Source organism: Lampris incognitus, chromosome 3 (genome assembly GCF_029633865.1).
Source record: "Lampris incognitus isolate fLamInc1 chromosome 3, fLamInc1.hap2, whole genome shotgun sequence".
In the NCBI taxonomy this organism is placed as follows: Eukaryota; Metazoa; Chordata; class Actinopteri; order Lampriformes; family Lampridae; genus Lampris; species Lampris incognitus.
Window position 1 is genome coordinate 58,068,432 of NC_079213.1, and position 521,519 is coordinate 58,589,950.

Genomic DNA, 521,519 nt, shown 5'->3' on the forward strand with positions numbered 1-521,519 from the left:
AATTATGATGAAGCAGGGAAAGTAGAACATGCAATATTTCAATGTAGAGGTAAGGAGAAAAAACAACTCGTTTTTTTTTTTCATTGAGAAAAGCTAAACAATATTTGATTACAAGGCATTCTTGGAATTCATTTAGTAAAAGAATAATCGCATCAACTTTTTGAAGGAAAAACGTGTAGCTGAGATCAAGTTTTTTTCCCCAAAACTATTTAAAACTACTTATTTATTCCCACTAGTTAACCATTTATGTAAAACTGCTGTGCCACCCTCGTCCAGCTGATGGCGGGAATGAGCAGGTAAGCTGGTTTGTTAGCTGCAATAAGCCACACAGAAGTAGAAAACGTAGACGTAGACGTAGAGGGGAGAGAAGAAGAAACAAGACGGAAAAAACAAACCTTTGGGCTGACCACCTCGTGTGTGTGTGTGTGTGCGTTACGTCAGTTGCGGGGTTGTAAGGTAAAGCGCAGGACGTGAGTATCCTGCTCCCTTCTGCTTGTTTGGACGTGGTGTTCTGGCGACGAGAGATACCGTTTCAACTTGGACTTGTTTCACGCTGTTTTCTCTCTGATGTAACACAACAGTTAGCTGAGTTAGCTAACGAACTAGCCGCAAGGGTAATGTTGTGAGCACGGCTGGTGGATCACGCACGTTGTGCGCCAAGTGCCACGCCGCGTCGCTAGCAGCCTGGTACTGCTAGTCTGGTGTCAGACTGTTAGCAGCCCGGTACTGCTAGTCTGGTGTCAGACTTAGCAGCCCGGTACTGCTAGTCTGGTGTCAGACTGCTAGCAGCCCGGTACTGCTAGTCTGGTGTCAGACTGTTAGCAGCCCGGTACTGCTAGTCTGGTGTCAGACTGTTAGCAGCCCGGTACTGCTAATCTGGTGTCAGCCTGTTAGCAGCCCGGTACTGCTAGTGTAGTGTCAGACTGTTAGCAGCCCGGTACTGCTAGTCTGGTATCAGAGTGTTAGCAGCCTGGTACTGCTAGTCTGGTGTCAGACTGTTAGCAGCCCGGTAGCGGGGCAGCGGTGTGTGGACTGTTTTATAAAGCATGCCTGACTAGCTGCTATCCCCTTTACCGTCAGTAATTCTAAAGAGACGTGAGCCACGACGCAGTCTGTCGGAACCAGTGACGTAGACAGTGTATTTCAGATGGTGGGTAGGGTTGCCAAGTCCTTGAAATGGAAATAAGGAACAGGGGCAGGGACGGGGCGGGCATAACAAATATAATGTACCTTACACTATATACACACACACGCATGTGTGTGTGTGTATATATATATACATATATATATATATATATATATATATATATATATATATATATATATATATATATATATGCATGTGTATATATGTAGAATAAGGAACGATTCCTTATTTTAAGGACCGGCTGGCAACCCTAATTGTGGGGTAAGTTGGTGGAATGGTCGAGATGACGAACTCAAGGAAAGCACAAGTTTAAATCAATTCAAAAAGAGGTACACAAATTGTTTTAGAGGTACAAGGTTGAGGAGGAAGTGTTGCCCCTCTCATGACCCTGACACCCATGGTGGATGCTGTTATGGTTGCTTTTTGAAAATCATTGTTATTCTTTGTTTTTGTTTTATTGTTTTTATTTTTTATTGCTTTTATTGTTTTTTTTCTATTGAGTCGTTGTGAGACAGATATTGAGAATGACATCCTCTGACGTGTTATTTAGGTTTATGAAGTGAGCATTAGAGAGGGGGCAGGACATTTTCAGTAGTAACTTCCCCCTGCTCCTTTTCGAGCATATAATATTTGTTGGATTCTCTACCGAGAATTTCCTCTGGTTTTATTATCGTTTGTTTTTTTTAAAAAAAATGTTTAAATTTTTTTGTTTTTGCTTCATTCATGCTTGGTAATTTTTTCTTTTATTTTGCATGTTCAAAATGAAGACATTTGATTTGATTGGAATATACGTATAAGTGGAGAATGTTAGATCATTCACTCTCATTTTGGACATGGCTGTCTTAACCGAGACATTTGAAATTACAGTGGAGACAGGGTATGGATTACACTCAAACTCCCGGGGGGGGGGGGTCACATTTTCATGCCACTTCTGTGCTATATATGAGAAATGGAGGGGCGGCACGGTGGTGCAGTGGTTAGCACGGTTGCCTCACAGCAATAAGGTCCTGGGTTCGAGCCCTGGAGTAGTCCAACCTTGGGGTGTCGTCCTCTGTGTGGAGTTTGCATGTTCTCCCCATGTCTGTGTGGGTTTCCTCCGGGTGCTCCGGTTTCCTCCCACAGTCCAAAGACATGTAGGTCAGGTGAACTGGCTGTACTAAGTTGTTCCCAGGTGTGTGTGTGGTGTGTGTGTGTGGGGGGGGGCTGTGATGGCCTGGCGCCCCCCCTATGATAGCCTGGCGGCCTCTCCAGGGTGTCTCCCCGCCTGCCGCCCAATGACTGCTGGGAGAGACTCCAGCATCCCCATAATGCTGAGAGCAGGATAAGCCGTTTGGGTAATGGATGGATATGAGCAGTGGAACTGGATGCTAGTCTGTAATGAAAGTATCTTAACAGGCCAGTGGAAATCACAGGTCATGGTGTGAATGCTTTTCTATTACACACCAAAAACATTTTCTACGTATGAAGCACCATTGCTCAGAATAACAGAAGCCAAAGCAAATCAAGACCATTTCAGAATCAATCATGTTTACTGACCATGTAGGTTTGCACATATATGGAAATTGACTCCAGTTTTGTGGCTCTCTCAGTGTACTTGACAACACTACAACACAACAATCTTCACGTATATACACAAGGACTGACTTATACAGGTGAAATAAGAGGTGATAAAGTGCAATGGTGCAGCAAATACATCAAGGAATTGCTGAAATACATGTTAGCAGCTTACGTACGTACATGCCTGAGGTAGAAGAACATGAGAGTGTATCAGTATATGTACAATGCACAGTACAGTATATACAACATGTACAGTACAGTATAAAATGGTTAGATTTATTTGACACTGTTAACTATTCATTTGAATGACAGCCCACAGAAATAAACTGTTTTTATAGCTGGTTGTTTTGGGATACAGTGCTCTGTAGCACCTGCCAGAGGGGAGGAATTGGAACAGGTTGTGACCAGGGTGTGATGGGTCTGCAGTGGTGTTGCCTGCCCGTTTCCTGAGTCTGGAGGTATATAACTACTGAATGGAGGGCAGGTTTGCACCAATGATTTTCTCTGCAGACCTAACTGTCCTTTGTAGTCTGTCCCTGTCCTGTTTGGTGGCCAGACCAAACCAGACAGTGATGCATGTGCAGAGGACAGAATGGATTATTGCAGTGTAGAACTGAATCAGCAGTTCCTGGGGCAGGTTGAACTTCTTGAGCTGGTGGAGAAAGTACATCCTCTGCTGGGCCTTTTTGATAATTGTGTCTATGTTGGATGCCCACCGTATGTCCTGGGACATTGTGGAACCCAGAAATCTGTAGGTTTTCACCGTAGACGCTGTGCTTTTGAGTATGGTGGTGGTGGTGGTGGTGGGGGGGGGCAGTGTTGAAGGACTCCCCCTGAAGTCCACTGTCATCTCCACTGTTTTGAGTGTGTTCACCTCCAGGTTGTTATGGCTGCACCAGAGGGCCAGCTGATCATGTGTCGTCCACAAACTTCAGGAGTTTAACAGACAGGTCACCTGAGGTGCAGTCAGTTGTGTAGGGGGAGAAGAGTAGAGGGGAGAGCACACATCCCTGGGTCGCCAGTGCTGATTGTCCGGGTGCTGGGTGTGATTTACCCCAGCCTCGCCAGCTGCCTCCTGTCTGACAGGAAGTTTTTATTCCACTGGCAGATGGGGGCTGGTACAGTGAGCCAGGTGAGTTTGGAGTGGAGGATATGTGGAATGATGGTGCTGAACACTGAGCAGAAGTCCACAAACAGGACCCTTGCGTATGGCTTTGGGGAGTTGAGGTGGTGGAAGATGTAGTGCAATCCCATGTCGACTGCATCTTCCGCTGACTTGTTTGCTCGGTAGGCAAACTGCAGGAGGTTGAGGAGGGGGCCTGTGATTTCCTTCAGGTGAGCCAACACCAGTCTCTCGAAGGACTTCATGACCACAGACGTTAGGGCAATGGGACTGTAGTCATTTAATCCTGTGATACAGGTTTTCTTGGGGACCGGGATGACAGTGGAGCTGTTGAAGCTGGAGGGGACTTCACACAACTGCAGTGACCAGTTGAAGATCAGTTTGAAAATGGGGGCCAGCTGGTCAGCATAGACTTGAAGACAGGAGGGTGAGACGCCATCTGGGCCTGGTGCCTTCCTGTACTTCTGTTTCTGGAAGAGCTGGCGCACATCCTCAGCACAGATCCTGAGTGTGGATGGGGGTTTGGTGGGGGTGGGGAGAGTGGCTGGCAGGGAGTGCAGCTGGTTGTGTATTGTGGCTGGAGATGGGGAGGGGTGTGAAAGTTTGCTTTTCAAACCTGCATTAAAACTCATTTAGATCGTCAGCCAGTTGATGGTTCCCTGCAGTGTGTGTGTGTGGGGGGGTCTCCTGTAGTTGGTAATGTCTTTCAAACCATTCCAGACTGATGATGGGTCATTGGCAGAAAACCAACTTTTCAGAGTAGCACCTTTTTGCCACTCTGGTCTCCTTTGTGAGTGTATTTCTGACTTTGTTATACCGGATCCTATCTCCACTCGTGTAGGCTTCCTCTTTGGCCTGATAAAGCTGCCTGAATTTTTCTGTGAACCAGGGCTTATTGTTGTTGAAGGTACAGAAAGTTTTGGTGGGCATCATGTCCTCACAAAAGCTGATGTAAGATGTCACAATGTCAGTAAGTTTGTCCAGGTCTGTAGATGCAGCCTCAAAACAACTCTGGTCAGTGCAGTCAAGGCAGGCCTGGAGCTCCAGTGTTGACTCATTGGTCCATTTCCTCTCAGTTTTAGCCACAGGCTTTGCAGATTGTAGTTTCTGCCTGTAGGTTGGGAGAAGAGGAATCAGACAGTGATCAGAGAGTCCGAGGGCTGCACGAGGGACACAGCGATAGGCGTCCTTTAATATTGTGTAGCAATGATGCAGATTGTTTTTGTCTCTGGTGGGACATGCAACTTGCTGTCTGTATTTTGGCAGTCCGTGGCCGAGGCTTGCTCTGTTAAAATCCCCAAGGATAATGATTATGGAGTCTGGATATTTGCAATCAGTGTTTGTAATTTCATCAGCCAGGTGTTTTAAGGTGCTGGCTCGGAAGAGTGAGGTAATTGGCCTGATGCAGTTGGGGAGAAAAACGGGGGAAAATTCCAAGAAGAAAAAATAGCTGTTTTTGAACTTGCGTGATGCCCAGATTTATTTTTTTCCAAAATATTACAGACTCTTCTTTTCCAATTTATCTTTAGGGGGGAAAAGTCGTTTTGGGTCCCATGGTGTCACGTGACCTGCAGTTCTAAGCTCTGCCAATGAGCCCATACCAGCTGTATGTGCTATGGCTGTTTCTGGGATCCTGGTTTTGAAGCCAGAATCTTGCAATTGCCATCACTCCCATCTTGCTCCCATTTCAGTGAAATTGCAACCAGACATTGGGCAGTAGAGATGGGATGTGGAGCAGTACACCCACCCATATTCATTGTGCAGATGTCCCTCTTGTTGAGGGGTATGTGCTCAGTGACTGACCAGCTACTACTGCCAACATAACTGTCAAATCAACACATCCGCTGTTACAGAAATGATATTTGGAATACCATCAAGAAACTTTAATAAATGTTATCTGAAAAATAAGTGACCTCTTCAGTCTGACTGCAGGTATTCCCACCCTTATTAACAATACAGTACAATACAGTTGCCTAACGACCGAAACCAACGATCAGTTTCATATACAAATATGGGTGTGACCATTAACAAGAGTGAAAATGGCCGTGTGTACTATTCACAGAGGATTGGGGAATAGTTGCAATCACAGCATTGTAAGATGGTGACAGATGTACTCTTAGACCCCCCCCCCCCCCCCCGGTGTTCAGGAACGGTCGTTCTCTCTTCACATAGATGGCCTCTTTGACTCCCCGTTCAAACCAGCGTTCCTCCCTGTCACAGATGTGCACATCCTCATCCTTGAAAGAGTGGCCACTGATCTGTAGATGGTGTAGACTGTGGAGTCCTGGTGTGTAGATGGTGTAGACTGTGGAGTCCTGGTCTGTAGATGGTGTAGACTGTGGAGTCCTGGCCTGTAGATGGTGTAGACTGGAGTCCTGGCCTGACGTGTTAGCTCTCCTGTGTTGTGCCTTCCTCTTGGCCAGCGTATGTTTAGTTTCCCCGATGTACAAGTCACAGCAATCCTTCTGGCACTTCACAGTGTACACTGTATTGCTCTCTTTGTGCCGGGGACCCGATCCTTGGGGTGGACCAACTTCTGGTGCAGCATGTTTTGGGGTTTGAAAGCAACCGAGACGCGATGTTTTGAAAATATGTGTCTCAGCTTTTCTGACACTCCCGCCACATACAGAATCACCACCGTCGCTGCTTAACATCGGGCGTGGCTAAACATCGGGACACAAAAGAGCCACGCATATCAATACCTCTGATAATGACGGGCGTTGCTAAACATCGGAACACAAAGAGCCATGGACATCAATAGCTCTGATAACGACTCCAGAGAGGATAAATATCTGAGTCTCATCACCAGCCAGTCAGACTAGCTTGGTCTAGTCAGAAAGGCACGAACTGAGGAAGCCTCTTGGATGAGAGGCGAAACGTCTTCACGGATATATACCAAGTCCAGTTGCACTTGATTCAATTCCTTTGGATAACCATGACCTGGATGAATGAGAACATTCACAGACAGAATCACCACTGGTTTACGCTTAGACAACTGTTCTTCTCTCTTCGATTGGCTGGTGCACTGTTTGGGCGTCTTCCTGGCTTTGACAAACACCCAGTTAGGATAACCACACTTAACCAGGGCCTTTTTAATGTGGGATTTCTCCCCTTCCCCGGCCGCTGTGTCAGTGGGGACGTTGTCAGCTCAGTGGTCCAGCGTCCTGATGGCTTCTAGTTTGTGCTCCAGTGGATGATGAGAGTCAAACCTTAAATCCTGATCAGTATGTGTTGGTTTACAGTAAACACCAACAATCACATCCAATGATGTCACTTAGATGATGATGAAACGTATCTGTCAATAAACATTGTGTCCAGAAGAACTGATTCAACCTTCTTTGATTTTCTTACCTGGATTATTGAGCAGCATCAAGACAGGTTAAAATGATGATTTCACCAAATCCATAAACTGGTATTTTTGTCTTTGTGTGTACATGGCAGTGTGTATGCCATGTATCTTTGTGTTCTTCATCATAATTGCTTCCCTTTGTACCCAGTGGTTAACACTGTTGCCTCACAGCAAGAAGGTCCTGGGTTCGAACCCCAGGTTGTCCCAGGTCCCTTCTGTATGGAGTTTGCATGTTCTCCCCGTGTCTGCATGGGTTTCCTCCGGGTGCTCCGGTTTCCTCCCACTGTAAAAAAAGACATGTATGTTAGGGTTAATACTCCTGCCTGTGCCCCTGAGCAAGGCAGTGGAAAGAAGAACTGGAGTTGGTCCCCGGGTGCTGCAGCTGCCCACTGCTCCTAACACACTCACTGTAAGAATACAATTCGTTGTAAGAATACAATGACAGAATAAAGTGGCTCTTTCTTTCTTTCTTTCTTTCTTTCTTTCTTTCTTTCTTTCTTTCTTTCTTTCTTTCTTTCTTTCTTTCACCCAGCAGTATGGCTAATGATGACCAGATAGCAACGATAGGAGCTGTTCTTGTCGACCCTGGGCAAGACCTTGCTCGGCGTTTCAGAGCCTTATTCACTCTGAGGAACGTGGGAGGTAATACACTTCACAACTCAACATCTTCTACCACTTCGATTTTTTTGAAAAGCCTTTTTCGTACTCCTAGGAAGTTGGTTCGAGAATGCTTCTCTTGGTATGTGTCTTCTAGGGATGGTCGTCTTTGCAAATTGCGAATGAAATTTTTTTTTTGACATCTGCAAAGATGACTGTGATATTGGCAAATAAAAACAAAGAAAAATTTGGCCTAAGAGAGAAACGGTAATAACTCAGTGACACCTTGCTTGACTGTTACTGCCCATCACGGTCTGGTTCAGAGCAGCAATAAAACGGGATAGGAAGAAGTCAAGACAGTTTTATTTGTATAGCCCAATATCACAAATTACAAATGTGCCTCAGTGGGCTTTACAGCAACACAAAACCCTGTACTTAGACCCTCACATCGGATAAGGAACAACCCCCTAAAAAAACTTTAACAGGCAGAAAAAAACAGGAAGGAACCTCAGGGAGAGCAACAGAGGAGGATCTCTCCCAAGACGCACAATGTGCAGTGATGTTGTATCTAAACAATTTACACAATACAACTTTGAAAGAGGATAACAGTGAATATATGAAGCATATGAGGAGGATGTCAAGCAGTTTCCAGATGCCACCGGAACAGCCCAGGACCAGAGCCATGTGACCAGCATCACCATGTAGACCAGACAGGAGGACAGACTACACATGCACACAGGGAGACTCGCATCACACCATTCACATATGCGGGAAAGAGACAAGGAAAAAGAGTCACACACTGTTGTGAGAGAAGGATATAACATTGACACAGGATAACAACATTATATGGATTTATAAGATATATTAAAAACCAGACGGTAGCGAACAGTAAGGACAGCAGAAGAAAAAAAAACGTTGGTGCTCCCCTGCCCACCCTGCAGGACTTGTACACCTCTAGAGCCTGGAAAAGGTCAGGCAGAATCAGCCCAGACCCCTCCACACCCAGGACACAGTCTGAACTCTTATCCTCTGGCAAGCACTACAGAGCAGTGGGAGCCAAAACCACCAGACACAGGAACATTTTTCCCCACAGGTCGTCTCTCATCAGTACTTCACAGTTTGGTGCAGGAATAGACACTTATGTAAATATGCCACTTTGCAACCCTCACCTATGGTCATGAACTTTGGGGAGTGACCTAAAGGGTGAGATCACGGATACAGGCGGCTGAAATGAGTTTCCTCCATAGGGTGTCTGGGCTCAGCCTTAGAGATAGAGTGAGGAGCTTGGACATCCAGAGGGAGCTTGGAGTACAGCCACTGCTCCTTCGCATCGAAAGGAACCAGTTGAGGTAGTTCGGGCATCTGATTAGGATGCCTTCTGGGTGCCTTCCTTTGAAGGTTTTCTGGGCACATCCAACTGGGAGGAGACCCCGGGGTAGACCCAGAACTCGCTGGAGGGACTACATGTCCAATTTAACCTGGGAACGCCTTGGGATCCCCCAGGAGGAGCTGGAGGGCGTTGCTGGGGAGAGGGACATCTGGAGTGCCCTACTTGGCTTGCTGCCACCACGACCCAACCCCGGAGAAGTGGCTGAAGAAGAATGAATGAATGAATGAATGAATGAATGAATGAATGAATGAATGAATGAATGAATGAATGACACTTTGTAAAAGCCCCCTCTGGTCGAGATGTCGCACCTACATATCTATGATGTGCACTACATCCTTAAAGTTTGAAAGGAATCAGCCGATGAGGAGCACTACAGTCAGAAGTCAAATATCTGCCAATTCAGTCTCATGGATAGCTACAATCATTCACTTATGGACATGCATTGGATGTTAAAAAATCATCTAGTCATGAAAAAAAAATTGTTAAAAGATCTTCATGCTGGCTATATTTATTTTTTGCCATTTTGAATTTTCTCCAAAAAACGTTTTTCATTGCTTCACTGACAAATTTGACCCAATTTTCACCAAAATAAGCTTCTCTTTTGTTTTGTTTTTTGATGTTACACACAATTTGGCTACTACTAGTACTTTCGGCTGCTCCCGTTAGGGGGCGCCACAGCAGGTCATCCTTTTCCATCTCTTTCTGTCCTCTGCATCTTCCTCTGTCACACCAGCCACCTGCATGTCCTCCCTCACCACATCCGTAAACCTCCTCTTTGGCCTTCCTCTTCTCCTCTTCCCTGGCAGCTCCATATTCTGCATCCTTCTCCCAATATACCCAGCATCTCTCCTCCACATATGTCCAAACCATCTCAATCTTGTCTCTCTTGCTTTGTCTCCAAACTGTCCAACCTGAGCTGTGCCTCTAATATACTCATTCCTAATCCTGTTCTTCTTCATCACTCCCAGTGAAAATCTTATCATCTTCAACTCTGCCACCTCCAGCTCCACCTCCTGTCTTTTCATCAGTGCCACTGTCTCCAAACCTTACAACAAAGCTGGTCTCACTACCATCTTGTAAACCTTCCCTTTAACTCTTGCTGGTACCCTTCTGTCACAAATCACTCCTGACACTCTTCTCCACCCTGCCTGCACTCTCTTCTGCACTCCCCGTTACTTTGGACAGTTGACCCCAAGTATTTAAACTCATTTGCCTTCATCACCTCTACTCCTTGCATCCTGACCATTCCACTGTCCTCCCTCTCGTTCCCGCATAGGTATTTCATCTTGCTCCTACTGACTTTCATTCCTCTTCACTGCAGTGCATACCTCCACCTCTCCAGGCTCTCCTCAACCTGTTCCCTGCTCTCACTTGAAATATCAGTGTTAGTGGGACTGATGTGAAGTTAAAGGTGTGTTTTCACTTGAATCCTGACCGATATCAAGTTCCAGTAGAAAGGTAGCTGACGCTGGTTGTGTTTTGATATGTACTACTTTTTATTGCCCTCAGGAGATATAATGTGCTGCCGCCACTAGATAGAGAGCTGAGGACTGCTGGACCAGCTGCTGTTTGGACCAGCACCATTCAGCACCCTGCAAACATGTTGTTACTTTCAGGAAGGGGAAATATTACATGTGGCGCCTTTTAAAACAAGTTTAAAATCAGTTTAAACTTAGTTAATGGGCGGCATGGTGGCCCAGTGGTTAGCGCTGTCACCTCACAGCAAGAAGGTCCTGGGTTCGAACCCTAGGATTGTCCCCTTGGGGGTCATCCCAGGTCGTCCTCTGTGTGGAGTTTGCTTGTTCTCCCTGACAGGAGGACCTGCAGGTGGTCCCCAGGCGCTGCACGGCGGCTGCCTTCCTGAGGAAGTTGTGTGGCTGTACAAGAAGTAGTTCAGAGTTTTGATGTAAAAGTGCTGAAAATGTCAGTTTTTCCCTTTATGAACAATTAAAACTTGCTGCACGGGGAAATATGTTAAAATACTGATGTGTTGCATCGCATGTGACTTATTCTGACCTTTGACCTTTGGCAGGTGCTGCAGCCATAGAGTGGATTAGCAAAGCGTTCAGTGATGAGTCAGTCCTGCTGAAGCATGAGCTGGCCTACTGCCTGGGACAGATGCAGGACAAACAGGCCATACCCACCCTGACCACTGTACTGCAGGACACACAGCAGGAAGCCATGGTCCGACATGAAGCAGGTATATACTACCACATACACCACTTACACCACATACACCACCACATACACCACTTTTACCACATACACCACCTACTGCCTGGGACAGATGCGGGACAAACAGGCCATACCCACCCTGACCACTGTACTGCAGGACACACAGCAGGAAGCCATGGTCCGACATGAAGCAAGTATACACAACCACATACACCGCCACATACACAACCACATACACCACTTACAACCACATACACCCACATACACCACTTACACCCACATACACCACCATATACACCACATCCACCACATACAACCACAAATACCACATACACCACATACACAACCATATACACCACATACACCACATTTTGAGGTTACATATGTTTCTACCTGTCTTCCATCTCCCTGGTTTCAGTATGGGTCGATGGACAGGTATGTGTTGCTGTGTGGGCGGTGGCCATTACAGGAATGTGGGTGATGTCAGATGACTCGGGCCATAACAAGTAAACTGCCATTCCACAGTACAGCAGCTAACATCACAGTACAGTTGTGGGGTATAAGATCCAGCTTCAGTCCTGTCCACAGTAAACACCTGAAGACATCTGTAGTTGGCTGAGAAAAATCAGCACTGAACAACTGATGAACAATTGAACAATTAGATGAAGGTTTTCTGTTCTGATGAATCCCAGTTCCCCCTGCACCTCCATGATGGTAGACTCCATGCCGGCAGACTCCATGATGGTAGACTCCATGCTGGCAAACTCAATCATGGTAGACTCCATGCCGGCAGACTCCATGATGGTAGACTCCATGCTGGCAGACTCAATCATGGCAGACTCCATTATGGTAGTCTCCATGATGGCAGACTCCATGATGGTAGACTGGATGATGGCAGACCCCATGATGGTAGACTCCATGATGGTAGTCTCCATGATGGCAGACACCATGATGGCAGACTCCATGCCCGCAGACTCCATGATGGTAGACTCCATGCTGGTGGTCTCCATGATGGCAGACTCCATGATGGTAGACTCCATGATGGCAGGCTCGGGGTGTGGCTTAAACAACATGAGGCAATGGACCCGTGCATGGTTACACCTCCACAGGCCAGTAGTGGGAATTGTAATGGTTTGAGGCAGCATTTAGCTGTCTCGTCACACACTAGTGCATGAATACTTGCAGATCAATGCCTTCATGCCAGAGCATACATTAAGGTTTATGGTCATCATGTACCCCCAACAGGATAGCGATTTCAACAATATAATGCTTCCTTTCTTTGTGGAAGAATCCTCCTGGAATGGTTCACGGAGCATTCAGATGAAATGATGTTTATGACACATAACATATGTTAATAATAAACATATCCCAGATATTAATCCAGCTGCACACATCTGGGATGAACTTGAATGCAAGATTAATTGAGGGAGCATCCACCCATCAACCTTGAGCATCTACATGAAGAAACTGCATGGTCTGTTTTAACACCAGGACAATACTGCACCCTGGTTTAGACACTGCCACAACTATTATTATTATTATTATTATTATTATTCCTTTCACGTTTCCTGTTTTACATCCTGTAAAGCCGGGTCCAAACTATGGACCTGAGGCACTATAGGGCAGATGTCACTTGATTGACAGTACTCATCGTAATATGTGGGCTGTTCCGAGTAAGGCGATCTTCTGAACTACACTGATGTTGATGTTTCCTGGGATACGGTTGGTGAACTTTTCCATTCCCTTCTTCATGAGTCCTAGAGCTCCGATGACCACTGGTGTTGTTTCGGTCTTCATCCCCCACATCCTGTTGATTTCAATCTCCAGGTCTTTGTACTTGGTCAGCTTCTCTGTGACTGTCGCTGAGGTGTGTTTTCGGATGGTGTTGCCATGTCAATGAGCATACACCTCTTTTGCTTCCTGTCCTTGATAACGATGTCGGGCTTGTTGGCTTTTATCTCTCTGTCAGTGTGGATGGGCATGTCCCAGGGGATGGTGACGTCATTGTTTTCAGTGACCGTTTTTTGCTGCTCTTTGTACCACTTCTCAGTCGTCTTGATCTTGTAACTCCTGCAGATCTTCCAGTGCAGGTATGCTGCTGCCTTGTTGTACCTGTACATGTACTCGGTCTTTGCCAGTTCCGGGCAGCCCGAGACAATGTGGTCGATGGTTTCTTCGTACATTCCACAGATTCTGCATTTTGGGTCTTTTCCATCTTTGATGATGCGATGGTGATAGGATCTGGTTGCCAGGCTCTGGTCTTGTGCAGTGATTATCAGGCCCTCCGTCTCTGCTTTCAGCCCAGTGCTCCTCAGCCACTGGTGTGTCTTTTGTTGGGCCACGTTTGCATCTTTCATTCTTTTTGGGTACTTCCCGTGTATTGCTTTGTCCTCCCAGGTTTTTTGCAGTTGTCGCTGGCCATGGTGTTTTGCCTTCTGCTTCACTCATTTGGCATAGACGGTAGTGTCCTCATTTTCTGTTGGTGGGGTTTCTGGGACATCAAGCTCTTTCTTGAATTGCGCAGCTTCTTTATTGATGGAGTATATCTGATGTTTTACTATTCGGAGGAGTGGGTCATCTGTTTTTGTCAGGTAGGCATCCAGCCCGATAGTGGTAGTCTTGATGGTCAGTTTGAGTTGGACTAGGCCTCATCCTCCTGAAGCTCTTGGTAGGTACAGCCGGTCAACATCTGCTTTCATGTGGTGCGTCTTCTCCATGGTCAGCATCTTTCTTGTCTTGGTGTCTAGTCTCTTGATGTCGTTCAGTTTCCAGTTGATGATGTTGAAGCTGTATGTCACTACAGGTATCGCTAGGCTGTTGATAGCATCAATTCTGTTAGCTGCATTGAGTTTGCTCTTCAGTACCATACACACTCTCCTGTGGTACTCTTTCTAGATCTTCTCCTTCATGGTTGAGTGTTGTATGCCATCTCTTTTGTTCACGCCTAGGTACTTGTATGTGCTATCTTGGTCTAGCTCTTTGATTACGGTGTCAGTGTCAAGGTCTAAGTCTGCAGTCTTGGTAAGTCTTCCTTTCTTGAAAGTGGCTTTGGCACACTTGTCAATTCCGAATTCCATCTTGATGTCGTCGCTGAAGGTCTTGATGATAGTGAATAGACCCTTCTGCTGGTTGTCATCCTTGCGAAACATCTTGAGGTTGTCAATGTAGAACAGGTGGGTCAGTTTGCCATTCTGTGATTTGTACCTATAGCTGCTATTGTTCAGTAGATTGCTGAGTGGCGCTAGTGCAAGGCAAAAGAGCAGTGGTGATAGTGAGTCCCTTTGGAAGATTCCGCTTCTGATGTTGATCAGTCTCGATGTTAAAGACCCCTCTGCATGATGGAGATTCAGGGTGGTCTTCCAGGTCTTCATGCTCTCCGTGATGAACTTGACAGTTGTTGGGCAGACTCTGTAGATCTTGTGGCTCTTCTCTTTCCAGGAGTGTGGCATGCTGTCAAATGCCTTACTGTAGTCAATCCATGCTGACTACTTTTTCTTCGATTTGACCTCTTGCAATATGGCTTTATTGATGAGTGTAGCTGGTCCGTGCATCCATAGCTACCTTTCTTAGATCCCTTCTGTTCTGCTGGTAACAAGGTGTTTTTGTCGAGGAAGCTATAGGTTCTCTCTGTGATGATGGAGGTGATGATCTTGTACATTGTTGGTAGGCAGGTGATGGGTCTGTAATTCTTTGGGTTCTGTGTCTCCTCTGTCTTCGGGAGCATTTCTTTGGATTCTTGATGATATCATTGTAAGCCCATGCGAGGTCTTCGTGGATGCAATTCTGTCTATCCCTGGTGCCTTCCAGTTGTTGGTCTTGTTGATGGCAGCAGTGGTCTCAGTGGTGTTGATTTCTGACCATTGTTGGTGCTGTATTTGTTTGTATTGATCCTGTTGTTGCTGGATCCATATAGCTCCCTCATTGTGTCTTTTGTTGTTCTCCCAGATCTTACTCCAGAACTCCTCGACTTCTTTGATTGTAGGTGGTTCCTTGACGTCTATCTTCTTCTTGCTCAGCTCATGATAGAATTTTTTGGCATCTTCTTTGATGATCTTATTTTGCCAGAAGAACTTGCTCCTCTTGTCGAATCTCCTGAGTCTCTGTGCCTTTGCTTGAATCTGTTGTTTTAGCATCTCTTTGACTATTGGTCTATCATTCTTCTGTTTGATGTTGAGCTTTTGTTCCAGTTGTTTCCTTTTTCTCTCTTTGATGTTGGAGTTCTTCTCGACTTCACTCAGGAGTGATAGTTGTCTCCGCAGTTTCCTAATCTCCTCAATTTTCTCCTTCCAAACTGGTTGTTTTCTCTTCTGTTTCTGTTGTTGTCTTGGTCTTTTTCCTGCTGTGTCTGCTATGGCTGAAGCGGCCGCATATATGAGCTGGTTGATTTCTGTTTGGTTCAAAGGTCTTGTCATCTCACCCTTGATGTTTTGGATGGCTTCGTTGGCGAGTCTGATAGCTTCTTTGGAGTGGTGGGCTTTCTTGATCTTTGGGATTATTAGTCGTTCTTCAATAGGAATTTCTTTTAGGGTTTCCCATCTCTGCCGGATACTTACTGTCATCTCTGCTTCTTTCTCGTTGTATTTTTCCTGTACTGCTTCTACTTGGTGTTGTACTTCTGGGGGGGGGTCTGTGATGGTGGTTTCTGCTTGTTCTTCTTCCTCTTCACCAGTTGCTGCTGTCTCGTCTGGTTTTTTGATATTTAGCTCCTCGGTGCTCGTGTTGGAGATGCTCTCTCTGATTTTTTTTTCTCGTATGTTTTCGAGTTCCAGGTCTGTTAGTCTTTGGTTTTTAATGATGTCGCGCCTGACATTGGAGAGTTTATTATTATTATTATTGTTATTAATGTTGTTGCATTGATATTATTATATTATTTATTATTATTAGTATTGTTATTGTTATATCATTATTATTATTATTATTATTATTATTATTATTATTATTATATTAGGACCAAGGTGGATTCCAAGGCAGTACTGAACAGGGCTTTCTATTTTCCTGGTCTCTCTCACACACACGAACATATCGAGGGTTGGGGTGTAATAGAGTAGTAAAGTAGTGGCATTATGAAATGAAACATCTGTACTCAGCCCGTGTCACATTTCAGAACATCAGTATTGTGATTATAGATACTCTTTAAAGGAGCTATAGGTGGCCGCCAATTTTTGGCAACATTTTAAATTTCTTATTGTATCTCGACAGTAATCGATAGTACTCAAAAGACATTTGACACCGAAATGAAAAAAACTCCCTCATTCCTGTAGGGGGCAGGAGTTAAAACAACGACATCCAATCAAATGAACGACCAAGTCAAATGATTGGAATGAGCGAGCTGTCTATCAAATCCTTAGTGACACACGCGTTTGTTATGCGCATAACAGTTGTGCGTACACAAAGGTCAGTTGCTAACACATAGCTGCCTGCTAGCTACCTAGCGAGCCAGTCCTGATTGCTACAACAATGGAGCCGGATCCTGAGGAATTCAGCAAATAACATGCTAGCTAGCTAGCTAGCTGTGAGTGCTAACAGTAGACATGTTCATTGTTTATGTTCATCATAATAATAAAGTTAGTTTTCTCTTGTGTGTGTGACATCATTCGGTACAGCTAATTCGGCTCCACTCAGAATGATGCTTTTCTCAGGTGAAATGCTTTCGCTTCAATCAGAATACTGAAATTCAATTATTGAGATTATTATTGCGATTATTGAAATTATCTGCATATCGAGAAGTAAGCACGCAGAAACACCACATACAAGGGCATCGGGGTGGCGTAGCAGTCTATTCCATCCAACACGGGGATCGTCGGTTTGAATTCCCGTGTTACTTCCAGCTTGGTCTAGCATCCCTGCAGACATAATTGGCCTGTCTGCGGGTGGGAAGCCGGATGTGATCCTGGTCGCTGCACTAGTGCCTCCTCTGGTCGGTTGGAGCACCTGTTCAGGGAGGAGGGGGAACTTGGGGGAATAGCGTGATTGTCCCACGCGCTACATCCCCCTGGCAAAACTCCTCACTGTCAGGTGAAAAGAAGCAGCTGGTTACTCCACATGTATGGGAGGAGACATGTGGTAGTCTGCAGCCCTCCTTGGATCGGCAGAGGGGGTGGAGCAGCAACCAGGACGGCTTGGAAGAGTGGGGTAATTGGCCGGATACAATTGGGGTGGGGGGTGGGGGGGTGTTCGTATAATGAGCGGTGTCTAAATGACAGATGCATCTTTGTTATCAGAGTTTCACCCTCAGTCTCTCCTCACCAGCAGGACAGAGAAGCAACAGTGACTTGTTTTTGCATCTCCAGGGGAGGCTCTGGGAGCCATCGGTGATGCTGTGGTGCTGGAGCTGCTGAAACAGTACAGTCAGGACCCCGTCATAGAGGTAGGACCCTCATACCTGACTCATAACCAGCCAACTACTGCCACCAGAAACTGAAATGGAATGAAAGTAATTTCAGTTTAAAGCTGAGAAGGAATTATTTTGTTGAGAAATTGAATTTGAATCCTGTAACATGAATTGCATTTCATAGTTTTATTTAGTTTTAATCATGGTTTACTTTAAATTAATGGTTTATTTCAACCCGCTCCAGGTGGCGGAGACTTGCCAGCTGGCTGTTTGTCGCATACAGTGGCTGCAGGGCGGTGGCGAGCAGCAGAACGAGGGTGGAGCTACAGACAAGAGCTCCTACTTTTCTATCGATCCCGCTCCACCTGCAAACAGCAAGAGCCTCTCAGAACTACGGGCCATTCTGCTGGATGAAAGCCTGCCGATGTTTGAGCGTTACAGAGCCATGTTTGCTCTGCGTAATCTGGGCACTGAGGATGCTGTGCTGGCGCTGGGGGAGGGTAAGATAGAACACTTGTGTGTTTTATGTGTGTGTCCACCTCCATCCAGTAAAACACCACCATCACCACACTGGCTGTATGTACCCACAGTTAATCATTCAGTTCCTTCACTTTCTCTTACAAATAAGAATCTCCCCCAGGGAGTCTGTCCTCACCTGGGCTACCTTGAAAGGCTTCCCTATCAGTCTGGTAGCCTTCCTCACTGTTGGTGGCCAACAGCAGTCCTGAGGTAGCCACCATTATGGCCACTGTCCTCTGTGGATAAAGAGGAAAAGGGGCATGTGTTCAATGTAGTGCTTGCATTTATGATTGAATTTTGACAATTGTTTTTTTTTGGGGGGGGGGGGGTTTCCCCCCAATTGTATCTGGCCAGTTACCCCAACCTTATCCGATGTGAGGGTCTAAGGACAGGATGTTGTGATGCTGTAAAGCCCACTGAGGCACATTTGTAATTTGTGATATTGGGCTATACCAGCGGTCGGGAACCTATGGCTCGCGAGCCATATATGGCTCTTCCGGTGACGGCATATGGCTCCCAGACAATTTTGAGTTGAAAATTATTTTTTTTTCAAAAAAATCAGTTTGGAACTGATTTTAAAATACTTGTGATATTTCTTAATAATACTGTGTCATTTTAAAGTAAACAGAAATTAGTTTTGAAGATAAATTTCACGGGTCACGGGTCACCCGTGGGTCGGGTCGGGAACCAATGGCTCGCGAGCATGTCCAGGTCATTGTAAAGGTGAAGAAATCAATTTTATCAGATAGCCAACTAGTTTATCCGCTTCAACCCTTGTAACGGAAAAGATGGCGAAAAGAAAAAAAGATGATGATTACCGTGCATTCCAGGCTGCGTGGACAGAGGAATTTGCATTTGTGGAGAGAGCAGGATCTGCGGTATGTCTAATATGCAATGATAAAATTGCATCGATGAAACGGTCAAATATAAAGTGGCACTTCGATACGCACCATGCTTCATTTGCATCGAAATATCCAGCGGGGGACAGCAGGAAAAGGGCATGCGAGGAGCTACAGCGGAGAGTGCAGACGAGTCAGCAGCAACTACGTGTGTGGACCAAGTAAGGTGACGGGAATTCCGCTAGCTTTGCGGGGGCTTTGGCAATAGTAAGGAATGGAAAGTCATTCACAGATGGCGAGTATGCCAAAACATTCATGCTTGATGTGGCCAATGAACTGTTTGATGACTTCCCAAATAAAGACAAGATAATCAAACGAATAAAAGACATGCCCCTGTCAGCAAGAACTGTGCACGATCGTAGCATCATGATGGCAAATCAAGTTGAGGAAACACAAATTAAGGACATAAACGCCGGGACATACTTTTCTCTCGCGTTAGATGAGTCAACAGACGTTAGCCATCTATCTCAGTGCAGTATCATTGCCAGGTATGCTGCAGGTGACACACTGCGTGAGGAAAGCTTGGCTGTTTTGCCAATGAAAGGGACAACAAGAGGAGAGGATTTATTCATGTCTTTCATGGAGTTTGCTAAAGAAAAAAAACTACCGATGGATAAACTTATTTCTGTCTGTACTGATGGTGCACCCTGTATGTTGGGGAAGAACAAAGGATTTGTAGCGCTTCTCCGTGAACATGAAAAGAGAGCCATCCTAAGTTTTCATTGCATCCTGCACCAGGAGGCGCTTTGCGCTCAGACGTGTGGCCAGGAGCTTGGCGAGGTGATGTCTCTGGTCATTCGAGTGGTCAACTTTATTGTTGCCCGAGCTTTAAATGATCGCCAGTTTAAAGCTCTGTTAGAAGAAGTTGGGAATCATTATCCCGGTCTGCTTTTACACAGCAACGTGCGTTGGTTGTCAAGGGGGAAGGTGCTCAGCCGTTTTGCAGCTTGCCTGAGTGAAATCCGGACTTTTCTTGAAATGAAAGGCGTCAAGCATCCTGAGCTAGACAACACTGACTGGCTCCTGCAGTTTCACTATCTCGTGGACATAACTGGCCATCTGAACCAGCTCAATGTGAAAATGCAAGGTATTGGAAATACAATCTCATCCCTTCAACAAGCAGTGTTTGCATTTGAAAGCAAGCTGGAAGTCTTTCTCAGGGACATTGAAACAGGTCGTCTTCTGCACTTTGAAAGACTGCAACAATTTAGAGATGCATGCTTAGCAAGTGACTCCACTCAACATCTGGATCTCCAGCAGCCAGCTGGCTTTACGTTCAGTCTCCTGCAGTCATTCAAAGCACGTTTTGGAGAATTTCGTGCGCGCACTGGTCTTTTCAAGTTCATCACTCATCCACATGAGTGTGCAGTGGACAAAATCGACCTGACATGCATCCCCGGGGTCTCTATCGGAGACTTTGAGCTGGAAGTTGCTGACCTGAAGGCATCAGACATGTGGATGAGTAAGTTCAAGTCACTTAATGGAGAGTTGGAAAGTCTTGCGCGACAGCGAGCAGAGCTGGCGAGGGAACACAAGTGGACAGAAATTAAAAATCTTCAACCTGAAGACCAGCTGATTCTTAAAACTTGGAACGAGCTTCCTGTGACATACCACACAATGCAGCGTGTGAGTATTGCCGTATTGACCATGTTTGGCTCTACATATGCATGTGAACAGTCTTTCTCGCATATGAGGAACATTAAGACCAACCTACGCTCACGTTTAACTGATGGAAGCCTCAACGCCTGCATGAAGCTCAACCTCACCACGTATGAACCAGACTACAAGGCCATCAGCAAAACCATGCAGCACCAGAAGTCGCATTAAAAGTAAGACATATTTAATTTATTATACGTTAAAAATACTATATGGCTCTCAATGAAATATATTTAGAAATATTTGGCTTTTATGGCTCTCCCAGTCAAAAAGGTTCCCGACCCCTGGGCTATACAAATAAAACTGACTTGACTTGACTCTTCCGAGCCATCCTGGTCTCTGCTCCACCCCTTCTGCTGATCCGGGAAGGGCTGCAGACTACCACATGCCTCCTCCCATACATGTGGAGTCACCAGCCGCTTCTTTTCACCTGACAGTGAGGGGTTTCACCAGGGGGACGTAGCGCGTGGGAGGATCACGCTGTTCCCCCTCCCCCCTGAACAGGTACCCTGACTGACCAGAGCGATCAGGACACATACCCACATCCGGCTTCCCACCCGCAGACACGGCCGATTGTGTCTGTAGGAACGCCCAACCAAGCCGGAGGTAACATGGGCATTCGAACTGGCGATCCCCATTTTGGTAGGCAACGGACTGACAATTGACCTTTCGCAAAGTACCGCCCAGAATGGTGCTTGTCCAATCCTACCTTAGCAACCGTTTCTATGTGAGGGAGGTCCGTCAAGCTTTCAAACAGACAACAAAATGCTGAAACGGTGTGCCTATGGGATCTGCAGATTGGATACTAGATATGTGAAGTTTGGAGGGGTGTAATTTTCTTTCCCTTCTCGAAACCCAGAAGGCAAGAAGCGCAATGTCGGCAATGGATTTGGCAGTATAGCAGACCCCATGGCCAGCTTAATCCACCCAAAATCAACAAAACTACCTGTCTGCTCCAAGCTAAGCTTGCTACTAGCTATTATTGATAGCTAATATAGCTAACGTATTATTACTGTTACTTTTACCCACACAATGATTATTACCATTATCAGCATATCAACAACGTGTTACTGACTAACAAAATAACATTATTAATGTACCTGATGAATGTAACCAGCTTAGTCTGTGGCCAGAGATACCTCATTTAATGATAGCTAATGCTAGCTCGCTAACATAACTCTGTTATGCTAGTCACAGGTTAGCCAGGCTCCACCTTTCACTTCAGAGCAGAAAGACCCGCGGGGAGGGTTGGCTGGGATGGTCTCTGGCCAGTCTGGCCTCCCCATATCCGGCCTGTTTTAAATGTGTCTCCCCCTCTGGGAGCTCCAGGTGGGGACCGGCTGTTTGGAAAAGTAATCCGCCCGCGGAGGCATCTTGTTTGCCTTATTTTGTTGAAAATACCGGTTCTGGTCCGAAGGTAAAAAAAAAATCATGGGGCGGTTCCCCCGGCCCCGGGGCATGTCCCTGGCTGCCCTGCGACCCCCAGGAGCCCAAACAGAACCCCCGAAGAAGCCTGGATAAAAGAACGCTATGGGGAACCTTGGCCAAAATCAACACTATAATATGGTGATGTTTACAATGGATTATCAAAAATATACCAATAACAGCTGAAATATGTAACTTACCCTGCAGGGCAAGAGCACAACTGGTCCACAATGTGTTTCAGGATTAGTTGATGGGGTTTCTCATTCTTTGATTGCGACCGGTAAGCTTTACCCTCAATTACAGTTGCCCCCAGCAGCCCAGAGTCCATGCAAGTCAGTTTTACTGTTAATATTCTGAATGTGTCCCTCCTGCATACTGTAACCCCTCCTGCTTTTCACGGGATGATATTAAGGATGAGTTACTCCAAAATACATCACTTGTTTTCTCTGGGAATGTGCTGATTTCTTCCATCATGTTTTGGGGTTTTCTGGCTACTTCCTGGATGGTTCTGAAAAGCTTGATGGGCATAGCAACAGTACCTAAGGGGGGGGAGGGACTTTGTGAAAGGTCAATTGTTTTAACATAACATTGCCCTTATTTTATCCTGTTCCCAAATGTTCACTTCCCATAACATTTTCAACTTGGAAATAGACCCCCCCCCCCAACCTCCCACTGTCTTTCACTGGAACTACAGTTTTCCAGTGAAGCTGCATCATTCATCACCATTAGACAGCCTGAATAATTGACAGCCACAAAAATTTAATGTTCTTATTTTCTCCTCCTGTGCCTCTCTTCCTTCCTTCTTCCCTTCCTTCCTCGCATCCTTCCTTCCAGGTCTTCATTGTTCTAGTGCTCTGTTCCGCCATGAGATTGGATATGTCCTGGGTCAGATGCAGCACCCTGCCTCCATCCCCGCCCTGCAGGCAGCTCTGGAACGTAATGGAGAAGACCCCATGGTACGACACGAGGCGGCGGAGGCTCTGGGGTCAATCGGCAGGGAGGACTGTGTGGCCGTGCTCCAACGCTACCGTGGAGATGGGGAGCGTGTTGTCAAAGAGAGCTGCGAGGTGGCTCTGGACATGTTGGAATACGAGACCAGTGACCAGTTCCAGTATGCTGATGGACTGGTCAGGTTGCAGGGTTAACGGTGGCCGTGAGGTTTTCACATTTTGATGCCTTTGACTCGGTTGTGTTTCAGACAGGAAAACAGCACATCAGCAAAATATTTAGGAGTTAATTTATACATGAGCTGATATGATTGCTTTCACTGGTCTTCATAACGTAAACCAAACCTGTAGCTCGATCAGTAACATGTGAGTCACGTCAGTGTTGGCGTGAATGTTCATTTGTAGAGTTGTGGATGATGGACCAATAAACCAAAATGTGTCCCGTTAAAGGCGCATGAATTGATGCTTCTCTCTTGGGCCCTAGTGCTCAAATTATGTGCAATTTTTTGTTATCTTCCAGTGCTGTGGATATATAATCTAGATCTAGTTTATCTTCTGTCTTGGGGGGGGGGGGGTTCTTCCATAATTCTACCCTTCAAATATTTATCAAAAGTTAGGCATCCCTTACTTGGCCCAGATAGAACCCCGAAAACGCAGTTCTGAGAAAACTGATGGATCAGATTTTGACCACCATTTTTATTATGAAACTCATTTGGGCCATCCTTCCATCCATCCATCCAAACCACTGATCCAGGCCATCACAGGGCCCACACACACACACACACACACACACACACACACACACACACACACACACACACACACACACACACACACACACACACACACACACACACACACACGCCTAGGGACAGTTAATCCATTGGGCCAGTCTAAACTTTATGTTGGGGTACACTAAGTGAGACGCTCTTTCAGATGAGAACAGGTTTTGGTGGCCCAGAGTGAATAAAGGCTTCAAATCCAGTCCTGAACATGACATGAGCTTTATCTGAAGTCGTTTAATTGATCAGCAAACAAACTCGATTTAAGGGGTCATTTTAAAGTGAGCTGCCAAAATCATAACATAAATAGTATTAAAGAGTTGATTTCCGATTTAGTAGAGCACATTCATATTTTTACTAGAATTGTAAAGTGAAAGCGATGGACAGTCAACACATACCCAACAGTCTGACTAGCTGTGAATAAGTAACCAACCTCAGCTTTGTCTTAATGAGCTAACTGCATATATAATGAGCTAACTATATATAAATAGATATAGATATATATCAATACGGATGCAGGAAAAAAAGTTTTAATACATAGCAGTACAAGCCTGTTTTGTGCATGGCGCACTCATCAGCTGCTACTTCTGCGTCTGTGTTGATATTCTGCTCATTAGTAGAGCACTTCTATCAACACCACTGAGTTTCAGAACAAAAACGCTATATATAATGCGCTAACTGCATATATAATGAGCAAACTATACATACATATATATATATATATATATATATATATATATATATATATATATATATATATATATATATATATATATATATATAAATGAGATAACTATATATAAATAGCCAAGAGGGACTGCTGACGATCTGTCAGCTCCTTCACTTCATGGCGAAGAAGACTGATCTGTTCATCTTGACTCTGGTTCTTGTGAACCTGTGCCTAGAGCACAGAGCGTACTTTATCTGAGTCCGCTGAGTCCATGTTATGGCCAGTTCGTACTGTCCGTACTGAACCACAGGCTTGGACTCAAAGCGCAGATTCAGTCTCAGTTAACAAAAATCGGTCCTTTTAATAAGAATGAGGTCGGTACACAGGTGATCAGATAGCAAGGCAACAGTGTCCAAATCGGCAGGCGAAAGGCAAGGTCAAAAAGGCAAAAAACAGGTCAGGAAACTATAAGGCTCAAGAAACTCACACAAGGGGAACATACTGGAACGCTGTCACAAGGAACAAGACGAACTGGCACAGAAGGAAGGGAACAATAAGACTATATACTCTGGAGGAGGGGAGACAATGAGACAGGTGCAACACATTAGGGCAGGGCAGGTAATCACACAGGAGGGAGACACATGAGGGCAGGAAGTAAAGGACCTGAAACGAGGCAAGAGGTGAGTATCAAAATAAAACGCGACAAGGACGCTGAACCACTGAGCTGACAATGTCCCCACCGACACAGCGGCTGGGGAAGGGGAGAAATCCCACATTAAATAGACCCTTGTTAAGTGTGGTTATCTTAACTGGGTGTTTTTCAAAGTTAGAAAGATGTCTAAAACAGCCAATCGAAAAGAAGAGAAGGACAACAGCTGCCTAAGCGTAAACCAGTGGTGATTCCGTATGTGATAGGAGTTTCATAACAGTTGAGATGCGTATTTTCCAAACATCGCGTCTCAGTTGCTTTCAAACCCCAAAACTCGCTGTGCCAGAAATTGGTCCATCCCAAGGTTCATGTCCAGTGCAATATAGTGTACACTGTTAAGTGCCGAGAGGATTGCCATGACTTGTACATCGGGGAAACTAAACAGACGCTGACCAAGAGGATGGCACAACACAGAAGAGCCAACATGTCAGGCCAGGACTCCACAGTCTACACCATCTACAGGCCAGTGGCCGCTCTTTCAGGGATGAGGATGTGCACATCCTTGATAGGGAGGAAAGCTGGTTTGAACAGGGAGTCAAAGAGGTCATCTATGAGAGGGAGTGACTATCCCTGAACCGAGCGTGGGGCCTAATAGTCCATTTGTCGTCACCATCTTACAATGCCGTAATTGCAACCATTCCCAAATCGTCTGTGAATAGTACACATGGCCATTGAAACTAGTTAATGGTCACAGCAATTTGCATTTGAAACACGTCGTTTTGGGTCGATATGCCACTGTATTGTTTATAAGGGTGGGGACACCTGCAGTCAGCTGAGACTGAAGAAGTCACTTAGATGATGATGAAACGTTTCACTCTCAATAAACGTTGTCCAGATGAACTGATTCATCTCAATGTCAAACTCAAAAATATTGTCTCATCTCTATGCAAGCAGGATTTAAAGGCACTCAGTAAACAAATGGTGGGTAGGTATGGTGTCAAGGAGAGAAATGTGGAAGGACAGATGGTGGTGGATTTTGCAAAAAGGATGGAAATGGCTGTGGTGAATACATATTTCAAGAAGAGGGAGGAACACGGGGTGACGTATAAGAGTGGAGGAAAGTGCACACGTGGACTATATTTTATGTAGAAGGTGCAGTCTGGAAGGGATTGGAGGGAGAACGTACCTAGGCAGCACCGGATGGTGGTCTGTAGGATGACTTTGCAGACCAAAAAGAGGAAGAGAGTGAAGGCAGAGCCAAGGATCAAATGGTGGAAGTTGAAGAAGGAAGACTGTTGTGTGGAGTTCAGGCAGGAGGTAAGACAGGCACTGGGTGGTAGTGAAGAGTTGCCAGCTGGCTGGGCAACCACTGTAGAAATAGTGAGGGAGACAGCTAGGAAGGTACTTGGTGTGTCATCAGGACAGAGGTAGGAAGACGAGGAGACTTGGTGGTGGAATGAGGAAGTACAGAAAAGTATACAGAGGAAGAGGTCGGCAAAAAAGTGGGATAGTCAGAGAGATGAAAAAAGTAGACAGGAGTACAAGGAGATACAGCGTAACGTGAACAGAGAGGTGGCAAAGGCAAAGGAAAACATGTATGGTGAGTTGTATGAGAGGTTAGACACTAAGGAAGGAGAAAAGGACCGATTGGCTAGACAGAGGGGCCGAGTTGGAAAGGATGTGCAGCAGGTTAGGGTGATTAAGGATAGAGATGAAAATGTGCTGACAAGCGAGGAGAGTGTGCGGAGAAGGTGGAAGGAGTACTTTGAGGGGCTGATGAATGAGGAAAATGAGAGAGAGAGGGTAGGTTTGGATGATGTGGGGATAGTGAATCAGGAAGTGCAGTGGATTAGCAAGGACGACGTGAGGGCAGCTATGAAGAGGATGAAGAGTGGAAAGGCAGTTGGTCCTGATGACATACATGTGGAGGCATGGAGGTGTTTAGGAGAGATGGCAGTGGGGTTTTTAACTAGATTGTTTAACACAATCTTGGAAAGTGAGAGGATGTCTGAGGAGTGGAGAAGCATACTGGTACAGATTTTCAAGAATAAGGGTGATGTGCAGAACTGTAGCAACTACAGAGGTATAAAGTTGATCAGCCACAGTATGAGATATGGAAAAGAGTAATAGAAGCTATAGGTTAAGAGGAGAGGTGATGATCAGCGAGCAGCAGTATGGTTTCATGCCGCAAAAGAGCACCACAGATGTGATGTTTGCTTTGTGACTGTTGATTGAGAAGTATAGAGAAGGCCAGAAAGAGTTACATTGTGTCTTTGTAGATTTAGAGAAAGCATATGACAGGGTGCCGAGAGAGGAGGTGTGGTATTGTATGAGGAAGTCGGAAGCTGTATGTAGGAGTGGTGCAGGATATGTATGAGGGCAGTGTGACAGTGGTGAGGTGTGCGGTTGGAGTGACAGATGGGTTCAAGGTGGAGGTGGGATTACATCAAGGATCGGCCCTGAGCCCTTTCTTGTTTCCAATGGTGATGGACAGGTTGACGGACGAGATCAGGCAGAAGTCTCCATGGACTATGATGTTTGCCGATGACATTGTGATCTATAGCGACAGTAGGGTGCAGGTTGAGGAGAAACTGGAGAGGTGGAGGTATGCACTGGAGAGAAGAACAATGAAAGTCAGTAGGAGTAAGATGGAATACCTATGTGTGAATGAGAGGGAGGACAGTGGAATGATGAGGATGCAAGGAGTAGAGGTGACAAAGGCGTATGAGTTTAAATACTTGGGATCAACTGTCCAAAGTAATGGGGAGTGCAGAAGAGAGGTGAAGAAGAGGGTGCAGGCAGGGTGGAGTGGGTGGGGAAGAGTGTCAGGAGTGATTTGTGACAGAAGGGTACCAGCAAGAGTTAAAGGGAAGGTTTACAAGATGGTTGTGAGACCAGCTATGTTATATGGTTTGGAGACAGTGGCACTGATGAAAAGACAGGAGGTGGAGCTGGAGGTGGTAGAGTTGAAGATGACAAGATTTTCATTGGGAGTGATGAAGAAGAACAGGATTAGGAACGAGTAAATTAGAAGGACAACTCAGGTTGGACGGTTTGGAGACAAAGCAAGAGAGGCAAGATTGAGATGGTTTGGACATGTGTGGAGGAGAGATGCTGGGTATATTGGGGGAAGGATGCTGAATATGGAGCTGCCAGGGAAGAGGAGAAGAGGAAGACCAAAGAGGAGGTTTATGGATATGGTGAGGGGGGACATGCAGGTGACTGGTGTGACAGAGGAAGATGCAGAGGACAGGAAGAGATGGAAACAGACGATCCACTGTGGCGACCCCTAACGGGAGCAGCAAAAAGTAATAGTAGTAGTAGTAGTAGTAGTAGTAGTGGTAGTAGTAGTAGTAGTAGTAAACAAATGCGTGTATTTCCTACACTGAGCTCTCTTCAACTCATAAGAGATCAGGTAAATGATTATATTATGGTTTGCAGTTTTATAATCAGTTTATATGGTTTGTGAATTTTGATTGCCATTGAACCTGATAACTTAAACAGTCAAATGGCATTTGTGTCAGGTATGTTTCCCTTAAAAGTAAAGAGTCTGTGAATGTTCTCATTCATCCAGGTCATGGTTATCCAAAGGAGTTGAATCAAGTGCAACTGGACTTGGTATATATCCGTGAAGACGTTTCGCCTCTCATCCAAGAGGCTTCCTCAGTTCGTGCCTTTCTGATAAGTTCTGAGTCTCATCACCAGCCAGTCAGATTAGCTTGGTCTAGTCAGAAAGGCACAAACTGAGGAAGCCAGTTGCACTTGATTCAACTCCTTTGGATAACCTTAAAAGTAAAGTTACTTGGACAACAAGTACGACATCTGGCCATTCGTATAGAATTATAAAAATGAACAACAACTTCTGGTCATCACTTGTATAGGCTTCTAAAAATGAAAATACAGCTCCTGGTCACTTGTACAGGGTTAAAAGACGAACAGCAAAACCTGTTTTCATTTACAGCTCTTCCTCTGTCTCTTCTTCATACAATACAATACAACACAATACAATACAACACAATACAATACAATACAACACAATACAATACAACACAACACAATACAATACAATACTACACAACACAACACAACACAACACAATACAATACAATACAGTACAATACAATACAATACAATACAATACAATACAATACAATACAATACAATACAAACAACTTTATTAATGCCGCTAGGGGTAATTTGTGTGGAGAAGCTTGTGAACACAAAACACACTAACATGCAGACAAACAAATAACACAGACAATAAATAATAACACCCCAGGGAGCTAAATGTGGAATAAAATCTATAAAATCTATAAAAGTACACAATAGGAAATACAATAACATAAACTTCCATCCATCCATTATCCATCCATTATCCTTACCACTTGTCCTGCTCTCAGGGGATAGCCTGGCGGCCTGCCCAGGGTGTCTCCCTGCCTGCCGCCCAGTGACTGCTGGGATAGGCTCCATCATCCCTGTGACCCTGAGAGAGACGATAAACTAGATAAAGACAATAAAACAATCTGATAAAAACACTATGGAGCATTTAGTAATCCGAGTTGCAACAGGTATGAATGATTCAGAATAACGGTTAGTTTTACAAGCAGGTAAAACATCATGACGCCCTGGTGGCAACAGAGAAAATTCCCTGCCAGAACATGTCCAGAAGAAGCCAACATACTTGCTGCGTTCTGAAGGATTTGTTGGTTGCAAAAAGACTTCAGATCTCTTTGTTTCATTCCAGTGATGTTAGAACAGGTTTTAACAATGCAGTTCAGGCTGTTTCTGTCTTTTACTGTGAGGCTGTGAAACCAGCAGGTAAAAGAAAAATTCAGAATACTCTCAATAAAAGATTGATAAATGTGACAGAGGATGACGGGACTGACAGAAAAGGAATTTAGTTTAAAGAGAAGGTGACTTCTCTGTTCCCCCAATTTCACAAAGGCCTCAGTGCTCACCTTAAATTTAAGGTGCTCATCGATGACAGTGCCTGAATATTTGTATGATGTGACCATTTCCACAACTTCATTATGTATGATGCACTCTTTGGTTGTATCTCTGTTACGTCTAAAATCTATAACCAGTTCCTTGATTTTTGAAACATTTAAATTCAAGATGTTATCACACCATGAAATAAAGTCAGTGAGCTCATTCCTGTGGACTGACTCTGAACCTCAGAGAAGGGTCAGCATTGCAGTGTTGTCAGAGAAGTTGACCAAATGGCTGCCCTCCTGAGTGCGCCTGCACCCATCATTGTACATAATAAAAAGTAAGGGTGAAAGGAGGCATCCTTGCAGTGAGCCTGTGGACATATGTAGCTACAGAGTCTGAGAGACCACCATTTACGGACACCCTGTGCTCTCTGTCAGTCCAGAAGTCCAAGATCCATCATATAAACTGGTGAGGCTGCATCGTATTGAATGCCAGTGAAAAGCCAGCAAACAAAAGCCTGGCATGGGTTTTCAGCTTTTCCAAAAGTTTCCTCCACACCTCTCCCTGCCTGGTAAGCAAATGACAGTGGATCTAGTTTTCCATCCACAGTTAACAAAACAAGATTTTTAACTATTTTCGCAAAGATTTTCATTGTTAAAGATGTTAGTGCAACTGGTCTAAAATCATTAAGTTGCCTAGGATTGGTGCTCTTTGGGACAGGTATCACATCAGTAGAGTTCCGGATAGAAGCATTTGATAACAGTCAAGTGACATCTGGAAGATATGGTGGAGGACACCGCTAAGCTGGTCAGCACAGTATCGCAATGTTTATCCACAAATGTGATCTGGACCAGGGGCCTTCCTGATGCTGACCCATTTTAAACGATCTCTAACACATTCCTGACTGATGACAATATCACAGTCAGAAGAGAGAGACTCTCTAAGGCCAGATGTTTCCAGAAAAATCATGTTTTTCAAAGCAGGTATAGAAATCATTAAAAAAATATTTGGGAGATCAGTATCATTTACTCCCCCAATTTTAAGAGGTCTCCTGTCACTGTTTCTCCATAACATCACCTGGCTTCTCTCACTTAGAGATGGTACACTCTGCACAGGGCTGGACAAGGAGGTTGGCTGTTCCACTATAGAGACTCTGTCTATTCTTAAACTGTTAATGTGAAATAATCACACATGCCTGTAGAAAAGGCTTTAGAGGCATTTGGATGACTTTGCAGACTTTCACGGCTATATGGCACAGCACTAAAATGTAGTGTGGCGGTAAATCTGGCAATATAAGACTACAGCTAACCTTGCATACCTTTCAGTCTGTCTTGTCCAAAGGTTACAGTGGCTAAAGAGCCATGACCACAATTACTCAGTAATCATAATGAATGTAGACCACGTTTTTTGAAAATAAGGAATTGCCAGCTAAAAAGCATTTCTCAATGCACCACACAGCTTCATCTTTATAGAAAGGGTGGTGGGGGGGGGGGCACAGAAGTGATTGCCCTTACAGCTGGTTCCAACCAGAGGTGGGCACACATACATCAAAAAGTATCTTGTATCAAAATAAATTACAAAATACTGGTATGAGAAAATGTATTTAATTAAAATAAAAATAATTTGTAATTTGATAATAAAAAAATACATTCTATACAAATTGATATCACATTTTAGACATTCAGTAGCCTCAGTATGGGTCTGACCTTAATGCCCCTACATTGAAAAGACGAGCTCTGCTAATTTTCCCATAACATAACAAGTGGCCAATCAGGACATCCTGGAGGTGGGAGGCTGCAAATTCAGGGGTGCATGCTGGGTGGTTTCTGAGTGAACAGCCAACTGAAATGCAACTGGGAGCAGTGAACAGTTAGGCCACAGTGATGCACCAGTTCTTTCAGAAGACCATAAGACTGGGCATTTAGCAGATGCCTATTTCAAGAGATAAATATAAGTGCAGTGGAGTAAGTACTTTTCTGAGATTTCCAACTTCACAAACAACCAATTGAATGACTACAAAAGACACATAACAGTACCATTACAGCAGTGTGTGATACAGTACAAAATAGTAGAAGAGAAAAGCACCCCCCTTCCCCCCAATCCCAACAGCAACAACCTAAAAAAAAGAGTATACTTCTTTGTGCACCCCCTAACACTGCAGTCCTTCCTTTTCCATTTTAGCAGTTTTTCAGCACAACTAATATCTAACATTTTATTTTACGTTTCAGCTTAAGTTATTTTCAGCGCACCTAATTTCTCCACCAGTTCAGCTGTTAATCACCTTCTGTGAGGTGGTAAACTATGCCTGCAAAGGAGAAGTAGATGCTCAACTGGTGCCGATGATCGCAAAGTGGTGTTGACTCTCACAAAGAGTAACTTGATCAGTGGATATGAATCCAACGAGGAAAGGTCCTTTCTGGGGTCCTCCAGAAACTGAAGGGTCTCCAACTTTGCTTTGCTGTGGCTGGGCAGCACCTCTCTGCCCGACTGGATCTCAGGTCTTGTTGTTGGGATTAAAAACAGTAGAGACAAACAGGGAACCAAAGTTGTTATGAATTTAGATGAAATTCAAGGATTTTTAATATCACAAAAATATTTAAAAACGCGACATGGAATTAGTTAGTCTTTTTTTTTTAAATTGATGAATGTTCATTTATGATGATTCATGAAATTGCAGTTTAATCTTAAGACACCGATGTGAGAATGGTTTACCTTGACACACCTCCCCATAGGTGTCGAGGGTGTCTGACTGGGGGAGTTGGCGCTGGACCGGCTGGGAGAGCTAGGTCTGCTTCATGCAGTGGGTGCCCGAGGAGGAAACGCCGAGAGTGGTCTGACAGGACGCGGAAGCGGGGCAGGCTAAGCTAACTGCTAGCCCATGCAGTCTGGCGATTCCAACAGTCATCCTGGCTGGCGTTTGTTCTCCTGGGCAGTGATTTATTTTGTTCAGTCTGGATATGTGTGTTAGTTTGGGTATGTGTGTTAGTTTGGATATATGTGTTAGTTTGGGTATGTGTGTTCTTGTAGGTTTTGGATGTGTTTTTGTCTATTGGACAATTTCAACCTCACCCAGCACGTCACTTTCCCCACCCATGTCAAAGGCCATATCCTTGACCTGGTCTGCTCTGTCAATCTACAAGTACACAACATCTAATCACCCCATTTCCTCTGTCAGACCATAATCTCACCCAGTTCACCTTTCCATCCCCAACCCCTCGGCCACACCTCCTCAGAGAAATAACATTCCGCAATACTAAATCTATTGACCCCCTCCAACTCTCTGATCTGCTCTCCACTGCTGTCCCCCTGGAACCAGCCTCTACCTCACCTGATGATCTCACCAATCACATCAACGACACCCTGCCTGCCTCCCTCAACACACTGGCCCCTCTCAAAACAAAAACAGTCTCATTCAACACCTCTGCACCCTGGTTCACACCTGAGCTCCGCACAATGAAACAGACTGCCCGCCAACTGGAACGACTCGTCAAGAAAACATCTCTCACTGTACACCAAGAAGTCCACAACCTCCACCTCTCTGCCTACAAAGATGCCCTCACCAGTGCCAAATCTGCCTATTTTTCCACAACCATTAATGATTCCAACCGTAACCTCCGCACACTCTTCTCCACTGTAAACAACCTCCTCAAGCCCCGTGCCGATGCCCTCTCCAACTCTACTGCTGAACAATGCAACTAATTTCTCCAATTTGTTGGAGACAAAATCGCCGCTAACAACAAATCACTGTCCCCTACATCTGACTCAGCAGCACCTACTCCGGCCCCTCTTCTCCCCATTCCTCTAGACCTCCCTATCCGTTCCCCTGATCACCGCCTCTCACGGTTTGTTCCAGTTGCCCCTACCACTATTTCTGAGCTCATCAGCTCATCAAAATCCACCACCTGCTCCCTTGATCCCCTCCCCCCCCCCCTACTGAAGAAATACCTCCCTGGCCTATACCCCTACCTCACCAACCTTTTCAATTCCTCACTGTCCCATGGAATTGTCCCCTCTGCCTACAAAACTGCCACTGTCACCCCAATTCTCAAGAAACCCGGTCTTGATCCATCCTGCCTCAACCTCTACCGGCCAATTTCCAACCTCCCCTTCCTCGCCACACAACTCCAAACCTACCTACACTCCAACAACCTACTCGAACCCCTCCAGTCCGGTTTTCGCCCATTCCACAGCACTGAAACTGCACTCCTTAAAGTACTTAATGACTTCCTCACCTCTGCTGATCCTGGAGCCCTTAACGTCCTCATCCTCCTCGACCTGAGTGCAGCCTTCGATACTGTGAGCCGCAACATCCTGCTCACCAGATTGGAAGATGTCGGTATTGAAGGCACCGTACTCAGCTGGCCCCAGTCCTACTTCTCCAACAGTTCACACTTCATCTCACTTCACAACCACTCCTGTGTTCCATCCACAGTCACATAAAGGTGTTCCCCAAGGTTCTGTACTCGGCCCACTCCTTTTCATCATCTACATCCTCCCTCTTGGACAGATTCTCCGCCGTTTCAACTTGGACTTCCACGGTTGTGCTGATGACACCCAGATATGCCTCAGCACCAAATCCCCTCACAATCCATCCCTCTCTCACATCGACTCCTGTCTGCCTGCAATTAAAGTCTGGATGCAGCAAAACCTTCTCAAACTCAACAGTGACAAAACTGAATTCCTCTTCATTGGATCCAAGTCCACTCTCAGCCAAATCAACAAGCTTGCACTCGCCATCGATGGCACTACTGTCTCCCCTTCCTCCCAGGCACGCAACCTTGGTGTGATCCTTGATCTCACCCTCTCCCTTGAGCCACATATCCGCCAAATGGTCAAATCCTCCTTCTACCACCTTTGCAACATTCCGAAAATAAGACCCTCTCTCACACGCCCTGCTGGTGAGACACTGATCCATGCCTTCATCTCCTCCCGCCTCGATTACTGCAACTCACTCCTCTATGGCATCAGTGTTAGCTCTATAAAGAGATTCCAATTGGTCCAGAACACATCCGCCCGATTTTTAACTTTCACCAAATCCTGGCACCACATCACCCCAGTCCTAAAAGACCTCCACTGGCTACCCATCTCCCACCGGATCAATTAGAAAATCCTGGTTCTTACTTATACTAAAGCCCTTCACAAACTGGCTCCCCCATACCTCACCGATCTCCTCTTCACCTACAAACCCCCTCGGTCCCTTAGATCCACTTCAGCCTCCCTCCTCTCTACCCCCAGGTCCAGCTCCGTGGCTTTAGTGACCGAGCCTTCTCCAGGGCAGCTCCCAGGCTCTGGAACTCACTTCCCCAAATCATTAGAGACTCAGAATCCCTCCCATTCTTCCAATCCTGTCTCAAGACACAACTTTTCTCCATTGCCTTCTCGTGCCCCCCGTCCTATCGTCCACCCCTGGTCTGGGGCAGGCTGGGGGCTGAGTGCTCGACCTGCCCCCTCCCTCAACTCCCTCCCCAACTCCATTCCCAAGCGCATCGGACACTGCTGCGGGCTGCCCACACTCAGGTCATTGGTCGGGACTCACCTCTTCAGACTTCATCTGTGATTTATGATGTTTGTTTTTCTTTCCCTTTTGTATCTGTCCAAGTGGGAGAGTACTGCTGGCGTCGTGTGTGGCTGCCGCTTCTCCCTCTCGTAGCCCACCTTCCCATCCACCCCTGTATGTCTGTGTTGTGTTTATATCTGTCGTCTTGTTTTCACCCCGTTTATTGTAAAGCGACTTTGAGTATTAGAAAAGCGCTGCATAAATTCAATTTATTATTATTATAATTATTATAATTATTATTATTTGTATTGTACTGCTATGGGCTGGGGGAAACGGTATTTTGTTTCTTTACATGTGCACAAGTGCAGGAAGTGAAATCACAACTAAAGTGTTCTCGATTCCTGATATCCCTCACTCACTCTCTCACTCACTCACTCACTCACTCACTCACTCACTCACTCACTCACTCACTCACTCACTCACTCACACACACACACACACACACACACACACACACACACACACACACACACACACACACACACACACACACACACAAAACAAAAACAAAAACAAAGGAAATAAATGGCATGTGCCGTGTCGGTTTCCGCCATTGCCTGCCATGTAAAAAGGCAACTTTCTGTTCCGTGTTTCAACAAAGCATACAATACAATACAGGTGTCATCACTGGCATATCTTCATGTACACAAGTGCATGAAGGTGTAACGGGGGCAGTCCTATGCTGTTCTATTCTGGTCAGCCTGCTGCATGCCCGTCACTCCCATCATTAGCTCTGCGTTGTGTTCTAGTTGGGTGGGGCCCCAGGTGTTGTGGGGGCCCTCAGTCTCTCATCATCATCATCATCACCATGATCAAGGAAGGAGGGGGGACACACAGGACTCTATTTGGCCCACCTTGCCATTTATTTTGGTTTCAAACCCTTCGACAACCGTCCAGTCCTCCAGCGGGAGCGGTGTTTCTTACGGACGTGGGGGTCGAAGTTCAACCACTACCCGGACTCCACTCGTGTGCGTTAGAAGTAGAAACCGTCCACGGGACTCCGATGTAAGAAAGGATAAACAAGTATTTTATCCCACAGCTTGCAGTATCTTCTTACAGGGATACTCAAGGTTACGTTCTCCTCAACCAGCAAAACTGTCCCACGGTAAGAAACACGTGTGGCTCGGCTCGATTGCTGCTTGAGACTCCTCCCACAAAACAAAAATGGCCTCTCCCGCGTTCCCTCTTCCGTGTACCCACAAGACCTCTCTCTTAAAGCGACAGTACACGTATATGACGGTCGTTGGAAAACATACATAAAAGTAAATAATGACATAAAATAAAATGTAGTAAACACAAATAACAGCACACAGACAGGATTTGGTGATATTTCATACTCAAACAAAATAAAATAAAAACATTAATTTTAACCTGGTTACATTCACCCCTCCTGAAATTCACCAACATCCTGACAGCAGGATAAAAAGAGAAAGAGGAAAGGAAAAGCCCATCACTGACTACTGGCACAAGTGAAAAGAAGGACCTAGTCCTCCAGTCAACTTAGGAGCTACCTCGGTTACGAGGTTCAGAAAATAATGAGGTTGATCAAGTCTCAGTATTCCCCTAGATCAATGTGACGCCTGATACGCCACACCATGCACTTGGCCCAAAACAACCCTGTCTGATAGACACCTAATAACTCACATTAAACTAGTTTGAATGACTCCAACCTCCATCAAAGTTCAAACCCTCACACTCCGTAGAAATGGCATCTGAGCCATAGATTCTATTAACCTGTTCACTGACCTCACCACCCTCCCTGTGCGTGTCCTAACCCGACCATCGCTCTCTACTTGTGTGCGTGAGACAGTGCGAGCTGCAACATCTGTATCGAGTGAGTGTGGTGCTTCTGTGTGCGAATCAGTGTGAGATATAACACCAACATCGAGTGAGTGTGATGCCTCTATGTGTGGTGCATGTGTGTTGTGTGGTGCGTGTGTGTTGGGTGGAGACTGAGCAGTGGCCCCCACAGGACTGACTACCAGACTAGACGGAATGAACTCTTCCGCTTCTGCCCACTCAGATCTAGGCGAGTCTCCAAGTGATGAGACTGCTAGCCCCACTGCATCCCCTGAGACCGTCAGGCCATCTGCACTGTCCTCCTCATCGGACTCTGCGCAGTCAAGCAACTGACTGGTTGTACTGGACTCCTCACCCTGATCTAACTCAGGAAGGGGCAAGAAGTTGACCTCCAACAAACGGTTCCTGTGCACCACTCTGGTGTGCCCCTCTGCATCCTGAATCTTGTAGACGTGGATATTGGGGTTGACACCGACAACCGTGTACACTCCGTTCTCCCATTTGTCAGCCAACTTTCTCTTCCCTCGCTCACTCTGGTTCGCAACCAAAACACGATCCCCGACAGACAGGACAGTGCCCTTGGCGTGTCTGTTGTACTGTCGCGCCTGATGCTGCTGCTCAGCCGTGGAGTGCTTCTGAGCGATCTCCATTGCACTCCTTAGACAGGAAAGCAGAGACTGAGCATAAGAGTCATAGTCAACAACGTGAGGATCATGCAAAACCTGCCTGAACATAACATCCACCGGCAGTCTTGGGACACGCCCATACATCAGGAAGAAAGGTGCATAACCCGTGGTCTCGTGAACAGTGGCATTGTACGCGAGCGTGAGAGAATGGATCTGCTGAGGCCACTGTTGCTTCTGCTGAAGCGGAAGGGAACGGAGCATATTCCCCATCGTGCGATTAAAACGCTCTGCCCCGCCATTACCCATAGGATGGTAGGCCGTCGTGTGGGACTTCGCTACACCCGCCAACTTGAGAAGCTCTGCAATCAGGTTGCTCTCAAAGTTTGTGCCCTGGTCAGAATGTATTCTTTCCGGAAACCCGGAAACACAGAATACATGATCCCAGAGTTTCTTGGCGACCTGCTTCGCTGTCTGATTGGTGCAGGGGAACGCGTGAGCAAGCTTAGTGAAGTGGTCAGTAACCACTAAGACATCGACTGACCGCTGCTTACTGTCCTCAGCGGACCAGAAATCCATAGACACAAGCTGCATCGGTGCGGAAGTTTTAATGCTCTCCAGGGGCGCGCAAGCAGCTGGCTCTGGGGTCTTCCCAAACACACATCTCCGACAGCATCTGACATATGCTCTGATATCCCTCTCCATGTCAGGCCAATAAAAACGCTGCCTTGCAAGAGAGAGAGTACGGTCCTGGCCCTGATGACCAGCGTGATCATGGATGCCAGACAGTGCCTTGTCTTTCAGACTCAGAGGTAAAACATACTGAGACCTCCTCTGCTTGGACACTGGGTCCTTTGTCACCCTGTACAAGACACCATCATTGACTTCCAACTTCTCCCACTGTTTCAACAGCCTGAGGACCTTCTGGTCAGCACCATGCCTCTCACGCCTCGATGGCCGCTTCCGAACAGCGACAAAGGGCAACACCTTGGAGATGCAGGGGTCCTGCTCCTGACTCAACCTGAGCTCCTCGGTGGATAACATTGGCAGTGTATCCTGACCACCCGACAGATGCTGAACGTGCTGGACCAAACTGAGTGCTGTGAATACTGATGCATCAGGCCAGTCACATTTGGCTTGACAAAAAGCCCTGACCTCAGCTGCATCACAAGCAAACCCAGATCGCGCACTACTCAGTGTTTGGGACTGGCAACTGAGTCTGAAAACATCCTGCACAGAGTCCCCCTCAACCCCGTCGGCTTCCTGAACAAGGGCCGGGTAGGGCTCCCTAAGTAGCCTCTGACTGACGGGCTTGGAAAAAGGGTCGCGACTCAATGCATCCGCCACCACGTTTTTCTTCCCTGGCAGGTGTTTGAGATCGAAGGTGTAAGACGCCAACTTAGACACCCAGCGGATCTCACACGCGTCAAGCTTCGGCTTCGTTAGGAGATAAGTCAGCGGATTATTATCTGTCCAAACGGTGAAGCTTTGACCCTTCAGCCAGTGGCTGAACTTTTCACAAACACTCCACTTCAGCGCCATGAACTCCAGTCTATGAGCTGGATACTTCCGCTGTGAGGCACTGAGGGACTTGCTTGCAAAACCAACAGGTCTGGCCTTGGACTCTCCTCGGGGCACTTGAGACAGCACCGCGCCGAGTCCGTCCAAAGACGCATCGACCGACAAAATGAAAGGCACCTCAAAGTCTGGATGGGCAAGCACCACACACTCCAGTAACATCGTCTTCAACAGATCAAATGCTTCCCCACATTCCACCGTCCAGTCTGCGGAGGTAAGCTTACGGAAGCTGCCATGGGGCTTCTTATCCTTAGCCGACCTCCCCCTCCTCTTTTGTCCAGCTGTAAGGGCGAACAGGGGCTTAGCCACGGAGGAGCAGTTCGGGAGGAAATGCTGGTAGTAAAATACCATACCAAGGAAAGATTTGATCCTCCGAACAGAAGGCGTGCACCCATCACCTTCCATGAGATCCTGCACTGTCATGTTGGAGATGACCTCTACTTTGGAGGGATCGACAGACACACCTCCGCCATCAACCACGTGGCCCAAAAACCGCACCCGCTTCTGCAGCAGATGACACTTCTTCGGAGCCAGTTTCAAGTTGTTCTCCCTCAACCTCTGAAACACAGTGCGGAGCCTCGACAGAGCCTCAACCTCTGACGGCGCGAAGACAAGAAGATCATCAAGATAGCACAAAAGCTTCGTGAAGTTCAGATCCCCAAAGATCCCAATCATCATTCTCATGAAGGCTGCAGGGCTATTACAAAGGCCCTGTGGCATGCGATTGTATTCATGCAACCCAAGGGGAGTCGTGAAAGCAGTGTACTTTTTGTCATCTTCATGCATTGGGATGTTGAAGAAGCCAGAGGTGAGGTCCATCGTACTAAAGAGGCAGTTACCACCCAGCGCGGCAAGACAGTCCGACTGGTGTGGCAAGGGATGAGCGTCTTTCAAGGTCCGAGCATTCAGCCATCTGAAATCAGTGCAGATCCAAAGCCCGCCATCCTTCTTCCATACCATAACCAGCGGTGAAGCGTATGCGCTTGAGGACTTCCGGATAATCCCTTTCTCCTCCATATCAGTGAGAACCTGTCTCAACTTCTGATAGTGGGCTGGGGGAACCCTCCTGTAGGGCAAGCGAAAGGGGCGCTCATCCACCAGATGGATGCGATGTGTGTATCCTGTGACCTCGCCACAGTCCAGAGAGTCCCTGGAGAAGATGTCATGGTACTCGGTGAGCAGCTGAGTGAGCTGGGACTTGCATGCCTCACTAACCTGACAGGAGCTGAGGTCAATGTCACTGAGTCCGAGCTCTGACAAACTCCTAGCCGGCTGGACAGGGGGACAGGCACTATCTGTGGCGTTGGACTCATGCCTCCCTGCAACTGATTGCAGTCCCTGGAAAACATTAAAGTCCTCAATCGCCAAGCATGGAAACACATCAGCCAACTTGCAGTTCCTTTTCAGTGTGATGGCTTTGTCAGATGGATTGACAACAGTCATGGGTACCCACCTATCACCCCAGAGCGGTGTGACAAGTCGACCTACGAGGACACTGCGTGGCATGGCCTTGGAGTCTGTCGGCTCCACAACACTCCTCCCACAAAACAAAAATGGCCTCTCCCGCGTTCCCTCTTCCGTGTACCCACAAGACCTCTCTCTTAAAGCGACAGTACACGTATATGACGGTCGTTGGAAAACATACATAAAAGTAAATATTAACATAAAATAAAATGTAGTAAACACAAATAACAGCACACAGACAGGATTTGGTGATATTTCATACTCAAACAAAATAAAATAAAAACATTAATTTTAACCTGGTTACAAAGGGAAATGACAAATAAAGTGTTCTTGATGTTTCTGGTGTAAGCAGGTGACTGCAAGACAACAAATAGTGATTTGATCAGGGCACGAGATGCTAACTGGCTAACCAATGCTAACGGTCATCACAGGACTCTTAGCATTTTGTGAGCCTTGATCAACGAATTCGCTACAATACAAATAAATATAGGGGGGTATGTCAATGAAATACACCTGTATTGTGTTTTATGCTACGTCGAAACACAAAATAAGTGATTACAGACAGAACTGAAGGCTACAAAAGGTTGTTTTTGTTTTGCTGTTGTTTTTTACCATTGCCGGCAATGGGGCAGCGTCCATGGGCTATTTTTAGCCCTTCCCGAGCAGAAGCTTCGCAGCAAACGGAAGTCAGACATTGGGTGCATTAGACTACATTAGAAGTAAGCAGTTTGTTGTAATTCTTCTTCGTTTTTTGTGTAATTTTTTTGCCGTAGTGTGAAAACGGCAAACGAACCGAGCAGCTACGTCAGCCTGAGCAGACGCTCTTTGCGTCCTTTGCTCTGTCAGACGCTCTTTGCCACTGCTCGGCTGTTGCCGGCTGGATTCGTTGTTGTTTTCTTTTTGTCTTCGTCGCCTTTTGTATGTATGTGTGTTGTTTAAATCGGAGAGTACCGCTGGCGTCGTGTGTGGCTGCCGCTTCTCCCACCGTCTTGTCTTTCCCCTCTCTGTCCCCGTTTTTTCGGCCCTCTGTGCTAGCCGCCTAACTAGCTAACTGGCTAACCACCACTCGGCTAACGTTAGCTTTACGTGAGCTCTAACCTCCTGGCTCTGCACGCTAGCTTGCGGATCTGGCTCCGTCCCCCGACTCCCGCTGGATTATTTATTTTATTTTCCCTCGGCAGTGGACGCTATCCCTCTTTGGACCATCGTCAACTGGGACTAGCATAATCTGGACGTCACCATCTTTTTTTTCTTCTTCCGGCCCACCGTGCTAGCCGCCTAACTAGCTAACTGGCTAACCACCACTCGGCTAACGTCAGCGTTACGTGAGCTCTGACCTCCTGGCTCTGCATGCTAGTTTGCGGATCTATTTGTACGCATAAGGAATAAAGTATGCCAGTTTTCGGCTAACCCCATCTCTGTCTGGTGTCGTGCGCTTGGGGTCTTCCACAAACCTTAACCTGAACCTGTCTCATGCTTGGGTCTGATACAATACAAACCCCATGCGTGATGGTGACCCCTTGCGGCTGTTCCATATGACAGTCATTTGTGGCAGTAGCATAAATTAGCTGCATCGACAGGACGGATACGCTTCCTTTTCATTGTCTGTGGCCGGCGAAGTTGCCGTGTTTGGTAGTGATTTTTCTTGGTCTTGACAGAAACCTCAAAGTAGCAGCTCTTACGGTGGTTCTATGGTGTGTCTACGGTGTGACTAGTAAAATGCTGCAATAAATGGTTTGATACCGCACCACGGACCCATCAGTCGTTATTGGAGTGCATCGTCTGAATAAAGCCCGGTTGGAATGCTAAACAGTACGAACTGACCATGACGACCCCAGCCGACACAGAGAGCGTACCGGCCAGCCCGCTTCGAGCGGCTCTCATCGGACAGATCCAACTGACTAACTCCCACACCCAGCAGCTAGAGGCGGCCTCCGCCGCGGTGAGAGATCTTCAGACTCGGGTCCAGCCCCTCCAGGCCTGTGTGGGTAACCTAACGAGCCAGCAGGTGGCATTGGCGAGCCAACAAGCAGAGATCCTGCGGCAGTTGCAGACCATCACGGCGGCTCTCACCATCCAGCTGCCGGGCCAGCCTGCCCCTGGAGTCGGTTAACCCTGTGGGGCTCAACCCAGTTCCCCGGGAGCCCTGCCTCTCCAGCCCACGACCATTTGATGGCGACTTTGAGACCTGTGCCACGTTCCTCATGCAGTGTGAACTGGTCTTCCTGCACCAACCCAGCATGTTCACGTCTGATGCTGCCCGTGTCGCTTATGTGACCAACCTGCTCACAGGCCGAGCAGCTCAGTGGGCCACTGCTTCCTGGTCCATGAAGGCCAGTTTCTGCCTCCCCTATGAGGCCTTTGAGGCGGAACTACGGAAGGTTTTCCACCATCCAGTCGGTGGCCAGGACCCTGGTGCTTGGCTGAGCAGTATCCAGCAGGGCAGTGGCAGTGTCACAGACTACTCGGTGGAGTTCAGGCTGGCCGCAGCTGACAGCGGCTGGAACGAGCAGTCACTTCGGGTCACCTTCCGGAGAGGTCTCAGCGAGGCTGTCAAGGACCAGCTAGCCACCCGGGAGGAGCCCACCTCCCTCGAGGACCTGATCAAGCTCGCCATCCGCATCGACGGACGCCTCCGGGAGAGGAGGCGCGAGCGAGCCCTGCGTGGATCCCCATCCATTCCCCAGTCGTCCAGCACTCCTAACAGGATCCCTACTCCTGTTTGCCCCACTTTCCCTGTGGCCGTTTCTCCCCCCGCGCCCCAGACCACGACGGGGGAGGAACCTATGCAGCTGGGGCGCACGCGCCTTAGTCCGGCCGAACGGGAGGCCCGGTTCAAGGCGGGTCAATGCCTCTACTGTGGCCAGAAGGGACATCTGATCAGCGGCTGCCCCACTCGGCCAAAAGACTAGGCTCACTGGGGCCCCGGGAGATCCTAGTGAGCCGACTTTCCTGTTCCCGCCGTCCTGCCCCACAGAACCATTTAGTTAGCGTTACCCTGGCCTGGGCTGACCAGCGGCTCACGGTGGGTGCACTCCTCGACTCGGGGGCTGATGAGTGTTTCCTGGACTCGGAGTTTGCTGCCCAGGCTAACATCCTGCTAGAGACGCTGGAGAAGCCCATGGAGGCCTTCGCGCTGGACGAGCGCTGCCTGGCCAGCGTCACCCAACGCACCCACCCTGACTCTCTCACCATAGCAGGTAACCATGTGGAGAGACTTCGGTTCTACATCATCCAGTCCCCGTTAGTCCCTGTGATCCTAGGGCGCCCCTGGTTCGTGCAGCATGAGCCACACATCGCCTGGGCCTCTGGTACCATCATGGAGTGGAGCTCCTCCTGTCATTCCCAATGTCTCCAGGCTGCTCCCGCCCCATCCCCCTGACGTGCCCCTAGTACCCCGCCTCCCGACCTCTCCTCTGTTCCCCCTGAGTACCATGAGTTAGGTGAGGTTTTCAGCAAGACCCAGGCCCAATCTCTTCCTCCTCATCGGCCTTATGACTGTGCTATCGACCTCCACTCTGGGGCACCCCTTCCCAGCAGTCGTCTGTACAGTCTGACCATCCCCGAGAAAGCTGCGATGGACGAGTACATCTCCGAGTCCTTGGCAGCGGGGCTCATTCGGCCCTCGTCCTCCCAGGTGGCAGCTGGATTCTTTTTCGTGAAGAAGGACGGGGGGCCTCTGACCCTGCATTGACTATCGCCAACTCAATGAGAGGGGACAGACCCGGGCCGACCCCCGCAAGATCCAGGCTGTGGTGGACTGGCCCGATCCCACATCCCGGAAGGAATTACAGAGCTTCCTCGAGTTTGCGAACTTCTATAGGAGGTTCATCAGGAACTACAGCCGCGTGGCAGAACCTCTCACCAGGCTGACCTCCCCCTCCCAGCCGTTCATCTGGTCCCCGGCTGCCCGCTCTGCGTTCCAGTCCCTCAAGGAGAGGTTCACCAGCGCCCCGGTCCTGCTCCACCCCGACCCCAAGAGGCAGTTCGTCGTGGAGGTGGACGCTTCGGACACCGGGTTGGGGGCTGTCCTCTCCCAGCGGTCAGCGTCTGACCAGAAGGTCCATCCATGCACCTTCTTCTCTCGCCAGTTCCTCCCCGCCGATGAGAACTACGATGTTGTGAACCGGGAGCTGCTGGCAGTGGTGGCTGCTCTGAAGGAGTGGCGCCATTGGCTGGAGGGGGCGGAACAGCCGTTCACCATCTGGACTGATCATAAGAACTTGACGTTCATCCGAGCAACCAAGCGTCTCAATGGTCGGCAGGCACGGTGGGCCAGCTTCCTCAGTCAGTTTGACTTCACGCTGACTTATCGCCCCGGGTCCCGCAACACGAAGGCAGACTCCCTGTCCTGACAACACCCAAGGAGAGAGCCAGCTACAGAGGAGCCGACTCCCATCCTTCCTGAGGCCAGGGTGGTTGGCGTGGTTACCTGGGGCATCGAGACCGTGGTCAGGCAGGCATTGCGCTCCCATCCCGCCCCGAGCCACGTGCCTCCACGTCGCCTGTTTGTCCTGGACTCAGTCCCGTCCCGGGTTCTTCAGTGGGGCCATGCCAGTCAGTTTGCTTGCCACCCGGGTGTCCACCGCACCTTCACCTTCCTGGCTCGGCGTTTCTAGTGGCCCACCATGAGGAACGACATCAGGGACTTCGTAAAGGCCTGCTCTGTCTGTGCTCGCAGCAAGGCCTCTCACCAGGCATCCGCGGGTCTGCTGCAGCCCCTCCCAACTCCAAGCTGGCCCTGGTCCCATGTGGCGTTGGATTTTGTCTCCGGACTGCCTCCCTCCCAGGGTAACACTGTGATCCTGACAGTGGTGGACTGCTTCAGTAAGGGAGTGCACCTGGGGGCCTCCCCAAACTCCCATCGGCTTCTGAGACGGCGGACCTCCTGACGAGCCATGTGTTCCGCCTCCACGGCCTTCCCCTGGACGTCGTCTCGGACCAAGGGCCCCAGTTCGTCTCCCAGGTATGGCGGGCTTTTTGTAAGGGGTTGGGTGTCTCTGTTAGTCTCTCCTCTGGATATCACCCAGAGACTAACGGGCAGACGGAGAGGATGAACCAGAGCGTGGAGTCTGCCCTCCGGTGCGTGGCCGCCAAGAAGCCCAGCTCCTGGAGTCGGTTCCTCCCCTGGGTCGAGTATGCCATCAACTCCTTGGTCAGCTCTGCCACCGACCTCTCACCTTTTGAGGTGTCCCTGGGCTACAAGCCGCCTCTCTTTGCTGCGCAGGAGTCGGCAGCGGATCGTCAAGGCAGCCCAGCACATCACCGGTACCCAGCTCCCAGCCATAAAAGACATTTATCACAAACGCTGCCTTCGAAGGGGTCTGAGCATCAGCAGAGATCCCACCCACCCCAACCATGGACTGTTCTCCCCCCTGTGCTCTGGGAGGCGCTACAGGAGCCTCAGAGCCCGCACTACCAGGCTCAAAAACAGCTTCTTTCCACAAGCTGTTGCCCACCTGAACCTGGCTACCCACTGAATGTCTCCATGTCGTCGCGTCTGGGAGGTGACCAGAGCTGCTCTGCTCCGGGCAGCTGAGCGCGCCAGTCGGGGAGCCAACCGACGCCGGTCCCCAGCGCCTACGTACCAACCAGGCCAAAGGTTGTGGCTGTCCTCGAAGGACCTCCCGCTTCAGTCCACCGCGAAGAAGCTGAACCCCCGGTTTGTCGGGCCCTTTGAGATCAGGAAGGTGCTCAGTCCCGCGGCGGTGAGTCTGAAGCTTCCGGCTTCCTTGAAGATCCATCCTGTTTTTCATGTGTCTCGGGTTAAGCCTGTCTCCCACAGTCCTCTGATGCCTCCGGCCCCAGCTCCGCCTCCCCCTGAGATCGTGGATGGGCACCCCCAGTGGAAGGTCCGCCGGCTGCTGGACGTCCGGCGCCGAGGACGGGGGTTCCAGTATTTGGACGACTGGGAAGGCTACGGTCCGGAGGAACGTAGCTGGGTCTCCCGCCAGCTCATCCTGGACCCTGGGCTGCTCACCGAGTTTCATCATTCCCATCCCGACAAGCCGGGTAAGTCGCCTGGTGGCTCCCGTGGAGGGGGGGGGGGTACTGTTGTGACTTGCTCGATCCAATACACCACAGGTACTGTTACGGCTCGCCCACCCTGCGCCGTTGCCCGCCCACCCCGCGCCGGCAGCCAATCAGCTCGCAAGGGCCGGGTTTAGCCGTCAGGGCTGGGTTTAAGTTTGCTGGTCTCCCAGCGCCCGTTGTCAATTCGTGCCGTAATCTCCTCGCAGTAGTGGTTACTCTTCCCTTCCGGTGATTTTCTCTCCGAGTTTACCTCAGCCCTTGGTTTATGGTTTCCCTGCAAAGCTTCCCCGTGGAAGTATCCTGCCGTAATCCCAGTTTGGATTACCCGCGAGTTTTTTTCCTTGGACTTCCCGTTTTCTTGTCGCTCATTGCCCTCCTGTGTTTGACCGTTGTACGAGCAAGTAATAAAGTACGCCAGTTTTCGGCTAACCCCATCTCTGTCTGGTGTCATGCGCTTGGGGTCTTCCACAAACCCTAACAGTTAAATAATTACAACACACAGTTAAATCATTACGACACACAGTTATATCATTACAACACAGTTAAATCATTACAACGCAGTTATATCATTACAACACAGTTAAATCATGACAACACAGTTAAATCATTACAACAAGGTTAAATCTTTACAAAACAGTTAAATCATGACAACAAAGTTAAATCTTTACAACACAGTTAAATCATTACAACACAGTTAAATCATTACAACACAGTTAAATCATTACAACACACAGTTAAGTCATTGCAACAAAGTTAAATCATTACAACACAGTTAAATCATGACAACACAGTTATATCATTACAACACAGTTAAATCATTACAACACACAGTTAAATCCTTACGACACACAGTTATATCATTACAACACAGTTAAATCATTACAACACAGTTATATCATTACAACACAGTTAAATCATGACAACACAGTTAAATCATTACAACAAGGTTAAATCTTTACAAAACAGTTAAATCATGACAACAAAGTTAAATCTTTACAACACAGTTAAATCATTACAACACAGTTAAATCATTACAACACACAGTTAAGTCATTGCAACAAAGTTAAATCATTACAACACAGTTAAATCATGACAACACAGTTATATCATTACAACACAGTTAAATCATTACAACACACAGTTAAATCCTTACGACACACAGTTATATCATTACAACACAGTTAAATCATTACAACACAGTTATATCATTACAACACAGTTAAATCATGACAACACAGTTAAATCATTACAACAAGGTTAAATCTTTACAAAACAGTTAAATCATGACAACAAAGTTAAATCTTTACAACACAGTTAAATCATTACAACACAGTTAAATCATTACAACACAGTTAAATCATTACAACACAGTTATATCATTACAACAAAGTTAAATCATTACAACACAGTTAAATCATGACAACACAGTTATATCATTACAACACAGTTAAATCATTACAACACACAGTTAAATCCTTACGACACACAGTTATATCATTACAACACAGTTAAATCATTACAACGCAGTTATATCATTACAACACAGTTAAATCATGACAACACAGTTAAATCATTACAACAAGGTTAAATCTTTACAACACAGTTAAATCATTACAACACAGTTACCTCATTACAACACAGTTAAACCATTACAACACACAGTTAAATCATTACAACACACAGTTAAGTCATTGCAACAAAGTTAAATCATTACAACACAGTTAAATCATTACAACACAGTTAAATCATGACAACACAGTTAAATCATTACAACACAGTTAAATCATTACAACACACAGTTATATCATTATAACACAGTTAAATCATGACAACACAGTTAAATCATTACAACACAGTTAAATCATTACAACACACAGTTATATCATTACAACACAGTTAAATCATTACAACCACAGTTAAATCATTACGACACACAGTTATATCATTACAAAACAGTTAAATCATTACAACGCAGTTATATCATTACAACACAGTTAAATCATGACAACACAGTTAAATCATTACAACAAGGTTAAATCTTTACAACACAGTTAAGTCATTACAACAACGTTAAATCATTACGACACAGTTAAATCATTACAACACACAGTTATATCATTACAACACACAGTTATATCATTACAACACAGTAAAATCATGACAACACAGTTAAATCATGACAACACAGTTAAATCATTACAACACACAGTTAAATCACTACATCAGTTAAATCTTTACAATACACAGTTAAATCATTACGACACAGTTAAATCATGACAACACAGTTAAATCATTACAACACACAGTTAAATCACTACATCAGTTAAATCTTTACAATACACAGTTAAATCATTACGACACACAGTTAAATCACCATAACCGTTAAATCATTACAACACAGTTAAATTATTACAACACACAGTTAAATCATTACAACACAGTTAAATCATTACAATACAGTTAAGTCATTACAACACAGTTAAATCATTACGACACAGTTAAATCATGACAACACAGTTAAATCATTACAACACAGTTAAATTATTACAACACACAGTTAAATCATTAGAACACAGTTAAATCATTACAACACAGTTAAATCATTACAATACAGTTAAGTCATTACAACACAGTTAAATCATTACGACACAGTTAAATCTTGACAACACAGTTATATCATTACAACACACAGTTAAATCATTACAACACACATTTAAATCATTGCAGCACAGTTAAATCATTACAACACAGTTAAATCATGACAACACAGTTAAATCATTACAACACACAGTTATATCATTACAACACAGTTAAATAATTACAACACAGTTAAGTCATTACAACACAGTCAAATCATTACAACACCGTTAAGTCATTACAACTGTAGCGCTATCTATCCCTTTTAACTGTCAAGGACAACGCTCCTGAGTTCTCTATACAACTCGGTATCCAATAAACTATTGAAGTATGTTAACTTCGCTTCTTATGTGTTTAAAGTATGTTCTAAAGGCTCTAAATGCCTTACAGTGTCCTCAGGGAACTCCAACTAAAAAGTTGACTACCTCTTTAAGGCGCTTAAATATGGCATATGACCCCTTTAAGGCAATCTAACATGGTCTAGACATCTCTGGGTGTCACTAGGTTACTTCCAGTAAAAAGGTGGACTAGCCCTTTAATGTTGTCTCAACATGTCACTTACCATAGCCTAGACACCACAGGAATAAACACACATGAATAATCCACACTCACACAGCTACATAGAATTATATATACAAATGTATTATGAGTAATAATTATTAGAATGAATGAAAGTGATAAGCCTCAATGGCTAACAAGCATCTGCATTCAGATATACACAAATTAATCAGACCAACACATTAGCATACAGCTCAACAACCCTATAACTAAGCCGGCAATAAAAATAAAAGAAAGTCAACCCCCAGTTGCAGGCCTGTTTCTTTATCGGGTACGTTGGGACCCTAAACAGCCCTCTTCGCTCCCCTTGGAAGCTCGCACATCCAACTTGTACTCACAAAGAATGCTCCTCTTCGTCTCGCGCTTCTCACCGCAGCACAGCAGCGAACGTCAGGCAGGCAGGCAGCCATCCTAGCTAACTGGCTAGTTAGCCGTTAGCACCATCTCACGGTCGAACCGTGCGCTCGCCTCGGCAGCACAACACGGCAACAGACGACTCCTTCTGCGTTCCTCGATGGTCGCATGAACCCACCACTACACTGTAACTGATAACGTTACTTCGCTAAACTAGAAGACGGCCCGACTCACTGTGGGGCAAGCCCCTCACCGCATCCAGTCCATTCGCGCGTCTTGCTGTGCTAGCAACGAACACCGACTGACTAGCTCGCTCGGTAACGTCGCTGGGTCCACATATGGGACTGACGAGTAGTCCGTTTGTCTCCCCAGTCCACACAAACAGTTCCCGGGATGGGTCTCGGTCAGACACCCGCACACATAACTGTTCACTAAACTTCAATTACATTTCTCTCCCCGCAAAATAGCATATAACAACTCGACATCAAACTGCTCCGTTTTCCTCACACAAGGGACGAGTGACCTACTTTCTCTCACTGTTCAATTTGCTTGCGCTGACGTTCCCCGCTGCCCTCTCAACCAATCACATTCAAGGTAAGTTATTCTCTCCACAGCCAACCAATCACAACAATGGTAAATTTTCAACAATAAAAGTAAATGCATTTCACATTGGTAAACAACTGTTTTGCAGAACAATATCAACAATATAATATATTAATATTCAAAAGGTAAACAAAATAACCAACATAGGCCAAACTCTTATCTAATAGTGCAATATAATATATCTAAGGCCTATAATTTAACCACAGGGTTACACCCTCCCCCTACTGAACGTGTGAATGCCCTCGTTCACCTAAATCTAACTAGTAAGGTCTCTGAACATCTGAGGGTATAAACTAAGTGTGGCGCGACTTCCGGTAAGATGACGACTTGAATAGCAGCACAACTTTCTGCCTCTCGCAAGTTGGCTAAATAAATCCTCTAAAACACTAAACTCGACGCAAAAAAGGAGAAATGAGAAGAGGAGGTAATTCGAATAAAGGTAGCCGTACAATCCAAAAGGGTAACGCACCAGATACACAGGGAGCGAAGAAACCGTCGGAGCAAGGTAATAGCAAACACGAGGTTGAAGAAGCTACAATGGCGGCGGACACAGCTGAGACATTGCGTGCTGGATTAGCAGCTATCGCTAAAGAGATAAAAGAATTCAAACAAGAGCTACGAGGTGACTTTGCCAGACTCAAAGATGAGGTGAAAAGGGAAGTGAAGGAATAGATTGCTTGCTTCCGAGAAGAAATGACACAGAAGTTTGCAGAGAGCAACGGCGAAATACAGGCGCAGAAAGCGCACATGAGTGAGGCCCAGAAGCGCATAGCCGAGCTAGAGGAATGGCAGGCGGACTCGACAGAACTACTGATGGACATGTCGACCCAAACGCGCCAGATGCAAGAAAAAATAATGGACCTGGAAGGGAGGTCAAGGAGGAACAATATTCGAGTCTTTGGTGTGCCAGAGGAAACGGAGGGAGGCTCCATTACCCAGTACGTGGAACAACTCTTGAACACTCAACTTGACTTAGAAGAAGGGACCAATCTCCAGATACAAAGAGCTCACAGAGCCCTCGCTCAAAAAACCCCTCCGACAGCTCCCCACAGGTCAATAGTGGTGAACTTTCAACAGTTTGATATAAAAGAAATGATTCTCAAGAAAGCATGGAAAAAGAATAAGATAGAGATAGGGGACAAACGTATTTACTTTGATCACGATTACTCAGCTGAAGTGGTCCGGAAAAGAAAATCATATTTGGGCATTAAGAAAGTGCTCAAGGGTAAAGGAATTCGTTTCCAGACACCCCTCGCCAAAATAAGGATCCACTGGAACAACGGAACGAAGACATACGACAATGCCAGGGAAGCTGCGATGGACATGAAGACGAGAGGCTGCGACATCGAGATACCAGACGATGACACGGCAACCACGGCCACAGAGCAGGTGGAGGCGACTGGGATGCAAGCAGGGTGGCAACGAGTCCAAGGCGCGAAAGGAGGACGTGAAGCTGCACAACGAGCGAAAGAGAAGCTCCAGGCCTATCGGAGAAAGTAGGATTGGTATCGTTCTGACTGAGTTGAGCTCCATTACAAAAGGCTTTTTCATCACATGCCACTGAGAGAGGTAGGCTATACGGTTGCCAAACGTTGGACATGCCTAGACAAGGCTGTAGGCCTATCCCATGTGATGGGCAAAATGTCAAATCTAGAGTGGGGCCCTTTCTGAAAAGGACTTCCCCTTCACCTACCAACGGGGACTCGGGGTGGTTAGGCCCCTTTAGTTGGAAGTTATTTTTGTTGTTGATTAATGTGTTTTATATTTGTAGTTTTTTTGTTTGGAGCTCTGTGGGAATATATGGAAAAAGAGTATCAATATGTCTAGATGGTTCACACAACTAAAATAATGTCGCTGAATGTTAATGGTCTAAATATGTTAAAGAAGAGGGAAAAGGTTATGATTAAGCTACAAAAGGAGGATGTACAAATCATATTCCTCCAAGAGACCCATTTAACACAGACAGAGCATGGGAAACTTAAGAAATATGGGTACAGACATTCATATTATAGCTCCTACAAGGAAGGGCGCAGGAGAGGTGTTGCAATTTTAATATCAAACAAAACTCAATTCGATTATAATAGGGAGATTGGAGACAAGGAGGGGAGATATATTATAGTGAAGGGTAGGTTAGAGAACAAACCAGTGACATTGGTAAATATATACGCCCCTCCTGAAAGTGATAAAAGATTTTTTAAATCTTTGTTTGATGAGATAGCAAACGAGTCAGAGGGGGTCTTAATTTGTGGGGGAGATTTGAGTGTCGTTTTGAATCACAAAATGGATACGACCAGTATCAAAAGGACTAAAACACAGGTCACTCGATTTGTAAATATATCACTGGAAGAGATGGGGATGGATGATGTGTGGAGACAATTACACCCTCAGGAAAAAGACTATACACATTACTCAGCTGTACATAAAGTTCATTCAAGGATAGACTATTTCCTTATGAGCAAAGACGATATTTACAGAGTAAAGGAGTGTGGGATTGGAGGGGCGGATATCTCAGATCCCAATCCAGTATATTTAGAAATTAATTTGAATTGTAGAAAGCGAAATACGGTTTGGAGGTTTAATGTGGGTCTACTGAATAGTGAGCAGAGTAAGATTATGTTAAAGACAGATATTCGGACATATCTAGAAGAAAACAGCAATGGGGAAGTAGACCCAACAATATTTTGGGATGCCATGAAGGCGGTCATCAGGGGAAAGTTAATAGCGCATTCAGCATTGATCAAAAAGGCAAGATCAATTATATCCAGAAAGAATACGGACAGGTTAAGAGAAATGGAGAGGGAATACCAGACTGCGGGAAATCCCGTGGTGTTGGAGCAAATCAAATCGGCTAAGTCAGATATTACTAAAGAACTGTTAGATGAAGTTGAGAAAAAAAGCTTGTTTCTCAAACAAAGATATTATGAAACAGGCCCGCGCACAACTAAACTGTTGGCAAAACGTATTCGCAAACAGCAAGCAGTTGGCCATCTACATAAGATCAGAGACCCCCATTCAAATGAGTTAACGAATATACCAGAAAGCATAGAGGACATATTTTTGGGATATTATAAAGAGCTATATTCACAACCCACACCTGCACCCGAAGCGGAAATTAATACCTTTTTGAATTCATTAGATTTACCCTCAATTGGACGGCTCCAAAACGACAAATTAACAGCTGACATCAAGATGGAAGAGGTGATAGATGCAATAAATTCTTTGAAAAACAATAGAAGCCCGGACAGCGATGGATACCCTGCAGAATGGTACAAAGTGTTTAGGGAAGAGCTGGCACCGATACTTCTGAGACCCTTCAATTGGACACTTCACAATAATAAGATACCACCATCATGGTCAGAGGCAATAATCACAGTCATTCCAAAACCGGGAAAGGATAAAGAATATTGTGGGAACTACAGACCTATTTCATTATTAAATGTAGATTATAAAATATATACGACAATTATCTCCAAAAGGTTAAACTCATTCATAGGTGATTTGATAGATGAAGATCAAACAGGATTCATGAGAGAAAGACAAACGCATGATAATATCAGAAGGACATGGCATAGTGTTGATCAAGCGAGTAAGAGAAAACAAGCTACACTATTAGTAAGTTTAGATGCAGAAAAAGCATTCGATTGGGTGTCTTGGAATTTTTTGTATGCAGTATTGGAACGACTAGGGTTCAGCAATAAGTCAATACAGTGCATTAAAACATTATATCAACAACCTAATGCTCGGATTAAAATAAACGGGAGTTTAACGAACAAGTTCAGTTTGCAGAGGTCGACAAGACAAGGATGCTGTTTGTCTCCGACACTGTTCGCGTTATTCATTGTGCCTTTAGTGGAGGCCATTCGCCAAAATGAAGGAATTAATGGACACTGTCCACAAGGTGGGGCTATTTGCTGATGATGTCATAGCCTATCTTGAGCAACCACATACATCACTCCCTCAACTAATGAGGCTACTAGAACTATATGGTCATTTATCTGGATATAAAATTAACATCTCAAAAACACAGGTGCTAGTTCTCAATTATACTCCAACCACAGAATTCAAGGGAAAATTTGACTTTAATTGGAATCTAAACAAAATCAAATATTTGGGAATTTACATTACCAAGGAATTGTCTAAATTACATAAAGCAAATTACGGCAAGATCAACGATGTGATGCAAAAGGATATTGATAGATGGCCCACTCTGCCACTTGACTTCAGCTCAAGAATTGAGACAGTTAGAATGAATATTCTACCAAGGCTTCTTTACCTATTCCAATCGTTGCCTGTAGAGGTGACTCAAGCTCAATTTGATAGGTGGGATAGGACAATATCTAGATTTATTTGGGGAGGGAAGAAGCCCAGAGTAAGGTATGAAACTCTCCAACTCTCAAAGGAAAAGGGAGGTATGGGTTTACCAAATCTAAAAGAATATTTCAAAGCTGCCCAGCTGAGATATGCTGTTGACTGGTGTAGGCAAGATTACATGGCCAAGTGGAAAGTCATGGAAAGGGAATATGGTGGGTACCCTATCCAGAATATTTTAGGGGATAAAGAAGTATACAAGAAAACAAAACCCCACATGGATTCAGTCACATTATTTACACTGGAGTTATGGTTTAAATTGATTAGAATCAACAAATTACAAGATTAGATACAGTTATTGAGATGGGTAGCATATGATAGAGACTTTACTCCAGCGAGGCATGATACAGTTTTTAAACTGTGGGTTAACTGGGGAATCACAGCATGGTGCACTCTAGAGGAAAAGGGGTGATGGAGAGTTTTCAGGGTATGAAAGACAAGTTTGATTTGGAGAATCATGACTTCTTTAGATATTTACAATTAAGGGATTATTACAACAAACGTATCAGGGGAGGACCCTCCATGGAGGTGAACAGTGTGATTCAAATTATAATCAACGCATATAAAGGGAGAAAATCTAGGACTATATCTGTACTATATCAAGCTCTCACAACTAATAAACACTCAACTACATATATAAAAGAAAAATGGGAATTAGAATTTGGCACAGAAGTTACAGAGGAGGACTGGCAGAATATGTGGAAAGTTCATCAATCCTCCACTAGTTCGCGGATTTGGAGGGAATTCTCCTGGAAAAATCTGATACGTTTTTTTATTACACCAAAAATCAAAAATAGATACTCCAGCACCAAACTGTCATGCTGGAGGAAATGTGGAACAGAGGATGTAAACCACTCGCATATATTTTGGAAATGTAATAAGCTAGCGATGTTTTGGGAGATGGTTCATGATGTAATACAAAAGGTACTTGGATATGACTTCCCTAAGTGCTATATGACCCTCTATTTCTGTAATTTTAAAAACGACGATATAGGGCAAAGTGATAGATGTTTGGTTAAGATACTGCTGATGGCGGCTAAGAAGGCAATCACAAGAAAATGGTGCCAGGGGGACGCCCACACACAAGGACAATGGATGGAAATAGTGGAGGACATTCATACAATGGAAAAACTGACTCATCGATTGAGACTTACAGTACCTCGGATGGAAGACCAGTGGAAGAAATGGACATGGTTTAAGGAGCAAACACGCGACAACATAATTCATGACAACACTTAAGACTGGAAGGTTAGACCCACAGGAAGCTCTTGTAGTTCATTTTTTTGTGTGTTTTTTTTGTTTGTTTGTTTTGAGTTGCCCTGTTGGGCTTGTGTGCAAGTAAATGTCGATAATTCAATGTTTACTTCTGAATACGGATGCCATGTTTGTATTGACCTAAAAACTTCAATAAAAACTAAAGTGATAAAAAAAAACTAAGTGTGGTGCACTAACTCTTTCCTATCCTGATAGTGACACCTCTGTGTACTATAGTTATAGGCTTATCTCTGGCTTTTCCTGGCTCATCATAGGTAAGTCTTACGACTGGCTTTACTAACCTCTTCGGCCTACCTACTGGTTGTCTTTGGGGACTAGCTTCCTCATCTACGCTGCTAGCTTGGCCCTCATCTATGTCAGACTCTGACTCTTGAGCTAACTCCTGAGCTAACTCTTCTTCAGACTCATTCCCCCTCTCTTCTTCTTCTTCACTTTGGTCTTTGTCATTGTTGTCATCATTTGGTTCTTCGTCATTATTCTCTTCAGTTCTAGCACCAGGAGGTTCCTCTTCCTCCTGAGGGATAACTGCTTGTTCCCGTGCAGCTCTACGCTTGTTCAGGACATCTTCCAGGTAAGTGCTGTAGGGTCTTGGTATTGGTCTCTCGTACACAGACTCTGTAGATGAGTCGGTCGAGCCCTCTTCACTATCCTCTTCTTCTGTACTGACTGTTTGAGACTGTTTGGTTTGTTGCTTCTTTCTTGTGTCGACTCTTGTCTTTGGCTTTGGTGGTGGTCTGTGGTCGCTCTCTTCTCTTTGCATTCTGACTTGTTGCCCGATAGGTAAGAGATGATCTCGGTGCAATGTTCTGATTCCTCCGTTTCCATCCTCCTGCTTCACTCTGTAGACAAGTAAGTTTGGCAACTGACTCACAACCACACGAGGAATCTCTTTCCATCGGCTTTGGAGTTTGTGCTTGCCTTTGAGTCCGAGATTCTTCACCAACACTCTGTCGCCGGGTTCCAGGGTTTGTGATCCCACCCTGCTGTCATAGGCTCTCTTGTTCCTCTGGTGTGTTTTGTCGGCTGTGGCAGAGGCCAGTTGGTATGCCTTCTGCAGATCTTCTTTGAGTCTATCCGCATAGCGTGAGTGGTGACCGACATCATAGCCATTGGGAGACGTCCCGAAACACACATCCACGGCCAGCCTTGCCTCTCTCCCGTATAGTAAGTAGTATGGCGAGTAGCCGGTTGCATTAGACCTACTGGCATTGTAGGCATGCACAACGTGGGGCACTTGCTCACTCCACCGCCTCCTCTTCTCTGGATTTAGTGTGCCTAGCATGGACAGCAGGGTACGGTTGAACCGTTCTGGTTGTGGATCTCCTTGTGGGTGGTAGGGAGAGGTTCTGGACTTTCGTATCCCCATCACTTTCAGCATTTCTCTAATTGTCTGGCTTTTGAAGTCTCGGCCTTGGTCTGAGTGGATCCTTGCTGGCAGACCATAGTTTACGAAGAACTTCTCGTTGAGAACTTTTGCGACTGTGAGCGCCTTCTGGTTCTTCGTTGGGTAGGCTTGTGCATAGCGGGTAAAGTGATCAGTGACCACTAGCACGTTGCCAATACCCTTGGAGTCTGGCTCCACGGAAAGGAAGTCTATACAGACTAAGTCCATTGTCCATTGCTCCGGATCTGGTGGAGCGGCGCAGCTCTCTGACAGGGACTCTTCCATGAGACACACTTCCTGCAGTTTTTGACGTACTGCTCTGTCTCTCCTGCCATTCTCGGCCAGTGGAATCTTGCCTTCAGCAGGTCAGTTGTTCTCTCGATGCCTAGATGTCCCATATCATCATGTAAGGACTTTAGCACGACACCTCTGAACACGGCAGGCAGCACCAGCTGAGAGGACTCTTCTCCGGATGGTCTCTTGCTAATGCGATGGAGTAGGCCGTCTCTCAGTTGTAGTCTTCCCAGCTCCCTTTTCATCTGGCTCACATCTGGATTTGCTTCCAGATCCTCTGGCCATTGGCCGTGTTTCAGAGCTTGGATTGTCGGTCCTATCACAGGATCCTCTTTCTGTGCGGCTTTAAGCTCGGACCTGGACATCTGTCCTAGCGCACTCACATCCACGCACGTGGGGAAGGCGTAGAGCTCAGGGACACTTTCAGGACGAGCTCCTAGCTGTTCAGCATATCTCGGAGATGTCTTTGGGGAGCTCAGAACGCTTACTTGTCGACAGATTGACTGCACTCCAGCTTGTGAGATGGTCTCCCAGTCTCTTTGCCTCTCTTCACCCCTCTCTTGCCTCGACAGCAGGTCGGCGTCGATGTTGCTTTTCCCAGGTCGGTAGCGGATGTCGAACTCATAGGTAGACAGATCGGCCAGCCACCGATGCCTTGTGGCGTTGAGCTTGGCTGTAGGGAGTACGTACGTGAGGGGATTGTTATCAGTTCGTACTGTGAATCTGGCTCCGTAGAGGTAATCATGGAACTTGTTCACCACTGCCCATTTGAGGGACAGGAACTCCAGTTGATGGATGGGATAGTTCATCTCAGATGCGGACAGCTTCCTGCTGGCAAATGCCATCGGCCTCAACCCCTCTGGGTACTCCTGGTACAGGACGGCTCCCAATCCCGTTAGACTGGCTTGTTGGGATCAGCAAACGCCAAGACGGGCGCGTGGGTGAGACAGTTGATGATCTGGTGGAATGCTGCAGTGCAGGCTAGGTCCCATCGCTCTCCGAAGGGTTCAGACTCCTTCAAGTAGACTTTCTTGGAGTCCTTCGCAGCTCTCTTTCCGTGCTGTTTTGGGGCGTATCCTTTTGTCAGCTCGGTCAGCGGCCTGGCGATGGAGGAGTAATTGGCGATGAACCGTCTGTGGTATCCGCAGAAGCCGAGGAAGGATCGCAGAGTCTTCAGGTCAGTAGGCTGGGGCCAGGTGGTGACTGTTTCGATCTTGGCTGGATCAGTGGCGACACCGTTAGCAGATACGATGTGCCCGACGTACTTGACTTTGCTCTGGCCAAACTGATTTAACCACAGGGTTACACAACACAGTTAAATCATGACAACACAGTTAAATCTTTACAACACAGTTAAATCATGACAACACAGTTAAATCATTCCAACACAGTTAAATCATGACAACACAGTTAAATCGTTACAACACAGTTAAATCATTACAACACAGTTAAATCATTACAACACAGTTAAATCATGACAACACAGTTAAATCATTACAACACACAGTTATATCATTACAACACAATTAAATCATTACAACACAGTTAAGTCATTACAACACAGTTAAATCATTACAATGTGGTGGACACGTATTGGGGACAGAATTCAACCCAGGAACCAAGGGTTAAGTCATGGTTGCCCTGGCAGGTTAACGCAGGGTTAAGTTATGGTTGTCCAGCCAGTTTTCTGGTTATTCTTGCCACCTCCGCTCAGTCGAGCTGGGTTTGGTTGTCTCTCTGATTTACCGTGGATTAAAGAAAGTTGCCTACACGGCTAAAGTGTGAACCTACGGTCTTCTCCGTACCTTCGGCTCTACACTGGTGACCCCGACGTCGGTTTTCGGATAAGTTTTCTGAAACCACACACATTATGGCTACGAACGCCGTTGCAATTAAACTGCCGGACTTTTGGGAGTCTTCCGCGGCTACATGGTTCGCGCAGGCTGAGGCACAGTTCGCGCTCAGAGACATAACAGCAGACGAGACCAGGTACTACTGCGTAGTGGCAGCGCTGGGGGGCGCTACGGCTTCCAGGATAAGCGGTTTCATAACCAACCCACCGGCCGATGGTTAATACGCCGCACTTAAACATCTCCTCCTTGAAACTTTTGAACTGTCAACAACGGAGAGAGCACGTCGCCTCTTCGCAATTCAGGGCTTGGGAGATGGCAAACCATCGGAGCTAATGAGCAGGATGTTAAACCTACTGGGTCAAGAAAAGCCATGTTTCCTGTTTATGGAGCTGTTTCTGCGCAACATGCCGCCCCACGTCCAGACTGCGCTCGCTAACTCCACCATCACTGATCCCCGTGAGCTGGCAAAGGAGGCTGACCGATTCTTCGTCGCTACACAACGTTCCTCCCATGCCGGGGTGCTGGCTCCTACCTTCACTGGCCTCCCGCCGACATCGCGGGCGTGGCCCGACGGTGGCGCCACAGCATCAGACCGCTGCAAGCCCTCTGGACTCTGTATGTACCACGCTCGATTTGGTGCGAAAGCTAAACGGTGCCGTTCCCCCTGCAACTACAGGCCGACGGGAAACGAGAGGGCCAACACTCAGTAGTGGCCATGAGTGTTGGCGATACGAGCAGGCTACTCTTCATCCTCGACACCATCTCCGGTCGGCGATTTCTTTGTGCGCTTACGGTTTGCTAGTGGACATTCAGAACAGCCGTCTGGTCGATTCCTTAACCTTCTCCTCCTTCGCATGTACGCGGAGGGAAGCGGCCTATGCAGGTCTAGCCAACTCTCTCTCAGAGGCAGACAAGTTCAACCGCCTCCTCGCTGAGTTCCCTGACCTTACCCAGCCTACCTTCTCTGCACCCACCGCTAAGCATGGGGTGGAGCATCACATTGCTACGAAGGGGCCCCCGGTCTACGCCAGAGCCAGGCGTCTCGACCCCGCCAAACTCGCCATTGCCAAGTCTGAGTTCGAGCACCTGGAACGCATGGGGATCATCCGCCGCTCTGACAGCCCGTGGGCGTCCCCACTCCACATCGTCGCTAAGCCTGATGGAGGTTGGCGCCCATGCGGGGACTACCGCCGACTAAATGACGCCACCACGCCCGACCGCTATCCTGTCCCGCATATCCAGGACTTTTCTGCAAACCTGTCTGGCAAATGCGTCTTCTCAAAAGTCGACCTGGTCCGTGGTTATCATCAAGTTCCCGTGCACCCCTCAGACATCCCCAAGACAGCGGTGACTACCCCATTCGGCCTATTTGAATTCCTACGAATGCCATTTGGACTCAAATACGCGGCCCAGTCCTTTCAGCGGCTGATGGATTCAGTGCTCCGTGGCCTTCCTTTCATCTTCGTCTATTTGGACGACATACTCATCGCCAGCGCCTCCGAGGAAGAACACCTGTCCCATCTTCATGCCCTCTTCACACGCCTCAGCCAGCATGGGCTGATCGTCAACCCGGCGAAGTGCCGGTTCAGGCTGACAGCCATTGATTTCCTCGGGCACCGCATCACTGGGGACGGGGCAGTCCCCCTGCCCTCAAAGGTGGAAGCGGTGGCGGCCTTTCCGCGCCCCCAAACAGCTCGTGCACTCAGGGAGTTCATCGGGATGGTGACATTCTACCACCGCTTCATTCCCCGAGCCGCCTTTATCATCCGGCCACTGTACGAGGCGCTGAAAGACATGTCCCCCAACCAGGCGGTCGACTGGACAGCAGAGCGGGACCGTGCGTTCACCGAGACTAAAGCTGCGCTCTCCCAGGCTACCCTGCTAGCGCATCCTTCACCTACAGCGCCTATTTCCATAACCACGGATGCATCGGACTATGCTATTGGTGCGGTTCACGAACAGTGGGTGGGGGGGGCTTGGCAGCCTTTGGCCTTTTTCAGTCGCCAGCTTACACCCCGAGAGCGCAAGTATAGTACTTTTGACAGGGAACTCCTCGGTCTCTGGCTCGCCGTCCGGCATTTCCGTTTCCTGCTAGAGGGCCGCGAGTTTACTGCGTACGTGGACCACAAGCCCCTCACGTTTGCCATGTCCAAGACGGCCGAGCCATGGTCCGCTCGCCAGCAGCGACAACTCTCCTACATTTCGGAATTCACTACCAACATCCAGCACGTCGCTGGTAAGTCTAACCAGGTAGCTGACTGCCTCTCTAGGGCAGTGATTGGAGCGGTCCACCTAGGCCTTGACTATGCACAGATGGCTGCTGACCAGGCCACGGACCCGAGCATCCTCCGTCTCCGGGCCTCCGACACGGGGCTCCGCCTGCAGGACGTTCCTTTCAGCGACACAGGTGTCACCCTCCTGTGTGACGTCTCCACAGGACAGCCCAGGCCCATCGTCCCGCACAGCTGGAGACGCCCCGTATTTGAAGCTGTGCACGGCCTCTCTCATCCAGGCGGTAAGCCATCCGTGCGCCTGACCTCTGCTAAGTTTGTGTGGGAGGGACTTAAAAGAGACGTGAAAGCGTGGGCCGACTCGTGTGTTGCCTGTCAGCGGGCTAAGATACACCGCCACATTAAGGCGCCCCTGGAACGCTTCGCAGTGCCGGAGAGACGATTTGACCATGTCCACGTCGACCTGGTTGGTCCCCTACCCCCCTCCCATGGGTTCACCTACCTCTTCACTGTGGTGGACAGGACTACGCGCTGGCCTGAAGCTGTTCCCCTGGCATCCACGACGTCTGCTGATGTGGCCCGGGCTTTTATTGGGTCGTGGGTCTCACGTTTCGGTACGCCTTCCGACCTTTCATCTGACCGCGGGCCACAGTTTACCTCAGAGCTATGGAATGCTGTGGGTGAGGCTCTGGGCGTCAAGCTTCATCGCACTACCGCCTACCACCCTTGAGAGTAGCTTCGGGCTACTCTCAAGGACTGCAACTGGGTCGACAAGCTCCCATGGGTCATGCTGGGCCTGCGGACCGCCCCGAAGGAAGACCTACAAGCCTCCTCTGCGGAGCTGGTGTACGGCACGCCGCTGCGAGTCCCAGGCGATTTCATGCCCAATGCAACGCGTCCCTGGTCAGCTGTGGACCAACGAGCCTCCTTGCTGGACGGGGTCAGAGCTTTCACACCCGTCCCTACCGCCCAACACGGCGCTCCGGTGTCCCAGGTGCCCCCAGGTCTGCAGTCAGCGGACTACGTGTTCATCCGTCACGACGCACACCGCCCCCCTCTGCAACCCCCTTTAGTCCATGGGCCAGACGATATTTCGGTACACTCAAGGTGGCAAAACTTACTTATAATTTTTGAAAGGATCCATGTCTGTAGATGATATTTTGGTATGATAACCATTCCTGAGTGGCAGCTGTATCACAGTTATCAGCTCATGAAGTTAACCACCCGCTAAACTAAATTGCATTTTAGACGCTGGTGCATATCCTGGTTTAGCCTCATGGTCAGGACATTTTTCAATGTTCTATAATATTGTCTTTGGTATCATTTTAAAGGGGACCTTCTTAGCTTTCATTCAAGCCCTGTTGTGGATATTTCTCACAAATATAGAGGTCACTTGAGCTCTTCAACCCGTCAATAACACACATCTTTCTGCAATTTTCGCCTAAACTATATACTTTCTTTTAGCCCTGTGGCATCTAGGAATATCAGGGACACAAAACACAAAAACTGGAATACTCACAGGACTGTAAAGATTCAGAAAATGTATAATATACCCATACTATTTCATTGTGTGAGGTGATTGTGAGCCTTAAATGAGAACTAGACCAAAGCCAGTTAGGTCACAAACTGGTCTCTATACATTTGTTTAAATACACAATCAAAATACATGATAAAAAGGAATACCATAGTGAGGTAATGAACTATTTTAATATTTTAAACAACATTGACATTTACATATACTTAGTCAATGATACATGTAATCCGATATCATTAGTGGGTATATGTAATGGTAATGGGTAGGGTAATGGGTATATGTGAATATGGTTACATTATTGTTATCAAGCTCTGGGTAACCAAGTCCAGAATCAGCATCCTGTGCATCAATAGACTACTACCACAGTAATACCATCAGAATCATCACACTGTCATTCATCAAACTGCTCGTTTCTCTCATCATCTGACTCCCCAAGTTCAAAGTCCAGTTCTGGACCATCCTGCTGTTTTTGGTTACTGCAGGTCTGTAACCTGCACATGTCTGTGCATGGAAGTCCATTTGACAGGCACATGCAGCTTGGCATTTTGCATGGATGCACACACCTGCATGTTAGCATTTCCAAGACCACATCTGGTGCAGGTGGGGAGCGCATCCAGTAAATGGCCAGCTTGCCTTCATCGTCTGTCCATCCATACTCAGTAGGGCTTGGCACCACAGGGTTAGCCTGCAGACAGCACTTCCATATTGCTGCCTGATAGTTGGCTCGTTGAACATGCATAAAGAGACAGTCTCTACATGGTGGCAGCTGGCTGGACTCAACCTCTCCCCTTTTGGTGCAGAAGAGCTGGTAACGCAGTTTGTTCACCTCAGCAGTGCTGCTATTAGCAACATACATCCGACAGGTGAACTGCTCAATTTTCTGGAACAGCTCATCACTCACATTCCATGTCTGTCCCAGTTGACTAAAAGTCTCTTGGCAGGAAGTGTGCTTTCTCACTATCTTCAGGGCATTCAGCTTCCCTCGACCAGCGAATGCACTGACAGTGTCGCAGCCTGTGAAGGCATGTAAGCCAATTAGGCTGTCACAGATGCTGTCTCCAAGTGAACTTGCCAGTTTGGTGATGTCGACAAACCGTGTGCGGTTCTGAGTCCCACACTTCTGGTAGATGGGACAGGTGATGTCCTTCTGGAAGCCAAGACAAAGCACCATGACATCAGTGTCCTCAGCTGTGATGATAACTGACTTTGAGCCCGCATTTGCTGCATGCAATGCATGCAGGAGCAGACGGGTGTCAGCTTCTTCATGTGTGGAGTGCAGTTCTGCTGCTTCCTCACACCCATCTTCTGTCAACTTGTAGCAGGTTTCCTCACAGGTCATATACAACACCTTGCCATGCAGCATAGCTCTGTATCGTGGGAGTTTCCACTCTTCCACCAGAAACTTGATGAGACTGGTCTTGTTGGAGGAACTGCACAGAAATTTTCTCCACTGCTGGAGAAAATTGGTGTCCCCCTGCAAGATTCTTGTACTGGAGAGTGATGTCTCCACTCCCGTTCAGTCGTTCAGCATCTTTGATCGAAGTCTGGTGATAGACATCAAAAACAACATCAATCCTCCCACTCTGTGCTCCCTCATGGAGGACCTGGGTCAAGGCTGACTCTGCCACCTGTGCAAAGGTTTTGTTGTTGCCATTCATTTTTTGGACCAGGCTCATCCCATCAATGATGGAAGTAGATGGGATTGGGATGTCTTCTGCAGGAGATACATTCTTTTCAAGCTCTCTGGCAAGTGCAGCCTTGTTTGTTTTTCGTAAGGACCCATCAGCATTTGCCAGTGCCCATGGTAGTGGGCCCTATGGGTAGGCAAGGACATCCTTCAGATTCACCTTCCTGCTTTCAGCCACCAGGATCATGTGACTGAAAAGGTTTCTATCTGCCTTCAGAACCACATCCTGTGCTTTCTTTCCATGGGCTTGTTTTGTGCTGACATTGGAGAATGTTTTCAGACTTTGCTTGGTCATCTTGTCGTGGAATTTCACAGGTGGTGGGTCTGCATCTAACCTTGTTTGCTGGAATGCTTGGTAGGCCTCTTCTCCTTTCTCAAGAGCTCTCAAGAGATCTATGGTCACATCAGGTGGAGCCATGTTGCCAGTGGAGAGGCTAACCAAATCAATCTCATCAGGGGACATAGGATTGAGCCAGTTATTCTCCATAAGGTCCATGAGAGACTGGACATCTGCTTCATCTCTCTTGATCCTTGGACTCTGTAGATCTGGATGAGACCATTTGCACCTGCCTTGACCTGTCAGGTCTCTCAGCTGTCTGAGGTACATGCTTCTATACTCAGCTGTGAGATAATATTTGGTCACAGCTCCTGGCTTCAAGCTGAATCCCTTTGTCCCTCCAGCTGTTTGGGTGTCTTTGTTCACCTTTTCTTCTATAGCTTGGTCAACAAGGATTCGGCCAAAGGGATTGGTGGAGCCCAGTTGGACTGAGAAGCCTCCTTCCATGAATTCTGTGTACACATCTGGGTGTGTGATGGGCAGCTCAGACATCTGGGCGTAGTAGTAGGGGAGGTAGCGTGCATAATTCATCCTGTCATAAGCAAAGCACCATGGGATCATTGCTCGAATGCTAGCCAAGTGTAGCATCCAGTCTCCCTCTCTGGATGCTCGGATGAGCCCCAACAAGATTTCAACCATGTCCAAATAGGACATCCAGAAGTTCGAGAGGCTGCCGTTTCCACCTCTAAGGAACTCACGGTAGACTTCAAATAGATCCATGATGCGTGTACAAGAGCTGTCCTCGAGGACCTCCTTCAAAGCATGTTGTGAGACTTCTTTCCCAAGGCTGTCAATGGTCTTCAGTGTCTCATTCAGGTGAACCATGTCATTCCTGTGAGTTTCTTCCAACCAGGACAGGAAACCATTCAAGGTCAGTCGCATGAGAGCCTCATACAGGAGCTTGTGTAGTCACACTGCCCTGTTGTACTTGCGGCCATCCATAACACCAGCAATTGAGCCTTCTGCAATCATGCCAGACTCAATGCAGAGGTCTTTGAGTCCAGCATCTTGGAAACGCTTTCCTATTATTGCCAGCAGTGTGCAGATGGTGTGGAATACCCCAAGCCTAACGATGATATCATGGAACTTTGTCATGGTGTTTCCATGTGATCTCGACAGCCTTCGCATACAGGGCTTGGTCAAAGACACAGACAATCTTCCTCAGGCCTAAGCACTGCATGATGCTCAGTGACTGGTTAAGCACCTCGTTGACAGTAGACATTTGTGTCGCTGGAGCATTGATGGTAGGCAGATAGTCTATATTGTCGGGGATGACCGTCATCTCTCCTCGAGTCAGGATGTTGAAGCCTGTCCAGCTGCTGACTGACTGTTCTTCTTGTTGTGACATGCGTGCTAGGACCCAAAGAAGGGTTTTCTCTCTGGCAAGCTTAGTATTGGCTGCAGTATCGGCATCTGACTTTTTGCTTTGTGGTGGCCCTACCCGTTGTCCAGCATTGTAAGTTGGTAACATTGGTGGGGGTCCATCAATGCTTCTCTTCTTTGTTTTGGGAACAGTGGGCATGGGTTGGACAGGAAGTGGGTTGACTGGCTTTGCTTGCACAGCAATCCCATTGACTCTGTGAGATGTTCCCTCACCACTGACAGTTTCTTCAAGACGGTCAATATTGTCCCAGGCTAAAGTTGTGAATATGCCAGGATGGATGTTAACTGGAAGGGCAATGCCACTCCCTGATGATGAGAGTTTCTGGAGACACAGGGCAGTGTTGATCTCTTCCATCTGTGAATAGGACACACTGTGACCAAGTCGGTTGAGGATGTTTATCAACTCTACATTTCCTGTCAACGATTTGACACTGAATGGCAGAACAATGTGCTTGGAAGGCTTGGTATTTCCACATGTCATTGCATATACTATGTCATGGCCAAATGACTGCAGAAGGCACTGCACTCTCTGGGATGCATGATCAGGATCATTTGAGCCTGTGAGTAGAGAGTACAGGAAGATAATGAGCGACTCTGGAATGGTAGGACATTCTGCTTCTGGTTTGACTTCAGGCGGCCAGGTTTGAGGAACATCTTGACTTTTAATGTCTGCTCTCAATTTGATGGCTGCTTTGGCTATAACATCTTGTGCACTGACACTTTTCAGGGTCTGCAGCTCCCTTTTGAGAGACTGATTTTCTTTGGCAAGTTCCCTCATGGACAAGTTATCGGGATAGAGGAGGAATTTTCCTTTCTCATCAGGGAATATCTGCAAGGCTCCAGCAAACTCACTCTCCAGGTTTCGCCTTATGTGCTTCTTGGTTGATTCCTTGACTTGGGCAATGCCTTGGGAGTTCATTGAAGCTACCAGTCTAGAAGAGAGATCAGTCATTGTCATCACTTGAGGATTGCCAAAAAGCTCCGTCCTGATGAAGAGGAACAGCTCATTGTATGCCTTATTCACAGCAGCTTCATACTGGGCTGCAGCATCATCATCTTCATTGCTGGCAACCTCTCCTTTGGAAACCTCTTCTTTGGTGTAAAGTCTATAGCATGACCTGTGGTAGTGCCCTTCAGCTGCTAAAAGGTCTCTACTCACAATGGCAAGGATTCTGCTGTCCCTTTTCTTTGTGGCTGCACTCCTGATCTTTGCATCAGCTCGCAGTTCTCGACACTGCACCAGTACTTCTCTCGTATTCTGTCTCTTGGAATATTTGCTGTTTTTCTTCTTCTTTTTTTAAAAATTTATTTCTGATTTTTCCCTTTTTTCTCCCAATTTAGTGGCCAATTGATCCCTATTTTTAATTCAAACACCCACCCTCGTATTACATGCGTTCGCCAACTGCATCTCTCCGGCCGGCAGTCTCGAAGGAAAGCGCCTCCCCACTTTCGTGACAAGGCGAATCCAAGCCGAACCACTGTTTTTCCGACACACACAGAGACGCATTCACACGACGAACACAAGCCGACTCCGCCCCCCTCCCGAAGACAGCGTTGCCAATGATTGCTGCTTCATCGAGTCCGGCCATAGTCGGATCTGACGAGACCGGGGCGCGAACCCCAGTCCCCAGTGGGCAACTGCATCGACACCAAGCCGATGCTTAGACCGCTGCGCCACCGCGGACTCTACGCCACCGCGGACTGTTTTTCTGACAAAATATGCACTCTGCATCATAAGTCCTAGATGTACTTGGAGCATGTCGAGCTACTCTCTTAGATTGTTTCTCTTCAGCAGAGACACAACTTTTCTTTTCTTTTGCAAGGAGGCCATCAAGAATTTGCTTCATAGTGAAGCTACTGCGACACTTTCTGTGGTAGTAGATTGCTGGAATGTCTTTTGCCAGTTTCAAAACTGGTGCATGATTTCGTATCTGAGCTGCCCTGAGCAGAGTTCTCCATTCGTCGACACTTTGTAGTGAAACCAGCTTATCTGTATCATCAGAACAGTGGATAATGCACTCCACCCGTGGGCGCTTTGGTATTGGGTAAAAACTTGCTTGTTCACCAGTGGCCATATTCAGTCAGTTTTCACCTGCCACATACAAACAAATACATGTAACTTAGGTGTATGAACACTACTAAAACAAAGTTTACTTTGCTTCACCAGCGTCATATTACCATTATTTATCTTACTTAGCCACAAATAGATACATTACCTAGTTGCTATGCAACAGCTGTATTTTGTCCACATGAGGCCGCTAAAATCAACACAAGATGAAAGTTCCTCGTAGCCACTTTAACTAATCATATTAACATATACATTAAAAGAACATGTTAACATTATGGGAAATTAGCTTACAATCTTCTCCAGAGTGAGACAAGAAGATAGATACCAGTTTCCTCTATATGTGTTTAGTAGAAAGCTATCTGGCTGCACGTTAGCCTAGCTTAGCACAATGAATGGAAGTACACAGTACTGGTTATCCTTGGTTGTTGGCCAACTAAGAACTGTCCCAGAGTTTAAGCTAGGCTAATCAGTACCAGGGGTGTTGAAATGCTATATTTGTAAAAATCTGGGCAAATACACAATCGTGAGAGGCACAGAAACAGGTTTCCTGAAAGAAAAATGAAATAGCTGCTCATTTGGAAAGGTTATCATGTATTATTTTACTTCTATTAGTGTACCAAATAAAATGGCACCAGTGAAGTTGTGTCACCTTGGGTGATATCGATATCTGGTCTGACCCATGGACTAACTGGCTTTGGTCTAGTTAGTTTCTTAGTAATAATGCCCTTCTAATTTAAGGTTCACAATCACCTCACACAATGAAATAGTATGGGTATATTATACATTTCCTGAATCTTTACAGTCCTGTGAGTATTCCAGTTTTTGTGTTTTGTGTCCCTGATATTCCTAGATGCCACAGGGCTAAAAGAAAGTATATAGTTTAGGCGAAAATTGCAGAAAGATGTGTGTTATTGACGGGTTGAAGAGCTCAAGTGACCTCTATATTTGTGAGAAATATCCACAACAGGGCTTGAATGAAAGCTAAGAAGGTCCCCTTTAAAATGATACCAAAGACAATATTATAGAACATTGAAAAATGTCCTGACCATGAGGCTAAACCAGGATATGCACCAGCGTCTAAAATGCAATTTACTTTAGGGGGTGGTTAACTTCATGAGCTGATAACTGTGATACAGCTGCCACTCAGGAATGGTTATCATACCAAAATATCATCTACAGACATGGATCCTTTCAAAAATTATAAGTAAGTTTTGCCACCTTGAGTGTACCGAAATAGGAAATTTTGGGCTCTGGCCCATGGACTACTTATGACGGCCCCTTCCGCGTCCTGGAACGGGGAACTAAGCACCTGGTGGTGGATTTTGGGGGCACGGCCGAGCATGTTTCAGTGGACCGAGTTAAACCCGCACACCTGGACTTGACGCAGCCGTTGGAGTTAGCCCAACCTCCTCGTCGCGGTCGTCCCCCGGCTCCGCCTCCTCCCCCCGTGGAGGCCCGAGCTGCCTCTTCTGCTCCTCAGGCCGACCTCCACAGGCCCACGTCAATGCCTCCCAGAGACACTCCGGCCCCTGTTATCCGGAGCCGCCGCGGGGGGCCGACAGGCCGTCCGCGCCTGCCTGACTTCGATTACTAGGGCGAATTCTGGGGGGGCTCATGTGGTGGACACGTATTGGGGACAGAATTCAACCCAGGAACTAAGGGTTAAGTCATGGTTGCCCTGGCAGGTTAACGCAGGGTTAAGTTATGGTTGTCCAGCCAGTTTTCTGGTTATTCTTGCCACCTCCGCTCAGTCGAGCTGGGTTTGGTTGTCTCTCTGATTTACCGTGGATTAAAGAAAGTTGCCTACACGGCTAAAGTGTGAACCTACGGTCTTCTCCGTTCCTTCGGCTCTACAACAACACAGTTAAATCTTTACAACACATTTAAGTCATTACAACACAGTTAAATCATTACAACACAGTTATATCATTAAAACACACAGTTAAATCATTACAACACAGTTATATCATGACAACACAGTTAAATCATTACAACACAGTTAAATCATTACAACACACAGTTATATCATTATAACAGTTAAATCATTACAACACAGTTAAATCATTACAACACACTTTTAAATCATTACAACACAGTTAAATCATTAAAATACACAGTTAAATCATTACAACACAGTTAAATTATTACAACACGCAGTTAAATCATTATAACAGTTAAATCATTACAACACAGTTAAATCATTACAACACACTTTTAAATCATTACAACACAAAGTTAAATCATTGCAACACAATTAAGTTATTACAACACAGAGTTAAATCATTACAACACAGAGTTAAATCATTGTAACACAGAGTGAAATCATTACAACACAGTTATATCTTAACAACACAGTTAAATCATTACAATGTGGCAGGAATGAGAAAAAACACAGGAGACCAAGGCGAGTTTGATGTTTATTCCTCAACTCCAAAAACAAACTGCAGCAGGAACAACCCTGCACCGGCGAGTCCGAGAACGTAAACCACGCCCCCAGCTCACAGTCCTGCTGGGTGAGAGGCATAGCCGCTAGTGTCCGCCACAACAACACAGTGAAATCATTACAACACAGTTAAGTCATTACAACACAGTTAAATCATTACAACACAGTTATATCATTACAACACAGTTAAATCATTACAACACAGTTAAATCATGACAACACAGTTATATCATTACAACACGCAGTTATATCATTACAACACAGTTAAATCATGACAACGCAGTTAAATCATTACAACAAGGTTAAATCTTCACAACACAGTTAAATCATTACAACACAGTTAAATGATTACAACACACAGTTAAATCATTACAACACACAGTTAAATCATTGCAACACAGTTAAATCATGACAACACAGTTAAATCATGACAACACAGTTATATCATTAAAACACACAGTTAAATCATTACAACACAGTTATATCATGACAACACAGTTAAATCATTACAACACAGTTAAATCATTACAACACACAGTTATATCATTATAACACAGTTAAATCATTACAACACAGTTAAATCATTACAACACAGAGTTAAATCATTACAACACAGTTAAATCATTACAACACACAGTTAAATCATTACAACACAGTTAAATCATTACAACACACAGTTAAATCATTACAACACAGTTAAATCATTACAACAAAGTTAAATCATTACAACACACAGTTAAATCATTACAACGCGGATAAATCATTACAACACACAGTTAAATCACTACATCAGTTAAATCTTTACAATACACAGTTAAATCATTACGACACACAGTTAAATCATTACAACACAGTTAAATCATTAAAATACACAGTTAAATCATTACAACACAGTTAAATTATTACAACACGCAGTTAAATCATTATAACAGTTAAATCATTACAACACAGTTAAATCATTACAACACACTTTTAAATCATTACAACACAGTTAAATCATGACAACACAAAGTTAAATCATTGCAACACAATTAAGTTATTACAACACAGAGTTAAATCATTACAACACAGAGTTAAATCATTGTAACACAGAGTGAAATCATTACAACACAGTTATATCATTACAACACAGTTAAATCATTACAATGTGGCAGGAATGAGAAAAAACACAGGAGACCAAGGCGAGTTTGATGTTTATTCCTCAACTCCAAAAACAAACTGCAGCAGGAACAACCCTGCACCGGCGAGTCCGTGAACGTAAACCACGCCCCCAGCTCACAGTCCTGCTGGGTGAGAGGCAAAGCCCGTAGTGTCCGCCACAACAACACAGTGAAATCATTACAACACAGTTAAGTCATTACAACACAGTTAAATCATTACAACACAGTTATATCATTACAACACAGTTAAATCATTACAACACAGTTAAATCATGACAACACAGTTATATCATTACAACACACAGTTATATCATTACAACACAGTTAAATCATGACGACGCAGTTAAATCATTACAAGGTTAAATCTTCACAACACAGTTAAATCATTACAACACAGTTAAATGATTACAACACACAGTTAAATCATTACAACACACAGTTAAATCATTGCAACACAGTTAAATCATGACAACACAGTTAAATCATGACAACACAGTTATATCATTAAAACACACAGTTAAATCATTACAACACAGTTATATCATGACAACACAGTTAAATCATTACAACACAGTTAAATCATTACAACACACAGTTATATCATTATAACACAGTTAAATCATTACAACACAGTTAAATCATTACAACACAGAGTTAAATCATTACAACACAGTTAAATCATTACAACACACAGTTAAATCATTACAACACAGTTAAATCATTACAACACACAGTTAAATCATTACAACACAGTTAAATCATTACAACAAAGTTAAATCATTACAACACACAGTTAAATCATTACAACGCGGATAAATCATTACAACACACAGTTAAATCACTACATCAGTTAAATCTTTACAATACACAGTTAAATCATTACGACACACAGTTAAATCATTACAACACAGTTAAATCATTAAAATACACAGTTAAATCATTACAACACAGTTAAATTATTACAACACGCAGTTAAATCATTATGACAGTTAAATCATTACAACACAGTTAAATCATTACAACACACTTTTAAATCATTACAACACAGTTAAATCATGACAACACAAAGTTAAATCATTGCAACACAATTAAGTTATTACAACACAGAGTTAAATCATTACAACACAGAGTTAAATCATTGTAACACAGAGTGAAATCATTACAACACAGTTATATCATTACAACACAGTTAAATCATTACAATGTGGCAGGAATGAGAAAAAACACAGGAGACCAAGGCGAGTTTGATGTTTATTCCTCAACTCCAAAAACAAACTGCAGCAGGAACAACCCTGCACCGGCGAGTCCGTGAACGTAAACCACGCCCCCAGCTCACAGTCCTGCTGGGTGAGAGGCAAAGCCCGTAGTGTCCGCCACAACAACACAGTGAAATCATTACAACACAGTTAAGTCATTACAACACAGTTATATCATTACAACACAGTTAAATCATTACAACACAGTTAAATCATGACAACACAGTTATATCAATACAACACACAGTTATATCATTACAACACAGTTAAATCATGACAACGCAGTTAAATCATTACAAGGTTAAATCTTCACAACACAGTTAAATCATTACAACACAGTTAAATGATTACAACACACAGTTAAATCATTACAACACACAGTTAAATCATTGCAACACAGTTAAATCATGACAACACAGTTAAATCATGACAACACAGTTATATCATTAAAACACACAGTTAAATCATTACAACACAGTTATATCATGACAACACAGTTAAATCATTACAACACAGTTAAATCATTACAACACACAGTTATATCATTATAACACAGTTAAATCATTACAACACAGTTTAATCATTACAATACACAGTTAAATCATTAGCAGACAAGAAACGTGTTTGAATAATTTGGCAAAATGTGGCATGTGTAGAATTCAGTGGGAGCAGTTGTGGGGGGAGAGAGAAATTGAAATTGAGAGAGAGAGAGATCATAATCTTTGCTGTTGCTGTTATTATAATCATTGTTACGTTGTGTTGTTGTTTTACATGCTTTGGCAATATGTACACAAACGTATCTCATGCCAATTAAGCACATATTGAATTGAATTGAATTGAGAGAGAGAGAGAGAGAGAGAGAGAGAGAGAGAGAGAGAGAGAGAGAGAGAGAGAGAGAGAGAGAGAGAGAGAGAGAGAGAGAGAGAGAGAGAGATGTGACAGATTTGAAAAACAGCGCCGGGCTTTTGTCAAGGAACTGGAACATGTGATTCCAGAGTACCAGGAAATGGACGACGCAGGTAAGCTGCGGGTGGTCCTGGGAGGGGGGCCAGCGGCGAACATTGCAGCAAGATTTATATTATCTTGCCACAACCTGAGAGATAGTGGGTGATGGCACCTATTGCTACTATTGTTATTTAATATCATAATCATTGTTGTTGTTGCTGTTATTATTATAATCATTGTTGTTATTATTATAATCATTGTTGTATTGTGTTGTTGATGTTTTACATGCTTTGGCAATATGTACACAAATGTATGTCATGCCAATAAAGCACATATTATTGAATTGAGAGAGAGAGAGAGAGAGAGAGAGAGAGAGAGAGAGAGAGAGAGAGAGAGAGAGAGATTGTTCATGGCTGGCAGCAAAGTATGTAGCAGCCTGCCACAAAGTGAGGGACAATGAGTGACTAAAATCAGTTCATTAATATATGTCTGTTTGGTTGTTTGTGTGTTTGTCTGTGTGTTTGTTTTCGACTGTCTTGTGTTGTTTGTGTTGTTTGTTATGACATTAAGTGTTTTGTATCATATGTATCAATGCTTTGGCAATACGAGAATGCTTGTCATGCCAATAAAGCAAATTTGTATTTGAATTTGTATTTGAGAGAGAGAGCGAGACAGACAGACAGACAGACAGACAGACAGACAGACAGACAGACAGACAGACAGACAGACAGGCAGGCAGACAGGCAGACAGACAGATAGACAGACATACATACAGACAGGCAGACAGACAGAAAGACAGACAGAGATTTTTGATTTTTTAAAAGTAAGATTTATTTAAAAAAATACAATCATATTCAAAACACAAGCGACAGAGACAGAGAAAGAGAGAGCGAGGGAAGGACAGAGAGGGAGAGACGGAGAGCGAGAGAGAGACACAGAGACAGACAGAGACAGACAGAGAGAGAAACGAGAGAGAGCGACAAACAGAGAGAGAGAGTCGGGGAGAGAGACAGACAGACAAACAGAGAGAGAGAGAGAGAGGGAGAGGGAGCGACAGAGACAGGGAGAGGGAGCGAGAGAGAGAGTCGGGGAGAGAGACAGACAGACAGACAAACAGAGAGAGAGAGGGAGACAGAGACAGACAGAGAGAGGGAGAGGGAGCGACAGAGAGAGGGAGAGGGAGCGACAGAGAGAGGGAGAGGGAGCGAGAGAGAGAGTCAGAGAGAGAGAGAGAGAGACAGACAGAGAGAGAGAGAGGGAGAGGGAGCGACAGAGAGAGGGAGAGGGAGCGAGAGAGAGAGTCGGAAGAGAGACAGACAAACAGAGAGAGAGCGAGAGGGAGCGAGAGAGAGTCGGGGAGAGAGACAGAGAGAGAGAGGGAGAGGGAGCGACAGAGAGTCGGGGAGAGAGACAGACAAACAGAGAGAGAGGGAGAGGGAGCCAGAGAGAGAGTCGGGGAGAGAGACAGACAGACAAACAGAGAGAGAGGGAGAGGGAGCGAGAGAGAGTCGGGGAGAGAGACAGACAGACAAACAGAGAGGGAGGGAGGGAGGGAGAGACGGAGAGCGAGAGAGAGAGAAAGAGAGAGAGAGAGAGAGAGAGAGAGAGAGAGAGAGAGAGAGAGAGAGAGAGAGAGAGAGAGAGAGAGAGAGAGAGAGAGAGAGAGAGAGAGAGGATGTAATGTTCTACTGCCGCAGCCGTAACAGGGTGGTGAGCGGGGCGGGGGGGGGGTGACGGTGGGATGACTCTGCCTTGAAGCCGGAGGCTCGGCGCGGGACGGTTTCTGGTCTCCGGCGCAGCGGATTTAGCCCTGCACGCGCCTGCTAAAATAGAAATGGAATGATAAGCGACGGCGCGAGATGGCCCAGCGGTGAGACGAGCTTCAACTTTCCTGCGCAGCTCCGCGTCGACATGGTAAGAACACATACCCCACCCCCCCGCTTCTGGACCAGCCACTACCTGCGCAGTTTAAAGTGCCGTGCCTGCGCCCCGGTCCTCCTCCCCGCCCCGGTCCACCGCCTGTAGCCGCTCCGGTTCCTCCTCCCCGCTCCGGTCCACCGCCTGTAGCCGCTCCGGCTCCTGCGCGGCCGGACGCGTTTCCCGGGACGAGTCGGAGGAACCGTGACGTGTCGCGGCCGTGACGGCGCGTGTAGCATCAGGGCGAAGTTGGCTCATGCGTGTTGTTAGGCTCGCGGGCAGCGCGTGCAGCAGGCCTCCGCCAGTCGTCACGGGACGAGGAAGGCCAAGTTAAAGTTCAGCTCCAGCCTCCGTTTCCCGGTTTGTGCGTCAGTCAGCAGAAAATGGCCGCACAGCGGGAGAGCAGGCGGCGGAGTAAGTTAGAAGGCTAGGCCAGCAGAGGGCCTCCTGTCCCGGGATACGGAGGGAAAAAGACCCCCATCCAGTCCTGGAGGCAGACAGGGAGAGAGAACCCAAGTCTGGCCAGGTTTACGTATTACTGTGGCCCTGGTGAAGCTAGCGTTGTGTCATAGAGCTTTAATATGACGGAGGAGAAAGCCAAGCTTGTCAAATGGTGCGTCTTTAAAATCAGCAGAAACAAATACAGGATCCATTCTACTGAATTCTATTCCAGCATTAATATCAACCAGCCTGGCGTGATTTCTGATCCAGAAACTTTCAAGTTACTACTGCAACGACAGATGTAGCGGTCATAACTGTTGTGTTATCATGCTGACAACAAGAAGGCTGCAGATGGCAACAGCTTTGTATTTGTATTTTTGTATTTTTGTTACTACCCTTGTACTTCTTTTTTGCTGAGTCTGTCAGTAAAATCATTAAAGTCTTAAAAGTAGGCTAATTTGAGCCTTGGATTTCTGCTGTACCCAGGACTATGGCATAGCATGGAAATTATGATAAACCTATCAAGCAATGTGAAGTTAAACTCCTAAAGAGTTAAAGAAAAATGCTTGATGACATCTATATTAATAACTACCTATATTAATAACTACATATAGAATTAATAACTCAAAATCTCAGATCCATTTGAGATGTTGCTGGTGATTTCTGGCCAGGACCTTCTTCCTCCACCAAGCAGCATAGCTGAACTTCAGTCTTACCTACTGGGCTAATGTAGTTTTATTTTTGGCAAAGGTCTTCTGGGATCTTGGTCGGCCATATTTGTTTAGCCACAGCAGCTTCGGTGCTTCATGACTCTCACTGCTCCCCGTCTTATTCTTCCACATGTGGATGCCATGGTGCAGATGTAAAATGCTTTGGATTGTAGGAATTTTATTGGGAAGGTCTTACCCCAAAGTCTTCAACATTTGATATTTGTCTTAAATGCTACAATAATTTAAAGTGTTTCAAAAATGACATTCGTTTTGCATATACATATTAAGAATTGTAACTTTAAAGACTGCAGTGTAATAGTAATTAATGCATTATTATTATTATTATTATGTAGAAGTAGTAGTACTAGTAGAAGAAGTAGTAGTAGTATTAGTAGTAGAAAGAGTAGTAGTAGTAGAAGAAGAAGTATTAGTAGTAATAGTTGTAGTAGTAGTAGTAATAGTAGAAGTAGTAGACGAAGATGTAGTAGTAGAAGTAGTAGTGTTAGTAGTAGCAGTAGTAGAAGAAGTAGTAGTAGCTGAAGTAGTAGTAGCAGCAACAGTAGTAGTAGTAGTAGAAGAAGAAGTAGTAGTAGTAATAGTAGTAGAAGTAGTAGTACTAGTAGAAGAAGTGGTAGTAGTAGTAGAAGGAGTAGTAGACGTAGAAGTAGTAGTAGTAGAAGGAGAAGTAGTAGTAGAAGTAGTAGTAGAAGTAGAAGTAGTAGTAGCAGTAGTAGTAGTAGTAGAAGTAGTCGTACTAGTAGAAGAAGTAGTGGTACTATTAGTATGAGTAGAAGTAGTAGCAGTAGTAGTACAAGTAATAGTAGTAGAAGAAGTAGTAGTAGTAGTAGTACAAGTAATAGTAGTAGAAAGGGTAGTAGCAGTAGTAGAAGTAGTAGTAGAAGACAAAGAAGTAGTAGTAGTAGTAGTAGAAGAAGTAGTAGAAGTAGAAATAGTAGTAGTACAAGTAGTAGTAGAAGTAGTTGTAGTAGCAGTAGTAGTAGAGGAAGAAGAAGAAGTAGTAGTAGTAGTAACAGTAGTAGTAGTAGTAGTAGAAGAAGAAGTAGTAGTAGTAATAGTAGTAGTAGATGTAGTAGTAGAAGTAGAGTTAGTGGTAGTAGTAGTAGAAGTAGCAGCAGTAGTAGTAGAAGTAGTAGTAGTAGTAGTAGCAGTAGTAGTAGTTGCAGTAGTAAGCAGTATTAGAAAGCTGTTAAAAATAATATCCGCCAATATGAATAAACTCTGAACCATAAATATAAAGTAAATATATTTCCAGCCTTACCAGAATATGTCATGAGGACATATATTTCTAAATAGCATAAAAGAAGAATCAAAAACTTGGCCCACCAGAAGTTCAAGTAAGAAGTCAAAAAAAAAAGTGGAAGTGTTTGGTCACATTGTTTGTGTGCATATGTTGACGTGTGTGTGTGTGTGTGTGTGTGTGTGGTCTATAGCAGTTATAAGTTCAGGGTTTCTTGACATAAATGTTGTTGCCCTCATGTGCCCTCGGATGCATTACAGCATTTTATGATGTATGGTGTTTGTGTAAAAGTGAGTTTTTTTTAATGAAGTCGTATCCATTACCCATTCATTTACACTTTATTTGAAGGGGTGTGCATAAGACAGACGTGACACTTCCATAACCATAACCATAATCATGACATGACACAACCATGACATGTCATGACACTGTCATAACATGACACGACACTTTCATAACCATGACATGACACTGTCATAACATGACATGACACTATCATAACATGACATGACACTGTCATAAGCATGACATGACACTGTTTCATGGTTATGACAGTCCTTATGAATGTTTATGACTGTTATCATTAAGTGTCATTCGGTCATTCATGTCATTTTTAATGCATAGTTGACATTGTTTGAGATTGTTTGTTGTAGCAGCCTGAGTGGGACTGAGCCACTCCATTTGATATACTATGTATGAGGCTCGAAAACAGACATTTCAACCAATGTCAACTTTACATTAAAAATGACATAACTGATGGAATGACACTTAATGACAACGGTCATAAACATTAATAAAGACTCCTTCATTTTCATGACAGTGTCATGTCATGTTATGACCGTGTCATGTCATGGTCATGAAAGTGTCATGTAATGTTATGATAGTTTCATGTCATATTTATGACTATGTCATGTCATGGTTATGACAATGTCATGGTTATGACAGGTGTCATGTCACGTTATGACAGTGTCATGTCATTGTTATGACAGTGTCACATCATGGTCTTGACAGTGTCATGTCATGTTTATGGCAGATGTCATATCACATTATGAGTGTCACGTCATCGTTATGACAGTGTCATGTAATGTTATGACAGGTGTCATGTCATGTTTATGACAGGTGTCATGTCACGTTATGACAGTGTCATATAAGTCTTATGCAGACCCCATCAAATAAAATGTAACCTGCCCTGCACTCATATCAGATGAGCAGGGAAGTGCAGAACATTTTTGGCTGGATCGTTTTTCCAGCTTCCTACCAGGGACTGTACTCATTCCTTCTTCAATGCTGAAGGAGTTGGAGAGGTTTAAGCATCTTCTTCAGCCTGGCACCCAAAATGTGAGCGTTTTCTCCCACTCTGAGACTCAGAAACATATTAGTAGCCTACTTGTGACAAAAAAATGTACAAAACTGTGAAAATAGTCTCACCAGACGAAAGGCTTATATTATTATTATTATTATTATCATCTGCAGGACCTCAAACATCATTACTGTGGATGAGAGCAGGATGGGAAACTCAGACGACACCAGCAAAGTTAAAATATTTTAACTTTTTGCCGTCCTCCACGATGGAATTTACAACCGGATGTTACGTAGCACATCAGAAAACAGAAAATATGGCGGATTAATTTTATAGGTATATAAATTGATGGAATTACTGTATATAATGAAATAAAACAAACACAAAACACGTTTGTACCACTTTTTTTCTCCAGCAAACAAACATCACCATAGCAACCCATGGAGTTTTTTTAACCGTTCAGTCGTGCAGTTTGTGTTACTTCCGGTTCCGTTTTGCCGTTATACCGTCTCCAGCTGCAGTTTACCGTCTCCCGGAGGCCCTGTGAATGCAGCGTTAAGCAGCATCTCAACCACACAGTGAGTCTTCAATTACCAGTATTATAAATAATTATCCTGGTGATGCTGTTGTATCATAATACAGTTCAGATACTACTGCATGAATACATTGCTGCTACCGTGAAAATGTTGGGCGACGGCCTGCTTGAAGGTCACCAGGCATCGTGCCCTTGATACGTAGGGCAGCCTACTGTGCACGATTTAACTCCAACTTTTGGAAGTTTGTACATTTAGTCCACAGCATATCATATCACTAGCTGCACTTTAAGATTAACTTATAATTACCCAATTTCCCCTCGGGGATGAATAAGTATTTCTGATTTCTGATCTGATTTCTGAAAATACTCACAATTTGCTAGCAATGTGGCTATTTAACTGCCATTTTCAAAACTCAGATATCAGCTGCTGCGGTTTTAAGTTTATTTTTGGGATGGGGTATAGCCTAGCCATATGTCATGTGGGCGGCACGGTGGCGCGGTCGCCTCCCAGCAAGAAGGTCCTGGGTTCGAGCCCCGGGTAGTCCAACCTTGGGGGTTGTCCTCTGTGTGGAGTTTGCATGTCCCCCCCATGTCTGCGTGGGTTTCCTCCGGGGCTCCGGTTTCCTCCCACAGTCCAAAGACATGTAGGTCAGGTGACTCGGCCGTACTAAATTGTGTGGTACTAGGTGTGTGTGTGTGTGTGTGTGTGTGTGTGTGTGTGTGTGTGTGTGTGTGTGTGTGTGTGTGGGCCCTGTGATGGCCTGGTGGCCTGTCTAGGGTGTCTCCCCACATGCCGCCCAGTGACTGCTGGGATAGGCTCCAGCATCCCCGTGACCCTGACAGCAGGATAAGTGGTTGGGGTAATGGATGGATGGATAATGATTTAATTGACCCTCCATAGATCTACTGTCATTTTCATCCTCTCCTTCCTTTGTAATTTTTTCTTCGCCTGGGTCCACCACATTCTCCTAGAGATTCATTCCAAAGTTGTTTTTTTTTTCCTTGTGCCCTATTTTTCTCCAGCTTGAACTTTTTGTTGGCGTGTCACTGTTTCTACAGCTAGTTACACTTCCTGGTCAGTGTGGTCATCTAAGTTACACTTCCTGGTCAGCGTGGTCATCTAAGTTACATTTCCTGGTCAGTGTAGTCATCTACGTTACATTTCCTTGTCAGTGTGGTCATCTAAGTTACACTTGCTGGTCAGTGTGGTCATCTAAGTTACACTTCCTGGTCAGTGTGGTCATCTAAGTTACACTTCCTGGTCAGTGTGGTCATCTAAATTACATTTCCTGGTCAGTGTGGTCATCTAAGGTGATGAGAACGCCCCCAGATTAGCCGGAGATCCCAAATGAATGAATTTGGGAATTTGGTGTAATTTTGGTTGCTAGCAGTTCAATAGTGACAGAGACCTATTTGTTTCCGTCACATCAATTTTATTCATTAGCCCGCCCGCTAAAGTAAAGCCTAGTTTCAATTTTATTTTTCCAAGTTATGTTTTCTCTGTTCTCCTCATCTCAGTGAACACTCCAAGCTACTGTGCAGTTCTCCGTCTCAGGAAATTGGTCTTTTAAGAGGGTAGGACTGGACTGTGGTCTGGTATGTCTCTGTGTGAATCATGGTGAAAACGTTCCAGCAGGGAGGAAACGAGGGCGGTGCAAGACAGGGCAGTAGAAGAACGGGCTAGTTATAACGGGCTGATTATAACGGGCTGGTTATAACAGGGTGGTTATAATAGAGTGGTTATAACAGGCTGGTTACAACGGGGTGGTTATAACAGGGTGGTTATAATGGAGTGGTTATAACAGGCTGGTTATAACGGGCTGGTTATAACAAGCTTTTTCAGTGGTTTTCGTGTCTGTATCTGTCGGAGAACCTTCCATACAAAGAAGCAATCAAACACCTGAATCAAGTAACAACACCATCATGCTCGTATCTTGTACTTACTAGTGGTGATACTGAAATCAGTGATATTTTTTATTCTGTTGCTGTTGACCTGTTAAGTGGCCTGTATGGAATGTGATCATACAACAATATAATCCGTTATTAATGCAGAGTCAAGCTAATGTGAATGAATTAAGAAACATTTAGAAGAATAATGAAATTACCCTGTCTAGCATCTACAGCTGCAAAAAACAACTTGATTAAAAACGAAACTTCTCAAATGCCAGAAATCCCGTTGTGCCTGTAATGGCTGCAGTTGTGGCTGTACTGGACAGCGAGGAAGCTGAGGTGCTTGTGATCTATGCTGGTTACTGAAGTGAAATGGTTGAGCTTTTCTTTTTTGTGGAAGTTTTGTGCGGAAGTTATTCCACACAACAGATTGCGTGCTGATCAGCTTAAATGCTTTACATCCTTGTCTCTGCATACCTTTTGAGAGAGGTAGCTTGACTGTTTTTGATGTACTTTTGTATTTGTTTGTTTGTTAAAATGTATTGTTTTTGGTCTGTTTTTATTCTGTTTTATTCTTATTGATGACAGTCGAAGCCTTTAATTTCTTGCTTGGAAATGGGGAACCACTTATTCAAAAGCAAGACACAAAACTTAGATTGACCGTTATGATGAGAGTATGTCTTGATGCATGCTCAGTAATTCAGGTAAGGAAGTCACAGAAAGGTGAGTCAGTTCATCTGGACACAACATTTATTGAGAGAGAAACGTTTCATCATCATCTAAGTGACCTCTTCACTTTCACCTGACTGCAGGTACCCCACCCTTATAAACAATACAGTGACTGCAGGTATCCCCACCCTTATAAACAATACAGTGACTGCAGGTATCCCACCCTTATAAACAATACAGTGACTGCAGGTATCCCCACCCTTATAAACCATACAGTGTCTGTAGGTGTCCCACCCTTATAAACAATACAGTGACTGCAGGTATCCCCACCCTTATAAACAATACAGTGACTGCAGGTGTCCCCACCCTTATAAACAATATAGTGACTGCAGGTATCCCCACCCTTATAAACCATACAGTGTCTGTAGGTGTCCCACCCTTATAAACAATACAGTGACTGCAGGTATCCCCACTCTTATAAACCATACAGTGTCTGCAGGTGTCCCACCCTTATAAACAATACAGTGACTGCAGGTATCCCCACCCTTATAAACAATACAGTGACTGCAGGTGTCCCCACCCTTATAAACAATACAGTGACTGCAGGTATCCCCACCCTTATAAACCATACAGTGTCTGTAGGTGTCCCACCCTTATAAACAATACAGTGACTGCAGGTATCCCCACCCTTATAAACCATACAGTGTCTGTAGGTGTCCCACCCTTATAAACAATACAGTGACTGCAGGTATCCCCATCCTTATAAACAATACAGTGACTGCAGGTGTCCCACCCTTATAAACCATACAGTAACTGCAGGTGTCCCCACCCTTATAAACCATACAGTGGCATAACCACCGATTGGTTTCATATGTAAATTGCCAGGAACATTAACTATAAGTACAATGGCCAAACCTCCCGGCATCGGGGGTTTGGACTAGGGGGGTAAATAATATTCAAAAGTCTATGAAGGTTTGACAATAAAAGTCTATTCTTAAAGCCAGTTTGATCTAGTGAAATAATTGTGGGAAGGACTTTTTCTAGATGGGTGGCCAGGTTTGTGTGTACATCCAAAATCTTGAGCGGTCTAAATAAGCCTGGTTTAGTGGGTCTTTATCCCATTTACAATTACAGTGAGCGAGCAACGAAACTGGAGTCAAATTCAATTTATGTGCAAACTTATATGGCCAACATGATTCTGATTTGTCAATAGGAGATCAAATTCTGTTTGATGTGCTAATGTTTCTTTGTACAGGACAGTAGCCGGACATACAGAATACCAACAGTCCTGATGTAAGATCTGAGCAGTAATGCTACAGATATGACCTATTTGCTGTCTATTAGCAGCTACATTGCAGGAAATTATTGTGCCACAAATATAGGTTTTAGAGTGTCCCACAAAATGCTCTGATTTGTGTCCTGTGTTCCAACAAAGTTGAATCAGTTCATCTGGACACAACAAGTGGTAGGCGAAACATTTCATAACTCATCTAATCAATTTTATTGGGCTACACAAATAAAATTGATTTGATCTAAGTGACCTCTTCAGTCTCACCTGATTGCAGGTACCCCCACCCTTATAAACAATACTGTGGCATAACAACTGACACCAATGATCGGTTCATGTGCTAATATGCCTGACCATTAACTAGAGTTTCAATGGCCATGTGTACTATTCACAGAGGATTTGGGAATGTTTACAATCACAACATTGTAAGATGGCAACAGATGTACTCTTAGACTCCTCCCTTGGTTCAGGGGTGGTTGTTCCCTCTTCACATAGATGGCCTCTTTGACTCCCCTTTCAAACCAACGTTCCTCCCTATCAAGGATGTGCTCATCCTCATCCTTGAAAGAGTGGCCACTGGCCTGTAGATGGTGTAGACTTTGGAGTCCTGGCCTGACGTGTTAGCTCTTATGTGTTGTGCCATCCTCTTGGCCAGCATCTGTTTAGATTCCCCGATGTACAAGTCATGGCAATAGCCTGGTTGTGTAAAATGGCGTCGTTCGACTTCCGATGTACAAGTACTTGCACAAGAACTTCTGGTCTGGTTTGTTGATAGAAGAGATGGCTTTCTTTTACACTCACTATTTGCAGGACCTCCCTAAAATCACGGTCAATGATGTACATCACATCATGAGTGCTTCCTCGGTAGCTCAGACGAGCAATAAAGAAAAGGGGTTTTAGATGTACATTTCGAGCTACATCGACAATTACGAGGGTGAGTAACGGCATCATTGGAACTATGCTAGCGCTAGCTAGCTAGTTAACTAACGTTAGCTGGCTGCCTTGCAACTAAAGTTACCTTGCTACTTTGTTTTTATTACTCAGCTAATGTTGCTGTCGTACATCTACATTCAAAATCACAAAATCAGTAACGTTACATGTGTGTGAGAGAGGCGTGGTGGCGGGTGGAGAGACTGAAAGGGTGAATTAATTTGGCAGGGGCGATTAAATGAAATGACGCAGATCTGACATACCTGGTGTAAAACCGATTGTCCTCGTCGGAACCTGCAAATCGCCTCAGGCTGAATTTGGACTGTAGCTGGACGGTCTCTAACTGTTTCTGGAGCACTTCTGTTTGTTTCCCTTATTGACTCGTTTTGGGCCAGGGCATCGTCCGAAGCGGCAGGATTAGCAGCCAGGCAATAGTCCTGCTCTTGCAGGCAGCTGCTGACGTCCATCTCATTATCAGAGGAGTCCAGAGCTGGCAGAGGGGCGACAGCAGGACGCTTCCCGGCACACATAGCCTGGGTGCGGGTTTGGAGTACTCATTCCACACAAAGGGTGTTGGGACAGCTCCTTTTTTGAGCCTCCTTAACACGCCTGTTGCTGGCACCGCGAAATCCCCCTGTTCAAAATGCCGACTACACACTTCTGTACTCTTGGCGACGGTAAATGCATCCCTCCGAATCTTGGCTAGCCACTTGGCTCTTTCCTCGCAGCTACTTGGGAGTGAATGGAAACTTAAAAGAGAGTTATAACGCGCCGAATTCGCTGCACACTGCGGCACACAACAGTGCTCAGTGGAGCCTGATTCACGGCGTTGGTACTTGAACGCTCCTTTTTGCCCTGTTTGATTCATTGATTTTTCGGACGAAATTAAGATTTCGGACGGATACGTTAGCAGCTAACTAATGATCCAGCAGGACGTTAGCATCCGGTTTTACCGGAAGTTCTTATGTAAACAGACACACCCGGAAGTTCCGCAGTGCGACATTAATGCACCGAGCCGATTCTCCTGGCACGTAACAGCTACACCATATTGCTGTTTGTGCCGGGGGACCCGATCATAAGAGTGGACCAATTTTTGGCGCAGCGTGTTTTGGGGTTTGAAAGCAACTGAGCCGCGGTGTTTGGAAAATACGCGTCTCAACTGTTCCGACACTCGTTTACACTTAGACAGCTGTTGTTCTTCTCCTCTCTTCTATTGGCTGGTGCACTGTTTGGGGTCTTCCTGACTTTGACAAACGCCCAGTTAGGATAACCACACCTAACCAGGTTCTGTGTCGGTGGGGACGTTGTCAGCTCGGTGATGCAGCGTCCTGATGACTCTTAGTTTGTGCTCCTGTGGACGATGAGAGACAAACCTTAAGTACTGATCAGTATGTGTTGGTTTACGCTAAACATCAACCATTAAATGTCCCCCATCACCAGTTGTACTTTCACAGGGTAAGAAGACTAACCTGTCATGTTGCACATCATGTTCCACATCCTCCCTGATGAACTTGATGTGGTGTCCACAGAGTTAATGTGGTGGGTGAAATGTGCTACATCCTGAGGTTTAATTTTTACCCAGGTGTCATCCGCAAATCTGAACCAGTGGCTAGGTGGTGTCCCTGGATAGGACATCAGAGCCTCTTTTCCACTTCCTGCATACACAAGTTGGCCACTACAGGGGAGACTGGGGAACCCTTAGCACACCCATGCCTCTGTCTGTAGTACTGCCCCCTGTATGTGAAGTAGGTGGACTGAAGACAGTTTCAGGAACAGACACACTTGGTCAGTGTTAAGGGTGGTCCTATTGCTAAGGGTGGGGTCGTTTTGTAATTTCATATGGACTACCTCCACTGCTTCATCAACAGGAACACACGTGAAGAGAGACGTAGCATCATAAGAGACCATTGTTTCATCCCCTCCATGATGAAGTCCCTCACCTGATCCACAACATCCATAGTGTTCTGCATGTGATGTTCAGTGCTGCCTACCAACGGGTTCAGAAACGATGCCAGAAACTTAATTAGAGATTTTACAGGTCACCGAGTTAATCATACTAACAATAGGCCGCGATGGCACATCCTGTTTATGTATTTTAGGTAAATCATACAGACTAGGTGTAGCGCCCCCTGGGTATAATTTGTGGTACAACATTCTGCCCATAGCATTGTCCTGTTCTAACAGCTTCACACAATCTGTCACCTTTTTCTTGTAACCACTGCCTGGATCTGGTTTCGGGGCTCATACGTCTTCATGTGGCTAAGTAAGGTCATAACTCTCTCATGATGGTCTGTCTGGTTTAATACTACAGGGCGTCTGCCTTCATCCGCTGGAAGGATGATGAGGTAATTGTCCTTACTGGGAGTCGTGAGAGCATTCCTCTCGTCTCTACTGATGTTGTTTGCGTCACTTTAATCCCAGTATTCCCAACACATGCATTACATGTAATCACCGAAAGCGTCTCTGTTTCATTGTATGTGGGAGTGCCTGCAGATAATCCGCTTTTGGGAAACGGTACTGGATCTGATTGGTCAGATTGTTGGTAAGGGGTGCCTTTTATTCCTAAATTATGTATTCTGAATATTGACCCAGATTAGTTGGTGACTTCAGTCAGTATAAGGTCGCTGCTTAATGTTGTTACACGCCTGTGCATGGGCGAAACAAGCAGCCTGTGGACTTCCGGTGGCTGAAAGGAGTGACGTTTCACTTTGCTGTTGACAAGATAAACTATTTCACTAAAAAAATTATGTTTTGGAAAATATGAAATGTTTTTTTTCTAATTTCCTGGAACATAATGACATACAAAATGACGGTTGGAATGAGGAGGTGATATGACTGCTAATAGGGCTGGGGTTTTTTTCTTACTTTTTTGTGTGTTAATTGTGGTTTGTTTGTTGGTGTCATTCATTATAGTCAGTAAAGTCTACAATAAATAAAGTAAACAATCAAGAGATGTTTAAAATAGTTGGTTTCCTTTTGAAAATATTCAATTCTCCCAGGGACACACCGTGAAGCCCATGTTATTGCCATGTTAATTAATAAGAAGGCCTCTCGTTTGGCACCGGCACAAAATGGCTGCTTTCTGATTGGCTGCTGTTTGTGATCAGTACTGAGATGTAATTAAGGTTTGATTGGCAAATTCCTAACCATTGTATTTAATTAACGCTCATAATTGTGATTTCTAGTTGCATGTTTTTTTTGCTCTCTGGGAAACCAGTGATGATGATGATGATATCCCAACTGTCCAATTAAACCTGTTATTTGGCCCTCAGTGACATGCTTTATTTACTATATCACACTGAATAATAATTTATATTAATACTCAGGGAAGACAGTTAGCCTACATTAACATTTTACATTAACTGATGCGGGGCAGTGAGGGACCTGGGTGATGGATAGGATATTGGGTGATGACCTGGGTGATGGATAGGATATTGGGTGGTGACCTGGGTGATGGATGGATAGGGGGTGGTGACCTGGGTGATGGATGGATAGGGGGTGGTGACGTGGTTAGTGGATGGATAGGGGGTGGTGACCTGGGTGATGGATGGATATTGGGTGGTGACCTGGGTGATGGATGGATACTGGGTGGTGACCTGGGTGATGAATGGATAGGGGGTGGTGACGTGGTTGGTGGATGGATAGGATATTGGGTGGTGACCTGGGTGATGGATGGCTAGGGGGTGATGGCTCAGTGAAGGTTGACAACCGCTGATGTACATGATCTCAAATACTACAAATTTGTACACCAGAAAGATGATATAAAATTGTGTGTTCAGGGATGGTGCATGCAGAGTGGGGGTGGGTGGGGTAGTTGTACCAGCAAGAACCTCAGTCTACTTTCCTCACTGCATAGTCTCCACCCTCGAGCTTGTCATCTGGTTAAATTACAAAGCCTGATATAGTCTATGCCAGGACTGGCAGCCACCTAGAAATCGATAATGTGGCAGTATTTTGGGGATGAATATTGGTGCCTTCATAATGACGTTGTAAAGCACTTTCATACTTTCATTCATTCAATCTTTAATTAGGCTCAGAAATGTATTGCGGTAGAAACCTCATTTACAATCTAGCCCAGCAGAAACACATACAGCAAATCCTAGGCACCAAGAAACACAGATGGGATACTTGCATAAAACATGGTGATAAAGAAGTAGAAGTAATAATAAGTAATAGTAGAAGTAATAAAAAACAAATTAGTAAAATACTAACATCCAAACCTTAAGAATAGATAAAGCAATTAAACTTTACAGTGAATTAGTCAGCTGAAATCAAGAGCAGTTGGAAATGAAATGAGATGAAATGAAGGATTTAGATTGCCTTCAGGATGAAACGAGGTAAGCGTTAGAATGTTCTACATGTTGCAGGTGCGCCGTGCAGAAAACTGGATTTTCCAAGCTCAGTAAAAACAGCCGGCCCCTGCAACCTAATCCAATCATTTGCTCATGTTGGAGATGGGCCTGCATTAAAAAACAACAATGAAATAATGTAAGAGGGTTACCCCCCCCCCCAGTAAGGGTCTTATAAATAAATGAAACCCAGTGCTCATCACGCCTTACAGAGAGAGCGGGCCACCCAACCTCAGCAGACAGCTCACTATGAGCAGTATTATAGTTATCTGTCACGGTCTCCGGTCGTGGCTCTCCCATCCCCGGATTGGTGCGTTAATCCACCTGCGCCCGGGGTCTTGAATGACCCGGATTGCTCGGCTTCGCTCAAACTCCCCTGTCTCCGGTTAGCTGGCCGGTTCCTGCGCACCTGCGCCCAACCTTCCTGATTGGCTTTTCTTGGGTATATATGCCCCTTGGTTGCTCTGGCGCCTTGTCGGTTCGTCTCACCCTCACCCCCTGAGACTCAGAGACCTTCTTGTCGCCGGAGTGCCTCGTCTTTGTTATCTTTCCCGTGTCCATTCCTGCCGTTTTTTTCTGCTGTTTTGTAAGTTTTTCCGCATCCTGTTTGTCAGCCCTCCCCTCTATCTGTACCTGCGGTTTTTGTTTCCTTTTAATAAAGGAGTTTGTCGGAACTGGTTTGCCTCCACTGTCTGCACTTGGGTCCTCCTCTTTGCTTCTACCGTGACAGTTGTCACCGGTAATGAGTCTTAGTACAGAGTGATAAACAGTGTGCAAGGGCTCCAGAACCATCGCTGCATGGGGAATGCATGTATTAAATGTCACTATAATCCAGCCAATACTGATAGAAAAGTTGTCCCAATAAGCGTCGTCCTACAATGCAGACATGTTTATTCCTATAAAAGTAAAATAAAAAAATTGTTAATTTGCTCAACAGATTAGTCACATGATATTTTAAAAGTATCTTTTCATCAATCCCAGTTCCAAGATGAATTAGTCAGCTAATTGAAAGTCACAGTATTCTGTGACTTTCAGTTAGCTAGAGAGACAAGATTGAGATGGTTTGGACATGTGTGGAGGAGAGGTGCTGGGTATATTGGGAGAAGGATGCTGAATATGGAGCTGCCAGGGAAGAGGAGCTTTATGGATGTGGTGAGGGAGGACATGCAGGTGGCTGGTGTGACAGAGGAAGACGCAGAAGACGGGAAGAAATGGAAACGGAGGATCCGCTGTGGCGACCTCTAACGGGAGCAGCCGAAAGGAGTAGTATGCTGTGGCTTTCAATATTTGTACCATTCTTAGTAGAGATGATGAAGATTATCATAATCAATATTTTGTCTGTGGTGAAGAGCATTGATTTGGATTTATCAGCATCAAGAACGAAGTTATTGTTTTTCAGTGCAACTTGCAAATCAGTAAAGTCATGGTGAAGGGATTTAAAAGCAGTATGTACAATATCAGCATTGCAGTGCAAAATAGTATTGCAAGCTTAAAGATGATCATTACACACAGCTACAGAAGAAACGATACCGTCCATATATGATTTTGTAAGTAAGGTAGAGAACATTAGGTCCCAAATCCAGCCAGCCTCTTTTCGTTCCATTCCCCGTGTTAACTCTGTCTCTTTCACCCAGTTTCAACCAATTACAATTTCAGTGTTGTAGAGTACAGTCTCAGTGTGAACTCCTCCACCTGCATACTAGACATCATTCTCACTAAGCTGCTGTTCAAGGAGGTGTTTTCTACTGTCAACCCCGTTATTCTGCAAACTCTTAGTAACTCTCTGGCCCTTTTCCATACAGTTTTAAGCATGCCATCATTCACCCATTGCTGAAGAAACCTTTTTATCTAAGGTTGTGGAGAGAGTAATTTCTTCTCAATTATTTCTTTTCTTTTTTAAATACATTTTTCTAGTGTTTCCCCTTATCCCACCCGATTAACCCAATGGCATATGGCCGGAACTCTTGTCGAATAACTCCCCTGGCTCTGATTTCCACAGAAAGGAGATAGTCGTAACACCAGCTTCCTTCGAACTCGTGTCGGCTGCTCTCGCCATTTTACACGCTGAAGCCTCACATGGATTGCATTACCTTCAGGCCGCGAAGGAGACTAGGAAGAATGCTTTCGGTTGCAGGCGCCCGAATGGACCAGAGGGGTCGCTAGAGAACGACGAGTCCCCGAACACTACACCGATCTACACCCACTATCCCTCGGGTAAGAGTGGCTTAATGAACGCCTTACCCCGTGGACGCTCTGGCCGTGACCGGTTACGGCGAGTCTGGGATACGAACCTCCCAGCCACATGACGAGCGGATTGCAAGAACGGCGAGTTGATGTAACGCAGCGTCTTTGGACCCAGAGAAGAGGCAGTTGGTAAGTGCTAAGTCGCTTTACTGGACTTCAGCAAACACGCAATAACCAAAAAACCACTGCCAAACCGGGCAGGCAAAAATGCAAACCAGAATAAACATAATACTTAACAAAGGAAACACTCTCTCACACAGAGGAGGCAGACGAGGGTTCAGGGGACACGAGCTTCCGCAGACCGACGCGAAGCCTCTCCAAGACTCGACCACGTATGTCTGCAAAGCACCCAGTCAAATAGTCCCCAGCACAGGCCAATCAAGGAGACTGGACGCAGGTGAACCAAAGCACCAATCAAGAGGTGGGGGAGCCCAGATCATGAGAGGTGCACCTAATCACAGGCCAACCAGTACGCAGGTACCACTCATATTGGCTGATTGCAGGCCGATAGGGAAATGTCACCTGCTGATCCTCTGGCCAGTGAGCGTGTCAGTACCCCCCTCCCAGGGACGGATTCCAGACATCCCAAAACCAAAGGACCTAGCAGGATGGACAGAGGGGCCCAGGGGGAGGGCGAAGGGCCCAGGAGGAGGACGAATGGGGCCAGGGATCTCAGGCGGGCGGCCCGAGGGCTGGGACCAATCGGGAGGGCGACAAGGACGCAGGAGGCAGAGTATCTCCGGCGGGACGGCCGCTGGGTAACCGGACTTCAGAGGCGGCGGGACGGCCGCGGGCAGACGGACCTCGGAGGCGGTGTGGCAGCCGCGGGCAAGCTGAACTCGGAGGTGGCGTGGTAGCCGCGAGGCAAGCTGAACTCGGAGGCGGCGTGGCAGCCGGATGTGGAGCAGGTTTCAGAGGCTCGGGGATGCTGGGCTGCCAAGCCCAACTTGTCGGCCGAACAGAAACCTGTAGACCGAGTCGGCTGGTGAGACCAGCAATTGGTAGTCGGATAGGACGTTGGCCGGCTGCCGAATAACATGGGACTGGCGGAGACTCCGGGGACCTCCCCAGGCCAGGCGGGTTCCCCAGAATGGGTCCTGGGCTGGAGCCGGCTCGGCACCACCCCTCGATCGGCGGTTTACCAGGCGGTAGGCAGGATGGCGGCTAGCGGGTTCAGGGCCAGCAGACCGGGACGTAGGCTGCTGGTTATCCAACCAAAAACCCCTTGCGGGAGGCCATTCACCCCAAACACTGGGCTCGGCCTACGTCGTCTCCGGTACACTGACCCCTCTGCTGGGTCCATACTGATCGGGGTGGGCGTTGCTGACATAGGTGGCGCTGTCTGGGTAGGCTGTAACTGCTGGAGAGCGGTGGTGAGGCTGGTGATGACGGCCATCATCTGCTGCTGTTGAGCCTGGACCTGCTGCAGCTGGGAGTCATCTGCTGTATGCTGCTGAAGCATGGGGCGGATCTCTCCAAAACAACGCCTCGCCTCCCTTGAGCCACATATCCGCCAAATGGTAAAATCCTCCTTCTACCACCTTCGCAACATTGCAAAAATAAGATCCTCTCTCACACACCCTGCTGCTGAGATACTGATCCATGCCTTCATCTCATCCCGCCTTGATTACTGAAACTCACTCCTCTATGGCATCAGTGCAAGCTCTACCAAGAGACTCCAATTGGTCCAGAATGCATCCACCCGTCTTTAACTTATACCAAATCCTGGTACCACATCACCCCAGTCCTAAAAGACCTCCACTGGCTACCCATCTCCCACCGGATCAATTACAAACTCCTGGTTATTATTTATAAAGCCCTTCACAAACTGGCTCCCCCATACCTCACCAACTTCCTCTCCCCCTACCAACCCCCCGGCCCTCAGATCTAGCTCAGCCTCCCTTCTCTCTACCCCAGGTCCAACCTCCATGGCTTTGGTGACCGAGCCTTCTCCAGAGCAGCTTCCAGGCTGTGGAACTCACTTCCCCAAATCATTAGAGACTCAGAATCCCTCCCACTCTTCCAATCCTGTCTCAAGACACACCTTTTCTCCATTGCCTTCTCGTGCCCCCCCCCCTTTCCCTTTATATCTGTCCAAGTCGGAGAGTACTGCTGGCATCGTCTGTGGCTGCCGCTTCTCCCTCTCGTAGCCCCCCTCCCGATCCACCCCTGTATGTCTGTGTTATGTTCATCTGTCGTCATTTTTCACTCCATTTATTGTAAAGCGACTTTGAGTACTAGAAAAGCACTATATAAGATTGATTTATTATTATTATTATTATGAGTCATACTGTTACCTTTTTTATCACTTTAGTTTTTATTGAAAGTTTTTAGGTCAATACAAACATGGCATCCGTATTCAGAAGTAAACATTAAATTATCTACATTTACTTGCACACAAGCCCAACAGGGCAACTCAAAACAAACAACAAAAAAACACACACACAAAAATGGACTACAAGAGCTTCCTGAGGGTCTAACTTTTCAGTCTTAAGTGTTGTCATGAATTATGTTGTCGCGTGTTTGCTCCTTAAACCATGTCCATTCTTCCACTGGTCTTCCATCCGAGGTAATGTAAGTCTCAATCGATGAGTCAGTTTTTCCATTGTATGAATGTCCTCCACTATTTCCATCCATTGTCCTTGTGTGGGGGCGTCCACCTGGCACCATTTTCTTGTGATTGCCTTCTTAGCAGCAATTAAAATTACAGAGATAGAGGGTCATATAGCACTTAGGGAAGTCATATCCAAGTAGCTTTTGTATTACATCATGAACCATCTCCCAAAACATCGCTAGCTTATTACATTTCCAAAATATATGCGAGTGGTCTACATCCTCTGTTCCATATTTTCTCCAGCATGACAGTTTGGTGCTGGAGTATCTATTTTTGATTTTTGGTGTAATAAAAAAACGTATCAGATTTTTCCAGGAGAATTCCCGCCATATCCGCGAACTAGTGGAGGATTGATGGACTTTCCACATGTTCTGCCAGTCCTCTGTAATTTCTGTGCCAAATTCTAATTCCCATTTTTCTTTTATATATGTAGTTGAGTGTTTATTAGTTGTGAGAGCTTGATATAGTACAGATATAGTCCTAGATTTTCTCCCTTTATATGCGTTGATTATAATTTGAATCACACTGTTCACCTCCATGGAGGGTCCTCTCCTGATACGTTTGTTGTAATAATCCCTTAATTGTAAATATCTGAAGAAGTCATGATTCTCCAAATCAAACTTGTCTTTCATACCCTGAAAATTCTCGATCTCCCCTTTTTCCTCTAGAGTGCACCATGCTGTGATTCCCCAGTTAACCCACAATTTGAAAACTGTATCATGCCTCGCTGGAGTAAAGTCACTATCATATGCTACCCATCTCAATAACTGTATCTCTTCTTGTAATTTGTCGATTTTAATCAATTTAAACCATGACTCCAGTGTAAATAATGTGACTGAATCCATGTGGGTTTTTGTTTTCTTTTATACTTCTTTATCTCTTAAAATATTCTGAATAGGGTATCCACCATATTCCCTTTCCATGTCTTTCCACTTTGCCATGTAATCTTGCCTACACCAGTCAACAGCATATCTCAGCTGGGCAGCTTTGAAATATTCTTTTAGATTTGGTAAACCCATACCTCCCTTTTCCTTTGAGAGTTGGAGAGTTTCATACCTTACTCTGGGCTTCTTCCCTCCCCAAATAAATCTAGATATTGTCCTATCCCACCTATCAAATTGAGCTTGAGTCACCTCTACAGGCAACGATTGGAATAGGTAAAGAAGCCTTGGTAGAATATTGATTCTAACTGTCTCAATTCTTGAGCTGAAGTCAAGTGGCAGAGTGGACCATCTATCAATATCCTTTTGCATCACATCGTTGATCTTGCCGTAATTTGCTTTATGGAATTTAGACAATTCCTTGGTAATGTAAATTCCCAAATATTTGATTTTGTTTAGATTCCAATTAAAGTCAAATTTTCCCTTGAATTCTGTGGTTGGAGTATAATTGAGAACTAGCACCTGTGTTTTTGAGATGTTAATTTTATATCCAGATAAATGACCATATAATTCTAGTAGCTTCATTAGTTGAGGGAGTGATGTATGTGGTTGCTCAAGATAGGCTATGACATCATCAGCAAATAGCCCCACCTTGTGGACAGTGCCATTTACTGTCACTCCATTAATTCCTTCATTTCGGCGAATGGCCTCCGCTAAAGGCTCAATGAATATCGCGAACAGTGTCGGAGACAAACAGCATCCTTGTCTTGTCGACCTCTGCAAACTGAACTTGTCCCTTAAACTCCCGTTTATTTTAATCCGAGCATTAGGTTGTTGATATAATGTTTTAATGCACTGTATTGACTTATTGCTGAACCCTAGTCGTTCCAATACTGCATACAAAAAATTCCAAGACACCCGATCGAATGCTTTTTCTGCATCTAAACTTGCTAATAGTGTAGCTTGTTTTCTCTAACTCGCTTGATCAACACTATGCAATGTCCTTCTGATATTATCATGCGTTTGTCTTTCTCTCATGAATCCTGTTTGATCTTCATCTATCAAATCACCTATGAATGAGTTTAACCGTTTGGAGATAATTGTCGTATATATTTTATAATCTACATTTAATAATGAAATAGATCTGTAGTTCCCACAATATTCTTTATCCTTTCCCGGATTTGGAATGACTGTGATTCTTGCCTCTGACCATGATGGTGGTATCTTATTATTGTGAAGTGTCCAATTGAAGGATCTCAGAAGAAACGGTGCCAGCTCTTCCCTAAACACTTTATACCATTCTGCAGGGTATCCATCGCTGCCCGGGCTTCTATTGTTTTTCAAAGAATTTATTGCATCTATCACCTCTTCCATCTTGATGTCAGCTGTTAATTTGTCATTTTGGAGCCGTCCAATTGAGGGTAAATCTAATGAATTCAAAAAGGTATTAATTTCCGCTTCGGGTGCAGGTGTGGGTTGTGAATATAGCTCTTTATAATATCCCAAAAATATTTCCTCTATGCTTTCTGGTATATCCGTTAACTCATTTGAATGGGGGTCTCTGATCTTATGTATATGGCCAACTGCTTGCTGTTTGCGAATACGTTTTGCCAACAGTTTAGTTGCGCGCGGGCCTGTTTCATAATATCTTTGTTTGAGAAACAAGCTTTTTTTCTCAACTTCATCTAACAGTTCTTTATTAATGTCTGACTTAGCCGATTTGATTTGCTCCAACACCACGGGGTTTCCCGCAGTCTGGTATTCCCTCTCCATTTCTCTTAACCTGTCCGTATTCTTTCTGGATATAATTGATCTTGCCTTTTTGATCAATGCTGAATGCGCTATTAACTTTCCCCTGATGACCGCCTTCATGGCATCCCAAAATATTGTTGGGTCTACTTCCCCATTGCTGTTTTCTTCTAGATATGTCCGAATATCCGTCTTTAACATAATCTTACTCTGCTCACTATTCAGTAGACCCACATTAAACCTCCAAACCGTATTTTGCTTCCTACGATTCAAATTAATTTCTAAATATACTGGATTGTGATCTGAGATATCAGCCCCTCCAATCCTACACTCCTTTACTCTGTAAATATCGTCTTTGCTCATAAGGAAATAGTCTATCCTTGAATTAACTTTATGTACAGCTGAGTAATGTGTATAGTCTTTTTCCTGAGGGTGTAATTGTCTCCACACATCATCCATCCCCATCTCTTCCAGTGATATATTTACAAATCGAGTGACCTGTGATTTAATCCTTTTGAGACTGGTCGTATCCATTTTGTGATTCAAAACGACATTCAAATCTCCCCCACAAATTAAGACCCCTTCTGACTCGTTTGCTATCTCATCAAACAAAGATTTAAAAAATCTTTTATCACTTTCAGGAGGGGCGTATATATTTACCAATGTCACTGGTTTGTTCTCTAACCTACCCTTCACTATAATATATCTCCCCTCCTTGTCTCCAATCTCCCTATCATAATCGAATTGAGTTTTGTTTGATATTAAAATTGCAACACCTCTCCTGCGCCCTTCCTTGTAGGAGCTATAATATGAATGTCTGTACCCATATTTCTTAAGTTTCCCATGCTCTATCTGTGTTAAATGGGTCTCTTGGAGGAATATGATTTGTACATCCTCCTTTTGTAGCTTAATCATAACCTTTTCCCTCTTCTTTAACATATTTAGACCATTAACATTCCGCGACATTATTTTAGTTGTGTGAACCATCTAGACATATTGATACTCTTTTTCCATATATTCCCACAGAGCTCCAAACAAAAAAACTACAAATATAAAACACATTAATCAACAACAAAAATAACTTCCAACTAAAGGGGCCCAACCACCCCGAGTCCCCATTGGTAGGTGAAGGGGAAGTCCTTTTCAGAAAGGGCCCCACTCTAGACTTGACATTTTGCCCATCACATGGGATAGGCCTACAGCCTTGTCTAGGCATGTCCAACGTTTGGCAACCGTATAGCCTACCTCTCTCAGTGGCATGTGATGAAAAAGCCTTTTGTAATGGAGCTCAACTCAGTCAGAACGATACCAATCCTACTTTCTCCGATAGGCCTGGAGCTTCTCTTTCGCTCGCTCGTTGTGCAGCTTCACGTCCTCCTTTCGCGCCTTGGACTCTTTGCCACCCTGCTCGCATCTCAGTCGCCTCCACCTGCTCTGTGGCCGTGGTTGCCGTGTCATCGTCTGGTATCTCGATGTCGCAGCCTCTTGTCTTCATGTCCATCGCAGCTTCCCTGGCATTGTCGTATGTCCTCGTTCCGTTGTTCCAGTGGATCCTTATTTTGGCGAGGGGTGTCTGGAAACGAATTCCTTTACCCTTGAGCACTTTCTTAATGCCCAAATATGATTTTCTTTTCCGGACCACTTCAGCTGCATAATCGTGATCAAAGTAAATACGTTTGTCCCCTATCTCTATCTTATCCTTTTTCTTGAGAATCAGTTCTTTTATATTAAACTGTTGAAAGTTCACCACTATTGACCTGGGGGGAGCTGTCGGAGGGTTTTTTTGAGCGAGGGCTCTGGGCGCTCTTTGTATCTGGAGACTGGTCCCTTCTTCTAAGTCAAGTTGAGTGTTCAAGAATTGTTCCACGTACTGGGTAATGGAGCCTCCTCCCGTTTCCTCTGGCACACCAAAGATTCGAATATTGTTCCTCCTTGACCTCCCTTCCAGGTCCATTATTTTTTCTTGCATCTGGCGCGTTTGGGTCGACATGTCCATCAGCAGTTCTGTCGAGTCCGCCTGCCATTCTGCAAACTTCTGTGTCATCTCTTCTCGGAAGCAAGCAATCTCTTCCTTCACTTCCCTTTTCACCTCATCTTTGAGGCTGGCAAAGTCACCTCGTAGCTCTTGTTCGAATTCTTGTATCTCTTTAGCGATAGCTGCTAATCCAGCACGCAATGTCTCAGCTGTATCCGCCGCCATTGTAGCTTCTTCAACCTCGTGTTTGCTACTACCTTGCTCCGACTGTTTCTTAACTCCCTGTGTATCTGGTGCGTTACCCTTTTGGATTGTACGGCTACCTTTACTCGAATTACCTCCTCTTCTCATTCCTCACTTTTTTTTGCGTCGAGTTTAGTGTTTTAGAGGATTTATTTTAGCCAACTTGCGAGAGGCAGAAAGTTGTGCTGCTACTCAAGTCGCCATCTTACCGGCAGTCACTTTTACCTTAAAGAACACCTTCACCAAAGCAGTGACCTTAAACTGTGGGTCTCACTGTTATGTATGCACACATCGACAGTGCTGCATTTGATTTGGTGCTGTTCTATTGTGCTGGGATCGATTGGTGATGCCTGCGGGCTCTGGGTTGTTTGATTGGGTCTGCCTTTGATGCTGTGTCAGTCTAAATAAAGAATGCCACGGAGAGGTTGTGTCGAGCGACAGCGCTGTGTCCTGACGTGATTTCTAAACTTAATATTGGCGACGAGGATGGCTGATATCTCCCTCCCACCACCTGCCCCCTTCCTGGCATTACCTGGCGAGCCTCCGGTACCATGGACTCGCTGGCTACATAGTTTTGAAAATTACATCATCGCCTCAGGGCTCGACGACGTGAGCCAGGCTAGGAAGACGGCTCTGTTGCTACACTGCTTGGGAGCAGAGGGTCATCGTGTGCTCGGGTCTCTGGGGAACGTCACAAGCTTTGCCGAAGCTGTGGGACTTATGAGCACCCATTTCGCTGCTCCACAGAGTGCCCTCCTTCGGCGATTTATATTCCGTCAGCGACACCAACTGCCTGGTGAGTCTGTGCGGCAGTACGTAGCTAATTTGCGAGGGCTAGCTAGCTCATGCAAGTTTGGCGCGCTTCAGGACGAGATGGTTCGCGACCAGCTAATCGAACACACCAACAACGCAAAGGTGCGTGAGACTCTCCTGCTGGAAATAGACGATCTGCTGCTGTCCAGAGCAATTACCATCGCACTACAGGTTGAGGTAGCAGCTGAGTGTGCTGCTATGCTAAATACACAGCAAGTGGCCACCTCCAGTCAAGCTGCCAACGACTCCTCCCTCTACTCACGGCTGCCCCTCGGGACGCAACCCAGCCAGAGCGAGGCGGGCGCCGACTCCACTGGGGACGTCTTGCAACTGCAACGACGGCGTTCTCGGCCCCGCCCTCAACAGTCCTGTGGTAACTGTGGATCTCGGTCTCATGTTTCAAGGGCTCAGAACTGCCCTGCCCGTGGCCAGACATGCCGTAGCTGCGGTAAGCACAATCACTTTGCCAACGTCTGTCGATCTTCCCCGGCTGGGTCAGAGGGCCACACCCCCCAGTCTTCAACCGCCGTCATTCACAAGGTGAGCTCTGCGCCAGTGTCATTCAAATCATGCACAGTCAACATTAATGATGTGTGCATTCCCCTGCTGTTGGACACCGGTGCAAGTGTGTCTCTCCTGAATGTTGATACCTACAGTCAATTTTTCGGTTCACTGCCACTGTCCGCACCCTCAGCTGTCCTCTGTGGGTATGGTGACTCCAAAATCGATCTGGTTGGCTCTCTCCAACTGACTGTCCGCTATGGAACCAAGCTGGTGCCTAATGCAGTTTTTCATGTGGCACGCCGTGGGGCCAACCTGATGGGCCTGGACCTGTTCTCCACTCTGGGGTTCTCCCTCTTAGACACAAGGGGGGCAGCAATCCTGACTGTCGCCACACCTTGGCAGCAGAAGTGGCCATCGCTGTTTATGGGGCTGGGCTGCCTCTCCGCCTTCACCCATCAACCTCTCCTCAACCCTGCTGTGAAATCTGTCATCCAACCACTGCGCCGCATCCCGTTGGCTCTCCGTGATGGGGTCTCCGCCGAGCTGCAACAACTGCTGGAAGCTGGCATCATTGAACCGGTGGACGCGTCACCTTGGGTCTCAAACCTCGTGGTGGCTAAGAAGAAGTCGGGGGGCCTGCGTGTCTGCGTCGATCTACGTGCAGTAAATAAGGCAGTGGTCCCTGATAAGTATCCCATGCCCACCTCAGAAGAACTCACTGCTCAGTTCTATGGCTCTGAGGTGTTCTCCAAGCTCGACCTCAGACAGGGGTACTTACAGGTGCCCCTCCACCCCAGCAGCCGAAACCTCACAGCCTTTGTGACACATGCAGGAGTGTTTCGCTACACCAGGATGCCTTTCGGTCTCAGCTCCGCCCCTAGCTGCTTCCAGAAAATCATGGTCTCCGTGCTGGCTGGCATACTGGGCGTGGCCATTTATCTGGACGATATAGTGGTACACGGGCCCACCAGTGAAATCCACGACAAGCGCCTTAACATGGTCTTCGCAGCCCTGTCCAAGCACAAGCTAACTCTCAATGCTGAGAAATGTGTCCTCTCTGTGCCAGCCATCGACTTCGTGGGGTTCCGGCTGTCAGCGAGCGGTGTAACTCCACTACAATCCAACGTGGACGCCATTCAGGCCATCCCTGAGCCCAGCTCGGCCGCCCAGGTCGCCTCCTTCCTGGGTATGACAAGTTACTACCTGAGGTTTCTTCCCCAGTACTCTGCGACCACAGCCCCCCTGCGCCAGCTGCTGCGTAAGGACGAGCCATGGGTGTGGTCAAAGGCATGCAGTGACGCTGTGCGTGATCTCAAGACTCAACTGACTTCACCACCAGTGTTGGCTCACTTCAACATCTCCAGCTCCACCTTTGTGACCTGTGACGCATCAGCCACAGCGATAGGGGCCGTGCTGTCTCAAACCCAGAACGGTGTGGAGAAGCCCATTGCCTTCGCGTCCCGTGCCCTCAACCTGACCGAGCAGCGGTACTCCGTGGGTGAGCGTGAGGCGTTAGCCTGTATCTGGGCTTGTGAAAGGTGGCACCTCTACCTCTATGGCCGCTCCTTTACCCTCAGGACAGATCACCAGGCCCTGACAGCGCTGCTGTCCACATCTGGGACAGGCCACAAACCCCTGAGGCTGCACCGCTGGTCTGACCGCCTCCGCCAGTACAACTTCAGCCTGCAGTTCACCCCAGGCAGAGACCTGCTCTCTCGCTCTGTCTCCACCCCAGCTCCACAGACGGACACTGACTGTGTGGAAAAGGACATTGTCCAAATGCTACACACACCCCTCCAGGCCACTGTCTCTCTGCAGGAGCTGAGGGCAGCCTCCGAACAGGACCCTGTCCTCTCCCAGCTCCGCACCTACATCCAGAACGGCTGGCCTCACAAGGTCCCAGAGGAGCTGGCTGCGTTCGCCCGAGTCAGACAGGAGCTCTCCTGCTGGAACGACACCTGCGTGGCACGTGGGTTTTGCACAGTGGTCCCAGCTGCTCTCCGTGCACGTGTTTTGAATACGGCGCATGAAGGCCACCTGGGCATTGTGAAACTGAAACAGCGCTGCCGAGACCTGGTGTGGTGGCCGGGGATAGACAGAGATATTGAGGCTCTGGTGAAGGACTGTTCTGCCTGCCTTGTGAGTGGCAAGACTGGCCACCAGGCTCCCCCACCCCTGCTACCTCTCGCCTGGCCCTCTCAGCCCTGGGAACACCTGCAGTTGGACATTTGTGGTGAGATCCATGGAGTTCCCCACCACCAACGCTTCATGGTGGTCGCCTACGATCTACACTCAAAATGGCCTGAACTCACCACTTCCGGCACTGTGACCTCACAGATCATCATCGACTTCCTGGACTCTCTTTTCTCTCGCTGGGGCCTCCCAAAGGCCATCACCACTGACAACGGCCCTCAGCTGGTCTCTGCTGAGTTCACTGCTTATCTCGAAAGCAAGGGCATCCGTCATATATGCACTGCGTACTACCACCCCCAGGCCAATGGCGGCGTTGAACGTTTTCACCAGTCACTGAAGAACGGCCTCAGAGCACACATGGCCCAAGGGTGCTCTTTCACGCAGGCCATCCGTCACACTCTGCTGCACTATCGGGCCACACAGCACTCGACCACAGGCGTCTCCCCAGCCTCTCTCATGCTAGGCCGGGAACTGTGCATGCCCCTTGACAGGCTCCGCCCCTCCACACCTCAGGCACCTCCCTCTGGGGTCAGAGCCTCAGTCACTCGTCAGCAGACGCGGATGAAGCAACGGTTTGATCAGTCAAAACGAACCAGGGTGCCAGACATCAATGTGTCAGACTGGGTCAGGGTCCGCAGGCCCCACAGGGACAATAAAATGGCTTCATACTGGTCCTCTCCTCTCCAAGTCACCCGTCAGCTGGGCCCAGCCACTTACCTCCTCAGCGATGGCACTCGGTGGCACTCCAGTCGTCTACGGAAGGTGTCAGCTCCGCCACACACAGCTGGTGACACAACCATAGCCATTCCCTCAGCATGGCGAGACGCCCCGGGGCTTCATGCAGCTCCTACACGGGCCCCAGACATTTCTGGGCCTCAGCTCCCCCTGCCATCTCCCTCCCCACCTCGGCCTGCTCAGCCTCAGGCCGCCCCGCGACCTGTTCGCACACGTTTACGCCCTGGCCACCTAGAGGACTTTGTGTCAACCTTTCATGTTTGAAATTCTGCCGGGGGGGGGGGGAAATGTTATGTATGCACACATCGACAGTGCTGCATTTGATTTGGTGCTGTTCTATTGTGCTGGGATCGATTGGTGATGCCTGCAGGCTCTGGGTTGTTTGATCGGGTCTGCCTTTGATGCTGTGTCAGTCTAAATAAAGAATGCCATGGAGAGGTTGTGTCGAGCGACAGCGCTGTGTCCTGACGTGATTTCTAAACTTAATACTCACATCGCTCATATCTTCCCTGTGGACTTAGTGCCCCCACAGACCCCATATTTCAGGGAAGATCCGCCACTTACACCCACCTCTTTTAACTTTGGGGACTCCCCAGCCCCTGAGGAGTGGAAATGTCGGCTTGGCGAGAAGTTGATGGAAAAACAGGATATATTCTCCTGCCATGAATGGGATGTGGGATGCTCTAAAAGCACAGAACATGAAATTAGGTTGACTGACCCAACGCTCATCCGTGAAAGATTGCGTCGCATTGCTCCAGCTGACACGGAGGATGTACGTCAACACCTGCAGGAGCTGCAGACACATGGAATCATTTCAGAGTCAAGAAGTCCGTATGCTTCACCGATCGTTGTGGTGCGGAAAAAGTCTGGGGCTGTAAGAATGTGTGTGGATTACCGTACCTTGAACCGACACACCATTCCCTATCAGTATACGGTACCCAGGATCGAGGATGCACTCCATTGTCTGAATGGTAGCAAGTGGTTCAGTGTGCTTGATTTGAGAAGTAGCTATTATCAAATTCCTATGAATGATGCAGACAAAGAGCAAACAGCTTTTATCTGCCCCCTTGGATTCTATCAGTTTGAGCGCATGCCACAACGGATCTGTGTGGCTCCAGCAAAATTTCAGAGGGTAATGGAAAAAGCCATTGGGGACATGAACTTTCTGGAAGAGCTGGTGTACCTCTATGATTTAAACATCTTCGGCCGCATACTAGAGGAACACGAGGAAAGGCTCCTCAAAGTTCTGGATCGACTAAAAGAAGAGGTTCTGAAATTGTCTATTGACAAGTGTCAATTCTGCCAGACGTCTTTGACTTATGTCGGCCACATTGTGTCAGAGCAGGGGATAGCCACTGACCCTGCGAAAATAGAAGCAGTGACAACTTGGCCCCGACCGCAAACAGTGTCTTCTCTTCGCTCATTCTTAGGCTTGTGTGGCTATTATCGCCGCTTTGTGAAGGATTTTGCCCACCTCGCTCGGCCTTTGAATCAACTGTTACAAGGCTACCCACCTCACCCACGTAAGAAGAATGCCAAGTCTGGGAAACGGCTGTTTCAGACGACCTACTTCAAGCCCGCAGAACCGTTTGGCCCTAGGTGGGATGACCATTGTGAGAAGTCTTTTCAGGAGCTCAAGAAGTGTTTGACGAATGCTCTCGTGTTAACCTTTGCTGAACCCAGCCAGCTATACATCCTCCACGTGGATGCCAGTCTTGATGGGTTGGGTGGGGTCCTATATCAGGAAAAAGAAGATGGATTGCGCCCTGTCACGTTCGTCAGTCGAAGCCTCTCACCCTCAGAAAGGAACTATCCTGCCCATAAGTTGGAGTTTCTGGCGCTGAAATGGACCATTGGGGACAAGTTACATGATTATCGTTATGGGGCAACCTTCGAAATTAGAACCGACAACAATCCCCTGACATATATCTTGACCTAGGCGAAGTTGGATGCCACTGGACATCGATGGTTAGCTGCCCTTTCAATCTACAATTTCACCTTAAATTACAGACCAGGAAAGAAGAACATAGATGCTGACTCCCTGTTTAGACGCCAGCATCCCTGTAATTCTGCTGATGATGAATGGCAAGAAATTCCGGCCCCAGGTGTTAGAGCCCTCCGCCAGATGTTGTCCACTGGAGGAATCGAGACGCTGCCTGGTCCTGCTGTTGAACAGCAAGGCGCACCCTTGGACGCAATACCTAAGCTCTACTGTCACCTCACTGATGTGGGACGCAATGAGCTGCCCAATCTCCCTACATACGAACTGCAGGCTGCCCAAAGAGACGATGCCAGCATAGGACAAGTGTGGAGGGCTCTTACACAAAATGATCCTGCAAGTAGTATTCTGACCTCCCTCCCTGACATTACCATTCTTAAGAGAGAATGGGATAAACTTTCCATGGACCAGGGGTTGATCTATCGTGCAGTGAAACATTCAGATCAAAGCCGGCGCAGACAGTTCTTGCTTCCTAAACAGTTTCACAAAGTTTTCTTAAAGTCCCTTCATGATGACACGGGTCATTTGGGATGTGACAAAACCTATGGGTGAGTTTGTGACAGGTTCTACTGGCCACGGATGAAAATGGATGTGAAACAGTACTACAAAACATGTCCTCGCTGCATTATGAGGAAGACGCTCCCTCAGAGACCTGCCCCACTGGACCCATAGATTTGTGTGTATGGATTTCCTATCCATTGAGCCAGACTCCCAGAACTGTGTAATGTATTAGTCATAACTGATCACTTCACACGCTACGCCCAGGCGTTTCTGACAAAGGATCAAAAAGCCATGACAGTGGTGAAGACACTGTGGTAGAAGTTCTTCGTACATTATGGCTTACCTGCACGAATCCATACGGATCAGGGCCGGCATTTTGACAGCCAAAAAATGCCAACCATGCTGGGTGTGAAAAAGGGCCGAACCACGCCCTATCACCCTCAAGGAGACCCCCAACCGGAAAGGTTCAATCAGACTCTTTTAGACATGCTGGGCGCCTTAGATCCCTCGCAGAAGTTAAAGTGGAGTCAGCACCTGACGCATCTAGTGGATGCCTACAATTGTACGCGAAATGAAGCTACAGGCTACTCCCCATACTTTCTCATATTTGGCCGCGAAGCCAGACTACTAGTGGATTTGTGCTTTGGGGTCTTGGCTGTTCTGCTGGTAACAAGGTGTTTTTGTCGAGGAAGCTATAGGTCCTCTCTGTCATGATGGAGGTGATGATTTTGTACATTGTTGGTAGGCAGGTGATGGGTCTGTAATCCTTTGGGTTCTGTGTCTCCTCTGTCTTCGGGAGCAGGTACGTGGTACCCCATGTGAGCCATTTGGGACATTTCTTTGGATTCTTGATGATGTCATTGTAGGCCACTGTTACTCTTTATGCGGCTCGCGAGCCGCATGCTGCTCGTGAGACTTTGTTTTGCGCCTCATATAGATCCACTGATAACAATAAGAACATAGCTATAACTTACTTCTATAGGTTCCGTTTGTGTCCTTTTTAGCACATTGAAATAAATTATCCAGCAGATGGCAGCATACTGAACATACGTCAAAGAAAGCAGGCTACGTAACAGTGTGGGATCATGGGTAGACATATAGCCTATGTGTGTAGCTTTGTATTTGCGAAATGTATTGCAAGCTCTGTGGCTCTTTGAGGAATGGTCTTACACATAAGTGGCTCTCCTTATAAAATTAGTGAGTACCACTGTTGTAGGCCCATGCGAGGTCTTCGTGGATGCCGGGCAGGTTCTTTATCCAGAAGTTGGCAATTCTGTCTATCCCTGGTGCCTTCCAGTTGTTGGTCTTCTTGATGGCAGCAGTGGTCTCAGTGGTGTTGATGTCTGACCATTGTTGGTACTGTATATGTTTGTATTGATCCTGTTGTTGCTGGATCCATGTAGCTCCCTCATTGTGTCTTTTGTTGTTCTCCCAAATCTTACTCCAGAACTCCTCGACTTCTTTGATTGTAGGTGGTTTCTTGACGTCTATCTTCTTCTGGCTCAGCTCATGATAGAATTTTTTGGCATTTTCTTTGATGATCTTGTTTTGCCAAAAGAACTTGTTCCTCTTGTCGAATCTCCTGAGTCTCTGTGCCTTTACTTGAATCTGTTGTTTTAGCTTCTCTTTGACTATTGGTATATTATTTTTCTGTTGATGTTGAGCTTTGGTTCCAGTTGTTTCCCTTTTTTCTCTTTGATGTTGGAGTTTTTCTCGACTTCAATCGGGAGTCATAGTTGTCTCTGCAGTTTCCTAATCTCCTTCTCAAGTTTCTCCTTCCAAACTGGTTGTTTTCTCTTCCGTTTCTGTTGTTGTCTTGGTCTTTTTCCTACTGTGTCTGCTGTGGCTGAAGCGGCCGCATATATGAGCTGGTTGATTTCTGTTTGGTTCAACGGTCTTGTCATCTCGCCCTTGATGTTTTGGATGGCTTCGTTGGCGAGTCTGATGGCTTCTTTGGAGTGGTGGTCTTTCTTGATCTTTGGGATTATTAGTCGTTATTCGATAGGGATTTCTTTCAGGGTTTCCCATCTCTGCCAGATACTTACTGTCATCACTGCTTCTTTCTCATTGTATTCTTCCTGGACTGCCTCTACTTGGTGTTGTGCTTCTGGGGATCCGTGAAGGTGGTTTCTGCTTGTTCTTCTTCCTCTTCACCAGTTGCTGCTGTCTCGTCAGGTTTGTTGATGTTTAGCTCCTCGGTGTTCGTGTTGGGGATGCTCTCTCTGATCTTTTTTCATATGTTCTCGAGTTCCGGGTCTGTTAGTCTTTGGTTTTTAATGATGTCGCTCCTGACATTGGAGAGTTTGTTGGCATCCAGATTCAATCTGTCCGTGGGGTGTTTTTCTCGCCAGATGTTGTAGGCAGCTTTGGACATTGACGTTACTGTCGGGTTTAGTGAAGCATTATAAAAGGCTTCCATGACATCTTTATACTCTTCCCTAAACCATTTATGTTTTGTTCTTTTTGTTTGGTTTTTAGTTGTTGTACATGGAAGGCCACTGTGAGGAGTGTCCTCGGTGTGGTGTTCCTCTAGTATTTGGTGGGTAGATTTTGTTGTAGTAGCAGTCTTTTCGATCCCAGCCTGGTTCCTTGTTGACCCGCGCGACGACCGATGCGGTATTGTGATGTAGTTAGTCGTAATTGCATCATTGTGTTTAATTGTCAGAGCCCATTTGGCCGCTTGTATTGCTGGCTTGCCATAATTGCGTTGCCCGGTCCGTGCCACGTGAAGGAGGTGTTGAACGTCTACGGACCTCCTCCTCCTCCTCCTCCTCCTCCTCCTCCTCCTCCTCCTCCTCCTCCTTCTTCTTCTTCTTCTTCTTCTTCTTCTTCTTCTTCTTCTTCTTCTTCTTCTTCTTCTTCTTCTTCTTCTTCTTCTTCTTCTTCGTCTTCTTCGTCTTCTTCTTCTTCTTAATGCGGCATGGTGGCGCAGTGGTTAGCGCAGTCGCCTCACAGCAAGAAGGTCGTGGGTTCGAACCCCGGCGTAGTCTAACCTTGGTGGGTCATCCCGGGTCGTCCTCTGTGTGGAGTTTGCATGTTCTCCCCGTGTCTATGTGGGTTTCCGCCCAAAGACATGTAGGTCAGGTGAATCGGCCGTAAAAACTGTCCCTGTGTGTCACATCCAGGGTATCTCCGCGCCTGCCGCCCAATGACTGCTGGGATAGGCTCCAGCACCCTGAGAGCAGGCTAAGCGGTTCAGATGGATATTATTATTATTTCTTTCACGTGTCCTATTTTACATCCTGTAGAGCCGGGTCCAAACTATGGACCTGAGGCACTGTGGGGCAGATGTCACTTGATTGACAGTACTCGTCGTAATATGTGGGCTGTTCCAAGTAGGGCGATCTTCTGGACTGCACAGATGTTGATGTTGCCTGGGATACGGTTGGTGAACTTTTCTATTCCCTTCTTCATGAGTCCTAGAGCTCTGATGACCACTGGTGTTGTTTCGGTCTTCATACCCCACAACCTGTTGATTTCAGTCTCCAGGTTTTTGTACTTGGTCAGCTTCTCTGTGACTGTCGCTGAGGTGTATGTTTTCGGATCGTATTGCCATGTCGATGAGCATGCACCTCTTTTGCTTCCTGTCCTTGCTAACGATGTCTGGCTTGTTGGCTTTTATCTCTCTGTCAGTGTGGATGGGCGTGTCCCAGAGGATGGTGACGTCACTGGTTTCAGTGACCGTTTTTGGCTGATGTTCGTACCACTTCTCAGTCGTCTTGATCTTGTAAGTCCTGCAGATCTTCCAGTGCAAGTATGCCGCTGCCTTGTTGTGCCTGTACATGTACTCGGTCTTTGCCAATTCCGGGGAGCCTGAGACAATGTGGTCGATGGTTTCTTCGTAAATTCCACAGATTCTGCATTTTGGGTCTATTCCATCTTTGATGATGCGATGGTGATAGGATCTGGTTGCCAGGCTCTGGTCTTGTGCAGCAATTATCAGGCCCTCCGTCTCTGCTTTCAGCCCGGTGCTCCTCAGCCACTGGTGTGTCTTTTGCTGGTCCACGTCTGTATCTTTCATTCTTTTTGGGTACTTCCCGTGCATTGCTTTTCCTCCCACGTTTTTTGCAGTTGCCGCTGGCCATGGTGTTTTGCCTTCTGCTTCACTCGTGTGACATAGATGGTAGTTGCCTCATTTTCTGTTGGTGGGGTTTCTGGGACATCAAGCTCTTTCTTGAATTGCGCAGCTTCCAACCCGATATCACGAGATTTTGTTCTTATATTGACGAAAATTAATCTATTGAATTAACTTTTTTCGTCCTGCACTGGACGAATTTAAGTCAATGGAAGTTTCAATGGACTGTCGTATCATTTCAAAACTGACAGGGTAGATCAATCATGCCGGAACTAGCCAAGATATCGCTGTTTAGTGACCCTAACCCTAACCTTAACCCTAACCCTAACCCTAACCCTAACTGTAATTGCAATAAAGGTCTTTGCACTATGAACACTATATCAAATTAAAATTAGGTGAATGACGGCAAATAACTCTACAAATCAGGATATTTCAAGCAAAACCTACAACCGTGTTTGACACGTTACTCACATAGGGTCACTGAACAGCGACATCTTGGCTAGTTACAACATGTTGATCTACCCTGTCAGTTTTGAAATGATATTCAATTCGTTTCAATTCAGTTCAATTAAATTCAATTTATTGTCATTAAAAACAATGTGCAGGCACGTTAAAAATGAAATGAGGGAGTTTAAAAGTTCCAGACGGCTGTAGAAGAACGCATGACCTACACGTGTAAGTATACTTAAAACTAACGTGTAAATAACAAAGACATAGCACTGAACAGGGAGCCGCAGTAGCCGCTCTCCATTGACTTAAATTCGTCCAGTGCAGGACGGAAACAGTTAAACAATCGTCCACTGGTGGACGATTCAATAGATTAATTTCCGTCAATATAAGAACGAAATCTCGTGATATCATTTTGGCAGTGTGGCAAGGAAGGACGGCAGTCCAGGACCACGATGTTCCTTGGGTCGCTGCATTGCAACTTAGCTATGGATTTGAAGAGGCTGTGCTGGCCGATAGCGTGTAAAGTGTCATACCCAAAAACATCAGAGCAATGCAGCAAAAAGATCCAGCGATCAGAGAGGTTTTGTCTTTGAAACTCAATGCATGGACTCCCAATGAAAAAGGGAAAAGAGTCACGGGGAGAAAGACAAGACTACGCCATGAGTGGAACAAGCTAGAGTTGGATAATGGAGTGCTTTATCAGAAAACAGAGCAACAGAGACAACTGGTTCTCCCTGAACAGCTAAAACCTGTGGTGTTAAAGACCTTGCACGATGACATGGGGCATGTAGGAGCTGATAAGGTCATCTATTTCGCCCGTGAAAAGTTTTATTGGCCCTACATGCAGCAAGACGCTGCACAGCGTGTGTCCTGCAGTGTCCCACACTAAAATATATATATTTATCAACCTGTCGTGTTTGACATTTAACGCGCTCTTGGTGGCCCCCTGCTGGCGCGGGGCCCCTAAGCGACCGCTTAGTTCGCTTATGCCTTGGGCCGACCTTGGCCAAAAGTCCTCAGCTAAAGGCAAGAAACAGTATGATAAAGGAGTGAGGTATAGCTCTTGTACCAGGTGACAGAGTACTAGTGAAAAATCTCTGAGAGAGAGGAGGTCCAGGAAAACTGCGCGCCTATTGGGAGAAAGTAGTACACGGTGTGGTGGAAAGAATGGGAGATGGACCAGTCTATAAAGTACAGCCAGAGAGAGGTAGCAAGTCTCTGCGTGTGCTTCACAGAAACCTGCTGCTGCCAGTTAATGACCTACGTGTTGAAGAAGAACTCCCTGTGAAAGAAAAGACCAGACCGAAAAAACAGACAACCTGAAAAAGACATCAACAGACCATCAACAGATAGTTTTTTTTTCTTCCAATTTTCTCCCCAATTGTATCTAGCCAATTACCCCGCTCTTTTTTTCAGCCTTCCCGGTCGCTGTGCCACCCCCTCTTTGCCGATCCGACCGACCAGAGGAGGCGCTAGTGCAGCGACCAGGACAAATACCCACATCCAACTTCTCACATCAAACATGGCCAATTGTGTCTATAGGGACGCCCGATCAAGCCGGAGGAACAGATCGTTTTGATGAGGTGGAAGTGTATACTTTCCCTCATGATCTCCAGAGCAGAATGTCATGTTATAAACGTGTGAGACCTCAGCGACAAGGACCTAACAGGCCACAGCAGAATCCTCAACATCAGCCGAAGCTGTGTGCATCAGCCAGAGAATTCTGCCCTCCTGCCAAACAAGATGCTGAGGGAACCCAGGACAGAGAGGAGGCTAAGGATGGGCCGAGGGAAACATAGTAGAAGGAGAGGTGAGACGATCTCAACGGAGAGGGAGACCAGCAGCAAGATTTACATATGATACTCTGGGCCAACCATCATACCAGCCTTGGAACACAGATATAAACACTGTCCTTGCCAACCAGCCCTTTGCAGCGACTCAAAGCTTTGTCCCTTTCCACTATCCCATCCAGTCTCAGCCATACTGCTACAATTGCTACACTCTTGTACACTAAGGGATGGACACTGAAAGATAGCAAATGTCAGGAGACATTCTTTTAACAGGGGGTGGGGGTGGGGTGTAAAGGAATAAGAACACATGCAGAATTAAAGCAGAGAAAAATAGATAACCCCCTATATTATTTCTATCATTATTTCTGTCATTATTATTTTTCATTGATTTTATCATGTAGTTTGATTAAATTTTCAGTCACTCCACCATTTCACACCCTGACCGCTAGATGATGCGTTAAGCCACACACACAGAAGAATAAATCCTTCTGCCGTGACGTTAACACCAGCTCAAAAGTGTGGCTCTCCTATTCTTATCACAGGTGGGTAGGATTTATCACCTGCTGTCCCCCAGACCATCAGGTAAGGGAGTCAACACTAACACTAGCATTACCTGTGTACCAAAACAAAACCTGGGCTTTACTTTTACTACTTGTGGGTAAACAAAGGCAAAGGCTGATAGTTATGTCAACATGGGAATTTTTATTTACTCGATGATTGTTCTATTTTGTTTAAAATTGCTAGTATGGTATTCGGCCTGCCAGTTTGTTATTAGCCAGCCTTGCTATGTTAAGTTAGTTGTTTTTAGCCAACTCAGCTGTAGTCAGCTGTTCGCTGAAACTCCGGCCCATACTCGATATTTGGTAAGAGAATAGTAAGTACATGGAGATGGCACCATTTGTACAAATTGCACTTTACAATATTACCTGGCTGTTGCTAGACAAGCTACCACTGCCTGAATACACCGGAAATGCCATTTTCCTATTGTTCTCCCACTTAAATGGTTTACTGATGTTCCAAAGTGCTGACTTATTTTTATTTTTCATAGGCCCACTTGGCAAGACTAATTGTTTGCTTGTTTGTTAAGGCTACGTAATAGCATGCATGCCCCTGGGAAAGAGGGATTCGGGGAGGTAGATGGATGTGCATATTGTGGTGTTTTTGCATCCCTTTTTTTTTTTCTCTTTCCTCGCCTCTTTTTTCCCCATTTTTACTTTTTAATCATCTTGGCGGTCTATCGTTCCTTTGCTGGTCTACAGATCGTAAACATATCCCCTTTCATTTGCATACTGAGTGTATCTCTTTCTCCAACTTTGTTAATAGATGTTCATGTCCATTATCCCCTGCAGTGACATACAATGTCACTAAGATCTGGACCAGGGAGTGGTTTGAGTAGGTCAGTCAACCGCACCAGCTGGAAAGTGAAAGGCCTCAACCTGCCTGTAACAAGGAAGAAAGAAAAAAAAGGTCCTGACTCATCGTAAACACCTCAACACTCAGACTGCATTTCTCCAGGAAACACACCTTCGTGACTCAGACCAAATTCAGCTTCGTTGTGGTTGGGTAGGCCAGTTCTACTCGAAATTTCAACTCAAACCCAGAGGGGCCAATAAAATGATTAACAAAAATATCTCGTTTTTGTCTCGAATGTTGATGCAGATTCAAGGGATCATTACATAACAGTCACTGGTCAGATGTATAATAGTCAGGTTATTCTAGCCAACACACATGCCCCAAATTGGGATGATTCGCAGTTTTGTAAGGATTTTTTATCCCACTTACCTGATGTCAATACAGTCTTATCCTTGGTGGGGACTTTAACTGTGTCCTGTCCACCACTCTTGATTGTAGCTCATCAAAAACTGCCCCTCTTTCTAATGTTCTTCTATTTTTAATACTTTTGTAAACTCCTAAGGAGTATCAGATGTTTGGCGTTTTGTAAAGCCCCTTGTTTGTCTTGATTAATGTTTTTTTTCCATGTTCCTAAGACTTACTCTCGGAGTGATTACTTTTTACTAGATAATAAGCTGTTCTTGTCGGTTCAAAAATGCAGTTATCAGGCTGTCGTAATCTGAGACAACGCCCCATTGATTTTTGAGCTAACTTTACCAAACCAACTCTTTTCTCGCCGACCAGGGCACTTTAACTCTCCCCTACTTTGTGATGAAGCTTTCATCACATTTCTGTCTAATGAAATTATTTAATTTCTCAAAATAAGCTGAACACCAGACATATCCATGGCAACTTTATGAGAGACATTAACAACTTATATGAGGGGTCAAATTATGTCTTACTCTGCCTGCACATGAAAATATAAAATGCGACGGATTAATACCTTACAGGATGAAATCCTGGAACTTGATAGAATATATGCCACTTGCCCGTCGCCTGACCTATAAAAAACGCTTTTAATTCCAAACAGAATTTGAAGTTTTGTCAACTGGACATGCAGAGTGCCTTCTTTTGAAATCGCGCTCCAATAATTATGAAGAGAGGGCGAAATCCGGTAGAATTTTTGCACATCAGCTCCGCCAAGCATCTGCTCGTCAAACCATAATAGAAATTCGTCCTCCCTCGGGTATAGTCACTACTGACCACGATGAAATAATGATACATTTCGTAATTTTTATTCATAACTTTATGCTTTTGATCCCCTGAAGATCTGTCATTAATGGATCAAAAACTTGAGATCCCCTCCATTGATGTGAATGTTGAAGATAGACTTGAAGAGCCCATCTCTGAATTTGCAAGAAAGTGGAACCATCCAGAGTGGCAAGTCAGGTGGTTTCCCAGCCGAATTTTATAAGACATTTTCAAAGCTTCTTTCCCCTCTATTGGCTGGAATATTTGGCGAATCATACAGCGCTCACTCTCTCCCTCCGTAGTTATGTAAGTGTAAGGGATTGAAAATAGCCTCAATGAAAAGTTTATGTTAAAAACTATACCCCCTCTATTTTTTAGATTTAGATCTAACTTAGATACGTGATTGCAATGCAGTAAGGGTGTTTCTCCACCAAGCCAGTAGAGGGCGCTGTAGCGCTTCTGTGGATCCCCGGAGTCAAGCTACTCCCAGCTTCCTAACCAGCTCAGAATAAACTGGTTCGAGCTGGATTGAACATGGACTCATGCGTTTCTCTTCTATGATCCACAGTTTATCTACCCAGCTCACCTCACCGGTCCACAGTACCCACTGTCTGTGGATCCTTGCTACCGCCCAGATTCCCCTAGGTCTAGGCCGGTAACAATTGGGGGTTCGTCCGAGATTCAGCGCCACCTAGAGGAGGACGTGGTTACCGCAACGACAAGATCCGGTGCCCAGAAGCTTCAGGGAAGGCTGCAATTTGCGTCATCCAGAGAGCGACGGCCACAAGTGTCAAGTAAAGATGTCGACTGTACCTCCTCGGCGGACGCTGATCGTTCAGATACAGAAGAAACTCTCAGGTTTGAGTGACAATCAGCTGCAGGGCGTGGCAAATGCAATTGATTCTGGCACAGAGACTGCGGTTGAAGAGCTTAGTGGCTCAGAGCTCTACGACCTGATTGTTGACTACATCAGGGGCAAGAAGCTTAAAGAAATGGAAGATGAGGGTATGAGTCAACTCCTCGCCCTCACTGACCTGATTGATGAGATGCTGCTTGCCCAAGTCACAGACTCTGCTGGAGTGGGCAAAGCCCTACCTCCCATGACTGGGGGTGAATCGCCTTCACATCCCACCTCAACGGACAAAGACATTGCCACCCACTCAACTAGTACAGATGGAGACATTCACACTCACACTGCTACTATGGACAGAGACATTAAAACCGACCCCTTCACGGAGCGCAGGGCCAGCTCCACACCATCAGGAGAGCCTCCCACTCCAGATTCCAGCCACCAAGCTGGCAGGGGGACTCCCCTGCGTTTACCCTCTGCTGTCACAGGTCAGGTGGTAAGATTGTCTGATGTAGCAACCCTGTTACCTCGCAGAGAGTTCAAGTTACATGGTGGTCAATTGTCTGATACTGGTTCTGAGATTCCATATGGTAGTCTGAACAAACAGATTGATGAGGGGCTGCGAGACGGGTTTAGTGAGTCAGAGATCATCAGAACTGTACTTAAGATCACTAAACCTGGTGTGTTTAGAGAAATGTTAAGCAACAAGGATGATCTTATAGTAGAAGGGTTAAAGAGGTTTCTCCGTTCTCACATCAGAGACAAAAATGTTACTGAGCTTTATCAAGAGTTGAGCAATGCTAGACAGCATGACAAAGAGACCCCACAACAGTTTTTGTATAGAGTCATGGGTTTAAAGCAGAAGGTTCTCTTTGAGTCGCAACAACCTGCTGCAGGGTTTAGCTATGATGCAAAGCTAGTACAGGGAACATTCCTCCACACACTCTACCAAGGGTTCAATGAGAAGAACAGCCATGTCAGATGTGATTTAAAGCCTTTCCTCTCAAACATGCAGGTTAGTGATGACTTCCTTTTAGAGCAGATTACCAAAGTAACCAGTGAGGAGGAAGAGAGACTCAAACGTCAAGGTATACCAGCCAGAACCAGACCAGTGACTGCTAGTGCAGCTCAACACGATACTGAACAGACTAAACCTACGGCAGTTGACTCTGAATTACAGGCCCACCGTGCAGCTATTTCCGAGCTGACGGCACAAGTGTCCGCTTTGACTCAGCACATGGCTCAGATGGTGAAACCTGCTGAGAATGTGAGTCCTGGAGGCCCGACCCAAATGATAACTCGTTCCCAGCCACCAGTCACTGAATCCAAGGGTAGGTGCAATGACTGTGTCCAAAATGGCAACGTGAACTGTCCTCATTGCTTCATCTGCGGCCAGGCAGGACATCGGGCCATCGGCTGCCTGCAAAGGAAGACGTCAGGAAACGGGGGGGGGTCGTTGGAAAAGGGCAGCCGACGACCTTCAGCAGCGAGAGGCCCTCACCAGTAAAGGTCAAAACCACCGCACCAAACCCACCAGGTCAACAAACCTCACGAAAACGTGTAGCTCAGCTAGTAGGAGAGCGATGTATGGTCTCCTGTTATGTCAATGACATCCCTCTCCAAATGCTACTGGACACCGGAGCTCAGGTGACCATCGTGGGAAGAACATGGATTGAGAAAGAGTTACCCCATGTCAGAATCCAGCCATTCACATCCCTGCCTTTTGATCTCGAAGTATCAGCCGCAAATGGTACAGAACTTCCCTTGGATGGCTGGGCAGAAATTGACCTTCAGCTAGGTAGCATGAAGCATGGGTATGTGACAATCCGAGTGCCAGTAGTGATCAGTCAGAATTGTAACAATCCCCTACTAGGTAGCAATGTGATCGCAGAGATTATCAGAGAGAACACAGAGCAGGGCAATAGAGTAGATGTTATAGCTATTCTTAAGGAAGCTTTGAGTGTTACTGAGAGTACAGTAGAGGCCATCATCTCCATTGTCCAGATAACAACCCATGAGAAAGTCCCACCCCAGTGTAGTGTGAGAGTTGGGAAGAAGAGTGTTGTTATTCCTGCAGGACAAATCAGAGAAGTGAGATGCAGAGTGAGGGGGGTGGCCAGGTGGGGGGACAATGTTGTTTCAGCCGAGTTTAGACAGTAACTGCCCCGAGGGTTTAGAGCTGTTTCCCTCTCTCGTAGATGTGCCTTGTGGATCATCAAAATGCACCAAAGTCCCGATCCAGAACTCCGCTAGACATGATATTTATTTAGCACAGAGAACAGCATTAGGGACCCTCGAGGAATTCATTGATGTAAAACCTGTCAGGTGTCCCACTTTGAGTCCTGAGCCCACCGCCCAAACCTGCTCTGCCCAAGTGAACTCAGATGAAGTCAACAACACAAGGAAAAGGGATGACACACACTCAAACACACAGACTACAGAGGAAAAATGGCACCCACCAGTTGACTTGTCACACCTTGGAGAAAATGAACAGCAGATAGTCCGTGACATGCTCTTCCATGAGTCAAATGTGTTTGCCAAGAATGATGCAGATATAGGTTGCATTCCAAACCTGCAACTGAAAATCCATCTGAAAGATGAAACACCAGTTCAAAAGTCCTACAATGGCATCCCAAAGCCACTGTACAAGGAAGTTAAGGACTATGTGCAGAACCTGCTTGATCATGGATGGATCAGGAAGTCAACTTCACCGTACTCGTCTCCTGTGGTCTGCGTGAGAAAAAAAGACAAGAGCTTACATCTGTGCGTGGACTTCCATGGGCTCAACAGCAAAACCGTTCCTGATCGTCACCCACTCCCAAGGATTCAAGACCTACTGGATAACCTCGGAGGCTACTCATGATTTTCCATACTCGACCAAGGCAGGGCCTACCATCAGGGCTTCGTTGAGGAGGGTTCCAGGCACCTGACAGCCTTTAGCACGCCTTGGGGGCTGTATTAGTGGCTCCGCCTTCCTTTTGGCCTCACCAATGCTCCGGCAGCATTTCAGCGATGTATGGAAGGAGTACTGGATGGTCTGAGGGACGAGTGCTGTTCTCCATACCTGGATGATGTACTCTGTTTCTCCAAAACATTTCAGGAGCATGTGCAGGATCTAAGAAGAGTACTGTGCCGGCTACGAGAGCATGGTGTTAAGTTACGCGCAAAGAAATGTGAATTGTTCAAGCGCCAAGTGAGATATGTTGGGCGTCTGGTGTCGAGTGAAGGTGTTCAGGTAGACCCAAAAGACCTAGAAGCAGTGCTTCAGCTGAAGGAGAGAGAGCCGAAGAACATCGGAGAAGTCCGTGCTCTGCTGGGATTCCTGGGATACTATCGACCCTTCATCCAGGATTTCTCCAGAATAGCACGCCCTCTGTTCAAACTTCAAGAGAACCCTACAGAGTCCAGTGAGCGAACTGCCCAATCTAGGTCCGCCCAGGCTACACTGAAGGGCACCAAGGGTGGCCAGTTGCCATCTAAGACACCCGTCCAATGGACCCCTGAGCACAGTGCCGCGGTGTCTCGCCTGGTTGACATGTTGACCAATCCTCCCATCCTGGCTTACCCAGATTTCAATTTACCGTTCGTCTTACACACCGACGCATCCAATGAAGGCCTGGGAGCTGTGCTGTATCAGGAACATGGAAACAAGCTCCGGGTTATTGCATATGGATCAAGGTCACTCTCGCCTGCTGAAAATAACTATCACCTCCATTCTAGCAAGCTTGAGTTCCTCGCCTTAAAGTGGGCAATCTGTGATAAGTTTAGGGATTACTTGTACTACGCCCCCACATTTACTGTCTATACAGATAATAATCCCCTTACTTATGTCTTAACCACAGCTAAGTTGAATGCAGTCGGGCACCGCTGGGTGGGTGAGTTAGCTGACTTCCATTTCACGCTCAAGTACAGGCAAGGCAGGGTGAACATCGATGCAGATACTCTGTCCCGGTATCCATTAAAACTCCAAGACCATATAAGGGAGTACACAGAGATCATGCCCCCTGATATCATCTCTGCCATCTGGCAGGGGGAACATGCCAAAAGAGAGGAAGATGTGCCATGGGTGGCAGCATTGCAACTGCGTTCTAGTGATGACTCCCTGCCGACGAGCACGCCCATGTGCACTCCAGAGGATATCAGAGCAGCCCAGAAAAACGACGCTGCCATCTGGGAAGTGATATCCTTGAAAAGGAGGGGATGGAATCCGAATGAGCAAGACAAAAGACAAATGGGACCAGAAACAAGAAGACTAGTACATGAATGGAACAAACTCAAACTGCACAAAGGGATTCTGTACAGACAGACAGGACAACATAAACAACTGGTCCTTCCCAATACACTCAAGTCAACAGTCCTGAAACATCTGCACAACGACATGGGGCATATCGGGGCTGACAAGGTCACCCACCTGGCAAGGCAGCGGTTTTATTGGCCATTCATGCAGCGAGAGATTTAAGATTACGTCATCCGCCGGTGTTCCTGTATCAAGCAGAAGCGGCCCACCATTCCAGAGAAAGCACCAATGGGCTCCATTACAACGAACGGTCCATTCGAGCTCATCTGTGTGGATTACTTCTACCTTGAACCAAGTCGAGGAGGCTACGAGTACATTTTAGTCCTCGCAGACCACTTCACGCGGTTCGCACAAGCCTATCCGACAAAGGACAAGTCGGGAAAGACGGCGGCGGAGAAGATTTTCTATGACCTCATCCCACGTTTTGGTTTCCCTCAAAAGCTGCACCATGATCAAGGCAGGGAGTTTGAGAACAAGCTCTTCTATTGACTCCAACAGCTGGCGGGGATCGCCCAATCTCGAACCACTCCCTACCACCCGCAGGGGAACCCTGTTGAGCGCCTGAACAGGACACTTCTCCAGATGCTCCGCACTCTACAGGAGGAAAAGAAAGCTGAGTGGAAAGATCATTTGCCAAACATCGTCCATGCCTACAATTGCGGCCGGCATGAAGCAACAGGTTACTCACCCTTCTATCTCCTGTTTGGAAGAGCTCCAAGGTTGCCTATTGATCTGCTCTTCGACCATGAACCGGAGCAGGAGATACAGACGCGAGAGAAGTACGCAGAGACATGGGCTTCTAGGATGCAGGAAGCATACAAGATCGCCTCGGAAAACAGCAAAAAGAGCTCAATGAAAGGAAAACATCACTACGATCGAGGTGTCAAAGGAGTTGTGCTTCAACCTGGGGATCATGTGCTTGTCAGAAACCTGTCAGAGAGAGGTGGCCCAGGCAAACTTCGTGCATATTGGGAGGATAAGGTTCACCGTGTGATTGAAAGGCTTGAAGACGGACCTGTGTACTGAGTACAAACAGGGAACGGGACCCTCCATACACTTCACCGTAATCTCCTCCTACCAGTGAATGACTTGCCACTTGAACATGAACAGGACTGTCATGGAAAGTCAACGAGAAAACAAAGACCAAGACAGCTACAGGCAAGCTACAGGGAGGCAGCAGACTCTAGTGAATCTGAGGATGAGGAAGAATTCTCATATAACCTCCGGCACTTGCCTGTGTACCGAAGAGAGACCATGACAGGTCCACCCCGTCAGGCTGAGCCTCACAGGGAGCTCAGAGCGGTAGCACCAGCGTATCGGCCATGGCGTCAAGAGGCTGAAGTTGATGAGAGGTCGCTAGACGAACCTCCAGAGCCATTACGAGTACCAACACCTGTGGTTGACATGCCTCCATCGATGGATGTTCAGGAGCAACCGGGGGACAATGATACCGGCGACCAAGGAACAGATGAGGAGCCTGGGATGATCATGGAGTCTGTTTCAGAGTCAGCGGGTGACGAGGAGCGAAGTCTGAGAAGGTCTGCCCGAGAAGTCAGACCCAAAGATATCCTCGTGTACGACCAGCTAGGGCAGCCCACTTACCAACCGTGGAGACTTGGAGCAAATGTCATACTGTCCTGTTTGCCATACTCCATTCCGACCTACCCAGTTATCCCTGAAATCTGTTACTATCCTACGCAAGCAGTGTGGACATGCTAGAGACGTGAGGGACACTGACTAAAGACGTTAGTTTTGTTCTAGATGTCAGGAGACATCTCTAAAAGCAGGGGAGAGTGTAAGGGATTGAAAATAGCCTCAATGAAAAGTTTATCTTAAAAACTATACCCCCCCCTATTTTTTAGATTTAGATCTAACTTAGATACGTGATTGCAATGCAGTAAGGGTGTTTCTCCACCAAGCCAGTAGAGGGCGCTGTAGCGCTTCTGTGGATCCCCGGAGTCAAGCTACTCCCAGCTTCCTAACCAGCTCAGAATAAACTGGTTCGAGCTGGAGTGAACATGAACTCATGCGTTTCTCTTCTATGATCCACAGTTTATCTACCCAGCTCACCTCACCGGTCCACAGTACCCACTGTCTGTGGATCCTTGCTACCGCCCAGATTCCCCTAGGTCTAGGCCGGTAACATAAGCCCTCAATTTTTATATTGCTCAAGAAGGATAAGAAACCCCTTTATTGTGCATCTTACCAACCTATTTCGCTACTTTATAAACCCTTTTTACAGTTGGTAAACAGCGATCATGTGATTTTGCTGCCAAAATGCGCGCGCATACTATGCGTGATGTAGGTTATAAAGGGGTCTAACGTTCAGTTTAAGCAACACAATTTTAAGTTAACAAAAACAGAATTAACTTACCCGATATAAAATGGGCGCCACATACGCGTGCATTTTTATTTTTACATTTATTTCTGATTTTTCCCTTTCTCTCCCAATTTAGTGGCCAATCGATCCCTATTTTAGTTGAAACTCCCACCCTCGTACTGCATGCGTTCGCCAACTGCATCTCTCCGGCCGGCAGTCTCGAAGGAGACACCTCCCCACTTTCGGGACAAGGCGACTCCAGGCCGAACCACTGCTTTTTCCGACACACACAGAGACGCGTTCATGTGACGAACACAAGCCGACTCCGCCCCCTTCCCCGAAGACAGCGTTGCCAATAATTGCTGCTTTATCGAGTCCGGCCATAGTCGGATCTGACGAGACCGACACAACACAAAGAGACCGACATTGACACAAAGCCGATGCTGAGACCGCTACACCACCGCTGACATACGCGTACATTTTTGACGATGTCTTCAGTCCAGTCCACTCATTTAATTGCTTGTAGCCACAATCTTCACCTGTTTGCATTGAACGGTCTTTTCCCCGATGGAATGCGGTAGAAATGAATACCTTTAGTTTTGCTAGACCTGTTCTGGCAACCCACAACACAACAAGATGACATTTTAAAAATGTAAATATCAATCGATCAAAAATCCACTTGCACTCTGCATTGATTTGAGACTGAGAAGGTGCCTCTTTTGCTGCCAAAATGCACGTGCATACTATTCGTGACGTAGGTCATAAAAGGGTCTATCTATACTGATGTGAAGATACTGGCTAAAGCTTTAAGCTCACCGTTTAGAGACACTACTTCCAGATATAATTTCTCCCAGACCAGGCTGGATTTGTCTAAAATGGGCAATCATTTTTTAATCTTCATCAGTTTTTTAACGTTCTTTATTCTAAGCCCTCTCCGACTCCAGAGGTGGTGGTATCATTTGATGTGGAAGGGCTTTCAACTGTGTGGAGTGGGACTGTATTTTTATTTACCTTGTGAAAATTTGGTTTTGGTGATAATTTTATGTCCTGGGTCAGATTATTGTACTCGTCCCCGAAGGCCTCAATACGCACAAATGATATAATCTCTTCCACTTTCCAGTTACGCAGAGGAACTAGGTAGGGATGCCCTTTAAGCCCCCTGCGCTTTGCAGTAGCAATAGAACCTCTGGCCATAGCCTTGTGTAGCGACCACAGCATCCGTGGTGTTCATAGAAACCAGGAATATAAAGTATCACTTTTTGCTGATGACCTGTTGGCTTTTGTATGTTACCCCTTAATCTAAATCCCTAAGATCTTTACATTATTGAAGGATTTTTCAAATTTTTACGGATGTAAACGTAACTTGCACAAAAGTGAACTAATCCCAATTAACTCCACGTCAGATAAATATTCCCTTAGCTCCCTTCCATGCAAGATTTCACCTAACAAATGTAGTTATCATTGTTTATTCATTGTTTAGTTATTCGTTGTTTTAACATGGAGATATAATAATCTTTTTTTTAAATTTATTTCTGATTTTTCCCTTTTTCTCCCGATTTAGTGGCCAATCGATCCCTATTTTAGATCAAAGACCCACCCTCGTACTGCATGCGTTCGCCAACTGCATCTCTCCAGCCAGCAGTCTCGAAGCAGACGCCTCACCACTTTCATGACAAGGCGAATCCAGGCCGAACCACTGCTTTTCCCGACACACACAGAGACGCATTCATGTGACGAACACAAGCCAACTCCGCCCCCTCCCTAAGACAGCGTTGCCAATTATTGCTGCTTCATTGAGTCCGGCCATAGTCGGATCTGACGAGACCGGGGCGCGAACCCCGGTTCCGAGTAGGCAACTGCATCGACAAACAAACAAACACACACACACACGACCACCCATCAGGGTGGGGGTGAGAGGGGGATTTTCTTTATATATACATGCATACGCTACAAGGCAAAAAGTACAAGAGTATAAGGACACCGTAACGTCACACTCATATACTAATAATACCACTACTACTACTACTACTACTACTACTACTACTAATAATAATAATAGTAATAATAATAATAATAATTCATCATCTCATCTTCAGCCGCTTTTCCGGGGTTGGGTCGCGATGGCAGCAAGCTAAGTAGGGTACTCCAGACGTCCCTCTCCCCAGCAACGCCCTCCAGCTCCTCCTGGGGGATCCCAAGGCGTTCCCAGGCCAGATTGGACATGTAGTCCCTCCAGCGCGTTCTGGGTCTACCCCGGGGTCTCCTCCCAGTTGACTGTGTCCGGCAAGCCTCTAAAGGAAGGCGCCCAGGAGGAATCCTAATCAGATGCCCGAACCATCTCAGCTGGCTCCTTTCGATGCGAAGGAGCAGCGGCTCTACTCCAACCTCCCTTCCGATGTCCAAGCTTCTCACCCCATATCTAAGGCTGAGCCCAGACACCCTACGGAGGAAACTAATTTTGTATCCGCGATCTCACCCTTTCGGTCACTGCCCAAAGCTCATGACCATAAGTGAGGATTGGAACGAAGATTGACTGGTAAATTGAGAGTTTTGCCTCCCAGCTCAGCTCCTGCTTCAACACAACGGTCTGGTACAACGTCCACATTACTGCTGATGCTGCACCAATCCGCCTGTCAATCTACAGCTCCATCCTACCCTCACTCGTGAACAAGATCCCGAGATAATTGAAATCCTTCACTTGAGGCAACAACTCATCCCCAACCCGGAGGGAGCAAGCCACCGTTTTCCGGTAGAGAACCATGGCCTCAGACTTGGAGGTGCTGACTCTCATCCCGGCCATTTCACACTCAGCTGCAAACCGCCCCAGTGCGTGCCGGAGGTCGCGTTCTGATGAAACCAACAAAACCACATCATCTGCGAAGAGCAGAGATGCAATTCTGAGGTTCCTAACACGGACACACTCCTCACCTTGGCTGCGCCTTGAGATCCTGTCCATGAATATCACAAACAGAATCGGAGACAAGGGACAACCTTGGCAGAGTCCGAAACCCACCGAAAACACAGCTCTCACTTTGGTTATACAAGGACCGGATGGCTTGTAGCAACTGCCCCGGTACCCCATACTCCCGCAGTACTCCCCACAGAGTGCCCCGGGGTACACGGTCGTAAGCTTTCTCCATGTCCACAAAACACATGTAGACTGGCTGGTCAAACTCCCATGTCCCCCTCAGCACTTCCACAAGGGTAAAGAGTTGATCCGTTGTCAGCCTCTCCATGTAAAAAGCTGTCATGCGCAGGTGTCCTCCCATTATGCAACTCCAGGATTGGCCTCTACAACCATCTGAGGACCCAGAGGGAGGACAATCATACTCAACCCCAAGTTACTGCTGATGATGATGTGCTTGTAGAACATCTCATTCCAAAACCATGACCATTAATATGGAGTCCCCCCCCCTCTTGCTGCTATAACAGTGTCCACTATTCTGGGCTGGCTTTCCACTAGATTTTGGAACATGGCTGCAAGGATTTGCACCCATTCAGCCACAAGAGCATTAATGAGGTTGGGCACTGATGTTGGGTGAGAAGGCCTGGCTTGCAGTAGGTGTTCCAATTCATCCCAAAAGTGTTCGGTGGAGTTGAGGTCAGGACCCTGTGTAGGCCAGTCAGATTTCTCCACACAAAACTCGGCAAACCATGTCTTTGCGGACCTCGCTTTCTGCACATGGCATTGTCATGCTGAAAAAGCAAAGTGCCATCCCCAAACTATTGCCATAAACTTGGAAGCCACACAAATCTCCAGAATGTCATTGTATGCTGCCCAAACCATGAAAAACAGCCCCAGACCATTATTCCTCCTCCACCAAACTTTACAGTTGGCACTATGCATTTGGGCAGGTAGCATTTTCCTGGTATCCACCAAACCCAGATTCGTCTGTCAGAATGCCAGATAGTGAAGCGTGATTCATCACTCCAGAGAACAAATTTCCGGTCTTCCAGAGTCCAATGGCGGTATGCTTTACACTACTCAGCTGATGCTTAGCATTGCACATGGTGTTCTTAGGCATATGTATGGCTGCTCGGCCATGGAGAGCCATTCATGATGCTCCCAATGAATAGATCTTGTGCTTAAATTACTTCCAGAGGGAGTTCGGAACTCGATATTGAGTTTTGTAATTAAGGATAGACGATTTTTACATGCTAACACTTCAGCACTTTGCGCTTAGGTGGCCTATTGCTTAACAGCTGAGCTGTTATCGCTCCTAGAAGTTTTCACTTCACAATGACAGCACTTACGGTTGACCGGGGGAGCTCCAGCAGAACAGAAATTTGACGAACTGACTTGTTAGAAAGGTGGCATCCTATGATAGCACCACATTGAGAGTCACTGAATTCTTCAGTACGACCCATTCTACTGCCAATGTTTTTCTGTGAAGATTGCATGGCTGTATTTATTTATTTTTTATTTAACCTTTATCTAATCAGGAAGGTCTCACTGAGACAAGGAGTCTCATTTTCAAGAATTCTGACCAAGACAGGTGCAGCACAGAGATATTTAGTTTGCACAAAATACAAGGAACATGAAATAAACATAAATAAACAAGTCAGTACAGTTAAAACAATATTAAAGGTTAAAGTGTGCACATGCCAGAGCTAGCGGAATCCATCACCAGTAAGTTAATTAGTTTCTTAAAGTCCGCCAGTTGGAATCACATTGGGCAGTTTCAGGCCCTTTATAGTGAGTTCCAGGCGGAAGGTGCAGATTAAGAAAATGCCTTTTGCCCAGCTCAGTACGGACTGCGGGAACCAGCAACGTCAAATAGTCCTGAGATTGTAGCCGATAGCTGCCGAGATTATGGAAGATACAAATAAATGCAAGCCAATGAATAGATATAAATGTAAACCAATGAAAGAAAGAAGGAAAGAAAGCCACTTTATTTGTCATTGTATTCTTACAACGAATTTGTTCTCTGCATTTAACCCATGCTAGCAGTGGGCAGCTGCAGTGCCCGGGGACCAACTCCAGTTCTTTTTCCTATTGCCTTGGTCAGGAGCACAGGCAGGAATATTAACCCTAACAGAATTTATGGATCTACGTGTGGTGAGAAACCAGTTGGCTAAGGAAGACAAAGCCAGTGATGTGTGAGGGACCTAAACCCAGTGATGAACCTCAAGAGCCCTGTGTAAGCAGTATCCAACATATGAAGACAGTGAGCAGCGGAATTCATATCGAGCACATCACCCTAATCAAGCAGGGGCAGGAAAGTTGCAGCAACTAGTCTTTCTCTGCTTTAAAAGAGAAACAAAATGTATTTCTTAAGTAGAAATCCAGCTTTAGCTTCAACTTTTGTAAAAAACTGTTTAATATGACATTTATGTCAGGTGGTCGTCATTGATGATACCGAGGTACTTGTAACTAGTCAAAAGAACAACTGCAGTGCCTTGAGCAGAAGTCACACTAAGAGGAACAATCTTAAAAAAATAATCTTAAAAAGAGGGGAAAAAAACTCCCGATGTGAGAAGTAGCTCCATACCATCAGAGGCAGACAGCAGAGTCGCAAGACAGGTATGACTAATTAATATACTGAATAATCTGGAAAAAAATAAATAATATATTTTTTTTAATTATGTAACAGTCCCAAGTTTGTACCACTGAACCTGCATGTTCAGGCGAATAAGTTAGAGCCAACTCGAAATAAATTAGAACAGAATCTGAGTTAGTTGACACGGTTCTCAAATTTGAGTTCTCACTACCAGGCTTTGAGATGTTGTGTTACATGCTGAGGGTTAAACAATATGCGACCCACTAAACCTAAACATATTGAGAGAAACTTTAAATAAAGCAAGTAAAAAACAACAAATACACATATAACAGATGTTCACAAACAAACTGACATGCCTCCTTCTTGGATCGCTGCCATCTTTGAATCAATGAATGATGTATACTTAATTTTATGCAGCAATGGATGTGGCTGAAATCACCAAATCTGCTTATTGGAAGGAGTGTCCACGTTTTTTGGCCATATGGTGTATTTCTCTAGCTTCTCATATTTCTACTTCTTGATGTTGCTGTTACTTGGGATTACTACATCTACCACAACCGCAGTTTTCTGTTTCTTTCTTATTACCACAATGTCCATTTGGTTGGCCAGTGCTTGTTTATCTGTCTGAATCTGGAAGTCCCACAGGATCTTAGCTCTGTCATTCTCTACCATCCTTTGCAGTGTCTCCAATCTGGAATTGTGGGGGTCCAGCCCGTACCTGGCACCGATGTTCCTGTGCACTACCATGCAGCTTCATTGTGCCACTCAGTGTATGTTCCTGCTTGCATCTTACACCGTGCTACTATGTGCTGTACTGTCTCGGAGGCATATTTGCACTGTCTGCGCCCCGGGTTCTGTCTGATGTGGTATATTGGCTGCTTCCATCTCCTATCGTGCCAGCTTACTATACAAGGTGGGTATCTAATGACTGCTTTGGACATATGTGTCGATGGCTTGGATCTTGTTTTCCTATTGAGCTGACACTTTAGGACCTTTTTTTTCTCTGAGGAGGTTCTTGATGGTGCTGTCTGTCTTGTCTCATCCTGATGGTTCCCATGCAACTGTGGAACAAGGAGGTACTTGTAGCTATCCTGTATGTCTGTTATGTTGCAAATCAACCCCTTCGGTCCTTATTATATAATCTATATACCAAGGTAATGCACTATCTCCGCTGCTGGACAGGCCTGAAACCCCCTCAGGAAGATCATCGTGGAGAGTGGATTTTGATAGAATGGGAAACCATCATCCACCTCCTTTAAATGGATGTCATCAATCTGTACGTCAGGATCTAGGCAAAGACATCGGGATGTGAGTTGAACTGGCGAACTGTGGGTGGACAGTAGCAATGAGAAGGAGGATAATTAGGACTAAAGGGGCAGAATTGCCAGAAGGCCACACAATGGTTACAATTACCTGGGTGTCCCACAGTTACAGTGCTGCTTGAAAATTTGTGAACCCTTTAGAATTTTCTATATTTCTGCATAAATATGACCTAAAACATCATCAGATTTTCACACAAGTCCTAAAAGCAGGTAAAGAGAACCCAGTTAAACAAATGAGTCAAAAATATTATACTTGGTCATTTATTTATTGAGGAAAATGATCCAGTATTACATATCTGTGAGTGGCAAATGTGAACCTTTGCTTTCAATATCTGGTGTGCCCCCCCCCCACACACACACACACCCACCTTGTGCAGCAATAACTGCAACTAAACGTTTCTGGTAACTGTTGATTAGTCATGCACATCAGCTTGGAGGAGTTTTAGCCCATTCCTTCGTACAGAACAGCTTCAACTCTGGGATGTTGGTGGGTTTCCTCACATGACCAGCTCGCTTCAGGTCCTTCCACAACATTTCGACTGGATTAAGTTCAGAACTTTGACTCGGCCATTCCAAAACATTAACTTTATTCTTCTTTAACCATTCTTTGGTAGAACGACTTGTGTGCTTAGGGTCGTTGTCTTGCTGCATGACCAACGTTCTCTTGAGATTCAGTTCACAGACAGATGTCCTGACATTTTCCTTAAGAATTCACTGGTATAATTCAGAATTAATTGTTCCATCAATGATGGCAAGCCGTCCTGGCACAGATGCAGCAAAACAGGCCCAAACCATGATACTACCACCACCATGTTTCACAGATGGGATAAGGTTCTTATACTGGAATGCAGTGTTTTCCTTTCTCCAAACATAACGCTTCCCGTTTAAACTCCCACAAAACATTTCCCCAATAACCTCCTGGCTTGTCCACATGATCTTTAGCAAACTGGAGACGGGCAGCAATGTTCTTTTTGGAGAGCAGTGGCTTTCTCCTTGCAACCCTGCCATACACACCATTGTTGTTCAGTGTTCTCCCGATGGTAGACTCATGAACATTAACATTAGCCAATGTGAGAGAGGCCTTTCGTTGCTTAGAAGTTACCCTGGCTTCCTTTGTGACCTGACCGACTATTACACACCTTGCTCTTGGAGTGATCTTTGATGGTCGACCACTCCTGGGGAGGGTAACAATGGTCTTGAATTTCCTCCATTTTTACACAATCTGCCTGACTGTAGATTGGTGGAGTCCAAACTCTTTAGAGATAGTTTTATAACCTTTTCCAGCCCGATGATCATCAACAACGTTTTTTTCTGAGGTCCTCAGAAACCTCCTTTGTTCTTGCCTTGATACACTTCCACAAACATGTGTTGTGAAGATCAGACTTTGATAGATCCCTGTTCTTTAAATAAAACAGGGCACCCGCTCACAACTGATTGTTTTTCTTGCCCTTTTGTATGTGTTTAAGTGGGAGAGTACTGCTGGTGTCGTGTGTGGCTGCCGCTTCTCCCTCTCGTAGCCCCCCTTCCCATCCACCCCTGTATGTCTGTGTTATGTTTATCTGTTGTCTTGTTTCACCCTGTTTATTGTAAAGTGACTTTGAGTGTTAGAAAAGCGCTATATAAATTTGGATTTATTATTATTATTATTATTATTGTTGTTGTCATCCCATTGATTGAAAACACCTGACTCTAATTTCACCTTCAAATTAACCGCTAATCCTAGAGATTCACATACTTTTACCACTTACAGATATGTAATATTGGATCATTTTCCTCAATAAATAAATGAGCAAGTATTATATTTTTGTCTCATTTGTTTAATTGGGTTCTCTTTATCTGCTTTTATGACTTGTGTGAAAATCTGATCATGTTTTAGGTCATATTGATGCAGAAATATAGAAAATTCTAAAGGGTTCACAAACTTTCAAGCACCACTTTACATGAGAACCACGAGGAAGAGGAAAGACAGCAGCATCCAAGTACCTCCACAGAGTAAGAGAGTGAAGTGTCACCCTCTAACTGAAGAGTAAGAGCCAAACCATATGCCCTACTGGTCATTAGATGCCCAGATAGCATAGTAAGCTGGCCTAAAGAGGAGATGAAAGCTGCTGATATCAAGGCCTGGAAACTCTATTCAATACATGATGGATTCCACCCAAAGTCCAGCACCCAGAGACTGTACACCAGCTGGAAGGAGGATGGAGGGGGCTTAGTGAGTGTCAAGGCTATTGTCCTGAATTAAACACAAAGCGTCCATCAGTATGTTAGAAAAAATGACTTGGCAGGTAACAAAAAATGAATGACTAAATGAATAAATCTACTAAGAGGAACGTTGTGATGGTGTGATGCACCGCTTGACAGGTATGTAGTTTTGTATTTGTAGTTATTTTTTGATCCTTTTGCCATGGATGCTTCTTCAGTTGCTTATCGATAAACATAAAACCTGTATGTTGTACCTGCTTGCTTTTTTTAAGTAAAACATTGCAAAGATTAAACAGTTCAGTGAAAACTCCCGTACGTCATGTAAATGCCTTTTTTTAAACAAATAAAGTGACCAGCAGTGCAAACTAAGCAAATTTCCTCAAGAGAAATAAATATAGGAAGTATATAAATATATATATATATAAATATAGTGTAGCGAATTCGGGGGACAACGCAGCCACAGGAACTGCCGCAGCTGGAAAGCGAACCCGTATCGCCCGCACCGCAGGAGACATCGCTAACCGCTCGACTAGCATGACTAGCTGGCATGCCAAGTCCAGCAGACCATAATCACACCAATCCAGCTGAGCAGGTATTTTCCGTGTATAATTTGATCATTTGATATCTGATTTACAACCAACAATCTAAAAACCAATAACAACCTGTTATTTAATTTTGCATTTAAAAATCCAAAATCAGAAAACCAACAATAGGCTGTTTTTTGCTGTTTTGGTTTTGTTCTTAAGTTAAAAATAAAACATGATAAAATTGGATATTTGCTAAGACGACCAAACAGTGCACCAAGAGAGGAGAAGGACAACAGCTGTAAACCAGTGGTGATTCCATACATGATGGGATTGTCGGAACAGTTGAGAAGTGTAATTTCTAAACACCCCGTCTCAGTTGCTTTCAAACTCCAAAACACACTGAGCCAGAAACTGGTCCACCCCAAGGATTGGGTCCCCCTGCACAAACAATACAGTTTACGCTGTTAAGTGCCGGGAGGATTGCCGTGACTTGTACATTGGGGAAACTAAACAGATGCTGGCCAAGAGGATGACACAACACAGGAGAGCTAACACATCAGGCCAGGATTCCACAGTCTACACCATCTACAGGCCAGGACTCCACAGTCTACACCATCTACAGGCCAAGACTCCGCAGTCTAAATCAAATCAAATCAAATCAATTTTATTTGTATAGCCCAATATCACAAATTACAAATTTGCCTCAGTGGGCTTAACAGCAACACAACATCCTGTCCTTAGACCCTCTCATCGGATGAGGAACAACTCCCTAAAAAACCTTTTAACAGGGAGAAAAAATAGGAAGAAACCTCAGGGAGAGCACCAGAGGAAGGATCTCTCTCCCAAGACGGACAGCGTGCAATGGATGTTGAGTTCACGCAATTTACATAATACAACACTGAAAGAGGATAACAGAATTATAATGGACTTATAAAATTTATGAAGAACATGATGCACAGGATGCCAAGCAGTGTCCACATGCCAACGGAGCAGTCCGGGACCCAAGCCACACGACCAGCATCATGATGTAATAAAAGAAAAACTTATGTGAGGAGTGGAAGGGCAGGCAGCATCCAAATGGCGGCCACCATCACCACGGAGACCTGGGAGGAGAACCGACTGCACATGCATGCAAGAGAGACTCACATGACACCATCCACACACAGAAAAAGATAAAGGAGAAGACATCATTCAGAGAGAGAGAAAAGACATGTTAGAGAAGAGAACAGTTTGCAATAGTCATTAGCCATAATCAATTAAGTCATCAATTCGTCATAATCTATACTCGATAAACTCGTCGGCAGAACAGTGGTTGGTAAATTCATTGAGACAGAAAACCAACCCGCCATCCAGTACAGGTTGTGAAGCACTCAACTTAAAGGCAACTAATTGTAAACTAAGGCAAAAAGATGAGTTTTAAGTTTGGATTTAAAGGACTCAACAGACTCCGATTGTCTGATGGCAGCAGGCAGTTTATTCCACAAAAATGGAGCCCGATAGGAAAAGGCCCTGCCACCAGCTGACTTCTTTTTAACTTTGGGTACACAAAGGAGCCCTGTATTTTGAGAACGAAGTGCTCGAGATGGCATGTAAGGTTTAAGGAGATCAGACAGGTAGGATGGAGCAAGCCCATTTAGGATTTTATAAGTCAGCAGAAGCACCTTGTATTCTGATCTATCATGGATAGGAAGCCAATGAAGGGAGGCAATAATTGGTGTAATATGGTCAAATTTCCTAGTTTTAGTTAGGATTCTAGCAGCAGCATTCTGAGCCATCTGAAGACTTTTAGTACTAGAATGTGGCAGACCTGAGAACAGAACATTACAGTAATCAAGTCTGGATGAAACAAATGCATGTATTAGAATCTCTGAGTCAGCCATGGAGAGAAAAGACAGAATTTTAGATATGTTAAGTAAATGAAAGAAGGCAGTCTTGGTGTTTTCTTTAATGTGCTTATCAAAGGAAAGGCTGGGATCAAACGTAACACCAAGATTTTTGGCTGCCACACTTGGTGAAACCACAGAGTTGTCGATTGTTATCGTTACTTGATCAAATTGGTGTCTGTGTCTAGTAGGGCCAATGACTAGCATCTCGGTTTTATCTGAATTTAAAAGCAGAAAGTTAAGTGGCATCCAGTTTTTCACAGTAGCCAAGCAGGCCTCTAAGTTAGTGATTTGAGTATGATCATCAGCCCTTATAGGCACATACAACTGAGTATCATCAGCATAGCAATGGAAATTTATTCCGTAACTGCGTATAATTTGGCCAAGAGGTGTAATGTAAAGAGAGAAAAGTAGAGGGCCAAGAACTGAGCCCTGAGGCAAACCATATTTAACGTCAGAAAATTTTGATACAATATTGTTATAGCAGACACAATGTGTTCTTCCAGATAAGTAGGACTTAAGCCAAGAGAGAGCTAAGCCAGAGACACAAAAAATTACAATTTAATCTATCCAAAAGTATACAGTGATCAATGGTGTCAAAGGCTGCACTGAGGTCCAGTAGTAGAAGCACAGAAGTGGAATCAGAGTCGATCGCCAGTAGAAGATCATTTACCACTCTGGTCAGAGCAGTTTCAGTGGAGTGACAGGGCCTGAAAGCTGACTGAAAAGGTTCATATAGATCGTTTTCTTTTATATGGGTCAAAAGTTGTTGATACACAACTCTCTCTAGTACTTTAGAGAAGAATGGAAGATTAGAGACTGGCCGATAGTTATTAAGAGAGGTTTAACCACAGCTGTCTTAAAACTGCTGGGAACAATGCCAGTAGTAAGAGATAAATTAACGATGTCTAGCATTGTGGGTCCAAGAAAAGGCCAGAGGTCTTTAAAAAGTTTTGCTGGTAAGGGATCAAGTAGGCAAGCAGTTGGTTTAGAAGCTGACATGAACTTAGTCAAAATATCAAGTGAGATAGTCTCAAAAGCTGTAATTAGTGGAACTGACAGTGACTCATTGTGTAGATATGAATTTAGTATGACAGGATCTGCAGGAGTAGATGGAGTTGAAGAACTAATTTTGTTTAAGATCTCATCAACCTTATTGCAGAAAAAATCTAGAAATTCATGGGTTGTGAATAGTGAGCAGCTAATAGATGACTGCTTTTTAGTATGTTTAGATACAGTGTCAAAGAGAAATCTGGGGTTATGTTTATTAATATTTATTAAGTGAGAGAGATACGATGTTTTTGCAGTAGATAAAGCATGCTTGTATTTCAATAAACACTCGGGCCACGATAGGTAAAAAGCTTCCAATTTTGATTTTCGCCATTTACGTTCCAGTCTCCTGCAGGTCCGTTTAAGAGCACGTGTCTCATCATTAAACCAGGGTGTAGGCCTCTTTAGTCGCCTAGCTCTGGTAGTGAGAGGTGCAGCTGAATCGAGGAGACTAGAGAGGGCCACATTTTAGTCACTAGTGAAATTTTCAACAGAGTCATTTACCACAGTGAAAGAAGCCAAGACTTCAGGCAGCTGCTGGCCAAATGCAGCTACAGTGGAGGGACCGATATGGCGAGCGGCAATTACATCTGTGCTGACATTAACTGGACAGGCCAATAATGTTTCAAATTTGATGAGAAAATGATCAGACACAGCAGATATGGTTGGTAAGACATTCAGATCAGAAACAGCTATTCCTTTAGATAAAACCAAATCAAGGGTGCTACCACTGCAATGAGTTGACTCTTGAACAAACTGAGTGAACCCAAAAGTATCAACTAGTGCCAGAAAGGCTTTACTTAGAGGATTAGCAGCCTTATTCAGATGAATATTGAAATCACCAAGAATTAGAATCTCATCGGAGTGAGTAACAAGGCTTGAGACAAATTCTCCAAATTCTTCAAGAAATAGCGAGTAACAGCCAGGAGGCCGGTAGAGTATCACAATTTGGACTGATACCCAGGGGGCAAACTGATTTTTGCATGGGTCGGATGCTGTAAAAGGTTGTTCTCCAGAAATCATATCTAGGACCTACATGGATCACAACCTGGGTGGATAACCCGGAAAACAAGTTGCAGGAAAGCTATAGGAAGCGTCCAAAGTTGCCCACCGGGCCTATGAACATTAACCAATAGGAGTAGATAGGGTTAAAATTGTAACCAATAGATATCTGCATGAAAATCACAGTGTTGATTACTCACATTGAGACAAACAAAAAATGTATTGGAAGTTTTTTCTAAAATGTTTTTTACCAGAGTAAATGACGCATATATAATCAAGTATGTGCTAATTTGCATAAATATCACATAGCCGGAGGAAATGGTTTTACAGACATGTTGTAAAGAGTTGTCTAGCAGAAATCATATCTAGGACCTTCAGGGATCACAACCTGGATGGGCAACCTGGAAAACAAGTTGCTGAAATGCTACAGGGAGGGCCCAAACATGCCCCTCCCCCATACGAAAACAGTCATTTAAGCTGGTTGGGTCATATTGCATAATCCTGCTTGTGAATGAATAAAACATGTTGTAAAGGGTTGTCTAGCAGAAATCATATCTAGGACCTTCAGGGATCACAACCTGGGTGGGCAACCTGGAAAACAAGTTGCTGAAATGCTACAGGGAGGGCCCAAACATGCCCCTCCCCCATACGAAAACAGTCATTTAAGCTGGTTGGGTCATATTGCATAATCCTGCTTGTGAATGAATATCTCTGTAAGAGTTCACAGTAAAGACACATTGAGACAGTTTATGGAAATTAGAAAATATGCTCTGATCTTATACCTTGGTTTTTTTCCCAGTAGAAACATGAGATGGGCCTATACCTTAAATTAATCACGAAACAAACAAAATTCCTGTAACTGTAAATAATGTAAGATTTATTTCTTATGTTATACATTGAACACAATATACTTACTGAACACAAACTAATTATCTGTGCCAAAACTATAACAAATTATTTAAAATAAATAAATAAATCATATCTAGGACCTTAAAGGACAACAATGAGATGGGTATATGCTTTAGTATACACATGAAACAAACAAAATAGTTTATACTTTGAACACAATATGCTGAACACAAAAAGTTAGCCCAGAATTTGAAAAGCAGGACTTTTTAAAGAAATCTTTTATAGAACTTTGCCCATGTTTTCTCACTCGCTTTCTGAGTCACAGCTGCTATCACTGCTCTCAACTCTAGCAGTATGTATTCTGCTGCATTTGCTCACCAGTCCTTGGCAACGGCACCCGATGTAGCACGGAATTGCCTTCCTTGCACATGAACAGTTCTTCTGACAACCCTTGACACCTGCACATGAGATTGTCATTTTCATTGAGACAGGCCAGGCTGGCTTTGTTGCCGCAACAGGAACTGCATGTCCATCAACCAGAGACCAACCAAATTCAGTGCATGGGGGAATTTCTGGCTTGGCGATATGTGCATTCTTGTCAATGATAGTTGCCAGCGCAGCCCTTTTTAGGTGTAGCATAAATGCATCTTCTGCTTGGGGTAGAAGCTTTAATAGAGTTGACTTGTTGTTCAAAAACTTGTACACTCTCAATTTGCCCAGATCGGCCCCCTCAAACTGATCAGCTGTGGATGTGTACACTGATATGGTGAGATCCCGCGCCTGATTGAGAAGGTCATCGGTTATGGTATCGCTAGGGTTCTCACCAAAGTCTTCAAGTGCAGGGATGTCACGACTTATGCTGCTCTTGAACCATACCTTCTTCCCAGTGAAATATGGGTAGCTAGTTGTGTCTCTACCACTCAGACTATGGATGAATGGCATGGCATGACACTGTGAAGGTGCCAGAGCTACAACCATCTCATGTATAGGCAGGTATGCATTCTGACCTGTTCTAACCCACATCTCTGGTAGATCACTCAAGTGTGTTGCACCATAGTACAGACATGTTGTAATGATATCAGTGTCATTAGCATGTATAACAACTCTTTCAACTCCCTCATTCTGGACAGTGTAGAGTGTGTGGAGGATTATCCTAGTGTCAGCCTCCTGCTGTGTTGATTCCAGAGCAGGAACATCCATCACAGACCCTGCGGAGAGCACCACACTCTTTCTCTCTTCCTTGAATCCACCACCCAGGTAGAGATGAGTAGGGCCAAGATCACTCCCCAGTTGCTCCTCCTCACACCATCTTCCACAGAGAAAGCTCAGCAAGTTTGCTTTGTTAATAGACACAGCAAAAAACTCATGTGGATCTGGAGCTGTGTGCTGCTCACTGACTTCATACACTTTGGCTGGTTTGGATCGAGCATATCTCTGTTGTTGCTCAGCTGACTTGATAGTAGTTCCACTGTATCTGTCACAACAGAAGTGTATTATTTCAGTACCACGAGGCACATCAGTCAGCAGCAGGTGTTTGTATCTGTCAGCAATTGCTCCAAATCGTTCATCTTTGTGAAAAGACCAGTGTCTTATGGCAGACATAGCATCTACAAGTACTGCTGTCTTGAGGATGTTTTGGGGTAGATCAGCATTGATGGTTACTTTGGTCTCCTCTTTCAGGACCTTTACAAGGCTGGACTTGGTGCCAGATCTCATACTGCCATCTTCCTTGAAGAGGGATGGGGGAAGGTCACCGTACTCGTGGTTGCCTACAAAGTCAATAATGTCGAGTTCTCCACCACTAGCAATGACCTGTGTCATACGCAGAAGGGCAGTAACTTCATTGCTCTTGCCAGTGGTGCAGGTTTTCCCCCCAGACTTCTTTGGTTTCATGTGTTGTGTGTGGAAAGTGTTAAGCTTAACAACACTTGTCTTTTTATGATGACTGGTAAGTGACTCAGACAGTGCCTTCAAACCAATTTCTTTTACACTTAACAGGTTGTCCTTGACTATAGCATCTGCACACTCACCAGTAGATATATTGATCAGGGATGATGTGGCTGTTGTGAATGGGTTGGTCTCTACTGCTGCTGTGACCTTGACTACCATCTCTGCATCCTTGTTGACACGACTCTTGCCAGATTCATGGTGTGGGCTTGAGGTATGGAGGTGCAGCATAGATTTGAGCTCTGCAGAAACGGCTGCAGTCAGTGGTTTTGTGTAGATCCACTTCCTCCTGGCGGCAGGGTTGAGGGTAATACCATCCAGACCACTGGCCTCTTTGGCATCTGCGTTGTACGTCTGCTCTAGAATCATGTCAGGAGAGACACCATTGTGGTTTCCATTTACTCTCCTCCCTACAAATGCACCCGCGATCAAAGCTTCGTGTGCCTCTGGAGCTGTCTCTGGCAGTTCTTCATCTCAGACAAAGGCAAAGACTGCAAATTAGTGCATACTTAATTATATATGCGTCATTTACTCTGGTAAAAAAACATTTTTCATAAAACTTCCAATACATTTTTTGTTTGTCTCAATGTAAGTAATCAACACTGTGATTTTCATGAAGATATCTATTCGTTAAAATTTTAACCCTATCTACCTCAAATGGTTGTGTTCAGGCAGGGTGGGCAACTTTGGACGCTCCCTGTAGCTTTCCTGCAACTTATTTTTCGGGTTGTCCACCCAGGTTGTGATCCCTGAAGGTCCTGGATATGAGTTCTGGTGAACAACCTTTTACAGCATCCGACCCGCATTTCCCCCCAAAAATGGGGTTTTGCCCCCTGGGTATGAGCCGAGTCTATTCATGGCTGAGGGAGATGGACCAAGAATAAGAGACCCAAAAGACTGGAATTTAGATTCAAGTCTAGAAGTCAGATTGAAAATAGATTTATATATTAAGGCAACACCCCCGCCTTGTTTATTTGCCCGAGCTACATGGGCATAAGTATAGTCAGGTGGGGAAGCTTCATTTAAGGGAAGGAAAACATTTGGTTTCAGCCATGTTTCACATAACCCAATCATATCAAAACTATGTTGAAGAATCAGATCATTTATTAGTAAGGCTTTGGTAGACAGTGATCTGATATTTATGAAACCAAATTTAAGCGTTTTGTGGAAGTGATCAGTAGTAGGCAGAGCTTTAGAGCCAGTAATAGGTGAAAGATTAATTGGAATTAGACACCTTGTTGACAGTTTTGGCCACCAACGCTTTGGACGATATGTGGTCACAGTCTTGATAACATTAGCTGTTTGGTTTTGTAGATTATTAGGTACTTTGTCGCACATCTCACCACTACCAGTGGTAGGAATAATTACTAGATTATTGTGATTCACACATTTAGGACGGGAAAGCTTGGGAGCAATACAGCAGGGTAGGGAGACAGTCTCAATGTTATAGACCAAGCTATCAGGCTGATAATCTACACTATGAGAAATTCCCTGACTAACATTAATTAAACTACTTGACTCCACATCCGCAGTAGATTTAAACCTAGCAGGCTCTCTAATCACCTTGGAGAGGGTACCCAAGGAGGAGAGAGTGGTGATTGGAGCGGACTTCAATGGACATGGTGAAGGGAACAGAGGTGATGAGGAGATGATGGGAAGGTATGGAGTCAAGAAGAGAAATGTGGAAGGACAGATGGTGGTCGATTTTGCGAAAAGGTTGGAAATGGCTGTGGTGAATACATATTTCAAGAAGAGGGAGGAACACAGGGTGACATACAAGAGTGGAGGAAAGTGCACACAGGTGGACTATATCTTATGTAGAAGGCGCCATCTAAAAGGGATTGGAGACTGCAAGGTGGTGACAGGGGAGAACGTAGCTAGGCAGCATCGGATGGTGGTCTGTAGGATGACTTTGGAGACCAAGAAGAGGAAGCGAGTGAAGACACAGCCGAAGATCAAATGGTGGAAGTTGAAGAAGGAAGACCGTTGTGTGGAGTTTAGGCAGGAGTTAAGACAGGCACTGGGTGGTAGTGAAGAGTTGCCAGATGGCTGGACAACCACTGCAGAAATAGTGAGGGAGACAGCTAGGATGGTACTTGGTGTGTCATCAGGACAGAGGAAGGAAGACAAGGAGACTTGGTGGTGGAATGAGGAAGTACAGCAAATTACACAGAGGAAAAGGTTGGCAAAGAAGAAGTGGGATAGTAAGAGCGATGAAGAAAGTAGACAGGAGTACAAGGAGATGCAGCGTAAAGCAAAGAGAGTGGTGGCAAAGGCAAAGGAAAATGCGTATGGTGAGTTGTATGACAGGTTAGACACTAAGGAGAAAAGGACTTGTACCGATTGGCTAGACAGAGAGACCAAGCTGCAAAGGATGTGCAGCAAGTTAGGGCGATCAAGGATAGAGATGGAAATGTGTTGACAAGCGAGGAGAGTGTGCTAAGAAGGTGGAAGGAATACTTTGAGGGGCTGATGAATGAAGAAAATTAGAGAGAGAGAAAGTTGGATGATGTAGGGATAGTGAATCAGGAAGTTCAGTGGATTAACAAGGAGGAAGTGAGGGCAGCTATGAAGAGGATGAAGAGTGGAAAGGCAGTTGGTCCTGATGACATACCTGTGGAGGCATGGAGATGTTTAGGAGAGATGGCAGTGGAGTTTTTAACTAGATTGTTTAACACAATCCTGGAAAGTGAGAGGATGCCTGAGGAGTGGAGAAGAAGCATACTGGTACCGATTTTCAAGAACAAGGGCAATGTGCAGAACTGTAACAACTACAGAGGTATAAAGTTGATCAGCCACAGCATGAAGATTTGGGAAAGAGTAATAGAAGCTAGGTTAAGAGGAGAGGTGATGATCAGCGAGCAGCAGTATGGTTTCATGCCACGAAAGAGCACCACAGATGCGATGTTTGCTTTGAGAATGTTGATTGAGAAGTATAGAGAAGGCCAGAAAGAGTTGCATTGTGTCTTTGTAGATTTAGAGAAAGCTTATGACAGAGTGCCGAGAGAGGAGGTGTGGTGTTGTAGGAGTGGTGCAGGATACGTATGAGGGAAGTGTGACAATGGTGAGGTGTGCGGTTGGAATGACAGATGGGTTCAAGGTGGAGGTCGGGTTACATCAAGGATCGGCTCTGAGCCCTTTCTTGTCTGCAATGGTGATGGACAGGTTGACGGACAAGATCAGACAGGAGTCTCCATGGACGATGATGTTCGCGGATGACATTGTGATCTGTAGCGAGAGTAGGGTGCAGGTTGAGGAGAGCCTGGAGAGGTGGAGGTATGCACTGGAGAGAAGAGGAATGAAAGTCAGTAGGAGCAAGACGGAATACCTATGTGTGAATGAGAGAGAGGACAGTGGAATGGTCAGGATGCAAGGAGTGGAGGTGACAAAGGCATTTGAGTTTAAATACTTGGGGTCAACCGTCCAAAGTAACGGGGAGTGCAGTAGAGAGGTGAAAAAGAGGGTGCAGGCAGGGTGGAGTGGGTGGGGAAGTGTGTCAGGAGTGCTTTGCGACAGAAGGGTACCAGCAAGAGTTAAAGGGAAAGTTTACAAGATGGTTGTGAGACCAGCTATGTTATATGGTTTGGAGACATTGGCACTGACGAAAAGACAGGAGGCGGAGCTGGAGGTGGCAGAGTTGAAGATGCTAAGATTTTCACTGGGAGTAACGAAGAAGGACAGGATTAGGAACGATTATATTAGAGGGACCGCTCAGGTTGGACGGTTTGGAGACAAAGCAAGAGAGGCAAGATTGAGATGGCTTGGACATGTGTGGAGGAGAGATGCTGAGTATATTGGGAGAAGGATGCTGAATATGGAGCTGCCAGGGAAGAGGAGAAGAGGAAGGCCAAAGAGGAGGTTTATGGATGTGGTGAGGGAAGACATGCAGGTGGCTGGTGTGACAGATGAAGACGCAGAAGACAGGAAGAAATGGAAACGGATGATCCGCTGTGGCGACCCCTAACGGGAGCAGCCGAAAGTAGTAGTAGGCTCTCTAATCACCTGCAACCTGCTGAATGACAAGTCTCTAGTGTCAAACTAAACGTAAACAGCTATCTATATTGCTAGACAAAAGAGCGGCGCCGTCCCCAGTAGGGTGAATGCCGTCCGCTTTCAGCAGGTAAGGGCGGCCCCAGAAAGAAGGCCAGTATCAACGAAGCCGAATCCCTGCTCATTACAGTAACGAGCCAGCCAGCGGTTCATTGAGGTGAGCCTACTGTACATCTCACCATTACCCCTCACAGGTAAGGGACCAGAGACAATTAATCGAGGCCGACACATCTTTCTGGCAAACTCAAGCATTCTGACTAGGCTGGCTTTTGTGATCTCTGATTGCTTCGTCCAAGCATTATTGGTGCCGCCATGAATAACAATGTTGCTGAAAGTAGTGGTGCTGTGTGCTTGGGTTCCCCGACTCTCCCTCCGTGATGCCAGCACCCTAAGATTATCCTCTATGTCGGAGATTCTGGCCCCGGGCAAACAGTGAACCAAGGCTGGCGAAGCTAGTCTAACACTGCGGGTAATGGAGTCTCCTATAACTAGCGTGCGTTGCTTTACTCTGTCGACAGAAGGGGGAGAAGCACGATGGCCGGTAGGACTACCAACAGGGCTGGTGAGTGGAGAAAACCGGTTTGCAGTCGGGAGAGGTGGCTGCAGACCAGGCCACACGACCGATGGCTTGCTCTTTCCAGCCTTCCCACGCCGCTAAACAGAGACAAACTGCCGCATCTGCCGACGAAGCTGAGCTAGTGCTAACAATAGCAGGTCTGCTGTCAGGCCCGGGGCTACTGAGCTAGTGCTAACAATAGCAGGTCTGATGTCAGGCCCGGGGCTACTGAGCTAGTGCTAACAATAGCAGGCCTGCTGTCAGGCCCGGGGCTACTGAGCTAGTGCTAACAATAGCAGGCCTGCTGTCAGGCCCGGGGCTAAGGCTATCTGGAGGGCCCGTCACATGTAACGTAATCCTAGCCGAAAGCAGCTGCTCTAATTCACGGACACGTCTCTCTAGTAAAGACAACCTATCTGTAACTACGGAGCAGTCAACACAAACCATCGTTTTAGCGAGGCTGCGTTGACTGCGAATGTAATAGAGCTAAGTGCTAAGCTAGGCTAAGCTCAAAGCTAGTAACAAACTGGGAACAGGAAGCTACCTACTAAGCACAAAATTCGTATAAGAAAGAAACTAGATAATCTAGCGATTAGTGAACTAAGCACAGAAAATAGCTAAATCAGAACAAAATGAGGAGGTTAGGGCAGAATATAAAGAACTAAAAAAAGAAAAAGAAAAGTTGTCGATCTCACGAAGCCGCCGCTCACGAAGGCGGAAGCTGAAACTACAGTCTACACCATCTACAGACCAGGACTCCACAGTCTACACCATCTACAGACCAGGACTTCACAGTCTACACCATCTACAGGCCAGTGGCCACTCTTTCAAGGATGAGATGAGGATGTGCACATCCTTGATAGGGAAGAACGCTGGTTTGAACGGGGAGTCAAGAGGCCATCTATGTGAAGCGGGAACAGAAATCCCTGAACGAAGGGGTGGGGGTGGGGGCTAAGAGTACATCTGTCGCCATCTTACAATGCTGTGATTGCAACTATTCCCCAATCCTCTGTGAATAGTACACACAGCCATTGTAGCTCTAGTTCATGGTCACAGCAATTTGCATATGAAACTGATCATTGGTTCGGTCGTTATGCAACTGTGCTGTTTATAAGGGTGGGGACACCTGCAGTCAGTTGAGACTTAAGAGGAAGTCACTCAGTTGAGTGATGAAACTTTTCTCCCAGTAAACGTTGTGCCTAGATGAACCGATTCAACTTTCTGTGATTTCCATAGCTGGGTTGACAGTATCATGTGTGCCAACATGGATGATACTGCTATCTGCCTCATGGTAGGATTTTATTTTGTCTTGAACTTTGTCTGCAATGTCAAGCACTTTGGCAGTCTGCAGCTCTCCCCGGATTGGCAGAGGGTGTGAAACAGAGGTTGGGACAGCTCGGAAGAGTGGCGTAATTAGCCGGATACAAATGGGAGGGGGGGGCGAAAAAAGAGTTAATGCGCTAAATGGGATATAGAAACACCTTTGCCAAATAAGGTGCCATGCCATTGCTATAACAGCCCATTATTCTTAAACACAAATAGTCCAAAAAATGTCCCATTCGACTGAAAGCAGATTTATGTGACAGCCCGTTACCCTGAAAACAAACAACCATTGCCCCGAAGGCCCATTGAAAATCAAAAGTAAAACTTGTTTCAAAAAAGAAAAGAAAAAAAGATTAGGGTTAGGTTGAGGTTGAGGATAGGCTAGGGTTAGGTTGAGGTTAGGTTAAGGTTAATTAAGCATCCCTGGTGTTGTATCAAACTATTTCCCCGTTGAGATCTGTTTACCCCTAGCCGGAGTTCAATACAACACCAGGGACCACAACAAAAACTAACAATGTAAACAAGTAACAAGCATAAATTAAATGAACAAAAGAAAACGGGAAAATTTAACTAAAAAGAGAAAAAATGCAATTAAATAAGCAAAAGGGAAAAGGAGTACAGAAAAGAGTTGAGAACTAGATTGCAAGCACATCAGCCACAGCCACCAACTGAGCATCTAACTCCATAAAGTCTAAAAAGGGCTTCCATGTCGAGTGGAATTTGGATATAGGTATATAGGTCTCGTGGTATATCTAATCTTTTATGATTTCAATGACTGCATAACCTCTGCAATACAATGTGCAAAAGCAGGAGGGGAAGCCTCCTTCCATTTGAACAGTATCAATCTCCTAGCTAATAGAGTGGTATAGGCCAACAGATTTGCCTGAGTAGCATTTAAATGTGCACCAGCTGGAACGACCCCAAAGCTGGCACTCGGAGGAGAAGGTTCGAGTGGGAGATGTAAAACAGTGGCCAAAGCCTCAAAAATCAAACGCCAGAACTGAGTTAGTTTCGGGCAGGACCAGAACATATGTAAGAGACTGGCAGTGGCTTGTTTGCACCTGTCACGTGGTCTAAATCTGGGTTAATTTTAGCCAATTTCTCTTTGCACTAATGAAGGCAGTACACTACTTTGAACTGGATTATGCCATTTCTTGTGCTTAAAGAGGACGAGTGTATGGTTTGGAGACAGTGGCACTGATGAAAAGACAGGAGGTGGAGCTGGAGGTGGCAGAGTTGAAAATGCTAAGATTTTCACTGGGAGAGACGAAGAAGGACAGGATTAGGAACGAGTATATTAGAGGGACAGCTCAGGTTGGATGGTTTGGAGACAAAGCAAGAGAGGTAAGATTGAGATGGTTTGGACATGTGTGGAGGAGAGATGCTGGGTATATTGGGAGAAGGATGCTGAATATGGAGCTAGCAGGGAAGAGGAGAAGAGGAAGGCCAAAGAGGAGGTTTATGAATGTGGTGAGGGAGGACATACAGGTTGCTGGTGTGACAGAGGAGGATGCAGAAGACAGGAAGAGATGGAAACTGATGATCCGCTGTGGCGCCCCCTAATGGGAGCAGCCAAAAGTAGTAGTTGTAATAGAGGATGAGTGTATTTTCTTAATTACTAGAGCCCAAGTTTACTCTAGAATGGACATTTCCATATCACACATCAATTTTTTAGTGGTTCAAGTGGTATTTGGGCAAAAGTATTAATTGCATAATAAAATTTACTGATATACCCTTTTTTTAGCAGGATTAATTTGAAGAATGTGGTCCAATTAGGTCTTCGGAGGCAGAACTGGGAAACGATTAACTTTAGATCGAGTAAAATCACGAATCTGCAAATGTCTAAAAAAGTGACTTCAAGGTAAATTAAACTTCTCAGACAGCTGATCGAAAGACGCAAAAACATCAACAATAAACAGGTCCTTCAGGCTAGGCTCCATCAGAAATAGAGGGGATACATCAAAGACTCTTTTCTTTCGTAATTGGGGTACCAATAATGAAATCTTTACATTTTAAATCCTGTCATATGACTGGGTTATCAGTAAATTTTGATATTGGGTCGGCCCAAGGGAGTGATGAGCAGAGACGTGAGTCCAAAGCTCCACGAGAGACAGATGACATCTCAAAGGCTAAACAATACTGCTTTCACACTGGCCAAAAAACCCCTGCTAACCTTGGCCTCCAGGGCCCTGAATCACCCTACTCAGTGGGTGAACGGGAGGCACTGGCTTGCGTCCGGGCGTGTGAACGATGGCATCTTTACCTGTACGGACATCAGTTCACGCTCCGGACCGACCACCAAGCACTCACCACACTGCTGTCGGCCTCAGGCTCAGGCCACAAGCCCTTGTGGCTACACAGGTGGGCTGACCGCCTCAGACAGTATAACTACATGCTGAAGTTCACTCCGGGGAGGGATAACGTGGTAGCAGACCTCCTCTCCCGCTCTACTGATGCGCCTACTCCGACTTTTCCACCGGATGACGGTGAAGCAGAGTTCATACAAATGTTGTACATGCCCCTCCAGCCAGTCATCGCATTGGGTGAGCTCAAACAGGCATCGGAATGGGACCCTATATTAGCAAAATGATGGCCAGTGCCTGCCGAACTGGCACCTTATGCTAGAATCAAACACGAGCTCCCCTGCTGGGAAGATGTCTGTGTCTCTCGGGGGCTTTGGACTGTGGTCCCGAGTGGCCTGTGTGCGCGTGTTTTAGCCATGGCGCACGGGGGTTACTTGGGCATAGTGAAGCTCAAACAGCGATGCAGAGACTTGTTGTGGTGACCAGGCATTGACCATGATATTGAAGTGCTGGTCAGGGATTGCGTTGCATGCCTCCTCAGTGGCAAAACTGGACCGCCAGCCACACCGCCCTTACAACCTTTAGCATGGCCAGCCCAACCCTGGGACCATGTCCACTTGGACATGGGCGAGGAGTCCCTCATCATCAGCGGTTCTTGGTGGTGATGTACGACCTCCATTCAAAATGGCCGGAGTTTGTTCTGGTGGGAACAGTCCCCACTAGGGCCATTATCGATGTCCTTGACAGCTTGTTTGCAAGATGAGGTCTAAAGCAAAACTGGCCGTGGCTAGGCGCCAGAGGGAGATGAAACAATGCTGGGTGTCTGACTGGGTGCGAACATGTCGGCCCCAGCGAGTTAATAAAATGAGCACATTCTGGTCTCAGCCCTTGCAAGTCACACACAAACTGGGGGCTGCCACATTCAAACTGAGTGATGGTTCACATTGGCACGCCAGTTGTCTCAGGAAAGTTCCCGCACCTCCTCCAGTTTGTCTCCTCCACATTCCACTACAGCAACCGGGTGGTCTGAGCCATCGCCAGTACAGCCCACACCCGACCTTCCACCTGAGCCTCAGGAGCCAGAACCAGAACCGTTCGTCAAGGCTGAGGGTCGGTCTACACGGATACAGACTCATCCTGACCACCTTAAGGACTTTGAAACCTCTTTCCATACCTAGGTCTGTTCCTCTCAGGTGTGTTAGCTTCTGGTTGAATTATGGTAACTAAGCACTGTTCACATCTTTGTGTTAAGAGATTTATAAAGGAGGGGGACATTGTTGTGTATGTGAATACTGTGTTTGGGGTTTTACGACAGTTGACAGCCTTATGGGAATGTGCGTTGTGAAGTAAATAATTTTTATGTTGCATCGAACTACTGTGTGGACTCCAGTTTTGTTGAATATAACACGTGAATATAACACGTTTCTTAGGCCGGGCGACGGGGAAGTGGCTTACGTTCTACCAAGTTCCAGGATTTCACCCTGTAAGGCATTAATCCGTTGTATTTTACATTTTCGTGCGTATGTAGCATGGTTAAAAACGTCATAACCTAAAAATGTTATCTAATTACACAAAGTATCAGCACATTATTAACATTATTATTATTATTTTCATTGCCAACATTGTTATTTTATTTTATTATATCATCAGGAAACGCTTATAGTAGCCCCTCCTTGTTGTGACACCATTTCCTGTTAGTAGCCCTTCCCTGTTGTGACGCCATTTCCTGTTAGTAGCTATAAAATGTATGTCCCCCCCCTCCCTTCTGCGTCCTTCCCGCTTTGGACATGTGGGAAGAGGTATGTGTTCATTTTGTCTGCTCCTGTAATGTATTTTATCCATTCCTAATGTGTCTTATGTCTAATGTGGGTCCCAATTCTTGCGTAGGCTACAGCAGGAGCTGATCTGGCGTTTTCTGAAACCTGTCCTGTTTTGTTTATATGCGACAGGTATGTTTTATTTCTTTTTGTAAAAAAAATTGTGTTGCTAGCTACGCGCTCTTTCCCGCTTTGGACATGTAGAAAGAGGCTACAGCAGGAGCTGATCTGACGTTTTCTGAAACCTGTCCTGTTTTGTTTATATGCGACAGAATACAGATCCCATGCATGAGAGAAGTTGTCCTGTCTTTCCTACACAACGCAATGAGAAAGTACACCGGTGACACTTGGTGCAGTATGACCCGTCCGATCCGTCGTCGCCGATGAGAAAGCGTCGCCACCTGCTGCAGCCGCCGTCTTCTCTCAGCCCACCCCGCTCCATTCATGGTATCAGGGTTAGCCTGCTATGCTAATAGTGCCACAGATGTTAGCCGGCTAGCTAAGCTCCGTGTTGAATGGTGTCGACTGTGTGCGGGGGAGGGGAGATCGTGTTGGGAGGAATGTTTTTCTGTCGAGGTCTTTTTCTCTCTTTGCCGCAAATTGTGCTGGCTTGAGCTGTGTATGTTTATTTATGGGTGAAAGAGAATTCGTTTTGTTTTAGGTAAACTATTTCCTGTGATCTTGTTAGGGTATTTGAAACCATAGGCTAGATGTTTTGATGCTGTGAATTTGTTTGCTTTTGTTTCATTTTGTTTGTTTATGCACTGTTATAGCCTAATTGAGACATGTCTTGCAGAGATATTTTCAATACACCTGTTAGCTCTTTCTCTGATGGGCATGATGTTACTGATGGTGTGGGAAGGGGACAGTCCACTAGTGTGGGTAGAGGGCCGTTAGTATTGCCGGTTCGGTAAGGGAGAGCTAGGTTTAGGTCCGTGTGTCCTGTTGTGGGCGGCCTTGATCAGGGGAATGATGAGTCACTGTTTAGTGTGTCGCGTCCCTCTGCCAGTTCAACACCTGTCGTACACGCCCCCCACCTGTCTCAGCAGACTTCCCCCCCCCCCCCAAGTTGTTGTTACTACTGAAACACCGGGCAGTGTTATTACTGATTTAGCTAAGCAGATTAGTGACAATATTGCTGCTAGCTTCCATGCCATGCACCTGGCCAGCAGCCCCCAGACTCAGTCCCAGCCTCTAGACAACCAGAATGTAACTATTGATCCCACACAACTTAAAGTCAGAGTCTAAGCTCCCTCCCCTTTTTAAAGGTGACAAGTCTGAGACATTTTCCATTCATGAGTGGGAGGATATGATGAGGAGCTACATGAGCAGGATGGCCTGCGGCTCAGATGCTGAGAGGTCTGACCTGATAATGAGCAGGCTGAGTGGTAAAGCTAGAGATGTGGTGAAAGTGTCACTCCGTAGTCGTCCTGGAGTCAGTCCAGCTGAGCTTCCTACCACAATATTTGATATCCTCAAATGCAATTTCAGCAAGCTCACATACTCCAGGATGCCTATGAAGGACTTCTATGGGACTGTGCCGCGCGTCTCAGAGAGTGCAATGGATTATTGGATCTGACTGAACAAAGCCATCGATGTTGCTGATGAGAGCCTCCGCAGGCGAGACAAGAGCGTTGAGGATCCGAGTGCTGAGGTAGTCATTATGTTTATCACTCATTGCCCTGACCCCAGACTGGCAGTGTATTTCCAGTTCAAGCCCGTGGAGCAGTGGACAGCAGCTGAAGTCCAAGAGAGGTTGGATGGTCATGTGAGGAGTCTGAAGAGCACAGCTGCCCATCCCCAACACGCAAACGTCTGTCTGCACGCATGAATGGATGGTGCCAGCCCCTCACTGTGGCACACAGCACCAGCCTGTCGTGATAACATCTCCACTGGTTTCATCTGCACCTGTCACTGCATATACTCTTGTTCCCGGTCAGTCTCAACAACCCCCTGTGTTGGCCGCTCAGTCTCCTCCTGTGCCCACTGTGCCTGTTACTGATGCGAACGTTCAGCAGGTTACCGCCCTGTTTGACAAGGTCCTGTCTCTGTGTACGGCAACGCCAGCTACCTCGGGCCAGGCTCCCACCCAGTCCCAGAACTACTCTCACCGGTCCCAGATCCAACCCTGCTGGTCCGGAGGCTATTCCAACATGCCAGAACGCACTCACGCTCAGTCCAGTTCCCCATGCTCAGTGTGTGGTGACAGTAGTCACACGACCTATTCACACTGCAGGTTTCACAGACTTTGTCTCCACTGTCATCAGCCTGGGCACTTTATGAATGTATGCCCCACGGGCCCCCTGCCCCCCAGTTATGCCAGCACTGTCTCCCGCTGCAGATTTAAACTAGAGCGCCCGTGTGATGAGAGGGGTAGCTGGGGCAATAGTGATTTAACCCTCGGTAAAGAAGAAGACTTGCATTCACTTTATGTACAGACCTGTAGTGCATCACCTGGAGATGAGATAGTCATACTGACAGGCTCTCAGAGAGTAGAGCAGAGTAGTGAGTTGTTTTATGCTCCTGTTAAGATTGATGACAAAGTTGTGTTGAAAGGTATGCTAGATTCGGGCAGTATGTCATGTACCCTCAGTGAAGCTGCAGAGAGTGAGCTTAGAGATTCTGGGGCTCTACCCTGTCCCCAGCCAGCGCCACCCAATGTTGTCCTTGTTGGTTATGGTGGTGGTATGACTAGACAAGTGCATTTATGAGTTGGAGATCGTTGTTTATGGTTTTAAATTCACTGTTCCATCATTTGTTGTTCCGAACCAAAAGGATGAGTTTATTGTAGGGAGCAATGTTCTCAGACCTATCATTCAGAAAATGAAGGGGGATGACATGTACTGGCAGCTTATCTCCTCAAGCAACACTGACCCTGGTTGTGAGCAGTTTCTCTAGCTGCTGAGCTGTATTACCCGGTGGTCAGGCCCGGAGGTGCCAGATGTTGTGGGTACTGTGCGACTGAGAGAGGCTGTCACACTCCTTCCCCAGCGCGAGTATGTGGTGTGGGTGAAGCTGCCCAGTGGGTCTCCTATCTCACCTGGGAGCACCGTGATGGTGGAGCCGACTGCTGCACGTTCGACGCCCAGAAACATCCTGGTGGGACGAGTTGTGACACCCATGTGGGGGGACCGCTGGGTGCCTATCCAAGTATTGAACCCGACACCTAAACCCATAACACTGTGCCGGAACGCCAAGATAGCTGATGTTTTCCCCTGCCTGGCTGTGGAAGATTTGCCTATCACTCAGGGGATGTGCAGATCAGGTATCGACGCCTCTGACTCACCTAGTTTGCCTCCACAGTCAGCTGGAGACCCGGTGCAGCTGCTGAAGGATTGTGGCTTGAGAGACATTGATGTTGATGGCTGTGAGGTAACTGAGAGTTGTAGGAGGAAGTTGGCTGAACTTGTGCTCTCTTACCAGGATGTCTTCTCCAGGGATAAGCTGGATTGTGGAGAAGCGAAGGGGTTCGTCCACCGCATCCATCTCTCTGATGACCGCCCCTTCCGCCTCCCTTACCGCCGTGTCCCCCCCCCCCCCGGCCACTATCAACAGCTGAGAGAGGTGCTGTCAGACATGGAGATGAAAGGCATCATCAGTAAATCGATCAGTGAGTATGCCTTCCCCCTCGTGATGGTCTGGAAAAAGAACGGAGACCTGAGGATCTGCACCGACTTTCGATGTCTCAATGCCAAGACTGTCAAAGACGCTCACCCGTTGCCCCATCAGGCAGACTGTCTCGCTGCCCTGGGAGGAAACGCCCTATTCAGCACCATGGACCTGACTTCAGGGTTCTACAACATCCCGCTCCATGAGTCTGACAGGAAGTTCACAGCCTTCACAACATCCCCTGGCCTGTATGAATATAATCGGCTCCCCCAAGGTCTGTGCAACAGTCCGGCATCTTTCATGCGTGTGATGCTTAGCATTTTCGGTGACCTCAACTTCTCCAGCCTCCTCTGTTACCTGGATGACCTGCTGGTGTTTGCTCCGTCGGAGGAAGAGGCACTGGGGCGGCTAGAGGTCGTCTTTACCAGACTCAGAGCCAGTAACCTGAAGCTCTCACAGAAGAAGTGTAACTTTTTGAGGAAGTCTGTGAGATTCCTAGGTCATGTGGTTGATGTCAGTGGAGTCTCTGTTGACCAGGAAAAGGTCACTGTCATCTCCAGGTTCCAGAAAGATGATCTGATGGCTGCACCCCCTCCCAGAAGAAGATTAGGTCTTTTCTTGGCATGGCGCTGTACTATCAGCATTTTATCCCTGGTTGTTCGAAGATGGCAAAGCCTCTCTTTGCTTTGACTGGAGGACAGAAGCGCAAGCTGGAGGGCTCTAGAGGCTGCAGGAGAGCGGGAACATTCCGCATACTGACTCCCCAGGACTGGGATACGGCTTTTGAGGCCCTGAAGTCTACACTGCTTCACTCTGTCGTTCTGGCCCATCCAGATTTCAACAGGCCGTTCATCCTCTCTACTGATGCCTTTCTGCATGGTATGGGTGCAGTGTTGTTCCAGGTCCCTGCCAGCGAAGACAAAGCCCGACCCATCGCATTTGCCAGTAAAGCCCTCAGTCGCAGCCAAGCGAAGTATCCTGCTCACAGACTCGAGTTCCTCACTTTGAAATGGGCCGTGTGTGACAAGTTCAGCCACTGGCTCAAGGGCCACAAGTTCACCGTCTGGTCTGACAACAACTCACTCACATACATCATGACGAAGCCGAGGTTGGATGCGTGTGAGCAGCGCTGGGTCTCTAAACTGTCCCCATACTCATTTGAGATCAAACATGTCCCGGGCAGACTGAATGTGGTAGCTGATGCTCTCAGCAGGACTCCCTTTGTCAAACCTCTGAGCCAGCGTCTCCTGTCAGAACCCTACTCAGAGTTGCTGGAACAAGTGTGCAGCATCGACGACAGTTGTGTGCAAGATGCATTCCATGTGACCTGTCTGGCTCAGTCTGCCGAGGACCACTGTCTGTGTGCTACTGGTGGCGTGTCATTGTCCGAAGAGGATGTGTCATCTCTCCTCTCCTCCTGTGGGGATTGGGAGTCCGGCCCGACGCAGAGGGCTGCTTCCTTGGTTGGTCACCTTGGTGGGCTAGCTCCTCCTGGCCAAGATGTGTTCTTCTCACTCTCATCCGCAGACCTGCAGAGCCAACAGAGACAGGATCCTACCATCGGGAGAGTCCTGCACTTCATTGAGAGGAAGCAGAGACCTTCGAGGCGTGAGCGGGATAAGGAGAGTATGATGGTGTTAAAGATTCTGAAGCAATGGGAGAAACTTACCATGTTGGATGGAACCCTGTACAGTCTCAAAGGACCAAGTGACCAAACACAGGAGGTTCCACTTCGTTCTTCCAGACTCCTTGAAATCGCAGGCCTTGGGTGGTGTTCACGACCTGGCTGGTCACCAGGGTCAGCTTTGTACATTGTCGCTGGTCCGTCAGCACTTTTTCTGGTACGATATGGAGAGGGATGTGCGAAGCTATGTCAGGAACTGTCCCAGATGCGTGCTCAGCAAGACTCCAGAGCCGGCAGCAAGGGCCCCACTGGAGAGCATTACAACTTCGGCTCCACTGGAACTTGTGTGTATCGACTTTTGGTCTGCTGAAGATAACAACAACATGTCTGTGGATGTTCTCATCATAACTGACCATTTTAACAAGTTAGCACATGCCTTCCCCTGTCGAGACCATACTGCGAAGCGGGTGGCCAAGAAGCTGTGGGAAAACTTTTTTTGTGTCTATGGTTTCCCGCAGCACCTTCATTCTGACCAGGGGGGCTAATTTTGAATGTGAGCTGATTGCTGAGCTTCTGGAGTTGTCAGGCATTGGGAAGTCCCGAACCTCCCCATACCATCCCATGGGGAATGGGGGCACTGAACGTTTCAATCGTATTTTAGGTAGCATGTTGCGTTCCCTCCTGCCGAAGTCAAAGCACAAGTGGCCTCAGATGGTCCAAAACATGACCTTTGCCTACAACTGCACGCAGCACGAGATGACTGGCTTTGCCCCATTCTATTTGATGTTTGGGAGGGTTCCGCGCCTGCCAATCGATCTGTTCTTCAAGAACGTCCTGCGTGACGAGTTGGTCTGCGACTACAATGAATATGTGAAGTTTCTGGCAGCCGATCTCCAGTCTGCCATGTTGCTGTCCCAGAAGAACTCGTCTGTGGAGCGAAAACATCAGTCAGACCAGTACAACAAAAGAATTAAGGGCTTACCTCTTTTTGTCGGTGACCGGGTCCTAGTGGCGAACAGAGGCGGAAGAGGCAAGCAGAAACTAGTCAACAAGTGGGAGCCAGATGTTCACACTGTTGTTGCTTCCAAGCCACAGTTCCACATCTACAGGATCAGGGACCGCAATGGTCGTGTGAGGGTTGTCCACAGGAACCTCCTCCTATCAGTCAACTTCCTCCCTCTCGACAACACACTGGTTATGGAAGGTGATCTTGTTCAGGGTGTTGACACAGTGTCCCATGACCCCTCTACGCTGCACATGCCTGATCCTGAAGTGGCAGTGATCCTTAGTCCGGCTGAACGGGAGGCCCGGTTCAAGGTGGGTCAATGCCTCTACTGCAGCTAGAAGGGACATCTGATCAGCGGTTGCCCCACTCGGCCAAAAGACTAGGCTCGCTGGGACCCCGGGAGATCCTAGTGAGCCGCCTTTCCTGTTCCCGCCGTCCTGCCCCACCGAACCATCTGGTTAGCGTTACCCTGGCCTGGGCTGACCAGCGGCTCACGGTGGGTGCACTCCTTGACTCGGGAACTGATGAGTGTTTCCTTGACTCAGAGTTTGCTGCCCAGATTAACATCCCGCTAGAGATGCTGGAGAAGCCCATGGAGGCCTTCGCGCTGGACGAGCGCTGCCTGGCCAGCGTCACCCAACGCACCCACCCTGTCTCTCTCACCATAGCAGGGAACCATGTGGAGAGACTTCGGTTCTTCATCATCCAGTCCCTGTGATCCTAGGGTGGCCCTGGTTCGTGCAGCACGAGCCACACATCGCCTGGGCCTCCGGTACCATCGTGGAGTGGAGCTCCTCCTGTCATGCCCAATGTCTCCCGGCCCGTCCCCCCGACGTGCCCCTCCTCCTGACCTCTCCTCTGTTCCCCCTGAGTACCATGATCAAGGTGAGGTTTTCAGCAAGACCCGGGCCCAATCTCTTCCTCCTCATCGGCCGTATGACTGTGCTATCGATCTCCGCTCTGGGGCGCCCCTTCCCAGCAGTCGTCTGTACAGTCTGACCATCCCCGAAAAGGCTACGATGGAGAAGTACATCTCCGAGTCCTTGGCAGCGGGGCTCATTCGGCCCTCGTCCTCCCAGGTGGCAGCTGGATTCTTTTTCGTAAAGAAGAAGGATGGGGGCCTCTGACCCTGCGTTGACTAACGCCAACTCAATGAGATAACCATCAAAAACAAGTATCCCCTCATGAGTTCCACCCTTGAGCCCCTCACCCAGGCTACTGTCTTCACTAAGCTGGACCTCCGGTGTGCCTATCATCTGGTCCGGATCCGGAAGGGGGATGAGTGGAAGAAAGCCTTTAAGACGCCCCGGGGTCATTATGAGCTTAAGTTTGCAAGTTTGTGCCGTAACCTCCTCGCTGAAGTTGTTACTCTTCCCTCCCTGTGCAGTCTCTCCGAGTTTATTTCTGCCCTTGGATTTACTGTTTTCTCTGTGGAGTTTTCCCTGTGGAATTATCCTGCCGCGTTCCCAGTTTGGATTACCAGTAAGTTTGTTTGGACTTTCTCTGTTTGTTGTGCATTACCTGCAAAGTGGATTACTGGACTCTTTTCGTTGCCGTGCATGTTTTCTCGTTGGACCGTAGAGGGACCTGTTGTTTCGTTTTCAAGTTAAGGGACAACTTCGGTTTTTTGGACTTCCTGTTTTCTAAGTTGCTCCTTGTCCTCCTGTGTTGGCCGTTGTATGATCTATTAGTAAAGTACGCCAGTTTTGGTTAACTCTATCTCTGCCTGGTGTCGTTCGCTTGGGGTCTTCCACAAACCCTAACAGTTACGCCATAGAAGTTTAGAAATGTATTAATAATAGAACCTTTAGGAGGGGCAGGTTTTGATGAGCTACAATCAAGAGTGGTGAACAGGACACAGTTAAAGTCCCCACCAAGGATAAGACTGTATCAGGTAAGTGGGATAAAAAATCCATACAGAATTGCGCATCATCCCAATTTGGGGCATATGTGTGGGCTAGAATAACCAGACTATTATACATCTGACCAGTGACAATCATGTAAGAACTCCTTGAATCTGCATCAACCTTTGAGACCGAAAACGAGATATTTTTGTTAATCGTTTTATTGGCCCCTCTGAATTTGAATTGAAATTTTGAGTGGAACAACTGGCCTACCCAACTACAGCGAAGCCGAACTTGGTCTTGGTCACGAAGGTGTGTTTCCTGTAAAAATGCGATCTGCGTGTTGAGGTGTTTACGATGAGTCGGAACCTTTTTTTTTACAGGCCGGTTGAGGCCTTTCACGTCCCAGCTGGTGCGGTTGACTGACTTACTCAAACCCACTCCCTGGTCCAGATGTTAGTGACAGTGTATGTCACTGCAGGGGATAATGAACATCTATTAACAAACTTGGAGAAAGGGATACACTCAGTACGCAAATGAAAGGGGACATGCTTACCGTCTGTAGACCAGCAAAGGAACAATAGACCGCCAAGATGATGAAAAAGCAAAAAAGGGGGCGTCCGGGTAGCGTAGCAGTCTATTCTGTTGCCTACCAACATGGGGATCGCCGGTTCGAACCCCCGTGTTACCCCCGACCAAGCCGGAGGTAACACGGTCATGGTCGGTCCTGGTCATTGCACTAGTGCGTCCTCTAACTTAGCATAACAAGACCGGCTAATAACACACCGGCTGGCTGAATACCATACTAGCAATGTTAAACTAAATACAATAATAATCAAGTAAAAACATTTCCATGTCGACATAACAATCACCCTTTGTTTACCCAAAAGTAATGCTAGTGGTAAAGGAAAAGTCCAGCATTTGTTTTGGTGCTCATGTAATGTTGGCGTTGGCAGTCAGAGCTAGTCCATAGTCTGTCAGCTAGCATAGTTAGTTGTTAGCCCGGGAAGCTAACATCAATAATATTGTATTGTAGTGGATTTGGGGGGGGCAGCCCGGGAATCACCGCAGCCGGGACGCGAACCCGGGTCTCCCGCACCACGGTCGACAACGCTCGACTGAAGGGTCCAACCCGTTAGCCAAGGGCTAGTGAGCCTATTTATCCGTGATCGTTACACTCCCCCCTCCTCCCCTCCGAACATGCCAGCTCCCTCACGCCTCTGGGCGCACGCGCTTCCCATGGCCGGACGATCTCACCTATCCAAAATCAGGGGGCAGCCCTGGAACCGCCACAGCCGGGACACGAACCCCCGTCTCCCGCATCATGGGCGACTACGTTAACCAGTCGACTAAGGGGTCCAACCTGTTAGCCCAGGGCTTGCGAAGACTCTATTCATCCGTGATCTTTACAGTACTTTACCGTATGTGGTCAATAACATCGAGGCAACATGAGCTTGTGGTGATACACAGTCGAGGGTAGCTCCACCAGGGGCTGCTGCTCCTTTAAGGCAGATGTTCAGCGTGCTAACGTAGGCACTGCTTAGAGTTTCCGGGGCGGAGCCATGTTTGCAGCAGCCTAGCGGTTGGTTAGTTGGTTGACAGGAGAGATTGTGCTGTATCGGTGTTGTTTTGTGTGGCGAGTAAACGGGATTGACTCGACTCGATCTCTCCGTCTCATCATTCCTGCACCCCCACAAGCTGACTAGGTGACCAGGATACCACGCCGGATAAAGGATGTCGCTTCTTTGTGAGTGCTGAACATGGACTGGTTGCCACTGTGTGTAGTCCTTCGCTGTGCAGGGAAAAGCAGGCCATATTTTACCCCCTGGTGATCTCAGAGTAGTTTCTTTGCCTTTTCTTAGCGACAGCAGCGGTGTAGTCCAGGAATAGTAGAAATCTTTGGCCATTGTAGAGAAGTGGAGCCTTTGTCTTGCACATTGCATAATGTCCTCATGGACACTAAAATACTGTACACGAACCATGAAGGGACGCGGCCTCTCTCCAGATTGGGGACGCGGCAGCAGGGAACGGTGTGCTCTGTCAAGCAAGGTCTTTCTCTTGGTTGCTAAGCATCTTTGAGCAGCCCAGCAATGACGTCAGTTGGACGTGGTCCCTCCACCCCTTCATGTAGACCATCCATCTATTATCCAAACCGCTCATCCTGCTCTCAGCGTTCTCACATTGTTCCTGTTTAGTGGCTGTGAATGTTCTCATTCATCCAGGTCATGGCTATCCAAAGGAACTGAATCGAGTGCAACTGGACTTGGTATATACCCGTGAAGACGTTTCGCCTCTCATCCAAGAGGCTTCCTCAGTTCGTGCCTTTCTGAGGAAGCCTCTTGGATGAGAGGCGAAACGTCTTCACGGATATACTATACCAAGTCCAGTTGCACTCGATTCAATTCCTTTGGATACAGCTGTTTAGTGAGAAATTGTAGTTTGCACTCCAGCGATGTAGTCTCATCCGACCTGTGATTTGCCCCCTTTTCCACCTCTGTGACGTGGCTAGACAGAGCCCCAGCTTCGGATCTCACTGGCCGTTGCCAGTGTCTGTTTTAGCGTCGGCGGAAGCACAAATGTCCTCTTTCAGTGACGCTGTCTCAGACGTTGTGTCAGCTCTAAGGGATTCAGCAGCACTGAGAGCAGCATTGTCAGAGGCCTCTGGTGGAGTTAGCTTGGTCGGTGTTAGCCATTGTGTTAGCACCCTTAACACATGTAGAAGGCACAGCGCGTAGTTATAATGTAGTACTCCAAAAGACAGTAGAAAAAAAAACCATATACTGCCAGAACGATTATTTGTTCACAACTGAAAAAATGGGCGATGTAGATACAAAAGTACCGTTGTTTTATTGAATCAATTAACAATTTGCAACTGGATTCCCCAATCCTCTGTGAATACTATACATGGACATTTTAACTCTGGTTAATGGTCATAATAATTTGCATATGAAACTGATCATTGTTTTCGTCGTAATGCCACTGTATTGTTTATAAGGGTGGGGACACCTGCAGTCACTGTATTGTTTATAAGGGTGGGGACACCTGCAGTCACTGTATTGTTTATAAGGGTGGGGTACCTGCAGTCACTGTATTGTTTATAAGGGTGGGGATACCTGCAGTCACTGTATTGTTTATAAGGGTGGGGGACACCTGCAGTCACTGTATTGTTTATAAGGGTGGGGGTACCTGCAGTCAGGTGAGACTGAAGAGGTCACTTAGATGATGGTGAAACGTATCTGTCAGTAAACGTCGTGTCCAGATGAACTGAGTCACTTTTCCGTGGTTGTCTTACTTGGATTATTGAGCACGTGTTAAGACATCTCTGTCTATCTTTCTACTTCTCTTACTAACTTACTCAATCTGGTCCACCACTTAGGATGAGTTCCATCCGTTCATCGAGGCCCTGCTGCCCCAGGTGCGTGCCTTTGCCTACACTTGGTTTAACCTCCAGGCCAGAAAAAGGAAATACTTCAAAAAATATGAGAAGAGGATGACAAAAGAAGAAGAGAGTGCTGTCAAAGATGAACTGCTGGGGGAGAAGGCGGAGGTAAGACAGACACATAGGAGCTGTAAAAACTGACCTACATGGGGACTTCCATGTTCATTACAGCTACCCATGTAGAAATGTCTTTGCCATTCCATGTACTGTCTCATATACAGTGCTGCTTGAAAGTATGTGAACCCCTTGAGCAGTTTAGATTTTTCTGTTGTTTTACCATGATTTTCTTATTCTATCATCACCAGTTTTTATGTATGAAATGTCAGATATATGTTTATCAGTTGCATGTACTTGTTTAGTGGGACTTGTTTAAGTAGCCCAAAAACTACATGGAATTAGTGTATGTGCAAAAGTAAGTGGACCCCCAGCTGCATTGGTTAAGTCAAGCAGGTAACAGACTCGGGTGAAACACATTTGGGTGCTTAATTAATCATTTAAGCAGACCAATGAAATGAGATATCCTTGGGAAAGGGTTTGGCCTGCGCTAATTAAAAGAGAGAGGAAACCAACCAAACCACTGTGGTCCCATACAAATCAACAATGCCGAGAGCAAAGGAGATATCTGAGGACATGAAGAAGAGGGTAGTGATAGCCCATCAGTCTGGGGAGGGATATAAGACCATCTCCAAAAGATTCCAGCTCCATCCATCCACTGTAAGACAAATAATTTACAAATGGATGGCCGTCAACATGACAGCAACTCTGCCTAGAAGTGGACGCCCATCAAAACTATCACCCAGAAGCACCAGAAAAATAATAAATCAGGTAAAGGCCAACCCACACATCACCTCTAGAGAGTTGCAGACCTCTCTGGTAGCATCTGGGACAAATGTGCATGCGTCTACAATCAGACGAAAATTGAATAGCCATGACATTCATGGGAGGGTTGCTAGAAGGAAGCCTCTGCTCTCAAAAAAGAACAAAGCTGCCCATTTCAACTTTGCCAGAGAGCACTTGGACAAACCAGAGACCTTCTGGAAGTCCATTCTCTGGACAGACGAGTCCAAAATAGAATTATTTGGTCACAATCAAAACCAACATGTTTGGAGAAAAGCCAACACTGCATATGAAGAAAAGAACCTCCTCCCAACAGTGAAGCATGGTGGTGGAAATGTGAAGGTCTGGGGCTGCTTTTCTGCTTCTGGACCTGGACGACTCCATATTATCCAAGGAACCATGAATTCTCCAGCATATCAACAAATTCTTGACCAGAATCTCCTGCCATCAGTCAGGGAGTTGAAGCTGGGACGAAAATGGATTATGCAACAAGACAATTACCCAAAGCATTCCAGCAAAATTACAAAGGAATGGCTTCAGAGAAAGAGGATTCGTACTCTGGATTGGCCCAGTCAAAGTCTGGATCTTAATCCAATTGAAATGTTGTGGCGAGACCTGAAGAAGTTTGTACATACCAGATGTCCCTCCGACCTCTCTCAACTGGCTGAGTTCTGCAAGGAGGAGTGGGCAAAAATCCCCATAAGCAGATGCGAGAGACTGGTTAGTGGTTACAGAAGATGTTTGGTTGAAGTAATGGCTGCAAAAGGTGGAGCCACAAGCTACTAATACAAGGGTTCACATACTTTTGCACATGTTAAATTTTCAGTTTTTGTGAAATAAACCACCTTTGTTGAATTAAATAATGAAAATCTATCACTTTTTGTGTGTGTGTCCATTATTTGGAAGGTGTGCTTTACAAATTGGGATTTGGATGTATGTGTAATAAGCTTATTTTAATGTTTTTTACAAAAACAGTGACCATGTCTGGAGGGTTCACAAACTTTCAAGCAGCACTATAGAAATGGTACATGTCTGTGGAGTGCTGCACACACAAAAGAGGAACATGGAAACAAGACATACATTTTGATTTTGTGTCTTTGTTGGCCTCAGCAGCAACTATGTTAAAACAAATGACATCAGTGCCAAAAATGTATTTCTGCATATTGCTTACTGTTCTGATCCTCTTCTTGCTGTCTACACAACACTTCAGCTTGTTGACCAGTGAAGTGATGTGTTTTTTTAAACTGTGTACTGGCTAGCTGAAGATCACTGCTGATACTGAGGCTTTAACAGGTACATCTTCTCTGCAGTTCCCTGGTGATATTTGTAAACTAAGACGCAGATGTTTTGTCTTTATAGAGACTTCAACAAACTCTGAGCACTGCTATTTAATATTCTGAAATCCTTTCATTGAATTTTCACTTATACCAAACATAAACCTGTGTACAAATACAACATCACACCACCGTAATACTAATACACAGAAACGTATAATGATAACGATAAAATAAGAAAAAATGAAATTAATAATTGTATTAGGTATTTAAATAGGGAATGTGCCGATGTCTCCAAACCATACAACATAAATATTTATTTCTGTTGTGTACTCCTCCTAAACAGCCATGCCTTGAATAATAACAAGACAAAAGAGAAATTTTCATTAACCACAAGTATAACCACTGCTTGTTAGAAGAACAAATAAATACTTAATAAAAAAATAGATATAATAATAATTACAGATAGATACTTGAAGAATAACAAAGAAAAGAGCTGAGATCCCGTTGAGAGACACGTGTGAATGTGATGTCAGCTCTCTGGCTTTCTCGTTGATCAGCAGCCTTGAACGCTGTTGTGGAGAATACAGCAATATCAGGCAGCCTGGATCGCAAGAGAAAGTTATTATAGTATAAAGGCACAACTTACAACTGTGATTCAATTACGTTAGTGTTTCCTTTATTTTATGCATCGCCTGTATATAAAAAAATTACTGTGTATGAAGTATCCAGAAGATCTCATATTGTTTGAAATCCAGTAAATTAAATGCATATAAGCAAAGAATTGTGGGAGTTGACACTGCTCAATAAAGGCCTAACGTTAGCATGGAATATTATTTTTTTTTTCTCTTCTTTTTAAAAAAAATTATTTCTGATTTTTTTCCCCCCCCTTTTCTCCCAATTTAGTGGCCAATCGATCCCTATTTTTAATTCAAACACCCACCCTTGTACTGCATGCATTCGCCAACTGCATCTCTCCGGTGGGCAGTCTCGAAGGAGACGCCTCGCCACTTCTGGGACAAGGCGACTCCAGGCCGAACCACTGCTCCCTCCGACACACACAGAGACGCATTCATGTGACAAACACAAGCCGACTCCGCCCCCTTCCCGAAGACAGCGCTGCCAATCATTGCTGCTTCATCGAGTCCGGCCATAGTCGGATCTGACGAGACCGGGGCGCGAACCCCGGTCCCCAGTGGGCAATGGAATATTATTTTCTATTTGCTGTAACAAAGTTACAGTTGTGTATTCAGATCAGCGTGCTCATATTAAACTCTTAATTATCATGATGTGGTCATGAAGGTGAGGTAGTAAAAGAACCACCACTGTTAAAAGGTCATTGATTTATTTATTTTCTCTTCACTTTTTATTATAATTTCAGGTAAAACAGAAATGGGCCAGTCGTCTGTTGGCCAAACTAAGAAAGGACATCCGACCTGAATGCAGAGAAGACTTTGTTTTGTCCGTCACAGGGAAGAAGTCGGCATGCTGTGTCATATCAAATCCTGACCAGAAAGGCAAAATGAGACGCATTGACTGCCTACGACAGGCTGACAAGGTACACTGATGGATCTTACTGGCCCCCTCTAGATGTTTGGTCAAACAAGTTTCTTGGTTTGAGAATTACCCTGTCTGTTGTCCACACATTGTGTATGCTGCCCTGGTCTTAAGGATCATTCATCACCCACCTTCATTAAACCTTTAAATTAAAGCAACTTCATGTAATTTTAAGTCCCAAATCTATTTTGCACAAAGAAAAAACCTGTCATTCATCACAAACTGTTTGACTATCTGGGTTTTCCCTCTTCGCAGTGCAGAAAGACTGCATTTAATCAGTGGACACCACTCGTTTTTATAGGGTCACATGACCCAGGCATGTCTTAGGGTCACAGATGACCCAGACATGTCTTATGGTCAAACATGACCCTAAGAAAATCTTAGTACCCTAGTGGTGTACAGCTTTCATGGAAATATAAACAAAAACAATTTGTTTCCCTTTTTCTAATGTCGGGGTCACTCTAGGAAAAGTCATCACATCTAATGTTGGGGTCACTGTAGAAAAGGTCATCACATCTAATATTGGGGTCACTCTAGGAAAAGTCATCACATCTAATGTCGGGGTCACTCTAGGAAAAGTCATCACATCTAATGTTGGGGTCACTCTAATAAAAGTCATCACATTTCAGGTTGAAAAAAGATCATTTAGAGTCTTTTCTCTGCTGTTGAACACTGTTATGGGTCATTTTGACCCGGAGGACAGCAGACGGGTCGATGTCTTCCTCATGGGTAGTCCAAATCAATCTTGATTTGAGCAAGTTATGATTATTAGATACAATAGAGAAGGTTTGTTAAAAATACAGCTGTCATGGGAATTATTTAATTCCACTCTGACAATAAATGAGTGAGACAAAAATCTCTTACAGTATTGTCAGTCTTTAATATGAACAGACACACAAAGCATAGATGCTGAAGTGTCTACTGATCAGTACAGTCTCTCTTATAGGGCAGTTGGTTGTTCTCCTCCCTATCTCATATTTTCCAGCTCACCAAGGCCATTTCTCCATCTACTGTGTACAGACTTACTAGACTCAGTGAGTTTCTCATACATTCCTCTGCTATCAACCAACAGTTAACAATAGGCCTTTATTTGTTCACATGGAGAATACACTTTGTAACACTACCCGTGTTCTGCTACATGTGAACTTTAAGCTGCTATCTATGCAATAGAGACTAAAATTAAACATGGTTTCTTCCAGGTCAAAATGACCCATAACAGTGTTTAAAAGTAGAGAAGACTCTTTTTTTCAACCTGAAATTTGATTACTTTTCCTAGAGGGACCCCAACATTAGATGTGATGACTTTTCCCTAGAGGGACCCCAACATTAGATGTGATGACTTTTCCTAGAGTGACCCTGACTTTAGATGTGATGACTTTCCCTAGAGTGACCCTAACATTGGAAACATGTGATGACTTTTTCTAGAGTAACCCCAACATTAGATGTGATGAATTGTCATGTGTGACCCTATAAAAACGAGTGGTGTCCACTGATTAAATTCAGTCTTTCTGCAGTGTGAAGAGGGAAACCCACATAGTCACACAGTTTGTGATGACTGACAGGTTGTTTCTTCGTGCAAAATAGATTTGGGGTTTAAAATTAAATTAAGTTGCTTTAATTTAGAGGTTTAATGAAGGCGGGTCATGAATGACCCTTAAGACCAGGGCAGTACACACAATGTGTGGACAACACAAGGGTAAGCAAACATCATATATTATTATATGACAGACAAATTGCCTTCACATTCCCCCCTACTTTTTGTTTGATTTCTTTGAGTTGGTGGGGGGTCTAGGCTGGGAGCCATGCCAAACCTCCAGGTTACCTCACTATGTTCTGTCTTCTCTATCTGTGTTTTAGTTTTTAATGCTTATTCTCTTTCATTCTGTAGAGTTCGGTGGGTTTGTGAACTATTTTATTTCCCTATTGGTTTAATGTATGTATGTTGTAGTTTGAATGTTTTTTTTCCAGTAGAAGAGAAAATAATTCAATTCAATTTATTGTCATTAAAGACAATGTGCAAGCACATGTTAAAAATGAAATGAGGGCTGTGGCTTCATCAAACGGTGCAAGACAAACACAGCAAATACAGTATAAGATATACACACATTAAGACCAAACACAGTATAAGATATACACACATGAAGACCAAAAGCAAAAAATAAGTTAAAAAAGAGCTGGAGTACAAAATATTTAAAAATATCTACAGACATTCAGTGGGTGGCCAGGTTCAGGAGGGCAGCAGCTTGTGGAAAGAAGCTGTTTTTCAGCCTGGTAGTGCGGGCTCTGAGGCTCCTGTAGCGCCTCCCAGAGCGCAGGGGGGAGAACAGTCCATGGTTGGGGTGGGTGGGATCTCTGCTGATACTGAGACCCCTTCAAAGGCAGCGTTTGTGATAAATGTCTGTTATGGCTGGGAGCTGGGTACCGGTGATATGCTGAGCCGCCTTGACGATCCGCTGCAGAGCTTTCTGGTCTACTGAGGTGCAGTTGCCGTACCACACTGAGATGCAGGATGGTCAGGATGCTCTCTATGGTGCAGTGGTAGAAGTTGGTGAGAATTTTAGGGGATAGACGGGCGCTCCTCAGCCTCCTCAGGAAATGCAGGCGTTGTTGGGACTTTTTCACAAGGGCCTGGGTGTTTAATGTCCAGGAAAGGTCCTCGCTGATGTGGACTCCAAGGAATTTAAAGCTGGAAACACGCTCCACTTCCACCCCATTGATGTGTATGGGGGATTGGCTGCAGCAAACAGGAGGGCACAATTCTAATGCGGTAGCATCTTCGCTACATTACCCACTCCAGCGTGTCGCCTGTCCTCAGCCGACAACAAAGTCCCTATAGCGAAGGGGAAGCCGTCTCCGCCGTCGCGGGGGCAGGGGTCCCTGTTCCCCACTGTACGTCCGGTTGGTAGGGCCTGTGCCGTCCCGGGTGGGCTAAACTGATCTGCAGGTTCTTCAGCCAAGGAGCGGTAAGTTGCCAAACGGTCCCAGTGCAGAAGTACCACCCGCCCCCGGACACACAGTTCCACCTGGTACACAACATCCGAAAGCTGTTCCAACACCTCACAGGGCCCCATCCACTGGCTGGCGAGCTTGGGGGAGACTCCTCTCTTCCGAGTGGGGTTGAAGACCCACACCTTCGCTCCCGGGATGAAGGAGCGGCCCTGACAACGAGCGTCATACGCCCGCTTTTGTTTCGCACCTGCCTTTTCCTGATGCTGCCGGGCAAACTCATGTGCCTCAGCCAGACATTGTTGGAGGTCCCGCAGGTACTCGAAGCCGGATATCATGGGAAGGTCAGTGCCAGGGGGCGTGCCAAAGGCTAAGTCCACAGGGGTCCGCAGTTCTCTCTCGAACATGAGCGCGGCCAGTGTACACCCAGTACTTTCTTGTACTGCCGACCGGTACGCCCACAGGACCAAGGGTAGATGACAGTCCCAGTCTCGCTGGTGCCGTGAGGTGACAACAGCGAGTTGTGTTGTGAGCGTACGATTGAACGTCTCCACCAGTCCGTCGCTCTGGGGGTGGAGGAGCGTTGTCCTGGTCTTCTTCACCCCCATGCGTTGACACACCTCAGTGAACACCTGTGCCTCGAAGTTCTGCCCCTGACCGCTGTGTATTTCTTCGGGCGCACCGAACTGACAGAACATCTCACACACCAGCCGCTCGGCTGTAGTGGCAGCGCTCTGGTCTGGGACCGCATATGCCTCAGGCCATTTGGTAAAGTAATCCATGGCCACAAGGACGTAGCAGTTTCTGATGTCTGTGGTGGGAAATGGGCCAAGGAGGTCCACACCGACCCGCTCCATGGGGCCCCCCACCTGGTATTTTTGTAGAGGGGCATGGGTGCGTCTGGTTGGTCTTTTCTTGGTGGTGCAGGCATCACAACAGTGCACAGAAAATTCAGTGTCGTGCCTGCATCCAGCCCAGTAGAACCGTTGACACAGTTTGTTCAACATCCTGGCCACCCCGTAGTGACCCGCCCCCACCGAGCCGTTGGCCGCCCGTAGCACTCGTTGGCGCCAGTCCTTGGGCACCAGTAACTGCCACACACTTCTTCCCCGGCCCGGCGCTTGCCAGACCTGGTACAACAGTCCATCACGCCAGGCCAAGGTGGCCCACTGGGAAAAGTAGGCCTTGGTCTCCACCGACATGGCAGAGACAGCTTGCCAGTGGGGGTGTGCCTTGGCGTTGACCCACTGTCCCACCCTGGCCAGGGTGGGATCACTATCCTGCACTGCTTGCCCCTCCTGCTTGTCCATTGTCATCAGCCACGCCTCCTCTGGCTCAACCTGCTGCGCGGTGGACACTTGGAGGGTTGCTCTGTCTCACTCCTCTTGGCGCTCACAGTGTCTGCAGTCCTTGCAGGGACGACGGGAGAGGGCATCTGCATTGCTCTGCAGGCTCTGCTCGGTGCTGGGTCTCGAAATCGTAGCTCTGCAGCTCCTCAATCCACCTAGCCACCTGGCCTTCGGGCTCCTTAAAGCTGAGCAGCCAGATCAGGGCCGCATGATCCGTCCGCAGGAGAAAGGCCTGGCCATAGAGATGGGGGCGAAAATGATCGAATGCCGGGACCACCGCCAGGAGTTCGCGTCGTGTAACGCAGTAATTGCGTTCGGGGCGGCTCAAGACATGACTGTAGTAGGCCACCACTCTCTCTCCTCCAGCAACCTCCTGAGACAGGACGGCCCCCAGCCCCACATTGCTGGCGTCTGTGTCCACGATGAAGCAGCACTTAGGATCAGGAAAGGCCAGGACGGGTGCAGTGATCAAGGCGGTGCGGAGCCGGGCAAAGGCGGCTGCACAGTTGTCATCCCAGTTGAACTCCCGTCCCTTCTCGGTGAGACGATGTTGGGGGCTGGCAATGGAGGCAAAGTTGTGGACAAAACGTCGGGAGTAGGAGACAAGCCCCGTGAAGCTGATTACCTCGCTGACGTTTCGCGGAACTGGCCATTTCTCGACCGCCTCCACCTTAGTAGGATCAGGGGCCACGCCCTCTGCCCCCACCACATGGCCCAAAAACTTGGTCTCACGTCGAAGGAGGTTGCATTTCTTGGGGCGCAGGCCCGCCCCCCGAATAGCTTGGAAGACCTGACGGAGGTTCACTGGTGTAACATTTATTATGGGCCCTGGTGCAAGCAACCCTCGTAGACCCCCCCCCCCCCCGTCTCTCTCTCTCACTCGCTCACACACACACACACCACCACCACCATAGGTGGGTTTGGTAAGTAATTTTAGTAATTTATTTGTATAGCACCCATCACAGATATACAATCACAAAGTGCTTCACAGCATAAAATATAACAAATAAAACAGAAACATCAAAGTAACAGACAAAGTTTACACAGATTAGTTATTGTAAAGGTCGGTACGTCAAAGATTGGCTACACTTCAGAACCACGGAGAGTGGACGCACCACGGACAGAGTTCGGAAACCTAAACAGACGGTCTCTAAATCAAATCAGTCGACAAGGCAATGAAACAAGTCAACAAAGCAACTAGGCTGTAATATAGCTAATAGCCTGGTCATTCGGCAGTAACAGGGGAGCACACATCAGACTCAAAACCTGGTAGATTGCATGGTTTGGCACGCACGCAGCACACATTGCAGCTTTCCTTTTTTTCCTTGCTCTCCTTCCTCTTTTTACATCCACTTCCATGTGTGTAACTCATGCTTGCTTGCTTGGTTTTATTTTTCTAACGTTACGTAGGTAGGCTAGATAGGTAAATGATATTGCGCGCGCTAAACAAGCTATCATCACATGCTCAAAACAGACACGCAACATTGGACTAGGCCAATGCATGTAGAAATGTTGACAGCCCCCCCCTAGCGACGGGCCTTGGTGCCACTGCATCGGCTGCACCACCTATATTTATGCCAGTGCGGAGGTTCTCTTGGGCTAGCTCGAAGTCAGCGGTATGAACCAGAAGGTCGTCAAGGTAAACCACGCACCGGTTGCGAGGAATGTGAGCCAGCACCCTCTCCATTAGTCTCTCGAATGTGGCGGGGGCATTGCAGAGACCAAAGGACATCACACGAAACTGCCAGAGTCCCTTGCCGATGGTGAAGGCAGTCTTTGTCTGGTGCCAGATTCTGGTGCCTCCACCGGCTTCTGGTGCCAGCTCCACCTGCCAGTAACCACTTCGTAGGTCAAGTGAGCTGAACCACTGTGACCCTGCGATGTGGTCCAGAGCGTCGTCAATGCAAGGCAAGGGGTAGGAGTCCTTACAAGTTGCATTGTTCAGCTGACGAAAGTCCAAACAGAACCTCCAGGTGTCATCCTTCTTTTTGACCAGGATGTCAGGGGCTGCCTAAGGGCTGTTGGATGGCTCTAGCACCCCGGCCACAGCCATCTCTAGAATCATCTGCTCTGCAGCTTCACGCTTGGTAAGCGCTAACCGGTAGGGTCGCAGTCTAATGGGCGGGGTTGTGCCAGTGTCGATTTTGTGCTGCACCAGGTTGGTCTGGGTGCACTCCTCTTCGCGTGGAGCGAAAATCTCAGTGAACTGTTGGAGCAGGTCTCTCAGCTGTTGGCTATGCTGAGGGTCCAGCCCTTCACTGCTCCGCTGATACAGATCCTGGATGGCGGCAACAGTGTCCGGTGAGGGTGTCTGAGGAATGGCAGCCTCGATGGGGGTCGTCGTCATTGTTGGTGGGCCGGGCAGTGTCGTCATCACCTCGGGAGGCAGTGGTGGTGACAGTGGGGGTGGGGACGGCGGTGGCGTGGTGACAAGTGGAGTTGGCTGGATGTGGATACGTCCCACCTTCCTCTCTGGACGGCGCCAGAGGGCCAGGGTCTCTGTGCCGAGGTGAATGGCATTACTCGACACATTGACCAGAGCCCCCCAGCGAGTCAGCAAGTCCAGCCCAATGATGCAGGGGTCTTGTATTTCAGCCAACCAAAACTCGTGGATGGCTGCAGCTTTCCCTGCCTGCGCCTGCAGTGCTCTCTTCCCCAGCATGCCGGTTAGTTCCGCGGTCACAGTTCTGATTTTACAGGTGATGGGCCTCCACTCTGTTTCTGGCAGCACCCCTGGACGCAGAATGGAGATGATGGACCCTGTGTTTACCAGGGCCCAGCAGCGGTGTCCATCAATGGAGCAGCAAAGGTAGAGGCCGTGTGCGTGGCCCACTCTTCCGATCTGGAGAGAGTTCTCAATGGGGAATATGGTCGGTTGGCTGGGTGGCAGTCTCCCTGCCACCCCACTCTAGTTTTCCGACTAGGGAGCGCTTACGGTGTCGTGGGGCAGGGCAGTCACATGCCCTGTGCCCCACTTCTCCACAGTGGTAGCATGGATCATTAGGCGTCCAGGGTCTGAAGGGTGGTTGGCGTCGGCCTGGTTGCTTTCGGCATGGTGACAGACGAGCCTGGCAGACGACCCCTTTCTCCGTCATCTTCGTGAACCTCAGCCTGACGCACTCGGGGTCTTGGTTGGTTGTGTGGGGCCATCACAGCCTCCACCCTCTCTAACTCTTCCAACGCAGTCTTGAAGGTCGTAGGTGCAGTGATGCGGAGGTGCTCCTTCAACCTCTGTGGGGTGAGCCCCTGGATGAAGGCACTCAGGGCTAACTCTTCACGAGCTGCTGGATCAAAGGTGGGGTAGCCACAATGTGCAAAGAAGCGCACGTCTGCTCTGCATAGGTTCCCAGGGTCTCGCCCTCTTCGCGGCGCCGGCGGGCCAGTCGGTCTCGCAGGCTGTCAGCAGAGACCCGTTGACCAAAACGTCGTTCTAAAGCAGCGGCCAGTGTCTCGTAATCTTGCTGTTCTGGTGGCATAAGGTCGAGCAATACCTGCAGCGCATTGCCTTCGAGCGCCAGGGCAACATGAGCAGCAGTGTCTTGGGTGCTCAAATGGTTGTGCCTACTTGAGCTAGGTATGGCTCCAGGGCCGTGATGCCAGCATACCGTGGGAGCTTGAAGATCCTTGGGGATGGCAGCATCACATTAGCAGGGGGTGCTGGGGTTGTAGTGACGTTGGTCAGCGAAGTGGTGACGGTGACCGGTGATGTAATGGCGGCGGCCGGCGGCGGAATGGAGGTGGTTGGTAATGGATGGGCAGCGACCGGCGATGAGACCGCGGTGGCCGGCGATGAGACGGCAGCGGCCGGCGGACATGCGGTCGGGGATGAAATCAGGGTGGGCCGCGACCTCTCGGCGGCGGTCGCCACCTCCGAGTCGCTGAGCCGGCCGGCCGTGCCGGGCCCCGCAGAACGGGGTGCGCTGGCCCCACCGGCCCTTTCTCGGGCCGTGCCGGGCCCCGCAGGACGGGGTGCGCTGGCCCCACCGGCCCTTTCTCCGCGGGGCATGTTCTTCCGAACGTCGGTGTTCTTCTCCCGGAGAAGTTCTGTTTCAAGACGCCCAATGAAGTCCTCAATCTCGCGGAGCTCCTCGTCGAATTTTCTTCTTCATGTTGCCATCCTCGGTTTGTGGGTATTAGCTGCGATCCCACCTCTGACAGCAGTGTGGTGAACGTAGAAGTAGAGATAAAGGTAATCTTCAGTCTCCTTGATTGAACTCACGCAGAGACGGGAACTTAAAAGAAATGTGAAACAATACATGGTGGTCATCTATCCGAACAACAATGTTGATCATGGTTTCAGTACCAAAGTTACACAACAGAACTACAATTACACCACACTAAATAGTAATCATTTAAACACATACAACCACATAAAACACTTGCAAAACGTTTAATAACATAACTGACAAGCTGAACGCAGTGCCTGATGGGTAAAACAGGGGGGCACAATTCTAACGGGGTAGCCTCTTCGCTACAATACTAACATACCGACAGTGCATCCAAAAGCATGAAATGTATGTAGCGAATAGCGATATCGTGAACAAAACGTCTCGAGGCTTTATCAGGTTTTCTGTTGACTACTGCACTTCCTCTATTGTCGATGTGGTGCTGGTGACGTCATTAGTGAACAGAGATTCTTAAAGAGACGGTACACATTAACTAATACAGACCGCACAATCATCATCACATTAGTATGGTGGAACCGAGGGATCTGGAGAATATCTGACTTGTACAGCATTAAGTAGAGTCTTAATGCAATATTTACCAATCAGCCCAATCATGCCAGTAATGATGAAAACATAACGAGAAACAAGATGTTGGAGCCATTTGCTGGTTTAATGCCATATTTCATATTTCATTTATTTTGCTTGCATTTCTCTATTGTTATGCAATATGTATCATTCTATGCATTATGCCTCTGTATGAAACTGGGTTCTTGATGGCAGTTCCCTTTATTGCCCAGTAGGTGGCTCTACCTGTCAGAGCGGAAATGCATTACCTGTCTATATAATGTGTATGGTCCTGATGACATTCAGGTGTGTTTGTTACCGGCGAGGGCAAACAAGTTTTTGACCGTCATGTCGTTTGTTGTGCACTTTTCAAGGTAGTGCCGTTTGCTTTATATCTTTCAAGCAAATGTGCATCGGATATTTTTTTGTGGTGTAAATAAATACACTTGTGGAGTATTATTGCAACGGACCTTGTGGAAATTCACTCATTGATCTGACAAGTGGCCTACTTCAACCCGGACGCGTCAGTTAGTAAGTTTTAGCCGGTTTCAGCCTCCTCATGGCTTGTGGGTTTATTGTTTTTTTTTTTGTCCCAAGTAATTCAAGCCATTACACAAGATAATGCACATAATCATGCCAGTAATGATGAAAACATAACGAGAAACAAGATAATTCCCACAATCATAAAATGATGAAAACATAACAATAAACAAGATAATGCCCACAATCATACAAATAATGATGAAAACATAACGCACACAATCATTGAAGTAATGATGAAAATGTAACGAGAAACAAGATAATGCAGACAATCAGGGAATGAATGAATGGTGTACTCACATATGCCAAGTGGCCAAACACTTATGAAAAGGACTCTACCCATGAACGGTATACATTTTTTTTCCAATAATATTCTATTGGAAGGAATATTGGGTGTACGAAAAACAAACAAACTAAATACACATACAATGTAAGTAGAAATTATTGTTCCTCCATATTTTGGTAAATTCCCCCCCCCCAGCCCTCTCTCACCCATTGCCGATGGAGAAAAGGTTAAAAATAAAAATAACCATTAATTACACTAATAAAAAATATAAGATAAATCAAAAACTATAAAATACAAATAAAATAGATTAAAGAGTTTTACATCAACAAGATGCAATCAATCATCCCATAAGTACCAAGTTCAGGAACATGAAGTACAGCGCACCATGTACAAATGAACTATTGAGTCATTTCTATTTCCATTAGTCATGCTTTATAATATCACACATTTTAGTATCCCATATGCCATAAGTATAGTAGTCTACACTGATACACGGCATCCAGTTAAAATTAAGACGAGAGGGGCTGCCAGGTAGAGTAAACTTTCTGGGCTGATCCGCGAATGGCAATTTTTTTTTCAAGTTTAAGGAACATAATCATGTCCTCTATCAGGGATGATGATGAAGGGGGTGCAGGGGACTTCCAAAGAAGTATCCTTTTGCTAGTGTAACCCACTCTTGGGATGCGCAATGCTTTAGGTTCGGGAGGAGCTAAGGGCAGAGTGTAATAACCACACACACAAATACAATTTACAATTGCAATGAAAATAATAAACTGGGCCCTTAAAATAAAGAAATAGTCATGAAGTGTGATTTTCTACACTTCAATGAGTCAATGACTACAGAGTTCATTGTCAGAGTGCACTGTGGAGTTTTGTTCAAAGGATACCAGTCTGGGTGACTGGCACAACTTGCCACACTGGATGGTAAGTAGAGTTGTCCTGCAGAGGTTCAGATCCGCTTCTTACTGCTACTCTGGTGGCTCGCCATCCATCAGCTTTCAAATTACTTCTCAGGATTCTGATTATAACAAAAAAACCTGACCTGTACATATAACACAGGTTCAGTTTCTTAAATTTATCTTATCTATGCTGTACAACATTCAACAATCAACATTCAAAATAATACTGGGTGTATTACATTGGTGAAATAATAAATTCTACAATATATTCTAAATTAATCCGAAATACTGGAATTATTTAGTTCTACAGCACGTATTTAATATACATGAACAATTTACAAACATTTCACATCAGGATGTATAACATTCACATGCTAACAACACAATGCTACATTAACAGCCTCATTGTTAGCGTACGGCGATTAGCCGAATAGCCCGATTGCTAGGCTAGCTTACCAAGGCACATGGGATGCGATAACCTCGTTAAAACGGCACTCTTCACAGCCTGTGGCTTGTGCTGTAAAACCGATTCAGTCAATTAGCCACTTGAAAAGTGTTATTATTAGTGGTGGGACTTGATTAAAAAATTAATCGAATTAATTATGGGCTTTGTAATTAATTAATCGTAATTAATCGCATTTTAGTCACATATCGATATTTGACACCAGAAGCAACATTTTTCAATTCAAACAGGTCTTGGTAGATGACTAAATCAATGAATAGACACATACATAAGTTTAAACAACAAAATCCTGTTTATTTTGTTCAAAACAAGTTTGTTTTGTAAACACAGTACTTTTTGTAACCCCTGATCTTTTACCACTGAAAGTGGTCTACAGTCCACAGCAATCCATTTCCTCAGTGAGTTTGTTAATTTATCAGACGTGGACTTACTCATCTTGGCTTTGAAACCCGTCATCTGGTGGAGAGTCGGTTGGCGACTCTGCTTGGTTGTGCTAGGAGCACTAGCGTTAGCGTTAGCTCCGGTGTTCGTACTAGCTGCAATGTGTTTCGCATTTAGGTGGTACCGGAGGCTTGAATAACTGCGGTGGAATGCCAACTCTTTGTTGCACACAAGTCTGCACACAACAGTGCTCTTGTGTAGGCTTCCATCCGACCGTTTTTTAAACGTAAATTTCCCATTCACAGAGCTAAGCAACGCGGTGTCATCCTTGTCTTCCGTCACATCTGTTGTTAGCCTGACCTACTCCGCCTTCCGCTTGACTGACGTCACTCGGTGCATCGGTATAATCCGTAAGCCAGAAACGAGTGCGCTGAGAAGCGTTCCGTGTTGACTGGAGTGTAAAAATAAAATGCGATAAAATGCGTTAATTTTATTATGTCCAAATTTTAAGCGTGGATGTGACAATGGGGCTAGAGGTATGCCAGGAGAGGGATTGTGGTAAGGAGGCGCAAACAGGAGCTCGAAGGGAAGACGAACAGGAATCAGCCTCCATACAGCACCAGTCCATGTCTGGATGATGTAGCCAAAAAAAGAAAAAGAAAAAAAGATCTTTTGGATGTTCTCTGCACAATAATGAAACATAACATTTGGAAGAGTTAAACCCCCCCCCCCCCTTTGACCTTTTTCTCTGAAGCAGAGACTTTTTATCCGAGGAAACTGGCTCCTCCATATAAAGGTTGAGACCAAGCTGTCAACTGAGAGGAAAAAAAGATTTAGGCAGAAAAAGAGAATAAAGAGGTCAGGGCAAAACATTAATTTTCACACACTGAACTCTGACAGTTAAAGATAAAGGAATAACCTTCCATCTCTGAAGGTCCGATCTCACTTTTTCTACCAGGGATGTAAAATTCTCTTTATGTAGAAATTTCATGGAGCAAGTGATTTTTTTTACTCAGGTATTTAAAACTAGTTTTAGAAAAAATGAAAAGGAAGTTCACCTTGGTTAATCATTAAGGCCGAGTTGTTAACAGGAAAACACTCACTCTTTGTGAAATCTAATTTATATCCCAAGAAAGCGCCAAAGTTTTTCAATCTACTCATATATTTTCGTAATGTGTGTGTGTGTGTTAGTTAGTGTAGATAGCGGGACCGAAAACTAAAGCACTTATGATCCTAATTCTTTTTGGAGGTGGTAGGTATTGTCTCAGAGAGTAAGGGAAAAATCACAGAAAATTAAAATTATGCATAATTATGCATAAATATGCAAAATATGCATTTTTCTAAAAATGGCTAAAAACCACTTTTCTCGGCATTTCAGATGATTCTGAGCATTTGAGGGGGGGGGGGTTTGAGTGGGGGGGGGTTTAGGGGCAGGGGGAAGGCGGTTAGCTGGCAGGATGAAGAGGAGGGAGATTTAGACGGGTGGATAACCAAACCGCTACACTGTAGCGGGGTTCTTCTAGTACATCTAATATTTCTGGTACACAAGCGACAGGGTCAGTGATATATACTAATAGGTCGTCTGCATATAAGGACAACGATGTTCAATACCCCAATGAAAAATGCCCTTAATGAAAGGGGATGCTTTTAGAACTATGGCTCAGTGCCTGTAATGAATAAAAGAGGCGATAGGGGGCATCCTTTACGGATTTGTCGTGAGAGGAGGAATTATGGGGAACACACACACACACATATTTTTATATATTTTTTTTATTGGTACAGATGGAAGCCTGTGGAGAGGAATAGAGAAGGCGGACCATTGATGTCAATTTTTTTTCCAAAACCACATTCTTTCAAGAAGGCAAATACATATCCCCATTCCAGCCTGTCCAATGCCTTTTCTGCATCTAATGAGATATCTACTTCTGCGGCATCCAATGGAGATGCAGAATAAATAACATTTAGGAGCCTACGTACATTAGAAAAAAGAGTGGCGGCTATTATGTTCGGGTTTAGAAGGATGAGGCTTGTTTATTCCACTCTTAACTCATTCAGTTACATCCGTGTGCATTCTTAGTGCGTCTTCTTCATCTAAACCTATCTAGTTCTCTCAGGTAAGTACTAACAGCTAGTGCCACCTAGTGGGCAGAACGTGTAACAACATCCAATCGTCACATCCCCCTTTCTTTGAGGCAAAATGCAACAGAGGTAAACTATCAAATCACTAGTGTCAGTTATCTCATCCACACTTCTCATTTAACATAACCTCAAAGCACATATGCAGTATACATAGCATGAATTAACCTGCATAAACATAAATCTAGGCCAACACCAAGGCCTGCAAGAACACATTAACAACATTGACCAATATGCAATTCTAACAGCATTGACCAATATACAATTCTTCTTTTTTTTTTTAGATTTGCTTGCATTTCCTTTTATTCATAAGTTCAGTCTATCAGGCTTTCTGATTTCTCTTGTGGACCTTCTCACTCCAGGTTCACTTGGAGTGTTTGTGTTGGTGTCTGTATTACAGTCCATAGAAGGTGTGTAGATGGACTGAGATTCACTGTGGGCTTCACTGAGCTCACCGACAGTCTCTGCTGGAGTCTTTAACAGACTGCGACGATTGCGTCTGAGGATTTGTCTGTCCTCAGTTCTCACCGTGAACGATCGTGGAGCTACCTCTTGCAGAACCGTCGTTTTTGTCTTCCATCCATCAGCATCCTCAATCCTGACTGTGTCATTGCTGGACAGTGGAGGAAGATGCTTGGCTGTTCTGTCGTAGAATGACTTTTGCCTCATTTTCTGCGGCCGCAGCTTGTGTTCCAGCTCGGCAGGGTCGTGCGAAGCTTCCTCTTCATCAGCAGCTCAGCAGGTGATAGGCCGCACTGGAGAGGTGATGCTCTGTAACTGAGTAGAGCCAAATACGGATCCAAGTCACTGTTGGCTGCTTTCTTTAGGAGTTGCTTGAGAATGTGGACTCCCTTTTTAGCTTGCCCATTCGACTGTGCATAGTGTGGACTTGACATCACATGCTGGAAATCATATTGCTCTGCAAACCTCTGCCATTCTTTGCTGCTAAAGCATGGGCCGTTGTCACTCACCACGGTGTGTGGAATGCCATGCCTGGCGAGGATTGGTCTCACGTGTTATGACACAGGTTGACGACGTATTTGCTAATAACGCCATTTCAGGAAAGTTGGAATAGTAGTCAATTACCACTAAATAGTTGTTACCTCTGAGGTGAAACAAGTCCATTCCCACTTTGTGCCATGGTGCTGTTGGCACATCAGCTACCACCATGGGCTCTTTGCTCTGCTTGTTTCTATGTTTCTGGCTTGTGTCACATTTGCTTACCATTGTTTCAATGTCTTTGTTAATTCCAGGCCAGAAGACTGACTCTCTCGCCCTCCTTTTGCACCTTTCAATGCCGAGGTGGCCTTCATGTATCCTATGTAGTATGTCCATTCTCCGAGCTTGTGGGATGAAAATCCTGCCCTTTTTTTTAGCAACATTCCATCCACAATGCTAAGTTCACTTCTGACATGGTAAAACTGTGGACATGAACCCACTGGCCATCCCTCATCCCTGTTTCGAATTACATGCTGCAGGCTCTGTGTCCTTTGCTGTTGCCTCCGCTATCTGCCTCGACTTTGCGTCTGACACAGGCAGCGCAGCAGTCACCATGTTCACATGGCATTGAATATCCTCATCTGTTGTACTCACACCGTTGCCTGTAGGCGCTCTGGAGAGGGCGTCGGCGAGTACCAGGTGCTTTCCTGGAGTGTAAACTAATTCGAAGTCGTACCTCTGCAACTTCATCATATAGCGTTGAATCCGTGGAGACATCTCATTTAGATTCTTCTTGATAGCGACTAGCGGCCGATGATCTGTCTCTACGGTGAAAGATGGCAGTCCATATACATAGCTGTGAAACCGCTCTAAGCCGTAAGTTAGCCCCAAGCATTCTTTTTCGATCTGGGCATATCGGCATTCAGATTTTGCCATGGCTCTGGATGCACAAGCCACTGGCTTCCAGTGCTCGCCCTCAGCCTGTAGGAGAACTGTGCCAATACCATCTTTTGAGGCATCAGTCGACACTTTTATCCTCTTTGTGTGGTCATAAAACGTCAGCACAGGTGCAGTGGTCCGTGTGTTTCTTAGCTTTTGCCACTCGTGCTCATGTTTGTCTGTCGATTTAAACTCGCCACCCTTCTGTAAGAGCTCACGGATGCACGATGTCTTTGCAGTTAGATTGGGAATGAATTTGTCTATGAAGTTGACCATCCCCATGATGCGTAGCACACCTGTATTGTCCGTGGGCCTTGGCATGTTCTGTGCTGCATTTATTTTCTCTTGGTCGGGCTGTACGCCTTGAGCCGAGAACTTGTCTCCGAGGAAAAGGATTTCCTGAACTTCAAACTCGCATTTACTCTTGTTGAGTTTCAGTTCATACTTTCATATGCGCTCCATCACCCTGTTCAGCCTCTCGTTGTGCTCTTGGGCAGTGGTGCCGCATATGATGAAGTCATCGATGTAGACTCGAACTCCATCCAAGCCCTCGATGATCTGCTCCATTGCTTGGTGAAATATTTCAGGCTCTGACTTCCGAAAGGCAGTCTGAGAAAGCAATATTTGCCGAAGGGCGTGTTAAAGGTACAATACTTGGTGCTGCTTTCATCCAATTTGAGCTGCCAGAAGCCTTGTGATGCGTCGAGCTCCGTGAAGTAACGGGCACCTGCCATTTCATTTCACTGGTGAGTTCTTCCCGTGTGGGTATTTGATAGTGCTCACGTTTCAGGCTCTCATTCAGATCTTTCGGGTCCATGCATATTCTCAACTCTCCATTCTTTTTCTTTGACTATCATCGAGTTGACCCAGTCTGTCGGATCCTCAACCTTTTTAATCACACCCAACATGGTCATTCTATCCAGCTCTTTCTTTAGGCAGTCTCTCAGTGGTGCCAGATTCTGCGTGCAGCATGCACAACGGGCTGTGTGCCTTCTTTCAGCTGGATTTTATATGTGAAGGGCAGTGCACCAAAACCCCCGAAAACATCTGCAAAATTCTGTGCTATTGAGTCAACAGTGTCATTAGGTGTTCACGGCTGTGCTGAGGCGATATACCCTTTTCACAAGCCCCAACTCTTCAAAGGATTTATCACCCAGAAGCGATTGACGCCCTTCATTCACGACAGAGAAGAGCAGGTGATGCACTTTTCCTTTCACTGTGATGTCTAAAGACAGGTTGTATTTTTGTAATGTTTTTTTGTAATTACTTACTATGCCTTTGTATTGAATTGCATTGTTTGTTTAAAATGTTCGATAAAGTTGGTTGAAACGGGCCACTTCCTGTTAGTCAGCACATCACTTCCTGTTAGTCAGAGATGCCGGGAAAGCCACATTTGTCGTTCAGCATGTGGATCCATTCGCATCTACACTCAAGGACTGATGATTCAATGTCGTAAGTTGTTATATTTCATCATTTACATGTTAAAGCTAATATATTAAGGGTTATTTAATGAAAAATGTAACAATAAGTTACATTTTTAAGTTATAAAACGTTGTATTTACAAGCATGTACAAGCTAGCTCATGCCTTCGCTAGGCTAATTGAGTATAGTTCTAAGTTTGTAAAAAACAACACAAGACTTAGTTTGTTTTTCTGTATTTTTATTATCCTGCAGTTTTCACTCCACGTCATTGTGAAGGAGTTACCAGTAAACGTTTCTTCAACTACTACGACGACTCTTTTCTTCATCTTGAGAGGAGTTTACTTTCGTGTTTAGTCTGCGGTTCTTACGCCCTTACGAGAACACTAAAGCGACACTCGGCTTGCATGTGCCTAACCACTCGATTGGCTGCTCATTGTAGTCTTTCAGTCCAGACGTTTTCCTCCTTATCTGTGGCTTATTTTTCATTTCTTAGATATCCGACATGCTTATGAGATTTGCTTTTGCCCCAGTGTCTAATCTCTTACGCCCTTACGAGAACACTAAAGCGACACTCGGCTTGCATGTGCCTAACCACTCGATTGGCTGCTCATTGTAGTCTTTCAGTCCAGACGTTTTCCTCCTTATCTATGGCTTATTTTTCATTTCTTAGATATCCGACATGCTTATGAGATTTGCTTTTGCCCCAGTGTCTAATCTCTTACGCCCTTACGAGAACACTAAAGTGAAAAGACATAAAGAGATCAGTATCTGCAAGTTTCAACATGGCTCCCAAAAGTGTAAAATCAGCAACCTCAACCTCCAGGTCAAGGTCATCAGCCTCTTCATCCAGCACAGCAGGACGTGCCCGGGCTAAGACCAAGGCAGCTAAGATAAGAGCAGAGTATGCCTCACAGCAACGAAAGCTGAAGCTCGAATCAGCTAATAAAGATTTGGAGGTAAGCGCTAGAGAAGCAGAAAAAAAGAGAAGAGATGCTGAAGCACAGTTTGAAAAAACTAGAATAGACGCAGAACTAGAAGTGTTACAGCTACGATGTGAAGCAGAAGCAACAGCAGCGGAAGCACGGGTTTTGGAAATAGCGGAAGGTTTGGAAGTTACAGGTGAAGTTGAAGCAACAGAGTCTACTACTACTTTCGGCTGCTCCCGTTAGGGGTCGCCACAGCGGATCATCCGTTTCCATTTCTTCCTGTCTTCTGCGTCTTCCTCTGTCACACCAGCCACCTGCATGTCTTCCCTCACCACATCCATAAACCTCCTCTTTGGCCTTCCTCTTCTCCTCCTCTGGGCATGCTTTCCTCCTCTCCTTCTCCTTCGCCCAACAGTAGCATAGTTTCCACCGACACCCTGCTGGTTAACAGTACCGGTGGCGGTCGTTGGTAACCCGGGCCTCGACCGATCCGGTATGCAAGTCTTATTTATGATCCGCATATTTCATTTGGCAAAGATTTTACGCCGGATGCCCTTCCTGACGCAACCCTCCCCATTTGTCCGGGCTTGGGACCGGCACTAAGGATGCACTGGCTTGTGCATCCTCAGTGGCTGGGTTGCATCCTCAGTGGCTGGGTTGAAGTTGAAGCAACAGAGTCTGAAAGTAAAATCGAACCCACCAGTGAATATGTCCGTTCACAAAACGCCCTGAAACAGTGTGCTTGCTTCCCACACTCATCTGTTACGGGCCCATCCCATATGGAACTGGATAAGAGCTTCACATCCCAGCGGTCACCTGCAGGAGACATCATACAGCCATCATTAGGTAACCTTAAAACAGAATTTGAAGCAGCCAATGATGTATACTTACCTTCACCGGCAAAAAACAAGTCAAGACAAAAAACCTAAGGCCAGAATCCAATCACAACGAAAACTTTCAACCATACACTCCTGAACGTATGAATATTCATGTTCAGCCCTATATCCTGAAGCAAGCTTCTCCAGCCATCCCAACACCTGAAGTAGAACCTCTCACACAGTACCTCACCAGACGAGAGCTCACAAACTCAGGCCTGTACCGATTTGACGACAAGCCCGAAAACTACCGCGTATGGTATACCTCATTCACAAATACAGCGGCATTAATGTGAGTGCAGCCAGGCAACTCGACCTCATGACAAAGTGGCTTGGCAAGGAGTCATGCGAATACGTAAAACGCATACGCTCATGTGCAGCGCCTTAGTGGGCGCTGCACAAAGCATGGGAACGTCTCTGTGAGTGATTCTGTCCCAGAGACTATGGAGGAGTCGCTTTTTCAGCGGTTGGAGAGTTTCCTCAAGCTCAACAGAGACCACGTCAAGCTCCGTGAGCTTGGCGATTTGCTGACCGAGATCCTCGGTGCCAAAGAAGATGGCTATCTCACGGGCCTTTTGTATTTGGACACCTCACAAGACATCTCACCAATCACCGGAAAACTGCCTTTTGGACTTCAAGAGAAATGGCTGTCAGCTGGCTCGAGATAAAAGAGGAGAACAATGGCAGGTTCCCTCCCTTTGAATACTTGTGCAGATTCGTGTGCTACAAAGCCAAAAAGTGGAACGACCCCAGCTTCATGCACCAAGTAGTCCATGGGCCAGACGATATTTCGGTACACTCAAGGTGGCAAAACTTACTTATAATTTTTGAAAGGATCCATGTCTGTAGATGATATTTTGGTATGATAACCATTCCTGAGTGGCAGCTGTATCACAGTTATCAGCTCATGAAGTTAACCACCCGCTAAACTAAATTGCATTTTAGACGCTGGTGCATATCCTGGTTTAGCCTCATGGTCAGGACATTTTTCAATGTTCTATAATATTGTCTTTGGTATCATTTTAAAGGGGACCTTCTTAGCTTTCATTCAAGCCCTGTTGTGGATATTTCTCACAAATATAGAGGTCACTTGAGCTCTTCAACCCGTCAATAACACACATCTTTCTGCAATTTTCGCCTAAACTATATACTTTCTTTTAGCCCTGTGGCATCTAGGAATATCAGGGACACAAAACACAAAAACTGTAATACTCACAGGACTGTAAAGATTCAGAAAATGTATAATATACCCATACTATTTCATTGTGTGAGGTGATTGTGAGCCTTAAATGAGAACTAGACCAAAGCCAGTTAGGTCACAAACTGGTCTCTATACATTTGTTTAAATACACAATCAAAATACATGATAAAAAGGAATACCATAGTGAGGTAATGAACTATTTTAATATTTTAAACAACATTGACATTTACATATACTTAGTCAATGATACATGTAATCCCATATCATTAGTGGGTATATGTAATGGTAATGGGTAGGGTAATGGGTATATGTGAATATGGTTACATTATTGTTATCAAGCTCTGGGTAACCAAGTCCAGAATCAACATCCTGTGCATCAATAGACTACTACCACAGTAATACCATCAGAATCATCACACTGTCATTCATCAAACTGCTCGTTTCTCTCATCATCTGACTCCCCAAGTTCAAAGTCCAGTTCTGGACCATCCTGCTGTTTTTGATTACTGCAGGTCTGTAACCTGCACATGTCTGTGCATGGAAGTCCATTTGACAGGTACATGCAGCTTGGCATTTTGCATGAATGCACACACTTGCATGTTAGCATTTCCAAGACCACATCTGGTGCAGGTGGGGAGCGCATCCAGTAAATGGCCAGCTTGCCTTCATCGTCTGTCCATCCATACTCAGTAGGGCTTGGCACCACAGGGTTAGCCTGCAGACAGCACTTCCATATTGCTGCCTGATAGTTGGCTCGTTGAACATGCATAAAGAGACAGTCTCTACATGGTGGCAGCTGGCTGGACTCAACCTCTCCCCTTTTGGTGCAGAAGAGCTGGTAACGCAGTTTGTTCACCTCAGCAGTGCTGCTATTAGCAACATACATCCGACAGATGAACTGCTCAATTTTCTGGAACAGCTCATCACTCACATTCCATGTCTGTCCCAGTTGACTAAAAGTCTCTTGGCAGGAAGTGTGCTTTCTCACTATCTTCAGGGCATTCAGCTTCCCTCGGCCAGCGAATGCACTGACAGTGTCGCAGCCTGTGAAGGCATGTAAGCCAATTAGGCTGTCACAGATGCTGTCTCCAAGTGAACTTGCCAGTTTGGTGATGTCGACAAACCGTGTGCGGTTCTGAGTCCCACACTTCTGGTAGATGGGACAGGTGATGTCCTTCTGGAAGCCAAGACAAAGCACCATGACATCAGTGTCCTCAGCTGTGATAACTGACTTTGAGCCCGCATTTGCTGCATGCAATGCATGCAGGAGCAGATGGGTGTCAGCTTCTTCATGTGTGGAGTGCAGTTCTGCTGCTTCCTCACACCCATCTTCTGTCAACTTGTAGCAGGTTTCCTCACAGGTCATGTACAACACCTTGCCATGCAGCATAGCTCTGTATCGTGGGAGTTTCCACTCTTCCACCAGAAACTTGATGAGACTGGTCTTGTTGGAGGAACTGCACAGAAATTTTCTCCACTGCTGGACGTGGTGTCCCCCTGCAAGATTCTTGTACTGGAGAGTGATGTCTCCACCCCGGTTCAGTCGTTCAGCATCTTTGATCGAAGTCTGGTGATAGACATCAAAAACAACATCAATCCTCCCACTCTGTGCTCCCTCATGGAGGACCTGGGTCAAGGCTGACTCCGCCACCTGTGCAAAGGTTTTGTTGTTGCCATTCATTTTTTGGACCAGGCTCATCCCATCAATGATGGAAGTAGATGGGATTGGGATGTCTTCTGCAGGAGATACATTCTTTTCAAGCTCTCTGGCAAGTGCAGCCTTGTTTGTTTTTCGTAAGGACCCATCAGCATTTGCCAGTGCCCATGGTAGTGGGCCCAATGGGTAGGCAAGGACATCCTTCAGATTCACCTTCCTGCCACCAGGATCATGTGACTGAAAAGGTTTCTATCTGCCTTCAGAACCACATCCTGTGCTTTCTTTCCATGAGCTTGTTTTGTGCTGACATTGGAGAATGTTTTCAGACTTTGCTTGGTCATCTTGTCGTGGAATTTCACAGGTGGTGGGTCTGCATCTAACCTTGTTTGCTGGAATGCTTGGTAGGCCTCTTCTCCTTTCTCAAGAGCTCTCAAGAGATCTATGGTCACATCAGGTGGAGCCATGTTGCCAGTGGAGAGGCTAACCAAATCAATCTCATCAGGGGACATAGGATTGAGCCAGTTATTCTCCATAAGGTCCATGAGAGACTGGACATCTGCTTCATCTCTCTTGATCCTTGGACTCTGTAGATCTGGATGAGACCATTTGCACCTGCCTTGACCTGTCAGGTCTCTCAGCTGTCTGAGGTACATGCTTCTATACTGAGCTGTGAGATAATATTTGGTCACAGCTCCTGGCTTCAAGCTGAATCCCTTTGTCCCTCCAGCTGTTTGGGTGTCTTTGTTCACCGTTTCTTCTATAGCTTGGTCAACAGGGATTCGGCCAAAGGGATTGGTGGAGCCCAGTTGGACTGAGAAGCCTCCTTCCATGAATTCTGTGTACACATCTGGGTGTGTGATGGGCAGCTCAGACATCTGGGCGTAGTAGTAGGGGAGGTAGCGTGCATAATTCATCCTGTCATAAGCAAAGCACCATGGGATCATTGCTCGAATGCTAGCCAAGTGTAGCATCCAGTCTCCCTCTCTGGATGCTCGGATGAACCCCAACAAGATTTCAACCATGTCCAAATAGGACATCCAGAAGTTCGAGAGGCTGCCGTTTCCACCTCTAAGGAACTCACGGTAGACTTCAAATAGATCCATGATGCGTGTACAAGAGCTTTTCTCGAGGACCTCCTTCAAAGCATGTTGTGAGACTTCTTTCCCAAGGCTGTCAATGGTCTTCAGTGTCTCATTCAGGTGAACCATGTCATTCCTGTGAGTTTCTTCCAACCAGGACAGGAAACCATTCAAGGTCAGTCGCATGAGAGCCTCATACAGGAGCTTGTGTAGTCGCACTGCCCTGTTGTACTTGCGGCCATCCATAACACCAGCAATTGAGCCTTCTGCAATCATGCCAGACTCAATGCAGAGGTCTTTGAGTCCAGCATCTTGGAAACGCTTTCCTATTATTGCCAGCAGTGTGCAGATGGTGTGGAATACGCCAAGCCTAACGATGATATCATGGAACTTGTCATGGTGTTTCCATGTGATCTCGACAGCCTTCGCATACAGGGCTTGGTCAAAGACACAGACAATCTTCCTCAGGCCTAAGCACTGCATGATGCTCAGTGACTGGTTAAGCACCTCGTTGACAGTAGACATTTGTGTCGCTGGAGCATTGATGGTAGGCAGATAGCCTATATTGTCGGGGATGACCGTCATCTCTCCTCGAGTCAGGATGTTGAAGCCTGCCCAGCTGCTGACTGACTGTTCTTCTTGTTGTGACATGCGTGCTAGGACCCAAAGAAGGTTTTTCTCTCTGGCAAGCTTAGTATTGGCTGCAGTATCGGCATCTGACTTTTTGCTTTGTGGTGGCCCTACCCGTTGTCCAGCATTGTAAGTTGGTAACATTGGTCGGGGTCCATCAATGCTTCTCTTCTTTGTTTTGGGAACAGTGGGCATGGGTTGGACAGGAAGTGGGTTGACTGGCTTTGCTTGCACAGCAATCCCATTGACTCTGTGAGATGTTCCCTCACCACTGACAGTTTCTTCAAGACGGTCGATATTGTCCTAGGCTAAAGTTGTGACTATGCCAGGATGGATGTTAGCTGGAAGGGCAATGCCACTCCCTGATGATGAGAGTTTCTGGAGACACAGGGCAGTGTTGATCTCTTCCATCTGTGAATAGGACACACTGTGACCAAGTCGGTTGAGGATGTTTATCAACTCTACATTTCCTGTCAACGATTTGACACTGAATGGCAGAACAATGTGCTTGGAAGGCTTGGTATTTCCACATGTCACTGCATATACTATGTCATGGCCAAATGACTGCAGAAGGCACTGCACTCTCTGGGATGCATGATCAGGATCATTTGAGCCTGTGAGTAGAGAGTACAGGAAGATAATGAGCGACTCTGGAATGGTAGGACATTCTGCTTCTGGTTTGACTTCAGGCGGCCAGGTTTGAGGAACATCTTGACTTTTAATGTCTGCTCTCAATTTGATGGCTGCTTTGGCTATAACATCTTGTGCACTGACACTTTTCAGGGTCTGCAGCTCCCTTTTGAGAGACTGATTTTCTTTGGCAAGTTCCCTCATGGACAAGTTATCGGGATAGAGGAGGAATTTTCCTTTCTCATCAGGGAATATCTGCAAGGCTCCAGCAAACTCACTCTCCAGGTTTCGCCTTATGTGCTTCTTGGTTGATTCCTTGACTTGGGCAATGCCTTGGGAGTTCATTGAAGCTACCAGTCTAGAAGAGAGATCAGTCATTGTCATCACTTGAGGATTGCCAAAAAGCTCCATCCTGATGAAGAGGAACAGCTCATTGTATGCGTTATTCACAGCAGCTTCATACTGGGCTGCAGCATCATCGTCTTCATTGCTGGCAACCTCTTCTTTGGTGTAAAGTCTATAGCATGACCTGTGGTAGTGCCCTTCAGCTGCTACAAGGTCTCTACTCACAATGGCAAGGATTCTGCTGTCCCTTTTCTTTGTGGCTTCACTCCTGATCTTTGCATCAGCTCACAGTTCTCGACACTGCACCAGTACTTCTCTCGTATTCTGTCTCTTGGAATATTTGCTGTTTTTCTGACAAAATATGCACTCTGCATCATAAGTCCTAGATGTACTTGGAGCATGTCGAGCTACTCTCTTAGATTGTTTCTCTTCAGCAGAGACACAACTTTTCTTTTCTTTTGCAAGGAGGCCATCAAGAATTTGCTTCATAGGGAAGATACTGCGACACTTTCTGTGGTAGTAGATTGCTGGAATCTGTCCCTAAGGAATGTCTTTTGCCAGTTTCAAAACTGGTGCATGATTTCGTATCTGAGCTGCCCTGAGCAGAGTTCTCCATGAGTCGACACTTTGTAGTGAAACCAGCTTATCTGTATCATCAGAACAGTGGATAATGCACTCCACCCGTGGGCACTTTGGTATTGGGTAAAAACTTGCTTGTTCACCAGTGGCCATATTCAGTCAGTTTTCACCTGCCACATACAAACAAATACATGTAACTTAGGTGTATGAACACTACTAAAACAAAGTTTACTTTGCTTCACCAGCGTCATATTACCATTATTTATCTTACATAGCCACAAATAGATACATTACCTAGTTGCTATGCAACAGCTGTATTTTGTCCACATGAGGCCGCTAAAATCAACACAAGATGAAAGTTCCTCATAGCCACTTTAACTAATCATATTAACATATACATTAAAAGAACATGCTAACATTATGGGAAATTAGCTTACAATCTTCTCCAGAGTGAGACAAGAAGATAGATACCAGTTTCCTCTACATGTGTTTAGTAGAAAGCTGTCTGGCTGCACGTTAGCCTAGCTTAGCACAATGAATGGAAGTACACAGTACTGGTTATCCTTGGTTGTTGGCCAACTAAGAACTGTCCCAGAGTTTAAGCTAGGCTAATCAGTACCAGGGGTGTTGAAATGCTATATTTGTAAAAATCTGGGCAAATACACAATCGTGAGAGGCACAGAAACAGGTTTCCTGAAAGAAAAATGAAATAGCTGCTCATTTGGAAAGGTTATCATGTATTATTTTACTTCTGTTAGTGTACCAAATAAAATGGCACCAGTGAAGTTGTGTCACCTTGGGTGATATCGATATCTGGTCTGACCCATGGACTAACTGGCTTTGGTCTAGTTAGTTTCTTAGTAATAATGCCCTTCTAATTTAAGGTTCACAATCACCTCACACAATGAAATAGTATGGGTATATTATACATTTCCTGAATCTTTACAGTCCTGTGAGTATTCCAGTTTTTGTGTTTTGTGTCCCTGATATTCCTAGATGCCACAGGGCTAAAAGAAAGTATATAGTTTAGGCGAACATTGCAGAAAGATGTGTGTTATTGACGGGTTGAAGAGCTCAAGTGACCTCTATATTTGTGAGAAATATCCACAACAGGGCTTGAATGAAAGCTAAGAAGGTCCCCTTTAAAATGATACCAAAGACAATATTATAGAACATTGAAAAATGTCCTGACCATGAGGCTAAACCAGGATATGCACCAGCGTCTAAAATGCAATTTACTTTAGGGGGTGGTTAACTTCATGAGCTGATAACTGTGATACAGCTGCCACTCAGGAATGGTTATCATACCAAAATATCATCTACAGACATGGATCCTTTCAAAAATTATAAGTAAGTTCTGCCACCTTGAGTGTACCGAAATAGGAAATTTTGGGCTCTGGCCCATGGACTAAAGGGAGCACTGCAACCTCTACCAAACCAGAGAGACTCGCCTCAAAGAAATTCAACAATGACAGAACTTTCTCAGTACACAAAACAGACGTTTCCACAATGAGAATCAACAAACCAACCAATTATGACCCGACCAAGACCTGCCCTTTGCATGACAAACCGCACTTACTCCAGGACTGTAGAGCATTCAGAAAGAAACCAATTGAAGAGAGAAAAGCTCTTCTAAGGGAGAGAGGAATATGCTTCAGATGCTGAGGATTGCAAGCATATTCCTCACATCTTGCCAAGGATTGCAAGTCATCAGTGAAGTGCCTGGAATGCGACCGCACCTACCATGTCACAGCAATGCATCCTGGTCCGTCACCTCAAGCCCCAAAGGCTCCTTCACCATCACAAGAGAACGGCGGGGAGGGATAAGTGGATGCTAACCCGGCTGTTGGCTCAAGCTGCACATAGGTTTGCGGCTTGGGAAAATGGAGCCGCTCCTGCGCAAAGATCTGCCTCACAAAGGTATATCCAAAGGATGCTAGGCACAAGGCTGTCAACGCCTATGTGATAATGGATGACCAATGAAAGACGGGCAGATTTAGTCCAGTTGATTTTATATCCTGCCGTCCCTTTAAATAGATCAAAGAGTTTTAGGACTTGCAGTATTGATGTCCAAATATTAGATATGAAAAGAAGACAATCATCTGCATATAATGAAATATAATGTCTAGATTTGTCTATGGTTATAGGAGATATTGTGTCAGCCAGGGGTTCTAGGGACAAGTTAAAGAGCAGAGGAGAAAGCGGACAACCCTGTCTGGGTTCTGTGATGTAAAGGAAAGGGTTGTGATTGCTATGTTCCTGTGAGAACGGATGCTGTAGCATGACCGTATAGCATTTGTGTCATTGAGAAGTTAGGCCCAAATCCGAATCTCTACAGGCGTCTGTCAAAAGCTTTATCAGCGTCGAGAGAGAACAGCATAGTCCTCTGGAATGGTATCTGCAACCTCGATAACATGTAGGAGTCTCCTAATATTATCTGATGCTACTCCCCCTTTCATGAATCCCGTCTGATCAAAGTGAATTAACTTCCCAATTACCGCCTCCATGCGAGTAACCAGTACCGTGGCATAAAGCTTCACATCTCCACAAATTAGCGAAATTGGGCGATAAATTGAGCATTCAAATGGATCTTTACCTTTTTTGAGTAAGATGGTGATGAGTGCATTTCTCTGGTCCCTATGAAAGGATCCCTGTTCAATGGCAAAATTTATAGAGCCCAATATACTAAGACGTCCTACTTGATCCCAAAAGGCTAGATACAGTTCCGAAGGTAGGCCGTCCAAACCAGGACTCTTGCCCTTTTGGAGAGCTTTTAACTGCTGTTTCAAGCTCTTCTAAAAAGATGGGTGTTATGTCTGCACACATCGACAGTGCTGCAATTGATTTGGCGCTGTTCTATTGTGCTGGGATCGATTGTTGATGCCTGCGGGCTCTGGGTTGTTTGATCGGGTCTGCCTGTGATGCTGTGTCAGTCTAAATAAACAATGCAACGCATAGGTTGTGTCGAGCGACAGCGCTGTGTCCTGACGTGATTTCTAAACACAATATTGGTGACAAGGATGGCTGATATCTCTCTCCCACCACCTGTCCCCTTCCGGGCATTACCTGGCGAGCCTCCGGTACCACGGACCCGCTGGCTACATAGTTTTGAAAATTACCTCATAGCCTCAGGGCTCGGCGACGTGAGCCAGGCTAGGAAGACGGCTCTGTTGCTACACTGCTTGGGAGTAGAGGGTCATCGTGTGCTCGGGACTCTGGGGAACTTCACAAACTTTGACGAAGCTGTGGGACTTCTGAACACCCATTTCGCTTTTCCAGAGAGTGCCCTCCTTCGGCGAGTTATATTCCGTCAGCGACACCAACTGCCTGGTGAGTCTGTGCAGCAGTATGTAGCTAATTTGCGAGGGCTAGCTAGCTCATGCAAGTTTGGCGCGCTTCAGGATGAGATGGTTCGCGACCAGCTAATCGAACACACCAACAACGCAAAGGTGCGTGAGACTCTCCTGCTGGAAAAAGATGATCTGCTGGAGCAATTACCATTGCACTACAAGTTGAGAGAGCAGCTGAGTGTGCTGCCATGCTAAATACACAGCAAGTGGCCACCTCCAGTCAAGCTGCCAACGACTTCTCCCTCTACTCATGGCTGTCCCTCGGGACGCAACCCAGCCAGAGCGAGGTGGACGCCGACTCCACTGAGGATGTCCTGCAACTGCAATGACAGCGTTCTCGGCCCCGTCCTCAACAGTCCTGTGGTAACTGTCGATCTCGGTCTCATGCTTCAAGGGCTAAGAACTGTCCTGCCCGTGGCCAGATATGCCGTAGCTGCGGTAAGCAAAATCACTTTGCCAACATCTTCCCTGGCTGGGTCAGAGGGCCACACCCCCCAGTCTTCAACCACCATCATTCACAAGGTGAGCTCTGGGCCAGTGTTATTCAAATCATGCACAGTCAACATTAATGATGTGTGCATCCCCCTGCTGTTGGACACCGGTGCAGGTGTGTCTCTCCTGAATGTTGATACCTACAGTCAATTCTTTAGTTCACTGCCACTGTCCGCACCCTCAGCTGTCCTCTGTGGGTATGGTGACTCCAAAATCGATCTAGTTGGCTCTCTCCAAGTGACTGTCCACTATGGTACCAAGCTGGTGCCCAATGCAGTTTTTCATGTGGCACGCCGTGGGGCCAACCTGATGGGCCTGGACCTGTTCTCCGCTCTGGGGTTCTCCCTCTTAGACACAAGGGGGGCAGCAATCCTGACTGTTGCCACACCTTGGCAGCAGAAGTGGCCATCACTGTTTGTGGGGCTGGGGTGCCTCTCCGCCTTCGCTCATCAACCTCTCCTCAACCCTGCTGTGAAACCTGTCATCCAACCACTGCGCCGCATCCCGTTGGCTCTCTGTGATGGAGTCTCCACCGAGCTGCAACAACTGCTGGAAGCGGGCATCATTGAACCGGTGGACGCGTCAACCTGGGTCTCAAACCTCGTGGTGGCTAAGAAGAAGTCGGGTGGCCTGCGTGTCTTCGTCGATCTACGTGCAGTAAATAAGGCAGTGGTCCCTGATAAGTATCCACTGCCCACCTCAGAAGAACTCACTGCTCAGTTCTATGACTCTGAGGTGTTCTCCAAGCTCGACCTCAGACAGGGGTACTTACAGGTGCCCCTCCACCCCACTAGCCGAAACCTCACAGCCTTTGTGACACATGCAGGAGTGTTTCACTACACCAGGATGCCTTTCGGTCTCAGCTCCGCCCCTAGCTGCTTCCAGAAAATGATGGTCTCCGTGCGTGGTCTCCGTAGAGACTGCTGTAGAAATTTTTGAAAACACTGTTGATTGCAATGGGATCTGTAACAACGTCATCTTCTGTTGTACGAATTGCATTAATCACTGCTTTGGATTCATTTTGTTTTAACCGGAGGGCTAATAGTCTACTCGGGCGGTCGCCATCATAATAATATCTCTGTTTGGTTCTATGTAGAATAAACTCGGCCTTGCTTATGGATAAATTTCTATATTCTCCCCTTAATGCCTCGAGAATATTGGTGTTGGCGAGGGTATTTCTCTCTGCGCCTTCTCCTCTCTGTCTATCTCCTGCTCAATTTCAGAAAATCGCTTATTGTCACAGCCTCTCGCCCTTGACATCAAAGCGATCGCCCTTGACACCTGCTACGCCAGCTGACACCTGCTGCCCCCTCCTTCACCCCGGCACGCCAGCTGGCCATCAAGCAATCGCCCTCACCTTTAAAAGGCCTCCACTGTGGACCAGTCTTCGCTGGAACGTCGCCATTCATGGACTTCTGCCTGCCTGCCTACCTGCCACAGAGCCACCTCCTGCTCTACCCCCGAGATCGGTCACTTCAATAAAGACTGGATTCTTCCCTTACCTGGTTGTCCCGTCTGCTTTTGGGTTCTTTCCCGATACGTGACAGTACGTTCCAGCCACTATGGACCCAGCAGACCATTCCACCACAGACCTGGCCACGGTCTGCCAGGCTGTAGCCAACCAGGAATCGGTCCTCGGCCAGCACAGCCAGGTGCTACAGGGGATGGCTGACGCCCTCCGTGGGCTCAGCTCAAAGATCTCTGGAATCCAGACCCAACTTAGTGCCTCCGCTAGCCCGGGATCCACCCCTCCAGCTCCGCCACCCCCAGCGCCATCAACTTCGGCTAAGGAACCATGGGTTGCCCCGCCCGATAAGTATGATGGAGATTTTGGACTTTGTCGCCCTTTTTTGATGCAGTGTGAGATTGTGTTTAACCAGCAGCCCCAGTCATATTCCACGGATGGAGCCAAAGTCGCTTACATCATGGGTCTTCTCTGGGGAAGCGCCCTGGATTGGGCTACAGCGGTGTGGGAGATGCGGGCCTCCACTTCCTCATCCTACGCTGAGTTCACCACTGCTTTTCGCCAGGTTTTTGATCATCACGTGCGTGGAAAGGATGCGTCAAAAAGACTGACCTCTCTCCGCCAGGGTTCCCGCAGCGTCGCTGACTACTCAGTTGAGTTCCGTACGCTATCAGCGGAGAGCGGATGGAACAACGAGTCCCTCCAGGCCGGCTTTTCCAACGGGCTAAGCGAATCCATAAAGGACGAATTGGTTTCCTACCCCGAGCCTGGAGGGTTGGAGGAATTGGTTACCCTGGCCATTCGTGTGGACAACCGTCTCCGGGAGCGGAGGCGAGAGAGGACACGCCGCTTTCCTGGTCACAACAACTTACCACGGGCCACACCTCCAAACTCTGGGGGCCGAGCTCGCTCGACTGAGGTTGCCGTCCTCCGAGAAAGCCCGAGGCGTGACTCTTCCCCAGCTTCGGAGCCGATGCAACTCGGCCGCTTCCGGCTCAACCCGGAGGAGCGTCAACGCCGCATCACCGAGAACAGCTGCTTGTATTGTGGTCAGCCTGGTCACTTTCTCGCCTCCTGCCCTCACCGTTCCGTCAAACTAGCAGGCTCACGAGGGAGGGGGAGGATCCTCGTGAGCCCAACTGTCTGCCCTCTGTCTCCTCGTCCACGTACCCAGTTGCAAGCTACCATCAGTTTTAAAGGTCAGTCCACTAAACTTTTGGCTTTAATTGACTGTGGAGCTGATGAAAGTTTTTTGGATGCAAGTGTTGTGAAGCAGTTAGGTCTTGCCACTGTGAGTCTGGACCAGCCTATTGAAGCTAATGCCCCGGATGGGCGTCTCCTGGCCCGGATAACCTCTAAGACCGAGCCTGTGCGCCTCCTGTTGTCGGGAAACCATCAAGAGGAGTTAAGTTTTTTCGTTATCAATTCTCCCTTTGTTCCCATTATACTTGGTCATCCCTGGCTGGTTAAGCATAGTCCGCATATTGATTGGTCATCGGCCAGAATTTCAAGTTGGAGTCCCGTCTGTCATGCCATATGCCTCCAGTCTGCTCTGCCTCAGTCTGTCCCCTGTCAGGTGTCAAGCTCTGAGACCTCTGACCTGTCACTGGTGCCTCCAGAGTACCATGACCTCCAAGCCGTGTTCAACAAACAGCAAGCTCTCTCCCTGCCTCCTCATTGCCCCTATGATTGCGCTATTGACCTGCTGCCGGGCGCTCCCCTCCCCAGCAGCCGCCTATATAGCCTCTCCAAGCCTGAGCGGGAGTCCATGGAGAGGTACATCAAGGACTCCTTGGCTGCTGGTCTTATTCGCCTGTCATCACCACCCCTTGGTGCGGGGTTCTTTTTTGTGGCCAAGAAGGACAAGACCCTCCGGCCGTGTATTGACTATAGAGGCCTCAATAACATCACAGTCAAGAATAAGTACCCTCTGCCTTTGATTCTCTCCGGGGAGCCACAGTGTTCACTAAACTAGACCTCCGCAATGCTTACCACCTGGTCCGGGTTCGAGACGGAGATGAATGGAAGACTGCCTTCAACACCCCCCTGGGGCATTTTGAATATCTGGTGATGCCGTTTGGTCTCACTAATGCCCCAGCTGTCTTCCAGAATCTGGTCAATGACGTCCTACGTGACATGTTGGATCGTTTCGTTTTTGTTTACCTGGATGATATCCTGATTTTTTCCAGAGACCTGTCAGAGCATGTCATGCACGTCCGCCAAGTCCTTCAATGGCTTCTGGAGAACTGCCTTTTCGTAAAAGCAGAGAAGTGCGAATTCCATGCCCTTCAGTCACCTTCCTGGGCTACATCGTGGCCGATGGGCAGGTGAGAATGGACCCCGCCAAGGTCAGAGCGGTTCTTGAGTGGCCAAGCCCGACCAGCCGTAAGCAGCTTCAGAGGTTCCTCGGGTTTGCCAACTTCTACAGACGGTTCATCCGCAACTACAGCCGCGTTGCGGCCCCACTAACCGCTCTTACCTCCACCTCCAGACCGTTCCTGTGGACCCCTGTAGCAGAGGCAGCTTTCCAAGCCCTCAAGCACCGCTTCACCACAGCTCCTATCCTCATCCAGCCAGACCCAACCAAGCAGTTCGTTGTAGAAGTGGACGCCTCTGAGATTGGGGTGGGGGCGGTCCTTTCTCAGCGCTCCAGTGAGGATGGCAAGACACACCCCTGTGCCTTCCTGTCTCGCCGTCTCTCCCCAGCTGAAAGGAACTATGATGTGGGGAATCGTGAGCTCCTGGCGGTGAAATTGGCACTGGAGGAATGGTGACATTTTCTGGAGGAGTCTGAGCTTCCTTTTATAGTGTGGACTGACCATAAGAACCTGGAATACATCCAGTCAGCAAAGCGACTCAACCCGCGCCAAGCCAGGTGGGCGCTCTTTTTTGGTCGTTTTAATTTTTCTTTGACGTACAGACCTGGCTCCAGGAATGCCAAGCCCGATGCTCTGTCTCGTGTGCATGGGGAGGAGTCTGAGCTCAAGCTCCAACCTGACACCATCGTTCCCTCTACCTGTGTGGTTGCAGCTGCGGCTGTCACCTGGAACATTGAAAGGGAGGTCATGGCAGCACAACAGACTCAGCCTGCCCCAGGTAACGGTCCCCCCGGGCGCTTGTTTGTTCCAGACGCCGTTAGATCTAGCGTGTTGCAGTGGGTTCACTCTTCCAAACTTACCTGCCATCCTGGAGTAACCCGTACCCTAGCCTTCCTCCGCAGGCGGTTCTGGTGGCCTTCCATGACGGAGGATACTGGGTCTTTTGTTTCTGCCTGTCCTGTTTGTGCCCGGAATAAGCCCTCCACTCGGGCCAGTGCCGGTCTGCTGCGCCCCCTGCCTGTTCCACACCATCCCTGGTCGCATCTGTCCTTGGATTTCGTCTCTGGTCTGCCCGCCTCCGACGGTAACACCGTTGTACTGACTGTCGTTGATCGCTTCAGTAAATTTGCTCAGTTTATGCCCTTGTCTAAACTGCCTTCGGCCCGAGAGACTGCGGATCTGCTGGTCAGGGAGGTTTTCTGGGTCCACGGTCTTCCCCGTGATATAGTGTCTGACCGTGGCCCCCAGTTCACTTCTGCTGTCTGGAAGGCTTTCTGCTCTGCCATCGGTGCCACCGTCAGCCTGTAATCGGGGTTCCATCCTCAGACCAACGGCCAGGCCGAGAGGGCCAACCAGGCATTGGAGACTGTCCTCCGCTGTCTGGTGTCTGCCAACCCATCCTCTTGGTCCTCACAACTTCCCTGGGTAGAATATGCCCATAACACCTTGCCATCATCTGCTACTGGGTTGTCCCCTTTTCAATGCCTTTACGGCTATCAGCCCCCCCTTTTTCCTTCTCAAGAGGTAGACATTCCGGTTCCGTCTGTCCAGGCCCATGTCCGTTGGTGCCGTCGGACTTGGTGGCGAGCCCGTGCTGCACTGCTCAGGGCCTCCGGCCATTACCAGCACTTGGCGGATCGTCATCGTACCCCTGCTCCGGACTACTCCCCCGGTGACCAGGTATGGCTCTCTACCAACGATCTACCCTTGAGATCTGATGCTAAAAAACTGTCCCCCAGGTATATTGATCCCTTTCCCATTGTCAAAGTCATTAACCCCTCTGTGGTCCGTCTGAAGCTGCCCCGCACTCTCCGGGTTCACCCTTCCTTCCATGTGTCCTGCCTCAAACCTGTCTCTACCAGCCCTCTAGTTCCTCCGGCCCCCCCGCCCCCACCTTCTCGTATGATCAACGATCATCCAGCTTACACCGTTCGTCGTCTCCTGGACTCTCGTTGCCGCGGTCGCGGCCTGCAGTATCTCGGGACTTCCACAGGACGCACCCTGACGGGCCTAGTAGGTCGCCCGGTGGCGCCCCTCGGAGGGGGGGGTACTGTCACAGCCTCTCGCCCTTGACATCAAAGCGATCACCCTTGACACCTGCTACTCCAGCTGACACCTGCTGCCCCCTCCTACACCCCGGCACACCAGCTGACACCTGCTGCCCCCTCCTTCACCCCAGCACGCCAGCTGGCCATCAAGCAATCGCCCTCACCCTTAAAAGGCCTCCACTGTGGACCAGTCTTCGCTGGAACGTCGCCATTCATGGACTTCTGCCTGCCTGCCTACCTGCCACAGAGCCACCTCCTGCTCTACCCCCGAGATCGGTCACTTCAATAAAGACTGGATTCTTCCCTTACCTGGTTGTCCCGTCTGCTTTTGGGTTCTTTCCCGATACGTGACACTTATTGCACCCAGCTTTTAGCCCAGAAGCAAAACTAATACATGTGGCTCTTATAAAACATTTTGCTGCTTCCCATAATGTTTGGGGATTGTCACATGACCCAACATTCTGTTCAATAAATTCACCAAGTTGTTTTTTCATTTGTGATAGAAAATCAGTATCTCTAAGCAGAGTCATTAAATCTCCATCTGCATGCTTTGGGATAATCAATTAATGGTGTTAAAGTGCATGGCCACAGGGGCATGATCAGAGATTAAGATAGGGAGCATGTTAATATGGGGTATATTATTTATAAGAGAAGGGCTGACAAATATATAATCAATCCTGGAGGAGGTGCCATGACGACTAGAATGAACGGAATAGGCTTTAACTTTGTCATTACGAATGCGCCAGAGATCCACTAAGATCAAGTAAACCAGGAAGGATCTTAGAGCTAAGGATGAGGGAGGAGCTGCGTTAAGTGCGCCTGTAGATCTGTCAAGCTCTGGGGAGACTGTGGTATTGTAATCGCCAGACAATGCAATGAGGGTCTCGATAATGTAACAGTCGCACTGATGGAGGGGGAAAAGTTTTCATCAAAAACATTAGGTGCGTAGATACACGCTAAATTAGGTTTTGTATAATTAATAGAGAGCGGCACATGGACAAATCTACCATCATTGTCATTACCATTCTCCATAACCACAATCTGTCATTTCCTTTCCGCTATAATCAGGACACCTCTAGCTTTAGTTGACGCGCATGAATGAGCTATAATTGTATGCTTGTTTGGGAACCGCTGTATGTCCTTCGCTGTCAGGTGTTTCTCTTGAATCAGAGCTATAGATACACGTTTGCGGTGTAAAAATTCCAGGCAACGAGTGCGCTTAATGGGTGAGTTCAGACCTCGAACGTTCCAGCTCAAGATATTTAAGTTGGCCATTTAAATGGTAGTGTAGAATTGTAGCAAAATAACATGTAAACAGTCCACTTTATATGAGTAGTAAAAAAAAGACTTAAACTGAGAATGTGTCTCTTAATAGTTAATGGCCACACAATACATTTAACGTAGACAAATTTAAAGTTTTACCACAGAACTATATACAAACAGGCAAACCACCAGGTCCTTGTTACGCCTAAGGTTTGCATGGAACATACACTAGTCGTTCCGGTGGCGCGCGTACTGCAAGGCCACTCTTCACAACCCCTCTCCCCTCCTATGTCTCATGATGTTCAACAAACAACAGAAAACAAACAGGGGGGAAAACCCACACAAGAGCTGTTGAAATTGGCATAATACACAAAGTACACAAAGAGCTTCAGCAAAGTGGGCTATTCAGTCCATGATATAAAACGCGAAATAAAACATACCAACTTATCTAAACAATAGGAAAATTGCCCAAGCGTGAACAATGTGTGATGTTAACGATTCAGTCCCTATAACATAAACTATCAGATAACCCGCACAGCAGAACGCCATTAACTTCAACAAGCTTTGTTAAGCAATGTGAGGAATAAACAGCCTTTAAGAGTGAACAATAGCAACGTCAGCCCAAGTCCCATCACTGCTGAACAGCTAAATTAGCAGGTAGTCAGAGTGTAAAGCATACCAAGATCGTTTAGCTGTGGGCAACATTAACTCACGGTGGCGGTGACGACGAGGCGTCCATCTTGTCGCCATTGTCCGGCTCCCGGAGCAAAGCGGCCATTTCTTGATTTTGCATGGCTGGTGGAGGTTGAAAGGTTTCCTGAAGAAACTTCCGGCTTCGTGTGGCGTCCCAAAGTTAACAGTGTGCCCACGATAGGTTTTCAGCTGGGCCGGGTAAAGCAGGAACGGCTGGAGCCCAAGCGAAATCATCCTCTTGTGGACCGAGGCGAACTCCTTCCGTTTGCTCGTCGTTTCTCTGCTGTAATCCGGGAAGAACAGCAAGGTTTGCTTGCTATGCTTAACGGGCTGAGCTCTAGCTCCCTTCAGAATGGCTTGACGATCAGAGAAGTCCAGCAGTTTGAGGATCAGCATGCGAGGCCGGTTAGCATCTGTGCTAACTGCTGTAAAGTCTATGGGCCCTCTCAATGCGGATAGCCCGCTCCCCCAACGAAAGGATCCACTTCGGCAAGCTTTTGCTCAGAAAACCAATGGCGTCTGACCCTTCCTCGCCTTCCTTCAGCCCGACCAGTCTCACGTTGGACCTCCGGCTATGGTCCTCCATCTGAGTGATCTTTGAGGTGAGTCCCCCACTTGATGCTGAAGATCATTAGCTTGTTGCTTGCTAGCTCTCACCGTAGCCTGCAGCGCGTCAAACTTAGCCGCGTTGCTCCGGATAGCTTTGTGAGAGGATTCGAGGTTGTAATGATCTGTGCCCTCTGGCTATGTTAACTTATAACATTAAGGACGACTTCTCTCGTGCTGGGTGTTTATTCACCGACCGGATTCCCACTGACGTTGTTACGTACATCACGTGACTTTGTTGTGGCGCTACGGAAAGCCGTAAGGGACATTAGCAAATCAAATATTACTAGCAAACATTACATCTCCCTTTTTCTGAAAAGTGCTGCTTTCTCTGCAGAGATACAGACCACGTTGAGCACGTTTATAAGCGAATACAATCTAAATAAGAAAGAATATGAAAGTGGAACTCTTATATAACTGGACTGCAACAAAGTAGTGTAAAACATTTCCTTCACTGTCTAAATCTGACACCGTAATAACGTTTCATCTTCTTTTTTTTTCATTTCATTACTGGTAACTGCAAACAGCAGGTAGGTACACAAGGTAGGATGAACGCTGTAAATATTTCTTTTCAAAACATAGCAGGTATAGTACAGGTTGGTGTAAAATTCTCTCTTTTTTTAACATTCATAAGTCAAGGATTTGTCTTGGTTTGATCGTGCGACCTGACCTCGTGGTGTAACCAGGCTGTGTGTCTGGTTGTCGCTGATTGTTCGTGTCTGGAGGTTCAGCATGCTCTTGCTGATAGGCTTGTGTGTTGTTGTTAGCGCTGGTAACAGTCTGCTGTGAAGTGTGTGTGTGTGTAGTGTGAGTGTTCACTCTGCTTTGTCGCAGGTGTTGACGGTTGCGTTGGTAGATCTGACCTTCTTTGGTTTGGATGTGGTAGCTCCTGTCTGTGTTCGCTGGTCTTTCCACAATTGCAGGTCTCCAGGATCCATCCTCCTGCCGGAAGCGGATTGGTGTGCCTGCGGGCAGGTGGGGCAGAGGTTTGGCTGTTCGGTTGTAGTATGCCTGCTGGCGCTGTTGACATACCTCTCTCCTTTTGTGAACATCCTCCTGACTGGCGATCTGTGGCTGCAGGTGTTTTGCTGTTGATGGGAGAATGGACCGCAGCCTCCGACTCATCAGTAGCTGTGCCGGTGATTTCAGGTTGTCCACCGGTGTGTTGCGATACTCCAGTAAGCTCATGTTCTCAGCTTTGGCTTTGTCCAGGATGCGTTTGGCCGTCTGGACAGTCTTCTCGGAGAGGCCGTTGCTCTGTGGGTAGTGGGGGCTTGTGGTGGTGTGTGAGAAACCCCATGTCTGTGAGAAGTTGCGGAACTCAACAGAGCTGTAGCACGGACCGTTGTCGCTGATGATAGTCTCGGGGATTCCGTGTCGAGCCATTGCTGCTTTCAGCTTCATGATGACGGCAGATGAGGTGCAGCTGTAAAGTCTCTCTAGCTCGAAGAATCTGGAGTAGTAGTCCACAGTGACTATGAAGTCCTGTGAGTTCCATGTGAATAGGTCTGTGCCTATCACTTGCCACGGCCGCTCGGGTATGGCGTGTGACATCATTGGTTCTTTTGCATTTGCGCTGCGCCGTTCTTGGCATATGCTGCAGTCTGCTACCGCATCCTCGATCTGTTTCCCCATGCCAGGCCAGAACAGTAAGTCTCTTGCTCGGCATTTGCTTTTTTCCACGCCAAGGTGGCTGGCATGGATGCGCTGTATCATGTCCTTGCGAAGCTTTTGGGGGACAATGATTCTCTCACCTTTGAACAGGATACCGTCCATTTCTGAGATTTCTGCTCTGTGGTTCCAGTATTCCTGGATGCTGGGCGGGCACTTTTTCTTTGTGTCTGGCCAGCCAGTGAGTGTGGCTTGTCTGAGTGCGGTGAGCTGTGGATCTTGCGCTGTTTCCTGCTTGATTTCTGTGAGTCTTGTGTCGCTCACAGGGATGTTGCTGAGGACTGTGTGCACTTGGGCCTCCATCCCTTCCTGTAGGTCACTGTCGTGGTGTTCTATTGACTTGCGTGACAGTGTGTCGGCCACCGGTATGTCCTTACCGGGGCGGTGGATGATTTGGATGTCGTATTTTTGGAGCGCCAGGATCATCCGTTGCAGCCGGGGTGGTGCTGCTGCCAGTGGCTTTTTTAGTATTGCCTCCAGAGGCTTGTGGTCTGACTCCACAATCACTTTTCGTCCGTACATGTACTCGTGGAACCTCTTGCAGCCGAAGACCACAGCGTAGAGCTCCTTCTCTATCTGTGCGTAGTTTTCTTCAGTGCTGTTGAGTGACTTGGACGCATAGGCAATTGGTTTGCCATCTTGGAGCATGACAGCCCCAAGGCCACTTTTGGATGCATCCACTTGGAGTCGCAGCTCTTTCTGCGGGTCGAAATATGAGAGTACTGGACCTGGGTGCTGTGTAATGAGATTCTTCATCTCTTGGAACGCCTTGTCGTGGACTGCATCCCACACAAACTCACTGTCCTGTTTCAGAAGCTGTCTGAGGGGTGAGTTTATCTGTGAGAGGTGTGGAGCGAATCTGGCGAGGTAGTTGATCATGCCGAGGACTGTCTCCAGCTCTGCTTTGTTCTGTGGGGGTTGCATGTCCTTGACCGCCTTCACCTTGTGTGGGTCTGGTTTGATGCCTTCGTGTGAGAGCGTGTGGCCGAAGTAGCGTACCTCGGACACGCATATGTGACACTTGTCGGGGTTGAGCCTCACCCCTCGCTCCCTTGTGCGCTTCAGCATCGCTCTGAGACGCTGGTCATGTTCCTCTTTAGTCTTGCCGAACACTAGTATGTCGTCCACTATGGCCGTCACACCGTCCAATCCTTCATATGTTTCATCCACGCGTCTCTGGAACTCGTCTTGAGCGGACACGATTCCGAATGGCAGTCTGAGGAAACGATACCTGCCAAACACTGTGTTAAATGTCGTCAACATTGAGGATTCAGTGCTCAGTTTGATGGCCCAATAGCCTGACCGCGCGTCTAACACGCTAAAGTACTCAGCTCCAGCGAGCTTTGTGGTGGCGTCCTCCAGCGTGGGGAGGGGGTAGTGAGGTCGTTGTATCACTTTGTTAAGAGCTCTGGGGTCTAAGCACACTCTAAGTTTGCATGTCTTTGGCTTCTCAACAATAACGACTGCGTTCACCCGTTCTGTGGGTTCTGTTACCTTACAGATTATGCCGCCTTTCTCCAAGCTGTCAAGCTCGTCCCTCAGTTTGCTGCGTAGGGCGATGGGGATTCTGCGTGGCGGGCAGACGACCGGCGTTGCATCTGGTGTGACGCGGAAGGTGCACTCGCCTGGGAACTCTCCTATTCCCTGGAAAACATCTGCATACTCATCCATTATGCTCTGTGATGTGACATTGTTTTCCTCGCTCACAGCCATCACTATTTTTACCAAGTTTAGGTCACGGCATGTTTTCATTGCCATGACTGGTGGGGCGTTTGTGTCAATGACGTAAAAGTCCAGCATCATTGCATTGTCTCTGTACTTACATTTGAGTTTGCATGTGCCTTTCACGCCCGGCGCGCCTACTCCATATTCAGTGAGTCTGTGTATTGCTGGTTTCAGTGTCACATTTTTGAACAGCGCCTGGAACAGGTTGGTGGGAATAGTATTGGCCTGTGCCCCAGTGTCTAGTTTAAACTTTACCTTCTGTGGAGGTGTGCCAATTCCAACCTCTACGTAAGCCTGCTCGTTGCTTTTTCCGTTGTTCTCTATTGAGATGCAGTCTATGTACAGCTCTGTCTGTTCTCCCACAGCGGTGCTCTCCACTGTAATGTTGTCGATGTACAGTTCTTCCTGCTCTCTGTCAGTGGTGTACTCTTCTGGGTTCTCTCCGACGGCATGTACTGTGCCGCGGTAATACTTTGTCTGTCCCTGGGAGCTAGACTTGCATACTTTAGCAAAATGATTGAGCTTCTTGCATTTAATGCATTGTTTACCCTTAGCTGGGCAAGTGGCTTTAGCGCCGTGTAGCCCTCCACAATAGCTACACACCCTGGCGGCGGTGCTAACGTTACCCTCCCTTTGTCTGAAGTTAGCGTTAGCTGCTTTGGGTGCGTTCGGTTTGAAAGTCTTTCTGCCTATTGCGTGCACCGTTTCATGTGTGGTGCCCTGGCCCATAAACTTTAGCTGTTGCTTTGCTAGCTCGTGTGAGCGGGCTACATCTATGGCTTTTTCTAGCGTTAGCTCAGCTCCCTGGCTAAGTAGCTTTTCTCTCACTCTGGGTGAGTTGGTGGCAAACACGATGCGGTCCCTGACCATCTCGTCGGCATTTGGGTAGCCACAGTCTTTGACTAGGAGCTTTAGCTCAGTTACAAATTGTTCGAAGGATTCACTCTCTCCCTGCATCTTTTCATGAAATTTATATCTGGCATAAATCGGGTTTGCTTTGGGGGTGATGTACTCAGTGTACTTATCGTAGTACGTTTCTAGCTTCTTGGCTTGTTCTCCGCTGAGTGTCCAAGTGTTGTGCACATCGCGCCCTTTTTCCCCTATCCAGAGTAGGAGGTAGCTGCATTTCTCCTCTTCGTTCTTCCCGCGCAGGGGGCCCTTGAACATTAGCTCCGTTGTTTGTCGAAATCATCTCCATGCTTCAGGTAAGTTCGCCAATTCCCAGTCCATCCGTGGAGCTGGAACGCCGTACGAATCCATATTGGGTATTTAAACTCCGCTACTCTGACACCATGTAATGATCTGTGCCCTCTGGCTATGTTAACTTATAACATTAATAAAGCAAGGACGACTTCTCTCGTGCTGGGTGCTTATTCACCGACCGGATTCCCACTGACGTTGTTACGTACATCACGTGACTTTGTTGTGGCGCTACGGAAAGCCGTAAGGGACATTAGCAAATCAAATATTACTAGCAAATATTACAGAGGTCTTTGCCAGTTCACACATGTTATGTTGGATGTGTTGAATTTGACGCGTTAGCCTGTTAACTGTGGGATGAGGACACTGCTGATCGCTTTTTTCACTGCCCACTGGATTAACGTGTTGAGGTCACAGCGCGGTCTTAATTTACAGCGTTAGCTATGGAGTCGTTTAGCTCTTCCTTTGGCATCGTAACCATAGTTGTTTTTTTTTTCCTTCAACGGCGACATACTCTCGCCTTCCCGTTTGCCTCCGGGCTTTCCTTGAGACATCATGCTGCAATGTGTTATCAATGTTGGTCGAAGGAGTAACTGAAAAAAGGAGTCGGAGTTGTTGAGGACGAGCTACTGAGCTCCGTGTGCATCGCAGTCGAGCGACACCCGGAAGTCTGCAGTCTAAAGGCCCAAACATACTCGGGCGGAACGTACGCGGAGCGGACTCCGCCGGACTAAAAGCGGACGTCCGCAAGCCCTGTGCGCGCAAAACTCAGATTTTACGACCGTGACGAGTCCGCGCCGCACACCAGTGTCACACAAAAGACTGCTCGGCATGTATTTTTCACATCGACCGCCAATAAATGTGACACCGATCTGCATTTTGGATTTGCCGCCGTCGCGTGGTGGAACAAAGAAAGCCGGAGCGTCTGATGATGGAAGCGAGCTTTGAGGAGAGACCGGCAGACGAGGTGCTAAAGTACCCACACCTGTACGACACGTCACAGAGAGGATACATACCACCGTCTCTTCAGTTTATTTTCTTGTAGAGCCAGCAGGCAGAGCATCTCTTCCTCGTCGTCAGTGTCGGACGCCATGACAGAAGTGTAAACAACGCGCATGAATTGTGGGTATTGTAGTGTTTCACGGACAGTTTTACCGGAAACTACAACGCGGAAGTGCGCTCGACTATGGAAGCCCAAATGACTGCGGACGTTCCTCGCGGAGTCTGCTCCGCGTACGTTCCGCCCGAGTATGTTTGGACTTTAAGTCTTAGACCAACACTCTCCTGCTCGATGTCATGTTTTCCCCATCAATAGCAAGGTTTGCATGTAAGTACTCTGTTCTTGAAATCAGTAGACACCTTATGCACTTGAGTGGCAGCACTTAGTTGCTGTGCTTCCATAGAAGCCATCTCCATAGACGTGCCGATTTCAATTGCCTCAAGTTAACTTGTGTCAATAGTTTCTGAATCGCGTCACTACGCAGTCCACAGACCAACCTGTCACGTATGGTGTTACCCAATGTTTCTTTAAATACACAATGTTTGGATAACTGTTTCAATACAGCCACAAACTGTGAGATATATTCCCTTTCTTCTTGATTTCGCTTATGAGATCTGAATCTCTCTGCAATTATCAAAGGTTTAGGTGAAAAGCGGTCCTTTAAGGTTTTCACTATATCCTCATAGGATAGATCACCAGGCTTGTTAGGTTGCACTAGAATGCGTAGCAGATTGAACGTTTTTCCACCCATAACACTCAGAAATGTTGCCACTGAAACGTCATTTTTAATCTTGTTGGCCATCGCAAAATATTCAAACCTGTCAGTGTATGAACGCCATTGTTCAGTGCTTTCCTCAAATGTTCCGGTATTTCCAAGCAGTGCAGCCATTTTCAAGTAATGCTTCTTATTTACCTCTGATTTCAGCAATTAGTCCTATCCTTATGTTTAGTTTCACTGTTAGCCAGTTGTCTTCTTTTTTCCCTCTTCCTCGTTTTGTTTGACTCACTGCCCTTGTGTTATTTTGTGGTCTCGACACAGTCCTTCCCTTTTCCTTCTTCTTCGGCCTCTTGTCCACGGCGGAGGTTCCTCCTTCCTTCCTTCCCTCGAGCAGCGCAGTCCTCCGTTCCTGTGCCGTCTCGTGTACCCTGCAGCAGCAGCTTGCGCCGTTAGCCCGCGAACCACCACTTCGCGCTCTACGCCCGTGAAAAACTCGTTGAACTCGTGAGAACGCACTACCACGTCGCCATGTTGTGTACTCACAACGGATTAATGACAAAAACTATTTCATAACCAAACTTGAGACAGGAGAAGGAGTCAACATGGGCCTCGTATGTATGTATGTATTTATTTATTTAACTTTTTTCCCTCCCCAATTGTATCTGGCCAATTACCCCGCTCTTTTTGAGCCGTCCCTGTCGCTGCTCCACCCCTCTGCCGATCCGGGGGTCGCCCCGACCGACCAGAGGAGGCGCTAGTGCGGCGACAAGGACAAATACCTACGTCCGACTTCCCACCCGCAGACACGGCCAATTGTGTCTGTAGGGACGCCCGACCAAGCCGGAGGTAACACAGGGATTCGACCCGGCGACCCCGTGTCGGTAGGCAACAGAATAGACCGCTACCGTACCCGGACGTGGGCTTCGTCTTTAGTAACACATTTCTGAACGGCTGGTTACACGTATCGGTGACGTACACAGGGGACTTTACAGAGTGCCGTTAGGGACAAAGTAGTAGTCAACACACAACAAGTATCATCACAGGTGACAGTAAATTAAATGGCATTTAGTACTGGAGTTTCAATATTTATATTGTCTTCAGGATTGTATACTTAAATATTTATGCCACATAACTTAAAAGATACTCTGACTTAGTACATTTATCTCCAGCTTAATGCATTTTTTCTTTTTTTATTTTGCTGTCACGCACTTTGCTCTATCTCACACCACAAGCAGAAATTAATAAATTCACCTTTAAAAGAGCATGATTATCCTAGACTACGGTTATTAGGATTAATATTTAGACTGGATTTGGACGTCAGCATGGTGGCCCAGTGGTAAGTGCTGTTGCCTCACAGCAAGAAGGTGAAGTCAAGTCATATCAGTTTAATTTGTATGGCCCAATATAACAAATTGAAAAATTGCCTCAAGCGGCTTTACAGCAACACAACATCCTGTCCTTAGACTCTCGCATCGGATAAGTAACACCTCCGTCAAAACCCCTTTAACGGGGAGAAAAAATAGGAAGAAACCTCAGGGAGAGCAACAGAGGAAGGATCTCTCTCCCAAGATGGACAACGTGCAATGGATGTTGTGTTTACATAATTTACAGAATACAACATAGAAAGGTCCTGGGTTCAAACCCCAGGCTGTCCCAGGTTCTTTCTGTGTGGCGATTGCATGTTCTCCCTCTGTCTGTGTGGGTTTTCTCTGGGTGCTCCAGTTTCCTCCCACCATCAAAAAGACATGCATGTTAAGGTTAATACTCCTGCCTGTGCCCCTGAGCAAGGCAATGGAAAGAAGAACTGGAGTTGGTCCCCGGGTGTTGCAACTGCCCACTGCTCCTATACAATGGGATGTTACATGCAGAGAGTAAATTCCATTTGTATGTATACACAAAAATGACTAATAGAGAGTGTTCTATTCTATTCTATTCTATATAAATGAACACAGAGGGTCTGTAGACTGAAAGGCCATGATTAGAATGATCAAACATTGATGCTAAAAATAACTACAACTATTGTCAGAATTATTAATTTTTGTAGGTCTAGTGGTTACATTTGGTTGCAGTCAAGTCTTTAGGGGGAGTGTCAGTTTTCTTACCGTTCAAGTGGACACAGCTTCATTACAGTTAAAGTAGATCATAATTCACTACAAATATTGATTATAACTTTCTTTTTTTTCTTATCCAAGGTATGGAGGTTGGATTTGGTTATGGTAATCCTATTTAAAGGAATCCCATTGGAAAGTACAGATGGGGAGCGGCTGGTGAAAGGAAGCCAGTGTTCCAACCCAGTGCTCTGTGTTCAGCCTCGACACATCTCTGTCTCTGTTAAAGAATTAGACTTGTATCTGGCTTACTATGTACAAGAGAGAGGTATGTATACACACACACACACACACACACACACACACACACACACACACACACACACACACACACACACACACACACACACACACACTTTAGTTGTGCTGGGTTGCTGAGCTATCAGATGTTAAGGTTTGCTACAAAGATAAGTCAATAGAGAAAGAGAGAGAGTGTGTTGCCTATATTGCAGTTAATATCCACATTCCAGTGAAAAACAGGATTCTCCAGTTTGGGAACATTTGAGTTCATATTAGTGTGATTAAAAATTAAAACGTGGGGTTTCAGATTTTTTTTTAAATTGGTGTACAGTCAAAATCACTGTCAAACAGAAATAGATGGGTGTTGTCTTCAAAATGTGAAACATTTTTATGTCATGATTGTATATATTTATCATTGGTTTAATTAGTGTGGTTGTGGCAGGAATACTGCAGTTCTCATGCATACTTATTGTTTTCTTTCTGTACAAATTTTGCCATACTATTCAACCTACAGCTTTTTAGCAAGTCATGCCATTCCAGATTTATGATATTCATCAAGGCTCAGAATAGATTGCTAGTATTTTGCTAAGACTTTGTCCACATGGTGGTGCTATGATAGGTGATTTAAGGTGGGTTTCCGCTGGGTGCTCCGTTTTCCTCCCATCAAAGACACGTATGTTAGGGTTAATACTGCTGTCTGTGTCCCTGACTGAGGCATGGTAAAAGAAATGAAGCCGTTCCCCGGGCGCTGCACGGCGACTGCCACTGCTCCTAGCTACATGGATAGTGTTGTAACCTGATCATTATAGAATAAGTTAATACTAATTAGGATAATGGTAATGTGGCCATACTCCCACTAGGGGTTGCTGTTTGTTAGGAGATGTTTTCGGGAGTTTCGGGGTTCTCTCTACTTTGTTTTGTCATCGTGTGTGTGTGTGTGTGTGTGTGTGTGTGTGTGTGTGTGTGTGTGTGTGTGTGTGTGTGTGGTAAGCACCTTCGCCCCTAAAAGATAGTCGGCATAAGCCTCTCCATAAAAGTGTTGTTTTTACCTGGCCTAGATAAAGTTGATATTGGAACATGAAGTTGTCAAGCAGGCCTTTTTAGAAGTAAAAGTTACAACATATTTTTGGCGACAAGTTGAACTGTTTTTTTTTTTGTTTTTTTTTTTGGACATGTCCCCGTTTTTGTTGTTAGCTTGAGCTGGGCCACAGTGTGCTAGCTGGCTAGGCGGCTACGTATGAGCAGCAGTGCTGAGGACATGCTGCGCAGGGATGAGAGGAACAGTGTGCCGGTGACTGCAGAGGAGCCTCACAATCAGATGACTACGTTTTAAACTATCGGTGAATTTGTGGAGGGCAACGAGGACTGGACGGAGTATGAGGAAAGGTTGGAACACTTGCTGGTGTTGCTCTTTGCAGATCTTGCATAGTTGCTTCAGAGTACATGCTTCAGCGGAGTGGTTGTGGCCACACTTCCAGCACCATTTCCCTTCTTGGATCCACTTCATAACCTGTCTGGTAGATAACTTCTTGAAGTAATCACAGGCATTCAAGAAGTGCTCCTTGTTGTCACAAAAGGGACAATACGGCTTGGACTTGAAGGCGGTCTTGGAGCGAGCAGGCTCTGGAGTACTAGCAAATTCCCCAGCGTTGAGAAGGATGGTCGTGGTCTTCTTGTAATGAGTGACATGTTGATCCTTCTTGACTTGCTTGGGTGCATCACACTGGTAGAGTGCTGCAGCTCGCCTTGAGAGGTGCTTAGCTTGTGACTTCATCTGGAGCCAGGCTGCCAGGTCAGGCAGGGTGTATGTCTTGTCTGACCCTGTCCAGAGACTGCCGCAGCTCAGACAGTATTTGATAATCCGTCCCTGTATAACGGAGGGATCTTGCTTAGGAGCCGGTCGACATGGGAGCCACATCTCAACTCGTACCTGTTTGGCCCTTCAAGTGTCACGAGCATGCCCACCAGAGACTGGATGGACAGGGCGAAGGGGTCAAAGGCTTCAGTGTCATCAAACTTGATGGAAGGGGAGCGGAGGATGGCACCTAGCTCTGACTGGACGAGCTGTCGGGGTTGACCATATTTGTCTTGCAAGGCTTGCAATGCAGCTGTATAAGGCAGAGGGTCATACATGTAGGCCTTTGCTAGGTGGAGGACACTGGGGAGCTTCAAGTGGCCGAGAAGCACTTGGTACTTATACTGTTCAGTCAGGTGCCCATGGTCTATCAAGTTATCCAAGGCCATCTTGAGTAGAGCAGTCACTTTTGCGGTCATGCTCGAAGACTGGCAGCATCGGCTGGGGGATGCTGTAAGGAGAGGCAATTGGCGTCTCTGAACCTGGATACCGGGGATGCCCTGGTGTAATGTGTGGCAGGATAGGAGCCATGTGGGGTGCAGTGGAACTCATGTGCTGGTATGGTTGAGCTGCAGTAGAGGTGGTCACACAGTAGGTAGGAGTCTGCACTGCAGTGGGTCCTGTGGCATGATACTGCTGGGTCTGGATGCCAGGTGTAGTTAAAGAAACTTCATGTGACTTCACGGGAAGCCCGGTGGGAGCAGGCACAATGGGTGTGGGGTACAACCACACGGGCTGCAGCAGAGGTCGACATCGCCTGTGCTGGAGGGTGCATCCTGAAGTGACGACGGCGGGATGAGCCAGCAGGGGATGCATGCTCTGTGGTACGGTAGGATGTGCAAGAGGCACGGCTGCTACTGCATGGTGCTGCAACTCAGTTGGAGGTTAAGTCAGCTTAGATACTGCTGGCAGCACGGGAGGGGGGTGTAGAGTGTAATAATAATAATAATAAATTAAACTTATATTGCGCTTTTCTAACACTCAAAGTCACTTTACAATAAACGGGGAGAAACAAGACAACAGATAAACACATCACAGACATACAGGGGTGGATGGGAAGGGGGGCGGGACTACGAGAGGGAGAAGTGGCAGCCACACATGACGCCAGTAGTACTCTCCAACTTAAACAAGTACAAAAGGGCAAGAAAAACAAACCAACAGCACTGTAGACGTTGAAGTGTAGATGAGAGATGGATTGATGCAGTAAGCATGCAGGAGCGTTGGCAGATGGAACATTTGTCACTGGTAGAGAGTAGAAGCTCGTTGAAGACAGTGCACCACTATGTGGGCCCTCTATCTCTGGTTCTTGGAGGGAGTGCGGTGAGCAGCTTGGCTACCTGAAGTTCCTTCTCCTTCTTCTTCAGTTGCCTCTGCCTGTCAAGTTGTTTGGCGATAGCTTCCCGTGCATCTTGTGCCTCCTGCTGTAGGCGTTGTGCTTCTTCTTGTATCACCCGCTGTTGGCGCTGTGCTTCCCCGGGCCTGGGCGTTGAGGTGCTGACACTCCAAATCAGTGTTATAGTCCTGTAGGACCTGGCACTGTAACTCCTCGAGCTCTGGGCGGTGGATACTCTCCTGAAGGATAGCTTCCTGGACCGGTGACAGAGCATGTTGGGAGTATACACCCACAGATGAACAAGGGCGGCAACGGTGGCGGTCCTAGGAATCGACTTACATGAAGACCTACTACCCTCAGATGGAGCCCTTGCCTTATGCGCAAGGCGTCTGGATGGGATCAACTGATGTGGATGCTCGCTCCTCATAGACGGGGCCCTCGTCTCGCTAGCCCAGAGCTGTGATGCGTGGGATAGAGCCTTTGGAGGTTCATCTTGTGGTTGAGGTTCATAGCCCACCTCGAAGTCGTGTAGGTGGCATGGTAGGTGTCACTCTCTGTGGAGACGAGCCGATGTCTCTATAGTGTCCTGGTCTGCCATAGCGTCTTGAAGGAGCTCTATCCGGCTTGAAGGACCAATATAACAGAAGTCTAGGTCCAGATGCGCTCAATAGAGCTGGCGAACACAATGGCGGTGTGACTCTGGTTAGAGAATCACGGAGGCGGAACTTCAGTTTGAGGATATTTATTTGAAGAATGTGGTTTTCTACAGGGAAATACAATACAACGTCTATATAAATGAACAATAATACATGAGCGGTCATAATCCATATGTACAAACATAAACATAACACAACACATGCGTCGGCGTGAGGCACCGGCGGTGGATGGAACATTGCTAACTCCCAGCATGGCATAGCTAACAGCGTCTCACTAGCAGAGTGAAACAACCGCAACAGAAAACGGATTTATATAACCATATTTCCAAGTAAGTCGCAGTGAATTTATATAACCATATGTAGGATTTACACTACCGTTCAAAAGTTTGGGATCACCCAAACAATTTCGTGTTTTCCATGAAAAGTCACACTTATTCACCACCATATGTTGTGAAATTAATAGAAAATAGAGTCAAGACATTGACAAGGTTAGAAATAATGATTTGTATTTGAAATAAGATTTTTTTTACATCAAACTTTGCTTTCGTCAAAGAATCCTCCATTTGCAGCAATTACAGCATTGCAGACCTTTGGCATTCTAGCTGTTAATTTGTTGAGGTAATCTGGAGAAATTGCGCCCCACGCTTCCAGAAGCAGCTCCCACAAGTTGGATTGGTTGGATGGGCACTTCTTTGAGCAGATTGAGTTTCTGGAGCATCACATTTGTGGGGTCAATTAAACGCTCAAAATGGCCAGAAAAAGAGAACTTTCATCTGAAACTCGACAGTCTATTCTTGTTCTTAGAAATGAAGGCTATTCCATGCGAGAAATTGCTAAGAAATTGAAGATTTCCTACACCAGTGTGTACTACTCCCTTCAGAGGACAGCACAAACAGGCTCTAACAGGTACTATTTAATGAAGATGCCAGTTGGGGACCTGTGAGGCGTCTGTTTCTCAAACTAGAGACTCTAATGTACTTATCTTCTTGCTCAGTTGTGCAACGCGGCCTCCCACTTCTTTTTCTACTCTGGTTAGAGCCTGTTTGTGCTGTCCTCTGAAGGGAGTAGTACACACCGGTGTAGGAAATCTTCAATTTCTTAGCAATTTCTCGCATGGAATAGCCTTCATTTCTAAGAACAAGAATAGACTGTCGAGTTTCAGATGAAAGTTCTCTTTTTCTGGCCATTTTGAGCGTTTAATTGACCCCACAAATGTGATGCTCCAGAAACTCAATCTGCTCAAAGAAGTGCCCATCCAACCAATCCAACTTGTGGGAGCTGCTTCTGGAAGCGTGGGGTGCAATTTCTCCAGATTACCTCAACAAATTAACAGCTAGAATGCCAAAGGTCTGCAATGCTGTAATTGCTGCAAATGGAGGATTCTTTGACGAAAGCAAAGTTTGATGTAAAAAAAATCTTATTTCAAATACAAATCATTATTTCTAACCTTGTCAATGTCTTGACTCTATTTTCTATTCATTTCACAACATATGGTGGTGAATAAGTGTGACTTTTCATGGAAAACACAAAATTGTTTGGGTGATCCCAAACTTTTGAACGGTAGTGTATATAACCATATTTTATATAATATGATTTATATAATCATATTTTATATAATATGATTTATATAACCATATTTCCAAGTAAATCGCAGTGAATGAAACAGGCACAAATGAAGACATAAATACTCTTACTTACATCTGTCATTGACACTCAATTTCCTTGAAATGGAAGAGAGGCAAACTGTCGCTCACTAGCAGACAGACAGATTGAGACAAGCTGGTTAGAACCGGTTGGAAATCCCCTGGTCAGAACCGGAAAGTCTCTGCATCTCTTAAAGGGCCAGTAACCTTACCAGTAAACTGAATTGAGTGCACAATACCAGTAATACTAGCGGGAGCCAAACTAAACTCCTCTTCTTAACAAGGGCTTTCCTGTACACCTAATTGAGATGATGACGCTTTTACTGTTTCTTTTTTTCTCGGCTCTACCCAATGAGGACAACCATTTTTTAATTATTGGTAAAGACTGTAATGTGTCCTCAACCCCATGTTAGATCGATCCACCAGACCTCTACCACTGACCAAGACAGCCAAAGTAATTAATAATTGCATTGAACAATATAGGTTATTTGACCCCTGGAAGTGTAGTTTCCTAACCAAAAGAGCATTTTCTTGTTTCTCGCCGGTTCACCACACCTATTCCCGAATTGATTATCCCCCCCCCCCATTTTGTCCCCAGTTGTACCTGGCCATTTACCCCACTCTTCTGAGCCATCCTGGTCACTGCTTCACCCCCTCTGCCGAACCGAGGAGGGCTGCAGACTACCACGTGTCTCCTCCAGAGACGTGGAGTCTCCAGCTGCTTCTTTCCACCTGAAAGTAAGGGGTTTCACCAGGGGGATGCAGCACGTGGGAGGATCACACTATTAGCCCCAGTTCCCCCTCCCTCCCTCCCTCCCTCCCTCCCTCCCTCCCGAACAGGCACCCCGATTGACCAGAGGAGGCGCTAGTGCAGCGACCACGACACATACCCACATCCGGCTTCCCAGCAGCAGACACGGCCTATTGTGCCTGTCGGGACTCCCGGAGGTAACACGGGGATTCGAACTGGCGATCACCATGTTGGTAGGCAATGGAATAGACCGCTGTGCTACCCGGATGCCCTAACTGATTATTTTTTCTTGACACTCGGCTTATACCCGTCACTGACCACATTAAGTATCACAGTATTGTTATTTCTGATCATGCCCCCCTTTCCTTTGAATTGTCCTTCCCTGAACAACCCACGCCATGCAGAACATAGTGCCTGAACTCTCTTCTACTCTCAGACGCCAAATTTGTTAGGTATTTGAGCACACAGATTAAGTTTTTTTTATTGAAACAAATGCTACACCAAATATCTCCCATGGAACTCTATGTGAAACTCTGAAAGCCTACCTGCGTGGCCAAATTGTTAATTTCACCTCACATAATAAAAAAGAAAATATTTCCAAACTAAAGGAACTCGTGAAAACATAGCCCGATTGGATGCACAATATGCCACTTCACCTAGTCCAGAACTTTACCAAAAGAGGAACCGTCTTCAGACAGAATTTGACTTAGCTTCAACAGCTAAGGCTGAACATTTTCTTTCAAGGGCTAAATACACTGCCTATGAATTTGGGGACAAAACAGGCAGACTCTTGGCTCACCAGGCATGCCAAGCGTACATGTTACATCAAATTACACAAATACAGACCACTTCAGGTTCCACTGTTACAGACCGTGAACAAATTAATGATACATTTGCTGAGTATTATGGTAAACTATATAGTACATCTGAGTGTAATAACTGTCGGGGGCAGTATGCTGTCGGGGAAAACACCTCGACCAGACGGGTTCCCAGTGGAATTTCTTTTAAGAAGTTCTCAAATGAACTCTCCCCATTACTCCTGAAAATATATAATCAATTCCTCTCGGATGGTCAACTACCACAAACACTGAGGTAAGCCGTAATATATCTCATCCCCAAAAAAGATAAAGATCCTCTGCGCTGTGAATCCTATCGTCCAACCAGCCTCCTTAATGCAGATTTTAAAATTATTGCAAAATGGTTAGCCAAGCACCTTGAAGGAGTTCTCCCAGCCCTTATTTCACCCGATCAGTCAGGATTTATTCAGGGTAGGCACTCCTTTGATAATACTCGTAGGCTTTTTGATATAATATACACCCAGTCAAAATCTGCTTAACCTGAAGTTGTAGTTGCTTTAGACGCGGAGAAGGCTTTTGATCGGGTGGAATGGGGTTTCCTTTTCGACGGACTTTCAAGATTCGGCTTTGGACCCATCTTTATTTCTTGGGTTAAATTATTATATAACGACCCCTTAGCATCGGTTTGAACTAACGAGGTACAATCAAGATATTTCCCTCTGTGCAGGGGAATAAGACAGGGTTGTCCATTCTTCCCGTTGCTTTTTGATTTAATGATCGAGCCACTTGTGCCTTCCTTACAACAGTGTGGCTCCTTTGAAGGGATAATCCGAGGTGGTAGGGTACACAAGGTGTCATTATACGCTGATGACTTTCTCTTATATATCACCAAGGCTGCAATGTTAGGCCAGTGCCATAAGCAGTCATCAGTTGTCAGTCAGCTGATGATTGCTTATTGCATGAAACAGGCTTGTACTGTCTATTAAAGAATTTATATATATATATAGAGAGAGAGAGAAAGAGAGAGCGAGAGAGAAAGAGAGCGAGAGAGAGAGAGAATTTGCGTGGGTTTCCTGCTGGTACTCTGGTTTCCTCCCACAGTCCAAAGACATGTAGGTCAGGTGGATCAGCCATACTAAATTGTCCCTAGGTGTGTGTGTGTGTGTGTGTGTGTGTGTGTGTGTGTGGGTGGGCTGGTGGGTGGGTGTGTGGCCCCAGTGATGGCCTGGCAGCCTGTTCAGGGTGTCTCCCCGCCTGCTGCCCAATGACTGCTGGGATAGGCTCCAGCATCCCCATGACCCTGACAGCAGGATAAGTGGTTTGGATAATGGAATGGAATGGAATATATAATTTATAAAACATAAAAATTAAATCTAATTATATATAAACCTGGCCACACCATCAAACAGGTTTGATGTTGTCTCTAGAGTCTCAGAGGCTGTTAAGAACACTGAGTGTTTTGCAGTGTCACACTATGTGACTATTCAATTCAATTCAATTTATTGTCATTAAAAACAATGCGCAGACGCATGTTAAAAATGAAATGAGGGAACACTTAACAGGGAGCTGCAGTAGCTGCTGCGTCCAGCGTGCCCCCATCTTGGATTTCTGTCACTGACTGTCTTTAAAACATTTAAGATTATGCAAATGAAGGCTAGGATTGAAAGTCTTTGGGAAAGTTGTCTAGTGTAAACCTAGCTTTAAAGTAAACAAACAACAAGGGACTTTTTCTTAATTTTTTGGAATTTGTCTTGCCTGCTTTCCTGATAGCTTATCAGCCCACCACCACATGCAGTAATAAAGCAGATCATGTGGATGATGCTGCTGTTCTGCACAGCATCCATGTAGCTCTGCAACTATGCTGCGATACAGTCACTTACGGTAATCACTTACAGTAATCAGAATCACTTGTCATAATCAGTCATACAGTAGCTCTCTGACATTCCACTCATAGTTGTTCCTGTCTATTAATGGTAAAAACGGTCACTACAGACATGCTGTACTTATTATTCCAGAGTTGATCTGATGCCTAATAATGTTATTCCTTTTCTTGATTTTTTTTATATTGATCCTTTTATAGCTCTACTTGATCATTGTTTCTTTATCCTCAGTTCAGTATTTATGCTTCTGCCTCAGATCTATAGAGCTTACCTGATCCTCATAACAACTATTCATGATGACCCTGTGTCATACTGGGTCATACTGTGCATGTGACACATAAATGATTTTGAATTCGAGATAGCCAGTGTGAAAGGGAATTTTACCTTACTTTGCTAAAATCAATTACTTTGTCTTTTACTCTGCCTCTTGGTCTTTATCTCTGTCTTGCATGCCCTCTTCCTTCTCTCCATCCAGAGGCAGTGCAGACCATCAGTCCTTGTCGTACAGGGGCGGGTTCTGACCAGGAAGACAGTCAAACTGCCACCATGGGTAAGAACATCATGAACGTCATATTCACGTGCCCACATACAAATATGTATGCTGGTGCACACATGTGCACACATGTGCAGGCATGTGCAGCATGGACACGCAGCACATGAGGCCTTTGTGCTTACAGTAGTTGTCCATTCTTCATGACACCTGAAAGTCCAAAAATTGAAAATCATCAGGACTGATAGACTGGCAGAAAAAAAGAATGTTATCAACACATCTACCAACTGCCTACTTTTAATTTATGCATTCATGTAAATTACTAGAATCATAAGAACTCGCCTTATGTTTTGGTTTTAGTACCCTAAAACTTAAGTAGGAACTGTCACAAAAAGAAATCCTGGTCCAAACCGGCTGATGTAGCACATATAGCTTGTGAAAGTTATTTATGCTGATAGGCAGCGTGGCTCCTCATGTACATGACTAACCTAAACATGTGCTCACCTGAATTGCCCTTGTGGAATAAATAAAGTTGTCTGAATCCGAATCTGAAACCTTGGCATGAGACTGGACTGGATAAGAGCAAGTTTAAGGATTGCTGAGATAAAATGTTCTTGTTGCAGCACGTAGAGGAAGACGGACGAGGAGAACCACCGGGAAGTGAAATACAACCAAATAGCCTCTACAACAACACTAAAGAGAAACAACACACACACTGTAGACCGAAATAAAGACAGTCATAAAGATACTCTGTCCTTAAACACCCTTGCTATTAGTGACCGATATGGGTCAGAAAACCTACCAGCATGGGCCTGCAGAGCTCTTTCTCTTCAGTTAGCATTATTTCTTCACTTCTGACTTAGACCTGGTTGACTAGTATGTCTTGAATTAAGTTAAATGAGGTCTTATACCTTTTAGTTTATGATGTCATATAGTTTCTGAATTGGACAAACATTTTTGTTCAAGTTAGAATGTCATAAATTGGACGAACTACAGCATAGGATCCTTTATTTTATTGTTGGATCTCTCTGTCTCGGTCTCTGTTTCTGTCTCTGTCAAATTCAAATTCAAATAGCTTTATTGGCACGAACAAAAAATATGTTGTTGCCAAAGCAGTTTGCAGAAGATTCAGACATTACATCACATATTAAATACACATTACATTCACATTACATCACATATTAAATACATAGGCATCATTACATAAGCAGGTTCCATATTTTTGCCTATTTTAGCAGATAATTTTGGGGCTCTTATAGTGGTTGTGAGTCCCGCAGGCTGTGGCAGGCGGACATGTATGTAGCTGCCAGAGGAGCTGTTGTTCCTTCACCCAGGAGAACTGCCAGTTTCTCCTCTGGGCTTAACAGTGGGAAGTTTGGTAATTTCTTGGCTATTTCCCTGATGTGGAAGTGTCTTAATAAAGAGAACTTCTCACAGTGGAGGAGGAAGGAACTGTCTCTGTCTCTGTCTCTGTCTGTCTGTCTGTCTGTCTGTCTGTCTGTCTGTCTCTCTCTCTGTCTGTCTGTCTCTCTCTCTCTCACGCTCTCTCTCTCTCTGTCTCTGTCTCTCTCTGTCTCTGTCTCTTGCCCTCTCATTCATACACACTGCATAGGTACAGACACAGGTTGATGTATTGATGTGTAGGTGTAACTGTATAACTGCTGTTGTGTGTTCTAGATGTGTAGGTATAAATGTACAACTGCTGTTGTGTGTTCTAGATGTGTAGGTGTCAGAATCAGAATCAGAATACTTTATTTATCCCAGAGGGGAAATTGAGTTGTATTACAGACACTCCTGCTCTAATAACTAAAAACTAACAAGATACAAGATAAGAAAATAAAAACAGAAACAAACAGAAATAAAAGATAAATAAGAAATAGAAATAAGAACAAAATATATCAACAAGCATGGTGCACATACAGTGCATCCGGAAAGTATTCACACCCCTTCACTTCCCCCACACTTTGTTATCTTACAGCCTTATTCCAAAATTGATTAAATTCCTTTTTTTTCTCATCAATCTACACACAATACCCCATAATGACAAAGTGAAAAAGGTTTTGTAGAATTTTTTTGCAAATTTATTAAAAATAAAAAACCGAAATATTGCATGTACATAAGTATTCACACCCTTTGCTATGACACTCAAAATTGAGCTCAGGTTTATCCTGTTTCCACTGATCTTCTTTGAGATGTTTCTACATCTTGATTGGAGTCCATCTGTAGTAAATTCAATTGATTGGACATGATTTGGAAAGGCACACACCTGTCTATATAAGGTCCCACTGTTGACAGTGCATGTCAGAGCAGAAACCAAGCCATGAAGTCAAAGGAATTGTCTGTGGACCTCCGAGACAGGATTGTATCGAGGCACAGATCTGGGGATGGGTACAAAAAAATGTCTACAGCTTTGAAGGTCCCGAAGAGCACAGTGGTCTCCATCATTCGTAAATGGAAGAAGTTTGGATCCACCAGGACTCTTCCCAGAGCTGGCCGCCCAGCCAAACTGAGCAATCGAGGGAGAAGGGCCTTGGTCAGGGAGGTGACCAAGAACCCAATGGTCACTCTGACAGAGCTCCAGCATTCCTCTGTGGAGATGGGAGAACCTTCCAAAAGGACAACCATCTCTGCAGCATTCCACCAATCAGGCCTTTATGGTAGAGTGGCCAGACGGAAGCCTCTGTTCAGTAAAAAGCACATGACAGCCCGCTTGGAGTTTGCCAGAAAGCACCTAAAGGACAATCAGACCATGAGAAACAAGATTCTCTGGTCTAATGAAACCAAGATTGAACTCTTTGGCCTTGAATGCCAAACGTCACGTCTGGAGGAAACCAGGCACCTCTCATCACCTTGTTAATACCATCCCTACAGTGAAGCATGGTGGTGGCAGCATCATGCTGTGGGGATGCTCTTCAGCGGCAGGAACTGGGAGACTAGTCAGGATCGAGGGAAAAATGAATGGAGCAAAGTACAGAGAGATCCTTCATGAAAACCTGCTCCAGAGCGCTCAGGACCTCAGACTGGGGCGAAGGTTTACCTTTCAACAAGACAACGACCCTAAGCACACAGCCAAGACAACGAAGGAGTGGCTTCGGGACAAGTCTGTGAATGTCCTTGAGTGGCCCAGCCAGAGCCCAGACTTGTACCCCATTGAACAACTCTGGAAAGACCTGAAAATAGTTGTGCAGCGACGCTCCCCATCTAACCTTACAGAGCTCGAGAGGATCTGCAGAGAAGAATGGGAGAAATACCCCAAATATAGGTGTGCCAAGCTTGTAGCTTCATACCCAAGAAGACTTGAGGCTGTAATCGCTGCCAAGGGTGCCTCAACCAAGTACTGAGTAAAGGGTGTGAATACTTATGTACATGCAATATTTCAGTTTTTTATTTTTAATAAATTTGCAAAAATTTCTACAAAAGCTTTTTCACTTCGTCAGTATGGGGTATTGTATGTAGATTGATGAGAAAAAAAAAGGAATTTAATCCATTTTGGAATAAGGCTGTAACATAACAAAATGTGGGGAAAGTGAAGGGATGTGAATACTTTCCGGATGCACTGTAACACCCTATCTATACTGCACTACTGTAGCACACAACAAGCAGCACAAACAAAACTTGACAGGGCCAGTCCAATGACCATTAACTCAGAGTGTCTGACAGTCTGAGTCTGAGGGAGGAGTTGTAAAGTTTGATGGCCACAGGCAGGAATGACCTCCTGTGGTGCTCTGTGGTGCTTTTCGGCAGAATGAGTCTATTACTAAAAGTACTCCTGTGTCCAACCAGCATGTCATGGAGTGGGTGGGAGACATTGCCCATGATGGCACGTAATTTCAACAGCATTCTCCTCTAAGAACCCACCGCCAGAGAATCCAGTTCCACCCCCACAACGTCACCGGCCTTGCGGATCAGTTTATTGACCCTGTCTGCATCCGCTACTCTCAATCTGCTTCCCCAAAACACAACAGCAAACAGGAGAGCACTGGCCACCACAGACTCATACCAGATCCTGAGCATTGTCTGTCTGATGTTGAAGGACCTCAGCCTCCTCAAAAAGTAGAGATGGCTCTGTCCCTTCTTGTAGAGGGCATCAGTGTTCTTAGCCCAGTCCAGTTTATTGCCTATATACAACCCCAGGCACTTATAGTATTCCACAGTGTCCACACTGACCCCCTGGATGGAGACAGGGGTCACTGGTGTCATGTCCCTCCTCAGGTCAACAACCAGCTCCTTTGTCCTAGTCACGTTGAGCTGCAGATTGTTCTGCTCACACCACGTGACAAAGTTTCCCACTACAGCCCTGTACTCAGCCTCTTCGCCATTACTGATGCATCTGACTATAGCAGAGTCATCAGAGAACTTCTGAAGATGTCAGGACTCTGTGTGATAGTTGAAGTCCGTAGTGTAGAGGGTGAAAAGGAAGGGAGACAGGACTGTCCCCTGCAGAGCCCCAGTGATGCTGACCACTCTGGCCGACACACAGTGTTGCAAGTGCACATACTGTGGTCTACCAGTAAGGTAGTCAACAATCCAGGACACAAGGGGGGCATCTACCTGCATTGGTGTCAACTTCTCACCAAGTAGAGCTGGCCGGATGGTGATAAAGGTGCTGGAAAAGTCAAACAACATGACCCTCACAGAGCTTGCTGGGTTATCCAGGTGGACGTAGGCATGGTTAAGCAGGAAAATTATGGCATCCTCAACTCCCAGTTGAGGTTGGTAGGTGAACAGGAGGGGGTCTAAGTGTGGCTTGACTGTGGGCCGAAGCTGCTCCAGGATGAGTCTTTCCAGAGTCTTCATGATGTGTGAAGTCAATGCTACTGGTCTGTAGTCCTTGGAGTCCCTGGGATGTGGTGTTTAGGCACAGGAACGAGGCAGGATGTCTTCCACAGCACGGGGACCCTTTGAAGTCTAAGGCTCATGTTGAAAACACGGTGAAGCACTCCACGTAACTGAGGGACACAGGCTTTGAGCACCCTGGGGTTAACACCATCCGGGCCTGCCGCCTTGCTTGCTTGGAGTCTCATCAACTGTCTTCTGACATGGTCAACCGTGAAGCACACTGTAGGTGTTACAGGTGTGGGGGGGGGGTCGTCAGGATGGAGAGGGTCATTAGTCCAGGAACCCAGAGGGGGGGAGTAGGGCCCCCACTGGAGGCTGGGGGATGTAAGGAGGAGGAGGGGGAGGGAGGGGCAGTGAAGTTGACGGTTGGTGAGGGCAGGCAACAGATGAGACCGGGGGGGACGGGGAGGGGTTATTGTGTCAAATCTGTTACAAATACACATTAACTTCTTTGGCCCTGTCCAAGCTGCCCTCCACTGCTTTGCTGCCAGTTGGCCTGAAACCAGTGATGGTCTTCATACCACTCCAGACCTCTCTCGTGTTGTTCTGTTGGGGTTTTTGCACCATCTTCGGCCTGTAATTATCTTTAGCCTCCCCGATTCTCACTTTAAGGTCCCCTTGGATTTTTCTCAACTCCTCCTTATTGCCAGCTCTAAAGACCCTCTTCTTTTCGTTCAGGATACCTTTGATGTCCTTCGTTACTGAATATAGGTGTAACTGTATAACTGCTGTTGAGTGTTCTAGATGTGTAGGTGTAACTGTACAACTGCTGTTGTGTGTTCTAGATGTGTAGGTATAACTGTATAACTGCTGTTGTGTGTTCTAGATGTGTAGGTGTAACTATAACTGCTGTTGAGTGTTCTAGATGTGTAGGTGTAACTGTATAACTGCTGTTGTGTATTCTAGATATGCAGTTATAACTAACTGCTATTGTGTGGCCTAGATGTGTAAGTGTAATTGTAGAACTGCTGTTGTGTTCTAGATGTGTAGGTTATTACTGTATAACTAATGTTGTGTGTTCTAGATGATGAGTAGGTATAACTGTATAACTGCTGTTGAGTGTTCTAGATGTGTAGATGTAACTGTAACCGCTGTTGTGTGTTCTAGATGTGTACTTGTAACTGTGTATCTGCTGTTGTGTGTTCAAGATGTGTAGGTGTAACTGTACAACTGCTGTTGTGTGTTCTAGATGTGTAGGTGTAACTGTAGAACTGCTGTTGAGTGTTCTAGATGATGAGTAGGTGTAACCGCACAACTGCTGTTGTGTGTTCTAGATGTGTAGGTGTAACTGTCCAACTGCTGTTGTGTGTTCTAGATGTGTAGGTGTAACTGTACAACTGCTGTTGTTTGTTCTAGATGTGTAAGTGTAACTGTACAACTGATGCTGTGTGTTCTAGATGTGTAGGTGTAACTGTCCAACTGCTGTTGTGTGTTCTAGATGTGTAGGTGTAACTGTACAACTGCTGTTTGTTCTAGATGTGTAAGTGTAACTGTATAACTGCTGTTGTGTGTTCTAGATGTGTAGGTGTAACTGTACAACTGATGCTGTGTGTTCTAGATGTGTAGGTGTAACTGTATCACTGCTGTTGTGTGTTCTAGATGTGTAGATGTAACTGTATAACTGCTGTTGTGTGTTCTAGATGTGTAGATGTAACTGTATAAATGCTGTTTTGTTCCAGATGTGTAGGTGTAACTGTATCACTGCTGCTGTGTGTTCTAGATGTGTAGATGTAACTTGTATAACTGCTGTTGTGTGTTCTAGATGTGTAGATGTAACTGTATAACTGCTGTTGTGTGTTCTAGATGGTCCAGAGTTCCAGGAAAGTTTCGTGACATCAGGAGTTTTCAACGTCACTGAGCTGGTCCAGGTCTCGAGAAGTAAGTCATCATAAGCTTCACATTTATCTGTAAGTCCACCTGTAAGTTCACTACCAAATTATGATGAGTTTTTACACAAACCATGCCCCCTGTAGGTGGGCACAGGAGATGAGCGATAACAAAGACAAGAAAAAAAAGAAAAAAAACAGTACTGAACATAAACTTTTATAATGGAATGTGGAATGCATAAGCAATTAATAAACAGTAACGGCCAAATTTAAAAGGCAAAGCTTGGAATAAAACAGAAGACACCGGCGAGAGAGGGAGGGAGAGGGAGAGAGAGATGAATTTTAAAATTCCATTTTATTTAAAAGATCACACAGTGACTATAAAAAGTTAATTGAATTCCATGATTCAGAAGCATCCATCCATCCATCCATTATCCAAGCCGCTTATCCTGCTCTCATGGTCACGGGGATGCTGGAGCCTATCCCAGCAGTCATTGGGTGGCAGGCAGGGAGACACCCTGGACAGGCAGGGAGACACCTTGGACAGGTCGCCAGGCCATCCACCACTTGATTTCACAAATTTAATGGAAAAACATGATTTAAAAACCAACTCATCATCCACCAGAGAACAAACCACATCATTGCAGCGCCACTGTGGATTGAAAACATCCAGATTCCTCATCACTTCATAAAACCTGAACTCAGCCCAGGCTCTGGATCTCACCAGAGAAACAAACAGAGGGGTCACATCCTGTCCTGCCCCATCCTTCTGTTTTAGTCCTGCTGATGGAAATGGACATGTTTGCTTCTCCTATTATGAAGTTTAGATGTGTCCACTTTGTCATGTTCACTCTTCTGTAAGCTGCCCCAAAAATAAATGCTCTTTCCCACAACCTTTCATCAAAACACTCGAACAAAATCTCCAATACATTAAACGTCTTTAAGTCTGTTGCATTCCATAAAACAGTGGAAAATTGTTTCTATCATTCCACAAAACAGACATGTACTGGCACTGTAGGATGATTCCACAAAACAGACTTGTACTGGACACTGTAGGATGATTCCACACAACAGACTTGTACTGGGCACTGTAGGATGATTCCACACAACAGACTTGTACTGGGCACTGTAGGATGATTCCACAAAACAGACATGTACTGGGCACTGTAGGATGATTCCACAAAACAGACATGTACTGGGCACTGTAGGGTGATTCCACAAAACAGACATGTACTGGGCGCTGTAGGATGATTCCACAAAACAGACATGTACTGGGCACTGTAGGATGATTCCACAAAACAGATATGTACTGGGCACTGTAGGATGATTCCACAAAACAGACATGTACTGGGCACTGTAGGATGATTCCACAAAACAGACATTACTGGGCACTGTAGGATGATTCCACAAAACAGACATGTACTGGGCACTGTAGGATGATTCCACAAAACAGACATTACTGGGCACTGTAGGATGATTCCACAAAACAGACATTACTGGGTACTGTAGGATGATTCCACAAAACAGACATTACTGGGCACTGTAGGATGATTCCACAAAACAGACATTACTGGGCACTGTAGGATTAATCACAGATAGAAAGGCATTCGCAGCAACAGCCCCGTGTAGGATTCTCCACTGAATGTCACCTGTTCATTTTTTTCAAGGGTGGCTTGTACAATACTCTCCATACAGTTTTAACATCATCATTAACAGATAATTTTTGCCTCTACATTACGTCAGTCTTCCCATTTAGTGTGCCTTTTTTAACACTTTGACACAAAACTTGTAAACTTCTTTGCCTTTTACTGAATATATAAATCCAGATTATCAGTATTTTAACATTTTAAAAATGTCCAGTGCAATCACTCATTCTAGGAGAAAGTTCCAAATCTGGAAAGGGATCATCCTGACCAGGAGTTTCTACCTTTGCAACAGTTCCCGTTCAGCATCAGTCAGTCTCTCAACCCAACGAGATAGTATCTTCCTCGTGTGATGAATAGACTTCTGCGTCAGATGAGAAGCTACAGCCTTTTGTCCATCGGACCAGGTCCAGCTATGTCCACTATGTCCTTTAGTGGTCCAGTCCCAGTGTTGCACAGTGTTAGAGTGAGGCCTGGTGTTGAACTGTCCTGTACGTCCAACCTGGCTCCATGAATGAGAGGGTCCTTTAATAACCAGTACAGAGAAAGTAGTTTCCTTTCTTTTCTATGTAAACAGATTCCATGCTTTGAAAACTCCTTGATAGAAAACAGGGAGTTCAGACAAATTTAAACATTTAGAATCCATCAGAAGCAAACCTGTATCAAGACCCAAACCATTAGTTCTCCTTAGAATAGCACTTGCTATTCATTTCCATACAATATCAGCAGACCTTGTAAGATATTTCTGCACAATTTGTAATCTGAAAGCTGCCACTCTACTTGCCAAGTGCACCAGACCCTGAACTCCCTCTCTTTTGGCAAGAAAAGCACACTTTGGGGCACCCAATGTAGTCTGCCCCAAAAAAATCTATTAAGACCGTTTGTAATTTCTGTATAAAACCAGCAGGCGGTTCCATACAAGCCAACCTATGCCACACTGCAGAGGCTACTAAATTATTGGCTAACAGCACCCTGCCTCTACAGGATATTTGATGCAATGTCCATCTCCATTTTTTCAGTCTCCCCTCAATTTTTTCTAGCACACCCTCCCAATTTTATTTTTTTTTGGCCCATTAACTCATTACCAAGGAAGACTCCCGAATATTTAAACCCATCTCTTTTCCATGACAAATTCCCTGGCAGGTGCAGAAAACCACCATTCCAATTCCCAGCTGCTAATGCTTCATATTTTTTCCAATTAACCTTTGCAGCTGAAATCATACCAAAATCGTTAACAATCTTATATAGACTGTCAACATCCGCTTGATTTTTTACAAGGACTACTACATCTGCATAAGCTGACAACACCAGTTTTGTATCACAGTTTGGTAAAGACAATCCTTCAGTACAATTCTTAATGTTGTACAACAATGGCTCAATAGAAATAGCATATAACATTCCCGAGAGAGAGCATCCCTGACGAATGCCTCTGTTTACTTTGAAAGGGGCACTCAAACCTCTGTTTATTTATCTTCAGTACACTCTCAATATTCTGGTACAAAACGTTGATCATTGAAATAGAACCTGGGCTGAAGCCAAAACGCTCCCTAGTCTTCCAGAGGTAGAGGTGTTCTACCTGGTTAAATGCCTTCTCTTGGTCCAATGAAATGAGACCAATATCAAAACCCAATGAAACAGAGACTTCCAAAACATCTGGAATTAAAAACACACCGTCGAGATAGACCTACCAGGCACACAGTACATCTGATCCCGATGGATGACCTGATTAAATCCAAAAAAATTAATAAAAAATAGGAAGCTGTACTAAGTCCCCTCCCCCCCTTTTTTTCTCCCCAATTGTATCCAGCCAATTACCCCACTCTTCTGAGCCGTCCTGGTCGCTGCTCTACCCCCTCTGCCGATCTGGGGAGGGCTGCAGACTACCACATGCCTCCTCCCATACATGTGGAGTCACCAGCCGCTTCTTTTCACCTGCCAGTGAGTAGTTTCACCAGGGGGACGTAGCGCATGGGAGGATCATGCTATTCCCCCCAGTCCCCCCTCCCCCCTTAACAGGCGCCCTGACAGACTGACCATAGGAGGTGCTAGTGCAGTGATCAGGACACACACCCAATCTGGCTTCCCACCCGCAGACACAGCCAAGTGTGGCTGTAAGGACATACTAAGTTGATTTAGCTTGCAGACTGACACTGTAAAAGTAGTATCTGGTGATGGAGAAGCGGTTCCAAGTGGAGTGGCTGTGCACCCCCAGCACCAACAGCCTACTGCAGGACAACTAGGCCGAGTCCTCACAGATGTCAGCTGTGTAGGACTTGTTAGAAACAAATATTTGCATAGAGTAAGATTGTGATTGTCGACATTTCATTTAAATTCAACATAGCACGTCTCAACATGTCTGAACTGTGGTGGCATTAGCTGCATGTCGGGTGGAGCAGGGGTCTGAACTGTGGCGGCATTAGCTGCATGGGGGGTGGAGCAGGGGTCTGAACTGTGGCAGCATTAGCTGCATGGTGGGTGGAGCAGGGTCTGAACTGTGGCAGCATTAGCTGCATGGTGGGTGGAGCAGGGGTCTGAATTGTGGTGGCATTAGCTGCATGGGGGGTGGAGCAGGGGTCTGAACTGTGGCGGCATTAGTTGCATGGTGGGTGGAGCAGGGGTCTGAACTGTGGTGGCATTAGCTGCATGGTGGGTGGAACAGGGTGTAGTTATCCACTGATCTATTATAGACCAATTGGAGAAAGTATTTTTCTGTGACAGTGTGAGGAAGCAAGTCCTTTCATGGAAGTAACGTCATATGTCGCAGCCTGGAGGCTGTGGCTGCAGGTTTTGTCTGATGCTCAGCGCTTGTGGCGAATGCACTCTGATATGACATGTATGGAGCAACAATGCCATCTCATTACTTTGTCATGGGAGTTGTGATTTAACACTGTCTCTAAAATGTGTGTACGCATGGGTCAACGTTTGCATGGAGATACACACATTGTCACGTCCAGTTCACTTTTTCTAAATTCAATATGTGCTTGGGAAATTGCGTATGCAAAGGACTTACACAACACAACGTTTATACAGCAGGCCACAGTTCTCTAGACAGATGTCTTGTCTCTTAACCCCCATGTTGACTCTTTGGTTCAGCGTTTCCTTGAGGTCAGTCAGTCATAACAATATATTATAATGAGTCAGTGAGTGTGTCCTGGATTCAGTCGTAAGCAGTTATTTCGATGGACCAATAAAAACAAATAAGCTGGTTGGAAATGTTGCACTACCTATAATGGTCCTTGTGTGTCTGTTCATGTCTGTTTGTGTTTCTTTGTGTGTCTCTAGCTCCTGTAGTAATTGGAGAAGGTCCTAGTTTCTCTCTTGGAGAGCTGCAAGGTCATCTGGCTTATGACCTTAATCAGTCAGTCAACCAGCCGGTCAGCCTGAGAAGATCAATGGCTAGCACATCATCTAGCGGGTAAACGCACGTGCGCACACACACACACACACACACACACTAGGGGAGTGCGGTGGGGCGACTGTGCTGTTTGTACTTGACTTTATTGGGATGATAAAATGAATTGTATTTACAACTGTATTCGCGTAGAAACTGGAAGTCGGCCATATTTAAACTGGAAGTGGTTCAAAATTTAAAGAACATGGACCCGCTGGTCATTACAGTTTCAACTTTAGATGAAGCAAGTAAAAGAAGGCAAGCAAATGAAAAAGTATCTCCCCATCAAAACAGATCACTACACAAACAAAAAACACAGTGAGGGAGCAATACAGCAGACACATCCCAGGAACCCACACTCCGTCATAACTGGTACCTGAGCAAGACTATGACCACATGATGAATAAGACTATGACTACATGATGAATAAGACTATGACCGCATGATGAATAAGACTATGACTACATGATGAACAAGACTATGAACAAATGATGAATAAAACTATGACCACATGATGAATAAGACTATGACCACACGATGAATAAGACTATGACCACATGATGAATAAGACTATGACTACATGATGAATAAAACTATGACCACATGATGAATAAGGCTATGACCGCATGGTGAATAAGACTGTGACCACATGATGAATAAGACTATGACCACACGATGAGTAAGACTATGACCACATGGTGAATAAGATTATGACTATATGATAAATAAGACTATGGCCACATGATGAATAAGACTATGACTACACAATGAATAAGACTATGACCACATGATGAATAAGACTATGACCACATGATGAATAAGACTATAACCACACGATGAATAAGACTATGACCACACGATGAATAAGACTATGACCACATGATGAATAAGACTATGACTACATGATGAATAAGACTATGACCACATGATGAATAAGACTATGACTACATGATGAATAAGACTATGGCCACATGATGAATAAGACTATGATCACATGATGAATAAGATTATGACTATATGATAAATAAGACTATGACCACATGATGAATAAGACTATGGCTACATGATGAATAACATTATGACTACATGATGAATAAAACTATGACCACATGATGAATAAGACTATGACTACATGATTAATAAGACTATGACCACTTGATGAATAAGATGATGACTACATGATGAATAAGACTATGACCACATGATGAATAAGACTATGACTACATGATAAATAAGACTGTGACCACATGATGAATAAAACTGATTACATGATGAATAAGACTGACCACATGATGAATAAGACTATGACCACACGATGAATAAGAAAACACCCCATAAGCAATACACTGTGAAGTTGTTTTTTTTAACAATGTTCACCTGGTTTGTTTTTTGTTTTTGTTTTTGTTTTTTGGATTGTTCCCGCTTTTTCTCTCCGATTGTATTTGGCCAATGACTCCACTCTTCCGAGCCATACCAGTTGCTGCTCCACCCCCTCTGCTGATCCAGGGAGGGCTGCAGACTACCACATGCCTCCTCCCATACATGTGGAGTCGCCAGCCGCTTCTTTTCACCTGCCAGTGAGGAGTTTCACCAGGGGGATGTAGCACATGGGAGGATCACGTTATTCCCCCCAGTTCCCCCTCCACCCTGAACTGTCACCCCGACCAACCATAGGAGGTGCTAGTGCAGCAACCGGGAGACATACCCACATCCAGCTTCCCACCCGTAGACACGGCCAATTGTGTCTGTAGGGACTCCCGACCAAGCCGGAGGTAACACGGGGATTCAAACTGGTGATCCCCGTGGTGGTAAGCAACGGAATAGACCACTACACTACCTGGATGCCCCATTGTTCACATTGTTAACGTTCCTTTTCATTTTTGAGTCACTGTTGGTGTCGGTGTGCATTCAGCACCGTTGACCAAGCTAAGCTAGCTGACATAATAAGCAACATAATTGGGCCATGATGTCACGTAGCCAGACCTCCATGTACAACTAAACAGGTGTGGTTGAGGATCATGATTTTAGATAGGGTGCTGTTAACTAAAAGAACATGAATGTGTACATACAAAATTCTAAAAACAGAGAAATGAGGCCTTCACCAACGCATGTTCCTGTCAGCAGCTCAAACTACCTACAACAACCATGAATTACAATTACCTGTATCTATGAGAGTGAAAACATGACAACACTGCAGCAGTCAACATTAGATGCTCGTTGAGCAACCTGTACCACACATTCAGATGGCATCATCAGACTACCCCTATTAGCCATGGCAGTATAGATAGAACTGGAGGGAGGACTGAAATATGAGGGCCCATTCAATCCTGTAAAAGTTGCTCACCCAGTGCAGGGGCCTGGTATGGGCGCAGCGGCCAAGCTTGGAAATGCAAGTCACATGACACCATAGGGCCGAAATACACTTTCCCCCCATAGAAATACACTGAGAAAGAAAGACCTATGAAACCTCGACAAAAAATGCTGGGTGTCACAAAAGTACAAAAACAGCTCTTTAAATAATCAACTTTTAACTCATGAAGTCCCTTTTTTGGGGGAGGGGGGATTTTTCCCGCCTTTGTTCTCTCCAATTGTCCTTGGCCAATCTTCTGTTTCCATAACTGTAGTCCACTGACTTCCGGTTTCTACTGCCGCGGTCATACCAGTTTCCTGTTTGTTGGCGTGTGCTATTGACAGTGGCATATTTTTGGCGATGCCTGCAAGATTTACCATGGATAAATGTCAACAACGCACTTTCACCCGCACCTACCAGCAAACGGGTGAAGAGTTTCAAGTTGTACATATCAAGTTACATCCACAGTTATGAGGATGATTGTGGACGTAACTTGATATGTACAACTTGAAACTTTTCATTCCAACTAACTCCATAGATCTGGGGCAAAAGCATAACTGAGGACAAAGAAACAATGATCAAGTAGAGCTATAAAAGGATCAATAGGATGAAAAACATTTTTAAAAAATCAAGAAAAGAAATAAAAACACTGTTAGTCATCAGATCAACTCTGGAATAATAATTACAGCATGTCTGTAGTGATCGTTTTTACCCTTAATAGACAGGAAAAACTGTGAGTGGAATGTCAGAGAGCTACTGTCTCCCCGCCTGCTGCCCTATGTCTGCTTGGATAGGCTCCAGCATCCTCGCGACCCTGAGCAGGATAAGCGATTTGGATAATGGATGGATGGATGGATGGATGGATGGATGGATGGATGGATGGATGGATGGCTGGATGGATGGATGGATGGATGGCTTGATTGTGTAAAGTTCCGACTCTCACCTCCACACTCTTAACCTTCTTTCTCTCCTGCTGCCTCTGGACATGCCTTCCCCCTGTCCTTCGTCCAACGGTAGCATAATTTCCTCCAGCACCCTGCTGGCCAACAGTACCGGAGGCGGTCGTTGGTAACCCAGGCCTCGACCGATCCAGTATGGAAATCTTATTTATGATCTGAAGATTTGATTTGGCAAAGATTTTACACAGGATGCCCTTCCTGACACAACCCTCCCCATTTATCAGGGCTTGGGACCGGCACTAAAAAATGCACTGGCTTGTACATCCTCAGTGGCTGGGATCTCTGCATGTCTAACTCTTGCCTCCCAAATCAAGTCCTTTACTCTCAGCTCTTGATAGGACGCCATGCCCTAGGAGGACAAAAGAAGTGCATGTAAAGATAACATAAAGGCCCACATCAAAAGGTTTGGCATCGACCTTAACACCTGGGAACAAGCAGCAAAAAACAAAAAACAAAACAGGGAGCCCTGGAGACTGGCTGTCCATGACGGTGCTGGGCGCTACACCCACGACCTTCACCTTGCTGCTGAAAACCGGCACAGGCTCAGAAAGGAGAGAGTTACCAGATAGGCCCAAACCACATCATCAACCACTTCTTCACACACTTGCCCACGTTGCCCCAAAATATGTGGCTCCAGGATCAGCCTCTACGCCCACGTGAAGACCCACTACGACCTAGAAGGACAGTCATACTCAACTGCTGGTGATGATGATGTTCAAAATGTTATTTCTTCTTTAGATTAGTCAACAATAATGACTGACAAACTTTAACGTAGAACGGAACCTTTACAATCAAAGCAGTCTAATACACTGAAATCGTTCTGAAATGCGAGCTCGAGGCTGTATACACAGACACACTGAAATGTTCTTTTGTAATGTTGCTGTGCCAAAAGCATCATGGGTAATGTAGTTCCCTTACACAGGATTTAGTTTTACCCCATTTCCTTCAATAAATCTAATTAAAAATGAATCAGTCATATTGTCATTTATAAGAATTAAACAATAATATCTAAATAAAGCTGCACAGTACTTTCTCAAATAAATGTTACAACATCTCCCCACCCCCACCCCCGATGCACTGAAGGGTCATCAGCTCAAGTCTGTAATGCATATAACAGTTGAACTGATCTTCTGAGTAAAGTCCCAGAGGAAGTGCAGATAACCCACTTTTCCATCTCAACCTGGAAACAGTTCTTCAATTTTGCAGAATTTCTGAGTCTGTCTGGGCATGTTTGTCACCCATTTACAAAGATCCCTGCCTGCAGCAGACATCATTTCCTTTGCACCTGTCATCACAGAGATGGCTTCTTCAACATTACTGCATCCTCCTTTCTCTCTGCCCCATTTCAGTTTCATGCTGGGCATCAGAACAGATTTGATTTCTTTCAATCGATCTGTGTTGGTGTACAATCTCAAGCAAGATCTCCATCAAGCGTTGGTTCTCAGTCAAGCCAACAGTGTTTGTGTTATGTAACCTAAGATCTCCATTAAAAAAGATGTTTATTCTTAAGAATCTCATTTTATCTCATAAAGTGGATTTCTTACTTTTAACTGAGACCTAGCTTAAAACTGGGGACTGCTGCCCTCCCTCAATCTCCCTAGGCTCACTGATCATGGTGGGGTATTACAGTTCTTTTTAAGACCAATTTTATTTGTAATCAGATTACATGGGACACTTTCTTTGATTGTGAAATCCCAGTATGTTGCTTGGTTGTCTACCGACCACCAAAACCTAACAATTGTTTTTTAAATGAACTCTTTGAACTGTTAACTTCGGTGGTTCCCAAATGATAGTTATCACGGGTGGCGATTTTAATGTGCACACTTGACAACCTCTCAGATTCTTTTGCAACTAACTTTTCAAATATTACCAGTTCTTTAACCTTGTTCAACATGTGTCTAGCTCTACGCATGACCATGGTCACACTCTTGACCTGGTTTTTACCCTCACTCTGACCTTGAACTCTCCATGTTTGATTTTTTTCTCTGACCACAAATGCATTGCTTTTAACACAAAGTTTCAGTCTTTGCTCAACCACAGAAGCACACAGTACACTTTCGCTTCTTCAATGCCAACTCTGCAACTACTTTTTCTTCATCCTGTTTCCCTGATTACTATATGATAATATGATCTTGTAACCTGGTTCAGTGTTCAGTGTGCTTCTGTGCTAGATGCCACAGCTCCCCCTACACTATGAGGTTGCTTTCGTCAACTAACTCTTCACCCTGGATTAACAACAACGTTCATCATTCAACATTCAACATTTAAACTAGAGTCAGCTCTTGACATAGTAGCTCCTATGAAAACTAAGAAAAAAATCACAAGACTACAGTAATACCCTGGAAGACTGAGCAAAATGGAATTAAGCAAAATGTGATGAGTTTGCATCATTCTTTGATCATAAAATCATTAATATCCGAGTAGGTATCATGAATAAGGTTGTTAATCCAAACAGTCAAACTGCTAGTAACGACTTTCGGGGAAATCTAATTTCCTTTTGCAAAATTAGTGAAGAGGAACTTAGTAAAACGATCTTGCAGATAAAGTCATCCACCTGCTCTCTGGATGCAATTCCCACTGCCCTTTTTAAAGAGGTCTTAGATAGTTTGATTGGTTATGTTTTGGATATTGTAAACTGTTCTTTAGATTCAGGTATCTTTCCTGATTCACTGAAAACAGCTAGAGTAAATCCCTTACTCAAGAAAAATTATCTTGATCCGTCGGTGCTGAGCAATTATAGGCCTATTTCTAATCTGCCTTTTCTGGGCAAGATTTTGGAAAAGGCAGTGTATAAACAATTGGATGGGTTTTTGCATGAAAACAAGATTCATGATAAACTTCAGTCCGGTTTTAGAAACGGACACAGTGTTGAAACAGTGCTTGTAAAAGTAGTCTTTCCATCCTTTAACTCCTTGATCTGATGGCTGCCTTCCATACAGTCGAACATGATACTTCCAGACCGCCTTGAGAATTGGATTGGCCTTTCAGGCACTGCCCTATTATGGTTCAACACTTATCTTACTGGCAGAAGCTATTTTGTTAGTCTTTCTGACCATGTCTCAGACAAACATGTAATGTTCTCATGTATTCCGCAGGGTTTCATTCTTGGTCCTTTATTGTTCTGCCTCTACATGCTGCCGCTTGGGAAAATTATCTGTGATCATGGAGTGAATTTCCATTTTTATGTTGATGATACTCAGTTATATTTATCTGTAGTGCCAGATGACCCCAATGCTCTCAATCCCTTGATGAATTGTCTGTCTAGTATTAAACGATGGATGAGTGAAAACTTTCTCAAATTGAACGAAGACAAGACAGAAATTCTCATTATAGGTACTAATGCACAGAGAGAAATGATATCAAGTAGAATGGGGAGTCTGGCTGTACAGAATAAGACTGTAGTAAAAAACCTGGGTGTCATCATTGACTCTGAGTTGGATTTTAAATCACATATCAACAATGTTACAAAGGGTGCCTTTTTTCACCTAAAAAATATTGCTAGAATTAGACCCTACCTCTCCCTGGAAGACGCCAAAAAGGTGACACATGCTTTTATCTCTTTGCATCTAAACTATTGCAATGCACTTTTTACTGGTTTACCCAAAAAAGTATCGATAGGCTGCAACTAGTACAGAATGCGGCAGCAAGGGTCGTAATGAAAACCAGGATGAGAGATCACATTACCCCAGTTTTAGCGTCTTTACACTGGCTTCCTGTAGCATCGAGGATTGATTTTAAAATTCTTTTACTTGTGTTTAAAGCGCTACATGGTTTAGCACCCTCATACCTATCTGACTGCTTATCTGATGATGTTCCGAGCCGCTCACTTAGCTCCTCTGGTGCTGGCCTGCTCAATGTCCCTAGAATGAACTACAAAAATATGGTGAAGCGGGATTTTGTCTTTATGCACCGACAGCTTGGAATAGACTCCCCCAACAAATAAGAGAAACAACGTCCATAGATAGTTTTAAGAATCAGCTCATGACCCATTTTTATGCTCTTGCTTTTAATTAATTCCACTTTATATTTCTTTTTATTCTTATTTTTATCTTGTACTGTGTTTTATTATTTTTAACGTATTTTATCTGTATTGTTATTGAGTTTTATTGTTTCCCCTGTTTTTAATGTAAAGCACTTTGAGCTGTATTTTATGTACGAAAGGTGCTATACAAATAAAGTTTATTATTATCATCATCATCATCATTATTGTTATTATTATTATTATTGTTATTGTTATTATTATTATCGTCTGAAAAGGGAAGTCAGAAGAGTGGAGCATAAGTGGAAGAAATCCAAACTCAGGGCCCATATCCTCCATCTGAAAGAACTGCTGTACATGCTCAACTAAAACATCAAAGAGGCGAGAGTTGCCTACTTTACAAGCCGAATTAGGGACAATAAACATAATCTGAAGTTCCTGTTTAAAGCCACTGACCAGCTCGTAAACCTTGTCCAGCCTGCTCTATCTGACTCTCACCAATAGACTGTACAAATATTTTGTCTTCCTTTTTTGACAAAATCAACAACATTCATTCTAATTTTAACATTGCTAATATTTCCTCTGACTCATAAGTTTACTGTTCTACTCTCTTGTCTGATTTCTCCGGTGGTTTTAAGATGGCAAGTGTCCAACCTATTAAAAAAAAACCTACCCTTGATCCAACCCTACCAAATAACTACAGACCTATTTCAAAACTACCATTGATCTTCAAAATTCTTGAAAAAAAACCTCATTTTACAGCAGCTCCTTGAGGTCATTGAAGGGCACAATATTTTCAGTTAATTTCAATCCAACATTCGCCACCAACATAGTACAGAAACAGCACTACTAAGATTGACAAATGACATCCTCATGCGAGCTGATAATGGTGAACATTCTATCCTGGTCCTGTTTGGCTTAACTGTTGCTATTGATGCCCAGTGTGGGAAAATGGCGGCGCAAACTCACGTTTGCAGCGGCCTCCCTCAGTTCTGACTATGCAGTGTCTTTATCCATGTGTAATCTGTGTCTGAGTTTGTGTCATCATGTGAAGAATTATGTCTGTGATTGTCGATTTCGTTTGATGGCTGGGAGAGCTGGCATTGGATTGGCTAGAAGAGCTTGGTCTGCAGTGTTCCGTGGGCCGATGGACCACGGCCCTGCCTGGAGCTGTGCCCGAAGAGGAAACACCGAGGGCAGTCTGTTTGACAGGACGTGGAAGTGTGGATACAGGGCAGGCTGGGCTGGCTGCTAGCCCATGCAGACCGGTGGTTCCAATAACACCGAGGGCGGTCTGGTGGCGGCTTCACCTGGCGTCAACTGTGCAGTGTTTGTGTTGTCATGTGGAGTACGGGAGAGGTGTCTGGCTGGGAGAACTGGCGTTGGATCAGCTGAGGGAGCCTGGTCTGCTGCGTCCAGGGTGGGCCCAGGGACCACGGCCTCCGCCTGGAGCTGTGCCCAAAGAGGAAACACTGAGGATGGTCTGACTGGACGTGGAGGTGGGGCAGGCTGGGCTAACTGCTAGCCCATGCAGACCGGCGGTTCCGACAGTCATCCTGGCTGGTGTTCATTCTCAGGACAATGACATTTTTGGACAGTGTTGCAAATTTACTAAATGGGCTGTGTTGTTGACTTTTTTGCTTTGTCCTGTCCGTTTTTGTATGTTTTTGGTGGTGTCATTTTCTTTTGAATGTGTTTTTTTTTGTCTTTTGTGTTGCACTGCTGTGGGCTGGGAGAAATTAAATTTCATCTCTTTTGTGTGTGGAAGTACATGACTGAGATGACAATAAATTGTTTCTGATTTCTGATGCTATTAATCACTCCATCTTAGCAGAATGTTTAAATAATTGGGTTGATATTTCCGGCTCTCAGTTGTATCTCATCCAATTTGTCTAACGGGAAGTTTCAGGTTGCCATAGAAAACTTTGTATCCTCAACTGCCCCTGTACTCTGTGGAGTTCTGCAGGGTTCAATCCTTGGTCCCATCCTTTTCGCAATCAACATGTTACCTCTAGGCAATCTGGTTAGCCAGTTCAATTGCATATCTCGCCACTGCTATGCTGATGATATGCAGCTCTATTTGTCAGTTAAACCAAAGATATGGGTTATATTGGTGCCCTTCATAACTGCCTGGCTGTTATTAAGGAATGGATGTCACTCAATTTCCTTCAGCTCGCTTAAAACTGAGGTTCTCCTTATTGGTCCTAATAAAATTCTCTCAGAAGTGAAACCTTGTATCGGCCCTCTGGCCACCAACATTAAATCCTCCTCAAGAAATCTGGGTGTACTCTGACCAAAATCTGAATTTTGACCTACACATAAACAAGCTTTTGCAAACCAGCTTTTTCCCAACTCCGGAATATTGCGAAAATCAAATCAATACAATCAACCAGACATCTTGAATTACTAATGCTCTTTTCTTCTGTCTCAGCCAAGCAAAGCTTACCTGCCTGCAACCTGTGCAAAATTCTTCATTCAGGCTGCTAGCCAATACCAATCTTACAACCTACATCACACGAATCCTCGCATCACTTCATTGGCTCCCAGTCATTTATAGAATAGACTTCAGGATACTGCTTATCACATACACTCACTGGCCACTTTATTAGGTACACCTTGCTAGTACCGGGTTGGACCCCCTTTTTCCTTCAGAACTGCCTTAATCCTTCGTGGCATAGATTCAACAAGGTACTGGAAACATTCCTCAGAGAGTTTGGTCCATATTGACATGATAGCATCACGCAGTTGCTGCAGATTTGTCGGCTGCACATCCATGATGCGAATCTCCCGGTCCACCACATCCCAAAGGTGCTCTATTGGATTGAGATCTGGTGACTGTGGAGGCCATTTGAGTACAGTGAACTCATTGTCATGTTCAAGAAACCAGTCTGAGATGATTCGAGCTTTATGACATGGCACGTTATCCTGCTGGAAGTAGCCATCAGAAGATGGGAACACTGTGGTCATAAAGGATGGACATGGTCAGCAACAATACTCAGGTAGGCTGTGGCGTTGACACGATGCTCAGTTGGTACTAAGGGGCCCAAAGTGTGCCAAGAAAATATCCCCCACACCATTACACCACCACCAGCAGCCTGAACCGTTGATACAAGGCAGGATGGATCCATGCTTTCATGTTGTTGATGCCAAATTCTGACCCTACCATCCGAATGTCGCAGCAGAAATCGAGACTCATCAGACCAGGCAACGTTTTTCCAATCTTCTATTGTCCAATTTTGGTGAGCCTGTGCGAATTGTAGCCTCAGTTTCCTGTTCTTAGCTGACAGGAGTGGCACCCGGTGTGGTCTTCTGCTGCTGTAGCCCATCTGCCTCAAGGTTCGACGTGTTGTGCGTTCAGAGATGCTCTTCTGCATACCTCGGTTGTAATGAGTGGTTAATTGAGTTACTGTTGCCTTTCTATCAGCTCCAACCAGTCTGGCCATTCTCCTCTGACCTCTGGCTTCAACAAGGCATTTTCGCCCACAGAACTGCCGCTCACTGGATATTTTCTCTTTTTCGAACCATTCTCTGTAAACCCTAGAGATGGTTGTGCGTGAAAATCCCAGTAGATCAGCAGTTTCTGAAATACTCAGACCAGCCCGTCTGGCACCAACAACCATGCCACGTTCAAAGTCACTTAAATCACCTTTCTTCCCCATTCTGATGCTCGGTTTGAACTGCAGCAGATCGTCTTGACCATGTCTACATGCCTAAATGCATTGAGTTGCTGCCATGTGATTGGCTGATTAGAAATTTGCGTTAACTAACAGTTGGACAGGTGTGCCTAATAAAGTGGCCGGTGAGTGTATAAGGCCCTCCACACTCCCGAGGTGTGGTGGACCCTCCACAGCATCAACACAAGGAAAGCAGCAGGGCCTGATGGTATACAAGGGCATGTACTCCAGGCCTGTGCTGACCAACTAGGTATTTACACACATTTTCGACCTCTCTTTCTCCTTATGCACAGTCCCCACATCTAGCATAATCGTGCCTCTTCCCAAAATAACCTGTGGTAACCTGTCCCAATGACCATTGGCCAGTCGCTCTCACTCCTGTTATTTCAGAATGCTTTGAACAACTGGTACGCAACCACATCAAAGACACTGCCCCAACTGATCTAGACTAACACCAGTTTATTTACCGGACAAGTAGATCGATGGAGGATGCCATCTGTGTGGCCCTTATTACAGCCCTCTCTCACCTGGAATGACCCCACATCTACATCAGGAAGGTCTTTGTAGATTACAGCTCGGCGTTTAACACCATCATATCAAACAAGCTGGTCAGCAAACTCCACAAACTAGGACTAACTCCCTCCATACGCAATTGGATACTGGACTTCCTCATCTACCGCCCCCAGACTGTAAGACTGGGCAGGCGCACATCCTCCAACCTCCGGTGCTAGTGCAGCGACCAAGACACATACCCACATCGGGCTTCCCACCCGCAGACACAGCCAAGTGTGTCTGCATAGGGACGCCCGACCAAGCCGGAAGGAATACGGGGATAAGAACCCGCGATCCTCGTGTTGATAGGCAACAGAATAGAACCACTACACTACTCGGACACCCCCTGCTTGTTAACTTTTATAGATGCACCAGAGAGAGCATCCTAACTAACTGCATGACAGCGTGGTACACAGCTCAATGGGAAGAATAAGATCCAAGCCATCAACACATATGTCGTACCAGTCATCAGATACCCAGCTGAATTTCCGCTTCCAAATTTCCGCTTCCGGTTTGGGAAGCTGGCTGCACAAATTCGCGTTTGCTGCAGCCTCACCCAGTGCCGGTGTCGGAAAATGGCGGCGCGAATTCACATTCGCGGCAGCCTCACCCAGTACCGTCCATGCAGTGTCTTTGTCCATGTCTGCGTCTAAGTTTTCTCTTTGTATGGTGGTTGGTAGAGCTGGTGCTGGATTAGCTGGGAGAGCGGGGCAGGCTAAGCTAACTGCTAGCCCATGCAGACCGGCAGTTCCGATAACACCGAGGGCGGTCTGGCGGAGGCCACACCTGGCGTTGACTGGTGTTTTTGATGTCGTCGTGAGGAGTGCGGCGAGGAGTGTTGACGGCGTCTGGTTCAGCTGGGAGACTTCGTCTGCTTCGTCTGGTGGGCCCGAGGACCACGGCCCCTCCCTGGAGCTGCAAGAGGAGGAAACACCGAAGGCAGTCTGACGCGGCAGTGGGGCGGGCTTAGCTAACTGCTTGCCTATGCAGACCAGCAATTCTGACATTCATCCTGGCTGGCGTTCATTCCCTTGGACAGTGATTTTTTTTTTTTTAGTCTGGATATATGTGTTAGTTTGGATATGTGTGTTAGTTTGGATATAGTGCATCCGGAAAGTATTCACACCCCTTCACTTTGCCCTCATTTTGTTATGTTACAGCCTTCTTCCAACATGGATTAAATTCGGTTTTTTTCTCATCAATCTACACACAATACCCCATAATGACAAAGTTAAAAAGGTTTTGTAGAAATTTTTGCAAATTTATTAAAAATAAAAAACTGAAATATTCATGTACATAAGTATACACACCCTTCGCTATGACACTCAAAATTGAGCTCAGGTTTGTCCTGTTTCCACTGATCATCCTTGAGATGTTTCTACATCTTGATTGGAGTCCACCTGTAGTAAATTCAATTGATTGGACATGATTTCGAAAGGCACACACCTGTCTATATTAGGTCCCACTGTTGACAGTGCAAGTCAGAGCAGAAACCAAGCCATGAAGTCAAAGGAATGGTCTGTGGACCTCCGAGACAGGACTGTATCGAGGCACAGATCTGGGGAAGGGTACAAAAAAATTTCTACAGCTTTGAAGGTCCCAAAGAGCACAGTGGTCTCCATCATTCGTAAATGGAAGAAGTTTGGATCCACCAGGACTCTTCCTAGAGCTGGCCGCCCAGCCAAACTGAGCAATTTGGGGAGAAGGGCCTTTGTCAGGGAGGTGACCAAGAACCCGATGGTCACTGACAGAGCTCCAGCGTTCCTCTGTGGAGATGGGAGAACCTTCCAGAAGGACAACCATCTCTGCAGCACTCCACCAATCAGGCCTTTATGGTAGAGTGGCCAGACGGAAGCCTCTGCTCAGTAAAGGCAAATGACAGTCCGCTTGGAGTTTGCCAGAAAGCACCTAAAGGACTCTCAGACCATGAGCAACAAGATTCTCTGGTCTGATGAAACCAAGATTGAACTCTTTGGCCTGAATGCCAAACGTCACGTCTGGAGGAAACCAGGCACCTCTCATCACCTTGCTAATACCATCCCTACAGTGAAGCATGGTGGTGGCAGCATCATGCTGTTGGGATGTTCTTCAGTGGCAGGAACTGGGAGACTGGTCAGGATCGAGGGAAAGATGAATGGAGCAAAGTACAGAGAGATCCTTGATGAAAACCTGCTCCAGAGCGCTCAGGACCTCAGACTGGGGCGAAGGTTTACCTTTCAACACGACAACGACCCTAAGCACACAGCCAAGACAACGAAGGAGTGGCTTCGGGACAAGTCTGTGAATGTCCTTGAGTGGCCCAGCCAGAGCCCAGACTTGAACCCCATTGATCATATCTGGAAAGACCTGAAAATAGCTGTGCAGCGACGCTCCCCATCTAACCTTACAGAGCTCGAGAGGATCTGCAGAGAAGAATGGGAGAAATACCCCAAATATAGGTGTGCCAAGCTTATAGCTTCATACCCAAGAAGACGTGAGGCTGTAATCGCTGCCAAGGGTGCCTCAACCAAGTACTGAGTAAAGGGTGTGTATACTTATGTACATGCAATATTTCAGTTTTTTATTTTTGATAAATTTGCAAAAATTTCTACAAAAGCTTTTTCACTTCGTCAGTATGGGGTATTGTATGTAGATTGATGAGAAAAAAATGGATTTAATCCATTTTGGAATAAGGCTGTAAGATAATAAAATGTGGGGAAAGTGAAGGGGTGTGAATACTTTCCGGATGCACTGTATGTGTTAGTTTGGATAAATGTTTTAGTTTGGGTATCGGGGCATCACATTGCTCAGCCTCCTTGGGAAAGTCTACTCTAGGGTGTTCGAAAGGAGACTGACCAATTGTCGAACGTCAGATCCAGGAGGGACAATGCGGATTCGTCCTGGCCGTGGAACAACGGACCAACTCTTTACCCTTGGGGAAGTGTTGAGGGGGGGGGGGCATGGGAGTTTGACCAGCCAGTCTACATATGTTTTGTTGACTTGGAGAAGGCTTACAATCGTGTACCCCGGGGCACTTTGTGGGGAGTTCTGCCGGAGTATGGGGTACCGGGGCAGTTGCTACAAGCCATCCGGTCCTTGTATAACCAAAGTGAGAGCTGTGTCCGCATCTTGGCACAAAGTCAAACACGTTTTCCGTGGTTGTCGGACTCTGCCAAGGTTGTCCCTTGTCCATTTTGGGAACCTCAGAATTGCATCTCTGCTCTTTGCAGGTGATGTGGTTTTGTTGGCTTCATCAGAACACGACCTCCGAGCAGTTTGCAGCTGAGTGTGAAATGGCTGGGATGAGAGTCAGCACCTCCAATTCTGAAGCCATGTTTCTCTACCAGAAAATGGTGGATTGCTCCCTCCGGGGTGGGGATGAGTTGTTGCCCCAAGTGAAGGAGTTCAAGTATCTCGGGGTCTTGTTCACAAGTGAGGGTAGGATGGAGCGGGAGATTGACAGGCGGATTGGTGCAGCATCAGCAGTAATGCGGACGTTGTACCGGACCGTTGTGGCGAAGAAGGAGCTGAGCCGGAATGCAAAGCTCTCAATTTACCAATCAATCTTCGTTCCAATCCTCACCTATGGTCATGAGCTTTGGGTAGTGACCGAAAGGGTGAGATCGTGAATACAAGAGGCTGAAATGAGTTTCCTCCGTATGGTGTCTGGGCTCAGCTTTAGAGATAGGGTGATGAGCTCGGACATCCGGAGGGAGCTTGGAGTAGAGCCGCTGCTCCTTCGCATCGAAAGGAGCCAGTTGAGGTGGTTCGGGCATCTGATTAGGATGCCTCCTGGGCGCCTTCCTCTGGAGGTTTACCGGGCACGGCCAACTGGGAGGAGACCCCGGGGTAGACCCAGAACTCGCTGGAGGGACTATATGTCCAATCTGGCCTGGGATCCCCCAGGAGGAGCTGGAGGGTGTTGCTGGGGAGAGTGATGCCTGGAGTGCCCTACTTAGCTTGCTGCCACCGCGACCCGACCCCGGAAAAGCGGCTGAAGATGAGATGAGATGAGTTTGGATATGTGTTAGTTTGGATATGTGTGTTCTTGTAGTTTTTTGATGTGTTTTCTGTTTTTGTGTTGCACTGCTGTGGGCTTGAGGAAACGACATTTCTTTTCATTTCATATACACAAGTGCATGAAGTAAAATGACAAATAAATTGTTCCTGATTCCTGATTCCTGGAATAATAAAGTGGCCAAAGGGGGAGGAGATAAAGGCCACAAGGATCAGTACACGGAAACGCCTCACACGTCAGGTTCCACCTGAAGTCCAGTGGCCTGAGACTGTATGATAAGCGAGGAGTTCAGGGCCGAGGGTTGTGTTACTGCTGAATCACTTGGCGTCTGCCAGATTACTTTACTGGTTTCACCTGAGTGACACGTGCTGGGACTCACTGGTAGGCTGTGTTGCAAATTGGATTGGATAATAAATAGAAATAAACTTTACTTTCATGAAAACTAAATGAAAAATTACAAACAGAAGCCAACAAAAGATTGGAGAGAGGCGTTCCATGTTTTTAAAAGAAAGGGAAACATCAGCAGTTTGTTGGTATTTACACAAATGCATCATGTTATTGTCATTTTGCATCATGGTTTGCATGGCTATCAAAGTGAATTCTGTATTTACTATCAAAGTGAATTCTGTATTTACTATCAAAGTGAATTCTGTTTACTCTCAACGTGATTTCTGTATTTACTATCAAAGTGAATTCTGTGTTTACTATCAAAGTGAATTCTGTGTTTACTATCAAAGTGAATTCTGTATTTATTCTCAAAGTGAATTCCGTATTTACTATCAAAGTGAATTCTGTATTTACTATCAAGGTGAATTCTATATTTACTATCAAAGTGAATTCTGTATTTACTATCAAAGTGAATTCTGTATTTACTATCAAGGTGAATTCTACATTTACTAGCGAAGTGAATTCTGTATTTACTATCAAAGTGAATTCTGTATTTACTCTCAAAGTGAATTCTGTATTTATTCTGTATTTACTATCAAAGTGAATTCCGTGTTTACTATCAAAGTGAATTCTATATTTACTATCAAAATGAATTCTGTGTTTACTCTCAAAGTGAATTTTTTATTTAATATCAAAGTGAATTCTGTATTTACTATCATAGTGAATTCTATATTTACTCTCAAAGTGATTTCTGTATTTACTATCAAAGTGAATTATGTGTTTACTATCAAAGTGATTTCTGTATTTACTGTCAAAGTGAATTCTCTATTTACTATCAAAGTGAATTCTGTGTTTACTATCAAAGTGAATTCTGTATTTACTATCAAAGTGAATTCTGTATTTACTCTCAAAGTGATTTCTGTATTTACTATCAAAGTGAATTCTGTATTTACTATCAAAGTGAATTCTGTGTTTACTGTCAAAGTGAATTCTGTATTTACTGTCAAAGTGAATTCTGTATTTACTATCAAAGTGAATTCTGTATTTACTATCAAAGTGAATTCTGTATTTACTATTAAAGTGAATTCTGTATTTACTATCAAAGTGATTTCTATATTTACTATCAAAGTGAATTCTGTATTTACTCTCAAAGTGAATTCCGTATTTACTATCAAAGTGAATTCTGTATTTACTCTCAAAGTGAATTCTGTATTTATTCTGTATTTACTATCAAAGGGAATTCCGTATTTACTATCAAAATGAATTCTGTGCTTACTATCAAAGTTAATTCTGTATTTACTATCAAAGTGAATACTATATTTACTATCAATGTGAAGTCTGTATTTACTCTAAAAGTGAATTCTGTATTTACTATCAAAGTGAATTCTTTATTTACTATCAAAGTGAATTCCATACTATCAAAGTAAATTCTGTGTTTACTCTCAAAGTGAATTATTTATTTACTATCAAAGTGAATTCTGTATTTACTGTCAAAGTGAATTCCATACTATCAAAGTGAATTCTGTGTTTACTATCAAAGTGAATTCTGTGTTTACTATCAAAGTGAATTCTATATTTACAATTAAAGTGAATTCTGTATTTACTATCAAAGTGATTTCTATATTTACTATCAAAGTGAATTCTGTATTTACTCTCAAAGTGAATTCCGTATTTACTATCAACATGAATTCTGTATTTACTCTGTATTAACTATCAAACTGAATTCCGTATTTACTATCAAAATGAATCCTGTGTTTACTCTCAAAGTGAATTCTTTATTTACTATCAAAGTTAATTCTGTATTTACTATCAAAGTGAATACTATATTTACTATCAATGTGAATTCTGTATTTAGTCTCAAAGTGAATTCCGTATTTACCATCAAAGTGAATTCTTTATTTACTATCAAAGTGAATTCTGTATTTACTGTCAAAGTGAATTCCATACTATCAAAATGAATTCTGTATTTACTATCAAAGTGAATTCTGTATTTACTATCAAAGTTATTTCTATATTTACTATCAAAGTGAATTCCGTATTTACTATCAAAGTAAATTCTGTATTTACTCTCAAAGTGAGTTCTGTATTTACTATCAAAGGGAATTCTGTATTGACTATCAAAGTGAATACTATATTTACTATCAATGTGAATTCTGTATTTACTCTCAAAGTGAATTCCGTATTTACTATCAAAGTGAATTCTGTATTTACTCTCAAAGTGAGTTCTGTATTTACTATCAAAGTGAATTCTGTATTTACTAGCAAAGTGAATACTATATTTACTATCAATGTGAATTCTGTATTTACTCTCAAAGTGAATTCCGTATTTACTATCAAAGTGAATTCTGTATTTACTCTCAAAGTGAATTCTGTATTTACTATCAAAGTGAATTCTGTATTTACTATCAAAGTGAATTCTATATTTACTATCAAAGTGAATTCTGTATTTACTATCAAAGTGAATTCTGTATTTACTCTCAAAGTGAATTCCATACTATCAAAGTGAATCCTGTATTTACTATCAAAGTGAATTCTGTGTTTACTATCAAAGTGAATTCTATATTTACAGTTGAAGGAAATTCTGTGTTTACTATCAAAGTGAATTATGTATTTACTATCAAAGTGAATTCTGTATTTACTCTCAAAGTGAATTCTGTATTTACTATCAAAGCGAATTCTGTATTTACTATCAAAGCGAATTCTGTGTTTACTATCAAAGTGAATTCTGTATTTACTATCAAAGTAAATTCCGTATTTGCTATCAACGTGAATTCTGTATTTACTCTCAAAGTGAGTTCTGTATTTATTCTGTATTTACTATCAAAGTGAATTCCGTATTTACTATCAAAGTGAATTTTGTATTTACTCTCAAAGTGAATTCTTTATTTACTATCAAAGTGAATTCTGTATTTACTATCAAAGCGAATTCTGTATTTACTGTCAAAGTGAATTCTGTATTTACTACCAAAGTGAATTCTATATTTACTGGTGTTTCAAACTATTAAATCACAGGAGAATGTTGAAAACCAGCAGTGGATACCTTTAAATATTTTTTAATCCAGAATACTAAACTGAAAGTCTGTACATGCAGCTTATAGATGTCCAAAGGAGTTGAATCAAGTGCAACTGGACTTGGTATTTATCCGTGAAGACGTTTCGCCTCTCATCCAAGAGGCTTCCTCAGTTCGTGCCTTTCTGACTAGACCAAGCTAGTCTGACTGGCTGGTGATGAGACTCAGAATTTATCCTCTAGGAGTCGTTGTCAGAGCTACTGATATGCGTGGCTCTTTTGTGTTCCGATGTTTACCAACGCCCGTCGCTAACAGAGCCATAGATATGAGTGGCTCTATTGTGTACCAATGTTTGGCCGCGCCCGTCGTTATCGGAGCTATTGATGTGCGTGGCTCTCCTGTGCTCCGATGTCCAGCTGCGCCCGTCGCCATCGGAGCTATTTATTTGCATTTGTTTAGCAGCGACGGTCGTTGGGGGAGTTAGTTTCGACTTCATTGTTCAGTGGTCATGAGTCGTTGGAGCCGTTAGTGACCGACTGTTGTTCTTGGAGGCTAGGCTTCTTGAGTCTCCTGGGTAGAGATGAAAGGACGGCATTGTAAGTGGGAGATAGGTGGTTTAGCAGACCTCCTCCTCTGTTGAGGGATGGTTTTTCCAGTTTCGCATAGATGGCTTCCTTCACCCCTCTTTCAAACCATCTATCTTCTGTGTCCAAAATGTGTACGTTGCTGTCCTCGAAGGAGTGTGTCTTCTCCTTTAGGTGTAGATAGACTGCTGAGTCTTGTCCTGAGGAGTTTGGCCTTCTGTGTTGGGCCATCCGTTTGTGTAGTGGTTGTTTGATTTCTCCTATGTATAGGTCAGTGCAATCCTCATTGCATTGTACGGCATACACCAGATTGCTTTTCCGGGTGTGTTACATGGTCTTTGGGATGAACCAGTCTTTGTCGGAGTGTGTTGCTGGGTTTGAAGTATACCGGGATGCGGTTTTTGTTGAAAATTCTCCTGAGTTTCTCAGAGACCCCAGAAACATACGGGATGACTGTGCTATTGCTTCTGTTCCTTTTTTCCTCGTCGCTCACCTGGTTGGTCTTTTTGGAATGTGTTGCAGTTTTCACTAAGGTCCAACTGGGGTAGCCGCAGGTTTTTAAAGCTCCCCTCAGGTGTTTGGGTTCTTCTCGTTGGGCCTGAGTGCTGCTGGGCACATTGTCAGCACTGTGTTGCAGAGTTCTGATGACGCTCAGTTTGTGTTCCAGCGGGTGGTGTGAGTTGAAAAGTAGATATTGGTCTGTGTGTGTAGGTTTCCTGCAAACCCCAATGTGGAGTCTCCTGTCTTCCCCAATGTGGACGTCACAGTCCAAGAAGGGCAAACTGTTGTTCTTTACATCTTCCCTTGTGAACTTAATGTTCTTGTCCACTGAGTTGGTGTGTTTGGTAAATGCTTGCACCTCTTGTGTTTGGATTTTGACCCATGTGTCGTCCACATCTCTGAACCAGTGGCTCAGAGGTGTTCTTTTGAAGGAGTTCAGGGTCCTGTGTTCTACCTCTTCCATATATAAGTTGGCCACAATGGGTGATACTGGTGAGCCCATTGAACAGCCGTGTTTCTGTCTGTAAAACTGGCCCCTGAATTGGAAATATGTAGTGTTCAGGCAAAGGTCCAGTAGTTGGCAAATCTGGTCTGGGCTGAGGTTGGTCCTACTGTGGAGAGTGTCGTCCCGTAGCAAACGTTGCCTCATAGTTTCCAAAGCCTCCATGGTTGGGATGCAGGTGAATAACGAGGTCACGTCGTAAGATACCATGGTTTCACCCGGTTCCAGTTTTACGCCTTGGACCTTGTGCACGAAGTCAATGGAGTTTTGGATATGGTGAGGTGTTTCACCCACTAAAGGGGTCAAAATGTTGGCTATATGTTTGGCAATGTTGTACGTGACCGAGTTTATGCTGCTGACGATGAGCCTGAGGGGGGTTCCATCTAGATGGATCTTAGGGAGTCCATATATGCATGGAATGTTATCTTGTGGGTAGAGACGGTGGTATTGTATACGATCAATGGTTCCCCCTTTCTGTAGTTTCTGTAGGTACTCTATTATTCCCCTCTTGTAACCACTAGTGGGATCGCGTCTCAGAGGTTCATAGGTGTAGTGTCGCTGAGTAATGACGTGATCTTGGCGTGGTAGTCTGTTGTGTTGAGGATAACCGTGCATCTCCCCTTATCTGCTGGAAGGATAGCGATGTTTTCATCCTTGCTCAGGGGTGTCACGGCTTTCCTTTCCTCCTCCATGGTTAGGTTGGAGGGGGGGGGGTGTTTGCATTGGACAGAGCTGCTGATACTTTTAACCTAAGCTGTTCCGCCTTGGTTTCCGTTAGCTTGTTTTTCCTTATGGCTGATTCTGTGGATGTGATGAGGTCAACTATAGGTAGTTTTTTGGGTTTCATGGGGAAGTTCAGTCTTTTGGATAAGACCACCTTCTCTGATTGTGAAAGTACCTTGTCCGACAGATTCTTGATCCATCTGTTCTGCGTTCCGTTTTGTGTGGGATGTTCTGTCTTTTGTCTCCAGGTAAGTATATCTGCTTGGCTAGTGTTGTTGGTTCGCCGCTGTAAGTTTTGAAACTTCCTTGTCTGCCTTTCTTTGGTTTTGTGGTGTTGAGATAGTTGGGCTTTCTTGGTGAAATCAGCAATCCTGTCCAAGACTGCTCCAGGCAAGTGGGATGTTATTTGCTGGAGTAGTTGGTCAGATTTCTCCTTCAGCCCTTCAATAGTGAAATGGACCTGTCTCACTCTTTCATTCTCTCTGTCAAAACAGACAGAATCATAGAGAAGGCACAGAATCAACTCCTGAATGAAAGAGCCCAACACAGAACATCAGACTCCTCAGGACAAGACTCAGCAGTCTATCTACATCTAAAGGGGAAGACACACTCCTTCGAGGACAGCAATGTACACATTTTGGACACAGAAGATAGATGGTTTGAAAGAGGGGTGAAGGAAGCCATCTATGCGAAACTGGAAAAACCATCCCTCAACAGAGGAGGAGGTCTGCGACACCACCTATCTCCCACTTACAATGCCGTCCTTTCATCTCTACCCAGGAGACTCAAGAAGCCTAGCCTCCAAGAAAAACAGTCGGTCACTAACGGCTCCAACGACTCTCATGACCACTGAATAATGAAGTCGAAACTAACACCCCCAACAACCGTCGCTGCTAAACAAATGCAAATAAATAGCTCCGATGGCGACGGGCCCAGCTGGACATCTTAGCACAGGAGAGCCACGCATATCAATAGCTCCGATAACGACAGGCGCAGCCATAACATCGGTACACAAAAGAGCCACGCATATCCTTAGCTCTGATAACGACTCCAAAGAAGATAAAGTCTGAGTCTCATCACCAGCCAGTCAGACTAGCTTGGTCTAGTCAGAAAGGCATGAACTGAGGAAGCCTCTTGGATGAGAGACAAAACGTCTTCACGGATATATACCAAGTCCAGTTGCACTTGAATCAACTCGTTTGGATAACCATGACCTGGATGAATGAGATCATTCACAGACAGCTTATAGATGCTTAGATAATAACTCCCATCAAGACTTGTGTCTGTCTGTCTGTCTGTCTTTCTGTCTGTCTGTCTGTCTGCCTGTCTGTGTGTCCTCCTAGGAGTAAACGTCACAAATCAGGCTCGATGGAGGAGGAGGCAGACAGTCCTGGAGGGGATTATTACCCCTCGCCCTCCTCCCCTGCTAGCAGTTCCAGGAACTGGACTGATGACGTTGAAGGGGGTAAGTTTTCTAAATAATAGCAAATTAGAAATGTTTGCACAGTTTATAACACAACTGGTGTGTTGTGCTGTCTTTTTTATTGTTTGTTTCTTGTTTTTGTTTTGTTTGTTTGTTTTTTTAGATTAGCATCGTTCCTGTGTGTTGTTAAGCTGGTCCCTCTGTTACAATATAAAATGCTTGCTTTGAAGGTGTGTGAGATGGAGATGACATGACTCGGGGGAGAGCGCTGCACAGGGGTGGGTTGGAGAATTGTGGCTTAGTGTGCACCGCTGGAGGCAGCTCGCTACCTGCTAGTTACATTTACATATTCTTATTAAGCAGACCCTTTTATCCAAAAGAAAAAAGAAATATTTACAAAAAATGATCGAAGGATAAAAAACTAAAAAGTTTGTCAGAGAGAGAAATGTTTTGGGGAGGGGGCAGGTGAGTAGACCCTGGTTATCAGTTTAGGTTTGCATGGCATAATTTAAAGAAACTTGTGTTATGTGTTGATGAAAATTTGGAGACAACTCACACTATTAACAACATATTATCTCAGAGGAAATTTCCCAGACTTCCCAGCTCATCCTGGCATGTTAATTGTAGATGTGGCGTCTCAGTAACATACGCAGTAATGTCAGTGTTGTGTGTGTTGCCGTAGCGTGTTATAGCAGACCGGCTTACTCCCATCAGACACTGATGTCAGCAGATGGTGGAAAAACAAGACGGACTGGCCCAGAATTTTGTTTTCTAATTCCCCCCCTGCCCCCCCAGTATGCAGAGGGGCAATTTTCCTGTTTAACGTTACATGGCTTTCACACCTGAAGCATTTCAGAATGCATAAATGACCCCTGAGATTGTCAACGCAAATTACGTGATGGATAAATGTGTGCTTTATAATGCTGTAGCTGAGTCCAACACTTACATGTGTGAGCCAGAACACAGTACAGAAGAAGTCCAGCACTGAGGCAGCCACAGCTAGCAGTGACCACAAACACCTGGAGCGCCAGAGAGCCGACAGTAACTGGTGCTGTTTGTGTTAAAATTGTTCAGCAATGCCAACAAAATTACAGTCACTGGACTGCAGTGAGTTTCATTGCGGATAGTTTTGTGGGATTCTGTTGTGGACGTCTGCTCAGAGGTAAAGTTGGTGGAAAACTCTCACTCAGTACATACTACATGCTAATATATATGTAGGTAATAAAGCGTTGTAGCAGTTCCGGGAATTCTATGGCAGGTTAACTGTCAGTGTCATCAGTGTGCATATTAAAATTACCCAGGAGGAGAAAGGAAGGAGAGAAGGCACGTAGCTGGGTCAGAGAGAAAGGAGGGGTTTGGCTTGGAGGGGGGGGGTTAACAGCAGTCAGCAAGGGGGTGTGACCAGCGAGTTTGAAGGCAAGGTGTCAGAAAGAAGGAGTGGCAGGGAATTGGGCCAGAAACACATCTTCTCAACAAAAGCCATAAGCATGCACAATGCTGGCTCTCTCCCAGTGGTGTTTCCAAGCAGAGGAGTGGTCCACAGAGTTCATGATGAGCAGAGATGACGACTAAACTTAACACAGCATGCAGTATTGCCAAAAAGGAAATGCTGTTTAATATAAAACACAAGTACTGCTCCCACAGTGGGAGAACTGTAAATACAGTATACAGTAGAGATAAAGCATGTGTGCAAATCATCAATCTGATTTGCTGTGGTCCAGCACGAAATTTGTGGTGCAGCCAAATTACATTCTAGTGCCGCTAACTGACAACTTTGCTGCACTACTGCCGCCACTGTAAAACGTTAGTCGGGAGTCCTGAGGAGGCAGCATTTCAAATGACTTTCTCGGTTTACAAACAAGGTTTAGCAGCCATTGTTGCTGCTGTGCCATACGCTCAGCAGTTAACAATTGCAATTGTTGTTCTCCCTGCGGCTTCTTCCTATTGTTTCTCCCTGTTAAAGGTTTTTTTTGGGGGGGGGGGGTTGTTCTTTATCCGATGCGCGGGTCTAAGGACAGGATGTTGTGTTGCTGTAAAGCCCCTTGGGGCAAATTTGTAATTTGTGATTTGTGATGTGACGGAGGGCTAAGACAAAGAAAAGGGCCAACAATGCCATCTGGGGAATTGCACCCCAGGAAATACTATTTCTCTTTAAAACCAGAGTTAAGGATTTGATGCTTAGCCAGGCGAACAGATTCACTACTGAAAAAGGACAGAGACGTGGTTCAAAAATATAAATGCTTTGTTTAATTAATCAAAACAAGAAAGGACCGGAACTGGAGCTGCTAAGGAAATCAAGAAAAAAACGATTAAAACCAACATGAAGCCATTGAATCTTTATTGCAAATAGTTTGTAAAAAGGATCTTTTAATACAATTAAGAAAATTAAAAAAAATTAAAAATACCAAAAAATGCCCAGCCTACACAAATAATGGTAACCAAACTAGAAAACTAGGCTGAGGCCAACTGTGGAAGGCAGACTAACTGAGGAGTGCCCAGGGGTGCTACCAATACTCACCTTCCGTGCAGCACAGAAAACCCACAGCAAACCTCACAGCAGACGGGTGAACTCTCCACACGTGTCCCGGTGCTCCGACTCACGCACACACACCCACACACATGCAGGGACCTCACCACAAGTGCCTAGCCTCCCACAAGATGACACTCAGACTGCTGAGGGGAATAACTAACAAAATAAGTCAAATAGGTCAACAAAAAAACGAAGCTAAAGACAGGTCAACCCAGTTAGTAATCAAAAGAAACTAAGGCAAAACAGCAGCAGGTGAACCACCTCTAGCAGGGATCCTTGACACCAGGACATACTTATGATAACCAGCACAACAGTGGCAGCAAACACTAGAGGTTCCACGCTAGAAGTTCAGGAACTGCAGCACCAACTACCAGACACATGCGAGGCCGAGGAAGAGAGAAGGCAAAAAAAAAAAAAGGGATTGCACAGGTGGTCACAGGTGGCTTAGATAACCTGGCCCTGATGAGAAGATTGGCTGAGGGAGGAGTCAGGCCTGGAGCTGCATTGACAACCACTCAACCTACCAATGAAGCATTCCCCACCACAGTGATATTGGGCTATAAAAATAACATTGACTTGACTTGACTTAACAATCCCCACCATTGTAAAAATGGCACCAGAGCTAACATAGGAAGTCTAAGTTATATATTACAATCTTCAAACTATATCACATTGCCACATTTCAAGCCTTTTTTCTGCTGGTGTTGTTTCCAGCATGCACGTGTTTATCGCTGCACCAGAAATTGCCCCACCCTGTTTTGAACTGTTGACAATGGTAATGATTTATACATTTGATTTTATTTAGCATCAAGTGGAGGATTGTTAACACGTCGTGTACTTCCTTTTAGCAATATTTACTGTAAACAACTGTGAGATAAAATCCTGGTGAAATGTGTAAGGTTAAAACCACCTTGTGAAAGCCTCAAACTAATATGTGAACATTTAGAATCTCTTCAATCTGTGAAAGGGGAGTGTTGAAACTGTGAGTCATGTTCAGAAACTCTGAAGCAAAAGTTTTGCTACAACGTGTTACAATGTGTTACAACGTGTTACAATATGTTACAACATGTTACAACGTGTTACAATGTGTTACAACGTGTTACAATGTGTTACACCGTGTTGCAACATGTTACAATGTGTTACAACGTGTTACAATGTATTACAACATGTTACAATGTGTTACAACATATTACAACATGTTGTTACAACATGTTACAATGTGTTACAATGTGTTACAACGTGTTACAATATCACAACATGGCTTGATAACATTTACACTGCTGTGTTATCTCTGGTCCAAGGATTGTGTTTTAACAAGGGTGCATATTATTTACTGGTGAGCTGATGGCACATGAACCACAATGGCTGCTGCATCTTGTTTGTAGTCTGAGAAAACTACTTGAAACAGGTGTTTTACTCTCTGGCTCCTACATCAGACTATATTGGGATGCTGTTCTACTGTAATACTGATAGATTGTCCAACAGAATCATCACATCACCACCACATCTCAGGTGGATAGGGTAATGTAAAATGTAAAATCTTGGAGATTGCAGTTTTTAGTTGATGGTATTTTAACGGCTGTTAATTTATAAAGGTAATGAGAATGAGAAGAGTTTATCTTTAGACTCAGGATAATCAAAGCATACTGGTTCTGGCGGGTTAAACAGGTCGTTAAAATAGGGTGATAACTCGTTTCACACAAGAGTCAACTTGCTAAATTATGTGAAGGACTTGTTTCTGTACAGTCAGTCATTCATAGCCAGACTGTGTACTAGGGGAAAAGATACCGCACCATCAAAACCCGGACTAACAAGCTGAAGAACAGCCTCTTTCCCAGAGCTGTAGCCTCCATAACCCCCCCACCCCTGCCACACACACACACACACACACACACACACACACACACACACACACACACACACACACACACACACCTGCCTAGCTGTTGAGGACTAACTGGTACAGTATGGACGGTGATGGACAGTATCTACCATATCTCCCATGCACTGTTTTGCACTGTCCTATCGTAACACTATTCTGCACTTTAAAGCCGCTGCAGTATGGACAACTATGTGCAATAACTCCATGCACTATTTTGAACTTTTAAAAGCCGCTGCTATCTTTTATTGTCTCATCATCCTTTTGCTACCGCACTTGTTTATACTAAATGTTGTGTGTCCTTGTTTTTATCTTGTTTTTAATCATTTACCTTGTCTAGTGCTGCTGGTCTGAGAGTCTCCACATGACATTTCGTTGTATGTATACAATGACAATAAAGTATCTTCTCTTCTCTTATATATCTTTATCTTTATCTTATCTTATCTTATCTTATTTATCTTATCTAGTGAGCGACTGGATCCTTTGAGATTCATGGTTTTATCTGAAGATGACTTGTTGCTTTTCTAAAGTATGAGTCTGATTCAAGACTTGATTTGCATTTCTTTGTGTGTTTGCCTGTGTGTAGGTCTGTCTCCTCCAGTGAAGAAGGTAGAGCTGGACAGTCCCTCACCCCAAGAGGACTCGTCAAGACTGGGTTCCTTCACCCAACACCACCGACCTGTCATAGCTGTTCACAGTGGTCAGTGTACACATGTAACTTACAGAACTGACACCAAAATATCACGATCTCTATGTTCACCCTCTTCCTGGCAGTGACATATGTTAGCTTTGAAATACTTCTTCATCCATATTTGGAAATAGGAGAGATTTCTTACCCCCTCAAGGCTCAGGGGTTTGCTGCTCCACGCCATGTGTGGACTGGAACAGCATCTGTGCCTGAAATGCAGCAACTGTAACTAATGCAGGTATTCTGAAGTTTCATGGTCTTATTCTCAAAACGTTATAACAATATAACAAAACGTGATATAAGAGAACTGTAAGCTTGGTCATCAGATGAGTAGAATAGCTGTAGTAAGATTTATCTAGAACAGTGTGTTTCAAACGGAGCTCGTAAATCACGCGTCAGTCTTACTCCAATCCCCACCAGTCTTACTCTGATCCCCAGTTTTATTCTGATCCCCATCAGTTTTATTGTGAACCCCACCAGTCTTACTCTGATCCCCACCAGTTTTACTCTGATCCCCACCAGGTTTATTCTGATCCCCACTAGTCTTACTCTGATCCCCACCAGTTTTACTCTGATCCCCACCAGTTTTATTCTGATCCCCACCAGTCATACTCTGATCCCCACCAGTCTTACTCTGATCCCCACCAGTTTTACTCTAATCCCCACCAGTTTTATTCTTCTGATCCCAACCAGTCTTACTCTGATCCCCACCAGTTTTACTCTGATCCCCACCAGTTTTACTCTTATCCCCCCCAATCTTAATCTGATCCCCACCAGTTTTATTCTGATCCCCACCAGGCATACTCTGATCCCCACCAGTCTTACTCTGATACCCACTAGTCTTACTCTGATCCCCACCAGTTTTACTCTGATCCCCACCATTTTTACTCTGATCCCCACCAGTCTTACTCTTATCCCCACCAGTCTTACTCTGATCCCCACCAGTTTTATTCTGATCCCCACCAGACTTACTCTGATCCCCACCAGTTTTATTCTTCTGATCCCCACCAGTCTTACACTGATCCCCACCAGTCTTAAATCTGATCCCCATCAGTCTTACTCTGATCCCCACCAGTTTTACTCTAATCCCCACCAGTTTTATTCTTCTGATCCCCACCAGTCTTACTCTGATCCCCACCAGTTTTACTCTAATCCCCACCAGTTTTACTCTTATCCCCACCAATCTTACTCTGATCCCCACCAGTTTTCTTCTGATCCCCACCAGGCATACTCTGATCCCCACCAGTTTTATTCTTCTGATCCCCACCAGTTTTATTCTTCTGATCCCTACCAGTCTTACTCTGATCCCCACCAGTGTTACTCTGATCCCCACCAGTTTTATTCTTCTGATCCCCACCAGTCTTACTCTGATCCCCACCAGTTTTACTCTGATCCCCACCAGTCTTACTCTGATCCCCACCAGTTTTACTCTAATCCCCACCAATTTTATTCTTCTGATCCCCATAAGTTTTACTCTGATCCCCACCAGTTTTACTCTAATCCCCACCAGTTTTATTCTGATCCCCACCAATCTTACTCTGATCCCCACCAGTTTTACTCTAATCCCCACCAGTTTTATTCTTCTGATCCCCATCAGTCTTACTCTGATCCCCACCAGTTTTACTCTGATCCCCACTAGTCTTACTCTGATCCCCACCAGTCTTACTCTGATCCCCACCAGTTTTATTCTGATCCCCACCAGACTTACTCTGATCCCCACCAGTTTTATTCTTCTGATCCCCACCAGTCTTACCCTAATCCCCACCAGTCTTAACTCTGATCCCCACCAGTCTTACTCTGATCCCCGCCAGTGTTACTCCGATCCCCACCAGTTTTATTCTTCTGATCCCCACCAGTCTTACTCTTATCCCCTCCAGTTTTACTCTGATCCCCACCAGTCTTACTGTGATACCCACCAGATTTATTCTTCTGATCCCCACCAGTCTTATACTGATCCCCAACAGTTTTACTCTGATCCCCACCAGTTTTACTCTGATCCCCACTAGTCTTACTCTTATCCCCACTAGTCTTACTCTGATCCCCACCAGTTTTACTCTGATCCCCACCAGTTTTACTCTGATCCCCACTAGTCTTACTCTTATCCCCACTAGTCTTACTCTGATCCCCACCAGTTTTACTCTGATCCCCACCAGTTTTATTCTTCTGGTCCCCACCAGTCTTACTCTGATCCCCACCAGTTTTACTCTAATCCCCACCAGTTTTACTCTTATCCCCACCAATCTTACTCTGATCCCCACCAGTTTTCTTCTGATCTCCACCAGGCATACTCTGATCCCCACCAGTCTTACTCTGATCCCCGCCAGTCTTACTCTTATACCCACCAGTCTTACTCTGATCCCCACCAGTTTTATTCTGATCCCCACCAGACTTACTCTGATCCCCACCAGTTTTATTCCTCTGATCCCCACCAGTTTTATTCTGATCCCCACCAGGCCTACTCTGATCCCCACCAGTCTTACTCTAATCCCCACCAGTTTTACTCTAATCCCCACCAGTTTTATTCTTCTGATCCCCACCAGTCATACTCTCATCCCCACCAGTTTTACTCTGATCCCCACCAGTTTTACTCTGATCCCCACCAGTCTCACTCTGATCCCCACCAGTTTTTATTCTTCTGATTCCCACAAGTCTTACTCTGATCCCCACCAGTTTTACTCTGATCCCCACCAGTTTTACTCTGACCCCCTGCCAGTCTTACTCTGATCCCCACCAGTTTTACTCTGATCTCCACCAGTTTTATTCTGACCCCCACCAGTCATACTCTGATCCCCACCAGTCTTACTCTGATCCCCACCAGTCTTACTCTTATCCCCACCAGTCTTACACTGATCCCCACCAGACTTACTCTGATCCCCACCAGTTTTATTCTTCTGATCCCCACCAGTCTTACACTGATCCCCACCAGTCTTAAATCTGATCCCCATCAGTCTTACTCTGATCCCCACCAGTCTTACTCTGATCCCCACCAGTTTTACTCTAATCCCCACCAGTTTTATTCTTCTGATCCCCGCCAGTCTTACTCTGATCCCCACCAGTCTCACTCTGATCCCCACCAGTTTTTATTCTTCTGATTCCCACAAGTCTTACTCTGATCCCCACCAGTCTTACTCTGATCCCCACAAGTCTTACTCTGATCCCCACCAGTTTTATTCTTCTGATCCCCACCAGTCTTACACTAATCCCCACCAGTCTTAACTCTGATCCCCACCAGTCTTACTCTGATCCCCACAAGTCTTACTCTGATCCCCACCAGTCTTACTCTAGTCCCCACCAGTTTTACTCTAATCCCCACCAGTTTTATTATTCTGATCCCCACCAGTCACAATCTGATCCCCACCATTTTTACTCTGATCCAAACCAGTCTTACTCTGATCCCCATCAGTCTCACTCTGATCCCCACCAGTTTTTATTCTTCTGATTCCCACAAGTCTTACTCTGATTCCCACAAGTCTTACTCTGATCCCCACCAGTTTTACTCTGATCTCCACCAGTTTTATTCTGACCCCCACCAGTCATACTCTGATCCCCACCAGTCTTACTCTGATCCCCACCAGTCTTACTCTTATCCCCACCAGTCTTACACTGATCCCCACCAGACTTACTCTGATCCCCACCAGTTTTATTCTTCTGATCCCCACCAGTCTTACACTGATCCCCACCAGTCTTAAATCTGATCCCCATCAGTCTTACGCTGATCCCCACCAGTCTTACTCTGATCCCCACCAGTTTTACTCTAATCCCCACCAGTTTTATTCTTCTGATCCCCGCCAGTCTTACTCTGATCCCCACCAGTTTTACTCTGATCCCCACCAGTTTTACTCTGATCCCCACCAGTCTCACTCTGATCCCCACCAGTTTTTATTCTTCTGATTCCCACAAGTCTTACTCTGATCCCCACCAGTTTTACTCTGATCCCCACCAGACTTACTCTGATCCCCACCAGTTTTATTCCTCTGATCCCCACCAGTTTTATTCTGATCCCCACCAGGCCTACTCTGATCCCCACCAGTCTTACTCTAATCCCCACCAGTTTTACTCTAATCCCCACCAGTTTTATTCTTCTGATCCCCACCAGTCATACTCTCATCCCCACCAGTTTTACTCTGATCCCCACCAGTTTTACTCTGATCCCCACCAGTCTCACTCTGATCCCCACCAGTTTTTATTCTTCTGATTCCCACAAGTCTTACTCTGATCCCCACCAGTTTTACTCTGATCCCCACCAGTTTTACTCTGACCCCCTGCCAGTCTTACTCTGATCCCCACCAGTTTTACTCTGATCTCCACCAGTTTTATTCTGACCCCCACCAGTCATACTCTGATCCCCACCAGTCTTACTCTGATCCCCACCAGTCTTACTCTTATCCCCACCAGTCTTACACTGATCCCCACCAGACTTACTCTGATCCCCACCAGTTTTATTCTTCTGATCCCCACCAGTCTTACACTGATCCCCACCAGTCTTAAATCTGATCCCCATCAGTCTTACTCTGATCCCCACCAGTCTTACTCTGATCCCCACCAGTTTTACTCTAATCCCCACCAGTTTTATTCTTCTGATCCCCGCCAGTCTTACTCTGATCCCCACCAGTCTCACTCTGATCCCCACCAGTTTTTATTCTTCTGATTCCCACAAGTCTTACTCTGATCCCCACCAGTCTTACTCTGATCCCCACAAGTCTTACTCTGATCCCCACCAGTTTTATTCTTCTGATCCCCACCAGTCTTACACTAATCCCCACCAGTCTTAACTCTGATCCCCACCAGTCTTACTCTGATCCCCACAAGTCTTACTCTGATCCCCACCAGTCTTACTCTAGTCCCCACCAGTTTTACTCTAATCCCCACCAGTTTTATTATTCTGATCCCCACCAGTCACAATCTGATCCCCACCATTTTTACTCTGATCCAAACCAGTCTTACTCTGATCCCCATCAGTCTCACTCTGATCCCCACCAGTTTTTATTCTTCTGATTCCCACAAGTCTTACTCTGATTCCCACAAGTCTTACTCTGATCCCCACCAGTTTTACTCTGATCTCCACCAGTTTTATTCTGACCCCCACCAGTCATACTCTGATCCCCACCAGTCTTACTCTGATCCCCACCAGTCTTACTCTTATCCCCACCAGTCTTACACTGATCCCCACCAGACTTACTCTGATCCCCACCAGTTTTATTCTTCTGATCCCCACCAGTCTTACACTGATCCCCACCAGTCTTAAATCTGATCCCCATCAGTCTTACGCTGATCCCCACCAGTCTTACTCTGATCCCCACCAGTTTTACTCTAATCCCCACCAGTTTTATTCTTCTGATCCCCGCCAGTCTTACTCTGATCCCCACCAGTTTTACTCTGATCCCCACCAGTTTTACTCTGATCCCCACCAGTCTCACTCTGATCCCCACCAGTTTTTATTCTTCTGATTCCCACAAGTCTTACTCTGATCCCCACCAGTTTTACTCTGATCCCCACCAGTTTTACTCTGATCCCCACCAGTCTCACTCTGATCCCCACCAGTTTTTATTCTTCTGATTCCCACAAGTCTTACTCTGATCCCCACCAGTTTTACTCTGATCCCCACCAGTTTTACTCTGATCCCCACTAGTCTTACTCTGATCCCCACCAGTTTTACTCTAATCCCCACCAGTTTCATTCTTCTGATCCCCACCAGTCATACTCTGATCCCCACCAGTTTTACTCTGATCCCCACCAGTTTTACTCTGATCCCCACCAGTCTCACTCTGATCCCCACCAGTTTTTATTCTTCTGATTCCCACAAGTCTTACTCTGATCCCCACCAGTTTTACTCTGATCCCCACCAGTTTTACTCTGATCCCCACCAGTTTTATTCTTCTGGTCCCCACCAGTCTTACTCTGATCCCCACCAGTTTTACTCTAATCCCCACCAGTTTTACTCTTATCCCCACCAATCTTACTCTGATCCCCACCAGTTTTCTTCTGATCCCCACCAGGCATACTCTGATCCCCACCAGTCTTACTCTGATCCCCGCCAGTCTTACTCTTATGCCCACCAGTCTTACTCTGATCCCCACCAGTTTTATTCTGATCCCCACCAGACTTACTCTGATCCCCACCAGTTTTATTCCTCTGATCCCCACCAGTTTTATTCTGATCCCCACCAGGCCTACTCTGATCCCCACCAGTCTTACTCTAATCCCCACCTGTTTTACTCTAATCCCCACCAGTTTTATTCTTCTGATCCCCACCAGTCATACTCTCATCCCCACCAGTTTTACTCTGATCCCCGCCAGTTTTACTCTGATCCCCACCAGTCTCACTCTGATCCCCACCAGTTTTTATTCTTCTGATTCCCACAAGTCTTACTCTGATCCCCACCAGTTTTACTCTGATCCCCACCAGTTTTACTCTGACCTCCTGCCAGTCTTACTCTGATCCCCACCAGTTTTACTCTGATCTCCACCAGTTTTATTCTGACCCCCACCAGTCATACTCTGATCCCCACCAGTCTTACTCTGATCCCCACCAGTCTTACTCTTATCCCCACCAGTCTTACACTGATCCCCACCAGACTTACTCTGATCCCCACCAGTTTTATTCTTCTGATCCCCACCAGTCTTACACTGATCCCCACCAGTCTTAAATCTGATCCCCATCAGTCTTACTCTGATCCCCACCAGTCTTACTCTGATCCCCACCAGTTTTACTCTAATCCCCACCAGTTTTATTCTTCTGATCCCCGCCAGTCTTACTCTGATCCCCACCAGTTTTACTCTGATCCCCACCAGTTTTACTCTGATCCCCACCAGTCTCACTCTGATCCCCACCAGTTTTTATTCTTCTGATTCCCACAAGTCTTACTCTGATCCCCACCAGTTTTACTCTGATCCCCACCAGTTTTACTCTGATCCCCACTAGTCTTACTCTGATCCCCACCAGTTTTACTCTAATCCCCACCAGTTTTATTCTTCTGATCCCCACCAGTCATACTCTGATCCCCACCAGTTTTACTCTGATCCCCACCAGTTTTACTCTGATCCCCACCAGTCTCACTCTGATCCCCACCAGTTTTTATTCTTCTGATTCCCACAATTCTTACTCTGATCCCCACCAGTTTTACTCTGATCCCCACCAGTTTTACTCTGATCCCCACCAGTTTTACTCTGATCCCCACCAGTTTTACTCTGATCCCCACCAGTCTTACTCTTATCCCCATCAGTCTTACTCTGATCCCCACCAGTTTTATTCTGATGCCCACCAGACTTACTCTGATCCCCACCAGTTTTATTCTTCTGATCCCCACCAGTCTTACACTAATCCCCACCAGTCTTCACTCTGATCCCCACCAGTCTTACTCTGATCCCCACAAGTCTTACTCTGATCCCCACCAGTCTTATTCTAGTCCCCACCAGTTTTACTCTAATCCCCACCAGTTTTATTATTCTGATCCCCAACAGTCACACTCTGATCCCCACCAAATTTACTCTGATCCACACCAGTCTTACTCTGATCCCCATCAGTCTCACTCTGATCCCCACCAGTTTTTATTCTTTTGATTCCCACAAGTCTTACTCTGATCCCCACCAGTTTTACTCTGATCCCCACCAGTTTTACTCTGATCCCCACTAGTCTTACTCTTATCCCCACTAGTCTTACTCTGAGCCCCACCAGTTTTACTCTGATCCCCACCAGTTTTATTCTTCTGGTCCCCACCAGTCTTACTCTGATCCCCACCAGTTTTACTCTAATCCCCACCAGTTTTACTCTTATCCCCACCAATCTTACTCTGATCCCCACCAGTTTTCTTCTGATCCCCACCAGGCATACTCTGATCCCCACCAGTCTTACTCTGATCCCCACCAGTTTTACTCTAATCCCCACCAGTTTTACTCTTATCCCCACCAATCTTACTCTGATCCCCACCAGTTTTCTTCTGATCCCCACCAGGCATACTCTGATCCCCACCAGTCTTACTCTGATCCCCGCCAGTCTTACTCTTATACCCACCAGGCCTACTCTGATCCCCACCAGACTTACTCTGATCCCCACCAGTCTTACTCTAATCCCCACCAGTTTTACTCTAATCCCCACCAGTTTTATTATTCTGATCCCCAACAGTCAAACTCTGATCCCCACCAAATTTACTCTGATCCACACCAGTCTTACTCTGATCCCCATCAGTCTCACTCTGATCCCCACCAGTTTTTATTCTTCTGATTCCCACAAGTCTCACTCTGATCCCCACCAGTTTTTATTCTTCTGATTCCCACAAGTCTTACTCTGATCCCCACCAGTTTTACTCTGATCCCCACCAGTTTTACTCTGATCCCCACTAGTCTTACTCTTATCCCCACTAGTCTTACTCTGATCCCCACCAGTTTTACTCTGATCCCCACCAGTTTTATTCTTCTGGTCCCCACCAGTCTTACTCTGATCCCCACCAGTTTTACTCTAATCCCCACCAGTTTTACTCTTATCCCCACCAATCTTACTCTGATCCCCACCAGTTTTCTTCTGATCTCCACCAGGCATACTCTGATCCCCACCAGTCTTACTCTGATCCCCGCCAGTCTTACTCTTATACCCACCAGTCTTACTCTGATCCCCACCAGTCTTACTCTTATCCCCACCAGTCTTACACTGATCCCCACCAGACTTACTCTGATCCCCACCAGTTTTATTCTTCTGATCCCCACCAGTCTTACTCTGATCCCCACCAGTTTTACTCTGATCCCCACTAGTCTTACTCTTATCCCCACTAGTCTTACTCTGATCCCCACCAGGCCTACTCTGATCCCCACCAGTCTTACTCTAATCCCCACCAGTTTTACTCTAATCCCCACCAGTTTTATTATTCTGATCCCCAACAGTCACACTCTGATCCCCACCAAATTTACTCTGATCCACACCAGTCTTACTCTGATCCCCATCAGTCTCACTCTGATCCCCACCAGTTTTTATTCTTCTGATTCCCACAAGTCTCACTCTGATCCCCACCAGTTTTTATTCTTCTGATTCCCACAAGTCTTACTCTGATCCCCACCAGTTTTACTCTGATCCCCACCAGTTTTACTCTGATCCCCACTAGTCTTACTCTGATCCCCACCAGTTTTACTCTAATCCCCACCAGTTTTATTCTTCTGATCCCCACCAGTCATACTCTGATCCCCACCAGTTTTACTCTGATCCCCACCAGTTTTACTCTGATCCCCACCAGTCTCACTCTGATCCCCACCAGTTTTTATTCTTCTGATTCCCACAATTCTTACTCTGATCCCCACCAGTTTTACTCTGATCCCCACCAGTTTTACTCTGATCCCCACCAGTTTTACTCTGATCCCCACCAGTTTTATTATTCTGATCCCCAACAGTCACACTCTGATCCCCACCAAATTTACTCTGATCCACACCAGTCTTACTCTGATCCCCATCAGTCTCACTCTGATCCCCACCAGTTTTTATTCTTTTGATTCCCACAAGTCTTACTCTGATCCCCACCAGTTTTACTCTGATCCCCACCAGTTTTACTCTGATCCCCACTAGTCTTACTCTTATCCCCACTAGTCTTACTCTGAGCCCCACCAGTTTTACTCTGATCCCCACCAGTTTTATTCTTCTGGTCCCCACCAGTCTTACTCTGATCCCCACCAGTTTTACTCTAATCCCCACCAGTTTTACTCTTATCCCCACCAATCTTACTCTGATCCCCACCAGTTTTCTTCTGATCCCCACCAGGCATACTCTGATCCCCACCAGTCTTACTCTGATCCCCACCAGTTTTACTCTAATCCCCACCAGTTTTACTCTTATCCCCACCAATCTTACTCTGATCCCCACCAGTTTTCTTCTGATCCCCACCAGGCATACTCTGATCCCCACCAGTCTTACTCTGATCCCCGCCAGTCTTACTCTTATACCCACCAGGCCTACTCTGATCCCCACCAGACTTACTCTGATCCCCACCAGTCTTACTCTAATCCCCACCAGTTTTACTCTAATCCCCACCAGTTTTATTATTCTGATCCCCAACAGTCAAACTCTGATCCCCACCAAATTTACTCTGATCCACACCAGTCTTACTCTGATCCCCATCAGTCTCACTCTGATCCCCACCAGTTTTTATTCTTCTGATTCCCACAAGTCTCACTCTGATCCCCACCAGTTTTTATTCTTCTGATTCCCACAAGTCTTACTCTGATCCCCACCAGTTTTACTCTGATCCCCACCAGTTTTACTCTGATCCCCACTAGTCTTACTCTTATCCCCACTAGTCTTACTCTGATCCCCACCAGTTTTACTCTGATCCCCACCAGTTTTATTCTTCTGGTCCCCACCAGTCTTACTCTGATCCCCACCAGTTTTACTCTAATCCCCACCAGTTTTACTCTTATCCCCACCAATCTTACTCTGATCCCCACCAGTTTTCTTCTGATCTCCACCAGGCATACTCTGATCCCCACCAGTCTTACTCTGATCCCCGCCAGTCTTACTCTTATACCCACCAGTCTTACTCTGATCCCCACCAGTTTTATTCTGATCCCCACCAGACTTACTCTGATCCCCACCAGTTTTATTCCTCTGATCCCCACCAGTTTTATTCTGATCCCCACCAGGCCTACTCTGATCCCCACCAGTCTTACTCTAATCCCCACCAGTTTTACTCTAATCCCCACCAGTTTTATTCTTCTGATCCCCACCAGTCATACTCTCATCCCCACCAGTTTTACTCTGATCCCCACCAGTTTTACTCTGATCCCCACCAGTCTCACTCTGATCCCCACCAGTTTTTATTCTTCTGATTCCCACAAGTCTTACTCTGATCCCCACCAGTTTTACTCTGATCCCCACCAGTTTTACTCTGACCCCCTGCCAGTCTTACTCTGATCCCCACCAGTTTTACTCTGATCTCCACCAGTTTTATTCTGACCCCCACCAGTCATACTCTGATCCCCACCAGTCTTACTCTGATCCCCACCAGTCTTACTCTTATCCCCACCAGTCTTACACTGATCCCCACCAGACTTACTCTGATCCCCACCAGTTTTATTCTTCTGATCCCCACCAGTCTTACACTGATCCCCACCAGTCTTAAATCTGATCCCCATCAGTCTTACTCTGATCCCCACCAGTCTTACTCTGATCCCCACCAGTTTTACTCTAATCCCCACCAGTTTTATTCTTCTGATCCCCGCCAGTCTTACTCTGATCCCCACCAGTCTCACTCTGATCCCCACCAGTTTTTATTCTTCTGATTCCCACAAGTCTTACTCTGATCCCCACCAGTTTTACTCTGATCCCCACTAGTCTTACTCTGATCCCCACCAGTTTTACTCTAATCCCCACCAGTTTTATTCTTCTGATCCCCACCAGTCATACTCTGATCCCCACCAGTTTTACTCTGATCCCCACCAGTTTTACTCTGATCCCCACTAGTCTTACTCTGATCCCCACCAGTTTTACTCTAATCCCCACCAGTTTTATTCTTCTGATCCCCACCAGTCATACTCTGATCCCCACCAGTTTTACTCTGATCCCCACCAGTCTTACACTAATCCCCACCAGTTTTACTCTGATCCCCACCAGTCTTACTCTGATCCCCACAAGTCTTACTCTGATCCCCACCAGTCTTATTCTAGTCCCCACCAGTTTTACTCTAATCCCCACCAGTTTTATTATTCTGATCCCCAACAGTCACACTCTGATCCCCACCAAATTTACTCTGATCCACACCAGTCTTACTCTGATCCCCATCAGTCTCACTCTGATCCCCACCAGTTTTTATTCTTTTGATTCCCACAAGTCTTACTCTGATCCCCACCAGTTTTACTCTGATCCCCACCAGTTTTACTCTGATCCCCACTAGTCTTACTCTTATCCCCACTAGTCTTACTCTGAGCCCCACCAGTTTTACTCTGATCCCCACCAGTTTTATTCTTCTGGTCCCCACCAGTCTTACTCTGATCCCCACCAGTTTTACTCTAATCCCCACCAGTTTTACTCTTATCCCCACCAATCTTACTCTGATCCCCACCAGTTTTCTTCTGATCCCCACCAGGCATACTCTGATCCCCACCAGTCTTACTCTGATCCCCACCAGTTTTACTCTAATCCCCACCAGTTTTACTCTTATCCCCACCAATCTTACTCTGATCCCCACCAGTTTTCTTCTGATCCCCACCAGGCATACTCTGATCCCCACCAGTCTTACTCTGATCCCCGCCAGTCTTACTCTTATACCCACCAGGCCTACTCTGATCCCCACCAGACTTACTCTGATCCCCACCAGTCTTACTCTAATCCCCACCAGTTTTACTCTAATCCCCACCAGTTTTATTATTCTGATCCCCAACAGTCAAACTCTGATCCCCACCAAATTTACTCTGATCCACACCAGTCTTACTCTGATCCCCATCAGTCTCACTCTGATCCCCACCAGTTTTTATTCTTCTGATTCCCACAAGTCTCACTCTGATCCCCACCAGTTTTTATTCTTCTGATTCCCACAAGTCTTACTCTGATCCCCACCAGTTTTACTCTGATCCCCACCAGTTTTACTCTGATCCCCACTAGTCTTACTCTTATCCCCACTAGTCTTACTCTGATCCCCACCAGTTTTACTCTGATCCCCACCAGTTTTATTCTTCTGGTCCCCACCAGTCTTACTCTGATCCCCACCAGTTTTACTCTAATCCCCACCAGTTTTACTCTTATCCCCACCAATCTTACTCTGATCCCCACCAGTTTTCTTCTGATCTCCACCAGGCATACTCTGATCCCCACCAGTCTTACTCTGATCCCCGCCAGTCTTACTCTTATACCCACCAGTCTTACTCTGATCCCCACCAGTCTTACTCTTATCCCCACCAGTCTTACACTGATCCCCACCAGACTTACTCTGATCCCCACCAGTTTTATTCTTCTGATCCCCACCAGTCTTACTCTGATCCCCACCAGTTTTACTCTGATCCCCACTAGTCTTACTCTTATCCCCACTAGTCTTACTCTGATCCCCACCAGGCCTACTCTGATCCCCACCAGTCTTACTCTAATCCCCACCAGTTTTACTCTAATCCCCACCAGTTTTATTATTCTGATCCCCAACAGTCACACTCTGATCCCCACCAAATTTACTCTGATCCACACCAGTCTTACTCTGATCCCCATCAGTCTCACTCTGATCCCCACCAGTTTTTATTCTTCTGATTCCCACCAGTCTTACTCTGATCCCCACCAGTTTTACTCTAATCCCCACCAGTTTTACTCTTATCCCCACCAATCTTACTCTGATCCCCACCAGTTTTCTTCTGATCCCCACCAGGCATACTCTGATCCCCACCAGTCTTACTCTGATCCCCACCAGTTTTACTCTAATCCCCACCAGTTTTACTCTTATCCCCACCAATCTTACTCTGATCCCCACCAGTTTTCTTCTGATCCCCACCAGGCATACTCTGATCCCCACCAGTCTTACTCTGATCCCCGCCAGTCTTACTCTTATACCCACCAGGCCTACTCTGATCCCCACCAGACTTACTCTGATCCCCACCAGTCTTACTCTAATCCCCACCAGTTTTACTCTAATCCCCACCAGTTTTATTCTTCTGATCCCCACCAGTCATACTCTCATCCCCACCAGTTTTACTCTGATCCCCACCAGTTTTACTCTGATCCCCACCAGTCTCACTCTGATCCCCACCAGTTTTTATTCTTCTGATTCCCACAAGTCTTACTCTGATCCCCACCAGTTTTACTCTGATCCCCACCAGTTTTACTCTGACCCCCTGCCAGTCTTACTCTGATCCCCACCAGTTTTACTCTGATCTCCACCAGTTTTATTCTGACCCCCACCAGTCATACTCTGATCCCCACCAGTCTTACTCTGATCCCCACCAGTCTTACTCTTATCCCCACCAGTCTTACACTGATCCCCACCAGACTTACTCTGATCCCCACCAGTTTTATTCTTCTGATCCCCACCAGTCTTACACTGATCCCCACCAGTCTTAAATCTGATCCCCATCAGTCTTACTCTGATCCCCACCAGTCTTACTCTGATCCCCACCAGTTTTACTCTAATCCCCACCAGTTTTATTCTTCTGATCCCCGCCAGTCTTACTCTGATCCCCACCAGTCTCACTCTGATCCCCACCAGTTTTTATTCTTCTGATTCCCACAAGTCTTACTCTGATCCCCACCAGTTTTACTCTGATCCCCACCAGTTTTACTCTGATCCCCACTAGTCTTACTCTGATCCCCACCAGTTTTACTCTAATCCCCACCAGTTTTATTCTTCTGATCCCCACCAGTCATACTCTGATCCCCACCAGTTTTACTCTGATCCCCACCAGTTTTACTCTGATCCCCACTAGTCTTACTCTGATCCCCACCAGTTTTACTCTAATCCCCACCAGTTTTATTCTTCTGATCCCCACCAGTCATACTCTGATCCCCACCAGTTTTACTCTGATCCCCACCAGTCTTACACTAATCCCCACCAGTTTTACTCTGATCCCCACCAGTCTTACTCTGATCCCCACAAGTCTTACTCTGATCCCCACCAGTCTTATTCTAGTCCCCACCAGTTTTACTCTAATCCCCACCAGTTTTATTATTCTGATCCCCAACAGTCACACTCTGATCCCCACCAAATTTACTCTGATCCACACCAGTCTTACTCTGATCCCCATCAGTCTCACTCTGATCCCCACCAGTTTTTATTCTTTTGATTCCCACAAGTCTTACTCTGATCCCCACCAGTTTTACTCTGATCCCCACCAGTTTTACTCTGATCCCCACTAGTCTTACTCTTATCCCCACTAGTCTTACTCTGAGCCCCACCAGTTTTACTCTGATCCCCACCAGTTTTATTCTTCTGGTCCCCACCAGTCTTACTCTGATCCCCACCAGTTTTACTCTAATCCCCACCAGTTTTACTCTTATCCCCACCAATCTTACTCTGATCCCCACCAGTTTTCTTCTGATCCCCACCAGGCATACTCTGATCCCCACCAGTCTTACTCTGATCCCCACCAGTTTTACTCTAATCCCCACCAGTTTTACTCTTATCCCCACCAATCTTACTCTGATCCCCACCAGTTTTCTTCTGATCCCCACCAGGCATACTCTGATCCCCACCAGTCTTACTCTGATCCCCGCCAGTCTTACTCTTATACCCACCAGGCCTACTCTGATCCCCACCAGACTTACTCTGATCCCCACCAGTCTTACTCTAATCCCCACCAGTTTTACTCTAATCCCCACCAGTTTTATTATTCTGATCCCCAACAGTCAAACTCTGATCCCCACCAAATTTACTCTGATCCACACCAGTCTTACTCTGATCCCCATCAGTCTCACTCTGATCCCCACCAGTTTTTATTCTTCTGATTCCCACAAGTCTCACTCTGATCCCCACCAGTTTTTATTCTTCTGATTCCCACAAGTCTTACTCTGATCCCCACCAGTTTTACTCTGATCCCCACCAGTTTTACTCTGATCCCCACTAGTCTTACTCTTATCCCCACTAGTCTTACTCTGATCCCCACCAGTTTTACTCTGATCCCCACCAGTTTTATTCTTCTGGTCCCCACCAGTCTTACTCTGATCCCCACCAGTTTTACTCTAATCCCCACCAGTTTTACTCTTATCCCCACCAATCTTACTCTGATCCCCACCAGTTTTCTTCTGATCTCCACCAGGCATACTCTGATCCCCACCAGTCTTACTCTGATCCCCGCCAGTCTTACTCTTATACCCACCAGTCTTACTCTGATCCCCACCAGTCTTACTCTTATCCCCACCAGTCTTACACTGATCCCCACCAGACTTACTCTGATCCCCACCAGTTTTATTCTTCTGATCCCCACCAGTCTTACTCTGATCCCCACCAGTTTTACTCTGATCCCCACTAGTCTTACTCTTATCCCCACTAGTCTTACTCTGATCCCCACCAGGCCTACTCTGATCCCCACCAGTCTTACTCTAATCCCCACCAGTTTTACTCTAATCCCCACCAGTTTTATTATTCTGATCCCCAACAGTCACACTCTGATCCCCACCAAATTTACTCTGATCCACACCAGTCTTACTCTGATCCCCATCAGTCTCACTCTGATCCCCACCAGTTTTTATTCTTCTGATTCCCACAAGTCTCACTCTGATCCCCACCAGTTTTTATTCTTCTGATTCCCACAAGTCTTACTCTGATCCCCACCAGTTTTACTCTGATCCCCACCAGTTTTACTCTGATCCCCACTAGTCTTACTCTGATCCCCACCAGTTTTACTCTAATCCCCACCAGTTTTATTCTTCTGATCCCCACCAGTCATACTCTGATCCCCACCAGTTTTACTCTGATCCCCACCAGTTTTACTCTGATCCCCACCAGTCTCACTCTGATCCCCACCAGTTTTTATTCTTCTGATTCCCACAATTCTTACTCTGATCCCCACCAGTTTTACTCTGATCCCCACCAGTTTTACTCTGATCCCCACCAGTTTTACTCTGATCCCCACCAGTTTTACTCTGATCCCCACCAGTCTTACTCTTATCCCCATCAGTCTTACTCTGATCCCCACCAGTTTTATTCTGATGCCCACCAGACTTACTCTGATCCCCACCAGTTTTATTCTTCTGATCCCCACCAGTCTTACACTAATCCCCACCAGTCTTCACTCTGATCCCCACCAGTCTTACTCTTATCCCCACAAGTCTTACTCTGATCCCCACCAGTCTTATTCTAGTCCCCACCAGTTTTACTCTAATCCCCACCAGTTTTATTATTCTGATCCCCAACAGTCACACTCTGATCCCCACCAAATTTACTCTGATCCACACCAGTCTTACTCTGATCCCCATCAGTCTCACTCTGATCCCCACCAGTTTTATTCTTTTGATTCCCACAAGTCTTACTCTGATCCCCACCAGTTTTACTCTGATCCCCACCAGTTTTACTCTGATCCCCACTAGTCTTACTCTTATCCCCACTAGTCTTACTCTGAGCCCCACCAGTTTTACTCTGATCCCCACCAGTTTTATTCTTCTGGTCCCCACCAGTCTTACTCTGATCCCCACCAGTTTTACTCTAATCCCCACCAGTTTTACTCTTATCCCCACCAATCTTACTCTGATCCCCACCAGTTTTCTTCTGATCCCCACCAGGCATACTCTGATCCCCACCAGTCTTACTCTGATCCCCACCAGTTTTACTCTAATCCCCACCAGTTTTACTCTTATCCCCACCAATCTTACTCTGATCCCCACCAGTTTTCTTCTGATCCCCACCAGGCATACTCTGATCCCCACCAGTCTTACTCTGATCCCCGCCAGTCTTACTCTTATACCCACCAGGCCTACTCTGATCCCCACCAGACTTACTCTGATCCCCACCAGTCTTACTCTAATCCCCACCAGTTTTACTCTAATCCCCACCAGTTTTATTATTCTGATCCCCAACAGTCAAACTCTGATCCCCACCAAATTTACTCTGATCCACACCAGTCTTACTCTGATCCCCATCAGTCTCACTCTGATCCCCACCAGTTTTTATTCTTCTGATTCCCACAAGTCTCACTCTGATCCCCACCAGTTTTTATTCTTCTGATTCCCACAAGTCTTACTCTGATCCCCACCAGTTTTACTCTGATCCCCACCAGTTTTACTCTGATCCCCACTAGTCTTACTCTTATCCCCACTAGTCTTACTCTGATCCCCACCAGTTTTACTCTGATCCCCACCAGTTTTATTCTTCTGGTCCCCACCAGTCTTACTCTGATCCCCACCAGTTTTACTCTAATCCCCACCAGTTTTACTCTTATCCCCACCAATCTTACTCTGATCCCCACCAGTTTTCTTCTGATCTCCACCAGGCATACTCTGATCCCCACCAGTCTTACTCTGATCCCCGCCAGTCTTACTCTTATACCCACCAGTCTTACTCTGATCCCCACCAGTTTTATTCTGATCCCCACCAGACTTACTCTGATCCCCACCAGTTTTATTCCTCTGATCCCCACCAGTTTTATTCTGATCCCCACCAGGCCTACTCTGATCCCCACCAGTCTTACTCTAATCCCCACCAGTTTTACTCTAATCCCCACCAGTTTTATTCTTCTGATCCCCACCAGTCATACTCTCATCCCCACCAGTTTTACTCTGATCCCCACCAGTTTTACTCTGATCCCCACCAGTCTCACTCTGATCCCCACCAGTTTTTATTCTTCTGATTCCCACAAGTCTTACTCTGATCCCCACCAGTTTTACTCTGATCCCCACCAGTTTTACTCTGACCCCCTGCCAGTCTTACTCTGATCCCCACCAGTTTTACTCTGATCTCCACCAGTTTTATTCTGACCCCCACCAGTCATACTCTGATCCCCACCAGTCTTACTCTGATCCCCACCAGTCTTACTCTTATCCCCACCAGTCTTACACTGATCCCCACCAGACTTACTCTGATCCCCACCAGTTTTATTCTTCTGATCCCCACCAGTCTTACACTGATCCCCACCAGTCTTAAATCTGATCCCCATCAGTCTTACTCTGATCCCCACCAGTCTTACTCTGATCCCCACCAGTTTTACTCTAATCCCCACCAGTTTTATTCTTCTGATCCCCGCCAGTCTTACTCTGATCCCCACCAGTCTCACTCTGATCCCCACCAGTTTTTATTCTTCTGATTCCCACAAGTCTTACTCTGATCCCCACCAGTTTTACTCTGATCCCCACCAGTTTTACTCTGATCCCCACTAGTCTTACTCTGATCCCCACCAGTTTTACTCTAATCCCCACCAGTTTTATTCTTCTGATCCCCACCAGTCATACTCTGATCCCCACCAGTTTTACTCTGATCCCCACCAGTTTTACTCTGATCCCCACTAGTCTTACTCTGATCCCCACCAGTTTTACTCTAATCCCCACCAGTTTTATTCTTCTGATCCCCACCAGTCATACTCTGATCCCCACCAGTTTTACTCTGATCCCCACCAGTTTTACTCTGATCCCCACCAGTCTCACTCTGATCCCCACCAGTTTTTATTCTTCTGATTCCCACAATTCTTACTCTGATCCCCACCAGTTTTACTCTGATCCCCACCAGTTTTACTCTGATCCCCACTAGTCTTACTCTTATCCCCACTAGTCTTACTCTGATCCCCACCAGTTTTACTCTGATCCCCACCAGTTTTACTCTGATCCCCACCAGTCTTACTCTTATCCCCATCAGTCTTACTCTGATCCCCACCAGTTTTATTCTGATGCCCACCAGACTTACTCTGATCCCCACCAGTTTTATTCTTCTGATCCCCACCAGTCTTACACTAATCCCCACCAGTCTTCACTCTGATCCCCACCAGTCTTACTCTGATCCCCACAAGTCTTACTCTGATCCCCACCAGTCTTACTCTAGTCCCCACCAGTTTTACTCTAATCCCCACCAGTTTTATTATTCTGATCCCCAACAGTCACACTCTGATCCCCACCAAATTTACTCTGATCCACACCAGTCTTACTCTGATCCCCATCAGTCTCACTCTGATCCCCACCAGTTTTTATTCTTCTGATTCCCACAGGTCTCACTCTGATCCCCACCAGTTTTTATTCTTCTGATTCCCACAAGTCTTACTCTGATCCCCACCAGTTTTACTCTGATCCCCACCAGTTTTACTCTGATCCCCACTAGTCTTACTCTTATCCCCACTAGTCTTACTCTGATCCCCACCAGTTTTACTCTGATCCCCACCAGTTTTATTCTTCTGGTCCCCACCAGTCTTACTCTGATCCCCACCAGTTTTACTCTAATCCCCACCAGTTTTACTCTTATCCCCACCAATCTTACTCTGATCCCCACCAGTTTTCTTCTGATCCCCACCAGGCATACTCTGATCCCCACCAGTCTTACTCTGATCCCCACCAGTTTTACTCTAATCCCCACCAGTTTTACTCTTATCCCCACCAATCTTACTCTGATCCCCACCAGTTTTCTTCTGATCCCCACCAGGCATACTCTGATCCCCATCAGTCTTACTCTGATCCCCGCCAGTCTTACTCTTATACCCACCAGTCTTACTCTGATCCCCACCAGTTTTATTCTGATCCCCACCAGACTTACTCTGATCCCCACCAGTTTTATTCCTCTGATCCCCACCAGTTTTATTCTGATCCCCACCAGGCCTACTCTGATCCCCACCAGTTTTACTCTAATCCCCACCAGTTTTACTCTAATCCCCACCAGTTTTATTATTCTGATCCCCAACAGTCACACTCTGATCCCCACCAAATTTACTCTGATCCACACCAGTCTTACTCTGATCCCCATCAGTCTCACTCTGATCCCCACCAGTTTTTATTCTTCTGATTCCCACAAGTCTCACTCTGATCCCCACCAGTTTTTATTCTTCTGATTCCCACAAGTCTTACTCTGATCCCCACCAGTTTTACTCTGATCCCCACCAGTTTTACTCTGATCCCCACTAGTCTTACTCTTATCCCCACTAGTCTTACTCTGATCCCCACCAGTTTTACTCTGATCCCCACCAGTTTTATTCTTCTGGTCCCCACCAGTCTTACTCTGATCCCCACCAGTTTTACTCTAATCCCCACCAGTTTTACTCTTATCCCCACCAATCTTACTCTGATCCCCACCAGTTTTCTTCTGATCCCCACCAGGCATACTCTGATCCCCACCAGTCTTACTCTGATCCCCGCCAGTCTTACTCTTATACCCACCAGTCTTACTCTGATCCCCACCAGTTTTATTCTGATCCCCACCAGACTTACTCTGATCCCCACCAGTTTTATTCCTCTGATCCCCACCAGTTTTATTCTGATCCCCACCAGGCCTACTCTGATCCCCACCAGTCTTACTCTAATCCCCACCAGTTTTACTCTAATCCCCACCAGTTTTATTCTTCTGATCCCCACCAGTCATACTCTCATCCCCACCAGTTTTACTCTGATCCCCGCCAGTTTTACTCTGATCCCCACCAGTCTCACTCTGATCCCCACCAGTTTTTATTCTTCTGATTCCCACAAGTCTTACTCTGATCCCCACCAGTTTTACTCTGATCCCCACCAGTTTTACTCTGACCCCCTGCCAGTCTTACTCTGATCCCCACCAGTTTTACTCTGATCTCCACCAGTTTTATTCTGACCCCCACCAGTCATACTCTGATCCCCACCAGTCTTACTCTGATCCCCACCAGTCTTACTCTTATCCCCACCAGTCTTACACTGATCCCCACCAGACTTACTCTGATCCCCACCAGTTTTATTCTTCTGATCCCCACCAGTCTTACACTGATCCCCACCAGTCTTAAATCTGATCCCCATCAGTCTTACTCTGATCCCCACCAGTCTTACTCTGATCCCCACCAGTTTTACTCTAATCCCCACCAGTTTTATTCTTCTGATCCCCGCCAGTCTTACTCTGATCCCCACCAGTTTTACTCTGATCCCCACCAGTTTTACTCTGATCCCCACCAGTCTCACTCTGATCCCCACCAGTTTTTATTCTTCTGATTCCCACAAGTCTTACTCTGATCCCCACCAGTTTTACTCTGATCCCCACCAGTTTTACTCTGATCCCCACTAGTCTTACTCTGAGCCCCACCAGTTTTACTCTAATCCCAACCAGTTTTATTCTTCTGATCCCCACCAGTCATACTCTGATCCCCACCAGTTTTACTCTGATCCCCACCAGTCTCACTCTGATCCCCACCAGTTTTTATTCTTCTGATTCCCACAATTCTTACTCTGATCCCCACCAGTTTTACTCTGATCCCCACCAGTTTTACTCTGATCCCCACTAGTCTTACTCTTATCCCCACTAGTCTTACTCTGATCCCCACCAGTTTTACTCTGATCCCCACCAGTTTTATTCTTCTGGTCCCCACCAGTCTTACTCTGATCCCCACCAGTTTTACTCTAATCCCCACCAGTTTTACTCTTATCCCCACCAATCTTACTCTGATCCCCACCAGTTTTCTTCTGATCCCCACCAGGCATACTCTGATCCCCACCAGTCTTACTCTGATCCCCACCAGTTTTACTCTAATCCCCACCAGTTTTACTCTGATCCCCACCAATCTTACTCTGATCCCCACCAGTTTTCTTCTGATCCCCACCAGGCATACTCTGATCCCCACCAGTCTTACTCTGATCCCCGCCAGTCTTACTCTTATACCCACCAGTCTTACTCTGATCCCCACCAGTTTTATTCTGATCCCCACCAGACTTACTCTGATCCCCACCAGTTTTATTCCTCTGATCCCCACCAGTTTTATTCTGATCCCCACCAGGCCTACTCTGATCCCCACCAGTCTTACTCTAATCCCCACCAGTTTTACTCTAATCCCCACCAGTTTTATTATTCTGATCCCCAACAGTCACACTCTGATCCCCACCAAATTTACTCTGATCCACACCAGTCTTACTCTGATCCCCATCAGTCTCACTCTGATCCCCACCAGTTTTTATTCTTCTGATTCCCACAAGTCTCACTCTGATCCCCACCAGTTTTTATTCTTCTGATTCCCACAAGTCTTACTCTGATCCCCACCAGTTTTACTCTGATCCCCACCAGTTTTACTCTGATCCCCACTAGTCTTACTCTTATCCCCACTAGTCTTACTCTGATCCCCACCAGTTTTACTCTGATCCCCACCAGTTTTATTCTTCTGGTCCCCACCAGTCTTACTCTGATCCCCACCAGTTTTACTCTAATGCCCACCAGTTTTACTCTTATCCCCACCAATCTTACTCTGATCCCCACCAGTTTTCTTCTGATCCCCACCAGGCATACTCTGATCCCCACCAGTCTTACTCTGATCCCCGCCAGTCTTACTCTTATACCCACCAGTCTTACTCTGATCCCCACCAGTTTTATTCTGATCCCCACCAGACTTACTCTGATCCCCACCAGTTTTATTCCTCTGATCCCCACCAGTTTTATTCTGATCCCCACCAGGCCTACTCTGATCCCCACCAGTCTTACTCTAATCCCCACCAGTTTTACTCTAATCCCCACCAGTTTTATTCTTCTGATCCCCACCAGTCATACTCTCATCCCCACCAGTTTTACTCTGATCCCCGCCAGTTTTACTCTGATCCCCACCAGTCTCACTCTGATCCCCACCAGTTTTTATTCTTCTGATTCCCACAAGTCTTACTCTGATCCCCACCAGTTTTACTCTGATCCCCACCAGTTTTACTCTGACCCCCTGCCAGTCTTACTCTGATCCCCACCAGTTTTACTCTGATCTCCACCAGTTTTATTCTGACCCCCACCAGTCATACTCTGATCCCCACCAGTCTTACTCTGATCCCCACCAGTCTTACTCTTATCCCCACCAGTCTTACACTGATCCCCACCAGACTTACTCTGATCCCCACCAGTTTTATTCTTCTGATCCCCACTAGTCTTACACTGATCCCCACCAGTCTTAAATCTGATCCCCATCAGTCTTACTCTGATCCCCACCAGTCTTACTCTGATCCCCACCAGTTTTACTCTAATCCCCACCAGTTTTATTCTTCTGATCCCCGCCAGTCTTACTCTGATCCCCACCAGTTTTACTCTGATCCCCACCAGTTTTACTCTGATCCCCACCAGTCTCACTCTGATCCCCACCAGTTTTTATTCTTCTGATTCCCACAAGTCTTACTCTGATCCCCACCAGTTTTACTCTGATCCCCACCAGTTTTACTCTGATCCCCACTAGTCTTACTCTGAGCCCCACCAGTTTTACTCTAATCCCAACCAGTTTTATTCTTCTGATCCCCACCAGTCATACTCTGATCCCCACCAGTTTTACTCTGATCCCCACCAGTCTCACTCTGATCCCCACCAGTTTTTATTCTTCTGATTCCCACAATTCTTACTCTGATCCCCACCAGTTTTACTCTGATCCCCACCAGTTTTACTCTGATCCCCACTAGTCTTACTCTTATCCCCACTAGTCTTACTCTGATCCCCACCAGTTTTACTCTGATCCCCACCAGTTTTACTCTGATCCCCACCAGTCTTACTCTTATCCCCATCAGTCTTACTCTGATCCCCACCAGTTTTATTCTGATGCCCACCAGACTTACTCTGATCCCCACCAGTTTTATTCTTCTGATCCCCACCAGTCTTACACTAATCCCCACCAGTCTTAACTCTGATCCCCACCAGTCTTACTCTGATCCCCACAAGTCTTACTCTGATCCCCACCAGTCTTACTCTAGTCCCCACCAGTTTTACTCTAATCCCCACCAGTTTTATTATTCTGATCCCCACCAGTCACAATCTGATCCCCACCATTTTTACTCTGATCCAAACCAGTCTTACTCTGATCCCCATCAGTCTCACTCTGATCCCCACCAGTTTTTATTCTTCTGATTCCCACAAGTCTTACTCTGATCCCCACCAGTTTTACTCTGATCCCCACCAGTTTTACTCTGACCCCCTGCCAGTCTTACTCTGATCCCCACCAGTTTTACTCTGATCCCCACCAGTTTTATTCTGACCCCCACTAGTCATACTGTGATCCCCACCAGTCTTACTCTGATCCCCGCCAGTCTTACTCTTATCCCCACCAGTCTTACACTGATCCCCACCAGACTTACTCTGATCCCCACCAGTTTTATTCTTCCGATCCCCACCAGTTTTATTCTTCTGATCCCCACCAGTCTTACACTGATCCCCACCAGTCTTAAATCTGATCCCCATCAGTCTTACTCTGATCCCCACCAGTCTTACTCTGATCCCCATCAGTTTTACTCTAATCCCCACCAGTTTTATTCTTCTGATCCCCACCAGTCTTACTCTGATCCCCACCAGTTTTACTCTAATCCCCACCAGTTTTACTCTTATCCCCACCAATCTTACTCTGATCCCCACCAGTTTTATTCTGATCCCCACCAGTTTTACTCTGATCCCCACCAGTCTCACTCTGATCCCCACCAGTTTTTATTCTTCTGATTCCCACAAGTCTTACTCTGATCCCCACCAGTTTTACTCTGATCCCCACCAGTTTTACTCTGACCCCCTGCCAGTCTTACTCTGATCCCCACCAGTTTTACTCTGATCTCCACCAGTTTTATTCTGACCCCCACCAGTCATACTCTGATCCCCACCAGTCTTACTCTGATCCCCACCAGTCTTACTCTTATCCCCACCAGTCTTACACTGATCCCCACCAGACTTACTCTGATCCCCACCAGTTTTATTCTTCTGATCCCCACCAGTCTTACACTGATCCCCACCAGTCTTAAATCTGATCCCCATCAGTCTTACTCTGATCCCCACCAGTCTTACTCTGATCCCCACCAGTTTTACTCTAATCCCCACCAGTTTTATTCTTCTGATCCCCGCCAGTCTTACTCTGATCCCCACCAGTTTTACTCTGATCCCCACCAGTTTTACTCTGATCCCCACCAGTCTCACTCTGATCCCCACCAGTTTTTATTCTTCTGATTCCCACAAGTCTTACTCTGATCCCCACCAGTTTTACTCTGATCCCCACCAGTTTTACTCTGATCCCCACTAGTCTTACTCTGAGCCCCACCAGTTTTACTCTAATCCCAACCAGTTTTATTCTTCTGATCCCCACCAGTCATACTCTGATCCCCACCAGTTTTACTCTGATCCCCACCAGTCTCACTCTGATCCCCACCAGTTTTTATTCTTCTGATTCCCACAATTCTTACTCTGATCCCCACCAGTTTTACTCTGATCCCCACCAGTTTTACTCTGATCCCCACTAGTCTTACTCTTATCCCCACTAGTCTTACTCTGATCCCCACCAGTTTTACTCTGATCCCCACCAGTTTTATTCTTCTGGTCCCCACCAGTCTTACTCTGATCCCCACCAGTTTTACTCTAATCCCCACCAGTTTTACTCTTATCCCCACCAATCTTACTCTGATCCCCACCAGTTTTCTTCTGATCCCCACCAGGCATACTCTGATCCCCACCAGTCTTACTCTGATCCCCACCAGTTTTACTCTAATCCCCACCAGTTTTACTCTTATCCCCACCAATCTTACTCTGATCCCCACCAGTTTTCTTCTGATCCCCACCAGGCATACTCTGATCCCCACCAGTCTTACTCTGATCCCCGCCAGTCTTACTCTTATACCCACCAGTCTTACTCTGATCCCCACCAGTTTTATTCTGATCCCCACCAGACTTACTCTGATCCCCACCAGTTTTATTCCTCTGATCCCCACCAGTTTTATTCTGATCCCCACCAGGCCTACTCTGATCCCCACCAGTCTTACTCTAATCCCCACCAGTTTTACTCTAATCCCCACCAGTTTTATTATTCTGATCCCCAACAGTCACACTCTGATCCCCACCAAATTTACTCTGATCCACACCAGTCTTACTCTGATCCCCATCAGTCTTACTCTGATCCCCACCAGTTTTATTCTGATGCCCACCAGACTTACTCTGATCCCCACCAGTTTTATTCTTCTGATCCCCACCAGTCTTACACTAATCCCCACCAGTCTTAACTCTGATCCCCACCAGTCTTACTCTGATCCCCACAAGTCTTACTCTGATCCCCACCAGTCTTACTCTAGTCCCCACCAGTTTTACTCTAATCCCCACCAGTTTTATTATTCTGATCCCCACCAGTCACAATCTGATCCCCACCATTTTTACTCTGATCCAAACCAGTCTTACTCTGATCCCCATCAGTCTCACTCTGATCCCCACCAGTTTTTATTCTTCTGATTCCCACAAGTCTTACTCTGATCCCCACCAGTTTTACTCTGATCCCCACCAGTTTTACTCTGACCCCCTGCCAGTCTTACTCTGATCCCCACCAGTTTTACTCTGATCCCCACCAGTTTTATTCTGACCCCCACTAGTCATACTGTGATCCCCACCAGTCTTACTCTGATCCCCGCCAGTCTTACTCTTATCCCCACCAGTCTTACACTGATCCCCACCAGACTTACTCTGATCCCCACCAGTTTTATTCTTCCGATCCCCACCAGTTTTATTCTTCTGATCCCCACCAGTCTTACACTGATCCCCACCAGTCTTAAATCTGATCCCCATCAGTCTTACTCTGATCCCCACCAGTCTTACTCTGATCCCCATCAGTTTTACTCTAATCCCCACCAGTTTTATTCTTCTGATCCCCACCAGTCTTACTCTGATCCCCACCAGTTTTACTCTAATCCCCACCAGTTTTACTCTTATCCCCACCAATCTTACTCTGATCCCCACCAGTTTTATTCTGATCCCCACCAGTTTTACTCTGATCCCCACCAGTCTCACTCTGATCCCCACCAGTTTTTATTCTTCTGATTCCCACAAGTCTTACTCTGATCCCCACCAGTTTTACTCTGATCCCCACCAGTTTTACTCTGACCCCCTGCCAGTCTTACTCTGATCCCCACCAGTTTTACTCTGATCTCCACCAGTTTTATTCTGACCCCCACCAGTCATACTCTGATCCCCACCAGTCTTACTCTGATCCCCACCAGTCTTACTCTTATCCCCACCAGTCTTACACTGATCCCCACCAGACTTACTCTGATCCCCACCAGTTTTATTCTTCTGATCCCCACCAGTCTTACACTGATCCCCACCAGTCTTAAATCTGATCCCCATCAGTCTTACTCTGATCCCCACCAGTCTTACTCTGATCCCCACCAGTTTTACTCTAATCCCCACCAGTTTTATTCTTCTGATCCCCGCCAGTCTTACTCTGATCCCCACCAGTTTTACTCTGATCCCCACCAGTTTTACTCTGATCCCCACCAGTCTCACTCTGATCCCCACCAGTTTTTATTCTTCTGATTCCCACAAGTCTTACTCTGATCCCCACCAGTTTTACTCTGATCCCCACCAGTTTTACTCTGATCCCCACTAGTCTTACTCTGAGCCCCACCAGTTTTACTCTAATCCCAACCAGTTTTATTCTTCTGATCCCCACCAGTCATACTCTGATCCCCACCAGTTTTACTCTGATCCCCACCAGTCTCACTCTGATCCCCACCAGTTTTTATTCTTCTGATTCCCACAATTCTTACTCTGATCCCCACCAGTTTTACTCTGATCCCCACCAGTTTTACTCTGATCCCCACTAGTCTTACTCTTATCCCCACTAGTCTTACTCTGATCCCCACCAGTTTTACTCTGATCCCCACCAGTTTTATTCTTCTGGTCCCCACCAGTCTTACTCTGATCCCCACCAGTTTTACTCTAATCCCCACCAGTTTTACTCTTATCCCCACCAATCTTACTCTGATCCCCACCAGTTTTCTTCTGATCCCCACCAGGCATACTCTGATCCCCACCAGTCTTACTCTGATCCCCACCAGTTTTACTCTAATCCCCACCAGTTTTACTCTTATCCCCACCAATCTTACTCTGATCCCCACCAGTTTTCTTCTGATCCCCACCAGGCATACTCTGATCCCCACCAGTCTTACTCTGATCCCCGCCAGTCTTACTCTTATACCCACCAGTCTTACTCTGATCCCCACCAGTTTTATTCTGATCCCCACCAGACTTACTCTGATCCCCACCAGTTTTATTCCTCTGATCCCCACCAGTTTTATTCTGATCCCCACCAGGCCTACTCTGATCCCCACCAGTCTTACTCTAATCCCCACCAGTTTTACTCTAATCCCCACCAGTTTTATTATTCTGATCCCCAACAGTCACACTCTGATCCCCACCAAATTTACTCTGATCCACACCAGTCTTACTCTGATCCCCATCAGTCTCACTCTGATCCCCACCAGTTTTTATTCTTCTGATTCCCACAAGTCTCACTCTGATCCCCACCAGTTTTTATTCTTCTGATTCCCACAAGTCTTACTCTGATCCCCACCAGTTTTACTCTGATCCCCACCAGTTTTACTCTGATCCCCACTAGTCTTACTCTTATCCCCACTAGTCTTACTCTGATCCCCACCAGTTTTACTCTGATCCCCACCAGTTTTATTCTTCTGGTCCCCACCAGTCTTACTCTGATCCCCACCAGTTTTACTCTAATGCCCACCAGTTTTACTCTTATCCCCACCAATCTTACTCTGATCCCCACCAGTTTTCTTCTGATCCCCACCAGGCATACTCTGATCCCCACCAGTCTTACTCTGATCCCCGCCAGTCTTACTCTTATACCCACCAGTCTTACTCTGATCCCCACCAGTTTTATTCTGATCCCCACCAGACTTACTCTGATCCCCACCAGTTTTATTCCTCTGATCCCCACCAGTTTTATTCTGATCCCCACCAGGCCTACTCTGATCCCCACCAGTCTTACTCTAATCCCCACCAGTTTTACTCTAATCCCCACCAGTTTTATTCTTCTGATCCCCACCAGTCATACTCTCATCCCCACCAGTTTTACTCTGATCCCCGCCAGTTTTACTCTGATCCCCACCAGTCTCACTCTGATCCCCACCAGTTTTTATTCTTCTGATTCCCACAAGTCTTACTCTGATCCCCACCAGTTTTACTCTGATCCCCACCAGTTTTACTCTGACCCCCTGCCAGTCTTACTCTGATCCCCACCAGTTTTACTCTGATCTCCACCAGTTTTATTCTGACCCCCACCAGTCATACTCTGATCCCCACCAGTCTTACTCTGATCCCCACCAGTCTTACTCTTATCCCCACCAGTCTTACACTGATCCCCACCAGACTTACTCTGATCCCCACCAGTTTTATTCTTCTGATCCCCACTAGTCTTACACTGATCCCCACCAGTCTTAAATCTGATCCCCATCAGTCTTACTCTGATCCCCACCAGTCTTACTCTGATCCCCACCAGTTTTACTCTAATCCCCACCAGTTTTATTCTTCTGATCCCCGCCAGTCTTACTCTGATCCCCACCAGTTTTACTCTGATCCCCACCAGTTTTACTCTGATCCCCACCAGTCTCACTCTGATCCCCACCAGTTTTTATTCTTCTGATTCCCACAAGTCTTACTCTGATCCCCACCAGTTTTACTCTGATCCCCACCAGTTTTACTCTGATCCCCACTAGTCTTACTCTGAGCCCCACCAGTTTTACTCTAATCCCAACCAGTTTTATTCTTCTGATCCCCACCAGTCATACTCTGATCCCCACCAGTTTTACTCTGATCCCCACCAGTCTCACTCTGATCCCCACCAGTTTTTATTCTTCTGATTCCCACAATTCTTACTCTGATCCCCACCAGTTTTACTCTGATCCCCACCAGTTTTACTCTGATCCCCACTAGTCTTACTCTTATCCCCACTAGTCTTACTCTGATCCCCACCAGTTTTACTCTGATCCCCACCAGTTTTACTCTGATCCCCACCAGTCTTACTCTTATCCCCATCAGTCTTACTCTGATCCCCACCAGTTTTATTCTGATGCCCACCAGACTTACTCTGATCCCCACCAGTTTTATTCTTCTGATCCCCACCAGTCTTACACTAATCCCCACCAGTCTTAACTCTGATCCCCACCAGTCTTACTCTGATCCCCACAAGTCTTACTCTGATCCCCACCAGTCTTACTCTAGTCCCCACCAGTTTTACTCTAATCCCCACCGGTTTTATTATTCTGATCCCCACCAGTCACAATCTGATCCCCACCATTTTTACTCTGATCCAAACCAGTCTTACTCTGATCCCCATCAGTCTCACTCTGATCCCCACCAGTTTTTATTCTTCTGATTCCCACAAGTCTTACTCTGATCCCCACCAGTTTTACTCTGATCCCCACCAGTTTTACTCTGACCCCCTGCCAGTCTTACTCTGATCCCCACCAGTTTTACTCTGATCCCCACCAGTTTTATTCTGACCCCCACTAGTCATACTGTGATCCCCACCAGTCTTACTCTGATCCCCGCCAGTCTTACTCTTATCCCCACCAGTCTTACACTGATCCCCACCAGACTTACTCTGATCCCCACCAGTTTTATTCTTCCGATCCCCACCAGTTTTATTCTTCTGATCCCCACCAGTCTTACACTGATCCCCACCAGTCTTAAATCTGATCCCCATCAGTCTTACTCTGATCCCCACCAGTCTTACTCTGATCCCCATCAGTTTTACTCTAATCCCCACCAGTTTTATTCTTCTGATCCCCACCAGTCTTACTCTGATCCCCACCAGTTTTACTCTAATCCCCACCAGTTTTACTCTTATCCCCACCAATCTTACTCTGATCCCCACCAGTTTTATTCTGATCCCCACCAGGCATACTCTGATCCCCACCAGTCTTACTCTGATCCCCACAAGTCTTACTCTGATCCCCATCAGTCTTACTCTGATACCCACCACTTTTATTCTTCTGATCCCCACCAGTCATACTCTGATCCCCACCAGTTTTACTCTGATCCCCACCAGTCTTACTCTAATCCCCACCAGTTTTACTCTAATCCCCACCAGTTTTATTCTTCTGATCCGCACCAGTCATACTCTGATCCCCACCAGACTTACTCTGATCCCCACCAGTTTTATTCTTCTGATCCCCACCAGTTTTATTCTTCTGATCCCCTCCAGTCTTACACTGATCCCCACCAGTCTTAAATCTGATCCCCATCAGTCTTACTCTGATCCCCACCAGTCTTACTCTGATCCCCACCAGTTTTACTCTAATCCCCACCAGTTTTATTCTTCTGATCCCCACCAGTCTTACTCTGATCCCCACCAGTTTTACTCTAATCCCCACCAGTTTTACTCTTATCCCCACCAATCTTACTCTGATCCCCACCAGTTTTATTCTGATCCCCACCAGTTTTACTCTGATCCCCACCAGTCTTACTCTAATCCCCACCAGTTTTACTCTAATCCCCACCAGTTTTATTCTTCTGATCCCCACCAGTCATACTCTCATCCCCACCAGTTTTACTCTGATCCCCACCAGTTTTACTCTGATCCCCACCAGTCTCACTCTGATCCCCACCAGTTTTTATTCTTCTGATTCCCACAAGTCTTACTCTGATCCCCACCAGTTTTACTCTGATCCCCACCAGTTATACTCTGACCCCCTGCCAGTCTTACTCTGATCCCCACCAGTTTTACTCTGATCTCCACCAGTTTTATTCTGACCCCCACCAGTCATACTCTGATCCCCACCAGTCTTACTCTGATCCCCGCCAGTCTTACTCTTATCCCCACCAGTCTTACACTGATCCCCACCAGACTTACTCTGATCCCCACCAGTTTTATTCTTCTGATCCCCACCAGTCTTACACTGATCCCCACCAGTCTTAAATCTGATCCCCATCAGTCTTACTCTGATCCCCACCAGTCTTACTCTGATCCCCACCCGTTTTACTCTAATCCCCACCAGTTTTATTCTTCTGATCCCCGCCAGTCTTACTCTGATCCCCACCAGTTTTACTCTGATCCCCACCAGTTTTACTCTGATCCCCACCAGTCTCACTCTGATCCCCACCAGTTTTTATTCTTCTGATTCCCACAAGTCTTACTCTGATCCCCACCAGTTTTACTCTGATCCCCACCAGTTTTACTCTGATCCCCACTAGTCTTACTCTGATCCCCACCAGTTTTACTCTAATCCCCACCAGTTTCGTTCTTCTGATCCCCACCAGTCATACTCTGATCCCCACCAGTTTTACTCTGATCCCCACCAGTTTTACTCTGATCCCCACCAGTCTCACTCTGATCCCCACCAGTTTTTATTCTTCTGATTCCCACAAGTCTTACTCTGAACCCCACCAGTTTTACTCTGATCCCCACCAGTTTTACTCTGATCCCCACTAGTCTTACTCTTATCCCCACTAGTGTTACTCTGATCCCCACCAGTTTTACTCTGATCCCCAACAGTTTTATTCTTCTGGTCCCCACCAGTCTTACTCTGATCCCCACCAGTTTTACTCTAATCCCCACCAGTTTTACTCTTATCCCCACCAATCTTACTCTGATCCCCACCAGTTTTCTTCTGATCCCCACCAGGCATACTCTGATCCCCACCAGTCTTACTCTGATCCCCGCCAGTCTTACTCTTATACCCACCAGTCTTACTCTGATCCCCACCGGTTTTATTCTGATCCCCAACAGACTTACTCTGATCCCCACCAGTTTTATTCCTCTGATCCCCACCAGTTTTATTCTGATCCCCACCAGGCCTACTCTGATCCCCACCAGTCTTACTCTAATCCCCACCAGTTTTACTCTAATCCCCACCAGTTTTATTCTTCTGATCCCCACCAGTCATACTCTCATCCCCACCAGTTTTACTCTGATCCCCGCCAGTTTTACTCTGATCCCCACCAGTCTCACTCTGATCCCCACCAGTTTTTATTCTTCTGATTCCCACAAGTCTTACTCTGATCCCCACCAGTTTTACTCTGATCCCCACCAGTTTTACTCTGACCCCCTGCCAGTCTTACTCTGATCCCCACCAGTTTTACTCTGATCTCCACCAGTTTTATTCTGACCCCCACCAGTCATACTCTGATCCCCACCAGTCTTACTGTGATCCCCACCAGTCTTACTCTTATCCCCACCAGTCTTACACTGATCCCCACCAGACTTACTCTGATCCCCACCAGTTTTATTCTTCTGATCCCCACCAGTCTTACACTGATCCCCACCAGTCTTAAATCTGATCCCCTTCAGTCTTACTCTGATCCCCACCAGTCTTACTCTGATCCCCACCAGTTTTACTCTAATCCCCACCAGTTTTATTCTTCTGATCCCCGCCAGTCTTACTCTGATCCCCACCAGTTTTACTCTGATCCCCACCAGTTTTACTCTGATCCCCACCAGTCTCACTCTGATCCCCACAGGTTTTTATTCTTCTGATTCCCACAAGTCTTACTCTGATCCCCACCAGTTTTACTCTGATCCCCACCAGTTTTACTCTGATCCCCACTAGTCTTACTCTGATCCCCACCAGTTTTACTCTAATCCCCACCAGTTTTATTCTTCTGATCCCCACCAGTCATACTCTGATCCCCACCAGTTTTACTCTGATCCCCACCAGTTTTACTCTGATCCCCACCAGTCTCACTCTGATCCCCACCAGTTTTTATTCTTCTGATTCCCACAATTCTGACTCTGATCCCCACCAGTTTTACTCTGATCCCCACCAGTTTTACTCTGATCCCCACTAGTCTTACTCTTATCCCCACTAGTCTTACTCTGATCCCCACCAGTTTTACTCTGATCCCCACCAGTTTTACTCTGATCCCCACTAGTCTTACTCTTATCCCCACTAGTCTTACTCTGATCCCCACCAGTTTTACTCTGATCCCCAACAGTTTTATTCTTCTGGTCCCCACCAGTCTTACTCTGATCCCCACCAGTTTTACTCTAATCCCCACCAGTTTTACTCTTATCCCCACCAATCTTACTCTGATCCCCACCAGTTTTCTTCTGATCCCCACCAGGCATACTCTGATCCCCACCAGTCTTACTCTGATCTCCGCCAGTCTTACTCTTATACCCACCAGTCTTACTCTGATCCCCACCAGTTTTATTCTGATCCCCACCAGACTTACTCTGATCCCCACCAGTTTTATTCCTCTGATCCCCACCAGTTTTATTCTGATCCCCACCAGGCCTACTCTGATCCCCACCAGTCTTACTCTAATCCCCACCAGTTTTACTCTAATCCCCACCAGTTTTATTCTTCTGATCCCCACCAGTCATACTCTCATCCCCACCAGTTTTACTCTGATCCCCGCCAGTTTTACTCTGATCCCCACCAGTCTCACTCTAATCCCCACCAGTTTTTATTCTTCTGATTCCCACAAGTCTTACTCTGATCCCCACCAGTTTTACTCTGACCCCCTGCCAGTCTTACTCTGATCCCCACCAGTTTTACTCTGATCTCCACCAGTTTTATTCTGACCCCCACCAGTCATACTCTGATCCCCACCAGTCTTACTGTGATCCCCACCAGTCTTACTCTTATCCCCACCAGTCTTACACTGATCCCCACCAGACTTACTCTGATCCCCACCAGTTTTATTCTTCTGATCCCCACCAGTCTTACACTGATCCCCACCAGTCTGAAATCTGATCCCCATCAGTCTTACTCTGATCCCCACCAGTCTTACTCTGATCCCCACCAGTTTTACTCTAATCCCCACCAGTTTTATTCTTCTGATCCCCGCCAGTCTTACTCTGATCCCCACCAGTTTTACTCTGATCCCCACCAGTTTTACTCTGATCCCCACCAGTCTCACTCTGATCCCCACAGGTTTTTATTCTTCTGATTCCCACAAGTCTTACTCTGATCCCCACCAGTTTTACTCTGATCCCCACCAGTTTTACTCTGATCCCCACTAGTCTTACTCTGATCCCCACCAGTTTTACTCTAATCCCCACCAGTTTTATTCTTCTGATCCCCACCAGTCATACTCTGATCCCCACCAGTTTTACTCTGAACCCCACCAGTTTTACTCTGATCCCCACCAGTCTCACTCTGATCCCCACCAGTTTCTATTCTTCTGATTCCCACAATTCTTACTCTGATCCCCACCAGTTTTACTCTGATCCCCACCAGTTTTACTCTGATCCCCACTAGTCTTACTCTTATCCCCACTAGTCTTACTCTGATCCCCACCAGTTTTACTCTGATCCCCACCAGTTTTACTCTGATCCCCGCCAGTCTTACTCTTATCCCCACCAGTCTTACACTGATCCCCACCAGACTTACTCTGATCCCCACCAGTTTTATTCTTCTGATCCCCACCAGTCTTACACTGATCCCCACCAGTCTTAAATCTGATCCCCATCAGTCTTACTCTGATCCCCACCAGTCTTACTCTGATCCCCACCCGTTTTACTCTAATCCCCACCAGTTTTATTCTTCTGATCCCCGCCAGTCTTACTCTGATCCCCACCAGTTTTACTCTGATCCCCACCAGTCTCACTCTGATCCCCACCAGTTTTTATTCTTCTGATTCCCACAAGTCTTACTCTGATCCCCACCAGTTTTACTCTGATCCCCACCAGTTTTACTCTGATCCCCACTAGTCTTACTCTGATCCCCACCAGTTTTACTCTAATCCCCACCAGTTTCATTCTTCTGATCCCCACCAGTCATACTCTGATCCCCACCAGTTTTACTCTGATCCCCACCAGTTTTACTCTGATCCCCACCAGTCTCACTCTGATCCCCACCAGTTTCATTCTTCTGATCCCCACCAGTCTTACTCTGATCCCCACCAGTTTTACTCTGATCCCCACCAGTTTTACTCTGATCCCCACTAGTCTTACTCTTATCCCCACTAGTCTTACTCTGATCCCCACCAGTTTTACTCTGATCCCCAACAGTTTTATTCTTCTGGTCCCCACCAGTCTTACTCTGATCCCCACCAGTTTTACTCTAATGCCCACCAGTTTTACTCTTATCCCCACCAATCTTACTCTGATCCCCACCAGTTTTCTTCTGATCCCCACCAGGCATACTCTGATCCCCACCAGTCTTACTCTGATCCCCGCCAGTCTTACTCTTATACCCACCAGTCTTACTCTGATCCCCACCAGTTTTATTCTGATCCCCACCAGACTTACTCTGATCCCCACCAGTTTTATTCCTCTGATCCCCACCAGTTTTATTCTGATCCCCACCAGGCCTACTCTGATCCCCACCAGTCTTACTCTAATCCCCACCAGTTTTACTCTAATCCCCACCAGTTTTATTCTTCTGATCCCCACCAGTCATACTCTCATCCCCACCAGTTTTACTCTGATCCCCGCCAGTTTTACTCTGATCCCCACCAGTCTCACTCTGATCCCCACCAGTTTTTATTCTTCTGATTCCCACAATTCTGACTCTGATCCCCACCAGTTTTACTCTGATCCCCACCAGTTTTACTCTGATCCCCACTAGTCTTACTCTTATCCCCACTAGTCTTACTCTGATCCCCACCAGTTTTACTCTGATCCCCACCAGTTTTACTCTGATCCCCACTAGTCTTACTCTTATCCCCACTAGTCTTACTCTGATCCCCACCAGTTTTACTCTGATCCCCAACAGTTTTATTCTTCTGGTCCCCACCAGTCTTACTCTGATCCCCACCAGTTTTACTCTAATCCCCACCAGTTTTACTCTTATCCCCACCAATCTTACTCTGATCCCCACCAGTTTTCTTCTGATCCCCACCAGGCATACTCTGATCCCCACCAGTCTTACTCTGATCTCCGCCAGTCTTACTCTTATACCCACCAGTCTTACTCTGATCCCCACCAGTTTTATTCTGATCCCCACCAGACTTACTCTGATCCCCACCAGTTTTATTCCTCTGATCCCCACCAGTTTTATTCTGATCCCCACCAGGCCTACTCTGATCCCCACCAGTCTTACTCTAATCCCCACCAGTTTTACTCTAATCCCCACCAGTTTTATTCTTCTGATCCCCACCAGTCATACTCTCATCCCCACCAGTTTTACTCTGATCCCCGCCAGTTTTACTCTGATCCCCACCAGTCTCACTCTAATCCCCACCAGTTTTTATTCTTCTGATTCCCACAAGTCTTACTCTGATCCCCACCAGTTTTACTCTGATCCCCACCAGTTTTACTCTGACCCCCTGCCAGTCTTACTCTGATCCCCACCAGTTTTACTCTGATCTCCACCAGTTTTATTCTGACCCCCACCAGTCATACTCTGATCCCCACCAGTCTTACTGTGATCCCCACCAGTCTTACTCTTATCCCCACCAGTCTTACACTGATCCCCACCAGACTTACTCTGATCCCCACCAGTTTTATTCTTCTGATCCCCACCAGTCTTACACTGATCCCCACCAGTCTGAAATCTGATCCCCATCAGTCTTACTCTGATCCCCACCAGTCTTACTCTGATCCCCACCAGTTTTACTCTAATCCCCACCAGTTTTATTCTTCTGATCCCCGCCAGTCTTACTCTGATCCCCACCAGTTTTACTCTGATCCCCACCAGTTTTACTCTGATCCCCACCAGTCTCACTCTGATCCCCACAGGTTTTTATTCTTCTGATTCCCACTAGTCTTACTCTGATCCCCACCAGTTTTACTCTAATCCCCACCAGTTTTATTCTGCTGATCCCCACCAGTCATACTCTGATCCCCACCAGTTTTACTCTGAACCCCACCAGTTTTACTCTGATCCCCACCAGTCTCACTCTGATCCCCACCAGTTTTTATTCTTCTGATTCCCACAATTCTTACTCTGATCCCCACCAGTTTTACTCTGATCCCCACCAGTTTTACTCTGATCCCCACTAGTCTTACTCTTATCCCCACTAGTCTTACTCTGATCCCCACCAGTTTTACTCTGATCCCCACCAGTTTTACTCTGATCCCCGCCAGTCTTACTCTTATCCCCACCAGTCTTACACTGATCCCCACCAGACTTACTCTGATCCCCACCAGTTTTATTCTTCTGATCCCCACCAGTCTTACACTGATCCCCACCAGTCTTAAATCTGATCCCCATCAGTCTTACTCTGATCCCCACCAGTCTTACTCTGATCCCCACCCGTTTTACTCTAATCCCCACCAGTTTTATTCTTCTGATCCCCGCCAGTCTTACTCTGATCCCCACCAGTTTTACTCTGATCCCCACCAGTTTTACTCTGATCCCCACCAGTCTCACTCTGATCCCCACCAGTTGTTATTCTTCTGATTCCCACAAGTCTTACTCTGATCCCCACCAGTTTTACTCTGATCCCCACCAGTTTTACTCTGATCCCCACTAGTCTTACTCTGATCCCCACCAGTTTTACTCTAATCCCCACCAGTTTCATTCTTCTGATCCCCACCAGTCATACTCTGATCCCCACCAGTTTTACTCTGATCCCCACCAGTTTTACTCTGATCCCCACCAGTCTCACTCTGATCCCCACCAGTTTCATTCTTCTGATCCCCACCAGTCTTACTCTGATCCCCACCAGTTTTACTCTGATCCCCACCAGTTTTACTCTGATCCCCACTAGTCTTACTCTTATCCCCACTAGTCTTACTCTGATCCCCACCAGTTTTACTCTGATCCCCAACAGTTTTATTCTTCTGGTCCCCACCAGTCTTACTCTGATCCCCACCAGTTTTACTCTAATGCCCACCAGTTTTACTCTTATCCCCACCAATCTTACTCTGATCCCCACCAGTTTTCTTCTGATCCCCACCAGGCATACTCTGATCCCCACCAGTCTTACTCTGATCCCCGCCAGTCTTACTCTTATACCCACCAGTCTTACTCTGATCCCCACCAGTTTTATTCTGATCCCCACCAGACTTACTCTGATCCCCACCAGTTTTATTCCTCTGATCCCCACCAGTTTTATTCTGATCCCCACCAGGCCTACTCTGATCCCCACCAGTCTTACTCTAATCCCCACCAGTTTTACTCTAATCCCCACCAGTTTTATTCTTCTGATCCCCACCAGTCATACTCTCATCCCCACCAGTTTTACTCTAATGCCCACCAGTTTTACTCTTTTCCCCACCAATCTTACTCTGATCCCCACCAGTTTTCTTCTGATCCCCACCAGGCATACTCTGATCCCCACCAGTCTTACTCTGATCCCCGCCAGTCTTACTCTTATACCCACCAGTCTTACTCTGATCCCCACCAGTTTTATTCTGATCCCCACCAGACTTACTCTGATCCCCACCAGTTTTATTCCTCTGATCCCCACCAGTTTTATTCTGATCCCCACCAGGCCTACTCTGATCCCCACCAGTCTTACTCTAATCCCCACCAGTTTTACTCTAATCCCCACCAGTTTTATTCTTCTGATCCCCACCAGTCATACTCTCATCCCCACCAGTTTTACTCTGATCCCCGCCAGTTTTACTCTGATCCCCACCAGTCTCACTCTGATCCCCACCAGTTTTTATTCTTCTGATTCCCACAATTCTGACTCTGATCCCCACCAGTTTTACTCTGATCCCCACCAGTTTTACTCTGATCCCCACTAGTCTTACTCTTATCCCCACTAGTCTTACTCTGATCCCCACCAGTTTTACTCTGATCCCCACCAGTTTTACTCTGATCCCCACTAGTCTTACTCTTATCCCCACTAGTCTTACTCTGATCCCCACCAGTTTTACTCTGATCCCCAACAGTTTTATTCTTCTGGTCCCCACCAGTCTTACTCTGATCCCCACCAGTTTTACTCTAATCCCCACCAGTTTTACTCTTATCCCCACCAATCTTACTCTGATCCCCACCAGTTTTCTTCTGATCCCCACCAGGCATACTCTGATCCCCACCAGTCTTACTCTGATCTCCGCCAGTCTTACTCTTATACCCACCAGTCTTACTCTGATCCCCACCAGTTTTATTCTGATCCCCACCAGACTTACTCTGATCCCCACCAGTTTTATTCCTCTGATCCCCACCAGTTTTATTCTGATCCCCACCAGGCCTACTCTGATCCCCACCAGTCTTACTCTAATCCCCACCAGTTTTACTCTAATCCCCACCAGTTTTATTCTTCTGATCCCCACCAGTCATACTCTCATCCCCACCAGTTTTACTCTGATCCCCGCCAGTTTTACTCTGATCCCCACCAGTCTCACTCTAATCCCCACCAGTTTTTATTCTTCTGATTCCCACAAGTCTTACTCTGATCCCCACCAGTTTTACTCTGATCCCCACCAGTTTTACTCTGACCCCCTGCCAGTCTTACTCTGATCCCCACCAGTTTTACTCTGATCTCCACCAGTTTTATTCTGACCCCCACCAGTCATACTCTGATCCCCACCAGTCTTACTGTGATCCCCACCAGTCTTACTCTTATCCCCACCAGTTTTACTCTGATCCCCACCAGTCTCACTCTGATCCCCACAGGTTTTTATTCTTCTGATTCCCACAAGTCTTACTCTGATCCCCACCAGTTTTACTCTGATCCCCACCAGTTTTACTCTGATCCCCACTAGTCTTACTCTGATCCCCACCAGTTTTACTCTAATCCCCACCAGTTTTATTCTTCTGATCCCCACCAGTCATACTCTGATCCCCACCAGTTTTACTCTGAACCCCACCAGTTTTACTCTGATCCCCACCAGTCTCACTCTGATCCCCACCAGTTTTTATTCTTCTGATTCCCACAATTCTTACTCTGATCCCCACCAGTTTTACTCTGATCCCCACCAGTTTTACTCTGATCCCCACTAGTCTTACTCTTATCCCCACTAGTCTTACTCTGATCCCCACCAGTTTTACTCTGATCCCCACCAGTTTTACTCTGATCCCCGCCAGTCTTACTCTTATCCCCACCAGTCTTACACTGATCCCCACCAGACTTACTCTGATCCCCACCAGTTTTATTCTTCTGATCCCCACCAGTCTTACACTGATCCCCACCAGTCTTAAATCTGATCCCCATCAGTCTTACTCTGATCCCCACCAGTCTTACTCTGATCCCCACCCGTTTTACTCTAATCCCCACCAGTTTTATTCTTCTGATCCCCGCCAGTCTTACTCTGATCCCCACCAGTTTTACTCTGATCCCCACCAGTTTTACTCTGATCCCCACCAGTCTCACTCTGATCCCCACCAGTTGTTATTCTTCTGATTCCCACAAGTCTTACTCTGATCCCCACCAGTTTTACTCTGATCCCCACCAGTTTTACTCTGATCCCCACTAGTCTTACTCTGATCCCCACCAGTTTTACTCTAATCCCCACCAGTTTCATTCTTCTGATCCCCACCAGTCATACTCTGATCCCCACCAGTTTTACTCTGATCCCCACCAGTTTTACTCTGATCCCCACCAGTCTCACTCTGATCCCCACCAGTTTCATTCTTCTGATCCCCACCAGTCTTACTCTGATCCCCACCAGTTTTACTCTGATCCCCACCAGTTTTACTCTGATCCCCACTAGTCTTACTCTGATCCCCACCAGTTTTACTCTGATCCCCAACAGTTTTATTCTTCTGGTCCCCACCAGTCTTACTCTGATCCCCACCAGTTTTACTCTAATGCCCACCAGTTTTACTCTTATCCCCACCAATCTTACTCTGATCCCCACCAGTTTTCTTCTGATCCCCACCAGGCATACTCTGATCCCCACCAGTCTTACTCTGATCCCCGCCAGTCTTACTCTTTTACCCACCAGTCTTACTCTGATCCCCACCAGTTTTATTCTGATCCCCACCAGACTTACTCTGATCCCCACCAGTTTTATTCCTCTGATCCCCACCAGTTTTATTCTGATCCCCACCAGGCCTACTCTGATCCCCACCAGTCTTACTCTAATCCCCACCAGTTTTACTCTAATCCCCACCAGTTTTATTCTTCTGATCCCCACCAGTCATACTCTCATCCCCACCAGTTTTACTCTAATGCCCACCAGTTTTACTCTTATCCCCACCAATCTTACTCTGATCCCCACCAGTTTTCTTCTGATCCCCACCAGGCATACTCTGATCCCCACCAGTCTTACTCTGATCCCCGCCAGTCTTACTCTTATACCCACCAGTCTTACTCTGATCCCCACCAGTTTTATTCTGATCCCCACCAGACTTACTCTGATCCCCACCAGTTTTATTCCTCTGATCCCCACCAGTTTTATTCTGATCCCCACCAGGCCTACTCTGATCCCCACCAGTCTTACTCTAATCCCCACCAGTTTTACTCTAATCCCCACCAGTTTTATTCTTCTGATCCCCACCAGTCATACTCTCATCCCCACCAGTTTTACTCTGATCCCCGCCAGTTTTACTCTGATCCCCACCAGTCTCACTCTGATCCCCACCAGTTTTTATTCTTCTGATTCCCACGATTCTGACTCTGATCCCCACCAGTTTTACTCTGATCCCCACCAGTTTTACTCTGATCCCCACTAGTCTTACTCTTATCCCCACTAGTCTTACTCTGATCCCCACCAGTTTTACTCTGATCCCCACCAGTTTTACTCTGATCCCCACTAGTCTTACTCTTATCCCCACTAGTCTTACTCTGATCCCCACCAGTTTTACTCTGATCCCCAACAGTTTTATTCTTCTGGTCCCCACCAGTCTTACTCTGATCCCCACCAGTTTTACTCTAATCCCCACCAGTTTTACTCTTATCCCCACCAATCTTACTCTGATCCCCACCAGTTTTCTTCTGATCCCCACCAGGCATACTCTGATCCCCACCAGTCTTACTCTGATCTCCGCCAGTCTTACTCTTATACCCACCAGTCTTACTCTGATCCCCACCAGTTTTATTCTGATCCCCACCAGACTTACTCTGATCCCCACCAGTTTTATTCCTCTGATCCCCACCAGTTTTATTCTGATCCCCACCAGGCCTACTCTGATCCCCACCAGTCTTACTCTAATCCCCACCAGTTTTACTCTAATCCCCACCAGTTTTATTCTTCTGATCCCCACCAGTCATACTCTCATCCCCACCAGTTTTACTCTGATCCCCGCCAGTTTTACTCTGATCCCCACCAGTCTCACTCTAATCCCCACCAGTTTTTATTCTTCTGATTCCCACAAGTCTTACTCTGATCCCCACCAGTTTTACTCTGATCCCCACCAGTTTTACTCTGACCCCCTGCCAGTCTTACTCTGATCCCCACCAGTTTTACTCTGATCTCCACCAGTTTTATTCTGACCCCCACCAGTCATACTCTGATCCCCACCAGTCTTACTGTGATCCCCACCAGTCTTACTCTTATCCCCACCAGTCTTACACTGATCCCCACCAGACTTACTCTGATCCCCACCAGTTTTATTCTTCTGATCCCCACCAGTCTTACACTGATCCCCACCAGTCTTAAATCTGATCCCCATCAGTCTTACTCTGATCCCCACCAGTCTTACTCTGATCCCCACCAGTTTTACTCTAATCCCCACCAGTTTTATTCTTCTGATCCCCGCCAGTCTTACTCTGATCCCCACCAGTTTTACTCTGATCCCCACCAGTTTTACTCTGATCCCCACCAGTCTCACTCTGATCCCCACAGGTTTTTATTCTTCTGATTCCCACAAGTCTTACTCTGATCCCCACCAGTTTTACTCTGATCCCCACCAGTTTTACTCTGATCCCCACTAGTCTTACTCTGATCCCCACCAGTTTTACTCTAATCCCCACCAGTTTTATTCTTCTGATCCCCACCAGTCATACTCTGATCCCCACCAGTTTTACTCTGAACCCCACCAGTTTTACTCTGATCCCCACCAGTCTCACTCTGATCCCCACCAGTTTTTATTCTTCTGATTCCCACAATTCTTACTCTGATCCCCACCAGTTTTACTCTGATCCCCACCAGTTTTACTCTGATCCCCACTAGTCTTACTCTTATCCCCACTAGTCTTACTCTGATCCCCACCAGTTTTACTCTGATCCCCACCAGTTTTACTCTGATCCCCGCCAGTCTTACTCTTATCCCCACCAGTCTTACACTGATCCCCACCAGACTTACTCTGATCCCCACCAGTTTTATTCTTCTGATCCCCACCAGTCTTACACTGATCCCCACCAGTCTTAAATCTGATCCCCATCAGTCTTACTCTGATCCCCACCAGTCTTACTCTGATCCCCACCCGTTTTACTCTAATCCCCACCAGTTTTATTCTTCTGATCCCCGCCAGTCTTACTCTGATCCCCACCAGTTTTACTCTGATCCCCACCAGTTTTACTCTGATCCCCACCAGTCTCACTCTGATCCCCACCAGTTTTTATTCTTCTGATTCCCACAAGTCTTACTCTGATCCCCACCAGTTTTACTCTGATCCCCACCAGTTTTACTCTGATCCCCACTAGTCTTACTCTGATCCCCACCAGTTTTACTCTAATCCCCACCAGTTTCATTCTTCTGATCCCCACCAGTCTCACTCTGATCCCCACCAGTTTCATTCTTCTGATCCCCACCAGTCTTACTCTGATCCCCACCAGTTTTACTCTGATCCCCACCAGTTTTACTCTGATCCCCACTAGTCTTACTCTTATCCCCACTAGTCTTACTCTGATCCCCACCAGTTTTACTCTGATCCCCAACAGTTTTATTCTTCTGGTCCCCACCAGTCTTACTCTGATCCCCACCAGTTTTACTCTAATGCCCACCAGTTTTACTCTTATCCCCACCAATCTTACTCTGATCCCCACCAGTTTTCTTCTGATCCCCACCAGGCATACTCTGATCCCCACCAGTCTTACTCTGATCCCCGCCAGTCTTACTCTTATACCCACCAGTCTTACTCTGATCCCCACCAGTTTTATTCTGATCCCCACCAGACTTACTCTGATCCCCACCAGTTTTATTCCTCTGATCCCCACCAGTTTTATTCTGATCCCCACCAGGCCTACTCTGATCCCCACCAGTCTTACTCTAATCCCCACCAGTTTTACTCTAATCCCCACCAGTTTTATTCTTCTGATCCCCACCAGTCATACTCTCATCCCCACCAGTTTTACTCTGATCCCCGCCAGTTTTACTCTGATCCCCACCAGTCTCACTCTGATCCCCACCAGTTTTTATTCTTCTGATTCCCACAAGTCTTACTCTGATCCCCACCAGTTTTACTCTGATCCCCACCAGTTTTACTCTGACCCCCTGCCAGTCTTACTCTGATCCCCACCAGTTTTACTCTAATCCCCACCAGTTTTATTCTTCTGATCCCCGCCAGTCTTACTCTGATCCCCACCAGTTTTACTCTGATCCCCACCAGTTTTACTCTGATCTCCACCAGTTTTATTCTGACCCCCACCAGTCATACTCTGATCCCCACCAGTCTTACTCTGATCCCCGCCAGTCTTACTCTTATCCCCACCAGTCTTACACTGATCCCCACCAGACTTACTCTGATCCCCACCAGTTTTATTCTTCTGATCCCCACCAGTCTTACACTGATCCCCACCAGTCTTAAATCTGATCCCCATCAGTCTTACTCTGATCCCCACCAGTCTTACTCTGATCCCCACCCGTTTTACTCTAATCCCCACCAGTTTTATTCTTCTGATCCCCGCCAGTCTTACTCTGATCCCCACCAGTTTTACTCTGATCCCCACCAGTTTTACTCTGATCCCCACCAGTCTCACTCTGATCCCCACAGGTTTTTATTCTTCTGATTCCCACAAGTCTTACTCTGATCCCCACCAGTTTTACTCTGATCCCCACCAGTTTTACTCTGATCCCCACTAGTCTTACTCTGATCCCCACCAGTTTTACTCTAATCCCCACCAGTTTTATTCTTCTGATCCCCACCAGTCATACTCTGATCCCCACCAGTTTTACTCTGAACCCCACCAGTTTTACTCTGATCCCCACCAGTCTCACTCTGATCCCCACCAGTTTTTATTCTTCTGATTCCCACAATTCTTACTCTGATCCCCACCAGTTTTACTCTGATCCCCACCAGTTTTACTCTGATCCCCACTAGTCTTACTCTTATCCCCACTAGTCTTACTCTGATCCCCACCAGTTTTACTCTGATCCCCACCAGTTTTACTCTGATCCCCGCCAGTCTTACTCTTATCCCCACCAGTCTTACACTGATCCCCACCAGACTTACTCTGATCCCCACCAGTTTTATTCTTCTGATCCCCACCAGTCTTACACTGATCCCCACCAGTCTTAAATCTGATCCCCATCAGTCTTACTCTGATCCCCACCAGTCTTACTCTGATCCCCACCCGTTTTACTCTAATCCCCACCAGTTTTATTCTTCTGATCCCCGCCAGTCTTACTCTGATCCCCACCAGTTTTACTCTGATCCCCACCAGTTTTACTCTGATCCCCACCAGTCTCACTCTGATCCCCACCAGTTGTTATTCTTCTGATTCCCACAAGTCTTACTCTGATCCCCACCAGTTTTACTCTGATCCCCACCAGTTTTACTCTGATCCCCACTAGTCTTACTCTGATCCCCACCAGTTTTACTCTAATCCCCACCAGTTTCATTCTTCTGATCCCCACCAGTCATACTCTGATCCCCACCAGTTTTACTCTGATCCCCACCAGTTTTACTCTGATCCCCACCAGTCTCACTCTGATCCCCACCAGTTTCATTCTTCTGATCCCCACCAGTCTTACTCTGATCCCCACCAGTTTTACTCTGATCCCCACCAGTTTTACTCTGATCCCCACTAGTCTTACTCTTATCCCCACTAGTCTTACTCTGATCCCCACCAGTTTTACTCTGATCCCCAACAGTTTTATTCTTCTGGTCCCCACCAGTCTTACTCTGATCCCCACCAGTTTTACTCTAATGCCCACCAGTTTTACTCTTATCCCCACCAATCTTACTCTGATCCCCACCAGTTTTCTTCTGATCCCCACCAGGCATACTCTGATCCCCACCAGTCTTACTCTGATCCCCGCCAGTCTTACTCTTTTACCCACCAGTCTTACTCTGATCCCCACCAGTTTTATTCTGATCCCCACCAGACTTACTCTGATCCCCACCAGTTTTATTCCTCTGATCCCCACCAGTTTTATTCTGATCCCCACCAGGCCTACTCTGATCCCCACCAGTCTTACTCTAATCCCCACCAGTTTTACTCTAATCCCCACCAGTTTTATTCTTCTGATCCCCACCAGTCATACTCTCATCCCCACCAGTTTTACTCTAATGCCCACCAGTTTTACTCTTATCCCCACCAATCTTACTCTGATCCCCACCAGTTTTCTTCTGATCCCCACCAGGCATACTCTGATCCCCACCAGTCTTACTCTGATCCCCGCCAGTCTTACTCTTATACCCACCAGTCTTACTCTGATCCCCACCAGTTTTATTCTGATCCCCACCAGACTTACTCTGATCCCCACCAGTTTTATTCCTCTGATCCCCACCAGTTTTATTCTGATCCCCACCAGGCCTACTCTGATCCCCACCAGTCTTACTCTAATCCCCACCAGTTTTACTCTAATCCCCACCAGTTTTATTCTTCTGATCCCCACCAGTCTTACTCTCATCCCCACCAGTTTTACTCTGATCCCCGCCAGTTTTACTCTGATCCCCACCAGTCTCACTCTGATCCCCACCAGTTTTTATTCTTCTGATTCCCACGATTCTGACTCTGATCCCCACCAGTTTTACTCTGATCCCCACCAGTTTTACTCTGATCCCCACTAGTCTTACTCTTATCCCCACTAGTCTTACTCTGATCCCCACCAGTTTTACTCTGATCCCCACCAGTTTTACTCTGATCCCCACTAGTCTTACTCTTATCCCCACTAGTCTTACTCTGATCCCCACCAGTTTTACTCTGATCCCCAACAGTTTTATTCTTCTGGTCCCCACCAGTCTTACTCTGATCCCCACCAGTTTTACTCTAATCCCCACCAGTTTTACTCTTATCCCCACCAATCTTACTCTGATCCCCACCAGTTTTCTTCTGATCCCCACCAGGCATACTCTGATCCCCACCAGTCTTACTCTGATCTCCGCCAGTCTTACTCTTATACCCACCAGTCTTACTCTGATCCCCACCAGTTTTATTCTGATCCCCACCAGACTTACTCTGATCCCCACCAGTTTTATTCCTCTGATCCCCACCAGTTTTATTCTGATCCCCACCAGGCCTACTCTGATCCCCACCAGTCTTACTCTAATCCCCACCAGTTTTACTCTAATCCCCACCAGTTTTATTCTTCTGATCCCCACCAGTCATACTCTCATCCCCACCAGTTTTACTCTGATCCCCGCCAGTTTTACTCTGATCCCCACCAGTCTCACTCTAATCCCCACCAGTTTTTATTCTTCTGATTCCCACAAGTCTTACTCTGATCCCCACCAGTTTTACTCTGATCCCCACCAGTTTTACTCTGACCCCCTGCCAGTCTTACTCTGATCCCCACCAGTTTTACTCTGATCTCCACCAGTTTTATTCTGACCCCCACCAGTCATACTCTGATCCCCACCAGTCTTACTGTGATCCCCACCAGTCTTACTCTTATCCCCACCAGTCTTACACTGATCCCCACCAGACTTACTCTGATCCCCACCAGTTTTATTCTTCTGATCCCCACCAGTCTTACACTGATCCCCACCAGTCTTAAATCTGATCCCCATCAGTCTTACTCTGATCCCCACCAGTCTTACTCTGATCCCCACCAGTTTTACTCTAATCCCCACCAGTTTTATTCTTCTGATCCCCGCCAGTCTTACTCTGATCCCCACCAGTTTTACTCTGATCCCCACCAGTTTTACTCTGATCCCCACCAGTCTCACTCTGATCCCCACAGGTTTTTATTCTTCTGATTCCCACAAGTCTTACTCTGATCCCCACCAGTTTTACTCTGATCCCCACCAGTTTTACTCTGATCCCCACTAGTCTTACTCTGATCCCCACCAGTTTTACTCTAATCCCCACCAGTTTTATTCTTCTGATCCCCACCAGTCATACTCTGATCCCCACCAGTTTTACTCTGAACCCCACCAGTTTTACTCTGATCCCCACCAGTCTCACTCTGATCCCCACCAGTTTTTATTCTTCTGATTCCCACAATTCTTACTCTGATCCCCACCAGTTTTACTCTGATCCCCACCAGTTTTACTCTGATCCCCACTAGTCTTACTCTTATCCCCACTAGTCTTACTCTGATCCCCACCAGTTTTACTCTGATCCCCACCAGTTTTACTCTGATCCCCGCCAGTCTTACTCTTATCCCCACCAGTCTTACACTGATCCCCACCAGACTTACTCTGATCCCCACCAGTTTTATTCTTCTGATCCCCACCAGTCTTACACTGATCCCCACCAGTCTTAAATCTGATCCCCATCAGTCTTACTCTGATCCCCACCAGTCTTACTCTGATCCCCACCCGTTTTACTCTAATCCCCACCAGTTTTATTCTTCTGATCCCCGCCAGTCTTACTCTGATCCCCACCAGTTTTACTCTGATCCCCACCAGTTTTACTCTGATCCCCACCAGTCTCACTCTGATCCCCACCAGTTTTTATTCTTCTGATTCCCACAAGTCTTACTCTGATCCCCACCAGTTTTACTCTGATCCCCACCAGTTTTACTCTGATCCCCACTAGTCTTACTCTGATCCCCACCAGTTTTACTCTAATCCCCACCAGTTTCATTCTTCTGATCCCCACCAGTCTCACTCTGATCCCCACCAGTTTCATTCTTCTGATCCCCACCAGTCTTACTCTGATCCCCACCAGTTTTACTCTGATCCCCACCAGTTTTACTCTGATCCCCACTAGTCTTACTCTTATCCCCACTAGTCTTACTCTGATCCCCACCAGTTTTACTCTGATCCCCAACAGTTTTATTCTTCTGGTCCCCACCAGTCTTACTCTGATCCCCACCAGTTTTACTCTAATGCCCACCAGTTTTACTCTTATCCCCACCAATCTTACTCTGATCCCCACCAGTTTTCTTCTGATCCCCACCAGGCATACTCTGATCCCCACCAGTCTTACTCTGATCCCCGCCAGTCTTACTCTTATACCCACCAGTCTTACTCTGATCCCCACCAGTTTTATTCTGATCCCCACCAGACTTACTCTGATCCCCACCAGTTTTATTCCTCTGATCCCCACCAGTTTTATTCTGATCCCCACCAGGCCTACTCTGATCCCCACCAGTCTTACTCTAATCCCCACCAGTTTTACTCTAATCCCCACCAGTTTTATTCTTCTGATCCCCACCAGTCATACTCTCATCCCCACCAGTTTTACTCTGATCCCCGCCAGTTTTACTCTGATCCCCACCAGTCTCACTCTGATCCCCACCAGTTTTTATTCTTCTGATTCCCACAAGTCTTACTCTGATCCCCACCAGTTTTACTCTGATCCCCACCAGTTTTACTCTGACCCCCTGCCAGTCTTACTCTGATCCCCACCAGTTTTACTCTAATCCCCACCAGTTTTATTCTTCTGATCCCCGCCAGTCTTACTCTGATCCCCACCAGTTTTACTCTGATCCCCACCAGTTTTACTCTGATCTCCACCAGTTTTATTCTGACCCCCACCAGTCATACTCTGATCCCCACCAGTCTTACTCTGATCCCCGCCAGTCTTACTCTTATCCCCACCAGTCTTACACTGATCCCCACCAGACTTACTCTGATCCCCACCAGTTTTATTCTTCTGATCCCCACCAGTCTTACACTGATCCCCACCAGTCTTAAATCTGATCCCCATCAGTCTTACTCTGATCCCCACCAGTCTTACTCTGATCCCCACCCGTTTTACTCTAATCCCCACCAGTTTTATTCTTCTGATCCCCGCCAGTCTTACTCTGATCCCCACCAGTTTTACTCTGATCCCCACCAGTTTTACTCTGATCCCCACCAGTCTCACTCTGATCCCCACCAGTTTTTATTCTTCTGATTCCCACAAGTCTTACTCTGATCCCCACCAGTTTTACTCTGATCCCCACCAGTTTTACTCTGATCCCCACTAGTCTTACTCTGATCCCCACCAGTTTTACTCTAATCCCCACCAGTTTCATTCTTCTGATCCCCACCAGTCATACTCTGATCCCCACCAGTTTTACTCTGATCCCCACCAGTTTTACTCTGATCCCCACCAGTCTCACTCTGATCCCCACCAGTTTTTATTCTTCTGATTCCCACAAGTCTTACTCTGATCCCCACCAGTTTTACTCTGATCCCCACCAGTTTTACTCTGATCCCCACTAGTCTTACTCTTATCCCCACTAGTCTTACTCTGATCCCCACCAGTTTTACTCTGACCCCCAACAGTTTTATTCTTCTGGTCCCCACCAGTCTTACTCTGATCCCCACCAGTTTTACTCTAATCCCCACCAGTTTTACTCTTATCCCCACCAATCTTACTCTGATCCCCACCAGTTTTCTTCTGATCCCCACCAGGCATACTCTGATTCCCACCAGTCTTACTCTGATCCCCGCCAGTCTTACTCTTATACCCACCAGTCTTACTCTGATCCCCACCAGTTTTATTCTGATCCCCACCAGACTTACTCTGATCCCCACCAGTTTGATTCCTCTGATCCCCACCAGTTTTATTCTGATCCCCACCAGGCCTACTCTGATCCCCACCAGTCTTACTCTAATCCCCACCAGTTTTACTCTAATCCCCACCAGTTTTATTCTTCTGATCCCCACCAGCCATACTCTCATCCCCACCAGTTTTACTCTGATCCCCGCCAGTTTTACTCTGATCCCCACCAGTCTCACTCTGATCCCCACCAGTTTTTATTCTTCTGATTCCCACAAGTCTTACTCTGATCCCCACCAGTTTTACTCTGATCCCCACCAGTTTTACTCTGACCCCCTGCCAGTCTTACTCTGATCCCCACCAGTTTTACTCTGATCTCCACCAGTTTTATTCTGACCCCCACCAGTCATACTCTGATCCCCACCAGTCTTACTGTGATCCCCACCAGTTTTACTCTGATCTCCACCAGTTTTATTCTGACCCCCACCAGTCATACTCTGATCCCCACCAGTCTTACTCTGATCCCCGCCAGTCTTACTCTTATCCCCACCAGTCTTACACTGATCCCCACCAGACTTACTCTGATCCCCACCAGTTTTATTCTTCTGATCCCCACCAGTCTTACACTGATCCCCACCAGTCTTAAATCTGATCCCCATCAGTCTTACTCTGATCCCCACCAGTCTTACTCTGATCCCCACCCGTTTTACTCTAATCCCCACCAGTTTTATTCTTCTGATCCCCGCCAGTCTTACTCTGATCCCCACCAGTTTTACTCTGATCCCCACCAGTTTTACTCTGATCCCCACCAGTCTCACTCTGATCCCCACCAGTTTTTATTCTTCTGATTCCCACAAGTCTTACTCTGATCCCCACCAGTTTTACTCTGATCCCCACCAGTTTTACTCTGATCCCCACTAGTCTTACTCTGATCCCCACCAGTTTTACTCTAATCCCCACCATTTTCATTCTTGTGATCCCCACCAGTCATACTCTGATCCCCACCAGTTTTACTCTGATCCCCACCAGTTTTACTCTGATCCCCACCAGTCTCACTCTGATCCCCACCAGTTTTTATTCTTCTGATTCCCACAAGTCTTACTCTGATCCCCACCAGTTTTACTCTGATCCCCACCAGTTTTACTCTGATCCCCACTAGTCTTACTCTTATCCCCACTAGTCTTACTCTGATCCCCACCAGTTTTACTCTGATCCCCAACAGTTTTATTCTTCTGGTCCCCACCAGTCTTACTCTGATCCCCACCAGTTTTACTCTAATCCCCACCAGGCATACTCTGATCCCCACCAGTCTTACTCTGATCCCCACCAGTCTTACTGTGATCCCCACCAGTCTTACTCTTATCCCCACCAGTCTTACACTGATCCCCACCAGACTTACTCTGATCCCCACCAGTTTTATTCTTCTGATCCCCACCAGTCTTACACTGATCCCCACCAGTCTTAAATCTGATCCCCATCAGTCTTACTCTGATCCCCACCAGTCTTACTCTGATCCCCACCAGTTTTACTCTAATCCCCACCAGTTTTATTCTTCTGATCCCCGCCAGTCTTACTCTGATCCCCACCAGTTTTACTCTAATCCCCACCAGTTTTATTCTTCTGATCCCCGCCAGTCTTACTCTGATCCCCACCAGTTATACTCTAATCCCCACCAGTTTTATTATTCTGATCCCCACCAGTCACACTCTGATCCCCACCATTTTTACTCTGATCCACACCAGTCTTACTCTGATCCCCATCAGTCTTACTCTGATACCCACCACTTTTATTCTTCTGATCCCCACCAGTCATACTCTGATCCCCACCAGTTTTACTCTGATCCCCACCAGTCTTACTCTAATCCCCACCAGTTTTACTCTAATCCCCACCAGTTTTATTCTTCTGATCCGCACCAGTCATACTCTGATCCCCACCAGACTTACTCTGATCCCCACCAGTTTTGTTCTTCTGATCCCCACCAGTTTTATTCTTCTGATCCCTTCCAGTCTTACACTGATCCCCACCAGTCTTAAATCTGATCCCCATCAGTCTTACTCTGATCCCCACCAGTCTTACTCTGATCCCCACCAGTTTTACTCTAATCCCCACCAGTTTTATTCTTCTGATCCCCACCAGTCTTACTCTGATCCCCACCAGTTTTACTCTAATCCCCACCAGTTTTACTCTTATCCCCACCAATCTTACTCTGATCCCCACCAGTTTTATTCTGATCCCCACCAGTTTTACTCTGATCCCCACCAGTCTTACTCTAATCCCCACCAGTTTTACTCTAATCCCCACCAGTTTTATTCTTCTGATCCCCACCAGTCATACTCTCATCCCCACCAGTTTTACTCTGATCCCCACCAGTTTTACTCTGATCCCCACCAGTCTCACTCTGATCCCCACCAGTTTTATTCCTCTGATCCCCACCAGTTTTATTCTGATCCCCACCAGGCCTACTCTGATCCCCACCAGTCTTACTCTAATCCCCACCAGTTTTACTCTAATCCCCACCAGTTTTATTCTTCTGATCCCCACCAGTCATACTCTCATCCCCACCAGTTTTACTCTGATCCCCGCCAGTTTTACTCTGATCCCCACCAGTCTCACTCTGATCCCCACCAGTTTTTATTCTTCTGATTCCCACAAGTCTTACTCTGATCCCCACCAGTTTTACTCTGACCCCCTGCCAGTCTTACTGTGATCCCCACCAGTTTTACTCTGATCTCCACCAGTTTTATTCTGACCCCCACCAGTCATAGTTTGATCCCTACCAGTCTTACTGTGATCCCCACCAGTTTTACTCTGATCTCCACCAGTTTTATTCTGACCCCCACCAGTCATACTCTGATCCCCACCAGTCTTACTCTGATCCCCGCCAGTCTTACTCTTATCCCCACCAGTCTTACACTGATCCCCACCAGACTTACTCTGATCCCCACCAGTTTTATTTTTCTGATCCCCACCAGTCTTACACTGATCCCCACCAGTCTTAAATCTGATCCCCATCAGTCTTACTCTGATCCCCACCAGTCTTACTCTGATCCCCACCCGTTTTACTCTAATCCCCACCAGTTTTATTCTTCTGATCCCCGCCAGTCTTACTCTGATCCCCACCAGTTTTACTCTGATCCCCACCAGTTTTACTCTGATCCCCACCAGTCTCACTCTGATCCCCACCAGTTTTTATTCTTCTGATTCCCACAAGTCTTACTCTGATCCCCACCAGTTTTACTCTGATCCCCACCAGTTTTACTCTGATCCCCACTAGTCTTACTCTGATCCCCACCAGTTTTACTCTAATCCCCACCAGTTTCATTCTTCTGATCCCCACCAGTCATACTCTGATCCCCACCAGTTTTACTCAGATCCCCACCAGTTTTACTCTGATCCCCACCAGTCTCACTCTGATCCCCACCAGTTTTTATTCTTCTGATTCCCACAAGTCTTACTCTGATCCCCACCAGTTTTACTCTGATCCCCACCAGTTTTACTCTGATCCCCACTAGTCTTACTCTTATCCCCACTAGTCTTACTCTGATCCCCACCAGTTTTACTCTGATCCCCAACAGTTTTATTCTTCTGGTCCCCACCAGTCTTACTCTGATCCCCACCAGTTTTACTCTAATCCCCACCAGTTTTACTCTTATCGCCACCAATCTTACTCTGATCCCCACCAGTTTTCTTCTGATCCCCACCAGGCATACTCTGATCCCCACCAGTCTTACTCTGATCCCCGCCAGTCTTACTCTTATACCCACCAGTCTTACTCTGATCCCCACCAGTTTTATTCTGATCCCCACCAGACTTACTCTGATCCCCACCAGTTTTATTCCTCTGATCCCCACCAGTTTTATTCTGATCCCCACCAGGCCTACTCTGATCCCCACCAGTCTTACTCTAATCCCCACCAGTTTTACTCTAATCCCCACCAGTTTTATTCTTCTGATCCCCACCAGTCATACTCTCATCCCCACCAGTTTTACTCTGATCCCCGCCAGTTTTACTCTGATCCCCACCAGTCTCACTCTGATCCCCACCAGTTTTTATTCTTCTGATTCCCACAAGTCTTACTCTGATCCCCACCAGTTTTACTCTGATCCCCACCAGTTTTACTCTGACCCCCTGCCAGTCTTACTCTGATCCCCACCAGTTTTACTCTGATCTCCACCAGTTTTATTCTGACCCCCACCAGTCATACTCTGATCCCCACCAGTCTTACTGTGATCCCCACCAGTCTTACTCTTATCCCCACCAGTCTTACACTGATCCCCACCAGACTTACTCTGATCCCCACCAGTTTTATTCTTCTGATCCCCACCAGTCTTACACTGATCCCCACCAGTCTTAAATCTGATCCCCATCAGTCTTACTCTGATCCCCACCAGTCTTACTCTGATCCCCACCAGTTTTACTCTGATCCCCACCAGTCTCACTCTGATCCCCACAGGTTTTTATTCTTCTGATTCCCACAAGTCTTACTCTGATCCCCACCAGTTTTACTCTGATCCCCACCAGTTTTACTCTGATCCCCACTAGTCTTACTCTGATCCCCACCAGTTTTACTCTAATCCCCACCAGTTTTATTCTTCTGATCCCCACCAGTCATACTCTGATCCCCACCAGTTTTACTCTGATCCCCACCAGTTTTACTCTGATCCCCACTAGTCTTACTCTTATCCCCACTAGTCTTACTCTGATCCCCACCAGTTTTACTCTGATCCCCACCAGTTTTACTCTGATCCCCACTAGTCTTACTCTTATCCCCACTAGTCTTACTCTGATCCCCACCAGTTTTACTCTGATCCCCAACAGTTTTATTCTTCTGGTCCCCACCAGTCTTACTCTGATCCCCACCAGTTTTACTCTAATCCCCACCAGTTTTACTCTTATCCCCACCAATCTTACTCTGATCCCCACCAGTTTTCTTCTGATCCCCACCAGGCATACTCTGATCCCCACCAGTCTTACTCTGATCCCCGCCAGTCTTACTCTTATACCCACCAGTCTTACTCTGATCCCCACCAGTTTTATTCTGATCCCCACCAGACTTACTCTGATCCCCACCAGTTTTATTCCTCTGATCCCCACCAGTTTTACTCTGATCCCCACCAGGCCTACTCTGATCCCCACCAGTCTTACTCTAATCCCCACCAGTTTTACTCTAATCCCCACCAGTTTTATTCTTCTGATCCCCACCAGTCATACTCTCATCCCCACCAGTTTTACTCTGATCCCCGCCAGTTTTACTCTGATCCCCACCAGTCTCACTCTGATCCCCACCAGTTTTTATTCTTCTGATTCCCACAAGTCTTACTCTGATCCCCACCAGTTTTACTCTGATCCCCACCAGTTTTACTCTGACCCCCTGCCAGTCTTACTCTGATCCCCACCAGTTTTACTCTGATCTCCACCAGTTTTATTCTGACCCCCACCAGTCATACTCTGATCCCCACCAGTCTTACTGTGATCCCCACCAGTCTTACTCTTATCCCCACCAGTCTTACACTGATCCCCACCAGACTTACTCTGATCCCCACCAGTTTTATTCTTCTGATCCCCACCAGTCTTACACTGATCCCCACCAGTCTTAAATCTGATCCCCATCAGTCTTACTCTGATCCCCACCAGTCTTACTCTGATCCCCACCAGTTATACTCTAATCCCCACCAGTTTTATTCTTCTGATCCCCGCCAGTCTTACTCTGATCCCCACCAGTTTTACTCTGATCCCCACCAGTTTTACTCTGATCCCCACCAGTCTCACTCTGATCCCCACAGGTTTTTATTCTTCTGATTCCCACAAGTCTTACTCTGATCCCCACCAGTTTTACTCTGATCCCCACCAGTTTTACTCTGATCCCCACTAGTCTTACTCTGATCCCCACCAGTTTTACTCTAATCCCCACCAGTTTTATTCTTCTGATCCCCACCAGTCATACTCTGATCCCCACCAGTTTTACTCTGATCCCCACCAGTTTTACTCTGATCCCCACCAGTCTCACTCTGATCCCCACCAGTTTTTATTCTTCTGATTCCCACAATTCTTACTCTGATCCCCACCAGTTTTACTCTGATCCCCACCAGTTTTACTCTGATCCCCACTAGTCTTACTCTTATCCCCACTAGTCTTACTCTGATCCCCACCAGTTTTACTCTGATCCCCACCAGTTTTACTCTGATCCCCACTAGTCTTACTCTTATCCCCACTAGTCTTACTCTGATCCCCACCAGTTTTACTCTGATCCCCAACAGTTTTCTTCTGATCCCCACCAGGCATACTCTGATCCCCACCAGTCTTACTCTGATCCCCGCCAGTCTTACTCTTATACCCACCAGTCTTACTCTGATCCCCACCAGTTTTATTCTGATCCCCACCAGACTTACTCTGATCCCCACCAGTTTTATTCCTCTGATCCCCACCAGTTTTATTCTGATCCCCACCAGGCATACTCTGATCCCCACCAGTCTTACTCTGATCCCCGCCAGTCTTACTCTTATACCCACCAGTCTTACTCTGATCCCCCCCAGTTTTATCCTGATCCCCACCAGACTTACTCTGATCCCCACCAGTTTTATTCCTCTGATCCCCACCAGTTTTATTCTGATCCCCACCAGGCCTACTCTGATCCCCACCAGTCTTACTCTAATCCCCACCAGTTTTACTCTAATCCCCACCAGTTTTATTCTTCTGATCCCCACCAGTCATACTCTCATCCCCACCAGTTTTACTCTGATCCCCGCCAGTTTTACTCTGATCCCCACCAGTCTCACTCTGATCCCCACCAGTTTTTATTCTTCTGATTCCCACAAGTCTTACTCTGATCCCCACCAGTTTTACTCTGATCCCCACCAGTTTTACTCTGACCCGCTGCCAGTCTTACTCTGATCCCCACCAGTTTTACTCTGATCTCCACCAGTTTTATTCTGACCCCCACCAGTCATACTCTGATCCCCACCAGTCTTACTCTAATCCCCACCAGTTTTACTCTAATCCCCACCAGTTTTATTCTTCTGATCCCCACCAGTCATACTCTCATCCCCACCAGTTTTACTCTGATCCCCGCCAGTTTTACTCTGATCCCCACCAGTCTCACTCTGATCCCCACCAGTTTTTATTCTTCTGATTCCCACAAGTCTTACTCTGATCCCCACCAGTTTTACTCTGATCCCCACCAGTTTTACTCTGACCCCCTGCCAGTCTTACTCTGATCCCCACCAGTTTTACTCTGATCTCCAACAGTTTTATTCTAACCCCCACCAGTCATACTCTGATCCCCACCAGTCTTACTGTGATCCCCACCAGTCTTACTCTTATCCCCACCAGTCTTACACTGATAACCACCAGACTTACTCTCATCCCCACCAGTTTTATTCTTCTGATCCCCACCAGTCTTACACTGATCCCCACCAGTCTTAAATCTGATCCCCATCAGTCTTACTCTGATCCCCACCAGTCTTACTCTGATCCCCACCAGTTTTACTCTAATCCCCACCAGTTTTATTCTTCTGATCCCCGCCAGTCTTACTCTGATCCCCACCAGTTTTACTCTGATCCCCACCAGTTTTACTCTGATCCCCACCAGTCTCACTCTGATCCCCACAGGTTTTTATTCTTCTGATTCCCACAAGTCTTACTCTGATCCCCACCAGTTTTACTCTGATCCCCACCAGTTTTACTCTGATCCCCACTAGTCTTACTCTGATCCCCACCAGTTTTACTCTAATCCCCACCAGTTTTATTCTTCTGATCCCCACCAGTCATACTCTGATCCCCACCAGTTTTACTCTGATCCCCACCAGTTTTACTCTGATCCCCACCAGTCTCACTCTGATCCCCACCAGTTTTTATTCTTCTGATTCCCACAATTCTTACTCTGATCCCCACCAGTTTTACTCTGATCCCCACCAGTTTTACTCTGATCCCCACTAGTCTTACTCTTATCCCCACTAGTCTTACTCTGATCCCCACCAGGCCTACTCTGATCCCCACCAGTCTTACTCTAATCCCCACCAGTTTTACTCTAATCCCCACCAGTTTTATTATTCTGATCCCCAACAGTCACACTCTGATCCCCACCAAATTTACTCTGATCCACACCAGTCTTACTCTGATCCCCATCAGTCTCACTCTGATCCCCACCAGTTTTTATTCTTCTGATTCCCACAAGTCTCACTCTGATCCCCACCAGTTTTTATTCTTCTGATTCCCACAAGTCTTACTCTGATCCCCACCAGTTTTACTCTGATCCCCACCAGTTTTACTCTGATCCCCACTAGTCTTACTCTTATCCCCACTAGTCTTACTCTGATCCCCACCAGTTTTACTCTGATCCCCACCAGTTTTATTCTTCTGGTCCCCACCAGTCTTACTCTGATCCCCACCAGTTTTACTCTAATCCCCACCAGTTTTACTCTTATCCCCACCAATCTTACTCTGATCCCCACCAGTTTTCTTCTGATCCCCACCAGGCATACTCTGATCCCCATCAGTCTTACTCTGATCCCCACCAGTCTTACTCTGATCCCCACCAGTTTTACTCTAATCCCCACCAGTTTTATTCTTCTGATCCCCGCCAGTCTTACTCTGATCCCCACCAGTTTTACTCTAATCCCCACCAGTTTTATTCTTCTGATCCCCGCCAGTCTTACTCTGATCCCCACCAGTTATACTCTAATCCCCACCAGTTTTATTATTCTGATCCCCACCAGTCACACTCTGATCCCCACCATTTTTACTCTGATCCACACCAGTCTTACTCTGATCCCCATCAGTCTTACTCTGATACCCACCACTTTTATTCTTCTGATCCCCACCAGTCATACTCTGATCCCCACCAGTTTTACTCTGATCCCCACCAGTCTTACTCTAATCCCCACCAGTTTTACTCTAATCCCCACCAGTTTTATTCTTCTGATCCGCACCAGTCATACTCTGATCCCCACCAGACTTACTCTGATCCCCACCAGTTTTGTTCTTCTGATCCCCACCAGTTTTATTCTTCTGATCCCTTCCAGTCTTACACTGATCCCCACCAGTCTTAAATCTGATCCCCATCAGTCTTACTCTGATCCCCACCAGTCTTACTCTGATCCCCACCAGTTTTACTCTAATCCCCACCAGTTTTATTCTTCTGATCCCCACCAGTCTTACTCTGATCCCCACCAGTTTTACTCTAATCCCCACCAGTTTTACTCTTATCCCCACCAATCTTACTCTGATCCCCACCAGTTTTATTCTGATCCCCACCAGTTTTACTCTGATCCCCACCAGTCTTACTCTAATCCCCACCAGTTTTACTCTAATCCCCACCAGTTTTATTCTTCTGATCCCCACCAGTCATACTCTCATCCCCACCAGTTTTACTCTGATCCCCACCAGTTTTACTCTGATCCCCACCAGTCTCACTCTGATCCCCACCAGTTTTATTCCTCTGATCCCCACCAGTTTTATTCTGATCCCCACCAGGCCTACTCTGATCCCCACCAGTCTTACTCTAATCCCCACCAGTTTTACTCTAATCCCCACCAGTTTTATTCTTCTGATCCCCACCAGTCATACTCTCATCCCCACCAGTTTTACTCTGATCCCCGCCAGTTTTACTCTGATCCCCACCAGTCTCACTCTGATCCCCACCAGTTTTTATTCTTCTGATTCCCACAAGTCTTACTCTGATCCCCACCAGTTTTACTCTGACCCCCTGCCAGTCTTACTGTGATCCCCACCAGTTTTACTCTGATCTCCACCAGTTTTATTCTGACCCCCACCAGTCATAGTTTGATCCCTACCAGTCTTACTGTGATCCCCACCAGTTTTACTCTGATCTCCACCAGTTTTATTCTGACCCCCACCAGTCATACTCTGATCCCCACCAGTCTTACTCTGATCCCCGCCAGTCTTACTCTTATCCCCACCAGTCTTACACTGATCCCCACCAGACTTACTCTGATCCCCACCAGTTTTATTTTTCTGATCCCCACCAGTCTTACACTGATCCCCACCAGTCTTAAATCTGATCCCCATCAGTCTTACTCTGATCCCCACCAGTCTTACTCTGATCCCCACCCGTTTTACTCTAATCCCCACCAGTTTTATTCTTCTGATCCCCGCCAGTCTTACTCTGATCCCCACCAGTTTTACTCTGATCCCCACCAGTTTTACTCTGATCCCCACCAGTCTCACTCTGATCCCCACCAGTTTTTATTCTTCTGATTCCCACAAGTCTTACTCTGATCCCCACCAGTTTTACTCTGATCCCCACCAGTTTTACTCTGATCCCCACTAGTCTTACTCTGATCCCCACCAGTTTTACTCTAATCCCCACCAGTTTCATTCTTCTGATCCCCACCAGTCATACTCTGATCCCCACCAGTTTTACTCAGATCCCCACCAGTTTTACTCTGATCCCCACCAGTCTCACTCTGATCCCCACCAGTTTTTATTCTTCTGATTCCCACAAGTCTTACTCTGATCCCCACCAGTTTTACTCTGATCCCCACCAGTTTTACTCTGATCCCCACTAGTCTTACTCTTATCCCCACTAGTCTTACTCTGATCCCCACCAGTTTTACTCTGATCCCCAACAGTTTTATTCTTCTGGTCCCCACCAGTCTTACTCTGATCCCCACCAGTTTTACTCTAATCCCCACCAGTTTTACTCTTATCGCCACCAATCTTACTCTGATCCCCACCAGTTTTCTTCTGATCCCCACCAGGCATACTCTGATCCCCACCAGTCTTACTCTGATCCCCGCCAGTCTTACTCTTATACCCACCAGTCTTACTCTGATCCCCACCAGTTTTATTCTGATCCCCACCAGACTTACTCTGATCCCCACCAGTTTTATTCCTCTGATCCCCACCAGTTTTATTCTGATCCCCACCAGGCCTACTCTGATCCCCACCAGTCTTACTCTAATCCCCACCAGTTTTACTCTAATCCCCACCAGTTTTATTCTTCTGATCCCCACCAGTCATACTCTCATCCCCACCAGTTTTACTCTGATCCCCGCCAGTTTTACTCTGATCCCCACCAGTCTCACTCTGATCCCCACCAGTTTTTATTCTTCTGATTCCCACAAGTCTTACTCTGATCCCCACCAGTTTTACTCTGATCCCCACCAGTTTTACTCTGACCCCCTGCCAGTCTTACTCTGATCCCCACCAGTTTTACTCTGATCTCCACCAGTTTTATTCTGACCCCCACCAGTCATACTCTGATCCCCACCAGTCTTACTGTGATCCCCACCAGTCTTACTCTTATCCCCACCAGTCTTACACTGATCCCCACCAGACTTACTCTGATCCCCACCAGTTTTATTCTTCTGATCCCCACCAGTCTTACACTGATCCCCACCAGTCTTAAATCTGATCCCCATCAGTCTTACTCTGATCCCCACCAGTCTTACTCTGATCCCCACCAGTTTTACTCTAATCCCCACCAGTCTCACTCTGATCCCCACAGGTTTTTATTCTTCTGATTCCCACAAGTCTTACTCTGATCCCCACCAGTTTTACTCTGATCCCCACCAGTTTTACTCTGATCCCCACTAGTCTTACACTGATCCCCACCAGTTTTACTCTAATCCCCACCAGTTTTATTCTTCTGATCCCCACCAGTCATACTCTGATCCCCACCAGTTTTACTCTGATCCCCACCAGTTTTACTCTGATCCCCACTAGTCTTACTCTTATCCCCACTAGTCTTACTCTGATCCCCACCAGTTTTACTCTGATCCCCACCAGTTTTACTCTGATCCCCACTAGTCTTACTCTTATCCCCACTAGTCTTACTCTGATCCCCACCAGTTTTACTCTGATCCCCAACAGTTTTATTCTTCTGGTCCCCACCAGTCTTACTCTGATCCCCACCAGTTTTACTCTAATCCCCACCAGTTTTACTCTTATCCCCACCAATCTTACTCTGATCCCCACCAGTTTTCTTCTGATCCCCACCAGGCATACTCTGATCCCCACCAGTCTTACTCTGATCCCCGCCAGTCTTACTCTTATACCCACCAGTCTTACTCTGATCCCCACCAGTTTTATTCTGATCCCCACCAGACTTACTCTGATCCCCACCAGTTTTATTCCTCTGATCCCCACCAGTTTTACTCTGATCCCCACCAGGCCTACTCTGATCCCCACCAGTCTTACTCTAATCCCCACCAGTTTTACTCTAATCCCCACCAGTTTTATTCTTCTGATCCCCACCAGTCATACTCTCATCCCCACCAGTTTTACTCTGATCCCCGCCAGTTTTACTCTGATCCCCACCAGTCTCACTCTGATCCCCACCAGTTTTTATTCTTCTGATTCCCACAAGTCTTACTCTGATCCCCACCAGTTTTACTCTGATCCCCACCAGTTTTACTCTGACCCCCTGCCAGTCTTACTCTGATCCCCACCAGTTTTACTCTGATCTCCACCAGTTTTATTCTGACCCCCACCAGTCATACTCTGATCCCCACCAGTCTTACTGTGATCCCCACCAGTCTTACTCTTATCCCCACCAGTCTTACACTGATCCCCACCAGACTTACTCTGATCCCCACCAGTTTTATTCTTCTGATCCCCACCAGTCTTACACTGATCCCCACCAGTCTTAAATCTGATCCCCATCAGTCTTACTCTGATCCCCACCAGTCTTACTCTGATCCCCACCAGTTATACTCTAATCCCCACCAGTTTTATTCTTCTGATCCCCGCCAGTCTTACTCTGATCCCCACCAGTTTTACTCTGATCCCCACCAGTTTTACTCTGATCCCCACCAGTCTCACTCTGATCCCCACAGGTTTTTATTCTTCTGATTCCCACAAGTCTTACTCTGATCCCCACCAGTTTTACTCTGATCCCCACCAGTTTTACTCTGATCCCCACTAGTCTTACTCTGATCCCCACCAGTTTTACTCTAATCCCCACCAGTTTTATTCTTCTGATCCCCACCAGTCATACTCTGATCCCCACCAGTTTTACTCTGATCCCCACCAGTTTTACTCTGATCCCCACCAGTCTCACTCTGATCCCCACCAGTTTTTATTCTTCTGATTCCCACAATTCTTACTCTGATCCCCACCAGTTTTACTCTGATCCCCACCAGTTTTACTCTGATCCCCACTAGTCTTACTCTTATCCCCACTAGTCTTACTCTGATCCCCACCAGTTTTACTCTGATCCCCACCAGTTTTACTCTGATCCCCACTAGTCTTACTCTTATCCCCACTAGTCTTACTCTGATCCCCACCAGTTTTACTCTGATCCCCAACAGTTTTCTTCTGATCCCCACCAGGCATACTCTGATCCCCACCAGTCTTACTCTGATCCCCGCCAGTCTTACTCTTATACCCACCAGTCTTACTCTGATCCCCACCAGTTTTATACTGATCCCCACCAGACTTACTCTGATCCCCACCAGTTTTATTCCTCTGATCCCCACCAGTTTTATTCTGATCCCCACCAGGCATACTCTGATCCCCACCAGTCTTACTCTGATCCCCGCCAGTCTTACTCTTATACCCACCAGTCTTACTCTGATCCCCCCCAGTTTTATCCTGATCCCCACCAGACTTACTCTGATCCCCAACAGTTTTATTCCTCTGATCCCCACCAGTTTTATTCTGATCCCCACCAGGCCTACTCTGATCCCCACCAGTCTTACTCTAATCCCCACCAGTTTTACTCTAATCCCCACCAGTTTTATTCTTCTGATCCCCACCAGTCATACTCTCATCCCCACCAGTTTTACTCTGATCCCCGCCAGTTTTACTCTGATCCCCACCAGTCTCACTCTGATCCCCACCAGTTTTTATTCTTCTGATTCCCACAAGTCTTACTCTGATCCCCACCAGTTTTACTCTGATCCCCACCAGTTTTACTCTGACCCGCTGCCAGTCTTACTCTGATCCCCACCAGTTTTACTCTGATCTCCACCAGTTTTATTCTGACCCCCACCAGTCATACTCTGATCCCCACCAGTCTTACTCTAATCCCCACCAGTTTTACTCTAATCCCCACCAGTTTTATTCTTCTGATCCCCACCAGTCATACTCTCATCCCCACCAGTTTTACTCTGATCCCCGCCAGTTTTACTCTGATCCCCACCAGTCTCACTCTGATCCCCACCAGTTTTTATTCTTCTGATTCCCACAAGTCTTACTCTGATCCCCACCAGTTTTACTCTGATCCCCACCAGTTTTACTCTGACCCCCTGCCAGTCTTACTCTGATCCCCACCAGTTTTACTCTGATCTCCAACAGTTTTATTCTAACCCCCACCAGTCATACTCTGATCCCCACCAGTCTTACTGTGATCCCCACCAGTCTTACTCTTATCCCCACCAGTCTTACACTGATAACCACCAGACTTACTCTCATCCCCACCAGTTTTATTCTTCTGATCCCCACCAGTCTTACACTGATCCCCACCAGTCTTAAATCTGATCCCCATCAGTCTTACTCTGATCCCCACCAGTCTTACTCTGATCCCCACCAGTTTTACTCTAATCCCCACCAGTTTTATTCTTCTGATCCCCGCCAGTCTTACTCTGATCCCCACCAGTTTTACTCTGATCCCCACCAGTTTTACTCTGATCCCCACCAGTCTCACTCTGATCCCCACAGGTTTTTATTCTTCTGATTCCCACAAGTCTTACTCTGATCCCCACCAGTTTTACTCTGATCCCCACCAGTTTTACTCTGATCCCCACTAGTCTTACTCTGATCCCCACCAGTTTTACTCTAATCCCCACCAGTTTTATTCTTCTGATCCCCACCAGTCATACTCTGATCCCCACCAGTTTTACTCTGATCCCCACCAGTTTTACTCTGATCCCCACCAGTCTCACTCTGATCCCCACCAGTTTTTATTCTTCTGATTCCCACAATTCTTACTCTGATCCCCACCAGTTTTACTCTGATCCCCACCAGTTTTACTCTGATCCCCACTAGTCTTACTCTTATCCCCACTAGTCTTACTCTGATCCCCACCAGGCCTACTCTGATCCCCACCAGTCTTACTCTAATCCCCACCAGTTTTACTCTAATCCCCACCAGTTTTATTATTCTGATCCCCAACAGTCACACTCTGATCCCCACCAAATTTACTCTGATCCACACCAGTCTTACTCTGATCCCCATCAGTCTCACTCTGATCCCCACCAGTTTTTATTCTTCTGATTCCCACAAGTCTCACTCTGATCCCCACCAGTTTTTATTCTTCTGATTCCCACAAGTCTTACTCTGATCCCCACCAGTTTTACTCTGATCCCCACCAGTTTTACTCTGATCCCCACTAGTCTTACTCTTATCCCCACTAGTCTTACTCTGATCCCCACCAGTTTTACTCTGATCCCCACCAGTTTTATTCTTCTGGTCCCCACCAGTCTTACTCTGATCCCCACCAGTTTTACTCTAATCCCCACCAGTTTTACTCTTATCCCCACCAATCTTACTCTGATCCCCACCAGTTTTCTTCTGATCCCCACCAGGCATACTCTGATCCCCACCAGTCTTACTCTGATCCCCGCCAGTCTTACTCTTATACCCACCAGTCTTACTCTGATCCCCCCCAGTTTTATCCTGATCCCCACCAGACTTACTCTGATCCCCACCAGTTTTATTCCTCTGATCCCCACCAGTTTTATTCTGATCCCCACCAGGCCTACTCTGATCCCCACCAGTCTTACTCTAATCCCCACCAGTTTTACTCTAATCCCCACCAGTTTTATTCTTCTGATCCCCACCAGTCATACTCTCATCCCCACCAGTTTTACTCTGATCCCCGCCAGTTTTACTCTGATCCCCACCAGTCTCACTCTGATCCCCACCAGTTTTTATTCTTCTGATTCCCACAAGTCTTACTCTGATCCCCACCAGTTTTACTCTGATCCCCACCAGTTTTACTCTGACCCGCTGCCAGTCTTACTCTGATCCCCACCAGTTTTACTCTGATCTCCACCAGTTTTATTCTGACCCCCACCAGTCATACTCTGATCCCCACCAGTCTTACTCTGATCCCCACCAGTCTTACTCTTATCCCCACCAGTCTTACACTGATCCCCACCAGACTTACTCTGATCCCCACCAGTTTTATTCTTCTGATCCCCACCAGTCTTACTCTGATCCCCACCAGTTTTACTCTGATCCCCACTAGTCTTACTCTTATCCCCACTAGTCTTACTCTGATCCCCACCAGGCCTACTCTGATCCCCACCAGTCTTACTCTAATCCCCACCAGTTTTACTCTAATCCCCACCAGTTTTATTATTCTGATCCCCAACAGTCACACTCTGATCCCCACCAAATTTACTCTGATCCACACCAGTCTTACTCTGATCCCCATCAGTCTCACTCTGATCCCCACCAGTTTTTATTCTTCTGATTCCCACAAGTCTCACTCTGATCCCCACCAGTTTTTATTCTTCTGATTCCCACAAGTCTTACTCTGATCCCCACCAGTTTTACTCTGATCCCCACCAGTTTTACTCTGATCCCCACTAGTCTTACTCTTATCCCCACTAGTCTTACTCTGATCCCCACCAGTTTTACTCTGATCCCCACCAGTTTTATTCTTCTGGTCCCCACCAGTCTTACTCTGATCCCCACCAGTTTTACTCTAATCCCCACCAGTTTTACTCTTATCCCCACCAATCTTACTCTGATCCCCACCAGTTTTCTTCTGATCCCCACCAGGCATACTCTGATCCCCACCAGTCTTACTCTGATCCCCGCCAGTCTTACTCTTATACCCACCAGTCTTACTCTGATCCCCCCCAGTTTTATCCTGATCCCCACCAGACTTACTCTGATCCCCACCAGTTTTATTCCTCTGATCCCCACCAGTTTTATTCTGATCCCCACCAGGCCTACTCTGATCCCCACCAGTCTTACTCTAATCCCCACCAGTTTTACTCTAATCCCCACCAGTTTTATTCTTCTGATCCCCACCAGTCATACTCTCATCCCCACCAGTTTTACTCTGATCCCCGCCAGTTTTACTCTGATCCCCACCAGTCTCACTCTGATCCCCACCAGTTTTTATTCTTCTGATTCCCACAAGTCTTACTCTGATCCCCACCAGTTTTACTCTGATCCCCACCAGTTTTACTCTGACCCGCTGCCAGTCTTACTCTGATCCCCACCAGTTTTACTCTGATCTCCACCAGTTTTATTCTGACCCCCACCAGTCATACTCTGATCCCCACCAGTCTTACTCTGATCCCCACCAGTCTTACTCTTATCCCCACCAGTCTTACACTGATCCCCACCAGACTTACTCTGATCCCCACCAGTTTTATTCTTCTGATCCCCACCAGTCTTACACTGATCCCCACCAGTCTTAAATCTGATCCCCATCAGTCTTACTCTGATCCCCACCAGTCTTACTCTGATACCCACCAGTTTTACTCTAATCCCCACCAGTTTTATTCTTCTGATCCCCGCCAGTCTTACTCTGATCCCCACCAGTTTTACTCTGATCCCCACCAGTTTTACTCTGATCCCGCCCAGTCTCACTCTGATCCCCACCAGTTTTTATTCTTCTGATTCCCACAAGTCTTACTCTGATCCCCACCAGTTTTATTCTTCTGATCCCCACCAGTCATACTCTCATCCCCACCAGTTTTACTCTGATCCCCGCCAGTTTTACTCTGATCCCCACCAGTCTCACTCTGATCCCCACCAGTTTTTATTCTTCTGATTCCCACAAGTCTTACTCTGATCCCCACCAGTTTTACTCTGATCCCCACCAGTTTTACTCTGACCCCCTGCCAGTCTTACTCTGATCCCCACCAGTTTTACTCTGATCTCCAACAGTTTTATTCTGACCCCCACCAGTCATACTCTGATCCCCACCAGTCTTACTGTGATCCCCACCAGTCTTACTCTTATCCCCACCAGTCTTACACTGATCCCCACCAGACTTACTCTCATCCCCACCAGTTTTATTCTTCTGATCCCCACCAGTCTTACACTGATCCCCACCAGTCTTAAATCTGATCCCCATCAGTCTTACTCTGATCCCCACCAGTCTTACTCTGATCCCCACCAGTTTTACTCTAATCCCCACCAGTTTTATTCTTCTGATCCCCGCCAGTCTTACTCTGATCCCCACCAGTTTTACTCTGATCCCCACCAGTTTTACTCTGATCCCCACCAGTCTCACTCTGATCCCCACAGGTTTTTATTCTTCTGATTCCCACAAGTCTTACTCTGATCCCCACCAGTTTTACTCTGATCCCCACCAGTTTTACTCTGATCCCAACTAGTCTTACTCTGATCCCCACCAGTTTTACTCTAATCCCCACCAGTTTTATTCTTCTGATCCCCACCAGTCATACTCTGATCCCCACCAGTTTTACTCTGATCCCCACCAGTTTTACTCTGATCCCCACCAGTCTCACTCTGATCCCCACCAGTTTTTATTCTTCTGATTCCCACAATTCTTACTCTGATCCCCACCAGTTTTACTCTGATCCCCACCAGTTTTACTCTGATCCCCACTAGTCTTACTCTTATCCCCACTAGTCTTACTCTGATCCCCACCAGGCCTACTCTGATCCCCACCAGTCTTACTCTAATCCCCACCAGTTTTACTCTAATCCCCACCAGTTTTATTATTCTGATCCCCAACAGTCACACTCTGATCCCCACCAAATTTACTCTGATCCACACCAGTCTTACTCTGATCCCCATCAGTCTCACTCTGATCCCCACCAGTTTTTATTCTTCTGATTCCCACAAGTCTCACTCTGATCCCCACCAGTTTTTATTCTTCTGATTCCCACAAGTCTTACTCTGATCCCCACCAGTTTTACTCTGATCCCCACCAGTTTTACTCTGATCCCCACTAGTCTTACTCTTATCCCCACTAGTCTTACTCTGATCCCCACCAGTTTTACTCTGATCCCCACCAGTTTTATTCTTCTGGTCCCCACCAGTCTTACTCTGATCCCCACCAGTTTTACTCTAATCCCCACCAGTTTTACTCTTATCCCCACCAATCTTACTCTGATCCCCACCAGTTTTCTTCTGATCCCCACCAGGCATACTCTGATCCCCACCAGTCTTACTCTGATCCCCGCCAGTCTTACTCTTATACCCACCAGTCTTACTCTGATCCCCCCCAGTTTTATCCTGATCCCCACCAGACTTACTCTGATCCCCACCAGTTTTATTTCTCTGATCCCCACCAGTTTTATTCTGATCCCCACCAGGCCTACTCTGATCCCCACCAGTCTTACTCTAATCCCCACCAGTTTTACTCTAATCCCCACCAGTTTTATTCTTCTGATCCCCACCAGTCATACTCTCATCCCCACCAGTTTTACTCTGATCCCCGCCAGTTTTACTCTGATCCCCACCAGTCTCACTCTGATCCCCACCAGTTTTTATTCTTCTGATTCCCACAAGTCTCACTCTGATCCCCACCAGTTTTACTCTGATCCCCACCAGTTTTACTCTGACCCGCTGCCAGTCTTACTCTGATCCCCACCAGTTTTACTCTGATCTCCACCAGTTTTATTCTGACCCCCACCAGTCATACTCTGATCCCCACCAGTCTTACTCTGATCCCCACCAGTCTTACTCTTATCCCCACCAGTCTTACACTGATCCCCACCAGACTTACTCTGATCCCCACCAGTTTTATTCTTCTGATCCCCACCAGTCTTACACTGATCCCCACCAGTCTTAAATCTGATCCCCATCAGTCTTACTCTGATCCCCACCAGTCTTACTCTGATCCCCACCAGTTTTACTCTAATCCCCACCAGTTTTATTCTTCTGATCCCCGCCAGTCTTACTCTGATCCCCACCAGTTTTACTCTGATCCCCACCAGTTTTACTCTGATCCCCACCAGTCTCACTCTGATCCCCACCAGTTTTTATTCTTCTGATTCCCACAAGTCTTACTCTGATCCCCACCAGTTTTACTCTGATCCCCACCAGTTTTACTCTGATCCCCACTAGTCTTACTCTTATCCCCACTAGTCTTACTCTGATCCCCACCAGTTTTTCTCTGATCCCCACCAGTTTTATTCTTCTGGTCCCCACCAGTCTTACTCTGATCCCCACCAGTTTTACTCTAATCCCCACCAGTTTTACTCTTATCCCCACCAATCTTACTCTGATCCCCACCAGTTTTCTTCTGATCCCCACCAGGCATACTCTGATCCCCACCAGTCTTACTCTGATCCCCGCCAGTCTTACTCTTATACCCACCAGTCTTACTCTGATCCCCCCCAGTTTTATCCTGATCCCCACCAGACTTACTCTGATCCCCACCAGTTTTATTCCTCTGATCCCCACCAGTTTTATTCTGATCCCCACCAGGCCTACTCTGATCCCCACCAGTCTTACTCTAATCCCCACCAGTTTTACTCTAATCCCCACCAGTTTTATTCTTCTGATCCCCAACAGTCATACTCTCATCCCCACCAGTTTTACTCTGATCCCCGCCAGTTTTACTCTGATCCCCACCAGTCTCACTCTGATCCCCACCAGTTTTTATTCTTCTGATTCCCACAAGTCTTACTCTGATCCCCACCAGTTTTACTCTGATCCCCACCAGTTTTACTCTGACCCGCTGCCAGTCTTACTCTGATCCCCACCAGTTTTACTCTGATCTCCACCAGTTTTATTCTGACCCCCACCAGTCATACTCTGATCCCCACCAGTCTTACTCTGATCCCCACCAGTCTTACTCTTATCCCCACCAGTCTTACACTGATCCCCACCAGACTTACTCTGATCCCCACCAGTTTTATTCTTCTGATCCCCACCAGTCTTACTCTGATCCCCACCAGTTTTACTCTGATCCCCACTAGTCTTACTCTTATCCCCACTAGTCTTACTCTGATCCCCACCAGGCCTACTCTGATCCCCACCAGTCTTACTCTAATCCCCACCAGTTTTACTCTAATCCCCACCAGTTTTATTATTCTGATCCCCAACAGTCACACTCTGATCCCCACCAAATTTACTCTGATCCACACCAGTCTTACTCTGATCCCCATCAGTCTCACTCTGATCCCCACCAGTTTTTATTCTTCTGATTCCCACAAGTCTCACTCTGATCCCCACCAGTTTTTATTCTTCTGATTCCCACAAGTCTTACTCTGATCCCCACCAGTTTTACTCTGATCCCCACCAGTTTTACTCTGATCCCCACTAGTCTTACTCTTATCCCCACTAGTCTTACTCTGATCCCCACCAGTTTTACTCTGATCCCCACCAGTTTTATTCTTCTGGTCCCCACCAGTCTTACTCTGATCCCCACCAGTTTTACTCTAATCCCCACCAGTTTTACTCTTATCCCCACCAATCTTACTCTGATCCCCACCAGTTTTCTTCTGATCCCCACCAGGCATACTCTGATCCCCACCAGTCTTACTCTGATCCCCGCCAGTCTTACTCTTATACCCACCAGTCTTACTCTGATCCCCCCCAGTTTTATCCTGATCCCCACCAGACTTACTCTGATCCCCACCAGTTTTATTCCTCTGATCCCCACCAGTTTTATTCTGATCCCCACCAGGCCTACTCTGATCCCCACCAGTCTTACTCTAATCCCCACCAGTTTTACTCTAATCCCCACCAGTTTTATTCTTCTGATCCCCACCAGTCATACTCTCATCCCCACCAGTTTTACTCTGATCCCCGCCAGTTTTACTCTGATCCCCACCAGTCTCACTCTGATCCCCACCAGTTTTTATTCTTCTGATTCCCACAAGTCTTACTCTGATCCCCACCAGTTTTACTCTGATCCCCACCAGTTTTACTCTGACCCGCTGCCAGTCTTACTCTGATCCCCACCAGTTTTACTCTGATCTCCACCAGTTTTATTCTGACCCCCACCAGTCATACTCTGATCCCCACCAGTCTTACTCTGATCCCCACCAGTCTTACTCTTATCCCCACCAGTCTTACACTGATCCCCACCAGACTTACTCTGATCCCCACCAGTTTTATTCTTCTGATCCCCACCAGTCTTACACTGATCCCCACCAGTCTTAAATCTGATCCCCATCAGTCTTACTCTGATCCCCACCAGTCTTACTCTGATCCCCACCAGTTTTACTCTAATCCCCACCAGTTTTATTCTTCTGATCCCCGCCAGTCTTACTCTGATCCCCACCAGTTTTACTCTGATCCCCACCAGTTTTACTCTGATCCCGCCCAGTCTCACTCTGATCCCCACCAGTTTTTATTCTTCTGATTCCCACAAGTCTTACTCTGATCCCCACCAGTTTTATTCTTCTGATCCCCACCAGTCATACTCTCATCCCCACCAGTTTTACTCTGATCCCCGCCAGTTTTACTTTGATCCCCACCAGTCTCACTCTGATCCCCACCAGTTTTTATTCTTCTGATTCCCACAAGTCTTACTCTGATCCCCACCAGTTTTACTCTGATCCCCACCAGTTTTACTCTGACCCCCTGCCAGTCTTACTCTGATCCCCACCAGTTTTACTCTGATCTCCAACAGTTTTATTCTGACCCCCACCAGTCATACTCTGATCCCCACCAGTCTTACTGTGATCCCCACCAGTCTTACTCTTATCCCCACCAGTCTTACACTGATCCCCACCAGACTTACTCTCATCCCCACCAGTTTTATTCTTCTGATCCCCACCAGTCTTACACTGATCCCCACCAGTCTTAAATCTGATCCCCATCAGTCTTACTCTGATCCCCACCAGTCTTACTCTGATCCCCACCAGTTTTACTCTAATCCCCACCAGTTTTATTCTTCTGATCCCCGCCAGTCTTACTCTGATCCCCACCAGTTTTACTCTGATCCCCACCAGTTTTACTCTGATCCCCACCAGTCTCACTCTGATCCCCACAGGTTTTTATTCTTCTGATTCCCACAAGTCTTACTCTGATCCCCACCAGTTTTACTCTGATCCCCACCAGTTTTACTCTGATCCCAACTAGTCTTACTCTGATCCCCACCAGTTTTACTCTAATCCCCACCAGTTTTATTCTTCTGATCCCCACCAGTCATACTCTGATCCCCACCAGTTTTACTCTGATCCCCACCAGTTTTACTCTGATCCCCACCAGTCTCACTCTGATCCCCACCAGTTTTTATTCTTCTGATTCCCACAATTCTTACTCTGATCCCCACCAGTTTTACTCTGATCCCCACCAGTTTTACTCTGATCCCCACTAGTCTTACTCTTATCCCCACTAGTCTTACTCTGATCCCCACCAGGCCTACTCTGATCCCCACCAGTCTTACTCTAATCCCCACCAGTTTTACTCTAATCCCCACCAGTTTTATTATTCTGATCCCCAACAGTCACACTCTGATCCCCACCAAATTTACTCTGATCCACACCAGTCTTACTCTGATCCCCATCAGTCTCACTCTGATCCCCACCAGTTTTTATTCTTCTGATTCCCACAAGTCTCACTCTGATCCCCACCAGTTTTTATTCTTCTGATTCCCACAAGTCTTACTCTGATCCCCACCAGTTTTACTCTGATCCCCACCAGTTTTACTCTGATCCCCACTAGTCTTACTCTTATCCCCACTAGTCTTACTCTGATCCCCACCAGTTTTACTCTGATCCCCACCAGTTTTATTCTTCTGGTCCCCACCAGTCTTACTCTGATCCCCACCAGTTTTACTCTAATCCCCACCAGTTTTACTCTTATCCCCACCAATCTTACTCTGATCCCCACCAGTTTTCTTCTGATCCCCACCAGGCATACTCTGATCCCCACCAGTCTTACTCTGATCCCCGCCAGTCTTACTCTTATACCCACCAGTCTTACTCTGATCCCCCCCAGTTTTATCCTGATCCCCACCAGACTTACTCTGATCCCCACCAGTTTTATTCCTCTGATCCCCACCAGTTTTATTCTGATCCCCACCAGGCCTACACTTATCCCCACCAGTCTTACTCTAATCCCCACCAGTTTTACTCTAATCCCCACCAGTTTTATTCTTCTGATCCCCACCAGTCATACTCTCATCCCCACCAGTTTTACTCTGATCCCCGCCAGTTTTACTCTGATCCCCACCAGTCTCACTCTGATCCCCACCAGTTTTTATTCTTCTGATTCCCACAAGTCTCACTCTGATCCCCACCAGTTTTACTCTGATCCCCACCAGTTTTACTCTGACCCGCTGCCGGTCTTACTCTGATCCCCACCAGTTTTACTCTGATCTCCACCAGTTTTATTCTGACCCCCACCAGTCATACTCTGATCCCCACCAGTCTTACTCTGATCCCCACCAGTCTTACTCTTATCCCCACCAGTCTTACACTGATCCCCACCAGACTTACTCTGATCCCCACCAGTTTTATTCGTCTGATCCCCACCAGTCTTACACTGATCCCCACCAGTCTTAAATCTGATCCCCATCAGTCTTACTCTGATCCCCACCAGTCTTACTCTGATCCCCACCAGTTTTACTCTAATCCCCACCAGTTTTATTCTTCTGATCCCCGCCAGTCTTACTCTGATCCCCACCAGTTTTACTCTGATCCCCACCAGTTTTACTCTGATCCCCACCAGTCTCACTCTGATCCCCACCAGTTTTTATTCTTCTGATTCCCACAAGTCTTACTCTGATCCCCACCAGTTTTACTCTGATCCCCACCAGTTTTACTCTGATCCCCACCAGTTTTACTCTGATCCCCACTAGTCTTACTCTGATCCCCACCAGTTTTACTCTAATCCCCACCAGTTCTATTCTTCTGATCCCCACCAGTCATACTCTGATCACCACCAGTTTTACTCTGATCCCCACCAGTCTCACTCTGATCCCCACCAGTTTTTATTCTTCTGATTCCCACAATTCTTACTCTGATCCCCACCAGTTTTACTCTGATCCCCACCAGTTTTACTCTGATCCCTACTAGTCTTACTCTTATCCCCACTAGTCTTACTCTGATCCCCACCAGGCCTACTCTGATCCCCACCAGTCTTACTCTAATCCCCACCAGTTTTACTCTAATCCCCACCAGTTTTATTATTCTGATCCCCAACAGTCACACTCTGATCCCCACCAAATTTACTCTGATCCACACCAGTCTTACTCTGATCCCCATCAGTCTCACTCTGATCCCCACCAGTTTTTATTCTTCTGATTCCCACAAGTCTCACTCTGATCCCCACCAGTTTTTATTCTTCTGATTCCCACAAGTCTTACTCTGATCCCCACCAGTTTTACTCTGATCCCCACCAGTTTTACTCTGATCCCCACTAGTCTTACTCTTATCCCCACTAGTCTTACTCTGATCCCCACCAGTTTTACTCTGATCCCCACCAGTTTTATTCTTCTGGTCCCCACCAGTCTTACTCTGATCCCCACCAGTTTTACTCTAATCCCCACCAGTTTTACTCTTATCCCCACCAATCTTACTCTGATCCCCACCAGTTTTCTTCTGATCCCCACCAGGCATACTCTGATCCCCACCAGTCTTACTCTGATCCCCGCCAGTCTTACTCTTATACCCACCAGTCTTACTCTGATCCCCCCCAGTTTTATCCTGATCCCCACCAGACTTACTCTGATCCCCACCAGTTTTATTCCTCTGATCCCCACCAGTTTTATTCTGATCCCCACCAGGCCTACTCTGATCCCCACCAGTCTTACTCTAATCCCCACCAGTTTTACTCTAATCCCCACCAGTTTTATTCTTCTGATCCCCACCAGTCATACTCTCATCCCCACCAGTTTTACTCTGATCCCCGCCAGTTTTACTCTGATCCCCACCAGTCTCACTCTGATCCCCACCAGTTTTTATTCTTCTGATTCCCACAAGTCTTACTCTGATCCCCACCAGTTTTACTCTGATCCCCACCAGTTTTACTCTGACCCGCTGCCAGTCTTACTCTGATCCCCACCAGTTTTACTCTGATCTCCACCAGTTTTATTCTGACCCCCACCAGTCATACTCTGATCCCCACCAGTCTTACTCTGATCCCCACCAGTCTTACTCTTATCCCCACCAGTCTTACACTGATCCCCACCAGACTTACTCTGATCCCCACCAGTTTTATTCTTCTGATCCCCACCAGTCTTACACTGATCCCCACCAGTCTTAAATCTGATCCCCATCAGTCTTACTCTGATCCCCACCAGTCTTACTCTGATCCCCACCAGTTTTACTCTAATCCCCACCAGTTTTATTCTTCTGATCCCCACCAGTCTTACTCTGATCCCCACCAGTTTTACTCTGATCCCCACCAGTTTTACTCTGATCCCCACAGTCTCACTCTGATCCCCACCAGTTTTTATTCTTCTGATTCCCACAAGTCTTACTCTGATCCCCACCAGTTTTACTCTGATCCCCACCAGTTTTACTCTGATCCCCACTAGTCTTACTCTGATCCCCACCAGTTTTACTCTAATCCCCACCAGTTTTATTCTTCTGATCCCCACCAGTCTTACTCTGATCCCCACCAGTTTTACTCTGATCCCCACCAGTCTCACTCTGATCCCCACCAGTTTTTATTCTTCTGATTCCCACAATTCTTACTCTGATCCCCACCAGTTTTACTCTGATCCCCACCAGTTTTACTCTGATCCCTACTAGTCTTACTCTTATCCCCACTAGTCTTACTCTGATCCCCACCAGTTTTACTCTGATCCCCACCAATTTTACTCTGATCCCCACCAGTCTTACTCTTATCCCCATCAGTCTTACTCTGATCCCCACCAGTTTTATTTTGATGCCCACCAGACTTACTCTGATCCCCACCAGTTTTATTCTTCTGATCCCCACCAGTCTTACACTAATCCCCACCAGTCTTAACTCTGATCCCCACCAGTGTTACTCTGATCCCCACAAGTCTTACTCTGATCCCCACCAGTCTTACTCTAGTCCCCACCAGTTTTACTCTAATCCCCACCAGTTTTATTATTCTGATCCCCACCAGTCACACTCTGATCCCCACCATTTTTACTCTGATCCACACCAGTCTTACTCTGATCCCCATCAGTCTCACTCTGATCCCCACCAGTTTTTATTCTTCTGATTCCCACAAGTCTTACTCTGATCCCCACCAGTTTTACTCTGATCCCCACCAGTTTTACTCTGACCCCCTGCCAGTCTTACTCTGATCCCCACCAGTTTTACTCTGATCCCCACCAGTTTTATTCTGACCCCCACTAGTCATACTGTGATCCCCACCAGTCTTACTCTGATCCCCGCCAGTCTTACTCTTATCCCCACCAGTCTTACACTGATCCCCACCAGACTTACTCTGATCCCCACCAGTTTTATTCTTCTGATCCCCACCAGTTGTATTCTTCTGATCCCCACCAGTCTTACACTGATCCCCACCAGTCTTAAATCTGATCCCCATCAGTCTTACTCTGATCCCCACCAGTCTTACTCTGATCCCCACCAGTTTTACTCTAATCCCCACCAGTTTTATTCTTCTGATCCCCACCAGTCTTACTCTGATCCCCACCAGTTTTACTCTAATCCCCACCAGTTTTACTCTTATCCCCACCAATCTTACTCTGATCCCCACCAGTTTTATTCTGATCCCCACCAGGCATACTCTGATCCCCACCAGTCTTACTCTGATCCCCACAAGTCTTACTCTGATCCCCATCAGTCTTACTCTGATACCCACCACTTTTATTCTTCTGATCCCCACCAGTCATACTCTGATCCCCACCAGTTTTACTCTGATCCCCACCAGTCTTACTCTAATCCCCACCAGTTTTACTCTAATCCCCACCAGTTTTATTCTTCTGATCCGCACCAGTCATACTCTGATCCCCACCAGACTTACTCTGATCCCCACCAGTTTTATTCTTCTGATCCCCACCAGTTTTATTCTTCTGATCCCCTCCAGTCTTACACTGATCCCCACCAGTCTTAAATCTGATCCCCATCAGTCTTACTCTGATCCCCACCAGTCTTACTCTGATCCCCACCAGTTTTACTCTAATCCCCACCAGTTTTATTCTTCTGATCCCCACCAGTCTTACTCTGATCCCCACCAGTTTTACTCTGATCCCCACCAGTCTTACTCTAATCCCCACCAGTTTTACTCTAATCCCCACCAGTTTTATTCTTCTGATCCCCACCAGTCATACTCTCATCCCCACCAGTTTTACTCTGATCCCCACCAGTTTTACTCTGATCCCCACCAGTCTCACTCTGATCCCCACCAGTTTTTATTCTTCTGATTCCCACAAGTCTTACTCTGATCCCCACCAGTTTTACTCTGATCCCCACCAGTTATACTCTGACCCCCTGCCAGTCTTACTCTGATCCCCACCAGTTTTACTCTGATCTCCACCAGTTTTATTCTGACCCCCACCAGTCATACTCTGATCCCCGCCAGTCTTACTCTGATCCCCGCCAGTCTTACTCTTATCCCCACCAGTCTTACACTGATCCCCACCAGACTTACTCTGATCCCCACCAGTTTTATTCTTCTGATCCCCACCAGTCTTACACGGATCCCCACCAGTCTTAAATCTGATCCCCATCAGTCTTACTCTGATCCCCACCAGTCTTACTCTGATCCCCACCCGTTTTACTCTAATCCCCACCAGTTTTATTCTTCTGATCCCCGCCAGTCTTACTCTGATCCCCACCAGTTTTACTCTGATCCCCACCAGTTTTACTCTGATCCCCACCAGTCTCACTCTGATCCCCACCAGTTTTTATTCTTCTGATTCCCACAAGTCTTACTCTGATCCCCACCAGTTTTACTCTGATCCCCACCAGTTTTACTCTGATCCCCACTAGTCTTACTCTGATCCCCACCAGTTTTACTCTAATCCCCACCAGTTTCATTCTTCTGATCCCCACCAGTCATACTCTGATCCCCACCAGTTTTACTCTGATCCCCACCAGTTTTACTCTGATCCCCACCAGTCTCACTCTGATCCCCACCAGTTTTTATTCTTCTGATTCCCACAAGTCTTACTCTGATCCCCACCAGTTTTACTCTGATCCCCACCAGTTTTACTCTGATCCCCACTAGTCTTACTCTTATCCCCACTAGTCTTACTCTGATCCCCACCAGTTTTACTCTGATCCCCAACAGTTTTATTCTTCTGGTCCCCACCAGTCTTACTCTGATGCCCACCAGTTTTACTCTAATCCCCACCAGTTTTACTCTTATCCCCACCAATCTTACTCTGATCCCCACCAGTTTTCTTCTGATCCCCACCAGGCATACTCTGATCCCCACCAGTCTTACTCTGATCCCCGCCAGTCTTATTCTTATACCCACCAGTCTTACTCTGATCCCCACCAGTTTTATTCTGATCCCCACCAGACTTACTCTGATCCCCACCAGTATTATTCCTCTGATCCCCACCAGTTTTATTCTGATCCCCACCAGGCCTACTCTGATCCCCACCAGTCTTACTCTAATCCCCACCAGTTTTACTCTAATCCCCACCAGTTTTATTCTTCTGATCCCCACCAGTCATACTCTCATCCCCACCAGTTTTACTCTGATCCCCGCCAGTTTTACTCTGATCCCCACCAGTCTCACTCTGATCCCCAACAGTTTTTATTCTTCTGATTCCCACAAGTCTTACTCTGATCCCCACCAGTTTTACTCTGATCCCCACCAGTTTTACTCTGACCCCCTGCCAGTCTTACTCTGATCCCCACCAGTTTTACTCTGATCTCCACCAGTTTTATTCTGACCCCCACCAGTCATACTCTGATCCCCACCAGTCTTACTGTGATCCCCACCAGTCTTACTCTTATCCCCACCAGTCTTACACTGATCCCCACCAGACTTACTCTGATCCCCACCAGTTTTATTCTTCTGATCCCCACCAGTCTTACACTGATCCCCACCAGTCTTAAATCTGATCCCCATCAGTCTTACTCTGATCCCCACCAGTCTTACTCTGATCCCCACCAGTTTTACTCTAATCCCCACCAGTTTTATTCTTCTGATCCCCGCCAGTCTTACTCTGATCCCCACCACTTATACTCTAATCCCCACCAGTTTTATTATTCTGATCCCCACCAGTCACACTCTGATCCCCACCATTTTTACTCTGATCCACACCAGTCTTACTCTGATCCCCATCAGTCTTACTCTGATACCCACCACTTTTATTCTTCTGATCCCCACCAGTCATACTCTGATCCCCACCAGTTTTACTCTGATCCCCACCAGTCTTACTCTAATCCCCACCAGTTTTACTCTAATCCCCACCAGTTTTATTCTTCTGATCCGCACCAGTCATACTCTGATCCCCACCAGACTTACTCTGATCCCCACCAGTTTTGTTCTTCTGATCCCCACCAGTTTTATTCTTCTGATCCCTTCCAGTCTTACACTGATCCCCACCAGTCTTAAATCTGATCCCCATCAGTCTTACTCTGATCCCCACCAGTCTTACTCTGATCCCCACCAGTTTTACTCTAATCCCCACCAGTTTTATTCTTCTGATCCCCACCAGTCTTACTCTGATCCCCACCAGTTTTACTCTAATCCCCACCAGTTTTACTCTTATCCCCACCAATCTTACTCTGATCCCCACCAGTTTTATTCTGATCCCCACCAGTTTTACTCTGATCCCCACCAGTCTTACTCTAATCCCCACCAGTTTTACTCTAATCCCCACCAGTTTTATTCTTCTGATCCCCACCAGTCATACTCTCATCCTCACCAGTTTTACTCTGATCCCCACCAGTTTTACTCTGATCCCCACCAGTCTCACTCTGATCCCCACCAGTTTTTATTCTTCTGATTCCCACAAGTCTTACTCTGATCCCCACCAGTTTTACTCTGATCCCCACCAGTTATACTCTGACCCCCTGCCAGTCTTACTCTGATCCCCACCAGTTTTACTCTGATCTCCACCAGTTTTATTCTGACCCCCACCAGTCATACTCTGATTCCCACCAGTCTTACTCTGATCTCCGCCAGTCTTACTCTTATCCCCACTAGTCTTACACTGATCCCCACCAGACTTACTCTGATCCCCACCAGTTTTATTCTTCTGATCCCCACCAGTCTTACACTGATCCCCACCAGTTTTACTCTGATCCCCACCAGTCTTACTCTAATCCCCACCAGTTTTACTCTAATCCCCACCAGTTTTATTCTTCTGATCCGCACCAGTCATACTCTGATCCCCACCAGACTTACTCTGATCCCCACCAGTTTTGTTCTTCTGATCCCCACCAGTTTTATTCTTCTGATCCCTTCCAGTCTTACACTGATCCCCACCAGTCTTAAATCTGATCCCCATCAGTCTTACTCTGATCCCCACCAGTCTTACTCTGATCCCCACCAGTTTTACTCTAATCCCCACCAGTTTTATTCTTCTGATCCCCACCAGTCTTACTCTGATCCCCACCAGTTTTACTCTAATCCCCACCAGTTTTACTCTTATCCCCACCAATCTTACTCTGATCCCCACCAGTTTTATTCTGATCCCCACCAGTTTTACTCTGATCCCCACCAGTCTTACTCTAATCCCCACCAGTTTTACTCTAATACCCACCAGTTTTATTCTTCTGATCCCCACCAGTCATACTCTCATCCCCACCAGTTTTACTCTGATCCCCACCAGTTTTACTCTGATCCCCACCAGTCTCACTCTGATCCCCACCAGTTTTTATTCTTCTGATTCCCACAAGTCTTACTCTGATCCCCACCAGTTTTACTCTGATCCCCACCAGTTATACTCTGACCCCCTGCCAGTCTTACTCTGATCCCCACCAGTTTTACTCTGATCTCCACCAGTTTTATTCTGACCCCCACCAGTCATACTCTGATCCCCACCAGTCTTACTCTGATCTCCGCCAGTCTTACTCTTATCCCCACCAGTCTTACACTGATCCCCACCAGACTTACTCTGATCCCCACCAGTTTTATTCTTCTGATCCCCACCAGTCTTACACTGATCCCCACCAGTCTTAAATCTGATCCCCATCAGTCTTACTCTGATCCCCACCAGTCTTACTCTGATCCCCACCCGTTTTACTCTAATCCCCACCAGTTTTATTCTTCTGATCCCCGCCAGTCTTACTCTGATCCCCACCAGTTTTACTCTGATCCCCACCAGTTTTACTCTGATCCCCACCAGTCTCACTCTGATCCCCACCAGTTTTTATTCTTCTGATTCCCACAAGTCTTACTCTGATCCCCACCAGTTTTACTCTGATCCCCACCAGTTTTACTCTGATCCCCACTAGTCTTACTCTGATCCCCACCAGTTTTACTCTAATCCCCACCAGTTTTATTCTTCTGATCCCCACCAATCATACTCTGATCCCCACCAGTTTTACTCTGATCCCCACCAGTTTTACTCTGATCCCCACCAGTCTCACTCTGATCCCCACCAGTTTTTATTCTTCTGATTCCCACAAGTCTTACTCTGATCCCCACCAGTTTTACTCTGATCCCCACCAGTTTTACTCTGATCCCCACTAGTCTTACTCTGATCCCCACCAGTTTTACTCTAATCCCCACCAGTTTTATTCTTCTGATCCGCACCAGTCATACTCTGATCCCCACCAGACTTACTCTGATCCCCACCAGTTTTGTTCTTCTGATCCCCACCAGTTTTATTCTTCTGATCCCTTCCAGTCTTACACTGATCCCCACCAGTCTTAAATCTGATCCCCATCAGTCTTACTCTGATCCCCACCAGTCTTACTCTGATCCCCACCAGTTTTACTCTAATCCCCACCAGTTTTATTCTTCTGATCCCCACCAGTCTTACTCTGATCCCCACCAGTTTTACTCTAATCCCCACCAGTTTTACTCTTATCCCCACCAATCTTACTCTGATCCCCACCAGTTTTATTCTGATCCCCACCAGTTTTACTCTGATCCCCACCAGTCTTACTCTAATCCCCACCAGTTTTACTCTAATCCCCACCAGTTTTATTCTTCTGATCCCCACCAGTCATACTCTCATCCCCACCAGTTTTACTCTGATCCCCACCAGTTTTACTCTGATCCCCACCAGTCTCACTCTGATCCCCACCAGTTTTTATTCTTCTGATTCCCACAAGTCTTACTCTGATCCCCACCAGTTTTACTCTGATCCCCACCAGTTATACTCTGACCCCCTGCCAGTCTTACTCTGATCCCCACCAGTTTTACTCTGATCTCCACCAGTTTTATTCTGACCCCCACCAGTCATACTCTGATCCCCACCAGTCTTACTGTGATCTCCGCCAGTCTTACTCTTATCCCCACTAGTCTTACACTGATCCCCACCAGACTTACTCTGATCCCCACCAGTTTTATTCTTCTGATCCCCACCAGTCTTACACTGATCCCCACCAGTTTTACTCTGATCCCCACCAGTCTTACTCTAATCCCCACCAGTTTTACTCTAATCCCCACCAGTTTTATTCTTCTGATCCGCACCAGTCATACTCTGATCCCCACCAGACTTACTCTGATCCCCACCAGTTTTGTTCTTCTGATCCCCACCAGTTTTATTCTTCTGATCCCTTCCAGTCTTACACTGATCCCCACCAGTCTTAAATCTGATCCCCATCAGTCTTACTCTGATCCCCACCAGTCTTACTCTGATCCCCACCAGTTTTACTCTAATCCCCACCAGTTTTATTCTTCTGATCCCCACCAGTCTTACTCTGATCCCCACCAGTTTTACTCTAATCCCCACCAGTTTTACTCTTATCCCCACCAATCTTACTCTGATCCCCACCAGTTTTACTCTAATCCCCACCAGTTTTATTCTTCTGATCCCCACCAGTCATACTCTCATCCCCACCAGTTTTACTCTCATCCCCACCAGTTTTACTCTGATCCCCACCAGTCTCACTCTGATCCCCACCAGTTTTTATTCTTCTGATTCCCACAAGTCTTACTCTGATCCCCACCAGTTTTACTCTGATCCCCACCAGTTATACTCTGACCCCCTGCCAGTCTTACTCTGATCCCCACCAGTTTTACTCTGATCTCCACCAGTTTTATTCTGACCCCCACCAGTCATACTCTGATCCCCACCAGTCTTACTCTGATCTCCGCCAGTCTTACTCTTATCCCCACCAGTCTTACACTGATCCCCACCAGACTTACTCTGATCCCCACCAGTTTTATTCTTCTGATCCCCACCAGTCTTACACTGATCCCCACCAGTCTTAAATCTGATCCCCATCAGTCTTACTCTGATCCCCACCAGTTTTACTCTGATCCCCAACAGTTTTATTCTTCTGGTCCCCACCAGTCTTACTCTGATCCCCACCAGTTTTACTCTAATCCCCACCAGTTTTACTCTTATCCCCACCAATCTTACTCTGATCCCCACCAGTTTTCTTCTGATCCCCACCAGGCATACTCTGATCCCCACCAGTCTTACTCTGATCCCCGCCAGTCTTACTCTTATACCCACCAGTTTTATTCTTCTGATCCCCAGCAGTCATACTCTCATCCCCACCAGTTTTACTCTGATCCCCGCCAGTTTTACTCTGATCCCCACCAGTCTCACTCTGATCCCCACCAGTTTTTATTCTTCTGATTCCCACAAGTCTTACTCTGATCCCCACCAGTTTTACTCTGATCCCCACCAGTTTTACTCTGACCCCCTGCCAGTCTTACTCTGATCCCCACCAGTTTTACTCTGATCTCCACCAGTTTTATTCTGACCCCCACCAGTCATACTCTGATCCCCACCAGTCTTACTGTGATCCCCACCAGTCTTACTCTTATCCCCACCAGTCTTACACTGATCCCCACCAGACTTACTCTGATCCCCACCAGTTTTATTCTTCTGATCCCCACCAGTCTTACACTGATCCCCACCAGTCTTAAATCTGATCCCCATCAGTCTTACTCTGATCCCCACCAGTCTTACTCTGATCCCCACCAGTTTTACTCTAATCCCCACCAGTTTTATTCTTCTGATCCCCGCCAGTCTTACTCTGATCCCCACCAGTTATACTCTAATCCCCACCAGTTTTATTATTCTGATCCCCACCAGTCACACTCTGATCCCCACCATTTTTACTCTGATCCACACCAGTCTTACTCTGATCCCCATCAGTCTTACTCTGATACCCACCACTTGTATTCTTCTGATCCCCACCAGTCATACTCTGATCCCCACCAGTTTTACTCTGATCCCCACCAGTCTTACTCTAATCCCCACCAGTTTTACTCTAATCCCCACCAGTTTTATTCTTCTGATCCGCACCAGTCATACTCTGATCCCCACCAGACTTACTCTGATCCCCACCAGTTTTGTTCTTCTGATCCCCACCAGTTTTATTCTTCTGATCCCTTCCAGTCTTACACTGATCCCCACCAGTCTTAAATCTGATCCCCATCAGTCTTACTCTGATCCCCACCAGTCTTACTCTGATCCCCACCAGTTTTACTCTAATCCCCACCAGTTTTATTCTTCTGATCCCCACCAGTCTTACTCTGATCCCCACCAGTTTTACTCTAATCCCCACCAGTTTTACTCTTATCCCCACCAATCTTACTCTGATCCCCACCAGTTTTATTCTGATCCCCACCAGTTTTACTCTGATCCCCACCAGTCTTACTCTAATCCCCACCAGTTTTACTCTAATCCCCACCAGTTTTATTCTTCTGATCCCCACCAGTCATACTCTCATCCCCACCAGTTTTACTCTGATCCCCACCAGTTTTACTCTGATCCCCACCAGTCTCACTCTGATCCCCACCAGTTTTTATTCTTCTGATTCCCACAAGTCTTACTCTGATCCCCACCAGTTTTACTCTGATCCCCACCAGTTATACTCTGACCCCCTGCCAGTCTTACTCTGATCCCCACCAGTTTTACTCTGATCTCCACCAGTTTTATTCTGACCCCCACCAGTCATACTCTGATCCCCACCAGTCTTACTCTGATCTCCGCCAGTCTTACTCTTATCCCCACTAGTCTTACACTGATCCCCACCAGACTTACTCTGATCCCCACCAGTTTTATTCTTCTGATCCCCACCAGTCTTACACTGATCCCCACCAGTTTTACTCTGATCCCCACCAGTCTTACTCTAATCCCCACCAGTTTTACTCTAATCCCCACCAGTTTTATTCTTCTGATCCGCACCAGTCATACTCTGATCCCCACCAGACTTACTCTGATCCCCACCAGTTTTGTTCTTCTGATCCCCACCAGTTTTATTCTTCTGATCCCTTCCAGTCTTACACTGATCCCCACCAGTCTTAAATCTGATCCCCATCAGTCTTACTCTGATCCCCACCAGTCTTACTCTGATCCCCACCAGTTTTACTCTAATCCCCACCAGTTTTATTCTTCTGATCCCCACCAGTCTTACTCTGATCCCCACCAGTTTTACTCTAATCCCCACCAGTTTTACTCTTATCCCCACCAATCTTACTCTGATCCCCACCAGTTTTATTCTGATCCCCACCAGTTTTACTCTGATCCCCACCAGTCTTACTCTAATCCCCACCAGTTTTACTCTAATACCCACCAGTTTTATTCTTCTGATCCCCACCAGTCATACTCTCATCCCCACCAGTTTTACTCTGATCCCCACCAGTTTTACTCTGATCCCCACCAGTCTCACTCTGATCCCCACCAGTTTTTATTCTTCTGATTCCCACAAGTCTTACTCTGATCCCCACCAGTTTTACTCTGATCCCCACCAGTTATACTCTGACCCCCTGCCAGTCTTACTCTGATCCCCACCAGTTTTACTCTGATCTCCACCAGTTTTATTCTGACCCCCACCAGTCATACTCTGATCCCCACCAGTCTTACTCTGATCTCCGCCAGTCTTACTCTTATCCCCACCAGTCTTACACTGATCCCCACCAGACTTACTCTGATCCCCACCAGTTTTATTCTTCTGATCCCCACCAGTCTTACACTGATCCCCACCAGTCTTAAATCTGATCCCCATCAGTCTTACTCTGATCCCCACCAGTCTTACTCTGATCCCCACCCGTTTTACTCTAATCCCCACCAGTTTTATTCTTCTGATCCCCGCCAGTCTTACTCTGATCCCCACCAGTTTTACTCTGATCCCCACCAGTTTTACTCTGATCCCCACCAGTCTCACTCTGATCCCCACCAGTTTTTATTCTTCTGATTCCCACAAGTCTTACTCTGATCCCCACCAGTTTTACTCTGATCCCCACCAGTTTTACTCTGATCCCCACTAGTCTTACTCTGATCCCCACCAGTTTTACTCTAATCCCCACCAGTTTTATTCTTCTGATCCCCACCAGTCATACTCTGATCCCCACCAGTTTTACTCTGATCCCCACCAGTCTCACTCTGATTCCCACCAGTTTTTATTCTTCTGATTCCCACAAGTCTTACTCTGATCCCCACCAGTTTTACTCTGATCCCCACCAGTTTTACTCTGATCCCCACTAGTCTTACTCTGATCCCCACCAGTTTTACTCTAATCCCCACCAGTTTTATTCTTCTGATCCGCACCAGTCATACTCTGATCCCCACCAGACTTACTCTGATCCCCACCAGTTTTGTTCTTCTGATCCCCACCAGTTTTATTCTTCTGATCCCTTCCAGTCTTACTCTGATCCCCACCAGTCTTACTCTGATCCCCACCAGTTTTACTCTAATCCCCACCAGTTTTATTCTTCTGATCCCCACCAGTCTTACTCTGATCCCCACCAGTTTTACTCTAATCCCCACCAGTTTTACTCTTATCCCCACCAATCTTACTCTGATCCCCACCAGTTTTATTCTGATCCCCACCAGTTTTACTCTGATCCCCACCAGTCTTACTCTAATCCCCACCAGTTTTACTCTAATCCCCACCAGTTTTATTCTTCTGATCCCCACCAGTCATACTCTCATCCCCACCAGTTTTACTCTGATCCCCACCAGTTTTACTCTGATCCCCACCAGTCTCACTCTGATCCCCACCAGTTTTTATTCTTCTGATTCCCACAAGTCTTACTCTGATCCCCACCAGTTTTACTCTGATCCCCACCAGTTATACTCTGACCCCCTGCCAGTCTTACTCTGATCCCCACCAGTTTTACTCTGATCTCCACCAGTTTTATTCTGACCCCCACCAGTCATACTCTGATCCCCACCAGTCTTACTGTGATCTCCGCCAGTCTTACTCTTATCCCCACTAGTCTTACACTGATCCCCACCAGACTTACTCTGATCCCCACCAGTTTTATTCTTCTGATCCCCACCAGTCTTACACTGATCCCCACCAGTTTTACTCTGATCCCCACCAGTCTTACTCTAATCCCCACCAGTTTTACTCTAATCCCCACCAGTTTTATTCTTCTGATCCGCACCAGTCATACTCTGATCCCCACCAGACTTACTCTGATCCCCACCAGTTTTGTTCTTCTGATCCCCACCAGTTTTATTCTTCTGATCCCTTCCAGTCTTACACTGATCCCCACCAGTCTTAAATCTGATCCCCATCAGTCTTACTCTGATCCCCACCAGTCTTACTCTGATCCCCACCAGTTTTACTCTAATCCCCACCAGTTTTATTCTTCTGATCCCCACCAGTCTTACTCTGATCCCCACCAGTTTTACTCTAATCCCCACCAGTTTTACTCTTATCCCCACCAATCTTACTCTGATCCCCACCAGTTTTACTCTAATCCCCACCAGTTTTATTCTTCTGATCCCCACCAGTCATACTCTCATCCCCACCAGTTTTACTCTCATCCCCACCAGTTTTACTCTGATCCCCACCAGTCTCACTCTGATCCCCACCAGTTTTTATTCTTCTGATTCCCACAAGTCTTACTCTGATCCCCACCAGTTTTACTCTGATCCCCACCAGTTATACTCTGACCCCCTGCCAGTCTTACTCTGATCCCCACCAGTTTTACTCTGATCTCCACCAGTTTTATTCTGACCCCCACCAGTCATACTCTGATCCCCACCAGTCTTACTCTGATCTCCGCCAGTCTTACTCTTATCCCCACCAGTCTTACACTGATCCCCACCAGACTTACTCTGATCCCCACCAGTTTTATTCTTCTGATCCCCACCAGTCTTACACTGATCCCCACCAGTCTTAAATCTGATCCCCATCAGTCTTACTCTGATCCCCACCAGTTTTACTCTGATCCCCAACAGTTTTATTCTTCTGGTCCCCACCAGTCTTACTCTGATCCCCACCAGTTTTACTCTAATCCCCACCAGTTTTACTCTTATCCCCACCAATCTTACTCTGATCCCCACCAGTTTTCTTCTGATCCCCACCAGGCATACTCTGATCCCCACCAGTCTTACTCTGATCCCCGCCAGTCTTACTCTTATACCCACCAGTTTTATTCTTCTGATCCCCACCAGTCATACTCTCATCCCCACCAGTTTTACTCTGATCCCCGCCAGTTTTACTCTGATCCCCACCAGTCTCACTCTGATCCCCACCAGTTTTTATTCTTCTGATTCCCACAAGTCTTACTCTGATCCCCACCAGTTTTACTCTGATCCCCACCAGTTTTACTCTGACCCCCTGCCAGTCTTACTCTGATCCCCACCAGTTTTACTCTGATCTCCACCAGTTTTATTCTGACCCCCACCAGTCATACTCTGATCCCCACCAGTCTTACTGTGATCCCCACCAGTCTTACTCTTATCCCCACCAGTCTTACACTGATCCCCACCAGACTTACTCTGATCCCCACCAGTTTTATTCTTCTGATCCCCACCAGTCTTACACTGATCCCCACCAGTCTTAAATCTGATCCCCATCAGTCTTACTCTGATCCCCACCAGTCTTACTCTGATCCCCACCAGTTTTACTCTAATCCCCACCAGTTTTATTCTTCTGATCCCCGCCAGTCTTACTCTGATCCCCACCAGTTATACTCTAATCCCCACCAGTTTTATTATTCTGATCCCCACCAGTCACACTCTGATCCCCACCATTTTTACTCTGATCCACACCAGTCTTACTCTGATCCCCATCAGTCTTACTCTGATACCCACCACTTTTATTCTTCTGATCCCCACCAGTCATACTCTAATCCCCACCAGTTTTATTCTTCTGATCCGCACCAGTCATACTCTGATCCCCACCAGACTTACTCTGATCCCCACCAGTTTTGTTCTTCTGATCCCCACCAGTTTTATTCTTCTGATCCCTTCCAGTCTTACACTGATCCCCACCAGTCTTAAATCTGATCCCCATCAGTCTTACTCTGATCCCCACCAGTCTTACTCTGATCCCCACCAGTTTTACTCTAATCCCCACCAGTTTTATTCTTCTGATCCCCACCAGTCTTACTCTGATCCCCACCAGTTTTACTCTAATCCCCACCAGTTTTACTCTTATCCCCACCAATCTTACTCTGATCCCCACCAGTTTTATTCTGATCCCCACCAGTTTTACTCTGATCCCCACCAGTCTTACTCTAATCCCCACCAGTTTTACTCTAATCCCCACCAGTTTTATTCTTCTGATCCCCACCAGTCATACTCTCATCCCCACCAGTTTTACTCTGATCCCCACCAGTTTTACTCTGATCCCCACCAGTCTCACTCTGATCCCCACCAGTTTTTATTCTTCTGATTCCCACAAGTCTTACTCTGATCCCCACCAGTTTTACTCTGATCCCCACCAGTTATACTCTGACCCCCTGCCAGTCTTACTCTGATCCCCACCAGTTTTACTCTGATCTCCACCAGTTTTATTCTGACCCCCACCAGTCATACTCTGATCCCCACCAGTCTTACTCTTATCCCCACCAGTCTTACACTGATCCCCACCAGACTTACTCTGATCCCCACCAGTTTTATTCTTCTGATCCCCACCAGTCTTACACTGATCCCCACCAGTCTTAAATCTGATCCCCATCAGTCTTACTCTGATCCCCACCAGTCTTACTCTGATCCCCACAAGTTTTACTCTAATCCCCACCAGTTTTATTCTTCTGATCCCCGCCAGTCTTACTCTGATCCCCACCAGTTATACTCTAATCCCCACCAGTTTTATTATTCTGATCCCCACCAGTCACACTCTGATCCCCACCATTTTTACTCTGATCCACACCAGTCTTACTCTGATCCCCATCAGTCTTACTCTGATACCCACCACTTTTATTCTTCTGATCCCCACCAGTCATACTCTAATCCCCACCAGTTTTATTCTTCTGATCCGCACCAGTCATACTCTGATCCCCACCAGACTTACTCTGATCCCCACCAGTTTTGTTCTTCTGATCCCCACCAGTTTTATTCTTCTGATCCCTTCCAGTCTTACACTGATCCCCACCAGTCTTAAATCTGATCCCCATCAGTCTTACTCTGATCCCCACCAGTCTTACTCTGATCCCCACCAGTTTTACTCTAATCCCCACCAGTTTTATTCTTCTGATCCCCACCAGTCTTACTCTGATCCCCACCAGTTTTACTCTAATCCCCACCAGTTTTACTCTTATCCCCACCAATCTTACTCTGATCCCCACCAGTTTTATTCTGATCCCCACCAGTTTTACTCTGATCCCCACCAGTCTTACTCTAATCCCCACCAGTTTTACTCTAATCCCCACCAGTTTTATTCTTCTGATCCCCACCAGTCATACTCTCATCCCCACCAGTTTTACTCTGATCCCCACCAGTTTTACTCTGATCCCCACCAGTCTCACTCTGATCCCCACCAGTTTTTATTCTTCTGATTCCCACAAGTCTTACTCTGATCCCCACCAGTTTTACTCTGATCCCCACCAGTTATACTCTGACCCCCTGCCAGTCTTACTCTGATCCCCACCAGTTTTACTCTGATCTCCACCAGTTTTATTCTGACCCCCACCAGTCATACTCTGATCCCCACCAGTCTTACTGTGATCTCCGCCAGTCTTACTCTTATCCCCACTAGTCTTACACTGATCCCCACCAGACTTACTCTGATCCCCACCAGTTTTATTCTTCTGATCCCCACCAGTCTTACACTGATCCCCACCAGTTTTACTCTGATCCCCACCAGTCTTACTCTAATCCCCACCAGTTTTACTCTAATCCCCACCAGTTTTATTCTTCTGATCCGCACCAGTCATACTCTGATCCCCACCAGACTTACTCTGATCCCCACCAGTTTTGTTCTTCTGATCCCCACCAGTTTTATTCTTCTGATCCCTTCCAGTCTTACACTGATCCCCACCAGTCTTAAATCTGATCCCCATCAGTCTTACTCTGATCCCCACCAGTCTTACTCTGATCCCCACCAGTTTTACTCTAATCCCCACCAGTTTTATTCTTCTGATCCCCACCAGTCTTACTCTGATCCCCACCAGTTTTACTCTAATCCCCACCAGTTTTACTCTTATCCCCACCAATCTTACTCTGATCCCCACCAGTTTTATTCTGATCCCCACCAGTTTTACTCTGATCCCCACCAGTCTTACTCTAATCCCCACCAGTTTTACTCTAATACCCACCAGTTTTATTCTTCTGATCCCCACCAGTCATACTCTCATCCCCACCAGTTTTACTCTGATCCCCACCAGTTTTACTCTGATCCCCACCAGTCTCACTCTGATCCCCACCAGTTTTTATTCTTCTGATTCCCACAAGTCTTACTCTGATCCCCACCAGTTTTACTCTGATCCCCACCAGTTATACTCTGACCCCCTGCCAGTCTTACTCTGATCCCCACCAGTTTTACTCTGATCTCCACCAGTTTTATTCTGACCCCCACCAGTCATACTCTGATCCCCACCAGTCTTACTCTGATCTCCGCCAGTCTTACTCTTATCCCCACCAGTCTTACACTGATCCCCACCAGACTTACTCTGATCCCCACCAGTTTTATTCTTCTGATCCCCACCAGTCTTACACTGATCCCCACCAGTCTTAAATCTGATCCCCATCAGTCTTACTCTGATCCCCACCAGTCTTACTCTGATCCCCACCCGTTTTACTCTAATCCCCACCAGTTTTATTCTTCTGATCCCCGCCAGTCTTACTCTGATCCCCACCAGTTTTACTCTGATCCCCACCAGTTTTACTCTGATCCCCACCAGTCTCACTCTGATCCCCACCAGTTTTTATTCTTCTGATTCCCACAAGTCTTACTCTGATCCCCACCAGTTTTACTCTGATCCCCACCAGTTTTACTCTGATCCCCACTAGTCTTACTCTGATCCCCACCAGTTTTACTCTAATCCCCACCAGTTTTATTCTTCTGATCCCCACCAGTCATACTCTGATCCCCACCAGTTTTACTCTGATCCCCACCAGTTTTACTCTGATCCCCACCAGTCTCACTCTGATTCCCACCAGTTTTTATTCTTCTGATTCCCACAAGTCTTACTCTGATCCCCACCAGTTTTACTCTGATCCCCACCAGTTTTACTCTGATCCCCACTAGTCTTACTCTGATCCCCACCAGTTTTACTCTAATCCCCACCAGTTTTATTCTTCTGATCCGCACCAGTCATACTCTGATCCCCACCAGACTTACTCTGATCCCCACCAGTTTTGTTCTTCTGATCCCCACCAGTTTTATTCTTCTGATCCCTTCCAGTCTTACACTGATCCCCACCAGTCTTAAATCTGATCCCCATCAGTCTTACTCTGATCCTCACCAGTCTTACTCTGATCCCCACCAGTTTTACTCTAATCCCCACCAGTTTTATTCTTCTGATCCCCACCAGTCTTACTCTGATCCCCACCAGTTTTACTCTAATCCCCACCAGTTTTACTCTTATCCCCACCAATCTTACTCTGATCCCCACCAGTTTTATTCTGATCCCCACCAGTTTTACTCTGATCCCCACCAGTCTTACTCTAATCCCCACCAGTTTTACTCTAATCCCCACCAGTTTTATTCTTCTGATCCCCACCAGTCATACTCTCATCCCCACCAGTTTTACTCTGATCCCCACCAGTTTTACTCTGATCCCCACCAGTCTCACTCTGATCCCCACCAGTTTTTATTCTTCTGATTCCCACAAGTCTTACTCTGATCCCCACCAGTTTTACTCTGATCCCCACCAGTTATACTCTGACCCCCTGCCAGTCTTACTCTGATCCCCACCAGTTTTACTCTGATCTCCACCAGTTTTATTCTGACCCCCACCAGTCATACTCTGATCCCCACCAGTCTTACTGTGATCTCCGCCAGTCTTACTCTTATCCCCACTAGTCTTACACTGATCCCCACCAGACTTACTCTGATCCCCACCAGTTTTATTCTTCTGATCCCCACCAGTCTTACACTGATCCCCACCAGTTTTACTCTGATCCCCACCAGTCTTACTCTAATCCCCACCAGTTTTACTCTAATCCCCACCAGTTTTATTCTTCTGATCCGCACCAGTCATACTCTGATCCCCACCAGACTTACTCTGATCCCCACCAGTTTTGTTCTTCTGATCCCCACCAGTTTTATTCTTCTGATCCCTTCCAGTCTTACACTGATCCCCACCAGTCTTAAATCTGATCCCCATCAGTCTTACTCTGATCCCCACCAGTCTTACTCTGATCCCCACCCGTTTTACTCTAATCCCCACCAGTTTTATTCTTCTGATCCCCGCCAGTCTTACTCTGATCCCCACCAGTTTTACTCTGATCCCCACCAGTTTTACTCTGATCCCCACCAGTCTCACTCTGATCCCCACCAGTTTTTATTCTTCTGATTCCCACAAGTCTTACTCTGATCCCCACCAGTTTTACTCTGATCCCCACCAGTTTTACTCTGATCCCCACTAGTCTTACTCTGATCCCCACCAGTTTTACTCTAATCCCCACCAGTTTTATTCTTCTGATCCCCACCAGTCATACTCTGATCCCCACCAGTTTTACTCTGATCCCCACCAGTTTTACTCTGATCCCCACCAGTCTCACTCTGATTCCCACCAGTTTTTATTCTTCTGATTCCCACAAGTCTTACTCTGATCCCCACCAGTTTTACTCTGATCCCCACCAGTTTTACTCTGATCCCCACTAGTCTTACTCTGATCCCCACCAGTTTTACTCTAATCCCCACCAGTTTTATTCTTCTGATCCGCACCAGTCATACTCTGATCCCCACCAGACTTACTCTGATCCCCACCAGTTTTGTTCTTCTGATCCCCACCAGTTTTATTCTTCTGATCCCTTCCAGTCTTACACTGATCCCCACCAGTCTTAAATCTGATCCCCATCAGTCTTACTCTGATCCTCACCAGTCTTACTCTGATCCCCACCAGTTTTACTCTAATCCCCACCAGTTTTATTCTTCTGATCCCCACCAGTCTTACTCTGATCCCCACCAGTTTTACTCTAGTCCCCACCAGTTTTACTCTTATCCCCACCAATCTTACTCTGATCCCCACCAGTTTTATTCTGATCCCCACCAGTTTTACTCTGATCCCCACCAGTCTTACTCTAATCCCCACCAGTTTTACTCTAATCCCCACCAGTTTTATTCTTCTGATCCCCACCAGTCATACTCTCATCCCCACCAGTTTTACTCTGATCCCCACCAGTTTTACTCTGATCCCCACCAGTCTCACTCTGATCCCCACCAGTTTTTATTCTTCTGATTCCCACAAGTCTTACTCTGATCCCCACCAGTTTTACTCTGATCCCCACCAGTTATACTCTGACCCCCTGCCAGTCTTACTCTGATCCCCACCAGTTTTACTCTGATCTCCACCAGTTTTATTCTGACCCCCACCAGTCATACTCTGATCCCCACCAGTCTTACTGTGATCTCCGCCAGTCTTACTCTTATCCCCACTAGTCTTACACTGATCCCCACCAGACTTACTCTGATCCCCACCAGTTTTATTCTTCTGATCCCCACCAGTCTTACACTGATCCCCACCAGTTTTACTCTGATCCCCACCAGTCTTACTCTAATCCCCACCAGTTTTACTCTAATCCCCACCAGTTTTATTCTTCTGATCCGCACCAGTCATACTCTGATCCCCACCAGACTTACTCTGATCCCCACCAGTTTTGTTCTTCTGATCCCCACCAGTTTTATTCTTCTGATCCCTTCCAGTCTTACACTGATCCCCACCAGTCTTAAATCTGATCCCCATCAGTCTTACTCTGATCCCCACCAGTCTTACTCTGATCCCCACCAGTTTTACTCTAATCCCCACCAGTTTTATTCTTCTGATCCCCACCAGTCTTACTCTGATCCCCACCAGTTTTACTCTAATCCCCAGCAGTTTTACTCTTATCCCCACCAATCTTACTCTGATCCCCACCAGTTTTACTCTAATCCCCACCAGTTTTATTCTTCTGATCCCCACCAGTCATACTCTCATCCCCACCAGTTTTACTCTCATCCCCACCAGTTTTACTCTGATCCCCACCAGTCTCACTCTGATCCCCACCAGTTTTTATTCTTCTGATTCCCACAAGTCTTACTCTGATCCCCACCAGTTTTACTCTGATCCCCACCAGTTATACTCTGACCCCCTGCCAGTCTTACTCTGATCCCCACCAGTTTTACTCTGATCTCCACCAGTTTTATTCTGACCCCCACCAGTCATACTCTGATCCCCACCAGTCTTACTCTGATCTCCGCCAGTCTTACTCTTATCCCCACCAGTCTTACACTGATCCCCACCAGACTTACTCTGATCCCCACCAGTTTTATTCTTCTGATCCCCACCAGTCTTACACTGATCCCCACCAGTCTTAAATCTGATCCCCATCAGTCTTACTCTGATCCCCACCAGTTTTACTCTGATCCCCAACAGTTTTATTCTTCTGGTCCCCACCAGTCTTACTCTGATCCCCACCAGTTTTACTCTAATCCCCACCAGTTTTACTCTTATCCCCACCAATCTTACTCTGATCCCCACCAGTTTTCTTCTGATCCCCACCAGGCATACTCTGATCCCCACCAGTCTTACTCTGATCCCCGCCAGTCTTACTCTTATACCCACCAGTCTTACTCTGATCCCCACCAGTTTTATTCTGATCCCCACCAGACTTACTCTGATCCCCACCAGTATTATTCCTCTGATCCCCACCAGTTTTATTCTGATCCCCACCAGGCCTACTCTGATCCCCACCAGTCTTACTCTAATCCCCACCAGTTTTACTCTAATCCCCACCAGTTTTATTCTTCTGATCCCCACCAGTCATACTCTCATCCCCACCAGTTTTACTCTGATCCCCGCCAGTTTTACTCTGATCCCCACCAGTCTCACTCTGATCCCCACCAGTTTTTATTCTTCTGATTCCCACAAGTCTTACTCTGATCCCCACCAGTTTTACTCTGATCCCCACCAGTTTTACTCTGACCCCCTGCCAGTCTTACTCTGATCCCCACCAGTTTTACTCTGATCTCCACCAGTTTTATTCTGACCCCCACCAGTCATACTCTGATCCCCACCAGTCTTACTGTGATCCCCACCAGTCTTACTCTTATCCCCACCAGTCTTACACTGATCCCCACCAGACTTACTCTGATCCCCACCAGTTTTATTCTTCTGATCCCCACCAGTCTTACACTGATCCCCACCAGTCTTAAATCTGATCCCCATCAGTCTTACTCTGATCCCCACCAGTCTTACTCTGATCCCCACCAGTTTTACTCTAATCCCCACCAGTTTTATTCTTCTGATCCCCGCCAGTCTTACTCTGATCCCCACCAGTTATACTCTAATCCCCACCAGTTTTATTATTCTGATCCCCACCAGTCACACTCTGATCCCCACCATTTTTACTCTGATCCACACCAGTCTTACTCTGATCCCCATCAGTCTTACTCTGATACCCACCACTTTTATTCTTCTGATCCCCACCAGTCATACTCTGATCCCCACCAGTTTTACTCTGATCCCCACCAGTCTTACTCTAATCCCCACCAGTTTTACTCTAATCCCCACCAGTTTTATTCTTCTGATCCGCACCAGTCATACTCTGATCCCCACCAGACTTACTCTGATCCCCACCAGTTTTGTTCTTCTGATCCCCACCAGTTTTATTCTTCTGATCCCTTCCAGTCTTACACTGATCCCCACCAGTCTTAAATCTGATCCCCATCAGTCTTGCTCTGATCCCCACCAGTCTTACTCTGATCCCCACCAGTTTTACTCTAATCCCCACCAGTTTTATTCTTCTGATCCCCACCAGTCTTACTCTGATCCCCACCAGTTTTACTCTAATCCCCACCAGTTTTACTCTTATCCCCACCAATCTTACTCTGATCCCCACCAGTTTTATTCTGATCCCCACCAGTTTTACTCTGATCCCCACCAGTCTTACTCTAATCCCCACCAGTTTTACTCTAATCCCCACCAGTTTTATTCTTCTGATCCCCACCAGTCATACTCTCATCCCCACCAGTTTTACTCTGATCCCCACCAGTTTTACTCTGATCCCCACCAGTCTCACTCTGATCCCCACCAGTTTTTATTCTTCTGATTCCCACAAGTCTTACTCTGATCCCCACCAGTTTTACTCTGATCCCCACCAGTTATACTCTGACCCCCTGCCAGTCTTACTCTGATCCCCACCAGTTTTACTCTGATCTCCACCAGTTTTATTCTGACCCCCACCAGTCATACTCTGATCCCCACCAGTCTTACTCTGATCTCCGCCAGTCTTACTCTTATCCCCACTAGTCTTACACTGATCCCCACCAGACAGACCCACCAGTCTTACTCTGATCCCCACCAGTTTTATTCTGATCCCCACCAGACTTACTCTGATCCCCACCAGTATTATTCCTCTGATCCCCACCAGTTTTTATTCTTCTGATTCCCACAAGTCTTACTCTGATCCCCACCAGTTTTACTCTGATCCCCACCAGACTTACTCTGATCCCCACCAGTTTTATTCTTCTGATCCCCACCAGTCTTACACTGATCCCCACCAGTCTTAAATCTGATCCCCATCAGTCTTACTCTGATCCCCACCAGTTTTACTCTGATCCCCAACAGTTTTATTCTTCTGGTCCCCACCAGTCTTACTCTGATCCCCACCAGTTTTACTCTAATCCCCACCAGTTTTACTCTTATCCCCACCAATCTTACTCTGATCCCCACCAGTTTTCTTCTGATCCCCACCAGGCATACTCTGATCCCCACCAGTCTTACTCTGATCCCCGCCAGTCTTACTCTTATACCCACCAGTCTTACTCTGATCCCCACCAGTTTTATTCTGATCCCCACCAGACTTACTCTGATCCCCACCAGTATTATTCCTCTGATCCCCACCAGTTTTATTCTGATCCCCACCAGGCCTACTCTGATCCCCACCAGTCTTACTCTAATCCCCACCAGTTTTACTCTAATCCCCACCAGTTTTATTCTTCTGATCCCCACCAGTCATACTCTCATCCCCACCAGTTTTACTCTGATCCCCGCCAGTTTTACTCTGATCCCCACCAGTCTCACTCTGATCCCCACCAGTTTTTATTCTTCTGATTCCCACAAGTCTTACTCTGATCCCCACCAGTTTTACTCTGATCCCCACCAGTTTTACTCTGACCCCCTGCCAGTCTTACTCTGATCCCCACCAGTTTTACTCTGATCTCCACCAGTTTTATTCTGACCCCCACCAGTCATACTCTGATCCCCACCAGTCTTACTGTGATCCCCACCAGTCTTACTCTTATCCCCACCAGTCTTACACTGATCCCCACCAGACTTACTCTGATCCCCACCAGTTTTATTCTTCTGATCCCCACCAGTCTTACACTGATCCCCACCAGTCTTAAATCTGATCCCCATCAGTCTTACTCTGATCCCCACCAGTCTTACTCTGATCCCCACCAGTTTTACTCTAATCCCCACCAGTTTTATTCTTCTGATCCCCGCCAGTCTTACTCTGATCCCCACCAGTTATACTCTAATCCCCACCAGTTTTATTATTCTGATCCCCACCAGTCACACTCTGATCCCCACCATTTTTACTCTGATCCACACCAGTCTTACTCTGATCCCCATCAGTCTTACTCTGATACCCACCACTTTTATTCTTCTGATCCCCACCAGTCATACTCTGATCCCCACCAGTTTTACTCTGATCCCCACCAGTCTTACTCTAATCCCCACCAGTTTTACTCTAATCCCCACCAGTTTTATTCTTCTGATCCGCACCAGTCATACTCTGATCCCCACCAGACTTACTCTGATCCCCACCAGTTTTGTTCTTCTGATCCCCACCAGTTTTATTCTTCTGATCCCTTCCAGTCTTACACTGATCCCCACCAGTCTTAAATCTGATCCCCATCAGTCTTACTCTGATCCCCACCAGTCTTACTCTGATCCCCACCAGTTTTACTCTAATCCCCACCAGTTTTATTCTTCTGATCCCCACCAGTCTTACTCTGATCCCCACCAGTTTTACTCTAATCCCCACCAGTTTTACTCTTATCCCCACCAATCTTACTCTGATCCCCACCAGTTTTATTCTGATCCCCACCAGTTTTACTCTGATCCCCACCAGTCTTACTCTAATCCCCACCAGTTTTACTCTAATCCCCACCAGTTTTATTCTTCTGAACCCCACCAGTCATACTCTGATCCCCACCAGTTTTACTCTGATCCCCACCAGTTTTACTCTGATCCCCACCAGTCTCACTCTGATCCCCACCAGTTTTTATTCTTCTGATTCCCACAAGTCTTACTCTGATCCCCACCAGTTTTACTCTGATCCCCACCAGTTATACTCTGACCCCCTGCCAGTCTTACTCTGATCCCCACCAGTTTTACTCTGATCTCCACCAGTTTTATTCTGACCCCCACCAGTCATACTCTGATCCCCACCAGTCTTACTCTGATCTCCGCCAGTCTTACTCTTATCCCCACTAGTCTTACACTGATCCCCACCAGACAGACCCACCAGTCTTACTCTGATCCCCACCAGTTTTATTCTGATCCCCACCAGACTTACTCTGATCCCCACCAGTATTATTCCTCTGATCCCCACCAGTTTTTATTCTTCTGATTCCCACAAGTCTTACTCTGATCCCCACCAGTTTTACTCTGATCCCCACCAGTTATACTCTGACCCCCTGCCAGTCTTACTCTGATCCCCACCAGTTTTACTCTGATCTCCACCAGTTTTATTCTGACCCCCACCAGTCATACTCTGATCCCCACCAGTCTTACTCTGATCTCCGCCAGTCTTACTCTTATCCCCACTAGTCTTACACTGATCCCCACCAGACTTACTCTGATCCCCACCAGTTTTATTCTTCTGATCCCCACCAGTCTTACTCTAATCCCCACCAGTTTTACTCTAATCCCCACCAGTTTTATTCTTCTGATCCGCACCAGTCATACTCTGATCCCCACCAGACTTACTCTGATCCCCACCAGTTTTGTTCTTCTGATCCCCACCAGTTTTATTCTTCTGATCCCTTCCAGTCTTACACTGATCCCCACCAGTCTTAAATCTGATCCCCATCAGTCTTACTCTGATCCCCACCAGTCTTACTCTGATCCCCACCAGTTTTACTCTAATCCCCACCAGTTTTATTCTTCTGATCCCCACCAGTCTTACTCTGATCCCCACCAGTTTTACTCTAATCCCCACCAGTTTTACTCTTATCCCCACCAATCTTACTCTGATCCCCACCAGTTTTATTCTGATCCCCACCAGTTTTACTCTGATCCCCACCAGTCTTACTCTAATCCCCACCAGTTTTACTCTAATACCCACCAGTTTTATTCTTCTGATCCCCACCAGTCATACTCTCATCCCCACCAGTTTTACTCTGATCCCCACCAGTTTTACTCTGATCCCCACCAGTCTCACTCTGATCCCCACCAGTTTTTATTCTTCTGATTCCCACAAGTCTTACTCTGATCCCCACCAGTTTTACTCTGATCCCCACCAGTTATACTCTGACCCCCTGCCAGTCTTACTCTGATCCCCACCAGTTTTACTCTGATCTCCACCAGTTTTATTCTGACCCCCACCAGTCATACTCTGATCCCCACCAGTCTTACTCTGATCTCCGCCAGTCTTACTCTTATCCCCACCAGTCTTACACTGATCCCCACCAGACTTACTCTGATCCCCACCAGTTTTATTCTTCTGATCCCCACCAGTCATACTCTGATCCCCACCAGACTTACTCTGATCCCCACCAGTTTTGTTCTTCTGATCCCCACCAGTTTTATTCTTCTGATCCCTTCCAGTCTTACACTGATCCCCACCAGTCTTAAATCTGATCCCCATCAGTCTTACTCTGATCCCCACCAGTCTTACTCTGATCCCCACCAGTTTTACTCTAATCCCCACCAGTTTTATTCTTCTGATCCCCACCAGTCTTACTCTGATCCCCACCAGTTTTACTCTAATCCCCACCAGTTTTACTCTTATCCCCACCAATCTTACTCTGATCCCCACCAGTTTTATTCTGATCCCCACCAGTTTTACTCTGATCCCCACCAGTCTTACTCTAATCCCCACCAGTTTTACTCTAATACCCACCAGTTTTATTCTTCTGATCCCCACCAGTCATACTCTCATCCCCACCAGTTTTACTCTGATCCCCACCAGTTTTACTCTGATCCCCACCAGTCTCACTCTGATCCCCACCAGTTTTTATTCTTCTGATTCCCACAAGTCTTACTCTGATCCCCACAGTTTTACTCTGATCCCCACCAGTTATACTCTGACCCCCTGCCAGTCTTACTCTGATCCCCACCAGTTTTACTCTGATCTCCACCAGTTTTATTCTGACCCCCACCAGTCATACTCTGATCCCCACCAGTCTTACTCTGATCTCCGCCAGTCTTACTCTTATCCCCACCAGTCTTACACTGATCCCCACCAGACTTACTCTGATCCCCACCAGTTTTATTCTTCTGATACCCACCAGTCTTACACTGATCCCCACCAGTCTTAAATCTGATCCCCATCAGTCTTACTCTGATCCCCACCAGTTTTACTCTAATACCCACCAGTTTTATTCTTCTGATCCCCACCAGTCATACTCTCATCCCCACCAGTTTTACTCTGATCCCCACCAGTCTCACTCTGATCCCCACCAGTTTTTATTCTTCTGATTCCCACAAGTCTTACTCTGATCCCCACCAGTCTCACTCTGATCCCCACCAGTTTTTATTCTTCTGATTCCCACAAGTCTTACTCTGATCCCCACCAGTTTTACTCTGATCCCCACCAGTTATACTCTGACCCCCTGCCAGTCTTACTCTGATCCCCACCAGTTTTACTCTGATCTCCACCAGTTTTATTCTGACCCCCACCAGTCATACTCTGATCCCCACCAGTCTTACTCTGATCTCCGCCAGTCTTACTCTTATCCCCACCAGTCTTACACTGATCCCCACCAGACTTACTCTGATCCCCACCAGTTTTATTCTTCTGATCCCCACCAGTCATACTCTGATCCCCACCAGACTTACTCTGATCCCCACCAGTTTTGTTCTTCTGATCCCCACCAGTTTTATTCTTCTGATCCCTTCCAGTCTTACACTGATCCCCACCAGTCTTAAATCTGATCCCCATCAGTCTTACTCTGATCCCCACCAGTCTTACTCTGATCCCCACCAGTTTTACTCTAATCCCCACCAGTTTTATTCTTCTGATCCCCACCAGTCTTACTCTGATCCCCACCAGTTTTACTCTAATCCCCACCAGTTTTACTCTTATCCCCACCAATCTTACTCTGATCCCCACCAGTTTTATTCTGATCCCCACCAGTCTTACTCTGACCCCCTGCCAGTCTTAGTCTGATCCCCACCAGTTTTACTCTGATCTCCACCAGTTTTATTCTGACCCCCACCAGTCATACTCTGATCCCCGCCAGTCTTACTCTTATCCCCACCAGTCTTACACTGATCCCCACCAGACTTACTCTGATCCCCACCAGTTTTATTCTTCTGATCCCCACCAGTCTTACACTGATCCCCACCAGTCTTAAATCTGATCCCCATCAGTCTTACTCTGATCCCCACCAGTCTTACTCTGATCCCCACCAGTCTTAACTCTGATCCCCACCAGTCTTACTCTGATCCCCACCAGTGTTACTCTGATCCCCACCAGTTTTATTCTTCTGATCCCCACCAGTTTTATTCTTCTGATCCCCACCAGTCTTAACAAAGCAACATTTCAAATTCATCACGAGTCAGTGAGGTAATGGGACACAGGAAGTGCAAAACATAATTATAAAAATGTGTAAAACCATAAACATCACTGAGGACAATTAGTCAAACTAATTAGGAATTACTGCCATCAGCTAAAGAAATGAAAACAAAACAATAATGTAGACAAAATAAAAGATCATATGTCCCCTGGCATAGACAGAACCATTGTTGTCCCGTGTCACATGTCCAGAAAGTCAGTGGGGGTTCGAGCCACTGTGCTAACATTGAGGTTAAGTCCTCAAGACCCGTGGATGTGAGTCATGTACAGTGCATCCGGAAAGTATTCACACCCCTCCACTTTCTCTACATTTTGTTATGTTACAGCCTTATTCCAAAATGGATTAAATTCCTTTTTTTCTCATCAATCTACAGACAATACCCCATAATGACAAAGTGAAAAACGTTTTGTAGAAATTTTTGCAAATTTATTGAAAATAAAAAACTGAAATATTGCATGTACATAAGTATTCCCACCCTTTGCTATGACACTCAAAATTGAGCTCAGGTTCATCCTGTTTCCACTGATCATCTTTGAGATGTTTCTATATCTTGACTGGAGTCCACCCGTCGTAAAGTCAATTGATTGGACTTGATTTGGAAAGGCACACACCTGTCTATACAAGGTCCCACTGTTGACAGTGCATGTCAGAGCAGAAACCAAGCCATGAAGTCAAAGGAATTGTCTGTGGACCTCCGAGACAGGATTATATTGAGGCACAGATCTGGGGAAAGGTACAAAAAAAATTTCTACAGCTTTGAAGGTCCCGAAGAGCACAGTGGTCTCCATCATTCGTAAATGGAAGAAGTTTGGATCGACCAGGACTATTCCCAGAGCTGGCCGCCTGGCCAAACTCAGCAATCGGGGGAGAAGGGCCTTTGTCAGGGACGTGACCAAGAACCCGATGGTCACTCTGACAGAGCTCCAGCGTTCCTCTGTGGAGATGGGAGAACCTTCCAGAAGGACAACCATCTCTACAGCACTCCACCAATCAGGCCTTTATGGTAGAGTGGCCAGACGAAAGCCTCTGCTCAGTAAAAGGCACATGACAGCCCGCTTGGAGTTTGCCAGAAAGCACCTAAAGGACTCTCAGACCATGAGCAACAAGATTCTCTGGTCTGATGAAACCAAGATTGAACTCTTTGGCCTGAATGCCAAACGTCACGTCTGGAGGAAACCAGGCACCTCTCATCACCTTGCTAATACCATCCCTACAGTGAAGCATGGTGGTGGCAGCATCATGCTGTGGGGATGTTCTTCAGTGGCAGGAACTGGGAGACTGGTCAGGATCGAGGGAAAGATGAATGGAGCAAAGTACAGAGAGATCCTTGATGAAAACCTGCTCCAGAGCGCTCAGGACCTCAGACTGGGGCGAAGGGTTACCTTTTAACACGACAACGACCCTAAGCACACAGCCAAGACAACAAAGGAGTGGCTTCGGCACAAGTCTGTGAATGTTCTTGAGTGGCCCAGCCAGAGCCCAGACTTGAACCCCATTGAACATCTCTGGAGAGACCTGAAAATAGATGTGCAGTGATGCTCCCCATCTAACCGTACAGAGCTCAAGAGGATCTGCAGAGAAGAATGGGAGAAATACCCCAAATATAGGTGTGCCATGCTTGTAACCTCATACCCAACAAGACTTGAGGCTGTAATCGCTGCCAAGGGTGCCTAAACCAAGTACTGAGTAAAGGGTGTGAATACTTACATACATGCAATATTTCAGTTTTTTATTTTTAATAAATTTGAAAAAAATTCTACAAAACCTTTTTCGCTTTGTCATTATGGGGTATTGTGTGTGGATCGATGAGGAAAAAAAGGAATTTAATCCATGGTGGAATAAGGCTGTAACATAGCAAAATGTGGGGAAAGTGAAGGGGTGTGAATACTTTATGGATGCACTGTATGTTGCCCATTTTGTATATTTTTCAACTTGGTTGAAGAGCCTAAAAGTGAGAGCCCCATGTGCTGCCGCTATGCCTAGCCCAGCAAACCACATGCTTGCTGGTGATAGGGTCTTAGCCTTGCTGTCCTTGACTACAAGTTTCCTTCTTGGCATGAGGGATGTGTGAACCCAGTACACCTGACGTGCAGGGAGGGCTTTAAGGGGGTCACCCAGAACAAACAAGCTGGGAGAGAATGGGATATCTGATTTAAGGATTAGTTTGATGTTCTCATGGAGGGCTGACCAGAGTGTCTGCACAACGGGACAGGACCACAATGGATTAGAGCGCTATCATGCCCCCACACCTCCAACAGTCTGGATTTCCCTTAGTTTGACCTTGAATAACCTTGATGGAAACCCCAGTAAACCCCATTTGTAATCTTAATGTGTACCACTCTCATTCTGACCTCCCTAGACATTTTCTTAGACTCCTTTAAAATATGACTTCATTCCCCCTCTGTGAATGATCGATGAAGCTCATCCACTCAGACCGATTCCAGACTGGAGATGTTACTGTCAGTCAGAGTTCTTTAACAACAGGGAATAGTATGTAGACGTCTTGTAGCTCTCCCAAAATATAGGCTAATTATATTTGATAGAATGACTGAGTTTGGAGGTATGGATGAGGAGGAACCAAAGGCTTGAATCGCCATAGCTGCCCCCTCCCTCTGGAAATCTCCCCAAACACATCAGAGACCGCACCCATGTTCATAATCAAAACTCACTTCTTCAGAATTGCTTTTAATAGGGCATCCGGTCGGTGTGGCGGTGTATTCAATTGCCTACCAACATGGGGACCTCCGGTTTGAATCCCCGTGTTACCTCCAGCTTGGCTGGACGTCCCTACAGACACAATTGGCAGTGTCTGCGGATGTGGGTATGTGTCCTGGTCGTTACACTAGCGCCTCCTCTGGTCAGTCGGGGCCCCTGTTCGGGGGGGGGGGGACTGGGGGAAATAGTGTGATCCTCCCACGTGCTACGTCCCCCTGGTGAAATTCCCTATCAGGTGAAAAGAAGCGGCTGCGACTCCACATGTATCGGAGGAGACATGTGGTAGTCTGCAGCCCTCCCCAGATCAGCAGAGGGGGTGGAGAAGTGACCGGAATGGCTCGGAAGAGTGGGGTAAGTGGCTGGATACAATTCGGGAGAAAAAAAGGTGGGGGCGGGGGTTAAAAAAATAGAGGGGCTTTCAATGGTAGGATTGGGTTTCAGTCAAAACCATAAGTCGTTAAGTGAGGAGTGAGATCATGAAGGCCACATTGAAATATGGAGAAACTGGAGCAGAAATTCAGCAGCATGAATTTTAAAAAATCTTATCAAACGTAAAAGAACTCACAGTCAGTGATACAAGAATCATGTTTTCCACCACAACCCAGCCAACCTCCTTTGTTGAGAAACTGAACAATATTAATGACTGTTTTAGTAGTCTTGATGTTTCTGGGGAGTGCCAGATCCAACTCACCAGGAACCTATTATTGCAGAAGATGTCCACCGATAATTGAGCCAGTTTAAACCGGGCAAGACGTCGGGGGTAATATGACATCTAGGCAAAGGTGCTTAGAGACTGCACCATGGCACTCTCTCCAGTCCTTCACTCCCTCTATTGGGAATCCTACAGGACTGCCTCAGTACCCACATCCGGGAAAACATCAACCATCATACCCCCAAGAAACCACATCCCTCCGAACTGAACCACCTGTGGCCAGTTGCACTCACATCCCTAATCATGAAATGCCTGGAAAAGCTAGTGTTGAATTTCATCCTTCCAACCATCAGACCACAGCTGGGCCCATACCAGTTCGCCTCTAAGGCCTGACAGGGGATTGAGGATGCTGTGGCAAGCCTCCTTCACTCCCTCCTCCAACACCTCGAGTCACCAGGCAACTGTAGCAGAATCTTCTTTAATTACTTCAGCTCCCTCTTCAATACCATTCAGAATTATCAGATGACCAGGAGACACCAGTGGCTTGATCTCTCTCCTCTCCTCATCCACTGGGTACACAGCTTCCTCAGCAACAGACCACAAACAGTCAGAGTGGGCTCTGTAACATCATCACCAACACTGGAGCCCCACTAGGCTGCGTGCTGAGCCCTTTCCTGAATATCTCTACTCTCTACAATGACTACATTAGCCCTCACCCATCACCACCTATACTTAAAATACTCAGATGACACTGCCATACTCACACTCCTCAGTGATAACAACTGTGTGGCAGCCTTTCAGCACTCCATTTCCCACTTCACACAATGGTGCACAGACAACTATCTACAACTGAGCTGTTCATTACCAACCCGGATTCTAACATTTCAGTCCACAGGTACCTTGGACTCGCTCTGGATAGTACACTGTTTCAACCAACACACCACTGATATCCATAAATGCTGCCAGCAAAGACTCTGTCATTTGTAAACTCAAGACACGTTCTGTCGAACCTCACCTTCTCTTGTTACTGTACAAAAGTATACTGCTCCCCCTGTTTCTTCACCATTTTAACAGTCACCAATAGGAGTGATGCAGCTCATCCGCATGTTGCACAGTGCACCCAAAATCATTGGCCTTCCTACTCCCATCCTCAATAGCAAAGCCATGATATGCAGAGCACTAGCCATAACTCAACATCCCACTCACCCCCTTAACTCATTCTTCACACTGCCTCCATTTGGTAGCAGGTACAGGTCCTTCACCTGGAGACGGGGCAGCTTTAAAAGGGTTTTTTTCCCCCCTCTGCCATTGAAGTTCTAAACCTACTGAACCTCTAAACTCTTGTGTTAATGTATTTTCTCCCTGTTCCCTGTGTATATTGTTTGCTATGTGTATCTGTAGATGTATTCACCGTATATGAGGCTCTGTACAAATAGTCAAAACAAAAATCTCCTGTTGTAGGACAATAAAGTATCTGTCCAAACCAGCCAGGGAAGCCGGCGGGTCAGCGTTCAGCTCCTTGCCAGTGTCCTCAAGGAAGCCGAACTGGCTTTTTTTTGTCACTGTGGCATGTGACAATGACAGTCAACTGGGACTCCATTGATGGGCTAGCTTTGTGAATTTCCTCCAGCATGCTATTGTACTCCACTGACATTTGTTTGAGGAGGCTGTAGACCTGTCTGTGTCATGCTTGGAGTCGGTGTCTGTGGCTTTCGCTTTAGGCAAAGTTGGTGATACCTTAGCTTTCTCAGCATCCATGTAATGAGGTTCTGGGGAAAATGAGGGAGTATTCCTTGAAGTGGTTCCTTTCCCTGCATTGTTCCTGTATTTTTACATCTTGGTTGATTTAACTTGATGTTGGAACTCAAATTGTTTAAGTAATGTCCCTCTGAGATAGTTTTCTCAAAATATTTCAGCTACAGTGGTCAGAGCTGATATCCAGGCAGCCATTCTTGAACTGCAACACAAACAGTAATCTTAAAAATGAACATGTGGATATAGTTGTTTTACATGGAGCTTCTCTGAAGATGTTCACTGCCTCATTCCAGAAGTTTAGCTACCCATGAAGATCTGGAAGTCAAGTCTCCAAATCAGATGAATTGAGAGAATCCAGTTTAGGTGATTAGGGCAACTGGTCAGGGTGCACGCGTACCTGGCACAGCCCACAGGAGGAAGACCTTGGAACAGACCCTTGATATGCTGGCAGGACCTTCATCATGATAATTGATGTTATAGATGGCTATAGCCATGTAGCATAGTGCTAAATCATCAATTCTTTCTGAAAATGAAAACGTAACAAAATGAATGAATGAAAATGTTTCTTTTTTTCTTTCTTGTTTGCAGGCCTGTCTCGGAGTTCCCACCCTTCTTCATCACTCCACTTTCCCGCCTCTTCTTACTTCCCCCATGGAGCAATCCGTTACTCTCCCCACCTTTCCCAAGACCCTCTTAAAGATCTGGTGTCACTGGCTTGTGACCCCACCAATCAGTCCCCCAGCTCAGTGAGTACAACCACTCCGCAGGCTGGTTCTGAGAGCACTACCAGAACCGACGCCTAGCTCCTGCTGTTAGTGTGCTGTATAACTGCAGTAGACCTCTTGCTGTGTCTCGTCAACAATGCCACGCATGCATACATACTGGTAGCATTCACATAACATGTCTTGTGAGACTGACAGCACCATACTGCTGTGCTAGCTCACAACACAACATGTAATGAGTAATCAGGACAGTCGGATTTTATAGGTTCTCGCCACAAATCAAAGAAAATTATTCAATAACACTGCAAAAAGGATTTATTTTAAAGGATTTATTGTACTGGACCCCCTCTCTTTTCATTTCTGTCAATAGATGTATGCTGAGGGGGGCGTCTGGGTGGCGTGGCAATCTATCCCATTGCCTACCAGCAGGGGGATTGCCGGTTCGAATCCCCGTGTTACCTCAGGCTTGGTCGGGCGTCCCTACAGACACAATTGGCCATGTCTGCGGGTGGGAAGCCCGATGTGGGTATGTGTCCTGATCGCTACACTAGCGCCTCCTCTGGTCGGTTGGGGCACCTGTTCAGAGGGGAGGGGGAACTTGGGGGAATAGTGTGATCCTCCCACGTGCTACGTCCCCCTGGTGAAACTCCTCACTGTCAGGTGAAAAGAAGTGGCTGTTGACTCCACATGTATCGGAGGAGGCATGTGGTAGTCTGCAGCCCTCTCTGGATCGGCAGAGGGGGTGGAGCAGCGACCGGGATGGCTCGGAAGAGTGGGGTAATTGGCCGGATACAATTGGGGAGAAAATTGGACCAAAATCCCCCCAAAAAATAAATAAATAAAATAAATATGATGCGGCCAAACAGTTGATCTTACAGTGGCCAGCGAAGAAAGGAGATGTGTATAGAAAGATAAACTACAGGTACATACGGTGGTTGATTTAGAGAGGAGATGATGAGGGGATGGTTGGGATAGCTGTGGCAGGGGCTGGGTGGAGAGGTGGATAGGTGGGGGGTAACAGAAGTCTTGCACCACACATGTAATGTATACCCATTCATGTCCATAAATTTGAGATTTTCTTACACCAAGTGTGTTGAGAGCATCTTCAAGACCTCAGACAGAAGTGTTTCTGATCTTACCGCAATCTTAGTTTTGTGATGGGACTCTTCCTTTTTTATATTATTGTAGTATTTTTTCCACGTTCTATATTTGTATTTTGAAAGAGCCCATGAATTGAATAAAAACATTTCAAAGTAGCATTTTCTTTTAATGTATTTTTTTAAAATTTCTTATCTAGTTTGCTGTGTGAAGATTTACACAGTCTTCTGGCACACAATTAAAAACAATCAATTACAGTTTATACTTTCCAAATAATTTACTGAACATTTGAATGGAAAAATTAATTACCCTTCCTTTGATAAATGCAATTCCATTCCCCAACACAAGTGAATAGTGAGGGCCTTTACAACATGTGCAACAGTGGCGAACCGTGGCCCTGGACTCTGGGCCTTCAGTACCACTGACCACATGTGGCAATAAATAACTGATAAATAATCAAACGTAGAAATAAAAGTAATAGCCAGAGCCCTGTCACATGGAAGTTCAGCATATTAAAGGGTTTTGGGTTTTTTTTTGCCCTTACTGGCTTCACAACATGCACATGATTGCAAACAAGATTCAAGTTTTATTTGTCACATACACACAAGTACAAGTCCCGAGTGCAGTGAAATGAAGAAGAAAAAAAAAGGTACATGCTCCGAAATGAAATGTGCAAACAACAAAGTACAACAGGTGCACACACATTCCAATTTGCAATATACAATTTACAATTTACAATCAACAGCTTAAGAACTCTCTGTAAAAAGAAAACAGACAGCACAATATATACAGTAATATAACATATGCACCTACATTGCTCCGGGAACCGCCACATCCGGGGCGTGAACCCAGATCTCCCGCACCACGGGCAACAATGTTAACCACTCAACTAAAAGGTTGGACCCAAAGCACTTAAAAAATAGAAATCTGAAGTATGTGTACTGAAATATGAAGTATGTATGTACATAATATGAGTAATGTGTAGTTGGTTACCTTACTGTGTGTGTGTGTGTGTGTGTGTGCATGCGTGCATGCTTGAGCATGAGGGGGGCAGTATGGGTCAGCGAGGGGACCCCGGTAAGGTCAGAGTTCACAGTTCTGATGGCCTGAGGAAAGAAACTCCGTCTCAGTCTCTCTGTATTTGCACCATGACTGTGGAGGCGCTTTCCTGACCACAGCAGATGGAACAGTCCATTGTTGAGGTGGTGAGGGTCCTTCATAATCCTGTAGGCTCTGGTTCGGCACTTCTTGGTGTATAAGTCCTGCAGGGTGGGGAGTGAGTTACCAATAATGCACTCAGCCGAACGCACTACCCTATGCAGAGCCTTCCTATCCTGGGCAGAGCTGTTTCCAAACCAGGCAGAGATGCATCCTATCAGAATGCTCTCCACTGCCCCAGAGTAGAAGGACTGGAGGATCTTCCGGGAGACTTTGAATTTCCTCAGCTGCCTGAGGTGATAGAGGTGCTGCCTTGCCTTGCTCACCAGAGTGTCTGTGTGTGAGTGCTATGTGAGATCCTCTGTAAGGTGGACTCCCAGGTATTTATACCTGCTCACCCTCTCCACAGTAGTCCCATTAATCCTCAATGGTGAGTATGTCCTCTGTTGTTGTTGTGCCCTCCTAAAGTGTACAATCATCTCCTTAGTTTTGGAGATATTCAAGAGGAGGCTGTTGTCCTGGCACCAGAGTGATAGAGCAGCAACTTCCTCCCGGTAGGCTTTCTAGTCGTCATCGGAGATCTGACCCACCACAACTTTGTTGTCCGCAAACTTGATGATGGAGTTGGAGCTGAACCTGGCCACACAGTCGTGTGTGTACAAGGAGTACAGTAGGGGGCTGAGGACGCAGTCCTGGGGGGAACCTGTATTCAGAGAAAGGGAGCTGGAGGTGTGACTACCCACCCTGACCACCTGGGGCCTGGTGGTTAGGAAGTCCAAGATCCAGGCACACAGGGGGGTGTTCAGTCCCAGTTCACTCAGCTTGCCAGCCAGCCTGGTGGGAACTATGGTATTGAAAGCTGAACTATAGTCAATGAACAGCAGTCTCATGTAGCCTCCCTTCCGGCTGTCAAGAACAACCATATAATCCAGCTTCTAGTATACCCCTCTGGTCAATCGTTTACAAACACACTAAACATAATTTACAGATGCCTCATTAGAACAGCAGACGTCAGCAAAAGTTGCATAATTTCAAGATAGAATAAAACTAGAGAAAACCAGCCGATTATTGAAAGAAAGAAAAAAGGCCGCATTCTCACCAAATTAAGATCACTTGAAAACAAAATCCATCCTGCGATTCTTTTTAACAAAGTTTGCCATTGCTGGGTCGTACAGCTTGTTGTTTGACTTCGGCTCCATAAGAAGTTCTTTCTCAACCGAGATTAAAGCCCAGGCTGACAGACGAGCCTGTCCAGTGCTGCTTCTTGTATACGTTTTTATTCTTTTCAGTGCTGAGAATGTTCTCTCCACGGAAGCTGCGGACACAGGGATGGTGAAGACCAGGCAAGTGAGAAGGTGGAGTTGGGGCATACTTTTGATCAGTCCCTTTTGTTGGAGAAAGTGGAGGAGATCAGAAGGGCTCCTTCCTTCGAAGTCAGACAGCGTACATTACACATAGCTCAGTCTTCAGAAGGGATATGTCGAAGTGGCATCCATAACTTCCCTCCATAACTTCCCTCCAGCTCTCCCTGCAGAGAGCCGTGTTGGGGAAGCTCTGCCTATGTGCAGTAAACTGTTGTGGGTCTAGTAGTGCAAGAAACAAGAGTCTCTCGTGGTCTTTGAGCCTGTCCCTCACCTGTGTGTGCAGGTTGTCCATTATTCCACTGTGTAGTTGTTGGTAATGAGTGCACACATCATACTGCACTACAGCCTGCCGCCTTCTGGGTACCCCAGTCTCACCAACTGTTTCCTCATAGATGGCATGGAAGCTCACCTTCTCCCTCTCAGTGGTGTCACAAAAGTCATTAATCCTCTTCAGACAAAACTGCATGTGCAACACTTTAGTCTGTAGAATGTCAAACAGTACATCTGAATGTGCAAAGATGGAGTTGAGGGTAGCCAGAAGGAAACGGAACTCGAAGCTGGACATAAGGTTGACATTGTGGTGGACACTAGGGGCTATGCCTCTCACCCAGCAGGACTGTGAGCTGGGGGCGTGGTTTAGGTTCCCGGGCTCGTCGGTGCAGGGTTGTTCCTGCTGCAGTTGGTTTTTGGAGTTGAGGAATAAACATCAAACTCGCCTTTGTCTGCTGTGTTTTTCCTCATCCTGCCACATTGGTGACCCCGAATTGAACATGTTTGGAGCAGAAGATGAGTGTGAATCCACTTCGGCCACGCCGCCCCAACTCTCACAGCCGGCCGTTCTCGCCGCGGCTGTGAAGCTCCCAGAGTTCTGGCAGAGCGACCCGGCTTCGTGGTTCCAGCATGTCGAGGCGCTGTTCCACCTGCGTGGAATCTCCGCGGACGACTCCAGATACTATTTGGTCGTCGCTGCGCTGGACCAGCAGTCCACACGCCGGGCCATGCAGCTGTTGCGCGCCCCTCCGCAACACGATAAATACGTCGCCCTCAAACATCTTCTGCTCCGGAGGTACAGCCTATCTGCCGCAGAGAGGGCAGATAGAATCCTTTCCTTATCCGGTTTGGGCGACAGGACGGCTGTGGATCTCATGGACAATATGCTGTCGCTGCTAGGCTCGGACGAAGGTGGATTCCTTTTCCCGCACGTTTTCCTGCGCCAGCTTCCGTCTCCTGTGCGCGCGGCTTTGGCTAACTCCCCATGTCTGGCCGCTGGTGACTGCCGAGGTTTGGCTGAGGAGGCCGATCGGGTCCTGCTGGCTACCAGACGGTTCTCTGTGCAGAGTGTGGCATCGGGGCCTCTGCAGCCGGCGTCGGAGGACGCGGACCCGGCAGTGGTGGCTGGAGTGACTGCCCGGAGACGGCGCGGGAGAAGCCTCTGTTTCTTCAACCATTGGTGCTGCGTCCCTCCGTGCACGTTTGAGGCGCCGGGAAACTCCCGGGCCAGTGCTCAGTAGCAGCTGTGGGCGCTGGCGGACGTGATGAGCTGCTCTTCATTAAGGACACGATGTCAGGAAGACGGTTTCTGGTGGACTCAGGCTCGCAAAAGAGCCTACTCCCTCCTGCTAAGACAGACAGGTCGGCCGAAGGCGGCGGCCCACATTTAAGTGCAGCTAACGGTTCGTCCATTGCGACGTTTGGCACAAGGTTGGCGACTGTTTGCTTCCACGGGCGCCATTTTGAGTGGGACTTTGTAGTCGCCGCCATTACTGTTCCTATTATCGGCGCGGATTTTCTGTGTGCTAATGGTCTGCTGGTTGATGTTGCAAACCGCCGTTTAATTGATGCTGTGTCTTTCGCCACTTTTCCGTGCGAGACAGGGGGAGCCGGGCCGTTAACACACGCGAACTTTTTAGCATTAGGGGATGTTTTTCAGTGTTTGCTGGCGGATTTTCCATCGGTGACTACACCTGCCTTTTCCACCGCGGTTACTAAACACGGGGTAGAACATTTCATTCCCACTCTGGGACCGCCAGTTTTTGCGCGCGGGCGGCGCCTCGACGCGGTAAAATTGGCTATAGCTAAGGAGGAGTTCGCCATCATGGAGCGTCTGGGTATAGTGAGGCGTTCCAACAGCCCGTGGGCCTCGCCGCTTCACATGGTGCCCAAGGCGGATGGGTCGTGGTGGCCTTGTGGCGATTTTCGCCGCCTGAACAACGTCACCGCCAATGACCGCTATCCCATCCCACACATACAGGACTTTTCCATACGCCTGGCAGGTACCACTATCTTCTCTAAGGTGGACCTGGTGTGCGGCTATCATCAGGTTCCCGTGCGCGCAGAGGACGTGCCCAAGACCGCAGTGATCACCCCGTTTGGGCTTTTTGAGTTCATGCGCATGCCATTTGGCTTGAAGGGGGCAGCGCAAACCTTTCAGAGGCTGATGGACTCAGTGTTGCGTGACCTTGCTTTCGTGTTCGTTTATCTTGACGACATATTAGTGGCCAGTCCGTCAGCTGAAGAGCACCTGGCGCACCTGAAACAGGTTTTCCGTCGTCTGGACGAACACGGCCTGATAGTCAACCCGGGCAAGTGTCAGTTTGGACTGCCGGTGATTGACTTCTTGGGTCACCGCATTTCGCCGCAAGGCGTGGTCCCGTTGCCTTCTAAGGTGCAAGCGGTGGCGGAATTTCCCCGCCCAGTCTCTGTTAAGGCATTGCAGGAATTCTTAGGCATGGTGAATTTCTATAACCGTTTCCTCCCTCGCGCTGCCCACCTCCTTCAGCCACTTTATGACGCCCTGCGGCTTAAGAAGGCTAACGACCCTGTCGACTGGACTCCCGAACGGGTCCAGGCCTTGGACGGAGCGAAGTGCGTCCATAGCTTTAACAACCGATGCGTCTGACGTAGCCGTGGGGGCTGTGGTTGAACAGCGCGTGGCGAATGTGTGGCAGCCACTCACATTTTTTAGCCGCAAACTGCGAGACAGCGAGCGCAAGTACAGCGTTTTTGACCGGGAGTTGCTGGCACTGCACCTTGCAACCCGTCATTTCCGCTTCCTGCTGGAGGGTCGCCCATTCACGGCTTATGTGGATCATAAACCGCTGACTTTCGCCATGTCCAAGGTGACTGAGCCGTGGTCTGCTCGTCAGCAGCGCCACCTAGCGGCCATCTCCGAGTTCACAACGGACATTCAGCATGTGGCCGGGAAGTCCAACCCTGTTGCTGATTGTCTGTCGCGTGTGCTTGTGTGTCCTGTGCACCTCGGTGTGGATTTCTCCGCTATAGCTGCCAACCAGCCCAGCGACCCGGACGTCCTTGCCCTTAGGTCAATGCGTACCGGCCTCAAGCTAGAGGACGCTGTGATGCAGGAAGGAAGTCCTGCCCTCCTCTGCGATGTCTCCACCGGCCGTCCCCGCCCCATTATTCCAGTGGCCTGGCGCCGTCGAGTTTTCGAATCGATTCACTCCCTCTCGCACCCTGGAGTTCGGGCGTCGGTGAAGTTGGTCGGTTCCAAGTTCGTCTGGCCTGGCCTCTGCAAGGACGTCAATGGGTGGGCGGCTGCATGTGTGGCGTGCCAGTGCGCTAAGGTCCACCAGCACACTAAGTCGCCCCTCAAACCGTTTCCGATCCTGGCCAGATGTTTCGACCACGTGCATGTGGACCTGGTGGGCCCTCTACCTTCTTCACAGGGTTTTACGCACCTGCTCACAATGGTAGATCGGACCACCAGGTGGCCAGAGGCTGTCCCTCTGTCCTCCACAACATCCTCGGATGTTGCACGCGCGTTTCTTTCCTCCTGGGTCGCCCGTTTCGGCACTCCGTCAGATATCACCTCAGAGAGGGGCCCCCAGTTCGTGTCAGAGCTCTGGTCGGCACTTGCGCGATCCTTGGGTGTGCAGGTACACCGCACTACCGCGTACCACCCTCAGGCTAACGGCTTGTGTGAACGTTTTCACCGGTCGCTCAAGGCAGCGCTGCGCTCCCGGATGGTAACTGAGTGGACCGTTTACCTTGGGTTATGCTAGGGTTGCGTTCGGCTCCTAAGGAGGACCTCGACGCTTCGCCCGCTGAGCTGGTGCTCGGTCAGCCGCTCCGCGTCCCTGGGGAATTTTTGCCTGGGAGTTCCGCTCCTCGACCCCGTCCGGCCGTTTATCCTTTTTTGTCCGACAGCACTCGGGTTCCAGGCCCCGTTCACCACTGTTTTCCGCGGTCGTTCGTGCCTGCGGAGCTCATGTCGGCTCGTATTGTTTTTGTACGGCATGATGCTCACCGCTCGCCCCTCCAACCCCATACGATGGCCCATTTCGGGTTCTTGAGACGGGTCCTAAGGGTTTTGTGCTGGATATGGGTGGGCGTAGGGAGCGTGTCACGCTTGATAGGCTTAAACCGGCGCACAGGGTGGCAGACGAAGTTGTGTTTCCGGCCCAGGTTCCCCGTCGGGGTCGCCCTCCTTCCAAAACCCCGGCAGTGTCTTCACGGGTTCAGCATTCTGCTTCTCAGCCGGCATTGGACTGTGTTTCACCCACTGTTTCGGCTGAGGGACGGCGCAGCCGTTATGGCAGGCTGCTTAAGCCTCCAGTGAGAAACTGGTTTTCTTTCCAGGAGTCCCTTCTGGGTGTTCGGGGGGAGGCTGTGTGGCGGACACTAGCAGCTATGCCTCTCACCCAGCAGGGCTGTGGGTTGGGGCGTGGTTTACGTTCCCGGGCTCTCTGGTGCAAGGTTGTTCCTGTTTCAGTTTGGTTTTGGAGCTAAGGAATAAAGTTCAAACTCGCTTTCGTCTCCTGTGTTTTTCCTCATCCTGCCACACTATTAGGGTTATTGCCAGCACTATACGTCATGAACTCCCTCCTAACATTGACACCTACTATCCCCTATTACCCCAAGCTTCCCTAAATCATGCTCATTATTGTGCCACTAGAGGGCAATGTAAGCTTGTGAACGATCCCTACGTATGGCTAATTTGACTGCTACCGCCCCAATCAGCATCCATCTTTGTCATTTCTGTTATGCGAGCTCAACTTGTCTATAATTGGATGAAATGTGCTGGAGGTAGGGAGTGAATAACTTGCAAACTGTCAGCTCAGTCTCACATACATTTGCTTAATAATCCATTGTGGTTACAGGACTTTAAGCCAGTTTGACGAGTGAAGTCATCTTTAATGTATATACTTTGCCTGTTCATCTTTGTTGTGAATCATGGCATATGTTCATGTTTCAATACTTCAAATTATTCTATCTATGTTCACAGTGCTCTCTCAAAGATAGGTGTTCCCTTGAGAATGGTTCATTTATATGTGGGTGACAGCACTGTCAAGTTTTCCCCATCAGCAGAGGGGCCAATTTTGACCCCTCTCTTTTATGTTATTCTTACTTTATTCAGACACAAAGGTAGGTCCATGTTAAAGACAACAACAAAGAAATACAACACAAGACAAGAACACAAAAATATAGCTAAAAACAGCAGCTCACAAGTCCACAATGATTAAAAGCTATACAGACATTTGTTCCAATGTTTCCAGAAACAAGAGGAGTACCTGGTGTCACTTTGTATAGGCTCCGTTAACAGCATTATAATCAGATTCTTAGAATCAATTAATCGACACATAAATTTGTACATGAAATTCCTCAACACAGTATAAAAAGTGAGAACATTACTAGTCACAAACATATGACTTGCACTTGTCCATCTTGGAAGCTTGAGCAAGATTCCAAATGCATCGTTATATGCTACCTGCAGCTTTTTCATTTTTGCTTTACTATAAGTGCACCATAAGTGGGCAGTATAGAGTGGAGTACAGTAGGCCCTAAAAAGAGCAGTTTTAGCCTCATCTGTACACATATGAAATTTGCGTTCCAGCATATTGGCTTGTGCATACAGTTTGCAACACTGGCGCTGCACGTCATCATCATCACATAGATCATTCCTAATGATGTGACCCAGATATCTCATTTATTGTCATTCTTGTTTTATTTTCGTTTGTTTTATCGCCAATTTTTTACTCATAAATATACTATATGCTAACAGCCTGAGATTTCTTATCTCTTTTTCTCTGGATTAGTCCATTATCTCTGGTATGAGTCGTAACATTTAACCCCTTCCGTACGTTAGCTAATTCAGTGAATATAGGGAGCACTACTGGAGAAGGGGTGGTGAACTTTCTGAGCTGGAATACCAAAGGTCTTAATTCGCCAATTAAACTTTATAAGGTATATTAATCAGCTTAAAGCTGTTTCTTCAAGAATCACCTCCAAGTGTCTGACCACCAGTGAATTCATAGAAATTGTATAATTCATCTATTTCACTCCAAATTTCAGAGTAAAGCCAGGGGTGTAGCAATCCTTAACCGTAATAATATCCAGTTTAGTCCATCCTCTCTACTAGAAGACCTATTCGGGAGATATGTGATCATACCGGGTGCATTATACTCAACAAACGTCACCCTTGTTAATATTTATGCACCAAACCGCGATGACCACCAATTTATTTCTAAAATTATTTATCTTCTTTCTGACATTAATTCCTATGAACGCATTCTCAGAGGGGACTTTAACTGTGTTTTACACCGTGTACTAGACCGAATCAGTACTCTTTTTTTCCGCAGTCCATCACTCGTATTCGAGAGCCTGCTCATATGAAAGTATCACTATATCTGACGCCACTATTTTTAAGCCTCTATTTTTCAGAAAAGCCAAGGAATCAAAAGCTCTGGTGACTGAATCCTCTCCTGCTCTCCAACGGGGGAATACAGAATACAGTCACTCTTTCTGACCAGATCAACATGTTATTTGGAAATCAGCTCTACTCCTGGTATGCCACCATGGTATGTCACCATCTGGGAGTCATTGAAGGAATTTATTTGAAGTCAGATCATCTCTTATATTTCACATGTCAGTAAAAAATGTAAATCTAGGCTGCTGGAGTTATCTACTAATATCCTCAAACTTGACAAACAATATGCAACTCCTCCTAACCAAGAATTGTATAAAAAAGGCTTTCCTTGCAGACTGAGTTTAACCTTCCTCTCCACTAACCAGGCAGTTCAATTACTACAAAAAAACTCGCAAATATATTTTGAATTTGGAGATTAACCGAGCAAACTTCTACCTCTACACCTAAGACAACAATATGCACACAATTTACTTCCCCAGATCAGATCCCCTCAGCAAGATGTCCTCACCAATACTTCTGTATTAAAAACTATTTCACTTTTACACTAAACTTTGTCAGTCTGAATCACCTGCAGAACAGTCTCTTTTAGACGCATTCCTTGACAACTGCCTATCCCCTGCATAAGCCAAGACATTATGTCCCAACTGGGTCAAGCTCTGTCCTTAGTTGAGGATTATCTCTTCGCCACTTTGCATAGATTTTACTTTGATGAGAGCTTCATTGCCTGGGTCAAGCTCCTGTACACATTTCCCATAGCTTTCGTTCGAACTAATGATTTCTCCTCTCCTTATTTCAAACTGCAACGAGGGACCAGGAAGGTGTGCCCTTTATCTCCACTCCTTTTTGCCCTTGCTATTGAAGCCCTGGCCACCGCTATCCGTGCAGACAGCCTGAGCTTCGGTATGGGGGGGGGGGGGGGGACGGGGACAAAAACAAATAAAAATCTCCCTGTATGTGGACAATGTCATACTTTACATATCAGAAGCAGCCACATCACTACCTCGAGTTCTCCACTGTATTGAATAGTTTGGTACCGTTTTTGGTTACAAATTAAATATTAGCAAGAGTGAACTGTTCCCTCTGAATGTTGCTGTCATGGACCCCCCCCCCCCCTCAGCTGCGCCATTCAAACTGGCTCTAAATGAGTTCAAATATCTTGGAGTTATAATTACATAAAAAAATTGCAGATTTATAGAAGAACTTTATTTCTAATCTAGAGCACACTGACTTTGTACATTGGTCCTCTCTTCCCCTGTCTCTTACTCGTTGCATTAACTCGGTAAGAATGAATGTGTTGCCCAAGTTCCTTTTTTCCAGCTATAGTTGTGGGGTTTTTTTTCTTTTCTTTTTTTGGAGGGGGGGGGTTCCTGTTGTAATAGTGTCTAATTTAGTCGTTGCTGTCAGAGTAGTGGGAGGGCGGGGGAGGTTGTTACGTATATGTTAAGTCTTTGTCATCCATTGTTATCGTTTGTCATAATAAGACAATAATAAAAAAAAATTTAAAGTTTGAAAAAAAAGGAGACGCGAGCAAGAGGATATGGCCGGCGAGGACCATCCAGATCTTGAGTTGCCAAGAGCAAACAGTGAATGGTAGTGCCTTTGTTCAAATTGCCCTCCGATGCCAAGCAAAACTGAGTCATTCTGCTGCAATGAATTTCAGTGTGAGCAGTTCTTGTTTGGTGCTGTCGCTGACGCCAACCCCATGACAGAAAGTTTGTGAACCCTTTAGAATTTTCTATATTTCTGCATTAATATGACCTAAAACATCATCAGATTTTCACACATGTCCTAAAAGCAGGTAAAGAGAACCCAATTAAACAAATGAGACAAAAATATTATGCTTGGTCATTTATTTATTGAGGAAAACGATCCAGTATTACATATCTGTGCGTGGCAAAAGTATGTGTACCTTTGCTTTCAGAATCTGGTGTGACCCCCGTTGTGCAGCAATAACTGCAACTAAACGTTTCTGGTAACTGTTGATCAGTCCTGCACATCGGCTTGGAGGAATTGTAGCCCATTCCTCCGTACAGAACAGCTTCAACTCTGGGATGTTGGTGGGTTTCCTCACATGAACTGCTCGCTTCAGGTCCTTCCACAACATTTTAATTGGATTAAGATCAGGACTTTGACATGGCCATTCCAAAACATTAACTTCATTCTTCTTTAACCATTCTTTGGTAGAACGACTTGTGTGCTTAGGGTCGTTGTCTTGCTGCATGACCCACGTTCTCTTGAGATTCAATTCACGGACAGATATCCAGACATTTTCCTTAAGAATTCGCTGGTATAATTCAGAAATCATCATTCTGTCAATGATGGCAAGCCATCCTGGCACAGATGCAGCAAAACAGGCCCAAACCATGATACTACCACCACCATGTTTCACAGATGGGATAAGGTTCTTATGCTGGAATGCAGTGTTTTCCTTTCTCCAAACATAATGCTTCTCATTTAAACCAAAAAGTTCTATTTTGGTCTCATCCGTCCACAGAACATTTTTCCAACAGCCTTCTGGCTTGTCCATGTGATCTTTAGCAAACTGCAGTTGGGCAGCAAAGTTCTTTTTGGAGAGCAGTGGCTTTCTCCTTGCAACCATGCCATGCACACCAATATTGTTCAGTGTTCACCTGATGGTGCACTCATGAACATTAACATCAGCCAATGTGAGAGAGGCCTTTAGTTGCTTCGAAGTTACCCTGGCTTCCTTTGTGACCTGGCCGACTATTGTATGCCTTGCTCTTGGAGTGATCTTTGATGGTCGACCACTCCTGCGGAGGGGTAACTGTAAGTGACCCCAACCCAAATGTCATTTTTTACCTATTTTTAATTCGAGGTAGCTTTACCTATGTATGGGGACTTTTATTTTGAAAACCTTTTCCTTGCCGACCTGCCTAGCGGAAGTTCACGTTGGCTGAAGATAAAGCAGGTGAAGGCGCGTGCATGTGAGATCGCAATATGAAAATGATCGTAATGTTCACTGCATAACTCGAGAATTAGCTTAAATGTTTATGATTACTGAACAACAATTGATTCGAAACTATTGATAAGCAGTTTGAGACCAGAAGACTGTTAGAGATGACGAGCAAGTTGCAGTTTCTGGCAAGTTGCTAGCTGTTTCAAGACGTGTCTCAAGATGGCGTTCTAAGATGTTCCTAGCCCCTTGATAAGCGGAGCGAGGTACGTCATGTTTTACGTTAAGTGTAGGCTACTATTGCTCATGTGTTTTCTTTTATGGTACATTCCTCTAAATGTATATTATTTTGTGAAGCTATGAAGTAGTTAACCTAACTGTGTTGTGACTGTCATTCTATTCTTTATAGTTTTCACGGTGCTCGACACGAATGTACCTGTGTGGTGTTTGAAGCAATAAATGCCCCCGTTGAGACTCCGCGTTTCGTCTTTATTAAAAATATCAAGGGCAGTTATAATAACAATGGTCTTGAATTTCCTCCATTTGTACACAATCTGTCTGCCTGTGGATTGGTGGAGTCCAGACTCTTTAGAGATGGTTTTGTAACCTTTTGAAGCCTGATGAGCATCGACAACACTTTATCTGAGGTCCTCAGAAATCTCCTTAGTTCTTGCCATGATGCACTTCCACAAACGTGTGGTAAAGATCAGACTTTGATAGATCCCTGTTCTTTAAATAAAACAGGGCGCCCACTCACACCTGATTGTCATCCCATTGATTGAAAACACCTGACTCTAATTTCACCTTCAAATTAACTGCTAATCCTAGAGGTTCACATACTTTTGCCACTCACAGAAATGTAATATTGGATCCTTTTACTCAAAAAATGAATGACCAAGTATAATATTTTTGTCTCATTTGTTTAACTGGGTTCTCTTTATCTACTTTTAGGACTTGGGTGAAAATCTGATGATGTTTTAGGTCATATTTCTGCAGAAATATAGAAAATTCTAAAGGACTCACAAACTTTCAAGCACCACTGTATAGTTTGTATGAAATTTTTACTCCTCGGGATGTTCAGAGGTTTACTGGATACTTCCTTCAAGATCCTGAAGATAAACTGGAAAAGACAACTGAGACCAGCAGGGCCGAGAGGGCAGATGACCATTGAGTGAGTATTTTATCACCTAACGCTATGTTTTGGCCAACAAACAGCTATAGACTAGGGTGGAGATCCACAGCAACATTGGACAAGCGCTTTTCTCAACACATTTGTACTGATTGCACGGCAACCTCTTGTTACCCAGATACATTCTGTTGTATATTTTCCCATGTCTCACTAAACTTTCTGTTGGCAAGCACATCGACCTATTATATTGGCTAAACAGTTGCCCAGGTTATTGTCACCCTGACGTTAATTGTTGTCTTCACTAATGTAACTTGCAATTACAATGACCACTGTGTTTTGTGTTTGCAATAGCTGCTAAAATTACAGTATATGATCAGTACTTAGGGCTTCCTGATTAATAACCACCTTCTTTGCTTTCTTTTGCTCTCTGCAGACAATATCGTTTGGCTGCTTATTGATTTTTTGTTGAGTGGGTAGAAATTTGGCAAAAGGAACTGCATTGTCTTATCTGCCTGTGTCGTACATCGCATCAGAGCCAAATATCCTCCCCCAGTGGTCAGTACAGACAGTATGCTGAAGCGGACAAAGCAACGGATGAGCTTTGACCATGTGATATGCAAGCCTTTGTGTAATAATGCTGCTAAACTTCAGTGCAGCTAACAATGACATGTTTACCTTGAAGCTAGTTGGGACTGATCTGGACTTTGTCTTGTCAAAGTATGATGTGCAATATAATAAACTTTTATTTGAAAATCGAATAACACATTGTAACGTGGTGGTTTGAATAAAGTTGTTTTCTATATATATATAACAAACTTGATTTTTTTATTTTCACACTAATGGCTATCAAAGTTGGCTGCAGGTACACCTATGTCAGATGCATGCAGAATCATACCTGCTGGTGTATGCAGAGGTCATTCACATTTCACTTCAGAGGCAAGAGGCATTTTCTTCCAAAACAGGGCAAAGCAGGTTTTTTGGGGGGAGGGTGATATATGGTTAAGAATAAACCATTTGTGACAGAATGGGGGATCTTTTGCCCTTGGGGTGGGTTTTCTAAGTGAGAAGGAATAAGTTTTAAAACCTCTTTCACCCTGTTATAAACAAGATATTTGGTCATAACCTGTTATGCACTTTTTTAAATCTAGGCATTTAATAAAAAATTATAAAGACCAAAAGATGAACTATCAACGCATAATAAAAACGTTTGTTAAATTTTGAAAAACAAAGTTTCAGTAAATGCCAGTGTTCTCTGCATGGCCAAGATGTGTAATCTCAAAGTTAACTCGATCTATCTGCAGCCTTGCATGAATGCCTGAAAAGACATTTTGAAGAACGCCCATTTCAAACTCGGTGACTATTCCAGGTTTTGCATGGCTAAGAAACCCGATCAACATACTTTATTGATCCCCGAGGGGAAATTAGGTCAAGTTACTCACATTCTAGAAGAGAAAATATATATAAGCAGTGAAATTATAAAAAAAACAGAAAAATAAGAAAAATGAACAACGGCCAGTATTGGTGCTGTGCCCTCAAATCTGTAGTGGCGACCCCTGAAAAACAGGGAAAAGCTGAAAGAAGAAGATGTGCAGAATATACAGTATGAATGAAGCACTAAGTCAGTGTAAATATACACCAGAGTATTGCACAGTTGAAATATCTGTCCGTGTTGTGGTCATATGCTGCAAAATGCAAAGATTATGCCTGAAGAGTTGCCAGTACTGATGTCAGTGTGTTCTCGTCATATTTGGGGTTTCTTACCGCTCAGATCCATTCTTTGCACCACTCAACATCTGTTGGTAATTTGTGGTAGTTTACACTTACTCCCTCATCTTTATTCTTCCTGTAGCTGTCACATCCAGGCAACAAGAAGAGACGTTTGTTGTCGATAAAACTAGTCCAGTTCAATTTATGTTTTGTTTTTGTTTTTTTAGTTTTCTGAACGAAGAGTGACGTTTTTAAGATGCCGTTCCAACTTTTTGTACACAAAGCTGCAAGAAATGCCCACCTCCATGAGCTGGGCAGGTTGGAAGGATTGAGGGGTTGGGTGTCATAAGCTTGTGTGCAATGCATCCTGGTACATGTAGGCACTGCCGGCACGGCTCTGCAACCAGGAGAACTCAGATTTCTCAGTAGATATAGCACACACAGGAATTTATTGCTTCAACTGACAACATTTTCCATCAACGCTAATTGGACTTCCACATAAATGGTGGCAAAATTATTTTCCTTTAACACAAGAGTTTAGAGGTTCAGTGAGTCTAGAACTTCAATGGCAGAGAGAACAAAACTCCTTTTAAAGCAGGCCCGTCTCCAGGTGAGAGACCTGTACCTTCAACCAGAAGGAAGCTATGTGAGGAATGGGTTAAGGGGGTGAGGGGGATCCTGAGTCATGGTTAGAGCTCTGCGTGTCATGGCTTTGCTATTGAAGTCTGATAGGTAGTGGATGGGAGGCCAATGATTTTGGATGCTCTGTGCAAGATGCAGATAAGCCTATTCCTATTGATGACTGGTGAAGGAACAGGAAGGGCAGTAAAGTAGTATGGGTTGAATTATACTTTTGTACAGAAGCAAGAGAAGGTGAGGTTTGACAGAAAGTGCCTTGAGTTTACAAATGTTACAAGTGACAGAGTCTTTACTGGTAATGTACTGACAGCTTATGAGTTTGACTGAAACCATCTTGCCATTTAAAGGCCTTCTACTTATCTCTTATGGGAGTGAGCCAGGATTTGGAGTTTAGATATTTTTTTAACACTATTAACTCGTGTAGTGGTGGGGATACAAAACTTGATGTAAGCTGTGATTATGGTGACCTATCACCTTAGTTGCCAGAAAAGAAAAAAAAACATCCCAGTCTGTGCGTATTAGTGAACCCTGCAGTCTTGCAGTGGCGTCCTCCGACCACTGACTGGCAATGTAGGTTTGTGGCTCATGATGATTCAGTGCTGGCTTGTAATGCAGAAGAGTGATAACATGATCATCAAATCCAAATAATAACTTTTATGTAGCACTTTTCTCAAACAATGTTACAAAGTGCTTTACAAAGAAATAAAACGAGACAAGGCAAAAATAAGAGTAAGACCAAATAAGTAAGAGTTAAAATAAAAACAGTATAAATAAATAAAAACAAATATCAAACATTTGTAAAAGCTTTAATTAAAGGAAAAGTTTTAAGACGAGATTTAAAAGAACGTTTGTCTTAGCTCAACAGGAAGAGAGGTCCATAGTGTTGGGGCTCTAACAGCAAAAGCCCGATCACCTTTTGTAACAAACTGACACCTGGGAATAACCAGCAGGTCTCCATCTGCAGCTCTTAATGGTCCAGAGGGCATATACCAGGTCAATAAATCAGAAATGTATGAAGGAGCAAGACCATTTAAAGCCTTAAAAGTGAGCAATGACATTTTAAAATCAATTCGAAATGTAACAGGGAGTCAGTGTAGGGAGGCCAGCACAGGAGTGCTGTTATGATATTACCTTTGTACCGGTAATGAGCTGAGCAGCGACGTTTTGTACCAACTGCAGACGGTCGAGGGAGCCCTTGCTGATACCAGAATAAACTCTTTACAATAGTCAAGCCGAGAATAGATAAAAGCATGCACAACTTTTTGCAAATCGGCAATTGATAATAATGACCTAATTTTAGAGATTAGCTTGAGCTGGAGAAAGCATGACTGAACAACATGTTGGATTTGATTATCAAAACTGGGGTTGGCATCAGTTATTACCCCAGGATTCCTAGCAGCCTGCTTAAGACTACCGGCCAGACCACAAAGATTAGTAACAAATGGCCTGATGGAATATTCGGGACAGAACAGAATGACCTCAGACTTATCATCATTAAATTTACAAAATTATCGGACATCCAGGATTTAATGGTAGAGAGGCAAGTTGTGAGATTTGCTAGAGCGCTAGGATCTGTGGGTTTTAGTGGCATGTATAACTGAGGGTCGTCAGCATAAAAATGTTAAAGCGCATCATGATTTTGAATGACCAGGCCAAGGGGCAGCATGTATATAGAAAAGAAAAGGGGGCCAAGAACAGCCTTGAGGGAAACCACAACTCAACTGAGCCATCAAAGAATTAGAGTTACCCAGAAAAACAGAAAAAGTTCTGTTGGTGGGGTAAGAGTGTAATAAGCTCAGAGCTACGTCCTTGATGCCAACCCAAGTCTCTAAGCGATGTAAGAGGATGTTGTGATCGACTGTGTCAAAGGCAGCACTTAAGTCTAAAATAACTAAAAATCGAGCAGTCAACTCTGTCTGAAATCAGCAGTAGGTCATTAGTGACCTTAACTAGAGCTGTCTCAGTACTATGAAGTGCTCTAAAACCAGACTAGATACTATCAAAAACACTATTTAGTGTTCATAAAAGAAATCAATTGAGATTAAATTACTCTCTCCAGAACCTTAGATAGAAAAGACAATTTGGAGATTGGTCTGTAGTTACTTAGGGACAGGAGATCTAAATTGGGTTTCTTCAGCAATGGGTGAACAATGGCATGCGTAAAACTGTCTGGAAAAGAACCAGAGGCCAGAGAATTACTAAGAATTTGCAGAATGATGGGGCTGATAGTTGAAACTACCTCCTTGAGCAGTTTAGTGATGTCTAAGACGCAGGACGAGGAGTATATATGGAGACTGTACTCTCTAACACTGAAATTCTAATTGGTGGTTAAAAGAGGCAGAATTAACATGGGGAATGGAACGAATGCAAGAGTCTGGCTGGATTTGGGACCTGATATTCTCCATCTTATTTACAAAATGAGTGAGAACATTTTCAGACAACTCAACATCAACTTCAAAAAGAGAAGTGGAGGGACCTTTTTTTGGGGGGGGGGGTTCCCTCTTTTTCTCCCCAATTGTATTCGGCCAAAACCCCACTCTTCTGAGCCGTCCCGGTCGTTGCTCCACCCCTCTGCTGATCTGGGGAGGGCTGCAGACTACCACTTGCCTCCTCTGATACATATGGAGTCGCCAACCGCTTCTTTTCACCTGACAGGAGTTTCACCAAGAGGACGTATTGTGTGGGAGGATCACGCTATTCCACCCAGTACCCCCCCCCCCCCCGAACAGGCGCCCCGACTGACCAGAGGAGACATTAGTGCAGCGACCAGGACACATACCCTAATCCGGCTTCCCACCTGCAGACATGGCCAATTGCGTCTGTACGGATGCCTGACCAAGCAGGAAGTAACAGGGGGATCGGAAACGGTAACCCCCATGTTGGTAGGCAACGGAATAGACCGCCGTGCCACCCAGACGCCCCATTAGTAACAGAATCAATTACCCTAAAGAGAACTTTATGATTGTGGTTATTTGTTGATATTAGTTCAGAGATGTATGCTGATTTCACATTCTTTACCTACCTTCTGGTAAATTAACATTTGGTTTTTAATGGCGTTATGTGCAATTTCAGATTATTGAACTGTTGCTCATTGTTGTTCTGATTTTCTATGGCGTCTTCTAAGGGCACGAGGGTGATCATTTTGCCACGGGTGGTTATTTGATTTTTGTTTCCTAGTTTTAAATGGTGCAGTTTGGTTGAGGGTGGATAGGCACTGATCACTGAATGAATTTAACGGTGCATCTGGATTGAGGGGGGCTAAAAAGAGGGATTAAAGGATGATGAATTAAAAGCATCACAGAATTTAACTGCAGCGCCTGCGTTGAGAATGTGAGAGCATGTTTTAGGATAGTGACTATGGATAGACAGCTGTAGTGGGACTTTGAAAATGACAGCTTTATGGTCAGATACAGGCATATCCACCAGATTAAGACATTCGAGAGAGAAACCAGATGAGAGTACAAGGTCTAAGATGTGGCCTTTAGAATGTGTGGCCCCTTTAACCGATGGAATGAAGTTAAAAGATTCTACAAGAGTCAAAAAATGTGAAGTCATGGAATGGAAATGACAACACACATGAATATTGAAATCGCCAAGAATACGCACCCTCTCATATGTTGGCATGACAATAGATAGAAGGTCAGAAAACTCAGATAAAACTAATTGAATTAGGGGGCCTATGAATTAAGGTGTAGAATAAAGGGGGAGGGCCAGTGATTAAAAAACATAAAACCTCAAATGAGATAAAATTACCAAAAGTAACAGGATGGCACTTAAGACCTAACTTGTAAAAAAACAGCTAGTTTTAAAATCGTTGTTTGTGGTACACAAATTAAATTTGAGAGAGAGAGAAGGTTGTATGACGTGGGGATAATGAATCAGGAAGTGCGGTGGATTAGCAAGGAGGAAGTGAAGGCAACTATGAAGAGGACGAAGAGTGGAAAAGCAGTTGGTCAAGATGACATACCTGTGGAGGCATGGAGGAGAGATGGCAGTGGGGTTTTTAACTAGATTGTTTAACACAATCTTGGAAAGTGAGAGGATACCTGAGGAGTTGGAGAAGAAGCATACTGGTACCGATTTTCAAGAATAAGGGTGATGTGCAGAACTGTAGCAACTACAGAGGTATAAAGTTGATCAGCCACAGCATGAAGATATGGGAAAGAGTAATAGAAGCTAGCTTAAGAGGAGAGGTGATAATCAGCGAGCAGCACTATGGTTTCATGCCACGAAAGAGCACCACAGATGTGATGTTTGCTTTGAGAATGTTGATGGAGAAGTATAGAGAAGACCAGAAGGAGTTACATTGTGTCTTTGTAGATTTAGAGAAAGCATACGACAGGGTGCCGAGAGAGGAGGTGTGGTATTGTATGAGGAAGTCAGGAGTTGCAGAGAAGTATGTAGGAGTGGTGCAGGATATGTATGAGGGAAGTGTGACAGTGGTGAGGTGTGTGGTTGGAATGACAGATGGGTTCAAGGTGGAGGTGGGATTACATCAAGGATCGGCTCTGAGCCCTTTCTTGTTTGCAATGGTGATGGACAGGTTGACGGAGGAGGTCAGGCAGGAGTCTCAATGGACTATGATGTTTGCAGATGACATTGTGATCTGTAGTGAGAGTAGGGTGCAGGTGGAGGAGAGCCTGGAGAGGTGGAGGTATGCACTGGAGAGAAGAGGAATGAAAGTCAGTCAGAGCAAGATGGAATACCTATGCATGAATGAGAGGGAGGACAGTGGAATGGTGAGGATGCAAGGAGTAGAGGTGACGAAGGCACACGAGTTTAAATACTTGGTGTCAACTGTCCAAAGTAATGGGGAGTGCAGGAGAGAGGTGAAGAAGAGAGTGCAGGCAAGGTGGAGTGGGTGGAGAAGAGTGTCAGGAGTGATTTGTTACACAAGGGTACCAGCAAGAGTTAAAGGGAAGGTTTACAAGATGGTTGTGAGACCAGCTATGTTATATGGTTTGGAGACAGTGGCACTGACTGAAAGACAGGAGTACCTACACACCACACACCTACACACGTACCTGTACCTACACACTACACACCTGCACACTTACCTGTACCTACACACTACACACTACACACTTACCTGTACCTACACACTACACACCTACACACTTACCTGTAAATTATGTGTTTAACAATCAGTATCTAGCATATCTTCAAGTCAGTGCTAATTTGGTTCACTTTGACCAAAGACATTGTTTATTTTTATTCTGTTTCGTTTAGAATCAAGCTGGACAAGTGGAAGACAATGATGGAAAACGTACAATTCTCAGGCGTCTTTGACTTTTCAAAGCTTTACAGAACATGGTGAGTGAAGAAGTTTAATCTTTAATCTAAATAGTGAAATAATTATCACAATTGTTTCACATTAATTGATTTTGATAATAATCACAGCATTCAGTACTCTTTCCTCCAAAATGGCTCAGCACCATTGCAAAAATGACCAAGGCTGTGTCTGAGTTTTTTCTGTTTGTATGAGGTGTGAAAATTTGAGTTTAAGTCACTGAGGCAATGTTGACAATTTACATTATTACTAAAACTGCAATGCTTATCAGATTCCTTTCTACATTAAAGCTGTTGGATTTTGCTCCAAGCTGCAAGGAACTTTGACCTGCTCACGATGAACTTCAAAGTCTGACGAGTTAAAGATCGAAGTTGATGAGGAGCTATTCAAATTTCTTCTGATGAGACCAGACCTTTGTGTATTAGATATTTGTGTAACACAAACAATCATTTGTGTACCACTACTACTTTCTGCTGCTCCTGTTAGGGGTCACCACAGTGGATCATCTGTTTCCATCTCCTCCTGTCCTCTGCATCTTCCTCTGTCATACCAGCCACCTGCATGTCCTCCCTCACCACATCCATAAACCTCCTCTTTGGCCCTCCTCTTCTCCTCTTCCCTGGCAGCTCCATATTCAGCATCCTTCTCCCAATATACCCAGCATCTCTCCTCCACACATGTCCAAACCATCTCAATCTTGTCTCTCTTGCTTTGTCTCCAAACCGTCCAACCTGAGCTGTCCCTCTAATATACTCATTCCTAATCCTGTCCTTCTTCATCACTCCCAGTGAAAATCTTATCATCTTCATCTCTGCCACCTCCAGCTCCACCTCCTGTCTTTTCATCAGTGCCACTGTCTCCAAACCATACAACATAGCTTGTCTCACTACCATCTTGTAAACCTTCCCTTTAACTCTTGCTGGTACCCTTCTGTCACAAATCACTCCTGACACTCTTCTCCACCCACTCCACCCTGCCACACCTACACACTTACCTGTACCTACACACTACACACCTGCACACTTACCTGACACAAGTAGGCACTCAGTCAGTGTTATGATGGTGGATATGATGCTGGTCTGGAATGAAATGTAGATTTTATTGTAACTATGCTGAAAGACCCCTCATGTTGTTAGACAGACTGCTGTGATGACAAACAACCACTTCTACACGTGTATATAGTCACACGAACAAAAGACGGCCCACTGATATTTTCAACATGCCTCCCTTTGTGCTTTAAATTAAATGACAAAAATCTCTAAAAACTAAGCAGTAGAGGGGACAAAGGCGTATGAGTTTAAATACTTGCGGTCAACTGTCCAAAGTAACAGGGAGTGCAGAAGAGAGGGGAAGAAGAGAGTGCAGGCAGGGTGGAGTGGGTGGAGAAGAGTGTCAGGAGTGATTTGTGACAGAAGGGTACCAGCAAGAGTTAAAGGGAAGGTTTACAAGATGGTAGTGAGACAAGCTATGTTGTATGGTTTGGAGACAGTGGCACTGATGAAAAGACAGGAGGTGGAGCTGGAGGTGGCAGAGATGAAGATGATAAGATTTTCACTGGGAGTGATGAAGAAGGACAGGATTAGGAATGAGTATATTAGAGGGACAGCTCAGGTTGGACGGTTTGGAGACAAAGCAAGAGAGACAAGATTGAGATGGTTTGGACATGTGTGGAGGAGAGATGCTGGGTATATTGGGAGAAGGATGCTGAATATGGAGCTGCCAGGGAAGAGGAGAAGAGGAGGGCCAAAGAGGAGGTTTATGGATGTGGTGAGGGAGGACATGCAGGTGGCTGGTATGACAGAGGAAGATGCAGAGGACAGGAGGAGATGGAAACAGATGATCCACTGTGGTGACCCCTAACAGGAGCAGCAGAAAGTAGTAGTGGTACACAAATGATTGTTTGTGTTACACAAATATCTAATACACAAAGGTCTGGTCTCATCAGAAGAAATTTGAATAGCTCCTCATCAACTTCGATCTTTAACTCGTCAGACTTTGAAGTTCATCGTGAGCAGGTCAAAGTTCCTTGCAGCTTGGAGCAAAATCCAACAGCTTTAATGTAGAAAGGAATCTGATAAGCATTGCAGTTTTAGTAATAATGTAAATTGTCAACATTGCCTCAGTGACTTAAACTCAAATTTTCACACCTCATACAAACAGAAAAAACTCAGACACAGCCTTGGTCATTTTTGCAATGGTGCTGAGCCATTTTGGAGGAAAGAGTACTGAATGCTGTGATTATTATCAAAATCAATTAATGTGAAACAATTGTGATAATTATTTCACTATTTAGATTAAAGATTAAACTTCTTCACTCACCATGTTCTGTAAAGCTTTGAAAAGTCAAAGACGCCTGAGAATTGTACGTTTTCCATCATTGTCTTCCACTTGTCCAGCTTGATTCTAAACGAAACAGAATAAAAATAAACAATGTCTTTGGTCAAAGTGAACCAAATTAGCACTGACTTGAAGATATGCTAGATACTGATTGTTAAACACATAATTTGTTTTTGACCCCATTCTTGTGAGCTGCAGGTAATAGTTCTTGCTACTAGAAAATACTGCAGTTAGAGTTCAGTCCTCTGGAAGGCAAAGACAACAATCCTAAATCAAGTCATTGACTGAAATTGTCACAGGGTCAGCTGCTGTTCAAGTTAGCTTCACTACTTACCGTATTTAAGATGGTACCCACCCCACAAATCTCTTCTTTGTTCTCTTCTCTCCAGTGAGAAGCAAAAAGTGGAGACTAAGGACAGGAAAGAGTTGGGGATACACCACCTTATCGTATGCTGCTAATGCGGCAAGAAGCCACAGGAGAACTACAATTCTAAGTAAAGAACTTCTAGTTCCCTTCAAGATTATCGTACAAATTCCTGATAGGTAATGCTGACTTTCACCTACTCATATCCAAGTCAAATACACGTGGTCCCTGACTGCACTGTATTAATGTCAGCAGACTAGCTAGCCTGCTAGCTAACAGTCATCCAACTCTTTTCTGAGCAAAGTGCATGTGGTGCCTGTTTATGTTAGCCCACTAGAAATCCCTTACAACCACTTAGCTTTTAGTGTTAAGAGGTGCCATTTCACGGTACTTTCCCCTAACCTTAAATTTGTCCAAATGGTAACGCTAATGTAGCTGCTGCAATCAAAACCAAGTGCTGCCCTCCCACATTCTTCACTCCTGTTAATCTCTAGATAGCAAACCGAATGAAGATACAACTCAAGACATACACACCAGTAAGACAGCTGCTTCATACAACCAAGAGAAGAGGCTGCTGAAACAACTTTGCTAGGGATTCTGTTTATATTGTATGTACACAGACATAACTTAAGCTACTTATTGATTGTATACCCCTAAACCCAAGTATTAAAATTGATTGTATACATGGCAAATTATTTAGGAATGAAATATAAAGACATAAATAGTCTAACTGAACAAGCTTTGTTTACATTTATCATTTAAGATAAGTATAATTTCTTATCTTAACTATTGGTTTTATAATTTCATGTTGTAGCAATCTGTAAACATGTGCTCTTGTGTAAAAATGACAGAAATCCTTTTCAATGCTTTAATTTGTAGATTGATGCAGGCCAACTCAAGCTCAGAGTGACATTCCAAATTCTATGCTGCTCAAAAAATTAAGCCTTGTGTACTTGTGCTCATGTCAACAAGTCACTGTCCATTGGTGACCTTAGCTGTTTCACCTATTTCAGTTGAACACCCCCCCCCCGACTGACATGCAAGAATTTAATAATTCACCCACTTTTATTTTTTTAAATTTAAATTATTGTGGCGAGCAGCTGTGGTTACTTCATTCAAAGCTGACACACGAGAACCACCACTAGTGGGCGCTAAGCCGACATCTGAGCTTGACTTGACCTGTCCAATACGGCAGCTAGCGAAGGTCCTTGTCACTGAGAAGGACGAGGCTTCTCCTCAGTCCAAAGCACAAATGTCCTTGTTTCAGTTTTTCATGAAGGTAATTGTTTGGGTTATTATGTTGAGCTGTCCATGATACTGAAAGTGCACATCATGCTTTTAAGTTCAAGTCAGAAAATATACCGTTATTGATGCAAACCAACTTGAATTCTCACTTTTTTCCCCTCTTATGTTTTGTTTTTTTCTTTTGTTTTGGGTTTTTTTTGTGGGGTAGGGCCCCACATTAGCTCTTGAAACTGGCTCCCAGATGTTTAAGTCCGCCTATGTCCATCTCCCATTCCATTCATAGGCTAATCCCACTCCACCCTTATCTCTGTGTTCATGTCCATTAACAAAACATGACAGATGTTACAATAAGATGTGAAATACGTAATTTGTCATTTAAGTGTTTAACGTTTAGTGTTCCATAGATCCACACGTGCACAACAAACTGCTAATCCACAACATAAAGATAAACCAGCATTTAGTTTGTAAGTTTAGACTTCATATGCTCACCTGTATATGATCGGGGGGGGGGTGCATTCTACACCCTCCGTTGAAAACTAAAAACTAAAAACGCTCGACTTGTGGGCTGTAAATAAATGCAATGGACTTCGACCACTGATCCAGGGCACATTCCCCTCTCTCGTGAGGATATACAAAAAAAAACAAAACGAAATGAATCTGTAGTAGTAGTCTATGCTCTACTGGTTCTCAGCCTGGGTGTAGAGAGGTGATTTCCAGGGCTCGCCAGATGGTTGTGGAGATAACAAGCACGAAATCGTCCAGAATCACGGCGCACCTATAGCAAAAAATAAGTGTACTATCTCTTTAATTGCTATGCGCTCACAGTATAGAAAGTGGTGCAGTACGCTTTAAGACTTATTTGAGAGAGCAATACGGTACAAAACGTTGGTATGTTTAGTGGATATTAATAATCATTCTTCATACCAGGAGCAGCATGAAAAACATTGCACGCATTGAATGATAAATCACTGTCACCATTAAAAACACATTCAATTTGTTGTTGTATGATTCACCTGAAGACATACATCAGCAATAACAGCTTCTGTGCAAATAATAATTTCAAGCATCAGCTTCATAAGAGGACACTGGGATCCAGCGGTCTCGGTGTCTTATTTTTGCGTGGAGGAACGGTTGTCGAGAAAATCGAGGGACAGCAAAGACAACAACAGACAGATGCAGTCCAGAACAACAAGGTTAATGTATATAAACTTAGCACAAAAAGCAAGGAAATGTGTGTTTGGTAAATTATTTCTTTGTTGTAACAATGCTTCTTGGCAATAAATCTTATATCAGGCAGCTGATTGTCAGCACCTGGGGTACCAGAAGCTCAAAACAAGAGTCAATAGCAACAGCAAAATAAGCTGTTTGGCATTGGCAGAGAAGATTTGGCAAATTTTTCATGGGCGCAACCCACATACTCAGCTCTGCTGCTCATCCCACAAATGCATGTTCCTTACAAATGTTGCGCCATTTAAAAGGGAAATAAACAGGCTTTCCAACGCTATAAGATTTATTGCGAAGAAGCATTGTTACAACCAAGAAATAATCTACCAAACACACATTTCCTTACTTTTTGTGCTAAGTATAGTTGATATATCAAAGACTAACGTTTAGTAGGACGCACTTGTGTGTGAGTAACCACAATTTGTGTCCAGGAGTGAGTGATCACAATTTACAATGCATAGCCCATGGCAGCAGTTCTGCGGTGCTGTGGGAAAAATAAAATAACATATTTTAGACTGGGGAATGGCTTTCACATTACATCGCCTGTGTCAGTGATATAACTTGCCTTAGAATAGATTTCAGGACTTCCGGTATGGTGACCGAGTGAAGCAGACGCACAGAGAGCAGCTCCCGAGCGAGTTCGTAAATCCTTACTATTCACATCAACAGTAAATCTCGAATTTATTCAGTGTTGCAGGGACGGGCTGCAATATAAATTTTAACAGTGTCTGGCAAAAATAAGACCAGCGCCCAGAGAGGAACAACTCCGACCACGGGCCCTACCATACCTCAAGAGCCTAAGCTAACAACGGCTACCGCAGAAGTAGCTAACGCCGCTCTGACCATCGCCGACCTGATAGTTGAACTGGAGAAGAATAGAGCAGTGATTTCTGCCGAAATACAAGCCCCACTGGCTCCTATTCAAGCGACCTTAAATGCGGTTCAAATCAAGGTGGAAGATCTGGGCTCTCGTATGATTACAATGGATACTGCCTCTCCGACCATAGCGACAGGCTAACCAGCATTGAAACACAGCTGAAACAACTCCAAACTGAAAACCTTCATCTTAAACACAAGACAGAAGATCTCGAAAATCGCTCTCGTCGGAAAAACGTCAGAGTAGTTGGACTACCCGAAGGTGACGAGGGACGTTCGGCCACAGATGATTTTATGACTTGTGGTGACCCACATCTATATATCGAAAGACATTCACCTAAGAGGACGGTGTACCTTTTAAGGGAAGAGGCGAGGGGTCAAATAATGCACTTCCGCTTCCGGTTCACAGTCAGTTCAGTGTCGTCGAATGTATGACATGCTAAGTTGGAGCTAGTAAACTACCTCGACTACGTCTACTCTCACGTTTCCTGTCTCGTTTTCTAACTCCACATTGGTGACCCCGACGTGATCGAACTACTACTACGAGTATGTCTGACAACGACGACGCCGGTGCTAACAACATGGCTATTGCTAACGCTAGCATTTACACCGCTACTGTGAAGCTACCCGACTTTTGGCAGCATAATCCACGGCCGTGGTTTCAACATGGGCAGCCCAGTTCCAGCTGAGAGGGATAACGCAGGATGCAACGCAGTACTTCCACGTAGTGGCGGCGTTAGACGCATCGACAACGGCGCGAGCAATGACACTGTTGGAAGCTCCGCCAGCCGCTGGCAAGTACAATGCTATAAAGACATTCCTCCTGAAGCTATTTGAACTGTCGGAGCTGGAGAAGGCAGACCGTTTACTGTCCCTGAATGGCCTCGGCGACGGCAAACCGTCTGGGTTAATGGAAAAAATGCTGTCTGTGCTGGGATCGGCTGATCCGGCCTTTCTTTTCAAACACATTTTTCTGAGGCAGCTCCCCGCACCTGTACGCACAGCACTGGCCAGTTCTCCTCTCGCCGCCTCCAAGGACTACCGTTCTCTGGCTGCTGAAGCAGACAAGGTTTTCCTGGCCAACCGGCAACGGTTTGTGCATGCCCTGCTACCCCACCAGACCGCCCCACCACCACCTGTGTACGACTATATGGACACCGCGGCTGCGGTGACAGCCCGCCGCCAACCTGACGACGGGCTCTGTTATTACCATGCCAGGTTTGGGGCAAAAGCAAAACAGTGTCGCAAACCCTGCAGTTACAGGGTTCAGGGAAACGCCAAGGCCGGCGCTCGTTAACAGCTATGGGCGCCGGCCGTGACTGCAAGCTGTTGTTCATCAGAGACTCCTTGTCGGGCCGGCAGCTGCTGGTTGACTCTGGCACTCAACGCAGCATACTACCAGCACAAGCTGTGGACACGATGACCGACAGTCACGGCCCCCAGATGGACGCCGCCAACGGCACGTCCATTCGGACGTACGGTATCAGACATGTGGATGTGTGTTTTGGCGGCCGACGTTTCGGCTGGGACTTTGTGATGGCTGCTGTATCCACCCCGCTCCTAGGTGCGGATTTCCTCTGTGCTTTCAACCTGCTGGTGGATGTTAAAAACTGTCGCGTGATTGATGCCGTCTCTTTTGCGTCATACCCCTGCACGCTTGGGGGGGCTGGAGCGCTGTGCCTCGCTAACACACTCTCCACCGGGGATCCATACCAACGCCTGCTCGCAAATTTCCCCGAGCTCACCACACCCACCTTCTCCTCGGCGGTGACCAAGCACGGCGTGGAACATCATATCACCACAGTGGGCCCCCCAGTTTACGCCCGGGCCCGACGCCTCGACTCGGCCAAGCTCGCAATAGCCAGGGAGGAGTTTTCGACTATGGAGCGCCTCGGCATTGTCCGCCGTTCTGACAGCCCATGGGCTTCCCCTCTTCACATGGTTACTAAGGCCGACGGGGGTTGGCGCCCGTGCGGGGACTACCGTCGCCTAAACAATGCCACGACCCCCGACCGGTACCCCATACCGCACATACAAGATTTCTCTACCCACCTGGCGGGCGCTGCCATCTATTCCAAAATCGACTTAGTGCGGGGGTATCACCAAGTGCCGGTCCACCCACTGGATGTCCCAAAAACGGCTGTCATCACACCCTTTGGGCTCTTTGAGTTTTTACGTATGCCTTTCGGCCTTAAAGGGGCGGCGCAGACGTTTCAGCGCCTTATGGATTCTGTGCTCCGCGACATGCCATTTTTGTTTGTGTACTTAGATGACATCCTCGTGGCCAGCGCGTCGGCGGAGGAACACATGACGCACCTCAGACAGCTGTTCGACAGGCTCAGCGAACACGGCCTCATCATCAACCCAGCTAAGTGTCAGTTCGGGGAGTCGTCCATCACCTTCCTCGGGCACCACATCACTCCACAGGGGGCCGTTCCCCTCCCTGCCAGGGTTGAGGCTGTCACCATGTTCCCCCGCCCCCGCACTGTACAGTCGCTGCAGGAAGTCCTGGGCATGGTGAACTTTTATAACCGTTTCCTGCCCCGTGCCGCCCACATCATGCGTCCCCCCTTCTTACCCCTGCGGGGTAAGAAGTCTAAGGACGAGCTGGACTGGTCTGGTCTGGTCTTCGGGGATGGACGAGGCTTTTGTGGCCGCCAAGACCGCGCTGGCCAACGCTGCGCTGCTAGCTCACCCGTCGCCTGCCGCCCCCATAGCCCTTACAACGGATGCCTCCGACTACGCCGTGGAGGCCGTGTGTGAGCAGTGGGGGGGGGGGGCAGCCGTTGGCGTTCTTCAGTAAACAACTCCGTGAGAGCGAGCGCAAATACAGCACCTTTGATAGGGAACTACTGGGTCTCTTCCTCGCAACCAGACACTTTAGGTTCCTATTGGAGGGCCGACAGTTCGCCGCTTTCGTGGACCACAAACCGCTGACGTTCTGTATGGCCAAAACCTCAGAACCGCGGTCTGGGCGTCAGCAGCGTCATCTCGCGGCGGTTTCCGAGTTTACCACGGACATACAACACGTGTCGGGCAAGGATAACTTCGTCGCCGACTGCCTTTCACGGGCGGTTTTTAACAGTCAGTTCAGTGTCGTTGTCGAATGTATGACATGCTAAGTTGGAGCTAGTAAACTACCTCGACTACGTCTACTCTCACGTCTCCTGTCTCGTTGTTTTCTAACTCCACAGTCTACATTTTTCGTTGACATATTGCGAGACGAGTCGTTCAGCTCACCACCAGAGCTTGAAATGGCACACAGCACGTTGAGAGCGAAACCAGGGGCAGGAGAACGGCCCCGACCCATGATCATTCGCTTTCTACGCTACCAACGGAGGGACCAGGTGCTCGCCCTGGCGAGAAAACGAGGGCAACTTGTATATCAGGGTCAAAGGATCTTTATTGTTCCAGACATGAGCAGCGAGCTGGCCAAGAAGCGCGCCACATTCCTCACAATCAAGTCCAAACTCTACGAGAGAGGTGTTAAGTTCTCCCCACCATCCAGCTGTACTTACACTAACACACCAGGGAGTGGCGCGAAAGTTTCACACCGCAGAAGAGGCTGAAATGTTCTACAACCAGCACCTGGCGAACTGATCTGAGTAAACAAGCTGGCAATGTACACGGCTCCTGAAATACTGCTGAGGCTTTCCTATTCGGTCCGGGCCAGGCACCAGTTATATACACAGTGAAATACTCCCAGGTGTCACGGTGGGCGGCTGATTTGGCTACCGTGCACCTCGGCCCTTTTTTTGAAATGTGATTGTTGTGGTTACACCGCCCCGAGCTGCCTCCCCGGCACGTTCAAGCCACTCCCCCAGCTCGGACGTGCCGGAAACATCCGAGCGCTCGGCTCGCGCTCTGAGACGAGCGCTGCACTGCACCAGGTGTTTGCCATCATCCATCAGGCACACCTGTGGCAATCAGGCAGCCTTCTACAAGAAGTCTCCCAGAACGTCTCTCAGTGCTTCGACGTACTGAACCCTGCGGTAAAGTTCTGACAAGCCCTCCAGCGTTCCTTGCTTTCTGTTTATTCCCCAGTGTCTTATCTTCGTGTCTCTGTTTCCTCCCAAGACTCTCCCTCCGCGATTTCCACGGCTCCCCGCGTCTCCCTCGTCCCCAGCGACCTTCACGTTTCTCCCCGGACCTCTCCTGCGATCTCCCCCCTTGTCCCTCTATCTGGACCCCTCCTTTCGGACTCGACTTCCCGGATCTCGGACCTGGACTTTCTCGGACAACCCCCCTTGGATCACGGACTGGACTTTCTCGCCAGGTGCACGCACATTTCTTCAACACCTCCTGGTCATTTACATACCGCACCACACATTGGCTAAAAACACTCACACATAGTTATACACGCAAACCACGGGACACCACACATAGTTTACTCACACATCCCACTAACAGAACGCCTTTTTTCACCATACATTTCCCTCCCACAATAAAACCTCCCTTTGCAGCTTTGGAAGTTATCTCGTGTCTGTCTGTCTTGGGTTTCGCCACACGGGTCAGGTTCTGGTGCGCGAGCATAACAGTGATTATTTCAACCCAACTAAAGTTCCTCGTTATAACACTAACGTTTGATTGGATTTGGATTGTGGACCTCTGCCACTGGAATATGGACATGTGGACTAAACATTAATTCCGGACACTACAATTGGACGTTTTCCACCACTGCCGCGATCGCCATGATATCGGCTTCCTCAAACCAAGTACACAAAAAACGGAGTCTCTTCGGACAACTAAGCCACCCACTGAACACGGAAGTCTACTTCGGACTTTTCTTTTTTTTCAAACTGCAGTCATCTCAAAATCAGAACCTGCTTCTTAAACGGCTTTGACCCTTCAAGGTAATGGTGTGGAGTTTGTGTGTGTTTGCGTGTGCGATTAAGCGTGTGCATACGTGTATGTGTGCGCGTGTGTGTATATAGTTGCATGTGCATATGTATGTATGGGTATGCAGATGTGGACGTGCACACATAGTCACCCTTTGCAGACACGTCACAATTATCACGTGACGAGGGAGACTGCGCCATAACGGACGGCAGTAAGTGATAGACCGGGAAATTCAAAAGCGAACAACAAAAACAAACAAAATATTGCGACGGATGAGTAGCTATTATAGTTTAAATTTAAGTGGTGGCTACCAATAGTCAGAGTAATGTTGTGGAGTTGTCCTGTGAAGTGAGTCACCTTGAAGGACGGCACAAAGAGAGATCTATGGAGAAGCTAGTGATAGCAGGGTTAGCTACAGACCCGTACCTTCTTCCTACTGATGTGTTCACGGATCTAGCAAAACCGTCCAGTCTGCCCGAGTTCAGTCCACACGATCTGTACCACTATGTTACCAACGGAGTGTCCCCATACACAGGTGCTGACCTAAAAGCATACAAAAGTCTGGATGCTTACCAGTTCTTTGTAGCTTGTTGGGTTACAGAATCGCGGTGCTACGCTCACAGCAGGGGGATGTACCTCATAATGGCAAAGGTAAGACATAGTTAGCCAGCTGTGTATGTTTTTAACCTGTTTCCCCTAGGATGCCATCAAAACTCAAATCGACTGTAACCAAAAGCAGCTCATACTTTCCTTGCCATTTCATAGTAGGTTACACAGTCTTGCCATCTAGCTAGCATTTGGGTCATTCCATAGAACGTGTTAAGTTTGAGTCCACAATATTCAAAGGGGACAAGGAGGCATACTAAAACTGTCAGTAATGTTTTCAGTGTCTGAAGCCACTGATTCAAGTGTACTGGTTAGCATGAAGCAAAATACAATTAAATAATACATACACAATTTGTATATTTTTAGCTGTTTTTGTTAAATTACAATCATTTTCTCATGTCCACTCTGACCATTTCTCATATTCATGTAAGGTAACACTTAAAAAATATCACATAAATCTCAGACTTTTATTGTTCTTATGAGCAAAAATACTTCCCTCTTCATATGAAATGTGTTAAATTAAAAATGCATAATTTTTGGTTAAAATATTTATTTATTTATTTATTTATTTATTATCAAGTCAATGCAAAGTGGGAAATCCCTGGGACTGGACTGCTATCCTGCGGAATTTTATCAGAAGTTTTCCAATCAGTTGGCACCTTTGCTTTTGGAGATGTTCGAGGACTCTCTCTAAAAAGGCACACTACCACCAACACCTACCCAAGCCTCTATTTCACTGATCCTTAAAAAGGACAAAGATCCCAATTTATGCCCTTCTTATTGACCTATTTCGCTTCTTAATGTTGACGAAAAGTTACCTGCTAAAGTCCTTGCAGCTAGAATCGAGACTATTTTGCCCTCTATAATTTCAATTGACCAAACAGGCTTTATTAAAAACCGTCACTCCTTCGCAAACATACGTAGACTTCTTAACATCATTCACTCCCCAGCCCCTCTGTCTAATCCTGAGGTGGTTATATCTCTCGATGCAGAAAAAGCTTTTGATCGAGTTGAGTGGCGCTATCTGTTCTTCACATTAAAGCAATTTGGGTTCGGAGAGAAATTCACATCCTGGATACGCTTACTGTATGCTTCCCCACAGGCTTGCGTATGTACCAGCAATCAGCGATCACAATTCTTTCCCCTCTCACACGGGACACGTTAAGGATGCCCGATTTCCCCCCTCCTTTTTGCCATTGTTATGGAACCTTTATCAATTGCTCTTAAGACTGATAAGTTGTTTTCAGGTATCAAAAGATGTGATGCCGAGCACAAAGTATCCTCATATGCAGATGACCTACTCCTTTACGTTTCCGATCCAATAAGTTCAGTTCCGCATATTTTAGCCACTCTCCAATCCTTTAGTAACTTCTCTGGGTACAAACTAAATATACAGAAAAGTGAATGATTTTTTATTAATCAATTGGCCCAGGAAATACCCCAGTCTAATATTCCTTTCAGATTATCTAGCACCAGGCGTAAATACTTAGGAATAAATATTACAACTTCCATCCACTCTCTATGTGAGGAAAATCTTACGGCTCTAACAGCAAAGGTGAAAACTGACCTGCAGAGATGGAACAGCCTACCTCTCTCCCTAGCAGGTAGAGTACAATCCATAAAAATGAACGTGCTCTCCAGATACTTATACTTATTTCAATGCCTACCTATTGTTTTACTTAAACATTTCTTTCGTCAATTGGATTCAATAATTTCACATTTTATATGGGGGGGGGGGTAAAATCCCACGAATTTGTAAATCTTTGCTCCAGAGAGGGCAGTTACAGGGGGGACTCGGTCTACCAAATTTTCAATTATATTACTGGGCTGCTAACATGCATAAATTGCACTCTGGATTTCAGACACTGATGATAATTGGATTCAGTTAGAAGCTAACTCCTGTCATTCTTGATCCCTAAAAGCATTGGTGCGTAACAGTCTTCCATTTAAGCCTAAACAGCACTCCTCTAACCCCATAGTAATTACCACTTTGAAAATCTGGCAACAAATTAGGCAACAGTTCAGCTGGACTTATCTGTCCCTAGCTACACCTATCTGCAACAATCAACTCTTTCAACAGCCAAGATTGATTCGAAATTTGCCGTCTGGCGCAGACAAGGCCTATCCTGCCTGGGTGATCTTTATGCTGATGGCCTGTTTGCTAGCTTTGCACAATTACGTTCCACATTAAAACTTGAACATTCTGATCTGTTTAGGTATTTTCAAATTCGCAAATTTGCCAAATCCAGCACCCCAGCATTTCCTCAGGCTCCGCCGACCTTGGGCATTGACCATCTTCTTGCAGTTACTGACTTGTCAAAAGGCCATATTTGGGAGACTGAACTAGATATCACTCTGTCCGATGATTGGTGGGACACTGCAATACGTGTAATACACTCATCCTCCTCTTGTGCGAGGCTTAGTCTCATTCAATTCAAAGTCCTTTATAGGATCCATTTTAGCAAAGCAGAATTATCAAAAATTTACCCAAACCTCTCTGATTTTTGCGACAGATGCTCTCAAGCACCAGCAGACTTGACTCATATGTTCTGGTCATGCCCAAGTTTGACGGAATACTGGAGCTCTTTCTTTAACCTTATATCGGAGCTTTTGGAATTGAATCTGGACCCATCGCCTCAAATTGCTATCTTTGGTGTCCCTGAGGAGGGAGTTAAAATGACTGCTAAACAAATTAATGCAATCTCCTTTGCCTCTTTAATTGCCTGTCGCCGTATTCTCCTCCTATGGAAAAATCGCTTTCCCCCCTCAAACATGTCCTGGCTACAGGACTTAAAGTAATTTCTGAAATTGGAAAAGATCGAATTTGCTGTCCGGGGCTCAGTTGAAAAAAATTACAAACACTGGCAGCCTCTTATCTCTCACTTTGAAACGATGCGCTCTATCCCATTGGACTAGAGCAGTGGATATGTGATTTGGTTTAGACAACGGTGTACTCTTCTGAGATATGCATTTGCATGCATATACATATAATGTATATATAGGTACATTGGGCATGCATTTATGTTGGTGGGTATGCGTGCAAATATAACAATGTGCAGGTGCATACACCTTGGACTGTGGCCTCGTGGGGTGCAGGCGGCGTTTGGGGCCAGATCGTCATGTTGATTTGGTGTCTTACCAATTGTCCTTACCTTTTTTTTTTTGGTTATGTATGTTTTATGTACAGTGCATCCGGAAAGTATTCACACCCCTTCACTTTCCCACATTTTGTTATGTAACAGCTGTATTCCAAAATGGATTAAATTCCTTTTATTTTCTCATCAATCTACATACAATACCCCATAACGGCAAAGCAAAAAAGGTTTTGTAGAAATATTTGCAAATTTATTAAAAATAAAAAACTGAAATATTGCATGTACATAGTAAGTATTCACACCCTTTACTCGGTACTTGGTTGAGGCACCCTTGGCAGCGATTACAGCCTCAAGTGTTCTTGGATATGAAGCTACAAGCTTGGCACACCTATATTTGGGATATTTCTCCCATTATTCTCTGCAGATCCTCTCAAGCTCTGTAAGGTTAGATGGGGAGCGTCGCTGCACAGCTATTTTCAGGTCTTTCCAGAGATGTTCAATGGGGTTCAAGTCTGGGCTCTGGCTGGGCCACTCAAGGACATTCACAGACTTGTCCCGAAGCCACTCCTTCGTCGTCTTGGCTGTGTGCTTAGGGTCGTTGTCGTGTTGAAAGGTAAACCTTCGCCCCAGTCTGAGGTCCTGAGCGCTCTGGAGCAGGTTTTCATCAAGGATCTCTCTGTACTTTGTTCCATTCATCTTTCCCTCGATTCCGACTAGTCTCCCGCTTCCTGCCGCTGAAAAACATCGCCACAGCATGATGCTGCCACCACCGTGCTTCACTGTAGGGATGGTATTAGCAAGGTGATGAGAGGTGCCCGGTTTCCTCCAGACGTGACATTTGGCATTCAGGCCAAAGAGTTCAATCTTGGTTTCATCAGACCAGAGAATGTTGTTTCTCATGGTCTGAGAGTCCTTTAGGTACTTTCTGGCAAACTCCAAGCGGGCTGTCATGTGCCTTTTACTGAGCAGAGGCTTTCGTCTGGCCACTCTACCATAAAGGCCTGATTGGTGGAGTGCTGCAGAGATGGTTGTCCTTCTGGAAGGTTCTCCCATCTCCACAGAGGAAAAGCTGGAGCTCTGTCAGAGTGACCACCGGGTTCTTGGTCACCTCCCTGACCAAGGCCCTTCTCCCCCGATTGCTCAGTTTGGCTGGCAGCCACCTCTGGGAAGAGTCCTGGTGGATCCAAACTTCTTCCGTTTACGAATGATGGAGACCACTGCGCTCTTCGGGACCTTCAAAGCTGTAGAACTTTTTTTTTACCCTTCCCCAGATCTGTAACTCGATACAATCCTGTCTCGGAGGTCCACAGACAATTACTTTGACTTCATGGCTTGGTTTCTGCTCTGACATGCACTGTCAACAGTGGGACCTTATATAGACAGGTGTGTGCCTTTCCAAATCATGTCCAATCAATTGAATTTACTACGGGTGGACTCCAATCAAGATGTAGAAACATCTCAAAGATGATCAGTGGAAACAGGATGAACCTGAGCTCAATTTTGAGTGTCATAGCAAAGGGTGTGAATACTTATGTACATGCAATATTCCAGTTTTTTATTTTTAATAGATTTGCAAAAATTTCTACAAAACCTTTTTTACTTTGTCATTATGGGGTATTGTCTGTAGATTGATGAGGAAAAAAGAGGAATTTAATCCATTTTGGAATAAGGCTGTAACATAACAAAATTTAGGGAAAGTGAAGGGGTGTGAATACTTCCCGGATGCACTGTATATACGAGTATTTTGTACTTTGTCTTTGCTTATTTAATTCACTCATTTATTAATATTATTATTATTATTATTGCTGTTGTTGTTGTTGTTTTTGATGTTAGCTATTATGGGGGAGAGAATGGTTATCGATTTCTTCTCCTTTTATATTCCTTATATATTCCTTTTTTCTTTGTATTGTGTGCTTTTGTTGAGATGCAGGGGTTGGGTGGAGTGGAAGGGTGGGTGGGAAAAGAAAATATGAAAAATGGTGACCTGTATTCCCAGTATTGTTTGTTGTTTGCTCGTGTTTCACCAATAGAAAATATAAAAAAAGAATAGATTTTATTTAATGTGCTTTTGAGGGTCAAAGTAAGTAAGTAAATAAGACTTTATTTATGTAACACCTTTTAAAACAAAGTTATAAAGTGCTGCACAAGATACAGATATAGAACAATAAACAAAATATATATACAGTTATATACAGAAAAGTATAAATTACGGCCCCATTACAGAGAAGGCAAGTCGGTAGAGATGTTTTTTTTTCAAGGAAAACAAATTGAACTGAACAATTACATTTGAAAGACTGATATTTTGTACATTTTAACATCCCCAAATCCCATTTACCCACATCCTGCCCCCCTCTATCTACTCCTACCCCTTCCCGCAGGCCCCTTCTCGGAACAGAATTAAACCACATTACAATAGGTTAAATATAAACATGAAAAAGGAAACGAAAAGAAAAAAATAAATTCGATAAAAAATACAAAATAAATAACAAAATAAAGAAGCGAGTAAATAAATGAAAGAATAACTACTGTACTTGCATCTGAGCCATTTTAATGGCCTTGTTGGGTTTTATGAGGTTGGGTAACTGCTGGCTGTGTATGTGATGGGCAAGCCGCAAGGTACTCACTCATCCCAGGCCGGCCCAAGCCTAATTTCTATGGCGCCACCTCGCCAGGAGGGAGGCAATCAACATATTCAATTAATGGCTTCCAGTGAGAGCAAAAGCTATCAGAGGAGACCCTCAGTGTAAACTTTATTTTTTCCAGTTTAAGCATGAACAAAATGTCCCGTAGCCACGCTTTTATAGAGGGTGGCTGACAGGATTTCCAAAGGATGAGGATTTTTCTATGCGCGATTAAAGAAGCAAAGGCAATAACATTAGATTGGATAGTCGTTGTAGTGATTTCATCTGGGGGTTAGAGTTAGGGTTAGGGTTAGGGTTAATACAAGGTTTCACTTCTGAGAAAAACTTATTAAGACAAATAAGGAGAACCTCAGTTTTGTCTGAATTGAGCTGACAGAAATTGAGTGACAGCCATTCCTTAATAGCAGGTAGGCAGTCATGAAGGGTGTCAATTTTACCCATGTCATTTGGCTTAATTGATAAATACAGCTGCATGTCATCAGTGTAGTAGTGGTGATGCAATTGAACTGGCTAAACAGATTGGCTAGAGGTAACGTGAATTTTGATGGGACCTAGGATTGAACCCTGTGGAACGCCACAAAGTATATGGGCAGTTGAGGACATAACGTTGTACATGACTACTTGAAACTTCCTGTTAGACAGATAGGACGAGAGCCAACTGAGAGCAGAGCCTGAGTTACCAACACACTTATTTAAACATTCAGCCAAGACAGAGTGATCAATAGTATCAAAAGCAGCAGTTAAGCAGGACCAGAATAGTGTGTTCACCATTGTCAGCTCGCAAGAGGATGTCATTTGTCACTCTTAGTAGTGCTGTTTCTGTACTATGTTGGTGGTGAAAGCTGGATTGGAATTTATTGAAAATATTGTGTCCTTCCATGACCTCAATGAGTTGCTGTGCAACGTTTTTTTTTTCTAGAATTTTGGAGATTAATGATAGTTTCAAAATATGTCTTTAGTTATTTGGTAGGGTTGGATAAAGGGCAGAGTATTTTTTTTTTAAAATAGGCTGGATGCTCACCATCTTAAAACCATCAGGAAAATAGCCAGATGGGAGAGAAAGACCAATAATGGAGAGCAAGTTAGGTCCCAGGGTAGGCAGAACCTCTATAAGGAATTCGGGGGGGGGGGGTTACATGTACAGGACAAGAGGACAGGCACATATGGAATACAGTATCCATGAGTGTGCAGAGTCCAGTACAGTCTGGAAGACTCCTAGTTTGTGCTCCAGTCAAACCTTAAGTGTGTGTTGATTTACAGTAAACATCAGCAATCGAATTTCCCCCATCACCAATTGTTGCAACTATTCCCCAATCCTCTGTGAATAGTCCACATGGCCATTGTAACTCTAGTTAATTGTCACTGCAAATTTGCATATGAAATCGATCGTTGTTTTCAAACACAGCAGCATCAGCTTCCATTCATCTTTGTAGTGAGTGAGTGACAGTTGCCGTGACGTGCTTCCTTAATTTGCGGCTCATTTGAGCAACATTCATTCAGTCCTCGGGCCGCTGACATCTGACCAGTGACAGCGGATGTACAGAGTGACAGTACAGTGAGGTGGGGGGAGGGGAAGGTGAGTGCGGGCGTTAGCATGAACGAAGTGGAATATTTACTTTTTCATCCGTTTTCTTCAATGTCTTTGGAGGAAAAAAATGGAAGTGAAGAGACTGGGGACACATCGTCCAGACGATGTTCAAATAACACAAAACGACAAATGACAAAATCGTACGTTTGTGTTACTTGCTTTCAACTAAATGACTGATTAATAGCAAGTGTAGCTAAGAATTCACTGTTCTGTTCCCCATGCTAGCTTCTTGTAGGAGACATGGCCTGGACCAAACAAGGACCTGTGGATTTGAAATATTTATTCAACAAAATAAGAAAACGTGATAATAATATACTCTACATCTTCCGCATTTGTGTTTTTTCCTCAACCCATAAAGGTTGGGTTGAGGTTAGGCACAATTTCAAATGATTTGATGTCAGGATAAGGTTTGGGTTGAGGTTAGGGTATATTTTAAAAAGTAGATTGTGGAGGCACTGCTAAAATGCATCTTTAATCCACAAAGCTGTCACATCATATTTGTTCTTATGATCTAAGTTGGCAGAGTTTGGTGTGCTACTGGTACAGTGTTGTTTCATGTCATGTCATGTCATGTCATTTGAATGCTGGGCTGCCAGCATGCCTTGTAATTGTCAATGTGGGAAAGAGCTGGTCATTAATGAAAGTAAATGCAGTATGGTACATGTAAACATATATATCTCACATGTACATTTGATGTGCTGGTAAGTTGAATAAAGAACACTGATAGTTTGGTTTAAAGGATTAGTCTGTGTTTTTAACCCCCCCCCACACACACACACTGCCAACCACCTAGAAGTGAGCTGATTAATTCCATAAAAGGCACTGTCAAATGAAGTGCGCAAAGGTAATCTTATCAGTTTTGACAACAGCTACTGATGATCTTGTTGCCGATATACTTCGTGTTTTTTGCGAATTTGGTAGGATTGTCTGCATTTTTTTTTTTTTTACATTTTTTTACCAGTGCTCCCAAACGGACTAAATTACTGGATGAATTTTGCGAGAGACGCTGCCACGAGTCTCTCAAGTGAGGTGGAATTTAAAGTCCAGGTTGATGTGTACATTTTTCTTCTTGAATTGAAGGAGGTGCGCTGATAATATTGTAATGACCACGGATGATTAGACTCACTAGCACTTACCTAATGGGTCGGGCCCTTTAGTCGACTGGTTAACGTAGTCGCCCGTGGTGCGGGAGACCCGGGTTCGCGTCCCGACTGCCGCGGTTCCTGGCTGCCCCTGGATTCGCTACATTGGTGTCAGAAGTGGGATGGTGAGACCGTAAGGCCATCGGAAACGCGTGCGCCCAGAGGCGTGAGGGAGCTGATATGCTGAAGCTGGGGGACGCGCTTCCCGAAGGAGGGGGGTAGTGTAACAACCACGGATGAATCAACTGATGGGTCGGTCCCTTTAGTCGACTGGTTAACATAGTCGCCTGTGGTGCAGGGGACCCGGGTTCGTGTCCCGACTTGCGGCCGTTCCCGGCTTCCCCCTGAATTCGCTACAATATTATGGCTGTACTTTACTGAATTTGTTGAAGATGCGCGAGTGACTAGTGAACACTACATCAGCTGTGGAAACTTGTTTTTTTTTATATCTCTGCCAGGCAGTATGAGTTTGGTCACGTGTCATGTGTGTGTCTCCATGGATAATCTCATAAGCTACTGGACCTATCAGCCTAAATTTTTGTGCAGTTATGATTGTATGATCGAGAACCACCTGTGGTTGCGGTGATTAAATATGCTCGGAAAAAAAAATTTTCTCGCCATCGTCGCTCCATCTCATTATTCACTCTCTAGCTCGGTCGACCAATGCTGCTCTCCGTTGCTGCACTGATGTGCACGGTTGATTTAGATCGGTCAGCGACAGTGTCCATATGTATTCGGGTATGAGTCTTAAAAGTAAACGTCGGTCGTATTTCACAGATCGGCAAATAATTTACGATTGTTCTCAGCACAGGAGAACTGGAGGAAGACTGGATGAACCAAAAACAATTCGCTTTATTCACCTCGCCGTCATGTTTGTTTAACTGACATCATGAGAGGGGTTAGACATGGAGGTGCCATGACGCCAATGTTAAAACTCCGCTATGAAGACACATTTCCAAGAGTAGGAGTAATCACAGTTACAGCAAGAAAACAACGTCAGTAGCAACAACAAAACATTTCCCATGGCTGAGCTATGTTTTCTTTCTGTTGTTTTATTAATTTAGAATGAATAAATTCAATTCAATTTCATTGTCATTAAAAAAAATGTGCAGGCACATGTTAAAAATGGAATGAGGGCTGTGGCTTCACCAAACAGTGCAAGACAGACACCGACAAACACAGCAAACACAATATAAGATATACACACATGAAGACCAAAAGCTAAAAATAAGTTAAAAAAAAAGAGCTGGAGTACAAAATATTTAAAAATATCTACAGACATTCAGTGGGTAGCCAGGTTCAGGTGGGCAACAGCGTGTGGAAAGAAGCTGTTTTTGAGCCTGGTAGTGCGGGCTCTGAGGCTCCTGTAGCGCCTCCCAGAGCGCAGGGGGGAGAACAGTCCATGGTTGGGGTGGGTGGGATCTCTGCTGATGCTCAGACCCCTTCGAAGGCAGCGTTTGTGATAAATGTCTTTTATGGCTGGGAGCTGGGTACCGGTGGTATGCTGGGCCGCCTTGACGATCCGCTGCAGAGCTTTCTGGTCTACTGACGTGCAGTTGCTGTACCACACTGAGATGCAGTTGGTCAGGATGCTCTCTATGGTGCAGTGGTAGAAGTTGGTGAGAATTGCGGGGGGTAGACGGGCGCTCCTCAGCCTCCTCAGGAAATGAAGGCGTTGTTGGGCCTTTTTCACAAGGGCCTGGGTGTTTAATGTCCACGAAAGGTCCTCGCTGATGTGGACTCCAAGGAATTTAAAGCTGGAAACATGTTCCACTTCCACCCCATTGATGTGTATGGGGGAGTGGCTGCAGCTTCTAGACCTCCTGAAGTCCACAATCAGCTCCTTTGTCTTCTGCACATTAAGGACAAGATTGTTGGTAGTACACCATGATGTGAGGTGCTCAATCTCGTGTCTGTAGGCCATCTTGTCATTGTTGGTGATACGGCCAATGACTGTGGTGTCATCTGCAAACTTAACTATAACATTTGAAGGGTGAGTTGTCAGGCAGTCGTGGGTAAAGAGGGAGAAAAGGAGGGGGCTGAGAACACAGCCTTGAGGGGCACCTGTGCTGAGGGTCAGGGTGGAGGAGGTGTGGTCACCTAACCTAACAGACTGAGGTCTGTTGGTCAGGAAGTCCAGGATCCAGCTACAGAGGGAGGGGTTGAGGCCAAGGGAGAGGAGTTTGGTGGTTAGTTTGGCGGAGATGATGGTGTTGAAGGCAGAGCTGTAATCTATAAACAGCATCCGGATGTATGTGTTGTTAAGTTCAAGGTGCGTCAGAGCAACGTGCAGGGCAGTGACAATGGCATCCTCAGTAGACCTTTTGGGATGGTAGGCGAACTGATGTGGGTCGAATGTGGGGGGGATAATGATTTTGATGTGAGCCAGAACCAGTCTCTCAAAGCACTTCATGGGAATGGGGGTGAGTGCTATGGGTCGGTAGTCATTCAGACATGTGGATGTTGGTTTCTTGGAGACATGAATGATGGAGGTGGTCTTAAAGCATGCCGGGACTTTAGATTGGGACAGTGAGAGGTTAAATACAGGTGTGAAGACCTCAGCCAGCTGGTCGGCACATTCCCGGTAGACCCAACCCCTTATGCCGTCTGGTCCGGCAGCCTTCCATGTGTTTACTCTGCACAGTGATTCTCTGACCTCTGCGACTGATAGAGTGAGCACCTGGTTTTCTGGGTGGCTGGGGATTTTTGTGGCTGGGTCAGTATTGTCCTTGTCGAAGCGGGCATAGAAATGATTTAGCTTGTCTGGCAGGGAGGCGTCATGGACAGCGGGACCGCGATTAGAGCTTTTGTAGTCTGTGATAGACTGAATGCCTTGCCAAATTCGCCGGGGATCAGAGTTATTGTGAAAGTGGTCCTCCATTCGTAGGGAATATTTATGTTTGGCTGTTCTGATGCCCTTTTTGAGGTTGGATCTGGCTGCGCTGTAGGCCTCACAGTTACCTGACTTGAATGCTGCATCCCGGACTTTCAGTAGCTGCCGGACCTCACTGGTCATCTAGGGTCTCTGGTTTGGAAAGGTGCGGACTGATTTTTTTGTTGTGACACTCTCAGTGCAAAAGTTAATGTAGGCTAGTATGGCAGATGTCTGTTCATTAATGTCTATATGGGAGCCATGGGTAGCTGAATGTGCAAAAATACTCCAGTCTGTGTTTTCAAAACAGTCCTGGAGTTCAGAGACTGCTCCTTCTGGCCGGACAGTGATTGTCTTTACTGCTGGCTTGACCCATTTTATTAGGGGTTTGTAGGCTGGGGCCAGGAACAGGTAGAGGTGGTCAGAATGCCCCAGGTGGGGACAGGGAGTAGCTTTGTATGAGTCCTTAATGTTTGTATAGAGATGGTCCAGGGTGTTTTGTCCCCTAGTGGGACAGGAGACATGCTGATGGAATTTGGCAATACAGCCCTGAGGTTAGCCTGATTAAAGTCACCACCTATGATAAAGGCATTGTCCGGGTGTTTGGTCTGTTGTCTGCTGATGGCACATTGTAGCTGCTTAAGTGCTACCTTAGCCTGTGGGGGGATGTATACAGCGGCGATGGTAATGGCCGTTAGCTCCCTGGGCAGGTAAAAAGGCCTGCACTGAATAAGGCGCTCGAGATCAGCAGAGCAGTGCCTTTCGGCGATCTTTATATTGTTGCACCAAGAGTTATTGACATAAATACTCAAACCTCCTCTGCGGATCTTGCTGGAGTCCGCTGTCCTGTCGGCACGGAAGGCTGTGCGACCCGCTAGCTCGACTGCCGAGTCGCTATGTTGCTGTTGAGCCAAGTCTCTGTAAACATCAGCAGAGAGCAGTTCTGCAGCCTTTTCTGAGAGGACAGCCTGATTTTTATCTCGTCCATTTTGTTAGCTAACGACTGGAAATTAGCCGTGAAGATGCTGGGGAGGGACACTTTGAAGGGAGCGCTACTTAGCTTAGCATGTAGCCCGCCTCGTTTCCCCCTCTTCTGTTTACGTTGCCGACGGGGGCAGCGTTTCCACTGCGAGACCGGTGAGCGGATAATATGGATGGGGAAATTGTCCGTGATGGTGGAGGGAAGTGAGTAATCCGTTCTGAGGTTTAAAAGTTCCTGACGGCTGTAAAAGAGTGCATGACCTACACTTGTAAATAAACTTAAAACTAACGTATGAATAACAAAGAAAACACGACACTTAACAGGGAGCCGCAGTAGCCGTTGCGGCCTGCGCGCCGCCATCTTGGAATATGTGTCATTCGTGTTGTGCCCCCACGCCCATGCCAGTCACAGTTACGTTCCCAGTCCCACTCAGCACGTCACCATTGAGGTTGGGCCGGGCGTCTCCTTCGGCAGCAGGTGTTGGCAATTTCCATCAGGCCAACTGTACCCAATTACCATCTGGGCATCGCTCTACTTAAGGCTGCTGAAGACAGACGTTCGACGCTTGAACGTTGACAACTGTACGGTCAGTCTAGTCTGCTGAAGAGCCTCTTCGCGTTTTCCAAGAACTTAACCAGTTTCTCTTAGTTTGCTTCATTTCCTCTCAGTGCCAATCTACCCTGCTGTCTCCTCGGTTCTCTTCCAGAATCCCTCGCTCCTCGTCCCTAGCGACCATCACGTTTTCCCCGGACCCCCTCCAGCGATCTCCCTCCGCGTCTCTCTTCCTGGACTCCTCCCTTCGGACTTGACTTCCTGGATCTCGGACAACCCTTCGCTCTACGGATTCGGACTTTTGTGGCTAGGTTCGCACGCACGTTTACAACGCTCACCCCATTTACATTGCGCACCACACTTAGCTTTACGCACGTTAGGCACTAACTCTCCACACACCCACGTAGTATAACACACACCCCATTTTTTATTCCTTTCAGGCACCCACACACTAGCACAGGTTTAGATAGGGACTGGTTTTATTAATAAAACCCTTATATTTGTTCCTTTGTCTCCGAGTCTCTGCCTCTGGGGTACCCGGCACATTTGGCTGCTCGGAATCGGTTGGGTTCGTAACAGAACGTTCAAGCCATTATGAGCCAAGCCGGGAGGGGCAGGGAACGAACTCTCCCCAGAATTATGTAAGGTAGTGTAGCGCCTCCGGTGCAAACTACAAGTAGCAGTAAAGGCGCTAACATCTAACTAGGTTCGGTGAGGGGGTTTGCCTTGACTAACTCACGAGAGGAGTTGATGTGTAGTTGAACAGTTGTATTGCCTCACAACATCAAAATATACACGACGCTGACTTTTACATAAAATTGAAATAAAACAAAAGATATCTTTAAAGTAAATAAAATAATAAATCAAAGAAAACCTCTGTTACGGGACACTCAGGAAGGACTCAGGCGCAGACACAAAACTTGCTTCCAACTGACTTCGGAGTTTATTACAGGGGGCCAACTAAGGCGAAAACACACATTGGAGGGCCTTGGGCTGGGGAAACTGGACCGGGGGCAGAGAGAGCCGGGCAGAGCAGCGATCTGGAGCAGGTGAAAACCTGGAGAACAGGGACCAGAGGCAGAGCAGGATGACTGCAGTGAAAAGGAGGATGTTAGTCAAACAGCGGGTTCAAAAATACTGACAAAAACAGATTTAGTGAGCCAGGCTGGATGCAGTACACTGACAGATCAAAGGCTACGATCTGGCAGTGCTGGTCTTTCATAGCAGGTTGGCTTGATTAAGGAATGGGTTGAAGCTGGTGAGGCTCTGCTCACCTGTCTCCACTCACACACAAACACAGGGAGACTGACACTCAGGGAGTGGCTCAGGTTAAGCAGCCTTTGAGGTGGAGGCTGTGGAAGGAGGGACAGATGTAACAGTACACCCCCCTTTACGGGCGCCAGGTGGCGCCCGACTAGGCCTACCGGGGTGCTGAGCGTGAAACTCTCGGACGAGGAAGCATCCAGGATGTGGCGGCAGGGCACCCAACAGTGCTCCTCAGGGCCATATCCTTCCCAATCCACCAGATATTACAATCCTCGACCCCTTCTGCGCACATCCAACAGCCGCCGGACAGTATAAGCAGGATGGTCATCAATAATCCGGGATGGAGGGGGAGCTGCTGCTGGGGGGTATAAGGAATACGGCGACGGTTAGCCTGGGTTTGGGCTCTGGTGGAGGATATCAGGAGAGTTGCACGGGCTCTTTTCCAGGCGCGACAGTAACGGCGCAAGTGGTCTTGAACAAAGGGAACTGCAACCTCCTTTTCCTGGGCCGGGAATAATGGAGGTTGATAGCCAAGGCAGCATTCCAAGAGTGACATTCCTGATGAGGGAATTGTGGGCATACTCCACCCATGGCAACTCTGCACTCCAGTGGGATGGGTTAGCAGAAACCATACACCATAATGCCGCCTCCAGCTCCTGGTTTGCCTGCTCGGTATGGCCATTAGTCTGGGGATGACAACCAGACGAGAGACTGACAGTGGCACCAAGAGCAGAACAGAAAGATTTCCAAACCTGTGAAATGAACTGGGGTCCTTGGTCGGACACTATATCAGAGGGTATGCCATGTAACCGGAACACCTGATTAACCAGGAGATCTGCAGTCTCCCTGGAAGATGGGAGTTTGGGTAGCGGAATGAAATGAGCAGATTTGGAAAATCTGTCAATGATTGGGAAAATAACTATTACCGCTGGAAGGAGGAAGTCCAGTAACAAAGTCCAAGGCTATGTGGGACCAGGGACGGCTAGGCACTGGTAATGGAAGAAGTAACCCGGAGGTGGGCCTGGTAGAAGTCTTGTTTTGGGCGCAGACTGAGCAGGCAGCGACAAAATCCCTGGTGTCTCTCTCCATGGTGGGCCACCAGAAGCGTCGACGAAGGAAGGTAAGTGTCCGATTGACTCCAGGATGACAGGAAAGTCTGGTCGAGTGCCCCCACTGGAGAACCTCAGAGCGGACAGAGTTCGGGACAAACAGGAGGTTAGGTGGACCGTTACCTGGGTCGGCCTGATGTTGATGGGCCTGACGGACATGGGACTCAATTTCCCAGGTAACGGCAGCAATGACGCAGGAAGGCATCTGGTTCTGAGCTGGTCTCCGCGGTGAATTGACGAGAGAGGGCATCAGGTTTGATGTTCCTAGAGCCGGGACGATAGGTTAAAGTAGAGTTGAACCTGCAAAAAAAACAGGGCCCACCTGGCTTGACGGGAGTTCAACCTCTTGGCTGTACTCCAGATTTTTGTGATCGGTCCAAACGATGAAGGGGTGTTTGGCGCCCTCCAGCCAGTGGCGCCACTCTTCCAGGGCCAGTTTCACCGCCAGAGGGTCCCGGTTGCCAATGTCGTAGTTTCCCTCTGCTGGTGAGAGCTTATGGGAAAAGAAGGCACAGGGATGCAGCTTAAGATCCATTGTAGAGCATTGAGAGTACAGCACCTACCCCGGTATCTGATGCATCCACCTCAACGATGAACTGAGCCTCCGGGTCTGATTGAATCAGAACAGGTGCCGTAGTGAAGCGCCGTTTGAGTTCCTGGAATGCGGTCTCCCCCTCAGGGGTCCAACGGAACGGAGTGGAGGTGGAAGTGAGCCGTGAGGGGTGCTGCCAGGCGACTGTAGTTGCGGATAAAACGCCTATAAAAGTTGGCAAATCCTCAAAATCGCTGCAGCTGCTTCAGGCTGGTAGGGGTTGGCCACTCAGTGACGGCAGTGACCTTTGCCAGGTCCATTTGTAAGCGGCCCTCTGAAATGATGTAGCCTAGGAAAGAGATGGTTGCAGAGTGAAATTCGCACTTTTCTGCTTTGGCATACAGTTTGTTCTCCCAACAACCGTTGGAGTACCTGACGAACTTGCAGATGGTGAGTGTCGAGGTCGGGGGAGTAGATGAGGATATCATCTAAGTAAACAAAAATGAAGCGTCCGATCATGTCTCTCAGCACATCATTCACCAAAGCCTGGAAGACAGCGGGGGCGTTAGTAAGGCCGAATGGCATGACCAGATATTCAAAATGGCCCAGAGGTGTCTTGAAGGCTGTCTTCCACTCATCCCCCTCTCTGATGCGGACAAGGTGGTAAGCATTCCGGAGGTCAGTCTTGGAAAACACTGTTGCTCCATGGAGAGGGGAGAAAGCAGAGGGGATGAGTGGCAGGGGATATTTATTTTTAATGGTAATATTGTTCATACCCTGGAAATCAATGCACGGTCTCAAAGTCCCATCTTTCTTTTTCACAAAAAAGAATCCAGCACCCACCGGGGAGGATGAAGGCCTGATGATTCCTGCAGCCAGGGAGTCCTGGATGTACGTCTCCATAGCCTGTTGTTCTGGGCGAGAGAGATTGTACAACCGGCTGCTGGGAAGGGGAGCTCCAGGCTGAAGGTCGATGGCACAGCCATAGGGCCGGTCAGGAGGTAACGACAGGGCCTGATATTTGCTGAACACAGGAGCTAAGTCGTGATAAACTGCAGGTACCGAAGACAGGTCTGCTGGCTCGGAAACAGGTGAAGGAACAGACAAGGCAGAACGAAGACAGTTAGCATGACAGGATAAACCCCAAGATATTACCTTTCCAGCAGCCCAGTCTATGTGAGGGCTATGGAGAACCAACCAGGGATGACCGAGGACAAGAGGAGAACCAGGGCAGTCAAAGACATGGAAACTAATCATCTCCCGATGATTACCAGAGACAAAGGCTGACTGGCTCCGTTCTCTCGGTTACACGGGCGAGGAGTTGTCCGTTGAAGGCTCTGGCAGTGAGGGGTCTTTCAATTGGAATGGTCTCCAGTGCCAATTTGGTCACAACATTACGGTCCAAAAAAACTCTCGTCGGCCCGAGTCAACAAAAGCAGGTAGTGGGAGCGTCTGATTCAGCCAAGAGAGGGTGGCATCTAGTGGAATTCTTGGGGGAGAGGAATCAGAGGGATCCGAGGTCTGGCCCAACAATATCTCTCCCACTACTGTTGAGCCCCCCCCCCCCTTTTGCTGGGCGTAAGGCACAAGTGGAGAGGAAATGGCCGGTCTGACCACAATACAGACAGCTCCGGGTGCTTAACCGGCGTTGCCTTTCCTCAGGGGTGAGTTTGGCTCTGCCTAACTGCATAGGCTTGGACTCTGGAAGAGACAGAGGTAGACGGTGGAGAAGAACGAGGTAGGGTGTTGGCAGAGGATATCTTACCCGTTCTCTCCCTCCGACGCTCCCAAAGGCGGTTGTCCACCCTAATAGCTAGATCAATAAGCCGATCGAGTCCGTCAGGCTCTTCCCGGGATGCCAACTTGTCCTTTATGGTGTCACTGAGGGTGTTATGGAAAGTTTCCTGGAGCGCCTCCTCATTTTAGCCACTCTCAGCTGCAAGGCAGCAGAACTCAACTGCTAATTCAGCCACCGAGCGACAGCCCTGACGAAGGGAAAGCATTCTCTTGGCGGCCTGTTTACCTCAAACCCGGTGGTCAAAAATTTTCCTCATCTCCTCCTGAAAGTTAGAGTATGAGGAACAAATCGGGGACGGTTTTTCCCAAACTGCCGTAGCCCAGCTGCGTGCCGGACCACGGAGGCAGCCAATCAGGTAGGAAATCTTAGCTCTGTCAGTGGAGTAGGTACGGGGCTGTTGGTCAAAAACTAATGAACATTGCATTAAAAAGTATCTACAGGTTCCGAAATTGCCATCATATGACTCCGGAGGTGGCACATATGGTTTGCGTGGTGGAGGAGAGGGGCTGCGAACCAACTGGGCAGGCAGGACTGGTTGGGAGGGGTTCAGGGCGTAGAGTTGTTGCTGCAGGCTAGCCAGGGCCTGGGCCATCTCCGTAACCTGTGAGGACAACGTTTGCAAAACCTGATTATGTTGTCCGAGCAAAATACCCTGGCCGGCGATGACTTGATGAAGGGGACCCGTGTCTGCTGAGTTCATCTTTGGCCAGATCGTACTGTTACGGGACACTCAGGCGCAGACACAAAACTGGCTTCAGACTGACTTCGGAGTTTATTACAGGGGGCCAGCTAAGGCGAAAACACACAGTGGAGGGAATTGGGCTGGGCTTCCTTGGGCTGGGGAAACAGGACCGGGGGCAGAGACCGTGGGTGGTGGAGAGAGCCGGGTAGAGCAGCGATCTGGAGCAGGTGAAAACCTGGAGAACAGGGACCGGAGGCAGAGCAGGATGACTGCAGTGAAAAGGAGGATGTTAGTCAAACAGCGGGTTCAAAATATTGACAAAAATAGACCTAGTGAGCAGGGGCTGGATTGCAGTACACTGACGGATCAGAGGCTACAATCTGGCAGGGTGGAAGTGGCAGTGCTGGTCTTTTATAGCAGGTTGGCTTGATTAAGGAATGGGTTGCAGCTGGTGAGGCTCTGCTCACCTGTCTCCACTCACACACAAACAGAGAGACAGACACTCGGGGAGTGGCTCAGGTTAAGCAGCCTTTGAGGTGGAGGCTGTGGAAGGAGGGACAGATGTAACAACCTCATTCAAATCACAACCCTCAATGAGTGTCAGCAGTTTGAGATGGAAGACAAATTCAGTTCCTTGTCCTTGAGTGTATGTTTTGGTCCAAGAGTTTAGTTGCTGATCCGTGAGTGTATTGAATATACTTCAACGATGACTATTCTACCCTGGTAGAGGAAATAGGCTAGTGTGTATGAGTTCTTATCTGGTATCTGGATGAATGATTCTGGCTTGTCAGACGTTCCCTGGGACAGATCCTACGGTAGGCCACTGCTTCTATGATCGTCCACAGTCTCACTTGGCTGGGCTCGCCATCACAATCTTCCAAATTCTATCTGGTAGTTTAAAAAAAACAATCCACACAAATAGAGCAGAACAGTAAGTATTCCATTCTGTGTCTGTTTCTAACATGAGATCTCGTTAATTTCGTTTCATTCAGAACATCTTACAATATGCTTTCCATTAACATGTATATGAATTGCAATATCATTACTTAATCACTACACATATATAATTCTGTTACACAAAATCAGTGCAATTACAGTGTAGCCTCAATACAAACCATTTAAGTGCACTAACCACTTAAACCAAATGGCTTAAACGTCAACAGGATAAGTACCACGCATCTTTAATGCTACACAATTCCCCAATGCTTCACTGACTAAGCTAGCGCTTAGCACTAGCTAACTATTGGCGTGAGCTATCTTCTAAAACATTCAACATGACACAATGATGCAGTATGCACCAAAGTGAGTAACATTCTCATAACTATGATACAATACGTACCAAATTACAGGCTATTCAAACATTAGACATTCTTATAACCCGACTGGTTTCATGAAGAGTATCTTAACAGCTATATGATCCAGCGTTATCTTTTCTCTTCAGTGGTTAGCAATAAGCTAGCACAAAACCGTGCTTTATTCACTGGAGTTCCAAATACTTAAAACTCGACAGACCTTTGTCTCGTAAGCTCACAGACGAGATTCTGATTATACATAACACTTTTCAGAATCATAAAATGCCAATACTCTAACAGTCTAACTTGATGTTCACAAAAAGAAAAGAGGGAAAAAAAACGACAACTGCGTGTAGCAGTCTCTACCCTAGCGAGTTGCATAGTGCACCCCTTAAGGAGCGGCATGTCACTATACCTCTAAATCAATGACTATTAGTAGCCTTATATGTCATATGGTTTACAGTAGTTTTTAATCAAGCCGCTCTACTCACCAAATTTCAGGCCGAACTACAGAAGGCTTTCCCCTCGGTCCAGTCCCAGATTGCCATTCTCAAAAACACTTCCCAAACCACCAGCAGTACAGTCGCTAGTCTTACAGCCAAGGTGGACGCCATTTCAGGTGCCCTGGCATCTATCCAGCTCTTTCTCGGTGCTTTAGCCGCCGGTGCGACTTCTGCCCCTAGTCCCAGTCCAGAACCCAGTCATCCCAACATCCCAGCTGACCCCATTACCCCTGCCCAGCCAGTTCTGTGCTCCGTACCCAGCTTAGTTAGCCCCCAAGTGTTCAATGGCAACTTCAACCAGTGCAGGGGTTTCCTAGCTCAGTGTAAATTGCTGTTTACGCATCAGCCTTCCAAGTACTCCTCAGATGGGGCCAAGATAGCATACATCATGTCACTCTACCCGACAAGGCCCTTAGTTGGGCCATAGCTGCTGTTGGAAGCAATGCTGCTTATTCATCCAATTACCCCATGTTTAAGAGCGAGTTCCGTCCAGTTTTTGACCATCCCTTAGGTGGGCAGGATGCAGCTAGCTGGTTGCTTGTTATACATCAGTGGCCTCGTTCTGTGGCCGATTGCGCGGTCGAGTTCAGGATCTTAGCCACAGAGAGTCATTGGGACGACAGAGCCCTCCTTAGTCGCAAGGGCTTGAGCAACACTATCAAAGACCTCATCGTCCAAGACAGTCCAGAAACCCTTAACGACCTCATTACTATGGCTCTTAGGATGGACTCTCGGCTACAAGAACGCCGTTTGGACCGAGCCCAATGTATTGCCCCTCATCCTGCCCCTAGTCGCTCAGCCACAGTAGCCACCTCACCATCCACTTCTGGCTCGACCCCGCCCCCTCTCCAGCATGTGCTACCTCCTACCACATCTACATCCGGGTCAGGAGAGCCCATGGAGATTGGCCGTTCTTGGCTCTCACGAGAAGAGAGGGAACACAGAATGGGTAACTAACAGTGCCTCTATTGTGGTAAGGAAGGACACTTCATCCGGGCCTGCCCAACCCGCCCAAAAGACTCCGCTCACCCGTAAGGGGCATACTGGTGAGCAAAGCTTCTCTTCCCCAGCCCCAATGTAAACTTAATCGCCTATTCCCTGCTACCCAAGCCTGGGGTAAAGAGACCTTGTCTGTTAGCGCCCTCATAGACTCTGGTGCAGACAAGTGCCTTATGGATGCCTCCCATGCTCACCAGGCGGGTATCCCTTTAGTCCCCTTAGACCACTCCCTCTCTCCCTGGGCCATCGACGGGCATTCTCTGGGTACTATCTCTCACTCCACTGAACTTCTCACGTTCAGTCTTTCGGGTAACCACACTGAATCCATTCTTTTCTTTGTTCTGCACACCCCTACAGTGCCCCTGGTGTTGGGAAGACCGTGGCTGGAGAGGCATGCCCCTCACATCTCCTGAGCCTCTGGGCAGGTCATGGATTGGAGCACAGCATGTCATGCGACCTGTCTGCACTCCGCCCTGTCTCCGTCCAGTGGTCCCAGGTCTGTGACCTCTCCCCCGGATCTCACTGGTGTTCCCCACATTTACCATGTCCTTGCCCTGGTGTTTAGTAAGGACAGAGCCCTTTCACTTCCCTCTCACCGGCCATATGATTGTCCCATCGACCTCCTTCCCGGGGCCACCCTACCTAAGGGGTGGCTTTACAACCTCTCCCTCCCGGAGAAGGAGGCGATGCGCAATTATATCGCTGAGTCCCTTGACTCAGGAGTTATAAGACCATCGTCATCGCCCCTCGCAGCGGGCTTCTTTGTGGCTAAGAAGGATCGCAGCCTGAGGCCCTGTATTGACTATCGTGCTCTTAATGACATCACTGTGAAAAAAAGGTATCCTCTCCCTCTTCTTAGTTCCACTTTCGAGCCACTCACGCACACCCGGGTGTTCACTAAGCTTGACCTCCGCAACACCTACCACCTAGTCAGGATCAGGGAGGGTGACAAGTGGAAGACGGCCTTTAACACCCACCTCAGCCATTTTGAATACCTTGTCATGCTGTTTGGCCTCTCCAATGGCATGTTCCAGGCCCTTGTCAATGACATGCTCCAGGACATTCTCAACATCTTTGTGGTGGTGTACCTTGACGACATCCTCATGTTTTCCCGGTCTATGGAGGAACACCACCAGCACGTCTGCCTGGTTCTTCAGCAGCTGCTGGAGAACAGGCTTTACGTCAAGGCCGAGAAGTGCATCTTCCACACCAACTCCATGACATACCTGGGCAACATGGTGGAGGACAGGCAGATGCGCACTGACCCCGCTAAGGTCAAGGTGGTGGTGGAGTGGCCGCGACCCACCGACTGGACCCAGCTGAGATGCTTCCTGGGGTTCGCCGGCTTCATCCGGCAGTTCATCAAGGGGTTCAGCCAGGTAGCAGCCCCTCTCAACGCTCTAACCTCCCCCTCATGCCCCTTCTCCTGGACACCCGAGGCTGGGGCAGCCTTCTCCAGGCTCAAAGGTCTGTTCATTACGGCCCCGGTGCTCGTCCACCCCGACCCGTCGAGGCAGTTCATTGTTGAGGTAGATGCTTCTGACTCTGGCATTGGGGCTGTCCTTTCTCAGCGGTCTGAGGAGGACCAGACGGTTCATCCGTGTGCCTACCTCTCTCAGCGCTATGACCCCGCCGAGAGGAACTGCAACGTGGGCAACAAAGAGCTGCTGGCGGTTCACGATGCACTGAAGGAGTGGAGACACTGGTTGGAGGGAGTGAAGCTGCCGTTCATGGTATGGTCAGACCACAAGAACCTGGCCTACATGAGGACAGCAAAGAGGCTTAACTCCAGGCAGGCCCGTTGGGCCCTTTTCTTCAGCCAATTCGACTTCACCCTCAACTACCGCCCGGGCTCCAAGAATGTCAGGGCTGACGCCCTCTCCTGTCAGTTCCCTGGGGAAAGCCCGGACGTCCAGGAGGACCCCGACACTATCCTTTCCCCCGGCCGGGTGGTGGGTGTTGTCACCTGAGCCATCGACTCGGTGGTTAGACAGGCACAGTGGGCACAGCCCGAACAAGGCAGCGGTCCACGCAACCGGCGGTTTGTTCCCACCGCCGTCCGTCCGCAGGTGTTGGAGTGGGGTCAATCCAGTCGCTTCGCCTGTCACCCCAGCGAGCACCAGACAGCAGAGTTCATCAACCGGAGGTTTTGGTGGCCTACCCTTAAGGAGGACATCAGGGAGTTTGTGGCCGCCTGCACTATCCGCGCCCGGAGCAAGGCCTCCCATCGCCCGCCAGCAGGCCTCCTACAACCCCTTCCCGTACCCAGTCGACCATGGTCCCACATAGCCCTGGACTTCATTACAAGGTTCCCCGTGTCCCAGGGTTATGACACCATTCTGACCGTGGTCAACCGGTTCTTTAAGGTGGCCCATTTCGTTGCTGTCCCCAAGCTTCCGTCTGCTGTGGATACGGCGGACCTCCTAACCCTCCACGTAGTCCGCCTGCATGGCATTCCTTCAGACATCGTGTGCGACCGTGGTCCCCTGTTCATCTCCAAGGTGTGGCGGGCCTTCTGTAAGGAAATTGGGGCCACAGCTTAACCAGTTCTCTTAGTTGGCTTCATTTCCTCTCAGTGCCAATCTACCATGCTGTCTCCTCGGTTCTCTTCTAGGCTCCCTCCGTGACTTCCACAGCTCCCCGCATCTCCCTCGCTCCTCGTCCGCAGAGACCATCACCTTTTCCCCCGGACCCCCTCCAACGATCTCCCTCCACGTTTCTCCCCTGGACTCTTCCCTTCGGACTTGACTTCTTGGATCTCAGACCCGGACTTCCTCAGGCAACCCCTCGCTCACTCCATTTACATTGCGGACCACACTTAGCTTTACGCACGTTAGACACTAACTCTCCACACACCCACGTAGCACAGCACACACCCCATTTTCATTCTGTCCAGGCACCCACACACCACACACTAGCATATGTTTAGTTAGGTTTAGATAGGGACTTATTTTATTAGTAAAACCCTTATATTTGTTCCCTTGTCTCTGAGTCTCTGCCTCTGGGGTACCTGGCACATTTGGCTGCTCGGAATCGGTTGGGTTCATAATAATTCGTCTTTATTCTTTTTAAATCATGAAACCGTGACGGATAAACACGCATCTGAAGTCTTTTAATAAGGGCCCATTCTCCCGGTAGGTGAAAAAAGGCGTGGTTTGTCACCAAACCCGAGCACCGGAGAAGGGGGAGATATGCCTGGCAGAGATCTGCACTCAGCTGTGAGTTCAGTTGTTTTTGTTTTTGTCCCATGTGGTGTGCATGTGCGGTGTGGTTGCTGAGTGACATAAACGGAGATCTGATGGTGACGCAGCAACAGCTGCTATAGAGCACAGTGGTGTGCGTGTGTCCTGTGGTTGTTGAAGATCAGCTGGCTATTGATAGTTATGGTGTATTGTTTTTGCGGCTGTGTTGGCTGTATCGGCACCCATATGAGACATTTGTGTGTGTGTGTGTGGGGGGGCAGTTCGTTACTGAAGGTCCTGGCTGAAATCCCACTGTATGCTACTGGACTGTGTTTAAACCATACACCGAGGTACTTGAATTTCTTCGAGGTGATTTTAAAAGGAAGCGAGCCGAAAGGCAACCGACCAGTGCCAGCGCCAACAGGCATCATTTCGCCTTTCTAAACTTTGTAGCTTGAGATTTTGTCATTCTGTTAGTAAGACCATTAACTTACGGAAACTCAAAAGGGCCTGCGATATGTACAATAACATATCCACATAAAGCGAGCCTTTATGCTCCATCCTGCTCACTGAATTCCTGGATATTGATATTATATCTCAAAGCTAGAGCAAGTGGTTTCATTGCAACCGCAAATAGAAGTGGGGATAAAGGACACCCATATCCTGTGCCACGTTGGAGCTCAAAGTAGGTGGACAGATTATTGTTAGTGTGCACGACAGCCATCATATAAAAGTCCGATCCATGGTATGGGCTTGAGGCCAAATCCAAACCTCTCCAGCGTATTGGAAAAATAGCCCCACTCCACCCGGTCGAATGCCTTTTCAGCATCAAGTGAGAGCAGTACCGCTGGTGCATTGGGGGGAGAGGGGCTGTAAAGAGAGGGGCTATGCAGTATAAATAGGGGGTTATGTGCACCATGCTTGCTGATATATTTTGTTCTTCTTTTGTTCTTCTATTTCTTATTTATCTTTTATTTGTTTGTTTCTGTTTCTATTTTCTTATCTTGTATCTTGTTAGTTTTTAGTTATTAGAGCGTGAGTGTCTGTAATAGAACTCAATTTCCCCTCGGGGATAAATAAAGTATTCTGATAAATAGGGTGACTGGGTGTCCCGCTTTATGCGGGACTGTACAGCATTTTTATCCCTTGTCCTGTGTCCCACGTATTGAGATGATGTCCCGCATTTTGATTGGCTCTAGTTTTCAAAAGTCAAACCACTGCAGGACAGACACTTTTCTAAAATCTGGCTTTTCTCCAATGACTGTGTGGAAAGCACGGAAGGCTTGTCATCACAGGGCTGTGTCTGATGTCAATCAAACTGGGCCCACATGGGTCAAGTGCAGGTTAACCTGTCACTGTCTTCGCTGCCACAGGCTACACCCAATGGGCAAAATTGCGAGTCACTACAAAACCACTGCAGATTTAGGCAGAATATGATGGACAGTAACACCAAGAAAAGGAAATGCAGCTACAACAAAGACTGGGAAACAAGTTATGATTGGTTGAAGCCGGTGCAAGGCGAGTCCCAGAGAGTTTTTTTGCAAAATTTGCCAGAGTTATTTTTCAGTTTCATACAGAGGGGAATACGACATGAAGCGACATGGGACATGTGAGTCTCACAAGAAACGTGGTTCAGAAAGAGATGTGTCGATCGATGGACTCATTCCTACTGAAACCCAAAATGGTTGCCAGACAGATGAGGAAACAGCAGCTGAAATAACTAGTGTTTACCACACTGCAGAGCACTCCCACCTATACAGGTCAGCAGACTGTGGTAGTAAGCTAGCACCGCTCATTTTTCCAGACTCGGACGTTGAAAAATAAATGCAGCAGCAATGAAGCATGATCCTCCCAGTTTCTATAAGGCTGCACTCAACTACCTTGAAAAAAGTCGTATGACTTCTCAGACAACTACAAGAAGAATGTTCCAAGCTTGGCACTGAAGAGCAAGTTCACATTCTCCCATCTCTGTGATGCAGTGGAGGTCCTTCAGATAAGGGGGAAACTGGACATGGATGGACTGTATGATGAATACTGTGTGACTTTGCCACGCCAGCAGGAAATTGTGGAGAGAAGAGGTCCTGTTGTGGAGAAGTGGTCAACCTTGCTTCAGGGCACAAAGACACCAAATATGACTGCTATTGCATCTTTTCTCTTCAGCATCCCTGTTACCAATGCATCTGTAGAGAGAGTGTTTTACCTCATGACGGCAGTGTGGACTGACCAACAAAACCAGTGCTCTATGGAGCTTATCAAGTGTGAAATTAAAGTCAAAAACAACGTTGGATACGGTTGTAAGGAATTCAACACCTATGCACTCAAAGAGAAGGCCTTATTGGAAGCTGCACATTCAAACAAAAAGTATAAAGTCAAGAAGAACATGTAAGGTAAGATTAACTTTGTTCAGAATATAGAATAGAGTGTTGTGGGCCTCTAGTGTGGTGCTAGATTTTAATAAGGTGCTGTTCTTGTGTTTCAGCCAGATGCTTTCCATGGTGCTGGAAGTACATAGCCTGTGTGGGCCTGCCTGCAGTTGTTGCAGTGATGGACAAAACTGAAAACATTTATTTTCATTTTAGTTTTTGTTCCCTCCTGACTGGTTTTGATTTGTATTAATCTGATTTTATTTTATCTAATATTTTATTTTGTGCCTATTTTAATGCAATACAGTACTGAATTGAAAGACTTGAAGTGACTTTGAAGTGAATAAAACAGTATATGGTTCTACTCGAAAAGTCTGAATAACTTTAATATTATGGCGTTTGGACGGGCGGCACGGTGGCGCAGTGGTTAACGCAGTCGCCTCACAGCAAGAACGTCCTGGGTTCGAGCCCTGGGGTAGTTCAACCTTGGTGGGTCATCCCGGGTCGTCCTCTGTGTGGAGTTTGCATGTTCTCCCCGTGTCTGTGTGGGTTTCCTCCCGGGGCTCCAGTTTCCTCCCACAGTCCAAAGACATGTAGGTCAGGTGAATCGGCCGTACTAAACTGTCCCTAAGTATGAATGTGTGTGTGTAAATGTCGGCCCTGTGTGATAGTCTGGCGGCCTGTCCAGGCCAGGGCATCTCCCCGCCTGCCGCCCAATGACTGCTGAGATAGGCTCCAGCATCCCCGCGACCCTGAGAGCAGGATAAGCAGTTGGAAAATGGATGGATGGATGGATGGATGGTGTTTCGATGACATTTATATCTGTTGTTGGAGAAAATATAGGCAGGGTTGTATTAAGTATAACAGCAGGAAAACTATTGAGTGACATTCTGTTTAATTGCAGAATGGACAAAGTGTATATGAACACTTTTACTGCATAGTAAAGTTCCTTAATCTAAATGTGTACTTAAAAGAATGCAAACCACGACTTGAATCCCATGTCAGCAACCTGTCTGTCCTGTGTTATTGTACACAGTTTAGTCATAGCCTGTGTTGATGAGAAGAAGCACTGTACTTTTAACAGTTCTTGGGATAGAAAAAGGTAATACATGAGTGCAAGCAGACTATCGCAAAAGACCTTCAGAACTGTGAGACTTTAGCTTCCTTTTATGCTCACTGCATTTACTTAGCGTGGGAGTTGCTGGAGATTGCATTCAAAAGAAACATACTTAAGTCCTTCAAATGCTGAAGGCCTAACCTGTAACCTACATAAGGGGCAGAATAGAATTTTTTATTTTTTTAATTTACATAGACATATCAACTTTTAGACTACCTCTCAGCATTGGTAACGTGTCCCACATCATCCCCCACAAAAATGCTCTTTGTCCCACATTTGGTTTGTTGAGATCTGGTCACCCTAGCTGTAAAGTATATTCAAAAGGCGTCTAATGTTAAAAAAGAATAAAAGTTCTTCATAAAACCCGTTTGATCAGGTGATATGATGGAGGGAAGAATCCCCTTCAAGCAGCACATCAAAACTTAAGCAAGGATTTTAGCATCAGTGTTTAGAAGAGAAATTGAACAAGCAAAACACTTGTTAACATCTCTGGCTGACTGTCTTGTCCCTCATCTGTTTGCTTGTAAGAATAGATGTGGAACTGATGATGCAGCTCTAACATTAATGAATACTATCACTAAGAATTTACAGCAGTGTAGAAGCTATAACAGATTTTATTTATTGACTTTAGTTCAGTTTTAACTGTATGAAGAAAAACATTTTAATGAAGAAACTGTGACTTGAATGTCATACTGTGAACAGGACTTCCTTACTGATCCACCCCAGGGAGAGTTTCTCAGTGGGCTTAGCTTTGACCACGTTCTTGTGAATGTATGAGTGCCACAAGGTTGTGTTCACTCCTGTACATTTTTCTATCGCATAAATGAAATTCAGATAATGAATTCTGTTCGGCAAATATATATGCTGAGGATATAGCATTAAATATATATGCTGAGGATATAGCATTAAATATATATGCTGATGATACAGCATTACATATGCTGAGGATATAGCATTAAATATATATGCTGAGGATATAGCATTAAATATATATGCTGAGGATATAGCATTAATTATATACTGATGATATAGCATTAAATATATATTCTGATGATATAGCATTTATATATGCTGAGGATATAGCATTAAATATATATATATATATATGCTGATGATATAGCATTAAATATATATGCTGATGATATAGCATTAATCGGTTTGCTGCAGGAAAGAGCAAACCGATTAATGTTATATTAATGCTATATAGTTAAAATATTTTCATCATATGATGAGTTTATCAACTGGTGCGAGGACAGCGCTCTAATGGTTTCTGGGAGTAAAACAAAGGAACTACAAACCCCATTTCCAATGAAGTTGGGACGTTGTGTAAAACGTGAATAAAAACAGAATACAGTGATTTGCAAATCCTTTTCGACCTATATTCAATTGAATACACTACAAAGACAAGATATTTAATGTTCAAACTGATAAACTTTATTGTTTTTTGCAAATATTCACTCATTTTGAATTTGATGCCTGCAACACGTTCCAAAGAAGTTGGGACAGGGGCAACAAAAGAGTGGGAAAAAACACCTGTTTGGAACATTCCACAGGTGAACAGATTAATTGGAAACAGGTAAGTGTCATGATTGGGTATAAAAGGAGCATCCCCGAAAGGCTGTCGTTCACAAGCAAGGATGGGGCGAGGTTCACCACTTTGTGAACAACTGCGTGAGCAAATAGTCCAACAGTTTAAGAACAACGTTTCTCAACGTACAATTGCAAGGAATTTAGGGATTTCATCATCTACAGTCCATAATATCATCAAAAGATTCAGAGAATCTGGAGAAATCTCTGCACGTAAGCGACAAGGCCGAAAACCAACACTGAATGCCCGTGACCTTCGACCCCTCAGGCGGCACTGCATTAAAAACCGACATCATTGTGCAAAGGATATTACCACGTGGGCTCAGGAAGACGTGGGAAAACCATTGTCAGTTAACACAGTTCGTCGCTACATCTACACGTGCAAGTTAAAGCTCTACCATGCAAAGCCAAAGCCAGATATCAACAACACCCAGAAACGCCGCCGGCTTCTCTGGGCCCGAGCTCATCTGAGATGGACTGACGCAAAGTGGACAAGTGTGCTGTGGTCTGACGATGTCCACATTTTAAATTGTTTTTGGAAATCATGGATGTCGTGTCTTCCGGGCTAGAGAGGAAAAGGACTATCCAGATTGTTATCAACGCAAAGTTCAAAAGCCAGCATCTGTGATGGTATGGGGGGTGTTAGTGCCCATGGCATCATGGGTAACTTGCACATCTGTGAAGGCACCATTAATGCTGAAAGGCACATACAGGTTTTGGAGCAACATATGCTGCCATCCAAGCGACGTCCCTGCTTATTTCAGCAAGACAATGCCAAGCCACATTCTGCACGTGTTACAACAGCGGGGCTTCCTAGTAAAAGAGTGCGGGTACTGGACTGGCCTGCCTGCAGTCCAGACCTGTCTCCCATTGAAAATGTGTGGTGCATTATGAAGCACAAAATACGACAACGGAGACCCGGGACTGTTGAGCAACTGAAGTCATACATCAAGCAAGAATGGGAAAGAACTCCACCTACAAAGCTTCAACAAGTAGTGTCCTCAGTTCCCAAACGCTTATTGAGTGTTGTTAAAAGGAAAGGTGGTGTAACACAGTGGTGAACATGCCCCTGTCCCAGCTTCTTTGGAACATGTTGCAGGCATCAAATTCAAAATGAGTGAATATTTGCACACAAAAAAAAAACAAAGTTTATCAGTTTGAACATTAAATATACTGTCTTTTTAGTGTATTCAATTGAATATAGGTCGAAAAGGATTTGCAAATCATTGTATTCTGTTTTTATTTACGTTTTACACAACGTCCCAACTTCATTGGAATTGGGGTTTGTAGTTATTAGTAGTCAGAACAAATCATATTACTTCTGTCATCTTGTCCATTAACATCCTACACTTGTAGTGGATGAGCTGAAGTACTGGGGAACCCATTTTGACAATAGTCTAAATTTTACAGCAAATGTTGGCTATCTTTTTAAGAAAGTAATGCAATGTGCATATCTGTTAAGGAAAATGAGTTTCTCTGATTTCAGACAGGGTATTTCAGTATTGGCTGGGTACGGAAACTTGGGAGCCAAAAACAAACTGGCCAGAATTGTGCACTGGGACAGTAAAATGATTGGTAGGTCCCAGAAACAGAAGTCAGATCTATGTGCACATCAGGCTGGGTAGGAACCCGTCAGACACATCTGCTTTACACTGAATGCTTGTGCTTCCATTGGGGAGGCACTGCTGAGCCCCCAGAGCCATCAAGAACTTGTATACAAGGTCTTTGAAGATTTAGTCCATCACTTTATTGAATTCTTCACACTGATTTTGTTTTTTCGTTAAATCTTTTACTTACTTGAGATGGCTGCTGACTGTGCTGCTAGCTGTGTGTCTGTTTACTGTATTGTGTTCTGTTATGTGTCTGCTTGTATCTATCTGACCACCTTGTAAAGGTAAATTCTTGCTTATGTGGACAATAAAGGATTGAATTGTTGAATCATTAATCTCTATTTCAATCTGAAATCTGGAGATCCATGATCCAATGATAGCTCAACTAAGATACCGAGATATTTTTTAATTCTCACCCTAAACTTTGCCATTAGCCGATGCATTTTTTCTAAATATCATAGATTTTTAGATGTAAATTTAAATGTTGAATGATATCTTCTTTGCAAGTCAGTGCAACTCAGTGCTTGCAGTGCCCACAATTGGCTTCAAAATAGCTTTTTTGATATATGGTAAAAATAAAGTTCTGTATTTCTACTATTCAATCACACTTTCAACCCCTTGAGGGTTTTTAGGCAATTCTCCTTCACATTCTGTTTCCAATTATATATTGTACCTTTATTTAAATTTTCATGTGTAAACAAACAAACAAGCTTGCTTTTCTTTACACTAAATTGCAGAAGTGTTATTTACAGACAGTTCTTTACAGACAGTAAATTACTGTCTCTCATCCATTGCTGCTTTTTTCGTTGCCACCATCTATCATGTGTGACGTGAAGTGACTTGCCTGGCAAGAGGTCAATACTGATGGCTGCATGCAGCTGTTGTACTCTTACACTCAGTGTTTAATTAAGTAAGTCCTCTGATTTCATAGTGTTTTGGTTTTTTATTATTAATTTTATCATTGCTTCTGCCTGTCTGCCTGTGTGTCTGTCCTTCTGTGTCAAGATGAATGGCAGTGGCCAGGTTAAAGTCCCTAGTCATTACATCTCCTCTCAAGTTCTGGTCCCCCCTGGTCCAGCCCCCTCCCTGGCCCTGCCTACCTCTTCCCTCCCCAGGCTGTCACTACCTGCAGACTCCAAGGCCAGTACCACCTCTTCTGATGGGGGGACCAATTCCCCAACATCACCCAGTAAGTGGAATGATTGAAAAACTTGCCCGCTGAGGATTACGTGGCGTAGCTGTTTCTCTGACATTCTTGTCCTGGCTGACTTTCAATAGAAGCAATCATTGAACACAGCAGAACAAATCTTGTAAGGCACTTTAGACAAAAGCAGCTGCTAAGTGAGAACATGTAAATCTAAATATTTTTGAATTATAGAAAAACAGAAAAAGGTCAGACAGGACAACATATCTCAGGTTTGTCTTCCCCCAAATCCTAAATTCTAAATGTTTATTATGTTTACTGTGTCGTTATGCGATCAGCACACAGCAGCACTGGAACAAGGTCTAACGTGTAGTTTAAACGGCAGGTACGGGGTAACACCTGCAACAGCAACCTACATCCATTATGCACACTGCAGAAACAGGGTCATAAGGAGAATTAACAGTGTAGAAGTTCACCAACACACCAGCACACCAACACACCAGCACACAAACACAACAACATACCAACACACCAGCACACCAACATACCCGCACACCGACACACAAACACACCAACATACTAGCACACCAACATACCAGCACACCAGCACACAAACACACCAACATACCCGCACACCAGCACACCAACATACCTGCACACCAGCACACCAACATACCAGCACACCAACATACCCGCACACCAGCACACCAACACACCAACATACCCGCACACCAGCCCACCAGTACACCAACACTCTAACATACCAGCACACCAATATACCCACACACCAGCACACCAACACACCAGCACACAAACGTACCAGCACACCAACATACCAGCACACCAGCACACTAACACACCAACATACCCGCACACCAACACACCAACATACCAGCACACCAGCACACTAACACACCAACATACCAGCACACCAGCACACTAACATACCCGCACACCAACACACCAACATACCAGCACACCAACACACCTGCACACCAGCACACCAACATACCCGCACACCAACACACCAGCACACCAGCACACCCGCACACCAGCACACTAACACACCAGCACACCAAAACACCAACATACCCACACACCAGCACACAACACACCAGCATACCAACACACCAACATACCTGCACACCAGCACACAAACACACCAACATACCCGCACACCAGCACACCAACATACCTGCACACCAGCACACCAACATACCAGCACACCAACATACCCGCACACCAGCACACCAACACACCTGCACACCAGCACACCAACACACCAGCACACCAAAACACCAACATACCCACACACCATCACACCAGCACACAACACACCAACATACCAGCACACAAACACACCAACATGCCCGCAAACCAGCACACCAACATACCTGCACACCAGCACACAAACATACCAGCACACCAACATACCCGCACACCAGCACACAAACATACCAGCACACCAACATACCCGCACACCAGCACACAAACACACCAACATACCCGCACACCAGCCCACCAGCACACCAACACTCTAACATAGCAGCACACCAGTATACCCACACACCAGCACACCAGCACACAAACGTACCAGCACACCAACATACCAGCACACCAGCACACTAACACACCAACATACCCACACCAGCACACCAACACACCAACATACCAGCACACCAACACACCTGCACACCAGCACACCAACATACCCCCACACTAACACACCAGCACACCAAAACACCAACATACCCACACACCATCACACCAGCACACAACACACCAGCACACCAACACACCAACATACCAGCACACAGACACACCAACATACCAGCACACCAACACACCAGCCCACCAACATGCCAGCACACCAGCACACCAACACACTAACACACCAGCACGACAACACACCAGCACACCAACACACCAGCCCACCAACATGCCAGCACACCAGCACACCAACACACTAACACACCAGCACGACAACACACCAGCACACCAGCACACCAGCACACCAACACACAAACACACCAACAAACCAACATACCAGCACACCAACATACCAACATACCAGCACACCAGCACATGGCACACGGCGCACACGGCGCACACCAACACACCAGCACACCTACATAAAAGCGCACCAACACACCAGCATGAGTTTTTAAGTCCAGGGATGTGTTAGAACTTAACACAGCATACACGACACATGAAGCAAGCTAGAAGTTACTAGCTGGTAAAGTACAAAAATGTTCTTTGACCGACAGACGGGGGGTATAATTCAACAGACAGGGGGTATAATTCAACAGAGAGGGGGGTATAATTCAAATGAAAAGGGGGTATAATTCGAGAGGAAAGTTGGATTTAAAGAGACTCAATGTTTGTACAACTGTGGAGAGTGTATATGTAGGTGTGTGTGGAGAGTGTGTGTATGTAGTTGTGTGTGGAGAGTGTGTGTATGTGGGTCTTTTTGGAGAGTGTGTGTATGTGTTTCTTTGTGGAGAGTGTGTTTATGTGGGTCTGTGTGGAGAGTGTGTGTATGTGGGTCTGTGTGGAGAGTGTGTGTATGTGGGTCTTTGTGGACAGTGTGTGTATGTGGGTCTGTGTGAGAGTGTGTGTATCTAGGTTTGTGTGGAGAGGGTCTGTATGTGGGTCTGTGTGGAGAGTGTGTGTATGTGTGTCTTTGTGGAGAGTGTGTGTATGTAGGTATGTGTGGAGAGTGTGTGTATGTGGGTCTGTGTGAGAGTGTGTGTATGTGGGTCTGTGTGGAGAGTGTGTACGTGGGTCTGTGTGGACAGTGTGTATGTGGGTCTTTGTGGAGAGTGTGTATGTGGGTCTGTGTCGAGAGTGTATGTATGTGGGTCTGTGTGAAGAGTGTGTGTATGTGGGTCTGTGTGGAGAGTGTGTACATACACACAGAGTGTTGTGATGCGTCTAGTGCAGCAGTGTGTAGTTGGGGGGAAGGTGCATGTGTTCTTCCAACCCGCTTGTGTCCTTCCTGCCCTTAGCTTGCTGCCGCTGGCTAGCCCTTGCGGTGAATAGGGAAGCATCCTAGCGTGTAAGCCTTCCCTTGCCAGTACATAGCCTCTCCTTCACCAAGACTCCTGCCAGGCCTCCCCGTGGCCACACATGGTAACTGGGGTCTTGCGGCCCCAGGCTAACTTGGCAGGGGATCTCGGAGCAGCAGTGGGCCCCAGAGATATGGTGTGCAGGCCCACCCTGGTGGACACACCCTGGCACCTATCAACCACTGCCCCGCTGCCTTGTGGGTGAGTCTGGAAGACATAAGGCTAAGGGAGCTTACCCCAACAGAAAAGCAAGCTGTGGCGGCACGCTTCGAGGCGGTTTCCAAAAAACTGGATTTCCGGCAGCCCCCTGCAGTTGTGTGGAGGTGCCGGTCGTCTAGGGATCCCCCTTGCCATCGGAACCATCTCCTCTACAATCAAGTCATGTGGCGTTGGGAGAAGCGCACCCCCCATGCCACTTTAAAACCATCTCTGCGCAGGTATCTTCTGCTATCTGAGTCCTCAAAGGACCCACAAATAGAAGAAGATGGTCATCATCGGGCACGATGGACAACCAGCAAGCAAAGTGGAGAGTGTGTACATGGGTCTGTGTGGAGAGTGTTTGTATGTGGGTCTTTGTGGAGAGTGTGTATGTGGGTCTGTGTGGAGAGTGTGTGTATGTGGGTCTGTGAGGGGAGTGTGTGTATGTGGGTCTGTGTGAGAGTGTGTATGTGGGTCTGTGTGGAGAGTGTGTATGTGGGTGTGTGGAGAGAGTGTGGGTATGTGGGTCTGTGTGGAGAGTGTGTTTATGTAGGTCTGTGTGGAGAGTGTGTGTATGTAGGTCTGTGTGGAGAGTGTGTGTATGTGGCTCTGTGTAGGGAGTGTGTGTATGTGGGTCTGTGTGAGAGTGTGTATGTGGGTCTGTGGGGAAATTGGGGGAATAGTTTGGCTGTGGAAGTTCTGCAAAGTACACACATTCAGCTCAAAAAGCTCCAAAAACGTTATTTCAACAGATATAAGAGGAGGTATAGGGGGGAGGTAGACGGAGGAGGTGTAGAGAGGAGGGAGGTGTGCAAGTTTTATATTATTGATGATATTTGGTTTGCAAAGAGAACTGGGATAGTTGTTAATAAAGTGTGTATAAGATAAATATTATGGGTACATTTATAGAGTGTGTTAGATAAATATTATGAGTTAATTTATAGATTGTGTAAGGTAAATATTATGAATTAATTTATAGTGTGTAAGATAAATATGAGTTAATTTATGAAGTGTGTTCGATAAATATTATGAATTAATTAATAAAGAGTTAAGATAAATATTATGAGTTAATTTATAAAGAGTCTGTATGGTAAATATTATGAGTTAATTTATAAAGAGTGTGTAAGGTAAATAGTATGAGTTAATTTATAGATTGTGTAACGTAAATATTATGAATTAATTTATAGATTGTGTAAGGTAAATATTTTGAGTTAATTTATAAAAAGTGTGTTAGCTAAATATTATGAGTAAATGTATACAGAGTGTGTAAGATAAATATTATGAGTTAATTTATAAAAAGTGTGTAAGGTAAATATTATGAGTTAATGTATAAAGAGTGTGTAAGATAAATATTATGAGTTAATTTATAGTGTTAGATAAATATTATGAGTTAATTTATAGAGTTTGTAAGGTAAATATTATGAGTTAATTTGTAGAGTGTGTAAGGTAAATGTTATGAGTTAATTTATAGAGTGTGTAAGATAAATATTATGAGTTAATTTGTAAAGAGTGTAAGATAAATATTATGAGTTAATTTGTAAAGAGTGTGTAAGATAAATATGAGTATTTATAGTGTAAGATAAATATTATGAGTTAATTTATAAAGAGTTTATAAGATAAATATTATGAGTTAATTTATAGATTGTGTAAGGTAAATATTATGAGTTAATTTATAAATAGTGTGTATGGTAAATATTATGAGTTAATTTATAAAGAGTGTATAAGATAAATATTATGAGTTAATTTGTAAAGAGTGTGTAAGATAAATGTGAGTTTATTCATAGTGGTAGATAAATATTGAGTTAATTTAAAAAGAGTATGTAACATAAATATTATGAGTTAATTTATAGATTGTGTAAGATAAATATTATGAGTTAATTTATAAAGAGTTTGTTCGATAAATATTATGAGTGAATTAATAAAGAGTTAAGATACATATTATGAGTTAATTAATAAATAGTGTGTATGGTAAATATTATGAGTTAATTTATAGAGTGTGTAAGATAAATACTATGAGTTAATTTATAAAGAGTGTGTAAGATACATATTATGAGTTAATTTATAAAGAGTGTGTAAGTTAAATATTTTGAGTTAATTTGTGTGGGTCTGTGTGGAGTATGTGTATGTATGTGGGTCTGTTGGTGAAATGGGGGAATAGTTTGGCTGTGGAACTCCTGCAAAGTAAACACATTCAGCTCAAAAAGCTCCAAAAAACGTTATTTCAACAGATATAAGAGGAGGTATAGGGGGGAGGGAGGACTGTGATAACTGTGCAAGTTTTATATTATTGATGATATTCGGGTTGCACAGAGAACTGGGATAGTTGTTAATAAAGTGTGTGTAAGATAAATATTATGAGTTAATTTTTAGAGAGTGTGTAACATAAATAATATGTTAATTTATAAAGAGTGTATAAGATAAATATTATGAGTTAATTTATAGAGTGTGTAAGATAAATATTATGAGTTAATTTATAAAGAGTGTGTAAGATAAATATTACGAGTTAATTTATAAAGAGTGTGTAAGATAAACGTTATGAGTTAATTTATAAAGAGTGTGTTTGATAAATATTATGAGTTAATTTATAAAGAGTGTGTAAGTTAAATATTTTGAGTTAATTTGTTTGGGTCTGTGTGGAGTGTGTGTGTATGTGGGTCTGCGTGAGAGTGTGTGTATGTGGGTCTGTTGATGAAATGGGGAATAGTTTGGCTGTGGAACGCCTGCAAAGTAAACACATTCAGCTCAAAAAGCTCCAAAAACATTATTTCAACAGATATAAGAGGAGGTATAGGGGGGAGGGAGGACTGTGATAACTGTTCAAGTTTTATATTATTGATGATATTTGGGTTGCACAGAGAACTGGGATAGTTAATAAAGTGTGTGTAAGGTAAATATTATGAGTTAATTTATAGTGTGTAAGATAAATATTATGAGTTAATTTATAAAGCGTGTGTAAGATAAATATTATGAGTTAATTTATAGTGTGTAAGATAAATATTATGAGTTAATTTATAAAGCATGTGTAACATAAATATTATGAGTTAATTTATAGAGTCTACTACTACTTTCGGCTGCTCCCGTTAGGGGTCGCCACAGCGGATCATCCGTTTCCATTTCTTCCTGTCTTCTAAGTCTTCCTCTGTCACACCAGCCACCTGCATGTCTTCCCTCACCACATCCATAAACCTCCTCTTTGGCCTTCCTCTTCTCCTCTTCCCTGGCAGCTCCATATTCAGCATCCTTCTCCCAATATACTCAGCATCTCTCCTCCACACATGTCCAAGCCATCTCAATCTTGCCTCTCTTGCTTTGTCTCCAAACCGTCCAACCTGAGCGGTCCCTCTGATATAATCGTTCCTAATCCTGTCCTTCTTCGTTACTCCCAGTGAAAATCTTAGCATCTTCAACTCTGCCACCTCCAGCTCCGCCTCCTGTCTTTTCGTCAGTGCCAATGTCTCCAAACCATATAACATAGCTGGTCTCACAACCATCTTGTAAACTTTCCCTTTAACTCTTGCTGATACCCTTCTGTCGCAAAACACTCCTGACACTCTTCTCCACCCACTCCAACCTGCCTGCACTCTCTTTTTCACCTCTCTACTGCACTCCCCGTTACTTTGGACAGCTGACCCCAAGTATTTAAACTCAGATGTCTTTGTCACCTCCACTCCTTGCATCCTGACCAATTTATAGAGTGTGTTAGATAAATATTATGAGTTAATTTATAAAGAGTGTGTAAGATAAATATTACTAGTTAATTTATAAAGAGTGTGTAAGATAAATATTATGAGTTAATTTATAAAGAGTTAACATACATATTATGAGTTAATTTATAAAGAGTGTGTAAGATAAATATTATGAGTTAATTTATAAACAGTGTGTAAGATAAATATTATGAGTAAATTTATAGAGTGTGTTAGATAAATATTGAGTTAATTTATAGAGAGTGTAATACATAAATATTATGAGTTAATTTATAGTGTGTTTGCTAAATATTTCAAGTAAATGTATAGAGTGTGTAAGATAAATATTATGAGTTAATTTAGAAAGTGTGTAAGATAAATATTATGATTTAATTTACAGAGTGTGTAACATAAATATTATGAGTTAATTAATAAAGAGTGTATATGATAAATATTACGAGTCAATTTATAAAGAGTGTGTAAGATAAATATTATGAGTTAATCTGTAAAAGGTGCGTTAGATAAATATGATGAGTTAATTTATAAAGAGTGTATAAGATAAATATTATGAGTTAATTTGTAAAGAGTGTGCAAGATAAATGTGAGTTTATTCATAGTGGTAGATAAATATTGAGTTAATTTAAAAAGAGTATGTAACATAAATATTATGAGTTAATTTATAGATTGTGTAAGATAAATATTATGAATTAATTTATAGAGTGTGTAAGATAAATATGAGTTAATTTATGAAGAGTGTTTAAGATAAATGTTAAGAGTTAATCTATAAAAAGTGCGTTAGATAAGTATTATGAGTTAATTTATAAAGAGTGTAAGATAAATATTACGAGTTAATTTATAGAGTGTGTAAGGTAAATATTATGAGTTAATTTGAGAGTGTGTATGATAGATATTATGAGTTAATTCATAAAGAGTGTGTAAGATAAGTGTGAGTTTATTTATAGTGTTAGATAAATATTTAGTTAATTTATAGAGTGTGTAACATAAATATTATGAGTTAATTAATAAAGAGTGTATATGATAAATATTATGAGTTAATTTATAAAGAGTGTGTGAGATAAATATTGCGGGTTAATCTATAAAAAGTGTTTTAGATAAATATGAGTTAATTAATAAAGAGTGTGTAAGGTAAATATTAGAGTTATTTTATAGTGTGTAAGGCAAATAGTATGAGTTAATTTATAGAGTGTGTAAGATAAATATTATGAGTTATTTCATAAAGAGTGTGTAAGATAAATATGAGTTAATTTATAGTGTTAGATAAATAGTATGGGTTAATTTATAAAGAGTGTGTAAGATAAATATTATTAGTTAATTTATAGTGTTTAAGATAAATATGAGTTCATTTATAGTGTGTAAGATAAATATTATGAGTTAATTTATAAAGAGTGTGTAAGATAAATGTTATGAGTTAATTTATAAAGGGTGTGTTAGATAAATATGAGTTAATCAATAAAGAGTTAAGATACATATTATGAGTTAATTTATAAAGAGTGTGTATCTCTCCCTCCGGGAAATACCACCACAGTTCTTCATACAGATGACTTTTATTCACACTTCGCCATTCATCACCGTCGAATTATAAATACATACAGAAATACACAAATACAGAATAAATATATACACAAATTAATAATATAAAATGTACAGCAAAACATACACGCTTGCATGCTAGCTGAGCTAACAACGTAACGTTACCTCACTGGCTGCATATGACCAAGAGGGTATGAGTCCAGTTTGAAGAATCTTCCCAGAAAATCCGTCTTCCAAGTCAAAACTCTTAATAAACATAAAACATAAACCTTGTTTCCAAATGAGCATTAAATGATAACTTAGAAACTTAAAATAGGAGACATGAAGCGAGTGACGACCGTAAACTTGTCAGCGCAGCTTGTCTGCTTCTCTTTGGTGACGTCAGTTCTAGTGTCGTCGACAGAACGCATGCAATGCATGGAATCAGGGCGTGTTACGTTAAAAAATGTCCCTGTGCAACAAATCACAACTCAGTAATGTACCATATCACTTTTCATAAAATAAAGTCTGCATATTAACATGCATAATATCAATTAGATTAATTACTCTAATTAGGCTTGGCCAATGATAAAATTAAAAAAAATAATGACAAATAATAATATTTGGCAGTTAAACTCCCACCAAATCACAGCTATCGTGATTTCACTTTCTCAACAAATATTTATGAAAAGAAAACTAAACGACCACTACTCTGCTTCAAGCAATAGAAGTCTTCTGTATAGGCCTATCAAGATAGGTTGGTTTAGTGATGCGTTTACCCTGATCGTCTAGTGAGGAGTCACTGAGCAAAAGTTTCACCTTTCTGACTCTTCCATCTGTGCTAGGATAAACTTCTGCTGCTCTTGCTATCTTCCACTGGTTTCTAGGAGAACTGTCCTCACATAGAATAACTATGTCATTAACGTTTGTATCTCTCTTATCTTTTTGCCAGATTTGTCTTTGCTGCTACCACTGCTGCAGATAACTCCAGCCGTGGTACAGTGGTTACTTTGGTAGGTGCAACACGCGCTTTGCCTATGACTAGCGAGCAATGGACCTCACCATTGGTGTTGACTACTCTGAGATAGCTACACTCCCCATAACCTATGACGCTAGCATCTGCAAAGTGGTGGAGCTCATACTTCTTGACATCTGAGAAGTGCGCTGGGATGTAGCATCTTCTGATCTTTACTTGCGACAGGTTTTGTAGAGCTTGTATCCACGCTTCCCACTGTATTCTGAGCTCGTCTGGGAGTGGCTCGTCCCAACCAATGTTGTCTCGACACATTTGTTGTAAGATCTGTTTCCCCAACAGGATGAAAGGGGCGACGAACCCCAAGGGGTCGTAGATGGAAGCCACAGTGGATAAAACTCCTCTTCTGGTCAGTGGGTGTTCCTTGACCGTAACTCTGAACTGGAAATCATCAGAGGAGACACACCATTGAACACTAAGAGCTCTTTCCATGAGCGGCTCTCCCAAGACCATATCCTGATCTTTGACGCTTTCTGTACACTCTTCATCTGGTATCGATTCCAGTACCTTCTTACTGTTTTAGACAAACTTGTGCAGTCTGAGCTTGCCTGCGCTGCATAGCTGTCTAGCCTCCTTGACGAGCTGAACTGCCTCAGTGTCAGATGCAACACTCACCAGCCCGTCATCAACATAAAAGTTCCGCTGGATGAATTTTTTTTTTAACTTTGTTTATTAAGTTTTACATGAAAATACAAGTGCGCCACCAGTGCATTACAAAATGTTTTTATCCAAAACAGGTATAAATATTGTAGTGGGAAATGCCTGGGGATGTACTTGGAATGTTGCACTGGGCTCGTGCAGCTAGAGGACCAATCACAGGTTAGCTCGCGCTGTCACAGACGCAACTATATTAGACACCGCGGGAGAGACAAAGCGCCAGAACTGTTTAGTAACCATATCGTAGACTGTCACCTTAGCGTGGGATAGAGCAGGGAAACCTAGCGTATCCTGGGCTAGACAGTAGATACGGTGGCTAGCAGTGGTAGTGTTAGCAGCAGACTGCCTCGGTACCTGTAGCTAGCTGACTACCCCCGAGAGCTTCCCCAGAGAGACTGAGAGAGACATTCACCCGGTCACAACGGAGCCAGAGTACAGAGAGAGAGAGAGACACGCACCCCGGAGAGCAGCCATCCATCTCCCGCCCCGCCTAGAGCTCAGCCGCCCTGTTCCATCACCAGCCCTGGTCCCAAGGTGAGCTTGCTAACCCATTAGCACACGGCTAACTAGCTAACTAGCAGGCTAGCCCTAGCATTGGCGCAGCTATCTAGCTAACGGTGGTGAAGCCCGGTTTGTCGCACCTAAAAGTCCCCGCCTCCATCCATAGTTACCCGGGCTATAGAAAAACCACGACAAGTGGTGTCAGAAGTGGGATAAAAGGTTGGGATTCGCCATAATCTCAACACCGGAGGATCCTGCCCCGGTCACATGGCGGCATAATTCAGCCTGCACACTGTGAGCTAACCCAGCTAGCAAGAAGCCATTTTGTACTTCTTCGTGAAGTAGAACCCCAACGAAAAAAGTGAATAAGAAACTTCTTTATGAAGTGGAACCCAAACGAAAAAGTGAATAAAAAGACTCATTAGTTTCTCAATGCCATTCACACTGAGGATATTGTTTTTCACCGAGTTTCACCCTGAAAGTGCACAAAAGGACGTCCAGTGGCGCTAGCTAATTAGCATTAACATTCTGCAGCATTTCAAAGCAGCATTTAGCAGCTTTTTGGCGGCATCGCTATAGCTAGCTAGCAACTGAGTGAGTCAGCCATTTTGTGAAGCACTGTAATTTCTTCAGTAGTCACGTAAATCAGTGGAAAAATAAAAATGTCACAGGACAAAGAAAATGTAAAAGAACAGTCTGAGTTGAGTCTGGATGGTGCTGGTGTGGGGACAGAAGACCCCGGAGAGCACGCCTGGATGAAGCTCCTCCTGGCGCAGATGGAAACCATGAACCAGACCCAGGTTCAGATGCAACGCCAGATGGAAAACATGGAACGCCAGACCCAGGTTAAGATGCAACGCCAGATAGAGATGCAGATGGAGGCCCTCACAGCGCGTATCGATGGACTAGCGGAAGTGGTGGCTAAGCGATCTCGTCCCCCCACACCTCCCATTCAGCGCACCGATTGGGCCCGTCATCGTTCAGATATCCAAGGTGAGCCTCCCGGTTTGTCGCCCATCGCTCAAGTAGTGAAGCAAGGGGTTTCTCCTAGTAGCCCTCAAAGCGATAGTGGTGTAGGGTCGGCAGGGGCTGTGCTTGGAGAACGAACTAGCAGAACGGTGCAAGACATGAGCCTACTCTCGCAGTTCACCCCGGCCCGGGAGAACCCAGGGGCCAGACAGCGAGACGGCGCTGATCACCTGTTGCCAGCAGCTATGGCCGCAGTGGCTAACTTGAGCGACCGGCGCAACGAGGAGACGCCAGCCAGGCCGAGCAGCAAAGCGGCCCCAGCAGCCCTGCGCTATACAGGAAATGGACCCAGTGAGCCCGCACCACTTACCAGCACTCCGATCGGTCATGGTGGAAAAAATGGAGCGACTGCAGTACCACCCCCCGACGGGATGCAGGGTGGCCAAATGTCCCTGGACAGCAACGGCGGCCGAAACCTGCTGGATGACAGCGTTGGAGGGCAGGCAGGTTCCTCTAGAGGTCAACAGAGCCAGACAGGAGACCTTCAAAGTCGGAGCGGCAACCGAAGCTCACAAGGTCCCGACCGAGGACACGAAAATGACATCAAGCTCCTCGCCAATTTTGATGGTAAGGGCGACTGGGATAGTTTCGTTGGACCATTCGAACGGATGGCGAGAAAGAGGGGCTGGACCGACGAGACCTGTTTGGACGCCTTGTATCTCCGACTGAGGGACAACGCCATGTCTTTTGTCATCGCGCAGCCGGCTCCGATAAAAGATGACTACCACGCGCTCATCACCCAGTTACGCCGCCGCTACGGTAAAGAGCTGCCTGAGGGAACTGCGCGCCGTAAACTCAGCGAGGTTAAGCAGGCCAGAGAGATGACCCTCTATGAGTTTGGCGAGGAAGTGAGGAGACTTGTCACACTGGCATACCCGCAGGTTGGTGTTACACTGCAGGAGGCCTACGCTGCAGAAGCCTTTCTGCGCGGGCTGAAGAACCAAAACATCGCGTATGAAGTCCTGGGGGCAGAACCCAAAACACTAGCTGAAGCAATCAGGAAGGTTGAGGCACGCGAGTATGACTTTAAAGCGACGCTGGGGCGAGAGGTTGAAGGAAAAGGGAGAATCCGGCGAGTAGCATGGGAAGACGAGCGGCGTCGCGATAGCTCTCCAAGTCCTCCGCCGGTAGGAGACAGCATGAGCACCCCCGAGCTCAAGACCCTGGCCAGTGGCATCGACAACATTAACAAGGTGCTCTTAAACATCGAGCGGTACATGGCCAAAGAACAAGTAGGAGTGGAACGGGGAAGGATGCTTGAGCGGGCTACCTACGCGCACACGGGGCAACGCGCGCAGCGGTCCCCGAGCCCAAGTTCCCGCAGCAAAGGGACCTGTTACCAGTGTGGAGAGGAGGGCCATTTCAAGCGAGAGTGTAACTCACGGTCACCAAGCCCGAGGGCTCCAAGGAAGGTCAGCGAGCAGCCATCAGTCAATCTCGGCCGAGCCTCGGGGAATGGACCCAGTCTCGTCATTCCCATCACCGTGAACAGCCTGCAGCTGAAGTGCATCGTTGACACAGGGGCCGAAGCCACGGTGATGTCCCGAGACACATTCCAACGATTAAATCTGGCCGACCAGCCGAGCGTCGGAATCGCCATTCTGCGTAACGCTGAAGAGGGTAAAGACATGGCTGAAACCCCGAAGTATAGGGTGACCATCCGCTTGGGCCCCAAGACCATCGAATGGGATGTGTTCGTCGCGCCCATCCGCGACCCCTTCCTCCTGGGCCTAGATCTCATGTTGGCCGCTCATGTCACTGTATCCGGGGGAGGCCAGGTCTACGTCGAAGGGGAGCCAGTGGCCACAGTTATCGTGGGTACGTCCGTGGGGGAGTACGCCGTCTCTCGCGTACTGCTGCAGGACTCTTTGACACTATCAGCGGAGAGCGAGCAGGACGTCTGGGGTGTGGTGGAAAGCCCCAAGGCAGGTATCTCCGCCGTCCTGGAGCCTGCTGGCCTCACCGAGGGAGTTTCATCTGGCAGTGTGTTGGTCAACGTTGCCCCACACGTCCCTGTGCGACTGTGTAACCTGATGCCGAAAGAAGTTAGGCTGAAGAAAGGAGCCTGCCTCGGCGTGCTAGTGGAGGCGGAAGAGGAGCTTCAGGCCCCACAAGAGGACGACATGAGCCGAAAAAATGAACCAGCCACAGTCCGACGGATGGAGTCGTCACCAACTATGGGTCTGCCCGACCATCTGTCGTCCCTGTATGAGTCCGCCAGTGAAGGGTTGGATGAGGATCAGCGGAGGGCCCTGCAACAACTCCTGATTGAACACCAGGGCGTGTTCGCGGCCAGTGACGCGGACCTGGGGCGCTTCGATGCGGTCCAGCACCGAATCAACACTAGCGAAGGCCAACCTGTCCGACAACCGGCTCGGCGCACGCCCCTGGGCTTTCAACAAGAAGAGGAGCGGCACCTGAAGAGCATGCTAGAGGCCGGAGTGATTACACCATCCACTTCAGAATGGGCCTCTCCAGTGATGTTAGTTAGAAAGAAGGACGGAGGTGTGCGGTGGTGCATAGATTATAGAAGACTCAACGACCTGACTCTCAAAGATGCATATCCACTGCCGCGGATCGAAGAGTGTCTGGACACCCTCGAGGGGGCCACTGTATTCTCGACTTTAGATATGCAAAGTGGATATTGGCAGATTGGAGTGCACCCGGATGATCATGGAAAGACAGCCTTTATAACACGCTATGGGCTGTTCGAGTACACCCGAATGCCCTTCGGGCTGTGCAATGCGCCCGGCACATTTCAACGTGCGATGGAGGTGGTGTTGAGAGGGTTACAGTGGAGACACCTGCTTGTATACCTCGACGACATCATTGTGCTGGGGCGTGGAGTCGAAGAGGGTCTGCAGAGCCTGGGGAAGGTCTTGGAGCGCATCCGGGCGTACGGTCTCAAACTCAAGCCATCTAAATGCCACCTGCTGCGGAGGGAGGTCCTGTTCTTGGGGCATGTCCCGAGCGGAGACGGAGTCAGCCCGAACCCGGAGCTTGTGAAGTCTGTGAACGACTGGAGGACCCCAAGAAACCTCACTGAGCTCCAGGCTTTTCTCGGCTTGTGTAACTACTACAGACGGTTTGTGCGAGGATTTGCCCATCTGTGCAGCCCCCTCTACGAACTTCAGAAAAAGGGGGATGAGTTTAAGTGGGGCGACACACAACAAGTAGCCTTCGAGGAGTTAAAGGCAAGACTCACCACGGCACCTCTTCTGGCATACCCCACTCGAGATGGACTGTTTCTGCTCGACACTGACGCGTCCAACACATGCGTCGGAGCTGTCCTGTCACAGATGCAAGCAGGAGAAGAAAAGGTCATAGCCTACGCCAGTGCACATCTGCAAAGCACACAGCAGCGATACTGCGTCACACGCCGAGAGCTTCTGGCTGTAGTCCGCTTCACACGGCAGTTTCGCCACTACCTGTTGGGCCGGTCGTTCATCATCCGGACGGACCATAACAGTTTGATTTGGCTGTTTCGGTTCAAGAGCCCAGAAGGCCAGCTGGCGAGGTGGATCGAGGAGCTGAGCCAGTACGACTTCAAAATCGAACACCGGCCAGGAGTCAAGCACAGCAACGCGGACGCGCTGTCCAGGTCACCCAAACCCGCCTGTGACTGCTATCATGCTGGGGAGAGTCTGGACTCGCTGCCTTGTGGAGGTTGCTCCTACTGTCACCGTGAACACCACCATTGGGCAAGGTTCAGCGACGATGTGGATGATGTGGTCCCGCTAGCGATCCGTCGAACTGACTCGGAAGAGAACACCTCCGGAGCGGCAGAAGAGGGCGTTCCACCATCGGCTCCAGGAGGAGAGGCAGGAGGCCTAACGATGTCACAACCTGTCAATGAACATCAGAATGGTGCTGAAGAGAGTGAACCACCTGCTATCAACTGGTTAGCCCAGTATTCGACCAACGAGCTAGCGGAGCGCCAGAGGGGAGACGCCGTGCTAGCGAAGTTGCACCAGTGGAAGGATGAGGGGAAGCTACCGTCACAGGAGGAGATGGCGCTGGAAGGACCTGCTGCACGGAAGTACTGGTTGGTCTGGACGCAAGTAGAAAGGCGAAATGGAGTCCTGTACTACCGCTGGGACGAAGGAGCTGACACGCCATCCATCCTCCGTCTCATTGTTCCAACAGCGCTCCAAGAAGAGGTCCTACGTTTGTGTCACTGCGCCCTGCTGTCCGGTCACTTGGGCCATGAGAAGACCTACCATCGAGTTCGCGGAGAGTTCTACTGGGTTGGTCTGACTGACAGTGTGAACCAGTTCGTCCGACGCTGTCCTGAATGTCAGGCGTGTAAATCCTCTGGAAGAACAGGCAGAGCTGCCTTGCAGATGTACCAGGCCGGCGCTCCTATGGACAGGGTTCACATCGACGTGGTTGGACCGCTCCCAGTATCCAAGATGGGGAACCGATACATCCTTGTGATGGTGGACCAGTTCACGCGCTGGGTGAAGGTGGCCCCGATCCCCGAGCAAACTGCAGAGATCACCGCTCAGAAGCTGCTACAGGAGTTCCTCTCCAGGTTTGGAGTACCCCTGGAGATCCACACAGACCAGGGACGCAACTTCGAGAGTGCCCTGTTTCGTGAGCTCTATGAACTTCTCCAGGTGGCCAAGACCAGAACGACCCCCTACCATCCTGCGTCGAATGGTCAAGTCGAGAGGTTCAACCGAACTCTCCTGCAAATGATCCGCTGTTACGTGGGGAAACACCAGAGCGAGTGGGACCAACACCTCCACCTCCTCGCCGGGGCTTACCGCAGCTCACCCCATGCCTGTACGGGTTACACACCAAACCGGATGATGCTTGGGCGAGAAGTCAACCAGCCGCAAGGACTCACCCTGAGGGTGCAGGAAGCCAACGTTCATCGCACTTCCCCAGCCGAGTACGTTGCTGACCTGGAGGCGAACATGCGGGACACCCACGAAGTGGCGCGCCAGCATCTCCGTGCTGCCCAGCTCAGGAACAAGAAGGACCACGACCTACGTGCTCGACAACGCACATTTCACCCTGGAGATCTAGTGTATGTCCGGGACGACACCAGGAAGAAGGGTCAATCTCCAAAGTTGAAGCCACGGTGGAGAGGTCCCGGCCTCATCACAGAGAAGATGGGAGACGTCTTGTACAGAGTCCAGGAAGGTCGTAAGGAGAGAGTCCTCCACCACGATCGACTGCTACCCTACCTCTCAGACGACGTGCCGGTCTGGATTCAGCGGAGGCGCCATGCTCTGTTGTCTGCCCCAGCACCAGCCATAGGGCCGCAGGAAACACCTGAAGGAGGTCCTCCCGCTGCTGACATGGAGGAGCCGGGGGCGCAGAGAACAGAGGAGTACGAAGGAGTGACAGAGCAGGAGGAGATCGATGAAGACCTTGATCTCCGGCTGGAGGACCTGTTCCACGCAAACGACGATGGAGGACCCAGCACACCAGGCTCCCCGGCTCGGTTCCAGCCGCTCCAACACACTGCTGCCAGCTACTCTTCAGGCGAGTCGACAATCACCCAACGTCGTGGGACAGCAGCCTGTGCTCCGGGCGGGCAGTCCAACGCCCCTGACCCAGAAGGAGACAAAGCCGACGCCGCTGAGTCCCATCTCCCGTACACCACCAGACGGGGCCGGCAAGTCCGGAGGCCCGCCTGGCTCCTAGACTAACTTTGACGGACGTGACTAGTTGACTTGGGGGTTACTAGGCTAGTCACAAGAGTCCAGTATGGATAGCGACCACCCACATTTGTTTGACGCCCTTTGTTCCGGGCCTAGTTCATTTCGCGGGTGTTCTGTCCCGTTTATCGTGTTAGATTAATCAGACTGATCTTTGTAGTCTGTTGTTCATTTATGTTGAAGGGACTCAACAGTGCTGGAGGGGGGCAGTGTAGTGGGAAATGCCTGGGGATGTACTTGGAATGTTGCACTGCAGAGGACCAATCACAGGTTAGCTCGCGCTGTCACAGACGCAACTATATTAGACACCGCGGGAGAGACAAAGTGCCAGAACTGTTTAGTAACCATATCGTAGACTGTCACCTTAGCGTGGGATAGAGCAGGGAAACCTAGCGTATCCTGGGCTAGACAGTAGATACGGTGGCTAGCAGTGGTAGTGTTAGCAGCAGACTGCCTCGGTACCTGTAGCTAGCTGACTACCCCCGAGAGCTTCCCCAGAGAGACTGAGAGAGACATTCACCCGGTCACACCGGAGCCAGAGTACAGAGAGAGAGAGAGACACGCACCCCGGAGAGCAGCCATCCATCTCCCGCCCCGCCTAGAGCTCAGCCGCCCTGTTCCATCACCAGCCCTGGTCCCAAGGTGAGCTTGCTAACCCATTAGCACACGGCTAACTAGCTAACTAGCAGGCTAGCCCTAGCATTGGCGCAGCTATCTAGCTAACGGTGGTGAAGCCCGGTTTGTCGCACCTAAAAGTCCCCGCCTCCATCCATAGTTACCCGGGCTATAGAAAAACCGCGACAATATATATGTATATGTACATATACGATAAACTTCTCTATTATTAAAATACTGTAAAAAAGTGACAATCAAAAATGTTATACACAAAAACATCAGTCAGCAAACAGTGGTGTCCCCACTAGACAATACCGTAACGCGCACGGACAAGCAGACACGCCGGCCCCCGACCAACGGGCCGGACCCCCCAGCCGACTGGCCAACGCTGCCGCCCGCGGAGCGGGAGACCCAGGCCAACGCCCCGACTAAAGGGCCCGACCCACCAGCCAAGGACCAACGCGTCCACCCACCCACGCACGCCACAATACCTTGGTATAACAGCAGTTAAACTGCACGTTGCCCAGCATCAGTAGCCCTGTAAACCATAAAAAAGTTTATCAGTCCGGGATAAATGGGAAACTTATGTGATTAATAAATTGAAAAAATTGACCCCATAATTTCTGGAATTTATCAGCAGAACCACTCAGTGAAAGTTGAAGTTTTTCTAATTTAAGAAAATAGAGAACGTCTCGAGCCCAGTGAAAATAAGAAGGTGACACCTGTGACTTCCATTTAATTACTATTAGTCTCCTTGCCAAAAAAGTGGTAAAAGCGAGGAGGTCTTTTTTAACTGCAGAGAGAGTTGGTAACATAGGAAAGACTCCAAACAACGCACCAAAAGCGTCAGGCTCAACTTTTCCCCCGCTTATTACAGAAATTATATTAAAAACTTCTGTCCAATATTTTTGCAAAGATGGGCAAAGCCAGAACATATGTATAAGATCCGCGGGTGAATGCTGGCATCTGTTGCATGCAGGGGACACCCCATCACAGAACTTTGACAAACGGGCATTAGTATAATAGGTGCGATGAACCAATTTACACTGAATAAGGCTATGCCTGGCGCAAATAGAGGATTTATGAACTCGTTTTAAAATCTCCGCCCAAATTTCCTCTGATATTGCCTCCCCCAAATCCTTCTCCCATAACATCTTAATGGAATTTAAGGAGTCCGGACGTAAAAGATCAATTTGGTTATAAATATATGAGATGGAGCCTTTTAAGGTTGGGATTGGTGTCAGGAAACTATCTAGAACAGAATCATTAGGTAGGTGGGGAAACATGGGAAACATGTTATGAGCAAAGCTCCGGACCTGCAGATATCTGAAAAAATGTTGCTTAGGAAGTGAAAATTTGTCTGACAATTGCTGAAAAGAGGCAAAAACATTATCAATATACAAGTCTTTAAAGGTGTTGATGCCAAGCCTTTCCCACCTTAAAAAACACTATCCATCAGGGAAGGAGGGAAAACATGATTGGTGGCTAGTGGAGCATAGGTAGAAAAAGTCTGTAGGCCAAAGAAGCACTTAAACTGAACCCAAATTCTAAGAGATGTTTTAACAATTACATTCTTAGTATATGGAGATGTGGAGGAATGGATAGGGGAGTGTAGCAAAGCTTTTAACGATGCAGGTTTAGCCGAATTGGATTCTATGATAACGCATGCTGGAGGGGGTTGGGAGGCCTCAAGTTGAAGCCAGAATTTAAAAATTCTTATATTGGAAGCCCAATAATAAAATCTAAAGTTAGGCAGTGCCATGCCACCGAGCAGTTTAGGCCTTTGTAGATATTGCTTACGCATTCTAGGAACTTTCTTATTCCATACAAACTCCAGGATCATGCTGTCCACTTTGTGGAAAAACGTCTGAGGGAGGAAAAGAGGTATACATTGAAATAGATAGGAAAAGCGTGGGAGAATATTCATTTTGACCGTATTGACTCATGCAACCAAAGAAAGATTGAGAACGGACCAGCAATCCAAATCCCCTTTAATTCGGGTCAGCAAAGGGGCAAAATGTGCTTTATAAAGATCCTCCATTTTTTTGCGTGACTTTAACTCCCAAATATGTGAAGCTGTGTTGGGCAATCTTAAAGGGTAGAGTATGCAAGGGATAATCGTTAGCGGCGGTATTAATAGGAAATATTTCACTTTTGCTCAAATTCATTTTGTATCCCGATATCAGGCTAAACGACTGAAGAGTGGCGAGTATAGCAGGGACAGGGGTGGGCAAGCCAGAAACTTATAAAAGGAGATCATCCGCGTAAAGCGAGACTTTCAGTTCCATGCCATTTCTTACTATGCCTGTAATATGGGGATTGGATTGAAGCACTACTGAAAGGGGTTCAATGGCAATAGCAAATAACAAAGGACTTAAGGGGCAGCCCTGTCTTGTAGAGCGGAAAAGGCGAAAGTAGTCAGAGTTAATATTATTCGTCCTGATTGAAGCATGTGGAGAAGAATAGAGTAACCAAGTCCATGAAATAAAGTTTTTTCCAAAGCCAAATTTCTCTAAAGTGAAGAAAAGATAATTCCACTCCACTCTATTGGACGCCTTCTCGGCATCTAAAGATATCAAAGCCTCTTGAGTGTCAGAAGGTGGAATATTATAAATTGCATTGAACAAACATCTAAGATTAGAGAATGAATGCCTATTTCGAATAAATCCTGTTTGATCTTGAGAAATTATAGAAGGGAGAACAGATTCAAGGCGTAGTGCTAGTAATTTGGATAACAATTTAACGTCAGCATTCAGTAAACTTATTGGGCGATAAGAGCAGCAAGCTAAGGGATCTTTGTCTTTTTTCAAGAGGAGAGAAATAGAGGCTTGATTAAGAGTTTGAGGAAGACATCCAGCGACAAGTGATTCGTTAAACATATCCAATAGTAAAGGGGCCAGCTTATGCCAAAACTTCTTATAAAATTCAGACGGCAAACAATCTGGGCCTGGGCACTTCCCATTTTGCAGAGATGTAGCAGCTGCGTGAAGTTCTGAAATAGTAATTGAATTCTCTAATACTTTCACGTCTGATAGACCAATAGAGGGAATATCTAAATTTTCAAAGAAGGTACCATAATTAGGAGGAGATGGGCCTTGATCAGAAGAGTAAAGAGATACATAAAATTCCTTAAAAATATTAATTTCTAAAGGGTCAGTAGTTTTACCTGAATCTATTTGGATCTGAGAAATGTGACGCGATGTAGCCATTTGGCACAACTAGTGTGATAGTAGCTTGCCGGCCTTATCACCATGTTCATAGAACCGGGATCTCGACTGGAGCAAGAGCTCAGTAGTGCGATGAGTCATGAGGGCATCGTACTCAGCTTGTAAGGAGAGATGTTCCTTGTAAATATCTGGGGACTGGACGGAAGCATACAAGTTATCAAGTTGAGAAATACTCTTTGCCAGCCTAGATAATTTTTCCTCTCTAACTTTTCTCTCATGTCTTGAATAAGAAATTATTTCCCCCCTAATATATTCCTTTAATGTCTCCCACAGCAAAGAAGCAGACACATCAGGTGTTTTGTTTACACTCACAAAAAAGTCAATCTGTTGTGAAACAAAGTTAACAAAATTCTCATTTGATAGTAAGCGTGTATTAAGACACCATGTTGAGTGCGTGTTGATTATGTTTTTAAAAGAAATGTTCATTGAGATTGGAGCATGGTCAGATATGACAATAGAATTGTATTTACAGTCTGACACGGATGAAAGTAGTCTATTATCAACCAAGAAAAAGTCAATGCGGGTGAAAGTGTGATGCACATGGGAGAAGAAAGAATATTCCCTTTTAGAAGGGTTGAAAAAGTGCCAGGCATCAGAAACAGCAAACTCTTCCATGAAAGACTGGATTACTTTGGCAGATTTTGAAGGTGAGCAAACCTTAGAGGAGGAGCGGTCCAACTGAGGATTGAGCCAGCAATTAAAGTCACCTCCTAAAATCAAACAGTGTGAGGACATATCAGGGAGAGTTGAGAAGAGACGTTTAAAAAAGCCCTCGTCATCATAATTTGGAGCATATACATTTGCCAAAATCAAGTGAGTGTTATGTATTTGGCCAGTAACAATAACGAATCTACCATTTGGATCAGAAATAACAGATGAATAAATAAATCGAACAGATTTGTGCAGCAGAATGGCAACCCCCCATGATTTGCCCTGGAATGTAGAATGGTATATCTGACACACCCATCCCCTTTTCAATCTGGCATGATCAGAAGCTTTAAGATGGGTTTCTTGTAAAAAGATCACCTGAGCACCAAGAGTGTGAAGATGATGCAACACCTTGCTACGTTTTATGGGGTTATTGAGTCCTTTACAGTTAAAACTAACGAATTTAATGCCCCCCCATATGAAGGCACTTTTAAATTAGTATGAGACATGATTAAGCATATACAGTGCTATATACAAGGGCAGCGTGACAGCAGTAGAGCATAACACTGAAAACAAATGCCTGACTGATGGGAGAAAAAAAAACGAGGACCAAGAACAAAAACGAAAAACAAAACCGAACCAAAACCAAAAGCCCTTCCACCCACCCACTGGCAGAAGCATCCCCCCAAACGGGATGCGCGCAACTTAACCAGCAAAAAAACACACAAACTATTACGCCTCCTAGTAGCTCTGATAAAAACCCACCAAATACTACTCGGCGTCCACTAAGGAAATGTGACATTTTAAGGAAACAATAAAAATATACAATAGTAAACAGGCTTATAGCCTAATAATGTAAATTATGTATGGTCTAAGCAGCTACATGTAACTATTCCACCCTAGAAAAAGTAGACAAGCAGCATGAATTTGCAGCGTCAAACAAGCTTAGCATGAAAGTGACTCCTGTTGTTAAAACTTCGAAGTTGAAGTATTCATGCATAATTAAACAGCAAACATGCATTCAAGTTTTAACTGTAAACAACTTAAGATTTTTTTAAAAAGCAGCGAAAAGTGAACAGAAAACAGTGGTAACATCAGTCTCTAGCATAGACTGGTCTCTAATCGTAGGCAATCTAACGTCCCTGAAGCAAGGCACTATGGGAAATGTAGTCTTATTGCCTGGCAGTAGCGGCTAACCAACTAGCCAGTTAGCATGTCAGCTAAACTGCATCAGGATCGACAACTTTTTTAATGTTTTTCTCAACAAAATCTGATGCCAAAGCAGGGTCATCAAACCTGTGAGTGTGTCCGCTGGGTAAGGTAATGCGAAGCGTTGCCGGGTAGAGAAGACCGAACTTGATGTTTGTGCAAGAGTGGAGCTCCTTTTTCACTTTGGTAAAGGCGGCCCGTTTCTTGGCCACCGCTGGAGTGAAATCCGGGAAAATTGAGATCCTCCTGCCATTGTAGGAGAGAGGAGAGGCTTCCCCGGTGCGTCGCAGAATCTGGTTCCGAACTTGAAACAGGTTAACCCGAATAACAAGCGGACGTGGAGGTTCTCCTTTTTTGGGCCTTGAACGAAGGGTACGATGGGCCCGATCCAGTACATGTTTGTCATCAAGTCCCAATAGGTCTTGTAAGAGTTGGGCAGTAAACTCGGTGGGTCACTGGCCTTCCAGACCCTCAGACAGGCCCACCAGGCGTACATTATTCCATCTTGACCGCCCCTCCAGGTCCTCGCATTTCTTGGAGAGTCGACCAGGGTGTTAAGCGTGCTAACATTAGCTTGAAGGTCGGCTAGCCTGCTATTGTGGTCATTAGCCGAGCGCTCGAGGTCAGTTATAGTCTCAGTCTGAGAGGCCAGTTTAGCTTCAATTGACTCCACAGCCGCCATAATCTCTCTTTTGACAGCACCCGAGACGATGGATTCAAATTTATTGATGATATCGGAGCGCATTTCGTCCATCATCTGCCTCATATTCATTAACAGGGCTTCATTAGCATCTAGCTGCTGCTGGGGTTCTGGCTCAGGAGAAAGCCGAGGCTTGTTGCCGCGACCTGATTTGGGAGCGTCGGATTTCCCTCTATTTGCCATCATAGATCGTCCTCAGTCGAAAAAAAAAGTCACTTAAAGCAAGTAGCTGCAAAAGTAAAGCTCGAAAAGCTACAAAAGTGTAAAATAGTGCAAAAAAGTATAAAGTAAGTCACATTTCCGTGGAGCACCTGCAAAACACATCCTACATCAAGCCTGCTCAGCAGCGCCCCCCCCGGATGAATTTAACAGCGTCTTGGCTAAATTCCTCTTGACCTTCAGCGGCTAGATGTTTAAGACCAAAATTGGCACAGCCAGGGGAGGAGGCTGCGCCAAACAGATGGACTCGCATTCGAAAAGCTGATGGTGGTGACTCTAGATCTCCGTTCTCCCACCATAAGAACCTCAGGTAGTCTTGGTCTTCAGGTCTTACATGGAACTGATGAAAAATTCGTTCCATGTCGCACATCACTGCAGGCCGCGACCGCGGCGACGAGAGTCCAGGAGACGAGGAACAGTATAAGCAGGATGATCGTTGATCATACGATGAGGTGGGGGCGGGGGGGCCGGAGGAACTAGAGGGCTGGTAGAGACAGGTTTGAGGCAGGACACATGGAAGGAAGGATGAACCCGGAGAGTGCGGGGCAGCTTCAGACGGACCACAGAGGGGTTAATGACTTTGACAATGGAAAAGGGACCAATATACCTGGGGGACAGTTTTTTAGCGTCCGATTTCAAGAGTAGGTCCTTGGTAGAGAGCCATACCTGGTCACCGGGAGAGTAGTCCGGAGCAGGGGTGTGATGACGATCCGCCAAGCGCTGGTAACGGCCGGAGGCCCTGAGCAGTGCAGCACGGGCTCGCCACCAGGTCCGACAGCACCGACGGACATGGGCCTGAACAGACGGAACCGGAATGTCTACCTCCTGAGAAGGAAAAAGGAGAGGCTGATAGCCGTAAAGGCATTGAAAAGGGGACAACCCAGTAGCAGAAAATGGCAAGGTGTTATGGGCATATTCTACCCAGGGAAGTTGTGAGGACCAAGAGGATGGGTTGGCAGACACCAGACAGCGGAGAACAGTCTCCAATACCTGGTTGACCCTCTCGGCCTGGCCGTTGGTCTGAGGATGGAACCCCGATGACAGGCTGACGAAGGCACCGATGGCAGAGCAGAAAGCCTTCCAGACAGCAGAAGTGAACTGGGGACCACAGTCAGACACTATATCACGGGGAAGACCGTGGACCCGGAAAACCTCCCTGACCAGCAGATCCGCAGTCTCTCGGGCCGAAGGCAGTTTAGACAAGGGCAAAAAATTAACAAATTTACTGAAGCGATCAACAACAGTCAGTACAACGGTGTTACCGTCGGAGGCGGGCAGACCAGAGACGAAAGCCAAGGACAGATGCGACCAGGGACGGTGTGGAACAGGCAGGGGGTGCAGCAGACCAGCACTGGCCCGAGTGGAGGGCTTATTCTGGGCACAAACAGGACAGGCAGAAACAAAAGACCCAGTATCCTCTGTCATGGAAGGCCACCAGAACCGCCTACGGAGGAAGGCTAGGGTACGGGTTACTCCAGGATGGCAGGTAAGTTTGGAAGAGTGAGCCCACTGCAACACACTAGATTTAACAGCATCTGGAACAAACAAGCACCCAGGGGGACCGTTACCTGGGTCGGGCTGAGTCCGTTGTGCTGCCATGGCCTCCCTTTCAATGTTCCAGGTGACAGCCACAGCCGCAACCACACAGGTAGAGGGAACGATGGTGTCAGGTTGGAGCTTGGGCTCAGACTCCTTCCCATGCACACGAGTCAGAGCATTGGGCTTGGCATTCCTGGAGCCAGGTCTGTAAGTCAAAGAAAAATTAAAACGACCAAAAAAGAGCGCCCACCTGGCTTGGCGCGGGTTGAGTCGCTTTGCTGACTGGATGTATTCCAGGTTCTTATGGTCAGTCCACACTATAAAAGGAAGCTCAGACCCCTCCAGAAAATGTCGCCATTCCTCCAGTGCCAATTTCACTGCCAGGACCTCACGATTCCCCACATCGTAGTTCCTTTCAGCTGGGGAGAGACGGTGAGACAGGAAGGCACAGGGGTGTGTCTTGCCATCCTCACTGGATTGCTGAGAAAGGACCGCCCCCACCCCAATCTCAGAGGCGTCCACTTCTACAACGAACTGCTTGGTTGGGTCTGGCTGTATGAGGATAGGAGCTGTGGTGAAGCGGTGCTTGAGGACTTGGAAAGCTGCCTCTGCTACAGGGGTCCACAGGAACTGTCTGGAGGTGGAGGTAAGAGCGGTTAGTGGGGCCGCAACACGGCTGTAATTGCGGATGAACCGTCTGTAGAAGTTGGCAAAACCGACGGTATCACATTTAGTGACTGACTTTAAACTACCGAAGACTGTAGTTCCAAATACAGAGGGAGCATCAGGCCAAAATAACTCCTCATCATTTCCTTCCATTTGAGATTGAGCATTCTCTACTACTTGGCTTGTGATTGCTATATAGTTGTCCAGCTTGCAACGCATGTCATGTGGTGGGCTGTCAAGCTTTCGGTATTCATCATACACTGCATTCAGGTCAGAAAGTTCTCTTTGAATATTGCTGATGCGCCTTTGTAGAATGTCATTATGATCCTGACTAATCACAGATTTTTTAGCCACCTTAGTTAAAGCCTTCCAGTATTCGTAAGTGCTGTCAAAGCGACGTAGAAGTCCCTTTGTTTTTTCCTTTTGAAGTTCTTTTCCCTTCTCTGTTAGTGTACGCTCTCTTTCACTTCTACGTGGCAGTACTGTCTGCTGCTCAATGTTGTGCTCAATCCTCTCTAGCTCTTTTGCTAGGTCTTCTAGCTCATATTCTTCTGTCTGCGACATTTTAAACTACTTGATATCTAATCACCATGAACTTACTGCTAGGCAGTGTAGTAAACTAATATGACCATACACAAATAGCCTACTTGGCTAACCTCCTTAGATATGTAGGTCTTCAAAAATACCATAAATCAAATAAGCCTCCTTTAGGCTTGAAAGTATCACAGTTAAATTGCTTACCATTTACAACGCCCGTATAAACCTTCAAGTAACTTAGAATATAGCCTACTGAACCAAATATATAATTCTCCTTTAAATATCAGCATAAACTGTAATGCACAAGGACATTATCTTCTTTCTCAAAATAAACAAAGTAGGCTATCTTTCTTCACTCAATAATGCATTTTCAATAATGTTACTGTAACCCGCACTTTGCGTTCGGCTGTCGTCTCCCTACACGCCCTGGGACTCTGCGTTGTGTTTGTTGTAGTATGATGTTTGCGTGGAAAAGGAAGGAGGCGGAGGCTTGGGATCGTGGCTGAGACCTGGACACTTTACTGGCACTCGCTTACACTTCACCTCTCATCAATCAGCTGGCCGCTGGCCTCATCATACTCACAGCTTCCGGCAGAAGAATAAAAAAAAAACATGTCTTTCTTAATAAAATTAAAATAAAAAGTGCAAATGTGCAAATAAACACATCTCATATCAAAATGCTACCTTATGGCAAAACCACAGCAAATGTCATCCATTATAAATTAAATAAGGCACTTATTACCCATAAAATTAAACAAAAAAACCATGGATAATCTGCTCAAATAATACTGCATCCTGCGTTATATGCTATGCTAATGCTCAACAGGCTAGCCAACACTTTTTGTCACATTTCCCTTGCCAAATACAATGTTCGACATCAAACTTTAACTAGGTTATAAGCAAACTTGTCTATTAACACCACAGAATAAACAGTTAGACAATATGTGCGATATAAATCAATATTTTTATGATAATGCAGACCGCCAGTAACACTGCTCACCTTCCGGCAGAAGAATAAAAAAAAAACATGTGATCAACGTAGCCTTTTGCCCGGGACAAGACTTAGGGGTACGGTGTTGCAAAAGGGACAAACATCGCCATTTGCGGCATTCCCAGGGGAACATACAGCGTAACAGTGCCACCCTGTGGCGGACTTGCATTACTACCTTACATCTACCCCTTCTTTAATTGATGGCGTCCCAGCCATCAGACCAAACAAAACAAAACAAATAAAACTTATGAGCATAAACATTAAAACAGATCACACTGAAAGTGACGTATTAATACCACGAGTTGCATATGAAATGTAGATGTGTAAATGCAATCAAAGTAAATAAACCATTAATAAAACTTGTTTGTTTTGGGGGGTTTTTCCGTGGATTATACGTGCCCTGCTACTCTCTCTGCTATGGCCCTCTGCCACAATGTCCAGCCCCTCTCTATCTTCTGCTGTTCCTCTTTTGATCTCACCACCTGTGACTCGTAAGACAGTTTCTTTGGGGGACGTCGAGTTCTCTGTGGGTTCCTCCTCAGGCTGGGGCCATCAAGTGTGTTGGTGTCGCTGACATTTATGTCCTCTTCCCCCCCTTGACTCACTTTTTCGGCTTCCTCCCCCCCCCATTACCTCCATGCCATCCACCTCCCAGTCCCCCATGTCAGACTCAACTCCTGCACTTGTTGCTGCACCAGCCCGCTCCACCGGAAGAAACATACACTGTGTAAGAAGGTTGCGGTGAACCACTCTCTCTTTTTCACCATCCTCTGTTCGGACCACATATACTGGTATACTGGTGTGTTTCTTCACCACAATGTATGGGCGTGACTCCCATCTGTCTCCCAGTTTCTGCCGTCCCTCCACATGACATATTTTGACCAAGACTCTGTCCCCTGGGCTGAAACCTTGACTCTTTGCCTTTTGATCATAGTACCTTTTCTGCTGCTCTTTTGCATGTCGTGAGGCCTGGTTAGCCTGAGTATAAGCTTCCGACAGACAGTCATGCAGGGTCTGGACATATTCACTATACTCACATGGCTCTTTGGTGGTAGAAAGCCCAAAAATCAGGTCGACTGGGAGTCGTGGATGTCTACTAAACATTAGGTAATACGGTGTGTACCCAGTAGAGTCATGTTTGGTGCAGTTATACGCATGTGTCATTGCATCCACATACTCATGCCAGCGGGGTTTCAGGTGAGGCTCTAGTGTCCCCAGCATGTCCATGAGAGTCCGGTTGAACCTTTCGGTGGTGCCGTTACCCTGGGGGTGATAGGGGGTTGTGTGTGTCTTAGTGACACCAGTACACTTACACAGCTCTTTCACCACAGCACTTTCAAAATTACGCCCCTGGTCTGCATGTAGTTTTGCTGGGAATCCAAACCGACAGAAAAAGTTCTTCCACAGTACCTTCGCCACTGTACAGGCTTTTTGGTCTTTAGTGGGATAGGCCTGGGCGTACCGGGAGAAGTGGTCAGTGACAATAAGCACATTTTCTATGCCTCCCTTTGATTTCTCCAGAGTCAGAAAGTCTACACACACAAGTTCCATGGGAGCGCTGCTGTGAATACTGACCAGGGGAGCCCTGAGGCCTGCAGTCGGAGTCTTTCTGAGGCAGCACCTTTCACACTGCTCACACCAAGCCTTGATTTCCTGGAACATCTTAGGCCAGTAAAATCTCTCCCTTATCATCTGCAGCGTTCTCTCAAACCCTAAATGCCCTGAGTCATCATGAAGTGCAGTCTTGACGGATGTGTGAAATCTCTCTGGTAGTACCAGCTGCTCTACTACTCCCCTTTGACAGTCTTGGACCTGACGATACATTATTCCATCCCTTACTAATAACCTCCGCCACTCTTTTAAGAGAAGGCAAACCTGCCTGCCACCACCAATCCTCTCGCTGCGGCTCGGTTTTTGGTTCACACTTTTAAAGTGCAAAACGGGACCGATTACAGCATCCTCTTTTTGCCCTGCACGAATCTCCTGTTTTGTCAATGCAGGTAGAGAGTCCATCCCCACATCTTGATAGGATTCACCGAGCGTGTGTGACAGAGGTTCTTGATGCTCAGGTCCCTCTGAAGCGGAGCTTTCCAGTTGTTGGGGAGATTGTTCCTCTACACACCTTTGTACTTTGGCTGATACAAGCTGAGGGCAGGTTTGCAGGACTTGGGTGACCTCCTGGTTAGACAGCCGGGAGAGGGCATCAGCGTTCGCATTATTCTGTCCCCTTCGATACTGCACATCAAAATCAAATGCTGACAGCCGAGACACCCACCGCTGACCTGTAGCATCCAATTTTGCAGACGACATGACATCCTTGAGGGGGTTATTGTCTGTCTGGACTGAGAACTTGCGCCCATATAGATGGTCATAGAACTTGTCGGTCACTGCCCATTTCAGAGCGAGGAACTCTAGTTTGTGTGCAGGATACCTCGTCTCTGCTGGGCTCAAGCCTCTGCTGCCATAAGCTATGACTCTCTCGACTCCGTCCTGAACTTGGGCTAATACAGCACCAAGCCCCTCCCCCGAGGCGTCAGTCTGGAGCAGAAAGGGTAGGCTGTAGTCTGGATAGCCTAACACTGGAGCAGTTGTCAAGCTTTCTCTCAGTGACTGAAAAGCCTCCTCACACTCATCAGTCCAGACAAAGGGCGGGTCAGGCACTAACCTCTTCTTCCCCCCTCTCCGTTTCTTTCTAGGGTCACCAGCGGTAAGGCGGTACAGGGGCGCGGCCAAGGTAGAGTAACTGCACACAAACCGCCTGTAATATCCGGTGAATCCCAGGAACTGAAGCACCTCTTTACGATTCGTGGGCCTCGCCCAGTCCTTGACTCTGCTGATCTTCTCTGGGTCTGTCCTGATGCCCTCCGCAGACACCAGGTGACCCAAGTAGTGCACCTCCTTTCTCACAAGCTGACATTTGGAAGGCTTCAACTTCAAGCCATGCTCCTTCAGTCGATCGAACACCAGCTGCAGCCTCTCCAGATGCTCATCAAAGGTTTTAGAGAATATGATCAGATCATCAAGGTAGATCAGGAGATGGGTGAAGTTCAGATCGCCAAAACAGCAGGTCATGAGTCTCTGGAAGGTGGACGGAGCGTTTTGAAGGCCGAAAGGCATTCTGTTGGCTTCAAACAGCCCCATGGGAGTACTGAACGCTGTTTTGTGTTTGTCCTGCTCCGCCACCTCTACCTGCCAGTATCCAGATGTGAGATCAAGTGTTGAGAAATACTTTGCTTGACCCAGAGCCTCCAGGGCCTCCTCTATTCTGGGCAGTGGAAATGCATCTCTTGTGCTGCAGGCGTTAAGCCTTCGGTAATCGATGCATAATCTTAGTGATCCGTCTTTCTTGGTAACAATCACTACTGGCGAAGCATATGGACTCTTACTAGGCCTGATAACCCCTGCTGTTTCCATTTCTGTCAGCAACTTCCTCACATCCTGCCACTGTGAAGGGGGAATCTTGCGGTACGAGAGTCGAAAGGGCTTTGAGTCGACCAGGGGGATTTCGTGCTGCACTGTTTTTGTGTGGCCGTAGTCCATTGAGTGCTGTGAGAACACCCCCATATTCCTCTCCACAAGCTCTTTTAGGAGGGCGCGCTGGTGCTCATTCTCCACTGCTGCTTCACTTATGTCCACCCCACCACTGCTCACAACTTGGTGCAGACACCGGTATGTCTCTTTGTTCTCCTCATTTTGATGACAACCCTGTTCCGTGGCTGAAAAATCCACAACACTGTCCACCAGGAAGGCGCTGGCCAGCTGTGTGTGTGGTTTGATTGTGACAGTTTGTTGGGACAGGTTCATCACTCTGACAGGAGCACAGCCTTTCTTCACATCTGCAAGAACTTTGGCGACCATAAGGTCCTGAGGAAGCCGAATGGAGGCGTGGCCTTCAATTAGCGCTGTGTATGTCTTTCTTTGTGGGCCAGTTTTGATTTTGCACATTAAGTCCATCTCTTTCCCTCCGGGGATGCGTATTTTACGGCCAGTGTACACAGCAGGGCCCACCATGTCGTCTGCTCCTGTATATTCAGTGTCGCCAGTTTCCAGTAAAGCTGTGTACCACTCTGGATGGCTTTCCTTCACCCGCTGAAGATATTGCTCCCCATAGGTTGCTTGGAGGTGCCTCCTGGCGGCACGGACGACATTAGTTCCCACAAGCAGTGGGACGGGGGAGCGATACTCGGAGTCAGGGACAACAAAAGCCGGCACTCTCTGGAACTCTTTCCCCAGCACTTTCAACTTAATACGCAGGACACCAGAGTAAGGCACATCCTGACCTGCTGCACCTGCTATGGGTATTTTAGAGGGCCGTAGTTTCTGTCCATGGAGGTCAGGGTGGTTGCACCAGTATCCGTGAGTAATACTGGTTACCTGAGAGCCGGAATCGATAAGAGCCCTGCACTTTAATCCATTGACTTCCACCTCACCCTCATTCCTGGGACCCACAATAGGAATGTCCTCTACTCCATCATCAGTATCGCTCACCTGCAGTGGGGGGGTCTTGCTGCTTGCCCATGGTTGCCCCAGTTACCACAGGCTCTAGGCGTTTATATGCTGCATTGAGTGGGGCGTGGTGCTCTCTGCGGAGGTCGCAGGCTGGGGTCGGTGAGTCCAGGGCAGACTGGGATCTGGGAGCACCGCTCGACATACTCGGGCTATATGCCCTTGCTTCCCACACCGGTAGCAAACAACACTGGAGCCCTGAGTAACTGTTCTGGGAGATGGTTGGGGCCTTAGTGGGGGTGCAGGGGCTGGTGCAGGGGTAGGTGCAGCAATTCTCAACTCAAGGTGAGCCAACTTGGTCACCTGTTCTTCTTGGCTAAGAGCTAATTTCTTGACCATATCTTTAAGCTCTGTCCACTCTGAAGTGTGTTTTGACCTCTCTGACCTCATATTGGTATCACATTCTGATGTGACCTGCACCTGGGTGAGCGCTTTCTTTGTCTTGTGTTGTGACTGGAACTTCTGAGTCTCTTTTGCAAGGTTTCTAAGCTCTGCTTGCAGCTCCCGGAACCTCAAAAGCCTGGGCTTCATTGGTGCGATCCTTGCATACACCATCTCATCCATAAGCCCTCTTAGAAACTGTCGAGTGAGTTTACTATCACGATCAGGAAATTGCCTGCCCCCTCTCTGACTTTCCTCTACCACTCTCAGTGTTGCCTCCAGAGCAATAGCATAAGAGCAGGCAGACTCTCCGGACCTCTGGCTGCGCTCATAGAAGTCGGCTAGTGGATCAAGTGAGCCTTGTGTGTCGCTGTATTCAGCCCTGAGCTCCTCATACGCCTTCTCTGGAGTCTGGTCGTGGGGGGGTAGGTTCAGGACTAGCTTCCTGGCCTCACCGCTCAGGTGTCGCACAACAGTCGAAAAGCGGAGGTGTGTGGGGAGCTCGATTGCCTCCAGAAGGTACTGCATATCACGAACCCAGTCTTCTACAAGTATTTTGCTGTCTGGATTGCCAGTGAAGATTTGGACATTTTTTACCTGATGAGTTTGCATGAACCCACCATATGCAGCTGGTGGAAGGGTTGTGTTGGCTGCGGCTCTGACGGCAGCATTCATTGGGGGCTCATACGGACGTGGGTGCATGTGCGGGGTGGTGGATGGGTGTTGTGGGAGTGTGTTGTGGTACATGACAGCTCGAGGGTCTGAGGCAGGGGCTGTGTGGTTAGGGGCCACATGTTGCACTGCTAGTGGGGTGGTCACCTCTTGGGGGTAGAGGGCAGCAGGCTGTGACATATGCAGCTGGGGGATTGATCCATGCTGCAAACTTTGAAGGGTCTGGCCAGTAGAAGAGAGGTAGCTCATATTGTTCATCATTGGTGGCATTTGAAAGCTTGGCATGAGGGCCTGGGGCACAGGGGGATTATATGCAGGACCAGTGTAGACCTGGGGTTTAGGCTCGGCAGCAGGGCTTTGGTAAGGAGGGGTGTCTGGGTGAGTCATGGTCGGCCGCTGTACAGTTTGCATTTCCGTGGAGGTGGGGCACGAGAGGCTGTGAATGGGCAAAGGGTGTGTGTGCTGGTTCACACTGGCTTGGGCCGGGGGATTAGGTTCCACTAATATCTGTACAGCTGGAAGGGATGCACTGGGCAGGCTGTAGTCTGGCCTGCTGTTTCGGTGGATTGGTTTGGCAGCTGGGCTGCTGTCAAAACATAGTGAGGGTGCTTGCATTGGAGCTCTAGAGGCTGGCAAGGTGGGTGCATGAGCTGGAGTGGAGTAGTGAATAGGGTAAGGTGACAGTATTGGGGGTGGTGGAGTGAGTGGTGCACTTAGTCCTGGGTATGGGGGCTGCTGACTGCTGTGGTGGTCTTGAGGGAGGATCAGCTGTTGGGTGGTGTTGGGGCTAGTGACGTGGTTGTTAAGCTTTGGCCTCACTGATTGCTGTTGATTTGCAGCACTGGTGGTTGTTACGCCCTTGTTTGAAAGGTGGGGTTGTGTCTGGGCTGGAGTGTCACAGTTGTGGCTGGCTGTGGGCATCGGGGGCAGTTGGGAATCCGGTGTGGCAGCAGAGGCACCTTCTTGCTTTGACTGATAATCTGCATAGTCACTGAACATTTTGATATATTTTTTTCTAAATCACTATGACTGGTGTAGCTGTTGGTGTCAAAACAGATGACTATTAATGATTCACTGTGTTCACAGAATAAGTTTAGCTGTGTATGCAAAATCTCCCCTTTTTTCCAGTAAATATATCAAAAAACAATAATCACTATCAACTCAAAACTCACATTAAACTTGAGTCAAAATCAGATGGTCAATACACAACCCTTAACCAAAACCAAAAAATTATGAATGATATATATCAGCTTAATGTTAAACACAGTGTTCCTATAGCAGGATCTCACATAGCACACTTTTACACAACACAAATAACAGTTAAGTTTATCGAAATATCATAAAAAGTCTTCAAATGGATATAGCAAGCTTTCAACAGTCTTTAAAGGATATTTGAAGAGGTGAGTATCTTGCCAATGCTGCAACGCCGATGACAGTAGTTCAGTCCACCACACTGTCCAGTCACTGAAGGTAACGCAGTTCAATGCAGCAGCAAAGGCGAGGACGCGAGTCTCTGTATCTCCTTGGATCTCGAAGCACCACGATCCGGGTCACGGCACCATGATGTAACCCGCACTTTGCGTTCGGCTGTCGTCTCCCTACACGCCCTGGGACTCTGCGTTGTGTTTGTTGTAGTATGATGTTTGCGTGGAAAAGGAAGGAGGCGGAGGCTTGGGATCGTGGCTGAGACCTGGACACTTTACTGGCACTCGCTTACACTTCACCTCTCATCAATCAGCTGGCCGCTGGCCTCATCATACTCACAGCTTCCGGCAGAAGAATAAAAAAAAAACATGTGATCAACGTAGCCTTTTGCCCGGGACAAGACTTAGGGGTACGGTGTTGCAAAAGGGACAAACATCGCCATTTGCGGCATTCCCAGGGGAACATACAGCGTAACAGTGCCACCCTGTGGCGGATTTGCATTACTACCTTACATTACCATGCACAGATTGTCAGTAAACAATTACATTAATGCTCCTCATTTCTTATGAAAACAATATTGCACTTAAGCTACACGCAGTTCCTTGTAGTTATCCGTTCCCTTGTGTCACCTTTCAGAACACAAACTTAAATGTCTGGCTTATTGACGTTATATGAACGAACACTGAGGAACTAATGTGTCCAAGGCAAGCTTATCTGAATTTCCCGTCTTGATGATCTGTCGCCGTCCTCCTTGTCGAGAGCGAGCAAAATTGGGAACGTTGGATCAATTGACTTGGGCGCAGATGAGTTACGTCTTCAACCACGCAGTTGAGTTCGACTATCAGTCCCTCCGGGAAATACCACCACAGTTCTTCATACAGATGACTTTTATTCACACTTCGCCATTCATCACCGTCGAACTATAAATACATACAGAAATACACAAATACAGAATAAATATATACACAAATTAATAACATAAAATGTACAGCAAAACATACACGCTTGCATGCTAGCCGAGCTAGCAACGTAACGTTACCTCACTGGCTGCATATGACCAAGAGGGAATGAGTCCAGTTTGAAGAATCTTCACAGAAAATCCGTCTTCCAAGTCAAAACTCTCAATAAACATAAAACATAAACCTTGTTTCCAAATGAGCATTAAATGATAACTTAGAAACTTAAAATAGGAGACATGAAACGAGTGACGACCGTAAACTTGTCAGCGCAGCTTGTCTGCTTCTCTTTGGTGACGTCAGTTCTAGTGTCGTCGACAGAACGCATGCAATGCATGGAATCAGGGCGTGTTACGTTAAAAAATGTCCCTGTGCAACAAATCATAGCTCAGTAATGTACCATATCACTTTTCATAAAATAAAGTCTGCATATTAACATGCATAATATCAATTAGATTAATTACTCTAATTAGGCTTGGCCAATAATACAATTACAAAAAATAATGACAAATAATAATATTTGGCAGTTAAAGTGTTTATGGTAAATAATATGAGTTAATTTATAGTGTGTAAGATAAATATTATGAGTTAATTTATAAAGAGTGTGTAAGATACATATTATGAGTTACTCTATAAAAAGTGCGTTAGATAAATATTATGAGTTAATTTATAGTGTGTAAGATAAATATGAGTTAATTTATAGAGTGTGTAAGATAAATATTGTGAGTTAATCTATAGAGTGTGTAAGATAAATATTATGAGTTAATCTATAAAAAGTGCGTTAGATAAATATTATGAGTTAATTTATAAAGAGTGTAAGATAAATACTATGAGTTAATTTATAGTGTGTAAGGTAAATATTAGGAGTTAATTTATAAAGAATGTGTAAGATAAATATTATGAGTTAATTTATAGATTGTGTAAGGTAAATATTATGAGTTAATTTATAAAGAGTGTGTATGATAAATATGAGTTTATTTATAGTGTTAGATAAAAATTCAGTAAATTTATAAAGAGTGTGTAACATAAATATTATTAGTTAATTTATAGTGTTTAAGATAAATATTATGAGTTAATTTATTAAGAGTCTACTACTACTACTACTTTCGGCTGCTCCCGTTAGGGGTCGCCACAGCAGATCATCCGTTTCCATCTCTTCCTGTCCTCTGCATCTTCTTCTGTCACACCAGCCACATGCATGTCCTCCCTCACCACATCCATAAACCTCCTCTTTGGCCTTCCTTTTTTCCTCTTCCCTGGCAGCTCCATATTCAGCATCCTTCTCCCAATATACTCAGCATCTCTCCTCCACACATGTCCAAGCCATCTCAATCTTGCCTCTCTTGCTTTGTCTCCAAACCGTCCAACCTGAGCGGTCCCTCTAATATAATCGTTCCTAATCATGTCCTTCTTCATTACTCTCAGTGAAAATCTTAGCATCTTCAACTCTGCCACCTCCAGCTCCGCCTCCTGTCTTTTCGTCAGTGCCACTGTCTCCAAACCATATAACATAGCTGGTCTCACAACCATCTTGTAAACTTTCCCTTTAACTCTTGCTGATACCCTTCTGTCGCAAATCACTCCTGACACACTTCTCCACCCACTCCAACCTGCCTGCACTCTCTTTTTCACCTCTCTACTGCACTCCCCATTACTTTGGACAGTTGACCCCAAGTATTTAAACTCAAATGCCTTTGTCACCTCCACTCCTTGCATCCTGACCATTCCACTGTCCTCTCTCTAATTCACGCATAGGTATTCCGTCTTGCTCCTACTGACTTTCATTCCTCTTCTCTCCAGTGCATACCTCCACCTCTCCAGGCTCTCCTCAACCTGCACCCTACTCTCGCTACAGATCACAATGTCATCCGCGAACATCATCGTCCATGGAGACTCCTGCCTGATCTTGTCCGTCAACCTGTCCATCACCATTGCAAACAAGAAAGGGCTCAGAGCCAATCCTTGATGTAATCCGACCTCCACCTTGAACCCATCTGTCATTCCAACCGCACACCTCACCATTGTCACACTTCCCTCATACGTATCCTGCACCACTCCTACATACTTCTCTGCAACTCCTGACTTCCTCATACAACACCACACCTCCTCTCTCGGCACTCTGTCATAAGCTTTCTCTAAATCTACAAAGACACAATGCAACTCTTTCTGGCCTTCTCTATACTTCTCCATCAACATTCTCAAAGCAAACATCGCATCTGTGGTGCTCTTTCGTGGCATGAAACCATACTGCTGCTTGCTGATCGTCACCTCTCCTCTTAACCTAGCTTCTATTACTCTTTCCCAAACCTTCATGCTGTGGCTGATCAACTTTATACCTCTGTAGTTGTTACAGTTCTGCACATCGCCCTTGTTCTTGAAAACCGGTACCAGTATGCTTCTTCTCCACTCCTCAGGCATCCTCTCACTTTCCAGGATTGTGTTAAACAATCTAGTTAAAAACTCCACTGCCATCTCTCCTAAACATCTCCATGCCTCCACAGGTATGTCATCAGGACCAACTGCCTTTCCACTCTTCATCCTCTTCATAGCTGCCCTCACTTCCTCCTTGCTAATCCGCTGAACTTCCTGATTCACTATCCCTACATCATCCAACCTTCTCTCTCTCTCATTTTCTTCATTCATCAGCCCCTCAAAGTACTCCTTCCACCTTCTTAGCACACTCTCCTCGCTTGTCAGCACATTTCCATCTCTATCATTGATCGCCCTAACTTGCTGCACATCCTTTGCAGCTTGGTCCCTCTGTCTAGCCAATCGGTCCAAGTCCTTTTCTCCTTCCTTAGTGTCTAATCTATCATACAACTCACCATACGCCTTTTCCTTTGCCTTTGCCACCTCTCTCTTTGCTTTACGCTGCATCTCCTTGTACTCCTGTCTACTTTCTTCATCTCTCTTACTATCCCACTTCTTCTTTGCCAACCTTTTCCTCTGTATAATTTGCTGTACTTCCTCATTCCACCACCAAGTCTCCTTGTCTTCCTTCCTCTGTCCTGATGACACACCAAGTACCTTCCTAGCTGTCTCCCTCACTATTTCTGCAATGGTTGTCCAGCCATCTGGCAACTCTTCACTACCACCCAGTGCCTGTCTTAACTCCTGCCTGAACTCCACACAACAGTCTTCCTTCTTCAACTTCCACCATTTGATCTTCGGCTGTGTCTTCACTCGCTTCCTCTTCTTGGTCTCCAAAGTCATCCTACAGACCACCATCCGATGCTGCCTAGCTACGTTCTCCCCTGTCACCACCTTGCAGTCTCCAATCCCTTTTAGATGGCGCCTTCTACATAAGATATAGCCCACCTGTGTGCACTTTCCTCCACTCTTGTATGTCACCCTGTGTTCCTCCCTCTTCTTGAAATATGTATTCACCACAGCCATTTCCATCCTTTTCGCAAAATCGACCACCATCTGTCCTTCCACATTTCTCTTCTTGACTCCATACCTTCCCATCACCTCCTCATCACCTCTGTTCCCTTCACCAACATGTCCATTGAAGTGCGCTCCAATCACCACTCTCTCCTCCTTGGGTACCCTCTCCACCATGTCGTCCAACTCACTCCAGAATTCTTCTTTTTCATCCATCTCACACCCAACTTGTGGGGCATATGCGCTGATAACATTCAGCAATAAACCTTCAATTTCCAGCTTCATACTCATCACTCTGTCTGACACTCTCTTCACCTCCAGCATGCTCTTGACATACTCTTCCTTCAGAATTACCCCTACCCCATTACTCCTCCCATTCACACCATGGTAGAAGAGTTTGAACCCACCTCCGATACCCCTGGCCTCACTCCCCTTCCACCTGGTCTCTTGCACACACAGTATGCCTACCTTTCTTCTTTCCATCATGTCAGCCAGCTCTCTCTCTCTTTACCAGTCATAGTGCCAACATTCAAAGTTCCAACTCTCACCTCCACATGCCTACCCTTCCTCCTCTCTAGCTGCCTCTGGACATGCTTTCCCCCTCTCCTTCTCCTTCGCCCAACAGTAGCATAGTTTCCACCGACACCCTGCTGGTTAACAGTACCGGTGGCGGTCGTTGGTAACCCGGGCCTCGACCGATCCGGTCTGTAAGTCTTATTTATGATCCGCATATTTGATTTGGCAAAGATTTTACGCCGGATGCCCTTCCTGACGCAACCCTCCCCATTTGTCCGGGCTTGGGACCGGCACTAAGGATGCACTGGCTTGTGCATCCTCAGTGGCTGGGTTAATTTATAAAGAGTGTGTTAGATAAATATTATGAGTTAACTAAAAGAGTTAAGATACATATTATGAGTTAATTTATAAAGAGTGTGTTAGATACATATTATGAGTTAATTAATAAAGAGTGTGTAAGATAAATATTATGAGTTAATTTATAAAGTGTGTGTAAGATAAAAATTTTGAGTTAAGTGATGAGTAGTGGAGAAGGGGTGGGAGTAACTAAGTTTATACTTCCTCCTACTCCTGTTTGAACATGTAATATTTAATTTGTGTTTAATTTGTTTGTTGAGTTTGTTTTATAGGTATATTGAACATTTCAGTTTAATATTATTATTGTTTTGTTTTTATGTTTTCTTTTTGTTGCCTCTTGTTTTACTTGTTCAGTATTAATCAGATCGAATCAAACCTTCATGAAAGGTCCAAATCAACCTGCTTTACTTTATTTTTCAATTGTAAAGTAAAAATGTTGAGAATCTAATTAAAAAAAATGACACTGCATCAACTGGAACACAACTGTTGTTGAAGTGGTGAATTTGTCCCCCTACCACCCCCCACCCCTCTTTAACTCTCAAGCATATTCAGCCCCTGGGACCCCCCCAGCCAACCGCTCGTCCTTCAGTGGTGTCGTCCCCAGAGACCCAGCTGGACTGTACCGAGCCCAGGTTAGTCGAACCGAGCCCAGCTTAGTTGTACCGAGCCCAGGTTAGTCATACTGAGCCCAGGTTACCGAGCCCAGGTTAGTCGTACCGAGCCCAGGTTATTTGTACCGAGCCTAGGTTAGTCGACCCGAGCCAAGGTTAGTTTTTCGAGCCGTGGTTAGTTGTACCGAGCCCGGGTTAGTCGTACCGAGCTGAGGTTAGTTGTATCGAGCCCAGGTTAGTTTTACTGAGCTCAGGTTAGTTTACCGAGCCCAGGTTAGTCGTACTGAGCTGAGGTTAGTTTTACCGAGCCCAGGTTAATCGTACTGAGCCCAGGTTAGGCGTACCGAGCTAAGGTTATTTGTACCGAGTTGAGGTTATTTGTACCAAGCCCAGGTTAGTTTTACTAAGCCCAGGTTAGTCGTACTGAGCCAATGTTAGTCGTACTGGGCTGAGGTTAGTCGTACTGAGCCCAGGGTAGCCGTACCTAGCTGAGGTTAGTTGTACCGAGCCCAGGTTAGTCATACTGAGCCCAGGTTAGTCATACCGAGCTGAGGTTAGTTGTATTGAGCCCAGGTTAGTCGTACCAAGCTGAGGTTAGTCGTACCAAGCTGAGGTTAGCTGTACCAAGCCAGGGTTAGTCATACTGAGGTTAATTGTACTGAACCCAGGTTAGTTGTACCGAGCTGAGGTTAGTTGTACCGAGCCCAGGTTAGTTGTACCGAACTGAGGTTAGTTGTACTGAGCCCAGGTTAGTCATACCGAGCCCAGGTTAGTCATACTGAGCCCAGGTAAGTCGTAACGAGCTGAGGTTAGTTGTACTGAGCCCAGGTTAGTCGTACCGAGCCCAGGTTAGTTGTACCGAGCCCAGGTCAGTCGTATTGAGCCCAGGTTAGTCGTACCGAGCTGAGGTTAGTTGTACCGAGCCCGGGTTAGTCGTACCGAGCTGAGGTTAGTTGTATCGAGCCCAGGTTAGTTTTACTGAGCTCAGGTTAGTTTACCAAGCCCAGGTTAGTCGTACCGAGCCCAGGTTAGTCGTACTGAGCTGAGGTTAGTTTTACCGAGCCCAGGTTAGTCGTACTGAGCCGAGGTTTGTCGTACCGAGCTAAGGTTATTTGTACTGAGTTGAGGTTATTTGTACCAAGCCCAGGTTAGTTTTACTAAGCCCAGGTTAGTCGTACTGAGCCAAGGTTAGTCGTACTGGGCTGAGGTTAGTCGTACTGAGCCCAGGTTAGCTGTACCTAGCTGAGGTTAGTTGTACCGAGCCCAGGTTAGTCATACTGAGCCCAGGTTAGTCATACCGAGCTGAGGTTAGTTGTATTGAGCCCAGGTTAGTCGTACCAAGCTGAGGTTAGTCGTACCAAGCTGAGGTTAGCTGTACCAAGCCAAGGTTAGTCATACTGAGCCCAGGTTAGTCATACCAAGCTGAGGTTAGTTGTATTGAGCCCAGGTTAGTCGTACCAAGCTGAGGTTAGTCGTACCAAGCTGAGGTTAGTCATACTGAGGTTAATTGTACTGAACCCAGGTTAGTTGTACCGAGCTGAGGTTAGTCATACCGAGCCCAGGTTAGTCATACTGAGCCCAGGTAAGTCGTACCGAGCTGAGGTTAGTTGTACTGAGCCCAGGTTAGTCGTACCGAGCCCAGGTTAGTTGTACTGAGCCCAGGTTAGTCGTACAGAGCCCAGGTTAGTTGTACCGAGCCCAGGTTAGTCATACTGAGCCCAGGTTAGTCGTACTGAGCTGAGGTTAGTTTTACCGAGTCCATGTTAATCGTACTGAGCCGAGGTTAGTCGTACCAAGCTAAGGTTATTTGTACCAAGTTGAGGTTATTTGTACCAAGCCCAGGTTAGTTTTACTAAGCCCAGGTTAGTCGTACTGAGCCAAGGTTAGTCGTACTGGCTGAGGTTAGTCGTACTGAGCCCAGGTTAGCCGTACCTAGCTGAGGTTAGTTGTACCGAGCCCAGGTTAGTCGTACCGAGCTGAGGTTAGTCGTACCAAGCTGAGGTTAGCTGTACCAAGCCAAGGTTAGTCATACTGAGGTTAATTGCACTGAACCCAGGTTAGTTGTACCGAGCTGAGGTTAGTTGTACCGAGCCCAGGTTAGTTGTACCGAACTGAGGTTAGTTGTGCTGAGCCCAGGTTAGTCATACCGAGCCCAGGTTAGTCATACTGAGTCCAGGTAAGTCGTACCGAGCTGAGGTTAGTTGTACTGAGCCCAGATTAGTCGTACCGAGCCCAGGTTAGTTGTACTGAGCCCAGGTTAGTCGTACTGAGCCCAGGTTAGTCGTATCAAGCTGAGGTTAGTTGTACCGAGCCCAGGTTAGTCGTACCGAGCCCAGGTTAGTCGTACAGAGCCCAGGTTAGTCATACTGAGCTGAGGTTAGTTGTACCGAGCCCAGGTTAGTCGTACTGAGCTGAGGTTAGTCGTACCAAGCTGAGGTTAGCTGTACCAAGCCAAGGTTAGTCATACTGACGTTAATTGTACTGAACCCAGGTTAATTGTACCGAGCTGAGGTTAGTTGTACCAAGCCCAGGTTAGTTGTACCGAACTGAGGTTAGTTGTACTGAGCCCAGGTTAGTCATACCGAGCCCAGGTTAGTCATACTGAGCCCAGGTTAGTTGTACCGAGCTCAGGTTAGTCATACTGAACCCAGGTTAGTTGTACCGAGCCCAAGTTAATCGTACCGAGCCCAGGTTAGTTGTACAGAGCTGAGGTTAGTTGTACCGAGTTGAGGTTAGTTGTACCGAACCCAGGTTAGTCGTACTGAGCCGAGGTTAGTCATACCGAGCTGAGGTTAGTTTACTGAGTTGAGGTTAGTTGTATCGAGCCCAGGTTAGTCGTACCAAGCTGAGGGTAGTTGTACCGAGCCCAGGTTAGTCATACTGAGCTGAGGTTAGTTGTACCGAGACCAGGTTAGTCGTACTGAGCTGTGGTTAGTTGTACCAAGCTGAAGTTAGTTGTACTGAGCCCAGGTTAGTCGTACCGAGCCGATACCGAGTCGAGGTTAGTTGTACTGAGCTGAGGTTAGTTGTACCGAGCCCAGATTAATCGTACCGAGCCCAGGTTAGTCATACTGAGCCGAGTTTAGTTGTACTGAGCCCAAGTTAGTCATAGTGAGCCGAGGTTAGTCGTACCACGGTTAGTATTACCGAACCCAGGTTAGTCGTACCGAGCCCAGGTATGATTAGCTGCTTAAAAGAGCTGCCTGTGGCCCTGGTGGAGTAATAATAATAATAATAATCATTACATTTATATAGCGTTTTTCTAGGTACCCAAACTCAAAGTAAGTTTAGTTACGGAGGAGGTAACAGCTACTTTCCTTTGGTACAGTGATTGTAGTACTGTTGTAAATTCTTTGTACATATAGTTTTTGGGGTTTTTTTTGGGGGGGGGGTTGAAAGATATTTGAGTTATTGAGGAACTAATTTTTGTAATATTTTGCAATCCTGTATATAGAGTAATTTGTTTTTCTGTTTTTCATCTTTTTGCACTTTGTAAATGTTCTCACTGTGTGCACCTTGGAAGGCCAAGCACAATAAATAACACCATCATCTGTTTTTCATGCCTGTTTTTCCAATTTTTGAGGAGTTTGAAATGACATGACCAGTCTGACCATGACATATGGTGTCAGAAGTGAGATGGCTAGTCAGAAGAAGATAACCCTCCTTCAAATGCAGCACACAGGACTGCACTCCCAACTGTGAGAGTAGAATGAGGAGACGGCAACCATCAATGCATAACCGATTTGGGAGACAGTGCCTTCATCATCATCATCAAAGGAAGACAATGAGGAGGACAGGTCCAGGCCAACCCCCAGCAGCTCCTGCAGCGCCAGCATCAACAGGTGGACTAGGGGGAGTACTACTGACAAAAGTGAGAGACGACTTGGCAGCACAGCAAAGGAGACAGGAGGGCCTGTTGGCAGAGATTTGAGGCCTGCGGCCTCTCTTCCACTGACTAACCAGTTACCTCACCCTGCCCCGTCAATATGTTGCCACTACGCCGCCTGCTACCAACCTGCCAGTCACTGCTACAGTGCCAAGCAGTGACAGCATCCAGCCCCAGACTTGAACTGCCAACACCAACACCCCAGTGTGTGCATCAGGCTGCACTGTCAGAGGTACCCTCTCTCCAGTTTCAAGACTCAGAACAGCAGACCTGACCGGCCAAGGCAATAGTGGAGGCGCTATACTGAGCCAAAATCACACAATATCAGATGGGCGAGGACACTGAGAACTTTTTGTTACGTTTTGAGCCCATTGCCAAAATGTGAAAATGGCCAGAGAGAGAGTGGACATGCCGACTCGTTCCACTGCTTTCTGGGAAGACATTGGAGGCCTACACTGTGATGGGCAGGAAAAAGCCCACTGCTATACAGACCTGAAAGCAGTGCTGCTGACCAAGTTCGACATCTCCCCAGAGACATACCGGCTGCAGTTCTGGTCAACTACTGTACTTGCTACCTAGCGAGAACCCCTCCGAGACCTATCCCCACTTTAAGGGCCTCTACTGGTGCTGGATTCGGCCACAGCAGCACACCAAGGTGGAGGTTGGTGAGACCATCATCTTGGAGCAGCTACTCTGGGTACTTCCCTTTGAGGTGAGGACCTAGGTGAAGAAGCATGAATGTGGCGCGAATTCATGTTTGCAGCAGCCTCACCCAGTACCGGTGTGGGTGTGGGAAGATGGCGACACAAATTCACGTTTGTGGCACGCTCACCCAGTACCATCCATGCAGTGTCTTTGTCCACGTCTGCGTCTAAGTTTGTCTTCGTTTGATGGCTGGGAGAGCTGGCGCTGGATCGGCTGGGAGAGCTTGGTGTACTGCATCCTGTGGGCCCAGGGACCAATGCCCTGCCTGGAGCTGTGCCCGAAGAAGAAACACTGAGGGCAGTCTGACAGGACGCAGTAATGGGACAGGCTAAGCTAACTGCTAGCCCATTTAGACCGGCAGTTCCGATAACACCGAGGGCGGCAGCCTTGCCTAGCGTTGACTGTGGTGTTTTTGGGGTCGTCATGTGGAGTGCGGGCAAGTGTGTCGAGGGTGTCTGGCTGGGAGAATCTAGAATCGAAACGTCAAAACTAGAATTGATTTTAAAATTATGTTACTTGTATACAAAACGCTAAAGCCTTGTACCTCAGTATATAAAAGACATGCTAATTACATGCAAACCAGCAAGAGCTCTCAGGTCCAAAGGCAGGGGTCCTTTAATCCTCCTTCATGCTAAGTCTACATCAGGGGATGCTGCATTTTGTATTTACGCCTAAAGAAGGTTGAACGTCTGTTATATCTGGTTAGGTAGTGTTATGCCCGAGTCTGACTTGTATGGTTGAGCACTAGCAGTTACTGTGCCTTGAGGAAGAGCAGGGGGCAGTGTGAATTACGGCAAGGTGGAAAGTGTCGTGAGTTGATGTTGGTTAAGTAAAAGTTGTAAACGTGGCTCCCGGTGTGGTCATTGAACATATTTGGCGAACGAGGATGGCTGGCTTCGTTCAATCGCCACCGCCACCTTTCCTACCCGTTCCCGGTGACCCAGGTGTTCCCTGGGACTGATGGATATCGTCGTTTGATTACTATTTACTGGCTCTGGGGCATTCGGATTTAGCAGCAGCTAGAAAGTGTGCGCTCTTGCAGCACTGCCTCGGTCAGGAGGGGCAACGTATTTTCGCTACACTCTCGGTGGCGGATGACACCTATGCTGTGGCTACCAACGCACTACAGCCCCATTTCAGCTCAGGAAGGAGCTGACGCATGCTCTGGTTTGAGTTTCGCCAGAGAGCCCAGAAGTCTGGTGAGTCAGTGGGCCAGTTCGTCTCTGCCTTACGTGGGCTAGCAAAGCATTGTGACTTCGGGGCTTTGGAAGATGGACTTGTGCTCAGCTGAGGGAAAGACTGTTACTCGAACCAGACTCCATGACATTATCTGACGCTATAGTGATTGGGAATCAGTTGGAAACGGCTCTGCTGGAAGCGCACAAGTTCTCTCGCGCTGTGCAGGAGCCCGTGACGTCACTGCTTCCGGTAGTTCACCGCTTAAACGCGTCTCTGCTTAAAGTACCTACTGTTGCCCAGGAGACGGCAGGGGCGGCTGACATGGACAGTGACAGGTTTGATGTGCAAAGAGTGGCAGACAGGGGGTCTAGGGAGAGTGCGCCCTAGCGTTGTACTAACTGTGGCTCCACAAATCATGTATCTCGGGACAAATCATGTCCTGCCCTGGGCAAGCACTGTCATAACTGCAACAAGATGAATCACCTTGCACGCTGGTGCCGCTCCCCCCCTGCAGACTCACAGGCTGCTGCAGTTCCTATCAACACAGTTCAGACCACCATGGTCACCTGTGACGCGTCCGGGGTGGCACTTGGTGCAGTGCTCTCCCAGGTCCATGAGGGGATAGAGCGTCCAGTGGTCTTCGCCTTGTGGGCACTCACTCCGGCAGAGCAGAAGTACTCAGTGGGGGAAAGGGAAGCTCTTGCCTGCCTGTGGGCATGCAAACGCTGGCATGTCTACCTGTACGGCAGGGCTTTCACTATCTGCACAGATCATCAGGCGCTGACGGCTCTGCTGGCGACCCAAAATTCAGGGCACAGGCCCATGAGACTACTGAGATGAGCGGATAGGCTGAATCAGTACAACTTCAGACTCAAGTTTATGCCGGGGCGTACCAATACAGTGGCCGACCTCCTGTCCCAAGCCATCTCTCTGACCAAAGAGGTAAGAGCGGCGACGCCAGAGGATGACAACGACGACAATGACGACTGTGTCCACATGCTACATGGGCCCCTCAGCACAGTAGTCACCCTGGCCAAGCTGCAGAAGGCCTCGGCTGAGGATGAGACACTCACAACCCTTCGTGCCTACGTCCAGGATGGCTGGCCTGCCAAGGTGGATGACAGGCTGCTCCCCTACCATAAAGTCCGCGACGAGCTCTCCTGCTGGGGGGAGGTGTGCCTCTCCTGTGGCCACCGTGCCATTGTACCAGAGACTCTAAAGGCCAGAATGCTGTAAATAGTGCATGATGGGCATCTGGGGGTGGTCAAGGTGAAGCATCGCTTCCGAGACACTGTGTTGTGGTCTCACATAGACTCTAACACAGAGGAGCGGTTGCGTAACTGCACCTGCTGCCTTCTGAGTGGGAAAACCATGTTTCGACAAAGCGAGACAGGAACAATCATTAAGTGTGTGCTCACATTGTCATTAAGTCATAGAGGTGCTTCATGTTACTTGTGTTTTAATGTAACTAATGTTTGTGTTTTTCTTTATCTCAGTCCTGGTACCTGGGAAACTGAGTGAGCGCTACAGGGAAGAACATGACCACGGCATCACATCAACAGCGTTCTTATGACGACACACAGCACAAGGAAAATAAACTCATGTGGAAACTTAGCATGTGGTGGTACATGTATAAATATATATCTAGAAATACTTATATATGTATCGACACAGCAGAGTTGTCAGAGACCGCTTGGATGGACAAAGACAAGTCGAGAGGTTGAGGCATTCTGCTACTTCTCACTTGTGCCGAAAAGTAATGCCAAAAAGGTATGAGGATTGACATAAGATGGCCTTCAATGTGCATACTTCCGGTGAAAATATCAGGAAAGAAGGGGAAGTCTGGGTAGTCTACAGACTGTTTCACCCGACTCAACTCAACCCTCCTATCGAGCGTCTACCCTCAGTCTGCTGGTTAGAATCGGCTCTGTGCATCACTGTAGTCCGCTGACTTCCGGTTTCTACTGCAGCGGTCTTACCAGTTTCCTGTTTGTTGGCGTGTGCTGTTGACAATGGCATGTTTTTGGCAATGCCTGCAAGATTTACCATGGATAAATGTCCACCACATGCACACAACTGTCCACACACTTCCGCCTGCACCTCCCAGCACACGGGTGAAAAGTTTCCAGTTGTACATATCAAGTTACGTCCGTCAGCCCATCCGCTCATCCTCATAGTTGTGTGACGTAACTTGATATGTACAACTGGAAACTTTTCACGCGTTTGCTGGCAGGTGCAGGTGGAAGTTTGTCGACAGTTGTGTGCATGTCGTGGACATTTATCCATAGTAAATCTTGCAGGCAACGCCAAAAATATGCCATTGTCGATAGCACACGCCAACAAACAGGAAACTGGTGTGACCGCTGCAGTAGAAACCGGAAGTCTGGACTACAGTCATGCACAGAGCCGAGTGGCCCTGTTCCTTAGGATGAATATTAGCCTTTCTTTTGCTTCCTAATTCCCCTCCAGAATGCTGTAGGAACGATATTACCTTCCCCCTCCCCTACCTAAGATTTCTTCTACCCCTTCCAAATGTGGGTGCTGCTTCTTATATATGCAATTAAGCTTTCTTTCCGGACCAACCGAGAAGAAGGAGGTCCTGTTGGTAATGATTATTTGCACTTTTCTATGTTTTTTGATGCGCTTGAGGAAATCCGAAGAGTTCAAACAGCACTTGTACTGTTCTGTCCTCCTGCTAAAATAGAGGTTTTCTCTTTACTTTTGTTGACAGTCGTCAGTGTGTTGGTATCATGTTTCTTTGTGTGAGTGGTGTTTTAGGACTGTTCTGCTGGTGCTTTCTTTAACAGCTGCATCGTTGCTGCTGAGCACAGTAGTACCGGTGTCAGTACTACAGAGGGCGAGGCAGCGTCACCACTTCTCAACATATCTTGTGTTGAAGGGGGGACAGCAAACTACAGAGTTGTAATAACACGACTCTACAGAAGGACGTAGTAGTGCGCAGCAAGGCCCTTTGTGACTGTGTTTGTGCCTGACCAGATAATGCAGCACCGCTGTGCTAATCCAGCTGTAAAAGAAGCTGTAACCTGGGGCATCCGGGGGGCGTGGCGGCCTATTCCGTTGCCTACCAACACGGGGATCGCCGGTTTGAATCCCCGTGTTACCTCCGGCTTGGTCGAGCGTCCCTACGGACACAATTGGCCGTGTCTGCGGGTGGGAAGACGGACGTGGGTGTGTCCTGGTTGCTGCACTAGCGCCTCCTCTGGTTAATTGAGGCGCCTTTTCGAGGGGGGGGGGGTGGAGGGGAACTGGGGGGAATAGCGTGACCCTCCCATGCGCTACGTCCCCCTGGTGAAACTCCTCACTGTCAGGTGAAAAGAAGCGGCTGGCGACTCCACATGTATGGGAGGAGGCATGTGGTAGTCTGCAGCCCTCCCCGGATCAGCAGAGGGGGTGGAGCAGAGACCGGGACGGCTCGGAAGAGTGAGGTGATTGGCTGGATACAATTGGGACGAAAAAGGAAGAAGAAATCCAAAAAATTAAAAAATAACAAACATATTTGACATTCATATCAGAAAGTCCAATAGTGTGAACGGAACAGCGATGGCATCTCGAGCAGAAACCCACAACAGCCAGTCAGAACAAAATTCAGAAATTTGGGAAGTGGAATGTTAAGAACTCAAAACAATACCATTACTTTTAATCGTCAGTTGAATATAGTAGTCAACCTCCACTATTGTTTTGCCCTCCAGTCACGCTCCATTGCAAGTTTTTGAGACTTGTTCTTTTTTTTATAAAGGCGGTTAGTATTACAGTTGTGTTGCATTAGTGCCATCTGCTGGTTTAAGATAAAACAGCTGTGGGATTCAGGACTGATTGGTGGTTAGTATACACACGTGTCATCTTTGCTTAACTGGCTAGTGTGTGCACTTTGACGACTGAAGGACAAAAAAAAAATCTGTGAAATGTGCCACCGGTCTGTGATACTGCTTCCGCCGAACACCGGAAGTATTACCCATAATCGTTTCCAGTGGAACCCCCCCAGGGAACTCGTGGATATGTGTGGTCTCTCATGTGTTCAACATCAGTTAGGATTTGGAAAGTGCTCCAGTATGTGTCCAACCTACGTGTTACATTGGGGAACTCATGACTCTGACCCTTCTCCTTGAGTTTGGCGTGGCGGCATGAACCTCAGACCTTTAACCCACAGATGACGTAGGGATGAGTAAGAGGTGCATGTCGGGTGAGGACCTGTAATCTTTAGAATGGCAAAATTGGGAAGTTTCTTTCCGACAAAACGTCAGTGGTTTTCTACAACGGTGACCAGTGAACAGAATACTCACACGGCCATGTACACATGCTTGACTGCTTCCGCAGAACAAGCAATATCTGTGTCAGACATTTCACAGACTCCTGTCACTGATCTCTCGAGCCTGATCCTGTCCGAGGCGTTTCATTGCTTAAGATCCTCTGTACCACACTGAACAGAGAACATTTAACAGAAGATAAACCAAACGTGAATCCCCATCACCAGCAACGCCAGAGCCACTAATACGGTGTGTGATGCCATGCACATGCAATAGTTACCGTGCATGCTGTGTGCTGCTGTCCGTCCATTCATATAGGCGTACATTCATATAGGTGTGCATTCATATAGGTGTGTATTCATATAGGCGTGCATTCATATAGGTGTACTCTAGTAGACAACGAGCCAAAACAGAATCAAACTTTAGAAGATGTCGCTATGCATATTTGCATGTAGCAGCAGTGGACTTGCAACACATGCAACAGAAGGACTTTTTCCATGTGCAGAAGAACGTTGCGTTTCGTAACCGGATAAGCAGCTTTGTACTGAACAATCAAGTATACTCAAAGGACACAGCGCTTTGACAAGCACTGAAAACCACATTTGCAGACTAGTGTTTGATACTTGGTCCAGTTTTGTTACATCTGAAGTGTTGCTGCTGAACAGCAATCCATTTTACCTTGTTGCGTTGGGTAATATGCATGTCGGGGGTGGTGTTGAGTGAGGTATAGTATACTTTGAACAGGTTTTTCCTTTTTTAAGTTGGGTTAAAGTTAGCGGTAGTGGATGTGTACTATTGATTCAGTTTGTGTGTTGAACTTGCTGTTGCAGAACCCTGTGTATGTTGGGTTAGTTTTGCAGAACCCTGTGTATGTAGGGTTAGTTTTGCAGAACCCTGTGTATGTTGGGTTAGTTTTGCAGAACCCTTTGTATGTTGGGTTAGTTTTGCAGAACCCTGTGTATGTTGGGTTAGTTTTGCAGAACCCTGTGTATGTAGGGTTAGTTTTGCAGAACCCTGTGTATGTTGGGTTAGTTTTGCAGAACCCTGTGTATGTAGGGTTAGTTTTGCAGAACCCTGTGTATGTTGGGTTCGTTTTGGTGAAAGTTAGCTAAAAGCTGATGTATACTGCATGGTGCTTATCTTGGTCGCTGTGCTGACCTGAAGAATGCATGGCTCAGTCTGACGATACCTCTCTCTTCCTATCCTGTTCTTCCTCATCCTCTTGTTCTTGCTCCTTTTCCACCAATTTATCCTGTTGTAAACTTATATTTTGCATGAGATTTCATTAAACACATGATGTGCCTTGCCTTTGGTTAACGGATAATAATAATAATAATACATTATGGAAAAAATATCATCTTTTTTTTTAAACTGGTTACTTTTCAAAAAATACAGAAGTATCGCTGCATGTGTGACTGCTTGCCATTACTTGGCTTAGTCTAGAGACAACGTGAGGTCTGGAGAGGTTGGTCTGTTAACTGACATACTTCACCACATGAGTTGAGTTTGGGACAGCACCTATCTTGTATTAGTTTTAAAAATAATGTTTCAAAATCTGTATGTGTTGTGTCATATTATGTCTCGAACAATTCATTAGCATTAGCTTTGTTAAACAACTCATTAGCATTAGCTTTGTTAAACAACAACTCATTAGCATTAGCATTAGCATTAGCTTTAGCTTTGTTAAAAGTGACAGAAGATGTTTGCTGTCCTAAACGACACGTAAAGGTGTGTTTTAAGTTTGACATTATTTCAGGACTGTAACTTGAGGCTGTCTTGGATCTAATGACAGCACATTGGTTAGTTATGAAGAAAAACTCAATAAAATATTTGGGTTGTGACATCACTATATTCTATAATGGTGTTCAGTCCTGATGAAATGTTTATAATAAACAAACTGTTCAGTTGAACCAGGAAGTATATGAATGGATTGTTTTGTTCTGTAGCGTCTGTGTTGATGTTTTGTAGGCGTCTTACATAAGTATTTATTGTGTGCAGAAAATGCCAGCCATTCTATCAATGATGACATATTGTGAGTACTTTGTCAACTGCGAAATGCTCATGCTAACATGACGTTCCTTTTGAGGCTGTGGCCACACTTCCCAGTATAAATGTAATGACATGGAAGGGTTTTAACAGGTTTAGGATTAGATTCTGCAGCTGAGTGAAAGACCAACAGAACCCCTTTCAGTTCTTCACTGGAGAAGTTTAACTATTCGACTTATTCTGTGACAGGATGTTAAAAATATGTTACACTTTACAACAAGCCCACATCTTACATCAGCTTTTGCGAAGATGTGTGTGTGCATACCAAGACCTTCTGCACATACAACAACAACAACAACAACAACAACAACAACAACAACAAGCCATGGTTCACTGCCAAACTAAGACACATCTGACAGGCCAAGCAGGATGCCTACAGAAGTCAAGTCAAGTCATGTTTATTTGTATAGCTCAATATCACAAATTATAAATGTTCCTCAAGGGGCTTTACAGCAACACAACATCCTGTCCTTAGACCCTCACATCAGATAAGGAACAACTCCCTACAAAACCTTGGAGAAACAATAGGAAGAAGCCTCAGGGAGAGCAACAGCAGAGGGATCTCTCTCCCAAGACGGACAACATGCAATGGATGTTATGTTTACACAATTTACACAATACAACACAGAAAGAGGATAACACAATTATAATGGAATTATAAAATATATGACGCATATGATGAGGAGGATGCCAAGCAGTGTCCAAACACCACCAGAACAGCCCAGGACCCGAGCAACGTGACCAGCATCACCATGTAAAACAAAAAAAACAAAAGAAAAAATTAGTCACACATCTGAGTGAGAGAAGGATTTAACATTAAAACAGGATAACAAAGTTAGATGGATTTATAAGATACACTACCGTTCAAAAGTTTGGGATCACCCAAACAATTTTGTGTTTTCCATGAAAAGTCACACTTATTCACCACCATATGTTGTGAAATGAATAGAAAATAGAGTCAAGACATTGACAAGGTTAGAAATAATGATTTGTATTTGAAATAAGATTTTTTTTACATCAAACTTTGCTTTCGTCAAAGAATCCTCCATTTGCAGCAATTACAGCATTGCAGACCTTTGGCATTCTAGCTGTTAATTTGTTGAGGTAATCTGGAGAAATTGCACCCCACGCTTCCAGAAGCAGCTCCCACAAGTTGGATTGGTTGGATGGGCACTTCTTTGAGCAGATTGAGTTTCTGGAGCATCACATTTGTGGGGTCAATTAAACGCTCAAAATGGCCAGAAAAAGAGAACTTTCATCTGAAACTCGACAGTCTATTCTTGTTCTTAGAAATGAAGGCTATTCCATGCGAAAAATTGCTAAGAAATTGAAGATTTCCTACACCGGTGTGTACTACTCCCTTCAGAGGACAGCACAAACAGGCTCTAACCAGAGTAGAAAAAGAAGTGGGAGGCCGCGTTGCACAACTGAGCAAGAAGATAAGTACATTAGAGTCTCTAGTTTGAGAAACAGACGCCTCACAGGTCCCCAACTGGCATCTTCATTAAATAGTACCTGTTAGAGCCTGTTTGTGCTGTCCTCTGAAGGGAGTAGTACACACCGGTGTAGGAAATCTTCAATTTCTTAGCAATTTCTCGCATGGAATAGCCTTCATTTCTAAGAACAAGAATAGACTGTCGAGTTTCAGATGAAAGTTCTCTTTTTCTGGCCATTTTGAGCGTTTAATTGACCCCACAAATGTGATGCTCCAGAAACTCAATCTGCTCAAAGAAGTGCCCATCCAACCAATCCAACTTGTGGGAGCTGCTTCTGGAAGCGTGGGGTGCAATTTCTCCAGATTACCTCAACAAATTAACAGCTAGAATGCCAAAGGTCTGCAATGCTGTAATTGCTGCAAATGGAGGATTCTTTGACGAAAGCAAAGTTTGATGTAAAAAAAATCTTATTTCAAATACAAATCATTATTTCTAACCTTGTCAATGTCTTGACTCTATTTTCTATTCATTTCACAACATATGGTGGTGAATAAGTGTGACTTTTCATGGAAAACACGAAATTGTTTGGGTGATCCCAAACTTTTGAACGGTAGTGTATATAAAAAGAAAATGTGATGAGGGGGATGCCAAGCAGCGTCCAGGTGGCAACCACCATCACCATGAAGACCTGGGAGGAGGACAGACTGCACATGCACACAGGAACGATTCACCTCACAACATGCACATATGCGGGAGAAGAGAAAAGAGAAGACATCATTCAGAGAGAGAAAAGACACGTGAAGAGAACAGTTTGCAATAGTTAATAATCTATACTCTATAATCTGGTGGGCAGAACAGTGGTTGGTAAATTCATTGAGACAGAAACTGACCCACCATGCAGTACAGGTTGTGAAGCACTCAACTTAAAGGCAACTAATTGTAAGCTAAGACAAAAAGATGAGTTTTAAGTTTGGATTTAAAGGACTCAACAGACTCTGATGGTCTGATGGCAGCAGGCAGGTTATTCCACAAGAACGGGGCCCGACAGGAAAAGGCCCTGCCACCAGCTGACTTCTTTAAACTTGGGTACCCACGGGATCCCTGTATTTTGAGAGCGAAGAGCTCGGGGTAAGATGGAGCAAGTGAGGAGAGAAGGTGGAAGGAGTACTTTGAGAGGCTGATGAATGAAGAAAATGAGAGAGAGAAGGTTGGATGATACAGGGATAGTGAATCAAGAAGTGTGGATTAGCAAGGAGGAAGTGAAGGCAGCTATGAAGAGGATGAGGAGTGGAAAGGCAGTTGGTCCTGATGACATACCTGTGGAGGCATGGAGATGTTTAGGAGAGATGGAAGTGGAGTTTATAACTAAACTTAGCACAAAAAGTAAGGAAATGTGTGTTTGGTAGATTATTTCTTTGTTGTAACAATGCTTCTTGGCAATAAATCTTACATCAGGCAGCTGATGGTCAGCACCTGGGGTACCAGAAGCTCAAAACAAGAGTCAACAGCAACAACAAAATAAGCTGTTTGGCAAATTTTTCATGGGTGCAACCCACATACTCAGTTCTGTTGCTCACCCCACAAATGCATGTTCCTTACACATGTGGCCCCATTTAAAAGGGAAATAAACAGGCTTTCCAACGGTATAAGATTTATTGACAAGAAGTATTGTTACAACAAAGAAATCATCTACCAAACAAAAATGTCCTTACTTTTTGTGCTAAGTATAGATTGTTTAACAAAATCTTGGAAAGTGAGAGGATGCCTGAGGAGTGGAGAAGAAGCATACTGCTACCGATTTTAAAGAATAAGGGTGATATGCAGAACAGTAGCAACTACAGAGGTATAAAGTTGATTAGCTACAGCATGAAGATATGAGAAAGAGTAATAGAAGCTAGGTTAAGAGGAGAGGTGACGAACAATTAGCTAGCAGCAGTAAGGCTTCATGCCACGAAAGAGCACCACAGATGCGATGTTTGCTTTGAGAATTTGGATGGAGAAGTATAGAGAAGGGCAGAAGGAGTTACATTGTGTCTTTGTGGATTTAGAGAAAGCATACGCCAGGGTGCTGAGAGAGGAGGTGTGGTATTGCGGAGAAGTATGTAGGAATGGTGCAGGATATGTATGAGGGAAGTGTGACAATGGTGAGGTGTGCGGTTGGAATGACAGATGGGTTCAAGGTGGAGGTGGGATTACAAGGATCGGCTCTGAACCCTTTCTTGTTTGCAATGGTGATGGACAGGTTGACGGACGAGATCAGGCAGGAGTCTCCGTGGACTATGATGTTTGCAGATGACATTGTGATCTGTAGCGAGAGTAGTATGCAGTTGGAGGAGAGCCTGGAGAGGTGGAGGTATGCACTGGAGAGAAGAGGAATGAAAGTCAGTAGGAGCAAGACGGAAAACATATTCCTGAATGAGAGAGAGGACAGAGGAATGGTGAGGATGCAAAGAGTAGAGGTGACGAAGGTGTATGAGTTTAAATATTTGGGGTCAACTGTCCAAAGTAAAGGGGAGTGCAGAAGAGAGGTGAAGAAGAGAGTGCAGGGAGGGTGGAGTGGGTGGAGAAGAGTGTCAGGAGTGATTTGTGAAAGAAAGGTACCAGCAAAACTTAAAGGGAAGGTTTACAAGATGGTTGTGAGACTAGCTATGTTATATGGTTTGGAGACAGTGGCACTGATGAAAAGACAGGAGGTGGAGCTGGAGGTGGCAGAGTTGAAGATGATAAGATTTTCACTGGGAGTGATGAAGGACAGGTTTAGGAACGAGTATATTAGAGGGACAGCTCAGGTTGGACGGTTTGGAGACAAAGTAAGAGAGGCAAGATTGAGATGGTTTGGACATGTGTGGAGGAGAGATGCTGGGTATATTGGGAGAAGGATGCTGAATATGGAGCTGCCAGGGCAGAGGAAAAAAGGAAGGCCAAAGAGGAGGTTTATGGATGTGGTGAGGGAGGACATGCATGTGGCTGGTGTGACAGAAGAAGATGCAGAGGACAGGAAGAGATGGAAACGGATGATCTGCTGTGGCAACCCCTAACGGGAGCAGCCGAAAGAAAGTAGTAGTGGTAGACAGATAAGGTGGGGCAAGCCCATTTAGGATTTTATAGGTCAGTAGGAGCACCTTGAGGTTTGATCTAACATGGATAGGAAGCCATTGAAGGGATGCAAGATTTGGTGTAATATGGTAAAGTTTCCTAGATTTAGTTATAATTCTGAACCATCTGAAGACTGTTGGTACTAGCACGTGGCAGACCTGAAAACAGAACATTACAGTAATCAAGTCTGGATGAAACAAATGCATGTATTTATTTTATTTTATTTATTTATTTATTTATTTATTTATTTATTTATTTATTTATTTATTTATTTATTTTACTACTTTATTAATAGGGAAATTCTCCCTCTGCATTTAACCCATCGTAGCTGTGTAGCTAGGAGCAGTGGGCAGCCACCATGCAGCGCCCGGGGACCAATTCCGGTTTGTCTTGCCATGCCTCGGTCAGGGGCACAGACAGCAGTATTAACCCTAACAGGCATATCTTTTGGATGGTGGGGAAAACCGGAGCGACCCAGAGAAAACCCACCGCAGACACGGGGAGAACATGCAAGCTCCCCACAGAGGACGACCTGGGATGACCCCCAAGGTTGGACAACCCTGGGGTTCAAACCCAGGAGCTTCTTGCTGTGAGGCAACAGTGCTAACCACTGGGCCACTGTGCTGTAACAAATAGGATTTTATTCCTAGTTTGTGGTTCCGGGGAGCAATTCGAGTGTGATACAGACCACGAGTGATGCTGGCTAGAGATGAAAGTACACTCAAAAAAACAACTTGTTAGATTTACTTAATAAAATCCTCGTAACAATTTGCACTAACACTAACTAGGTAACTTTTACCGTCACAGTATTAAGTACATCTCACTAGCCGGTATCAACTAAAATGTACTTATTTCTAAACTTAACATCTATGAATATATTAAGTAAATGTTTTATTAAGTAAATGTTTACTGAATAAATAATATTCATTTAAGCTAATTACGTAAAATCTACATTTTTTCACAGACAGGAACATGACTGTTATGAAATTATTAAGTAAATCTTATTATTTAGAGTTATGAAATAACTAAGTAGATTTTATTATACTTTTTTAATGTTCAATTACTTAGTTTTATGAAATTTTATTACCCATTATAATTAGGAACATTTTGTTCATCTTCTATTGATAAATGCTAATAAAGCTTTGTATACATCACAAATCATACAACTATAATTCAATACAAACATTATTTTGTCAACAGTAAACATTGATAAGTCACTCCATTCAAATGACCTAACACAGCAACAAATTAGTGCATTTAGTAAAAACTCGTATTTTGAAATGACAAAGGGGCCCCTGGGGACTGGGGCTCTTATTTTAAACGACTAAAATTTCAGCATTTGTTAATAGTTTGTTTGTTTTTTTAGAATTAGCAATATTAACACCACATGACTCGTAACTCCACGGTCAATTCAAATAAAGAACCAAACTCCGATCCCTATGCATTATACTGTAACAATGTTAAAACATGTATTGATTTGTCAGTAAAAATTGGAAACATTTGTTCGTGTGAATATTTCCTTGATCTTAAATTTACTGCAGTGCTTTGCAAATATTCAAGTAAAACTTTCCAGCCCTCCAAAACAGTGCAATTTCAACATTCAAACAGGCACTAAATGAGGTATTCCTGCATTATTGCATTTAATTTTTAAAGAATAAAACGTTTAAGTTTAAGAATGAAACATAATTTTTTCTTTTTATCTGCAATCAACTTCAAGGACAGAGAACACATGCCTTACTTGACATAACACAGATAACATAAGACTTCCCACAACTAGTTAGCCTCGACCAGGTTGAACTCAAGAGGCAGGGAGCCACAAGTGTACAAGCAGGGTAACAATAACCCTGCATTACTATTTTTGTAAAGTGTCTTACATACTATTGGGACTACGTGTTTATTATAGAAGGGATATTGATGGTAACATGGTCACACCATGAATCATCATTACACTTAGATTGTTTTGGCATTTATGTATTACTTTTGCATTGAACCATTTTAGAACAGAAAATATTTGTCAAAATCCTAGTCATTTTGTGTTCATTCTGTGTGCATTTAAGACAGCAACTTCAACTTTAAGCTCTGTGCTTTTGGAAACAGCTTAATCCCATCCAGTTCAAGAAAGAGTTTCTGAAACACCTCAAATGTGTAGTGCAGTGTTGGGGGGTATGCAAGGTTGAGGGCATAAATAGGGCCCATAAGCCACGTGCAAGCTTTGGCAGTACTGCCGCATCCCACCAACATCTCCTTGCCTTCGAGAAGGATGGATACATCAACAGGATCTTCTCCATCAGTGCCATGGACAACCAGGATCTTGATCATGTGTTGAGCAGCATCACTGCGGCTGTCCTCCTGTATACAATGTACAAGAATTAAGACAATACTATGAGCAGATCAAAAAAATAGAATTGCGTGTTAACTACCATGATTAAAGAATTACTCAGTTTACAAGTTTGCATTTCTCTTAATTTTGAGTTAAGATTTTGAACCCTTTTACTAAAAAGACAAAGCGAAAGTTGAATTGTTGAATCTTCTTAACCACCAGCTAATGAAGTATTACAAACACTGATAAAATAACAACAACAAAAAAAAGCTTTACCAGGCAATCTTCAAAAAGTGCCTCCTCTTTCTCACCAAGGTAAAGGATAAGGCTGCGGATAACAGCTTCACGTCTCATCTCAATGCTTTGGTTCTGTGAACAGATGAATATATTGTCAATACTGAAGCCAGTATTCATACACAATGAACTGCATAAATCTGCAACAAACAGTGACTTGAGAGCAAAGCAAGAGCCATTTGAAAAATGGAGAAAGATGGAGTGTGGACTAGCAGAGGCAACAGAGTGTTGGAGTTGGTGCCTCATATGCATAGGGATGGAGCAATGTGCGTGTATAGTCTTTCTCACCACAATTAAATGTGAACAAGCACAATTTTGAACAAACACATCTGACTAAGTTTGTCCAACAACGGCCTCAGCTTGGTCCCGAGGACACCACCCTTGGCTTTCATGAAGGTGACCAGTTTTGGTGTGTAGTAGTCAAGCTTGTACATAAACGTCTGCTCGAGGGGAATTGTGGTTATTCTTCTGAATTCTGCCTTGATCTGAATGGACAAAAGTCAACATTAGGAACTGAGCCAAATAGTCAGATGGTTAAATAGGCTAAATGATTTTAGAATTGATTATGTAGTGAAGACTAGGGTAAAATAACAACAGCAGTATAATATCATGTATATTTAGATTTATACTTGCCTGAATGAGACTAATGTTTCCATGTTGAACAGTCACTCCTCCTATGTAGCCCTCAATGTACACTCCAGTGGCTCATCATGCAGTATATCCTGGGCTTAACATGTGGTAACACAATTCCCTGCTGTATTGTTCTGATTCTTGAGCATTCCATTTCATTAAATTTCAATTTAAGTAAAATACAATGTTACTGAAAATAAGCAATAAAAAACAAAGGACTATACTGTGAGGGGTTGAGCTCCAGGTGTGTTTTTTAAGTTAGTTTAATTTTTTAAGAGGGAGGGGCACATTAACATATAAGTAATTATATCAGTATTTGAAAAAAAAAAACACATTAAATTTTGATCTTGTGCTAACAATACTAAATTATGTGTGCAACCAACTGAATACAATAACTACAAAAAAAAACAAAAAACATCTGCACTGTAAGCTACTTGGTTTGTTTGGCCTAAGTAGCTCTTAACTAAGCCAGAGCTTCCCAAACTTTAGAGGCTTGAGGTCCCTAAAAAATTTAGCAAAATCTCCAAGACCCACACGATTCTTCGTCCCATCCTACACATCGTTCAGCACTGCAGTTATTTCCACAACAAAGCCAGAATGAAAGGTTTTAGTCAACGTATCAAGCCTTACTAGCATAGCAACAGGATGGCTAACATTAGCACAGAGGTGTTGTAGCTTCCTAGCATTAGCACAGAAGTGTTGTAGCATCCTAGCATTACCACAGAGGTGTTGTAGCTTCCTAGCATTAGCACAGAGGTGTTGTAGCTTCCTAGCATTAGCACAGATGTGTTGTAGCTTCCTAGCATTAGCACAGAGGTGTGGTAGCTTCCTAGCATTAGCACAGAGGTGTTGTAGCTTCCTATCATTAGCACACAGGTGTGGTAGCTTCCTGGCATTAGCACAGAGGTGTGGTAGCTTCCTAGCATTAGCACAGACGTGTTGTAGCTTCCTAGCATTAGCACGCAGGTGTTGTAGCTTCCTAGCATTAGCACGCAGGTGTTGTAGCTTCCTAGCATTAGCACAGAGGTGTGGTAGCTTCCTAGCATTAGCACAGGTGTGGTAGCTTCCTAGCATTAGCACAGACGTGTTGTAGCTTCCTAGCATTAGCACAGTGGTGTTATAGCTTCCTAGCATTAGCACAGAGGTGTTGTAGCTTCCTAGCATTAGCACAGTGGTGTTATAGCTTCCTAGCATTAGCACAGAGGTGTTGTAGCTTCCTAGCATTAGCACAGAGGTGTGGTAGCTTCCTAGCATTAGCACAGAGGTGTGGTAGCTTCCTAGCATTAGCACAGAGGTGTGGTGGCTTCCTAGCATTAGCACAGGTGTGGTAGCTTCCTAGCATTAGCACAGCGGTGTTGTAGAAACCCTCGATATGAAGCGCAGAAGCACCTGCAGTCACCATGAGATATGTAAACACGGCTCTCACACACACAGACCCACATATTATCACAAATGTAGAGAAGCCAATAACTTACGTTACAGACGAAGATATTCGGCGACGAAGCTCCTCCGTGAAGCCCGGATATGACGCGGCAAAAGCACCTGCAGTCACGTGTCCTCTTGCCGCTCGGACTGGAGTCCGACGGTTAAACTCGCGCGGGCTTGGTTGGTTGATTCAAATGTGCTGTATGTTTAGATTAAGAAAACTTACTTACTATTTTTAGGTTTATGTGCAGTGATGATAAAACATGTCAACAGCATGAGAAGTTCTGTAGTAAAACTTACTCTTGCAACAGAGTAAATTTATTGCATGATTAAATTGTGTAAACATATACATTTTTACTTAAGAGATTCTAGTACTCAGTGATTCTTATTTTTACAATGTAGAATGTATGTCAGTTAATCTAGTAAATTTTACAATAACAAAAAGTTCCTTTTTTGAGTGTAACTGAACTGTATGACCTAAGGATTTCTGTTGATAAAGTGATAAGTAAGCAAGTAAAGCTTTAACCGTCCATTCTGCAGGGTTAAGTAAAGAACGGAACAGAATGAAACATGGTGGCAGCAGGTCAACCGTTCTAGTTGCCGTTTGATGTGGACGAGTGTAGCAATCAGCTAGCTAGCTAATTAGCTTTGAGGAGTCGACTGGCTAACCACCCAACGCAACAGCGGAACGAGAAAAAAACAACAAACCGCTGACGTCGCGATGGAAGGACTGAAACCTCCAGCAATGCTTGCTTTGGACTCCAACAACCTAGCAAAGGCACAGAGGAGTTGGGAGGAGGAGTTTACATTGTACACGGACCTTGCCATGCCCGATGCAGAGGAAAGTACAAGAGTCAAGCTGTTCTACTATCTCATAGGAGAGGCGGGAGAGAGCTGTTGAACACTCTGGCAGGTGACAGGTCGTCAGCGAGGAGAACAGTGAGCACAATGGTGGCGCTGTTTGACGGACACTGTAATCCAAAGGTAAACGAGACTGTTCAGAGATACAGGTTTTTATGAGAAACCAAGAATTAACAGAAAACGTTGACAAATACGCCACAGACTTGAGAATGCTAGCCAGTAGTTGTAATTTTGGAGACATTAAAGACTCGCTAATAAGAGACCGGATTGTGTGTGGCACGAATAGCTCTGCAATGAGGGAGAGATTACTCAGGGAAGAGAATCTGACACTTGAAAAATGTCTGCAAATGTGTAGAGCTACAGAGCTGTCAAAAGAGAACAGCAAAACACTACAAGGACAGATAGTAGAGGACGTGCATGCCCTGAAACAGACAGCCATGAAAAGCTAAGAAAACGAGATCTGCTGTAAGTTTTGTGGTAAAACACATGAGAGAAGCAAAAACAAATGCCCAGCTTTTGGAAACAAGTGTAAGACGCGTGGGAAAGAAAATCACGTTGCTTTACAATGCAAATCAAGAGCAGAGAACAGCAGGAAATATAAGCCAGTGCATGTTGTCTCAGAGCAGGACAGTGACACATATGAGGGCATTATGACCACAACAGAGGAGACTTTAAACCAAGTTGAACGGAGTCACAGCAAAGGCCAACAACTCTATGCAGGAATGTTGGAAGGCAAGAAACTAGTTAACTTCCAGATAGACTGTGGGGCTACCTGCAATGTGATTCCAGTACATATCATGACCACAAACACACAGCTGGAGCACACAGGGAAAGTGCTTGTGATGTATAATAAAATCAGGCTTAGTCCACTGGGTAAATGTAAGATCAAGGTCAGAAACCCCAGAAACAATAAATTGTACAGACTAGAGTTTCAAGTGGTGGACCAGAAAGGCAGAATTCCTTTACTGGGCAGGAAGGCCAGCGAAGCCATGAAGTTAATAAAGGTACAGTACGAAAATATCCTGGCCATTGACAGCATAGTGAAAAAAGAACTGAGTCATGTAACATGTGAGGAGAGATGTGGCAGACACATGACGATGGAGAAAATCAAAACAGAGTTCGAAGATGTGTTCACTAGGGATGGCTCCTTGACGGGGGAATATCGCATTGAAATAGACAACAGTGTACCACCAGTGAAACTGCCAAAACGCAAAGTGCCAGTTGCTATGATGGTACCTCTTAAAAAGAGGAACTCAAGGATCTGGAGAAAAGAGGGATCATCACACCAGTAGAGCGGAGCACAGACTGGATAAGTAGTATGGTCTCAGTGACAAAACCGAATGGGAAGCCAAGAATCTGTATAGACCCAAAGCTACTGAATAGAGCACTTAAAAGGAGCCATTTCCCCCTACCTACGATAGATGACATCCTCCCAGAGATGTCAAAGGCAAAAATATTCAGTTTGTGATGTAAAGCACGGCTTCTGGTGTGTCAAATTAGAGGAAGAGTCAAGCTGCCTAACCACATTCTCCACCCTATTTGGCCGGTACCGTTGGCTGAGAATGCCGATGGGTATATGGCACCAGAAGTCTTCCAAAGGAAGCTCATGCAGGCGCTTGAGTGCTTACCTGGAGTATACATCATAGCGGATGATGTGTTGATCACAGGTGAAGGGGCGATACAGGAGGAGGCAAACCAGGACCACAACGCGAAACTCAAGACGCTTTCTGACCAGGTGCTGAGAGTGAAACATCAAACTGAACATAGACAAATTCAAGCTACGACGACCAGAAGTACCCTACATTGGACACCTGCTGATGACTGAGGGTCTGCAGATTGACCCAGGAAAAGTACGTGCAGTCAGGGAGATGCTGAGGCCAACAGATGTAAAGGAGGTACAGAGACTGGTGGGTATGGTAAACTACCTGTCAAAATTCTATGATCACCTGTCAGATGACTGAGATTTTGAGACAACTCACACACAAAGAGAACATGTAGGAATGGACAGATGCATAGGAAGAAGCATTTCAGAAGCTGAAAGACAAAATAGCCAATGCACCGGTTCTGAAATACTACAACCAGGACGACGAGTTGACGCTACAGTGTGATACATCAGAAACAGGACTGGGAGCAGCCCTGACACAGAGAGGTAAACCAGTAGCATACAGCAGTAGGGCACTCACACCTACTGAGAGGGGATATGCCCAAATCGAGAAAGAATGCTTGGCAATAGTGTTTGGGATGGAAAAGTTTCACCAATATACTTATGACAGACAGGTGACTGTACAGAGCGACTATAAGCCGCTGGAGAACATTTACAGTAAGCCACTTCTCAGTGCACCAAAGAGACTGCAGCGGATGCTACTGAGGCCGCAAAACTATGACATCAGAGCGATCTACGTACCAGGCCGAGGTATGTTGCTGGCAGATACACTGAGTAGGACATACTTACCAGAGATCTCTAATGGAGAAATTGAGACAGAGTAAGAGACTATGAACATGGTTATCTACCTTCCCATCTCTACAGAGAGACTGAGCTCAATTAGATCTGCTACGAAAGAGGACACAAAGTTACAGAGGGTGACAAACATGATTCTGACCGGGGGGCCACAGATCAAAAATTACATCCTAGCAGACATCCAGCACTACCACTCATTCCAGGATGAACTGAGTTTTCAGGATGGCATAGTGTTCAGGGGAGAGAGAGCAGTGATACCTGATGCATTCAGGGCTGATATCACTCATCATATCCACTCCTCCCATCTTGGAGAAGAAGGATGTCTCAGGGGAGCGAGGGAAAGTGTATACTGGCAAGAAATGAATGAGCACATAAAGACTTTCATCTCCAAATGTGACACATGCAGGTCAGTACACCCAAAGCAACAAAGAGAGACACTATACCCTCATGATATGGCATACAGACCTTGGGCCAAGGTAGGGACAGACCTGTTTTCCTTTAATAAGAAAGACTACTTGATAACTGTAGACTACTGCTCCAACTTTTGGGAGATAGATTATCGTTCTTCTGCACATCCCCTGTAGGCCTTGGTGTGCAGCCTCATCTGCCCCCGGGGACTGCCTGGGGGTAACCACTCTTCTCCCTGTTCCTCTGGTCTGTGGGCAACGTCGACTTATATGACCTGGCTCTCCACAGGTGTAACAGATATATCTTCCTTCGATATCCTTTTGAGGTGGCTTCTTAGGATCGTTCTGCTGAGCCTTGACTTTCCCACTGCTGTGTACTGCTTTAAAGAGTTCTTCCTGACGAGCAGAAATCTTCTGTATAGCTTCATGGAGCATCTCTAGCGTAAGAGTGGATGAAGTGTCATCTGCTGCCGCCATGGCATGTATGGCCCCTCTGCTACGAGTACTGTTTCTCGGCTCGCTTTTTGCTTGCACTTCCTCCTCCTCAGACCAGGAGATAGCAGCCTGCATCAGCTGGGCAAAAGCCAGGGTCTGGTCCTCTTTAAACTTCCTCTTCCATCTCGCGTCTTAGGAAGTCATCTCTTAGCCCCAAAACCAAATGTTCCTTTAATACCATGTCAGCATCAGGGACACGGCTGGGCTCTCTGTGCTGGATTTGGTCCAGCTTTTCTTGTAGGTCATATGCATAGAAGCGCACTGTTTCTCCTGACGTTTGTTTTCTACCAATGGGACCTTTATCGCCATAAGTCTTCCGGAGGACTTCAAAGATCTCGTTGACATCTCTCTCTTTTCCTTTAAGCATCAACTTCACAGTTGCTCTTGCCTCATCTTTTTAGTGCTGTTTGACGAGTTCCACACGATCCTCTTCAGGTATCTTCCTGACCCGGAATGCAGACTCCATGGATGTAACCCATTCTTCAGTGTTAAATTCATCATGCTTTCCAGAGCACCCGCCGAAGTCTTGGAGCTTGCGATCTCAAGGGATATAGATAGTGGCAGGGGTGTTTGGAGCAGCAGCCTGTTAGTCAATAACAGCTTTTGCCAAAGCAAGGGCTTCTCTTTGCTCCGATCTGGCCTGTTGCAATGCTCCGGACTGCTCTTCTAGCCTCCGCTGCATCTCTTTAAACTGCATTCTTAGTTCGTCCAGCTCTTCAGACATTTTTCAGCTCTGGCCTGGGACCGGCGTTACTAACTTGGGTTCTACTAAAACTTAAGCAAAATAATCCTATCCTGTTCGTGACGCCAAATATTTAGCGGGCATAATAGGCCACGCCTTGTAGGGGTAGTAATAGTACTTATTTACCTTGAAAGATTAGGTTAATGAAGGGATCTGGGTCCCCATTCCCAATGCAATTAGTCTCAGTACCTACGTGGGTAAGTATGTGGACGCCTATCCCGCTGAACAGAGTGGTTAGTACGTTACACCCTATAACATATCGTGGGGTGGGCTTCACGCTAAGGTATTTGACACGGCGGCCCCTGACGTGTAGAGTGCATGCTGTGCTATGGGTCCAACTCAGCATAACCCTCCCTCCCCAGAACCAACAGGACAGTTGAGACGTCCCTACTCCAAGGTAAGTACACAACTCCAAAATACTTATAAACCCTCAGGTAAGTATTGTAATAAGCCCTAAACTCCAAACACAGTAAAGATGAATCAATAGGCAACAAAAGTTTAGTATTACTTGAATGTAATACTATAGGATGACAATAGCAAAAAAAAATAAAATGCAAAAAAACAAAGACAAAACATAAAGTTTGACTTTCTTTGTATACACAGTATCTCTTGGTATACACAATAGCAACACAACCTCAAATGAGAAACGCACTCCAAATGTTGAGTATCAGAACCAATTAATGTTCAAACATAAACAGTTCAGTTCGGGTTTTTTTTTAACATAGTCTAGTAATGAGTAATAACGAAATTGACACAAATACTAGTCTGATGAATCCTGGGCACAGGAGATGAGCCACTGGAGAGACGACTATATGGCAGGGCAAACCACGTGACGTGCGTGTAGTCCACGTGACTCACTGTAGACGTTAGATGGCGCCAACAGCAATGCAATGCGTTCAATGTTCACACTGCTCTTGAAATAACTTTCACTCGGGCAGCAATCTCCCGTCACACAACTAAAAAACACGACTGTCCTCCGAGTCCTCTTCTCAGCATCCAACAGGTCATCCAAACGCACTGAGAACTAACGAGCCACTCCGACCAGTGACCTAGCTAGCTTCACTGACAAATAGACTAACTTTAGTACTATAGGCTAATCCAGTACGGTACTAAGCTAGTGCTGGAGAGAGTCCAATCACTAAACACTAATGTCTACTAATGTCTGTCTAGAATCCTCTTCGTGCCTCATGCACACTACAACAATGGCAAATGTTCCTCTGAAAGTCATGGCACCGACGAAGCACTGACTTCCCCATCCTCAGTCCATGACCATTTCAACACTCCACTGCTAGTCGGGGGGATTCATGCTAGCTGGTGGTCACTCGCAGCCTCCAAGCAGGATACCTTCTCCGACGCACCCCAGGTATACGACAGGCAAGGGAGTCGCGATTAATACCGTGCTTTATTCAGCCATCTGCTTCCAGTACAGAGTAGAACAATCCCAGAATGCCCCAGTACAGAACTGCGCTAAAACATATTGTTGCGTGCCCCTCCTCTTACGTACACAGCATGCTGGGCACAGTAGTTCTCATTACATCTCCCTCCTTTTAAAGAACATGTATGTTCCAATGGAAAGAATAACATTGCTAGATTATAAAACATAGCAACAGCAATACCATATTAGCAATTTGCTAATTAACAGCATAACCAGCTAACAATGAAGACATGCACTTCAAAAATTCAAAAATTAACCTGAAGGGTGGGGTAGACTGCCCAGCCCTTCGACTGAGTGTGGGGATTATTCTGCCCCATTGCTCACTAAGTATCTAAACATCATACCGCTTTGGGGGTTTCACAACTCTGCCACTGGAGGTGATGGTGAACCCAGAGGGCCTTGCTGGCACGTCCGGCTCCGTGGGAGTGCCCGATGAGGTGGTGACCAGTGGGCTGAGTTGTTCCTGCTGCAAGTCATTGCTGTCGCTGGCTGGTTGGGTTGCAACAGTTGCAGGGGCAGGCACGGATTGCAGGTGCCTGTGGTTCCGTCTGAAGACAGCCCCATCTTCCGTAAGCACCATGCAGGAGCGTGGCTCACCTGAGGGATTCACCACGACTGCGGGCATGTTCCACCCCTTTTGCCCGTCTAGTTTGACTCGTACCCTCTCACCCGAGTGCAGTTCGGTTAGGGCACGTGCAGTGTCTCCTGTCGAAGAAAAACTTATAAGCCTCTTTTGCCCTTCTGTCATTCTTCTCCACCTCCTTGTGGTCGAAGAGCTGTGGCTGGAGTTTCCTCTCCAGCACAGGCATGTTGGTCCGGACCTGGCGGCCGGTCATGAGCTGCGTGGGGCTCGCACCCGTGGCAGCAATTGGTGTGGCGCGGTAGCACATCAGCGCTAGGTGAGGGTCAGGCTGCCGCAAAATTCTTTTGGCCGTCCCGACGGCCCTTTCGGCAGCTCCATTTGCCTGGGGGAAGTGGGGGCTGCTGGTTGTGTGGCGGAAATCATAGTTCCTACAAAACTGCCTAAATTCGGCTGACGTAAACTGTGTGCCATCGTCACTAATGAGTTCCCCAGGGACGCCCCATCGTGCGAACATACCTTTCAGCTGCTCAATCACCTGTAGACTGGAAGCGGTCCCTGGAATAATAATCAACCACCACCAGGTAGTTTTTTCCATCCTGCTCGCAAAGGTCTGCCCCAATCTTGTGCCATGGGCTAGGCAGCAGTGGTGTTGTACGTAGGGGCTCTTTGTACTGTGAGGGCTTATTGATTTGGCAGAATGTGCACTGTGTAACTTTCCGGTAAATGTCCGATCCGATGCTGGGACACCAGACAGACATCTTGGCTCTTTCACGACACTTTGTAAGGCCTTGGTGCCCTTCGTGAATCCTGTGTAGGATGTCTTCCTGATACGCGGGGAATTACAATCCTGTCTTGGTACAGGAGCAGCCCGTCTGCCTCGGAAAGCGATGCCCTCGCAGCGTGGTAGCCATGCAGATAAAAGGGCACGTGCCTCGGCCATCCCTCACTGGTGTACCCGATCACCCTCTGCATTGTGTCGTCCTGACGCGTGGCCTGCTTTAACATGTCCAGCTTCGTGCTCGACACCGGTTTGGTTTCGATCACAGCTTCGACATGCGCACGCATATCCCCGTCTGTGTCTGCCCCGCGGCCGTCCTGGCGTGAGTTCCTGGAAAGGGCGTCGGCCACCACCAGCTGTGAACCCGGAACATACACTGCTCTGGGGTTAAAACGCATTAGACGAATTAGAAGCCGCTGGCATCTCGGCGGCACTTTGTCCAGATCATATGCATTAATGAGGGGGGCCAGGGGCTTGTGGTCTGTCTGTAAGCTAAACTCAGCTAAGCCTAACAGATAACGGGAAAACCGCTCACAGGCCCACACCCCTGCAAGGCATTCCTTCTCTAACTGAGAGTATCTCTTCTCTGCATCTGTGAGAGTTCTGGAGCAGAAGGCAACAGGCTGAACTTTGTCCCCCTGAACCTGCAACAGTGCTGCCCTCAGCCCGTAACTACTAGCGTCCGCGCTCACAATGGTGGGCCTTGCTACATCATAGTATGCCAGGGCAGGAGTGGAAGACAACATTGCTTTTACCTTGGTGAAGGCTTGCTGTTGGGGCTCCCCCCACTGCCACTCTGCGTCTTTCTTCAGCAGCTCACTCACCGGGTGTGGCACAGATGACAGTTTGGGTAGAAACCTCCCCAGATAATTTACCATACCCAGCCACTGTCTCACCTGAGGGACATTCTCGGGGCTCTGCATGTCTGAGATGGCCTTCACCTTGCCTGGATCTGGTTTGATGCCGTCTTTGCTGATGATGTGCCCGAAATATTGCAACTCACTCCTGCTGAAGCGGCATTTCTCCCGGTTGAGCTTCAGCCCTGATGTTTTGATTGTCTGCAGTACCGCCTCCAAGTTTCTATCGTGCTCGTCCTGGTCCTTGCCATACACGAGTATGTCATCCATGACGACGACCGTGCCCTTGTGGTCTCTCAGCAGAATGCACATTTCCCTCTGGAAGATCTCCGGTGCCGATGTGATGCCGAACGGGAGCCGCTGGAAACAGAACCGGCCTCTGGGAGTAATGAAAGTGGTTAGTTTTACACATCTGGGATCTAGCGGAATTTGCCAGAAGCCAGACGATGCGTCTAGCGTTGTGAAAACCCCTGCCCCTGCTAACTTGGGCATAATGTCCTCCAGCGTGGGAAGCATAAACCGCTCACGCTTAACTGCTTAAGGTCCACACAGATCCGTATCTTGCCGTTCTTTTTGACTACAGGCACCATGGGTGCACACCACTCTGTGGGCTCGGTCACTTCTGTGATGATCCCCAAGGACTGCATGCGTTGCAGCTCGTCGTCCACCTTCGGCATGAGAGGGAAAGGGACCCTGCGTGGCGTGCTGAGGGCATAAGGCTGTATATTGGGCTTAAGCTCAATCATGACAGGTTCACAATTAAGCAATCCAATGTCCCCGAAAACATCTTCGCTAACCTGATCTGTTCTAAAAAACTAGGCCCATTTCACATGCAGATTGTTGGCATTTGGCCCTTTTATCACAAAAATCCCAATTTTGTGCATCTTCCTCCGTCTCTCCGTGCACGCCACAAACTTCCCCGCACACTGCAGTGCTCCCCCTGGGCTTCTCAGGTCGATCGATGTTTTAAACAGCTGTGGCCGTTCAGGCGATGACCTATATGCAGTCTGTGACATGGTAGTGATGTCCGCCCCTGTATCGATTTTAAAATTAACCAACTTGCCGCAGATCGGTAACTCCACTTGCCACTTTTTCTCAAAATCCATCCCCTCAATGCAACCAAGAAAGTAGGGGCGGCTTTCACTTTCCGCTTCGCCCTCATACGCATCATCCTGGTAAAAAACCTCCCTCACGTCTCTGGTTTTGCATACGGCAGCAAAATGTCCCAGCTTGTCGCATTTCCTGCACCGCCTGTTGCGTGCAGGGCATTCCTGCTGCTGCCCGTGCACGCGATTACATCGGGGGCAGGCTGTTTGGGCCGCTGTGCGTTTCCGTCGCCCTTATTGTAGCGGTTGCTAGCGTTACTGCGGTCGCGGTTGGCATTGGCGCCCTGTGCTTTGCTAACTGCATCCAGTTCAGCTGCAATTCCTTCCGCATTTTGCTGTTTAACCAGCTCGAACTGAAGGGGGGCCATTTGCACCGCTTTTCCTAGCGAGAGCTCATCTTCCATCTGCAACTTCTGTGACGTCTCGGTCAGCAACTCCGATCACAACTCTATCACGAATTTGCACTTCCTTTAATGCCCCCAACTCGCAGTGTTCTGCCAGCTCATATAAACTTGTCCTATACTAGACTTTATCACATTAGTATAGCTGTAAAATAATAACGAGGCAAGAGACGAGCGCCGTACGTTTTCAACTCCTTTCTTTTTATCTCACTTCGTCATCACCCTCAGCGCCGTACTACTCAGCAACAATAATTAGGCTACTGCGCCCTCTGGTGGCGTGGTGGTATTGCAATGCATGAACAATGAATGAACCGACTACACAACAAAACTCCTCACCAAGGCCTCGACAATCTCTCCAGCTCTCTGCGAGCGCTGGTGAAAACATGCACGTTCGTGGATTACATTTCTCCGTGGTACGAAACGCTCGTTGAGTTTACTGACCACCCTGTCATAATCGTTAGCGTGAGAAGCCTCTTCGAACGTAAATGAATTAAAAATAGCTTCTGCATCTTTCCCCATTGCGTATATCAAGGAATTGACTTGGATCTCACCATCCTCCGCATTTAGCTTGGTTGCTAGTCGAAACCGGGAAAACCTCTGAATCCAAATCGGCCATGAAATCAAACGCCTCGGGGGGAGGAAATTTTGCCATTCCTCGTCTCACCGGACCAACTCCTTTCCCGAATATTGAGGTAAGTGGATTCGAAGATCTTCTGACACCATATCATGTGCATATACGACAGGCAAGGGAGTCGCGATTAATAACGTGCTTTATTCAGCCATCTGCTTCCAGTACAGAGTAGAACAATCCCAGAATGACCCAGTGCAGAACCGCGCTAAAACATATTGTTGCGTGCCCCTCCTCTTACGTACACAGCATGCTGGGCACAGTAGTTCTCATCACACCAGGAAACACGAATTCGTCCCAAAGGATTCTTGTAGACGGTAGCACATTCAATCCACGTACAGTACGTGTCTGTCTCTCTCTAGATTTCGTATTTTTTTCTATTAGAAAAAACATTTGTTCAGCGACCCACACACAGCCGCAAAGCTCTCGCACACCACCTCGCTTCTTCTTTTTTCCCTTTTTTTCCCCTTCCCCGGTGTGTTACAGACCCTCACTCTGATTGGCTACAATGGAGGAGGCCTGCCTGATACTAACCCTATCACATACGACTATATAGTTGCATACCCTACACCTACTAAACACAAGATTCGTATGAGAACGAAAACTAGATAATCTAGCGATGAGTGAACTAAGCACAGAAAATAGCTAAAGCAGAACAAATTGTAGTGAATTCAGGGAGCAGTCCGGGAAACCGTCGCCACAGCCGGGACGCAAATCTGTGTTTCCCACTCCGCAAGTGACAACGTTAACCAGTCGACTAAAGGGTCCGACCCGTTAGTCAAGGACCAACCTGTCTACTTATCCATGCACGTTACACTGGCTAAGTAGACACGTTGGTCCTTGATAGACTGCTGACTCTGGACAAGACTCAGCAGTCTATCTACACCTAAAGGAGAAGACACACTCCTTCGAGGACAGCAACGTACACATTTTGGACAGAGAAGATAGATGGTTTGAAAGAGGGGTGAAGGAAGCCATCTGTGCGAAACTGGAAAAACCATCCCTCAACAGAGGTGGAGGTCTGCGACACCACCTATTTCCCACTTACAATGCCGTCCTTTCATCTCTACCCAGGAGACTCAAGAAGTCTAGCCTCCAAGAACAACAGTCGGTCACTAACGACTCCAACGACTCTCATGACCACTGAACAATGAAGTCGAAATTAACAACCCCAACGACCGTCGCTGCTAAACAAATGCAAATCAATAGTTGGCGACATAGGTACATGTAACCCGCACTTTGCGTTCGGCCGTCGTCTCCCTACACGCCCTGGGACTCTGCGTTGTGTTTGTTGTAGTATGATGTTTGCGTGGAAAAGGAAGGAGGCGGAGGCTTGGGATCGTGGCTGAGACCTGGACACTTTATTGGCGCTCGCTTACACTTCACCTCTCATCAATCAACTGGCCGCTGGCCTCATCATACTCACAGCTTCCGGCAGAAGAAACAAAAAAACAACATTTGATCAACGTAGCCTTTTGCCCGGGACAAGACTTAGGGGTACGGTGTTGCAAAAGGGACAAACATCGCCATTTGCGGCATTCCCAGGGGAACATACAGTGTAACAGTGCCACCCTGTGGCGGATTTGCATTACTACCTTACATCTACCCCTTCTTTAATTGATGGCGTCCCAGCCATCAGACCAAACAAAACAAAACAAATAAAACTTATGAGCATAAACATTAAAACAGATCACACTGAAAGTGACGTATTAATACCATGAGTTGCATATGAAATGTAGATGTGTAAATGCAATCAAAGTAAATAAACCATTAATAAAACTTGTTTGTTTTGTTTTTTTTCCGTGGATTATACGTGCCTTGCTACTCTCTCTGCTATGGCCCTCTGCCACAATGTCCAGCCCCTCTCTATCTTCTGCTGTTCCTCTTTTGATCTCACCACCTGTGACTCGTAAGACAGTTTCTTTGGGGGACGTCGAGTTCTCTGTGGGTTCCTCCTCAGGCTGGGGCCATCAAGTGCGTTGGTGTCGCTGACATTTATGTCCTCTTCCCCCCCTTGACTCACTTTTTCGGCTTCCTCCCCCATTACCTCCATGCCATCCACCTCCCAGTCCCCCATGTCAGACTCAACTCCTGCACTTGTTGCTGCACCAGCCCGCTCCACCGGAAGAAACATACACTGTGTAAGAAGGTTGCGGTGAACCACTCACTCTTTTTCACCATCCTCTGTTCGGACCACATATACTGGTATACTGGTGTGTTTCTTCACCACAATGTATGGGCGTGACTCCCATCTGTCTCCCAGTTTCTGCCGTCCCTCCACATGACATATTTTGACCAAGACTCTGTCCCCTGGGCTGAAACCTTGACTCTTTGCCTTTTGATCATAGTACCTTTTCTGCTGCTCTTTTGCATGTCGTGAGGCCTGGTTAGCCTGAGTATAAGCTTCCGACAGACAGTCATGCAGGGTCTGGACATATTCACTATACTCACATGGCTCTTTGGTGGTAGAAAGCCCAAAAATCAGGTCGACTGGGAGTCGTGGATGTCTACCAAACATTAGGTAATACGGTGTGTACCCAGTAGAGTCATGTTTGGTGCAGTTATACGCATGTGTCATTGCATCCACATACTCATGCCAGCGGGGTTTCAGGTGAGGCTCTAGTGTCCCCAGCATGTCCATGAGAGTCTGGTTGAACCTTTCGGTGGTGCCGTTACCCTGGGGGTGATAGGGGGTTGTGTGTGTCTTAGTGACACCAGTACACTTACACAGCTCTTTCACCACAGCACTTTCAAAATTACGCCCCTGGTCTGCATGTAGTTTTGCTGGGAATCCAAACCGACAGAAAAAGTTCTTCCACAGTACCTTCGCCACTGTACAGGCTTTTTGGTCTTTAGTGGGATAGGCCTGGGCGTACCGGGAGAAGTGGCCAGTGACAATAAGCACATTTTCTATGCCTCCCTTTGATTTCTCCAGAGTCAGAAAGTCTACACACACAAGTTCCATAGGAGCGCTGCTGTGAATACTGACCAGGGGAGCCCTGAGGCCTGCAGTCGGAGTCTTTCTGAGGCAGCACCTTTCACACTGCTCACACCAAGCCTTGATTTCCTGGAACATCTTAGGCCAGTACAATCTCTCCGTTATCATCTGCAGCGTTCTCTCAAACCCTAAATGCCCTGAGTCATCATGAAGTGCAGTCTTGACGGATGTGTGAAATCTCTCTGGTAGTACCAGCTGCTCTACTACTCCCCTTTGACAGTCTTGGACCTGACGATACATTATTCCATCCCTTACTAATAACCTCCGCCACTCTTTTAAGAGAAGGCAAACCTGCCTGCCACCACCAATCCTCTCGCTGCGGCTCGGTTTTTGGTTCACACTTTTAAAGTGCAAAACGGGACCGATTACAGCATCCTCTTTTTGCCCTGCAAAAATCTCCTGTTTTGTCAATGCAGGTAGAGAGTCCATCCCCACATCTTGATAGGATTCACTGAGCGTGTGTGACAGAGGTTCTTGATGCTCAGGTCCCTCTGAAGCGGAGCTTTCCAGTTGTTGGGGAGATTGTTCCTCTACACACCTTTGTACTTTGGCTGATACAAGCTGAGGGCAGGTTTGCAGGACTTGGGTGACCTCCTGGTTAGACAGCTGGGAGAGGGCATCAGCGTTCGCATTATTCTGTCCCCTTCGATACTGCACATCAAAATCAAATGCTGACAGCCGAGACACCCACCGCTGACCTGTAGCATCCAATTTTGCAGACGACATGACATACTTGAGGGGGTTATTGTCTGTCTGGACTGAGAACTTGCGCCCATATAGATGGTCATAGAACTTGTCGGTCACTGCCCATTTCAGAGCGAGGAACTCTAGTTTGTGTGCAGGATACCTCATCTCTGCTGGGCTCAAGCCTCTGCTGCCATAAGCTATGACTCTCTCGACTCCGTCCTGAACTTGGGCTAATACAGCACCAAGCCCCTCCCCCGAGGCGTCAGTCTGAAGCAGAAAGGGTAGGCTGTAGTCTGGATAGCCTAACACTGGAGCAGTTGTCAATCTTTCTCTCAGTGACTGAAAAGCCTCCTCACACTCATCAGTCCAGACAAAGGGCGGGTCAGGCACTAACCTCTTCTTCCCCCCTCTCCGTTTCTTTCTAGGGTCACCAGCGGTAAGGCGGTACAGGGGCGCGGCCAAGGTGGAGTAACTGCACACAAACCGCCTGTAATATCCGGTGAATCCCATGAACTGAAGCACCTCTTTACGATTCGTGGGCCTCGCCCAGTCCTTGACTCTGCTGATCTTCTCTGGGTCTGTCCTGATGCCCTCCGCAGACACCAGGTGACCCAAGTAGTGCACCTCCTTTCTCACAAGCTGACATTTGGAAGGCTTCAACTTCAAGCCATGCTCCTTCAGTCGATCGAACACCAGCTGCAGCCTCTCCAGATGCTCATCAAAGGTTTTAGAGAATATGATCAGATCATCAAGGTAGATCAGGAGATGGGTGAAGTTCAGATCGCCAAAACAGCAGGTCATGAGTCTCTGGAAGGTGGACGGAGCGTTTTGAAGGCCGAAAGGCATTCTGTTGGCTTCAAACAGCCCCATGGGAGTACTGAATGCTGTTTTGTGTTTGTCCTGCTCCGCCACCTCTACCTGCCAGTATCCAGATGTGAGATCAAGTGTTGAGAAATACTTTGCTTGACCCAGAGCCTCCAGGGCCTCCTCTATTCTGGGCAGTGGAAATGCATCTCTTGTGCTGCAGGCGTTAAGCCTTCGGTAATCGATGCATAATCTTAGTGATCCGTCTTTCTTGGTAACAATCACTACTGGCGAAGCATATGGACTCTTACTAGGCCTGATAACCCCTGCTGTTTCCATTTCTGTCAGCAACTTCCTCACATCCTGCCACTGTGAAGGGGGAATCTTGCGGTACGGGAGTCGAAAGGGCTTTGAATCGACCAGGGGGATTTCGTGCTGCACTGTTTTTGTGTGGCCGTAGTCCATTGAGTGCTGTGAGAACACCCCCATATTCCTCTCCACAAGCTCTTTTAGGAGGGCGCGCTGGTGCTCATTCTCCACTGCTGCTTCACTTATGTCCACCCCACCACTGCTCACAACTTGGTGCAGACACCGGTATGTCTCTTTGTTCTCCTCATTTTGATGACAACCCTGTTCCGTGGCTGAAAAATCCATAACACTGTCCACCAGGAAGGCGCTGGCCAGCTGTGTGTGTGGTTTGATTGTGACAGTTTGTTGGGACAGGTTCATCACTCTGACAGGAGCACAGCCTTTCTTCACATCTGCAAGAACTTTGGCGACCATAAGGTCCTGAGGAAGCCGAATGGAGGCGTGGCCTTCAATTAGCGCTGTGTATGTCTTTCTTTGTGGGCCAGTTTTGATTTTGCATATTAAGTCCATCTCTTTCCCTCCCGGGATGCGTATTTTACGGCCAGTGTACACAGCAGGGCCCACCATGTCGTCTGCTCCTGTATATTCAGTGTCGCCAGTTTCCAGTAAAGCTGTGTACCACTCTGGATGGCTTTCCTTCACCCGCTGAAGATATTGCTCCCCATAGGTTGCTTGGAGGTGCCTACTGGCGGCACGGACGACATTAGTTCCCACAAGCAGTGGGACGGAGGAGCGATACTCGGAGTCAGGGACAACAAAAGCCGGCACTCTCTGGAACTCTTTCCCCAGCACTTTCAACTTAATGCGCAGGACACCAGAGTAAGGCACATCCTGACCTGCTGCACCTGCTATGGGTATTTTAGAGGGCCGTAGTTTCTGTCCATGGAGGTCAGGGTGGTTGCACCAGTATCCGTGAGTAATACTGGTTACCTGAGAGCCGGAATCGATAAGAGCCCTGCACTTTAATCCATTGACTTCCACCTCACCCTCATTCCTGGGACCCACAATAGGAATGTCCTCTACTCCATCATCAGTATCGCTCACCTGCAGTGGGGGGTCTTGCTGCTTGCCCATGGTTGCCCCAGTTACCACAGGCTCTAGGCGTTTAAATGCTGCGTTGAGTGGGGCGTGGTGCTCTCTGCGGAGGTCGCAGGCTGGGGTCGGTGAGTCCAGGGCAGACTGGGATCTGGGAGCACCGCTCGACATACTCGGGCTATATGCCCTTGCTTCCCACACCGGTAGCAAACAACACTGGAGCCCTGAGTAACTGTTCTGGGAGATGGTTGGGGCCTTAGTGGGGGTGCAGCGGCTGGTGCAGGGGTAGGTGCAGCAATTCTCAACTCAAGGTGAGCCAACTTGGTCATCTGTTCTTCTTGGCTAAGAGCTAATTTCTTGACCATATCTTTAAGCTCTGTCCACTCTGAAGTGTGTTTTGACCTCTCTGACCTCATATTGGTATCACATTCTGATGTGACTTGCACCTGGGTGAGCGCTTTCTTTGTCTTGTGTTGTGACTGGAACTTCTGAGTCTCTTTTGCAAGGTTTCTAAGCTCTGCTTGCAGCTCCCGGAAACTCAAAAGCCTGGGCTTCATTGGTGCGATCCTTGCATACACCATCTCATCCATAAGCCCTCTTAGAAACTGTCGAGTGAGTTTACTATCACGATCAGGAAATTGCCTGCCCCCTCTCTGACTTTCCTCTACCGCTCTCAGTGTTGCCTCCAGAGCAATAGCATAAGAGCAGGCAGACGCTCCGGACCTCTGGCTGCGCTCATAGAAGTCGGCTAGTGGATCAAGTGAGCCTTGTGTGTCGCTGTATTCAGCCCTGAGCTCCTCATACGCCTTCTCTGGAGTCTGATCGTGGGGGGGGGGGGGTAGGTTCAGGACTAGCTTCCTGGCCTCACCGCTCAGGTGTCGCACAACAGTCGAAAAGCGGAGGTGTGTGGGGAGCTCAATTGCCTCCAGAAGGTACTGCATATCACGAACCCAGTCTTCTACAAGTATTTTGCTGTCTGGATTGCCAGTGAAGATTTGGACATTTTTTACCTGATGAGTTTGCATGAACCCACCATATGCAGCTGGTGGAAGGGTTGTGTTGGCTGCGGCTCTGACGGCAGCATTCATTGGGGGCTCATACGGACGTGGGTGCATGTGCGGGGTGGTGGATGGGTGTTGTGGGAGTGTGTTGTGGTACATGACAGCTCGAGGGTCTGAGGCAGGGGCTGTGTGGTTAGGGGCTACATGTTGCACTGCTAGTGGGGTGGTCACCTCTTGGGGGTAGAGGGCAGCAGGCTGTGACATATGCAGCTGGGGGATTGATCCATGCTGCAAACTTTGAAGGGTCTGGCCAGTAGAAGAGAGGTAGCTCATAATGTTCATCATTGGTGGCATTTGAAAGCTTGGCATGAGGGCCTGGGGCACAGGGGGATTATATACAGGACCAGTGTAGACCTGGGGTTTAGGCTCGGCAGCAGGGCTTTGGTAAGGAGGGGTGTCTGGGTGAGTCATGGTCGGCCGCTGTACAGTTTGCATTTCCATGGAGGTGGGGCACGAGAGGCTGTGAATGGGCAAAGGGTGTGTGTGCTGGTTCACACTGGCTTGGGCCGGGGGATTAGGTTCCACTAATATCTGTACAGCTGGAAGGGATGCACTGGGCAGGCTGTAGTCTGGCCTGCTGTTTCGGTGGATTGGTTTGGCAGCTGGGCTGCTGTCAAAACATAGTGAGGGTGCTTGCATTGGAGCTCTAGAGGCTGGCAAGGTGGGTGCATGAGCTGGAGTGGAGTAGTGAATAGGGTAAGGTGACAGTATTGGGGGTGGTGGAGTGAGTGGTGCACTTAGTCCTGGGTATGGGGGCTGCTGACTGCTGTGGTGGTCTTGAGGGAGGATCAGCTGTTGGGTGGTGGTGGGGCTAGTGAAGTAGTTGTTAAGCTTTGGCCTCAATGATTGCTGTTGATTTGCAGCACTGGTGGTTGTTACGCCCTTGCTTGAAAGGTGGGGTTGTGTCTGGGCTGGAGTGTCACAGTTGTGGCTGGCTGTGGGCATCGGGGGCAGTTGGGAACCCGGTGTGGCAACAGAGGCACCTTCTTGCTTTGACTGATAATCTGCATAGTCACTGAACATTTTGATATATTTTTTTCTAAATCACTATGACTGGTGTAACTGTTGGTGTCAAAACAGATGACTATTAATGATTCACTGTGTTCACAGAATAAGTTTAGCTGTGTATGCAAAATCTCCCCTTTTTTCCAGTAAATATATCAAAAAACAATAATCACTATCAACTCAAAACTCACATTAAACTTGAGTCAAAATCAGATGGTCAATACACAACCCTTAACCAAAACCAAAAAATTATGAATGATATATATCAGCATAATGTTAAACACAGTGTTCCTATAGCAGGATCTCACATAGCACACTTTTACACAACTCAAATAACAGTTAACTTTATGGAAATATCATAAAAAGCCCTCAAATGGATATAGCAAGCTTTCAACAGTCTTTAAAGGATATTTGAAGAGGTGAGTATCTTGCCAATGCTGCAGCGGCGATGACAGTAGTTCAGTCCACCACACTGTCCAGTCACTGAAGGTAACGCAGTTCAATGCAGCAGCAAAGGCGAGGACGCGAGTCTCTGTATCTCCTTGGATCTCGAAGCACCACGATCCGGGTCACGGCACCATGATGTAACCCGCACTTTGCGTTCGGCCGTCGTCTCCCTACACGCCCTGGGACTCTGCGTTGTGTTTGTTGTAGTATGATGTTTGCGTGGAAAAGGAAGGAGGCGGAGGCTTGAGATCGTGGCTGAGACCTGGACACTTTATTGGCACTCGCTTACACTTCACCTCTCATCAATCAGCTGGCCGCTGGCCTCATCATACTCACAGCTTCCGGCATAAGAAAAAAAAAAACATGTGATCAACGTAGCCTTTTGCCCGGGACAAGACTTAGGGGTACGGTGTTTCAAAAGGGACAAACATCGCCATTTGCGGCATTCCCGGGGGAACATACAGCGTAACAGTGCCACCCTGTGGCGGATTTGCATTACTACCTTACATACACAAAAGAACCACGCATATCTATGGCTCTGTTAGTGACGGGCGTTGGTAAACATCTGACCACAAAGAGCCACGCATATCAATAGCTCTGACAACGACTCATAGAGGATAAATTCTGAGTCTCATCACCAGCCAGTCAGACTAGCTTGGTTTAGTCAGAAAGGCACGAACTGATTAAGCTTCTTGGATGAGAGGCGAAACGTCTTCACGGATATATACCAGTCCAGTTGCACTCGATTCAACTCCTTTGGATAACCATGACCTGGATGAATGAGAACATTCACAGACATATACAGAGGAAGAGGTTGGCAAAGAAGAAGTGGGATAGTCAGAGAGATGAAGAAGGTAGACAGGAGTACAAGGAGACACAGCGTAAAGCAAAGAGAGAGGTGGCAAAGGCAAAGGAAAAGGCGTATGGTGAGTTGTATGACAGGTTAGACACTAAGGAAGGAGAAAAGGACTTGTACCGATTGGCTAGACAGAGGGACCAAGCTGCGAAGGATGTGCAGCAAGTTAGGGTGATCAAGGACATAGATGGAAATGTGCTGACAAGCGAGGAGAGTGTGCTGAGAAGGTGGAAGGAGTACTTTGAGGGGTTGATGAATGAAGAAAATGAGAGAGAGAGAAGGTTGGATGATGTAGGGATAGTGAATCAGGAAGTTCAGTGGATTAGCAAGGAGGAAGTGAGGGCAACTGTGAAGAGGATGAAGAGTGGAAAGGCAGTTGGTCCTGATGACATACCTGTTGAGGTACAGAGATGTTTAGGAGAGATGGCAGTGGGGTTTTTAACGAGATTTTTTAACATAACCTTGGAAAGTGAGAGGATGCCTGAGGAGTGGAGAAGAAGCATACTGGTACCGATTTTCAAGAACAAGGGAGATGTGCAGAACTGTAGCAACTACAGGGGTATAAAGTTGATCAGCCACAGCATGAAGATTTGGGAAAGAGTAATAGAAGCTAGGTTAAGAAGAGAGGTAGCGATTAGCAAGCAGCAGTATGGTTTCATGCCATGAAAGAGCACCACAGATGTGATGTTTGCTTTGAGAATGTTGATGGAGAAGTATAGAGAAGGCCAGAAAGAGTTGCATTGTGTCTTTGTAGATTTAGAGAAAGCATATGACAGGGTGCCGGGAGAGGAGGTGTGGTATTGTATGAGGAAGTCAGGAGTTGCAAAGAAGTATGTAGGAGTGGTGCAGGATATGTATGAGGGAAGAGTGAAAATGGTGAGGTGTGCGGTTGGAATGACAGATGGGTTCAAGGTGGAGGTAGGATTACATCAAGGATTGGCTCTGAGCCCTTTCTTGTTTGCAATGGTGATGGACAGGTTGACGGACGAGATCAGGCAGGAGTCTCCATGGACGATGATGTTCGCAGATGACATTGTGATCTATAGCGAGAGTAGGGTGCAGGTTGAGGAGAGCCTGGAGAGGTGGAGGTATGCACTGGAGAGAAGAGGAATGAAAGTCAGTAGGAGCAAGATCGAATACATATGCGTGAATGAGAGGGAGGACAGTGGAATGGTGAGGATGCAAGGAGTGGAGGTGACGAAGGCATATGAGTTTAAATACTTGGGGTCAACTGTCCAAAGTAATGGGGAGTGCAGGAGAGAGGTGAAGAAGAGAGTGAAGGCAGGGTGGAGTGGGTGGAGAAGAGTGTCAGTAGTGATTTGCGACAGAAGGGTACCAGCAAGAGTTAAAGGGAAGGTTTACGAGATGGTAGTGAGACCAGCTATGTTATATGGTATGGAGACAGTGGCACTGACGAAAAGACAGGAGGTGGAGCTGGAGGTGGCAGAGGTGAAGATGCTAAGATTTTCACTGGGAGTGACGAAGAAGGACAGGATTAGGAACGATTATATTAGCGGGACTGCTCAAATTGGACGGTTTGGAGACAAAGCAAGAGAGGCAAGACTGAGATGGTTTGGACATGTGTGGAGGAGAGATGCTGGGTATATTGGGAGAAGGATGCCGAGTATGGCGCTGCCAGGGAAGAGGAGAAGAGGAAGGCGAAAGAGGAGGTCTATGGATGTGGTGAGGGAAGACATGCAGATGGCTGGTGTGACAGAGGAAGACGCAGAAGACAGGAAGAAATGGAAATGGGTGATCCGCGGTGGAGATCCCTAATGGGAGCAGCCGAAAGTAATAGTAGTAGTTGCTCCCAAAGCTAGCATTCGTGAATGCAGGCTGCTGAGGCATGGTCTGCTTGTGCTTCTCTCTGGCGTGTGGAATGAAAGCAAACGGTTTCTGAGTTTTGCGCAGTCTTTTCTTACAGTGTCTTTCAGTATCAACAATGAGGCACATCGCTAACCTGCCTCACGTTTTGTGAACGGATGTATTTTGACTCCCTCCCACCCTCTGATTTGCCGTCTTCTGCCTACCCAGCCATGGCCCTCACTGCACGTTACTGGACACGTGAGTCAAGTGAAATGTGCAGTGACTTGCAAGGAGCTAACCAAAAGAAAAACAAGGAAAAACGGGGCTAAATTAACATAACAAAGCTGTGTTTCCAGATGGCTCAGAAAGACCAATAGCCTTTGCCTCAAGAATGCCAACTTCAGTTGAATGCAACTATGCACAGATGGACAGAGAAGCCCTAAGCCTTGTGTGGGGAGTCAAGAAAATCAATCACTACCTGTATGGCCAAAAGTTTACCCTGTTGACTGACCATCAGCCTCTCATATCAATCTTCAACCCAAGGAAAGGCGTTCCAGTGATGTCAGCACAAAGGCTTCAGCGATGGTCTCTTTTCTTAGGAGGTCACATGTATGACATTGAATACAAGGGGACCAAGCAACATGGCAATGCAGATGGTTTGTCTCGTTTACCACTGCTGACTTCAGAGATAACTACAAAAATTGATTCAGCAGAGATATTTCACACAACAATAGTTGATCAATTACCAGTGACAAACAGCCTCATTGAAAGAGAAACACGCAACGACCTTGTGTTCTCAAAAGTGTATGACATCACGGTAAAGGGATGGCCAGCGTGTGGTAACACACTGTTTCCAGCTTTCTCAGCAAAGAAGCAGCAGTTGT

The 521,519-nt window shown here is 46.3% G+C and overlaps 2 protein-coding genes across 15 annotated transcripts; both read left to right on the forward strand.

Annotated features, from left to right (window-relative positions):
• The first annotated feature begins 360 nt into the window (after positions 1–360).
• dohh (deoxyhypusine hydroxylase/monooxygenase) lies at positions 361–23,650 on the forward strand. 3 transcript variants are annotated; one of them, XM_056276625.1, is made up of 6 exons: positions 361–470; positions 7,712–7,818; positions 11,196–11,363; positions 17,629–17,705; positions 17,914–18,169; positions 23,003–23,649. In XM_056276625.1, exons 2-6 carry the CDS (start codon positions 7,713–7,715, stop codon positions 23,311–23,313), a joined length of 918 nt encoding a protein of 305 aa, XP_056132600.1. In that variant the 5' UTR covers positions 361–470; position 7,712; the 3' UTR covers positions 23,314–23,649. The 3 variants fall into 3 exon arrangements, with proteins under 3 accessions (XP_056132600.1, XP_056132601.1, XP_056132602.1); XM_056276626.1 differs by having other exon boundaries at positions 380–470; positions 7,709–7,818; positions 23,003–23,650; XM_056276627.1 differs by having other exon boundaries at positions 437–456; positions 7,709–7,818; positions 23,003–23,650.
• Positions 23,651–77,304: 53,654 nt separating this feature from the next.
• On the forward strand, positions 77,305–485,324 carry nfic (nuclear factor I/C). 12 transcript variants are annotated; one of them, XM_056275686.1, is made up of 15 exons: positions 77,353–77,487; positions 129,859–129,947; positions 150,219–150,455; positions 161,468–161,638; positions 165,023–165,199; positions 210,892–211,075; positions 220,438–220,512; positions 227,095–227,169; positions 232,043–232,175; positions 254,714–254,835; positions 259,789–259,902; positions 371,357–371,514; positions 436,866–437,049; positions 477,467–477,555; positions 484,801–484,918. In XM_056275686.1, exons 3-15 carry the CDS (start codon positions 150,453–150,455, stop codon positions 484,819–484,821), a joined length of 1,506 nt encoding a protein of 501 aa, XP_056131661.1. In that variant the 5' UTR covers positions 77,353–77,487; positions 129,859–129,947; positions 150,219–150,452; the 3' UTR covers positions 484,822–484,918. The 12 variants fall into 12 exon arrangements, with proteins under 12 accessions (XP_056131659.1, XP_056131660.1, XP_056131665.1 ...); XM_056275687.1 differs by having other exon boundaries at positions 150,281–150,455; XM_056275688.1 differs by lacking the exons at positions 77,353–77,487; positions 129,859–129,947 and adding exons at positions 149,237–149,369; positions 149,622–149,674.
• Positions 485,325–521,519: the final 36,195 nt, after the last annotated feature.

What these genes read in the sequence shown, in the direction of transcription:
- dohh (XM_056276625.1), top strand. Translation starts at nt 7,713, where the DNA reads ATGGCTAATGATGACCAGATAGCAACGATAGGAGCTGTTCTTGTCGAC. An exon ending in GTCAGGACCCCGTCATAGAG is followed by an intron (nt 17,706 to 17,913) that starts GTAGGACCCTCA and finishes AACCCGCTCCAG; the next exon opens with GTGGCGGAGACTTGCCAGCT. An exon ending in TGTGCTGGCGCTGGGGGAGG is followed by an intron (nt 18,170 to 23,002) that starts GTAAGATAGAAC and finishes CCTTCCTTCCAG; the next exon opens with GTCTTCATTGTTCTAGTGCT.
- nfic (XM_056275684.1), top strand. Translation starts at nt 77,413, where the DNA reads ATGATAAGCGACGGCGCGAGATGGCCCAGCGGTGAGACGAGCTTCAAC. An exon ending in CAGTCAAACTGCCACCATGG is followed by an intron (nt 220,513 to 227,094) that starts GTAAGAACATCA and finishes TGTGTGTTCTAG; the next exon opens with ATGGTCCAGAGTTCCAGGAA. An exon ending in TGTCATAGCTGTTCACAGTG is followed by an intron (nt 259,903 to 371,356) that starts GTCAGTGTACAC and finishes TCTTGTTTGCAG; the next exon opens with GCCTGTCTCGGAGTTCCCAC.